This window comes from Emydura macquarii, unplaced genomic scaffold (genome assembly GCF_026122565.2).
Source record: "Emydura macquarii macquarii isolate MOO-44397 ecotype Brisbane River unplaced genomic scaffold, CSIRO-AGI_Emac_v2 contig_1263, whole genome shotgun sequence".
Taxonomy (NCBI): Eukaryota; Metazoa; Chordata; order Testudines; family Chelidae; genus Emydura; species Emydura macquarii.
In genome coordinates this window covers 6353864-6862960 of record NW_027131400.1, presented here as the reverse complement: position 1 = coordinate 6862960, position 509097 = coordinate 6353864, and the positions used below count along the sequence as shown (strand labels likewise).

Below are 509097 nucleotides of genomic sequence, written 5' to 3'. Positions count from 1 at the left end.
CCCAGGGGTGTTGCAAGGAAAAATGCATTAAAGAGTGTGAGGCAGTAAGGTACTACTTTCTCCAGTAAGTAGAGAAAATAGATTTAGAGGTATAGAGTTAATGAAATCTAATAATTAATATCCCATAGAAACCATGCCACCCTCAATAGCTTTGGGAGATACTTTGCTTCCTGATGGAAGTGTGAGGCAAAGCCTGATTCCTCCGCAATCTGATTCCACTGCAAAGCCTGATTCCACTGCAATCTATGGCAAAAGTGACTTTATTGGAACCAGGATTGGGATCTCTGTTATTAAAGGGATTTAAATATGGTTTGCATTAAATTATGAAATCTAGCCCTAAGGCTATTAATTAAGATCACTGTCCTGTTGTGTGTCTGGGATTTTTCCTTTCTGAAGTAGATTGGGTTAATTGCGTGCGGGCTGGTTGATGGCAAAGGGATAAAATGTTTAATCCCAATGCACAGAAAGCATCCTACTTTGCCCAAAAGGCTGGCACATATTTGAGAAAAGTGTGGGAACCGCACAAAGGGGATTCTTTTCATCTTTGGCAAGTGCAGCATGAGGTGTGATATTAAATTCCTGAAGGAGGTCTGCCAGCGATCGTTGTACAGGCCTGAGCTTGATCAGCTTCTATGTTTTTAACATCTCAATAGTCTTATAAAGCAAAAAGATTAAAAAAAAAAAAAGAAAAACCAGCACAGAAGTTTAACAGTTCGTGAGAAACCCTTGAGGTCTAGTATAAGTACAGAAAGTTAACGCCTTCTCCACTCTTTAGCACAACGTGCAACTCCATTTTTAAGACATGGTAGCAGAAGGCAGGATAATTAGTTATTTAAAAAAAAATGGGGCACTATCATCCTTTTACTTCCTGTTTACTTGTAGATGTTTATTCGCCAAAAGCTTCCCCCATTAAATTTAGCAGATCCTCAGGTAATAACCTCTTCACACCTTTTGCAATCCATGGTCTCCAGGCCTTTCTCAGCTAGGTGAGCTATTCTACCATCAAACTTGAGAGCCAAGAAAGCCTTTGCTATTTGTAGAAGCATTGGCTGGTCAGCTCAGCAATCATAAAGCTGATTCCTTTGTCTATCCCAATTTCTTAAAGGTGGAATGACTGGTGTGGAGCTAGTGGAATAATTTCCTTGAACAGAAAGTTCAAGGCCAGGAAGACAGGTTAAGGTGATCTGCAAAGATACTGTTACAAATACTCTGTACTAATTGATCATGTAGGGCCTCTAATTGCTTATCCTGGCATAACTCCACTAATGTCAGGAGGGGATGGGCCCATGAGACAGTCTCTCTATTAAGATGTGGCCTGCCTTAGGGAAAAAAGAGTCTGAGAAGCCCTGCTCTATGGAAGACCAATATGTAGAAAGTGTTTGTGATTCCTCCCCCCGAGGAAGAAATGGTGGCACTCCTCCCTGTGAGGCAGCACTAAATCTATGCCCCAGTTTTGTTCAGGCACTCATGGGTGCTAGACTGTTGCCAACTCTTCCTATGTTATCAGGGTTGTAGTCATAATTGGTATTTTTCGAAGAGCCCCAGCTCCTCTATCAAGTGATTCACTGAGTACTTCAGCTTTTATTAAAAGAAATAAGTTTCTAGCCCTTTTGATGACAAATAAAAAGCTGGAAAAATGGGACTCCTAAAGGCTCCAAACTGAAAAGGAAAAAAGACCCCTCAAACATTTCTTAATTTTAAAAAAACCCCAACTCATGGTTTTGGGGAGGGAACCTGACTCATGCTTTTTGAATATTTGGGAGCGGCACTACTGCAGACATAAAACCAGCCTAGTGAACACTTGTGGTCAAAGATTGCATGCCACTGTTTGTTGGGATAGAGGTATAACTCCTGATATCCTGGCAATCTTCCAGCTGGAGTAAGTATGTTCTGCTCCATTTAAATGCCTTCAGTTTGAAATGAGTTATAGTCTGCACGCTCCTCTCTAAAAAATATTGTTTTTTTAGAGCTTCTGCCCTGGTATTGAATATCTGCTACCTTTTCCCCTCAGAGATGGAGATATCCCTTTACATACCAGGCCAAATTGTGATTTCACTTGAAACTCCATTGGTCCCCATGAAGTTACTCTGGATTTTCACTGGTGAAAGAGTAGATTTTTAGCACACAGTCTGTAAAACACTTTGAGATACTTCAAGACAAAAGGTTCTATTAAATGGAAGGTATTATTATTATTCACCTATGAGCTACTGCAGAAAATCTATGAGAACTTGGAAGCAATCCTAAGAGAAAAGTTTTATTAAGCAAGATCAAACTAGCCAATTGAAAGAAGGTGTGGGTGTGTGGGGAGGACAGAAATATAATTCATGTGGCACAAAGCCAATACCAATCTTGTTCGTGCACGTAAATAAATCCCTGTTTTCTTCACCTTCCAGCTAAAAATTCAAGTTTTTATAAGGCACACATTTCCGCCTTCATGATTCATCACTTGCTTTGGGGCCTGATTCTATAAATTGGGCTCCTCCAAATTATGCTCAGCATCTCACAAGATTGGGCCACTGGGTTTAGATTTTAAATTTGTCCCTAGTCTGTTGCTTTGCATGGACTGGGTTATGTACATATTGTTCACACTTATCTGATTAAGTGAACTGAGACATAAAAAGTCAACAGGTTGCACCCTTGAGATTTATTTTATCTTGGGCTGGAAGAGTGGGTGGGGACAATATGCTAATATCAGAGATGTTTATCTCATACTACCCATTTGTGCATTTCACTCCTTCCTCTCGCAGGCTTGGAAACAGTAGGTACATGTCCACATACAGTACAGGCCCCTCTCTGAAGCTACTAACTTGTTTTTCAGAATCTCAGGTGGTTGGGTTTTTTTTTTTAAATCAACAGTAGTATCACTGCAGCCCTCAACCAAGATTGGGGCCTCATTGTGCTAGGCGCTTGTATATATATGTAAGTGACAGGCCCTAGAGATTTCACAGGCTAGATAAGACTAAGTGATTTAGCCAAGGTCACACACACACAGTGGCACAGCTCAATAGTCTCAATTTCTCCTTCCCCTTTTAAGATCTCCAAACAACTCATTTACAGGGAAAAGCCACAGTGAAAGCAAGGGGAGCTCATTTTCAGAGCCCACACTTCTCCCTGGAAATGGCTCTAAAGTTTGGCAGAATGAACAAGCGTGAATCTCAAGTGGGTGAGGTTTCCCTTGTCAGCAGCACAGAGGTCTGTCTCTCAGCATCAGAGAGCAGGAATGTCTCCCACAGTTATGCTAGCACGGGACACTTTAAATAGCAGCCCTTGCTGTGCTCCATAATTAATGTTCTTTCCCTCTCACTGCCTCTGTCTCCTTCAATAATATAAATGACAAATGTAGTGAGCTGTCATTTAAGCTGGAGTTTCTTTTTTTAGTCATATCTGCAGCATATGAAGCCTTTTGTTTGTTCAATGAAACATTCAGCCAAACTCTCTGTACCCTCCCCTTCCTGAGAAGCATAAACAACCACCAGTCAGTCAGCAGAACTGGGCTAATCCTCGGGACATGCATCTCGGAGCACGGTTAGGAAATCCTGGAATCATTTCTTTTACTCATCTCCTTGTACTCACATAACATTTAGAATAAGGCTCCAGTAAGGGAGCTAAGGCTCTCACCATGGAAGGTGGCTCTTTAATAAGGTTTTTGGTGAGTGACCCCTGTCCTGCAGCTGTAGCTACAAAATGTGTACTGGGAAAAAAAAATATTAAAAACATTCAGCCTTACCAGGGAGGCTTCTTGCTGCAGAATTCTTAACTTCAAATTTGGAACAATACCCCTGTTTTGTTTTAAAATTCCTATCAGAGATACAATGTTGGGAAAAAAATCCCCAAACAACCCTCCCTCCTCCTCTCCACCAACATAACCATCATAGGAACCTCTTTGTCTATCTTGATGAAGCTCTATCATGGTACAGGAGTCATTTGTTTCAAGTACAGAGGAAGGTTTTCCAAAGCTGAAAGTTTTGCTATCACTTCTTCAGGACACAAATCCTAGAATGACAAAGTAAGCCAAAGAGAAGTAACCAAAGAAACCATTACTGTGAAGGGGGGAAATTGGTCCTGAAACAATGAGAAGTCTCATTTAATTACTCTTTGAACTCCATAATATTTAGTTGTTTTTCCTATATTAAAAAGGATGTGCACCCCTGCTGCTTGAGATGAGACACTCCCAGTGGCAGCTTTGGGGGGACAATGTACGGGGAACTTTTCAGTTGAAAGAGATTCTAATGCTAATGTGACTTTTAGGCCCATCTACACTTACAGGGAGACAGTGTTTGAAAACTGCACTATGTATTCTGATTATGAAAAAGTTACACTTACTGTGGGGTGAATAGAAAAGCCAACCATAGGATATGGAAATGAAAGGGTTACACTTTCTGCAGAGTAGATAGAAGGCAGTTCATGCACTCTAGGATTCCTAGGTTTACATCTCTTGGGGAATGAATGTGGGTGTGTGACTGCACTCAGTTATTAAATGGTTTCAGCTGCAAAGAAGTGAACTGAGAAGTGGCAGTGGTTGTGCTCATTATGAAAGGGCCAGATTTGCTGCAGAGTGAATGCAAAGGGGCTACATGTGCTCTCACATGGACCAGGTTACATTTCCTGGGAAACACATAGAAAGGAGGCAAAGAAGGAACATGATTTCAGACCAACACTATTCCCCCTCATAGGCCATGGCTAGCTGAGGAGAGGCTCATCTCCAAACCCTGGCCTTCCAGTCTCCCTTTCCACCTCCTTACAACTCCTCTAATTTCTCTCTCTCTCCTCTCTGCTTCCAGTGGCATACCATGGGTCTCTGGACCTGGGGGCCAATGCTTGCATTTGTGGCCCCTTTGCCTCTGCCTCATGCACCCACCACCCAGGGCAGGACAGGTCCCCAGCTCCCACCAGACAGCACGGCCCCCCAGCTGCCCTGAGAATGGGGGGGATCTTTGCCTGCAGGGGGAACGCAGATTTCCTCCTCCTACACCCCAGCGACTTTCTGGTGATCATGGCAGCGAGAGCGCCAGGGCTTTGCCACCTCTCCCCCCCACTTACCAGCCACTCAGTGCCCACTCCTCTAGCTTCAGCCACGCAGTGCAATCAATCCGGCGCCAGTCTGCGGATTGGTGGACCTGAGTATGGGAAAGAAATTGAACGAGTCTGAACAATTATTGTTCTTAAAAGGAGTTTTAATTCCCATGAAATGTAAAGAACGGTTACTTACCTCGTAACTGTTGTTCTTTGAGATGTGTTGCTCATGTCCATTCTGAATACAGCTGTTTGTGCGCGCCACATGCACCGGTGCCAGAAGTTTTTCCCTTAGCGGTACCTATAGGGCCGAATCTAGCATCCTCTGCAGCAGTGCGCGTATGTGCTCGCATATGTGGCGCTGTCAGCCCCCTCCCTCTCAGTTCCTTCTTGCCGGAACTCTGACAGAGGGGCTGGAGGGTGGGTTGTGGAATGGACTTGAGTAATACATCTCGAAGAACAACAGTTACGAGGTAAGTAACCGTTCTTTTTTCTTCGAGTGCTTGCTCATGTCCATTCTGAATGTAGGTGACTCACCAACTGTACCTCCAGAGAGGGGTGGAGTTCATGGCCATGACGATTCCAGAACCTCTCTGTGAATCCCGCATCGTCCCGAGCTTGCTGCATGATGGCATAGTGCGACGTGAAAGTATGCACAGATGACCATGTAGCAGCCCGACAAATATCCTGAATAGGTATATGAGCCAGGTAGGCCACTGAAGATGCCTGAGCTCTAGTGGAATGACATGATAAGAATGCTCGAGGTGTGGCCCCGGCATGTTCATAACAGGCCTGAATACAGGCTGTGATCCTGGAGAAGATTTGCTGCATGGAAACCGGTTTGCGCTTCATCCTATTTGCAATTGCCACAAAGAGCTACGTGGAGCGGCGGAACGATCTGGTCCCATCGATGTAGAAGGCCAGAGTCCTCCTTACATCGAGCGAGTGCAGACGCCTATCTTCACTGGAGCTATGAGGTTTAGGGAAGAATAACGGCAAAAAGATGTCCTGGTTAACATGAAAGTAGGAGATGACCTAAGGGAGGAATGCCAGATGAGGGCGGAGTTGGACTTTATCCTTGAAAAACACCATATAAGGCGGCTCTGAAGTCAGGGCCTTAATCTCCGAAATCCTGCGTGCAGAAGTGATTGCTACCAAGAACGCCACCTTCCAGGACAGATGCATGAGCAAGCAGGAGGCCAACGGTTCAAAGGGCGGAGCAGTGAGCCAACACAGGACAAAGTTCAGGTCCCACAGGGGAACTGGCTCTCTAATCTGAGGGAAGAGTCCTTTCAGCCCCTTGAGAAATCTAAAAATCATTGTATGAGAGAAGACCGATCTGCCCAGAATCAGTGGGTGGAATGCCAATATTGCCGCTAGGTGGACTTTTACCGACGAAAAGGCTAGCCTCCCTGTTTCAAATGAAGCAGGTGGTCCAGGATCGTCTGTATAAAAGACTTTATCAGCAACACCTTGTGATTGGCTGCCCAGCAGGCGAAGCAATTCTATTTTGCTAGGTAGGACGCTCTTGTGGAAGGCTTTCTGCTTTCCAGCAACACTCTCTGGACATGGGCCAAACAGTGGCTCTCAGCCACGCAGTAGCCAAGCCATCAGATGTAAGGAGGCTAGGTCCAGGTGAAGTAGCCGGCCACTGTCCAGGGAGATGAGATCCGGGCGCAGAGGTAGAGACCATGGCCAAGCCACAGAGAGGTATCGCAACATCCCAAACCAGTGCTGGTGAGGCCACTCCGGGACTACCAGACTGACTCATGCTTTGTCTCTCTTGACTTTCATCAGGACTCTGTGCACCAATGGTATCGGGGGAAATGCATACATGAGACCCCCTGACCAAGAGAGTAGAAAAGCGTCCGACAGGGAGCTGGCCTCCAACCCCAACAGAGAGCAGAAGTGGGCACATTTCCTGTTCACTGTGGTGGCAAACAGGTCCACCCGGGCAACTCCCCACCTTTGGAAGATGTGGTCCGCTACCTCCTGGTTGAGTGACCACTCTTGGTGAGAGCAAAAGGACCTGGCTCAAACAATCTGGTAGGGTATTCTTCAGCCCCAGCAGATGGACCGCTTCCAGGATCATGTTGTGCTCCACACAAAAGTCCCAGAGACATATGGCTTCCTGGCACAGGGCTGGGGACCTGGCTCCTCCTTGCCTGTTGATATAATAAATTGCTGCTGTGTTGTCCATGAGTACTCTCACTACCCTGTTGGACAGATGAGCTTTGTCATTGCCTGGAATCTGGTGGCAGGCAGCGATGCCCTGGCTTTAACAGAGTCTAGGACTGCCCCCATGAACTCTATTCTCTGAACCGGAATGAGTAACGACTTCTGTTAGTTTATTAATAGGCCCAGTGACTGGCACGTGTCTCTCATGATCTGCACGTCCTGACGGACCTGCTCCCTCGAGCAACCTCTGATAAGCCAATCATCCAGGTAGGGGAAGACCTGAACCCCTTGTGCCTGAGGTGGGCTGCTACCACTGCCATACACTTGGTAAAAACACAGGGAGCAGTGGAAAGACCAAATGGTAGAACCACAAATTAGAAATGTTGCACGCCTACTGTAAACCACAGGAACCTCCTGTGGCCTGGGAAGATAGTGATATGGAAGTAAGCATCCTTTAAATTGAGGGCGACAAACTAGTCACCCGGATCCAACGAGGGAATGATGGTCACTAAGGAGACCCTATGAAACTTTAATCTTTTGAGGAACTTGTTCAGGGTCCGCAGGTCTAATATGGGCCTGAGGCCACCTTTCGCTTTGGGGATCAGGAAGTACCTTGAATAGAACCCTTTCCCCCTCAGGTTGTGAGGGACCTCCTCCACTGCCCCTAACTGTATGAGGGCTTGAACCTTCTGGACAAGGAGTTGCTCCTGAGAGGGGTCCCTGAAGAGGTACAGAGAAGGAGGGTGGGAGAGTAGGATCAAAGTGTGTAGCCAGCAGCCACTGTGTTCAAAACCCAGCAATCCGATGTCATTGCCCTCCAGGATGGGAGGAAGAAACAAGGTAGGAGGCAAATAGGCAGGAGACTGGATCTTGGGCACTAACTGGTCGGTTGTCCTTGGGCGCACTGTCAAAAACCTTTCTTTCCGTCTGAGGAATGGCAGCTTGAGCCTGGCTTTGAGGATGATGCCGAGGAATTGCTCCAGCGGTTCTTGTATCCTCTGTTTTGTCTCCTGTAGGGCTCGCCCCTGGACTATCCTCTGAAGTGCTGCTTCTGCGAAAGCCTGAAGTGCCTTCTTGATGAGGACAGGGTATATAGACCCAAAGATTGCAACGTGGCCCTAGAGTCTTTTAGGCCATGCAGCCTGGAGTCAGTTTGGTCTGCAAACAGAGCAGCGCCATTGAATGGGAGGTCCTGGATAGAGTACTGTACCTCCGTTGAGAGACCAGATGACTGGAGCCATGAGGCCCTCTTCATAGACACTGCGGAGGCCATTGCCCATGCTGCCGAGTCTGCCGCGTATGAAGCTGCCTGTAGTGAAGCCCTTGCCACAATCCTACCCTCCCCCAGGATGGCCTTGAACTCCTACTTTGAGGGCTGGGGGAAGGAATCGGTGAATTTCTTGAGCGACTGCCATATGTTAAGGTGGTATTGCCTCAGCAACGCTTGCTGGTTAGCTACCCTCAGCTGCAAGCTTGCCATTGAATAAATATTCCGTCGAAATAAGTCCATGTTTTTTGCCTCTTTATTCTTTGGCGTAGAGCTTATTTGCCCTTGCCTGCCTCAGTCGTTTGCCACCGTGACCACCAACAAGCCCGGAGCTGGGTGGGTATACAAATATTCAAACCCCTTAGCGGGCACGTAATATTTCTTCTCTGCCTGCTTGGATGTGGGGGGCAGAGACGCTGGGGTTTGCCACAAGGCCTTAGCCAGTTTGACCACTCTGTCGTGCACAGTGAGGGCCACTGTAGAAGGAGCTGTGGATACCAGGACTCCAAAGAGTTCATCCACCAGTTCTTTGAGCTCCTCTATCTTAAGGCCGAGGTTAGCTACTAACCTTCTCAACAGGTCCTGATGTGCCCTATAATTGTCCAGCAGGGTATATGAAAGGCCTGCTACTGCCTCGTCAGGGGAGGATGAGGAGGAGCCTGGCAGTTGAGGGGGTGCGGGTACCTCTTCCTGAGATGGGGTAGGTACCAATGGGCTGCCTGACAATGACTCCACATGGTTTGAGTCAACGTCTACAGTTGGTGCCGTAGTGATGTCCTTTAAGGAAAGCGGCACCGAAGCTCCCATAAAGAAGCGTGGATATAGCACCGCGGGGTGGGGGAACTACAGGGGTTCCAGTACTGCCTGGGCCCAGACCACGGTCCTTGCTATCATGCCCCCATCTGTGGGTATGGCATGGGGGTAGGCACAGACAGCTTCATAGCTTGTCTCCTCAGGGGAAGTACCACTTCATCTCCCAAGCTCGAGGAAGAATGCTCCAGTGATCACTGGGGCGCCGACCTCGTTTGCTTATCCAACTCCTGGCGTCGAAGATCCGGTGCTGGGGAGCGGTGACTGGAGCCAGATCATTGTTGATGCCACAATCTCATTTTGTCTTTGGGTTTTCTATAAGGACTCATGCAGTTCTGCGACTCCGGTGCCCTACTGTGTGCCAGCAATACACGACGCCTGGGGCTCAGAGAAGTTCGGGACCCTGAAGAGTGCCAACGCTCGGTGGATCGGTGCCGATGTCCCAGGGACCAATGCCTATTACTTAGCGACCGGTGGCTCAACCTTGATTTATCCCGGAGCAGCTCCGGTGACTGGTGCCGAGAGCCTGACGAGCACCTGGAGTTCAGCAAAGGGTGGCATAGGCGGCACCAGCGAGGCCAACAGGCTCCTCATAGCTTGGAATGCCTCAGGCATGGAAGAGACCAATAGGTGGCACGGGCCTCTGCCACTATCTGGAGTCGGTGGTGGTGCAGCTACTGGACTCAATGCCTGTCCGGGCGGAGACCCTTTCTGGGCTAACTCCAGCTCCTTTGAGGCTTTCTTAGCAGGCACTGGAGAATGTTCTCTCTCCAGGTGCGCCTTCTTCTGGTGCTTTTTTGGCACTGGGGATAATGAACAGTTCCAGGGAAGCTCCAACGCCTGTGGAGTGCTTTTCAACGAGGCTGCGGTAATCGGTCCCGAGTCTGATCTCGGCTCCGACGCCGGTCTGAGCGCCGCTTTCATCAGAAGGGCCTTGAGTTTTATATCTCGGTCCTTCTTGGTTCTCAAGCGAAAGCTTTTACAAATTTTGCACTTCACAGAGAGGTGGGCTTCCACCAAGCACCTCAGACAGCTCTGATACAGGTCGCTTAGTGGCATAGGCTTCTTACAAGAAGCGCAGGGCTTGAACCCCAGGGACTGGGGCATGCTCCGACCCTGGGAGCTTCCTTAGCTGTGAACCTAGCTAACTAATAACTAATAACTTTCTAGAACTTTGAAAGTATATATACTGGTACTAAATAGATAGAAAACCACTAGGAAGACAGAGACTTACGAGAGCAAGAGAGTTGTTCCAGCACCGTCACAGGCGGTAAGAAGAGGGAGGGGGCCGGCAGCGCCATATATGCGAGCGCATACATGCACCGCTGCAGAGGGAGCTAGAGCCGACCCTACACGTACCGCTAGGGGAAAAACTTCTGGCGCTGGTGCATGTGGCACGCGCACACACCTACATTCAAAATGGACATGAGCAAGACTTGAAGAAGAGCTATAGAGACAGCCCTGGAAATTGAAATCGGCTCTCCACAGAACAGGTATAAAATATCAATGTAAGTTTCGCCACTCGTCCCACATGTATACCTCTACTGTGTTCTGGAGGGGCTGACACGAAGGTGATTAGATTGTTTAGTCTCCAGTACTCACCCAATTATTAGCTTCTCCAGGTAGATGGTCAACAAAGTTGCTATCAGCAGGGATTGTTTTCCTGACGTAGCCATCTTTCCACTAGGAACTATGTTTGAACTTCTAAACTCATTTCACATAGGTCACTGCAGCCAGTAAGAGAGGGTAACAATTTTTGGGCACTACTAAGGTGAAATTCAGACTTTTGGCTACAAGGTGAAGGGTACCATATCCCATTATAAAGTCTCTGACCCATCTAATCCCAAGAAAAATAATATTTAAGGCTTTAAAAAAATCCCACAAGATGTTTGGGAAACAACTGGATCAGGTCTTTCCAACCCGCCCCCATAGCACTTCATTAGATACCTATGGCTTTCTTACCTAAATAATTGTAGACTAAGCATCTCAGATCCTTGTCAGTCTTTTGCATTATCTTTTATCAGCATCAAAATACATTCTTAGGCAAGTCATATTCAACAACACTTGCTTGTAAAATCCCTTTGGTCCAGTAATTTACAAACTTGCACAAATATTTTTTATATAATTTTAGGAAGATTGAGGAAATCTTTCATCATTAGGAATCACTAGGGAAACACCATAATTAGCGCTTTCTTTAAGGTCTGCAGCTTAATCCTATTGCATTGTCCTTAATGTTATTATATATAATTTAATAATTATATGTACACACACACAGCATAGGTAGTGATAAATACAGATTATCAGGGTTTTTTTTTAATTGTTTCACCTCCATTTTGCTCACTAAACACATCTCAGCTAGGATTACTTCTAACATTACAAACCTCAGAGTGGCTTCAAACAGCCACCATATAATAAATAATTTTAAAGACAATCTTTCAGAGATGTGTTTCTTTCTTTCCCCAAAATCTGGGATTTCTTCTCTCAAAATACTGTTCAGGGTGAAGGATATTTAATCCTGGACCAGTGTCAGGCATATGGTCCCGTATCATGCAAGCCATGAGATCCTTGATACTGGCCATTTGTCACTCTGTGCAAATGAGGTGAGAGACAAGAAAGTTGGCACCTGCATCAGCCTGGTAGCAAGGGGTGACTTAGACTGGCTCCTCCCTGCAAAAAAGGGGTGTTATGGTTTTTTACATCAATACAGTTGCCTCAGTGTAAAACCCCAGTGGAGATAAAGCACAGGTAGTTTTTTACATCAGTGTAGCTAATCAAAGTCAGCTTTATGTCCTTCAACTGGCATTTACCTTGATGTGACAGAATGTACCCCTACGTTTGCACCCTACACATGATTGTAATGATGTTTGTATAAAGGTATGCCTTGTAAATGATCATTTGAAAACTCTATTTGCTGGTCAGCATTGTCCTAATAAAATAGGTGTGACAATATTGTGAGGTTATAAGATTCCCCTGCATGGTGTTATTAACATGTGTTCCAAACCCCACTGTCCTGACCAAACAGAACCTGGCAAACAGATCTGTCCTAAACAAAGGAATGAGAGCTCTGTTTAATTTGCATCTAAGCAGTTAACAGTCATCAAGTAGGAAAGGAAGACAAAAGAAATTCAAACAGGTGGGGAAAAAAGCAGGGAACATCCTTCCACACAGACTCTTTCCTCTTGGTTTTCAGGTGAATACGTTTTTATAGTGTCAGTCCCTCTCTTGAAAAAGGAGAGACAAGCGACACCTCTCTCTGCCCCTGCTCATCTCATTCAGTGCACCTGAAGAGACAAAGGAAACAGGAACTGGATTTTGGGGGAGGGATCCTGACATGAACAATTTGGTCAGTAAGACTACTGACAGCCTGTGGTGAGAAAACTTTGCTTTGAATCAAATGTAGTTTGTTAAGTTCGGCATCAGTAACCATTTTATCTTTATTTTTCTTATAATCATTTCTGACTTCTATGCCTCCTTACTTGTATTCACTTAAAACAAATATATTAATGACAAAATGACTTTATCTAATCCAGCGTGTTCAAGTTGAAGTGTCTGGATAACTCCATATGGGGTAACAAGTTGTGTGCCAATCATTTCTTTAAAGGAATAATAATGGACTTAATATATGTGTAGTGTCCAGGAGAAGGCTGGGCAGCACAGAACATATGTTTCGGGGGGAAAATCCAGGACTGGGTTTGTGTTGGGGTCACCCTGCAGTATAACCAAGGCTGCTAAGAGCCAAGGTGTGATTTATTCTCTGTAGTTTCCATTTTACCAGAATATATAGGGTCAATAGAGAGATACTTAAAATGCTTGAGCCTTTGCTGGCGAGGGGATCTAACATTATAATCTCTAAAAGCAGGGAGGAGTGGGTGATGACCTCATGGTAGGGGAGATGGTAGGGCCATGGGAAACATAACTCTGTTCATTTTTTGTTATTTATTTTTGTGTCATTCTTAATTTCCTGATTTAGCAAGGAGTGAAGTGAAAAACTGAAATGTCACACAAATGTTATTTTCGCACTACATAACTCCATAAAACCCTCAAATACCATAAAGTTGATCTGATCCATAAATAAAATTATATATACCCATAACTATACATGGGTTTGTAAAGATTAGATAGGAGATATACTGTATATACACACGTTCACATATATAGAAAATGCATTTTAATACAATTGGTTATACTGATACCAGACATTTTACAGCAGTGATCAAAAGCATGTAGTGACATGCTGCTTTTGATTCTACTGCTGTTGTAGATGCCTTGGGGTATTTTTGTTTAGATAATATAAAAAGGGAGAGAGACACACTACAAAGACTAAAGTTAAAGATGGGCAATAAACCTAGGTCTGCTGACGATTTGGCATTTTCTTCTCAGCAGTCCACTAGACAGGATATAGAATTTTCAGCTTCTCACATACCCACACTCATGGATACTACTATTAAGAGGTTGTGTGAGATACTGACTAGAACAGTGTTTAAGAAGAGCTTGAAATCCGGTTTCCATGTGGCTCAGGGAGGGGGGAAAAACATATCAAAACAACCTCCCCCCACCTCTGAGGCTCTGTAAATAATGATTAATGAAGACAATTTTGCTCTGATAGAATCTAATGCTTACTATTCTTGCTACCATGAAAGAGGAGCTGTTGTTGCAGTATCTATGAGGACACAGTTTGTTAGGACACACTGGCACAGCAAAGAGAGTCTTGGAAATGGCCAAGTCAAGAAAAACGGGCAAATGTGTTTTTGTGAGGCTTGGAAATTTAGAAGGACATAAGGTAAATAGTGACTAGCTAGAGACAGGTGGAACAGGTTTGTTAAGAAATGCAAAATACTGTTCTGAGGCTCCAATAACTTTAAGATTTCTATCTGTTTGTACAAGATATGATCTTGACATACTCTCCCCTGCTAAGTAAGGTCCAAACATGGTTTGAGGGATTCAAGTTGCAAAACTGAATAGATTTTTAACCTTCCTTTGAAGGAACATTGCCATCTAGTTGTAGATTTCTTAGGTATGCTTGCTATTGCTAATCATTTTTAATTTAGAAGACATTACTTATAAACCTGCATCGATTAAAACAAAACATTTTACAGACAAAATTCCACCCTCCAATACAGGTGCAAAATGATAGTGAATGGGAGCTGTATTTATCCTCACAACATTCCTGCGAGTGTAAGTAAGGTAAGCACTATTATCCCCATTTTACAGATGGGGAACTGGAACACAGAGTTCCAGATACTCAAAAGGTATCTAGGCTCCTAACTCCCCTTGAAATCAAGGAGTATTAGGTGCCTAAATATCTTTGAGTATCTGGGGCTCAGTTATTTGGCCACAATCACATACAAAGTCCATAACTGAATGTGCATCTTCCAAAAGTCCCAGGTTAGCATCCTAACCCTTGGACCATCTTAATGAGCTTGTGACAGGATATATAGACCCCCACACTGATGAAGACATCAGAGAGGCCTGTGTGAGAGGCTAACCCACCCATCCAGCTCTATCATCTATGGTAGGGAGGTGGCCTTTAAAACAGAAGAAACTGCAGTCAGCTGGGAAAAGCGAGTACCCTGGGTAGGGAACAGCTGGAGTGATACTGAAACCACAGGAGGTGCTTCCATCCAGCCCTCTGTAAGCCGGACAGAGTGAGCCTAATTTGGTAGCCCAGCCAAAAGGACTCACAGAAAACCACTACGCAGAGAGCCCCAAAGTCAGAAAGCACTGCTGGCCCTTTTTCCCTCTTAGTTGGTTCCAGGAAGAAGTTATTCTTGGGTGCATTGGAACATTTATTTTCCTTTAGATTACCGCCCACCCCCATCAGAAGAGACATAAGAAGTCCCACAATAGGTGAGATCCCCTTACAAGTACTAAGAAATTGGAGCCTGAACATAAGCCATCTAGTATAATTAACTGGGCATGGCCAGGGACTCCCACTGTCTGGGAGAAAAAACTACAGGGACTCTGACAGAGCTCTTGAATTTTTTCAGATTCTTACTTTTATGCATCCTGAGGATGGATCCAAGTTAGAGTTCTAAGATTGGTTAAAGCACCACCACTGTGATCAACTTGGTGTCTTAGAGGTATTGCCTTACAAGAGAAAAAAAACTATTCACATTCCAGACAGTTTCTCACTTCCTGGGACGAAGAAACAAATGCTTAGCATTTCTCAAACTTGAACCTACACCTATTTAGAGAGCAAATAAGAGAAAACAAACCACCAGGAATGTCTAATTTTAACTCTGATTCCAACTTCATTAACCTATGCCTCAGTTTCCTAATCTGTAAAATGGGGATAATACTGATTGAAGGACTCTAGTGGCAGTTCTAATTTACATTACTTAATATAGGCAATGTTGGAATAACGCCACATAGAATCCATTAAATGGGATTTTGCTCTGAAGAGCGTCTATAAAAGTGGTAACTGTCTAACTCTATAGATTTGGTCCCTCTGTATAAACCAGAGACAAAGCTGCCTCCTTTACTGGTTTTCTACTGCTTTTTTTTTTTTTTTTTTTTACTCTTATCACCATTGAAGAGCCAGTATACCCATGAGCGAAAATTAGCTGGATTCTACTCTGCTTCACACTGTCTTCAGTAAAATTGTTAACCAAGTTACAGTTGCAGAATTTATATTTAATTTCTATTGCTTGTCTGAGGCAGCTAGAACTAAATTGATTTTCAAATCCCAGGCTCTTGTTGAAGGGAAAAATCATTCTTTTACTGGTCATCTGAACAAGCACAGAGAAACATGGAACTTTGATACAACTTCTTCAAATCACTTGTCTGAACAGAACTGCACTTTAACAAGCTGGGTGTGATGTTCTGGGGAGACTGAAGACCCAATGGTGGATTGTTAGCAGAGCTCAAGATCTTTCCAAAGGTCCTTCTGAAAAGATAAACTCCTTGGAGGATCAGAACTCAAAGTAGCAAAAGAGGTAGTGAACTTAAAAGCAAAGTTATACTGCTGTTGTAAAGAAAGATCAGCAAAATATCTCAATGAACAGAGTTACAGGCTCTGATTCTTTGCTGCCCTGCAGCTTGTGCTGTCATTTACAGCTATATAAAATGGGTGCAAAAATGCTACCACCAGTGAGAGTGGAAAATTCTGAGCTGATAACATTTTACAGATATTACATGCAGGTGACAATGACTATGGCAGATGCTAAACAGTGCAGAATCTGGCCCACAGAACATAAGGAAGAAAAAAGTTTTTTACTCCAGTTTTCAGAAGCTAGAGGACTGACTAGTTACTTAAACTGAAAAAGGAATACCTGATTACAAGCAAACAAATCAGCCATAATTTTCCATGATTTTTTAAAAATTAACTTTACTGTTACATAGCAAAAGCCCACAAAATGGCTTTCTTTCTGTCTATAGGACATTCAGTAGACTGTGGGTCTGAATTGTTCTGCCTGGTGTCAACTATAGCCTGTATCACTCCTTGTTCATGCTCTCTTTTCACTTCTCAGTTGCACGTAGCAGCAGCCTGGTAAGCAGCTTTTCTGAGTATGCGGTTACACACATTGTGGGAATGTAGGACAGAAACAATGAGTGTTGAAAAAGAGCTTAGAAGGATTTTTTGAACTTTATTTGTTCCATTGCTAATGAAACAATCGATTTCTCCTCAAGGCATATGTGGTCACAATTCAAATAAACATATAAAAACTGTTTCTAGGAAGCTAAAGGCATGAAAGCATCCAAAGACAAACAATGAAAGTGAGTAAAGAGGAAAATCAAAAACCTGTGTCTCAGAATCTATGATGTGGCTGAAGAAAGACAAACAAGCGACTAGCCTATGGGTTGCTAAAGAACATAGTGCAGAGCACAGCAAAGGCAGAAAAGGTGCAGAACTATGCTGAAACTGGAGTGTGCGCTCAAGCTGTATCCTGCTCCTAGATACCAAAAGTGAGTTAACAGAAATGAGCTATGTCCTATTCCTGGTAGCAAGTATCCAGATGATAATCTTCCCATTAGCCATATACTTTTCAGCTATTGAGATGGTCAAAGTAATGTCTACTTAGGTTTTAGACAGACACACTTTGGTAAAAAGAGGTTCATTGTGACATAGAAAATATATGATCTCATATCTTTCCTATATTTAGGAAAGTAGAAAGGGATACAGAGTTGGGCTCCCAGTGTTACGCAGTATTAAGTATTACAAACAAGATGTTGTTCTAAGCTACAAATATATTGTTCAGACAAGTGGCAAAGGCAAGTCCCATTACCAGTGATATTCTGGCATTTCTCTCTCCACACTTTCTGGTTCTTTATGGTGTCAGTGCAATGTTTTGGCTCCACTTCTTTTGGACTGCGGTGGTGGCTTGCTTTCCATTGAGTTCCCCTGAGTTCTCCACAGTTTTAAATCATTTGGTCTCAAGCAAAGTTCTATAGCTTCTAGCTTCCTTTCCCTGTCTAGAGACATTAAGTCAAGTTAAACATAAAAAAAAAATACACATCCTCCAGTGGTTTCCCAAATAAGTGCTTTTCACAGAAAGTACAATGATGGACATCTATAGAAACTTAGTAATTCTCCTTCCAGTAGTTATTTGAGCATATTAGGTTATTTTTAACTATATTTTTTGAGAAAGCTTGTTGCCTAGTTTTTCCCAGTCAACACCTCATATTTCTGAGATTTGAGAGTTCAGTGCAAATCAGGGTATCAGAATCTGGTCCTATGTTTGCAGCCTTTGGGAAAACAATAAGTCTCCATCTAGTTCCCAGGGGACAAGTGTCCACATCACACAATCCACCACCACGATGAGTACTAATTGGTCCTTTTGTTGGCAGTCTCAGCAGAGAGAACAAGGATTAAATATGCTATAGAAACTAAAACTGACCCTTCCAGATCAGGGTTGAGCCATGCTGTCAATGCAGCATGGGCAAAACTGTATTTTTCCTGCAGTACTATACCTGTTCGGTGGATAAATAAAGGACTTGAGATCTAAATCTAGCACCTTCCACAAACACGGATTGAATCAAAAAAGTTAAAAGTTTGGGAGAATGTTTATAGAGAATGGAATATACCTTGTCAGGTTTTCCATGGTTTACAGAGGGAAGATGTTTTTCCTGTGGTACAGAACAGTTAGAAATGTGGGCCTGATTCTGATCCAATTCAGTAGAACAGTAATGTAATTCTACTGAAGTCAGTAAGTTGCTCCTGATTTACAGTGATGTAAAATGAGATCAGATATAAGCCCAGTGGTGTCGTGAGAAGGGATCACTCCTATTTAAGAATCTAGATCTGATTTCTGATCTGCTTGTCCTGATGGTCTGAGATTTTTCCTTATTTTCACCTGTTTTGTGTTCTGGCAGGTCCTGCAGCCAGGTCATAATCTTGCATTTGTGATGATCAGTTGCCATGAAACAGATAGTAATGTTACAAATGTAGCATTAAAGAGTGTTGGATTTACATATAGTACTCAATACTGAAATCAATGGATACATGCATCTTGAGACAAGTTTTAGTCCCTGCTTTGCTAAACAATCTAACAATAGGAGCAGGTGGTCTGTGAGAAAGTAAACCCTTGTTTAAGTTTTGGGAATTGGCAGATTTTTCTGGGTTAAAAAAAAATGTAATTTGATTTTTGATATAACTCTTTTGTTCCTTTAAAGTTCATATGAAAGTATTTCTAAATGTCAATCACTTTCAATCCCTGTAAGTATTTCATATAACTGGTTCTACAACCGAGTCCAATTTTCTAGGGATACACTTTTTTAGACATTCCTCTTATGAGATGCTTGTCTATCTTGTTTAAAATATAGTGGCTGAACTAAGCATGTGCTATAGGGTCTATATTTTCCAAAAGACTGTGTTCAATTTAGCAAGTTAAATATCAGTCTTAACATTAGGATTTTTTGTTTGTTTGTTTGTTTAAAAGTCCAAAGTACTGCTGGAAGGCATTTTGCTTTTGCAATGTTCACATTAAAGGGAACACATGAGATTCAACAACTAATAGATAAAGGGTTTTATATAACAGGTTGTCCTTGTCCATGACATTTTTGATGTACGTGAACAACCAAATAACAGTACATACATAATGACAAACTGTCATGCAAGATAAGGAAATCAGCTGATGGGGCAAAAGCATTAATCCATAATAGAATCCTAGATAATGGGGCCAGGAAGAAACCACTTGGGTCATTCTATCTGACTACATTATACTCAATACATCATAACTTCTAACATCTTATCTAACCTGTTTAATATCTGTAGGGATGGCACCTTTGCCATCTTGTTTGATATCAGTTCTGCCACTCAATTTCTCTTATCACTAAGCAATTTTTTCCTGATATCTAGTTCAGAATATCTTGGCTGGATCACTGCAATGAATAAAAACCCCATAGCATTTGTAACTGGAGTACTAACCCTGGTGTCCCGGAGCAGTTCCATTTTGAGTAATTATTACATTCTGCGTACCTAACATTTCCCATCTAGTTTCAGTGGAATATGGTGTTTTTCACTTTCTGTCAAACTGTTTCACAGCATTGTCATGTGCTGTTAAACAAATGCTGCCTTCTACACCCGAAGTGACTGCAAAGTAATTCATATAATACGTAGGCTATGTAAAGTGTTCTGAGATGAATCTATTATCATAAATTGGTGTTATGACTACCCAAAGAGTCTAAGACTAAAGGGTACTAAATAGACTCATATGCCACAGTGTGGGCTGTGTGCTGTGCCATGAAATAATACAGACGTTTACAAAAACAATTAATGTTGACAAAGTCCTCACCCCTTTCTCCGGCATGGAAGGCCCTAAACTTAGTGAAACTTCTATGGTCCCACTCCTATGGGAATAGGTGCAGAGTAGAGAGAGGACTTCTCACTTCCTTCTGTCATGGAGCTCTGGTTCACTGTTCTTCTCTGCATAGCTCCTTGGGGAAGAGGAGCAAGGCACAAGGAACAGCGAGTATGACCAGTGTTTCTGCAGTTAGATGGCACCAATTCACTGGATTAGGGTCTTATGAGAGAGGCATAAGCGGACCCTAAGCAAGGCTCCTAGGCACTATGGCCCAGACCCTCAAAGGTATGTAGGTACGTAATTCCGAGGCACATAAATACTTCTGAGGATCTGGGCCTATGGTAACAAGGAGAGGATTCCTTACCCTCAACCCAATTTCTGTTATTTTGTGCACACAAAGTGGGTTCTGGGAAAAGGACTCTGTTTTAATTTTTTGGAAAGTTCATGTCAAAAATAATTCCTGATGCTCTTCCCTTTTGTCTTTTTTTGTAAAATGCCATTACCACTCGAGTCCCTGTGCTGGTAGTATTAGCCGGTATTTCCCAGGGGTCAGTTTCCATAGCCACATCAGAAACCACCACCACTCTTGATATTAACTACAGTAGAACCTCTGAGTTATGAACACCTCGGGAATGGAGGTCGCACGTAACTCTGAACAAAATGTTATGGATGTTCTTTCAAAAGTTTGCAACTGAACATTGGTTTAATATAGCTTTGAAACTTTACTATGCAGAAGAAAAATGCTGCTTTTAATCACCTTAATGAAGAAGCATAGAAACTGTTTCCTACCTAGTCAAATTTTTTTTTTTAAACTTTCACTTTAGTTTTTAGTAGTCTAGGTTTATCACAGCACTGTACTGTATTTGCTTTTTTTGGTCTCTGCTGCTGCCTTATTGTGTACTTCCAGTTCCAGATGAGGTGTATGGTTGATCGGTCCGTTCCTAACTCTGGTGTTCATAATGCTGAGGTTCTACAGTATCACTCAGCCAAGAAGTCAAAAATTGAATTGGTCTCTCCTCCCTCTCCATAAAGGGACTCCCAGGGTATGTCTATACTGATGGCGGGAAAGTCACTGTGAAGACCCGCTCAATCAATCCAGAAGTCGACGCTGGTAAACTACCCCCTCAAGTGGCGTAGCCCTGAGTCGACGGGAACACGGTTCCCGTCAGTGCAGTGCAGTGCAGATACCGCGCAGAAAGGAAGCACAACAGTCAACGGGAGTTACGCAAGCTACTCTGTGGAGCTTGCGTAACGCCCGTCGACTGCGGCCGAATCACCAGGTCAGTGTAGACCAGGACCCAGTCATTGGGGCACTGATGAATGCATTTTCTAGTTTATAGGTCTTGACAGTCCAAGTAATCCAGGCAGTAACGTGTTATAATATTTTTCAAATCAAGTAACCAAGAGTCTCCATCCAGATCTTCTTTTCCGCACAGGGAAATACATTAGACAGGAAGCTTTTCATGACAGCAGTTCTCATCGAAAACTGGCTCCTCTCAAAAGCTAAACTTTTCATGACAAATCATTGACATTTATCAAATTTTTCTGTAATGTTGTCTCTCTGGAATCTTTAGTTGAATGAAAACCATGTTTTCTTATTGAAGCAGGTCAATGAAAGTGTTGCTTAGAAAGTCAGCAAAAATGAAAAGTGGAGCCACTTTAAACCTTGTACAACAGAAATAATTTTCACAAAATTAATAACTCATTCTCCCCAACCAGCTTTTAAAAATATAATGGGGGAACATAAACATAAGATTTATGTATATTTTGGGCTTTTGTTATGTGTTTTTCCCCTCTCTACACTTTCTCCCTTTAATTTCACTCTCTCGATCCCCAACCCTTCCATTTGTTCTCTTCTTTATTTCCTGTCTTTCCTCCTTCTCTAGATTTCCTCTTCACTTTCTCAGTAACACCCATCTCCCAACCCTTGTCCAACTCACTTTCCCTCCCGCTTGGTCCCACAACTCTCTCTGCCGCCAGCACTTTTCATGCTTTCTTTCCTGAATCCTCTCATTTGTACCCTCTTCTCCCTCACACATAATTTGCCTTTCCCCCTTTTTCAGCCTCATTGTGCAGCTCTGTGAAAGCACATGCTTCTGGCCAATCTGCCCTCTTTCCTATTCCATTTCAATCTTCCCTTTACAAGGGACACTCCAGACAACAATAAAATTAGTATGGATTTGGTCTTAATTATTGTCTGGTGATTACACTTCACAGGGTGTAATGGAGTGTGGAAGAATCCAGTTCACAAACTGAATGAACTGTTTTCTGCAAGGTCAGGTTAACAGCCTAAGGCCACGTACACACTGCAGCTATAACTGTGTGCTTGTAAGCAGTTAAGGGCATAGTCATCTTAAGTTAAAAATTAAATGACATGGTTTGTCCACACAGCTATTTTTCTGCCATCACAACACTGTTTTTACCTCTACATCTAGCTCTCTGCTTATCCATGCCACAGGAGTGAATTCTGGGCAGAATCCCACAGACCCTTAGGATCAGTTGCCCCTGCCAGGAACTACAGTTAGTTTTACAGAGCCCACCCACCATTCTGCCTAGGATTATAGGATAATCTCCTGCCTCAGAGATCACTATGGCCATTTTCCATCATAGACCGTATTAACACTACAGAATGCTGGATCTGTTTAGCTTTTGCATTCTACTGCTTAGCAGCGTGGGTCAGAAATGGAAACAGCACCCAGGGCACTCAAGTGTTACCTGAAAGGGAGGCAGAAGCACGTGCAGTTTATGTCCGGCTACAACGTAGTTCAATTCAGCAGACTCATAGCCAGGACAAGTTCTACCCATTGATGAGACAGCGTATGGACTGACAGTGACTAGCTGAGACATCTGCACATAACCAATCCCATCTGATTAAGTTCAGAGCCGGCAGCTCCCTCACTATGGAAATCCACCTATTTGAAGAACTGCTGCCCCTGTTGACAAGAGAGTTGCCACAGCCCTTGACACCACTGACTGCAGCAACCTGTCAGAGCTCTTTGAGCAGAAGAGAGGTGAGGAGGGAAAGGGTGAGACCAGAGTAGGAGCCACTGGGTTATAGGTGCCTGGATTAAAACAAGCACCATCAATGTTACCAACATTTGTAAAATAAGAGAGGGTTTTGAACCTAACTATGCTGGGGGTAGCTCCCTTCCCAGTTTTTTGCTCCTCAGTCAAGCCATGGAGTTCTCCTATTCTATGGTCATGAGGCTATGGTGGGATAACATAGGTCACTTCACGGAAATAAACATTGGCTGGTCTGGTAAAAGTCATGATGCCTATACATTAAGAATTCCTGCTTCTACAAGAAGAGACACTACTCTCTTCACTCAGAAATATGTGTTTCTGTGATAACTGTGATCAAAGTTTACAATCAGGGACTGTTGCGATCATGTAGAACCAACCCAGTCATTCCTGTATCTAGTTAGACAACATCTTGTTGAACTAGGCCATATCTTTTAGAAAGACCCATCTCCACAGGAACAGAATGGACCAATGAAGGAAGATTTGATCTAACAAAAGTAACAAAAGGGATCTGTGAAGAGAAATTAAGTTTAAATCAAAATAGACATTTTCAGAGGTCCTTTTTGTGCCATTTATGAGCTAGGAAAGGAGAATACGGCCATGTGACAGCAGTACATAATCACAGAAAGAATTGTTTTTTTCTAATGCTGAAGGAGGAACTATATCAGAAAAAGGAAAGCAATATTTGTATTAGAAATGTGCTAATAAGGGAGTGATTTTCAATTCCTGGCTCCAGAACGTTTACCATATGCTATCCTTAATTGTCACTTATGAAGTCAACACTAATGGAGCCGGCTTCAAAGTGTTAATACCTATCACATGATTGAGGTCAATATCCACACTAATGATTCCTTCCTGCTACAGTATTATTCCTAAAACTACTCCGTTTCCTTCTCCTTCCTTGTAGAATTTCTGACTAGAGTTTTCTTCAGACCTCCTCAACAGACATAGAGAGGCTGTACACATCAAAGACAGATACTGGATACTAAATCAAAGTGATGTGCCAATAGAGTATTAAGGAAGGTTTGGGGCTTACTGACGATCAGACAACCTTCTGTAATGAGAGAGAGTCTGTGTCAATACAGTCTGATTAAAAAAAAGAAGGCCAGAGCTCCAGAATTTTGCTTATGATTATGTCAGAACTAACATTTTTTCCATTCTGTGGCCTTTCCTCAGGACCAGCTCTTTCTACAGGTCCTAAATAGCTATATTGACCAAATTCCCTCAAAAGGTGATCCCAACTTTGTACACTGAAAATTGAGTTAATAAAAGCCTGCATTTTTAATAAGAGCAAGCAATTTGTAACAACTCTATAAGGTCTAAAGCAATTTTATTTCTCTATATATTATGAAAACTCACTATGAGACATAGTGGTACTGCAGTGCCACCTACTGTCACAGTTTAAAAAGGGTAATTTCATATGCACAGCTCTACATTAGTCCATATTTAAAGATGGGCAAAAGTGCATTAATATATGCATTTGCCATGGTTGTGCACGCTGAAATACATAATTGTGCATTGTTATGACAGCTGAATGGGAAAATGGGTATCTGTCAGTTTGGAAATAAATGCACAGGTAAGTGAAAAGTTATCCCAACAACTCAGGAGTAAATAATGATGAAAACTTCTCTCTCATATGATACATAAGAAAAAAAAAATCAATCTCAGTTCTGACAAGGTCATTAGTCACTAGAAAGCATAGTATACCAGACCAAGTTTTTTAAAAAACCATCATAAATAATATCCTGTGCCTAACCTAAAACAAAATATTTAACAGGTTCTACTGGATACTAAACAGATCACAGGCCACAAATTGCTGGAGACACAGCTATTCACATGCCTCATGGATTGTCTACATGTGGATGATTCTGGATTAGTTATTCTCCTTTAAATTCACAAACTTCCACGTGTAAACAAGGCCCCACTATTACAGCCTTTGGTCCAGGAGAGTCAAACACCTGGAGTACTATCTGTACCTGTCCCTCAGAAGCACTAAATCATACCAATATCTCTTCTGTTAAATTATTCCTCTTTAGCCTTGATAAAGATCTCTCTTGCTTCATACAAGAGAGTTTTAATCATATGCTGGACAGAGCCACTCTCCCCCACCCCACCCCACCCTCAGAGTGGAAATCAGATTTAGCATCTACCATTATATTGGAAGGGCAAGTAAAAGTAAATCTGGACTTGTGCTTCCCCATCCTAGAACACGTGCAAAATATTTTCATACCAGAGAAGCCACTTTATGATAACATGTTAGGTCCTCATTACCCAATGGGGCTTCACTTGGTACCTCTTCCCCTTCTCACTCCTGTGCTTCCTCCTCAGTTTTCATTTTGCACAGATCAATAGTATTAAAATATTATAAAAAACAAATAAACCAAGTTTTAGCTGAATGCTATTAACCTGCTGCACTCCTACATAATGCCATGCCCTTTTTATTTTGCTGTTTTCTATTTTTTCCCCAAAATAATGACATACTAAAACTTAAAATGTTTTTCTTTTACATTTATCCATCCACTGTTTGCTTAGAATGAGTGACTCTAAAAAAAAACAAACAAACAAAAAACACACACCATGACAATTATAAATATTTATTAGAACTGACTGGAAAACAAGATTTCTCCCCCCACCCGGAAAATTTTAACTAAATGAAGTTACATAAATAGAGAAAGAAACCCCCCCCTCACAATTTTCAATGGAACACATGCCTTGGAGAGAGGAAGGGAGGATTTCAATTAAGCTTTGAAATTCTGTGGAAAGCAGACAATTTTTACAAAGGACCCTACACCTGGCAACTGTGGTTCATACTGACCCTGTGCCTTCTTCCTACAGTTTCTGGTCCCCCCCACCTCCTCTGGGTGTACCAGCTCAAACTCCTGCCTCACAGGCTGTAGCTGCAGACTACTAAACCCCATAACCTCAAACACACCTCCCTTCTCCCAGGGAGTGACTACAAACCCCTTCCCTGTAGCTGTGCTGTGTTCCTGGGTTTTATACAGGCCCTCCTGTTCCATCCAGCTGAGCCTAATTTAATCAATCCCTGCTCCCTAGCTCCTCTTCCAGGTGCAGCCTAGGGAGTTAATTGGCCTAGCTAGCCACTTTAACCCTTCCAGGGCTTGTGGGGGGTGGATGCCCATCACAAAGCTTTTGCCCCAGTACAGTCCAGCTTCTTCAGATAGTAATCAGATAGCTTCAGAAACTTTGGTCCAGCCTAAGAGCTACTAATTCTATTTTTCCTTCAAAGCCAGATAGCTTGGGATTAATTCCTCTGGCTACTCTTAATGAGCATCATCTAAAGGATTCTCTCTCCACAAGAAATTAGCAGTTGCAGCATTTTTGCCATGGATACCTTTTTTCCCTTCTAGATTCTAAACCTCTACTTTGTTTGCCTTGGGCTCCTTCATATATAATTCATCAGAATTTTCAGTGTTGCCAATTCTCACAATATTTGGTGTTTTTATTTAAAGCCCCAGCTCCTGGAGTCAAGTGACTACATGAGACAATCAACTTTTATTAAAAAAATAACAGTACCTTTCTAGCGCTTGGGGTTGCAGAGAAAAGCTTGAAACTATGAGTCAAGTGGACCCTAAAGGCTCAGCAATCAGAACACACATAAAATCATAATATTATTTTTAAAAAAACCTTGTGATTTTTAAGCCAATCTCATGATTTTTGAGGACAGACTCATGATTTTTGAGCTCTTGGAAATACTGGATTTTACAAACCAAAACTTAAGATTTGATATAAAAAAATTGTCTAAAGCAAGTCCCTGATGCGGCAAACTGCTCCGTGTGAGCACACTCATGTGCCTGTGAAGAGAGCAGCTGACATCAAAGGGGCTCTCCCTGCCCAGATCAGCTTGCAGAATCATGGCCCCTTCCATGAACTCAAGCAGCTTAGAGTTCATCTCAATCATGTGGCCCCCAACATATATCACAAGAAATGCACACTTTAGTTACGCTCCCACCCATAAATTCACTATTCTCTTGAAAGCTTCCCAGCAGGACGCTCTTCAGTCATAATTCCGTCCACCACCCGTTTATCTGGAGGCTCCTCAGCCAGCATGTCATGATCCACTCTCATTGCCTCTCAGATTCCTCCCACAGATTTTCTGTTGGCAGGATGTTCAATATCATCTTTCCCTCATCCCCTTTCACAGGAACAATAATCAGGAGAGGAAGATTCCAATCATTTTCCGTATCCCCCCGAACTGCTCTTTGAGAAAGTACCAGGGTTATCAAATTGACATTGGCAGAGAGAAAGAGATGCATGAAGTCCGTTTGCAGTTTATCTATTATTGTAGCAATATTTAGGCTGATGAAGGAAGTGCCATTGGGGTTCTCTAATCCACTCTTCAACCCAATGACTGAGTTCCTGAGACACTAATGTGATATGTATACTTGTGCAAGTGTCAAAACACTGCATGGGAAGTACTTTAATCCTTTTAAAAAACTTGTTTAAATGGAAAAATAAAAAATAATGGAAAAATTCTGTTCATATTTGTGTTTTAATTTTACTTTAATGAAATCAGCAGTTGTACATGTCCTCCAGATTTACACTCTGCAATGAACATGCATTGATTTCAGCGTTTGTTAATGGTTGCTGGGTTGCAGCACAAATTCAGACAACGGGTCAGAATTCTGAGATCTAGCCTGATTCAAAATAGTCCCAAATGGATTTTGCAAGAGGTCTTAATGAACTTGTTGCATGCTCTGGCTCTTTCTGAGCTCTGAGTTGTTCCTCCCTGGCTGTTTCCTGTTCCTCTGTCTTTTTCTCCTGATCTCTTTCCTGTTCTACAAAGACCTTTTCAGGAGCCTTCTCCCATTCCTCAAAGTCTTTTTTCTGAGCTCTTTCCAGATCTCCAGAAAACTTTTTATGAACTCTTTTGTGTTTTTCTGGAGCCTCTTTCTGACTTTTCTCCTGTTCTTCTGGAACCTTTTCCTGAGCTCTCTCATGTTCCTCCAGGGCTTTCTTCTGAGCTTTCTCTGGTTCACTCAGGGCCTCTTTCTGAACTCTCTCCAGATCCTCTAGGGACTTTTTCTGAGCTCTCTCCAGTTCCTCCACAGCTTGCTGAGCTTTTTCTTGTTCTTCCAGGGCTTTCTTCTGAGCTCTCTCCAGTTCCTCCACAGCTTGCTGAGCTTTTTCTTGTTCTTCCAGGGCTTTCTTCTGGGCTCTCTCCAGTTCCTCCAGAGTTTGCTGAGCTTTCTCTTGTTCCTCCAGGGCTTTCTTCTGGGCTCTCTCCAGTTCCTCCAGAGTTTGCTGAGCTTTCTCTTGTTCCTCCAGAGCTTTCTTCTGGGCTTTCTCTTGTTCCTCCAGAGCTTTCTTCTGGGCTTTCTCTTGTTCCTCCAGGGCTTTCTTCTGGGCTTTCTCTTGATCCTCCAGGGCTTTCTTCTGGGTTCTCTCCAGTTCCTCCAGGGCTTTCTTCTGGGCTCTCTCCAGTTCCTCCAGGGCTTTCTTCTGGGCTCTCTCCAGTTCCTCCAGGGCTTGCTGAGCTTTCTCTTGTTCCTCCAGGGCTTTCTTCTGAGCTTTCTCCAGTTCCGCCACACCTTTTTGAGCCCTCTTCTGTTCCTCTATAGTCTTAGTCTGAACTCTCTCTTGTTCATCTAGGACCTCTTTCTGAGCTCTTATTAGTTCTTTCATGGCTTTCTGGGCTCTCTCCTGTTCCTCTCTGGCCTTCTTCTGAGTTCTCTCTTTCTCCTCTAGGGTCTGCTGCTGAACTCTTGCCAGTTCTTCCACAGCTTTCTGGGCTTTTTCCTGTTCCTCTATGGCCTTCTTTTGTGTTTGCTTCTGCTCCTCCATGGCCTTTCTCTGTGCTCTTTCCAGTACCTCTAGGGCCTTCTGAGCTCTCCTCTGCTCCTCTAGGGCAGCCTTCTGCACTCTCTCTTGCTTCCTATGAGCTTTATCCAGCTCTTCCATGGCTTTCTGTTGTTCCACCAAGGCCTTCTGCTGTGCTCTTGCATGTTCCTCCAGGCCTTTTTTCTGAGCAATCTCCAGTTCTTCCAGGGCCATCTTCTGAGCTCTTGCCAGTTCCTCCAGGGCTTTCTCAGCCCTCTCCTTGTCCTCCTGGGATTTCTTCTGAGCTCTCTTCTGTTCTTCCCAGGCTGCCTTCTGAGCTCTCTCCTGTTCCTCTAAAACCTTCTTCTGAGCTCTTTCCAGTTCCTCTAGAGCCTTCATCTGAGTTCTTTCCTGTTCTTCCAGCATTTTCTTCTGGATCCTCTCCTGTTCCTCCAGCAACTTCTGAAGAGCTCTCTCCTCTTCCTCCAGCTCCATCTGCTGAGTTTTCAGCTGCTCCTCCAGTTCAGTCTGCAAAGCTATCAACTGTTCCTCCAGATCCATCTGCTGAACTGACTTTGGTTCTTGCAGCTCCTTCTGCTGAGCTCTCATTTTTTCCTCCATTGGCTCTCGTTGAATGTTGTCCTGTTCCTCCAGGACCCTCTGTTCAGCTCTCTCAGGTTCTTTCATGACCTTCTCCTGTTCCTCCAAGGATGCCTTCTCATCTCTCTCCAGTTCTTCCACGGCTTTCTGAGCTCTCTCTTGCTCCTCCAAGGTTTTCTTCATCCTCTCTATCATCTCCTTCAATTCATCTTCCTTGCATTTTTGCTCATACTTCCTCCATTGTTGGGTGATTTTCTGGGCCCTTGGCTGCACCTCATTCAGCATGGCATTGGTCTCCTCATCATAATCCAACTGACAGGCCAAGGCAAGGTCCTGGGAAGCCTCCTGCCAATAGCCCAGAAGCCGGAGCGCTTTCCCTCGCCACTTATAGGGCTGTGCGGAGTCAGGGTTGATTTTTATGGCTCTGTCACAGTCTCTAATGGCAGCATTTGGCTTCTGCAATTGCACATAGACACTGGCTCGGTTGGCATATAAGATTGTAAGCCGTGGGTTCAGTTTGATGGCATCAGTGAACAGGTCAACAGCTCTCTGAAGTTCACCTTTACCTACTGCATCAAAGGCCTCCCTCTTCTTTTCAATGGCCTGTTTCATCATTTCATCTGTTACCTTCAAATTCTCATCTCCCATCTCTTGGGACTCATCCTCATCAGGTTCAATCACCCCTTCGTTATCAATCTCCCACTCATTTTGCTCACTGTAGGGCTCCTCACTAGACTCGTCCTCACTCTCAGCTCTCTCCCGGCCCTTCAGCTGAAATTTCTCCTGTTCCCCATGGGCCACTGGCAGAGCTCCTTCTCGTTCTGTACAGTATTTAAGACTTGCACTCCCTTGTTCCCAGGAGGCCCAAAGCTGAACTCTTTCGTGTTTCTGTGGATCCTGAGGCTTGAATCCTTCCTCTTCTTGGGTGGCCTTATGCTCACATCTTTTCTGTTCCTCAGGGGTCTGAAGTTGAGCTCCCTCCTGCTCCTCCATGGCTTTCTTCATTCTCTCCAATGACTCCTTAAATCGCTTTTCCTCCTGCTTTTGTTCATACTTCCTCCAGTGTTGGGTGATTTTCTGGGCCCTTGGCTGCACCTCATTCAGCATGGCATTAGTCTCCTCATCATAACCCAATTGACAGGCCACGGCGAGGTCCTGGGCAGCCTCCTGCCAATGGCCCAGGAGCCGGAGAGCTTTCCCACGCCACTTATAGGGCTGTGAAGAGTCAGGGTTGATTTTTATGGCTCTGTCACAGTCTCTAATGGCAGCGTTTGGCTTCTGCAATTGCACATAAACACTGGCTCGGTTGGCATACAATACTGTAAGTCGTGGGTTCAGCTTGATGGCATCAGTGAACAAGTCAACAGCTCTCTGAAGTTCACCTTCACCTACTGCATCAAAGGCCTCCCTCTTCTTTTCAATGGCCTGCTTCATCATTTCATCTGTTACCTTCAAATTCTCATCTCCCATCTCTTGGGGATCTTCTTCATCAGGTTCAATCACCCCTTCATCATCAATCTCTAACTCACTCTCGGGCTCCTCACTGGACTCCTCCTCCCTCTGAGCTTTTTCCTGATCCCCCAAGGCTGTCATATTAGTGTTTTCTTCTTTTGCCAGAGCCTTTTTTATTCTCTCCAGGGTCTCCATGTGCTTACATTTTTGCTCATTCTTTGTTTTGTGTTCAGAGTTCTTCTGGGTTTTCAGCTGCACTTCCTTTAGCATATAATTGGCATCTTCATCATAACCCAGTTTGCAAGCCAAGGCAAAGTCACAGGCTGCTTCTTCCAAGAGCCCCAGGAGCTGGCGTGCTTGTCCTCTCAACTTGTAAGGCTGTACTGAGCTGGGGTTGAGCTCTATGGCTCTGTCACAATCACTGATGGCAGCATTTGGTTTCTGTAGCTGCACAAAGACATTGGCTCTGTTAGTATACGAGTTGGCAAGATGTGGATTCAGCTTGATGGCATCAGAGAACAAGTCAATTGCTTTCTGAAGTTCACCTTTAGACAGAACATCCAAGGCCTCCCTATTCTTTTCATTGGCCTGCTCTGACATCTCATCTGTTACCTGCAAGTTTTGGTCTATCTCTCGAGGATCATCCTGGTCTGGTTCAATCACCTCCTTTGCATCAGTTTCCAAATCACTCTCCTCATTCCCAGCCACTTCCAGGAATTTATCTGCCTCTCTGACCATCTCCCATGCAGCTGTATCGCTTGTAGTGGGAGACATGGAATTTTCCATGCGCTCTACTGATTCCCGAAGGAAGCGGCGATCTTCGGAATTTATAAAACCCTGATCCAATGTTGCCAAGTCTTGCATCTCACTGTGAACTTTCCTAGGATGCATGGTGCCTGCTCCCAGAGAGCGCATGGAAGTCTGCAGGATACAGTTTGGCCTCAATGGAAGAAGAAAGAAGGAAAAGAAAGAAAATGATTCACTCCAGACAAGGATTTAGTTAATAAGTTAACGTGAGGCCTCATGACAAACTTCTCTGTTCTTTCTTTTCCCATTGTCCTGTTGCTGAATCCTCTTTCAAGGCCAAGGGTAAGAGGAAGTCAAGGTCCTGTTGACTTCATAAACTACGGTAGTTTTTGTGATGTCATAAATCATGTCATCATCAGAATTCTGAGATGGGTTCTTAAAATCATGTGCTGCCAATGTTTCAACAAGGAGCTCCCACAAACATTTTCCTCCTCAGATTATAATACATTTTGTCTACCAGGGGTGGCTGTATTGCAGACAGAAGGGGGTACAGAGCTGTGGAATTTATTCATTTGTTTTCTCATTTAAACAAAAATATTTTTTTCACAGCCATAGGCAAAATCTTCTATTAAGCTGTGCTTTGCTGACATGTTAATATTTAGGATGACCATATGTCCCATTTTGCCCCATTACGTCCTCTTTTTCAGCCCTGTCCCGGACATCCTGCCTTTTTTGGCAAAAATGGGCAATTATCCTGTTTGCTCTTGCCAGCTGATCATCAGTCGGCATGCACAAAACGGAATAAATGCCCACTTGAGCCAAAAAGTGGGTTGCGCCTCCTTGGGGGAGCATGGCAGAACTTTTTTTGGGAGAGGGGGGGAGAGTGAGTGGCGACACGAAGCACTGGGTGGTAGGACTTGGGCAGTCAGCCCAAGCCCCAACCCCAGTCCTGTGTGGTGCAGGGCTAAGGCGGTCAGCACCACTCCCAGGCGGTGCAGGGCTCTGGTAAACAGTGATACCAGGTGGCTTGGGGCAGCCCCACATGGTGTCCCATTTTTACTTTGGTAAATATAGTCACCCTATTTATATTCCATTAGTGAAAAATATACTAACTATATTGACACTATAGCATAGTATGGGGCTATGTAGAGGTCGTCTGGGGGGGGTACATCAATTCATCTAGATTTGCCTAGTTTTACAACAGGCTACATAAAAAGCTCTAGCAAAGTCGGTATAAAATAAAATTTCATATACACAATGACTTGTTTATACTGCTCTATATACTGTATACTGAAACCTAAGTACACTATTTATATTCCAATTGATTTATTTTATAATTATATGGAAAAAATGAGAAAGTAAGCAATTTCTCAGTAATAGTGAGCTATGACACTTTTGTATTTTTATGTCTGATTTTGTAAGCAAGTATTTTTAAGTGAGGTGAAATTTGGGGGTACGCAAGACAAATCAGACTCCTGGGTACAGGAGGTCTGGAAAGGGTACAGCAGTCTGGAAAGGTTGAGAGCCACTGCTGTAGCACATTGTTCAACTTGAGTACTTTGAAACAGGGAGTGGGAATGCAACTCTCAGGGTAAATGCGAGGGGTAGCCTCTGGGACATTTTCCAAACACTTGGGAGAACTGGCCTATGCCAAAGGTTTAAAAATTGCTCTTCAGAAGCATTTTTATGAGCCCCCCATATTTCAAGAGAGAGGATTTAGCTGCATCCTGACAAGCCAAGAAACTCCACCAGAGGCACAGAAAACACCCCAATTTCCCTTCAAAGAGCTCCTAAGGTGACTTCTGCACATCACTGCCATGTAAGCATCTTTACGTAACTTTTTTCCATCAATTCTGGGTTGATGAGTCAGCCTCCATGGATATCTATCGCCTGTGATTCTGGCAAGCCAGGTGCCAGCTTATGCCAAAGTTCCCATGCCTCACTTGGATACTGACAAATACATTGCTGGAATTAGTCTGGCTCAGCTGTGTATTAGTATTGTTAAAATAGGTATTAGCATTATAAAAATGTGCTTAGTGTGTAGACTTTACTGAATGCTTTTAAGTTGCTGCATGCAACAATTTCACTTATAACACCTGTATTCCATACTGTAAGGTAATATTTGAGCATTTGCACTGTGATTCTCTGTAACTATGTAAATCACCAGACAGGAAAGAGACATGAATTACTGTGAAATGCTGGCTTTCAACAGAAGATGTTAGGTACTGCCCAACAGAGAAAGCCCATTGACACCAGATGAACTACTGAGGATTTGAGGATAAAATACTTGGTTGATAGTTGTTCCCTTCTCCCCACCTCTCCCCAGTGAAGAGGAGACATGCTAGTGAATTCTTCCCATCAGTTGAACTGGCAGCTGATACAAAGGGGGAATGAGATAAAACCGCCTAACAAGAAGAAATTGTCTCCTTGTGCTGCTTGGACTCTCAAGGGCAAGGTTTTCTAGGCATAAGCAAGCGTATTTAGCTTGGGTTAGCATTAAGGGACATATAGGGCTTGCTTATTATAGAAGCTTATTATAAACCTTTTGAAACTTAAGACGGTATGTGCATGTATGTTAACCTGCTTTAACCTTGAAAATAACTCTCATATTTCCTTTTCCTCGTTAATAAATCTTTAGGTAGTTTATTATCGGATTGGCTACATGTGTTGCAATTGGTGCCATGGACTTGGGGTAAGTGACTGGTCCTTTGGAACTGGGAGTAGCCTGAATATTGTTGTGATTTTTAGTGTAAGGGACCATCTGTCACAAAGGCAAGCTTGCCTGGGTGACAATATACATTGCAGTACTCAAGGGGACTGTCTGTGACTCCATGGTTAGGCTGTTATAGTGCCTGAAGTGTTTACACTTGTTAGGTGAAGTTTAAGTACAGCTCTCACAGACAATTTAGGGTTTATGCCCCTGCTTTTAACGATCTGCCCTGAGGTTGGTACTGACACTCTTAAGCCACAGCTTGACACCGCCTTCAGAAAGTTGGTCCTCCATAGTACAATTCTTTAGATATCAGACTTTCCTAGGTATTCACTTTGTGTCATTTCTTGAACTCAGTTCTGCTCTTGAAATTCCAACAATTTGGATGGGCATGGTGCCTTGCTAGAGCAAGGAAAGTTCTCAGCTGTAACATGGTTTCTCCAAGTCCCTCTATGCCCCATGGCCAGGACAAGATGAAATCCTGTCACTTCTTCCTCCACATTTAAAAAAAATCAGTCCTTTCCTGTCTATCTCAATGGTTTAATCTTTTGTCTGTGTTCTAAGCATCCTACTTCTCAACTACTACCTCCTTTTCTCCCCTCTAACTTTCTGGATATCCATCTTACCTCCTCACCCCAAAGACTTTCAATAATGAGGTTGCCAAAATCATCCTCACCCATTATTTACCTTTGAAACTTACTGGCTGTCCACTGCACTATCTGGGTGAGGTAATATCCTTTATTGGACCAGCTTCTGTTGGTGAGCAAGAGTAGCTTTTGAGCTACACTAAGTTCTTCTTTCCCAGACCTGAAGATAAGCTCTATGTAGCTTGAAAGCTTCTCTCTCTCATCAACTGAAGCTGGTCCAATAAAAGATGTTATCTCACCCGCCTTGCCTTTCTAATATCTCTCTAATATCTTGGGACTGACACTGCTACAAAAACACTGCACTCTGCATTATGTATCAAGTTCATACTTCTCGGTCTTGCATTTATAGCACTACATCCAATCCACATATCTCCACCGTGTACCTCAGACCTTGTCTTTTTTCCAGGTTTCCCCCAATCCTCCCTGCAGCCAATGATGCTCACTGTCTCTTATGCCTTCTTCCATGCTGGCCTCTGTGCATAGAGCATCCTCTCAAAATGGGCGTAGCAAGCCACCATCCTTTCTTCACTTTAAATTGTTTCTTAGAATTCACCTCTGCTGAATCACCTACACAAAGGGAGACAATACACTTCAGACAAAGCCAACCAAAAAAAGAAGTGCTCAGTATAGCCAGGAATCAAGAATTAGCACAGGAACAATAGAAAATTTACTTTTCTAAACTATCATAGCTGTAGACCCTTAATAAAATCAATTAACCTAAATATGCTATGCTAAACATGCTAATTCTGTACAGCTCTGGTACTAAGGAAAAAATGTTTAGTGATTCCAACCTTCACATCTTACTAATCCATCTATTTTTTTTAAATTCAAAAAGGGGAACGAATGAATACAAGAGAAGAAAAATTAAAACAAATTAAAATGAGACTATTACTATAGTAAGTCTAATGGTGCCACCTAGTGGAAAAAGGTGATTACTCTAAATTACCAAACATTTATATTATCTATGTGTACAACATAATATCTAAATATATTTTTCCTATAAACGGCTGCATGAAAAATGCTGAAGAAAACAACTCTGAAAAAAGAAAAATTAATTTTATGTTACAACTGAATATTTTTAAAGCAATAATAAATTAAATAGATCTTCAATGGGCACCCTGAAATATCTGAATAGTTTGGGAAGAGTTTATCATCTCTTTCGGGATTCCCCATGATACATAGAAAGAATATCTCTGAAAATGGAAGCATGTTGCTAAACAGTAGAACTTTTAAAATGTGTCCACTGTAACTAAATTATGATTTGCTACATTTCATAACCAGTCATCCAATGTCTTGTATAACGACAGGAACCTATCCGATCTTTGGTAAAAAACAAGGTTACTTACCAGTAACTGATGTTCTTCGAGATGTGTTGCTCATGTCCATTCCACTATAGGTGTGTGCATACCTCCGTGCACTGTTACCGGGAACTTTTTTCCCCTTAGCAGATCCCGTAGGGCTGGCTCCGGTGCCACCTGGACCCCCGCACACATGCCGCGGTATATGAGGCACTGCCAGCCCTAAGCCCCCTCAGTCCCTTCTTTCTGCCAACTACGGCAGCGGGGATGGGGGGTGGGTGGGTTGTGGAATGGACATGAGCAACACATCTCGAAGAACATCAGTTACTGGTAAGTAACCTTTTTTCTTCTTCAAGTGCTTGCTCATATCCATTCCACTATAGGTGACTAACAAGCAATAACTTTGGAGATGGGTCGGAGTTACTGGTGAGATGCCCTCAGCACTGCTCTGCCAAATCCTGCATCCTCTCTCGCCTGCTGTACGATGGCGTAGTGGGACATGAAGGTATGCACCAACAAGCAGGTGATGAGTAACAAGTGATGAGTATAATGTCCGCTCTGTCCCTCTTTATTTTCAGCAGGACCCTGAGCAGAAGCGGAATGGGCAGAAATGCTTACATGAAGTTCCCCGTCTAGTCCATGAGGAACGCGTTGGAAATTGACCCGGTCTCACGATCCCGGAGTGAGCAGAATTTCGGACACTTCTTGTTCCAGGCCGACAGGAATAGGTCCACTTGGGGAATGCCCCAATTCCAGAAGATCATAGCTGCCACCTCTGGGTGTAGCGACCAGTCGTGGCGGGGTAGAAACAACCTGCTGAGGCAATCCGCCTTGTCATTCCTCACTCCTGGAAGGTGAGAGGCCGTCAGGTGGAAATTATGCCTCACGGCAAGGTCCCACAGATGGATAGCTTCCTCGCAGAAGGAACACCTGGCTGCGGTGTTGTCTATCAGCACCTGCACCACCCTGCCTGTCAGGAATCGGAGGAACACCTTGCACGCTAGGCGAATGGCCCTCAGCTCCTTCACGTTGATGTGCAGGCACCTCTCCTCCCTTGACCAGAGCCCCTGAGTGCCTAGGTTGGCACTGATGTGGGCTCCCCAACCTATGTCCAAAGTGTCAGAAATGAGGGTGACCGATGGGACCAGTTCCTTGAATGGAACGCCCTTCATCACTGCCTGGGGAGTCCACCACCAGTTTAGGGAGGCTAATAGGGGCAGTGGAACTGTGACCATCCAGTCCAGTGGGTGTCTGTTCGGAGCATATACCGAGGCTAACCATGCCTGAAGCGATCTGAGCCTCAGGCGAACTAGTCTCACTACATACATGCAGGCCGCCATGTGGCCTAACAGCTGTAGGCGATGCCTGGCTGTTGACATCGGTGCAGCTGGGAGATGATAGAGACCATCGCCTCGAAACGTGGCTGAGGTAGGAAGGCTCTGGCCTGGGAAGCATCCAGGGTGGCCCCAATGAATTCTATGTGTTGCACTAGGGTTCATGTGGACTTCTGTTCGTTTATGAGTAGCCCCAGCCTGCAGCACAGGAAGCAAGTGAGGGTCACGCTGTCCTGCACTTGGGACCTGGACCTGCCTCTGATCAGCCAATCGTCTAGGTAAGGAAAAATTTGCACCCCTTTTCATCTCAGGTGGGCAGCCACTACCGCCACGCACTTCGTAAACACCCTGGGAGCCGAAGACAGGCCAAAGGGCAGGGCTGGAAACTGGTAGTGGGAGCCAGCCACCATGAAGCAAAGAAAGCGTCTGTGGCTGAGGAGGATAGACACATGAAAGTATGCGGTCTTGAGATCGAGGGAGGCATACCAGTCTCCTGGATCCAGGGAAGGGATTATGGAAGCTAGGGAGACCATGCAAAATCTGAGCCATTTAATGTATTTATTTAGACGATGCAGGTCTAATATGGGTCTCAGACCTCCCTTCGCCTTGGGGATGAGGAAGTACCTCAAATAGAACCCTTTCCCCCTTCTGCCTTGAGGGACCATTTCCACCACTTCCAGACTGAGGAGGGTGTCCACCTCCTGTAAGAGGAGCTGCCTGTGAGAGGGGTCCCTGAAGAGGGACAGAGGGGAAGGGTTGTTTGGGGGGAGAGGGGTAGATGTAAACTCCAGGGCATAGCCCCGAGACTATCCCAAGGACCCAACAGTCCAAAGTGATTTTTGCCCATTCGGGGTAGAAATGCCTTAGCCTGTTTAGGAAGGGGCGGGACGATCCAGGAGAGCAGTCGGGGCACCATCCTTGGGTGCACCATCAAAATTGTCTCCTTTGATCTGGATCTCCTCCACCATTCAGGGGACCAAAGTGGGTTTTCCCCGTGACACTGGCCCCTTCTCCCTTCATGGGGAAGGGGTGGGGGGGGGGGGGCGTAGGTGGTGTAGGCAAGGCCAACACGGCTCTTGCTGCTTGAAAAGCCTCTGTGTTGACGGCGTCGGCAGGGACACTCTCCCACTCCCAGGAGTTGGAGAAGACTCCCTGACTGGAGACACAGGCACCAGAGAAAGAGTCTCGACAGGCCGAGTTCAGTGCATCTCTGTACTTGACCCTGCCCGTACCGACGGTGTAGGGGAGTGTTCGCGCTCCGAGCGCTCCTGCTTCTTCGGTACCGATGATGTTGCACAGTGCCAAGACGAGGGCGACACCAACGGTGCGCTCTGTACCAAAGCCACACTTGGTAGCGAGGCGGAGCGGGTTGGCTCGGATGCCAGGCGGAGCACTGCCTCTATCAACAGGGCTTTTAACTGGATTTCTCAGTCCTTTTGAGTCCTCAGTTTGAAAGCCCTGCAGATTTTGCACTTGTCCTTTCTGTGGACTACCCCCAGGCACTTAAGGCAGCAATTGTGGGGGTCACTGAGCAGGAAGACCTTCCTGCAGGAGGCACATGGCTTGAAGCCTGGCTACCGGGGCTTGGCCCGGCCGCGCGAAGTCCCAGCAGGGACTGCTTTATTTCTGACTACACTTAATAACACTTAACAACTACTTAACTAACTAAAACTAACTCAGAATTCAAAACAAGTCCAAACAAGGGGAAGAGTACTTGCTGTTAGCAAGGCTAGTTCCAGCAACAGTCACGGGCGGAAAGAAGGAACTGAGGGGGCATAGGGCCGGCAGCGCCTCATATACCACGGCATGTATGCAGGGCTCAAGGGGGCGCCGGAGCCGGCCCTATGGGGAAAAAAGTTCCGGGTAACCGTGCATCGAGGTGTGCACACACCTATAGTGGAATGGACATGAGCAAGCACTCGAAGAAGAACAGATTTTTTGTTTTCCTTAATCAAAGATGGCAAAAATTGTCTAGGCAAATAGACTGAAAGTCTATCAGTCAAGCTATTATATGGTTCTTCACCCAGGTGCTGATTTTGATGTGGCCTTAAGAAAGCTGGGGAGATGAAGCATTTTATAAAACACACATTTTGCTCTTTGTGTATGAAAAACAAAACAGGTGAGATTCTCCCCTATACTATGGCCCCTTTGCACTGCTCTGGTCACGCAAGCTTTACTGATTGTCCTAAGAGACTATGTCAGCCCCTAAAATACGGGTGCGGCATAAAGGTCCTGTAGCAAGTAGGATATAATCTGTGTAGGGCATTAGCCTGGCAAACTTGAATAGAACAAGTGGTCAGAACTCTGTTTTGTATTTCATCCAAAAGTTAGTACTTCCATCTGTATTATTCCTTCTCTAATACTGTGCTGGGCAGTGGTTCAGTAAAGACCCAGATAAAAGAATACCATCTACTGAGTCACAAACACCAGTTCCTCCAATGCCCTTCCTAGAGGTCTTCTGTCCTTCTATTGACTCAGCCTGACCCTGTTTAGTTTATAAGAGCTGACAAGATCATAGCCTGACCATTTTTCCCAGCGTTTGCATGCAGATGCTGAAAAGGACCACAGAGAGAATTGAACAAAGTTACTATTATCTAGTGTCAGAAAGGAGAAGAGATTCAAAAGGAGGAACACTGGTTTTGTGGCTAACTGTTGTCCAGGATTATTTTTAATCTTTGTTGACCCTCCTAAGTAGCATATAAATCACTAAATATGTAAATAAAATTAAATTTAATATAGAAAATGTCAACTCCCAAACCATTAACTTATAGGTGACTGAAAATAAGAGTATATACTGTATTGGAGGCACAATATTAGCCTTCAGCAGTACTATCATCATGCTGAAATAAAACAATGCAAGTATTTTATCAGGGAAAACATTAACAAAATAATTTCTCTTTAATCAACTCTCCTACATAAATGTGTTCCTCTGTCTGACTGAGATACATTTGCTTCTCAGCTAACATCTTTATCTTCTATTTGCCCTTTTGAAATTTTATTCTGGATTCTTTGCACCCTTTGGGTTCAGTTGTCATTTTATTATACAACCCTTGTTTCTGTCAAAGTCATATTTTAATGCCCACGGAGAAGCAAATATTCAAAATGACTTTGTTCCTCAATTCTTCTGAATGAAATTGAATAAAATTTTGGATTAAAAGGTCAGCTTTAAAAATGCACACAATAAATTCACTGATAAAAATCTATTGTAATAGCATCTTGCACCTTCTACACCGCCACACATTATTCATGTCATCCTCACTGAATTTTAAGCAGTGCAAATAAAAAGATGGGGCTTGTTGACTGTTTGAAACTAGCAAAATTTCTTTTGTGTCCACAGTGCTGAAGGCTGATATAGTGGCACTTCTTAAATTAACGAAGCTGGTGCAGGGAAATAGAGCACAGACACTTAATCACTACCTTCAAAACAAAGACTCTTAGCTATCATTTTCCCTAACATTAACCCCTGGTATGCCCTTCCTTCATATGCACACTTCCACAGCCATTGTGGAGGGGGAAATCATCATTTTCCGCATCATAAATCATGTAGAAATGCTCAGCAAATAAACAAAGGCTTGCAGTCACATTCCTATCTCTTAGTGGAATGAAAAGCTAAAAATAATTTTTAAAACCTCAGAAGCAAACAGATATATCAAAGGTTTCTGATGACAAAATTAATCACAAATATTTATGATATTATAAAATTAAGAAATATAGGCCCTAGCTATCTTAGGATCTTCTATAGCAATCATCACCATCGGATCTAAGCACTAAGGTCCAATCCTCAATGGGAGTCAGGCACCTAGCTGTTCTGTGCAGGCAGGTTCCCCAGCTCCCTTACTCCCAGCTCCATGTTATATTCTCTATTCCCCTTGCTCTTCTTACTCTTCTCATTGTCCCCTTGTTGACATTCACCTGTTCTGTTTACTCCAAAGGCGTGATTCTTCACTGCCTAGCTCCTAGGTAGTCATCCAGACCTGTGTAAAGGACAATGCGGGTGCAAAATGCTACCAAATCACAGTTCTCTATTCCCTTAATATTTGAATACTATGTGCATAAAAAGATATATTAAAATGGGAAAATGTGCAGAGAATGGCAACAAAAATGATTAGGGGTATGGAACAGATTCCATATGAGGAGAGACTAAAAAGACTGGGATCATTCATCTTAGAAAAGAGATGATTAAGTGGGGAGGGAGGGGAGGCAAATGACAGAGATCATAAAATCATGAATGGTGTGAAGAAAGTGAATAGGGAAGTGTTATTTACCCCCTTCACATAACACAAGAACTAGGGGCCACCCAATGAAATTAATAGGCAGCAGGTTTAAAACAAACAAAAGGAAGTACTTTGTCACACAATGGACAGTCAACCTGTGAAACTTGTTGCCAGGTGATGTTGTGAAGGCCAAAGGATAACTGGATTCCAAAAAGAATTAGATTGGTCCTTCCATAGGTATTGGTCAAGATGGTCAGGGATATAACCCCATGTTCTGGATGTTCCTAAAACTCCAACTGCCAGAAGCTGGGATTGGATGACAGGAGATGGATCAGTGGAAATTGCCCTGTTCTGTTCATTCCCTCTGAAGCATCTGTCAGACACCAGAGACCACTGTCAGAGACAGGATACTGGGATAGATGGACCATTGGTCTGACCCAGTATGGCCATTCTTATGTTCTTACATTGATGGTAACAGGACTACACAAAGTGCCAGGCATGGAGAATCTACTGTCCATATTTTCCTGTCCTCCATATTGTCTTTCTGCTCCCATCAGTCACCATATTCTGTTCTTTCACATAGCTTCCTTTACTATTTTCTCTTTTGCTTTGTCTTTTGGTCACCCATCTTTCTCAGATCTGCCTCCAAGCAAGCCATCTTCTCCCATCACTGTCAGTTCCATTTAACTGATTCTTTCTCACACCCCCCATCCCCCCGTTCCCCCAGCCAATTGAGTATCTGCCTCAGTTAACTGACCATCTACCTTAAGTACCCCAACTGATTACCTGCCTCTCCTAAGCCTATCCGCACCCAGTCATGCAACTTACTCGTCCTCTGCCTCCCCATTCCTCCTTCAATCAGCTGACCCTGTCCCTTTCCTTCTCAGGCTGCCTAATCAACAGAACCTGTCGCTCTCTCTGTAAGATGAGTCTGGACCTTCCCACATACACATCAGTCAATTTAGACTGTGCCTTTGCCCCCCCCACAACAAATTCATACTTTGTCTTCTACAATTTAACTGATGGCTTTTTTCCAGGCTAGGTGATTCTCAGCAGCATCCTGTGGTCACTGTGAATACTTCCAATGGGGAGGAGAGCTACCCCGCAGCAGGGAGTTTCTCCTCCCTCCCAGCCCCTGGGATGCAGCAGGCAGCCTTGACCAGCTGCAGCTGGGGAGACAGAGGATGCTCAAATCTATCCTGACTTACACTAGAGTTGTCTGCTAAGTATCCATGGGACAGCAAGGAAAGTGGTGAGGAGGGGATGGGAAGATGCCCTCTAGTGCCTCCTTCTTGATATGGGCCCAGTGTCTCCTCAGTGACAGCCTGAACTAACTGAACACAAAATATCCACCTGTCCCTGTAGACAGGAGAGACCTTAGAGATTTAAAGGTGCAATCCATGAAAAACAAAAGCATTAACAGTTACACCACAAAATATCACATGGATCAACACTGATAATCTGATATCTGTCCGGTAGCCTGTTAAAGTGCGTTTCGTGGTATAGCCTAAATGACTAGCTTGCTTGCTTGCATATATATATATCTTTCCTTATAGATTTAAGTATCGTTGTTTTATTATACTAGAGTCATAGATTCATATTAACGTATTATAGCTATAATGCAAGGTACCTTACAGGCCACATCCTGTATGAAAGCTAAGGCAGGTAGCATACATATGTTTGGGACCTTTGGCCCAAATAAGTAATGATGAGTTAAAGGATAAGACATATATGGGTATAACCTTTACCCTAGGTAAGTCAGGAGGTATCAAGACAGGGGGCATCAAGACAGGGGAGCTGCCTCAGTTTATGCCCCAAGTAAACTTCACAGGTATGCCATAAAATCCACAGAAAGGGCCAGAAATAACAAAGGTGAGATGAGTGAACCATCTGGAAAGGATATGGATATGTCATTAATATGCACGAACCTGCCAGCCTATAGAATAAGTGTACCCTAATAATTTGGGGGTGAAGAAACTATGTTTGGACTTTGAAGGAGGACCCTTATTGTTCAGAGTATAAAAAGGGGCAAACCATGTTACTTGGGGGTGAGCACTAGCTACTCCTTCTTTAAGAGTCTTTTAGTTAGTGTTTGTTAGAATCTCTTGTTCTTAGTTTATACTTAGTATTATTTGTAGTCTTAGCCTTATGGCTCTTAGCTCTCGAGCACTGCCTAGCTCTCCACCACTCCACTCAAGAGTTGAGGAACCGGATCACTCTCTCAACCAGGTCATCAGGGAAGGGTGTGAGTATATTAATCCAAAGCATACCATATAAATCTATATATCATGTGTCTTTAGAATAAGACTGTAATCCTACCCGTCATCCATTTAATTATTCATTTTCTTTTAATCAGTCATTTGTCTATCATTTTATGTTATCTTAATAAAAGCTTATAAAATTATACAGATTCGGTTATCAGTGCAAGCATTCCTGTCGTGCACCCTGGGGGGTCCCTTTAAAAACTCTTCTGGAGCTTGATTCTGGGACTAGAACTTCATTAGCTTCTGATCAGATCAACTGGCGAGCCTATAACCCCATTCAAATTACTAAACACCCAGAAATCAGGAGACAGTAGTCTTTAGTCTAAATCTAGTGGATAAGTGCCCACATCTAAAAAACCATCTCAGCTGGCACTGTTATCCTTGCTAGAAGTCTCAGTATAGAGCACTGAGCCTGGATGTCAGTGAAAACTGACTACCCTTTGATCCCAATCAGGGATGAGGCAAATTAGTAGAGCAGCAATGGGAAGTTTGTGCTGCTGCTCACACTTTGTCGTACAATTTGACAGCTTCACTTGTCAGTTCTGACAATCTGCCTCTTTCAACTGTATTCACCTACTCCTGCTGTCTCAAAAAAAAAGCCTCAACCCTTTTTTAAAGGATACTGCTAAGTATTATAGTAGTTGTATTCATAGTTTTAGCACCCTACAGTTTATAATGGCTTTGAAAGACCTATTCTAGCCCCATCAAATCTCGGTATGCAGTCAAATATATCAATCAGGGTGTTGAGGTATTGATACAACTTACTTTTACATGCAGTCTCTTGGCTCTTTAAAAGCATTGCTTGGGTATATAAGATGGCAGACCCAGACTGTTCTATTTATTATTAATAATAAAGTTTATTGCTGTAGTACTTAGGAACTGACCAAGAATGGGGCCCTATTGTGCTAGGTACAGAATAGCAGACAATCCCTGCCACAAAGAGCTTACTATCTAAACAGACAAGACAGATAATGGATAAGGGAAAGGGGTATAACCTACAAGCCTAGAGAACAATGTCATGATGGCAAATGTTAGTTCCATGATTTATGGGATGGAGGTGGGGTTTAGTTAGGCGGGGATTAGCTAAACAGAAAGACACGTGCAGGGAGAGGGGATGCTGAGGGGGAGGGGCTGAAGGGAGGGAGGGTGAGCAGTGTAGGTTTCTTCTCTTCTTTTTTAACATAATACCCATCACCATATAGCTGGGTGCTGTACAAAAACCTAAAATACCATTAGTTAAAATAAGGCAGGGGTCCTAAGAATGTATGAAGAGACACAAAGTATAGGATAGAGCTGCCACTTATAAATGATGAATATCCAGAATCAAATCTACAACATGAGCATATAACATATAGGATAATATATGTTTCTCTCTGTTGACAGTTACTATTTTTTACTTATATTGTGCCATAAATTCAGCCTTGTAAATTCATGAAAATTTGTAAGTACAGGCACAAAACTTACTTGCCCACCACCATCATGATGACAAGGAGAATGAAGACAGGTTGTGATGGGTCAGTAATAAATTAGATGTACTAGATTGCCTGAGTCAGGACTCAGTTGATGTTTGAAGGCTCCTCAACAGCTCTTGCCCCATGTAAAGCATGGTCTAGAAATTCAGGCTAGAGGTTATAAAGACCTAGATAACTGAGGTGAGGTATTTAAGACGTTTGGTTTTTTCAGTCTATACAGGTAATTTGAACAAAGAAAAAGAAATACAGCTGGCTAATAATACATTTAATTTTATAATAAGTTTTAGCCATAGCATTCCAGGTTGTGAAACAACAGCAGAAGCAGAACTATAAAACAGTGAATCAGTGAGCTGAGCAGATAAAATCTCACAAGATAAGACCACATAAAACTAAATTATTGTGCCAGGCCAAAAATGTTTTCCAAATTAAAATGGGCTCTGTAATATGAAGCTGAGAACTCCCACGCTGTGGTACAGAGCACCTTCAACACTGAAGTCAATGGGAGTTGAATGCATTTCCAAGAGATGGCACTGAGCATGTTGCAGGATCCAGGTCTGAATTTATGGGACTTCTCAAGGGTATTTTACAAAACTGAGAATTCAGAAACAAAGATAATAAGTATTCAAAACCCTTAACAGCTTTATAGTGCTTTCCATCCATACATCATTATCATAGGTTTTATTATTTCCATTTTACAGAAAGTGCAGAAGATAAGTGACTTGCAGCAAATCACTATTCATCTATTTTGCCCTGATTTTAAAAGGTGACATGGTATAACCAGTAGTTGCACATAATGATTTCAAATGTACAAGGGTAAACTCAAAGACCTGAAAAACAGATTTATTCATGCCATGAACACTGACTGCAAACACGTCACTGCAGACACCATTTTGTTCCGCTGCTGCAAGTGTGCCGGCTGCTCCTACTCTGAAACCAAATGGCTCCTTGAGTAGTGTAGTCATATGTCCCTGAAAATCAAGAATGCCCCACTTCCCAGGGCCTGACCGATTTTACTAAATTTACAACCCTCTCTCCACCGCATAGCTTGCTTAATGCAACTGCCAGCACAATGACTGACAAATATGCACCTCAAGGACAATTCTTCTACCAGCGCTCCCTGTGATTTCCCTCATCCACATGAGACTTTGAGGCACTCTGTGACATTCCCCTGGTGCAAGCTAGACTAGTGAATTGCTGTGTAACCCCAATTCCCCCACTCCTGGAGCCCATTTTACTCTGCTCTGCTGAGAACTCCACTCCTGGGCTGTTCACGCACAACCTCCAGCGTGTGAGCGGATCCAAACTAAGTGCGGGAGTGCTTCTAGCCAGCCACTTTTTGTATTTTACAACAGCATGACACTAGGCACTACCAGATACAACCCTCGGAATCTCCGTCTTACAATGCTCCATTATGCTCACTGAACAATGTAAGCTCATATATGTTTGTCAATTTAACAAAGAAATTGATATTCACCAGTCTTGTTATTCCCAGTGAAGGCTCCAACACACTTCAAACCGAATGCTCTGCTTTAGGTAGAGCAAACCAACAAATTTATTAACTACAGAAAGATTTTTAAGTGATTGTAAGTCAAAGCATAACCAGTCAGATTTGGGCAAAAGAAATAAAAGCAAAATGCATTCTAAGCTAAGCTTAACACTTTCAGCAACCTTACAAATTTAGGCAATTCTCACCACAGGCTGGCTGATGGTTTCCCTTCAGCTAGGCTCTCCCCTTTGGTCAGCACTTCACTTGCTTGGTGGTGTTTGTAGATGGAAGTGGGAGAGAAAGCATGGCAAATGTTTCCCCTTTTTAAAATGTTCCCTGTTCCCTCTGAAGGGCCCCCGTCGTCCTCCTCTCCCCAGGGTCAGGTGACAAACAATGTCCTTATGTAGACTCATTCATGTCCTGAGTCAGTAAGCATTACCTTGTCAGGGTTCCAAACTGACCAAGGGAAGGGCGATAACGTACTCAAGAGTCCAACTGATCCTCCGTTGATGCCCAAGCCAATCCTTTGTTTCTGAAAGGCTGAGCTGGGTTTGTCCTATATATACCTTGATGAGGTATGAACTGCCCCTCTGCTCCTGGAGCCTTTCGCCTAGATATGTTCCAAGTCATGAAGACGTATCTTTGGAAATATTACGTAACTCATAACTATACACATGAAATTGTAACCAACATACTACTATAACACAGCTAACATGATTTGCTTAATACACAATTATACTGTAAGGGTAAACATGGGGGATGCGGGGCATCACACACTCTTCTCCACCTACAGGGCATCAAGACTAGACCCATTCTTATGAGGCTGGGCAGTGTTCTGAGGGGCAAGCGTACAGACAGCTCAGCTACATCATACCACATGCATCTAGCTATTGCCCCAGCCTCGGCTGGCCTCTGTACTTCTTCCATCTCGCCTGCATTAGCACAGCGGTGAATGCAAGACGGTGGGACGGCACATAGATTAGGAAGAGAGGGGGAGGGAGCATGTTTTTGCAGAATGAAGGGGAAGGAATGAAAAGAACGGAAAGTAGAAGCGTGTGTACAGTTCTCTGAAGCTCAAAAAATCAGAGGGCAAAAAGAAATATATATATTGTTTTTTTAAAAAGGTCTCATGAATTTTAAGCTAGTCATGATTTTAGTGGCCCGTTACTGAATTCTGAATGTTTGGGGTTGGCATTATTGCTGACAGGCTCCTAAATATATATTTACACAGCTGAATAAGACGACTGATTATTTTTTTTTTTAGCATTGCTGAGCACACACAAACATCCCACTAAAGCCAACAGAAGCTGGGGGGTTGCACAGCACCTTTGAAAATGCTGTCCACTTTTGTGGTGGTGCCTAATCTAAAATTTGAAGCCTAACTTCCGGCACCGAAGTTTGAACATTTGAACTCTGTTAGGGAACAGGCTTTTGCTCTTGGCTAACAAATAAAAAGCAAGGCTGCTCCAGGGTTTGTGTGTTATTTGAAAATAGCAGCAATCCCATGCACTTCAAACCAAGGACAATAACAGTTCCTGCCCTGCTGCCTGCCTCTCCTTTTCCCCAGACACAACGCTGTGCATCCTATCCTATCCCCCTCCAATATGGTGTCTACTTGAGATCCACCATGTGAACCTCTGGCCCAGAGGCTCCCCAGCCGTGATGTCTACAAGAGGTGCATTGGCTCCCCATGCAGAGAAGGAAGTGGCGCCCCTGCTATTCCTTCTTTGTTTGTACAGCACCTTGCACAATGGGGGGAGCCTCATACCTGACATGGGGCTCATAGTCACTGCTGCTGCTGCTGCTGCTGCACAATTACTACTAGACACTCTATTAGGGTGCTGTAACTGCCCCGTGAAAAACGTGCATAGGCCACAAACGCTGTTACCATCCCCCTCCCAGCTCTCTCCTACGACAGGATTTTGCGAAAGAATCGATCCCCTCCCCCAGCACGGCGCCCTCATCATTCGCCTTATTAACCGTAATAACCGTCCTTCTTCTCCCCCCCCGCCGTGCGCGTGCGCGCACATTGCCACGCCCCGCCCTCACCCCCGCCCGCGACTGCCTGTCGCATCCCCTCTCCACGCATACGTAAAAAGGCGGGGGCGGCGGGGGGCTAATGTCGGCCTAGGTGAGGGGGAGGCAGAAGGGTTCGGGCGGCGGAAGTTCCGGTTCAGTCTGTCGTTCTCCTTCCGGTTCAGCACCATCGTCATCATCATCATCATCGACCCTTTCAGTAGCTACGTGTCCGTCTCCTGAGCGCGAACGGAGGCTGGTCCGGCGGCGCAGGTGAGAGCGCGGCGGCTCCGCCGTGACGGGGCCGGTGGCGCGGTAGAGGGCGACGCCCGTGGCGACTCCCCCTCGGTAGCGCTGAGGGGGGTGGGCGGCGAGGTCCCACTTGCGCCGTCGCCTCCCCCGCGGTGGGGCTGTAACGGGCCCGGCCAGCCTCGCTGCGGGCTGGCTCCGGCGGGGTGAACGAGGGAGAAGCCAAGGCGAGTCTGGCGAAAGCCTCGGTTGGGCTGGAAGAGCCTGGCCATACACCAGCGTAGCCCCGAGCCCGGGGGGCAGCGCCTGTAGCTCCCTCCGCCCCCCCCGCGCCCCGTTCTCCTGGCAGCTCCAGTCCACCCTCACCCCGTTTTTGCGTGTGGCGAGCTCGAGGAGTCCTTCCTCTCCTTTCTGCCGTCTTTGGGGAGACCTGGTAGCGACTCGCAGCAGCGCCGTGCTCCCTGACTCCAGCGCCGAGGGGCGGCGGTCATACAGAGAGCTAAAAGCTAGTGTGACTAGCTCGAATGTGGGGCCACCCGGTTCCCCAAGGACAAGGACTCCAGCTTCGCGTGTCTGCGGGCTTAATAAAATTGCAGCTGAGAGCCGTTTGTCACCCGACTGCCCACCCACTAGTGGAGGGTTGTCTGCCTCACTAAGGAAACTTATGATTGAATGAAATAGAAATATGTGCAAAAAATACTGTAAAGCCTCTGTAGTGGGTTTGATTTATGTATTTCCCCAGTAACTCATCACATGCCTCCGCAAATTAACGTTTTGAAAACAAGTAAGTTTTAACTGATAACTCGAAGATATATGAAAGGTATCACGTGGCAGCTGGATCTTGCCATTTGTAGGTGCAGAAACTGCTTTTGCCATCTAGGTTTTGGATCATGACTAAGGGCATGTCTTACAGCTACAGCAGCACAGTTACATCTCTCAGGAAGATGCTCTATGTCAATGGAAGAGAGCTCTCCTGTTGGCATAATAAAACCATCTCCATGGGTGGCAGAGAGAGTTGGCAGGAGACGCTCTCCTGCCACCATAGCACTGACCACACTGGTACATACGTCCGTGTAACTTCAGATGCTCAAGCAGGTAGTTTATTCGCACCTCTAAGGGTATCTACACATTGGCAGCAGCAAATTCACCACCATCAGATCGATTTAGCCGGATTGATTGAGTGGAAATGAAGACCGGCTCAATCAATCTGGAAGTCTATTCAATTAAACCACCTCCTGAACAGGCATAGTGCTGCGTCAACAAGAAGGCATTTCCCGTTGGCACAGTGCAGTGGAGAGGGTGTGCTGAAGGGAAGTTACAAATTGACGGGAGTTATGCAAGCTACTGTATGTAGCTTGCGTAACTATCGTCAACTGCTGCCGAATTTCTGGGTAAGTGTAGACCAGGGTTTGACAAACCCTGGGCGCCAGGTCACCATGGCACCTAGAAATTTGTTTGGCACCTAGTATTTCTCCAGGGGGGGTGGCTGCTGTGCTCCGGCCAGGGTGTCATTGCGCCCATGTGGCAGGGCTGGGAGGGGGTAGCGCTGCGGCTGCTGTGCTCCAGCCAGGGTGCTCTGCTGGTGGGCCCAGGTTGTGGGAGGGGGTGGGGCCAGGAGGGGAGAGCGGCTGCTGCGCTCCAGCCAGGGTGACCCATGTTGTCTGGCTCCTTAATTTTTGGGCTGGCTTCTAGCTCAAAAACAAATTTGTTGAGCCCTGGTGTAAACTAGGCCTGAGTGACAAATTCTGCCAACATAAGCTGTAGTGTAGACAACCTAAGTCACTCTTCATACTACTGTTCTTACTGATAGCAATCACTTTAAAGTTTTTACTATTGCTTTGTCTTAACTACTGTCAGCCCAACCAACATATCTGTTGGAAGTGCATTCACGTAACTAAACTGATACATATAGAAGAAATAGTGTAGACACATAAAAAAGAAACTATGCAGGAGAATGGGAATATCAAATAGACTTGCAGAGGATGTAAAAATTGGAAGTCAAAGCTCATGGTTCTTTGAATGGATGAATTGACTGTTCTAATGGGTGTTGCTCCACCTCCTGGATGCAAAATACATCGTAACAAAATAGAGATTTAAAAAAACAAAACAAAACAGCTTAGTAGACTAAAAAAACTAGAATCCTGACGTGTGATTAAAGTGTTAACATTTTCACATTCAATATTTACTGTACATTAAAGATGACCAGAAAAGGGGAGAAGTGGCGGAATTTGTCTCTTTATGTAAGACGTAAAATGGTTTTTCAAAATGACACTTGAAACTATCTATTTATCAAAATGTGACACTTATTCTAGCAGGCAACCATGGATCAAGTAATGCAGTTCGTTGAGCCCAGCCGTCAATTTGTAAAAGATTCCATCAGGCTTGTTAAAAGATGCACTAAGCCAGACAGAAAAGGTAAAGTATCCAAGAAGGAAGATTAAAGTAAAATGAGCATTATGGCCCCCCTCCCCCCTTTTTTTTTTAAATTTTCTACCTTGTGATATTGGCTGAAAAACCAAGAACAGGAAGTTTAGGTGTTTATAGGCATACTGATGTCTATTCATTTTTCATGTTGATTGATTTTTCAATTTTGCACTTGTATAGCAAACAGTCTATTTTACACAGCTTTGTCTGAAAATCATTGAGAAACGCTTAATTTGATGTAAAACTTAAAACTAATTTGAAAGTCTCTTCTGGTATACATCTTGCTGAAGTCAAACTTGTGATAGTAGCAGTATGGTAGAGAGTTTCTGAAGCAGTATACACAGCAGAAGTGTTCTGAAATGTAAATTGCTTGCCATTTCAGAATCCTTTTTATAATGGCTTCTATGGACACTTCACATCTCGATGTTTAGTCTGCTCAAATTAATCTTGTCCAATGTCACTAATTTAATTTTTCTTGTTTTCTTTTGGAAATTGATTGCATTAGTACTTTGTTTACAGTACTGATTTCAAAGTTCAAGTTGCCTTACCTGGCTTTAAGTAATGTGTGATTCTATGTTAGGTAATGCTACAAGCCCTGGAAATCTAGTATTTCTAAAACATGGGTTATTTTTGGAAATGAACTGCATCTTTGTCTCTGGGCATTACCATCTAAAATTCATTTCTGAAGTGTCTTATCTTAACATTGGGAGAAACTTTCAAAGGCACAGATCTTTCCCATTGTCATTATAGCAACCTAATCTACTGCATTTTAAGTGGCAGGTTTAAATGTACAGGACTAAATCTTCTTAACTTTTTAAATTGCAGAATTCCAGAAGATTGCCATGGCAACAGCAATAGGTTTTGCAATAATGGGATTTATTGGTTTCTTTGTCAAATTGATCCATATCCCTATCAACAACATCATTGTGTAAGTAAATCTGGTAAAAGGATAATGGTAGTATCAATACATGAATAACAAAGTTTGTTCATATTTGAACTGATTAGGTACACTGAAATACTAAGTTTAGTAATCATAAGGCTGCTCTGATACTCATTTCAGAGTACTTACATGGCCCCCATCACTATAGTACATGAGCACTTCATTAACTTCATCTGTATCTTGTAAACATTCAGCTTTCAGTAAATCAGTTACTGCTTTCGGATATTACGATCTCATCTTTTGTTTACTAGATAATATACTGCAAAAATTTAGTACTAGTCATAGGACCTCTAGCTGAGAGAAGATGGCTGAAAGTGATTAGAAGCTAAATGTTAGGAACACTTAAATACTATTCCTTGCTGGATGTTTAGACAGTATAGTAGATGGTTTGAATTTTGCATTCTGTTAACTTTTCATTTAATTTGAAATTAGAAATTTCATAAAGTGACTTGAACACCTGTAGAGGATGATATTGCAGAGAATAGTAGTATAAATGAGGAATATCGTTTTGAGCAATTAATGTCTTGAGGTTGTGTTGGAAGAAGACACCCAGTAGAGCTAATAAATGATTGATAGTACTAAAAATACCTTTATTAAAAGTGTTTACAATTTTACATGATCCTGACTCTTGTACAATATACCACTTAATTTTTGTATTAAGCTTTTGCATCTGAACATTTAACCTTAAATTAGTTCAAGTAGCAGTACAAAAACAACTGATATTGAAAGTTTCATACACATTTAAGTTAACACTTCTTAATTGGTTAAAATAGCAATTGTTTTGGCAAAGTTGTTCTCAACCATTTCCCTACTAGGGACCCATATTATGGTAAGTTTCAGTATCCCTCTCCCATCTAGTCATAGAAAAGAGGGTGGCTGTAATCCTTTGAGATCCGTTTACTGCCTCTTTTGGAGCAAAGAGGGGCATGATCCTCAAATTAAGAAAACTGTCTCAAAATAAAGATGAGACGAATGAGTGGCATAATGTCTGCTATTTTTAAGGCATATTGGAGACTTACACTGTCCTCTTAACTGGAATTAAGTTAAGATAGTCATCTACTTGAAGCTCATCAAACTCTCTTGTTCTACAGTGGTGGCTGAACACTCATCAAGGAGATCTGTTACCTGAAGTTGGGAGTGATGGATGACAGCGGGGACTGAGTTTGGAGGTGGAGGGTGGGGTGGGGTGACTTTTCTGTATCTTGTTTTTTATTTACTGCTATAAACCACATTAAGATTTTAAAAAAGCGTATCTGAGTTTCTCGTTTTGTTTTACTCACTCTTGGAATTCTTTGGGCTCAATAAATACGTTATCAATGTGTGCTGCTAATTGTACAAGATAAGGTGATTATGAACTGCCTTTATTGATTTATTCCTTTCAGCAGTAGAATAATTCTTTTTACATATTACTACTTTTGGCCCACTGTTAGGTGGCACTGAAAAAAACAACTCTAAATCTATTCATATTAAAAAGTACAGATACTAATCTACTGTCATTTTCCTATATTGTGTCTTGCAACTGGGGATGGGGAGGAGAGAGACCCCTACAAAAAGGAATGTGCCTATATAAAGTGCTGTCAAAAGCACAAAGCAAGTTGAAAAGACTTCAGTCTGAGTTGAAGTAATCTTATGAAAAGTAGGTTAGTTTTTCAGATATTGTTCTAAACTCCATCTCTAAGAGGCAACAACTGATACATTTTTACAGACTTAAATACTTTTATATACTTACAGATCACAACAGCAGCTTGAGGGCACTTATCTTTCCTTACCACACCGTTTGGATTCCAGTACTGTCTTTACAGTGCCATAGAAGATATGCTAATGTTTATGTCAAGTTACACCAAATTTGCTATATACCAGTTTTTGAAAATCTGATATATAAACCAGCATGTTATACAACATATTTATTCAGTCTGTTGAATGACTTGTACATTCTGTACCACCTTACATTAACAAACTCTTTAAAAGAAAATATACCAGTTTGCTTTTCACAGTAGTCTCTTCAAATTTTCTTTGAGAAATTAAGATGCACCGTTATTCAGTTGTTTAAAGAACTTGCGGAAACTTATGCAAATAAAGCTCATACTGTTGTTCCTCTTTAGAATGAAGCTATGACAAATATATGCTTTTTAATCTATAAAAGCTTGCATATTAAGTTTAGTAGTACTTAGTTTAACGCTGCTTGCCTTCTGTTAATTGGAAGTTTGTAAAATAGTATTTGATGCTGGGAAGTGGAAGTAAAATGGCAGCACAGACCGCAGCATTAAAGGAAATACTCAGCCTGCTATTTCTATGCTTCACTGTAGCTGTATCTGGTATTCATTATTGCTGTTTTCCTTTAAAATTTGCAACTAGCTTTTAAGTTTATGGCACTTGAGTTATGTTCAGTAAATAGCAGGGCAGAAGATCAGCCTGTTATAGTGACCATTAAACAGCAAAAGATTTACTTATATAAAACAAGTATTGTAGTAAAGCAGTACTGTAAATCAAAAGCATGCATATAAACATCAATTAAAATTTGAGTTGGTGGGAAGAGATTCTTCAACCACTGATATTATTTCCTTGCTGATATAACTTTATTAAAACCTGAGCTGGACATACTGCTAAGAGTAGGTCAGTCTATGCCCATTAGTCCCTTTCAGCAACTGCTGATTTAGGAAGTGCCTATGTCCTATGCATGGAACTAGAATGAGGTATGCAGTCAGTTTTGTCACTACTAATCTTGACTTGAACTCTTCCTAAAAATCTTTTATTTGACTTGACCTATCTAACTCCCATTCTTTCCCTTCCCTCTGTCTTCCTTCCTCCTCTCCTCCCCCAAAATTTAAAATAAACACATTTATTCCTGCCACAATAATTACGTTGTGTGTGTTTGAGAGTGAAATTTTCCAACATGTTTATAAAGTCTTTGGTCAGCTGAAAAAAAGGTAGTTGTAATCTTAAGCATTTTGCTTATTTTTGATACCCATTGTCCACAGCAGAGGTTTATCTGTTTCTATGGTCACAACTCCAGATTCATCATAGGTATTTGAAGTACTCACAAGCTCTCCGAACTTCAGCACATTGTTAGCTGTAAGTAATTTAAAAAAAAAAAAAAAAGTTAAGGTAAACATCAGGAAAATCTCTTAACATTTAAAAAAACCAAACTGCCAAATAAGCAAATAAAGTGACATTTATTTCATTTCCAGTTAATGTTGACTGCAATGATTATATATTCTAAAAAAACATATATAGCCCTTCATCCCCCAATTTTTTATATTCAAACCATTCTTGAAGCAATATGTGCCACTTCATAGGTAATTCTGTATTAATTTAAATACTAAATCCATCATCTCTACTACAGAATCAAAGTAAAATACAACCAATCTTAAAGCATAAGCCAACAACTGACAGTAGCAGTTGTGCATTTGAAATTTATTTTTCTGCATAAAATTAATTCAAAATATGAATAGGTGAGAGAACTTGACCTACAGAGGAAAATGAAGGGTTAAGAGTTCAGCTTTCTCTAGCTCAAAACTTGTGATAGTCAATTCACATTTTTGAAAATACTGGTGATATTGAGAGGCTACAGTTCTTAGATAAAGGCCCAAAGAATGGTCTTTCTAACTATCCTTCGTAAGGAGTTAATGTTGGTCAACCACATCATGGCTGGCTAGTGGTTAGAGCACTGGACAGGCATGCAGGTTCTATGTCTGGCCCTGCCATGGGTCTACAGGATGAATTTGAGCAAATAATTCACATCTGTGCCTCAGTTTCTCCAGTTGTAAAATAGGGATGATGATACTGATCTTTGTAAAATACTTTGAGATCTATTGATGAAAAGCTCTGTGTAACAGCTAGGTATGTTCATTAGACGAGATAACGGGAGAACTACTCCATCATAAGAGAGCACAGCCTCTGCAGCTGTCTAGTCAGGGAGGCCAATAGAGAATGCTTTCCTCTGGAGAGGGCCTTAAAATAGTTTGCATGTTTTGTTTTGCAAGCTTTGCAGTTCACCTTAAATCTTTAAAACAAACTGCATTTTTGAACTTTCATGATGATCAAGTTAAACATTTATAACACACAATCAGCTTGTAGAAGCAGTTTATGATCTGAACATAAAATTTCTTTACATTGTCACAGGCATTTAAATTTGTTATTTTTGGGTATAGTACACAGATTGTACATTACAGCTTTAGGGAAAAACACAAATACCCCCAAGAAACCTCTCTGTTGTTCAGCCCTAGACATTTCCTCTATAAATCTGATGGTTTAATAATAGTGTTTATTGCAGCTTGCTCAAGATTATCAAAATGATTCCTATTGTTTCAACTCCAGATATGAAATAAAGGCTCAGTAACAAAGCAAGTATTAAGACTGTCAGCTTAATAAAACAAAAGCTGATGCAGTACATCTTCATGAATAAAATGTTATAAATGAAGTATGTTAAAAGAGGGACAAGTCTCTTTAATATCCCTGGGACCAACACTACAAACAAGTTAAAAAGAAAAAGATTTTCAGTAACCACTCCCTCTATCCAATAGGGGGAGCATTTTATCTTTCTCTACACAGGATTTTCTTTACACAGATGGAAACAGAGGTGAACATGCAAAAGGATATAAACAACCCTTTATCGATTCACACAGTTCAAATGGAAAAGTTCAAATGATTTGCTTTCAAACCAGCAAACATTTCAACTAGTGTAATTAAGAAAGCACATTTTTAAGCCCGCAAATGAGCAATAATATGTGGCAAAATGGAGCTGAGCTGGCAAAGGTACTAGAACTAATGCAGCTTCTATGTTTAACTGTTAGTTCTGCAGGAAAAACTTACATCCTAACGTTTGGGGCACATCATCATGATGCTAGATTATAATATTCTCAAAGTATCAGGAAGTAGAAATAATAAACCTCTAATTGTTACTACCTGATTCTTTCATTCCCCTGCCCACGCAAGATTATTCTCCATAGTACGTGTTCTTATGTTGTATCCAATCTAGCTTGAAAAGCAATGGTTCATCTACTCTTTCCTTTGAGAAACTATGCGATAGCCAAATACCTCTCACTGGCAGGAAACTTTTTCTGCTATTCATTCTAATTAAATTTTCCTTTTTTTAGTCTCATCCTATTACTCCTATTTATACCCCCTATAGACTGAGGCACAGAACGGAAGTTCTATTTTGTGGAAGATTTTGAAATTCATTTTCACAAAATTTATTCAGTTGACTTTATTTTATAATTATATACAGAATAAAAAAAATTAAAATGGAAGTCATTTCAAAAGAAAAAAATCAAAAGTTTAGTTCTAATAATTGTTGAAACATCTTATTTTGATCACAGAAGGGTTTTTTCCCCTCTGAAATTAAATTTTGGTGAAATTGAAATGATTATGTGAAGTGTTTCAATTCAGATGGAACTGCACTTTGACGGAAAATTATTCTGCTGATTTTTTTTCCAATAAGCTCTACCCAGTGTGCTATATTATTTTTCATATTCCTCCACCTGTAAAGGCGAGTATCATGGGTCTAATTGTCCATGCTTCCAAGGGAAAGAAAGTATAACACATTTTCAAACAGTAAAAATTACCTAAAAGGAGCTCTGCCATCTATAATGCTGAGCTTTTAAACTCTGACATATTAAGACCTTCCTGGGCTAAAAGCAAATGCTAATCTACCTTTGGAAAAGTGGGGATCTCTTTCTAAATTTATACCCTTTCCACTGGTATGAAACGCCCACTGATAGCTTTAATGACTCACAACCTGTCACTGGTGCACACAGGAATATTGCCTTGGGTAGATGTCATTTTGAGGGAAGGTCAATATTTGCAGGGAAGAAGGAAACATTTCTCTGGTGGTTTTTATTTGATATGGCAGCTGTTTGAAGCTATCCAGAGATTTGGAATGCTGGCAATTATGGAGAAAAAGATTGATTAGTGGGACTGATGGTAGATGAGACTTTCAAATGGTCATGATTAAGGTTAAGATTTTGTCTCGGTTATTTTTAGTAAAAGGGAGAGGTCACGGGCAATAAACAAAAATTAATGGAAGCTGTGACCTCTCTCTAACTTTTACTTAAAATAACCATCTATGACAAAATGGGGCTGACTAGGGGATGGAGGGGAATGGACTGAGTAGCGAGGCAGGGTCCTCCCTGCTGCCTGAAGAGGCTGGGGGCCAAAGCTGGGAGCTCTTGGTCTGCGGACCCCCCGCTGCCAGTAGTGGCAGTGGCTTGGAGCAGGGGGGGGTGGGGGAGGGAGAGAAAGGGGAGCTGCTGCTGGTGGCGGCAGCTTGGAGCCCCCAGCCCTCCTGCGGCACCTGGGAGCTCTGGGGCCCCCCTCCTTGGCCACCCGCGCGGTTCTGAACTCCAGATCTCCCCTCTTCCTTACCCATGGGGGCAGGGAGTCGCTGGACCCACTGCAGGCTGACAACTCATGCCCTGTACCCCCTCCAGCTGAAGCAGAATACGTCACGGAGGTCACAGGAATTCCATGACTTCTGTGACTGCCGTGACATAATCTTATCCTTAGTCATGATACGTATAATTTATTACATGGAGATCACTATTACATATGTACATGTTCTTTGGTGTATTTTCCCTCTAATGACCAATTATAAACAAGGCCTCATATAATCTGTTGTAAACTCAGTGTTGGCAACTCATGGTTTATTGCAGGTCTCGTAATATTTGATGTTCTTCTTAAAGCCCTGGTCCCTGGGGACGTGTGGTTAGGGGAGAATCTCAGCCTTTATTTAAAACAAAAACCAACCAACCAACCAAGTTGCTAGCCCTCACGGTTGCAGGGAAAGGCTTGAAAATGTGACCCAAGGCCCCCATAAAGTTTCAGAAACTGGAGGACAAATAAAAAGAACTGAACATTTATTTATTTTTAAAATCTTTATGATTTTTAATCTAATCTTACGGTGTATCGGGACTTGGCGCATGATTTATGAATGCTTGGAACTGGCAATGCTGTAAGCTAGACCTAAATTCTGCTGCCAGGCCACCTGCTTTCTATGGCTCCACAGTACTGCAGACTGGATATTCATCTGCAACCTCAGAACAATTAAACAATTCCATTGGAGTGTTTTATTATTCGATTATAGCCCTCAGCCAAATTGCAGCCTCAATACGTTAAGCACTGTAAAAACAAAGAGTAAATGGCAAGGACTGATCCAAAGAACTCCATCTCAAATATTGTATTAATTTTAATCATTCATATTTAAATATTAGTAAAAAAAAACCAACCTGTTTCGCAGAGCTGGGCACAGTTCAAAGTCTCTGCAAGAGCTAATCTTGCTTTGTTGCTGCTGCCGCTGCCACCCACCTGCCCACAATACCTTCTGTCTTCTATTTCCAGAACACTCCCAACTTACTGCAGCCACCTGCTGCTTTTTATAGGGAATCGGCTACTCTCCCAAGGTGTGCCTCCTTTACTACTCAGGGTTGGCTAGCCCCAGGCCCTCCAGCCATTACGGGGAGAGCCATTCTATTACATGGCAGAAGGTAATCATGAAATTAACCTTAAAGGGTCACGTGAACACAGTATTCTCCAAACTAGTTAACTGCAGAAATAAATAGCATTAGTTAAGGAATGATATTTTGGGGGGTGACAGTGAAGTTTCTGAAGATGATAAAAACAATTATTGTCATAAGTTATTTGTATTACCTTAGCACCTAGAATCCCCAATTATAGAGCAAGCCCCCACTGTGCTAGGTACTGTACAAACAAAGAACAGAGATTGCTATGATAAACCTCTCCAACCATTAGCAGTTATCAATGCAAATCATTATTGTCCAAATGGGGAAAAGGGCAGGTTTAGTGGGGAAATTGAACTTTGATGTGAGAGGACAAAAAGTTAAATTAATCCCCAACATACTCCCCATTCATTTAATGAATCTAGTCCACAACTTTTGGCCGTCAGCCTGTGGATGCCACTGAAGAATCAGGGCCTTACTTTGACCGAGAAGTGTTGGAGGACATAATACCCTCATGACCAGAAAAACTGTTATGGTGAAGTGTCTGCCTCCCTTTCTCCTCCTCTTCCCAGTTCTGTGTCTCAATTATGTCCTGCAATATGTAAAGTCACACCTTGCCAGTTTCCATTATTGAAAGTAGGCGCCAGGGTATAAGCACAATGTCTCTAATGGTATAGATATTTGGAATATCAGAAATAATTAATAATTAATTACAACCCTTATTAAAATGCATGCAATCCTCTCTCTTTTCATTAAAAGTGATAAAAAATTAAGATCAATAAGCTGAAACACACGTTAAAGTGAAATATTGAATTACAATTTGCTATCCTATTATAATTTATCTGGAAAGGATTTCCCTGAAGTCCTGTGTAAAGAGCAAAAATCTGCATTTAAATGGGGATATGTTAGTAATGCATGAACTTGTGCTTTGCAGGTCACCGTGTGCCTGCAAAATAGCAGCATTCACTTTACTATTTAAAAAAAAAATTATAAGGTTACAGCCTGATTCTCTTCTCACCTCCAATGTTTTTACACTTGTGTAATTCGACTGACTTCAGTGGCGTCACAATGGTTTAAACGAAGGAAACATCAGGCCCTTAGTCTCATTGTGTTGAAAACTGTTATGCTGGAAGTCCTAAATCATTTTCATTTAAGATAAAGCATAACTGAGATTTTCAACAGAGCTGTGTGGAGAACAGTAAATGTTTCATGGAGAATTTCAGAATTTTGTTTTATTGCAGTTTGGAATGAAAATTGCAAATTTTGAAATTCTCTGTGAAACACAGTAAAAAAAAAAACTTTAAAAAATCAAATGGTTCATTTCCATCATTTCAAAATGAAATTCCACCAGGCAGGCTGACCAACCAGTAAGCACCAGTTCTCAAGTTCTAAGGCTCCTTGGCTCCACTGGGGCTTCCAGGCTCTTGACTCGCTTCATCCTTCCATGCCCTCCGAAGCCCACTCTTCAGGTGACACTTTAATTTCTGTCATTTCAACACCGAGGTGTCCTCTTATTAGGATGAGCTACAAGGTGGAATTCAAGTCAAAAGGTGTCAAGTGTGTCTCCATTAGCAACTCACCTTTAGACTGCAGGTGTTATTTCCGTTGCCATCCTCCCCTGTTGGGTAGTTCCATTGGGGTGAAGCAGCTTTAGTTTCTGGTGAGGCCTGCTGTTTGGACTCTGCCTGAGGGCTGCCCTGAATCAGTGTATCCTCCAATAAACATTACCCAGCTTGCAATCTGTGGATTAGCGTAGAGGGGCATGGGGGAGACTTCCATTGCCACAACTCCCTCTACCAACTGGAATTTCTACCTCTGAGGTCCTATGCCTGCAGCCAACATCACCCACCCAAGGGTGAAACAAACCCAAAGTGGCAGCTTTAACTCTTCATTTCATTGCTTTCTCTGGTTTGAACCCACACATTTATAAGCATGGTTTTCTATTTTCATTTCTCCTCCTCTACACTATGCTTTCTGGATTCCTGATAATTTATGTCATACGCAGATTCATGCCATATTAAAAGGCTTTAATTTTTGGTTTTTATTTTGTTTAATATTTCCCAGGAAATTAACAGTGTTCATTACAAAAAATTTTAAAAAACGGGTGAAAATCAGTGCCAAAAATTAACTTCACAGAGTGGGGAGCCAGGTCCGGGAGTCCCCAGGGTCTGACCATGTTATCGTGCTGCCTCCCTCCCTCCAGAGTGGGAAGCCGGGTCCAGGAAGTTCCAGCATTTATTTTTAAGTACCTGCGCACTGACACACACATACGCACACTACAGACCAGTCAGCCTCACTTCAATCCCTGGAAAAATCATGGAGCAGGTCCTTAAGGAATCCATTTTAAGGCACTTGGAAGAGAGGAAGGTGATCAGGAACAGTCAACACGGATTCACCAAGGGTAAGTCATGCCTGACCAACCTGATTGCTTTCTATGATGAGGTGACTGGCTCTGTGGATGTAGGGAAGGCGGTGGATGTGATATACCTTGACTTTAGCAAACCTTTTGATACGGTCTCTCACAGTATTCTTATCAGCAAGTTAAGGAAGTATGGGTTGGATGAATGGACTATAAAATGGATCGAGAACTGGCTAGAGCATAGGGCTCAACAAATAGTGATCAATGGCTCCATGTCTAGCTGGCAGCTGGTCACAAGCGGAGTGCCCAGGGGTCGGTCCTGGGGCTGGTTTTGTTCAACATCTTCATTAATGATCTGGAAGATGGGGTAGATTGCACCCTCAGCAAGTCTGCGGATGACACTAAGCTGGGGGGAGTGGTAGATACCCTGCAAGGTAGGGATAGGATACAGAAGGACCTAAACAAACTGGAGGATTGGACCAAAAGAAATCTAATGAGGTTCAACAAAGAAAAGTGCAGAGTCCTCCACTTAGGAAGGAAGAATCCCATGCACAGCTATAGACTGGGGACCGACGAGCTAGGCAGCAGTTCTGCAGAAAAGGACCTGGGGGTAACAGTGGATAAAAAGCTGGATATGAGTCAGCAGTGTGCCCTGGTTGTCAAGAAGGCTAATAGCATATTGGGCTGCATTAGTAGGAGCATTGCCAGCAGGTCGCGGGAAGTGATTATTCCCCTCTATTCGGCATTGGTAAGGCCGCATTTAGAGTATTGTGTCCAGTTTTGTGCCCCCCACTACAAAAAGGATGTAGACAAGTTGGAGAGAGTCCAGAGGAGGGCAACCAAAATGATTAGGGGGCTGGAGCACAGGACTTATGAGGAGAGACTAAGGAAACTGGGCTTGTTTAGCCTGCAAAAGAGAAGAATGAGGGGGGATTGGATAGCAGCCTTTAACTACCTGAAAGGGGGTTCCAGGGAGGATGGAACTAGGCTGTTCTCGGTGGTGGCAGATGACAGAACAAGGAGCAACAGTCTCAAGTTGCAGTTGGGGAGGTCTAGGTTGGACATTAGGAAAAAGTTTTTCACTAGGAGGGTGGTGAAGCACTGGAATGGGTTACCTAGGGAGGTGGTGGAATCTCCATCTTTAGAGGTTTTTAAGCTGAGGCTTGACAAAGCCCTGGCTGGGATGATATAGCTGAGGTTAGTTCTGCTTTGAGCAGGGGGTTTAACTAGATGACCTCCTGAGGTCCCTTCCAACTCTAATATTCTATGATTCTATGTGCGTGTGTGTATTTTCCACTACATTGCCTTACTTTAACAGACAGCCTTGCATTTTCATTTAAATTAATTTATTATTAATATAAACATCTACCTAATATAATGTTTTGGATTTTCTTAATATAATTGGTATTTTCATGTACTTGAGAAGTCTAGAATTTGTGTGAAAAAAAAATCGGTAAAAACCAAACAGCTTTTCTAAACCCGAGAAGCTTTTGATAAAGATGATTTAAAACCACAAAAGCCTTACATGAGAACATTGACTCATGTGCTCAATTTTTCAGCCAAGATTTAAAATTGTTTCCTAGCAAGAGAAATCTCCCAGCTTTTGTAAGGTATGGCTTATTTCTTTCACTTGTGACATGTTTGTATGGAGAAAAAAATTCTTATAACAGGCCAGACAGGACCTGGGCACAAAGCTTAAATAAAGGGATATTGTGCTGCAAATACTCCATGGAACTTGGGGGAGAAAAAATTCTGCTCACATATGCAAGGTGCAGGAAACTAGTACAGCTGTTATTATAACTCACACGGTGGGGTTGGCCACTGGATCTGCATAGGCAGCACTACCCCTCAGCACAAATGGAGTTCCTATGTGTGGCCTCTCCACAGCCTGCCTCACCATGCACCAGAACCACGATGGCTCTGCTAAATATAGGGTCTCCTGTGCTTGTGGAAGGAGTAGAATGTGCCTGAAAGCGTCAACCTGAAGCCAGCTCCTGATCTGCCTTTCATCTCAATTTAAACAGGTAGGCTTCATCCAACATTAATTCAGCTCTGTATCCAATATCTTATATTGACACACACAGGTTGCTTTGTCACTCTGGGATAGAGTGCAAATATGATTAACGTATGCATTGACAGAGCTCAATTATGCTTCACAGCCTGTGGTGTTTTTCTGAGGTAGGAGCACAGCACCCAAGTGGCAGTGACTGGAGCCACTGATCATCGGTAGAGCACAGGTGGCTACATAGAACATCCAGCATTACAATAGTAAGGATTAAAGCAAACAAATCCAATCCTTAAACTGCAAATTGTAAGACAACCTCCAACTAATGTGGCTTAGGAAGAAGCTTTCCATGGGAGGAGGTTATCCCATAATTGCCTACTGCAGGGATTCTTCTTCAAACATCTGGTAGAGGCCACTGTTGAGGACAGAATGGTGGACTGGATAGACCATTGGTCTGACCCCATATGGCAATTCCTATGTTCTTAATACTGCCCTGCATACTAGGAAGAGCACAGTCAAAAGTGGCAGCTGTTCAAAGAGTTAGTGTGCACTGCCTTTTTTCAAGCACTAGCCTTCCCAGCACTTCCCAAGGTGCAAAGGAAATGGACACCAGCCACATTTCCAACACAACCAGACATGCCCCTAGTACGGGTATGCAATGCTGCTGGCAGTGCTAGTCATTCCACATTGCACTCAAGGACTGCATCCTGTTGCATTATGGTTAGTGGGCTGGGGGGAAGGGAGAATAAGGGGCTCCCTACATGTTAAATGCCAGAGCAGCCACAATTCGGCTATTAGTGCTCAGATTATACATAGCAGCCTTTGCTTAAACTAGACCTTACAATAAACAATTCCACTGTGCAGGTTTTAATAGCAAACTGTGCCATTTCCTACAAGACTTTTATAGTGTTTATGGAAATATGATATTGCATTTACATAGGAAAATGAAAAAGAACAAATGAGAGCATTCATCCTTATGCACACAAGGTCATCACCAATGAAGCAGCTGCGTTTTTGTCTAAACCATTTCTGCTGAAGGGGTAATGATTATTATTTTAAAAATATACATTGATCTGCTGCAGACAGCTCACAAGGTGTATGCTCATCTCCTTGCTCTCTCTGGCAGCTGATCTATTTTTGAGCTCAGGTGAATGACAAATAAGGCCTATTATACCATCTAATAGAAAAGTGACAATGTTTATCTTTTCTAGCAGCATTGGGATGGGATGATTTTAAGATTCCAATATGTAATTATTTTTACTCCTACAACCACTACATGTTATTACTTAAAATTTTAGATTGCTACACTTTCTTCATAAAAACAAATCAGACACAGATAATATCACCCCTAGGATGAGACCAAGCCAATTATTTCTGTTACAAAAGGTCCCCTTAGATTTGCATGTGAACATTCAAGCTTTTTTGTTTTTTAATTTTATCACTTGATCTTTACATTAAACAGATTCCTTTTATCATCAAGACACTGTGGGCATCTAAAGTCTACACTATTTCAATTATAAAGTCATTACTGTTGTTTTCTGTTTTTTTAAGGAGATCTGTTTATATAAAAAGTTGCAGATGCAAAATATGGTGAATGCACACAAATTGTTGGGATTCATAGAGCGTCAGCCATTGCCAACTTCTTCTGTAGAAAATCAGCAAAGTATTTATGGGCACCCAGAAAATACAGCAAAGAATATCACAATACCCCAAAGATCAAAAAACCAATCACCTGTTCCTGCAATTAACTGGTTATTCCCACTGAAGTCAATGCAATCATTTGTATAATTAAATGCTGCAGGACTGGCCAATTACTGGTCTGAGTAAGGGTTGCAGCGCTGAGCATCACTACATTTTAGCTAAATATATTGGCCTAAATCCTGAGTGGTAATGAGCACCAGTAACGCCCATTAACGTGAATGGAAGTGATAAGCTCCTATCACCTCTTGGGATGTGCCTCACTGTAATGTACATATAATGTTTTTCTTGGTAAAAGATTATTCATTGGGAAGCAGGGAAGGAATGTGAGGCTTTTAGAAGAGTCACAGAATTGTATGGTCCACTCTGTTTTAATTTTGATACAGCCAAACTTGATACCTTTAAGATCTGCTTCACAAAGTTAGGGCGTCCAAACTTACCAAGTTTTCACAGCACTAAACGAAGATGTCTGGGAATAGTTCCAGCATGAAGTCATCCTGTAACATCATATGTGGCAACACTGCGACAGAACATTTTATATGACAATATCATGATGTCATCATCTACCTTGCATGTGGTTACACAAGCGACAATTAAACTTTGTTTTAAAATACAACGGAAATCAGCTTGCTTCTTACATTTTTATTTTTTTACAATGCTACATAGGTAGGGATTCAAGGGCCCAATTTTGCAGGGTGCTGAGTGTCACCTTTAAAGCCTTAACTTCAATGGATGTGGAGGGTGCTCAATTGCAGGTCAGGGCCTCAAATCAGAAGTTGGACTCAGATGGGGAAGAGATGTGTCAAAGAAAAATCCATGTTGGCACATATACAAGGAGTTGAATCCACATAAATCTATGGTCGTCCACACCTTGAATACTGTGTTTAGTTCTGGTCACCCCATCCAAAAAAAGAGATAGTAGAACAGAAAAAGGTTTAGATAAGGGCAATAAATATGATTAAGGATATGGAACAGCTTCTATACGAGGTTAGACTAAAAAGATTAGGGCGGTTCACCTTAGAAAAGAGATGACTATGGGGGATATAACAGGTGTATAAAATCATGAATGATGGAAAAAGTCACTAGAAAAGTGTTATTTACCCTTTCCCACAATACAAAAACCACAGGTCACCCGATGAAATTGATAAGCAGCAGGTTTGAGACAAATAAGAGGAAGTACTTTTTCACACAATGCACATTAATCTGTGGAATTCATTGCTATGGGATGTTGTGAAGACCAAAAGTATAACTGGATTCAAAACAGAACTAGATAAGTTCATGGAGGATAAGTCCATCAATGGCTGTTAGCCAAGATGCTCAGGGATGCAACTGTATGCTCATGGTGACCCTAAGTCTCTGGCAGCCAGAAAAGGAAGTCAGGGGTGGATCTCTCCAAAATTGCCCTGTTCTGTTCATTCTGTCTGAAGCCCTGGTACTGGCCACTGTCAGAAGAGAGAATAGTGGGGTAGATGGACCATTGGTTTGACCACGTATGGTCGTTCTTATCTCTGTAATTGTCTAATATACATTTTTCAGTGTGTGCATAAGCTGTCCTGTGTGCCAAATGAAGAGAGCATTTTAGAGGCCTGCTCAGCAGTGGAGGGTCCCTTGGATCCCATAGGGTTCTTGACAAAACACGAGACATGATTCCACAGAGAACAATCCTGCATCAAAATGGGATCGGTTCTTCTCTCTTTCTAATGTCTCAGGACTCAGACTTTTATTTATCTAACTATACAATAGCTATCTCCAAGGAGCTGCATTTATGCCGCAGCTAGCACCAGGGTGCATGGATTCCTTTTTTTTCTCTCCAGCAAAATGTTTATGGCTTTTGATGGTTTGGGAATGTTTGCATTTGGATGTGGCAGTAAATAGTTGAATGAAACTGAAAACATTGAGAGCTGCCACGTAAGAACCTGGGCAGCGTGGGATACTAAAAGAGAACAGAAATGGTCATAAATTGGGCTGGTGGTTTATCACACAGTTGTGAGATTTACAGTTCATTTTTATTCTCTCTGATTTCATTGTCACTGATTCTGGAGGAGTAGAAGGTCATTACTACAGCAGGATGCCAATCTCAAGAATCACAAGTCAGATCCCAAAAACCATGAGAGTGGCTTAAATATCATATTTGTTTTTTAAATTTGGGATTCTTCTTTGCCTTCTGGTTTCTAAGCCTTTAGGTTACATCACACGTTCAAGCTTTTTCTCGTCAACCATGAGAGCTAGACATTTACAAAACTTTTCATGAATAATCTGAGATTCTCACCAGATCTATTGATTCCAGCAGTGGGATCTTTAAGAAAAACATGAATAACTCATGACTTGCAATAAAAATCACAAGAGCTGGCAACACGTGCTATTGTACAGCTGAACTGGCATTACCAGAAGAAAGAAATTTAAATAACTAAATTATTAGCTCAGTATTACCAAATTAGTTTTATTTAAAAATAAAGGGTATTATTATTATTATTATTTTATTATTACTTTATTGAAATAATGCAACCCACCATGTCTTAGGCAATCTTTCTGTTCTCTTTATTTTAAACCTATATAGTTAGAAGTTTTGCCTTTGTTTTCTATAAAACCATGAGACAGCTATAGATCTTTAGGTACTTCTGCTGGACTCACTATTGTGACAGCTGACTGCCTTACAAATTCTAGAAAGGACACAAATGAATTGTATTGGTATATGAATTTGTACTTCTGTTTGCTTATGGTTCAGATATACTGAGAGATTTTTCTTTGTTTGGATACATTCTTTGGCTTATTTGTCACTATATCAACGGCTTCTATTTGATGTAAATAAGACAGGGGATTCATCAGCTTTAAGACAAAGCCAAGTCCCAAGGATATTACTCTTACACTGAACTGTATGCAGAGGTCTTTATTCTAGCATGGAGCTGAATGTTGAGGTCTTTAACTCAGATTTGCACTTTGGCAAATTCTCGCTGATTTTTGTAGTGAGTAGAGCTCACAATGAATGCAATTTTCAATAGAAAAAGTTTTCAGTATCTGTAATCTAGTTGGAAGTCTCCTTTCCACCCTTTTTTTGGGGGGTAGGAGGGAGGCGACTCCCTTTGGCAAATTGGCCTGGCAATATCTCTGAATTCAGAAAAGTGTCACATACTTATGGCCCTGTTATTTTTAAAGATTCAGTGGTTTTGGATATGTTTCCCCCTACTCCTCCAGGGACTACCACATTACCAGAGATAGAACAAGTTTTCTGCCTAGGCTGAGGGGAATTAAAAGCCTCGGTATTAGTCATGCAGTTTTGTATTAGATACCGACCAAGCCATGTAATATAAGCTCTTGACCCTAAAAAGCAGAGGCTCAATGCACCACTAAATTAATGTACTGATATGCTTCCAGTCAAAGACATTAACGTTTTAATAGGGCAACTGATTACATGTAGTCCAATCTTCAAACATGTTATTCAAGATGAATTACAACAGTCACACTGCAGTATACTGATATATGTCAGTGGTCTCCACAATTTTAGGATATGGAGGACCTGGTGTTTGGCTTTCAACTTAACCACAAACCTGAAGTAAAAAAGAAACTTCAATCTCCACCTTAAGAACTTTGGAAGAAACCAGAAGGAATACAAGCTACAAAGGCAGTGCCACCAACTGAGTAATAAAGTGTAAAAGTAAGAGACTAAATCGACTACATTATAGCTTGTCTAAATTTCTGTCAACACCAACTAATTTCCAGCATTTGGGGTTAAAAGACGATAATAGCTGCAATTGAAGAGTAAGGAAATACACTCTCAAAACATATCTGCTCAGGACTGTTCTGAATTCTTGTCAAGTGAATCTGATTTTCTTCATCTTCCCTGAAATCTCTGTCCTTTTTCAGGCCAATATTACTCAACACTAAACACTTACATTTGAGAAAGTGAATGGAAAGACATATCAGTAAATACAGAAATCACCTTTCAGTGTTTTATTTTAAATTTAAAAAAAATTAAAGGTATTTAGTATTTTATTTCCACTTATTGGACATGGTGTCTCCTATTTTGGCCACTCAGAATAAATGCTCCACTTCACTCCACCTAATTTCAGTATCACTTAATAAAATATTTACTATTTATATAGCACTTTCTATTGCTTTACAGACATTAGTCAATCCATCCTCACAAAACCACCAAGTAGTAATTATTAATTCCATTTTACAAACAGGAAATGGAGTCTCAAAGAGATTAAGAATATGAGAAAGAGAAAGACTGTGTCATAGCTGGGATTATATGTCTCCTATATATGTTTTTACATTGTCTAGCACAATGGGCCCTCAACCCGATGGGGACTGCTAGGAGCTATCATAATATAAACAACTAGAACTGGTTGGAAAATGGCAAAATGTGAGAAATTTCAATTTTTTATTTTAGTTTAGTTTAGTTTTCAGCAGAGTTTTCCATGAAAATATTTTGGGGTTTTTTTTTTTTTCAATAAAAAACAAAACATGAACATTTTCAGTTTTTCAAACAGTTTTTGGTAAAACATTAAGGTTCTCAGTTTTCAATTTCCAGTTTTTCATAAAAAAACAAACAAACCCCCCCCCCAAGAACATATTGTTTAAAATAACAAATTGTGAAAATTTGCCTCAGATGAAAAGCCATTTTTTGTCAAAACTACTTTTCAACAACAAATTTCAATCAGTTCTATAAACAATAAAATCAACAACAATGGAGAGGTCCTGGCTTCCCATTCTGCACTCAGTTCATGCCTTCCTCAAAGCATCAGAGGGACAAAAATATTACACTGTAAATAAGCTTCTAAATCAAAAGATGCCATGAACAGCAGACTAAGGCAGTTCTCAAAGACAAGAATATAAGTGGCACAGAATGGGAAGGAGGCGAACATCCCGCAGTGCTGAAGGAACAGGTCCAAGACTATTTAGAAGGATTGGACATACACAAGTCCATGGGGCCGGATGCAATGCACCCGAGGGTGCTGAGGGAGTTGGCTGAGGTGATTTCAGAGCCATTGGCTATTATCTTTGAAAGCTCGTGGCAACAGGGGGAGGTCCCTGAGTACTGGAAAAAAGCAAATATAGTGCCCATCTTCAAAAAAGGGAGAAAAGAGGATCCAGGGAACTACAGACCGGTCAGCCTCACTTCAATCCCTGGAAAAATCATGGAGCAGGTCCTTAAGGAATCCATTTTAAGGCACTTGGAAGAGAGGAAGGTGATCAGGAACAGTCAACACGGATTCACCAAGGGAAAGTCATGCCTGACCAACCTGATTGCTTTCTATGATGAGGTGACTGGCTCTGTGGATGTAGGGAAGGCGGTGGACGTGATATACCTTGACTTTAGCAAACCTTTTGATACTGTCTCTCACAGTATTCTTATCAGCAAGTTAAAGAAGTATGGGTTGGATGAATGGACTATAAAATGGATAGAGAACTGGCTAGAGCATAGGGCTCAACGAGTAGTGATCAATGGCTCCATGTCTAGCTGGCAACCAATCACAAGCGGAGTGCCCCAGGGGTCGGTCCTGGGGCCAGTTTTGTTCAACATCTTCATTAATGATCTGGAAGATGAGGTAGATTGCACCCCCAGCAAGTTTGCGGATGACACTAAGCTGGGGGGAGTGGTAGATACCCTGGAAGGTAGGGATAGGATACAGAGTGACCTAAACAAACTGGAGGATTGGACCAAAAGAAATCTAATGAGGTTCAACAAAGAAAAGTGCAGAGTCCTCCACTTAGGAAGGAAGAATCCCATGCACAGCTATAGACTGGGGACCGACGAGCTAGGCAGCAGTTCTGCAGAAAAGGACCTGGGGGTAACAGTGGATTAAAAGCTGGATATGAGTCAGCAGTGTGCCCTGGTTGTCAAGATGGCTAATAGCATATTGGGCTGCATTAGGAGGGGCATTGCCAGCAGGTCGCGGGAAGTGATTATTCCCCTCTATTCGGCATTGGTGAGGCTGCATTTTGAGTATTGTGTCCAGTTTTGTGCCCCCCACTACAAAAAGGATGTAGACAAGTTGGAGAGAGTCCAGCAGAGGGCAACCAAAATGATTAGGGGGCTGGAGCATAGGACTTATGAGGAGAGACTAAGGAAACTGGGCTTGTTTAGCCTGCAAAAGAGAAGAATGAGGGGGGATTTGATAGCAGCCTTTAACTACCTGAAAGGGGGTTCCAGGGAGGATGGGGCTAGGCTGTTCTCGGTGGTGGCAGATGACAGAACAAGGAGCAATGGTCTCAAGTTGCAGTTGGGGAGGTCTGGGTTGGATATTAGGAAAAAGTTTTTCACTAGGAGGGTGGTGAAGCACTGGAATGAGTTACCTAGGGAGGTGGTGGAATCTCCATCTTTAGAGGTTTTTAAGCTGAGGCTTGACAAAGCCCTGGCTGGGATGATATAGCTGAGGTTAGTTCTGCTTTGAGCAGGGGATTGGACTAGATGACCTCCTGAGGTCCCTTCCAACTCTAATATTCTATGATTCTATGATTCTAAAAGAGATAATGACGCAGAGCTAGGCAAGTATTAATACCACTTGCCATCTGAAGTTTCCAGGTAATGGGGAAGATAGCTAGTGTGAGTGTTTAGTTCTAACTATTTTCTGTTTATTTCCCAACATCTTTTTACTGTACATGTTTGCTGAAAATTAAACCCATCCCAAAAGCACAATTGTGTATTTTCAGTCAAGTTAAACCAGTGGTTCTCAACGCATGGCCTGCTTGAGGCCTAATCAGCACACAAATACAGCCCATGTGACATCCTCAGGGCCATACAGGTAGTATATATATTGTGTGGATGCAGCCCACGTAACACACACAGAGTGAGAGCTGCATATGCAGCCCACAAAGGCAAATAGGGTGAGAACCACTGAATTAAACTAATGATAAGAACATTCCAGCATATTATCTCTTGAGGTTTAAAACACACCTAGCACTAGACTGGTGCCACATGATTTCATAACAGTAGGTTTTATGTTCTTTCTATGCATCATTTGATGTGTTTAGCAATAATTTTATAGATATAATGTCATCTACATTACATTCTATAACATGAAAATTCAATGAGAAGACAGCAAGAATTCAGGGACATCCTAACAGAATAATCTGGAAAATAGTATAGGGGTGTAATTCTACTCTCTGATACCCTGATTGCCACAGTTTTAGTAAAATAAGTTTTTGCACAAGCAAAACTGTTTTGCAAGGCATACAGTGATGTATGTATCTAAAGACTGAACCAGGCACAATGTACAGTGAGTGTTGGCCATTTTCAAGATAAGTCAAACCCAGCTATTTTAAAATGAGCCAGACCTGAACATGTATTCAGAATAGAGGTTTAAACTTTTTGGATGCTGTAGAGATACACATACTTTCTTCCTATGCATTTATTTAGCTAGTGGTCTGGAAAATACCAGCATTTTATGGGTCACCTGTCATACCCTAGAGATTTCTCATGCTCAAACTTAGGACAGAATGATGTATGTACAACGTTCTGTGTCTACTGAAAAAGAGAATCTGCTTTTGGATTAAAGGCAAGGTCTGTTCTCAACATCACATTGTTATTGAATATGCAGCACTGCTCCTCCACTGATAGTGAGCCTAGCTTCAAGATCCCACAATGTCAGTGATCAAGGATGTTTTTACATTTATATGTATGTCTCTATGTGTATGCCCATACCCATTTATAAGTAATACTATAATATGTGCAGACTATATGGGCAGTCAAGTAGTGTTCTTCCCCCTAATGTTTGTATCACCATATTTTGGTCCCAGGAAAGATGCATGTGTTTTCTAGTCAGATTAAGATTTTCCTGCTGCCTTTGGTGTATGACCCAAAACTAGCATTTTTTAAGCCTAAAGCTTTGGCTCTTGTTGTCATGTGTACTTTCAGGGATTCAGAGACAATCTTCAAGATATCACTAGAAAACTGCCCATCATTCTGGACTCTGTGGGCTCATTTCTTACACCAGCAAACCATCTTTCTCTGTATCTTTAACTAGATCATGTTTATGGATATTTCTTGAAGCTAGTCTGGTGTCAATGACCCCTGATGAGAAATTCTTTTTCATAGAGATGTTGATGTTCAATTTCCAGGGAATTATTATTTTATTATTATTTATTATTATTATTAAAGATCATGAACCTAGATTCAGACTTGGGTTCTGGCTGAAGAGAATTTCCTCAGGGTTAGTTATGTTGATTATACCGTGGCCAGATCCAGAAGACCTGAGATTCAAGGTGTCCTCAGCCAGCACCGTGCTATTTATTACTATGGTATTTGATCTCATTTTCTTGGTCTCCTGGACTGATGGAACTGGTGGAAAATCATACAGTATTATCTGAATTAGGCCTTTGATTCCCTTTGCTGGAGAGTTATACATGGAATATGTGAAATTCTGCACTGAAGCAAATACTTTGGCCTTGGGATTCTAGAGATGTGTGAAAACTTCTGAATGAAGACTCCATTCTCCTTGATCTACCTTCTCAGCTAGTTGGCTTGGTAGCTCTTTTTACCCTTTATGTTCATGGCTTTGACTGACTGTCCAACTCAGAATCCTGGTGGCTTCCTTAAACATATTGTTCCTCTTGTTGATTTATGTATTACACTGCTATAGATGAGCAAGATGTGCCTCTTCTTTAAGTGGTCTTTGACTTTCATTTCAGTATCACTGAGCCGGAGTTATTCTGAAAGCAAAGTGAACTCCTTTGTATTTCAGATGATCACACACTTGTCCTGTTCCATCAGATTCCACCCTTAAGAGAAAATTCTTTCCTATTTCTGCTAGTAGTCCCCTTCACTACTTGTGGTCCTATTTTTGTTTTCTCTAATCTTTTGCAGGGTGTCCTTGAGCAATAGTATAAAGTTTTGTAGCACTCTCGTATGCAGTCTTGTCAAGATGAAGATTTCTATACAAGAGATGACCATCTCAAGCAGCTCCTCAGAAATCATAGACTGGAGTAGTTGCTGAATGGGACAGTTGTCATGGTGGATTGTAACTATCTGTTGTTGTCTTTCCTGAGGTTATTTCTTCTGTGTTTATCCATAGCCTAAAAGATAGTAATCAGAAGAGCCCAGCACAAAAAGTCTATGAATCTGTTTTAGAGTCTGGATTTGTATCCTTATGTTTTTCTAGACTTTTGTCTTGAATTGTCTGGTTTTGTTTTGGGGGATGGGAGATCAGCAGAAAAATAAAAACTCCAAAACAAATTTTTGTCGTTTTCCAGAAAAAAAGTCTTTCTATGAACATCCCCACCAAATTTGAAAAAATAAGATGAGGACAAAAAAACCTTCATTTTTGTAGAAATTTTTCATTGGAAAAAAGTAATCTGTCCCCCCACCACATCTACTGCTAACTGTTCTTCCTTGCAGGCAAAGCTCAGTTCTCAGATTGGCATAGCTTATTTGCTTATGAAGACAGGATTCCTTTAGATCAAGAATGCTCCTGATGCAATAGCTACTAATATAGAAACACATTTGTGTTGTTGATTTAGGTCTAGCACTGCTCTGGTACCTCTATAACCTTTGGGGACCATAAAGAAGACTAAGCCTGCCAAAGAACTTCTTTTTCATTGATGCTTTGTAACACCTTTCCCCAAGTGATAGTAAATGTGTTTCTTCCTTTAATTGAATTTCCCTGGGAATGGTCAATGCTGTTGATTGCATGAATCCTGTGGAATTCAATGCAAATATGGAATTTCTGGATCTCTACCACTTGCTCTTTGGATTCAGAAATTTCCTATTTCTGAATCTTTTATGTTTTTGGATTTTTTCTTCTAAGGACGGTGATTTTCACTAGATTTCTTAGAAGTGCTAGAATTGCTGGGAAATGTTCTGTATTTTCTTTCAGTTTCAATACAAAATCCTGCACCGCCTTAATGCCCCTTTGTTCTGACAGAAGTATTAAGATCAGAGATATTTCAGAGTCCAATTTAGAAAGCTTTGATTAAATCTCTCTCTCATCTGATTTTCTTGATGGTTACTATGGCTTTTTCTCTTTTTGGATGGTGTTTTATTTCCACAAATTGGAGTGTTTAGTTTTGATTGACATGTTCAGGTGCTTGGACTTTTGCTTAGGTTTTTTCTAAATTTATGGCGTGAATCTTGCCTTTGTGTCCTCATAAAGTGAGTGTGATGCTCCTTTCCTAGATCTTGAGATAAGGGAGAGCCTTGACCAAGGAGACTCTGATTCCTCTTCTGAGGGAAAAGAACGATCCTTCAGAATCCTAAATTTCAAACTCACTGAGATAATTGCACGTTGAGATACCAAGGGGCTCTGAAGAGTATTTGGAACCACTTCCATAAAGGAGGCATCAGGCATTCTTGCCCTAACTGGGAAATTCTAAAAATGTATTTGGTTGGGGCTCCCATGTTATGAAGTAAGTTGAGGATGTCCCCTTGTAACAGGGCACTGCTCCCAAGACGTGTGTGACCCAGTGCACTATTTCAAGGCCGTGGCTGAAAGCCAGGGCCATGCAACAGCTGGTCAGAAAGGGAAATGGAGAGTCAAAGGAAGGACTTGGCAGGGGCTGTCCGCACCAACCACATGGAAGGTGTGGTAGGAGATACCTGTGGGGACATGGTAAAAGCCTTAATGGTGAGAGGCTTTAGAAAACATTATGCAGCAGATTCTGAGGTTCCAGAAAGAATTACAGAGTCTAAGACAAATTTTGTTTTGAGTTGAGACAGAGAGATGAGCCCATGTGTGAATAGTGATATCAATAAACTCCATGAGAATGTGACCTTATATGCAAGAATGAAATCAGGTTTATTCTAAGGAGTTCATTTTGGACAATGTAAGTGGAGAAGAGAGCAATAAAGTATAAAATTTGAAAGTGATGTGCAAAAACTTAGCTGTTTTAATGTCAGTGGCAGGTAGGTGGATAAATCTCTGCATGCTGCTTTGAATGTGTATCACAGAATCATAGAACTGGAAGGGACCTCGAAAGGTCATCTAGTCCAGTCCCCTGCACTTATCACAGGACTAAGTATTATCTAGACCAGAAGTTCTCATCCCATGGCCAGTTTGCTTTTTTTTGCAACAGTGTTACACTGTTGACTCATACTTATCTTGTGATCCACTATGATGCCCCCAGATCCTTTTCTGCAGTACCCTTTCCTAGGGAGTCATTTCCCAATTTGTATATGTGCAACTGATTGTTCCTTTCTAAGCAGAGTACTTTGCATTTGTCCTTATTCAGTTTTATCCTATTTACTTCAGACCATTTCTTCAGTTTGTCCTGATTATTTTAAATTTTAATCCTATCCTTCAAAGCACTTGCAACCCCTCCCAACTTGGTATCGTCCGCAAACTTTAAGTGTACTCTCTATGCCATTATCTAAATAATTGATGAAGATATTGAACAGAACTGGACCCAGAATTGATTCTTGCCAGACCCTTCCAGCTTGAATATGAAGCACCGATAACTACTCTCTGGGAACGGTTTTCCAACCAGTTATGCACCACCTTATAGTAGCTCCATCTAGATTGTATTTCCCTAGTTTATTTATGAGAAGGTCATGCGAGACAACAGTATCAAAAGCATTACTAATGTCAAGATATACCACATCGATTGCTTCCCTCATCCACAAGGCTTGTTACCCTGCCAAAGAATGGTATAAGTTGGTTTGACATGGTTTGTTCTTGATTAGTCTATGCTGACTATTACTTATCTTATTATCTTCTAGGTGTTTGCAAATTGATTGCTTAATTATTTACTCCATTATCTATCCAGAAGTTGAAAGATGACTGGTCTGTAATTCCCCAGGTTGTCCTTATTTCCCTTTTTATAGATTGGCACTATATTTGCCCCTTTCCAGTCATCTAATCCTTCCTGTCTTCCATGACTTTTTGAAGATAATCATTAACAGCTCAGATATTTCCTCTGTCAGCTCCTTGAGTATTCTAGGATGTATTCTATCAGGCATGGTGACCTGAAGGCATCTAACTTGCCTAAGTAATTTTTAACTTGATCTTTCCCTATTTTAGCCTCATATCCTATCTCATTTTCACTGGCATTCATTATGTTAGACACACAATTGCTACTAACCTTTTCAGTGAAAACAAACAAAAAAGTCATTTAGCACTTCTGCCATTTCCACTTTTTCTGTTATTATTTTTCCCCCTCGTTGAGTAATGGAGCTACTTTGTCCTTGGTCTTGCTCCTGTTTCTAATGTACTTAGAGAATGTTTTATTCTGATCCTTTATGTCTCTAGCTAGTTTTATCTCGTTTTGTGCCTTGGCCTTTCTAGTTTTGTCTGTACATACTTGTGTTATTTGTTTATATTCGTTCTTTGTAATTTGACCTAGTTTCCACTTTTTGTTGGACTCTTTTCTGAATTTCAGATCATTGAAGGTCTCCTGGTTAAGCCAGGGTGGTCTCTTGCCATACTTTCTATCTTTCCTACACAGAGGGATAGTTTGCTCATGCCCTTAATAATGTCTCTTTGAAAAACTGCCAGTTCTCGTGAACTGTTTTTCACCTTAGACTTGCTTCCATCCATAAACAGTCATATGATTATGGCAAAGGGCAAGGACCTTTAAAGAAGGCCAGAATTCTGCAGAAAGTTGTTACTCAGATAACAAGTCTAAAGTCAATCAGCTACAAAGACTGATTTACAGAAATTCAAAGTATGTTGGAAATGGACCTAGGAGTTTAATAGTAATGCTGTACATTAGGACAGTCCCCTGTTTAGACATGGAGTTGGAATACTAGCAGGGTATTGCTAAAACCCATCATTTTGGGGCAGGAGGCAAAATGCAGCAGCAGATTTGACAGTCAGAGGGAAAATGACACTTTCAAAGTCTGTTCCCTTAATGCAATTCACTAGCTGACCTCTTTTTCCCGAGATAACCACAGGTAAACTTCCATCAGGATTTTCATTCTCTCTCCTGAATCTCATATATCAAGTCAGTGGAGGCGGAACACAACATGAAGATGACCTGCTTAATTTGTAAAACAGAGAATGGACAATATCATTGACATAGTGTAATGAGCCATTTCCCTTCTCCCCACTGTGATTAATGGTGTGGAGAGGAGGCCTGCTTGGTGAGCTGACAGACAGGATTTTGGCCCAGGGGGGATGCCCTATATATCGCTCTGTGTGAGCACAGGCATGAGAGATTGGCAGCTCGGAGCTGCATCAGAGGCCTTTGCTATTGTCCAGCTTATTCTTTCCCAAACTCATCTGTCTAGCTTTCAGGGAGGCGTCTTTAGAACAGTCTTACTTGATGGAAGGAGCTGCTCTTCTTGATGCAGATAGTGCAAAGTAACGTGACAGTGACTGACAGCAAAAAGGGGGGAAACGAGTTAGAACAGTAAGAGGTGGTGGGGGAAGAAGAGAAAAGAAAAGATTCCTCATTACAACAGCATGTGTGCACTGGCAGAGATAAGAGTGAGTTGCTGTTTATTATAGACACTAAAATCAGTTAAGCTGACAAGTGTGGTATGATAAAAATAGTTTCGGGTGATTATTGTGGGGCTTTTTTAAACTTGCTTTTCCCCACATGGAAATTTTTAATATGTTTAAGAGTCTATCAATGCCCTCCACTCCCCTCAGTGTTAACAGGCATTGCAAAAAGAATAGAAACCTCAGGGCCTAATACTACCTTAATTTAGACTGATACGGTCCACTCCCAGGCACTTCAGGTCCTGACTCTCTCCTCTCACCCCGGAAATCCACTTATGAATTTTTATTAAATAAAACAATTAGACTGATAATTCCATAAAATACGCTTGACTGAGGTGCACTGTATGTTACTGTTGTTTTTGCGGTCATGTTATGGGTTTCAAGGTCCAAGAGCAGAAATTTCTCCACCCATTTTTATATAAAAAATTTAAAATACACCCTTTTTGCAAAACCTGCTACTCTGAAACATGGTGCAGTCAAAGCTTGGGGTTTTTCTGTTTGTTTTGGGAGTTGGAACATGATAGTGAAAACAGAAAACATCCCAGTAAAACTTCAGTAAGCTGCAGTGACCTGAACCGATAGTGCAGCAAAAATCGTGCAGTTGTGTTAAACAAAAACAAAAACAAAAACAAAAAAAAGGAAGGGGGGAGCAATGCTATTACAAAATATTACTAATGAAAAGACCAGAGATATTAAAAAGATGTTAAAGGGAAATGAGCTTATTTGAATGTGTACTAAAGCTGGATCTTATGTTCAGGGATTTTTTTTTTTTAAACACAAAATATCAACTTTTAAAATGGCAATAGACATGACTGAGCCCTCCGCCTCTGCTGCTATTTGGAATGATAAATTCCAACAGGCTTTCCACAGAAGCCTGCCAAGCCTACAGTCAGCTTCAAGGAACTGCCTCACTATTAAGGTATCTTTCTTTCCATTGTATGTATGTGTATCTGTGTCTATCTCAACCACACAAGCTAGTGTTGGGCCTGGCCGACACTTGAAACTTAATACCATCATAGCTATGTCAGTCAGGGGGGTGGAAAAACCACAACTGGCATAGCTATGCTGACAAACCCCTTACTATAGATGCAGTTATACCAGAAAAAGAGGGCTTCTGTCAACGTAGCTAATGTCGTTCAGGGAGGTGGAATTCCTACACTGACAGACAATCTCCTTCTGTTGGCATACGCTGCATCTACAGTAGGGGGCTATCCCAGCATACCTATGCTGGCATAGGCTTTATAGTGCTAATATAGTCTTAGAAAAGGTCCTCTATTGTAAATGTATCACTGCTAGTGCAGAAATAATTTTGTCCAGGAACAGGGACTGAATTTCAGACCCTCAGATTAAAATTCTGATGCACTACCAACTCAAGTATCCAGCTGCATACAAACAAAACAACAGACAATACACTAGGGTACACGGTTTCATATGACATGAATACACGCTCTCTTTTAGGAGTGCTCTTGGGAGTCATCATGAGGCAAATGTAGCCAGAGCACTGAACTGGGACTCAGGACACATGGGTTCTATTCTGAGCTCTGTCACTGGCCTGCTGAGTTATCTTGGACAAGTCAGGTCATATCTTTGTGCATCAGTTCCCCTACCTGTAAAATGGGGATAATTGATATTGACATTCTTGGTAAAGGCCTTTGAGATCTATGGTGGGAAAAAGCACTATATAAGAACTAGGTATTATTATTATTATAAATAAAATTTCCTCCCCTAACAGATTAATTTGAGATGCTCCCAAACCAAAACGCTGGAGCTAAACTGGCCCTTAAACTTTATAGAAGTTTGGATACAGGTGCAAACTTTGGAAGTGGCACCCATCTCAATATCAGGGTCGAAATTTCTATGGGTTTGAAAGTTCCTACCATTTCTATTAGTATTCCCATCACATGTATGAGAAATCTCTTTCAACAAGTAAAATCTTTCAAGCCAATAGAGTGTGACCACTGCAATGGGATGAAGCAAAACACTGAAGCTACAGGACTTCAGAATATCTGGAGCCACCAGTGCCTCTAAGCCTTAATTATTAAACAACTTATTTTGAGTTAATCTCTTTATTTATGATCTAAACAACGGTGAAACAAATCAATAATTGTGGGGTATGAAATCTATTCTCTTTTCCCCAACAGCCGTTTTTCTTATGGTGATTATGGTAATTTTTTCCGGTCTCTTGAATAAATGAAGGAGACTTGTTTCACTTAGATACGCCTTGTCTGAGACAAATTGGATTTACATGTTGACATGCACAGTTAAGCAGCGCACAGTGCTGAAACTGAAGGGCATTTGCTAAGAAAGGATTGGGGTTCAAAAAACAGTGAATCTAGAAAACAAGTTCTCTCTTCCATTTTGGCACAACTTTGTTCCTGAGCGCAAAAGCTGTTTTGTTTTCACATTAAAACAAAATGGAGTTAATTTGACGCTAGTTATGCTGTGCCAATTTGAAGGGCACTATGTAAGTCTTGCACTACTTTTTGGGGAAGGAAAAAAACCCAAAAAACCCAAACCACCGCCCTCTAAAACATGAACTAGAAATGTGAACTTGGAAATACATTCCATGAAGTGATCTAGACATTCCGACAGCTGCAATTTATCAATATAAATTGCTGGGTTTAGCTGCAAAGCTTGTCATACAAAGACATTGCACTTCCTAAATTGCCGAATGCCCTCTTCAATAATAATCTTAGTTCTTAAGATTTAGATATCCATTAATAAGAGACACCTCAGTGCATACAGAGACAGAAAAATTCAAGTCTCATGTAAATCACTGGACACATCCACACACTGCTCTATTAATCTTTAGATTAGGGTCATTTTTCTGCTTATATGTGGCAACAGATTACTTTTAGAGAAGATAATGTGGGAGGGACACAGGGTGCAGTAAACAAGCCTGCCTGCCTCCCCTTAATTTTAATCAAAGAAAGAACCTTCTGACAAATGTTGCTGTTAACCCCCTACTGATATCCACAAATAAAATTTGAAGAACACAAAGGCATGAAAACATCAAGAGCTATGACAGCTTCAGTAAATATGATTGTACTTTCACTAACAAAAGTACCATATATTATAGATCCAGGCAACTAATAGATTTTTTTTTTAAACACACTATCGCTGGATTTTGCTTTTTCTGATCTCAGTTCATTACAGTCAAGTTACCTGGCAGTTCTAGAGAGCTTTTAATTTAATGTATTTACTTATTTTACCGCCTTGTGTCTCCTGTATGACCCAAGCCACTCACACTCCTCCTTCACATTTTCTCCATCTCTTTTTCAGTTGTCCTCCTGATGCCCAACTCTACTTATGCAAAACTGGCATCGAAGTCTATTGGAATTTTATATGTGTGAGATGAGCAGGATTTGGCACTTGATTTTTTCATCTCTGGAGACTCATTCACCTATGTTACCACTACTGGTGGATGATCTCTCGTCCCTCACCATGCAATAATCCTACATAGTTAATGGTTCTTTGTTCTGCATTGTTTAATAGATCTTTTTCATCTTCATCTTCTATGCCACCACTTCTCAGTTGTACTTTTTGAAAGCCATGTCCGCCAGCAGCTCAGTTTCATGAAAAATGCCCAAATTTGCATTCAGGACACCTAGTGCTCTACTCACATCAGTGTAAGTCAGGATTATCTCCATTGAAGTCACACCAGTGTAAAAATGGTGCAAGTGAGAGGAGAATCAGGACCAGGAAAAAAAAGCTGCCCCTATTCAGTCATTATATTGTGTCCTCTCTTCTTTAAAAAATTCCTGCTTGTTGTTAAGCTTGACTCTTCAAAACATGCTTTCTACAACCCATATTTTGTTTTCATCTTCTTCATTGCCAGTTCCTCCTGATGGCATGTTGGGGTGCAGTCAGTGCATGATGCTCTCTGACAATCTCAGACCAGTGGAACAACCCATATAGAGCCATTCCTATAGCTGTAAGTTAGAGCATCCTTGAGGATGCTCTAATTTATGCCGGGGGCCAAACTGGCCCCCCGATGGTCCAAGAATTCATCTGGAAGAGGAGGATGGAAAGATGGTATAATGTCACCTTTGTTCCCCCAGCCTTCCGGTGTTGTGACCTCAGCTGAGGAATACCTGAAAACTTAGCTCTTTGAATGTATTATACAGTACCTATATATAAAGCACAGTCTTAGCATACCTCCTTACATATAGTATATGCACACTCTGTCCAGTGTGCACCTCTAATGGTCAAGAGCTCGGTTTATATTTTCATTATATATATTCTTTTTTTAAAGAGGTTTCAACTGCAGCTGTTTTATGCTCCTGGCTATAAAAAGTTGTCAGCGAGCATCCCATTTTTAATTTATATTTTAACTTTTGGTTTTGTATGTCCTTCTTCTGAAACAACTTCATTGCCGGTTAGAAAATTTCAAGCAGCAGGAGCATTATGTGGCTGCTGTCTTTTGGTATCCTGGCAGCCAAACCCAGAATGGAATTGTTTGAGACAGAAGGAAGATATTGAAATCAGAGGAACAGATTGTACTATTATCAGGTGGCCCCATGTATTAGCCATAGAACCAAGAGTCACACTTTTTTTTGCTAATTGTTCTCTTAAAGACTTATTATTTACTATGCAGCCTTCAAGCCCTAACTGCCATTTGTCCTGCACGCAGATGCTCATTGATATTAATGACATTTGTCCCACAGCGCAGGAAATCCTGAACAAGACAGGAGAAGTTTTAAGGCTTTGGATGTTAACTGTAGGATGTTTACATTATTTCTACTATATTGCATCTTAGCATAATGTGAAATGATACATCCTGCACTAGAGAAAGATCTCTCCAGTTTTAGAAGCATTTCTTGCAGTGTGCCGATTCTTGATGTTTCAGATGCTAAGGCTTATATTGCTGAATCCTATTCCCTTTTTAAGCATTCACCACCCATACCAGTCTAATGGTTGCATTGTGGAGGGAAGGAAGGTAATTTATGCTGCCACTGGGTAGGAAACTGATCAAATGAAGTACAAAGGGCTGGCTGGAAGTAGCATGCAAAAGCACATGTACAGATGTCATCCAGGGGATACACATTGGTTGCATTTGGGCACTAAACCATGGACAAAACAGCTGGCTCAGTCAGACTGCTGGCTGCCAACAATGGCTGGGCTCTGGCACTACGTAACAGTGTGAAACAGTTGTACACCAAATGAGAAAGCAAACTGTGAACCTTGTTATGTTAGCCAATTAATAGTTTTCGTTCCCATGTCAGTGGAATGGAAGCAAAACATTAACCAATGCACTTAGATACACATGGGAGAAATGGAGAAACTACAAACAGTATTTGCTTTACCAGTGAAAAGTATTTGCCACTTTGCAGACGCTCGGACATGAGCTGCTCTTAATTGAAAGGGACATCATCAATTCTGATATCAGTTTCACCAGTGTAAATCCAGAGTAACTACACTGATTTCAGTAGGGTTACTCAAAATTTACACTGGTAAAATTGACAGCGGAATCTGGTCCAGATTCTTATTTTAAGGCTTGTCTACATGTACAATTATTGCATGGACGTTAGGGTACGAATCCAGTCTGCACTAGCTTGTCGTGCACTAACTGTCTGTGTGGACCCTCCTGATGTGCTTTAACAGTTCATTAATGCACTTTGATCTACTCCCATTCCAAAGGGGACTAGATCAAAGAGCACTAACAAACTGTTAATGCACAGCAGCAGCAGGAGCCACAGGGACATTTAGTATGCAGCTGGCTAGTGCAGGGGAGATTCACAACCCCTCTTGCTGCAAACTGGGGGCACTTCTACACTAAAACTGCTGCATCGATGCAGCTGCGCTGCTGTTGCGCTTTAATGAAGATGCTCTATGCCGACGACAGATCTCTCTCCCATCGGTGTATCCCATCGTAGCTATGTCAGTGGAAGAAGCTCTCCCGCTAACATAGTGCTGTCTACATGGAGGGTTAGGTCAGTATAACTACATCGCGCAGGGGTATGGATTTTTCACACCCCTGAGCGAAGTAATAATACTGATATATATGTCTCTAGTGTAAACCTGACCTAAAAGTTTATGTATTCATGCCTTTAGGAAGACCATGTAAATCTAGGGTAATTTTACTGAAGTCAGTGGAGTTACTCCAGATTTCCATCAGAATAAGTGAGATCAGAACATGGTCTTCTGTGAATACCCTGTACCTGAAAAGGCTCCGAATGAAGTTAATGATCTGGAAACAAAACATTCTTGTACACAGTCTTTACAGAGGCACTTGCATTGACTCTATCAGCTGTAATGGCTCTAAAAAGCCAATATAGGTTAGTTAGATCATTTTCCTGTAAATTGAAGGTCTTGGACACTGGAGACCACAGGGCTTTCTGCCAGAAATCTGCATTTTAATAATTCTGTAATTGCATATTTTTTGCAATCTGGTGATTATTACTTATTTTAAGAACATCCAAGGAGTAAAACAGTCATCACTAGATGTTCTGGTACTGTACATTTCATAATAAAGTTTGCAACAACTCACTAATTACTGAGAATAATTCATAATAAGGGTTCTAATAATGTGACATGTTTCAGTGAATTCCTGTGATTTAGGTGATTAAAACAAAACCAAAATTAAATTCCAATGTAATTATTAGAAGAAAAATATTTTAAAAAATATATAATAAATCCAGTCTGAGTAGAGATGTTGGTATCCAGATCATATAGTTTCATTAGCAATGTTTTGCTTTAAGCATATAATCTGTAACATTAATAAAAAAAGACCCTGATAACACAAAAGCTAATGCATATGAATAGCTTCATGCACATAAGTAGTTTTGTTGTTCAATGGGACAACTCATGTTGAAGTATTTGTGAGATAAGGGCCACATTTTGCAGAACAAACTGCTGTAAAATAATCCATCCTAATTTAAAAAAGATATTTAAAACTGAAGCATTTCTACCTCTCTTTTAAAAAACTTCTAGGGTGGTTGAGAAAATAAACAAAACAAACAATAGGGTAGTGAAATACTTAGAGTGACAGTGTTAAAATAAAAGTCATCAGTCTGATTTGCTTCAGTATAATGCCAGTGTAATGCCATTGATTTCTTACCACACTCCACCATCATTTATACTGGTATAACTCCCATGACATCAAAGTAGTTACTGTGGGGAATTTGGCACATATTTCTTAACAGTGTTATGACCAATATATTAGATTATGAACATGGAATCAATTTCAGATATTCAGGGCTAAATCTTGCCCACCTTATTGAAGTAAATAGGAAGCTGGTGTAACTAAGGCAAAAATATTTTGACCCCCAGTAGACTTTTCATCATTTAGCAAGAGTCCCCAATCAAAGCCCGTGGAGCTACTATAATAAAGAAAATAGTTATGTTATCTATTTCAGGCACCAGCACAAACTGTTTCAAAAGTTCATATAAAAAAAACTTTAATTGACATTTAAATATTTAAAAAAAAATCTTTAGTAGTTTTTTTTTAATAGTTATATTTTGGGATTGAAATTGTTTGACCATTTGAACATTACCACACGACATCAGAGATCCAGGAGAAAAGATGTACATCAGTTATTTTTTTTTTTTAATTTTTTGTCTTTGGTTCAAGAAGTTAAAGTACAAAAGTATTTGTGTTCACATTTCACAAAGAAACACTAAGGACCCAATTCTATCATCCTTACTTACATTGAGTAGACTCACTGAAAACAAAAATCAAGCCTTTAACTTTCAATGCTTTCACCTGGGGGATCCTTTCATTACACAGCAGCCACTTATTTTCCTTTAAATAAAAGGAAACTGCTTATCACAAAAGGCTACATTGGAAGATTATACAAACTCCAATGAATGTGACTCCTTTCATTTTCCTTCTTGAAATCCAAAGATCAGAATTCTAAGTGGATAGGCGAATTTTCTAGCTTCTAATTCTGTGCTAGTATGCTGGTAGGGATGGAGACAAGGCTCCCTATGATTGGATCTACTGTGGTTTCACTATACGTGAAGTGGACACAGAGGTGATTTTGCATCTCTGAACCTGGGTTCTGTGCCAGGGATAGAACAGTGCCCGGGGAAAGACTGCAGAGCTGCCCTCACCTCAGAGGTGGATGGATTTTGCTACCAGCCATCCTGTAACTCCTTTACAAAGAAAGAGGTCATTTACTCAGATTGTGCATGAAGGTGGGGAAGATAATTTTCACCTGTAACGAATAATGCCCTAATTTCCATTATTCTTTACAGAATGGAAGGGAATATTTTTCACTTAATTATGAAGGTTATGTCAAAAATCCAAGGTAGATGAGTTTTTACCTGAAGTTTTAATAATGATATTTTTGACAGCTTGCTGTAATTTTTTTCTAATGCCCACTTAGCCTCTTAATCATTCATTCTCTTTAACACACACAATATGTACCATAGCTTTCCTGTTTGACAATTCATCACTCAGTGGTTTTGACCACACTGAGGTGCCTCTAATGTGCCTATTTTTACATACAGTAGATGGGACATTAAATATTTTAGCTTGATAGTTCAACATATGTTAAATACTGCACACTGGCTACATAAACACCACACAGCCCTGACTGTGATAAGTAGGCAGCAGAGACGATGGTGATGGGGGCTGCGATAGATAAGATAGATACATTAGATAAATAGGATGCCAGCTTCTCTCTGTATATATTCCCGAACCTTTCTGTTGACTGAAAGTTTAAGAGGCCGTACCTACACACAGAGCCTATCCTGACATAGCTATGTCAGCACAGCCCCGAGCATTGATGCAGCATATGCTGACAAAAAGGCAGCTGGAGCATCACCTCCCTTAATGATGTTAGCTATGCCAATGGAAGCGCTCTTCTGTCAGCATAGCTACAGCTACACTGGGGGTTCTATCGGCTCAGCTATGTTGCTAGAGGGTGTGGTTTCCCCTCTCCCCTCCATGTTCCTTATCGACATAGCTATGCCAGTATAAGTTTTATGCAAAGAGTAGGCCCGATGCTTTTCTACTTCTTTGTCAGATAGAGGAAGCAAAGCAAAGAGATTTACTCAGTAACATTAAATATAAAATGAGAGAAGGTTGAAAGTGAAAGACCAGTTCTTGATTGGTTGCCTATCATTCATTCTTGTGCTGCTCAGAGCTACGGAGGCAGCAACATATTCAGCCCCCTGATGCTAGTGGCTGCCCAAAGGTGCAGTGTTGTTATGGAAGAAAAGTAACGTTTAATTTTCCTTCTTTACTGGAGAAAAACAATTTAATAAATGGCCCCTGAAACAAGGCATTTCTTGGAGAATTGACCAGTTGAGGTTAATGGCCCTTGGCTGTGCTGTGGGCTATAAAATTTCCCAGCCAGCCATTAATTTCCAGGAAATGCTCCGTGCCTCAGTCATTACTGCTTAAATAAAAACACATATTGTATATGTGGCTGACTCAAATTATGGTTGGAATTTTGTTAAGCACAGATAAGGGTATAAATGTAACGTGCTTTTAAAAAAGAGTGGATTTTTTTTGGCAGACAACTATGGGTTTAGCAGTCGAAGGAGCATTTAGAAGTCAAACATGTGCCGCAGGGAAACACCCTTGTTTTGTCCTTACATGTGATTAGAAACTGGAATTAATGAATATACATATTCAATAAATGAAAGTGGTCAATTGCCTTTATTCTTCTTGCATGCTTATGAAGAAATATAGTTGTGGATTATTGGGCTAAACCTCATTTAAACTGAGACCATGTCTACATTTAAAATGCCACAATGGCACAGCTACAGCTCCTGCTGTAGCAGCTTCAGTGTAGACAATACCTATGCTGATGAGAGGGATTCACCTATTGGTATAGGTAATCCACCTCCCTGAGAGGCAGTAGCCAGGTTGTACTGTCTAAGACAGGGTTAGGTTGGCATAGTGATGTCTCCATAGCTATGTGGATTTTTCACATCCCTGAGGGACTATAAAATGGATAGAGAACTGGCTAGAGCATAGGGCTCAACGAGTAGTGATCAATGGCTCCATGTCTAGCTGGCAACCGGTCACAAGCGGAGTTCCCCAGGGGTCGGTCCTGGGGCCGGTTTTGTTCAACATCTTTATTAATGATCTGGAGGATGGGGTAGATTGCACCCTCAGCAAGTTTGCGGACGACACTAAGCTGGGGGGAGTGGTAGATACCCTGCAAGGTAGGGATAGGATACAGAGTGACCTAAACAAACTGGAGGATTGGGCCAAAAGAAATCTAATGAGGTTCAACAAAGAAAAGTGCAGAGTCCTCCACTTAGGAAGGAAGAATCCCATGCACAGCTATAGACTGGTGACCGACAAGCTGGGCAGCAGCTCTGCAGAAAAGGACCTGGGGGTAACAGTGGATAAAAAGCTGGATATGAGTCAGCAGTGTGCCCTGGTTGGCAAGAAGGCCAATGGCATATTGGGCTGCATTAGGAGGGGCATTGCTAGCAGGTCACGGGAAGTGATTATTCCCCTCTATTCGGCATTGGTGAGGCCGCATTTAGAATATTGTGTCCAGTTTTGGGCCCCCCAATACAAAAAGGATGTGGACAAGTTGGAGAGAGTCCAGCGGAGGGCAACAAAAATGATTAGGGGGCTGGAGCACAGGACTTATGAGGAGAGGCTGAGGGAACTGGGCTTGTTTAGTCTGCAAAAGAGAAGAGTGAGGGGGGATTTGATAGCGGCCTTTAACTACCTGAAATGGGGTTCTAGGGAGGATGGGGCTAGGCTGTTCTCGGTGGTGGCAGATGACAGAACAAGGAGCAACGGTCTCAAGTTGCAGGGAGGGAGGTCTAGGTTGGACATTAGGAAAAAGTTTTTTACTAGGAGGGTGGTGAAGCACTGGAATGGGTTACCTAGGGAGGTGGTGGAATCTCCATCCTTAGAGGTTTTTAAGCTGCGGCTTGACAAAGCCCTGGTTGGGATGATATAGCTGAGGTTAGTCCTGCTTTGAGCAGGGGGTTGGACTAGATGACCTCCTGAGGTCCCTTCCAACTCTAATATTCTATGATTCTATGATTCTATGAAGTAGCTATGCTGATGAGTAGACCAGTCCCTGCTACAGCAACTAGAGGGGTTCTGAGTGCCTCAAGTCTTCTGTCAACGTACCACCATCTACACCAGGGGACAGGTCAGCTTAACTGCATTTCTTGGCGTGTGGATTTTTCACACCTCTGAGACAGTGCTATGGCAATGTAACTTTTCCAGTGTAGACCAGTGTAACAACCACCTTTCATTCAGGTCAAAGATAAAGCCTGATCTACACTAGGAAATTAAGTTGATATAACTACACTGCTTAGAAGTGTAAAAAATCCATATCCCTGAGAGGCATAAGCCAACCTAGCCTCCAGTGTCAACCTAGCTACTGCTGCCTCCCAGGGAAGTGGAGTACCTACACCGACAGGAGAATCCCCTCCTGTTGGTGTAGGTAGTGTCTTTGCTGAAGTGCTGCAGCAGTGCAGCTGTGCTGCTGCAGTGTTTTCAGAGTAGACAAGCCCTAAGAACCTGTAGCAGTCTCCAAGACAAAGGCACACCCAAGGTCACTCAGGTTTTATAATGACTTGGGCAGAAGGGTTCTGGCTGTGTGTTGTTTTGGGTAAGGGTGTATCAGAGAGAGACGGGGGGTGGGGAAATAGAAAAGGAGACAGAACAGAGAGAGAGAAGAAAGTGAGACAGAGGCCTGGTCTACACTTAGAAGTTAGGTCCACATAGCTATGGTGCTCAGGGTGTGAAAAATTCACACCCATGAGTGCTGTACCTATGCTGACCTAAATCCCCAGTGAAGACGCAGCTAGGTCAATGGACACTACTTCCATCAACCTAGATACTATTGCTCAGGGAGGTGGAGTTCCAACAATGACAGGAAAAACCCCTTCCATTGCTGTAGGAAGCATCTATATTATGGTGCTACAGCAGCCTTAGCTACGGCACCGTAGCTATGCCACTGTACTGCCTGTAATGTAAAGATGGCCAGAGACAAACATAGCCTGGACAAGTATGGGAGAAGCCTTTCTGGGTCTGGACAAATTAGCTAAAGAGCTTCTTTGCTTGCAGCCCCAAGCCTATCCCCTATTGCTTGGTTCCTCCTTGTTCGGGGGAAAAGGACTTCACACAGGGTACTGAACTTTGACTAGCTGTACAAACAAGACTGGACCAAAGGTACCAGACTCTATCTTAAATTTCTCCTTCCAAATGGAACAATCCTCAGAGCCCTGAATGTTGATCAGCTACTAGAGTCAAAAAGGGTAACACCACATACACCCCCTTCTCCCTACCCAAAAAAACATAGTGAACCATATATATATATAACACTTCCTACACAGTTATATATAAAGAAGTGAGGTGTACGATCTAGTGGCATGACTTTGGGATGCCTGTATTATATACCTATGGCAAAGTCATGAGTGTATTGTGCAGACATCCCAAATGAGTGTCAATAAAACCTATATATCATAACTCATGTATTCTGTGTATGCCACATGCTACAGAAACAACATTTTACAAGTGAGAGTTTAACAAAATTTTATTGAGGCTGCATTTTGCACACCCAGACCTGTAGAACCAGACACTTTAGTTACCTCAGTCAGATGACACAGGGATTGGAGGAACAGACAGATTATAACTAGTAACATTTTAGGTGTTTCTATAAATGATCAAAAATAGATTTTCTATACAAGTTGGTCATGACTTTAAAGTCCAACAATTTAGGCTTGGACCTATGACAGATTTCAAGTCCAGTATCTTGTGATCATGTAAAACATTAATGGAAGAATGAGGGGATATATCAGCTTTCCAGTGGGACACAAAGCATTTGTGTCTAGCCATGGACGATCCTGGGATACCAGACTTTAAAGTGGTCCAACTTCTAGCTCATGTTTAGAGGTGTTTTACATGCATTTTAGTTATAATTTTTTTCTCCTACTGCCAGCTTTGAACAGCCGGAATCATGTGGTGGATTGTCTCTTTAGACACAGACTTATTTAAAAAAGTAGGACATAGCTGTATCATCCCAGGAGTAGTCCGGGAAAAGAATTGTGAATCCCAGTCCTTACCAGCAGCAGACTACTTTCCACTGTTATATTGGAGGGGTAGAGCTAAGACTCTGTCCACTCCTCTGACCTATCTATAAGGAGATGAAGTGCAGGGCATGCAAACCCCTACTCTGCCCCTTGCACCTGAAGTTGACATGCAAGGAGTCCATGAGAGAGAGAGAGGTTTTATCAGCACTCATTTGGGAGTATCTGCATTACTGACTCATGGCTTTGCCACTCATAAATAACTAGGACATCCTAAATTAATGCCAATAAAACCTATGTATCCCTAACAGTGCCATGTATATTACTTATGCCACACACACGAGTTTCTAACATCATCTTTGACTCCTCTGTCTCTTATTCATTCCATCTCTTTCACTCAGTCTCTATACAGAATAGTGGTGCCTCCCTATACTCACTCTAGTGCCCCTCTGCCTTCCAATCACTCTCGTCTTTCTTAACAAATATGTCCTCCTTTCTTTTTTTCCCCTGCTCCCCAGCCCTTTCATCCCCATCTCATATGAATTATCTGAACCAATTAATAAACCAATCCTTTCCCCAGCAAAACGTGAATTCTCCCCTAACAAAGTAATGATCTCACTTTCAGAGTTGCTGAACACTTGTAGTTCCCACTGAAGTAAATCAGAGTAGGGGTTACACAGAACCACTGAAAAATAATCCATAAATGAAGGACTTTCAGCTTTCTGAATGTATCATTTATAACACACAACCTTCCAAATTATTTCCCCTCAAACTTGGCTTGTTTTGCAGATATCAAGAAGACTTAATAAAGGTAGGTCTGAAAATACTGTAGTGCACCTAAGGTTGTGAAAGATGGTCCAGCTAGTCTTCTTAAACTGTAAAAGACTCAGGACATACATTGTGTCTTGCTATGTGTTTGGACAGGGCCTAACACATTATTGGCACAACCAAAATACAAGTAATACATCAATACATCAAAAATCATCCTCAGTTGACAAATAATTTCTATTAAAAGGGAGACGATATTTGAAGACAGGCCAAAGGGGGGAAGGTTGAGTTTTCAAATTTAATTCTGCATTTCCTGAATTGCACTTAGTCACTGACATCCGTGCAAACTGAATGTAAATGCAACCATTCTGATGGGGGAGCGTTTTACACCCACTTTGCACAGGTGATAGTGACTACAACAGATGCATAGCAGTGGAGAACTGGGCCCCCTGATTTCAAAACCTTGATTTTTCAACCTTAACATTGCATTTCCTGACAATTACCCAGTTTGCATGAGCAAACTCTAGTTTGCAAATATGCAAGTTTTGTGCACACGCAATATGGAAAAACTTTGTCCCAAAGTGCTAGCCATTAGTCTGTTTCAGGAGCCCACTAAGGGCTTGTACACACTACCACTTATATCAGTACAACTTAGGTACTCAGGGATGTGACTAAGCCACCCAACTGAGTGGCATAACTTACACCGACCTAAGCACCTGTGTGGGCAACGCTATGTCAGCGGGAGAGTTTATCTTGCCAACATAGCTTCCGTCTATTGTGGTAGTAGTTATATTATGCTGACAGGAGAGCTCTCTCCCGTCAGCATACAGCATCTTCACCAGATGCACTACAGCTGGATGCAGCTGCGCTGCTGTAGCACTTCTAGTGTAGACTAGCCCGAAGGCAATGCACCACGATTAGGAAAGTCATCAGATGATTCAACAGAGAATACTCTGGTTCTCTTTCTTCCATTCTACAGAAACTCAACTTATTTATGCATGTATGTGAAGTCATGAAAGAATCAGGATGCAAATATTAATTTTGTGACATAAAGCTGATAAGTAGTATTGCAAATATTTGATGTCTTTAACTGACACTTCAAAAGTCACTGAGAAATGTATGTCAACTTAAGAGAGCCATGAACAGCCCCCCAAATGAATTTTTGTAATTATTGTTATATTTCATGCACCAAGCAAATAGTGTATAACAAATTATCTTAGAATGTGAAGTTGAAGAGATGGTGAAGGGGTCTTTCTGCCCTGGCAGAATTAAGGGAATGAAATTCTGCCCTGATTAGAGGGATGGCACAGGAAATTGCTAGTAGTACTATTAATACATACCTAAGACTTCTGATTTTAGGCTTTACACAATAAACACCATAAAACCCCTAACCCTCCACCCCCAAAAAACCAATACAGAAAGAAAGAAAAAGTCATTATATATATCCAAGGAACACTGGAAAAAACATTGGAAAATGGTTTATTGTATCTAAGGACTTATCTACACAGAACACAATGTAGACTATGTGGGTGGGATTTCTAATGTGCACTAATGTGTTCTACATTAACTGGTGCTTGTAGCCCTTGATGGTGCACACTCACAGTTCCCTAGTGGGCTTAAATGTAATGCTGTTTCAAGCAGTATTCCATTAAAGTGCCCTAGGGAACAATTACAAAGAGATTACTCATTACATTATATACTACTGTATTTACAAAGAAATCCCCAGCCCCCCAATTTTTGGACAGTTTTAAAAACTCAAAAGTTGCTAAAAATAAAACCCCAAAAATGAAATTAATAAATCCTGACAAACAGAAGCCCTAGATACAACCTTTCCCGTGTGTGTGTGTGTGTATACAGACACATTAATATAGTCATATATTTAGATTTATAGATAATTGTATTTTGTCCTTTTCTAACGTTTGAATCTCACCTTCACCTTTCATGCACATTATTAAATGATATGCCTCTCAGAAATGCTATGGTTCCAGGAGAACAAGGGTACTTACTGTGACGATGGAGATCTGTGACAACTGATTTACATAAATCCACCTGTCTCCTCACATTACCATGTCCTCCCCACTTTTATTGTCCCTCTTTGTCTGTTTATTCATAAATTATATATCTAAAGCCTAGATTGAGAGCTCTCTTGGGCAGACAGGGTATTTGTAGTGTCTCATAAAATATTTGTTTATCCCTTCTTGTACTCATGCACTATTTCAACAGAAACAGTCAAATAATAAATAAATAGTACATTATAACTACTTAAATATGAGCCACACTTTTCCCATCATGCAAATATTTCAAAATTTGAAATTTTTTGGCAAAAAATGAGGGATTGACAGACCACCCTACCTCAGAACAGCCAGTAGCTCAGTGATTAGGGCACTCACCTGGAAAGTGGGAGTCCTAGGTTCAAGAACCTGCTCTGCCTGATTCAGACCAGGGACTTGCACCTGTATCTCCAATGTCCCAAGTGACTGCTCTAGCCAAGTGAGTGCTCTAGCCACCATATGTGCTTGGAGCACCTAGGACTATCAATCACCTTGTTACTTTCTTTCTCCAGTGACAAGGAGCCTTTCTTGTGGTGTCTGGGAATCAGCTCCCTCACACCACCAGCCTGTCAGCCACTCAAGCACTCTCCTTTAGACAATCCCAGCCCTAACTTTGCCTTGCAGGTTAACAATAGGTGTTCCCCAATCACCAAATCCCTTTGAATTGTCCCCCTTTGATATTCAGCCCCTGACACTAGCTACTCACAGCAATTCCAGATACTCTGCACCCAAAAGTGCAACGTAACCCAGTTTTACTTAAAAAACCCCACTACTCCTGTAAACTAAACAGCACTTATGAGCACTTATGATAAAACAAAGTAGGTTTATTTAAAAAAAGAATTAAGATTTAACTAGAAGTAAGACAAAGTGATGGAAACAACTGGTTACAACACAAAATCATAAAATGTGAACCTAGATCTACACTTATCAGTAGTTACCTTTCCTATCTAATAAAGTAGGTTCCCCTCCCAAATTCAGTCCACTGTAGAGCTGGCTGGTTTCACAACTTTCATAAACTGTCCATCCCCCACCACTCCTTAAGGTGTTTCCTCAGTGAATGGATACAGAGTGCCTTTTCCTATACTCTCTTATATTGAAACAGTCATTTTCAATCGTCTTTGATGGATTTCCAATGACTGTTATTGGTTGTGGTCAGGGCAGACAATAGAACCTTGCATTTTACAACATCGGCTGACTAGGGAGGTGTGACAACTCTCTCTTGCTTGAATGGGTCATCTCAGATTCATTATCCTTAGTGACTAATTTTTACTCCAAGTCCATAAAGCATATTTTCATTGTAAATACATTATTCCTTAAATATTACCCATACATATATCTCGCAAGATTATGAGTCTTGAGAATTCACGTGCTTTCTTACATGTTACTCCTTATGAATAAATAATGGTTTTGATGAATCTGCATTTTCTGACCAAAAAATATCATTTTGTCGAAAAATTCCTGACTAGCTGTAGTTGGGGGATGCTCAATTCCTCTGAAAACCAGGCTAGTTACTTTGGTGCTTAACTCTGGATTTAGACACCTAACTTTAGACACAAATTTGAACATTTCAGCCATGGTAATTGAAAAGTGAAAGCTTTGACTGTTTTCAAAATTTAGTTGGCCAGAGACAATAAAACACAAAGTTGTGGGAGGATGGTTAAAATGACCTAGTAGTTCTTTTCTATCATTAAGTTCTCTGAAATCATTCACATGCTGGAGATAATTAAATAAGTCATTAGTACTGTGCTCTCTGGCAAGTGGCATTTTTCACAAACAAGCTCAAATAAATACTTTTCCTTCTGATCAAAATAAATAAAAGCATATTTCTCCCCCCCATTCCCCTGGCCCCCCAACCATCTGAAAGCCTATGTTAAAAGAATGTTATTCAGGTTGCAAAGTCAAGCACTCAAAAGTTAAATGTCAGAATTATTTGGCATCCTTGTGCATATGCATTATGATCCATTTTTTAATTGCTTGATATCTCACTTTTTTCCAAAGCTCTCTGCCTCATTGACTTCAGTAGGTTTTGGATCAGGCCCTTAACTAATTAATTTTGCTAATTATTTTTCCAGTTGAATACTCTGGAGCAAACTGACCGCTGCGTTTATGCCCTTGGGACTTCAAGTCCACTGTAGAGGACAAGGCTCACATTATGATGGTGCTGAATGTGGCCCAGATGGCTGATGTGCACTGTAATAACACGAGGTGAGTAGCAGAGTATGCCTGCTTGATCTTGATATGATTGAACATACATTGCTCGTGAGGCCTTTTGTTTGTCAGAAGAATTTTGGGCCAAGAACCTACAGTGAAAAAGGGTCTCCTGAAAGATTAACATGTTCTTCAGCATACTAAAGCGAGATTGCTGCTAGCAGAAGTGTGATCCACTTAGCTGATGCATACAAAAGGAATTTTCCTGCTTCACATTTCTGAATTAGTCCATCACTCTTTCGGAATGATTGTAAGTAATGGCCCCTAACCAGTACCTGGCCAGGCACTGCCTTGTTTTTATTCTGATTTATGAACAACTACCACCTTCTTCCCAGTCTGATCAGGACACAAGTTTCCAGCTGATGGTATTTTTGGCTGTGATTTTTACATATACATATTACCTTGTGGAAATCAACCCTTTAAGGTGTGCTAATGGAGATGTGGGATTGGAAGCAAAGCGTAATGAAGACTCTTCAGGGTTCATGTATGGTTTACATATCTTGTAATTCCATAAAGTGTTCTCACACACTGCTGATGAGCATATTAAAAATAACTAATTAAAATTGGAAGAGAAAACATCTCTACAGGTGGAGACATCAACTTACATAACCATTTCAAATTAAGGGCTTGTCTATACTGGGAAGTTATGCCGGTGTATGGCAAGGTGTGAATTTAAACCTATGTAGTTTTACTGGTATAACCTTCAAATGAATACTCTTATTCCACTGCAAGAGTGTCCTTTTTCAGTTCAGTTTATGTTTGTTTTGGAAGGGGTTTAAACTAAACCAAAAAAACTCACTTTTATACTGGAATAAGTATATCCCCATGGAGAGTTATACTGTTGGTAATATTACAGCAGTATAACCGGTAAAACTTTCCTCCTGTAGACAAGCACTTATGCTTGCTTAATCTCTATTCACCCTCAATTCCTTCTCTCATGAGAGACTAGTGTAATTTCCACACATATCCATTTCCCATAGGCTAACACCAGAGACATGACAAATTCATGTATTAGACCTAGGTTGGATTCTTGGTTCCCAGTCTACCCAGGCCATGCAGAACTGGGTGAATTTTGAGGAAGGCAACACAGCTGGTCTTTGGGAACAGGAAGCATTTCACATCACTTAACAGTAGCACGCCTCTCTCCTCCCCCCATGCCAATTAAGGAAGGATACAGGAATTTCATCCCAAATCATCCTGAGGCAGCAGACTGGAGGCTGAAATGTGGAGCTTTAAAGCAGTGGGAAATAGACCAGATCCCTTATGGCTCCAACCAGGACCAACCGAAAAACGTATGTTGTCTTCAAAGTTGTGATAAGCTGTGCTACACTCCATTATCTCTGTCATGTTTTATGCTACATGCCGTCACTCTGGAAGCAAACATGATCTGATCCACTGCATCAGAATAACAAAACATAGTCTGGACAGAACAGAAGCTGCTCTGCCCATGCTGCGTCCAATTTACATTTCTGGAAGAGACAGGACCGCATCTGATTCACTGCCCAAGCGCTGTGGACAGAACCTGGACCACTAGCTTTTGGCATCGGAACGTTTACGAGGAATGGGAGTACAGGGATGCAAGATGCCTACAGCTCTCTCCTGAGGGAGCCTGGGTGGACTGAAGGGGCACTGATTCAGCACATCTCTTGGACAGTCTTCACTGGCAGGGCTTCTGGGGGAATTTAAAGCTGAACCCAGGGAGAGGGATGCGGAAATCCTCACTCTGACACAGCCATCCCCCGACGAGCCCAAGGGAGTGCAGTTTCCTGTGCAAACCTGGCTTTATGTTTCTAGTGAAACTAGGACATTCAATCTGCTTGGGGAAGCAACGGAAACTGACAATTTATTGTTCTAGCTGCCTCACGCATACCTACTGGGGACTCAAAAAAATCAAGATAGTCACAGCTAACAGAAGTTTAGATGAGGCTTAGCAAGTTTCAACACCATGACTGCAATAATTAGTGCTGCTAAAGCAAGTCCTTTGTTTAAAGCCTGGTCTACAAACAAAGTTGCCTTGGTATTAATAAAGGTGTGACTTTATATTACTTTAGTTAAACTAATGCAATGGGGGCGTGAATACTCTTTTTGTCTAAACCTGACATGTTGGTTTACCTTATGTCGGTAAATTTACTGGTGTATACTAAATAGGTATAATCAGTTTTAAACAGATATACTATCAAAACCATTTTAAGTTCAACTGGTACAACTTCTGTGTCTACACATCCTCTAAAGCAGTGGTTCTTAACCTTTCCAAACTACTGTACCCCTGAAGCCTGAGTCCCACCCCCATGGGGCTGAGGCATGTAACTTAGTTTCATGGCGCCCCTGTGGCTCCAGGCAATTGCCTTTCTTGCCACCCCCAATACCAGCTCTGCACTTGCGACCCCTCTAAACCCCCAGGTTGAGAAACACTGCTCTAAAGCAAAGCTTTATATTTTTTTTATTGAGGATCCCCTATGGTAGCTCACCAGGATGGCAGATGAGTCCACTATCTCCATCGTAAGATTTCCTTCCTATTCCCTCAAGGTTTCTTTGCCTTCTCTGTCCTGATCAAGTTTTTGAAGAACAAACCAGGACTTTTCCCAGTTAAGGCTCTGATTCAGCTCAGCACTTAAAGCAGCAGTTCCCAACCATTTTCCCTACATGATCCCATTTTCAGATGTGTTGTTTCCCACTACTCCAGACAGCATGGAAGTTGCAGTTTAAAAATGCTGTCCTCCCTGCACTGTGATCTCATACTGTACATGCAAGGTCACGCCGCAAGGAGGATGCCATGTTGTTTTACAAAATGGCGTCCTCTGGACTAAATGACCTCACACATATATGGTGTGTGTGAGGTCATGCTGCATGCTGCCCTTTTGTATAGCAAAATAGCTTCCCTGTGCGATGTGACCTCGTGCATACGGTGCATGTGAGGTCACACTGTGTGGAGGAGCCATTTTGTAAAATAATTGCCATGACCCCATCTGCTAATGAAGCGACCCCACTTGGGGTCACATCCCACAATTTGGGAACTGCTGACTTTAAGCATGAGCTTAACTTTCAAAATGTGCATAATCTCATCTTTTCAAGTACAAATAGTCCCAACTAAAATTACCCATGTGCTTTAAGTTAAGTAACTGCTTAAGTGCTTTACTGAGACAGAGCCTAAGTTAATGAGAAATGTGGGTGCTCAGAACTTCTTAAAGTTAGTTGCTTAGGTCTCTACATATGGATTTAGGAGGCTACGCCTTCAGGTAACTACATTTCAAAGTTTCAGCTTTTTTGCTTTTGTTTCCTAGTTGGTAAAATGGGTAGAACACCACCTACATAACAGAGGTGTTCTGAGGTCTTTCAAATTCACATCTGGCCATTTTGGATTCTCTTTGTTTCATCTGTATTTGTTTGTTTTTTCTTTTTTTCCCCCATATTGGCAGAGTGTTGACTTCTCTCTCGGCTATTGGTGTCCATCTAATTCTATTTTAACAATCATCTTAAGTTCTGTACCCAGACATATTGATGAGCACGGTATGAATAAAAATTAATTGATCCAAATCTGTACAACACTGACACACACTCTCAGAAAAGGCGCTATATACCTTGCTAAGATACCACTGCAACAGACACTATATATCAAAAGCTTAAAATAGATAAATGTCATTATCATTGTAAGCATGTGTACCACTACTTATGGAATCCAAGCTTTTGAGTTTCCCAAGGATCTGACTGAGGAAAAACAACAAAGAGGCTTAACATGATTGGGAGTGTAATGTAAGTCCTATGCAGAGGTACACAAGCCAATATGACACAGAAAAGCGTAACCGCTGAACAAAGTCAGGTTTTATGCTCCAGTCAATGGTAAATAATCTGCATGAGAACCTGAAGCAAAACCTGCACCCGATGAACAGGCAATATTTAGTTGTTGATTGGGCTCAGATCACTGTAACTTGGTGACTGGTTAAGAAATGGCTAGGGAGTAGACAAGGAAATATTTCTCCCAAGAAATCAATTCAGCTGCTCCAAGAAAATATGATTTATGTTTTCTTGGGAGGCTGCTGCGCTGGAGGGATAGCTATGTCTTTAGACATTATTAATATAGAGTACACTCTTGCTATAAAACTCTCTCAAGTAAGGATACCTTGAATTACTGACCTGTCAAACCTCAAAGACTTGCCCTGTAATACGAAGTTTCTGCCCGAATCTTGTGCCCGCACAACAAATAGTTTATTTCTCAGAGTTTCTGCAATCTGATGCCATGTTTCTGCAAGTGTATATGTAGGTTGTTTGATATGTTTCCTCCTCCTCCCCCCAAAGATTTCGGCCTTTATGATTAACCTTAAATAGGCTAGAATGGCTGCGAAAAATAGAGAGGGACAAGAGAGTGATCCAGGCAAAAAGCAAGCTAATGACAAAAAAAATTGTTATATTCAATATTTAAACTGTTGCGGGGGGAGAGAGAGACTTCAACCTTCCACTTTATCAAAGAGATAGAAAATACTCCTTTCTTATATAGTTTTTTATTATAGGAAATGGTTTCTTTATACTGTTGTCTAATTTGCTTTGGAAGTTATTGTAGGACCCACGTCCCTACCGAAAACCAGTCTGAACACAGCATTATAGCATACAGTAACACTTCCTTATCTACCAAGACACACTACTTGTGTATTATATATGTATATACACACTCACATGTATATACACAAATGTACATATGCAGTAGCTAGACAATCCAAGAGAAGCGCACTGCATTAGAGTTTTTTTTTTTTAAATAACTTTGTTTTAAATAACAATTTTCAAGAGAAAGGACATTGCAAGGGCTTACTGAAAGGTTTCTTATTACTGCAGAATAAGTCAATTTAGTCTCATGATACCAATATCATGATAAAGTACAAGTTACCATGAAGTAACAGGAAACGTTTCTGTACTTCACTATTTTATCTGGGATATTTTTATACATGTGCAAATGAACTCGTATATCATCCAGCTTGTCATTAGCTTATCCAGAACTCGCCACAGAGTATAATTGTTCATGATGTGCAAATAATATTGCAAGTACTAAGAGCTGTCAGAAGTATTTAGCAGGGCCAAAAGTCACCAAGATAGGGTAAATGTTTAACTTTACAATGTAAAATACCTCCTACTGCAACTCGGTAAAACCACTGAATTGTGCCACACCTGCTTTGGATGTGACCTCTTCCTTTGTTTATAGAAAAATCTGCTTATCAATGCCCAGACATGCCTACTTTAAACACCTTTAAGTCACAGACTTTAAGTCAGAATATCAGTGAGTATCCATAATTCTGCACACAGCACTGTCATATATATTTCACATTGATTATTGACCAGTGTGTGATAGTTTTCAAATTATGCCGTACAAGTCCTATGTTGTACAAAGAACATCACAGTATTATGTAAGTTGAGAACCCAGGGGGGGCCGAGAGTCACAGGGGTTGCTGATATTAATTGCTCACCCTGTGGCTACTCTGGAAATAGACAGATGTGTTCAGTCCCCAGGGCTGTCAATCTGGTGCATTTTGCCAACACTGAAGTTCATCTTAAAAATAATAAATAAATAAATAAAGTAGCCACCTGGACTAATTTCCTATGTGTCCCAAATTACTTCATTTACATAATGACCACTTAGGGAGTGTAGCTCCAGATCTCCATAGGCAGGTGGAGCGGGCCATCATGCAAATTGTGTTCATTACTCTCCTGCAATGTTGAAAATGATGAAGGAACAAACAGTCATGTGGCTAAGCCACAAGGATCTAGTCATCTTAAATTTTTTGTTTTCTATTCCCACATCCCTTTTATAGTCCTTGATGGGGGGGGGGGGGGGGGGGGCGAATGTAAGCAGACATACAGCTGACGGAGGAAAAAAATTAATGTGAGAACAGGAGGAAGAAAAAAGACAGAGAGAGGATAGGGACCAAAGAGAAGTTGTGAACAGAGGGAAAATCCCCATTTTGCATATAAATTATGTAATAATCCTTCAGTTTTACTCCCGATTTCAGACCGTATTATCCTTTTTAACCCAGAAATGGGGTTCTCAAAAGTTGGCAGCCTTAGTAACCATTCAACCAACACAACACTTATTTCTGAACAAAGGGGATTCCAAACAGGCCTGCTATTAACCATGGACAAATAATTGGCCTTCTCTTCTAACAAATCAATGTAGCAGAGAAAGTCCACATTATCTTGGCTTCTGCAGTAGTGACCTCTTAAATTTATAGTAAACATACAATTGAATGTGCTGATTTATAGCCAATAAAAAAATCTAGATGTAAATGCTTTATCTTTGGTAGCATGGAAATGCCACTAAAGCGTTCATTTTTCAGTCTCAAAGTTGCACTGATTCTTAATAATATATTTTAAAAAACCCAGATGATTAATTATAGTAAGAAAATGTTAGTCAACACAGCACTTATTGGCATTAGAGATTATGCTAAAATGACACACTTTCCTGTGTTACTGATCTCAAATGCTACATCAGATTTAATCCCTCCAAACTGCAGAGTTTAGACCATATGTCTTCAGTATGACAACATCAAAAGGTGCGATTAGGGGAGTGCTGATGTGAGATTGTTTTGAAAGACTACAGAAATGAAGATGATGTAAAGTGATAAAGTAATCCTTCTGACAGCAGAGGAGTCAACTGGCTACATTCCAGAGGCTCACAGGGAAACCGACATTTAAAAACTGACAAACTTCTGAGCCAGCAGTAAGACAAACAAGAATGCCTGCAGCAGAGTTCAACGTACATACCTCTAGCAACAAACACTAGCCACTGGTCTACAGAAGTTTAGCTCTCACTTGCATGATGACAAAGGGGAACCAATTTGTTCTGTTATGGTAAGAGGTGCTGGTGACTGCATCACAAATGCTTTGAGATTGGGTGTGAATGCACCTGTCAATGAACATAACTGTCAGGATAAATCCCCTCCCCCTTCTACCTCCCAAGACAACAGGGATTATGAACTTGCTCAAGCGTTCTGGACTGAGCGGGCAGAATATTATTTGGGGGAGGCAGGGCAGGAGGCAGAACACCCAGAATGATTCAGGGCCAGAGCAAAAAGACCCAGCAGGAGTCTGTAAGCACTGGTGTGGCCCTGGGAGAAGTCTAGAGAGATCACTGAAGTCAGCACTATACCCCCTTCGGGGGTTGACCTTGGCCATTTTAGAATGAGAACCTCAGCCAGTCTTCAGGCAAGTTCCTGAACAGGCAGCTTTCATCATCTCATCATCTCTTGTCCACTGCGTCACCCAGTTTTCTTCTTGCAAATTGCAAGTGCTTACATTTTATATGTACACCTATTATTAAAAATATATATGCAAAAATAAGTTTTATACCTCCAAAACATACACATCTAAATACGTACGTAGAATAGACAGAATAGATTGGGCTGTGGAGACAAGGCAACAGTAAGTGTTATAGATGGTTATAAGAACATCAGGAGATTCATAGATTCCAAGGCCAGAAGAGACCATCGTGATCATCTAGTTTGACCTCCTGTATAACAGAATCCAAAGAACTTCCCCAACATAATTCCTATAACATATCTTTTAGATGAAACATTCATCACGACCCTTGGTAAATTGTTACAAAGGTTACAAAGGTTAATTATTCTCACTGTTAAAAATTATGCCTTATTTCTAGTCTGAATCTGTCTAGCTTTAACTTTCATCCATTGGATTGTGTTATACCATTTTTTTGCTAGAAGGAAGAGCCCATTGTCAAACTGTAAGGTATGTGACCGTCCCTCCCTGTCCGTCTGGGAGGGAGGCAACGTCCCCTCGCTACGGTGTCTCTGTGAGCTCTGATGCCCGACGGGGAAATTAGGGTCTGTGGGGCAAACAGACAGTCTATAGCCCCAAGCCTTCAGGCAGGGCAGGGCAAGCAAAGGGGTTGAGCACCAGCCCAAGCTTCAGAGGGCAGGATGAGGTTGCCACCCTAGGGGTTGAGTGGGAAGCGGAGATGGGGACGTGGGCTCTCCTGACTCCACCGCATCCCCGTCCAGGGCCCTAACAGTGGTGGAGTGTTCCACCACTGGGACAGCAGGGCTCCAGCCAAAAGTAGCTGACACAGTTTCCGCCACAATGCAACTGGACAATTGTCTAGGCTTCTTCCTTCCTCCCCATTCCCTGGAGTACCTGGGTCTCAGGGTCGTCATCAGTCTCCCTGGGGTAAACCAACAGTGACAACCCCATAGGCCCTCAGTATTGCAGGAGGCAGGCAGCTCCTCCAGGTCCCAAGCAGCAGGCAGCTCCTCGGTGGTGCAGAGGTTCAGCTCGAGCCCCAGCCCCAGCACCGGGAAGGGACATCCTTCTCCCGTAGCAGCTCCAGTTGGGCTCTCCCTTTATACTTCCTGTCCCGCACCTCTGCTTCTGGCATGGAAGGCGTGACTGTTCTAGTTCCGCCCACCAGGGGCTGGTAGGGTGTCCTCCCTGTCCATCTCAGAGGGAGGCCACACCCCCTCGCTACACAAATATTTGCTCCCCATATAGGTACCTACAGATTGTAATCATATCACTCTTAACCTTCTCTTTGATAAACTAAATATAGTAATAGACTCAAGGAGCTCAATCTCAAACAAGTTTTCTAATTTTTTAATCATTCTCTTTTCTGAGCCCTCTCCAGTTTATCAACATCCTTCTTGAATTGTTGACACCAGAACTGGACATAGCATTCCAGCAGTGGTTGTACCTGTGCCAACTAGAGATAAAATAATCTCCCAACTCGAACTCAAGCTTCTCCTGTTTATGCATTCCAGAATCACATTAGCCCTTTTGGCCACAGCATCACAGTGGGAGCTCATGTTCAGCTGATTATCCATTAGAACTCCTAAATGTTTTTCAGCAACACTGTTTCCCAGGATAGAGTCCCTCATCCTGTAAGGATGGCATAAATTCTGTGTTCCTAGATGTATACATTTATATTAAGCCACATTAAAATACATTATTTGCTTGTGCCCAGTTTACCAAACAATCCAGATTGCTCTGTTATTGGTGACCTGTCATCTTCCTTATTTATCACTCTCGAGTTTGTGTCATCTGCAACCTTATCCCTGATGATTTTATGTTTTCTTCCAGGTCATTAATAAAAACATCAAACAGTGGAGGGCCAAGGACTTCACTAGAAACACCCTATTTGATGATTCCCCATTTACAGCTACATTTTGAAACTTAGACAAACAAGATGGGTGAGATAATATCTCTTATGGGACCAACTTCTGTTGGAGAGAGACAAGCTGTTGAGCGTACACAGAGCTCTTCTTTTGAAGAGCTCTGCATAAGCTCAATAGCTTGTTTCTCTCACCAACAGAAATTGGTCCCATAAGAGATATTGCCTCACAGTACCAACCTTGTCTCTCTACTATTCTGGGACTGATACACCTATAACAACATTGCATACAATAATGGAAGATTTTGAGAACTATTAATTAGCCAGCTTTTAATCAATTTAATGTGTACTATATTAACTTTATATCTTTCTAGTTTTTTAATCTAAAGTCAAATCCCTTGCAGAAATCTAAGTCTATTACATCTACACTATTACCTTTATCAACCAAACTTTTAATCTCGTAAAAACTATTAAGTTAGTTTGACAGGATTTATTTTCCATAAATTGATGTTGATTGGCATTAATTATACTACCCTCCTTTAATTCTTTATCCTTCACCTGAAGAGACAAAGAAATCAAGTGCATGGAGCTGTGCATTGGATCCTGGCTAAGGACTGGCCAGCCACTTTGGAAGAACAAATGTGGTGAGAAAACAACTCTGAACAAAAGGTGTTAGTCTGTTAAGTTAGGTTTCAGTCTTCGAAATGTAGTTTTTCCTTTTGTTTGCTTGTAACCATTTCTATCCCAGTTCCATCTAGTTCTTATCACTTAAATCTCTGTTCTTTGTTAATAAACTTACTCTTGTTTTATTTCACATCCACAGGAGGGCAGTGTTTCAAAATGAAGAATAAAATCCTCAACCAAACTAACAGGCTGGTGCTGTGCACTGACTCTTTAATGGAGCAGCAAACTTGAGAAGGTTTTGTGAGTGTGAGAGAAAGGGGCTGAGTCCTAGAGAGGAGACTTTTAGCGAGACTCGGCACTGGATGGGCTGTTGGTGACACCTTGCATGAAGTAATCAGGCTGATAGAAGTCAGGGTGAGGTCAGCGTGCTGTAAGCAGGCTGCTGGCATCAGGGCTCTGAGCCAAAGCTACATAGAACAAAGCACCCAGGGTTGCAAGGCAGGTGGTGATGCAACCCCTTACTGGTCTGGATGAACCCCGAAGTATCACAACCATTGATTTACCAATCACTAACAGATCTATTAACGCTTTATGAACTGTATATAAACGGAACCCTAATATAAAAGGTGACTTTGATTTCTACAGAATCCTATTGGTTTAATCCCTGTAAGCATTACAAGATTTCTCCATGTCTTGTAATGAAATGAAAGTGTCTTTTCCACTTGTTTCCAACTCCGCTAACACTCCCTTGCCAACACTTCATTGATCGTTTACAGCAATTCTTCCAGGAGTTGTGGGAATCAGTAACAGGACAGGAAGGTGTAAATGCATAAACAAGCGAATCTGGTATAGCATTGGGGGGCTCCTTGACGTGCAACCACCATAGGAATCGCAAAGGAGGTTAGCACCAAAGCAGAGTTATTACATTAAATATGAAGGTTGGGAAATCATGCACTAAACAAACAGAGAAGGAAGCAGAAGGCAATCCAAGCTGTTGGGCTCACTCTCATGTGCACATATCTTTAACTTTCAGCAAAACAGTTTTATCATAATTCTGCAGTAGTTGGCAGGAACACCTGGAAAAAAAAAATCTCCCCCCATGCGCACAAGTTCTTCCACAGCTGGCCAGCTGCCTTACTAGCAACACTTTGTATTGCCTTGTGGGAGCAATGTCCGTGCAAAATACATTAAAAAAATTCTGCAGCATGGACCTCTAAAGAACTGTGTTCTATTCACTACCTTCACTGAGGGCGGGGGGAGGGCAGGTTCAGCTTCTTTTGATAAAGCACTTCCAATCTACAGAGCAATATTTATAGAAGTGTAAATACTGACTGGAAGGGCAATTCTAAGAGCTAGAAATAACAAAAATACTAAAGGGAGAAATGGGAGAATGTAATGACCATTCGCTTGTTGTCATGCTGCAGGTTGGAGTTATCCCAGAGATACGGAGATATTTTTGAATTTGAATTCCCTTCCCTCAAAGAGCTGTAGCTTAACGTATTCACAGAAAGCTAGCGTTTAGCAAATATGAAATGATGCGCCAGTTCTGCTAAAATATAGGTCAAAGGGAATTGTCAGGGCCATTTATATTGCATGGACACCCCATGCCCCGTGCTGCCAAACTGGACTCTAGAATCTCTCAAAAAAAGAAATCTTTCTAGCTCTGCTCACAAGTGTAAGCCAAAGCAATGCTGCCTGTGCAGCCTGAAAAAGCCAACGGCTCTGAGATATATGAAATGCTGCATTCACCACAGCAACTTGTTAACTATCAAACCTAAAGGTGACAATTTAACTATGAGTGCAACTATTTCACTGCTGAACATTTTAGCAGAAATATTGTGCTTTTGCTACAATCTCAAGCTGCCTTCCAAGCAGCCTCAGGTGGGAAATTTAATATAAAAAACAATAACAAAGAAACCACTGTTCCAATTCTGGACTTTTAATTCTAGCATTTATTTAATGAAACACTTACACATTTTTTAAAGGACTTGTCTACCTGGGAAAGGCATCCTGGTATAACTCCCCATGCGGACACGTATTTCACTGTAAGAGGTGCCTTTTTCAGTTTGAACTATGTCACTTGTGAAGGGATTTAAACTAAATCAAAAAAGGTATGTATAACAGAACCGAGTGTCCACGTGGGGAGTTATACTGGTATAACAAGAGTAGTTAACTATACCAATATAACTGGGAGAAAACAGGGCCTTGGGATTTATCTATACTACAGCTGCTACAGTGGCAGATTGTTTTTCCATCGCTTTAGTTAATCCACCCTTCAGAGGCATTCTTCCGTCAACCAAACTGCATCTACTCTGGAGGGTTACATTGACCTACAATGTTTTGGGGTATAATTTTTTCACACCCCTGAGTGACACAACGTCAACCTAATTTTTCAGGCTAGACCAGGCCTTGAATATCATTACATTGCAAGCAATGCACCACAGAAAGTCAGTAATGGGTCCCATGGAAATCACGGAGATCTCTGAATATGTACGGGATTGAGCAATGAAGTGGTACTAGTGGTACCCATTCTCACATTACACGTGGTGCGTACCACTGGAAGAGCCGGATTAAGGTACAGGCATCCTAGGCACATGCCTAGGGCCCAATTCGTTGAGTGGCCCAACCTGAGCTCTGACTGGTCTGGTTCAAGTACTGATGCAGAAGCTGACCCAACAGCAGCAGCAGTGTGGAGGAGCAGTGCTTGTTGCCCCACTTAGGGCCCTCCATCATGATGGTCAAAACTGAGCGAGTGATGTTGAGACCCAGTGCACAGGGGTCACAGCACCACTCAGGCTTGGCTCCGCAATCCCTCTGTGACAGAGGGGCTATTAGGCCAAATATGAGTGGGCAGTGAGGTGGGCCAGAGCTGCTACTCCTTGCCACTGCCATGGGTCTGGCTCCAGCAGCAGGCTCCCTCCATCCTCACTCCACTTTCAGCACCGTGTGCGCGCAACTCGCTCAGCAACAGCTTCAAGACCTGTTACAGTTTGTGGAGCTGCAGTGAGCGCCTGCATGGAGAAGCCAGCTGGGAGAGGAGCGGCACGGAGTTCTCAGGGGTTGGGGCCAACACATGGGGTTTCTGCCTAGGGTAAGATAAGAAAGTGTAGAGGTAGACGCCATGCTAAGTTAAAGTGAGAGTGGTTCGTTGCACTGATGTGCACTGGGGAATACAGAGGGAGGGGTGCCACTTCTACAAATCTCAAATTATTCCCCCCACCCTCTCCTCCCAGGAGCTAATTTTAAAAGAAAGGTAATTTATGGAATACTTCTTTCACAAGATGCAGAGCTAGTTGCACCTGTGCCCCATCTCTGGTCTTTGAGTGCACCCCCTCAAGTGTTCATTGTTTTGCCCTTATCTGCCTCAGGGTGGAACCCCACAATTCTTCCACTCCTAAACTGGGACCCAGGTACATTATCTGGTGTGTACCAAGCACTCATCACTTTGCGGGCCTGACTGGGCTTTGAACGCCTGCATTTCCTCCCCTTTGAAAGCTGTGAGCCATCATACTCGCCAACACTCTTCTTAGAACAAAGTATTTTTATTTAGCAGTTGGAACACAGCATTACAAAAAAAAAGAAAAAAAAAAGAGACTCTAAAACAACAGACAGCCTACAGGCATATTTAATCTCACCTAACCTTATACTTTGTTACAAGCTGAAGTTGGATAAACTTTCCTCTCAAGTTACAGGAAGAGACACGAACCATTCTTCTAGCAAGTCCAGTTCTTCCTGTCTATGAAGGTCTCTCACTCTTGTTCATACTGGTTTGGGTTAGTGCCATCAAGCCCATTTGCTCTGGCATTGTCTCTTAATAACCCCTAAGCATAAGATGTTGGCAGTTACCAAGAAGGGCTTCCTTTCTCATTGGGTGGGTAGACTTTGCTGCCTTGACAAACCCTCCAGGTGAAATATCCATTCCCCTACCTGGTACAGAAATACCACAATAGTGCCAGATCCAGAAATACTGGGCATAGTTATTAAAGAGCGCTGCAATGTTTGTCATAGTAATTACTGGGTAATACTAGGGAGATTGGAAAAGGTAAGACAAAACAGAATGAAGAGAATAGAGAGGCACCAGTGTAAGTGCATGGAGAACAAGTAGGGGGGATGGAACAAGCGAAGATGAAAACAAATGAAGAGAGTGAATGGGGAGAATTGGAATGAGAGGACAGTCTCAGTCTGGAATTTGTTTCCCTGAAATGGAGTGGTTGGTATTAAAAAATGCTTACCTGAGGATGGTGGCGTGATTACAGCTAGATAAAGTTCTCCTTGACAGGTGAAATTCTATTTGTCAGGGGAACCATTTTAAAAATTGCTGTAATGTCACAGCTGGCTGCTTCAGAGAAAAGAGCCAAAAGAATGTGGCTGTGGTTAAAAGTACAAGTGAATTTCCAGTTAAAATAGCAGCAGTTGCTTTGAATCAATAATCAGGAGTAGCATGTACAATCTTTGTATCATTGGCAATCCTATAATTTTTAATTAGTTCATGAAGCTTGGTTGGCAAATTGATAAGGACTTATTCTGTTCTGTTAAATGAAGGAATTAAAAACGTCCCAAAAATTTAGATGAGAGAGTGTTTGTTCCTTCCTTATTTAATGATATAGGTTGACAACTGAGTGCATCTATCACTGGATATAGGTGTGTCTGTGATTAGCCTATTCTCTGACACACTTAAGGCCTTTCTCACACTTCTAAAAATTGGTATGATTGGCATGGCAAAGGACTCTCAAAGTTCCTATACATATATTAAATGTAGACACCACCTGTGATTCCCTCTATGAGACAAACTCCCCTTGGCTTTAGAAGTTTGACCTCTTTCAGTGTAGTCAATCTAAGTAAGATGTTTCTGTTCTCTTTGCACCTATACAGAATATAAGTAAATTTGCCTAGTTGAAAAGACAAAGCAAAAATAGAATTAATGTAGTGAAGGGGCACTGGTGTGTTTGTTTAACTAGAACACAAGTTTCATACAGTAATTATATTTTTCTTATGTTGTAACTCATGTAAATTGATTAAGTTAAAAAATTAGAAACAAATAGGCTTGTGTGGGGTGGGAGAAAAGCCAAAAGCAGCAAAAGATTTACTGTTTTATGGCAACTTTATATAACTGAATTATTACAAAGGAATATTTAAGACTCTTTTACATAAAAAAAATGAGTACTTACGGAGTATGCAATGTTGTCAGATCCCCAAGATCAGGACCTATACTTTTCTCACTAGCCTGAGTCCATCAATAGATAACAAAAGCAAAGCAGCAAACATTTACACCTCTCCTTCACTGAAAATACAAATGTCTTAAATAATTTCCTAGGCCAGTGAGATCCAGTACTGGATATGTTGATTATCCTAATTAAGTATTTGACATAAGGGAGACATTACTGTTTCCCTCCCATCAACACTTACACACAAATCTCTGTTTGTATCTATGTGGAGCAGCTGAGAGCAAGGAAACTCATCCAAAGCCAAGTTCTTAACCCTGAACTTTTCCTGTTCTTCTAAGTCTTTTGTGTTTGAGTTACTTTTTATGTTGTTTTTCCTAAGCATTTTTCTGACTTTCAAATTCCAAAAAAGTTCAGAGTTGTCTTTGAAAGATTGTGTTACAGCTGCTGTGTCTCACTGCATTCAAACAGGCTGGGTAGAAGCAGCTAGAAAGAATTCCTTTTTGTAATGCTCTGCTGCAACCCACTGATTGTGCCATCTGTCCAACACACAATGAAGAATCTCTAAACAGAGAATAGCTGTGGGGGACACAGTACACTATTTGTAGATCTATGTTTGATAAGAGATAAGAGCTTGTATTAAAATAGCAAGCTCGGCTGCTTTGAAGATATGCAGTATGTTTCAGGCACAAAGAGAAAAAAAAATATGATAGAGCTGTCCAGATGGAAGGGGAAGCAAAGCCACAGGCTGGACAGGAAAAAGGTGCCCCTGCCTTTGTGAAGACCATATCAGTGTATTCTGCCTAGCATGAATGCAAAGGAAGATCACAGAATGTGCAATGTTGGAGTTTTAACAGATGACTCGCTGCAATGCAGGAAGATCCGTGAGGGAGGAAAAAAATATACAGCTCTAAATTCCATGCAAAGGAAATGCACCAATAAAAATGGCAATACTAAGGACCTTTGATAGGTATTTAGTGTAATTATTATGGCAATTCCAATATATCTTTCCACACCAAATAATTGTGTAGGGATATCTCTTGTTGTCATAATAATTGCTATAAAAAGACTCCCAATTGGCTCTTCTGTCATTATTTTTTATTAGCATGGCTAGGAAACACTTATGCTTTTGACTGGCATACCGTATGATAGTGCAAGAGTTATGTACGGTGCAGCAGTTAGGATACTAGCCTACGCCTAGGGAGAGCAGGGCTCAGTTGAGCAGGCATTGAACCCTGCTCTACTTGTGTGACATTGGACAAGTCACTTAGCCTCTCTGTGCTTCAGTTCCCCATCTATGAAATAGGGATAACAGCACTGCCTTACCCCACAGGGTTGTTGTGAGGGTAATCGCATTGAAGGTCAGGGAGTGCTTTGAGATCTACTAATGAAAAGCACTACATAAGAGGAGGTTACTTACCTATAAAAAGAGGTTCTTTAAGATGAGTGGTCAATATTTGGATTCCAAACGTGGGTCAAGAGAGCTGATGGACGAGGAAGATGCCCTTGCCTGCTGCAGGAGTGGAGAGTCGGAACAGACGCCAACTGCCCCACAGATTGGCCAGACCCATTGGAACTGCCCGACCAAACAAACGCAGAGGAGCTGCTCAGACTGCTGCCTGCAGAGTACCCAAGGGACATGGAGGATGACCCATCACCACAAGTATGCTACAAAAGGGAAGTAGGAAGTAGTCCAGGGATGGCTGACTGCAGTCTGGCTTTGTTCCCCCTTGAATACAGGTCGGCATTTTTTGGCTGGAGCCCCAGTGACGGGACACTCTGCCACTGTCAGAGCCCTGGGCTGCGCCCCGGTGGGGTAGGGTAGGGTAGGGCTGGGTCCCTTCCCTGTTGTGGACGCCAACCCCTGGGGTGGCAACAATCCCCTATCTGAGTCCAAGACTGCAGAGGTGCTCAAACCCCTGCCAGGGGCTATAGGCTATTTGCCTGTCCCACCCTGTCTGAGGGCTGTGGGCTACAGACTACTTGCCTGCCACGCCCTGCCTGAGGGCCTGGGGCTATAGAGTGCTTGCCTATCCCGCCCTGCCCTGTCATAGGGCCTGGGCTACAGACTGCTTGCCTGTCCCGCCCTGCCTTAGGGCTTGGGCTATAGACTGCTTGCCTGTCCCACCCTGCCTGAGGGCCAGGATCTATAGACCATTTGCTGCTCTGCCCTACCCAAGAGCCTGGACTTGTAGACTCCTGGAGGGATTACCTGGTTGCAGACCAGCCCCTAGCTGTGTGCTGCCCCCCTCTGCCTGAAGGGTCAGGCACTTAGAATGATGTGAGCTCCCTGCCTTTGTCCCTGGGGGCTTTCCATACCATGGGCTGTGAGGACGCATAGCCTCCTTCTGAGGCCAACACCGAAGGACAGCCCCCATCTGTTGGTATGGAACAACTGAAAGCTTACCATCAAGACTAAAATGCTAGTGTATCAAGCTTGCATCCTCAGCACTCTTATTTATATTGGGGAAACATGGACAACTTACACTCACCAGGACAAAAAGGTTAAATAGTTTCCACTTACACTACTTACGCTGTATACTCAACATCAACTTGCCAAATGGCAAGATAAAGTAACCAACGCAGAGGTTCTTCAAAGGGCAAATGTATCAAGTGTGACAGTCCTGCTCAAGCAAAGATGACTGCGCTGACTGGGCCATCTGAGCAGGTTGGAAGATGGACTCATACCTAAGGACACACTATATGAGAAGCTATCAGAGGGAACAAGAACAACAGGACATCCCAAGCTTTGCTCTAAAGATACATGCAAGAGAGAGAGGAAATTGATCCTGACCGATGGGAAACCTTGGCAAATGATCGTAACGAGTGGAGCCATCGTCTCCATCAAGGCATCAAAGTCCATGACAGGAGCTGGCTCCTACAGCTTGAAAAGACCTTGTAGGAAGCAAGCAGCTCCCAACCAAGGCATATATATTTGCAATAACTACCAAAGATTATGCAAATGTCAGATTAGACTACTCATGAGACATTGCAAACCATCTACATCAAAGGCTGCAATTTCCAGCATCTCTCACAGACAAAAGGATGCCAATCAAGCAGCTCTTACAAAGCTTTTTCCATCTGTAGATTTACAGAGGAGGTCAGTATCATCCCCCTTTATAGATGGGGAAACTGAGGCACAGGGAGGGACGTGACTTGCCCAAGGTCACCCAGAGGCAGAGCTGGGTCTCAATCCAATGCCCTATCCAGTGGATCACATTGCCTGTAAAGTATAGTTGAAGATAAACAAGAATGTAATACATATTATATTTCTCTTATGGTATTAGACCTCAGTGAAAGCATTCAAACTACTAAGAACATAGCCAATTGATATTCATTGTAACATGCAACGATTAATAGTAGCACTCATGAGGTGCTTTTTATATTCAAAGCGCTTTACAAACAATAGGGCCTATGCTCTCTCCCATCTGTGCAAATCACTCCATTTGAGGCTACTGGGAGATTTCCATGTGTGAAGGGAACTCGAGTCTAGTGTTGCAAACAGTGCTTTTTACAAATGTCACAGTTCTGAAGTGTTCCCCCCGCCCCTCCTGCAATTACTTTTTTATGCTTGGCTTGACAAAAGTTAAATTTACAAACAACATGAAGAACTGTCATGTCACTTTCTGAGCATGAATGAGCCATCCTGGAACTTCTCAGCTCCCAGACATTCTTGGGCAGACCTGGAACTTGCTGATCAAGTCAATGACTCATTCCTCAATTGTCAAACAGTAAGTTGTCATTTTAATTAGCTTCCAAGGAAGAACATATTGACCCATAAATTCTTCCTTGATCCAAAATAAAAATATATACTGAAGTCAAAACACAGGTTTATCTAACTACAAAGAGATAATATGTATAATCAACAAAAAAAAAGACCAAGTCTCCATTCAGGGGTAATTTTGCTCCCCCCCCCCCTTTTTTTTTTTTAAATTTAAATCTTGTGACATAATGTGTGATGGGTAACTCTATCCAGTCTGATTAGGGAGCAGTTTATTTTTTTCCTGTGGAACAAAACATATTTATGAAAGAATCAGATACTGTGTAACTCTTGGGTGTAAGTAACGTGTAAAATACAAGACATTGTCCATTGTGATCTGGGACTCAGAGCCTGGGAAGCTACTCTTTCCCCAGCAGGGTCTGTGCTCAGGAGAGACCTTCACTGAAATTTCCTCTGTGCCCAGCCAAGGTTGGGTATTTCTCCAGGTGAAAGGAACTTCTTAGGGCATCCCTGGGCTATGCTGATGTCAACTCCTGAGCCAGAAAGTACCAGGAAGTAGATAGAGATGTTGGGGAAAGAGCTGGGCTAGGCAGAAAAGTGATTCACTCTGTACAAAGGTTCCTGGAGGCCTCAGATCTCACAGCCCCTGGGAACCTGCTCCCTTGTTGTTAATGTGCCTGTGGGAAAGATTGGAGCTGCCTTAGCTACAGTGAAGCCGCTACCCTCACTCTACCTCCAGGTCTGGTCAGGATCTGCCCCAGAGGCAAAACTGGGGGCATTCAGATGGGGAAAGAGCATTTGAGGTTTCCCCTGTGTGTGTCTGAGGTAGAGGTGTCAGGAATGTATTATGCAACTGGAAGTATAATACATGTAAATATTCAACGTGTGTTACTTTTCTGCCCTCTTCTTTAGTGTGTTTTCCTTCAGTCTATTTTTTCATTAGCATGTAATAATCTTACCATTTCCCTTCTTTCCTACCACCACCACTCCCTTTTCCTGTATTATATTCTCTTTCAATAGCTACCTCCTCCTCCTTTCTGTTCCTTCATTCCTTCTGTCAGCCTTTCTGTATTCTCTTGCTCTTCTCATCACCCCTCCCCCCAATCTCTGCTCCTTTTCTTTACCAACTCTGAGCTGGAGTGGCAGAGACACAGACAGAAGACATAACCCAGGACTGGTAAACTGGTGGTAATAAGACAAGATCACATGGAAAACAGAAACAACTGTTGGGGATAACTTATTTTTTGCTCCTGCCAACGCTTGTCTCCTATTTGGTCTTTCATCTACCTCCCCTTATATTTGCTTGCCTCAGGAAGTGGCCTAACAACTTACTGGAAGTGGACACTTCTGTCCATGCCTCTTGACCGAGACTGATTATGGTGGTGGTGATTTAGATTCCAGAAGCTCTTTACAGCTCTGGGCAGGGTTGGCCCTAGATCAAATGGCACCCCACACAAGGAGTGTCTATGGTGCCCCCCCCCTCCATTTGTTAAACTTTTGAATACCTTATTTTTTATTGTATTTATAGCCCATTTCATTACTTAGATGCACGATTTGCATGCATGACTTATCCCTGTCAGATAAGATGATAAATTTACACGCAAGGATCTGTAAATCTGTATTTATTCATGCACAGCAACCTGAGCCCGGTATCCCCCAAGAGGTCACCTGCCCCTTTATCCAGCCCTGCCTCTGTGTTTCAGGGTTTTCTTCTCTTTGAGTATGAGTGTGGAATTTCCCATTCAACACTAATCTTAATAAAAACAATATTTGGTGAAAAGTGAGTTAAAACAAAAGAAATGGTTTGCTTAAGATATCTAGGTTTACACTTTCCATAAGTTAAACTAGGTAAGTCATTATCTTGTTTTGGTTATGGAAAGAGAGAAAGAGAGAGATTACAGGTCTTAAAAGCACTTCCCTGTTCTGATATCATTTTGTCAAAGTCTCAGCCCCTGATGCTGTGTCCGAAGGTCCACTGATTATGTAACGACCTTTTAACAACAACTAACAGCTGTCTTTCAAATGCTTAATGACCTAACTTTGATACCATCTCTCCTGCTGCATACACCCATTTTCCATTTCTGCTGAACACAGATGTGTGACTTCTTAAAAAAACCACTTTCTTTCCTGAAACAATTTATTGCCCAACTCATCTTCCGTTATAAAATATAAATCATTGCCAGATCCCAAGGCCCTGCACCACAAAAGCTCCTAAAATCTTCTCACCAGCTGAGAAGCTGTCCTGAATACTATATTGCATAAAAAGTATTGTATATTAATAAAGTGATTGAGACTGTCCAGGGTACATGAGGATATGTAAACAATTTTACAAACACTTCTGGTTTCTCTATGAAGCTTGCCAAGGAAAATTTTATAAATGAGATTTAAAACACATTTTATTTAATTCACATTAAAAGTTGTTCTAGGTCAAATGTATTGGTTTCAAAACTCAGATCATCTTAAGGGAAATAATAAATACTGTTAAGAATCCAATTTATACAAGGAGAAAATCATGGGAAAATGAGGTAACCTTTATGTGAAAATAAAATTCTGACAGAATTGCTGAAATGGATTTCAGAGCTCAGGAGATACCATGTTTTACTCAAAATTATTTAATAAAACAGTAACAGCCATGTAATAAAATAGTACAGTAATGTAAGGGATAATCAAATATGCTTAAACCTCTTAATTTGGGTCAAATACTAAACGTTAACTATAACTGTATAAATATGCATACAGAGGTACAGTGTAAAAAGAAAAAAAGTACAGCAAAACTAAGACAAGTGCTTATAGAGTTGCTTTGCATCTCAATGTCCTTTATAAACATTAATTAATTAAACTTGCAAATGCTTCTTTCAGATTCAGCAGGTAAGCTTTATTATACCTATTAAACACACATAAACCAAAATTACAATGCTTGATTAGAGTTGTTTTTCTTTAAATTGATTTCTCTCTATAAAAGAAGATGCTGATTTTTTCTGACTTCTAGAACAGGATTTTATGGGTCAAATTTTTACCGCACATTTGTACATACAGTTACCCAATTAGCATGTAAAACCTGGGTAATAGCACACACAAAGGGATAGCAGAGCAAACACAATCCAAACCAGAGCTGGTGATGGAATGGAGAAGCTGACACATTGATCAGACTAGTGGTTCATCTATTTCTGTTACCAACAGTGGCCAGTTCCAGTCAATTCAGAGGCAAGCGCAAGAAACCGTGTATTAGTCAGTCATGGGATAACTTACCTCCAGGGAAAATTTCCTCCTAACGCTCGACAGGGTTGTTACATGCTATGAAACATGAGAGTTTACATCCCAAACTCCTTTTAAAGTATTTACTATTTTAACTCTGGATGGTCTCATTATCCATATGAATATACAGTTGTCTTGGATTCCTGCTAAGCTCTCAGCCTCAATAATATCTCTTAGCAATGAATTCTAAAGGCAAATCACACATTGTATAAAATTGTTTTCTCTTATCAGTTTTCAATTTTCTACCTTTCAATTTCACTGAATGTCCCCTGCTGACTATGTAGTCTGCATTTTGTTTAAGTTCCAGAAGAAATGGATATTTACAGCAGTTATGTAGCAGTAATCATTGATAAGTAGTGCCATTTTAACTAAGGTTTCAGAGGCACACACTGAATTACAAATTGATAAAATGCAACGCATCTGTTCTAAAATATTAGGTACACAGGGCAGGAAAATTTTACTTACTGTTTTGTTACAAAATCTAATCTTACTGTATCAGACTACTCAAGCCAGCTACCAATACAAGAATGTTTAAGGTAGTATGATTTCCTTCCGTTTGCATTCAGAAATGCAACTGGTCCATGAAAAAAACACTTTCTTTGGTGCCTGCAGTTCTGAAGTTCACATGTAATAATTATTGTGGTTGTTACTCCCAACCAGATTAGCAATTATTGTCTCTAGGCTATAGCAGGAGCTATATATATATTTGAATCATACTGTACCAGCACCAGCAAACCTTAATCTTACCATGCCTAAGAACTAAAATACTAAATAGTTTCATATGTTTTTTTCCCTTTCTCAGACAAGAAAAAATGGCACAATTTTTCTTTTGCTGAAGGGAATAAGCCTCTTAGAAATGTAGACCCTCATTGCTGATACCATACATTAACTCATTAACCTGTTAAAGTAGGGGTGTCAAACATCCAGCCTGCAGGCCGGATATGGCCCACCAACCTTTTTGGTCTGGTCCCTAGTGGCAGCGCGTGCTGCTGCGAGATCTTGCAGCGTTGTACTCTCTGCAAGTCTCAGGAATGAGAAGGTACGCAATGCCAAATTTTAAAAATACTGCAGTTTTATCCTGTGATTTATAAAGACAGTTTCTTTGATAATTTTTGACTGAATCTGTTTATCTGCGTGGAATGAAGAAATTTTTCCTCACTTTGATTTATACACACTAGTTTACTTCTGCTCTCAGATATACCCACACAGCTCCAATGACTTGCGCTGAATTGCAGGTAGTAGAGCAGAATGGAGTAGAATTTGTCCAACTACATACAGGTATAGACATGAAACAGCCCAAAATGATTCTGCTACCCTTATAAACGTGCATCGACTCTAGATACCAACACATGGCTGTACAGGTCCCAGACCAGAAGCCAAAACAAGATAAAGTACTGATTACTCAGATTTTTTCTTTATCATATAGTATAGTACATGGGGAACGTGTTCATAAAGTTGTATCTGTTACAAGGTATGTATTATTTATTCATATTGCTTGAACTATTCCCTGCATTGATTCAGTTATATTTCCAAACGGTCTCATTGAAGTCAATTAAGAGGGAAAGGGGAGACCCATTTATAGGGACCTACGGGGGCTTCATCCAGTTGATGTCATGTAGCACTGTGACCTTTAACTCATACATTATTTTTCATGTATCTCCATTTCCCTATAGGTAAATCAAATGACCTGATCTGAAATTAGAAGTGAAACGTTTTAGCTCCCAGCAGAACAATTCAAGGGAAAAAAAATAAAAAAGTTCTTGAACTTCTAATTATCCTACAATGCCCCAATTGAACACGAAAACAATACATCAAGTAAGGAAATACTACAGCAGTAGTCAGTAGGCACATTTCTCTCGGATTATTATACACTCTGTCAATGTCAAACTCTGTCATTAGCACGTGTGCATGCATTCCCCTTCCCCGCCTCTCCCCCATTACCCCAATGAAAACATTTGGTGGTCGCATAAAAGTCGCAGAGAGAAAATGGCTGCAGTCAGAATTCTGCCTCTCCAGGACACCACAGAGTTTATAGAGTCACTTATTCCGAACAGTGCCATCTAACGAACTAACAGTATACTACAGTTCTGCCGTTTCACTATAGATGGTGCTCTGAGCTACAAAGGGGCTTACAGCATTTTTCACATGCCTTTTTTCCAACCCTAAAGCTGGCTCATAAAAAGAAAATCCCTAAAAACAACATGCACTAGACCCCGGGCCTTGTTTGTTAATATGTCCTATTACTCTCACACTTCCCATACAACCACTCACAGGTCAGCAGAGTACATCAGAAGGGCTACAATGGGCTAAATTCAGAGATGAGTCTAAACTGACTTAATGTATCATAATACCTCTCTTATGGTCCATTATTTTAGACTTCCTTATGTTTGTTTATTCCCCCCTCCCCCATACACTAGTCCATAATTAGACCTCAGTCGGTGAAAGGGAATCAGGGATTATACTGGCCCAATTTAAAAATGGGTCAATTCAGACAGAATAATCAGGCAATTCTGCCTATTAGTTTATGGAATAATCTCCTACATACAGGTATGAAAGCCCCATTGTTCGGAACATTTAAAACTAGGCCAGGCCAAAACACTAAGGCACAGACCCTCGAGGTGGTGTAAACTGCCAGTGGATTATGACAATTTATACCAGTTTAGGATGTGCACCAGATAACACTTTGTGGAGTATAATCCTACGTTGGCAGGAGAAGAGTCTAAATACGTTAAGATTTTCTACGTGTCTTATGTCTATGTGATTTCAGACCCCACATGGAAAGACTGAAAATACGTTATTGTCTCCCTCAAAAGGTCGAAAATCATCAGCTTGAGAAAAAAACATTTAAACAAATTATACTGCATTTTTTTGGTCTGTCTTTTGATTTTTGAATGCCCCCTGCCCAATCCCAGTGTGTGTGACAATAAGTGCTGCCCACTCCCCTAAAATGTATTGGGTAAAATCAGCGCAGCTCGCCATCCCCCTCAGTTCACCCCTCCAGCCCACACGCAACTCTGCTCCTCCTATCATTTTTTACCCTCCTCTCCCAGCCCTGATGGGGCTGTTGCATAGTCTCTCTTCCCTTTCTTGGGCTGGAAGGGCAAGCTCTCACCCCACCCCCAGCCTGCCCCTTCCCAGGAAGGGTGCTGCCAGGGGGAGGAGCAGATACGTTGTCCTCTCCGTGCTTCTCATGGGTGGGGGGGGCACGAAAGGGTAGAAGTAGTAGAGCTGTGCTGAACTGCTGGGCTCTTTGTTCCCTCTTTGCGGAGGGAAGAATGCAAGACGCACTCCAGCACACTCTGAAATTGTTACTCACAAAAAATATATAAAAATAAAGATCATGAGTTGGTAGTACTGCAGGTATTCACTTTCAGAGGCAGATACCTCGTCTCCTGATTAACTTTACTAAAAATAGGGTACTGTTACGCTGGCAGTAAATATCAACAGGGTGTTGAAACTGGGACCAAATTTGAGACTTTGAATTAAATTCTACTCATGGCTACACCTATGTTACCTCTTTAAGTTCAACAGTTGGTGGATAAGTGTAACAGAGCAGAATTTGGCCATTTGTTATGAAAGTAAAGCAACAGTAGTTGTAAAAACTCATACATTTAAAAAATAATAAACTGGGTAAAAAAGTTAAATAATCAATTTCCCTTTTCTATTTTCTTGCTTTCCAAATAAATAAATAGATGATCATGTAGCTCAGACACAGGATTGGGAGTTAAACGACCCAGGCTGGATTTCCAGTTTGTCCACAAACTTCCTGTGTGACTTTTGGCAAGCCAAATCCCCGTGCCTCAGTTTCCTCATTTTGTAGAATGGGAATTGTGACATGGGTCCATTTGTGGTTCACTATTCTGTGTCAGCAGCTTGTCACGCCTGACATACTCACTACACTTAACACTTATCATCTGTATCTAAAAGGTGGCATGTAGGATGTCATTGGAAAACTAATAACTCACTGATCATTAATATTCTTCCATTGTGTATGCACAAGAGCGTGCAAAAAGTTATGAATATGTACAAGTACTATATTCTTAAAATGTCTTTGGCAAGCAATGAATAAACAGTCTACCTTAGATAAAGGGAAGGATATTTGATTCTCTCAGCAGCCTACTTGTCAGGCAGAGACAATGAAGGTCCATTTTTACATATGAGGTAAACAAAGCTATCAAGCCAACAAGTGTGGGAGATGACAGTCTGGTGTCTACTCCCAGCAGGAGAGAGAAGCTTAGTAAGGGTTTTACTTTTCAAAGAATACATTGAAAAGGTTTACTGCAAAGACAGGGGAGGAGGGTAAGGCTGATGTCAAGTGATAAGCAATTCAATCAACTGATTGTATATAATGTTACTATATTATAAAAATGCACTGATCTGGGTTTTTTATGAAAGCCTGTGCTACACCGGTGATTTATATCATTGTGAACTGTATGCATGAACACAATATAAGGAATGAGGAATACTCTTTAATATTATACTTTACAGTCTGTGACTGAAACAAAGGGAGGAACATCACAGCTAGCCACTTGTCTCCAAAGAAATTAAGCAAGGTCTGACCAAAAAAAATGAAAGCACCATTTACATAGAAATGATCCAGGAAGATGAGAAGCCCAAAGGATGGGAAAAACAGCATGAAGTCATTCTGTCTCTTGAAACAGGGTCACTGACCTTTGGAAGATATAAGCCAGGATACAAGCCATTTTTGGCATCCATCACTAGACAGACACAAAGTAATAGCACTCTTGCAAACTGAGAAAGACGGCTCTTTCAACCAAAAGAGGGTGAAGTCTCTAGAGCTGAATATAGATTGGGGTGGAGGGGAGGGGACATCTTGAACAAAGCCTGTACCTTGCTCCGTCACGTTTTATGCTTTTAGATGCATGTTTTCATTTTTAGTTTCTTGTAACATTTTCTAACTTCATTCCTTTTAATTGGCATCCCTTAACCTATGTCTTTGTTAACACATTTGTTTTATTTTTACCATAAACTAACTCGGTTCTGTGTTTAAGGGGAAGGGTGTATTTACCCCAGTTAAGTAAATAAGCTGTGATGTGCTTGTATGCATTAGAAGTACAAACAAAGAATAAGTTTTCTCTGAAATGTCGAGGATAGGGCTGGACATTGCAGAAGCACATGGTTTTGGGAAAATTCAGGACAGGAGGTCATCTTGCTGGTTGGAAACAAGGCTGGTGGAAGCCAGAGTGGGGCTGTAGCCAGGCTGCTGGGGTCAGAGTAGCTATGCCAGGACTGGCTGCATAGCATGTCATTCAGGGTGTGAGCTTCAAGCTTGTCAGGTGGCAGTAAGTGTCCCACACTGGAAGCTACAGCAGCAAAGCACTGTAATGGCACCTGGGGGCAGGGTTGCAGGGCAGGTGGTGACACTGATCTGGATTGTATCCTGAATGCTGTCACAAGAATATAGTATTTTTCCCTACCACACAGATGTTGCCAGGCACAGGCGGCCTGGTTCTTTGGCAGCTCTGGCAAATGCCATAAGGGCTGGTGCACTCAAGGGCGGGTAGGCCGGTTGGCCTGCCGCAGAAGCCTTTCATCAAACCCTCCAGCTGGACCTAACCAAGTGTGGCAGCTGCTCCCCCTCCCAGCCCCGCCCCTTCCTCCTGCCCCTCTCCCTGGCCAGTGTGCTTTAAATGCCAGGGCCGATTTTTAGTCCGTCAGTCAGTCACTTGCCAGGTTAACAAATATATTAAGATTCTTAAAGTGCTTATAGATCATTAGATGGTAGGTGCTATTTAAGTGCAATAAATCATCGCTTTATGTATTTCCACTTCCTCCTCTGCAGAGATGCAGTAAGGAGAAAAACTTGTCATTCTTCCTTTTATCAGTGAATGCAGCTGGGCGCTCAATACACTGGTGATGCCGACTAACTGATGTGCTAGTGTTTGTGCACATAAGAAGGTAGGCAAGGTACACTAAATCAGAGCATAAACAAATCTTAGGTTAAATGTGCAGTGAAACCCTAGCACATAATAAAAACTGAATGTTCTTGAAATTAGCAGTCAGTAGGTAAAGTTCCCAGTTTTATTTTCCTTGTTTAATTTTCAAATAACTCCATACTACAGCGTAACAGCAGATTGCACATGGAGAAAATACTGACCTGGTTATTTTCCCCAAATTTAGAAACCATCTGTTTCGAAGTTTTTTTGGGCTAAGCAAATTACAGGAGTCGCAGACCATGCAACTCTTAAATGCATAAAAAATACCTTTTCTCTAGTTTCTAAGAAGAATGTATTTAGATGAACTGTTTTGCATAACACGTCCAATTTATCCCTTTTCAATTCACTCTGGCATCTGTTTTGCTGGTGCCATGTGTAACAACTGCATCAAGGGTGCTCACAAAGGTTAATTCAGACAATAGACTGGCAGTACTCTGAAGTGTAAGCAAACAGAGCTACCATTTCACTTGCATCTTAAAGGTTAACAAAATATAACCTAATTCACTTCTCTTATACAGACAGAAGAACAGGCACATAAGATATGCACAGGCAAGTTTATTTTCAGTACTGCAGTGACAAAGTGAAGGTAAGTCAGGTGTAAGCACTGTAGATGAACTAATATCAAGAAATAGAGAGCGCACAGAGCAAACGCTGTAACGATTCTTTGGTTCTCTTTGGTAATATTCTGCTTATTAAAGTTTCCAGTGAATAGTTTATGTAGAAAGAAAAGTTCTCTCGTAATTTAATAACTGAGTTATTTATCATACAATACAAAGAGTCAATATTGAATCCAATCTGCTAACAAATATTGTTATAGTGACTGTTGGATAATTGGCAAGTGGCAAATCAAAAGAAATTATAGTCTAACCCTGATTACATGAACCCCCATCACTCAAACCTCCTTTTCTAAGGAGCTGCTTGTTCATCTTCTTATTCCATCAACTTCCAATTATCAAAACATACTTGGTAGTCCTCAAGTGGTTCATATAATGGGAACTCTATTGCATACTCTCATACAAACTTGAACGTTGCATTTTCAATTTCTTACAGGTCCCACCACTCTTATTGCCTGAAGTAAATAATATACTCCAAGAAAGAAACACAAAACACTGGGAAAAGGAGGAAAGAAATATAAAACAGGAGAGATCACGGACAAGTGATAAGAGATGGTTGGGTTCCCCTCTTTGTTCCCCCCTTGAATAATAGATGAGCAGGCTCCTCCAAAACACACAATTTGCTGAAGCTCAACTGGGCTTAAAGGCTCAACATGCAATGTTAAACTCTTAATTGTCTCCTTCTGCTGAACGTAATTCCCAGCTCCTCTTGTGTCCACCGGCTGAGAATCGTCTTGGTACCAAGCACTTTGACAGCAAAGGCAAAATTAATCCATCAATCATGCAACATCCTGATGCATACCCCAGAACTACATTCGAGGCCCCAGATGCTGTTTAAAAGTTGTGGTTTGAATTCAGATTTGGTACATCAGCTCGTTGCTTACAGGTTCCATCCTTGCGTTGGAAGAAACTATTTACAAGGTTATATAATGGTAAACATAAAGCCATCATCAATCACTCATCAGTTACAATTACCATTTGCATCCATTTATCTAATCACAGTCTGCAGTAACTGCCTTACTTAAGCAGTTCAAAACCACTTTATTTAAAGATGGAAATGTTGAGCATAACTGCCACATAATTATCTTAACATTCTGCAGTGCTCTGTTAACTCATATTTCTGTCCCTTTTCAGGTTTAATGTACATTAAACAAAATGGAGTTAATTTACAGATACACTCCCCCCTCTTTCACATATGGTGATATCCATGTAATAAACTGTACTTAGCATGAAACTTTTGACCGTCTTCTAGGCACTCAGCCCATTCATCCATTTCTGCTGGTACGACCAATATTCCAAAAACTCAGTGCTACATCTAACATACATCACTTAAAAAAACAAAAGAACCCGCCATAAAAATATTTCTCACTTTCCCTAAAACGTAGCATCCTTCCCATCCCCTTCCAACTACACTGGTCTAACGTGCAGGATGTGTAATACTGACTCCTGGACTAGTGACAGCTTAGATCTGCTGCCTTGCAACCCTGAAAGGCTAGAAACAGCAGTATTGGTCTCTGTCAGTGACTGAGACATGGGGACAGTCATGCCCTTAATAGAAGCAGGAGTCATGCCTAGTGGTTAGAGCAGGAGTCAGGAACTGGAGCCCAGTGTCAGAGCCAAAAATCAGAATTCAGGAATCAAAGCCAAAGGTCAGGACCAGGTTACCTGGAGCAAGGCAAGGTAGGAGCAAAGCTGGGAACAAGCAGGCACAGAAGCTATCATAGCTATGGGCAAATTCTTGAGCAGTTTCTGAACTGTGGCTGCTGCTGGGCTTAAGAGCTAGTCTGCTGACCTGTCCAACCAATCAGGCAACCTCTACAAGCCAGCTGCGCTTGTTAGATTGCCCAGAGTGACTACTGCAGGTCCTGATTCCTGACTTTCCCCCTGGAAAAGGTGGAGTCCTGCTTTTCCAAGGACTATGACTCCCTTTGCTAGCCTGCATTAAGATTTTTGCTCTACGAAGTGAACAGTGGAATCTTGAAGGTGAAGTGGTTGTTATTTATGTATTTTTTTCAGAAAAAGTGGACGATGGGAGTAATTCAGTCTTCTGCATCAGGATTTTTGTGAACAACTTCATGAAGATTTGTAGCAGTCAAAATCCAATTCCCCAATCAACAGACAGGCCCACAAGGCTCTATTGCAATTCCCACTCTGTGGCTGCTACACCAACCTAGATAAATGCCTGCTAAATCCTTTGTACCTCATCCAAGGTATTTGGATGACTAGCTCCATGTCTTACACTAGCAGGTGTTAACGACTGCTATCAACTGGGTTTTTGATCTTTAAACAACAACAGACCTCATTAAAGCCAAGGAGTCTGCTAAGGATTCAGGACTAAATGGGAGGAGCAATTAAGCCCCTTTTACAGAATCACAGGTGAAAACAACGGAAAGCACACGGCCAAGGCAATGGCAGGCTGAGCAAGGACCAACCCAAAGAGAATAAGGATATGTCTTCACAGCAAAGAAAAACCTGTGGCTGGCCCACACCAGCCAATTTGAGCTCCTGGTGCTTGGTTTGTGTGGGGCTATTTCATTGCTGTGTAGACATCTAGGCTTGGGCTGGTGCCCAAGTTCTGGGCCCTCCCACCTCAAAGGGTCCTAGAGCCCAGGCTCCATAAACGAACAGGACTGCCCCAAAGACTACCCCCACTTATATCACCAATTTCTCCAACTAATGGGGGCACCCAGGCAAGGCTCTGAATGTTAGCTAACTGTTCAGGCCAGAGGGGAACACACATAGGTAAAGATTTAGGGTTTGCCTACATTTAAAACACTACAGTGCCACAGCTGCATCTGCACCAATGTAGCGTTTCCATGCAGACAGTCATGACAGCGATGGGAGGAGTTCCCCATCGCTGTAATTAATCTACCTCCCCGAGACGTGGTAGCTAGGTTGATGGAAGCATTCCTCTGTTAACCTAGTACTGCTACACTGGGTGTTAGGTCAGCATAGCTACATCTCTTTGGGACATGGATTTTTCACACCTCTGAGACACACAGCTATGCCAATGTAAGTTCCCAGTGTGGACCAGCCCTCAATAACCCACCCTTGATCTGCCCTTAGCCCTGTAACAGCTTCCTGAGGGTAGCATCTTGTGAGGCTGCTTGTGCCTGCATTTTCTGTCCTGCAGAGGAGCAATGTGGCTTGTGTGTGACCTGGAGATCCTAGTATGGGTCTGCCTTAACAAAGGGAAAACTTTCACCCTGTAAGCAGTGACCACAGTGCCTTAACACAACAAGTGAACTTTCTTTCTGTTTCACTTCAATACAAAAGGAGTTTCCCCAATATATTTCTGTGCACTGACACACACACTTCATTCATATATTCTAACTAAGCATTTACTGCCATGGCTATGCTTATGCTCCGTTTTCTGACTGTGCACATTCATGACATGTTACGACCACAGCTGTCATCTGTACTGTGGCAAAAAAGCTCAGAGGATATAAAGTACTTTCAGACTGCATGGCCTATTCTGTAGATGGCACTGTATGTTAACCAATGATCTTTCCCCCCTGCCAACACCACAGTTACAGTGAAGCATTATGTAAACACAGTACGTAACACAACTCGAAAAGCATGCTTACTTATATGCAAGAGATCATCCCACACAATATTAACCTTCAATGCTGGAAGGTATTTCCAATTTGTAACTTAACTACCAGATTCCCCTTATTAGGTCACTTACTTAATGTGCCTTAGTGAACCTGCAGGAAGTGCTGTGTAGAACGATTCCTAATTCTTCGAATTTTGGATATTTTTAAAAAAAAAAACAATTATTTCCATTTATAGCAAATGTGAAATATGAACGGAACGGTGGCTCGCATCAGTCCTTTTGAGACTCAAACGGCTGCGCACCACGCAGTTAGCAACAAGAGACAGGAAACAGTTGTGTGAGAACAAGACCGATTAGAGCAGCCAGGAATTGGAATATGGGAATCGAAGATAGAGAGAGAGAGGAGCAAAGGAACAGATGTTTTGCTCAATGGGGGACACAGTTTTTCAAAGTGTATTTAGCTGGGGAGCTGAAGTACTACTGGAGACATTAAAAGGACTGGTAAACCACATCTTGCACTCCTTACTCAGACAGAACACTCACTGAAGTAAGTGTCGGTTTGCCTGAGTAAGAGGCAGGGCCAGATTTCCAATCAGACACAGCAGGAACATGCCTAGGAGCGCCGGCATTCTAGGGGCACCTAAGCAGTGGTGGACTATTGCACAGGCCAATGGGGCCCAGGCCCAGGCCAATTTGGGGCCCCCGCACAAGTGGTGGAACTCTGGCCCTGCCCCCCTGCTCCTCCTCCTTTCTCCCAGGACTCTGCCGCTTTGCTCTTCCTTTTCTCCCGAGGTGTCCTCCGGCCAGGCTGAAAGCCGGAGCCAAGGGGTGAGCATCCCTCCACCTGGAGCTGGCCAAGCCAGTCGTCCAAGCCCCTCCCTCCCCGCCCTTTCCTCCCCTCCTCCCCCACACACGAAAAACACAAAGATCCACTGTAGGCAAGGGGGAGCGCTGAAGATGCTGTGCCTAGAGGCACATAAGGTGTAAATCCAGCCCTGGTAAGAGGTATAGGACTAGGACTTAGACTCAGAGCTGAGAAGGAAAGCTCTTAGGACTATGGAGGAAAAGAAGTTTTCACTGTTGCACGAGCACTCCGTATAGCTCAATTGCTCTTCCATTGTCTTGCTATGCTAGGTGACCTCAAGCAAGTGATGGTCCATCTGTGCCTCAGTTTCCACATGGGTAAAATGGGGATAATGATCCTGATCTCCTTTGTAAAGTGCTTTGAGATCTACAGATGAAAAGTGCTACGTAAGACCTAGGTATTATTATTTTTACATAAAAAGTGTTAATAGATAAAGCACCAGTAGGTGGCACCAAAGAATATGTAGCATACTGCTTGAGTTTTGCAGAACCAAAAACTTCTTGCTGTGCACTGCAAATAGCTTTTTCCAGCAGCTTTTGAAATCAGTTCTTAAGAAAAAGGAGAAAGCAAGCTTCGTTTTAAAGAACTGCTGCAGATTTTTGGTATTTTATGTGGCTCTATTATGAAAAGTTGATATTTCATTTTAATTACCATTACAAAAATCACTGTACTTTAATTACTCTTGCACAATTAAGAGTCACAATATATTTCTGTTTTGGGTAGTTTGTCTGCAGGTTAATATTTCATAGACTCCAGCATAACATTTAAAAAAAAACGTATAGCTTTTTCCACCCCCTCCTCGAGGAGTGCTTTTTAGTACGTAGATATTTGTATTAGTAGCATAAAAAGTTTCAACCCAGGTGAACAATTGTATTACCAAATATGAAAATAATCAGTTTGGCCATGTTTAGGTCACATGAGTGTACAACATTTGGATGCTGGAAGAAGCAATTTCAGATTTATTGTGGGTAATATATTTTAACTCAGAAGTGCTATGTTCTCTTACTTACAAATTTGCAGGTTGATACTATAACCTATTACTTTTGGCTATTTGAAACAAAACATAATTGATTACAAACATCTCAGTGTGCATCCAAGTGCCTTTCTTTTCAACCAGACTGTCATAAGAGAGTTTACTTGATGCACCTGAATGGCAGCTCTACTGCTAAGTTCTTAAGTTGAGCTATAGGTCAACAAGCTAGAGAGTCTGAATACGAGCAAGCTCTGAACAAAGAGTGTTTGAAGAGCACTTGTTCACAGAATCTAGGCATGGTTTCATATTTCACCTTGACAATTCAAAGCAAAATTAGGAAGAACTCATGTAAATTATCACTGCCACTCCAGAACACATAAACTTGTCACGATTTTAAAGTCTGTTATCTTGCCAACTTGGAGAGCTAGCAATGGGAGCTTTATGGAATTAGAGAGAGGAGATAGTTGGTCGGAAGCTGCACTCATGGTTAGCCCTGGAAACTCCCGAGATTAACAGATTTAAATGGATTACATTTTTATGTATAGAAAAGCTCCTTTAAGTTATTTTGGAGGTTATAGCTCCTTCAGGGTATGTCTACATAGCGTCTGGGAGTGAACTTTCCAGCCCGGGTCCACAGACTCATACAAAGTTGGGCCCAAGCTAGTGTTCCAAAAATTAGTTGTGCAGATTGGTGGTTTTATGTTGCGGTTTGGGCTGGAGTTCAGGCTCTCAAGCTTGGAGAGAGGGGTGGGCTTGATAGCCCACGCTGCATCGTAAAACACCATCAACACTGTGAATATTTATGCACATGTTTAACTTTACTCACTGAGTAATCCCACTGAAATCCATCATATTACTCACGTGCCTCAAGTTAAGTAGGCATGTAAATCTTTTGGCTGGGGCTACATCATCTGGGATTTAGCAGAGGAGAGATACATCAGATAGTACCACCTAATTCCCCAAGTCTTCATGATTAAGGTGAGTGAAAAATTTGCCCATTAGTTCAATGAACATAGAGTCAAGCCCTAATACGTCTGTAAAATATTTAGCCTACAACATATATATGGCATATACAGAATACAAGACAACATGGTAGGACTGAAAAGGTTCTATTGGGATAGGCTTCTTACTCACATCGCTGTATATGCCGCATACCTTACAGAAAACCTTATTTACAACTATTTTAGAGAATTAAAAAAATAGTTATTGTATAAAGCTGCCTATGGCATAACAAAAGAATAAAGTAGGTAGAGATAAAGTATGGAGAGCAATCAGTACTTTTTGCTAAGTAATAAAACATATAGATTCAAATCTGCAGGGCCTTTCTAAGTTTTATATCTAGATACAAGAAAAAAAAAAACTACATTTGGAACTGATGTGAGAGTGACTATTTTTCAGCTGCCCATCATACTATCTAGAACAGCAAATAATTTATTATTGCTGTTAAACGGGCAGGGGTTTGGAAACACAACACCAAGATCTCTTTACAAAAAGATCCTATATTTTACGTAATTATCAGCCAATTTCAGAGCTGCTAAATGGCAGTAAAAAACCCTGAAGATACAGATTCATTCACACCCCCAACTCAGTTTTTGGTTTGACAGTACAATAGTGCTAATAAGTGCACAATACAGATTTTTGAGGGAAAAACAATGAGTGTGTTGACAACATCTTTCTATAATACATCTTTTTTTTAATAGAATGAACATGACTGATGTTTTTCTTTTTTTAAAAATAAAGCATACCACCAATCTTGATGTAGCACCTCCAACTGCTTTGCTTCAAAAATTAGGAGCCTTGTTTTTGATGAGTACTCATGTAGCTGATTAGAAAACTGTCTTACAGAGTAGTTAAAGAGTAAGCCAATCAGCAGAGCTGCAGTGGTGCTGGAGGCAAGGGTGTAAATTATAATAAAGTAATGCACCATATTGGGGGAACCTAGAAGTACAATTATGAGATGTCTTTCATTGATCGTTAGATTATAACTGCTACGCTCTGGCTTGTACCAGCAATTAATTATATACTGTGTGAATACACATACACACACAGAGTATGTGCAGAATATAGAGAGGAATACGCATTCACTATCCGTTTGCTGCGTGTCATTTACTGTCATCTATCTATAATCATTATACACAAAGATGTTTTGACTGGTTGAAGTGTTTACTAGTTTTATCAACATTTCTTTATAATAAGTAAGTGAAATCTATTTCAAAACAAAATATTTTAAGTTTGATCATTTTATACAGATACATACACACACCCCCACACATTTTGAGTGTGTGTGTATGCGTGATACAAACAGAAAATGGAAAAATCATATTAAAAGAGCATTAAGGTTGCAAATTCAAGAACTCCAAAGTTGGCTCTGCAACCTTAATATGGTTCCTTTATATGTGTATGCATAATGATATAGTCTTTAATTACACGACCCCATACTATTTTTTTCCACAGGACCCCTGACTAATTCAGTGCATAGGATGAATCTGCTCTGGGAATGAATCTAACTTATGCAGCAAATGAAGCTGTCACGTGTATGACCCTTGCCGAATTCCATCCTGTGGAGCCACACTGACCTCTACATGTGTCAGCAGCAGGGTTGGAACCTTCAGGTCCACAGCACAGAACTAAAGGAATAACTGACAGCAGCAGCAGATTGTCATTCTCTATTTGGACCGCCACCAAGAGGACTATGTTAATGTGAAATAGATACCTTTTAGAGTGTACCAGCAGAGTCTACCTGGGCCATTAGAGAGCAGCACATGAGACAAGCCCATTGTGCGGGAACAAATAGATTTGTCTGGTGCTCTATTTCTAGAATCTAGGCAGAAAAAACAGATAATTCCAGATCAGGCCCATTTTAGTCAAGATTGCTAAAGGCTACAATTAAGTAAAATGAAGTATCGTACTGAATCACCTATGGGCCGGGACCGTATCTTTTTCTGTGTGTTTACAAAGCCAAAAGCACGCATGGTGTTCAACAGAACATCACCATCACCACCACTGTACCGTCAAATGGTGGTGAGGGAAAATCCATTCTTTGTCCTCTAAAGAAATAATTAAGGACTGATGGTATAAACCAGAAGTGACCATAGAGTCGTAGGCACAAGAGCTGGATGAAATTTCACTGAAAAATATAATTTGGGGGCAATCAAAAATATTCCAAAATTTGGGTTGAATGTAGTGAATAGTTTTGGCCCAAATAAAAAATTAGATTTTTTTTTTTTTTTTTTTTTTTTTTTTTTTTAAATAATTTGAAAATGTCAGAATGGTTTATTTTGAATTATCATTTCATTTGACCTGAACATTTTTTTTTTTTGGTGTTTCATTTCAACAAGAAAAAAAAAAATTCAGTTTTGGTTTGAAATTCCTTTCTGCCCCAGTTTCAGCCATCAAACTGAAAAATCACTTATTTGCTCAGCTGTATTAGGCACAGTTTTGAGGTGAGCTGTTTAGTCACATCCTGAAGTACCAGAACCCTGGAGTCTCTTTTACTGTTTTACAAATACACATTGGTCCCACTATACAGCTAGCTGGAAACTCTGACAACTGACAGAATGTGGGGAACAGCTACACCAAGACACAAAATGGGAAGTGAAGGGTGGGGGTAAGGGGACAAAAGAAGAGTAAACCAACATAACCAGTACCAGTTGCACCTTTACTGGCAACTGAAGGGCACAGAGAAAATCATTTTTCTCAGCAGCATGATATTGGGATGAAGAGAATAACGAATGACATGGATCACTATATTTGCAATATACAGAATTAAAAACATACATTTGCAAATAATGCTAGCTGGAAAAAGACCAGATTTTAAGAGTACAATCTAATAACTAGCTATATACACAGGCAGCTTAAAAACCCACATATAATAGGATAAACTATATATTTCTTTAACTTAGCTCGTGAGCGAACATTTAAGTTACAGGAACTTGAACCAGACATGATTGATTTGTCCTTCTTTCAGTCCTTGCCCTTTTGTGATTCTGCAGAGAACACAAGGAACCAGCAATAACTCACCACATGCCTCAGAGATCTTTTTTGTTTCTGGAATTCTTTCAGCAACATGACAACTCACATTTGTTATGGTTGATTCTGGGCATTTAAATATGCAAACATTTGAAGTATATTTGTAAAGGATATGACAAATGAGAATTTGCACACTGGCCAATTTTTCATTGACTTGCATTCAAGAACACTATTATATTTCAGCTTTGCCTCCACAGTTGTCTAAATGAGTTGATTTCCTAATATTCATGTGGGCAGGTTGACTGATGACAATGACTTTAGCATAAACTCAAGAGACTCTCCCTTGGACAAATTCCACTCCCATTTTACTGGTGTAAATTCAGAGTAACTGTTGAAGTCAGTGGAGTCACTCTGGATTTGCAATGGTATAATGAAAGCAGACTCTCACTCTTTCTCTTCTGACATCCACATCCCCCTCCTGCCGCAAAATAAAAAAACCTGTTAAATTTTTACACTTCTTACCTGGCATATTTCTGTTGATTTTTAAGGGATTTTAATATGTTCAATGACTTAATGTATCTATATAAATGCGTAGACAGTGTCAGAGCTGGGACTGGAGCTAAACTGGTCTTTGGTCCATGTCTTAAGCTTATACTCCTATATCACATTTCTCTCTAGAAAAAGACAGAGATTGAAAGGACAGAGAGGAGATGGGGAAGAAAGATTTCCTTTCTCCTGAAATCCTCTCTCCTACACCAAATGTCTGAAGGAATGCACCATTGTACTTAACAAGGGAACACAGGGGATTGAAACATCTGCCAGACTACTGCAGTCTGATTTTACTTACAGTTATGTTCCCAAACCATATAAGAGGGGAAAAATTTACTGTTGGAGAAGAGCTGGAACCTTCCCCAGTTTTCAGTAGATGGCTGGATTTGGAGAAGAGGCTCAGACTTGAGGTTTGTGCCTAGACTCTACTTCTATCAGGATGGACCAAAAATCCAGATCCAAAGCCTCCATCACATACTTTGGATCCAAATTTTGCAGCTCAGTCACAATTGTAAACATTACTTCTAGGTTTTAAAACTTGCAGCTACCATACACTGAGCTGAATGCTGCGTCCGTGTGGAATACTTCATAGTTTTAAAATATTTTATGCATTAGGCAGTGCTCCTGTCTTTGCTTTGACATCAGCCTGCCCCCATCAGCCTCGCTGTAAGTATATTTCAGCAGGCCTTGCCTTACAATAACTGATCAGACTCTTTGCAGGCAGAGAGCAAAATGCGTACAGCTGAGCAGCTAATTTTCTGGCAACAGGCTGACACTGCCCAAAGTGACTGCAGCAATAACACTGATTCTGAAGCCCAGTGCTAAAGAAAATTTTAGAAATAAGGAAACTGGAAGGAAGCAAGGTACTGCCCACAGGGAGCTATGGAATGCTTCCCAACTAGGGAACTAGAAAGATTTTTTTTAATTAATAGAACACAAGTGGACTGGATGCTTCAAGCTACTGGTTGTTGGTTTAGCCTACCAGTACCTGGTTAAAATCCAGCCCAGGTTGGAAGTTGCTGCCCTCTGACGGCTGTGCGTCAACCTGTAGAGATGAGTTTCATTTAGTTGTCTCTATCCAATTCCTAGTGGACAAGTCTCAGTATCATCAAAACCACCATTACAACCAGGATCAATCAGTTAGCAGTCTGCGAAGAGCCACTGAGGATTAAAGGGGTGTGTTGATTATTTGCCCTCTCTATTTGGAAGAAGACACATTGGCAGGGCAGCGTGGGGGAAGCTTGCTGGCCGTACTGTATCCAATTTGAGGGATACACAGCTCTTCACAGTCTCCAGTTAATCACAGTCTGTTAATCCAGAACTTTTCCTGAACAATAAACCCGTAAAATAAATGGAACTCAATTGGTTTAAGATTCCAAATCAGTAGCTCAAATGTAATCTAAAATATACTTAAAACAACAAGCCTAAAAATCAATTTCTTCTCCTCTTTGGAGTTTCAAGTTCTGTTTCCTTTGCAGCACTTGATGATAAACCCTTAAAACAGTGCAGTGCCTTTAAAATAGATTTGCAGCCCTAACATTAATGGCAACATCCCTTTTTCTTTTTGTGGGTGGTGGCTGGGGTGGGGGTGGGGGGGAGGAGGAATTCTTCAATTCTATGAGCAAAACAATTAAACTGTTTAGAAACAAACAAGAAAAACAAAAATAATTAGTACAGCAAAAAGTTTGATTTTTACTATCAATGACAACATTTTAAAAACGTTTTGGTTGACATTAGCAAGACTCCTATTGACCAGAACAGAAAGCAGCAAGAGCTCTCTCTGATTATCATTATTGCCTTTTTGCAGTAAACAGGTAGGGTTCTCTGCTGCATAGAAGCAATTAACAGCAGTATCACTCCCACCCTACAAGAAACCAGTTTGCATGAAAATTACTTGGAAAATGCACACACAGTGCTCACACACTTGCAGAGGTTAATAACACAGGTAAAATAAGGTACAACATATGAAAGGAAATATGCACTGAGTCATAACGTACTATTTGCTAATGAGATCATTCCTTGTGAAAGAAGATTCTTAATATGCCATTATCCTCCAGCCCTTATCAATAGCAGTACTGCAGCCTTCTTTCTTCATTCTCAGTTAACCTCCATGAAGGGACTTAAAAAAATCTATACTGGATAACACTAGCACTCAGATTTTTTTCTTTTTAAAAAAGCTATGAAGCTGTTATCACCAAGGAGCCAGATGAGTCAAATCAGAGCAAGTATTATCTAAATACTCTGTTGTAAATCAGATTTTAATGGAGAAAAGACTTATATTCCTTTGGGACCAGGTAAGGAATATGTTATTAGGGTGATCCAGAATGTATATTTTACAATAGTACATAGAACTAGGAATTGTTCCCCTGAGTGATTTTCCAACTTCTCCAAATTTCTTTGCTCATAAGGTTGGAACTAAAACAAATGAATCTCCCATTTGTATCCAATACTAGTAAATCACAGTTTTTAAGGAAGCATTGTGTGTACACACACACACACACACACACACACACACACACACACACACACACTCTCTCTCTCTCTCTCTCTCTCTCTCTCTCTCTGTAGTGTTGCATGTGAAATCAAGACACAAGCTGAATTTTCTTGACCATTGGAAGGAGAGTATACGGATTTGTTTTATCAGAGATGTGAGAGGTTTGATAGCATCCCTTAGCACAGTCTTTGTCATAGGTATTTACCCCTGTCTTTTCCTATCTAGAGCCTACAAAGTCTCATGACAGTATCTGTGAATTGGATGTAGATCACATTTGACTAGCATGCGAGTGCTATATGCATTTTCATTAGCATGGGAATTTATTATATATGCCCAGAAAGGAAACTGTGTTAAACTCATAAGTAAGGTTGATAAGTGAACCAATACTTAAATATACTGTAGTGTAAGAAAGTTAGAGATAAAACAAAAGAAACTAAAAATGTTGGAAATTAGTATTTGTATTACAATAATGCTTACATGCCCCGGTAAAGATGCAAGGCCCCATTAATAGCTAAATCATCAGTTGATGTTGTCCAGCTATTACAGCACAGATTTCAAATTAATTTACAGTGGAGACATATAAAAGTATATGGAAGTCCAGTGTGATGTTATATGATTAAAGATGGCCATTTATATCATTGAGATTACCACTGTTATACAATTGCAACAAATCCTGCCAAAGTGTATCATGTAAGATGTCAATAGAAATACTACAATCTATGGAGTATGATTATCCTGATTAAATCTATGTATCGTCTTTGTATATAAAGTTATGAATATTGGCTATGTATTTGTATCTCCAACATTGTTTTGTTCCTGGGTGACACCTTCCAGATAGCTGTCTAGACCTGATGAAAATCTATGTGTTGATGGCCCATTAAGGACACTCCACTTCTACAATGGGCCATTGAAGAAACTCATTCCATCCTGTAGGTCTTCTTGTGGATGCCTCAGACAGCAAGGAGGCAATGGCCACCCCCTGTGATTCAGCAAACCATGTAAGGTCATGTGATATGTTCAGGTGACCCTCGACTCCATCTTGGGTTTGTAACTTTCCATACACAAGGGCTGTGGGCTTTGTTTGGGACAATAAATTTCCATACACACGGCAAGGGATATAAAAAGACACCGGAGACAACTCCATTTTGCCTCTTTCCTGCTCTAATTCCCTGGATTTAAAACTAAAAGGAGCATTTCGAACTATGGACTGAGGACCTTCCAATCTTTTGGAAGTTACCAGAGAGACTTTTGCAAGCCAGCAATCTATTCCATCACTGCTACAAACCTGATATAAAGACTTTTCAATCATTTGTATGTATATGATCTATTATCTATTAACTCTTTTATTTTATTAATAACTCTTTAGTTAGTTTACTAAGATTGGCTGACAGTGATATTGGGTTAAGATTGGAGATGTATATTGACTTGGGGTAAGTGTCTGATCCTTTGGGATTAGTAAGAACCTCACATATGGTGAATTGAGTTTTTAATAATCTCTCACTACATTAGACCTGTTTGTCTGGATGGGAGCCAAGGGCTGGAATGCCTAAAGGAGACTGTTTGGTTTCTGGTTAACCATTGTGATACCGCAGAAGCTCTTTTGTTACCGGCTTGATGAATCTAATCATAGAATAAGCTACCAATTTTGGGGATCTTTTGCTATTAGCTGATGACAAAATGAGGAAAAGACTTTTATTTTTTGTCACGTTTAGCATGAAAAATGTCATCGACTCCATGATTTACACACCCAGGGCTGAAATTCTAATATTTTTAAGCATTCTGTCCATTAAGGTTTTTTGGGAGGGGCAGAGTCTCATCCTTCCATGCACAAACAAACAGGAAAAGGCCTGCCGTATGCAGGCTATCAACAAAAATGACGACATGTAAGTCACACTTCCTAGCAATGTGTGCCTATCCCTTTGCTTCTCTTTATTATCCTTTGTGGGTGACTTGCCATTTTCAATTTAAGTGTAAAATTATGGGCAGCACAGAAGTCAGGAGGATCGTTAGTGATAGCTGGTACTATAAGTAATGGCGTTTTCCAAACAAAACAGGTAATTTGAATCTAGATCTTGTCATGGGAAAAAAAAAAGCCTGTTGCAATAAAAATTAACATGCATTCTGAATCTGGGGTACATGTTTTTACTTTGTTTCACTGCTTTATTTTGTTTTACTATCATCATCTGAATAATAATCTCACTGAGAATTTACTTGAGTTATTAATGGTTAGGTTCAGCCACTTACTTGGGGCTGGGATCGGTTTCAGGCTGTTGAATCTCAAGTTGCTTTTGGAATCACTAGAGAATCCCGGCATGTCTTGGGTTTTATACTTTAGTGATGAAGAGGTTGAGGAATAAATAGAACTATCCAGATTTTGTGAAAAAAACCTTAATAATGAGATTGACCAAGTAAGCTGGAGCAAATGATGTGTAATGTGAGCACTATTCAGACAAATAATGCAAAATGCAAGGTTTGGCTTCTCATTGAAAACAAAAAGGAGCAAGGATAGGAAGGAAGTAGAGATGTTGTAATGTTAATGTGACCCTACCAATAGGAATCTGTCCTTTCTATGCCTGCTTGTCTCCCAGAACAAAAGAGGTAACAGAACATTATGCAACAAACTCCTAGAGTTTTTTCCCCTATATAGTGCTCATCACAATAGTAGCTAGATGCTTTACCTCCCAGAATTCATCAGCTACTAACAGTACTGTTGGTATCATAAGCATTGAGGACAACTGGACTCCAAGTCCAATGCCATCTACAGGTTGTGTCTGATACTATTCCAACCCCCCCAATTCCACTCCCCTCAAAACCAATCATGGGGTGGTTAGTAACCCATTTCTCCATAAAAAATGAAGAACTCTGGCCAATAAAATAAGGTGTAAACTCAGACTTCTTCTTCAGAACATGTCTGAATGGACCAACCCAATTATGCATGTGACAGACTTTTAGTACACAATCCCAGCCTAACATATTCCCAACTGCCTGCTCACACTTTTCCCTTAAGTAAAATATCTATTTACGTTACTAGATTAAACAAAAGGTATATGAAAAGATGGAGGTGAGACTACCTACTAGAAGACAATTATGCACCAATGACACAGATGACCATTTAGCAAATTCTCTGGTCAGATTATACTATTTATACTTTGGAATATGATTCTGCATCCCCCATTCCCATCTCAAATGAAAAATACAAACAAAAGTGGCTAAGTATTTACATATACAAAAGAGTAGACAGCCCCTCCACCTCTACCTCCACTTTGAGAGTTCAGGCTAGGATTTTAAAAGGAGCCTACATGAGTTTGGTGCCCAAAATCCCAACTCTCATAGGCTCCTTTTAAAACCCCATCCTTAAGTTTCCAAGCAACCACATTTTGAGGATATATGATACACTATCTACCGTAGTAACAATGACTGCACTTAGTGCTTTCTTTAACAATAACAATCCACATTAGCCTTTTGTGGTACTTATGTCCAGAAAATTCTGGATCTCATTCACTATAGCACGTTGCTGTGGTCATTGTCTGCAATCATATGGGTCATGCATGGCCCTGTGCTATAGGATTCTCCCATACCTCCTGCACTTTCCTGCGATTCAAGAATGCCCAGCATGGAATATGTCTGACTGATACACACATAGTTACTCTAGCAAATATCTAGAATCTCTCTTGCCTATTGCCAAACAATATTTATTTCCATCAGGTCAAGGTATATTTGGTTCAAACAGGTCAAACCAATACATTTTGGACATCTCTTTGATCAAGGGAAATAAGCCTTCAATATGTCCTTTCCTTTCCTGTTTAAATGTCACTATGCAAAGAGCCACATTGAAAGACATGGCAGGCCCTTCCCATGAAAATGAACATTATCAGGTTGAATATTCCCACTGGAGTCAGACTATCTGATTCCATAGAAGGCTGGAGGTGGTAAGGCAAGTTGATTCTAAACTACCTGCTAGTAACAATCTTAGGGAAAAGACCTATCATGGCATTTTCCAGACTTCAATTACAATTAAGATCTACAAATCCTGAGGTGCTATGGAGCTTTTGCCAAATTACTATAATCGTGTTTTGCCATTTTTTTTTTTCATGAAAGAGACCACAAATAACAGAAAATTCTGAGAGACATATTTTATGGGGTAGCAGGCAGATTCTCCAAAATTTCCCTGACATCCTCTTTGTCTCCAGACAGGCACCTTGTTAACGTGACAAAGGTCACATCATTAAACACAGGAGAAATTCTTCTGCATTTGAAAAATAACTAGCATTTGAAACAAACAAAAAGTTTCCTCACAAAGTTCATCACATTTTGATACACTGCAGTGTGTAATTTAAGCTGACTATTTCACAAAGTGATGTGAACTCCTTAGACTCTGCTTCACTAACTTAATGGTGGTTTAAGCTCCCTTCTCCTATTCTCTGTAAGTCTGGAAAATGTACTGAGAAATTATATAATTCATTTTTTATACCATAGACACAAAATTCATTGTAAAGCCAAAAGTACATGAGTGAGAAGGATTTATGAGTTGTTCTCATCTTATCTTTATCACTGCAAATGCATATCTTCAATTGTCTTTCAAATTAAAAGACATCAGTGCTCCTTTTATACGGTACAGCCAATCTTTACAGACCTGCTGAAGACAGGAAGATCATAACTGTGCCAGCCAGACAGCTCTTCACCCCGATCTCCTGCATCTGGAAACTTCCTTCCATTCTTAATTTAATGCCAAATTCAGAACCCAACAACTAGTGAGCCATTGCTGACTAGGGACTTCAACTGCATGCACTCAAATCCGCAATAGAACTTGAGATTTTCCAGATCCTGAAGTGCAAAAGATCATGTAAAACTATGTTTTGCCAAAGATTAATCCCCTGGTAAAAGTTAAAAGAAGACAGCTAGATGTGAGGCAGGCAGCAGTGGCATAGTAGGCCTCAGCACACTGGCTAGACCTCAGATTATTCATTAAAATAGAGAAGGGTATTCCCGTGGGGGCCATTCATGTAGGTGGGCACAAAAGTCTGCCTATATAGATCAGACTGGAGGATGAGGACCCAGGTTAGTAGATGATGGCCTGTACAGAACATTTCAGTGCTTATGAACCACTGCTTTGGTTCTTTCCTTTTCAATTCTAATGCATCTCCACCAAAAAATGTTCACTTAATCTTCCTGGGTAAATACAGCCTGCATGACTCACAAAGGAAAAATTTCCCCTTTCTATTTTCTGTCAAAAGAATTCTTGTTATTTTTTTCTTTTCTAACAAATACTCCCATTCTAGGGCAAATGCACTTTACCCATTTTAAAAAATAGAAAAAAAAAAAAAAAAAGATATATTCATCCAGAGTTGACAAATAGACAGTATATGCCAAGCAGTTCATGAGAAGTGAGGTGGCTTTAATAATCTGTATCACATTACTATTTGTCTGTCATAACTTCATGGCTTATAGGCAGAAGTTTCGGCACTTGCAGCCTTACCTCCCTGAAGAATAATGTATCAAGATGGTAATGCATCATGACCTCAACAAATGTTCTATTTAAACAGTATTATGATTCCCAAAAGCAAAACATATTTCAGCCTATGATGTCTTAGGTTTTAATATAATTCATGCATTTCCTTTTCTGACTTTATTGATGGAAAGGCCTTCTCTGCTAAACTTTACTATTCCCTCTTCTCCTTTTTAAACACACAGGACAAGATTTTAAATATCAGTTACATGGGTGTAAATCTGAAATAACTCCAAAGAAGCAATCCCTAATTTGAAATGTTGTCAGCAGTGAGACATCTTACTTACTGAGGTTCCATTTTAGACCTGTCGTAGTAACGTTGTCACAAGAGGTCCCAACTGGAATGAGGCCACACCACTTGCTTTCATGTCCTGTGTCTACATGCAGTTTATGCTTCCCCTGCAATACAGAAAGACGTCTTCTTTGGTCAGTAATAGCCAAGGACCAGAAAGCCATTTATACAATACATTTTTTAAATAAAAAGGAACACATTTGAGTTAGAGACAGGACTGATTTGAATTCTCCCAAAGTTCAGAAGTATTTGGATCTGGGGTTTCAGTTCCCCCCATGGTACAGAGAATGAGTAGGCAAAGATCCAGATTTGAAAGTACGGAGTTTGGATCAGGGTGAGGGCGAATATTAGGGTGAGGGCGAGGTTTTGGGCGAGGGTGAGAGATGGGGGGTGGGTGTGAGGGTTAGGGTGAGTATTAAGGTTAGGTCGAGGGTGAGGGCAGGATTAGGGTGAGGGCGACGTGAGGATGAGGATTAGGGTGAGAAGGTGAGAGTGTGATCTTGAGCAAGGTGGAAGGTGAGGGCGTGGCTTAGGGTGAGGGCGAGGGCGAAGGTGAGGGCGTGGCTTAGGGTGAGGGCGAGGTTTCGGGTGTGGGCGAAGGTGAGGGCAATTTTTCGGGTGAGGGTGTACTTTTGGGTGAGGGCGATTTTTCGGGTGACGGCAAAGGTGAGGGCGATTTTTCGGGTGAGGGCAAAGATGAGGGCGTGGTTTTGGGTGAGAACGAAGGTGAGGGCGTGGTTTTGGGTGAGAACGAAGGTGAGGGCGATTTTTCCGGTGAGGGCGGGGTTTTCAGGTGAGGGCGATTTTTCCGGTGAGGGCGGGGTTTTCAGGTGAGGGCGATTTTTCCGGTGAGGGTGAAGGTGAGGGCGTGATTTCGGGCGAGGGCGTGATTTCGAGTGAGGGCGAAGGTGAGGGCGATTTTTAGGGTGAGGGTGAAGGTGAGGGCGTGGTTTTGGGTGTGGGCGAAGGTGAGGGAGATTTTTCCGGTGAGGGCGAAGGTGAGGGCGGGGTTCTTGGGTGAGGGCGAAGGTGAGGGTGGGGGTTAGGGCTAGGGTGAGGGAGAGGTTGAGGGCGAGGGTTAGGGCTAGCGTGAGGGAGAGGTTGAGGGCGAGGCCTCCAGCACTGTGAAGTGATAAGTTAGGAAGCTAAAATGAAGACAAAATATCTTACTGCCACGATGAATTATCTGAGGTATCTGACAAATTCTACTGCTTATGCCGAATACTTTATAAAAATCCTTGATATTGAGCCATGCTCTCAGTTATCAAATGAACCTTGGAAAAGTTGTCAATTAAGCAGTATCAGGCTTTATAGCTTAAACCTGTTTGATTGTTTGCATAGCAAGAAGGAGAATAGTTCAGAACTGTCTGTCTGTCTTCTCAAATTATGCAGCTTCACAAGGTGCTGAGCTACTGGTTCCTAGGGTGCTCTACAAATACAACTATTTCAATATTAATGCCTAATGCCCTTTCAGCTATGCAACATGCGTAGCTATTTAAGCCACTCATAATTTTTAGGGGTCTGATTCACGATTTTTGAATGCTAGGAATTACCGGTATATAAAGACCGATTGTTTTTCGTTTTTACTGTTTACCTGAATTTTGGAAGTCCTGGAACTCCCTGGACACACACCTCTCCTTCTGGAGTGGGACGTCTGGTCTAGGGGATCTCTTTGGCTCTGGAGGGATGCCCCAGAGTCCAGACCTAGCTCTGTGCTCCCGAAGGAGAGATGGCAACTTGGTAACCCGGCTCGTATTAAACCTAATATTTCCCCAGAAAACTGTGAAGTTAATTTTGTACTCATTTTCATCTGTTTTTTAATTTTTGTAGTAAACACTGATACATTCCCAGGAAACCATAAACAAAGTAAAGCCAGAAATGAAGGGCCTTAGCAATACACTGTACAAGGGAGAAATTGACTTATTTTAAAAATTCATACATTCTTAGGGAGTTCATTTTATTTTGGGAAACAACATCTTAAAAAGTTAACAAGTGAGTTCATTTCTTTGGCAGAAAGATTAAAAAACCACCACATTTGAACAGCAAGGGCTAGACTATCAAAGAACTGTGAGCCTTCCACAGGGAAAATTAGGTTGACAATGATAATCTTCAAGTTTCCATGTGGCTATCTTCCATAGAAGCTGTGACGCTGGCTGGATTGGGTGGGTGGGGGGGGCATTTATTATATTACTTAACTTCAATATGTCAAAGTCATAGTAATTCATGTCAGATATGCCAGGTCAGGTACTGTTAGAAAGGCTATAATATAATAAGTAAGATGATGATGTTTATGTTCATGTGTTGTATGTGTAATGGAAGTTATGGATGTGGTTGATATATCTGTATTTCAAATTGTGCTGGATCTGGGCAGCACCCCAGACGGGATCGCTGCAGAACAATAGGCTGCTTAATGGCTCATTAAGAAATTCACAGGTACAAAGGGCCAGGCAGTGAAGCTAGGGATATACTTGATGAGTTACCAGGACTTACTCATGTGACTCTGGACTCCATTTTGGATCCTGTAAAATTCCACAAGCATAATGGCGAACGCCAGAGGACATAAAAGGCAGATGCCCGAGATTCATTTTGTCTTTCAGTCATCACCTACCTCTGGATCAACTCATCTAAAGCTGTGAAACAAAGGACTGAGACCCATCTAGGTACTGGATGTACACCAGAGGGATTATACAAGCCTGCAAACTCCACAATTCTTCTAGAAACCTGATATATATGAACTTTCAAATCATTTATATGTATCTGATTGCTTTAATCCTTTAACATTTCTCTTGTAGTTTGTTTCTTTCTTTTTATAATAAACCTTTAGTTTTAGTTACTAAAGGATTGGCTGGCAGCGTGGTATTTTGGGTAAGATCTAAGCTTATATTGATCTGGTAGTGTGGCTGACCCTTTGGGGTCAGGAGAAACCTTTTTGGTAAAGAGCATAGAGTTTTAAATAACTGGTCTCTCTACTGGACCTAGAGGCTGATTGGGAGCCGGAGACTGAAATGCAGTAAAGGGGGCTGTGTATATTTGTATATTGGCTTCTTGATAACCGGTGTGGGGAATCAGAAGCAGTTTGTGGCTGGTTGGGAAGTCTGACTTCAGTGACACCCAGCAGTATTGGGAGAATCTGCCCTTCTTGTGCAGCCTGCCCTGACCTTGGCATTTTCAGGTGGCTACTCTAAGCACGGAAGGGTCACAGAAGCAACATGGCCTACCCACTTAACAGAGGGTATTAGAGTAATCATGATTGGTAATAATCAAAATTAGAGTAATCATTATTGGTAATTTGCACATACAAGCATTAATTTGTTCTTATTTTTAACGTTAAGATTAAATAAACAATAATACACTGGTGCTAAAAAAAAGAAACTAATACTGTGTTTCTAGCCTCTCTAGAAACCAAAGTTACAAAGTTTAAGAGGAAAAAGAAACCCAAAGGGATTAAATAAACTCCTTCCTTTTAAGTTTTTACCTCTGAAGTAGACAGCTGAACTGCTTTAACATTTTAACTTATAAATCAAATATTATCATGTTTTAATGTTACTGGTGATAATAATGGCAAATATTATAACTGTATTGATTTTTATCTTATTAAAGTAGTTTTGAAAAAACATTGATCAGTCTTGAGGATTGAGTCAATTTATTTTTCCCATTTTGTGTCTGGTGCTAGGAAATGAAATCAACTTCGAAGTTCAGCAATATGAAGAAAATGTCAGCTTTTTTTTTTTTTTTTTTTTAAATGTGTTTCATCCAGACAGGCTTAACATTTACCTTTGTTTCTCATGCGTTACTCATTGTAGGTGCCATTTTAATAAGAAAGCACTAACGGAATAGGGGACAAACAGAAAAATATTTGTTGTTGATAAAGAAAAACCTAAGAAACAATTTCCCCCCGTCATGTCTCCTAACTCAAATGGAGCTAATGAAATAATCAGCTGAACATTGGGAACACGTATACCTATGTAACATATCAAAGACAAGAGGAATGTATAACCTTTGGTCAAAAATATGCAAGTCAAATGTGGGTAATAAATCAAGAGTACAAGCAGTGGGGCTTCTAAATTATTTATAATGCCTAAGTGGCACTTTGCAAAGATACAAAGGCAAGGACCCTTCCCAAGGCAAACAAATCCAACGCAACTTGTAAAATATATAATATAAAGCAGTTCAAACACAAAAAGGTGTGCAGACATGATGGGTGCAGAGCTCAACACAGGCTGAAGAAATGAATTTGAGACAGATCTGAAGGAGGAAAGGGATAGGAGTTGGCACATGGCAGCTGAAAGACTGTTCCGAGTGTAACGTGGGGTATGGAAAAAGAGCACAAGGTCACAAGGAGGAGGAGACAAAAGACAAACAGTTAACAGAAAGGATGCTGGGAAGCATAAGGAATGAGGGTCAGATTAAATGAAAGCAGAGAAGTTGGAAGTGGATGTTATGGTAAGAATTGAACGACAAGGAGTGTGAACTTTAATAGGGAAGGAAAAGGAAATTAGTGAAGAGATCTGAGGACAGAAGTCGTGGTCTGAATAGTCAACAAGGAAGATAGCTTTAGCAGCAACATTTGGGGTGGATTGGAAAGAAAAAAAAGGAGGGAGATGTGGGTGGTCAGGAAGGGTATTGCAGTAATGGAGACAAAAATAATGAATGGACTAGTGCTTTAGTAGTGGAGATTCAGAGAGAAGGACAGATTTTAAGATACTGTGGAGGAAAATGCTGAGGACTTGGTGACAATCTGGATGTAGTGAAAAGAAGAGAGGAGCTAGACATGACAATGAAATTTTAAGCTTGAGGTGATTGTCAGCAGTAAAGTGAGGGAGAGGAGAGTGTTTATGAGGAAAGAAACTTGGTTTTGAACAATATGGAGCTTCAGGTGGTGAGGGAATATCCAGGAAGAGATATTAAGGACATATGGAAATGTGTGACAGGAGAGATGATGAGAGGACATAAATAGAGAGGTAGATGTGGGAGTCATCCGCATAGAAAGGGCTGTGATGGGCAGCTAGTCCTCTGCCTCAACAGGACTCTGCTGTAGAGCCCATAAGGCTAAATATTATCCAACATTCAACATACACAAGAAATTAAGCCTCAGGGGCAACTGCAAGAAGCCACAGACTTCAGTGCCTGCAGTACGCATTTGACACTCTGTTCTACACAACATCTTCACTTCAAACACATACAAAGCCATCATCCATCTTGCCCAGTGCCTGGGTGTGGTGGCTCTTTGATGAAGAGTAGATGGCTGAAACTAAATCTGATGGTGACAAGGGAATGAAATCATTCTAAGGAACTGTCTGAAACCATAAGATCACCCTCAAATGAAGCAAGCGGTCCTCCAATCAAAGCTTCGTACTGTCAGGGTCCTTCTAATCTTCCAGCATTCTTCTACACTCTTCATTGCTCCTGGACACCCATATTTTATTAGTAATCAGAAATGACTTTTAATCTACCTCTGGCTGGCCAAAATGTTGCACCCCTTTCCATTGCATGAGGCCCTTGCCATAGTGTTTCTCCCGCAGGCTTGAGTACTGCAGCACAGTGTACCTTATGTTAGAAGTGAATGCCCTGAAGAAGCTACAAATGATGCAGTCACATGGCAGTATGTCTTCTGCGTAAAAAAGGAGGATCATATCACCCTGGTGCTCTGCCCACTGACCTGTCCACTCTGTCCAATACAAATTTAATAAAGCTGTCTCAAGGACCACTTTTTTCTATGTCCATGACCTTCCATGGCAGCCCATTGTGACACTCAAGTGCAGGGAATCAGGAGTTCCTGGGACCTGGCCAACCTCTGTATAACACCCTGCCACTAGACCCTAACCCCTAACATTCTGAACAAAATTTAAGACCAAACTCATTATATTAGCGTTCCTTCAGTGATAGATGGCAGCGCGCACGCGCACGCGCACACACACACACACACACACACACACAAAAGCCTACTGAGCACAGTTGTCATTGTGTTACTGTAACGGCATGGCACCCACATCTCACGAGCGTCCCCTTCTGGTTGGGTGTGTCTGAAATCTTTAAACTGTCCTGGTCCTGCTATCTGGCCAGAACCTCAGGGCTTCCTCTGTGAAGGCAATGGTTTTGCCCTCTTTGGGCCTTTCTGGCCCCAGCTCTCCAGCTGGTCCACTAAATAGTTCAGATTCCCTTCTGGGGATTTATCACTGTCCAGTTATATGGCACTTCCACAGTTGCCTATGGGGGGGATCTGGGTCTGCCCACTACTCCACGTCCCAGCCCAGGGACCCAAAGAATAGCAGCCACCCACCACTAAGTCCCTTTAACAAAACTGCTTTTACTCCCTGGGCCACTTCCCCATGGCCTCAGCCTTCACCAAAGCTTCACCCATACCTCAGGGCTCCTCTGTGTTCAGGCTCAGCAGCCAGCCAGTAGCCCTTTCTTACTCCCCTGGTCCTTGCCAGCACTGAGCTGTCCATGGTGCTGCAGCTTCCTTTGGCCAGTCAGGAGCATCAGCTACACTACTCTGGCTCCAGTAAGGAACTGACTGTCTCCAGCTTTGCAGTTCCTTTTTATATGTCTGTCCTGGGCTCTGATTGGCTCCTCCCTGCAGCCTCTCTCATTGGCTAGCCCTTTGCAGTCTCCCCGATCGACTGCATCATGTGCAGTCTCTCTAGGCTGCTCGGAGGACTTAGCTCCATTGCTCTTTTCCTAGGACAGAAAGAGTGTGGCAGGACGCTAAGGTCTCCAGGAGAGGACCTCTGGGCCCAGTTCACCCCATCACAGTTACATAAGGAAAGGGCAGAGAATACAGTCTTACTCACTGTTTTATTTACATACGTTTGCACTTAAACACAATAATGCTGAGTGCAAAAGATTACCTAAATGACGGACAGATGGTATTTGAGTCCATGAGAACAGATTAGATCTCCAAAGTTACAGTGTACATGGAGAAGAGGAAAGGAACAAAGATTAAACTGAGTAAGAATATGTTTATTTGTTTAAACCCAAATGTTTTGACAGGAATATTTTAAAGAAATTCTGGAACCATTTCTATTGGTGTGAGATATTATAAAAGCTTGGGGTTTTTTTGTTTTTTGTTTTTTGTTTTTTTTTTACAAACCTTGAAATTTTAGGCCAAATTTGTTGCCAGAATCTGTCTGAATATAGTAAATCTTTCTTAAATGAATATCCTTTAAAAATGTAATATTGCAATATTAGTATAAAGAGGTATCATAATGCAAGTGGTTGTGATTTGTCAATAATATCTATGATGCAGAGTGCTAATTGTATCAATATTAATTACAGAATGGGATTAGAGCTGGTGAAAAGTGGGAATTTTTTTTGAAAAAAATCAAAAATTGGAAAATTCTGACCAGCTATAGGATCTTATTAAATTAACAAATTGAAGATCACTTACACCTGTTGTAGCATCTCTTTTAAATTGAATTGTTTGATAGTTCTGTGTTACCACCTTACAATGGGTTTAGCTCCTGTTGCTACAGTTTCCAAATCAATAGGGCCAAATTTTCCCTTTACAATTCTCTTAGTATGGGAGACTCTTAGGAACCCATGAAGAATGGGCCCAGTGACCACAAACATAGTTACAAGTAAACAGTCTTGTTTGCAATACAAGTTATTGTAGCCAATTAGTTCATTTTATCATTTAATTGTGTTGTTGTAGTTAACTCACGTTCTATGTAATCAATGTGTGATGAATAGATAAGTAGGATAGGATTATAGGAGTAGAAGATTGACAAGTATTTAGGACTGACAAGTTTGTATTAAAGATATATGTTAAGATAAGGCAATAATGCAAGGCCTACACTATACTGGGAAGGACCAACCTAATGTACTTGGTGGAAAGGGTCATCACTAATGTAACAGTGCTGTAGTCTCAGGAGAGTCAATTATTTGCTCTTTGCAGATAATTTATATTTTATATATACAGCGGTGACAACTTAAATGTATAACCTTGGGGGATAGTAAATCTCTCCATTTTACTAGCATTCACCACTAGAGGGATTTCATCTCATAGCTTTATCATAAATTGTTTGAAGCAGATGTGTTCATTAATTGGGTCTAATAATCATTATAATTCACTCTTTCTAGTATCTAGGATTTAATTCACTGTAGAATAGTTCCTTTATTAGGTGTGCCTCTTCAAGGGTAGCACTAGAAGTTTAAAGCCCTATACTACAGGTTATTCAAGCAACTGACACATGTAGTCCCATTACTTTCAATGGAACTACTTGCAGTCATTCTATTTACAGTTGATAGGAAGAATTTGCAGGACTGGGTCCAAAAGTTGGACAACATTTTGAAGTGCAATAAATTTACTATTTTTCAAGTACAGTGTAACCAATTAATTCATTTCATCAAGTAACTGTGTTATAATTGTAGTTAACTCACATGATATTTCATATATAATCAATGTGTGACTAATAGATAAGTAGGACAGGCTTACAGGAGTAGTAACTGATTCTCCTGAGATTACAACATCATGTAACATTAGTGATACTTTTCATCAAACACATTAGGTGAGTCCCTTCCCAACATAGGGAATAGTAGGTAAAGTACCTTTCTACCTTTGGAACAGTTATTTTGTCCTCTGCTGTCAAGCCAGTATGATGATTGGTAAGTGGTCAGCAATGTAAGAGGAAAAAAATGATGCAGTCTTCAGGGGGGAAATATGCTTCAATCAGTTAAACTGCCAGTAGTGAAGACATTAGAAATATACACACAAATAAAGTGAAATTATGACACAGTCTGAAGCGAGCAGCATGCTAGATGGGAGTATGAAGCAGCTACTATCAGTGGGAGCTTGGGAAGTTCAGTTCTTGCACACAAGGGCATACTCACAGGTGCCTCAAATTAACTCTTCCAGCACTCATTTTATTAACCCTTATCTGCCAATTACACGTGCATATCTACCACTCTTTTCAGATGACCAGAAAGATACAGACAGGAGATGTAATTGGAAAGTACAATAACCAAGAATACTGTAGCCCTTTTCAAATTTCCAACTAGCTTTTTAGTGATCCATTGTGACATTTTATTCTTGGGCCTGTGAGTCTGAGGTCCTATACTCAACAGGCCCATCATTATGAGTTTAATACAAGTATTAGCATTTTTAGTGATTTCATGCTGAAAAATCAAAACCATTCTAAAGACTCAAATAATGTGTATTCCCAAAGTGATGAGTATTACAACATAATTTTCCTCACAATCCATTATTTATGACATATTTAATATGGTTATTCATTCCTTTTTTGTGCAAGTCTATGTAGAAGAATTCAGACACATTCATCTAGATTCATTGTGCCCTTTCCCTATAATACTAGAGATCTGTGAGAGTTAATTCAAATGGCAAGGATATTGTTCATATAACTGTGGCACAAATAACTGGTGTGAGAGCTGAGAAGCTAAAATGTCTCTTCACTGCAGTATTAAACCACTACCTATTGCTCCCAGACACCTCTATACCAAGTGAAGATCAGCTGAGCTTTGAAGGTTTTAGTGCTTTCTTTGTAAGAGCTAATGCTCTATCACCACATATTAGAAGTATATTATAGTGGTTTCAAAATCAAGTTAGCAAATCTGTACTACTCTTCCAAGGAACTGTATCAGAGTTTGGCTATACATGGTAAACAGCATTCAACAGCTGATCTTAAGCATGATTCATGTAGATGAACTGGTTTGTTTAACCAACTCATTATTAAGCACAGAGAAGGGGGTCAAACCGGATTATTTTGCAGCACGGCCAGCTGCTGTAGATGCAACCAAACCATGTTAGGGTGAGTTAAAATTGGTTCAGTCTAGTTTTCTATAGTTGTTGGTTGAAAACTATTGGAGCTAGACTGTTGAGTTAAGAAGCAAATCAAGAAATAATGGATCACAAAATAATGTTAAAAATCAAGATTTAAGAAATTAATTTTTCACAAGTATCTTGTAAACATTAGGCAAATGATATGGCCATAATCTATTTTTGATAAACATATGAGAAAGTAGCTTGGTAGCTAATGGTTCCTAATATAATTAACATAGAGAAACACAACATTTTACTATGAGAATATACTTCCCCTGTCATATCTCTCTGAACTTTTAGTCAAGATTTTTAGTATAGCTTATCTATTTAACCCCTGAAATTTTGGACCCATCCATTGGGTTTGCAGTAATTCATTAAGTTCCTGTTTCATTGTGAAGTTCAAGATTCTTGTAACAATCACAAATGGGACATATGAAAATAGCACAATGACGTGCAAACTCAAATAATTCAATAGGATGCTGATGATACTAGCATCACAATTTCACATATCTGTATCCAGTCCATTTCTTGTATTTATATTATTATATTTTGCTTCAAGGTACAGTCTTATGCCTTCTCAAGATCAGCAACTCCTTCGGATGAGTTGTTTTAAGACAAGCAACATCTGAAAGTTAGATAGGTCAGTAATCTCAGCTACTTCTTCTCTCCTTTTATTTACCAACCCTCTCAAATACCACTATTACTTGAGTACCAGGCCTTACTCTTGCAAGTCCTTAAATGGGGTACAGCAATGTTGCTATCCTCTAGTTCAGATCTAAATTATGTATAAGCAAGTACGGTTGAGTGATACAATTCTTTGTACTGAGTGGACGTACATCTCAGCCCCTGATGTGTTTGACCGTTATTTTCAACAGCCAAGGTAAAATAGGAGTGGGATATAGGTGAAGATGGGCATTCTAGACATGATCTTACATGAGATCCTCATAATGCTACATGTACACCTTTTTGGTCTTATTCCTGGTTCTAGGAAGGAGTAATTTGATGCCATTGTAACAATGCTCTCATTCATACCTTTCTTCAACAAAATGGGGAATGGTAAAGATGTCCTCCCTCTCCCAGCTGTCTCTGATGCCTGTGCTGGGGAGAATCAGTCATCCTCAACTCTGCTAGCACTAAAGACACCACACACAGAGCTCTGGTTGCCCAAATCAGGATACGTTAAAGAGGGGGATGTCCTGCAAAAGCAGTTTCTTCTCTACCCCCACCCCTTTCTCATGCACCAGAGGGGTCAGTTGGACTTTACAGAGCACAAAACATTCCTTTTGGCGACAAAATGTATAGTGAATGTGGAATTTGTATTAAAATATTTGTAGAGCCATGTTCAGCATATAATGATACAACTCCCATTCATTTAAATAGGAACTGTACCCAGTAATATCAGGACTGAATTTAATACTTAGAATCCAGAGGAGAATCCCCATCACATTAAAATAATTTAAAACAGGCCAAATTTGGATCCTAATCTATTTGACAGTGCTGTAAGTGTTACAGTCAAACTGGCACCCTTTTTTCAAAGGACGTTGAAGGGCTGAAAGCAAGATTTGCATTTTCCTGGCATCCCATTTATCATCATAGCCATAATTCTGAGAGATTATCTCTACAGAATTAAATTGATACATTTAGAATACCACTAAAAGGTAAAAGAAACTGTACAGGTTTTCAGCGAGGACAACAAAAAGCTCTGATGATATTTAATTGCTTACTGGCCTGCTGGACAAGGTGCTGACCTCCTGCAACCTGGAAAAATTAGTATTTAAGAACCTGAATGCACTAACTGACAGCCCATCTAAGCTTTAATACTGACTTACCACCTCATTTATCTTTTATACAGCAAATAGCATTTGCACTCTCAAAATAGGTGAGTACTAAAGGCAACCAGAATTAAATAATGATGTAGAAATTGAAGCAATGTGAGGCAAAAAGAAGAACCATTACACAGAAAATATAAAACTAATGGTCAACATAATCACACTTCATGTTGTAACAAAAACCAAATAAGTACTGAGAGTTGTAACAAGTAATGTTGCTTATTCTATGTCTTTCATATCATACTGAAATATGGCAATATAGAAAAACATTTAGCCAGTTTCAAACAGCGGCAGGTTGAACATACAGGGTCCCAAAAAGAAACTGAACTCCAGGTCTCCGGTATGCTAAAGCAAAAAGGACTTTTGATAGAAGTCTGGGGCTCTAAACACACCACCCAAAGCAAAAGAACAGAGACAGATAAACAGAGACAGGTCAGCTTATTCACAGTTTGTGTTTCCACGGCAGGAAAGATAATTTTGACAAAAGCTGTTGAGGTCTAAAGATGAACAAAACAGTTTCTTCCCGAGAGAGAGAGAGCAATAAAGAGAAATTCTGAGTAAAACAGGATGGATGGTAAGAGCACATGTGGCTGAGTTGTTGAAAACCCCAAAAGCCAAGCAATAAACTCCACATAACCTGAAGTACAAGTAACTTCTGGGAAAAACTACAGGGATGTGTCCAGCATTAAATAGCACATAATTAAGTAACAAACAGGGTGCACCCCTGAATTCTGTATTCCTTTGTTCTGAATCTTGTCTAGCTAGAGAGGCGGCTATCCTGTTGGAAAACAGGAGTGCTCTTTAACTTACTCTTTCAGCCCATGAAGTGGGAGGCCCACTTATACTAGCAGAAGAGATTATAAGCATAACTTTTTTAACTGAAATAAAGTCTATTCCCTGAGACCCCAGCCAAATACAAATTGTCAGCAGAGTAGGATATTCATGTAGAGCTGAAGAATTTGCATCTATTGTTGGCTTACATTTTTTAAGTGATCGGCTGATTATTTTAAGCTAATCAAAAAGGCTCAGATTATCATCATCATTTTTTAAAAGAAGTAACTAATGACATTGGGGACCTCAGTTTTTTTGGAGCCCAACCTATTATACTTTAGAGAGGTCCGATTTTCCAAGAGCAGGTACTTAGCACTTTTTGAAAATGAGGTCCCTTTATGGTATCTCAATATTGAGTACCCAAAAATTGAGGCAACCAAAATCACCAGTCAATTTTGAAAATCTTAGCAAAAGAGTGTAAATGAGCTATAGAAAGCATATACATGGCTTAATCACTACATTCACTTAACTGTATATTTATTTATATTTGAACAACAACTATATTGGATGTCATGTTGGATGTGGTTACCTGTCAGCTCTGTGTTCCTGCGGAACCCTGGCGCAGTACCCCAGCCTGTTTGACTCACAAAGGACTTCCCCCCTCCACCTCTGCATGAACCAGAACTGATCAAAAGAAAGACTTACAAAAAACAATGAAAATGCAGTGGGAGACCCACCTAAAACCCTCCAGACAAAGATGACAGGATTAAGGCAACTTCCCTAGTCTCATTTGCATCAAAGATGGGACAGGGAGGCACCTCTATTAGCATTCAGAGCAGAGAACAGAGGTTTCAAGGCAGGGACTGCACTGAACTCTGGGACCAGAGAAGCACTGCATGATGGGGCCTTTTTGGGTAACCAAAATACTGAATCTGCCTGATTGCATTGTGAGCTCCCCTGGAGTAACATCACCCATAGCCAGGAATGATCAGTTCCTATTGTCCAGCCTAAACAAACAACTCTCGTATACTCTCTTGAGTCATTATTTACCCATAAACAAATCTAGTGTTCTCCCTTGAACCATTGTTGCTTCCCTACAAAAACTCCTACTCAAGTTCAAAATTCTGTTCTGGTGCTTGGATCCAAACACGGCACCAGTTCCACTGGGACTTAACCTTTTTTGGACTGAAATACCTTCACTAATCGTGTTGGGGGCTCTGCCTGTCTCAAGCACTCCAGACCCTAAGTTAAACAGCCTGTCTACCTGGAACCTTCGATCGGTTCAAGCTGTTCTGAGTGGTGAGACCCCAACTCACTCTCTCTCTCTCTCGCTCTTTGGTTAAGCCTGCTTTTCCCCCTCAGATCTAATTTGATTTCTCTCTCTTACTCCAGGTATAACTTTCTAAGCCTGACTTTTGTAATCAAATTTGGACTAGATTTCCCCAAATACACCAATTGAAACCATGTCGTATTGTAATTGTTTGGTTTGTTGTCTCTCCTTGTATGGCTATTACTATTAGTATCATACATTTTACATACCTGGCAAAAAAATAACTTTTATGGTCAAGCTGGTTGCCAGACTCTCTCCTAACTTCATTTACTGTATTGTGTTCTTGGCTTCCCTATTTGCTCTGCAGCAATGCTCCTCTTACCTAAGCCAAAGATCCCTGTAACGCCCACAAATCCTGTGGGGTCTGCTCATCAAAGGAGTTGCTATTAGGACAAGTGTGACATGAGACTGGGGGGAGGGTGCTGAGTCTGGGGCATATGAGGGTGTCAGCTTGAAGGTGCTGACTGACCTTGCTTGCTCAGATGCTCTGTTAACCTGTGTGCGTGTCAGACTGCATTTTATTGTTGCCCCGCTGAACAAAATTCTGTGCTGAGACTGGGGCATTTGCGGGTGTCATCTTGGAAGTGCTGATCAACTCTGCCTGCTCAGACTCTCTGTTCCTACGCTGAGTCTGTGGCATATGAGAGTGTCAGCTTGAAGGTGCTCACTGACCGTGCCTGCACAGATGCTTTATTAATCTGTGCGCGTGTGTCGGACTGCATTTTATTGTTGCCCTGCTGAAATAAGTTCTGTTGTGAGTCCGTGGCCTATGAGGGTGTCAGCTTGGAAGTGTTGACTGACCCTGCCTGCTCAGACATGCTGTGTGTGTGTGTGTGTGTGTGCGTGTGCGTGTGCGCGCGCGACTGATTCTGGGCCTGAGGAACCCAGCCCTGTTGAATTAAACCCTGCAGGGTTGCTCCATTGGGAGGCAGGGGCTTGCAGAAGGGAGAAATAGAGCTCCAAATAGAAACAGAAGTGAAACAAGCAGCACACAGATAAAATTACAGAGACCCCAAAACGTAACCCTAATAACTCAGTGCCACCCAAGTTGATGGGCAAATCTGGTAACAATGTGTAGGGACTAAGAATTATTATTGATTGTTCAGCATTCTGAGACCTTGAAATTTATTACATGAAATATGGGGGGGAAAGAAGCAGATTGTTATACCAGATGAACACGGCCCATTACTGTTTATACATGAAGCTATTTCCTACATGCAGAGTAAAAGAAAAGGAAGCATGTTTAAAGCAACTTATAGCTCAAACAGTTAAATACTTAAAATGACCTGCTAACATCTGAAAGAGTAAGAAACTCAAAAAAAAGAAATCAATAACTTGACTTAATTATTTAAGGATTAGACTTCTGAAGAATTTACCTTTGTTTTTATCTATGGTTAAACCAGGAGAAAAAAGTTAATTACTTTTAAGTCATACCTGATTAGTGAATTTCAGAAGAAAGGAGAAAAGAGTTTAAAAACCATTCTACGTGATTTTTGGGGTTTGTAATAGATCTCTAAAGATGCAAAAAAAATAATAATTATTTGTTTTTATTACTGCTGGAGAAATACTCTTGTTTTAAACTGACACTTTAAAAACAGTAATTGTTTAAATAATTTCATTTTCTAATTTTAAAATAGATTTGTATAGCTGTTACAGCAATAAATACTAATGGACATAACTCTGATTAGCCACAGGAGAGTCTGTATTAGGGTACAGTATGAACAAAATTGACTTTCTAGAATTAAGATAGATTAATACTGAATAATAATATTTGGATTTCTGTGTTACCCTGCCACAGTTACAATCAGTGGGAGCTTCTGAGCTGGAGTTGCACTCTGCAAGGAGATGGCTGGGGGTGTGTGGCTGTGTGTTCTCTCTGGGCTTGTATTCACTGTTAAAATGTTGTGGTTTTCACCTCAGGGATTATGGCGCTGACCCAATGAGTGTACCTTGTGGTAAAACTAAAGTGCCTTGTTTTCACTGTGTTTTTACCCCAGGTAAATCACACACATTAGTAGCTCAGAGGGAAATAACACAGCTCTTTTTTAGCTACTCAGCTTTGGAACTCAGTACCATCCTTGGTCTGTAATAACCCTAGTTTATTTAGTTTATTGATTTTTAAGGCATGCTTCTGAATTGACTTCTTAGCAACACGGATTTCAAACAAACTGATGAGAAAAGCATGGTTCATTAAAATTATGTAACCGTTGTCCTCCTTCCCACTTGTTTGAGAGGGTTTTGGAAGGTTGAGCATGCATTCCCAGAGATTACTGAAGGTAGACAGGAGTATTGTTGTATAAAGACCCTTATTATTAAACACTAGGAAACTTTTTTGGGAAGAGAGCCTGTACAGAAGGGATAGGTTCCACCTTAAGCAAATTGAAACCAAACTTCTGGCAAAATTAAACAGAAAAGGCTTTTGAGCATTATTGAAAGTAGGAACTGGGGGAAAGCTGACAGGTGCAGGGGATCTGACCTGAATGTTCCTCTGCACCTGTCAGCTTTCCCCCAGCTCCTACTTTCAGTAATGCTCAAAAGCCATTTTGGCTTAAGCTACCAGTCTCCTGATAAGGAAAAAGGCTATTGAGTGTCCAGCATTGAGGGAGATCCAACTAAATATAATACAAAGGTGTTAATAGGGGACTTCAGCTGCGTGCATATAAACTAGTCAAATGCCACAACAGGATAAGATTCAGGAAAGCAATTTCTTGAAACCTTAAAATGATTGCTGTGGCAGAGGTGAAGCAGTTCTATAATGATTTATGGATACTGAATGTTGACTTGGTTACTGGAATGTTTATGATATATTAGTTTGGTTTAATAGTGGGCTGTAAGGAAAACAGGCAGGAAGGAACCAGTGGCTCAAGATAGGTCAGTCATTAGTAAACACTTAAGGGTTAAGAGTCAATGCTCTATTAGCTGGGGTAAGGGTGGGAGCCAAAAACCTGGGAACTGATAAGAAAAAGGGACTCTGGCTGGGATAAAAGGACTCACTTTCTCTCTCTCCAAAGCAGGGGCTGTTGCTGGAGAGCTGTTTGGGAAACCAGACTGCAAGACAACACTCACTGGGGTAACTGAAGAAGCTAAGACTGCCATCACAGGATGGAAGAACTTTAGGTAAGAAACCTACATGTAAAGCATTGCTTTAAAATCCTTTTTCTCTCAATGCTTTTTTCTTATAGTTAAAGCAAACAATACTTGGTTTTGAGAAGCATGTCTGGCGTTTATATACACCATAGGTCACAGACTCCTGAAGGAAAGAACTGCACATGCCAAACCAGGCAGACCTGCTAGGTACCCACAGTCGATACACAGAGTACTGTAGCTCACGGCTTGCCCTAAGAGTGGTAGAATTGCATGATTCTACCCCAAGAAAGGTAAAGGCCTGAGAGGCCTGACAACATAGGGGATGAACTCACAGATGAGGAAAGGAAGAGAGGTTCAGCCAGCCTGAGAACTGTGACAATTGCTACTTGGAACTGGTAGCTTTAAAGCAGACAAGAAGCTATTCTTGACTTATTCCTAAAGAACCTAAAGGTGGTTCATGGAGTATCTGTAGTTGACCATAATATAGGTAAATTCGACATCTTCAGGAATGATCACAAAGAAACCAACACTGTGACCCCAGAACAGAAGAATTTAAACATACACTGTCATGTATGTTGATTTAAAGACAGGTTATTGACACAGCCATTTATGGCACCTTTGAATTTGTCCCACTTTTTAAAAAATTAATCATGTGTACTATGATAGTGCCTCAGGGCAACCAAGAATGGGGACCTATTGTGCTAGGCACTGCATCAGTGCTGCCCCCAAAAGCTTACTATGAAAATACACAAGACAGAGTGGGGAAAGAGGCAGAACACACAAGCAGAGTGAACAATGTGATGACAGCAAATGGCATGTTAGTGTCATTTATTTTGGGAAATTTAGTTAGGTGGGGATAAGCTAAGTGGAAAGAAAATGGAAGAGTAGAAGGGAGGAAATCAGGACAGGGGAGGAGAGGAGAGGGCAAGAGGGGCAGGTGAGAAGGATACGAAGGTGAAAAGACTGTGATAGCTGGGGAGGGTTGGAGCAAACAGTCAATAAGGACAGGACAGAGAAAGTCCATTTATGGGGGCATTTTCTATCTGTGATTGCTAAAGTTTGCAGCACATGCCCCCCATATATTATATAGCCTCGTGATACTCAGACTGAGGCCTGGTCTATACTTATCGGCAAATTTGGTGGCAGTTGACGGGAGTTATGCAAGCTATGTAGAGTAGCCTGCGTCACTTATGTCAACTTCCTAAATTCTCTTCTGTGCGCCATCTCCACTACGCTGCACGGATGGGAAATGCGTACCTGTCTATGCAGCGCTATGCTTTCTTTGGAAGTGGTTTTATTGAACTGACTTTCGAATCGATTGAGCAGATCTTCACTTCCGCTCAATAGATCCAGATAAATCAATCTATCAGTGAAAACATATCCTGAGGCTCACAAGCTGCAAATAGCTCTTTAATATGTCTCCTGCGGTTCTTTGCAGCATATGATATTAAAACAATCTAAGTTATAAACCAATCAGGATGCTTTTACTATGTTATTACCCAACTGTAGTTGATAAAATAATAGTACTTGATCAGTCATTTTGCTGTGAAAATATAAACTAATATAAGAATATATAGTAGTAGTAAGTGAAACAATGAATTCACACTACTGTGGCTGTTTTGGGTAATGTTGACTGTTAATTTGGCTTCTGAACCACTGAGATCTGAGTATCACTGATATAGCCTGTCCTGCAATTTCCTGAGATGTTGATTTGTCTTCAGTCCAGAAAGATACAGAAAATTCCCTATTACAATGTACACTTGGTAATATCCACTATAAGTATACTGGTAGTTCTGTTTTGAGAAAGGCTTCATTTTGTTTGCATGGTCCTTTTGGTTTTTTTAATGTCAAAATTAATAGTTGCTTCAGAACTGATATCTTTCTTACTCTCGCTGTCTTTGCAGCTTTCTTATCAACCACATAATGCTCAGTCTTTGTATTATAACTACTGTATAGCACTGTATATTCCTTAAGCAATTTTCATCAAAGCAACTGGCAATTCTGTCCAAAAATTTCAAACACTTAAAAAAGATTTTTCAACTTCTTGCTAAAAAAGTAGGGAAGAGACAAAGACTTAACACAATATAACACATCATAAATTATTATCCCAATCTAGAGTTAGTGAACGTATACATCAAAGGAAATTGACTGATTCCTTGAATGTCACAGTTAAAGTACTATCTGTGTCTTCTTTCAGAATGTTAAATGTTGGCAGCTTAAGATTCAAAGTTAAAAATGCCATTTTGTTTCTTAAGACTTGCATTCTCTTAACATCCTATGGGCTGGTTCTGTTTTTGTTTCCTCCAAACACTTTGGGCCAGATTTCTAAAGCCTGCTCTCTCTTTTAGTATCTGTAGTTTGTAGGCATAAATAATTGTGGAGACAATTTAGGTCATTTAGACATTTAAATACTTTATTGCTCTAAAAATCAAGCATTTAAACATATAAAGAGCCTAAAATGTTCACAAAATTGCACACAGAAACAGTGAGGCCTAGATAGAGCTGGGCTGAAAATCAGCCCTCTTTAGGGCCTGATCTAAAGCCAATTGAAAGCAATGGGAGTCTTTGCATTGACTTCAATGGATTTTGGATCAGGCCCTTGAGGAGCTGCTCACAAAATGTTTGGCCAACTAGCAGTCTTTCATCTGCTTGAAGGCCTTAGAGATATGCATGTCTTTTACATCTAGTTGCCCAAAAGAAGAGGATTTAACAAGTCCGTTTTTCTACATTCCACCATCAGGAGCAGGAATATCTAGTATAATTTGTTAGCACATAGTTTATTCAATACTCTGGCTGTGATTAACTTACTCTTTACCCTGATTAACTAGCGATCCATGGCCTGCCCTGGTAAGTGGTCAGCAGGGAACTATTTGGTCACATATGATTTTACATATACATAAGTGCTCTCACACTTACGAAATTAATTTGAGAGACTCTATGGGTGTGAGCAACGTTCTTCTACTTAAAATGGGTAATGGGAAGGGTAACAGCTCTACACCCAGGATGGACTTTTCAAATATAATTTCTGTCTAGTGTAAGAAGTTGGTATTTGGTAAGTTACCGCACAATGAAATTAGATACTGCAGTTTTCCTCACAGAAGCTGTGAGATAAATGGAGAAGTAACTGCTGGGAAATGTTGGCTTTTTAATGGCAAACACCGTATTAAAAAAAAAAAAAAAAAAAAGCAAAACTGAACACCAAGGAACCCTACAAAGGATATGAGATTATGCATTGAAGACCATAAACTGTTGACTGTATTACATAAATCCATGGGTAACTATATATATCCATACATATAATATAGTTCTTTAAAAACTGTGACCATTGTCACATGAATAATAGCCTTCATTTAAAAAAAGGCTGAGTATAAAGCAGGGCTAACAACGCAAATTAAATTACAGAGCAGTATGTAAAAATGAAAGATCTGCTAGACCCAGAACTGGCTGTTTCACACGTAATGACCTGTACCACACATGGCGCTTAAATACAGAGGTGATATATGCTAGATGTGTGGATATTTACCCACCTGTGCACAGCCAGATAGATCGTGGAGCACAAAAGATCACATATGGTATGCATCACACACTTCTTAAGGAATGCAGCCATTTTTGTCTGATCTACCTTTTGCTTCTAAAAGAGCAGAAGTCTACCCTTATTTCCTTCCTGTCACAGCATAAGTCTTTTGTCTTTCATATAAAGAATAGGTGAATAAAAGAGTGAGCAGGCTTAACAGGAGTCAAAGGCAGGCCTCACCACAGGGATTTTTGATTTTAACATAATAAATGTGTTAGTTATGAGACACAAGGTGGGTCTGGATCAATTTCTGTTGGATCACATCCAATAAAAGATGTTACCTCACCTACCCTGTCTTTCTAACATCCTGAGATCGACACAGCTTCAACTAGACTGAATACAAGAAATTCTGAGGCATTCTGCTTCCAATGAAAAGAGAAACTTTAAATCCTCAAGACAGCATTTTTTTTCATAACAACTAGTGTGGTGCATCACCACGTATTTCAAGACAGTTTCCTAAGACATGCAATAATTATATATCATCTACAAAGCAAGAGGGGAATAAGTCAATCTTCTGCTTTGATTTAGTGAGTGCAAGTTCACATTCTCCAGTCATCAGCACTGTATGAAGTATATGTCCATTAACCAGTTAGCTGTTAATATTTAACTTCAACAATCTCCCCTGTAAACCTCATTTATGACTTCTGCAGTTACTGGCACACAAGCAGTCACAATTTGAGTGAATCAGCATTGCTTGTAATTATGCAGTGCAACTAAAATCCAATAGGCTTCAGGATAAACCTTGGTTCCAGTGTAATCAATGGTGAAAAGTTCCGGAGGGGTAGCTGTGTTAATCTGTATACAGCAAAAACGAGAGTCCTATAGCACCTTAAAGACTAACGAATTTCTGCGGGCATAAGCTCTCGTTGTTTTTAGTGTAATCAATGGGACTTTTACCACCGTCTTCAATGGCATAAAGATTAGATTTTCTGGCTTTAACTAGCTCCTCCCAACATCAGCAGATTTTAGTTACTACAACACGCACCGCAGAGGCCTCAGCATGTTGAAGTGGGCTAAGATTAATGGGTAGGTGAGTGAATGCTTGACTTTCTCTCTCTTCCCCACTCCACAGCCCCGCCAGTTAGGGTTGCAACGGTTTTATCATCATCTCCAGACTCAGTTTATGGAAAATGCTGCCACTTTCTGTCCTCTCAGACACATAGATCTCAACTATATCATCCCCCACCCATAGCTCCTATGGGTCCCCATTCACTTAGGCATGATTAAGGATACGATTCTGTCACAGAGATCACAGACGTCACGGATTCAGTGGCTTTCCGGGATTTCTGTGACTTCTTCTGGGGCAGGAGTGCCCCAGCTGCTGCCAAACAGCTGACTAGCAACCGGCCCCCCCCGGCTGCCACAAAACAGCTGATCAGGGGCCAGTCCCCCAGGCCGCCAAAGTAGCAGGCCCAGTCCCCTGGGTCGGGAGCAGCCGTGGTCAGCCCCTGCCACAGGAGGAGCTGCAAGCCACGGCAGTGCTGTTTGTCCCTCCTACCCCAGGGTATTTTTAATAAATGTTGCGGAATTCTGTGAATTTTTATTTATTGCCTGTGACCTGTCCCTGACTTTCACTAAAATTACCCATGACAGAATTTTAACCTTAAGCATGATCGAAAGCCTGCTGAAATCAACAGAAAGGGTCTCAGTTAAAAATTGCCCTCCTGGTTCTAAAACACTTCATGGAATTACTCAGTTATCCTTCCTGTTCACTGCCCTAACCTAACACTGGACTGCTCTCTTTCCCTCCATACAACCTCAACAATGTTGATGGAATGCCCCTTCTCTCTGCAGCTTTGGTGTCTGAACAGAACAGCCTTCCTGTGTCTTTTAGCCTCAACAATTCTCCATCTCATTAAAAAAAAAAACAATAAAAATTAGCTGAAAACATACCTTTTCTTCCTTGCCTATAAAATATCTTATTTCCCCCCCTCTCTACTGAAAAGTGTTGGGGGATACAGTTTGAAAAACAATGTACAAAATAATGTTGCCTTGCACTGTGAAATATGCATGCATTACTATAAACTCCACAAGAGAGATGCAGCCAATTTGAAGAGGCAGGCTTTTTCTTGGCACAACACTGTGTCATCACTAGGCCAGCATGACCTCTGATGCAATTGTTTTAAACTTTTTTTTAAAACTAATACAAATTAAATCTTACAGAACTCATTCCAATACTTTGTTAAAATAATTAATTTGTAATTATATAGCTGGTAAGTCATTGGCTAACCCAGAGAACAGTCCAACTCCCCTTCCTTTGATTTAACAACCATAATATTTTCCTAAATAAAAGATCCTCATATAGAGATCCATGTACAAGTGCTGTAGGTAACAGCCATTCACTATTATCTGCTCTGCTGCTCCCTGCCTTTAGATTAGCTATTCATTTTCTAAAAAAAGCACCAAAGATTCTCTCCCTGTAGTTATCTAAACAACAGCTCCACAGTACATACCTTAGGGAGAGAAAAAGAAAACAAAATGTGAATGATTTCACTGATTTTCATATTCAATCTATAGAAAACTGCTTCTGAATGCAAAGGATATACTTTAACTGATGGATCTTATACTTCCCTGCAGATTGCGGGTCTACACAATTTCTGCCCTATGGTATATAACTTTATGGTTATAACTCCCGTTAATTCTTAACTTCTTAGAATCAGATCCTCTCGATGTTGCACTTCACTTCTTCATCCCAAATGTGCATAGTGGAAGGATGAGAGGTATAAGAAATAAATAAGTTAGTTTTGGCCACTGGCACCAGTTATAATTAAGCTTTAATTAAGAATTAGATTTAAATAGGCAAACGTTGGTAAACATCAATTTCACCATGCACAAATGAACTGCCAAAAAAAAAAATCACAGATAGGTAAAGTAAGAAAAACGCTGCTTGAGAACATATTTTGGTTTAATTTAAGGATACTTTTTTCATATTTTGACATGTGAGGTTGACAATTTATACTTTAATGGTTATACAGCTTTAACTTTTTGAATCTCACCATCTACTGTCATTAAATAATTATTGTCTGACCCTCTTACTGTCTGACTCCCCCCCCCCCAAATTTCCCGCAAGTGTGAACATTTAAGATAGATAAAAAGCCTTAAACATAAACATCAATATTATCTGTCAAAATCATAAAAAAATAAAAAATGAATTCTGCCAAGTCTAGTTATAATTATGCTTGTAACTGACAGCTGTGTGACTGCTGTGATATGGTAATGCCAGCGTACTATTTACATTAAAAAAAATATACCAACCTCTTAGCTTCTCTAAAATTGCACTTCAAAAACCTTTAACTATAATAAGGCTGCCAACAGATTATCCATCAACTCCTAGCTACTTCTACTCCCCCACAAAAAAGCATTTCACAGCCCTAACACTTATGGTTTGGGCCAGTTTTTCAAGGAAGCACTTTTGTGTATGACCTCCCTGCGTGCATGTAGGGCAAGTTTTGTGTATGCAAAATAGGATCGTTAAATACCTGGCCCTCCATGTTCAAGAGAGTATTTCTTTAGCCATATATAAGTGTTTAATTCTTCAAATTCAGTGCAAGCTAAGGGCAGGGGTTTAAAGATGACTACAAAGAAATAAACACATGTATATGATATGATATATAAAGAAGGCTTGAAAGGTTTTTTGGTTTTGTTTTTTACATTATAAATATCAGGATTTGATTCCCCTATTTTTGTTGGAGATCTTGTGTCACCTAGAGAACAATCTAAATAGGAGCTTTTACAGCTCTCAGTTGGAAGAGTGGAGTTGACTGAAAAAGAGATTTTCTCCCAAGTGTTTCTTAAGAATTGAGTTAAACAGGTGTTAAAATAAAAAAGCAAAGTTTTACACAGTGAATAAAAATACCTTCCTCTCTCAGTTGCTCTGGTTTCAATCTAATTTTTTGTGATGTAATAATCCCGCTCTTTTTACGACTTCTGAGAAGTCATCTATGGAGAGATCAGGAACTGGTATTTCTAAAGTAGAAAAAAAATTCACATATACAAACATTTCAGGTCCTCTTTGGAAATCAAAGTAGCAATAAGAGGACATAAGAAATAATTGTCTTACAACTTTAAAGAATTATGAATAATTATTAGTTATTTAAGGAGTAATCAAATAAAATATTTTCATTCAAATAAAAAGGGACATCTTTTTTTAAAAAACCCACTTTATTAATTCTTCTCACAGCACGTTTTAATTTTGCCTAATTTTTAGATACGAGAATGAAAGTCAAAAAGTAATGTCTTGTCAGTCAAAGTTGCTGAAGCACAGCCATCTCATTAATTATTATGGAATGTATACCACCATTAGGAATTAAGATTGAAATAAAAATTAACAAGGATAGGCAAATGAATGTATGGAGCGTTTCTCTCTCTGTAGCCTTTGCTCTGACAACCATTAGTTTCTAAGCAAGGTTAGTACTCTGGACTGTTAACTTGACATTTTAGAAAAACAGTCAGAAGCATAAAAAGCTCCCAAACCTATCTTGTCTAACCTTACTTTCGTACAACCATTAGCATTACAACTTGATAGATACGTTATCAGCATACACACAATCTTTTCCCTGAACAATGGTTTACCTGTTTTTCTTGTGTTTTCCTACACTTACAAGTTCTTTTTGATGGTCTATGATATCGTTTTATTAGTTCCACAATCTATTTGTGCTTTCAAGAAGTGTTTTCTCAGTACCTCAGATTAAGACACACTTCTTTTTTCCTACCACATGGGAAAGTGCTTAGTTAATCCATTTACCTTTGAACTCCCAAACAATACAAGCAACTGAATTTGTAAAAAGACCAAATGCCCTTGAAATCACATATGTGGGGGTCCCATTTGGTTTTATTGGGAGCTGCAAATGCATTGAAATGTATAACTTGGCCTATACTCTTTTAGGCACATATTTTCATCTCAAGATACAACACATATTGAACACACAGAAAAGAGTTTTGTTTCAGAGCCTGGACATGAAAAGTATTTCATTTTACTAACACTATACCACAGTTAATCACATGAGTTTTTTTTCTTATAAAAGTCTTCTTTCAAGGGCTTATTGCTAGACCATAAAAATCTGCTTCAGGCAAAGATATGCAGAACCAGATTAAAAACTAGGTTCTAGCAGAAAAATGAAAAATGAGGTACTTGACCATTCCTATGTCACTGATGTTAGTGAGTTCAGGTTGGTTTAGTAAAAATAGATTTATTTTAAAGTTAAACTTTACTGACCATTAGTATAGAGATGCTTTGGTGCCCTAGCAGGCCTTTTTAAGAAAAGCAGAAAATCAGAAATGATCACATCCGTTTAATTTATAGGAGGAATTTAATACAATAGAAATACGTGAAATTTAAAAAATCCGAAAAAACTAAAATTGCAGAGAGAATTTTTCCTTCCCATTGTTTCCTTTTCTTTGGTTATGTGTCCAATAACCTTTTACTCTGGGACTTGGCCAGTTACCACAGAACACTGAAGACTCTAGTAAAACCTGACTTGGAGCAACCTTAAACCCATCTATATTGTTTCTGGTGGACAGAGCTTGCATCAGTAAATTATGCAAGATGATAGTAATTTTGTAATGCCAAATATCCAAGTATAGAACAATAACTGATTAGCCCAATGAACGTGATCATTTTGGAACTACAAAACTTATTTAGTTTAATGCAGTGATCCTTCCCATCCAACATTAACATCTTAAAAACACTTAATGGTTCTAGGCTCAGCGTGGTAGAGCTAACAAGAATCAAGAACATCTTACTCTCTTGGTTTAAGGGTGCCATTCTTTAAGCACTGCTACCCTTTGATTTTAGAGAGCTATCTGTGGAACATCTTCTTTGAGCTCAGCATCTTTTTGCATATTAGTACCAAGAAACTTGTCTTGATTTGCTCCCTGTGGTGCGCACAGGCGAGTTACTGTTGATACTGCATGAGTACCACAGGTTAGTGAATTCTTTGGCTAAATGGAATAAGCTGTTTTAGAGAAGAAGCAATCTCTGGAAGACAAGAAGTGCCAGTAATCCTTTGCTTGTGTCACTAGGAGACTCTCCCTTTTTTATACACCAGGAGACTTTTCTACTCTTGAACCCTCCTCACCAGCCACAAAGTCTATTGACAAGAGAAATTCAGAATATGCAGTAACAGATGACGTGAAAGAGAAATTCTACAGCTGCATTACTGAAAGTCAATGTGGAATTTTCAAAAGGACTCCATGGTGGTCTAACTCTGTTCCAACTAAAGTTGATGGTAACATTCTCATGGACTTCAGTGGGGCTAGAGTTAGGCAAAAGCAGATCACTTTTGAAACTACTATCTCATTTTTTAATAACAATTTAAATGTTCAAGTATTATAATTTTTATATTGTAAAGATTTCTCACATTTTCTTGATGTTACTTAAAATATAGTAGCAAACTGTACTTTCTTGGGTTTTAGTTTGGTGTGATATGATCATTGTTTTTGATCAAATTTTATATCAATACTATAACACACGCACACCCATGTGCTCAGAGTAGTTGTGTGTGCATTGTGATATAGCGAAGGCAGAAGGCTGTAGGAAAGTGATTGAAGGCAGATATATAAGCCTCAGAATGCTCCGGGCTCTGTTCCCTGCAGTTTAGCTGAGGGTTGTTAGGGGGCAATCAGGAGCAGCTGGGGGCAATTAGGGACCAGCCAGGTGCTCCATAAAAGCCCTCCGCCCCAAACAGACAGGGCACAAGCTGGGAGGAGTAGAAGTGCTGTGCTGTGCGTTGGAGTTGCGAGGAAGAACAGATCCGTGTGCAGAGATTCTGTGGAGGAAGGTACCAGGCTCAAGAAGCCAGACAGAGGGGGAAAACTAGCCCAGGGGAAGAGGAGTGCAGTTGGGAGCACAGTGCCAGCAGCACATAGCTGGTCCTCATAGGGCCCCTGGGCTGGGACCCGGAGGAGCGGGTGGGCCCGGGTCCCTACCCCCTCCTCAGGGAAGACGGGGTGACTGAAGACACCCTGACCCACTACAAGCCACCAGAGCGTGAGACCCGCTAGGGGGGAGCCGGCTGCCTGCCACAGCATATATATAAAGTCTTCAAACTTTCTCCCCCCTTCTAATTCCACCCCAAAGTCAATTCAATCAAAAAACACAAAAAGGATCTCTAGCTAAAGACAAGCATGTGCTGTTTATTAGGGACTGGATAACAGTCTCAAAACCAAAATGTTTTGGTGCGGGTGCCTATATACAGGAAAATGCATAGATAAAGCAACAGACAACCTCAACACTATGGGTATTACTGCCAACTCCACGTAAAATACATACTGCTTATATTTTTCATTAGCTTTCTCCCCACTTTTTTTCTCCCTGTAGTTTCTCTATGGTGATTTTTCACTCTGGTCATTCTGCTCTACTATTCATTATATGTATCCACCGGATATTTTCCTCTTTGTCATTTATATCAAGTCTATTACATAAAACACAAACCAAACCATGTTTGAGCTTAATTATTTGCACCACAATGATCATATGGTTTAATAGTAGGCAAAACAAGTTCACTTATCCATAAGGAATAGTACAGATGGGCTTGAACTGGAACCTCAAATTTGATTTCAAGAATGTGAGTAAAGTTCAGATGTGAATTTATAACTGACTTTTGATTTTTATTTGTACTCATGGGCCTGAATAACAATCAAATTTTGGTACATCAGGATAAAAAGATTGTTACCCCTCCGAGGATTGTTACCTTGTTGTAGTGGAGGGGCTTATGTGTTCCGATGAACCCCAGGGCTTTGTTGTCTGGAGCTTAGCGCTCCTGGTAGAGTCACCCGAGGCGAACAGGTCTAGGAACTAAAAACAATCCATTCTAAGACCCTCAAGAAGGCCCAAAAATCACTATGTGAACCTCGCCCAGATTATGTATAAACAGGACCCACTTCTGAAGCTAGACCTGGGGATGCTGTTAGGCGAGTGTCTGGTGGCCAGACCACCCATGTAACCCAGCTGGGCTCAGCCCAAAAAGGCAACATAGATCTGCTTTGTGGGCCCACTACCGGCGAGGTGAAGAGTGAGGGCTGGGTGTGATGCCAGAATGGCAGCAGGAGGGGTGTACCACAATTAACTGGCCCTCCACTAAGGAAACTGGCTTTAAGGATGTGGAACATTATTTTGGGGAAAAAGCCAGAGTTGGTGGAATAGGTGGAAAGATACTGGCTAGATATAGTTTGCCTCAGCTCCACACATAGCAGGGGCTCTGGAAACAAACTTCTCGACTGAGGGTGGTCTCTTTCCTACCCTAGAGTGGCCCTACATAAGTGGCCCTGGGCAGGTTTGGGGATACTCACAAGTCCCCGGTTGGGTGCTACATAGTTGGAGTTTGTCCTGGTAGACGAGAGGGGCAACTCAGTGAGACTTTGGGTCTTAGAGAGGAAAATGTTGACTGCTATATGTGTTTATCTGCCTACCAGCAGTTCAGAATTCTTGGCATTTTTGAAGATGGTGGAATTGGCACTTGATGGAGTGTCACCTACTGACTCTGTCGTTCTACTGGGGGACTGCAACGCCTACATGGGGAACAAAGGAAATACCTGGAGGGGAGTAATTGGGAGGAACGGCCTCCCTGATCTGGACCCAAAAGATAAGCTGTTGTTGGATTTCTGTGCTAGTCATGGATTATCCATAATGAGCTCCATGTTCAAATCCAAAGTTGCTCATAACTGTACCTGTTACCATAGCGCCTTGGGCTGAATGACTGACTTTACTGTCATTTAATTGGAACTAAGACTATATGTTCTGGATACCCAGATGAAGAGAGGAGCAGAGTTGTCAACTGATCACTACTTGGTCGAGAGTTGGATCTGATTCATGGGATACCAGCCAGCTAGACACAGGAGGCCCAAATGATCAGTGCGGGTCACCTGGGAACGTTTGGTAGAAGACCCTGTCAGGAAAGACTTCAATTCCCACTTCCAGAAGGACTTCTCCTGCATTCCGGGCGAGGTTGTGGACACTGAGTCCGAGTGGACCATGTTCAGGGTCTCAATCGTTGAGGTAGCCATGAAAAGCTGTGGCCTAAAGGCAATTGGTGCCTGTCATGGTGATAACCCTAGAACCCCTGGTGCTCATTAGTGGTGAGGGAAGCTATCCAGGCAAAGGAGGCCTTCCAAGAAATGTTTGTGAACAGGACTCCCGATACAACTGAGAGATACTGGGGGGTTAGGAGGGCTGTGGCAGTCGTTGAAGCAAAAGATTAGGCCAAGAGGAGTTTGGAAAGACCATGGAAAATGACTACTGGGTGGCTTCAAAGGTGTTCTGGCAAACCATCCATCACCTTAGGAAGGATTGGCAGGAGGTTGCCCAGGCTATTCTCAGCAAGGGTGGCAAAACACTAATTGCAACTGAGAAGATTGTTGAGAGGTGAAAGGAGCATTTTGAGGAACTCCTCAACCCGGTGGACATGACCTTCTTTCAGGAGGTAGTGCCGGAAATCTTCAGAGGGATCAGATTTATTTCTGTTGATGAGGTCACTGTGGCGGTAAAGTGCCTTCGCAGTGGTAAGGCAGTAAGGGTGGACAAGATTTGCCCAGAGATGTTGAAATCACTGGACAAAGTTGGGATGTCATGGTTAACATGCATCTTCAATGTTGCATGGAAGGTTGGGTGTAGTACCTCCGGATCGGCAAACCGGGGTGGTGATCCCAATCTTCAAAGAAAGGAGAGAAGAGGGTGTGCTCCAACTACAAGGGATCACACTTCTTAGCCTCCCCAGAAAAGCCTATGCCAGGGTGTTGGAGAGGAGGCTACTCTCGTTAATTGAACCTCGGATCGAGGAAGAACAATGCGATTTCCATCCTGGAGATGGAACAACAGACCATCTCTCTGCTCTCACAGATACTCAAGGGATCATGGTAGTCTGGTAATCCGGTAAATCTTTGTTTTGTAGACCTGGAAAAGGCTTATGACCGCATTCCCCAAGATGTCCTGTGGGAAGTGCTGAGGGAGTATGAGATTGCTGCTGTGTGCTGTCTGGTCCCTCTAGTCCCCGAGCGAGAGTTGTGTCCACATTCTTTCAAGGTGGGCGTTGAACAGGCGTAGGTACAGGACACAACCTTGGCAGAGTCCATGATCTTCATGGACAGGATATCCAGATGAAACCAGTATTGGGACTTGGAGCATCTCTGCTGTTTGCAGATGATGATGTCCTTCTTGCTTCTTTAGACTGTGATCTTCAACGCACACTCAAATGTTTTGCTGCTGAGTGGAAAGTGGCTGGGATGAGAATCAGCACCTCCTGAGATCATGGTTCTTTCCTGGAAAAAAGTGGGGTATTCTCCCCAGCTGAAGAGAGCTACCCTTAGTGGAAGAGTTTAAGTATATAAGTGTCATGTTGATGAGTGATGATAAGCATGAGATTGACCGGCAGATTAGTGCAGTGGCAGAAGTGATGCAGGTGCTGTATTGATCCGTGGTGGCGAAGCGGGAGCTAAGTTTTCAGATGAAGCTCTCAGTTTACAGGTCAATCTGCGTCCCCATCCTAAACCTATGGTCATAAACTTTGGGTAATGACCGAAAGGATGAGATCACAGGTCTAAGCAATGGAAATGAGGTTTCTCTGCAGGGTAGCTGGGCTGAGTCTTTGAGATAGGGTGAGGGGCTTGGCTATTCAGGGGAGCCTCATAGTAGAGCTGCTACTCCTCCAGATTGAGAGGTGTCAGCTGATGTGGTTTGGGCACCTGATAAAGATGCTCTCTGGTATGCTTCTTTTGGAATTCTATCGAGCACATCCCACAGGCCCAAGGCAGACCCAGGACACACTGGAGGGATTATATCTCCTGGCTGGCCTGAGAATACCTGGGAATCCCCCAGGAGGAGCTGGAACCTGCTGTGGAAGAAAGGGAGGTCTGGTCCTCCCTTCTCTCCATGCTGCCGCCACGACCCTCATCAGGAAAAGCGGCATAAAGGAAAAGAGGAGGAAAAAGAGGGATAAAAAGAAAAAGGTAAATAATTTTGCAAAATATAGAATGAATAAAAAAATAAAAAAGTGTAAGTATTAAACACAAGTACAAGTGTCTGGTCAAGAAGTGGATTTTTTTTTCCTACTCTTGACATATAATGTCAGTAATGCCAATAAGAGTTGCTAAACTAAGCATGTCAAGGCACCATTTCTTAGCTTGACATAACATTTTGCCAAGTCTTTTAAACTCTCAAACTTTAATGAATATGGAACCAATAATAAGAATACATTGAATATAGGTTTTGATTGCTTGCTGTCAATTAGCATCTTTTTCTCGTATAAGCACTATCAGTAACCTCTCTGAGTATGCTGCAGGGCAATCTAACAGATTTATGAATAACGCGATAATCCTTAAAATTTATGTCAATGAAACTTTTACAGCACACAATTTTATTTTATGTATGTATATACGTACATAGACACACATACCATAAACATTCATACAATTTAGACAGACGGGCTAAATTCTGTCCTTGGCTACAGGGGGGAAATCAATTTCATAGATGTAATTTAGGCCAGGATTTGGCTCACTAAACAGAAATTTAGTTTTTAAATAAACATATATACACAAACATGCACTCTCTCAGAAATCCCATTATAAGAAGTTTAATTAAAGTGTCAGGAACCAAATTTCCCTGCTTGACACGAGGGTTCAAGATGCAATAATTTAAATTAACTTCTGCCACAATAATCACACATTTTCTGTAAGCACTTTATTCTGAGAGCAACACAATGAACTCAAGTGTTTTAGAGAATGTCAGACTGGCCATTTCCACACTGACAAAACTTTTGGAATAAAGTTAGAGAACATCCATGGCTGTTAAGTTAGTAAGGCATGCATTGCTTTGGTGGTGATTAAAATATCTCTAATAATTCAAACTGTATCTTAGACCTAGACCCTGCAAGTATTACATGCCTGCTCAACCTTAAACTGCTACGTATGGCTGGAAACTGAAGTCAAGCAAATTCAGATTAGATTCAAATTCAAATGAGAAATTAGCCATACATTTTTAACTGTGAGGGTGATTAACTGTTGGAACAAATTACCAAGGGAAGTGGTGAATTCTCCATCTCTTGATGTCTTCAAATCAAGACTGGATGCCTTTCTGGAAGATATGCTTTAGCCAAATACAAGTTATTGGTTTCACTGTGGGATAACAGGGTAAAATTTAAGGCCTGCAATATACAGGAAGTCAGACTAGATGATCTAATGATCCCTTCCTCCTTAAATTCTATTAATCTATGAAAACTGTGCAAAGGTAGTCAGTGGGGACTACTCAGAATCTTAATATAAGGTATAAGTATGTTTGAACCAGTAGAAGCTTTGATCAGTTTGGCAAAAACTATCATTCACAATAGGGTAGTATACAAATAATTTCCAGTTGATATCATGTTGCTTTTTCCCAGAATAGTAATAATTTAATGGCACAAAACACTGCTCCCACATAACTTATAACTGTACTCAAGTAATTCCTTTCTATCCATTCATCTTATTGCTTTATGCACAACAGTTATAATATTATGTTTAGTAACTCCCTCTTCAGAAATCATGTTCCTTTCTTGAAAACATATTATGGATGTATAAAAACGGTGAAGTGTTCTTTATTGGATAACACATTGTTTTTGGAATTATGTACTCACTATGTATGTAAGAATATATCTAAGGGAGGAAAGGTGAAGAATATTGTGATGGGGGAATGTATAGCTCTATTTGTCTACAGGCTTTTACTTTTTTGTACAAGGCGAGTTTTAACTTTGTGATATATGTTGTTGGCGATCACTCGAGTCGAGGATGATATCTCACAGAATTTATTTTATATGCATGCTTTGGTGACTGAAGAGTCTAAATCTTGAGTGGCAGACTTGTTGGCAGATGTTGCAGGTAATGCTGGGAGGCAGGGTTGGGCCACGATTGCTACATGACAGTTGTCTGTCCTTTTCTGGAGTTTTTCCATGACCAGGGCGAGGTGATTTTCCTCAAAAATGGCTGTTCCTTCTCTGACAAGTCTTTGCCAGTTAGCCCTGTCTTGGGCTACTGTCTCCCAATGTGTGATGTCAACGCCTCATCTCTTGATGTTTGTCTTGAGGATTTTTTTGAAGTGTTTCTTTTGGCCTCCCCACTTCCCTTGACCTTTCGTGAGTTGGGCATACAGCAATTGTTTTGGTAGGAGTGTATAAGGCATGAGCAAACAGTGCCCTCTCCACCTCAGGTGGTGCTATATAATCAGGGCCTCAATGTTGAAGATATTGGCCTCCGTGCAAACACGGATATTAATGTGGTGATCCTCCCAGTTAATGTTGTGGATCTTCCAAAGAAAGTGCTAGTGCTGGCGTTCCAGGTCTTTCAGGTGTTTTCTGTAGGTCACTCAGGTCTCGCAGCCGTAGAGGAGAGTTAGAATTACCACCTCTTTGTATACTAAATGTCTAGTGTGTGTTCTAATGTCGTGGTTATTGAGCACCTGGTGAGACAGTCTGCCAAAGGCAAGGCGGGCACAGCGGATTATGTGCTGAATCTTGACCTCTATGTTTACCCTTTTACTTCTCAAAATCTAGCACACTGAAGAAATCCCCACTGACTTACACAATGCTAACATCGTCACCATTTTCAAAAAGGGAGATAGGGCCAAATGTAGAAACCATTGAGGCATTGCCCTCCTCTCCACTGCAAGGAGGATTCTTGCTAGAATCTTACTGAATTGTCTGCTCTCTCTTGCAGAGGAAGTGCTCCCAGAGTCCCAGTGTGGCTTCAGATCATCACGAGGCACCACTGACATGATTTTCAGAGCTAGGCAGATCCAAGAAAAATGTCAAGAACGACATCGAGAGCCGTATATGGTCTTTATCGATCTGACCAAAAGCCTTTGACTCTTTCAATTGTGATGCTCTCTGGAAAATCATGTCAATGTTTGGCTGCCCTAAATTTACCACCATTGTAAGACTCCTCCACAACCAGATGACTGCCTCCATCCTGTGCAGTGGCTCTACCTCCATGTGAATTGGTGTAAAATAAGATTGTGTACTGGCATCCGTTCTCTTTTCCATTTTCCTAGCAGATATGGAAATGCTAATTCAACACCGTCTACCACAGGGCACTAGCATTCAATATTGGACTGAGGCAATCTCTTTAACCTCTCTCGGCTCTGTGCCAGAACTAAAGTAATATCGGCAACAATATAACCAATTCACAGATAATTGTGCTATAGTTGCGCACTACAAACAGCCTTCATTTGCTTCTCTGGAGCTTACAAAAGCCTAGGGATAACCCTGAACATTGGCAAAACAAAAATTCTCCATCAGCCTGTTCCCGGCCAATCATCAGATCCAGCAAGGAAGATTTACATTGACAAAGATGAACTGGAAAATGTAGAATCATAGAAATGAGGGATTGAAAAGGACTTCGAAGTCATCAAGTCCAGCCCCCAGAGCTGAGAAAGGACCAAAGAAGTCTAGATCATCCCTAACAGGTGTTTGTCCCACCTGTTCTTAAAGACCTTCAATGAAGGGGACCTTCCTTGGAAGCCTCCCTTGGAAGCCTATTCTACAGTTAACTACTCTTATCATTATAAGTTTTTTTTCTGATATCTAACCTAAATCTCCCTTGCTGCAGCTTAAGCCCATTACTTCTTGTCCTACCTTCAGGAGACATGGAAAACAATTGATCACAGTCCTCTTTATAAGAGCCCTTAATATATTTGAAGACTGTTATCAGTCTTCAATCTTCATAGGGGTACTATGTTTGACCTTCTCCAGTCTTCTGGGACCTCACCCATCCTCCAGGACTTCTCAAAGCTAATTGCTTAAGTAATTCCAAGATTGCTTAAGCTAATTCCCTAGGATGAATTTCATCAGGCCCTACCAAATTGAATACATCTAACTCATCTAAATATTCTTTAACCTGTCCTTTCCCTATTTTGGCTTATATTCCTTCCCCCTCATGTCACTCTTGTCTTTGCGTCTTTAACTAACTGGACTTCTGCTCTGCAGCTAGTTTAAATAATTTTTCCTTGTCTTCAAGGCTATTACATAACTGCGGCCTTGACTATATAGTTGATCTACATTCTTGCCTCTCTCTCCTTACCCCTTTTCTTCTGCCAACAATACTAGCTTTGACTTCCAATTCATGTGCTTCTCCCACAACCTAGTCAGTACCTTTCTCCATGCTTCCTCCAATACTTCAAAATATTTTGGTCTGCCAAACCACATCTTATCTCTTTTATGAACGTTTAGATCAGTATCTCTACCAAGCAGACAACATATGCATTTCTTGATTATAATTTATCAAACACCCAGAATCAGAGACAAGGTAAGTTTAGAGGGTGGAAATTTTCCTTGTCTTCTCATCCACAATATTTTTTCTGACTACATATTAGAGTAACACATTACTGTGCATCAATATTTTGTGTGGATACCAGCTCATTGCATTGAGACATAATATATGAATTTTCAATGAAAATTCTCAAAATGTGAGCAAAACTGAAGTCTAACTGCAAGCTCATTTTTATGCTGTTCTATGCTTCTCTTGTGCTTATCCATCTATGAAAGACTGTCATATGTATACTTATTTTTCTCCTTAAAAATAGTTTAGGGATGTGAATGTTAGGAATGCTGAATAAAAAATTGAATGAAATAAGGATGCATGTAACCATCCATTAACTTGCCATATGTGTGATTTGTGGTGACAATCATAATAGGTTTTGTAATATTCTGATGAGGGGAAAAATATACTTGGATGCTAATACATCACCTACTCATATATAAAGAGAAGAGGAGAAGGAGAACCTCGTGACATAGGTTTTCCAAGGAGCTAAATTGTTTACCAGAATTTGACTAGCTAGTCTTCCTCCTCTTTCTTTGGTGATATAGTTGATAAAAAAAAAAAATAACCCATGAAATTAAATTAACAGCTCTTGATTTAAGACTACATTTCTGTTTTTTAGTAGTGAGATTATTAATTTAATATATGCACCTTTTTTTTTCTCCTAAATGTAATGCTGCTGTAGCATTACAGAATATTTTTTTGAAGGCTAAAATGATATTGTCATTGTTCAGGGCAACTGCTCCAGCAAGGACCTACTCTTGAGCTTTTGGCTCCCCACCCATCTTTCTTCCGCCAGACTGAAATATTTCCAGGCTGCATAATTCCCTGCCTACACTGTGAATTTTCCGGAATGTCAGACTGCCTAAGAAGGCCTGCTTTGCTTTTTTCTGCCGAGGCTGCCAACAGCACAATTGCTCACAGTTAAGTTACTACACAACTTTTCCTAAGCAAGCACATTTATTCTTAAAATGAAAGCATTACAGAAAAAACATATTCAAACAATGAAAGAACCTACATACATGCTAAGAAGCTTACTAGAGATCATCCTTCAACTCCAACAAGGGCTCTGGCAGGTGAACAGTCTTGAAAGACTTTCCTCCAAGAGTATCTTCTCTAGCTACAAGTTCATAACAGTGGTTAAGCACATACTCGAATTGGTGAGTTTCTCCTTTGTAGAGTTTGGGTCTTTGAACCTTAGAGATCCTGAATAGGTAATCAGTCAGACAATGGGCTTCCTCTCAGAGCATAGCTTCAAAAGTTTAGGTCTATGGGTGGGGAATTTGCATTCCCTTCCCCCAGGTACTTCCTAGGAAACCTACTCAACTGTAAAAGTTTACATTATTTCAAATAGTTCTTTGAAGCTCATAACATTTCCCTGGAGACAGTCATCATGGCTCTCCCTTAGAGATGTTACATAGAATCCCACAATAACACACACAAATTTGCATTTTTAATACAAGGAACTCCTACGATACTTAAACTTAATTCAATGAAGTTTGTCCAGGATATTGCAAGACACTGACATATTTGTCACACAAGTGATTTTAAATTAAGATCTTTTTGTTGCTCTGATGAATTTCTGAGAATTCATAAACAAGAAAAATAAATATTTTAGTTTGGGACTAGGTGTAGCTCATCTATAAAGGTAGCTCACTGTCACGATAGGGAGGCAAAATGACCTAGTGGATAAGGTGCTTGATTAGGACTCAGAAAATCTAAGTTTTATTCCCAGACCTGCCACTGGCTCTACTGGAACTTTGAGCAAATCACGTCACCACTCTGTGCCTCCATTTCCCAACCTATACAATGGGGATAATGATACTGAATTCCTTTGTAAAGTGCTCTGAGATCTATGAATGAGAAAAGTGTTATATGGGTTTGAGTGTTGATTTCTAAAGTACATGATCAAGGCTTGTATAAAAGCTAGGTATCACTATTACCATTACACCTTGCATCCTCTCGACAAGGACATGACTACTCCAAAAACAACTATGCCCATCAAGGGCTCACTATGTCAGGCAACATCACAAGATCAACAGCTTCACAGACAACTGATGGATCTAATTCAGCATGGACACACAATTCTCATTCATTGCCAATAAATAAATAAATAAAATCTTGCCATCTCTTACCATTCCCAAACCTAAATCTACATCAAGCAGGACTGAGGAAGCCTGAACATTAGAAGTATTCTCATATTTTTTTTCCTACCATCTTCTTTGTAACATTCCCCCCAAAGAAGATTAAAAGCCAAGAGGTAATTAGCAAGTTGACAAGTGTCAAAAGATGGTTTGTGAAGAGGCCCACAAAAATATTATGTCATTGTAACCGGTGGGGGCCTGAAGCTCCCTACATCTCCAGAATCCCAGTAAGAAATACTAATACATTCAAGCAGAGAAGATACTTGCTTTTGTTCCTTCCAGAAGCAGATGCCGTCCAAGAAAATTAAAAGCTCCGTCTGCTTCTGAGCAACAGTAGCTATGAAATATAACAAGAAATCCTCCCCACATGAAATTTCCACTCTGTTCCCAGGAGGACACAGTGATGTTGTGTCAACTTCTCTGTGTCAGTCTCAAGTTTATAGACTTGTGCCATTTTTAAAATGAGGAACTTTCAAATCATAGCACAGAGTTTCCTGGTACTACACAAAATAAGTTATTTCCTTTTCTTTATTATCAGAAGTTAGTGGTAAAGTAAATATTGGTGACTTCTGTCTTTGCACCAAAGAGGTGAGTGGGGAGGTAATACGTCCCATCAGTTGTATTTGAGTAACACCATTCTGAACATGGTTAACTAGGTCAGCTACTTCAGCCTAGTACTGACAGTTATTTCTGACTGTTTTGCACCTTTTAATGGATTGCACTGAATAACTGAAACTATTCTCAGTCACACATGACTGGGGATAAAAGGTAAATGTTCAAGGTTTGGCATTTTTTTTTTTTTAAATAGTTTCTTGAAGAATGGATTTGATCTTTTAATGTGTCTGTGCATAGCAATCAGAGAAAAGGCTTTTGTTAAAAGACCTAATTCCTAAACTCATGTTGCTATAAGACTTCCTCAAGGTCAACTGAGATATATAGCAGAATATAAAGTACAGTAGTTTGGTACCAGTCTGTACAGAGTGATTTTCATGAGAAGGAATTACTATTAATAAATGAATAAAACAACAATGGTTATTTGTAATTCATGCTGTGTCATAAATAGCAGATGTGCTGGGAAGAAAGGAGTTTTATTGGAAAGTCAAACACACAAGTGACCTAGAGACAGCTAAGCCACAGACACTGTAGCACTTCAACTGAATTCACTGAACCATCACATAAAGAACCTAAACATGTCTGTAAGAGATGGTTAAGTGGAGTTTATTTGAGTGGACATATCTCTAAATAGATGTTCTGACGTGACTATGCACAAAGGATAATATTAGTATTTGTGTGCTCCCAAGAGCTTCCTTATTTATGCTTTCCTTGCATAGAGGGACAAACGTAGGCCCTTCAGCCACAGGGAGGTGTGGAGAACCCGTGAGAAGGAGGAAGGCTTCATAGGGCGCTTAGCAGCCCTGCATACAAGGAAACTAGTGTGCAGCAGTAATCAAGGAGTAGGAGTTGCGGGGCTTTGAATTCTGTCTCCTCTATCTTCCACCCTTAAAAGCAGGGAAGAGAAGTGAATGCCCCTCATGAAGACTACTCTGGCATCTGCCTTCCCCATGTGAATCTGCCCAGCTTTCATTCATTTAAGTACTTTAACGTTTCCATTATCCCTACGTCAAAAACTTACTTGTCTCCAATGACTTTCTAGTTCCCAAATTCCAATGGCACAGAGGATATGGGTAGCTTATCCTTGTATGCAAACTTAACAGTTTTTTAGCTAATGATAAGCTCTTACTTTGGCATGCTTGAGTTAAGCCTAGCTCGGTGACCTTCCACTGGCCTCTTCTCTCTGAGGTATTTCCTCAGCTGAAAAAAGCTGCCAGTACTTCCAAATTGGAGAAAAACACCTATTTATTTATTAGTAAGACGTTTTTAATTTTATTTCCCCCAAGAGAAATGTGATGTATGAACAGGAACTGAATATGGTGGCCTCTATTTGCCTCAGGAAAGGCATCCTACTACTGAACTACAGTTTTTAGCAGAATACATGTAAGAGGCATAAATGGCTCTGATTCAAGAAACAAGTTCTTGTTTTATTGCCAGCACTTTGGTTTCTAGAAGGGAACCCTGTGAATTAATTACTAGTCAAACAGATAATTTATTCCTTGAGTCAGACCAAAGGATTTCCCCCTCTGGGTGTACCTCCTTCATCTACCTCAGGTGTTTGACATTATTAAAATGAAGACGGTAATTCAATTAACAAAGAATTTCTATTGTATTCTTTATTTAGGAAAAGATGGTTAAACGGTTTTAGATGTAGAGCCCTACTTTCATAAGTAATAATATTGTTGCAGAAATAGATGTAGAAATCAATGAAGTTTAGATATTTCCCAATAAGAATTCAATGAGTATTATATACTGATGGGAAAATACAGCGAAAAGAGAGAGTAATTTAACATTATGGACTGGATGGAAAATGGGATACTATGTCTTTAAGCTTGCAAGCCTTAATGAGATTTAAGTATTTGCTTTGCTGAATCAAGTTTAACTGTTATGTGCTTAAATCTAATCTGTACCAGTAATACTCTTTTGGCTTTCACACTAGTATAATGCTCCCGGCTGTTAAGCTTTTTAAAAAAATTGTATTTGATTTATTACTTAAATATATAAACATTATACCTAGACTTTAGGAAATAGTGAATAAAAATATAATCATCAAAAGTAAAGGAGAAAATATGTCTGCAATAAAATACCTCAATAAGCTTGCAACAAATTTTAACCATTCAAAAATCACGTTCAAAAGCCAAAGAAGAACACAGGTGTTACTGGGTCTGGTACTATTCAATATTTTCATTAATGACCTAGATATTGGAGTGGAGGATATGCTTATAAAACTGGCTTGTGACCCCTCCCATCTTAGTGTCATTTGCATTTGGGAGGACAGGATTAGAATTCAAAATGACCTTGAGAAACTGGAGAACTGGTCTGTATTCAACAAGATGAAATTCTACAAAGACACGTGCCAAGTATTTCAGTTAGGAAGCAAAAGGTTAAAAAACTGGGCATTTTTAATCTTCAGAAAAGAAGACTAAGGGGTGTACCTGATAACAGTCTTCAAGTATGTTATGGACTGTTATAAAGAGAACTGTGATCAATTGTTCTCTATGTCCACTGAATGTAGGACAAATAGTAATGGGTTTAATCTGCAGCAAGGGAGATTTAGGTTAAATATTAGGGATAACTTTCTAACTATAATGGTAGTTCATCTCGGGAATAGGCTTCCAAGCGAGGTTGTGGAATCCCCATCACTGGAAGTTTTTCAGAACAAGTTAGACAACACCTGTCGGGGATAGTCTAGATTTACTTGGTCCTCCCTCAGGACAGAGGACTGGACTTGATGCCTTCTCAAGTTCCCTTCTAGCCCTACATTTCCATGATGCTAATCATCATTAAAATTGGTGACAAATTTGAATATAATGTGTTATTCAACTATAAAAATGGGAAGTGTTACAGAATATGGAACACAATGAGTAATCAAAGTTTCACTGTCTTTATTTTAAACTTTCATCTCCAAAATTATACTTTGTTTGATCGTAATAAAAATATATACTTCTGATGATTAATATTACAGGGCAGAACCTGTTCCATCTGAAGTCAATGCACCTCATCATTGGCAAGCCCTCTCGGTTCCAATTGACTCAAGGCTGATAGACACCCTGCAGAAGGCTATCAGCACCTTGAAGGACACCGTAGGGGGATGATCCCTGATAACTGCCTGGCTTCGGCATATCTGTACACGGGTTGGAATAATAAAACCATCCGATACAAATACATGTTGGTAATAACAGAAGAAAATTCAGATTTCAAAGTCACTTCCCGTGGTGAAGCTGAATGGCTCTCTCTAAGTCAGTGAAGACATATGCTTATTTATCAAGGTGGCATAGCATTCTCCCCTGGGCCTAAGGCATTACCAAATATAATCCTTCTTTCCAGGTAACAATAAGAGTAAATATAGTCAATCCATATTCCGCAGAAGCCACCACCAAGGCAGAAACAGAATTAACACTGATACTAGAAGTGTTTGAAAAACTTGAGCAATTTTACAATGGGATCAAATTTAAGAGATAACATTTTCTGATATAGTTATGGCACCAGAGCATGGATAGTCCCCTTCTGCATCTTGAAATAAACTCAGTCCTCTGAGATTTGAAAGTTCAAATCTCTATTTTCCATTTTTCCTGTAAAGGAAAATATCAGTCATTAAAGCCTTGATCAGACTGAGTATTTAGCGTTCTGAACTTTCTGGTTTTCATAGTAGATAGTAATTGAACGTCACTCTCTATCATCTCAGTTTTCTTGGCATTTAAATTCACTCTAGGAAGTACTCATTTTTCCCTTCTACATTTTTAACAACATGTAATAAAATACTTTTCAGATATTTATTTTCCTTCCAGAAGTGTCTGTTTGTATAGATTACAGACCCCAGGCCAATTTACAACACTCAATCACAATGACAAGGAGGACGGAGGTGAAGAATCTCATCTCTTACATACCCCACCTATCATGAAAGTTCTGCTAATACTAGAACTGGGAAGCAAACTACAATGTCATCATGTTCCCCCTACAGAACCTCTTAGGAGAAATTCACCTCTAATAAGACAGTAGGATAGGGAATCTAAGGAATCTAGGACAGGGAATCTAAGTAGGATAGGGAATCTAAGAGTTGACTGAAAAAAACTTTCTGGACCTTTTGTTATAAACAAAATCTTATAGATCAACAGAATCTGACCTGCTACACTGAAGTCAGCCTGAATCTGCAGAGAGCCTAAGGGCACGTATACGCTGCAACAAACAAACAAACAAACAAACAAACAAAAAAAGCATGTTCTTAACTCAGGTTAGCTAACCCGCATTATAGACCACTGAGGTTAAAATATCAGTGGACACACAGCAACTCTGCTTTTAACTGGGGATAGCAGTTCAAGTAAAAGCATAAAGAGGAACCTGAGTTTGAATTTGAATTGCTAATCCAAGTTAAAATCCAGGCTTCCATGTTTTCACTGCTATTTAACCTGAGTTAGGACACACCTTTTTTGCACAGATAGACCCCAAGACAGCAGATGAGAAATATGATCTGCTCCCATCAATCCCAATGGGGTGTTAACTCTGAAACTATGACAACTCGGAAACCAAGACAATAATGTAAAGTCACAATTATTTCACTGCTGATCCTTTTAGCAGGAACACCCAATTAATATAGATATCCTACTATCTTAGACCTCCTTCTCCATACCGCCTTGGCCAACAAACCCAGCTGCCCATTCTTCCTGCTGTGTCTTTCAACTGAAGTGCAGTCAGGAACAGTCAATACAAAAGTCTGTGGCATAGTGAATGAAACCTGAAAATGTGGGGCCAATGTAAAAAAAGTCAAAATAAATACCACAGAGGCTCCTGTACTGATTGTATTATTTTTTTTTTTTCAGATTGAACTCAGTGAAAATTAATTTTAAAATAAATTAAAGGAAGCTGCTGCACAGCTTCCACATCTGCCATCATATAGGAAAAATTGTTAGTATGGCAAAGGAAAATGTTAGTATTGCATCAGACACACAAACGAAGGATCTCAGAGAATTGCAGAAAGAAGTTGGTAAAAATCAAGATTACAAAAGAAAGTGAAGAGCTACAATGCCAAAATGAAAATCCCAGCCCTGAGAAAATTAGTCGTTTATCAGGAAGTTTCTCTCAGTATAGTGCACCTTCTTTCAATGAACTGGAAGGATCAGTTATTAAAATGTGAATAGAGTCCCATTACAATAGCTAGGGTCAGCAGCAGAGTAAGTAACCTCCCAGAAGGAGCTTTACTAGATTCAGGATGTTCCTATATTCTCACGTCTGAACTGTTGTGGGACCTAATTAGAAGTTCGGACAACGATTGAACATTTGATAGCAGAAGCATGGGAGAAGTGTGAAATCTGGGTATTAACTCAAACAATCACACAATCCAGAATTTAGAAATACAAAGTAATTTAATTAGCTCATCTCCAATTAAATCAGCATGCTTTTTGGAAGATAGCCTCTGGGATATGTTATAGGAACAACAATTGTGTGATTAATCTAATTGGCCACAGGATACTACCCTTGTTTCATAGAAAATATGGCTAAAGTAGGATTTGTTTAGTAACAAAAAACTTACCTCTAGTTTGATAGTGGCAGTTTGGAAATATCAAGCCCTTGATACAAGTTAAAGCTTAGCATCCAGCAAATACTCTCTTCAAGTTTACTTGCAATTTAGTGCCCTCTCCTGCAACCCTTACTCATGTGAACTGTCCTTACATAAGCACACTGGCCTCTGAATTCACAGCAGTCACTTGCATGAGTACGGACTACTTATGTAAGCAAGGCTTGTAGGATCAGGCACATAGAAACTTTAATATTTTACATGTATGTCTGCATTAAATAGCAACAGTTCGTAAGTGACTGCTGTCCTCCACTGCAAACAGTCCCTCTGCCTACCCTCCAAAATGCTCTAGCAACACATTTGAATGACCCCTTCTCACAAAATTCAAGATTATTCTAAAACACCTTCTGAAAATTGGCGTAATACTGCACTTCTCTAGTGATGCTAATTATGCAAAACAAAAACAGAATTTACAAGGTTCTTTTCAAAGGTATTGTTTCTATTTAATATTTGTATATTTATTTGACAGCATACATTTGTCAGGAATAAACTGAACCACACAATGTATCATTACGAGAAATTTGCCATTAGATTTTCCTGTGGCAACAGCGAAAAGTAGAATAGCTCATAAATTCCACCCAATTCCTAAAATCTGAATGGCAAAAAATTAATTACATCTGGATCAACTGAATTCAGTAGATGCAGGAAACAAATGGTGACAGTTACACAGCAATTCTGCGTTCTAACCGTAATTCCTATAAAAACAGTCGTTGACCAAAAGAAATAGGTCATTTTTATACAGTGTCATGAAAGCTGCAACACTACAATAGTGAAGCCAGTGACTATTAGCCCATTGATATTTTCCTACGGGGAGGGGCGATTATTTCTAAATAAAAGTGTTGGAGTCCTGACTCTCATATTTATTTTAAGGGTAGACGCTGAGCAAAGCCATCTTCTTGTGATATCAAATGAAGATTCCATTTCAGCAAGGAAATAGCACATTCCTCAGGGTGAGCTTTCTTAAGAAGTAAGGGAGTGAGAATATGGGACCTTTTAAGACTCACTGATATATAGTCATTTACGTTAACATCACCCTCACACGTCAGCCAGGAGAGGTGCTGTACAAATGGGTATAAAGAGATGGCCCCTGCAAGGAAGAACAGTCTAAGGAGCATGCTATGGATAGGCAAGTAAGTACCTCTCATTGATAGGCTTAGCTACATCCTAAAACTTTGGAGACAGCGAGAAATTTGCCCAGTACTGCGATTAGAGCTTCATGATTGGGTTTAAATCAATCTGTAGGTAAAGCTTACATAAAATGATCCAACTGTAGGTATAAAACAGAACGGCCAGGGTTTCTATCATATCTAGGAAGGGACGAGCTCCCTCTTATTCTGCTGGACCCCCACTCCTCTGGAACCATCTTTTTGTTAGCCAATAACTAGGGGAAAACTTTAAGTGATTCAGTAATGCTTCAAATCTACCTGCTAAGCAAGCGTTTCATAATCTTTCCTGGAAGGCTATTTGAATGCATTAATATCAGTCTTAGGAAGCCTTGGAAACAAAATATTTCACTACAATCCCAAAACCTTCGGTAAAGGTTCAGACTCCCAGGGGAAGACTTCAGTCCATTTTCACGGTTGCTAGTTTTAGACATAAGGCATTTCTTTCCAGCTGAATGGCTAATTCTCTTAAATAGGCAGCCACAGAAAGATCTGCTTTATCAGGAACAGACCATTTTATCTGTAAGAACTCCATAAAATGCAAGGTCCTGAATTAGGTTTTTATTATGCTAACTATACAAAATGAGGTCTTTGGAGGTAGAAGAACAAAGATTCGTTGCTTTTGACTATAATGGTGATGTCCTCATGATAGAAAGGAGTAACACTAAATGACATGCAACCTTAGAGGAGAAGGAGAAAAAGAAATATTTTGTTATCTCTAGAGCAGAATCTTAAAGAGTGATTGCACTGTGGGTACTATGGCTACTATGGCTTCATTGTAAATGAGACTACCTTCACAATATGGCAACAGTACATTAAAAAACAGATGTTGACTGATCCGAAATTGTGGAGAAGAAGAATGAGGAGAGAGACTCAAGACTTGGGATTTCCCCATCAGGAACTTCAGTAGGAGTGAAATCAGGATCTTAAAGAGAGCCTTGTATCAGAAGAAAGGTAGTAGGGAACTAATCTGACAACAGTGCTTACTCCTCAGAGACCACTTCTCTGAGTTGGAGCTGTGGGTGTGATTCCCACCTTGAGTAGACATACTTGCGCTGGCTCTCACTGAGCTAGCACACTAAAAATAGTAGCAAAGCCACAGTAATATGAGCAGTGGCAGTAGCAGCACCATGCTAGCTAGCCACCTCAAGTACAAACGTATCCAGTCCCCCTGTGTACATACTCAGGGCAATTAGCCACTGCTGCCACTCTCCGTGCTACTGCAGCTAGACCAGTTTTTGTGGATGACTACTCAAGCTAAGAATCACACTCCTAGCTCCAAATGTAGATGTAGCTTTAGACACACTTGTTCTGTGAAATTCAGGATACTGAATACACAAGAGAAACGCAGAGGCTGTCAGCATAGTATCTGGATTTCCGATTATCTTTTACCATACAAGCAGGGACATCGTGGCAAACAGAGCAGAAAGATGTTGCCACACCGAACTGCAACAATAACAGATGAGTGAGTAGTTCTGGTTGGTGTTGAAACAATTCACAGAACTTGACATGTGTATATGTGTGAGAATGAGAGAAAGACAGGCAGACATTTGGTTAGTTTGCTTATTAACTGAGAGAATGAACATGGACCCCAATCCTGCAAAACCCTGCACTGTGTGACGCCCAAATGACTTCATGGGCACATGAGTCTGCCCATGTGGAAACACTGGCAAAATCAAAGCCTAAGGCCAGGTCTACACTTACCTGGAAATTCGGCGGCAGTCGACGGGAGTTATGCAAGCTACGCAGAGTAGCTTGCATAACTCCCGTCGACTTCGTAACTCCTCTTCTACGCGGCGTCTTCACTGCGCTGCGCCAGAGAAATGCGTTACCGTTGACGCAGCGCTACACACTTCGGGGTGGTTTTAATGTGTCGACTTCCGGATCGATTGAGCGGGTTTTCACTGACTGCTCAATCAATCTGGATAGATCGATCTGACAGCAGCGAATTTGTTGCCAGCAGTGAAGACATAGCCTACATCTGTAGATATGAAGAAGGTGTAGATGTGGAAGCTAACTAAAAGGCTATTAGTTATTGTTACAACTACTACCAACAGCAATATCTTGCTCTTCTATAGAGCTTTTCATCTCAGGATCTTATGGTATTTTACAAAAATTGAAGTAAAGTCCAAAATACTCAGTCTGGTGAGTAAGTGTATTATACTTACTTTATAGATGGGAGCATTGTGGGACATGGAGGTTAAGTGGCTTGCCCTAGACTACACACTGAGTTGGCAGGAAAGCTGAGGGAAAAAACCAGAAGAATTCTGACCCCCTAGTCCTTAGATTTAATCACAAGGTTACATGCCTAATATTATCAGCATTCTGTTTCATTCCTCAGTTCCTATGAGCATTACGACATTCCTCATTATTTCTTATGGGAAGGAAAAACACAAGGAAGTGTAACAGCATGGCAGAAATAGGTTACCACAATATTCATACATTTCTGGAGAGTTAGAAAACTGACAAAAGTATGCTTGTGCAACATATTTTCAAGTACAAGTAGCAATACTTCTTCCCCACATCACAACGTTGGAATCCTGCATGGGGAACACGGAACTCCGCTCAGTATAATGAAAAGACATGCCTCATTAACTCTTGGACATCTTCTCATTTCTTGGTCATAAATCCTATTACCTTGTATTACAAACTGCCATAAAACTCACAGATAAAAGATAATTTATGCTCAGTGTACAGAAGCTAATGTTTCTGTACTCCTGAGAAGCACAGTACCAGAAAATGAGAAAATATGTATGTAAAACCTTAAGCCATTTGTATTGAGCATGGGTAGCATGATAAACATGACTCTGAGAGCCCAATGCTCTTCAGCCAGGGTATACCCTAATGGTAATTGACATTAGCAAAATTTCAAGCATAAAAAGTATGGACAGTTACATAAAATATCTTGCTCATAAGAAATGATTACTCCTTATTAAGGATTCTTTTTTCACCAAAGAAGAAATACGATCATTATTCAGTGCAGAGATATTATATATTCTATTTTTAATTTTTTGCTTAAATCATGACATTGGAAATTGCTTCAAAGGATATGTCACCTGTTGGAGCATCTACTCTGCCTCCCTATTTCTAGTCAGAGGAATGTGAAATAGTAAAAAAATATAATTTCCACTATTATGTAATCTTTCTTTTGAAAAAATCAAAGGGCTTCACAAACATTCGGCCAAAAAGCAAAACTCAAAGGTATTATTATACCCATTTTACAGACAGATAAATAAAGGCACAGAGAGCAGTTAAGTGACTACCAAGGGCATAATATGAGTCAGTGCCATTGCTGCTTCCCTGACAATCAATCATATTTTCCAATTCTACAGATTCTGCCCTACTCAGAATAGCCACATATCACTCAATTCATTCTGTTAAGATTCACAATGAATGAGGCAGGGCTGAAGAGGAGAGATCATTCTTATAAAATATTATAAAACCTGACATTAAATTGATTAGGTTACATAATTTCAACATATTTAAAAACACATTGTATGAACAGGGATTATAGATGCTTTACCAGAAACATCTACTGTCCTCTGACAAATATTAACTTATAATACAGGTTACTGCAATGAACTCTACCCAGCACTACATCTTAAAAGAATCCAGAAATTTAAACTGATGTAAGACTGAGGCAGCTTCCTTAACAAGTGGTATATCTCAGTGGGAGGACATGACACCAGTGCTCTGCGATCAGCATTGGCTTCCAAATCTGTTGGTCTTCATGGCAAAATGAAAGCACCACCCCTTTATCCAGGCTTTTGGGGAATTAGAAAAATGATAGATTGGTGTCTGTGGGTGAGGCTAAATAATTTTGGGGTATGACTATTTCTGTTAGTTATTTTTGAGGGTTGGGACTAGGGAAAGCTGTTGGCTTTATGTTTATTTCACTCTATTTCTATCTATGTCAATATATGTACAGCATGGGGTAAGTGTTCTCTCTTTTTGGGTTATAAATCTAAACAGAAAATATATAAGGAGTATAGAACACAGGAGTATAGTATTAGTTCTGTATTAATAGGCAAGAGTCTAAGTTTACTTGGAGCGAAAATGCTTTTTTGCTTATGCTTTACTGACCCAGAAACCTAACAACAAAAATGGATCCTTCCTCCCCAAGAGAGTATGCTTTCACATTTGCCTGCTACGTGAACAAGGATTTTCTAGCAAGATGTTGTCACAGTTCAGGGCAACTGTGCTTGTGTTCTCCCTCCATGGTCCAGCAAGCAGTACTGAGTTTACTATGGCACCAATTGCACCGTCATGCTGGGCCCACATTCGGAAGGGGCCCATAACGACACATACCTGTGGGCAGGGAGGGAGGCATTGGCTGTGGAGGGACCTGACAGTGGTCAGGCACAGTAACCCAATCCGCCACTAGAGGGCGGGAAGAGGAGAGGAGAGAAAAGGAAGTGGCTCCCACCCCAGCTCCAGAGGAGAGGTAGAGATCCTGACCCCACTGTGACCCATTGCTCCCGGCCAGCCCCTCACTCCAGGGACTGACCCCACACCCCTGCTCCATTTACCTTTGCCCCAGCCGGCTCCTGGCTCCAGACACCGAATGCCCTACCCTCCCTCATGCAGTGCCCAATTGTCCTTAGTGGGTCCCTTGTTCCAGGGACCAATGCCCCTGGCGCCAGGACCAATTGCTCCCCTGGGGGCTCACAAACAGATATAAACATATTTGGTGCCAGACCCACAAAAGGTTAATCCAGCCCTGACAGCAAGGGCACCCACTTTTAGGCTTCTGGCTCCCAGCAGTCACCTTGCTTGAGCAGAAAACCCTATCTTTTCCCCTCCCTAATGGGGTTTTTCCAGGCCACACAGTTCCCTGACTACCAAATTATCTAAATAGGCCAGCATCTGTGCTTTGCTTTTTCTTCAGCGGCTATCAACATCATAATTGGCCACAGTTATAAGTCACCACAGCTCTTTGTAAGCAAGCACATTTATTTGTAAAGTAAAAGCATTAGAGAGAAAACATATTAAAACAATAAAAGACCCTACTCATATACTAATATACCAGAAATCACCCCCATTCCCACAAGACCTTTGGTAGGTGGTCAGTCCTTAAAAACCAACATAGAGGTTTTTCTGTTATTACAAATTCATAACAACTTCAGCTTGAAGTAAGAACCCAGACTGTACACATCAACCTGTTTCTTTATACAGCTTGGGCCTTTGACCTCCAACCTCCAGGAATAGGTAAGCAGCAGACAGTGGAGGGAATGGCTTCAAAAGGTTGAGGTTTTGAACAACTGGTGGAGGGCATTTGCTTTCATCTCCCCCTAAGTATTTCCCAGGAATTCCACTTCACAGTTATTGCCACCCCAAAACATTCTTGTCTGCACATAGTTCAGCATAGTCTTCTGATCATCCAAGCCCACAATAATATGTAACCTTTGCATTTAATGCAATGGACTCCAAAGATACTTTAACTTAACTCAATAGGGTTTTTCCAAAGATACTGCAGGAAATCGTCACATTGGTCACAGATATCCTTTGTAAGTGTATAATTTGTATTAGTGCATCATGATATCACACTTCTTTTGTTTCACAGACTTGCATTCTTTCAAAAAAGCCTGTTCATCTCTGATTCTCTCTTTCCTTGATTTTAAATTACAAAGAAAAAGAGCTGTGATTTGCTGTAGCTATTTACAAGAGAAACTATCATAATGTAAGCCTAAACTTAATTGAATAGGAAGAAAGTACTTCCAGTTTAGGAATATTATTTGTTCCTATTTATAAACTACTTATTTGATCTTATCTGGAAAACAGAGGGTAAAATTATTTTCCAAAAGGACTATGGTAGTGGATTGAAGATAATGGAGATGACAACAATGGAATGGAATGTTGTGTTAGTTAGCTTTAAGATTGCTGTAAGATTCCTGCCCCCTGAATCTGCCTTTTATTTCTGAATAGAAAACGGTCTGGAGTTATAAAAGTCATCAGCTGGCAGTACTGTACATCAGCCAGAAACTGAGTGAAAGAAGTAATATCCTGTGCCAATGAAAAACTGCATTATCAAATTTTGTAAAAGTGTAATAAAGGAGTAAAATGTTATCAGTAAAACAAACCAAAAAAATCACTTAAAATACAACGTAAATAAGTAATATGATAAAAGGATATTTGTTCAAGTTGTTAGGGAGCTAATTATTCCTTCAAAAAAAAAAATCACACAATTATAACTCTGATATTTTAAAAGTCATTTATAAAAAAAACCCCAAAATTAAAATAGATATATGATCAAAGCAAACATTTTAAAATGCTAAATGGGACATTCCTAATCTTACTGAAACTCCTCAAAATGTTCCAACTAGCCTTTGCAAAAGTCTCCTAAAATTAATTTAGTGTTACTACAGTACAATATGAGCAAATCATTCACGTGTAAATTACTTCCCACTATCAGATATGATCACAATTATCCTTCAGCCCTGGTTTTCCCTCACTTTGTTCCATATCTAGCCTTTTAGCTCTGTAACTAATAATCGCAGTCATTCCTTGTCATACTGTCAAATGAGCTCCTGTGCCCAGCATCCTTTCTGCAGAGTGCCTCATGTTGATAATGTAGAATTTGCCTCTGTGGATTTAAATCTGCAATCTTCTCTAGAACCTCACTAATACCTCTCAGATTATAGTGAAGCATGCATGCATAGTGTAGGCTTTGTCATCAACCTTGCCAGTGAATCTCACTTTACAAGATAAATTGGATAAGTTTATAACTAGTTAAACTTCTAGAAATCGAACCATCAGAAAAGATATTTCCAAAGAGAAGCCAATAAGTAGCTGTTAGAAAAAAAGCTCTTTGATGCTTAAGTTTTCCTTCTGAATTAAATCTTAAAAGTGAAAGTTGTGCAAGAAATCACGTGTGTTTTTTTTTGAATCAATAACTGGATTAAAAACCTGAACATCACAAAATCAACACATTTTCAAATAGATTCCCTCTTTAATCACGTCTGTATTTCAATCATAATGAATTGCAGCACTTGGATTATATGAGAATTCTGACTGACATGTTTTTCAAGCCCTTGAATTTTCCCCTTCTGTTTCTCTCTCATATGTCAGTCATATATGTATTTCTGTTCAAAATGCAAAAAAAGCAGAGATGGGATCTAAATTGAATTATATTAGAATTTAATTTAAAAATTCAAAGACACTTTCATTCATAACCAAGCACAGAACTGAATAAAGTTTGGCTCTTACAAACTTTTCACTCTTTTAATCCCCCCCCACTCTATTTAAAATCCATTCCTGGTGAGTTAAACCTAATTGCTACAGACAGCAAGATGCAAAATATTCCTTTCCTGTAGAGGTGCAACCATGAGTCATCTCCTAATTGCTATCAATATATTTTAAATCAAGGGTCTGATCCTATAATCCTGAAGCAAGTAGAATTCCCACATGAGGGAAATGGCAGTTTTGACTGTTAGAATTGCAGGGTTTATTATGGTATTATGCTTATTACGGTCTCACACTTCATGTCACTTACAGGTTGAAGTAGGTAGATGAGGGAGCACCCCTGAATAACTATAACGGGAGAGGGAGTGATATCTGTTGCATGAAAGAGAGTCTCCACTGATGCCATGGCTTGGTCAAAGCGTCCTCCAAGTCCACCCAAGGTCACAATCATATCAATCTAAAAGGAAAAAAAACAAAAACAAAGTAAAAAGGGAGAACTTTAAGGACCGTTCTTTAAATACAAAAAACCCCCAAAGTTTATATGATGGGAATGAAGACAGTGCTTTCACTTTAGTGGCTTTCGCCCAAATGAAGTCTTTGGAGCAGGTGTGTTCTTCCAGGATTTGGCAATCTGTCTGCTGGTGATTGCTACAGCATCTATGGGCTGCTATTGGGATGATTGCAACTCCACTCAGCTTCAATTAATTTGGGCTTATGTGATTGTGAACTCACTGGCAGCTCAAAGTCCAAATCTTCAGAGGGGTCTTATCTCACATTAGCTGCCCATGTGCTCATTAATTAAACTCAAGAACCACAGGAGAGGGCACTTTTAAAGACACTATCTGTAGGGGCACTTGCTCTGTGTGCCCATACCAAAAACAGAGGCTGATATTAATGTCATTCCAGTACCACTGAATACCATTATGTGACTCATGGCTTAATAAAACTTTATGTATTTGCCAGGGCTGTAGACTAAAGCTTTATAAATTCATTCTCTGTGATGGTTAACCTAATAACTAGAGACCATCTATAACATCATGCATGCACATGGTATTTTTCATCCACAGATCTCAAAATACTTTAACAAATATAAATATTATTTTACAAATGGAGAAACCAAAGCAAATAAATGCTTAAGAGCCATATATTGTCACCCTCGTGTTGCATAACACCTTACTCCATGAGTAGACCCATTGACTGGTTTGGTCTACTCAATCAGTTTTTCATTAGTCAGTGTAAGGATGGCAGAATCTTGCCCTGAGTGATCTGTATTTTGCCCCATAGCAAGTCAGTGGCAGAGCCAGAAACAAAACTCAGGTCACCTGTTCAGTTCCCCAGCCTATAGAAAACACTGCCTGACCGCTTGGGATAGGTCACAGGGTCTGGAGACTGTGTTCTATTCTCAAATCTGTCACTAAACTTGTTGCATGACCAAACGCAAGGCACAACCTCTACATGTTGTTGCTTCCCTTAGCAGTAACAAAGGAACATTTACTAGTCTTTGTAAAGTGCTTTCAGACCTCAGGCAACAGGTGTCATCTATGTGTAAACTATGATTATTACTTGTACTATAATGTAGGTCAGTTATGCTCAGAAATTAATTTTTAAGAAGCTATTTCCACATTAGTCATGACTAGGGTTTTGGCGCAACACAGCCCTAAAACTTTTACAGTCTGCTTTGACAATGGCCATCTGGTGGAATTTCCAGTTTTATAGAGCTTTAGTCTACAGCCATGGTGAATACAGGACATTTTACTCAACCTGTGAGCCACATAATGGTACTTTGTGTATCTGGAATGATATATTAATAAACATCAACTTCTATTTTTATTACCACCACTAGGACTTTATGATTCTTTTGCATATTTGTTTGCATGCAAATTAAGCGCTTTTCCTTTAGTCAAGAATAATACTGCCTTTCCTAGTATCACAAGAACCTCTGCCCCATAACATTACGTTGAATTAATGTAATAATTTGCATTAACTGTGCACATTTAAATTAGAAACATCCAGAGCCCTTCAATGGAGAGAGCACAATTTTCCCCTGTTGATAAAGACCACACAAATCTAAAATAGAACCAGGGAAGTCTTGGGTTTTCCTCCACTTTCCCTGCTTGTCTTACTGGTCTTCTGTTTAATAAAGTTATACAGCAAAAGTCTCTGGCTAAATTAAGCTATAGTCTTCATTGTATTGATTCTACTGTAGAAACAAACCGCTTTAATTTGACTAGCAGCAACTCCTATTTAACAAAGCTGAATTTGATGTGGGTTTTTTTGTTTTTTTTTAAAAAGAAAAAATGAACTCCTTTAAATCACTAACAACAGAAAGCCCCCAAACCTGCAACTGACAGCATGTAAGTAGATTGTTAGACCCATCTGGAGCTCCACTAACATCAAGGAGGCTCTGCAAAGGCTCAGTGGACTACCCCTATACAACATATGGTCAGCTATAGGATTGGGGATTTAATTAGCCCCAATGATCCAATTTTCCAAGAGCTGAGCAACTGCTCTTTAGTTTTATGATGTGAGTTTTCTACCATATGTGAACTCAGAAGGATTGTTTTGTTTCTTTTGGCTTTGATATTTTCTGTCTTTTAATTAAACGGAAGGGAGCATACTTTATTCCGATTTGTTAGACTGTTATGATGCAATTTGAATATTACACTTAATATTTAAACACAAAACATTTAACTTGGGATGGATGAGAGGGGTGGAAATTTGGCTAGTTTTCCTCATGAATTCTATTTTCCCTCCCCAGCAAAACCGCCAATTTGGATGCTGAATTTTGCTCTCAGCTATGCACACAGATTATGCTCTTGCCATGAACTATAGGGCCTATTGGAAATAATATTGTAAAGTCCTGAATGAATTATTATTTTGCGATACTGGTATAAGTTTGCTAGTTAAGAAAAAAAATTATTAAAGTTTTTCTATTTAAAAAGTGTACTACAGTATATATAAAAATGGTCCAAAATATTATTCCATTTAAAATAATGGCACCACACTATTTTGGGAGATTAGTGTATAATACATTAATTTTTTAAAAAGAGTTTAGATCTACAGTGTTTTAAACATCAAAGGAATATCCCATTGAGCACAAAAGATATAAAATAGCAGAGTTGGGTGAAAAAGCTGATATTCATTTTCACGTGATCCTTGTATCTATGATTCAGGAACTATTTGGCCTTGGAAAAACATATAATGGAACTATGATGAGAAGACAAGTGAAGACGGCAGCAGCATCATAGAAGCATGAACAGAAAACTAAGATTTTTGTTGTAGGCATCCATGCCTTTCACAAAAGAGCTCTGGCATCAGTAGTGATAAACATTATACTGATTTATAAAGGACCTGTTTGAAGCACTAGGTGTTGATGCAAACTTTTTAACACATACACCGTCCCCCCCCCAAAATCTCAACAGTCACTGTGTCAGACTGTATCCCTATGTTCACCACTTTTACCAAAATATGATAATTTTGTACAAAGTATACCTCAAGAAGTATTATTTGAAAACTCACAATTTGCTCAACATTAATGTCCTGGTAAAGTGGGTGTACTAACACTGTATGTATAGTTATAAGATTCTACGGTATAAGACTGCTGAGACATGCTCCAAGTTTAGAAAAGCAGCCCAAACCAGTTCCTCAGAGACAAAAGGTTAGCCAGCAACTCAGCCTCCTGTCATCATAATCAAGTGGACTATTACCAGGTTAAGCAGCCATTCTTTGGCAGGAAGAAGAAGAAAGGAGGAAGACATTTACATCTTAGCAAACAGACTTGGTGTTGCCTGAACCCCAGCTGGAGATGACTCTCAAAGAAGAGACATGCTATAGAAGGGAGAACAGAGGATACATATCACCTGTCTCCCCTCATCTCTACTCACAGCATCAACAACGTTTGAAAGACAAAAGGAGCATCACTGAATTGTAGGAGGAGTCCTGGCTTAAAATCCAGCCAGACTGCTATGATCATGTGGGGAGAAAAACCTTTTTGCTTTCAATTCATTTAGCCTGATAAATTAGATATTAAAGGTAAACCACAAACTTACTTCTTTGTAACCAATTCTGACTTTTAGGCCTCATTATTTGTATTCACTTAAAATCTATCTTTCTGTAGTTAAAAAACATGTTTTTATTGGTTTATCAAAACCAGCGTGCGTTTGAGTTGAACTGTTTGGAACCTTCATTTGAGATAACAGGGTTTGTGCATATCATTTTCTATTAATGAAATGACAGACTTTTTATGAGTTTGCACTGCACAGAAGGTAAGAGCTGAGCAGTAGAAGATGCATGTTCTGGGGACAAGTTTGGGACTGGGAATTTGCTGGTATCATTTTGCAGTATGATTCAGGAGTGGCTTGCTAGAAGTACTCATATAACTCAGCTGAGAGTAATTTACATGCTAGAGGCTGTGTGAGAGCAGGCCAGGAGTGGTTGCTCTCATAGTGAAGCAGTGTAAAATGCACCTCAGATTGGAGAATTGAGGGGACACAGCTGTTCAGCAGTCCAGCTTGTACCCTGGGGAATACCTCAGCACATCCTCCAAAAACCACAATCCCTATTTCAAAGTAAAATCATGACCCAACAAAACAAGAAACTCCTTTCCTACCTTGGATGTGCCTCACAGCATGCCCTGAAAACAAACAAACAAATCAACTTGCCCAGGCCCCCAAGAAAACCTGCTTATTTCAGACAATGGGCAAAGGAGGAATGAATTCCAAAGCTCAGGACTTTTCACAGATTCATATATTTTAAAGCCACAAAGGGACTATTCAATCATCTAGTTTGACTTTCTGTACAACACAAGCCATAAAACTCCACCCTGTTACCCCTGTAGTGAGCCCCATAACTTGTGTTTAATTAAAGCATCTCTTCCAGCAAATCTGCACTTTGACCATCAGCCCCCTTATCTACAATTTGTTTTCATAAAGTATTCTCCATTCAAAGCAACGAAAATATAAAACATTTTTTAGGAATTTTTTAGGAATCCTTAGGAATCACTGCCATTTAATAACTGTGTCTTGACAGGGTTGTACTTCTCGTACTCTCTTTAAGACTTATACACATTGTGTTGGATTTTACAGGCTCTCTCACTTTAATTCTGAGATTTCAGGAATTACTAACATACAATAAAATAATACAGCAAGGGAGTAAAAAACATATTACTTTGTACTGGCAGCTCAAAGACGCTTTTAGATTTCTCTCTCACCCAATAAGACACATGGTAACCATGGTGAACAATGGCTGCCATCACATCATAACCAAGTTGCCTATTTTTTGCTAAACTCTCCTATTTAAATGGACAACTGGCTTTAAACAATATTACTCCATATACACTGGTCTCGCTGACTTCTTTCTTGTGTGGATAGGTTAATTAGCAATAAGTTAATTATGTAATTAAGGAATGTGTATTTAAGGAACAAGTAAAAGGGAAAGGAGCCAGGAAGCAGTGTGAAATGGATCTCCGATCTACACATTTCTATTATGATCATCACTGTGGTATCTCAACGCCAAATACAAAGTTAAGAACCACAGAATTGTCTGCAAAGGACACCCACTCTGCACTCTTTTGCAGCATTTTCACAGTCAGCCCCTGGTTGAATTACTTGCTGTATTCTAAGTTCTTATTTTGTGGCCATCTGCATAGCATTGGATAGCGTGAACATGCAGAACGCTGTAGGTTGGTCTTTTCAAGAGGAAACATGTGGCATTGGAACCTATAGCATCTTATTATCTCCCTTAGAGAAAAACTGAAGAAGATACGATTGAAGACTGATCCTTCCACGACTTCACTCGTGGGCTTTCATGAAAGAATGGCTGCTTGACCAAACTCTCAAATCTGTCTCAGAAAACTGGGCAAAACCAATGTAGTGCTGCATGGTCCAGTCTTCTTATAGTTTATATGCAAGTCAGCAGCACCTTATGATTAAATGTCAAAAGCTCCCAAGAGACTGATCATATAAGCATGGATGTTTTGTCCCTCCTCTGTAGCCATGGAGATCATCCATCTCTAGTGCTATCTCTGTGCCACACCCTGGTCAGAAACTTGATTGTGAAAGGAAAGAACGATGTTTCCTTTTACTCTCCCATTCCTTCATCAGTTCTCACTCATGAAGAAATTATCCCTTTGTCTTTAATTTTTCTCTCTTTCCCAATCGTCCATCCTTCCCAGATATTGGAGAGCACTGCCCTTCATTTAATTGCTACAACACGTAACAAAGGGGTTTAATTGGAAAGTCAGATATCTTAGCAATACCCACATGCCTGAAGTGTATTTACATGTAGAAAAATGACTGGATAAATGGCACTGAGTTATGTTTATTGTCTCTCGGTGAGACTGTATCAAGTTTGATCAGCTCAGAAGAAAAAAATATTTTTCTCAGTCAGCCCTGCAAACTCAGCCTGGAATCTCAATTTCCAACTGTACTTTATCTGCTTCATACATCAGCAGCAGCACTGAGGATTCTGCAGTTTGGAATGTAGTTGACAATTCTTTTGCTGATGCATGAGCCAGAATAGATTTTGGTTCACCTTCCCGTAGCTGTATCAGCGTTAGTGCTAACTGGAGTGTAAAGTCGTCAATGTATTGTCATTTTACTTTGTGGCTTGAGATATATAAATTTAGGGATCTATTCATATTTCACAATTTTTAGGCTAAGTAGCTGCTAAAATCAACTTTTTTGTTTAATAATATATGTTGGTCCTTCATTTCCGAGTAAATGTACCAACATATACCAACATCAAAAGTTTGCTCAGGTACAATCCTCTTACCGCTAGCAAGAACTTGCTCATTGCTCTAGCCATCTGACTCGCCAAGGGAAAAAGAGCTCTCAGATGATGCCTGTCACTGTACCTGAAATGATAGCTCTCAATCAATTTCATTGTCACCTCACTGATTCCATTAATCTTGACATTATTTCGTTCCAGGTCAGTTGCCAGCTCCTTCACAAAGTCGCTCTCTATTCTTATGTTCCTTCCCTCACATTTTTGCTACAGTACTTTACTATTCATAGCCCTTTTTTTAATTTTAAGAAGGGAGGATTTAATTCATTTTGATAGCAGTGATAATATGCGAGTGGACTGTGCTAGTCTGTCTAAACTGAGCAACGTATTTGACAGTGAGACACAAAAGGGAAAGATGATCTAATGGCTAGATCAAGGAACTGGGAGGTAAGGGGATTTCTATTCTCAGCTCTCTTATGTAACCTTTGGCAAGTCACTTAAATTTTGGCTCTGTAAGGAAGGAAGGACAGTCTATGTTAAAGGCACTGGGCTTGGAGTTCATTTCCTGACTCTGCCACAGACTTTATGTGACCTTGGACAAGTCACTTAATCTCTTTGCATCTCCATTCTCCGTCCGTAGATCAGAGTAATAATATTTCCTTTCTCCCTCTTTTTGCCTGTTACAGTGAAATTCTATGGCCTGTGTTATGCAGAAAGTCAGGACAGATTATCAAAATAGTCCTTTCTAGCTTTAAACTCTATGGATGATGGGTATAGTATTAATTACTGCTACTACCATGGCTTTCCTCAATGGAGAAGTGGACGCTAAAACCATTATTACAACACAACCTATTTATTGAGGCTGTGTGTGGGAGTCTGCATGGTTGCTGCCCATGTTGTACTTACTCTGTAGCAAAAAACAGGATTTCCGAACTGTTAAGTACTACAATCACTGTTTAAAAAAAAAAAAAAATCAAACAAAAAGGAAGCACCTAAATTTGCAGCAGCAGATATGCAACTCTAAACATACATATTCAAACATGGATACTAAAGAGCATTAGTCATCCATCTTGTATCCACAAGCCAGTCCCTTCCATAACCATTACAACTTCACTTTACAAAGCAGTACACATCCTTAGTACCCTGTCTTACAGCTTGTATTTCCAGTTAAATTAAGTAATTACCAAGAAGGGTGAGTTAACATTCTCTCAGTGATCTCTATGGGGATCATGTAAAATCTGTACCTACTGCCAGAGATGTGCTTAGCATTGTGCAGATAAATTAAAAGGCACAGTCCTTGCCCCATAGAGTTTACATTCCATCAATTAAGAGCCCATTGAAAAATTATCCTATTTTTTCACAATAATTTGTGAATGGTTTAAATCTCATGTTTCATTTAAATAAACTCTTGTAGACCCTTGTAGTCTGATTATTGGCTAAAGGAATAGATTACCTCTTGAATAGAGGCTCTCTTGAACCAATAAGAATCTTTTCCATATCTTCGATTTGGTTTGGTTCAGGCCCTACATGATTTTCTAAACGAAGCTCTAAATTTAAACCTAAACAGACTTTCTTCTGTAAAATACATTGAAGCTTAATCAAACTTTATGCCTGTTGAGCTTTTGCAGGTTTAAAAAAAAAAAAAAAAAAAAAAAAAAAAAAAAAGAACAGGAATGCAAGAGTTCCAGTGAAATCAACCACAGCAAATCCAGCAAAGCAAATCACTGCTCCCAGGAAAGAATTTAACTGAGATGATTAAACAGCTTCCCTTTTCCTTGAAAGACCAGTCCTTCACTGCACTGGGGCCTGAACTGAATAATGTGATTCTCTGGTCTGATAGTTTGATGCTCCAATCTGAAAATAGAGGACCCTGGGAAAGACTAGAGAGGAAAAAGCTGAATCAAGTATGACTGAAAACAAATTAACTGACAAAGGTAGTAACAGTGAAGTAAGTTTTAATAAGCCTGCAAAATATAACCTATATACATTTACCAGCCACTGGTAAAAGTACAATGATCAACAGGAGTTTATACCAGAAGCCTGAAGTTTTGCATTCAATCATTAATAGCAATAGCTGCAATGAAATACAAAGGATGTGGATGGACTCTCCTTGACAGCTTGTGGATACTGTAATGTCAGGGTTCCCAATACTATCCCATTTTAAAATCTAGACTTACGAAAAATTCATATTGTAAGGATTATTTGTTTTAAAAGGTTAACCATTTTTATTTGTATTTCAACATTTTCATATCACTATGTAGCATAACAACATTATTCTAGCAGAAATGCTTATTTTGGGGGTGGGGAAAGACAAGCCTATAAGGGTCTTTTTTTATCAAATTTTGAATAGCTAATTATCATTAAGTATATATACTTTTTATAAAGTATATAAACTTTTTAACATACTAAACACCAACTATGAGACTTCTAACATCTGTGCCTAAAGTTAAACTCACCAAATCTTTAGATAGGGCCTTAAATAAGTGGCCTTATTTTCAAAAGCGCTGAGCGTCCAACCGCTCACGTTCACTTCAGTGAGTTTGATAACAATCTGGGGATCCTACTTATGAAAATGTTGGGCAACACAAACTTAGTCATCAGCCTTACAAAGGAATCCACCCTTTTGCCTGCACTGAGTTTCCTGTTGCTGGATCTGCTTTAAGTCCTTGTCTACACAAACATCATACCACTGTAACTCTACTGGTATAGTTGATGTGTCACAGCCCCTCAACCACCAGTGGGACACAGTTATATTAGTATAGCTATATCCAGTGTGAAGGAGATTAAGGTATTCTGCTATAAGGCACCTTTATACTGATATCACTGCATCCACATTAGGAGTTATACTGATTTAACTATTTCAGTAGAAAAAAAAACCAATATTCCCACCTAAAACAGTTATACCAGTACAAAACCTGTGTTTAGACAAGGCCTAACATAGACACACCCTGATTTTTAGTAGTCTCACATCTTCCATTTCAAGAAAATTTGCCATTGAGCAAGAGAAGTTGCCTAAAAAGCTTGTGGCCTTCCAGTTGTTTGCATAGAGTCAATGGTTTTGCTGAGGATTGCTTTCTTGAGTTCCCTATCCACTAAACTGCCAAACAAACCCTATTCCCCACAAGAAGGCTTAGAATTTATTTTTTCAGAATAGCAGCAGAAAGTCAGAGCACACCAAGGGAGACTCTCACCATCCACTTCTGCTCTGATTTTGAATTATTGCCACAGTTCAAATACAGTCACCTAGGGAGTACAGAGGGATTAAATAAATACAATTTTTGTAGTACTTGAAAGTGTCTATGCACCTCAATTATTGCCTATGAAATTATTCTAGTGAAAGCTCTTAAGATATACCATCAGCCTTAATGTCCACAGCAGTATCATACAGGAATTTGGTGATAAATATGTCCCTTTCACATAAAGTCAGGACCTTGATCTTTCTTTGGAACCTGGAAGCACTGAGCCCCTTCATTATAGAAAGGCATATCACGTCATGGGAGCCTTCAAATTAGAAATTCCTATAAGTAAAAAAAGTTGACGTCGGGTCTTCCGTGTGAGGGAGTCTATTCTATTTCTCCTGTAGCAAAGATAGATTAAGTACTGCAGCCCCTGAAGAGGTAGTGGCCTCTTTTAGAACTACTGCAGTGTATTCAGAGTCATCTATGAGAACCAGGCCTATTGATTTGTCACCTCAAGTTAAATGTCTGCTCTTTTCTAAAGAGGAGAATCAAAAGCTGGGACATGTAATGATCCTCTGGGGACAAGTGAATCAAAATAACTAGTGTTCCAGCTTCAGAGATTCTACACAGACATTTATAATCTAGGTCTGATTCTCCTCTTGCATCAGTATCTCTAGTGAGGTCAATGGAGTCACAGTACTATAAAACCAATGTAAGAGGTGAATCAGGTTCACGCCCAACAGTAGTGAAATCGTTGTCAAGCTGAAGCACTAAGGCATACACAAGTCCATTCCTACACTAATCCTGGTGTAACTGTCACAGATCCTGCTGAGTGCCTCTTCTTGGTCACTCAACCAGAGGGAATCCAGCCACTGAATCCCCAGGTGTTTTAATCCTCTGGAGTCTGAACAGACACCAGGCACCGCTGTTCTCTTAGGACCTCTGGGATGTTGGAGGACTGGTGCAATCTGAGTTGCCTGACCACTGTTTTGAGGCCTAGCATAGCTTAAGTTGCTTGCTTGACTATTTTGGTCTCTGTAGCCTGACATCTTCCGGTTGGCAGAGACAAATAGGAATACTGAGTAACGTTGCAGATGTCTCAGTTTCTGCATACCACGGAACATAAGACGATGAAATACATAATACGTATGCTTGCAGCTGCACATAGATAACGGTGATCGGAATAGCAAGTTATCCTTGAACGTCTGGGGGTACATTTTTCCACTGCCAAGAGGCATATTTTCTCACTGCCACTCCTATCAGCAGATGTTGTTTTGACGACCCCAATTATCATGGTGAGAATAGAATGTAGTCAAGAGTGAGAACCCAATGTAGGTAATAAAATATGCAATAATTAATAGATAGGTAACGAGACGAAAGTTGTGTATAGAAAGGTATAAAAAGTCACCACTTAGACAAAGAGGTGCGCTCCCTCAACACCTGATTCTGCGGGAGGTGTTGCCAGTCGGACCACTGGACCAGAGGATCCACTGACTCCCTGGAGAGGCCCCTGAAAGAAGGCTGTGTACAGGAACGGCTTTCGAGTAACTGATTAGCTCTCCAGGTTTAGTGAGTATATTTTGTAATTAATTTTGGGCTTTGTATTTAACTAGTATATTTATAGAAAATCTTGCACATTAAACCTTATTGATCTGCAAATTGGGCATAGTGTGTCTCACTGGTATCCGCACTGATCACTAAGTGTCCAGTATCAACATGGGAGAGATCTCGGGGTGAAGATCTTCTATCTGGAACCCCACCTCCCCCAAGAACTGTGTCCATATGGCCCTCTTCCCAGCCCCTACTGCTGCCTCCTCAAACACTTCCTGTATCTTAAAACATACCCTCTTCTGATATGCCATCCAAAGGTATGAACTTTATGGATTACCTCTTCAAGGGGGCACATGGTAGTTATAACTTCTAAAATGCACAGACACATTGCACAGAAATTTAACACCATTTATCTTTCATCACATGAGAAATACACAGATCTACAGAAAAATAACAAACCCTACACGTATTTCCCTGCCTCAATTTCCTCATCATTCTAGATCATTCTTTGGGATGGAGTCAGGGTCCTTCTGCGGCAGTGCATGGCTTGTGTTTTGAAACTTGGCACTTTCTCTAGTTCAGTCAACTTTTCTGATCTTGGCTGATCCACACCCTTCACTCCTACCCCGTGCTTCTTGCGGAAGTCCCTGAGCCCGCAAGAAGGGGCCGCAGGGGTGGTCAACCCACGGCTCACGAGCCATATGGGGCTCTTTGCTCCTCTGAATGTGGCTCGCGATCGCAGGTGGCTCTTTGCTCTGAAATTGAGAAGCATCTGTGGAGGGGAAAGTGAAATTGACAAGCAGCCAGGAGGGGAAAGTGAAATTGACAAGCTGCCCCCCAAATTGACCAATTGCCATTGCCAATTGTCTTGGGAGTGTAAGAGTGGAGGGGAAAGCAAAATTTACAAGCTAAGTGGAAATTGACCTAATAGTGAGAATTGTTGGGGAGGGTAAGAGAGGAGGGGAGCTTTTCAATTGAGAAGTGAAATTGACAAGCTGCTGCAGAAAATGAGGGATCAGGCGAATTGTCAGGGAAGGGTAAGGAAAATGTGGCTCTTAGCATTATCAATAGCTATTTTTTGGCTCTTCAACTCTGACTGATTGGCCACCCCTGCCTTAGTGAGTCCTCTTAAACTCTTGCTTTGTCAGCTTTGTGTCTTTGTTTTGAGACTTTTTTACTCTCCCCACTTTCCCTGAACCTGCAGAATAATTGGGGGAAGTATCCAGCCCACCCATTGTCATTCAGATGTTACTATCTGCACAGGCAGTCCTTGTTCTTACGACCCACCATGGCCTCTCGTCTGATAGAGCAATGACACAGCCTTGCCAGTGCATGGTAAATTCCACTTAAAGACAATGATACAGAAATATATATAGTAATAATTTCATAATATCAACCAGAATTCATAAGATGTGCAGACAGAGCTCCCCAATCATCACAGAAAGTTATTTAGGCTCTTCCGGAAAGTGCCAAGTGGCACGTTGTGCTAACACCCTCAACTCTCCACAATTACAATGAGAAATGAGGGGGCTCAGCATTCCCCAGAATTAGGCATTACGTTGACAACACTTCAGATTCCATTGTCCAATCAGGAAAGATTTACTACAGGCTTGTCTACATAAAAAGTTAAAATGAATCAACTAAAGCTGCGAAGTTAAAGTGCAAAAGCTAAGGAGTGAAGTTAACGGACACACGTTTACTTTTGTGCTTTAAACTTCACACCTTTAGGGCGCATCTACATTGCACACTTCCTTCCGCGGTGTGTAGCGTAGATACATGCACACTCCACCTAGCACAGATATAAACTGCAGTGTAGACGGTGAGGCACTGCTTAGGAAACTAGAGTAAAGACACACCTGAAGGGCGGAGGTATGCAACTGAGTCGATACCCTACACGGCTCTCTACTTTACCCAAGCTATGCCTCCCCCCCTCTACACTTTATTTTTAGCAACACAGTGTCCCATTGACTCCCTGCTCCTGGAGCCTTTCCCCACTGCAGGAAAGATTTTGACAGTGGGGAAAGACTAACAATAGAGAGGCAGCAGGGAAAGGCTCTGCCAGCTTCCTGCTGCTGGAGTCCTTCCCCCACCACAGAAAGAGACTCTAGCAGCAGGGAAAACGCTTTGTCAGGGGCATAAGGCTTAGCTTTTCTCCTCAGCCTCCCCACAGCCACAGCCTTTCCCCATGGCAGTCAAAGGCTCCAGCTGCAGGGAGCGGCTGAAGCCTTTCGCCACCGCCTCCCCTCACCACAGCCTTTCACGGACATGTGTAGCTACACACTGGAGCGTGGACACAGACTGCTTTTCATTGCAGCGTGTAGCTATGTGTACACTACAAGTCACAGCCAGTGGTGTGTAGTGTAGACAATCTTAAACTTAACTTTCCCGAGTGTCCCTGTGTAGACAAGCTCCTAAAGGGGCTTCTTAATAACTAATGCAGATACTTCAAATATAAACAGTCCTCAAAAGCACAGGCTCAAGGAGTCAAATGAGCTTTCGTTTGTTCATCCATTATTCAGATTTACAGGCAATTCTTACAATCCAGTGATAGGTTGAAACTGTTATCTTCGTCTGGAAGGCACAGATTGTTCTTTAACTGTTTAATCTAAAATAACATCTACTTCTAAAACTGAGCTCTGAGACTTTTAATATAGCTTTATTATCCTTTCCACTAAAAATGCTGTAGCAGACCTTCATTTCCTTATATGCGCCAAAAATATAAAAACAAATTCTATTGAAATTTGTATTGCCTTTCAGAGGTTTAATGTTAGTGCTTTAAAATGAATAAAAACATCAATGTCAATGTGGAAAAGTTAAAGAAAAAGAAAAAAAAATGACATTTGTTAAGGTCACTGATAATATATTAGCATTTTCATTTAAAAATCACATTTTTCAAAGGTTCAGTTTCTCCACAGCTTCAGAACCTAGCTCTTTCAAATGGAGTAAGATACAGTACAAGTCTGAATTTGAACATTTTTTCCTTTGGTTTTGTCATTCTATAGAAAGTGTTTGCAGTAGTTCAGTTTCTTTCTTTTCTATTCAAGAGAAACTATATCATGCACACACATTTGTGAAGTCACGGGTTTATTTTGCAGTGTTTGAACTGATATTGATACTGCTGGGTGATGTGCCGTTTTGGGCAGTGACTCAGCTAGTCTCATATAAGATGTTAAGCAGGGTCAGGGTTGGTCATTTCACACATGGGAAATCCCAGAAGGAAAACCCAGGGTGCTATGTGAAGGGGTGCTAAGTGATTCAACAGGTGAGGACTCATGACTTCGAGTCAGTACCGAATCTATGGTCCATTGTGGTAATACATGTATGAAATGACAGGAGGTGCCAGATTGTCACTGAATATAGAACCCGAGCTAGACCAGTCAGGGTCAGTGAAGATGACATGACATTTTTGCCAGAGGAGATGTTTTAGCCCCAGTACTTGAGTCAATTCAAACCTGGATAATTCCACTTTATCAATTTAAAATTAAGCAGGTAGTTTCAACTGGAAAAGTTACTTCTCGCTTTCCCTCTTGAAAACTGATCTGTAAAAAAAGAGGGCACTCAAAATAGCAAGGGGTGAAGGGAAGAGAGTGGGTGGTGATTAAGTTAGACTAGCAGCAGGGTTAGTGGGGTAGGAAGGGAAACAAGCAGGCAAGTACCAAAGATAGGGAGAAAGAAAAGCTGGATGGCAGCAAAAGCTACCCGGAACTTGACTGCACAACTTTTTCTGATCCTGAAATTCCTGGCTGCATCTGAGAGCCCGAAGTGGAGAGATGGGGCACAGAATATAAATCTACTTTGGTTTTGTGGTGTGGGGCTTTAAACACTACATTTATTCTGACTCTTTGAATGATCTTATAAATCCATCACTAGAGGAGAAAAGAAAATGCAAGCAACATTTTCTCTAACTAAGACATATTCTAGAATGAAATGAAGTTGTATGAAGAAAGGTTATTAGCCTAATTCTCCCCTTATTTACATTGTTGGTAACTTTATAGACATCAGTGGCATTACCTATGCTCGTCACTAAAAAACAGTGTGGCCTAGTGGATACAGCACTAAACTGGGAATCAGGAGACCTGGGTTCTACCTCTGGCTCTGCTACTGGCTGGGTTACTTTGGGCAAAGCACTTCCCCTCTTTGTGTCTCACTTTCCCCATCTGTAAACTAGAGACAAGGATACTGACCTCCTTTGTAAATTACTTTGAGATACATAATACTTTACATCAGGAGAAAAGCTGGTGTTACTGTAAGTGTGTTTAACACAGAAGTTTAAAGGGTTCCTTGTAGTAACATGCATTAAATGAGAGGAAATGGGGGTGGGGGGAAGCACTGTTTATCTAGGAAAGCCAGGTTTCATTAAACAGTAGACACAATATATTACTCCAGAGAGGGATCATCCTAAATAAGTTTATTGCAGATATTAAAATGAAATGACATTGTCCAAATACTGATACAAAAGAGGATTTCATGATTAAAGTGGTAAAACAGGATGTGCCTACCTAAACATCAAAGTGACTTAAACAGTATAAAAAGGGCACATGCCCAGAAGGAGGGAGAGCTTTCCTGACATAGAACTGTGTCCCATGGACCCTGTGAGAGTCATGAGCTAGAAGAAAAATATAAAACAGAGAAAGATCTGACAACTTTGAAGTCTGGAGTCAAATTGTGTGTTGCTTTACACTTCACCCCTCTACCGTACCCGTTCAACCCCAATGAAAGTGAACAGGGTTGGACAAGGGATAAAAGAATCTGCCTTTTAGAATTTAAGTAGTATAATCTTGCTCATACCCCTTCTATAACGTACTACCAATGTCTAATCACACACAAAATTTAATGATTTAAAAATTATAGAATGATTGTTATTTTTTGCATATAATGGTGATTCCAAATTTAGGGCATGTAAAGCAAGAGCAAACACTCTAGAGGCAGTAGTAGATGCCATACTGAATCAGTACATGAGCCTTTTTTGAGTGTCTAAGGAACAGTAATCACATATGCTTAACCAATGATGCTATGAGAGAGTTACTTTTGTTAGCAAAACATTCCCCTGAGACACCTGCATGATTCATCTTGACTGACATTTAACTTTCCCAACAGGAACAGAACTTCCACTAATGTCACCATAGACATAAAAGAAACAATTTCCATGGTGAGTATAAGCTACTCTCATGCCAATCCAGGAAAAACTCTGCTTGAACATCCAGGCTTCTAATTGTTACATTTTGGTTACAGTTGATTGTGATCATGCAGTACAGATTGAGTGCAACTAATTTCCTAGCTTTTTATCATTGCTTACCTGAAGAGCAAATAAGGGACATAGGATAAGCTCAAAATATTTTTAACAAGTATGAATGACACTTTCTTCATTTTACAACTTCAACACTAGTACAAGGAGAAAGTAAAGTTGTTAGGACCCTCTGTATACTTCTACTTGACTAGCGTGACTGGAGTTGAGGCAGAAAGTAAAAATGAACCTGCACACATAGGTTAAGTTCTGGCACCAGGAAAACATCTTTCACTCAATAAACTGTCACGTAAAGGAAAGGACTTTCTGAAGCCAAAATCCAAAAAGTACAATGAAAAGTCTTCCTACATACCAAAATAGAGCACAATAAAACATCTTTCTGTTCTCCTCAAACCTTCAGACACCATGAGCTTCTTTCACCCTCTGTGGCTTTTACTTTTGGGGAACCAGGTGATAGGGTGGCTCAACAGAATTCCCTGCTGGAGATCAAGCTGATCATCAGGATTAGCCTTTGTCACAAAATCAGATGGTTGTTAACCTTATCTGATATCAGCATTGCTTGCATCTGGCTGCACTCAACAAGGTTTTAATCCTCTGGTTTGGGGGTCCATTTGACTCACACCTTGATACTTTTTAGGCCAACATTTTCCAATTTGGGTTCTGAAGGTTGAACAGTTAATCTATACTTAGGTATTTAAATTAAAGAGGCCAGATTTTCAGAGGTGCTGAACACCTGCATCTCCAATTGAAATCAACAAGACCTGCAAGCACTCAGCGCCTCTAAATCAGGATCAAAGTTTCTCAGGCTCGGCACCTAAAAACTGGGGCTTCCAAATTAGTGTCCACACTACTACTGGCAAATTACACTTAATATCTGTAAGCAGAAGGAAACATCAACAAAAACTAAAACTTTAGATTTGTGATGCAGTCTGGGATTTCTTGCATCATTTATGTATATTGAAGGAGTGATTGCTTCTAGCACCCACCTTATGGGTAGAAAGAAAAAGGTCAAAAATGGAAAATAAATGTGTTTTCTCCATCAAACTGCATGGCTCTGAACTGATGGCAGGTTAGGTATTTTATGCAATAGACACCACAAACAAGAAATAGCCAGCATTTACATACCCAAGCAGGACTCTTGCTTTGAACACCAGTTACCAGACACAATTGCTTTTCAACAGTTTAAGTAGCTGATTAATACAAATCAATACAAGCTGTCTTTTAAGAAAGCTGTTTGTTTGTCTGTCTTGGGTAATTTCACCTAGCAAAAGCATAAATATTTACTCCATATGCGGTAAATATGGTGAAGTCTCAGACTGTCAGGGCTACGGTAAATAACCATTTCATTTCAGTGCAAACTTAAAACAGCAGCCTAAGTTCCCTCGGGAGGAAGAGTTATCACTACCACAGATTGAAAGATTAGTTGGCTTTACCTGGAGACCTTTTTCTTCTATCTTTTTCTGGAGTATCTCAAGACACTTGGTGAAGTCAGTGAAGTCTTGATCCGGTGTCTCTATCAACTCACACCCCTAGCAATTCAAAAAGGAAACAAAACAACAAAAAAGGCAATTATTTCTTAGTTTCAAGAATAAGAAAAAATGGTTTCTCTTGTCATTTGCTGGTCTTATGATGTATATAATGACTATGTAGATTAGACTGTATATTGGTATATGTTCACTTTAATGAACTATGACCCACTTGCCCACAAGTCTGTGCATGGAGATGCAGAATCAGAATAAAACCATAAGGTTGTGAGATGCTGAGGACTTAAACCCCAAACTTAACTAGGCACATGAGTTACCTTACTAAACTCAGAGAGAATATTTGTGGGTCTGGATATGTGTGTCCTTAAGTGCTTTGTTGGATCGGTGCCTTTCTAAGCAATGAGAGTTGCAAGCACTCAGCAGCATGAAGGATCAGTCTTTTTTCCAGTGGCTGCCCCAGCCCTACACAGTGCTGCAATTGTTATATTTCTGCTGCATGCTGAAACACATGTATAAATGTGAGACCACAAAAACTGGAACTAGTAAAGTTGTGAGAGTTAATTTGCAATGATTTAAAAATCAAACCTCCTTACACTACGATAAGTTATATAAAGGGGAACATGTTAAAATGGAGCGGAGTAGGAGTTCAGATTTCTTAATTCAGAGTTAAAATAATTCCTAAGCGTCTGCCAAAGAGCTGAGTAAGGAAAAGTAAAGTATGTCTACCATATAAAGTCACCATTCAAAGAGGTTTCAAGGATACAAAACACGCATATGGCATCATAAATTATAATAAGAACCATACTTGCTAGATTTAAAGGTTCCCTTACCTACCACTTCAAGGTCTCCTTAAAAGCTTCCTGGCTCTATATCTGTCTGATTCATTTTATATTTCTGCCCAACACTGTACTGACCAACAAGAAAATTAGGTCCTCAAAACATAGTAGAGTCTAAAAAATATTGTATACAGCACTGGTAAGGCAAATAAAATAAATCTTGTCAAGTTTCTCCCCTACCTCCATGGTTAAAACATAGAGCCAGAAACTCAAAATGGGTAGAATTCACCAGCCAGCATGCAAGCAGCGCTTAGTTAATTGCCTACAGCACAATGACAAATCCCCAGTAGGAACACACAATAACTGCTTATTTTGCTCACTGTAAATGTGTTTTCTATTTACAGCTGGAATTTATACAAGAACAAACGAAATCGCAACAAACTGGGGAAGGGGAGAAAGAGAGAAGGGAATGGCACATATTTTGTTCCCAACACGTCTGCACCCCAAAAGCTTTTGAGGGGGGAAACCAGTTTACTTGTGAAGAACGAAGTGGTGGCTTTTCTGGCACCTCAGAGTACTCTGAAGTTTAGGGGCATATTATGGTTGTTCCAATACAAGTGCACGGGGAGTTCCTTCCCCACCCAGCAAGCCTGTGCAGAAGGCAGCAATAATGCTATTGCCACCATAAACAGATAGGGAAAACCTAGCAGTTATTGTAGGGCTCCTGGGAGGTGACAGGTAGTTTGGGGCATGGCAGTATTTCCATTCCTCAATCTAACAGCAAAGGCTAAGAGGCAAGCCCTGTGGGGAACAAGCACAAGCTACAGAGCTCCTACAGGCGGAGAAAGGGCTGTAATGAAGAAGTTACTCATGCTGTGTAGTAATGATCGTTCTTCGATATGTCCCCCCATGGGTGCTCCATTGTAGGTGTGTCTATATCTCCGTGCTGCTGATTGAAGAACTTCAATAGCAGTGTCCATTGGGCCTGCACATGTGCTGTCTCTTCTCGTGCTGCACCACAAGGCTAACCAGCGCACGTGGGCAAACCCTTCTCTACCGCAGAGTCATAAGCAAGAACTCCAAAGCAGAGAGGAGGAAGGTGGGTCCAGGAGCACCCGTAGTGGACCACATCTCGAAGAACCGTTGTTACGGCACAAGGGGAATAACTTCTTTGAGTAGAGTCCAAATGGGTGCTCCACTGTAGTGACCACCGAGCAGTACCCCCTTGGAGGGTTGGGACTTCAGAGTCATGTTAGTCACAGATGACACTACTGTGGAGCCGAAGATGGCATCAGAGGCAGAGTCCCCGATAATCATATAATGTTCTGCAAAGGTGTGGACTGACACCCACATTGCTGCTCTGCAGATCTCTGAGATGGGGACATCCTTAAACAAAGCGACAGATGATGAGATCGATCTCATGGAATGTGTATGGCTTGAGTCTGGAGGGGTCATGTTACGAATTTGGTAGCACTGCCTGATGCTATTGAAGACCCACTTAGAGAGCCTTTGGGCTGATATTGCTGAGCCCTTAGACCTTTCCACCATACAGAGGAACAATCTAGGAGACTTCCTAAAGCAGTGCCCCAAACTTTTTACCCCCACACCCCATCCATGCCCCCCCACTGGGGCTGAAAGCGGGGCCACGGTCATGGCTGGGGGCTGCGGCTGGGAGTGGAACCATGGTCGGGGGCTGTCATTGGGGGCTGAGGCTGAGAGCAGGGCTGCGGTGGTCAGGGGCCCTGGCAGCCAAGGTGGGGGCTGGGCGCCAAGGCTGTGGGCCAAGGCCACAGCCAGGTCCGGGGCAGAGAGGGGCTGGGTGGCACTCCCTCCCCACTCCCCTTAGGGGCTGGCCCAGGCCCAGATGTGCTGCCCCGAATGTTCATCCACACCTCCAGCAGGGGGCAGGCCCCACAGTTCGGGGTCCTCTGTCCTAAAGACTTTTGTCCTTTTGAGGTAGAATGCAAAGGCTCTCCTAATGTCTAAGGTGTGTAGTATGGCCTCCCTATTGGCTCAGTGAGGCTTGGGATAGAAGACGGGAAGGCAGATAGACTGATTCATGTGAAAGGAGGTGGTTACTTTAGGGATGAACCTTGGATGTGGACTGAGTGTAACTTTATCTGGGAAGAACACTTTACTTGGGGGTTGTGCCATCAAAGCTGCTATCTCCCCAATTCTTCTAGCTGAGGTAACTGCTATCAGAAAAACAGTTTTCATCTAAAGGTATATTAGCAAACTAGTGGCCACAGTTTTGAAGGGGAGCCTGGTCAACCCTTTTAATACTAGGTTTAGGTCCCACAATGGGGTAGGAAGCTGAGGTTGAGGGAAGAGGTTTGTTATTCCCTTAAGGAGCTGCTGATTGATTGAGTGCGATAGTACTGAGTACCGCCCTATGAGTTGGTGAAACATTTTGATAAGTGCTAGGTGGACCCTGAGAGAGCTCAGGGATAACCCCAATTTTTTAAGTATCAGAGCATATTCCAGAATATGTGGAAGAGTTGCTGATACCGGAGAGATTTGTTGGAACGTGCATTAAATCTGAAATCTGGATCATTTCTGCAGGTAACTGCATCATGTGGAGAACTTTCTAATGTGTAGTAAAACCTCTTGAACATCCTTTGAGCATGAGCTTTCTAGGTGCTGTAATCATGTAGGAGCCATGCTTTGACACGGAGGATCCCCAAGTTGGGGAGTATGGTACACCCTTTGTCCTGTGAAAGGAGGTGCAGAGTGGCCAGAAGGGAAATTAGCAGGCACATCATGAGCTACATTAGGTAAGGGTACCTGATCTGTCTTGGCGAAGTAGCAGCAATCAGGATTACATAAATTCTGTCCCTCTTTATTTTTAGCAGGACCTTTAGCTGAAGAGGAAATGGAGTGAAAGTATAAAGAAGGTCCTTGTTCCAGGGGAGGAGGACAACATCGCACAGAGTGCTGTCGATCCCTGCCCTGGAGCAGTATCATGGACACTTCTTATTCCGGTACGTGGTGAACAGCTCTGTGAACGGTGCTCCCCATTATGTGAACAAGTTGTGAAGTACTGACGGGTGCATCTCCCACTCATGGTCGTGCGGGAATTTGTAATTGAACTCTACATTTCCAGGAGGTAAACCACGTACAAGGTGATAACATGAGAGATGCACCATTCCATAGTCTCGTCGCTTCCAGGCATAGGGAGGGCGCTCTGGCCCCTCCCTGATGGACATGCAGACTATGTTGTCTGTTAAGATTTTCATTTGTGACTTTCATTTGTGATTTTGTGATTTTCATTTCATTTTCATTGTGCTTCAGCGGGAGGAAAAGGGCGGAAGCATTCATCATCGCTCTCAGTTCAAGGAGATTAATATGAATGGGTATCTCTGCATATTGTTGTGAGACCGTTTATATGTGCGCCCCATCCTTCGGGGGATACATCGGTGGTAAGGAGCAGTGAAGGTGATGCCTGTGAATAGGGGGTCCCTTTGCATGCATTGGCTGGGTTCTTCCACCAGTCCAGTCTGATTCTGAGAGGTAGTGACAGGGGTGTCATCTGTAAACTGAACTGAACCACAGTTGGAGGCACTGCATGTGGAGGCTGGCCTGCAGAATCGCCGCCATGCTGACTGCCCTATGCCCCAGGCGCTGGAGACAGATTCCGGCTGGGACTTGAGGGCTGCACTGAGCTGTGTCTGTGAGTGAGACCAGGGATAGAAACCTGTCTTGAGGTAGGAAGGCTTTGGCCTGAAGCCCATCTCAGTCAGCCTCTATGAATTCCAGGTGTTACTTTGGTGTGAGGGTCAATTTCTGGGAATTGAGCTGTAGGCCCAGTTCCACAAACAAGCGTATCATGGCCTCTGTGGCTCAACAAGCCTCCTGAAGGGACTGGGCTCTGAGAAGACAATCATCCAGGTAAGGGTAGATCATTATCCTTTGTGATTGTAGATGAGCAGTCACCACTGAGAGCACTTTGGAAAAAACTCTCAGGGCCGATGAAAGTCCAAAGGGGAGGACTCTGTATTGGTAGTGGTCATGTCCCAGAGTGAACCTGAGAAAATATCTGTGAGCCAGTAATACTGAAATATGAAAGTAGGTGTCCTGTAGGTCAAGGGCCGAAAACCAGTCTCCCTGTTCCCATGTTGGGATGATCATCAATAAGGTGACCATCTTGAACTTCTGAGCTTTGACAAACTTGTTGTTGAGCCCCTCCACACTGAAGTATCCCTTTCTGCAATCACTAGCAGAGAGTCTCATCTTCTCCCTTCAGACAAACTACGGTTCTTCAGTCAAACCTAGGAAGTCTGAATTACTCTACTAGTGAAGGTCTATGGCAACTTTTACCGTTTTATATTTTCTGTTATTAAAAAAAGCCATATAGTAAGATAGAAAAGAAAAATACTGAAAAGCAGTTACAAGGCAGTTCTCTGAAGAAGCAACTCCAAGATGATGGATGCAAGATACTGGAGTGAGATATCACAGTTCTTGGAGGAACCAGAGGTATGCTACACTTTAAGTGCCAGCACCAAAAATATTCTAAATTCACTCTCACTAGATCTTCAATCTCTCAACCACACTCTGTCTCTGACCTGAAATTTGCTATACTTCTACAAAAAAATTTCAAAAACAGACTTCAAAGAGAAACTGCTGAGTTAGAAATTATCTGCAAACTTGACACATTCAAACTGGGTTTAAACGGGGATTTGGAATGGCTATCTCAGTACAATAAGTAATTTGCTCTGATCACCCATTCTCACCTCCTACTCAATGGTTGTCATTAGGCCTCAAGTACCCGGCTTTCATCCAGCTACCCCATTGTTGTCTATGCCTTTTGATATGTATACATTTCCTCCTATAAATGTTGCCAATATTTGCTGTATTATTTCTACCAACTGCATCTGAGGAAGTGAGCTGAAGCCCACAAAAGCTTATGCTTGCTGAAATTAAATTTGTTAGTCTTTAAAGTGCTACAGAACTCTCGTTTTTGCTGTATACAGACTAACACAGCTACCCTTCTGAAAGTTTCAAGGAGCTCAATTTATTTAGCATAAACAGAGAAGGTGAAGGAGTGTTTCTTGATTACAGTCACTAAGTACTTAGACAGGGAACAAATATTTGATAATGGGCTCTTTAATTTAACAGAGTAACAATGTAATATGAACCAATGGATGGTATGAGAAAATAGATAAATTCAAACGGGAAATAAGGCACACTTTTAAACAGTGAAGGTAATTAAACATCGGAACAATTTACGAAGGGTTGTGGTTGATTCTCCATCACTGGTAACTGGTAACTTCTAAAATGAACATTGGATGTTTTTGTAAAAGATGGGGATGTCCTATGGCCTATGTTCTACAGGAGCTCAGACTAGATGATCACAATGGCCCCTTCCAGCCTTGGAATCTATAAATCCCCATCAAAACCACTCTTGCTACCAACTGCCTCTTTAAATTCAAGTCAGATTCCTCATTCTCCTTCACAGCCATAAACATATCATCTGTTCTGAGTGTGATGGCCTCTTTAGGACTATTCCTGCTGCTGTGATGCTACAGGGACCGGCTGATACCAAAGCTTGGCCAGGATGAGTTGGAGAAGGCATGTCAAATCTTTGTCTCCTTTATGACCTTGTCTGAGCAACTGAACTTTCCATGGACTTACATGTTCACTGACTGATAAATTTGTTGGTACCGACATGCCAAATCTAACATTTTCTATTATGATTTCTCACTTTTCTTGATCAGCACTTCAACTATAGTTCTTGTCAAACTTCATTGCTTTATTCATGAATAACAAAGGTCTTCAAGACACAGCTTTCTAAGGCATGCAGAATTTAATCAAAGACACTATAATAATTGCAACACTAAGCAATAATACTTGTAACATTATATATACTCTCTTAAACTTAATGGCATTAACCTTTGGGAAAGAAACTAAAAGCAAAGCAAATTTTACATTAAAACAATTCAATGCCACAGCAAGAAAGAAAATGACAGATTGTGTCTGGCAACCACATCACAACACAAAGTGGTAGGATGAGGCACCATGGATTCAGGGCCTTTGGTGTTTTGCCTTGTTATGGCATTTATAAATGGCTCATTACTAAAGAAGACTAAGACTAAGACAAACAACTAGGATTCTTGAACTCTAAAATTTAGACAGATTGCAATGACAGTCTGAAAGCCTCTATGCCTCTTTCCTCTTTAGAAATTATAGGCACAACAGCACATTGTGTGTTTGGAGAAGAAAGCAGGCAAAGGAATGCTAAATATTCATCCACATGTACTTAATCTCTTTATGGAAAGAAAGACAGAAAGTGGTAGTTTTGTCTCAATTGTCACGTCTACAACAACTTCTAGTAGCATAAAGTAACTTAATCTGGACTTGTTCCCCCAAAGCTCCACTAAAACAAGTCATTTAAATACATGTGTACCTTGAAACACATGAGGAGTTCCACTGAAGCATGACAGTTGTCCCAATTAGGTCAAGATCTTAAGGCGTTTTCCTGAATTGGGACCAAAGTGAGCATTTGGCTAACAAACTTTAGCGTGAGAGTTCCTTCAGTATAGTGTAACAGGAGGAATGCATATCCAGAAACAAAAAGGGAAGTAGGAAAGCAACTAATCTCCCTCAAAACAGTCCAGATAAATGGAAAGATTGAAGAGGCTATAGAAGCCAAACAGATATTCTTAAGAAAATAAAAACCCAGCAGATATGACAGGATGGAGGACTCTATCCTGGGAAGCAGTGATTTTGAGAAAGATTTGGGAGTAGGGTGGACAATCAGATGAATGTGAGCTCTAAGTGCAACACTATGGCCAAAAGGGCTAAAGCGATCCTTGGATGCATAAACAGGACTCTTAAGTAGAAATCCTTCCTAGACCACTCAAGTGAAGGGTATGCGCTCCTTTGAAAGCAACATCACATGGGATTACCCTACACTCCCCTGATTGCAGGGCCAAATCTTTGCCAGCGAAGAGGAGGAATGGCCCATCACTTTCCTTTGTACTCTTACCCTTTGAAGGTGAATTCCTTGTGCTCATTGGTGCAAAGGAATTACAACTGTGCTTGCCTTCTACACAATGGGTTACAAGAGTGAAAGCCTTCAAGTTCTTCTCCACCTGCGTGCACCTTCGTACACTCACATTTTTCCTCCAGCCACCTAACATTTTGAACCAAAAACTTTTCATACAAATATGTCTTTGTCACCATTTGTGTCCTGATGTGCACCCCAACTGCATGGCTATTGCGGAATAGGATCAGACACCATTTTTACAAACCTCAACATCTGAACCTCCATGACAGCCACTGGCCTCGACCATCATGTCAATATTAGAGGGGATGGCTCTGTGGCTTGAACGAAAACAGCTCTCTCTAGCAGATATGTAGCGAAGCTAATCCTGGCAATATTCCCTTTTATTGGTATAACTTGTCGCTCAGGGGTGTGAAAAACACACACGCCTGAGCGACATAAATTACACCAAGAGAAGTGCCAAGGTGGATTGCTGACATAGTTACCGCCTCTCGTGGAGGTGGTTGTATTATGCTAGCAGGAGGGCTCTCACCCATCAGCATAGAGCAGCTACACGAGCAATCTTACAGTGGTGCAGCTGTATCGGTACAGCTCTGCTGCTGTAAGCTCTCTAGTGTAGACATGGCCTTAGGTCAGTTGTGGAGTACTGCCTCATTTTATATTTTCCAAGAGATCCGTGAGCACCCCCAGAGCCTGAAACTGATTTTCAGATAGGGACAGACTGAAATGCATCATGAGGCTTTCCAACAGCTACAAAGAGAGTATTTCAAGAGATAAAGGCATATTTGGCTTAAGCAACCGTGAAGCATGGAGTGATTCATACATTTTCCAAACGCCAGCAGTCATTGCAGGCTAATTTAGGATGGACAGGGATCTAAAAGCATGTAACAGACTTGAGCTGAATAATTTGTTTTAATCTTCAGTCCCAGCAGGAAATTAGTGAATTAAATACTTTGACAAAATTTGAAAAGGGACAGAGAGGGGCTCACTGATTTCTTTTAGGAATCATAAATGTTACTGAATAGAAAGAAACTACTGAATGAGTTCCTTTTGGATTAGACTTATCCTAAAGCTAAAAAGCAATTATTTAATTATTTTAGAGAACAAAACAAATTACTGTAATTGGTGAAAGGGATTTTGGATTTTTCAAGGTACAGAATAATTAAGTGAAATGAATTTCTTTCCAGGTTTTGGACTCTGCCGTTAGCTTATTGTTCAGCAGTGTTGCAGAGTTAATATTGTGCAGACCACTTGTTTTCACTAGGGGCTGACTTGATTTGGACCTTTAACTATGCGGTGGGATGATCTGATTTGCTGAAACTTCACACTGCAAGTGACATTGCAACTCAGATTAACAAAGGCAATTTATTAATCAGGTTTCAGTGTACTGACTTCTTACTAAGCAAGCATAACAACTTGATTTATCAAATGAGTACACCTGGTAGCATGAAACAGAAAATAAGACAACATATGAACACCTCCACAAACCAAAAGCTACATGAACCTGTCAAATTTGACAAGTGCTGAAAAAAGCTCCACAACTGAAACTTTGACTTCAACATCTGCAGCCTCCACCCCCTGCTGGTTCCCGTCTTGAAATGTTATTTTCAAAGTAAATAAAACATGGGATTTGTTTGTTTCCTTTATTTTCATGAAGCAGCATTTAGTTTTTGGTGGAAGATTGGTTTTTCATACCATATATTTTATGTTGAGGCAGCAGCAATGAAAAAATTGTCCAGCACTAATTAGTATGCCACTTTTCGATAGATTAAAAACAACCAGAACGGTATATTGTTTTAAGAGAGTTCAGTGATTTCTTAAATGTACAAAGTATGAGAGAGAGTTTCCATCTATTTTATCCTCCTGCACCCCCTGGTGCTTAGGGCATCTGCCAGTTTCTGCCATTTATTCCTGTCTTGTGCTGGTCTGTTTAGACTTCTGAGTGTCATGTTGATTGTTTTGACTTCTTTCTCTGTTGTTCTGATTAAAGTTTCTCTAGGTGCCCCTCTCTCTGTTTCCAGGTGGTATCTATATTGTCATGGAAGTTGTGATGGTGGCATCCTTAAAGCATGTCCTAAACACATTCATCGTTGTCTTCTTATGATATTTGGTGTTTCAGATTGGTTTGCTCTACTTAGAAATTCTGATGTTGCAAGAAACTCTTTACAACGGATTCTGAAGATCTTCCTCGGGCATTTACTTTGGAATGAGCAGATCTTATCTGTTCATAAAGGAGTACAGACATGAAACCAATGTTAAAAATTCATATTTTTGTGTCAGTGCCAATCATATTACTTTTCCATATCTTTAAAATGTTGGAAACTTGTTTGCTGCTTTTGACATTTGTTGTTTGACATCTAACATGGTGTCAACTCTCACTGTACATCGTACTCCCTAGATAGGTAAAATAACACACTTCTTCTAGCGTTTCTTCGTTCACTCTAATGACTATTTTTGTAAAAATGTATCAAGTATGTACAATGTAAATGTACAAGTAAATGCACAAAGTATGAGATTGTTTTCTTACAGACCAGAAATAGAGAAAGTTGGCAAAGAAGGCAATTTGCTAACTATTAAAAATGCAAGAGCAGAAGTATAAATCTTTATAAAGGCCCTGGGCCTGGATTCTGTCATCACTTACAGCAGTGTCCATCAAGGACAATAGGGTTACATTGACAGAAAAAATGTATAACTGAGAACAGAATCAGGGCCCGTACATTTATTTGTAGGGTACAGTCTCAGAGTTTAATCACATCAAAGCAAGAGGCAAGTCACAGACATCCAGTTGCAAAGTAAAGACATGCTATAATAGTAACAGTCATCATAATAAGGCAATAACAGTACAGTAACAATAATTTCCATGACACCTTCCATCAGAACATTTCAAATATATACTGAGTCCTGGTCTACACTATAAACTTAGGTTGATGGAAGCCACAATGAGCATGGTGTGGAGACACCTGACCGACAATTACTGAGGCGGCTGGAAGTCAACTTAAATTAAATCAACTAACTTTGTAGTGTAGACATGCCCTAAATTAAGCTTTGTAACACCTGCAAGGGAGATGGAGGAACTAAGGCAAGGGAGGTTTAGTGACTCATCCAGTCACACAACACAGATTTATAACCCAGACTTCCCAATTCCCATTTCTATGGTTTATACCCTGGACCTTGCTTCTTCTGCCTTTCTACTTTTCTGTAGAATTCAGCCATGAGTTATGTCTACAATTTGATGCTTAGAAATGAACACAGCACAGCACTGACAGCTGTCTACTAGTTTTGGATCTCCTATGATGTTTCTCTCACATGCCCATCTTCTCCTGAAAAGCAAAGAGGTTCAGAAACAGCAGTTCAGACTCATGTCTATCAACAATATTGTATAAATAATTTGTCTACCAAGCTGATTGGGTCTTCAGATCGCAACCGTGGCGTGTTATGCCACCTTGTTTTCTTTTTAAAAAGTGTTGTTTAAACTGAAGTTATTTATAGTTACTGTAAACTATGTGTATATTTGAGTGTTTGTCCACATTTGCATGCGCACATATATGTATAAAGAATTGACGAGACAGAAGGGAGGGAACATCAATTCCTAACACAAGGAAACTGTATACCACTGATCATTAAGGGCCTGATCCAAAGCCCATTCAAATCTTTTCATTGACTTTAATTGACTTCTGGACCAGGACCTAGAGCTAGAAGGATTGATAAAACACATAGATTTGTACAATACATTAAAACCAGCACTTTATCCATGACGTTATGTCCACTACCACATATTAAAAAATTAATCATTAATACATAAGTAAACCAAGCAGCCTCCCCAAAATCCTGGTGTTACCTAGAAAATCCTAAACTGCAACTTTCAAAGGGGGTCTAAGAGAACTACAGGAATCAATCGAATGAATGAATACCAGAAGGGCAGCCGTGTCAGTCTGTTTTTAGCAAAACAGCGAAAGTCCTGTGTCACCTTAAAGAACAACAAATTTATCTGGGCATAAGCTTTCGAGGGCAGAAACCCAAAGCTTATGCCCAAATAAATTTGTTAGTCTTTAAGGTGCCACAGGACTCTTGCTGTTTTAGTCAAATGAACAGTTTTCCTCTTTTACCTTATTTGGGGCCTGACTGTGCCACCTTATTCACATTAAACAGCACCTTACTTCACAGAAATCAATGCCTAGGGGGAAAAGTTCTCAGCACGAGTCAAGGTGTCAGAATCTACACCTCGGTGGGGCTGTGATTGTTGTCCCATCACTTAGATCTAAGGAAATTTTTTATAAGAGCATTCATCTATATTCATTAGATTGCTTTAATTTATTGCTAGTGCAATTTCCTCTATTGTGAGACCTCCTAACTGTTGGGATTCTGTCCGAAACCTCTTACCATTTGACTTCCCAAGAACTCAGTTCAACTCCAGATTTGTCACTCAGGTATCTTTATTTGGCATACAGCAACACTACATTGACTTGATCAGCCTCAAACGTGGGGACAAAGAGCAGAGGGAATGCAGGCTACATCACAGTTCCAAAGTCACACATAAATCCTCTCCCTTTATACACATTACACATCTCATTGCATTTACTATACATACCATCACACATTTTTGAATTGGTTTGATTACTTTGCAGGAACCAATCCCTGTGCAGCATGCTCTGTTCACACACTGTCCTTGCTTCGACTTCCCCTTTACCTCATCTCTACATTCCTAAGTTATTTTGTCCCTTGTTATCTAGTTCACAGTAAATGGTTCCCTGGGCGTCCTCCCTCTTATCTTAGTTGGCTCAGAAGTCTCTATTCTTCGCTTACTGACCTATTTACTTATCTTATTTAGCACAAACAGTTCTGATTTCAACCGGATGATTATTTACCTCCCTAATTCTATCTTCCAAGAAGTGAGGCCTCCCTCCATGTGTTAATTACTCATGTCAGCTACACTTACAAATATGTTTTGGTGTGAAATGCAGAATTTACAATTTCTGAAGAAAGGTATTTGTCTTAACTCCTTCCATGTCTATTTCAGCCTTTTTACACATCCTGAGAGTCTCTTTCCTCCTCCTCCCCAAATTTATAGTGCTTCCTATTAGCTTAGTAGTTTTACCAGGGTGAGCCAAGAAGCTCTCTGACTGATCTAAAAATTTTTTTTTTTCATACAACGGAGAAATAAATAAATCCAAATCGTATTTAAATTAAACTACTCTTTTTTTTGTCTAATGCAAACCAGTAAGTATAACAACTTACACTCTGCAGATCATTTGCGGAGCATAAAGAAGCTCTTATTCTAAAAACTTTTGCTTCACTTTTTAATATAATGAATCATGATTCCACTAAAACAATGTCACACCCCAAAAAAGTGAGAGCGAAATCACATCTGTACCATTTTCTCAAAGTATACGTTGACCCAAATAGTGCTTTAAACATTCAACTTTCATTTAATATAGACCAATAAGTATATATCTTTGCAGACAAATATTTAGATCTTTTTGGCATGGGATAAAACTAGAAATTAGGAGATGCAAAATTTCTAGCAATAGATACATCCCAAAAATATATGTAAGTTAATATAATATAAACCAATGTGGTCAAACTTACTGATCTCCAGAGACCCTCCTCCCCAATGGGCAGAATCCAGAGGGCAGAAGTTCTGAGCACCCCACCCCAGTCTGGTAGGCGGAGAATGGGGGAGTGGAGGGGAGAGCGTAGGGAGCTCTGCTGTAAAACTTTTAACTGTAAAAGAGCCGCATGCAGCTTTTGCCAGAGTTTGGCCACTCCTGATATAGACTGTGCTATTACTGCAACAGAAGCATAGACAAGACCTATACACAACTCTGTTTAACATTAGATAGCACAAAAATATACGTAAGGAATATAATTCCTATGGTTCAGAGTGAAAGCTGGCTACTAGTTGATGAATGTTAGGAAGAAACTTTCCCTTTGGAAGATTATTTCATAATTATCTAGCATTTACAATCTTATCTCTGAAGCAACTGTCATTGGCCACTTTTGGACATAGACAGGTCATCAGACTATATGGACCATGGGTCTGATTCAGTATGCCAGTTCCTATGTTCATAATTTTAGAGTAGGCACTCAACTCTCCACTAAAGAGTACTTGGCCAGGGAAAACATCATCCTTCAGTTTTGCTGTCTTATCCTTGAGTGGCAATTCTCTCACCTCTTGGATGGATGAATTGCTGATTTGAAACCTCAACTTGTCTCCTTGTTCTCCCATGTGTTGGTCATCAGAAGTAGGGACTGCACAGCTGGACTTATTTAACTTTTTCAATATATTTTGTTGGTGATGAAAGGTGTCAGGTTCACAATGCTGAAGGCCAAAGTCTTGTTAGTTTATAGAACAGGGGCAGCACACACAGCAGGCATGCTAAGCCCAGCATGGACCTGTCAAAACACCTAAACCCTGCTTTAGAAGGAATATGTCTAGGGGTGGGATTCTTGAGGCTGGGATTCACAAAGAGAAGGGCAATTCAGAAGGGAGTTGTTACTTTCCTCTAAAAGATTTGATTCCTGGGATGAACTGCTATATCGACAAGCAAAACAAAGCAGAGATGAAAGATGAACTACTTTCTGATAAATAATGTCTGTGGAAAGCTCATGTCTCGTGCATAAATAGCTGCTTATTCTGTCCAAAATACCAGGGCTGTTGAAGTTAAAAGGAAAATTACTATTTATCATAGGCATGGTACTGACCTTGAACTTTGACAAAGAGAAGAACTGTAGAGGTTTAATGCACTTTACAGCTGCAGTGTTTTGTTACTCTCTTGGTAGGCTAATTCAAACAGGTTTTACCCATGCAAAAGAAGGTTAACTAAATTGTTCTGCGAATAAGCCAAATAATACTATGAAGCTAACTACTACAAAAGGCTCCTTTACCTGAAGCTTTAACTTCTTCCTCCGCCAAAGATCACCAAACCATCTGGTAGACAGTAACATAGTACATAGTAACACAATACATAGTAACTAGAACAGGGACATCTGGACAGACCCAAAGGAAACCTCAGGCAAAACTTTAACCATTGGCCTGCAGAAAGCTTTTGACACCATTACTGTTGAGGATGCACTAGCCACTACCAACATATTTCTAACTGAAATTCAAAGTGCTTGCTTTAAGTTAGAATGCCCACACTGGCTCCAGTTACCTCAGAGGTCACCTCTGTTCTTTACAACACTGTTGCATCTGATCAGCAGAGGTGCTCAGGTTCACCCTATTTAAACAGGGGACTGATGAGAGACTATTTGCAGCGAGGGGTCTTCAACTCTGGAAAAGCACGTTCTTAATTGGTCTCCAGGAGACTGGATTTGTTCATCTTCTGGGCATGCTTCAAAGCCTCCCTTTTATCACAAGTGGAACATGGAGGTTTATAGGCAGTGGGCAGCACTTGCAGTTGGGCAGCATTTTTTCCCCACCCTGGGTAGAAATCTGCTCGATGAAGAATTCTTTAGCTTGGCCGAAGAACTGATTTATTGTGCTGTGACACATTTACCATTTTGTGACTGTGTGTTTTTAATAGTATGAGGGGACTCAGGGTTGGGAAAGATGCCAAAATGCATCAAAATGAATAAAATAAACAATGTGTAGTTGGTTAGCAGCAGCAGCTCAGCAAACAGCATAGTGCATTACTACATCATGTGTTGGGACCCTTCCTTGTTGGCTTAGTGCCACCTACATCTCATTGCAGAGATATTCCAATTTCCTAGGTTCCCCAATTACTCTCCAGAAGTTATCAGTGGCATATCCAGTGCTCCTACCGACTGTTTCACACATGGGTGTGGGAAAGCTAATACTGTACAATTCATAAACTATTTTATATACATATCTATGTCCCCAGGGGGAACAGTTTTTCTCAAGCATGTTTTGTTGGGGTGGTGGTTCTAGCAGGGCCTTTTCAAGTCTCCCTCTGCTAACTGCTCCTGCTACAGTATTATATTGTATCTAATGTGTCCACTCTGAGATATTATGGGTAAGATCTGATCTCTACTACTCCAGCTTTGCACCAGAGTAATAGGTCAGAGCTTGACTATATGTACACCAGGTTAACTTAGATCTGATCCTGTCCCTATGTGCCCATTGATGAGGTGCAATGGATCAGTTAGTACATCTACATATTTCAAATTGCAAGCTAAAATCCTTTGTATAAACCCTTGTAGTTATGAGAAGTTTAACCTCCTGTTTTTGGAACAGAATATTGTAAAAGCTTTGTAAAAGCAAAGGCTATACTCATGTATACTATCTACATTAGAAACAAAAACACGTTTTTCTCTAAAATAGAAATGCATAAATTCTACTGAAGTCAATGGAAGTTGTGTGACACATCTGAGGGCAGAATTTGGCCCTAAATGAGATCGTGTACTGTTCCGAAAATGTAAACCTCTGCCTTGGGGAAGTGAGATGTCTCATCATCTGTGATAGTGTGGCTATATAAGCATCAAGTCTGGAGGTATACTATAGTGCTTTTAACTCCCCCAGCAGTTGCTTCTATTTACAGGTTAAGAGTACTGGTGTATGAACCTGACCTAACATGCCCTGACACTGAAGAGAGCCTGCTGCTGGAATGGAAATTCATGTTACTGTGGGAGTGAGGTGCTGTCTAGACTGACAGTAATACCTCTGTGTGAGTGCATTACAGTAAACATCATTTGCACCAGGGGAAGGGCACATAGGAGCTAAACAAGTCTGATGGTGAAGTCTCCATATCCATGGCTTTGGCACATAGGACCAAGGTTTAGGGATTTCTCTTTGTCCCTTTCATCCTTCCAACCATGCTTTAAAAGAACCAAAATCACACCTGTTGCTGTTTAAAAAAAGAGTATTAAGTAAAACTTCAAAGCCTGCTCCTCTCTGCACTTGTATTAATGATCCAAAAAAAAGCCTACAACTTCAGAAAGCAAGTTCTGAAGAGAAAATAGGACAGCAACACATTTGCTTGTGCACAATTTAAGGAGGCGATTCCTTTTGGATTAACACAATTCTCTCACCAACATGAAAATAATTTCTTGCAGAATATCTGTCAAAATCGTTTCTAAAATTGTTTTCTTCTGAGTCACAGACCGCAGCAGATCTGCACAGAGATTGCATAGAATATGTATTTTACACACTCCTTCAATATCTGCAACATTTGGGATTTTCTGCACTCCTTTAGCAAGTACCTACAGAATATTAAAAAAAAAATAAAAAATCAACAACCCACCCTTCTATAAGCACAATGGGGTTCTCAAGCAGAGAGAAACTTGAGAGAATGACCCTTTAACTACTTTGTTAAATTTTTGTCAGGCATTTATCAAACAAACAGTAAATATGCTTCCCTTCTAAATTTTCCAGAGTGGGGTGTCTTGTGTGACACTGATTAATAGAATCAGAGAATAGGACTCGACTAAATTGACCTATTCAGTCATCTCAGCTTAACATTTTGGAAGTGAGGATGCTGAGTTTGCTTTAGCAAATATTAACAAGATGATGCTCTCTTCCTCATCAACACTTTTCTTTAAGTCACATTTTGAAATCCCTAGCAAGGGGGTGAAAAATTTAAAAATGAATCATGCATAAAGAGGCACGTGCAATAGATAAAGTCTCTGCTGATGGAAGCCAACAAAGCTCCTCCTTTTAGTTGAACTCATGATGCATTGACTTAGACAGTGAGGTTGCAGTTCTGTGATAGAGTTCTCCCACAAAAATTAATTAGTGGAGTGGCATGCTTGTCTGAGAGGTTCTACTTTTAGAACAACAGGTAATACTCTGCAAACATCTGTATTACCCAGATGTAAAGGGTCCGAAATCCACTGATATGTTTGTAGAGAGCGAGACAACTCCATTTGTGCATAAGGATGAGTTGGATGCATACGACATCTGGAAACATTGACTGTATTTACTATTAACTGCAAAATGAGAAATGGCTAGTGAGGTCACTCACCTATCTTATTTGTGCACATAGCAGAAAATGATGTGATCAAAACACTAAGCTGGTGTCAGAGATGTTGGCCGAGGCTGGGGCAGGAGTGGACTGGCATGGAAACAAGCACAGCTAGAGCAGGAGCAGAAGCAATCTGTTGAAACTATTGGCAATGGGAGTTTTCCTGGCCTGAACTGAACATCAGCAGACTGCAGACACTGCTTCTCATAGCACCCTTACACCTATCTTGGGATCATGCTCCCCCCCCCCGGCACACACTCACCCTTTATTCAGGTCAGTTATTTGAGGCCCGTTCTGCCCTTCTATTCACAACTGATGAGGATGTGACAGCATATACCTATGTTCACACCCTACACTCTATTGTAATAATGTTTGTTCAAGGCATGCCTTGGGAAGTATCATTTAAAAATTCAATTTGCTGATCAATAATATAATGGTAAAAATGCATGTAGCAGCGTTACGTATGATGTTATAAACATAAACTGAAATCATGACTAGAAGTATGTTTTCCAGATAAATCTGGGGAGTGGCCACACCTGTTCCTCAGCGAGAAAGGGAAGCTGATGCCTCAGACAGTGTAAACAATTATCTGCTAAGTGGCCATTCTTTGGCAGGAAAGGAGGCAGGGGCAAAAATCTACATCTTAGCAAAGCAGCAGCATGTAGTTTCCTTCCACACAGACTGCCTGTCGCCTTGCTCCCAGCTCGAAATGTTTTCAAGAGGGGGACAAACTATTAAAAAAGAAGGGGAAGACACCTCTCTGCCCGTTGCATTCATTGCACTTGAAGAGATCAAGGAAGCAGCCACTGGTCTCTAGTGGAGGGCACCTGATCTAAAAAGTTTGGTCAGTAAGGCCACTGAAAGCAAGTAGTGAGGAAACTATGCTTTGAATCTAATAGAGGCCATGTCTACACTAGCACTTATGCTGGCACATCTTTTGTTGTTCGGGGATGTGAAAAAAAATCCACAAGCGACGTAAATTTTGCCAGCATAAGTGCTTGTGTTGACAGCACTATGTCAGTGGGAGACGCTCTTCCCCCAACATAGCGACCACTGCTCGTTTAGGTGGTTTTATTATGTCGGCAGGACAGCACTCTCCTGTTGACATAAGACAGCTACACAAGCATGCCTCTTTAAGTTTTAAGTGTAGACTAGCCATAATTTGTTAAGTTAGGCTCCAGTGTTTCATCTTTATTTTTCTTGTAACCATTCCTGACTTTTATGCCTCATTACTTGTACTCACTTAAAATCTCTCTCTCTCTCTGTAGTTAATAAACTTGTTTTTATTGTTTTATCTAATCCAGTGTGTTCAAGCTGAAGTGTCTGGCCAACTCACTATATTTGCACTGTCCAGAAGAGGGCTGGGCAGCACAGGACATAGGATTTAGTGGGTAATATGATTTGGAGAGCCACACTTGGGCTGAACAATCCTGCGCAGCAAGAAAAAACTGCAATAGCTTCCTGTGTGATCAGCATGCAGTGGGACTGGCAAATGCTGGAGGATTTGCAGTTATGTGCACCTTCCTTCCCACCTACCAGTTCACAGAATGGATGCATGAAGGTCTCAGAGCTGCAGCAATGGCCAAATAATAGCTCCACACTTAGAGGTGCAGCGAGGGATTCATTTGCACCCTTTCCCCAGCTTAGCTCTTCTACTCTAAGCCCAGTTATTCTATTTCTTTCTTCTACGTACAGCCCAGCTATGCTACTCAGGGGGAAGCTGGGCTAATGATTTGGCCACTGAGGTTGATGTAGGGTGAAATCTGCTTAATGGTAAAACTCCCAGGAGACAGAATTTCATCCCCAATCCTTCACTTCACAGAAATAAGTTGTGGCCACAGGCATAACTATAAACATAGCAGGGTGCAGTACATGAGTCTAATGCTTTAATGTATCTTAATTGTATATGCTCTGTAGATATGTGCCCAATACAGGATGCACTCTGTTTAGTGTTATGGGCTACTTAGTCGATTTGTGTGCCAAAGCAGGGGTGCAATCACTTGCAGTTATTGCCTGAAACAATACCGTCAATTTTGCGTGCAAAATACTTGCACACAATTTTTCAAGAAGTAGCTATGAATAGTCATCTGTGCTTTGGATAAATAATAAGCTCTTAACACAAAAAAAACTTCCAATCTTTATTTTTATTGGAGGATAGATTGGAAAGCATACAAATGCATCAATTAAAATCTATTCAACATCTCTGTTCTTAGCCCTGAGGTACGTTTTTTTGTAGAATGAACTGTCTCCTAAAGGCGTAGGCTACAAATTAAGGATTCCATCAAGTAAAAATAACAATACCACAGAAGAGGAAGGGAGCTGCTTGTTTTTATTTGTATAGTTCATTGGAAGCTCATAGTGGAAAGGATTTCATAGATTTAAAGAAAAGGTTGTGCTCACTAACAATTTCGATTACTATTAAGTGAAAGATATTGCTAGATAATACTTTTCCTTCACATGAACATTAAACATCATGCCCTTACGCCGCTGAACATTTTACATGACCAGTAGTTTTTTCATATATTTTTAATCTTTCCTAACTTTTTTTTGTGAACGTATGAAAATGGAATACAAACTGGAGTCTTCATCTGACAGTATTTTGAATGTGACAGCCAGCTACTGAAATTACTATCTAAACACTATTTAATGGAATAATATACTGTATTTTATTGGTTTTCTTGAAGTGAAGAACTCTGTTCACTTCTTTCAAATTAATACAAAGCATGTAAAAGATCTGATTAGATTATTAGACTAATAAAACTAATACAAATTTAACTAAGAATGAATACATTCTACAAGATACAAAAACAAGGTAAGAGGTATGTTTTTGGAACATCCCATATTAGCGTCTCTTAATTATAGTAGAAACTTCTTCCTTCCTTCATAGCAAAATCGTCCAAAATTATGCTAATATCATGCCTCAGAGAGCTACAACATAGGACATTTTCATTAACTACTTATCTGTTCCCATACAATTTGGCTCAAGGTGTTGAGAATGAACAACACTCATTTCAAAACAGCTACATTATTTATACAGAGGAAGAAATATAGTACTCCCTATGAGAGGAATTAGTAGGACACTGTAAATAACATCTGCACTCTCACTGTATGTTATTTTGGTGACAGATGGTACCACCATGGAGTCTGATCAACGTTACCAATGAAGCAAAGCCAATTATTTTGATATGTTTGTATGACAAATTGCTGTTATTAGTCAACATTAGGATGTTCGATGAAGTTCCATGAGGCAGACATTAACTCCAGACAGACTTCTTGTTTTGTACTGAAAGTATCTGTGTAAAAACAGAATGAGGGCAAGGGAGAGGGGATTTATTCTCTTCCAGTTATATCATATCATATTTTCCAAGCCACATTTTTTCTAATTTCTAGCTCTCCAACTCATCCTGGAATCTGAAAAACTTTGTCTTGTTCTTTCGGCCTCAGAGAAAGGTTCTGCAAGTTGAACTTAGCTGACTTTTGCTGATGTGTGATGCAAAACAGAATCCCGCTCCCTCTCCCATAGCTGTACAAGCTCTGCAGTAATAAGAGTCAAATCTGGTTTTATCTCCATAAACTAAGCTGTTAACGCCAAATGTCTTGCGCTACGGCTAGGGGAAAAGCACAGTTTCTGTAGGTACATCTGGTAGAAAGAGACTTGATATTTCCTGCTCTCCTACTGTCATTGCAGTTCTGTCATCTCCTCCTGCTGGACTATGGTAAGTAGGAAGTTTCTAGCCTGCTTGAAAGACACCCCTCCCCCTGCTTCGATTTGAGGGTACAGCAACTAAACCTTGAAAAGAGTTGATGAACCCTATATTACCTGAAACTGGTATGGGAGAGGAGAGCTATATGACATAGGGAGGACCTTGGGAGGCAGTGACAGGAAACTGTCCATTAGAAGACACCACAGAGAAGAGGGAAGAGGTATTTTAAACTCCATGGAGGCAGAGAAGGCACTGCTGAAGGAACTGCAGACAATAAAGGCAGCCCAAATACTTGGAGCAGAATATTTGAGTGATAGTTAAGCCACTATTGAAGCTATTCAAAAATTTTTAGTCAGTGTGCACATCTCTGCTCCATTTTATTTGTGAAGTTGTCGTCCATTTTTGGACGAGGAAGAATGATGGGTTATTGCCCTTACTTAGATATCTTCTCTCACTTCAGCTAAGTGGGATTGCTATAGAGCACAGCAATCCTTTTATTGCAAGCAAGCAAACCCTCAAAACAAGGATAAATGGTATTTTGTTCTCCTCTCATTTGAAATTTTCTTCTGCCATTGCAGGGGCCTCGGGCACTGGTACACCTCAGTCTCTTCTATTCTCTACCTGTGGCAAACAGTCTAGTCTCTTGTGGCTGAAATACGTTAGTTTAATTTTGGGTTTAGTGTGTGGCTGTTGGGTGGTGTTGGTGGCCTGTGATATAAAGGAAGTCTAAGTAGATGATCTGATGGTCCCTTCTGGCCTTAAAAACTCTATGACTTGAAATGCAAATGCAAGCCACCTGAGAGCTACCAGCTAATTACCCCTATCACCCTGGAAATTTCAGATGACCCAACCAGAAGTCTACACTGCTCAAATTGTACCTAGAATGTATACAGGGTGTAATGAGTGAGAGAGAACAAACCATAGTGGGACATGGTTTGTTCTTTCTTACTCATTACACCCTGTATACATTCTGGTTTTTAAATTATTTAGTTCTCGGACCTCAACTCCCTATTTGCTTCTGGAAGCTCCTAGCATGTTGGACAGAGTAGATATAATAATAAAAATAAAGTCACATGTAAAGATTTAAATTGAGAAAACATATCTCCAATTGTCACCTGCATCCTGTTTACTACTAGAAATATTTAGCAATCATCTTATATTAGCCCGATTGAGGACCTCTAGAGGCTATCTAGCATGAGGCACTGTGCACACACACAGAAACTCACACTGTAATTAACCATTAAGGGCCTGATTCAGCACTCTTTTCTCAATGTATAAAATTCCTATTGACTGCAATGGGAGTTGAATGTACCCAACTATTTCCAGGCAACACTCAATGCCTTGCATGATCAGGGTGCACAAACTGCATACACAGTTCTGTGCTATTAAACAGGAACACAGAAAAAGCAGCAGTTGTCATGTTCTGGGGTTCAATTCAGATGAGTGGGAGGTTGTGCTACCATTTGTATTATAACCCTGAGTGCCCTTAAATGCTTCTGCTACTTGAGGCTCCTTGCCTGGGACATTCACAGCCAGCATGCACTTTTTATTCTGTATGCTATACTGCTCTGATTCAACTACTTTGAATCCAACAGCCTGACAGCAGTTGTCACAAACCCTTGGTTAACGTTAGCAGGTGACCCAAACACTCCCCCATCTCGAACTTCCCCAGAACGGTATTTGCTGATACATCCAGCCCTCTCATCCAACATTCAGATGAATAAATTGCTCCATTAGGGAGACAAAACCCACCATCTTATTAACTTAACTTGGAATAAATACAGCCTTCCCTTTAAATCCAAAAATGAAACAAATTACTAACAAAAATATACATAAGATTGAGTGAATTCAGGTAGAAGGAACGAAGGCAGAAAAAGTGACAAGTGAAACAAAATGAAATACACTTCTAAAAGTCTCAGACTTAATCCTGCACAATACAGGCTTTGCTCAAGATGGTTTCTCTCATGAGTTATTCTTCTCCCCAGCCAGTGCTGACTCTCTCTGTCAGGACCTTCCTCGAAAGAACAAGGGGCTGGTTTCCCTTGTCTTCCTAGGTGAAAGAGCTTTTCCTAAGCAGGTATCTCACCTATATTCAGTTCCAGAGGCTTCAACCCCTTCTCTCCCTCTGATTCCTTGGTTAATGGGCCTATCTTTCTCAGCTCGCATGAGCTGTGTTCCCTTGTGCCTGTTTGTGATGGACGCCAAAGATGGCTTCTGTCTTTGTTTATATCTTCCAAAGTTCAATCTCTTTGCTTCAAAATGCAGGATGACTTCATGGTGTTCTTCCCTTCCTGTGTGTTTCCCATCCCCTTGCTGATTTCTATGTAAGTAGAGCTTCCATTGTTTCTGATCAGATCATCATTAATTTACATAAGAGACAGGTAAATAGTTGCCTTTTCTCCTGTCTGAGGAGGAACCTGTTTCTCTCTGTTTGGCCCTAGGCTTTAAAACATAATTTCATTAAATACCTATATTTCTTCATATAGTGTTAATACATACGTTTCACAGTGATTTTATTCACCTGTGTATCATTTGCTTTCAGAAACCACCTTACTCGATACACTTTTATAATACAGTAATATCTATACAATCAGTTGATTCAATTGCTTATCACTCGAGGTTCAGCCTCCCTGTCTTTATAGGCCAGTAAATCTTGGCAGTATATTCTTTGAAAAGTAAAACCCAGACCAAGCTTCTCTCTCTTGCTGCGTGTAGATGCCCCTGCTGTCTTCTCCTCCACTTATTATTGTGAGGTTCACCTCCACCCTTTGCTAGTTTGTGGGATCTCTTTTATGTCCTATGTAAATACATTCTCATTGGCCTTTCAAAGTCACTCCCATGTGAGGAAAACACTCCTTTGTCTGGGGCAGACCTGATTACTGACTCAACTTGGTTTACACACACTTCAGTCATCATTAAATCATATTCCATAACTCTGAATACCCACCACATACATACATCAAACGAGGTATACTTGCAAAAAAAAAACTGTTTTACAGTTAACAAATTAATCATAGCAGACATTTATTGCTTTAGATGCCACAGAGTGATAGGGACAACCACTGAAGAAGAGCTCTGAATAAGCTTGAAAGTTTGTCTCTTCCACGACCAGAAGTTTGTTCAATAAAAGGTATTACCTCCCCTACCTTCTCTAATATCCTGGGACCAATAAGGCTACACCACCACCGCAAACAATAATTATGCTATAATTACTTTTAAAAAAAACAAACCCAATGTTAATTGTGACGGACTTGGGGCTGTTTTGTAAAAACTTATGAATACTATATGTTTGATTGTCCCATGGGGGTTAATTCAAGAACAGGCTGACTGAACATAAGCAGGAAAGTGTCTAATGGCTTCAGACACCCACCCATCTACCAGCACTTAAGGGACAACACAAAGAGCTATTGGCTTCGAAGTTTCATCTCCGATACCCTGCTGACGTCTCTGGACTGGTTTTGGGCAGCAGGGCCAAAAGGCTTGGGAAACTATGGGTTTGTCTGGGCCATTGCAGCTGGGCCATTGGAGTGCTTAGTGAAGACACAACCTTCACGGATGGGAAAGCTGCTCCTGTTGGCGTAGGTTGCTACCACCTGTCAGGGAGGTGGAACATGTCAACGGGAGCAGCTCTCCCATCAACAAAGCACTGTCTCCACCGGGCTGAAATAACTGCACCGCTCAAGGGTGTAGATTTTATAGTTATATCTACATATGTTTGTAGTGTAGACCAAGTCTAAGACAAAGGACTTCTCGGTGGATAAAAGTGACTCTTTTTCTAGGGAGGGGGCAGTTGTCAGAGATAGTAAAGGGAAGTCTTTGCCAAGGGATGGCAAAATATCTTTCCTTTAGGTAAGATGACCTGTATACAGACTGTATTGTTTTTAAACCCTTTTTCCTCTTACGTTATACTTTGTTCCTATTGTTAAGATCAGAAAGTCTTTTTAAAACAAATATTTTTAATCACTCTATCATCACTTGCCAAAGACTCCAAAGGAGAGAAATCCAGGTGCTGAACCTAGCCAGATTTGTTGGGTAAGAATGGTTATTACCCAGGGTGTTGCAGCTCAGGGCCTGGTCTAAGACCAAGAAAATCATGTAATTCCATCCCAAGAGAGGTAAAGGCCCAAGGCCAGATTCTTGAGGAAGTGCACTCAAAGAGACTGGAGAGGGACAGAGGTGAAGCTAGTCCTGTAACGGTGACATTAAAGAAATGTTAAAGTTGCCCTGGTAAAAATTCAAAAACTGGGAAATGCAAAAACTTAAGATTTTAACAACATTAACACAGGCATATTGCACATGTGGGAATGTAATGGGGCAAGAGGACTACTCCTATGTTCCCTCCCCCCCTCCAAAACCTTTAAGATATATCTCCCTGTGCACAGGGGAGCTCCAGAAGGCATTATTTCACATGACTTTTGGTGCAATGCCTTTTGCAGTCACACACTGGCTGGAACACTGAACCTTCACACTCGTACGATGACAAAACTGTAAGGAGACTAGATCTAAGGTTTCTTTTTGGGCCTCTCTATTTAAAAAACCTACAGGGCTGGAGTTTAAACGTTAGACACACAAATATTTGCACACGCCTCGTTTAGGAGTACAAATACGAGATGTATATGTACAAATGGACAATCTGTAAGTATGGGGCCAATGTGTGTATAAGTAACCAATTTGTTTGTGAACATCTGGTATTTGTGCTCTTAACTTAGGCATGCATAGATATTTGCAAGAGCATAACTGAAAATATGGCCTGGAGACTAAAAAAGAAAGGTGATTGTGTTCATCCCACAAATTAGGAAAGCATTAAATTCAGATTTATTAGGATTGGTTTCAGTAAGTGGAACCAGGATTTTAAAAGGTGTCCTCAATCCATGAATGAAGAGGAGAGAGCAGTGGGGATGGATTCTCTGCAGGCTAAATGCATACATATACCTTAAATTACTAATCCAGATGAATCACTGCTACAGTAAAATTAAATTGGTTAAGTGAAAGTGGATTTCAGTCCTCTAAAATATGAAGATCCTGCTTTTTAAAACAGGAACACTTTGCTCCCCTAACGCAAAACAAACTTCAGAAATTTATACTGAAATATCTGTGGAGAGTTACTTTCAGATGCAAGTACTGAATTATATAGTTTGGTGCGTTATTAAAATTATATTACATGCCTTACTATTGTAAAATATATATATTTATTAAAACTGAGCGCTGTAGATTTTCTATGTGCAGTTTCCGTGTGCAGTTTATAGGGTTAATTAAAGTGTATAGGGTTAATGGTATATGTTTGCGCTCTACAAAATTCAAGAGTTTAGTGAAGTATCTTAGTGTTGCAAATCATGTCAAGAGCCTTATCAAAACTTAGGAGAAGTAAATTTGTGAAAAAGGATTGCAAGAAACTTGGTGCCAATAATCAATTTAATTTCCAAATACCAACACAGGAGTTAGTAGAGTTGTAGCCATGTTGGTCCGAGGATATTAGAGAAACAAGGTGGTTGAGGAAGCATTTTCTGTTGGTCCAATAAAAAATATTACCTCACCCACTTTGTCTCTCTGACACCAGAATTATTAAATTCACACCCTAAATTTGACAATTTAATTTATCAATCAATTTAACTAACCGTCACTAAAATAAAATATATGTTCTCTATATAGCATAAGTAAAACCAAAATCAAGTCATATTAAGCTAATTATCAAACTGTAGTAAACTGGCTACATGATTTTAAAAATTGCTTTCTGTAGAAGAAAGGCAAAATGTATTAATATATATTAATGTATACACAAAGGCAATGTTGGTTAGTGAGTAGAGTTTAGGACTGAAAATCATGACTCCTGGAGTCTGTTCTTCGCTCTGACAATGACTCAACAGGCGATCTTGGCAAAGTTACTTAGACATCTAAGTTGAGGACCCAAAAATTAGAGGTTATATTTCAAAAGCTGGATTTTGTGCCTCAGCAGACCCCTATGAACTATAACACACACACAAAGGTACTGCAAGTGTTTAACTAATTAATGGTTATGACATCCTTTCATGAGGACATTATATAAATATACTAGATATTACTACAGTGGAAACCCTAGAAGTAATCGATGCACAGATTTCAAGACCTGTGTAAACCAGGTACCCCAGTAACTGCAAGTACAAAAATACCTGCACATAATTTGCACTTGAAGTTACCATGACTGCATGTCTAATCACAGTAATTGCATATGCAGGAGACAAGAGGGACGGGCCATCTAAAAGGTATTTCTGCAAACAGTTACTATGATTTCACAATTAGTTGCAATCACTGCATGCACAAATAGAATTCATACAGTGTTGTATGGACAATTTGAAAACGTGGAATTCCAGTCACATTTTAACTGAACTCCTTTAGTCAAATCCTGAGGTCCTTACTTATTGATTACTCAGGCAGTACTCTCAGGGAATAAGGATTAGATCTCCTCACTGTACATTAGAAATAGAAATATTTTTAAAAGTTTATTTGGGATTGTGCTGAAGGAACAAATAAATGTCTTATAAAACGGTTATAGATTGTGCCTCTATTGTCCCTTAAATTTCCATGTGTGTGGCTTTAGCTAGTAGACTCATTTAAGTGTATTGAATTCCATGGGAGTCATATAGCTTAGACATTTTGAACAAGTGGTAGGGACAGACTGTACATCTTTTAGGGATATACATCTTTCTGTATCTACCAGACAAAATAACATTTAGCCCAACTTTCTAAGGCATCTTGCAATCTTCAGATGAAAGGCACTACATAAGTGTGAAATATTATCATAGCGTAAAGGAATCTTATATTGATCTACTGTCCTCCCTCCTCATTCCACTCATCTGGCACCAGCCACTTCCCTGTTCCATCAACCATCTCACTTCTGTCAGTGTAGGAGTTCACAGCTGTTCTGTAGCTTGCACTATCTGGTAATCACCTTCTTATATCCACCAATCTTAAAGAATACATCTCTCTACAGATCTCACACAAAAAATAAATATTTAGTCCTTTTCCCATAACACTTCATTTTTCTACCCGTCTACCTAATTGTATTTAAGTCTGCAAAGCATTGAAAGTTAGAGTTTATCTGAAAGATCCTACACAAACTTTGTGTTGTATTGTGTACTGCTTTACCAAATACCAGATTATTGAAATTTAATCAGAGCATAACAATCCACCATATTGTGAAATCCTTCCCCCATTCGATAAGCCTTCCTTAAAATATTGAATGTCTTGTTGTCATTTTAAGACATGGATATATGCCAAATGGTTAGCAAATTCACTAGCTACTTCATTCTAATAAATCAATGCTGAGCTACACTGCAGTTCTAGCTTCTGATCCATTTTGCAGATGGCTGTATAGCCTTTTGATTAATTGGGGTGTGAATTGCACAAGTCACCAGTGACAGATTCATAGTCAGGCAGATACATAAATTTATTATATAGATAATGAGATTGGTGAGTCACAGAGACATGAGGACTTTATTTAGTTCCATACAAACAAGCATAACTGCAATTACAGAAAAATAAATAGAAATATAGATATAGGAATAAATATAGAAAAGCAACCCTAACTGAATTTTGCACGCTCACTCGTCTACAGGAGACCATTAAAGTGAAGATAGAAAAACATTAAGGGTATGTCTATACTGATGGCAGCAACGTCGCCACAGTCAGATCAATCTTTCTGGATCGATTGAGCGGTCAGTGTAGACCCACTCAATCAATCAGGAAGTCGATATTAGTAAACCACCTCCTCAAGTGCATAGCGCTGCGATGACGGGAACAACAGAGTGCAGTGAAGACGGCACGCAGAAGGGAAGCACAACAGTCTACGGGAGTTACGCAAGTTACTCTGCGTACATTGCGTAACTCCCGTCGACTGCCGCCGAATCTCCAGGTAAGTGTAGACCAGCGCTAAGTGGAGGAAGCACCATAAATGGGCATGACTATCCAGTTTGCATCATCCTGTCATCCTAAGGTCCCCAACTAGGGGCTGGTTATCTTTTATAATCCTATTGTCTTTACACTCGCCCATAGCCAGGATCATATTAGATTTGCCTATATTTGTTATTCCAGGAGACCATAATTATGGTAATGTCAGTTATAAGTAAGCTATTTGCATCAACACTTTTACTAGTGGATTTGATACATTAATGCGGGTTTCCTCCATGGTTATACCAACAAGCCCATACAATCCCTTTATGTCAAGAACAAGCTGTTCTTTTGCGGCTTAGTTGTCAATTACAGAATACATATTAAGTCTTATATCCCTAGGTCAAGCACTCATACTAGCTACTTATGTAAACTACAAGGCCCTATAGGCCTTTGACATGTTGCAAAACCTATTCAAATATTAGTATATATTTTAGGTTTGCTTTGCAGCTTTAATGGCTCCCATTATTACCACCTCCTTAAGCGTCCTACCATATGAATAATAGTTTAGATATCAACCTTTGAAGACCAGGTTAGGGGTCAAAGATTAACAGTTATTTTAATCAAGATCAGAGTGAAAATCCTTTCTCCAGTTGGAGTGTTGCCATTGATTTCAGTGACTTCAATGGGGGCAAATACTTCATTGAAAGACAGCTGTGTTCTGTGGCACTGCCGCAGGGTGCTGTGCACTGTTCAGGTTTCATTCAGACGTATGGCACTACAGACTATAATTAAGGCATTATTCACAACGATTTTAGCAGTTTACTACGATAAGATGAGATATTCCTGGCTGAAATATATGCGGAAAAGCTCTCTACTGAAGAAAGCAGTTTGGAGCAGCACTCTGATTCTCAGCCTGTCAGTCAGATCCTGAAAAGGCTTCCAACCTGTTGACAGGAATTCACTGAAGACCACCGATAGTGCTACTGGGATGTTCCACTGGGGTAGAGGAAAGGACTAGAGACAAACTGGGCCTGGTGGAGGAGGGGGTGGTGGTCAGATGTTGCCATTATGAAAACGAACTCCCAGTTGGGCCACATGGGCATCAAGAACTCTGAGACAGGGTCGATATTACTGCGCTGGATAGGTGTGCTGCTAACAGAGCTCCAGCTCTTCTCACCCGGCGGCAGCAGACCTATGGCAGAATTCAGAGTCCAGATTTGCAGATTGCTGGTGGCTTAGCATAAAAAGGATAATACCAGAGGGTTATACACAATTTTCATAGCTCTTTGATCTGACCACCAAAGCAAGTAAAATTGTTCAAATTCATGACTGTGGGCTGTAGAACAACAGAAGTTGACTCTTTGGAGCATCTAGTTCTGTAATAAATTGTAAAAATGTCTCACCTGCCTCTGCTTGTGAAATGTAGAGCTTCTCCCTCAAATTACACCTGCCTCAAGCCTAATATGGGCAAGAGTCACTTCTGCACCAGTAACAGCTTCTCTAGTAAGAAGAATGTCACAAGGAGTCTGTAAATTTATTTTTTTAATTTTAACGTCTCCACAGAGACAAAAATAGGAGCTTATAACATCAGAGCTGGGAGCCCAGCTTCCCAGGAGTGCACACAACACATGCTTCTAGCCCTACAGGGCCCATGATATTGATCTTTAAAACTATAGGGTACTGAAAAGCTATTTTAGGTTGGTTAGGGGTTTTAATGGCTCCTCTGGAGCCCAGCACAGATAGAGTCATGGTAGCTGAGGCACCTATTTTTATAGGCAACAGAACAAACAAAAAAATATTCCCAGTAACATTTTTTTAAGACCTCTCTCCACACACACATTAGTTCAGGTGGCTGTTCATTCCATGGCTGTTAAAGTCCAGACCAGAACTTAAGGAGAGATTTCGTGGTTATATTAGGTAGCAAAGAATGGTTTTATTTCCTCAGGGAGCTTGAAAGAACTACAGGGATCAGAGTGCATTCAGTGACCCTGAAGAGAAATTTCTGTTATGTTCATTATTACAACTTAGTCCCGTCTCTTCTCTGCCACAAGGGACACTACAAATATCTAGCTTGCAGTTCCTGCTGTACTATTTCCCCCACATGTATCTTAGCAATGGCCAAAAGTTCTCTCCCACCCAATTCAGCCTGTACGTGATGGAACATTAGGTGAGTCTGTCCTATAACTGCAGAAGAGAACGCAGAGAAGAACTGGGCAGTTTTTGGAGCTGACATTTTTGTTCCATCTGCAGGTCTTCTACCAAGTCTTGGTCATAGCTGGGGACTATAGGGGCCTGGGTTCTGGGGGAAATGGAATTTCCAGGAACTGTTCCTGATATTTCCTGGTCTTTAGCAGGTTGCCTGGTATACCTTAGTGTCTTTCCTCTTACCGGGCTGACAAATCTCAGAGTTTAGTGTTCTGAGTCATCACTTCAAAGGGGCCTTGACACCTGGCCAACAATTTGGATTCTGAAGGGGGAACCAAAAGTAACACCCAATTCCCTTGTTGAAATTCCTGGGCATCAGTTCCCTTGTTGTACACCTGTGCTTTTGTGCCTTGACTAGATTCCTTCTTGCACACGTGCCAATGATCTTTAGCTTCTCTCCCAGCCATAGCACATACTGTACCAAGTTTATGGCTTTGGAACTTTGTTCCTCCCACGTTGCGTGAAAGAGGTCTAGAATTCCACTTGACTGTCTCCCATATAGGGATTTCATGGATGGTGAACAGGAGTGGCAGAAGTAATTGGTGCCAGTGGCAAGGTTTCAAGGCTACAGATATCCGCAACATACTTTTTAAGGTCCTATTACAATTCTCTATCAGCACATCAAACTGGAGGTGGCACACCAACTTTCTTAAGGCTTTTATCTTCAACAGGCTATGCAGTTCCTTCATAAGTTGGGACACAAAAGTTGGTGTTCTGATTTGTGATTACTACCTGAAGGATTCCCACTCAGGTGAACACTTCCATGAGCTCCAGGGCAAGGGCTGTTGCTTTGGTGGAGTGGGACAGAATAGCCTGGGGGTACTGTGTGGTATAGTATGCGCTGGAATCCAGCTGCACTCTTTGCCAAGGAGCCATTAAGTCCATGCCAGCCCTTTCAAATGGGTCAAATGTCTTGCCCACTGCCATTCCAGAGAGGAGATACAGTACTTTTGTATCTCCTGATGGACGCCTAGCCAATAAAAATGAAGTCATTCAGTCAAGTGTTGTCTCCTGACCAAGGTGTCCCCTACAGGGTATGGCATATACCAGGCATAGTATTTCCCTGTGGTACGTCTTTGGGGCACCTAGATGCATTTCAACCTCTCCCATGTGATGATCCTTCTCTGCTGTATACATTTTCTCTCCCAAAAGTGCTCTGCTCAAAGTGCAGCCATTTTTTCAGGAATCGCCATTGACTTGGGCAAGCTATGCATACACTCATCCCAAAGTTGGGTCATTTCTTCGTTTTTCCATTAAGTTCATACACTCTGACAATATGTCAGTCATTGTTGGCTCACTTAATTTCTCCTGTCATTTGTCCCCCTCGGAGAAAATCCATCCAACCCCAGTTGAGATGTCATCCATGGAGGCTGATGTGTAAAGGACCAGGGCATAGGTGGTCTAGCCTAGAAATCACAGCTGGGCTGAGGACAACTACTGCCCAGTGTCTCCAGGGATGGGAGTCATTGGGCAGTAGTTGAAGGAACTGCAAGGCTAGGTCCCATAAACAAGAGTCAAGCTGGGGTCGAACACTGGAGATCATAGGAGGTACCAGGTTAAAATCGGGAGGCAGGAATCAGGGTCAAAGCCAGGCTGGAGTCAGAGACCAGAGATCGAGAGACAAGGCAAAGTCTGGTATTGCAGCAGGCCAAAGTCTGTGTGGTTTCCCAGACAACTGTTTGGAGCAAACTTCTGGTTAAGTAGGGGTTTGTAAAGAATAGCTAATTCTACATTGATTGTCATTCACTCTGGTATAGAAAACAGAAAAGTGCAGTTCAGATTTATCAGAATCCTAAGAAGCTAACAATAGTCTTATTTTAGAGTGAAACAAAGTAATTACACATTTAAAAGACATCAAAAAAGACCCTTTGTTCCACTCAGGGAGCTTAAAAAAATAATTAATTTAAGCAAAACGTTAGCAGGCCACTGTTAGTTTGTTTGGGTTAGTCCATCCTTTGCTGTAGCTTGATTTGTCTCTGTTAATTAGTGTATTTACTTACCTCCTCTCCCCCTTTTACAAAACTGCCTACCCAGCACAGTAGCTCTTGAAAACTCATGTCATTTCTGGAAGGGTACAATGTGATTTCCATTAGGCTTGTGCAGAAGGTCAATATAACCTAAGTCACCTATACCACTCAGTAGAACACTAGATCCCAACAGGATCTGAAAAATATTGTTTCAGAATAGAAAAATATAACACTGGCATAAATACTGTGAATAATAGAATTATCCTGTCATATAAAATACTTTTTACTTGACAAACTAATACCTTCATTAATATAGTAAGTCCCCCTTAAATGAATACCTGTAAATGGAGGGTTTTACAATAAATGTTATTTAAGGCTTGGTTACACCAAGACCATGATTTTTGCTATAAGATGGATGTGCTGGATTGACTGGGCAGCCAAATGGCAGCTCTCTATGCTGAGGAAACTAATTACCTCTAAAGTTCAGATGTATCCAAAGCTTAGACACACTAACCTACTATCGCTCCCTAGCGCCAATCTCTGTTGTGGCAGAGATCTGCCGTATGATCTGGCAGCAGCGATCTGCCAATTGTGTTAGGAGTCTCTAAAGGGAAGGTCTCACATTTTCCTCACATCCCAGAAGGAATTTTCAGCAGCTTTCCCTTCAGATGGTATAGCAGAAAACATCATTTAAGGGGAGGCTCCACAGAGTGCAATCCCCCAAAAGAAACAGCGTGAAAGTGTTGCAGAATAGAAGTGTGCCATAGGGTCCAAGAAATCAGAAAGGACATGAGACTTGAGGTTCCCGGAAAGGCTGAGCTCTCTGGGACATCACTAGTAGGAAAACCACAAATCAGTAGTAGTGAATGGCTAGCAAAGCTAGAGATTGGAGGAGAAACCAGGGAGGCATTAACAACGTTCTTCCAAACCACGTTTCTGTTTGAGATCAGTTTATGAATGAATGAAAGTTTGCAGAGTGGTGTGATGACAGATTCTTACGATTGGTCTACACTAGAAAATTACATAGAAAGTCCACATCTCTGAGTGACATAGTTAAGCTGATCTAAGTCCCTGATCCCAAATGCTAGGTAGGCAGAAGAATTCTTCCATCGACCTAGCTATTGCATCTCAGGGAGAGAATTTACTACAGCGGCTTTTATAAGTACATGCATGGAAAAACAAAACTAACTGTACTATTAAAGGGTCAAACAATTCTCCCTCAAATACATATGTGCAACCCCTCTCAGAATTCACTGGGAGCTAGCTGTACACATGAGGGAAGAATTAGGTCCTATATGCAAACCATTTTTACTTTAAAAATTAATTAATTGAAAAGAATATTTTTATCACTCAAATTCCTCAGGATTCAGTTATATCCAGTACCCAGTCATATAATTTAAGATTCAGAAAAATAAATACATGAGAATAGACACTGAGATGCTTATAACCTTAATGTATGTGTTAAAATTGATAACATAACTGATGAAACTTAGTTAACATGAGGGATGACTGCTCACTTTTCCTGACTAGTAGCATTTTCAGCCTCTCACACACACACATGTAGTACTTAGTGAACAAAGCAGTAAACAAGACCACATTTATAGCTGAGCAAAACACTTCAGTGTAAAATGTAAACATACATCTGAACGTTGCCTTCGTGTTACAAATATGTTACTGAACTTAATAAATGCAGTGGCAGGGAAAGCCCTTTGTCAATACCTTATGCATTAAGCATTAACACAAATTCAGGAAATGTAACAGGAATACCAGATGTGGAGGCAACTGAAAAAAAATTAAAGGAAAAAGGCTATCACCACAAAATGATCTATAAAAATAAGCAGCTCTCAAGGGCTTTTTTAAAGAACAGAACAGGGAAAACAAGCCTCTAAATTATCTATTAAAAGAGATATTGGACTTATAAATGCATATATTTATCGTTTCTGATCACAGATCTGAACTAATGCCCATAAATATCAATGGGTAGTCTCTTCCATTGACTGGATTGGGCCTTCTGGATTGACGCATAAGTGTGGATCCTGTATTATTTTCGGAACACCCCATAACATTGTAACTTTCAAGAACTTTTTATTCTGGGCTTTGTTCGAGGCACGACAGCAGTACAAATGGTTGTTCCATCTTTAAAGTAATGCTTAAAATATCCTAATAGAAATATTAAGCTATATTAACAAGGAGACAAGACTAGTGACAGTAATATCATCACAAGTCTTCTCTGTGTATAGTATCTTTTCCCCTACACATTTCAAACTATGCATGCCAATCGAAAAGATAGCTTAGGCTCTTAATATGGGATCACACAATATGATGAAGTTAGTGCCAATACACATTTTAAAAATCAAAAAGGGTCAGGAAGAGTGAAGGATATATTAAATTCCTGTCCTGTCATCAACCTCTGACATTATATAGAGCAAATTCTAATTAAAAGAGGAAAATGAGATATAGTAGTCCAAAAAAAAAAAAGGTGGGGTGGGGTGGGGGAGTTATATGACAGTGGCAAGGTAATTCTGTCCAATTTTAAAGATATTGAATGCTTAAATAATTAGGGAGGGGGTCTGAAATCAATTTTACAATTTTTTTAATGTAAAGGTGTAGGCAGCCTTCTCCTCTCTTGGGCCTAGTATACATATCCTACTATCTTAGTATACATAAACCAATACTGCAGCTTAGAAAAATAAAGCTCAGCCTTAGCTCTTTATTAGGCAATAAATACGTTTGCTCTGTTCCTTCCCAAAACCAAAGTGCTCCTAACCCATCATCTGTGCTTCATATTTATAATCACCCAGATACAATTAATGTCCTATTAAACTGCACAATCCAGTGGCTTTGTTCTCACACCTCTTCCACTATTGCATGTCACATCTAGAGAAGATAAACCAAGAGAAATCTGTTTATCAACTTTTATTTAAATCAGGGTGGACTGATTTAAATCACTGATTTTAATAATGATTTACATCAGTAAGCAAGAATCATTGATTTTAGTCTTTAGAAAAATAACAAAAAGTGCAAACATCAAAGAAGGTTGATTTTTGTTTGTTGGTAAACATTAAAACATGTTCATTTGCAATTACATATAGTATTTATACCAAATTTGGTGCTTTTTGCTAACCAGGATGATATATTATATCACATAAAAGCAATTATACAGCTTAACATACATTTATTCAAATTCTTAATTTTTACATTTTTTATTATATTAGAAAATGGTGAATGACATTTCTTATTTACTAGATTAATTTTTTACTTGTTATTTGTATCAAACTTTATTTGAATAGAAATTGGAATTCAGTTAAAATGCAAAAAAATCAGCATTTTAAAATCATTTGTTATATAAAACTACCTGAAATGTGCCATACACATGAGAAGAAAAGTCTAAAAAACATGTTTGCATTCAAAAATAATTGATTTATTAAACAAAGGAAATATAATCAGTAATTAGTGAATTGAACTGATTATTTCTGGTCAGCATGTCCTTCAAGATTTTAGAACTAATAGATCTCATCTTCTCATACGTCATTTTTATTCATAGATTGGAAGAGGAAAACAAGTGTTTCTGTTTTTTCAACTCCCAGTCAGTTTCTCCACTTTGAATGCACTAATCATCGAACTGAACTGGTTGAACAAACTAAAATAAAATATTCTCTCTGCACCTGCAGAAGAGGCTATTTGCTGTTTTAAAACACTGGTTTAGCATCTCAACAAAATCTTGTTCTTGGTATATATAGCCAGTGACTTCCACCAGTTCAGTGGTTTGACTTTCTTTAAAAACTTCAATAAAAATGTGTACTGCTTAAATTTTTTTAAGTTTAATTTAAGAACATAAGAACGGCCATACTGGGTTAGACCTATGGGTCCATCTAGCCCAGTGTCCTGTCTTCTGACAATGACCAACGCCAGGTGCTTCAGAAGGAACGAACAGAAAAGGTAGTTGTCAAGTGATGTGTCGCCCATTCCCAGCTTCTGGCAAACAGAGGCTAGGGACACTTCATAGCATGGTTTTGCATCTCAGCCCATCCTGGCTAATAGCCATTGATGGACCTAACCTCCATGAACTTATCGAGTTCTTTTTTGAACGCTGTTATAGTGTTGGCCTTCACAAGAACTAGGGGCTCACTAAATGAAATTAATAGGCATTGTGTGAAGAAATACTTCTTTTTCTATGTTTTAAACCTGCTGCCTATTAATTTCATTTGGTGAGCCACTAGGAGTAAATAACAATAAGGAATAAGTTGTTTTAATAGATAATACTAAATTTAGGCCTTCATATAGGTTGTCATAACTTCTAATTTAATTTTAATGGGTTTATTTTTTAAAAGAAAAATATAATTTACATTAACAAAATCTGTTTTAATGAATAAATTGCAACTTGATTTAAAAAACATTAATTTTTTTCTATCCTATTTTAATGATTGCCCTGCAACGCTGGTCATAACATTGATGACCCTGCTAAGGGAGAAAGGGAGACGCTATAACATCCTCATGTAATGTTGCTTGCCTATGAGAATGACAGCAAATCAACATAAAGATTCTGAGGGAGCTTACCCGTTCCATTAAAAACTTTGGACTTTCTGAATACACACAGGGATGCAGTATTTCCTGTAACATTAATGCCATAATGAAGAAAATGGGCCTGATTCTCTTCTCATTTACACCTGTAAATGAGGAGTAAAGTCACGGAGGTCAGTGGAGTTAGCCCAATATGAAGGTAGGATGACAGAGAATCAGGCCCATCAGTGTCTCTTGCTCCTCTCTTTGCTCCTCAGCTGACACTCCAGATTGGAATACTTTATATAACAATAATTAACTTCATATGTGGGCTTTAATACTTCCTCTTACCCAGCAGGGTGATGCATCTTCTGACACAACTACTTGCAAATGAGTATATTTTATAACATGATTAATTTCACATTTAAGCTTTAACAGTGACAACTAACTCCTCTTACTCAGACACTTTAAAAGTAATGCATTCATCTCACTCAATCAATGCTGCTTTAAAAGGTAGGGTTTGGCACTGACATTTTATGCATAAATAAAAATTAGATGAACTATACAGTACATTTATAAAACCAAAGAGAAATACAGCTTTAGTTTAATAAATATGAACAAAATTACTTTTACTACTTGATGGTGTAAATTAACAAATTGACATGATTTGTTCCAGCCCTGTACCTCCAAATATTTGAACACAACTTGCCCTTTTTATCTACCAAGTAGATCAGGAGCATATGATATGTAATTAAATATCATAAAAATTTCCCACCACTTAGAGTCTGACGAGTGTATAGGGTGGAATTTTCAAAAGCACTTAGTGTTGGCCTAACCCTGCTCCACATGAACCCATATAGTTTTCCAAGGGCAGGTCTACACTTAAAACGCTGCAGCTGCGCTGGCATAGCGCTTCAATGAAAATGCTCCTACGTCAATGGGATAGCTTCTCCCATCAGCGTAGTTAGTTCACCTCTGCAAGAAGTGATAGCTATGTCAATGGCGAGAAGCTGTCTCACTGACACAGCACTGCCTATACCAGGGGTTTGGCTAGTATAACTCAGTGTTTCTCAATTTCTTTCCCCCCACGGAACCCTTGCGCGCCCATGCCATACCCTCGGAACCCTTGCCCGCCCATGCCATACCGTCCGCCGAAAAGTCAAGGAAATCTTCCTCTTTTCGGCAGCGCGGTGTTTGCTTGATTCGGCGGCGCACTCTCAGGGCCGTTTTCGGCGGCGCGCGAACAGCTGCTCGGCGGCGCGCGATTTTTTTAACATTCCGCTCAGCCCGCGGAACCGGTTCCGTGGAACACCATTTGAGAACCACTGGTATAACTGTGTCGCTCAGAGATGTGGATTTTTCACAATTTTATCAATCTATGCTGAGCAACAAAAGTGCCTCTGTTTTCCCATTTGCAATCATTCACTCTCTTTCCTTATAAATCGTTAAATGAAACATTCATATTATCCACATGCTTTGATCTCTTGTTTATCCCTGTCTTTTATTCCACACTGAAGCAGCCGAGCTCAAAGGAAGGGGAAAGTTAAAGATCAATTATTTTTGTAAATGTTTTTTCTTCCCTTTAAACTTCAGAAAACCCCAAACCAAACCAATATGGGGGGAGAGTGAAGTGCATATAGGGGAGCAGATCCTCATCTGTTATAATTCAGCCTCGCTTCACTGTAGTCAGCTCCACTGACTTCAAAATGAAACTATGCCAATTTACACCAGCTGATGACCTGTCCCCATGTATTTGGGTAGGCAGCATCGATTTTTCAGTGATTCGCAGGTGTTCTGTATTTTACAGATTGTAAACAAATGATGTGGCTATGGGAACTGAGTAAACTACTGCTGGTACTTTACTAGCCCATATGTTTCAGTAGGAGACAACTGTGTGGAGCACTAGCCAAAATCTACTTTTTCCCCCCTCTCCAGAGAAGAACTCCATACACTTACGTCCGTGTTTACCATCTGAATTTCAGACCAAGTTATTTCAGTTTAAAAATAAAAATAAAATTATTTCTTCCAGCCAAGCACACCGCCATGGGGATCTCAAGTCAACCTGTGTCTTTTCTGGCTCATGAATCATCACCAATAGTATGGATTCTTCAGGTCAGATTATGCACTCCATTACATTTGTACAATCACATTGAACTACTTACTATCTTCACATCACAAATACAAAATGATATGCTTACAGATACTCTTTTCAGAGTTGAATGGTACATAGTACTAAATTTAGAGTGGACATAAATCACAGAATCACAGAAACATAGGGCTGAAAGTGACCTTGAGAGATCAACAAGTCCAGCCGCCTGTGCTGACGCAGAACCTAGTACACTTAAACCATCCCTGACAGGTGTTTGTCCAACCTGTTCTTAAAAATCCCCAATAATGAGGAGTCCACAACCTCTCTTGAAAGCCTATTCCAGATCTTAATTATCTTTATAGTTAGAAAGTTTTTCCTAATATTTAACCTAAATCTCCCTTGCTGCAAATTAAGGCTGTTACTTCATGTACAGTGAACATGGAAAACAACTGATCAGTCCTTTTTATAATAGCCCTTAATACATTTGAAAACTTATCAGATGACCCTCTTCCCTAACCCTCTCCCCTCCATCTTCTTTCTTGTGACTAAACATGTCAAGCTTTTTAAATCTTTCTTTACAGGTCAGGTTTTCTAAGCCCTTTACCATTTTTGTTGCTCTCCTGTGGACTCTCACAAATTTAATCGAAATTTATCTCAAGTATAGCACCCAGAACTGGACACAATACTCCAGCTGAGGCCTCATCAGTACCGAGCAGAACAGGACAATGGACCTCCCATGTCTTACATATGACACTCCTTTTAATACACCACAGAATGATATTAGCCTTTTTTGCAACTGCAACACATTGTATATCTCATACTCAGTTTATAATCCACTAACCCCAAAATCGCTTTCAGCATTACTGCCACTAATCAGATATTCCCCATTTTGTAGTTGAACATTTGATTTTTCTTTACTAAGTAATTTGCACTTCTTATTGAACTTCATCTTGTTGATTTCAATTGATTTCAATTGATCCAATTCTCCAGTTTGTCAAGATCGTTTTGAATTCTAATCCTGTCTTCCAAAGTGCTTGCAACCCTCCCAGTTTGGTGTCATCCGCAAATTTTATTCTTCACTCCATTATCCAATTCTTAATGAAAATACTGAATAGTGCCAGACGCAGGACTGGCCCCTCTTGGACCGCACCAGATGCATCTTCCCAGTTTGACAGCGAACCACTGATAACTACTCTGAGTAGGGTGTTTCACTGATAACTACTCTGAGTAGTTGTGCACCCACCTTATAGAAATTTCATCAAGACCACATTTCCCTAGTTTGCTGTTGGAGTGTCAAAATCACTACTCAAATCAAAATTTATCACATCAACTGCTTCCTCCATTCACTAGGTCAGTAACCCTATCATAGAAGGAAATTAGGTTGGTTTAGCATGATTTGTTCTTGACAAATCTATGTTGGCTGTGCCTTATAACCCTAATATTCTTTAAGTGCTTACAAACTGATCATGTAATAATTCGCTCCTGTATCTTTCCAGGTATCAAAGACAAGCTAACTGGTCTATAATTTCACAGGTTCTCTTGGTTCCTATTTTAAAGATAAATACTATGTTTGCCCTTCTACAGTCCTCTGAGACCTCACCCGTCCTCCACAAGTTCCTGAAGATAATTGCTAACAGGTCTGAGATTGCTTCAGCTAGTTCCTTAACTACCCTGGCATGAATTTCATCAGGTGCTGCTGACTTGAATACATCTAACTTATTTAAATATTCTTTAACCTGTTCTTTTGCTGTTTTGCCTTCTATTTCTTTCCCCTCATTAATATTAATTGTGTTCGGTATCTAGTCACTATTATCCTTTCCAGGGAAGACTGAAGCAAAACAGGCATTAAACACCTCAACCTTCTTGATGTCATTATTAGCTTTCCTTCCCCACTAAGTAGAGGACCTACATTTGCCTTTGTCTTTCTCTTGCTCCTCTTCTTATTGTCTTATGTGACTTGCTAGGTGCAACTGAAAGTGGTGATGTAACTACACATGAACAAGTGGATACAATTTATATCAGGGGTGTCAAACATCTAGCCCGCAGGCCGGATACAGGCCATCAACCTTTTTGGTCTAGCCCCTGGTGGCAGCACGTGCTGCTGCGAGATCTCGCGGCGTTGTACTCTCTGGAGGCAGCACGCGCTGCCATGAGATCTCGCGGCATCACGCGCTGTCTCCAGAGAGTACAACGCCGCAAGATCTTGCGGCGTCACACGCTGCCACGAGATGTGTGCACAAGACACAGCGCTCCAAAAGGTGGAAGAGGGACAGTGTGGTCTTGGGGCATCATGCAGAGCGCTGTCTGTGCGAGACCGCGCTCCAAAAGGTGGAAGAGGAGAGAGTGTGGTCTCGGGGCATTGCGGGGGGGCGGGGCGGCAGAACTGCTTCTTCACAGCCCACTCACTTCAAAACACACGCTACTTTCAGCTGCAGAAAAACCTTCCTACTGCTGCTCATAGTTTACATTTACTCCCACTTCGGTTGCTATTGCCACCCTTACATCTTTCCAGAAGAACTGTCCCAAAAATACACTGGCAAATAGCTTAGGAAAGACAGAAGCCAATTGTTATATTAGATTTATTCAGACTGAAAGATCTATGCTCCTTCTCCGTCTGGTGCCTAGTAAAGGCACATCTCTTCCACTGCATAATTTTGGGGTTACTCAGTTCTCCTATAGAACAACAAGTCTTCAAATATCACTGTAGCCCTGCAAAGTAAAATACCATCAAGCTGTGATAGTTCCACACATTGAAGGAGGGTTTTACAGCTAAGTTATAGAGACAAACAATACCTTGTGGCATCGCAGAGTGCTGTGTATGCCAGACTGTTATGGTGATATCTTGCGTACACAGCCTTGCGTAAGCCGGGCCTTGTACATATATACACAGCCTTGTGTCTTTACACAGCCGTGGGTAGGGTCTTGTACATACATACACAGCCTTGTGTGGGACCTTGTAATTATGTTATCGAAGAAAAGAAAAATAGATTAAAAAATGTCGCGTGGTTCAAGAGAAGTGGAGAAATTTGTATTTCTTTGCTGAACTGAACGGAAAGCTGACATGTTTGATTTGTATGCAACATGTAGCTGTTGCCAAAGAGTATAATGTTTGGAGGCACTATGATACCAAGCATGCTCAGAAGTCTGATAAATATATTGGGAAGTCGCGTGAGGACAAAGTTTCTGAATTGGAGAAGTTCTTGAGAAAGCAGCAATCACTATTTACAAATGCCCATCAAGTAAGCGAAGCTGCAGTTAAGGTGAGCTACATGATTACGCATGAACTAGCACTGTCATCAAAACCTTTTTCAGATGGGGAAATTATAAAGATATATACGTTTGTGACTGCAGAATTAATATGTCCGGATAAACGGCAAGCCTTTGCAAATATAAGCCTCTCAAGAAACTCAGTCGCTGAGAGAATCAGTGATTTGTCAGACAGCCTTAACAATCAACTAGAGTCAAGTCCTTTATTGCATTTTCGATTGCAGTTGATGACAGTACGGATGTTACTGATGTGGCACAGCCTGCAATTTTCATTTGTGGTGTTGAGAAAAGCACTGTGCAGTAGTACACTGAAACTGGATAATGTTTTGGATGTGGTTATAAAAACGGTTAATTTTATACGAACAAGAGGCCTTAACCACAGGCAGTTCAACTGTCTTCTGCAAATAACTGAGAAACCCCATGGGTTGCCATATCACACTGATGTTCATTGGCTAAGTCGGGGGGCTGTACTGAAACGCTTTTATGAATTGCATGGCAAAATACAATTGTTTTTGAATCAGAAAGGAAAGGTTATGCCTGAACTGCAAGATAATGAATGGCTTCAAGATCTTGCTTTTATGGTGGACATCACGGAACATCTGAACTGTCTAAACATAAAGATGCAGGGGTGCAATAAATTGGTGATGGATGTTTTTGACAGTATTAGTGCTTTCGAGATTAAGCTTCAGCTTTGGGAAAAGCAACTTTCAGATAATAGTCCTGCACATTTTCCAACTTTAAAATCTCAATGCAACACAGCTGAGTTTCATTGTGAAGTTCTCACAAAAAAGTACAGCAGCAAAATTTCCAGCTTAAGAAATGAATTCCAAGCAAGGTTTTCTGACTTCAAATACATTGAGAAAGACTTTGCAATTTTCCTTAACCCATTTTCTGTCAATGTGCACGAGGTCTCAGAGGAGCTTCACATGGAAATAATCGAACTGCAGTGTGATTCTGTTCTGAGGGATAAGTTTTCCAGTGTTGATGTTGGAACATTTTATCAGTATGTAGGATCAAATTATCCCAGGCCGAAGTCTTTTGCTTCAAAAATCCTGTCCATGTTTGGGACAACGTATGTCTGTGAACAACTCTTTTCTGTAATGAACATCAACAAGTCAAGATTTCATTCTCAACTTACTGACGCACACCTGAACACAATACTCAAGCTTGCCACAGCCCAGTCCCTTGCTCCAAACTTTGATGCAGTGATCCAAAGTAAGAAGTATCAGGCATCAGGAAGCAGCAGTAGCAGTAAATAAAGTACTATAATTCTTAATCATTGATCGATTCTTTTAATCGTAAAATAGTAGTAGTTGTAGAAGTGAATTTATTGCAGTTTTTATATCGCTGATATCTAGCAAATAAAATATAATACTACATAAAAATGGTTGTGCCTAGTATTTCGATTTATGGTATGTATGGCCCACTTGAAGCACATTTAATTCAAATCTGGCCCGCCATAGCAAATGAGTTTGACACCCCTGATTTATATGATAAAAGGCATGTTGTAACAGAAAGGTATATAAAAGCACCCCCTGATTTAGAATACATCTTCTAATACCCTCTAATGAGTTCTCCCTCACCATCCCCGCCCTGTCTCCCATTACAGGATTCCCTTGCTTGAACCCTGTGGCTTGTAAGCTACACTTACTGACCAATGTGTAATTTACAGCACCATTTACATCCAACTATTAAGTCAAATGTACTCTGTGGTAGCACTCTTTAAGCCTGGTATCCCACTGCACTTTGAAATTAGCAGTTTACTTAGGCAGAATGAAATTATTAGCACAAACACCACCTTCTTTAAACTTCACTTTGCAAACATTAACCAATTAACCATGAGCTCCTAAGAATGGATTTAGTAGCTGAATCTGGATCAGTTTCACCAACTGCTAGAAGATGGAAACTCCAGGTCTCAGGTACACAGCACATGAAAACTCATGATCACATGGGAGCTCTTACACAGATCAGAGGACAATGCTAACAAAGCACCTTACAATTCATTGTGCCTTAAGCAAGAACTCAGTCTGTAGTGGTAGCAAATTACAAATTACAGTTGAACTACAGAAGGGAACTGGGCCATTAGTTACTTTGTATTTCAGTCTCAGGAGAAGTGTCCTTGTGTATATTCTCCAATACAGCTGAAACCCAAAGAAATATCAGATCTGTGAGATTCTCAGGCTGTCAGCCAGCTCATAAGGAACAAACTGTCATTTAGCATGTTTCAAACTACTGCCTGGGGTGCTTATAATCAAAGTCCTGCAAATTCATAGATGTTACTCCAAAAGGTCAATTTTCTTGGGCCTGATGGTAAGACTCGGAGCACAAAGTCCTACAAAAACAGATTGCTAAACAGATTCTGTGCAGTCCAATAAAAGTTTTTACCACATCCAACATGTCTCTCTAATGTACAGTAGTTTAAGAATAGTGATTCTAAATATGATGATGTGGCGATTCTAAATATAAAGGGAAGTTTAATCAATAGTCAAGGCAAAGATTTAAGAAAAGGGAAAGTGTTAAAATTAATTATATTGGTGGAAAATGTGCTGGTTGCATTAGGTACAAATTAACATATGCTGGGATCTATCCAGAAGTCCCATTAAAGAAGGCACTTCATTAGTCAAGGATAGAGATAATCAGAGCATGACTCACTGTTTCAATGTTTGATCAAGGACCCAGAGGCAAATGTCTTTATATATGGTTTGTTGCTTAAAGAATAAAATCATATCACATGAAAATCACATTTCTGAAAATATCTGAAGAGCTTATCTCCTGATATTAATCTGATATCTCAAATAGCAAAAAAAACCAACAGTCTTTCAAACTCAGAGTTTCAGAAACTTCACAATAGTTTCTTGCCAGGAAAATCTTTACACATTTCTACTCTACTTAGGTGATGCTGTAAATTCTCAACTAAAAGCCAAGTGCATCAAAGTTGCTTTTTTTTTCTCTACAATTACTTATTAAACTGTATTGTGCCACTCACATGCAGGAACAGGCCTGGTCCTGCAAGTCCCTGAGAAGCCAACGGTAAAAAAGGAATTGAGGATGCTCAATAACCCACAAGAGGTGCTAAGGGGACCCCTGGTGCTTTAACAAAAACCAAATCAAATACATTAAAGCGATTTAATTTACCTTGTCCTTGTAGTAGTCCTTGACTTCAGGTCTAATAGAATCAAAGTCGCCGCTGATGTAATCAGGCAAGAAGCTGAAAGAAAAGCAGTGATCAGTAAAATAAAAAATTAAGGCATCTTATTTTCTTAAATTAAAAAAAAAAAAAAAAAAAAAGGATTGGGGAGGAATATTCCTCTCTCAAAGGAAAAGAAACAAGATTATGAAGCAATCTCCATCCAAAGCTGATACTAAGTAAGCAAGCCCCATCTTAACATACTACGAAACTGTAATAATTTGGTGTCCTCTCTGTTCTGAAGGGCACATACTACACCTTTACATATACACATGCACCTCCCAGATAAGGTTCAGTAGGTGTTGTGCATGCATATTTTAAGAAAGTTTAGCTCTAAATATCTTTTATTACTTAAATACATTACCATTCGCAAAACAGTTTAAAAGTCAATTAATTATAGTGTACCATCTAGTTTCTTAGAATTTTGTTCCTCTGCTGATGGTAGGGTGACCAGATGTCCCAATTGTATACGGACAGTCCTGATATTTGGGGCTTTGTCTTATATAGGCTCCTATTACCCCCCACCCCATCCCGATTTTTCACACTTGCTATCTGGTCATGACAGCTATAATAGTTGACAGCCTAGCTGACAGCCATAGTAGTTTCAGGGTGTCAGACATCCAGCAAAATTTGTTCTTTTATCAATGCATTACAAGGTATTATAAGTAAGTGGAATCCAACATCCAAGTGGAAGCAGTCTGTAGGGTGATTCCAGATATCAAGTCCGCTCACATTGGCTTGAAAGTATAATGGATTACTTGATGGGAAAGGGGCCAACACAAAAGGCCTATGTGTGAGCTTCTATGGTAAGCACCACACAGAGAAAAAGTTTTAAATCTCCCCCAAGGGATCTGAATTAGCCCTCTGCACCTTCAGCTTTTGTGGACTGGCAGTCACTAAAGATAATTTGTTGTCCAATTTAGCACTCAGGGATCTGTTCCATACATTGCACCAACACACATTTAAAAAACTAGCCAATCAAACAAACAAACAAACAAAAGCCTATATGAAAATCCATTTCATTTGGTTTTCATTCTCCTAATGCTTTAGTACACTAGAAATACACTGGATAAAGAAAGTTTGGTTAATCATCCTTCTGTGCTGTGCTCAGACGCACTGCATGAGATGCAGGGTTGATTTTTTCTTTAAATATCGATGGAGAAGAGTACACGTTGTATTAATATTGGGCAACTGCTCTAATGGCTTAAGATGGTTTGTTTTTTAAAGCTATTATTGGTGTTCTATTTTATTATGTCTCACTCCCTCTTCGCCCCTCTTTTTTTTTTTAAACTTACGAGTGATAAGTACTCCTAAAAATTAATGATGCCTAAGGTTTTGGAAACATTCTTTCTTAAAAAAATGTTTAAGATCTGTAAGAATATCATTTAAATTCCTAAAAGCATCTCTCCTAAAGTCTCATTGTTTTGCTGTAATCAACATAGGAATTGAGATTTTAGTGTATTTATTTTACCTTACTTGGGTTGGTTACTCCCCCAATATAAGTGCATCAAACAGATTTGTAAACTCCACTATCGTTTTCAAATGTATAATGAAACTGTGCTATTCAAAGTATCATTAAAGTGTTTTGAAAAATTAGTTTTCCACATCTCTAAAATCTTGTAAATTTGAGCTTCGATAGGAAAGAGAAATGAAAAGGAATGATTGTATTACGGAAGTGCTAGTTACTGTTCCATAGAGAAGGCTGAGGTTAGTTTTGAAATTAAGTAGGGACTGGGCCATTTTGTAATTTATTCTGAGGTCAGCCTGATTTTTCAGAGGATTTACAAATAATTTTATGGTTTATGACTTTTTACATTAATTTTAAAAGATCCTCAAAGAAATTTAACACCACATCAGGATAATTTTCTCACACTTGATTTTAACAGAACACCACAAACTCTTTAAACATCCTGAATTATTAAAGTTCATTAAAATCTTCTGCACTGGCTATATTAGATTTTTTTTTCTATAAAGACTTAATAGTCATTCACCATCATTGCTCTTCATAACTGAAAGTTACTTTTGCAGCAGGAGTTGACCAGAAATACTCTTCTACAGAGCATTCCACATAGAACTACCCTCTTTCAAAACGGCCACCAAGTCCCAACCTGTTCTCAGGGAAAATGGCAGTCCCCTATGAGGTCTTGTTTTACTCAAGACTTCTGAACACTTTAATAGGACACTCCACATCTTAGGGACTGTGTCTGCTTCCACTGAAGTCAATAACAAAACTCATTACACCTAATCCTCTCATTTTCATCAGAGTAGCTCTACTGACTTCAACACCAGTGTAAATGAGAAGAGAATCAGGCTCATTCACTTAAGTAGAAATAGGATTGGACTCCTGGGTTTGTCTTATTCAGACAAACAGCAAATGTTCAATAAGGCTGCTAAGAAAGTTAGTTTACTATTGAATCTAGGTGTGCTAATTAGAAGATCTCAGAAGCCTGAGAAACTTCAAAGGTGAACTCCTACCCTTTGTTCTTTTCCGTGCTTTCCTATTTGCTAATGCAAGGGATGCTATTAAAACTAAGTTTACTCAGGATGTTAAAATGATGCCCCCACAAAACAATTCCTGCCCTTTACCCTACCTAACAAGGAAAAACAGTTATGGTGAGTGAGTGTCATATATGTCACATTTACTTCTATGAACTTCATAGACCATTAGCTGTTTTATAATTAATCTTGCTCAAATACTGCACATAGTCCAGAGATCTTAATGGGGGCAAGACTGACATCTATGATCACCTATTTTCTTATGCTTTAATCCCCTACACTAATTACTAGCTGCAGTGTTTTTCTAACCATTAAACATTTCCTCCCCTAAATAGATGTTTCAAGACACACATTAATGGGCTAGGGGCAGAATTACAAGAGAAATTGAAACAAAGCACGTCCTCTCCAGGTAACTATTTACCATGGAAATTCTGGCTTAACCCAAATTGAAACCAAGTTAGCAACAGTGGCTAGCTAAATTTCCATCCATGAAATTTTACAAGCAGTAAACTCAAGAAACAAGTACAAACCATAACAAGTAGTTTTGCTGTGTCCCTAGAGCACCCTGCTGTGGCTTCTGATCAATACAATCCCTACATAGGTCTCTCCCTCTCTAGGAGAAATATTTCCCATTTTAAAATGTTGGCTTCAAATGGGTTTAGCGTCACCTAACTCGCACCTAACTAAAGATAGGCATGACTTCCTGAGAGGCCTGTGAACCCTGGCTGAAAACTAACCCCCAAAATCCCAGGCCACTGCCTCCACCTAAAAACACCACAGGGGTCTGGAATAGAACAAGGCTTCAGAACCCCCCCCCCACACACACACACACAGGGGTCGCCAAGAGACCTGTACGCTCAACCACAAGGTTACTGCAATTTCTCCTTTCTTCTCTCTCTGCCCCCCAAACAAACAAAAACAAACAAGGAAAAACTTTGAAAGGGTAAAGCATTCTTGAAGGATACAGAAGACACACCATGGGGGTTAGATTCACAAAGAAACTTAACTAGGCATCACCACACCTAACTTTTAAGTGTCTACGTAATTACTGGGATTCACAAAGCCTGGGTTAGGTACCTAGGCTTCCTATACCATCAATGGGGAGAGATAGGCACCTTAGAATGGGATCCACAAAAAAGCCAGAACCCTAGGGTGGCTCCTTGCCTAAGGTAGCCAATGGGAGATGCTAAGCCCCACTCCCTCTCTCAGAAATAGACCTCTATATCTGGCTTGCAGGAGTGCAAATCCCTCTGCCTGGTTGTCTCAGCTGTAGACCCACTAATGGGGTCAGGCACCTATAATGTTTTAGCAAAGAGCAGGAGCTCCCTCCTAAGTTTTAGCCCAGTGGTTAGGGTACTCACCTGGGATGTGGGAGACTGCTAGCTCAAGTCCCCCTCTGTGGGAGAAGGTATTTGAACAGGGAGCTGCTACATCTCAGGTGTGTGCTTTAGCCACTGGGCTATAGGATAGCCAACTGTGGGGCACTCCCAGGCTTTCCTGTGGAAAGTGTTCAACTGTGATTAAATAACCAAAGAACCATTGGGCCTGAGAAAACAAGCATGAGAACCTCTCTCTAGCCTGGTGGTTAGAGCACTCCTTTAGGAGGAGGAGATCCAAAATCCAGGCCCCCTCTTCTACTTGCTCTTTAATTATTTATCCACACTGCAGCAGCTTCAACAAGAGAGACTGAGGAGGTCCCATCACTAAACATCCCATAGCCCAAGATAAACACTCTAACCACAGGGCTAAAAGTTAGGAGGGAGCTCCTCCCTCCTCCCATTTCCTGATCAGGCTCTGCAGACAAATTAGGCAGAGGAACACCTGTGTTCTCCCCATTTGGGCATTGCTATAGGGCACAGGCATCAAGATGCCCGGTGTGGGGCTTCAGTATGCATGCTCAGAAGCAGAAATGTAGGCACCTAGGATCATTTACTGCAAAAAAAAAAAATGCCGTGCTGAATGAGTTCAGGTGCTTACAGGGTTTGCAGGCAGTTGAGCAAGGGTGCTGTGAATCCCAACAGAGCACGATTCTGGGATTTAGGTGCCTAAAGTGGCACCACTTGTTCTCCACTTGTACTGCATACCTAATGGATGACATGAAATAATCCAGTTGAGTATTCAGAGGTTAGCTTGCGTGTAGTTTGTTGCTTAGGCAAACTAATAAAAAGAAGCCAATTTTGGGTCAAAATTCTGTTTTCCTCACTAAAGCGACCAGTCTCATTGCTGTAATGAAACTTATCACCTTAGTATAGTGAACAGGATTTAGCCCAAACTCTTTTTCCCCCTTTGGAAAAGATTGAACGAGACACAATGACACTACAGAGAAATCTTTCCTAGGTGTTTGTCTGGTGGTTTCTGCCTACATGTTCAGGGTACAACTGACTGCCATATTTCAGGTTGGGAAAGAATATTTCTCCAAGCCAGAGTGGAAGAGAGCCAGGGGGCTTTTTCACCTTCCTCTGCAGCACAGGCCAATTGCTGGTTTGAATCAGTGTAAATGGTAGATTCTCTTTAACTTGAAGGTTTTGAAATCAAGACTTGAGGACTTCAGTAACTCAGCAAGAAGTTATGAGCCTATTACTGTAGTAGATGCTGAGGTTCTGTGGCCTGAGATATGCAAGAGGTTAGATTAGATGATCGTGATTGTCCATCCTGGCCTTAAGGTCTATGAGTCTATGTGGAATTGCCCTGGGGTATTTCATTTTTGGAAAGAAAGTATTAACTGAAAGATAAAAAGGGGAGTCACGGAGGCACATCCAATAACAGAAAAAAACCAAGCAATATTAAGGTAATTTTGGAACACACTGTTAAACAGTGGATTGTGCTTGTCTGCTTTTAGTTTGATTATTTGTTTTCCAACAACAGAATAAAAAGGAAGAAGATACAGTGCACAGTGCTCCAGAGACAGAATATACAACTGTCTTTGATACACTATGATGACGTTATTTGATATACCACTAGATGAATGCAGTGATCATTGTCATGCCTACTACTATGTGTTGTGGCAGCTGTCAGCTCCCCTCTAGTGGGTCCCACGCTTCTATTGTCTCTAGTGGGCCAGGGCGTGTCCAGTCACCCCGGCTTCCCTAAGGAGGGGGGTAGGGACCCGGGCCCACCCGCTCCTCCGGGTCCCAGCCCAGGGGCCCTATGAGAAGCAGCTATGTGCTGCTGGCACCGTTTTCCCAGCTGCACTGTCTTCCCCTGGGCTGATTTTCCCCCTCCTTCTGGCTCCTTGAGCTGGATACCTTCAATTGTCCACAGGACTCTGTACTCTGTTCTGCTCCTCCACTTTAAATCAGCGCTCCGCTCCACAGCACAGCACAGCACAGCACAGCACAGCACAGCACAGCACAGCACAGCACAGCACAGCACAGCACAGCACAGCACAGCACTCCTACTCCTCCCGCTTGTGCCCTGACTGTTAGGGGCGGAGGGCTTTTATGAAGCTCCTGGCTGGTCCTTCATTGGCCCCAGCTGCCCCTAATTGCCCCTAATGGCACTTAGTTAATCCGCAGGGAAGAGAGCCCTGAGCATTCTTGGGCTCACATACCTCCCTTCCAGTACTCTCCTACTGTCCTCTGCCCTCACTATCTCACACATCCTCCCCCCCTGCTCAACACCACGGGGTTGGGCTACCTGGGACGCGAGGCAGTGCTGGCGTGACAGGGCGTCAGCATTGCCATGGAGGTTGCCGGCCCTATGCCGTATCTGAAAGTGGAAAGGCTGTAGGGAGAGGAACCATCTGGTCACTCTGGCATTCTTCTCTTTGTTAATGTGCATCCACCGGAGTGGGGCATGGTCTGTCACCAGAGTGAACTTCCTCCCGAGTAGATAGTAGCGGAGGGTTTCCATGGCCCATTTAACTGCCAGGCACTCTTTTTCAACCACCGCATACCTCTGCTCTCTGGGGAGGAGTTTCTGGCTGAGATATAGGACTGGGTGCTCCTCTTCAGCTATCATCTGGGAGAGGACAGCCCCTAGTCCTGTCTCTGACGCATCAGTTTGGAGGATGAACTCTCTCCCGAAATCTGGGGTTATGAGCACTGGGCGACTACAAAGAGCAGTCCTCAAATCAGCAAATGCTTCCTCAGCCTTCGTGGTCCACTTCACCATATCTGGGCCCCGTGCTCTTATCAGGTCAGTCAAAGGCCCTGCCCTAGTGGCAAAGTGGGGGATAAATCTCCTATAGTACCCAACTATTCCTAAGAACGCCCTGACCTGTTTCTTGCGGACTGGACGGGGCCAGGCCTGGATGGCCTCTATTTTGTCCCACTGGGGTTTGACCAGGCCTCTTCCTACCACATACCTCAGATATTTGGCCTCGGCCAGCCCTATTGCACACTTGAGAGGGTTTGCGGTGCGGCCAGCGCGACGGAGGGTGTCTAGCACCACCTCTACTCTCCCCAGGTGCGTCTCCCAGTCAGGGCTATGGATGACCACGTCATCAAGATAGGCCGCAGCATACTGGGCGTGGGGTCTCAGTAATTTGTCCATCAGCCTTTGGAACGTCGCGGGAGCGCCATGGAGACCAAAGGGGAGGACGACATACTGGAACAGGCCATCGGGCGTGGAGAAGGCAGTCTTTTCCTTGGCATCCTCAGCGAGGGGGATCTGCCAATAGCCCTTGGTCAAGTCCAGGGGTGGTCAGATATCGAGCCTTGCCCAACTGGTCCACTAGCTCATCGATGCGTGGAATTAGGTAGGCATCGAACTTCGAGATCTCGTTTAACTTCCTGAAGTCGTTGCAGAATCTCAGGGTTCCGTCGGGCTTTGGGACCAGGACAATCGGGCTGGACCACTGGCTGTGGGACTCCTCGATAACCCCAAGTTCCAGCATCCTCCTCACTTCAGTTCGAATTTCTTCCCTTTTGGCCTCGGGTATCCGGTATGGCTTTATCGTCACCCGCATGCCAGGGGTAGTGACGATGTGGTGTTTGACCACCGCCGTACGTCCAGGCCGTTTAGAGAACACATCCTGGTTCCGTTGGATCATGTCGATGACCTCTGTCCGTTGCTCTGGGGTTAGCTCGGGGGATATTCCCACCTCCCCTTGTGGAACGCCCGACTTGGGGGGTGCCTCTCGGGTAACCAGGTAGGCCTCCCGGTCTCGCCAGGGATTCAGCAAGTTTACGTGATACAGTTGTATCGGCCTTCGGCGGTCCGGTTGCCTCACCTTATAATTTACCTCCCCGACAGCTTCCACGACCTCGTATGGTCCCTGCCAACTGGCCAGGAGCTTGCTCTCCGCCATTGGCACCAGCACAATCACTCGCTCTCCAGGATGAAATCTCCGGGCCTTTGCCCGTCGGTTGTAGTAGGTCCGCTGGGCCTCCTGGGCTTTCTCCAGGTGTTCCCGCACTATGGGGGGTCACCCGGGCTATCCGTTCCCGCATCTGAGCTACATGCTCAATTACATTCTTCCCTGGGTTAAGCTGTTCCTCCCAATCCTCTTTGGCAATGTCTAATATACCCCGCGGATGGCGGCCGTATAATAGCTCGAATGGGGAGAATCCAGTGGACGCCTGGGGGACCTCCCGTATTGCAAACATCAAGTATGGTAGCAAGGTGTCCCAATCCTTCCCGTCTTGTGCCACCACCTTTCGTACCATGCTCTTGAGGGTGCGATTGAACCTCTCAACTAGACCATCCGTTTGTGGATGGTACACTGAGGTCCGCAGGGCCTGGATACGGAGCAGGGTGCATAGGTCCTTCATTAGCTTGGACATGAAGGGAGTCCCTTGGTCCATCAGGATTTCTTTAGGGATGCCCACTCTGGCGAAGACCTGGAGCAGTTCCTTCACGATTGCCTTGGACGTGGGGTTTCTTAGTGGAATGGCCTCAGGGTACCGCGTGGCGTAGTCCAGAATGACTAGAACACTTCGATGGCCCCGCGATGACCGCTCCAGTGGCCCCACCAGGTCCATAGCTATCCTCTCGAACGGAACCTCAATAACTGGCAAGGGCATTAAGGGGGCCCTCAAGTGGGGTCGAGGGCTGTGCAGCTGACACTCTGGGCAGGAGGCGCAGAAGCGTTGAACCTCCGCCCGTATCCCTGGCCAGTAAAATCTCCTTAGGATTCGGTCCAGGGTCTTATCTGCTCCCAGGTGTCCTCCGAATAAGTGGCTGTGGGCCAACTCTAGAACGGCCCCACATGCTTCCGGGGCACCAAGAGTTGCTCCACTTCCTCCCCGCGTATTGGGGCCACACGGTACAGCAGGTCACGCTTCAGGACGTAATAGGGTCCTGGGCCCTTGGTCTTCCCCTCCACGGGAACGCCATCAATCTCTGCTACCTCCTCCCTCACATTCAGGTATAACGGGTCCTGGGCCTGGTCCTGTCCAAATCTCCCCCGTAGGGGTCCCAACCGCCCTACCTCTAGGGGCTCAACCTCGCCTTCACCCCCAGGGATGCCTCCACTAGTACTGGGGACCGCCCCTGGGTCCTCACTAGCTTGAGTGGCCTCCTGGCTTCCCGAACGGCTTCGCGTATTAACCAGGGCCGCTTTCTGGCTCCCAGCCAGTATACGGGTTCCCAACCTTTTGTCCGCCCTCCTTTCCCTCTTGGACTTCCGGTATCCTCCTGGGCAAATTCGGCAAAAACAGGGGCAGCATTGGTTGCCTGTGTCTCAGTCTGGGGTTCGCCGACCGCCGTGGCCTCTACAGGGGGGAGTAGGTCCTCAAACCCAGGAAAATCCCGGCCAACCAAGACCGGGTAGGGAAGCCTAGGGACAACCCCTGCCGTTACCCGGGTGGCCTTTCCCTGGATTTCAATTAGTACTGGGATTGAGGGGTAGAAACTTATCGTCCCATGTACACAGGTTACCCCTGTGTGCTTCGCCCGCGTCAGCTGGTCTCGTCCCACCAATTTTCCGGAGACCAGTGTGACTGCGCTCCCTGAATCTATCAGGGCCATGGTTGTGATGCCATTCATTTTTACAGGCCTCACATATCCATTGGGGGCCATCGCAACCCCTACTGCGCCAATGAGGCCACAACACTCCCCACGACTCCCCAGATTGAACTGCATGGGCTCCTCCCGGTTGGGGCACTGGGCTGCTATGTGATCCAGTTCCCCGCATTCATAGCACCGGTATCTCGGGCCAGCGGCCCCCCTCTGCCGTGGGCTGTTTGGTTGGGCCCCACGACCTTCACCCCCCGAACTCCCAGGTCCCTTCCTGTCCTCGGGCCGTTCCTCAGGGTCTTGGTGTCTGGTCCCTGTTCCCCTGGGCCTCCTGATAGTCCTGGGGCCGGGGTTGAGGACTGGCCTTCGTGCCTGCCGGGCCTTCTCCCCGGGGGTCGGAGACAGTTCTCGGGCAGCCAGCTGCCTCTCCACCAGGGCGACCAACTCGTCGTAGGTAGCGGGGTCGTTCTGGCCAACCCAGGTTCGGAGGTTCGATGGTAACCCCCGCATATACTGGTCCATCACCAAGAGTTCTAACATCCTCTCGGCGCTGAGAGCCTCAGGGCGCAGCCACTTCCGGGTCAGGTGGATTAGGTCAAACAGCTGCGACCAGGGGGCCCTGTCTTCCCTGTATCTCCATTCATGAAACCGCTGGGCCCGTACTGCTACTGTCACTCCGGCCCTGGCCAGGATTTCAGCCTTTAGCTGAAGGTAGTCCGCAGCAGCTTCTGCTGCCATATCATAATAGGCCTTCTGGGCCTCTCCTCCCAGGAACGGGGCTAGGATACTGGCCCATTGATCCCGGGGCCAGGCCTCCCGCTGGGCTGTTCTTTCAAATGCCAGGAGGTAGGCTTCTACATCGTCCTCCCGGGTCATCTTTTGTAAATAGTGGCTGGCCCGTATAGTCCGTGCCCCCTCCTGGCCGCCACCTTGCCCCACCAGGACTTTCAACTGGCCTACCACCTCCTGAAGTAGGGCTCGGTCCTGGGCAGCCTGGTTCATCAGCAGGCGGTTGGTCTCTTGCTGTACCCATACAGCTTCCTGCTGGGCAGCTGCCTGGACCCGGGTAGCTTCTTGCTGGGCGGCTGTGTCCTGTACCAGGGCTTTGACCACATCCTCCATCTTGGGGGGTGGGGTGGGTCAGGACTGCCCTGATTTAAATCCACCGCGTGAGGATCCCACTCCTGACACCACGTGTGGCAGCCGTCAGCTCCCCTCTAGTGGGTCCCACGCTTCTATTGTCTCTAGTGGGCCAGGGCGTGTCCAGTCACCCCGGCTTCCCTAAGGAGGGGGGTAGGGACCCGGGCCCACCCGCTCCTCCGGGTCCCAGCCCAGGGGCCCTATGAGAAGCAGCTATGTGCTGCTGGCATCGTTTTCCCAGCTGCACTGTCTTCCCCTGGGCTGATTTTCCCCCTCCTTCTGGCTCCTTGAGCCGGATACCTTCAATTGTCCACAGGCCTCTGTACTCTGTTCTGCTCCTCCACTTTAAATCAGCATTCCGCTCCGCTCCGCTCCGCTCCGCTCCACAGCACAGCACAGCACAGCACAGCACTCCTACTCCTCCTGCTTGTGCCCTGACTGTTAGAGGCAGAGGGCTTTTACGAGGCTCCTGGCTGGTCCTTCATTGGCCCCAGCTGCCCCTAATTGCCCCTAATGGCACTTAGTTAATCCGCAGGGAAGAGAGCCCTGAGCATTCTTGGGCTCACATACCTCCCTTCCAGTACTCTCCTACTGTCCTCTGCCCTCACTATCTCACAGTGTGTACGACATGAGGGTATGTACAAAAAATATTTAACAAGGAGGGTATAAATGCTCAAGGTTCAGTAATTGTTAGCAAGTGTGGCTTAAAGTAATGTGTTGTTTCAGGAATATATTTAGGCTTGAAAGGCTACATTTTAATTGATAAATATTAAACGTCTATTTCATCTGACACACACAACCCAACGAAAAATGTTTCCATCAGTAAAAATCATAATTTACGGATAGGCAAAGTAAGAAAAATGCTGATTGAAAACTTACTAGAGTTTGATTTAAGGCTATTTACTTTGAATATTTTGATATATGTTGTCAATTTATGTTTTAGAACTTTATCTTTTTGAATCTCAATGACTACTGTCATAAAATAATTATTGTCTGAGCCCTCCACTGTCTGACCCTCCCCTATAATGTCCCACAATTGTGAAAATTTAAATTAATTAAAAAATTTTTTAAAGCTTTGTGCATGTAAATGTAAATCAATAAAAACAGAAAAAATACTTTAAAAATTGCTATTATTTGTCAAACTTACATATAAAAAAATTAAATTCTACCAAGCCTAAATATATTGCAATTTCTTGATCCACTACTTTTCTCTACAGTCTGAATAATTGTTTCTTTACACAGTAATATAATTATTTATGTGCAGCAATAAATTATTTTTTCAGTGGCATTTTTAAGACATACCCTTTATTAGGAAAGAGAATTAATTTGCCTGTAAAATCAAGAAATGTCTGTTATCCCCCTCCATCCCACTACAGAAATTTTCATTTTTGAGCACTCAAGAGGTTACAATCTGCTGCATTTAACAACTACTATTTTAACAGCCTTATTACCCCTTTGTTGTATTTAGTCATTAACTAATATCTACAGTAACAATTGGCCTGATTCTCCTCTCACTCACACTGGTGTTATCAGGAGGTGGGGTCTTTCCATTAAACTCAATGGCATTACACCAGCGTAAAACTGGTATAAGTGAGATCACAATCGGTCTAGTGTAAACAGGTGCAACATTATCCAGATATTCTAGCCAGGATGACAAAGATCGTCCATGAGGCTGGGCCTCCCGAACCTTGACCCATGTATAGATCCTCCTTTCTCTATATTTGAAACTGTTTTAGAACCATACAGGGCACAGTTACTATGCTGACTCTGGTGTTAATATCTAAACCCCACCAACTGAAAATCAGTCTTGCTTTGAGCTAGTGATTTAGAAAAAGCAAGAATACTTTCCTAGTTCTCTAGCTATGCTTGCTTTTTAATTTCCAATGTGACTTTTGCAAACAGAAAATCATATACCTGATTTTTTTACATTGAAAATTGTAATTAGTTGAACAAGGGAGTACAACACAACTTATCAGAAAGTTTCATGGGATATCCCAAAACTTCCACACAGGATGAAAGGGGTACTGGCTGGTCAACCCAGGGTCCCAGGCGAGAAAGCAGTGGAGAAACTGAATTTGAGTAAACTAGCCTGCATTTAAGATCTATGGGGATGTAATCAAAGTTTGGTTAACCAGGCTTTTACTGAAAAATATTGGCCACAAAACAAATATCTGTTGTTTTCAGTTAAAAGATCCTTTGCTAAATAAGTACAAACTGTGGCTGCAATCCTGCAAACACTTACTACTGGACATAGAGCTTACTGCCAGGAGCAATTTAGTTCCCTGTCTACACTGTGATATTCCCAGCAAGTCAGACTACCTAAGGAGGCAAGCATCCCCACTTTGCTTTCTCTCCAAAGGCTATGAACAGCTGTAATTGCCAGCGGTCGCAAGTTATGACACAGCTCTCTAAAAGCAAGCACATTTATTCTTAAGGTTAAAGCATTACAGGAAGAACATATTTAAACCATAAAAGAACTTTCATGAATGCTAAAAAGCTTACCAGAGGTCACCCCAACTCCAACCTCAGGTCTTGTAGGTGTCAGTCCTCCAAAACCCAGAACTGGGTTTTCTCTGTAGTTAAAAGTTTGTAACTATTTCAGATTCAGAACCAGAACACCCATGAATAATTCAGTCTTTCCTCTATAGAGCTCGGGCCTTTGATCTTGGCATCAGGTAACAGATGATCAAAAGACAAAGCCCATCTCTCAGGACACACACAGCTTCAAAAAGCTAGCGAGTGTCATGATGCTGGGTCTGAAGTGTTTGCAGAACTGGGACCGGGTCCTTTATTAACTCACTTTCAAACTTCACCATAAAGAGTCAAACATTCCTTTTTACATTTAAAAAAATCACTTTAGAAGTCATTTTATAATAAAATACAGTGATATTTCCTTAAATAAATTACTCTGGCATAACTGCTCTGTTGTATCATTAATTCAATTTCCTACTATTGATTTTTCTTGTGATGTAGTTCCTTTAGCATATAATGATGTGCAATGAACCTTTTTTAAACAAATGTTAACACTAGCGACATGAACATTTAAAGACAGAATACAGTACAGCTTGACTTCAATTACAACACAACAAACACCTCCAGGCAGCCAGCCTGTATTTCCACTTAAGCAACACAAAGGGCTTAAGGTGGGCTCTTTGTCTGCTCTGTTGTGAGTTTCACTATTAGGGATGAGGGTTGGCTTTTAGCAGGGGTGGGGGTCAGTGAATTTCGCACTTCTAGAAGGATGCAGTATGACAGCTGTGGGCCCTGACATCTCCTGTTCATCCTAAAAACAGGTACAGCAGGAGCGTATTTTTTTCTTTAATTGTCCCACTATTACACCTCCACCTTGTTCTGCCGATCTTCTTGTGGTTACAGAATACATGCAGTTTCTATACCCATTCAATCTATCAACTCTCTACTGAGATTATGCACAAGACTGCCACTTGTAAGAGTGATGTCTGACACATGGAAACTGGTCACTAGGGGCTGACACAACTAACTAATTTCAAACACATCACCCAAAAAACTATTAGATGATAGCAACTTGCAGTCACAGCACCTTCATCTGCATTTGAACTAGTCACCCAAGGTTAACAGACTCCAGATACAATTAATGATCTGTCAAGTCCTGCAGAGAATGATTTTTAGCAGAATTAAAGCATGAGTTCTCTAGAATCTTCCATAGTGTGAACCACATCTTAAAACAGAGATTGTGGACACTTCCCCTTCTATTCATGATCCCATAGTCCACCTTTCCCCTTTCATTTGCAATCACAAAACTTCCCTTATTACTATCTGTATTGCAGTAGCATGTGGGAGTCCTAGTCATGGACCAGGACCCAATTGTGCTAGGTGCTGTACAAACCAAACAAAAAGATTATCCCTTCCTCCAAGAGTTTACTAATACCTAATGACAGCTACAAACAACTCCTTACATAGAAAAAAAATATTTCAAAATTATTTAGTGTACTTTTAGCTTCTTGTAGTGAGGTTTAGCAGCTAGAAATGAGGACGAGAGCATCATGGCCCCAATTGAAGCAAAGCACTTCAGCACATTCATAATTGCTTTGCTGAATCAGGACCCACATGACCAGCCAGCCTACTGTGGACAATTAGAAAGTGCTGCATGGACCACCAATGGGAGCATATACCACAGCCTAAGAATATCTGTGTTAAGCTATTTCCTAATATTTGGCAGTATTGAGGATGAACTTATCAATTCCTTTAGAAAATCCTTAAAATTCAAGAACATTAAAGTATTATTTTATTTGGAAATGCTATGATTTAAGGAAAAATATAAAATTGTGTGAGGATATCACTTCAATAATGTATGCATTTATGCTTGCCTCTAATGGAGTGTGCCACCTTGCAAATAATAAAAATGTAATACTTGAAATAAATTGTAGAACAGATCATCATCATCTCTAACTACTACCCAAAGCATACATCGGGGGAAATTTTCTGCACAGGGACAGCCAAGCAACTTCCATTATCATTAATAAAAATCATGCAGTGAAATTCTCTGTTCTGAAAACCTACCCCTTAGTGATAAGAAGAAATGTTAATGATAAGTAGAACTACTGGGTTTATTTTAAACATTTTTGCTAATGTTTGAAATGGTTCTCCATTTACAGATGAGTTATGCAATATATAAAATAAAATGCTACTCCAAGATTTCAGAACCAATATCTTGACTTTCAAAGATGCAGAGCACCTGCAGATTCCATTGGCTTCGATGGAAACTGGGGGTGTCCTTCTGAAAAATCAGGTAATAAAATCGTCACAGAGTTGCTGTGCATCCTTAACTTCCCAGGCCATACTGTCGCAGCTGTGAACAGCAGGGGCACCTGAGCTATAAATGAGAGGGGCTAGCTGTTCTCTGGAAGGCTCCAGGACCCTAGAATCTCCTCCCTAACTTGACCTGAAATAGCCCAGATTGGTGACCCTTCTAGCCCTGCTGCAAAAGACAACTATTTGTGAGATGTTTTGGAGAGCGCTGAGAGTGGTTTTCCTACAACAACAAAGAGTCGAAGAGAAGTTTCTGTAGCTGAGTTCTGGTTGAAATGATTACTTTAATGCTGCTGGGATTTTGTGTTAAGGCATCTTAAACTTCGGATAGGCATCTTTTTAATTATTATTCTAAATATTAAAATTATTATTAATCTAAATAAACAAACCACTGTCCTTATTAAAGCTGAAACCACCTATTTAAGTACCAGTTTTGCTAGTATGGTATAGCAAGAGTTCCCTGATCAGTGTGGAAACTGATCACATCCCCCCACCCTTGGACCTTTATAAGGCCTGGTTTGACAAAGCCCTGGCTGGGATGATTTAGTTGGGGCTGGTCCTGCTTTGAGCAGGAAGTTGGACTAGATGACCTCCTGAAGTTCCGTCCAACCCTAATCTTTTATGAGTCTATGATTCTAAGACTATTGCTAGAAAATTTTTCTAAAAATTCTCTATATACTATCCAAAGCAGTGTAGACAGCCTGCACCCAATGCACTGAGAAACTCCTAGCAACAACTACATTTTAATAGGTAGAAAAGTGTTAAAACTGATATGCACTTGGTCTGAGTCTTTTTGTTGGTCTGTGTCTTTTTGGGCCTGAGCATCAATCACCATTAGTAAGGATTCTAAAGGTGGAAGTCACTTAACAATTCTGTTAATGAACAAACAAATCTCCCTTATTCTCACAGAGCTGTATGGGCTCTGCAGGGTTAACCGGAGTAAAGAGTACCAAAAAATTATTTTAGTCAGTAAAAGCTAGCAGATGTGAATTTGAACACACATGTGGAGCTGGGCTCCTGAGGAACACGGTAGTATTTTAAATAATCTTTTTTCTGAAAATAGCTGCACTTTGACTTCTCTGATCAAACTCTAGTTAAACTTCAGAAAAGAATGCAAGAGTTTCTCATCCCTACCTCTCCCATGGAAAACACAAAATAAAATACCAAACTGAGCAACGCTCCGTTCCACTGAAGTAAACAACTCTATCTTTAGGTTTCCTCCAGTCTGATTTATTAAATTTAGAATATTTTCATATACAAAGTATTTCTTCTTTTTTTCTAGTGCTGCTGGAGAAAGACAGGATGGACGACACTGTGGGCATCCAATGGAACAAAATCGGCCCTCTGTAGCAGTTTATTCCTGTAAGATGTTGAAGCCACTGAAGCAAACACTCAGGTTCATGCCTACGCGCTGCACCTTAATCAACAGAAAAAGCTGTTTAGTTGACAATGACTTGCTGTGGGTTTGTTTTTGTTTGATTTTTTTTTCCTTCCTCTTGATCCTGTTTCTTTGTGAACAAACTGAGATGTAACAAATAAACTCCAATAAACACAGCCAGTGGCAAGTCCATGCTGCTCACTAATGGGCTGCCTTCTTTCCCAGAGACTGTGACAACTGAATATAAGAAGAGAAGTCAGTCTTGCTAATGTATTGCTTTTGCTCTGTTTGCAGGCACAGATTCCGTCTTGCCTAGCAGTCAATACAGCTACTAAATATTCTCTGCAGAAAAGTAAAGTACTTCTAAAATTTCCACTGCCTAAATACCAAAGCATGTGAAAGGGACAAGGGGATGGGGGGATAAGGTAATATATTTTACTGAACCAACCTCTTCTCTCTCACCAACAGAAATTGGGCCAGTAAAAGATATTACCTCACCCACCTTGTCTCTCTAATATCCTAGGACCAACATAGCTACAACAGCATTGCACACAAAGCATGCAAAAGAAATATCTAAACATTATATTTGAGACTGAAGAGATACCTGAAAATGTACGTAGTAGTCAGTTAGTCACAGAGTCTAATGTTATAAGGGGAAAGGGAATTAGTTTAGATAAGTAGATAAGAATCACAGGACCAAATCCTAATGTCCCATGGACTGCACAGTGAATTTTGTTCAAGTATGGACTGAAGGGCTGATCCTCAGGCAGTGTAAATTGTGAAAGCTCTTTCAAAGTGAATGCAGCTGTGACAATGCATAACAGCTGAGTATCTGCCTGTGAGTAGGAACTTTGGAATTTGGTTTATAATAGGTAAATGTTAAGCCAGGCAATGTAGTTGAGGAGAGATAGGTTGTATCATGTTTTATGGAGTTCATTTGATTTTATAGTATTTGACAATCTTGAAGTAAAGTTTCTTTCTGCTTATTATATAATCTACCATAGAAATGGTAATCACAAATTGAAACTGCAGTGGATACCACAAAAACACTAGGGGTTTGCCAAAACATGGAATTTACCTTTACCATGTAGCACACATACTATTAACCATGCATAGAAAGGGAACTACCATAAATACCGCAGTAAACTGAACTATCCCAGATGGTAAAGGTTTTTAAATAGAACTTACAGAAATAGAACATATATTCTTCATCGGCTATCCCTTGATATGAGGATGATGTCTGCACAAAGGGTTCATTGGTTGATTTTTAGGTGGCTAAAGAGCCCAATTTGTGCCCTGCAGATTCTCCCACAGAGGTGAGAGGTGTAATCTTGGAGAAAACATAGTTGTTGGCTAGAGTGTTGTGTCCTTTCTTTCCTCCTTTGTCGTTTCTCTCTCTCATGAGCATGTCTGTTCTCCTCAAAAAAGGGCTGTAGCTGGGTGTATGGTATGCTGCCCCGTGTTCTCTTCTGCTCCAAGTCCCTCCAGTTTGTTGGATTGATACCACCCTTTTTAAAGTGTACTTTCAGTATGTCTTTGAAATGCTTCCACTGTCCTCCACAAGCCTCTCCTCCCCAACTTAACTGAGAGAAGAGGACTTGCTTCGGGAGATGAGTGTCAGGCATACGTACCAGCCCAACACAGTTGGTGTTTCATGGCCTGCACTTCTACACTGCTGATGTTGCCTGCAGAGAGAATGATGATGTTGTTGTGTCAGTCTTCCCAACTGATCCTGAGGATCCTCCTAAGACAGCCCTGCTGGAACCACTCCAGCAACTTGGCATGTTGTCTATAGGCCACCCAGGTCTCACACCCATAGCGGAGGGTGGGAATGACAACTGCCTTGTAGACCAAGATCTTGGTTCCTGTTTGCAGATCTCTGTCATTGAAAACTCGTTTTAGTAGTCTTCCAAAGGACGTGTTGGCACAGCGGATCCTGTATTCGATTTCTGTGTCAATGCTGGCTGTTTGGGAGAGGCAGCTACCAAGGTATAGGAAATGGTCCACATTTTCCAGGGGTTCTCTGCCGATGGAGATTTTTGGAGTACAAAGAGTAATTTGTGCAGGTAAGAGCTGGCAAAGTACCTTGGTTTTTCCAATGTTGCGAGAGATCCCCAGGCTGTGATAGGCATCTGCCAAAAGATTTAGGGTACTTTGCAGGTCAGTCTGTGTGTGTGTGAGGATGACGCAATCATCTGCATATTGAAGATCAGTGATGCCAATTCTCATGATCTTAGATTTTGTTGGGAGACATCGAAGAATTGAAGAGTTGGCTGTCCATATGATACTCAATCCCGATTCCGCCAGGAAGGCAGTCGCGGATGAGAATCAGGATCATGGCAAGGTAAATGGAAAAGAGTTTTGAAGCAGTGACATAGCCCTGCTTGACACCAGTACAAATGATGAATGGTTCGGTCTCTGAGCTGTTGCACAGAATGGTGGCAATCATCCATCACAGAATAGTCTAATGATGGAAATAAAATTCGATGGGCAGCCAAACCTACACAGCACATTCCATAGAGCATGTTCCTGGCATTGCTCTCTGTTCTTCTCCTGAATCTGTCACACCACGAAAATCATATAGGTTGTGTCTGGAGATGGCTTGAAGCCACACTGTGATTTGGGGAGAAATTCCTCAGCAAGGGGAAGGAGGTGGTTAAATAGGATACAGGCAAGGATTTTCCCTGCGATGGAGAGGAAGGCAACAGCTCTGTAGTTGTTGCACAAAGATTTGTCCCCTTTCTTGAATATTGTAACAATGTTGGCATTTTTAAGGTGAGGTGGAATTTCTTCAGAGGTCCAGATTTTGTCAAGGAGTTGGTGGAATTTGTGCTGGAGCATTGTTCCCTCAGCTTTAAAAACCTCAGCTGGGATATTGTCTGGGCCAGGTGCCTTGTGATTTTTTGCCTGGGTGATGGCATGTCAGACTTCTTCAGATGGGGAATCAGCAAGGTTTTCCATTGCTGAACATTATGGAATAAACTTGATGGTGTCTCCAGAGACCATTGTTTTGCAGTTTAGTAGGCTCTCAAAATGCTCCTTCCAGAGTTGTTTAATGGTTGCATTTTCCTTAAGGAGGGTGAAGCCATCCTGGGAATGTAAGGGAGTTGGGACCTTTGGAACTTGGTCCAAATATAGCTTTTGTTGCGTGAAAGAAGCTTCTCGTGTCATCCTGGTCTACAAAACCATGGATCTCAGAGGCCTTCTCTTGCCACCGCTTGTTTTTGATGTTGCATAACCTCCTTTGGACTTGCGCTTTGAGCAGGAGATAGCCATCATGTTTTCGTTGGTTAGAGGAGTCATTTTGCCAGTTACAGAATGCATTTCTTTTCTGTTGAATTAATGCAAGGTTCATCAAACCAGTCTTGGTGCTGGTGAGTGGAACATCATATGGTTTCAGCACATGTATTGTGAATGGCATTTTTAAATTGATCCCAGTGCTCTTGAATGTCAATGATGTTATCAGGCAAGTTAGAAAGTTTCTCACACAGGTATTGCTGGAGAGTCTTGCAACTGGCTTGGTCTTGAAATGCTTTGATGTTGTACCGCTTTCACTTAGTCTTTGGGTATTTGTGGTCTGGTGGAGCGAGCTGCATGTGCATGATTGATCTTACTAACATATATTAGCAACTAGTTGTCAGCACAAGGATTTAGTGAAAATACTCAAACAGGCACTGTAAAACTAAGATCCCATGTTGAAAAGTCATCTGGAAGTTCCCAATCCTGCAAACACACACACGTTTAACTTGAAACACATCAACAGTCCCACTGAGTTCAAGGGGGCTACTCCCATATATGAAATTACTTGTGTGCATAAGTGTAGGATCAGGACCTTACTGACTGGTAGACATCTGTTAAAATGATGGAAATTATTTCCCTCTGTTCTTATGTCTTAAACTACTCTTCATTTTCCAATATTTTTGCGACTTAAAGTACATGTAAGAATGAAAGAAACAAGATGCAAATCAAAGGTCTCCAAGTCAAAATTATACATTTTTGTACCTGCGAGTCAAAAAAGGATTACAGCTCAATACAATGTTACTGGTTTACAAAGAAAAGTGCTATTGAGCCCCATGTTATGTTAAATTTATGGTCAAAACTTTGGCTGCCACCTGTCTACTAAACTCCTTCACACTCTGTAGATCTAATTATTGTCAATGCTTCATCAAGAGCAATGAAATTCATTTCTGAGGTCAAACTTTCAAATAAGCCTCAACCAGTCGTTTTCTGTATCTGCACCTTTAGTCTTACATCAATTCCTGATGCAGAATTTTGAGTGCAAATGCCAGCATTTAGCTTTCTAACCAGCTGATGTGCAATATGATAGTTACATTTCTAAATTCTGTCACTGCATTCACAAGTTTGCATAGAAGATTGAGAGCATCAAATTATAGGCTGTTTTTAAAAATACTACTGTTAATGTTTATTTTTAATAGATACACTAGTGTATCATCTGTTAGGAAAGTATAAGGATAATACTGTTTTGATTTTTTCTTCCCACACTTTGTTTTGACTGGAATCTTACTCTGTGTAAGTATACTACTACCTAGCACAAAGGACACCAATCTTGAGGCCTCTGGGATCTAATTTAATACAAATTATATGTATATATATATATATATATATATATATATATATATATATTTTAAAAATTATATCAGAACAATAGTAAGGGCTAAGCAAACTTTTTATTTAAAAATATGCTGTTGATGATGTCAGCCACGGAGTATGAGAGTTTAAAAACATCCCTCTCGAGCTACCTTCATTATGTAGTAAAGTTGAAAAGGGGTTACAAAAATTAATATCTGTTGCCCTTTTACTTGTTATACTATTGTGTAAATACTATATATAGCAGCTAGCATTTTTATTTATTTTATTATATTTCAAACACTGATTAATGTTTCTTATGGAATCCAAAATTACATTTTACAATTTAAGGATATATATAGATATAGGGTTGCACATACATAAAATATAGGTGATTACAAACTCACAGAATAATAAGTTACTATATATAATAAATTGGCTTGCTCCTCCAGAGAAGATACTTATGGCATGATAAGACTGTCTTACTTCTTCTGCTGCCATTTACACTTGCAGGGCTCAAGCATAATTTTTTCAGGCTCCGTACAAACTTGTAACACAGGCCCCCTCCCACACACATACCACAATCCCTCATACCATACACACAATATCATGAGCCATGAAATTTTTTTCCCTTGTGGTAATGAGGGTTGCAGCCTGGGCCGGGCCCCCCGAGGCCTCTGGGGAGCCCCGGAAAAGTGTACCCTTTCCCCCCCCATATGGGGGCCCTGTACACTTGTAAAAATTGGGTGTAAAATGCCATCATTCCAATTTGATAGCGTTTTACACCCTTTTTCGCCCAAGTGTAAATGACTACACACAATCAGACACTTTGGAGAATCAGACACTTTGAATTAATTTGTACTGAGCTGCCCTGAGAAGGAGCCCATAGACAACTTCAGATGACAGTTGCATTCAATGTCATTAGAGATAGCATTTAGTAGTCAGTGGAATATTATGGATGACAGTGTGGTCCTTTCTTTCTGTGAAAAATTCATTGGTAGGTACATTTTTCACAGCATTTTAAGACCAATATTTACATCAGGCTATTTATTCATGAGTTTGTAAGCTTTTCAGGCATATGAAGAATCGTGAGAGATAAATCCAATCTGCTCGATAATGAGACAGGTGAAGGATGCATATATTAACTAGGCTGATAGAAAACATTTTTCTAGCTGAAGATGCTTCCTTAATTGTGCTGAAGAGAAGATGAAAGTACTGCTGAAGATATGGAACACTTGATTTCATCATGTTACCAAAATAAGAAGCCAAAGTACAAATATTGCAATTCTAGATTATTAAATATATATTGAAAAACAGGAGCAAAATAAGCAATAAGGTTGATGGTGTACAATCTTCTAACTTGTACACCCAATCAGGGACTGAGCTTATGCATTGTCATTCATATGCCGGCTAATGGGCACAATTTGGATGACTCACTTTTGAAAATTTGTCACTACAAATTCTAAGGGATCAGACCATCAAGAGGTACCTAGGCCCTTTTAAAAAATAATTTGTCTAGATGTGCCACTTTTACTCATGCTGGTGATTGTTTACTCATGTGAGGTTCCCCTAAACGATCCTATTCACTTTCACAAGTGCTTATCACTGTGAGCATAAAGTGCAAAATCTACAACCAGATGAAGGCAGAGTCAGACTAAGGCAATCTGCTGGCCTAGGCATAACCCACGTGTCCCCCAAATACCATCCTCATGTCATGTCCCATCCCTTCCTTGGGATAGCACCCACAGAATAGTTGTTTGGTGAGAGCCCACGATCACTCCTCTTTGGGCAGAATAGTTATGCAGGCTCCCCAAGACATCCCGCCCCCCACATGTCTCTAGTTCATCTGGAGAAAGGAGGACTCAGCCCACTCAATTGAGCAAACAAGTGTCAACGCTACCCTAGAACAGCCATGATCAGACTTAACTGCCTACTGAGATGAATGGGGATTTAACAACTCTCACAGCTATTGATTCAGGTTCTCTGCAAACTCAGGCAGACAAAATGTTGGTTACACTCTGGTAACATTTGAGGACTAGAAACATTTAAGGTGAAAGCCGAGATTCCAACTGTGACTCCAAAAGCCAGGCCCTTACATGTATGCCCATAGCGTCTCTCCCTTAAGCCCTGAGTTAAAATAGGATTTCTGCAATTTCCCATTTTGTTTTTCTATATAATATCACTATTGTTTATAAATGTGATTTATTTTGTTACATAAAAAAACTTTAAGGTTTTTACTTCTAAACACAGAGTAATTAGTAGTTAAAACAGCCAACTGGCGGTAGCTTATGTTTCTGTCTACATGTGGTATATCTTGATTTTAGTAAGGCTTTTGATACTATCTCGCATGACCTTCTCATAAACAAACTAGGGAAATACAACATAGGTGGAGCATAACTGGTTGGAAAACCTTTCCTAGAGAGTAATCATCAGTGGTTCAGAATCAAGCTGGAAGGGCATATCAAGTGGGGTCCTGCAGGGACCAGTTCTGGGTCCGATTCTGCTCAATATCTTCATCAATTATTTAAATAATGGCATAGTGAGTACACTTATAAAATTTGCAGATGATACCAAGCTGGGAGGATTGCAAGAGCTTGGAGGATAGGAATTAAATTCAAAATGATCTGAACAAACTGAAGAAATGGTCTGAAGTAAAGACGATGACATTCAATAAGGATGAATGCAAAGCACTCCACTTATGAAGGAACAATCAGTTGCGCACATAGAAAATGTGAAATGACTGCCTAGGAAGGAGCATTGCGGAAAGGGATCTTGGGGTCATAGTGGATCACAAGCTAAATATGAGTCAACAGTGTAACACTGTTGCAAAAAAAGCAAACATTATTCTGGGTATTAGCAGGATTGTTGTAAGCGAGACACAAGAAGTAATTCTTCCATTCTACACTGGGTGCCACATTTCAGGAAAGATGTGGACAAATTGGAAAAAGTCCAGAGAAGAGCAACAAAAAGTGATTAAAGGTTTAGAAAACATGACCTATGAGAGAAGATTGAAAAAAACTGTGTTTGTTTACTCTGGAGAACACTGAGAGGGGACATGAAAACAGTTTTCAAATACATAAAAGATTATAGCAAGGAGGAGGGAGAAAAATTGTTCTCCTTAATCTCTGAGGCTAGAACAAGAAGCAATGGGCTTAAATTGCAGCAAGGAGGGTTTAGGCTGGACATTAGGAAAAGCTTCCTAACTGTCAGGGTAGTTAAACACTGGAATAAATTGCCTATCATTGGAGATTTTTAAGAGCAGGTTAGACAAAGACATGTCAGAGATGGTCTAGATAATGCTTTAGTCCTGCCATAAGTGCAGAGAACTGGACTAGATGACCTATCGAGCTACAATTCTATGATAGTGTAGTATATACAGTACAGAAGATTCATAAATCTGATCTCTGAAATAATGAAGTGCAATATCTGGAAACAAGGCTGTGAACTGAAATCTGAACCCGTTCATTCATACCTGTGTTTTGGAAAAATCTTCATCTGGATTGACAACTTGTCTCCAACACTGCCATATTCTCCCGATGCACTTTAAAATGTTCAAATACAACCCAAAGCACAAGGACTATAAGGAAAATTCTATAGCTCTGGCCTTTCCAATGTGAACACAGCATAAAGCACATTACACTCTGATTAGAAATGAAGTTCTACATAGTAGTAAAGCCACTGCACTTTTGATGAAAGTTCTGTTAAGTATGTCAGGAATGTTATTAAAGTTCTTAGAACCACTCTTGAGATGTATTATGATTACATATATGCATGGCAGAGCTGACCACTTAATCCCCCTTCTGTCATATCCAAATTCAGGAATAAAAATTACACTGACACCCAGGGGTATTTTATAATAGAATATGTAATAAAATAATAAATTTGCAGATGATTTCAGCTTTGCCTTATAGTACTGCATCATACACCAAATACTTCATGGCTCCTCATTCATTACTATTTAATTACAACATAATACCTTTCTTTCAGATTTAATTAACCTTTCAAAAAGAGTTTCTGACCTTGGGGCCCCTTCTGCACATTTGAAATGTGCTGTTAGAATATTACCCTGCCAGGAAACATTTCCTCTTATGCTGAGATTTAATGAAATACAGAGGTATTCATGGGGAATATATGAGAGATGAGATCCCTGCACATGGCTGCTTAATAAACAAGATATGAATTAGCATCCAAAATAAACATTGGGACAGTAAAAGATGACAAGTTTTTTTGAAAAAGAGGACCATTTCTTTAAAAAACAGTTATTGCAGTTAACAAGACCATGGAAGCTGTCCCCACCACTTTCATAAATGCTGCTATTGTTTTTGCCCATGTAATTCTTAGTTGTTTAAGCCAGCAGAAGTTTAAGTAATCAAGCAAGTTCCACAACTAAGAAACAGGGATGGAAGAGAAAACAGAGGCATGGGTCCAGCTCCCGTCTCTGCATCTCAAAAACGGCTGTCCAATTTGAAACTCTTTGATTCTAAAAGGAAATCAAAGAGCAATAACCTTTTTACAAGATGAGAGATGGAACCACAGAGCATGCAGGCACTTACACTTCTTTATGGCAAAGCTTAGAATTATGGATCAATGTTGGCCCCTCGGTGCCAATCAGAACAGCTGCATTCAGAGCGTGTGCAGGTTCAGTAATTTGCTTGCTGGTACGGCTGTTAATTCCTCAAAAAAGATACTTATCATATGAATTCCCACAGAGAGCCAATATCTCCAGAAATCCATCATGCACTCTCAACAAATCCCCTCCACACACAAAATCATCCATCTTCTGCATAATGTTTATTTTATCTAAAATAGAGATCCTTTTTTGAAAAAAATCTGAGAGATGGTTTCCCTCTCATTTGTCCATTTGTTGATTAAAAAGGACAGTTGTCAAAAAAAACTCAAAGTTGATCTTTTAAGAGAAAATGTCACTAAATTATTTAGCCCTTCTCCTTTCCTGAATTATATTTTTGGAGTAGTCTCTCCTCCCAACACTTATTATCCACAAATCCAAACACACTTACCCCCAGCAGTGAACATTACCTGCTGAAAGTTACTGTGTAGGAAGAGCGCGTCAATCCTATTGCCGGTAGTGCCGGTGATGCTTGGACAGCCAAACACATAGTTTGCTTTACCTATAAAGAGCCTCTCTTGCTTTCTCAAGGCCCAACAGTGGAGCAGGGGAGATAGAGTATTCTTTGCTCCTGTGGCAACTGCATGTCCATGAGAAGTCATGAGCCCAGCACAGCCTAGAGACTTTGCACCACTTTGACTGTTGTTAAAAGTGTTTTCTTCTTTCTACCAGCAGGTCTTTTCCCTTTCCTGGGTGGAGCTTGAGCAAAACCAATTGATATCTAAACACTGGAGGATGCCCATGATGGCAGAAGCTGTACTGACAGAGAGACAGACGTACAGTTGGGTTACATGAATGGGTGCCATCTGACTTCATAGCATTTCATGAGCTCCCTGAGAAGTCTAATGTAAATGTTGAAGATTCAACAGTTCTTGAAATCTGGCCCAACATTTGCATGTCTAGCAATCTGAAGACTATAAATGAATTTCAGAACTCCTAAAATATTACAGATTTTAAATAAAAAACACTTCAATCTACTCCCAAATCAGATGCTTAAAAAAAAATCATACTAATCCCATAAACTGTATAGTGTCAGCCATACCTGAATACCAAAATCTTTCTGTTTAGCCATTTCTGCACGAATAAGATGAGGAAATTGTCAAAGATATCATCCTTTATCAACTTTGTCATTACTTCATAGCTCAGGCGGTCTAAAAATACTTATCTATAGCTCTGTTCCTTATCAATCTTCTTTCTGACATTCTATTAGCCCTCTCCACAATAATGGGATCATCCTGTGTCTTAAGACACGAAGTCCCTAGTACAATCGACAGTCAGATATCCATCTGTCTCTGTCCCCAATGTTAACGATGGATAATTGAGTGGGGCAGATAAATAATTTGCTACTTTCACATGCCAATCGCCTTTTTCACAGAGCCTAAAAGATAAAGTATTTTGTATTTTGGGACTTCCTCCCTCCTGCCCACTCCCTCACACACACACTCATCCAGATTCAGGAAGGCATTTAAGCATATGCTTCACTTTAAGTGCTGTCTTGAATAGAGGTGATTTCCTGAAGTAGGGTCCCTGTGACGGCTCTTCAATTTTGGAATTCACTTAGTCTGTAATCTGAAATAGTCTGAATTTGTTATCTACCAGGACATGCTGGCCCAACCATTTGTTCAGGCTTTTAGAAAGGGATCAGTTGCTTGGGTGGATGAGATTTAAATAGAATAGGGATTTGGAATATTTCTTCAAGTACTTGCCTATTTAAGGAATGATTATTATAGACTGAAATGATCTGCCACAGTTACTATTTCTGTGGTAGGTTGAGCACAGGATACAGTCTGGGAGCATGTGTAATCCCATGGGCAAATTAGCGATAGAAAGGTAAGGGATGTGACATTTGAGTCACAAAAATCTAGACCATCATTGTTAATAGTGTTATCCTCTGTGATGTGGCAGGAGGCACCTCACCGGTTTTCCGTTTGGTGGAAATATTGATAATACAATGTTATCAGAAATGGGTCAAGTTGGGTATCATTCAAGTCTTTCTCCCACAAACACAATAGCACCAAACATGACAAACCTAGAACAATTAGGTAGTTATAGATTCCAGAAAATATTGAAAAATCAACTTTTTAAAAAAATTATACTTTATCACAGGCATGTCAAACATGAAGCCCTGGCAAAGTTAATTGTGACGGACAGTACTGTGTTATCAACTAATGCTCAGAATATGATAATTGTTTAAATTTTTTAATATTACAGATTACTATAAACAGAGGGAGTGCTTCAAGTTGATTTGCCATCACTTCCCGAAAAGAAACAGTTCAGTGGTATTGATTATCACCTTTGTTTATTATGCCAGAAGAGTTGTAATGAGGCAGAGGTTCAGACCTCAGCATCCAGCCAGAAATTACTGGAATCCATCTGCAAACAATATGTGCATATTTGCGTAACATACATTATATCACATCACTAATTACACTCCCAAAGTAATTTATTACAAAATCCTTGTTTTTTCTTTGGTCTTGATCATTTTTCGGCATCAATGGGGAGACAAAGCATACTGAATTGTAACAATCTTTGGAGAATACCACCCGGGTGGATTTAGTCAAACAACATTCAATGATTCCTTTGGCACTCTGTGCTGCAAAACAGCACCCTGGAGCCCCATACTCACCACTGACATATAAATAGGATATGGTTTTTTTTTCTTTTTTTTTTTCTTTTTTTTTTTTTAAAGTATGCCTTGTGAGGTATCATTTTAAAAATCTTGATCTGCTAAACATTAATATCCTGTTGGATTGTATGTGCGATCATTGTATGTGAACTTATGGAATATTGCTGTATGTGTTACTGAGGTTGGGAACATCCACAATCAGCCTTTCACGGAGAACAATGGAGTAGCCAGACAGCATTAATGGCTCAACAACACCAAACAAGGAATGAATCCACTATCTCAGAAACTGTTTACAATGAGGACCTCACAGAGAAAGCATGTACACAATGGGACACTACTTGACCAACGGGTGTGGACCCCTACTGTCATAGCATAAATCTTTCCAGCAAAATGGAGAAGCTATAAAAGAGGGAACGTGACATCATCACTTAGCTTCACTCCCTCCCGCCCCATAACTCAAGATCTGAAAGAAACATCTGGAGACTTTTGAACTGAGGACAAGATCCCAGGTTAGAGGAGCGTTCCAGCCTGTGTATTAAGGAACAAAAACCCATTTGTATCATCTCCTCAGGTGAGACACTGTTTGATTTAAATCCTGTTTAGTTTGTAGAACTTAGCCTGCAAAATCAGTGTTATTTTTTAAGTAACCAACTCTGATCTTTTACGCTTACCACTTATATTCCCTTAAAATCTATCTTTCTGTAGTTAATAAATCTGTTTTATATTTTAACTAAAAACAGTGTGTTTTGGTGGAAGTGTTTGGAAAATCTTAGCTCGGTTAACACAGACTTGTGTATATCTTCTCCTCATTGAGGGAGGAACGGACTAGGTAATGAACTTACACAGGTCAGTCTTCTGACCAGTGCAAGATGGAACTCTTCTGGGGCACAGTGCTGGAGGGAAAGGCTAGTACCTCTCTACAGTTGATTTGTAAGTGGCTGGGGAAAGCACTCAGATAATCTAGTTGGGTGTGGAGTGCCAGCTGCTGTTGTGCTAGGTGATAACAGTGCTTGGAGGGGTATGCTGCTTGTCACTAGCAGGCATTGTTGAGAGTCAACCCAGGTTACAGAGTTAGGGGAACACAGCTGTCCCACAATTTTCAGGCTGCATCCTGGGGGATTCTGTCACAGCCTTTTACATGCTATAAGAAATGCAACCATAAACTGAATTTGGCAAGATTGGAGAGGAAGTACATAGAGCATTACAAAAAATTGAAGATGCCGGGACAAATGCCACACTAGACCCCATGACATGCATTATGAGAAGAACACCTGCTTCTTTTGCGATAAGTTGGAAGCTCAAAGGCATCCATTAAGCACAGTTTCAACATGTAAGACAGGTGAGAAACTCTATGAAGAAGTCACTCAGAGAGAATGTTGCATGGAAAATAAAGTGGGTGCATTGACCCAAAAGATACCCATGCATACTACATTGTATATCACATTGAGTGCTACACGAAGAATCTATGTAATATGTTACGTAAAAGAATGTGTGTTACGTGTAATGTCTTACATAAAAGCAACAGAAACAAATATTGCAAACCATGAGACTCAACTGGAGTTCACAAATTTCCTCTCAGAGATTCTACTGGATGAGAAAATAGTAGCAATGGCTGATGCAGAGGCTAAGTATAAAGAAATATGCTTTGAACAGCATTGAAAAGAAACAAATGCTTAGCAGAAAGGTTCTTAGAGCATTTATTGAAGATGAACTGTGGGATATGAACATAGGTTTTAGCAATCCTATCCAGAAAAATCAATTATAGTGCACAATCTTAAAAGATGCAAAAGAAGTGGCACTATCAAAAGTGGAAAAAAGCAGTGATATCAGCAATGATACAATGATTGCAGCTGCTTTTTTTTTTTTTTTTTTTTTATAAAAACAGAAAAGTATTTTGTTCTGAAGTACATAGAAGTCTCAGGGATCTATAGCAGATGCTAGACCTGAAAACAATACTGTGTGACCTGTACCACTTCTTTAATTGGTGTAGCGGTGGTTCAGTGACTTCAGCACCAGCAAGTGTGACAGTAAGCAAGTAGACCTCAAGGCTGCCATTGTATTGCAAAGTCTCATGTACGCGTGCTTGAGTGGAAGGCAGATTTCCAACACATACATGACAACCATGCAGCATATGAATAATCTGTCACTACTAGTGGCTGTTAGTTTAACAACTCGTTCCAAAACCAATAGCAAATTGTTGTAGTCTATGGAGGCCACACAAGGAAAGTATTCCACCTGAAGACTCCAAATGCAAACAAGGTTCTTCACTGCATGGAACTTAAAGAAAGGTTGCACATTCCCACAGACCTCGTTAAGGGTAGGTTAATATTTTCTGCTGCTGCTAACTTAGGCTTCCTTGAAAATACAGCAGATGGCAAAGGCACCCCTTATGCTACTATTATGGTCTGCTATCAGGAGCATATTAATAGGGATCAGTCTCAAATTCTGTCTGAACCAGCAAAGAACTGTTCCTTGAAGGAGCTTCCTGACTCACTCACTTTCCAATCAAGGTCCAAAAATTCTGAAGCCAAGAAGTCCCAGTTTCAATGAAGCAGCAGTTACACTGACTATAGTAGAACTTTTCTACTTCACCAACTTGACTTCACTTGGTTAATGTGCAAAAGTGGGATGCATTCCAGAGGCAAAAAACCCATTGCTGAAGAGATAGAAGATGTACCCTCAAATGCTCTGGATACCCAGAACATTTCATATCATACCACACTATTTTTAGAGAAGGGTACATTCCAGCATGGTCAGCCTTTAACTTACTGTTAAAGCCTTGAACTAAACAAGGTGCCAGAGTAAATGACCCGTGTATTCATCCTGCCAATCATAATTGCTAGCCCCACTGACCTCTCAGTTCAGTTAACATTCCTTCTGCAGTTGTAATGCATGAACAAATACATCTGTGGAACTGAATCAAAATGCGTTGTGACCCTAGACATAGGCCTATAGAGGCCTGTGTCTAGTAATGGTGGCCCTAGACACAGACGACACTGACGACAACTTTGATAAACAAATGTTTTCAATCCTATGTGTCAAGGCTAACTTCCTTAGGACTAGCCAAGACCAATGTGTTTTTTTATTTAAGCAATACATCCCCGCGTTAAAATATAATTTTAAAAAATGTTAATTTTTAAATATTTGCTCAAATACATATCTACATAATTGTTCTGAGTTTGTCATGTTGGGTACCATTGTGTTTGTGGGAGAAAGGACTTTTTAATGATACCCATTTGACCCATGTTCAATGTCATTGTATTATCAACATCTCCACCAGCTGAAGGACCTTGAGCTGGGAGCTGGTGACACCACTGAAACTGTGATTGTGTAGATTTTTTATAGAATCAAATGAAACCTTCCTTACCTTTCTCTCACTAACTTGCCCATGGAAGGAGATTTTACTACTTTATACTCCCAGACTAATAGATGCCTTTTAATTTTTGTATACAAATCATAAATAAATACACTTATCTAGATCCCATTTTATACTTGCAATAAAGATGTTTAATTCAGTCACTTAAAATACAATAAATGAAAACTATTTGTTAGGAATGAAAATGGTGGGCTGGAATCTGAAATCAGAATGACATATATCTGCAGTGAAACTGGATGGCTAAAAAAGTTTGTTCACAAACACTGTAGTTGAATATATGTGACTGACAGTTATGAGTGAATAGATACAATGACCAAAAGTCTTTCTCTCAAGTCATTTTGGTTCTCCTGAGTGTTCAAGTCAGCTTCCAACATTGCACTCCATTTTTTTACTCCTTCTACTTACTCTCTTTTCAATTGGAAATGGTTGAAAAATGAGGGGAAAAATGTCACCATATTTTTGTGAAATTTTTTTTTTTTTTTAGATGGTCTACATTTGGAAAATTTCAACTAGATAGATAAACGGTCAAAAACTCAGCGGTCAAAAACTCAGGGAATAAACCATGAAAGGAGTCCATATTAAATAGCCTTTTTTTCCACATGGAACTTGTATCTCTTTCCAATCCAATTCCAAGATGTTCTGTATACAGTGTGCTCAACCACACACTGGGTTAACTAGAACAGTGTTTCTCAACCTTTTAAGTAGCAAGTACCCCCTAACCTCTGAAAATTTTAATAAGTACCCCCAACACACAATTTTCCACTCTGAGAAATACAGTCATTTTTCCCATTACTGCTGGATGACTGTATTTCTCGTAAAGCAGGAGAGTTCTGAGTTCTGTAGTGCTGTGTGGCTGTGCAGATCACAAAACCCCCTGCTGTTTCTCCCCTCCTTCCTCCTCCCCTTCCTCCATATTAGGAGCAAAGGTCAGTGCCAGCCAGTCACTATGGCCTGATGGTGGGGTCACATGATGTTCTCCTCACACTGCAGGTACGTACTTGTGAGGTACGAGCTGGCAGTAACAGCCCACCAGAGTGGATAGCAGTGCTCCTCATATGAAGACATCCTTCATATCTGCAGACAACTCCACTAGGCCCTAATGCAGTTCTATTTAGTTCAAGAATCTCCAAATTCTTAGATTCAGCCTACCTCATGCATTTTATAGTCTACTCTTCCCAGCCCGTTCTGTCTACTTACTGAAAATCTTGTTGGTATGGTAAGAAACTTCCTCTTTACAGCTCCTGACTGCAACAGCCTTCATGCGTCCACATCCACATCATTGATGGTGTAATTTCAATTATTATCCAAAAACGTATCTTTTCACTCTTCCCCAAAACTCTTAAATTCTCTGTCAGCTATTAATTTTTATTATAAAATTTTACGTGCATCATTTAAAACATTTTGGAATATAGTGTCTGTGAAAGGCAACTACAGAAAACACTGTATTGCATTTTATCATACTACGTGCAGGATTTGGGAAGTACACACATTCATGTGGTCCTTCTTGATTTTTTATTTTACCAACAGTCTCTTAGAAAATGAATCTAGTAGTAGGTGTCAGAACCTAGCTTGTATATTTGTGATCATAGCACACAGCAATTTGCTTGAACAAAAGTCTGAATTTATGCATGTGGATGAAATTTGGATGTGCAAATTTGAGTTTTTGTGAATACAGTGAAACTAAAATCGAAGCTCAAGAAGAATTACTCTGTACATTAACACTGCTGGGTAAGTTGTTTTTGGTGCATAACAACTTGAAGTGGACTCTGTGATCACTTACAACTCTAGCTTCTGGCCAAGGACATAAATCCATAGTCTTCAGTGACAAAAAACTCAGAGTAGCATAGCAATCCACCATACAGATTGCTTAATGGAACGGCACTTGCCAGGAGTACTTTATTGGCTATTTTAGATAGCACTTGTTGCCTAATCAACCAATGGAGGTTGTTTCTTGAACCGTTTTTGCCAGAATTAGGCACCAGGCAAGACTGCTGCACAGTCATCTTTTAATAGTTCCAGCAATGACAAGGAGATATATCTAGAGTCAAAATTATGCAAAAAAAAAAAAAAAAAGAAAAGAAAGACTACCTTTCCTATCATGTAGCATGATTGCCTGGATTTTCCAGTACACAAGTACAAGTGTGCGAGTTCATGGCCAAACATATAAGAAGCTAGGGTAGCTTATTTCCCTAAATGGTTAATTTATGGGCTTCTAAGTATAAATTTTCATTTTATTCTGTTTATTCATTACAATAAATATTCTGTCATAGTTATAGGATGCAATTTCTTTGTTCTTAATAACATTTTCTGTGAAAACAATTGTGATACACAACATTTTAGAATGAATAAACTGAAGGAGGTGATTTATAAAATGGAAGGACTTGCCAGGAAAAAATTAGATTAAAAATATCTTAGAAGAGGAACTAGGAAAACCAGTTTAAAGATAAATAAATTTACATTTGAAAGTTATATTTCCCCATTACAGTCAAGAATGTACAAAATCCCCCTTTTGTGAGCTATTGAGTTCACTAACAACACTAAATTTAAACAGATTTGAAGTACACAGTAATCTGTTTTCAAAATGAAGGTGAACATTTGAATGCAAATTGTTTAAGTTAAAACTTCAGCCTTTCACATATTTATAAAAAGTGAGCAGGGCCTAGAGGAGAAAGAGAATGGGAAAATCTAAAATCTAAGATACACTCAGAATCTATTTACAACAATCCCTAATAAGTTTACTGAAAGAGCATTTCAGTGACAGCAGAAAGTAATCTGAATAATTTGTATTCAGGTACCATTCTTACTCTTATTACACAACTTCCTATAAAAGAGAAGGTTACTCCCCCTTTGCAGTAACTGAGGTTCTTCAAGATGTGTCACCCTATGGGTGCTCCACTGTAAGAGCGGCAGCACTCCCTGCGCCTGGGATCGGAGATCTTCATCAGCAGTGCTCCGTCAGACCGCACATGCACACCTCCCCCCTCTCACACTGTGCGCAGGACATATATATAGCGCTGTGCAATCCGACCGCCTCCAGTTCCTTCTCTGCCGCAGAGCTTATGTTTTCGGCACCGAAGCAGAGGGGAGGAGGGTGGGTAATGGGGCACCCACAGGAGGACACGGGGGCCGGATGCAATGCATCTGAGGGTGCTGAGGGAGTTGGCTGAGGTGATTTCAGAGCCATTGACTATTATCTTTGAAAGCTCGTGGCAACAGGGGGAGGTCCCTGAGGACTGGAAAAAAGGAAATATAGTGCCCATCTTCAAAAAAGGGAGGAAAGAGGATCCAGGGAACTACAGACCAGTCAGCCTCATTTCAATCCCTGGAAAAATCATGGAGCAGGTCCTTAAGGAATCCATTTTAAGGCACTTGGAAGAGAGGAAGGTGATCAGGAACAATCAACATGGATTCACCAAGGGAAAGTCATGCCTGACCAACCTGATTGCTTTCTATCATGAGGTGACTGGCTCTGTGGATGTAGGGAAGGTGGTAGATGTGATATACCTTGACTTTAGCAAAGCTTTTGATACGGTCTCTCACAGTATTCTTATCAGCAAGTTAAAGAAGTATGGGTTGGATGAATGGACTATAAAATGGATAGAGAACTGGCTAGAGCATAGGGCTCAACGAGTAGTGATCAATGGCTCCATGTCTAGCTGGCAACCGGTCACAAGCAGACTGCCCCAGGGGTCGGTCCTGGGGCCGGTTTTGTTCAACATTTTCATTAATGATCTGGAAGATGGGGTAGATTGCACCCTCAGCAAGTTTGCGGATGACACTAAGCTGGGGGGAGTGGTAGATACCCTGCAAGGTAGGGATAGGATACAGAAGGACCTAAACAAACTGGAGGATTGGGCCAAAAGCAATCTAATGAGGTTCAACAAAGAAAAGTGCAGAGTCCTCCACTTAGGAAGGAAGAATCCCATGCACAGCTATAGACTGGGGACCGACGAGCTGGGCAGCAGTTCTGCAGAAAAGGACTTGGGGGTAACAGTGGATAAAAAGCTGGATACGAGTCAGCAGTGTGCCCTGGTTGTCAAGAAGGCTAATAGCATATGGAGCTGCATTAGGAGGAGCATTGCCAGCAGATCGCGGGAAGTGATTATTCCCCTCTATTCGGCATTGGTGAGGCTGCATTTGGAGTATTGTGTCCAGTTTTGGGCGCCCCACTACAAAAAGGATGTGGAGAAGTTGGAGAGAGTCCAGCGGAGGGCAACAAAAATGATTAGGGGGCTGGAGCACAGGACTTATGAGGAGAGGCTGAGGGAACTGGGCTTGTTTAGTCTGCAAAAGAGAAGAGTGAGGGGAGATTTGATAGCGGCCTTTAACTACCTGAAAGGGGGTTCCAGGGAGGATGGGGCTAGGCTGTTCTCGGTGGTGGCAGATGACAGAACAAGGAGCAACGGTCTCAAGTTGCAGGGCGGGAGGTCTAGGTTGGACATTAGGAAAAAGTTTTTCACTAGGAGGGTGGTGAAGCACTGGAATGGGTTACCTAGGGAGGTGGTGGAATCTCCATCTTTAGAGGTTTTTAAGCTGAGGCTTGACAAAGCCCTGGCTGGGATGATATAGCTGAGGTTGGTCCTGCTTTGAGCAGGGGGTTGGACTAGATGACCTCCTGAGGTCCCTTCCAACTCTAATATTCTATGATTCTATGACACATCTCAAAGAACGTCAGTTACTGCAGGGTGAGTAACCTCCTCTTCTTCTTCTTCGCGTGATGTTCCTATGGGTGCTCCACTGTACATGACTATAAAGCAGTGCGCCCCTAGTTGGCAGGCTGGGTCTTCAGAGTGACATATATTGCCGAGGAGAAGACAGTATGCTCTAGGAGACCGTCCCTTGCGGTGTCATGCGTAGCGCCGGGTGAAAGTGTCTGTCGATGCCTATGTGGCAGCTTTACAAAGGCCATCAATGGGGATATTATTAAGAAATGCAACCAAGGTGGATAACGAGCATGTACTCATAGCCTAGTTTCTCTCTGAGCTACGAGTACATAAACTCTGAAAAAGCAACCAGGTACCGCAATACTGCTAACCCTTGCCTAGTTCTTGATGGTGTAGCACTGCAACATAGCTCGCTTTAAGGTTCATATGTTAAAGGTGTTGGCATCACGCACAGTTCTGCACCTATGGGTTAAATACTCTTCTATCTTCTGGGGTTTCTTCTCAGCCCTAATAAAGCTCCCTTCAGACTAGAGATACCTGTTGTTGAGTCAGAGTTAATATTACTTTTTGAACATTTAAAAACATGAACAAGAAGTCATGTGAGCTTCCTGTTTGCCTGTCTTTCTTCTTTCTTTCTTTCTTTCTTTCTCTTTCTTTTTAATAGGGGAAACTCTTTCCCATATGGTGTTAAAATCGATTTGTAATTCCTTTTTCTTCTAATTTAAAAAAACCCCAACTAATCTATACAAGAAACTCTCTCCCACCTGACCCTTTATTTCTATTGATAATCAGAGTCTTAATAACAAGCCCACTGGCATAATTTTCACCATAATGCTGCACAACTAACACACTCCCAGACACTGGGAGTTACTCCTAATGCACAATGAACTGGAACGCTAAACAAGAGTACTTTAGACTTGGATTTCCTTCTGAACTTCTTTTCCACTAGTGATTCAGTGCACAGTATTTCATTGCTAGGAAATCCTAACTTCTGTCACCAAAATGGCTATGAATGACTTACCATGCCATAAAGCTGGAAATCACCCAGCCTGCAGTGACATTGTTCTACTTACGGTATGCTGGAGGCACAAAAGCAGTCTATTGGCCTAAGGAGCTGACGCAATAAAAACTGTTAGATTGTGGGAACAAATTTTAGATTAATTTGTTCCTATTTTTCCCCAAACAGGTTCTCTGTCTGGCAGTTGTCACAACTTTCCCAGGCCTCCCCCTCCCCCTAAATCTTTTTGTCCATTGTGAAGTAATGGTATTTTCATGAATTGTTATCATGGTAAAACGTGATCCTCTATTTTCATGGCTAGTAGCTACCACTTCACTTACCTTCTCCTAGTCTCTTTTCTAATAGGGAAGCAGCATGATCTAGTGGATAGAGCACCATACAGGCGGTCAAGAGACCAGGATTTTACTCCCAGCTGAGACTGCCCTGCCCTGCTTTGTGACCTCAGCCAAGTCATTTCATCCTTCCATTTCCCATCCCATCCTTTCTCTGTCTTGTTAAATTACACTGAAATCACTTCAGGGAAGCAACTCTCTAGTACTGTGTGTATATATGGTATCTACCCAAATGTGGCATCATTTCATTTGAGGTCTCTAGCTGCCACCAGAAAACAAATAATAATTATACTTTCCACTTTTAAGATATCTTTCAATCTGAAGTCATCAATGTGCTTAAGTGCTTAGTTAACATTTAGGGGTAAATTTTGCCTTCATTTAGGACCTGCTCCCATTCCCAATGAAATCACTGGCAAAACTGCCATTGAGTTCAAGTTGGTTCAAGATCAGGTCCTGATACAGGGCTACCTTTCATCAATAAAGTAACATTAGAAACTTGGATGGGAGATGCCCATGTGAATAAGGGCAGGATTGGTCCTTATTAAACCACCCAACCAAGTGTTATCTTCATTTTAAAGATGGGCAGACTGTGGCACAGGATGGTAAGCAACTTTACCACAGACTCTCTGAGTGACCCATGAATAGAACCCTGGGATCCTGATTTTCAGTTCCCTGCGCTAACCACTTCACTATGCCCGATACATCTCCTTAATATATCCAGGGATTCAGTTAATTTATCTTAGAGCTGATGTGCATGAAGGCATTACCCTAACAGTCCTTATGGTTTGAATAGAGAAACCGTGGCCATCCGTCCATGGCTTATCTTATAGTTATTTTTCCTCCCATAACATAAAAATAAGCAATCTATACGGAGAAAGAAGAAACTGACATTTCATAAACTTTGCAATAGTCTGTATTGAAGATGCCATCTTTCTGGTTAAGTTCTGACTTTTGCAAGTTACTTCTCAGGGCTATAATTAACTTGTGACCTCTCATGTATTCTCCTATTGCAGAGCTATGATAATTAGTTGGAAATGAGCAACACTTTCTGATCATGTTAGTTATGTGATGTCCATCTTTCATTGCAAGAGCTATGACGTTAATAAAAGCAGTTCCAGCTCAGTCCTATAGTGTAACTTTTAACTCACATTTCCTTACCAGCTAACTTCCTGGTATTTTATTTCCAAAGGGCCTACCCAACTGAATAAAGCTTCTCAGGAACATACTTTATGGAATATAATACCTATAATCAACAGTGCCTCTGAGGAAACTATTTTAGCTATAAAATAAGCTTTTATATCTGCTTGCAATGGTATCTCCTTCAAAATATATTCCCACTGTGTGTGAGCTGAAAGACATACTACTTCTGGCCTCCAACAACCCTAAAATGAATCAGGACAATGCTAAGGCAACTTTTAGATCTCCAGTTTATAGCATCTGATAATCAACTATCTAGAAATATATCATACTGACTTAGTCAATAAATCAAGATAAATACATCCTGATGCTTTGGCTCTATCCTGCTCTTTTATACCAGGAATCCAGTAGTAAATCCCTCTCAAATGTACCAATCATTTGCACCTCTCATCATTTTTGTGAATGTCCAATTCAGAGACCCAATAAGACTGATATGCTTATATAACATAGCAATTTTATTTCCCAAGTATCTTTAGGAAATATCTACTGATGTGGGGAGCTAATTTTTGTTTAAGTGTGAGGTTATAACCACCAAGATTTTTAAAGGGCCCTTTGTATTTCTGAAACAAACGGTGAATTCCATTATCAGACTAAACTATTAGAAGAACAATATATTTGGAAATGTGCCAATGTGAATCAAAGTTTAATGAGTACAATTTTAGACAAAGGAAGAAAATATATGTGATCTTAATTGCTTCTAGTATTCAAGGCCTCATCTGCACTAGAAAAAAACAAAACAAAAACCCAACATTAGCTAATCCCATTGTTTTTTAATGGTCTTATCCGCCTATCAAGGATTTTAAAAAGATTCAGCCAAAAAAACTTGTTAAAACCATTTTTTTTACTCTAGCCATGGGAAGAGCCTTGAAATGAGTTTCCAAAAATAAGCTAGCTTTTAAAAATGCGGGCTGGATCAAGCATCTCATAAGAAATCAGGCTAGATGGTAGATATACCAAACATTGATCCTGCATGAATCAGAATGATCCTGAGATCCTGATATTGGACCTTAACAGCTGTAGTCTTTTTAGGGTCAGGCAGAGAATGTCTAATGTAAAAATTCCTTCCCTAAAACTCTTGCCAAATAAATTGATTTCTCTGTTTTAAACTTTTTAGCAGTTTCCAGAAGTTCTTGAGCCCTGGACCTTGAGTTCAAAGGACAGTTCCCAACTATCAGCTGACTGATGGTGCAGAGAATCAATTCAAATATATTTTTCTTTATATTCTGCCTCATATAATTTTCCTAAATAACAGAAATGTACTTTTGTAATAGAAAGATGTTGCTTGTTTTTTAAAGACAGCTTACATCCTCCTGAACACAAGTGCTTCATAGCTTTTTAAAGCCAGAAGGGACCATGATGATCACATGACCTCCTGTATATAACACACAGAAGAAGTTTGCCCAGTAATTTCTGTAACCCATAACTTCTGTCTGAGCTCTGTCTAGAATATCTTTTAGAAAGATACTCAGCCTTGATTGAAAGACTTCAGGTGATGCAGGACCCACCACATTCCTAGGTAAAAAGTTCTGATGGTTAATTACCCTCACTGTTAAAAATGTGCACCTTATTTATAGTCTAGAATTTACAATATTCTATTGTTTTTAAAACACATGAAAATTGTATTCTCTGCAGCCCTATTAAAGAACACTTCTATTGTACAGCTTTTTTTTGTCCTCTGAATTCTATTCGGCTTTATTTTACATGATGCTGCAAGCAGTGCCTTACTTGCTTCTTCGTTGACCCTAGGCTACTGATGGGGACTAGAGTCTCCTATGATTAGGCAAATTCTAAATTTAAAAAGCCTTATAAATATGAAATCAAAATAAGATAGGCTGGCTGCTGAAATGGTGCCACTAAACTGTGCTAACCTCTGGAGAACACAGGCAAGGTTGTCAAGACTTATTGTCTCGTGTGATTACCACATGTGATCTTTCCACATTTCATTCAAGGGAGCATGCTGCGCATCCTCAAGTAGATGACTGCTCAGTTCTCAATTTCAGTAGCGAGTGTGCTGCTTACCTTTCAAAATCCTGGGGTGAAATCCTGGCTCAAATGAAGTCCAGGAGAGTTTTACCATTGACTTCAATAGTGCCTGGCTTTCACCCCAATCTCTTTCTGCATACCTAATCCCCTAGTTACTTCAACTTCAACAGACTCAGGAACTGAGTGACTTGCACAAGATCACACAGGAAGTCTGTCACACAGCTGGAAACTGAACACAAGTCTTCTGCATCCAGTTGAACCACAGCACCATCCTTCTTCTCATACTATCCAGTTCTACTTTACTGTGGCCATAAGGTCTTAATTAACAATGGTCTTAATGCTTGTAAAACTGAAGTAAAGACTTTGGAGCATTTACCACCATTCTAGAAAGTAGTATTTCAGAGACACATGAAAATTAACTATTGCTTTTGCCAGTGTCAATATTGTAACAGTTTTTAATACAGCTTCATCTTTATGTGCCTCAGAATGCTAGTCACATGGAAGTTAATCAATGCCTTAAGTCTTAATCAGAAAGTGTTAAAAAGAGTTGTTCAGAGACTGACAGTTGAGAAGAAACCTAATTGTAGAGTGGATACCACCACTCCATAACAATTCAGTGAAATGAGCAGCTGCATAGGATAATCAGACACAATAAAGTAGGACTGAAAGGTTAATTTTCTATTTAAAAAACAAACAAACCCTTATTGCTCTCCATTAGAGATGATAAAAACCAGGAAATACATTTGAAAAAATGTTAACAAAATATTTGTCCTGTGTTTTCATAGATTCTAAGGCCAGAAGGGACCATTATGATCACCTAGTCTGATCTCCTATATAATGCAAGTCATAGAGCATTTTCAAAATAATTCCTAGAGCATATCTTTCAGGAAAAAACCCCATCCAATCTTGATTTAAAAATTATCAGTGATGGAGACTCCATCACAAATCTTGGTGAATTGTTCCAATGGTTAATTATTCTCACTGTTAAAAATGTATAACTTATTTACAGTCTGAATTCGTCTAGCTTCAGCTTCCACCCATTGGATTGTGTTATACCTTTCTCTGCTACACCGAAAAGGCCTTTATTAAATATTTGTTCCCCATGTAGGTACTTCCAAATTGTAATCAAGTCACCCCTCAACCATCTCTTTGTTAGGCTAAATAGATTGAGCTTCCTGCATCTATCCTTTAATCAGTCTTGTGACTCTGCTCTCTAAATTTATCATCCTTCTTGAATTGTGGGCACCAGAACTGGACACAGTATTCCAGCAGCGGTTGCACCAATCCAAAATACAGAGGTAAAATAACCTCTTTACTCCTACTTAAGATTTCCCTGCTTATGAATCCCAGGATTGCATTACCTTTTTTAGATACAGCATCATCCTGGGAGTTCATATTCAGCTAATCATCCACCACAACCGACAAATTTTTTTCAGAGTCACTGCTTCCCAGGACAGAGTCCCCCATCCTGTAAGCATGACCTACGTTCTTTGTTCCTAGATGTATATATTTACATTTAGCTGTATTAAAATGCATATTGTTTGCTTGCATCCAATTTAACAAGCAATCCAGATAGTTCTGTATCAGTGATCTGTCCTTTTCATTATTTACCACTCCCCCAACTTGTGGAATCTGCAAACTTTATCAGGTGATTTTATATATATTTTCTTCCATGTCACTGATAAAAATGTTAAATGGGGTTAGGGCCAAGAACCAGACCTGCTTGATGACGATTCCCTGTTTACGTTTATATTTAGAGAGCTATCAGTTTGCCCATTTTAATCCAGGGAATGTGTTCCATGTTAATTTTTATATCTTTTATATTGCTGGATTTTTGAAATTTACCATCTCTATAGCTAGTTGAAAAATGGGATGAATTTTTTATGAAAATTGTTGCAACAAATTCATCTAGATTTCACTCCCATCCCCATTCCAGAATTTAACCAAATCCTAATTTGGATAATGTCAGCCAGCTCTAATGTACAGTCACATGTCATAAAAATAAAATAACTTCTTAATAAAAATAATTTCATCTAGGGTTTTTACCATTTAAATAATTTAAGCTAATGATTTTGGGCCTAGCCTAAGTGGTGCAGCGTATAAGGCACCCGCCCCTCCCCCACTCCCATGTAGCCATAAGGTGTAGGGAGATAGAGTCCAGCATGTGGAGGAGGGAGGAGCCAGAAAAGAGGATGCTCTGTGGGGCAGCTACCCCTGTCTACCTCACCTGGTGGGCAGGAAGGGGGCACAAAGTGGACAAGGCCTAGATTCTGCTCCTCTTCCTCTCGACCACAGTGCACTTTCCAGCTTGAGGTGGGAATAGGAGGTACTGGGCTGTCAAGGGCTGCAATAACTTACTTCATCTCCACACTGTTACCAGCTGTACTTAACACAAGCGAGACGTAAAGGGTCTGAGTCTCATTTATACTAAACTGTTGTAATTTACTCCCATTTTAAACGATCCTTCATGCTACAGGACAAAAAGTGCCCTCTGAGTAAATGAGAATTAGACCCAAAGTCTCAGTCTAGTCCTTTTAGTGGTATCCTTTAATACTATAATTAATTTAAAATTAACATTCTGTGCTTTTAGTTTTTGATACAATACTATTAACTATCAAAGCTTTGAATTATTAAAATAGGAGATTATGCCTGCATTAAAAAAATAATTAACGTGTCAGTAGTCTCTGAACAGACAGCTCTTTAATAATGTTGGACAGGGAATTTAGAGGAAAAGTATTTCAGAAAAGTAAATGAATATTCTTTCCAGCAGATTTAGTTTCTTTAACGGAAAATACAAAGCCCTGCTGGATTTAATTTTTAAAGTTGATTTTGATGGTATAATGTACCTACCCAGAAAGAACACTCCAAGGGCCAAGTATTTAAAGAGTATATGGAATTATTCAGTCAAGGTACAATCAACTATTTTTCCTGAATTGCATTTATATTAAATGAATGAAACGTGTACAGGAGAGATGAATGGTTCATGCAATGAGGTAAGATGAGAGCTCTGTGCTGCCATTCTTTCAGAGCTCATTTCTCTTCTCTATCTGCAAAACATATGTTTTTATCAATCAAAACTACTTGCTTTGAGTCAAACAGGTCAGGGTCAGGTCGTGTCTGCCGTTACACAGAAGTAGAGGGGAAGGGGAATACAGAAAGATAAGGAGACTCCCTCATTCTTGCAACACTAGGCAGTGACCAACCTCCATCGCAGTTGTTGTGATCATTTATCTTAGGCATCATACTCCCCATAGATGCCAGGTACACGTGTGCTTTTGATAAAAAGACCAAAAAAACCCCAAAAGACACTATACATTGTGTGTTTATTTGGAATTTATCGGGAAAGGGGGGAAAATTCCATGAAGTAATAAATAATACTCAAAATTCATGCTATGGGATTCACTTTGCAAACTGGTAAGCTTGCAATTCTGTAAGGAAAATACAAGATGCAGTAATCAATCCCCCTGTCTACCAGCTAGTTAGGCCTATCTCCCTTTCATATCTGCCCTTAAATACAGCTTTAATGATTTATTTGCTTGTATTACCCTTAGCCATTTATAAAGTTTTGACCAAATCAATCCAAATGTACTAAAAACACACTCAGCTGATCCAGAGCAAGCTTCAAAGGAGTGCACATCTTTTAAACACTGACAAGACAATGCAGTCAGTTGTCCTCTCTTCCATGGTTTCACTTCCAAAATTTTACACCATTCTGATGCAATGTACTGACACAGCCTTCCATGCAAACAGATCTGGGGCAGAGATCTGCTGGAAGAAAAGGAAGGCCCCTCAGGGTTATGCTCCATCAGTCACATCTTTGCCATCAGTCACAGCCTTTTCTTCTTCTCTGGGCATTGTGACATTTGTATTTGGGTTTGGTCGGTATAAAGCTGCAGCATTGGCTCAAAACTGACTTAGAAGGAAGAGTGACACTTATTTTATTTCCAATATCATCTCCTACAAGCACCTACATTTTCCTTAAAGGCATCATCCAATCTTTCTTGGGATACTGTGGAAGCTCCTTCACTAGGAACCACCACTGGCTGGGATTTGCAAGATGCTAGGAGTTGTTCCAAATGAGGAGTGACAAGATCACAGCACAACATAAAGATGTCAAAGGAAAACAGGACTAGGTTTCCAATAAAAAAAATTTTTTAGGCTGTTTCGTGTTTCTAAATGTTGCAATATAAGGCAGACTTGGTAAAATCATTAAATACAATAGGAAAGGGAGTTTTGTTATACAGTACCTCTTCTATATAAATCATTACATAATTGTTATACTGATTCTTTTTTATGGAAATGAGATGATGTGGTGGTTAGACTAGTGGATCCCTTACTTATTTCCCTATACAGAATACAAGTATCACTTAAAAGGGCTGGCAAAGAATAACAAATCAATTGCTTATAGACAATCCCCTTTAACTCAGTCCTCTACCACACTCTTCTCTTGTGTCATAAGTTTGCTGGCTAACGCCTCATCATCTAAAGATTTGAGAAGGAAAAACAGAGTTGTTAAGGGATGTACCAATCACCTTCTCAGGCAGGGAAGAGTGCACAGAACTCATAAGTAACACAGGAAAATAAATTATACTGGCCTTTTTATCAATAATGCTGTAAATCTCTCTCTCTCTCTCTCTCTGTCTCTGTGTCATACACACCAGAAAAAAACAACCAATTATGTATTTTGTTTATAGGTGTTCCAGCTTTGTGCATTTCAACTGGGTTGCATTAGTCTGTTAAACTACCATTTTGGGGGGATGTGCTACTTCATTTACTGTATCTTTACACTCTACCTCAGTTAAAATGATAGTGAGTTTAATGAAAATATATTCATCTGAATAAAGGAGAGGGATTAGAGAAAGAACATGCAGATAGAAAGTGCAGGCCCATTGATGCACTCACTCAAGATTAAAGGTAAAGTATTAGAATATATTATTATGAATGTACCTCTCACGATTTCCTTCTGTAATATGAAACAAGCGATTAGCACCTCCATCAGCACAAGCTCTTAGAACAGCTGAAAATAAAGAAATAGGTTGTCAAAATACTGCCACTGTAAACAAATAATCTTATATTTATTTACTTCTAGACATGTCTGTGATGATCATCACATTAGTGACTGAGAACCGTACCAACATCAGTGGACTAAGCTTCACAACAATTTTGTATGGTAAAAATCTATTATTAGAAGCATTATCCCAGTTATGGTATGGGAAACTGAGGTACAGAGATTGATGTGAGACTTTGGGTAAATCAATTATGTCCATGGCAGAATAGGGAATAAACTCCAGATCTCTTTGGCTCTCAATCCTGCATCTCAACCACAAGACCATCCTTCACCTCTTCCCTTCTTAGGCTTTAAGACTTCTTATGTCTACACACAAGTTTGCACCAGTTTAATTAAACTAGTTTTGTTAAACCACTGCAACCCTCCATGTGAACACAATTCTGGCTACACAATGATAATGAAGTAGGCAACTAATTCTTGTACTGTTCCACACGTGGTTTGACTCAATTGGTATTACATGGGTGGATTAGCGTTAGATATGAAATCTTTAGCTAGCCTGGTACAGAAGAATCAAAATCACAATCAATTAGTTGTCATCATTAGGTCACTAATTGATTTAACTAACAAGCACAGATGTGAGGCTTTATTTTGATCCTGTAGTTGGTTATATTTTTACCTTATACTTTATAAGAGGGATATGTATCCCAACTGTATCATTATGAAATACTACAAATACCTATACATTATTCATAAGCAATCCTACTTATACCCACTAGGCATACAGCCTTCGCTCACACAGGGCTTTAAAAGATTACATGCTATTAAAAAAGTAAAGACTATCTTCTATTACTTACACTCAGATATGTACAAGCCTCTTAACAGCAATATTCAGGATAAAAGAAGCCCTTAGAACTACACAGGGTCAGATCATTCTCTCCGTTTCCATGAGTAGAGGACAACTCCGATCTCATGATCTGGGGTGAGATGTGTGAAGGCTGGGGATGGGGGAACATCCTTCTCCCTTCCTGTAGACTCCAAAGAAACTTTGCAAGTGGGGTACTTTGCAAGATTTTGGAGGAAGCGCACTGAATAATAGGAGATGAGCCACTTTCTGCTGTACTGGCTCCTGCTAACCCCATGGACTTCAATATGAAAATCCAATTATGAGTTAAATGCCACTCCTTCTTGCATCCCTTTTGCAGTTCTTACAATCAACCAATGCAGCCCACGCCAAAGAGGCAGCATGGGCCAGTGGATAAGGCACCAGACTAGGTTCTATTCCTGGCTTAGCCACAGACTTCATGTGTGATCTTGAGTAAGACGATTACCCTTTCTTTGTGTGTGTCTCCTCTCACCCTGTGTCTGTTTTATCTATTTAGATTGTAAACTCTTTGAGGTAGGGAGTGTCTAACAAGATGTCTTCATGATGCTTTGACAATTAAACTCCAATCTCAGCTGATGCCTCTAGGTGACAGTGGAATAGAAATAATAAATAATAAAAGCATGGACACTTCTGCCTCTGGGCATATACTTCCCTGCAGCTCACTAGTATCTGCAGAATTATGTGACACAGCACTAGACCCCTCCATGTCTCCCCAAATATTCCCACCTGAGGGGCAGTCTCTTGGAAACTTTTCAGTGTCAACCTGTGTAACATTAATGGGTTTTTTTTTTAACTCAGGAATTAAACACAAAACAAGCTCAGTGCTTGAAAAAGCTAGCTGAAGAACAGAAATTCCAGCATATGCATTCATACTGACACCCACATTGGCCATCAGTAGGGTTGGAACCTTTAAATCCACCCAACAGATCTTTGCCACTTGATCTAACAAAATACATGACCCATGATAGTAATAGTAGACTGGCATTCTCTATGTGAGCCAGCTGGAGAGTGGGAAGAGAATTAGACACATACATTTTCAGGGGTGCTGGAACAATTTGTATAATGGGGGTGCTGAGAGACATTGAACCAAACTGTAAACCTTGTATATGAAGGAAACCACTTCAAGCCAGAGGGTGCAGCACCTGAGTACATTTTGCTAGTGGGGTTAAGACAGGTATTGACAGAGGAATGGCAAGTATCAGGAATTTGGAGTTCCATTCCAGATTTTGAGCTCTAGTGGTCACAGACACTTTTGCCACTTTCCCCAAACCCCAGCCCCTTCTGCCCATAACTCCTCCAGTCTGTTCTAGTGCAAATCCTGCCCCCCACCACAGCAGCTCATCACAATCCCCGTATCACAGGCCACATCTACACTATAAACTTACATCAGTATAACTACATCACGCAGGGATGTGAAAAATCCACACCCCTGAGCGACACAGTTATACCAACCTAATCCGCACTGTAGGCAGCACAATGTCAACAGGAGGGCTTTTCCCATCAGCATAGCTACTGCCACTCCGGGAGGTGGATTAACTAAGCTGACGGGAGCAGCTCTCCTGTTGATGAAGTATTGTCTTCACTGAAGTGCTACAGAAACTCAGCTGCACTGGGACAGCTGCGCCGCTGCACCACTTTAAACGTAGACCTGCCCACAGTCTCACAGTCTCTTCACCTTCACCATGACCAGTCTCCACCCCCTGAGGTTCTTCTTCTGAGTCCCAGTCTTCCACCCCGGGACACTGTATTCCACCACTCTGGTTCTCAGTCACAGCCTCCCTCCCTGGGATCCCTGCATGGCCTGTTGCATTCCCCACGCCCACTACCTGAGTTCCTTGCCCCAATCTCCTGCAACCCGCAGGCTCCTTGTTCAATCTCAGTCTCTCTCTGACCAGCTCCTCCTCACACTGGTGCCCAGGCCCAACAGATTTGATCCCAACAAGACAGCAGGCATTCTTATTAGCAGGTCAAACAGTCAGAAGACCTGATAAAGGTCGTTGCTGTTCTCTGAAATTGAGAAGTCTGTCTGCAGTTTGTGATACAGGAATGTTATCAGGTTCCTAACTGCTACTGAATAATCAGATAGCAGGAATGGCACAGTATACATCTTGTCACCTGCATTTGGCCGGAAGGTTGTAACCTTTTCTCTCAAATTAAGGTATCACTACAGTTACCCCTTGCCCTTGTTACCTTGAGATTGGATTACTGTAATTTACTTTTACACAGGGATATTTGTAAAGATCGTGTCAGCTAGTCCACAATTGGGAAGCTTCAGCTAGTAAACAATTTGGCAGTCTATTCAACTAGCAGTGCTTCTTACAGGGAGAGCACATAGCCCCTGTGTTATATGATCTACACTAGCCATCAACTTGTTTGAGAGCCCATAACAATCCTGTCATCTCTAAGACTAGCAATGTTTGGAATCTGGCTCAGAGCCAGGTTATCTCTCCTCTTGGGATCCCACAGCACTAGGTCAGCTGTGACATTTGTCCTAGCTATAACCACAAGAGGCCTGCAGTGAAGGCACTCTCAGTGAATGACCCATGGATTTGCAACCTGCTTCTCTCCTCAGTCCAATAGAACCCCAAGTCTGTTATCTTTCTGGGCATGCTACAATGTCCATCTCTTTTCCCAGGGCTTAAAAAAGTGGATGGGTTAGAATTTATGGAGATGTTTATACAGGTAAGTGAGAGGGAAGAATCCATTACTAGTCTCTGGTTTATTTTGAAGTGGCTGATATCCTCAGCAGTTGTAAAGAGAAATAGCTGCATGACTTCATTGGAGATACAACTATTTACACCAGCTAGTCATCTGGCCCATTGTTTTTGAATATGGATGGACCCAAAAAACAAACCAAAATCAAGAGGAGCTAAAATAAATTAACTCTCATTTGGTCTGGTAATTACTGTCGTGATTCTAATGAAGACCTAAAGCTCAACATTCTTTCCCTCTCATATGCCACTCATACAGGGCGACTATTTGATATATCAGATTAAAATAGTTGCCTTATGTAGCTGGAGTTCAAAGAGCTTCCCCTCCCATATTATTCTTGACACTTCAGAAGTGCTGTAAAGTTATTTAGAAAGCTATTTACAAGGTGCTGATCCTTTACCTGCAAGTTAATGACTTACACTGGTATGGACCAAAGCCCCAGGTGCTTAGGTAACTAGCAGGTAATTAACTGTTGGGCAAAAAGTCAATAACTCAGTATGTTTACAGATATGGACCAAATCTTGCTTGATAAAAAGTAATTATATGTATTAGCTATAAGAACACGTGACACTATTATCCAGATGAGCTTAAGCAGACAGTTGGCAATCTTGACCTTACAGTTCAGATGGAAAAACTCTCTATGAAAAGATAATACAAGAAAATTAGAAGCTTATTTTATACAGTGCCTTTTATATTCAAGATGAAAGTGCTTTACAAATAGTAGCTGGTCACGGCTTAGTGCAGCAACTGGGTACGCAAATATAGCAAGTTCTAGGCATTCAGCAGCAGCTCACCCAAAATCATGAATTATTATTATTACTTATTTGCATTACAGCAATGCCTAAAGGCACATAGCAAGAGAAAGCCCTTGCCCCAAAGAGCCTGCAATCTAGATAGACAAGACAGACAAAAGATAAGGTGAAAGAGGCAGAGAAAGAACAAGTGCGCCCAAGGTCACTGCAGAGCTGGGAACAGAACCCATATCTGTTGTGGGCAAAGAAGCTGAGATTTTTTGAGATAAGGAGCACCAGCCAAAATATGGACGTTATCCCGTTCTGTTTAACATCTACCTACATAGCCCTTAGACACAGTTTAAATATTTAATCTGAAAGATATCTCTAGCAGTGAAGCACTGTGGTCTGGACAACATCCCAGTGAAGACAGAGTCAAAGAACACAGCAGACATTTTGATAGGCCTCTTACAAGAGATACAGGAAGAAGGAAAATATTGTCCTATGGTGAAGCTGCCAAAGAAAGGAGACCACAATCAGTGTAAAAACTGGAGGGGCATTCAACTGGTGTCCATCCCAGTGAAAATACTAAATACTGAAAATACTAAAGAAGGCAGTAGATTCAAGGCTAAGGCAAGAATAGGCAGAGTTCAGACTGAAGAAATCATACATAGATCAGATAGTAACCCTACACATAACAGAACTATCAATGGAATGACAGTCAGCACTATATATGAATTTCATAGATTTCCAAAAGCCTTTGGCACAGTGGCTAGAACTGTCTTATGGAAGTTGCTACACCATTATGGAATGCCCCAGAAGTTTATTAATATTATCCAGAGCTTCTATTAAAATATTAAATGCCAAGTAATACATTACAGTGAACTGACTAAGACATTCAAGGTAATCACCGATATCTGACAGGGATGTCTTTTGTCACCCATGAACTTTGTACTGGTCATGGATTGGGGAATAAGAAAGACCACAGAACCACCAAGGGATTTACAATGGATTTTCACACAGACACTAGAAGACCGTGACTTTGTTGACAACATCAACCTACAGTCTTTTGCCCAAAGAAATATGCAAGCTAAAATAAATAATTAATGATCTCCAGACCTGTGCATAGTTAGTAGGGCTAAACATCAACAATGAGGAAACAAAAACTATGAGAATTACAGAACAAAGAACACCTGCAACTCTTTCTGGGACTGACATAGAAGAGGTTCGACACTTTACATATCTTGTCAGCATTGTAAGCAAAACTGATGGAACAGACAAAGATATTAGGGACAGAATAGTAAAAGCCAGACATGCTTTTACAAACTGTGATAGGGTGTCCACCCCATGCAGTATTGACCAGGGTTAAGGTGGCCAGGCAGGCTAATTAACTGCCCAGGCTGCATCTGGAGAAGAAGCCAGGGAGCAGAGAACTAAATGATTGCAAGCAGGCCCACCTATGCAGGAACAGGAGGGGCCTATAAAGCCAGGTGGAGGACCACAGACTAGGACTGTGGAGCAAGGCAGGCAGCAGTCACTCCCTGGAAAGAGGGAGGAGTGTTCTTTGATCTGGTGCACCCCGAGAGAGCAGGGAAACCAGGTGTGGTGGGCAGCAGTCCAGGGAAGGAGCAGTGAAGGCACAGCGAGGAAGCCCAGACATGCTGAGCTGTGGGTCCCTGGACTCGAACCCAGAGTAGAGGGCAGGCCAGGATTTCCCTGCCGGACACAGAGAGAGTGATTGCAGGGCAGAGATTGGGAAGACTGCCTGGGACTGCTGATGAATTGAATCCCAGAAAGGGAAACACTGAATGACCTAGCTGGAGAGCTAAGTCACAAAGAGGATGCTGTGGGTCCTGGAGCAAGAGGAACTGCCAACCAAAGTTAGAGTGATGGTGTGCAAACTGTGGACAGAGGCATTGGCCTCAAGAACTAATCCCCAGAGTGACCAGGAGGAGATGCTAGCCCAGCAGTCAAGGAGGACCCCATGACACAACCCTAAAGTCGATCTGCAGGAACAGAAACCTCACATATTCTAAGGAGCCATTCAAGGTAGAGTGGCCCGTTAACACCTCTACAGTCATAGGACAAAAAGAGGGGGTTAGTGGGTTACAGGTTGTTGCAATAAATCATAAATCCAGTGTCTTTATAAAGACCCTGAATTTTAGCGTCTAGCAGAGTTATGAATTTAAGCTCCTAGGCTCGTCTTTTGAAAGTGTTGAGGATGAGGACTCATAGGTCAAGATATACAGTGATCGCTTTGTGAAAACACTTTTTTTTTTTTTGGTGCTGTATCATGGACTTGAACAGAGACACTGTTGCAGATGCTTATAATTCCTCAAGATTAGGACCTTAAAGTTTGAAACTCTCATTGTAGTAAGAATTCCTCAACTCTGCCAATGAATGGCCCTCAAGATTTAAGTCAAAACCTCAGTTCTCATGGTGCTCCAGAGACTCATTAGGTAACTTATTGGAAAGAATATGACAAGGTCTTTGAGGAATGATCTTTGTTAACGGTGTCTCTTCTCAGAAGAATTAGTAAACTGTACCACTTGATAATTGAAATCTGGAGGCCCATTGTACGATCATCAGTGAGTTTGCTACAGACACTTCTAGCTATTAAAAAGATCAAAATCGCAAAGCATTAAGAGGCATTACATCCTAAGGTGTACAAATACATAACATTCTGTGACCATGGCAGGCAACAGAACCACAGGTCAAATGAAACCACAAGGACAAAAAGTAATGCAGCTTATAGAAGAAAGGCAAAGAGCCTAGAGATCGTAACGCTGGGTGTTTAACAATATTGCACATTCATGTGGGAAAAGAAGATTTTGTACATGTACAGCATGTTCCGCTGCGATGTGCTGAACCAAAGGTAAGATAAAAGCACATAAGATAAACTGAACATCTTTTCTTAATACAACAAGCCCAGGAAGACAAACATAACTGCAATCATGTCTTGCAACTGCAATACTATGTATTCCATTCTCTTACAAGAAGGGCCTTTTGAAGATGAAATAAACAAATATAATTGTCTCACATACAAGTTGACCCTATCTCCTCATATTGCCCCACAACAAAAGCTGTATGTGTATGATATATTAGTGCCTGATCCAAAACCTACTGAAGTCAATGAGAGTCTTTCCACTGATTTCAATTGACTTTTTCCAAGCAGAGCTTTTCACATCTGTCTCATATATTGATTTGGTAACCTATTGGTTACACATAAGACAACACTACCTAATTAGTGACTTGAAACTGTGGCATTTATAGGTGAAACTATATGGTAGAAATGCACAGAATTGCTCAGATTGTTTGCTACTACATATAACTCACAAGTTCTTTGACTCATTAAAGTAATAATGCTAGTGATCAAGCGCAATGGAAGGCCGTAGAATTGTGCATTTATGTTTTCTGCACGTTTTTCCTTAGTTGTTCAGAAGTTATGAGACTACATTCACAGAAACCATGGATTTCTTTTGCTCCATCTCTGTATGCAAAGTCCACCTGTATGCTGTAAATCCATGTAATTTTCTGCTCTGCAGCCAGACGTTAATGTAGCTATAAGGCCTACTTTTGACCATTTAAAGTAAGTAGATTTTAAGCTAATTCATCTACAAGTAAAAATGTCTAGTCTTGTCATTGGTATTTAATTGTACAACATCTATCCTTATATTTTCAGTGTTGCACAGGGCTTGAAGTAACCATGATTAAGCATGCCATCTGTGCTCAGGTTACTCTGTGATACCAACAAAAGTAACGAGATATAAGGTTCCTTCCTAAGTAGAAGTTATAGACATGCATTCATATTGTTATAACTCAGTGGGAGCTGAGAGCAGCATCTCATAGGAGCGCTTAGCACTACACAGGATTGAGCTGATAGTTACGACTGTGTCTGCAATTTCATTTACAACTTTGAATATGCCACTTCAGCCTCTGAACAAGTTTTAACAAGTGTTTTAAACAAAATGATGGTTGCTGTTTTTCTTTATGCACTTGTAGAATTTAAAGAGAGTCTTATTAGTTGCAGATGTTTTCTACCAACATATTTCAAATGGGCATTTAAAATAAATTCATATCTGTCAAGTATATGTCATAAGAACTGTAGTTGAAGGTCCACCTCTATATGTGATACATTATGGTGCCTACAGTGAAAGACAACAATGTACTTCTGGTGAGGCAATTCTGGGTTCTCTTGCAAAACTACTGAATTCCTTCTGAAATTATTCCACTTGGAGTTCTGAACTCATTAGATCTCACAGGCAAACCAGAGGCAGGATTGGTCAAGTAAACGGGAGAGACATGAAGGAAAAGTCAAGATGCTGCATAGTTTTGTTAGTGATTTAGTAAATTGCATTCTTCTCTCTGAGTCAACACTGAAACAATGCTCTACTATGATGTTCAGGTAGGGCAGGCAAAACACCGCCTTACATCATTAAAAACTAGAGTTGGTCCAAAACAAACTCCCCCCATGGATATTTGAATGAAAAAAGGTTTTGTTGAAGTTTTCCATGGGAAGTTTTGAGTTTTCACCTGGAAAAAAACCAAAAAAGATATTGCCCAAAAGCTGAAAAAATATCAGCCAAAAACTTTCAACAAAGTGGTGTATACACATATACACACCCACAATTCAAACTCTAGGGGAGGTTTTAAGACCCTGTCAAAGGCAAAATCTTGACATCCTACTAGAATTTGTGAAGCGGAAGGGACTCTAAGGATGAAAGATGCTACAATATGTAAAATAAAATATATTCTTATTCAATTTTTTCCTAATTTTTATTTATATTTTTTTAAGATCACTCATTGTGCATAAGTAGTAAAAAATGTTTATGAACTGACCTGTCAAAATTTTTAAAAGTTTTTCATTTAAATTTTCACAAAAAACACTGTCCTCTACTTCCCCACCCCGCAATCCCTTCATTTTTTTTCACCTCTATTTATATGACAGTCATAAAATCCTCCTTACCCAATTATCCATTCAAAGTTAACAGACATCACATCTTAGGGTACCTCTTCACTGACGGCAGCGAATTTGCCACCATCAGATCGATCTATCTGGATCGATTGAGCAGTCAGTGAAGAGCCGCTCAATCGATCCAGAAGTCGACACGTTAAAACCACCCTCTCAAGTGGCGCAGCGCAGTGAAGATGCCGCGTAGAAGAGGCGTTACGAAGTTGACAGGAGTTACCCAAGCTACTCTGGGTTGCTCACGTAACTCCCGTCGACTGTTGCCGAATTTGAAGGTAAGTGTAGACCTGGCCTCAAGCCTGTGAAGCCTGTTCAGCAAAGCACTCAAGTACATACCTAACTTCAGGCATGAATTGTCCGACTGAAGTAAATGGAACTGGTTACATACTTAAAGCATAAGTAGATTGCTGGGTCCGACCCTAAGTTCCAAACAATCCGTGCTTTAATAGGACAGGCACAACATCTTGAATTGTAACCAGAAAGTAACAGGAAATCAATGGAGATCACGAGTATAATGTTCTCCCTGGGTATGTCTACAGTTGAAGCTAGCGGGTATGATTCCTCGCTTGGGTAGACAGACTCACACTAGCTCGATTCACTAGTGTAGTCATGCTAGCATGGGCAGCAGTGAGTGACATAGGCGAGCTGTGCATAGTACATACCCACAGGGTTCAGACAGGTTGACACTTGGCACGGCTAACCCACGCTGCTGCTTGCCGTTACTTGTGCTGCTGCTGCTGCTATGCTACAGCAGACGCTCATTAATAGCAACATGTCGGTACCCTTTTGCTATGTTGCTCCTAAGCAGCTGTTGCTGTTATGGGGAGTGTTGACAATTCACAGGAGGGAAAGTGTTCCCAGGGGAAATGTTGCTCATAAGAGGTGGTTGCTCTTACAAGGTGTTGCTGCAAACAAGCATCTACTGTACTATTTTTCGCCATTCTGTTCAATCGTCAGTCAGCCTGCTTGCAGAGAAAAAGGCGTCTCAGAGAAAAGGGGATTTTGGTGACATCTTGTAAATTGCCTTTCCGTGAAGGAAGCCCCCAATGGGCAAGTCTTACCTGGGTAGATATTTCTCTCTCCCCTCTCCCCACCCCTTTCTAATCAGAGTTCTCTGTTCTGAATTTGCATTTGAGACAAAAGGTCTGTCTACATGCACATTTACTTTAGAGAGAGCTGGGAAATCTGCACTGCACTAGCCTATCACGCAGTCAGTGTCCATGTGGACCCCGCTGACGCACTCACAGTTCTACAGTGCACGTTTATCTATCCCGCTTTGAAATGGAACCAAATCAAAGTGCACCAAGGAACTGGTAACGTACATCAGCAGGGTCCACATGGACAGTTAGGCGCAGCAGGCTCATATGGGATAATATTAATATCCCAGCTTGCCGCCACGGTGAACAAAATGTTTGTGTAAACAAGTCCATTAGGATATTTCATTGTGTCTGAGAAAGCGAGGTTTCTGTAAAGCGTAGCAACCAGCTAGTGGGAGCAGCTACCTGCAACACTAACATTTAGCAGAAGCCCTAATGCTAGAGTGATGGTTTGTGTATAAAGGCAATTTACATGATACGATTAAAATCTCTTTTTTACGTGCATGGGGTTTTACAAAGGGACTTCAACCTGAAGCAACCAGATGAAAGAACGCTTTAAAGATTCAAAGAAAACAAAAGAAAAGTTAAAATCAGGATCTCTGAAAATCAAAAGTCAAATGAACATTCATTCGGGGGAAACGTGCTTTTCTTTTTCCTGTATCTATGTAAAGTCTCTTAATCAGGGTTTTCACTGAGTCCTCTCTTAACAAATTGTCATTCATGGGCAAATGGAGGAGATAGTTGAACATAACATTATTGGGTCGTGTCATTTTTCTTAAAATTAATTCCCTTTCTAGGACAGACATCACCCATACTCCCATCTACACACACATAAAAGGATTGGATAAACAAGGACAAAAGATTTCTCTGAGGCTTCCTTCACAGGCAGGACACATGGTTACACGACCATGATTTTCGTGAAGATTATGGCAGCCAACACAAGGTTCAGGGGCAAAGCAGCATCCTGAAAATGCTCTTGACCCTAAGCGAAGCAGAGCAAATCCTATTTTTGCTATAGATATTTTTAGATGTCTTTACTGTGATTTAGGAACAGGAAACAAGGAGGAAAGCTAGCATCATCTGACCAGTCACGTGTCTGCAGAACAACAGCAAGTCCTCCATGTGTCATTGGTGAACCACAGGCCACAGAATGGGAATCACTCATTATTGATAAAGAACCTGGTTAGTTCTGAAGGCAGTGAAACTTCAATGGGTACTGCACCGGTTGATGCCAGGATTGAATTTAATCCTGCATTCACAGTGTTTTTCTCCATTAAGTAGCACTTCAAATACCACTCTCCTTTCATTGATTTCTTAAATACATCCTGCCTCTACACTGAGACTTTATATCCGCTTCACCACAACTTGTATACAGATGTCTTGAACTTGCAGGGAACACATACATCAAATTATAAATTAAAGCTAAAACTACTGAAAGTTTGAGTAGACGGATTTTCTTCTACGTCTATTATCTGATTTTTCAGGTGAAATGGAGATGTTTCTGTGCTGATGGCATTTGTGAAGTTTTAAAATTAGATTGTTTAATAATTCAGTGCAACATGCACTGATTTTAGGTTTTGACTGACTTTTTATTTCTTCATTTCATGTTGTTTTCCATAGCAGCATCATTGATTTCTGACACAATGAAGACAAACAGCTACAAGTATGACGGAATGCTCCCACTATCTGTGATTTTAATTGCCATTCAGGGTTTCCATCAAGCAAACTTTAAAAGCAAACTAACTTCATCCTTAATGGAAAAAAATAAACTCTCAACACTGACAGCATTTATGAAAACATATATGTGAAAGGCAAGATTGTCTATGCACCCACACAGGGGAAGTTCAACACCCTCTTACTCCCTACCTGATCTACTTGTGATGCTCGTTTCAGCATAGATGGGGGAAAGCAGCCACCTCAAATCCACAGCTCTCACTGTCATGGTGTGCAGGGGAGGAATCAGGCACACATGGTGAACGGGGCAGGCTTTGATTCCATATTTGAATATGTTGGTCAACAGAGCTGAGACAGCATGAAGGGGAAAATAATCTGCTACTAGTACAGACCAATAGCACAGTACTTCACTGCTGAAGCAAGCGTCACAATTTCTTCTCTAGTGTGCTCCTAGAGCAGTGTAGCTAGATGTTGTCACAAATCTGCCCACGAGGCTGCCATGAGGGAAATTCAAAACTCTGGTTCCCTAGGTGTTTTAAGTCTGCTGGGGCCTGAATAGAGTCCAGCCACTACCCTGGCTTTGGGGTCCCTAAGCACACTTGTGGGGTACAGACCCTTTGTCTACAACCCCAGCCTGAGAGCTGGGACTTCCTGTCCAGTTGCTTAGCCCCTTGGCTCAGTGCTGATATTTCAGACTCCTCCATGCTTAAACAAGCCCTCCCCTAGAAATCCAACCCCGTGTATGAGTCTACTGGTTTACAGTTTAACTCCCTTTGGAGACTTGTGTTAATTGTAAACCATTTATCACATACTTTGTCCAGAGTCTAACACAATCATAAAAAGCACAAGAGAGTGCAGATCATTTGGAAAACAAATATTCTAAGTGCAATGCCCCTCACTAGCTTATCCTGCCCTCAGGAGACCTTGTAGGGAATAGGAAGGGAAAATCTGGGCTCAGGAAAGCAGGAGAGCCCCATGCCTCATGATGGCCCCTACATGCTGGATTGCTTCTCTGTCCTCTTCAGCTGGGGACAAAATTGCCAAAGACCCCACATAGATCAACTCCTCCCTTTTTTTATAACTTTTAGCCCCAGGGGCCTCCCCAGGTAAGTACCTGGTGGCCTCCCCTAGGTGACTTTGTTGTCAAAGTGACCTCTCCCCTGCTAGATCAGTCTATTGTCTATAGCAGTTATATTTCAATGGTCAAGCCCTTAAATTCAACGAACCTCTTTGTTAGGCATTTGTTCCCTACCATTGTTGGAATTTTCTTCCAACATGAAGCTGAAAGGCAACTAGTCCCCAATTCAAAATGGAGTTTGCAGTCTCACAAAGATACATAAAGAGAGGCATTTGTGATACAGCAGTTTCCATAGTAACACTTCATAATCAGTGGCGCCCACAACCATTTGCACAGTGTGTACCACTGGCATGGGTGCCCAGGGTTCAGGCTGCTGGAAGTAGGGTGAGGACTGGGCAGACCACTCCATTGCCCACTCAGGTTTGGCCCACTTATCTTTTTCATGGAGGACAGGTCCATCAGTGACTATTAACCAAGATGGTTAGGGATGCAACACCATGTCCTGGCTGTCCCTAAGCCTCTGACTGCTAGATGCTGGGATAGGATGACAGGGGATGAATCACTGGATAATTGCCCTGATCTGTTCATTCCTTCTGAAGCATCTGGCACAGGCCACAGTCGGAAGACAGGATGCTGGGCTAAATGGACCATTGGTCTGACTCAGTATGGCCGTTCTTATGTTCTTAACACTGCAGCCCTCATGCACCAAGTCACACCACCAATCACTCAGTTTTGGCCCCACTGCCATGATGAAGGGTTACGGGGCTAAACTTAAGTGGGCGGTTGGGTGACCAGCACTGCTCCTCCATGCCGCTGCTGTGGAGCCGGCTCCTGCACCAGGGCTTTCTCCCAGGGGCTTGCCCGGTTTCTCCACACTTCCAACAACCTGTGTCTCCCCTACTATTCCTGCTGGTCTTGCTCAGTGATAGCCTCAAGACCTGCTACAAGGACGAGGGGCTGCAGTGAGTGCCTGCACAGGAGAGCTAGCCATGGGGAGCCCAGAGGGGTGGATATGAGGGGGTTCAGTTGTGTATACCATGTGAAAAATTGCTGGGGGAGGTTTCCCTGTTCAGAATATCAACCAGAATTCAGAGTTTGCACACATAGATCCTAAATTGTCAAAGATGCCATTCTTCACTCTGGGCTCAAAGTGAACGAACTTACATCCAAACCAAAAAAAAGAAAATGTAAGATGAGTACTCTGATTTCAGACATAGTTTTGTTTTTAAATATTTTTGCCCAATCAATCAATTTGATTTTGTTTTCATTTTCTTACACTGGATTAAACATGGTTTGCAGTTGGTAAACCTGGTCATCATTTTTGGTCACTCACTAACATTTAACAGCATGAAATATATTAACCATGTAACCCTCAGGACCACAGTAAAATGTATGGTTCTCCTTATAACTATAGAATATATTTCCCAACAAGTATCTTATTCTAGAATTCAACTGTAACCCTAAATGGCATCTTTGTTTCACTGATATTTCAAAACAAAAATCAGATATTCCAATTTTCTTAGAAGGAGACTGGAATATTACAGTGTATGAATTCCTGAACAAACCTAACTCAAGTGGCACCTTGTTGAAAAATAATCCAAGATGTCCTGCCTTTCAAGTGAAAGATTTCAGTCTGAAGCTGCCCAGAGACTTACACATGTAAAAGAAAGGGACTACCAAGTCCAACTAGAGATGAAAAAGACCTATTAGAGTAAATCCAATCCCCCAGCCAATGTATAAATTTGCCCCCACAGTATTATTTTGAAATGCTTTGATGAGGTACATTAAAATAATTTGTTAATTTCTTGTATAGATTCCTCCTTCCCGCAGTCTTTACTTAACAAATACATCTTGAATGGATGCCAAAAAAAGTAATTTCTCCTTTCAGATCATGGTTAGCATTCATATTCTCAGTTAGTTTCAGAGCATGAGACTGCACCGCAGGCACACAATGAGTATGTGAAGGCTTAGAGAAAAAAAGAGGGAAACACAGAGAACAAGTGAACAATAAAAGCAAGAGAAAAGGAGCACAGAAATAGGAGAACATAAAATGAGACAGAAATAAAAAAGAAAACTGTTAATTAAGGTGCAGCTTACTCAACATATGTAGCAATAAATAACCCAATTAAAAAGGCTGTTGGTTTCTTTGTTAAAGGATGAAGTTGGCTACTCTGTGGGGTAGAAAGTACACATTCTAAGTTAGCCACAGTTAACAAATACCTAAAGCCTTCCAGTCATGCTACTCAATTGGAGTTACTAGTGTCTGTAATACTGGTAGTAACCAGTATTATTTCCCTTTTCAATGGTTTTGTCCGATCATATTCAACTATGACGCACTTGTTTTTTTCATCTTGACTCTGCTACTTTGGCAATGGGACATTGTCCCAGTTGAATAAATTTCTGACACTAACACTGTACACTAAACAATACTGGGTAAAATTTTCAAAAGTGCCTAAATCACTTAGGAGCCTAAATCCTATTGACTTCCAGTGCAATTCTGGCTCTTCTGAAAACAGGATTTAGAAGTTTAAGAGCTTGTCAACACCTGCTAATCCTAAATAAGGTAGGGTGTGAATTTAAAGCAGATTAACTGTTCCTGATTAACTCCATATGTAAACACTCCTACTATGGAATCACAGTGCCTTACTCCAAATTAGTTTAATTAATTTAAAATAATACATTGTTAAAACATGGATAAAACATTGTTATTTAGGAATAAGAGCATTCATGCATGTAATTAATCAGGAATAACTCCCCTCAAGTCCTAAGTGATGTATACAGTTTTGAAATCTGTACCCATTGATTTGGGGTCAAATTCTGTCTTTAAATTCAGCAAGACTCCACAGAAGTCGATGGAGCTACTCTGGATTTACACCGATGTAACTCAGGGCAAAATATGGCACTTTAAAATTAAGAAAAGTTCAAGGACCAAGTTGAGATCTTGTCTACATTACAAAGCCTTGGTTGATATACCAGCAGAACCCCATAGTAGAGATGGAGCATAAGGCAGTAGAAGTTCTTCTGCTGACATATACCTCCTCCCCAAACATTAACTAACGTTAGCTATTCCAAAAGAAGCACTCTTCTGTCCCCATAATTGCATCTACACTGGACGTTTTGCCAGCATAGCTAAGTGGGCTAAGTGTGATTTTTTTCACTCTTCTAGATGCCATAGCTATTCTGGCAAAAATCTGTAGTGTAGATCCGGCTGAATTATTGACATAATAGGGCATAATACCACTGAAGAAAAATGAGTTACGCTCAGTTAGCCTGGGCTGAATTTGGTCCCCACAATCTAAAATCCTGCAATATAGCATAAGATAAAGTTGGAACTGAGACAATGTTATTGCTGCACATCCTAACTCTCCCACTGCTAGGTTTCCCAGATGTCAAGCTACAGGGCAAGATATTCAGATAGGGTGTATCAGTGTAGCTCCATAACAGATCTCAGGTTAATCATGTTCACAGAATATTGAATCATTTTGCCAAATATTTATCTCAAAAATAAATGCTAATAGAAAGAAAAAGCCAAAATGGAAGTGGAACTTGCTTCAGAGGAAATATCAGAGTCTTTATAATTTTATGAAGACAAGAGTTGACATTTTCATAAGAGAGAACCACCACTAGCAATTGATTTATGGGAAGCTCTGAAAGTTATCTTGAGAGGACAGTGCAGTAAGTTGTCACAAGAAGATAACAAAGCTTACATGGGCAAACAGAATTAGTTACTTAAACAAACTGAAGCTTTGAAAGAATCACAAACTGTAAGCTGGAGGCAAATGACACTTCTTTTCTGAACTCTCTGTTACGAAGAGCAAATACAAAACACTGTTCTCTCTGAACAAATCAATCCTTCACCATCTAGGTTCAAACAACAATACTGTGAATGAGAGCAGCATACCAGCAAGTTCCTAGAACACAGCATTAAAGAAGAAAAAGAAGGTACATCAATCTTAATAAATAACAATGATGAGACTATAAATGATACTCAAGACATATACTTTTAAACAGAGTACTATATAATGAACAAAAAAAATACATACTCTCATTAGTAATTCAAACACTCCCTTCAAAATTCTACTTGAAGGAAGGTCACAAGAAATATCAGAAGTCTTACTGATCAGTTTTCATTTCAGATATTATCAATTGCAAATACATAGCAAGAATGCTGAATTTATTAGTGAATCAGAGTTGTCACTATCAAGAAAGTAACATCTGAATTGAACCTAGTTCAGGAACTCCTGCAGAAGTATCTCTGTTAGCATGGAACAAGTTTCAACAGGGTAAATAGCTATCTAATTGCCACTGTGGGTTCACTGAATCAGTATGTCTGAAAAGGATATATTTGTACCTATGAAATATACACCTATATTACACACACGTGTATATGTACATTCCCTACCTGCATATATGCTTGCCATATCTATACATTTATTCAAAGTATGCCCTTATTATATTTTGAGTTAGTCCTGAAGTTGTAAAAGGGTTCAGAGAACTGTACAACTCACTCCTAACAAATGACATCTCACATCATCTCATCCTTCAGCTCTCCCCAACTGGACACAAACACTCATGAGCACATTTCAGCCACTCAAACCTTTTGACAGAATGATCCAAATCCATTCTAGTTACGGATGTAGGGAAGAGAAATACACATGCCAAGCAAAAGTGGTATGTGTATGATATATTAGTGCCTGATCCAAAGCCTTCTGAAGTCAATGAGAGTCTTCCATTGATTTCAATGGACTTTTTATCAAGCCCCTAATGAGCATCTGAGACCTCCATCTAAAAAATATAGACAATCACAAGGTTAAAACTCCTGTTAGGTTACAATTCTAGTTCAGGTAAATCTAACCTTTTAGAACATTGTCTATTAGGGATAAGCAAAAAGTATAATATTGGGATTGAGGGGTCCTGATATTTGGGTAATATTCAGAAACAGATCCCAACAGTACAATATTTAATCTCAATCCTGTCATAGACACCACCCAGCTTTCATGACTTAGCACGTAGAGCATCTTTAGACTGCTTCATAATTTTGATGTTCTTTTATGGGTGTGATGCAGAAACAAGGAGGTGAAGAGGAAGTGGACTGCCTAGTGACCTAGTTGATACCTTGCCTATATGGTAGGCAATATCAATTTATAGTTTATTTTTATATTGGGCAGCTGCTTCTCCTGTTCCTTGACTTTTCAGGAGGAATGGACCTATTGAGGGAACAAGTGCTGTAGTTCAAAGAAGAAGGGAATCATTGTGGAGGGGTTAGAAACTGGGCAGCCCAAATATTTGGTGACTAAAATGTTTTTGGGAAATATGCAAGCCCTTATACTAGAGAATATTCAGGCTATTCCAGAAATACTTTATTCCGGTTGCCCATCTCTATCTTCAACTGACATAATAATATAAAAATTGCCATACTAGGTCAGATCTGTGGTCCATCTAGCCCAGTATCCTGTCTTCCAATAATGGCCAAACGCCAGATGCTTCCAAAGGAAAGAACAGAACAGGGCAATCATCAAGTGATCCATTCCATGTCGTTCAGACCCAGCATCTGGCTGTCAGAGATGAGGGACACCCAGAGCATGGGGTTGCATTTCTGACCATCTTGGCTAACAGTCATTGATGGACCTATCTTCCATTAACTTATCTAATTCTTTTCTGAACCGAGTTATACTTTTGGCCTTCACAACATCCTCAGGCAACAAGTTTCACAGGTTGACTGTCCGTTGTCTGAAGAAAAATCTTCTTTTTGTTTGTTTTAAATCTGCTACCTGTTAATTTCATTGGGTGACACCTGGTTCTTGAAGAGGTAAATAACACTTCCTTATTCACTTTCTCCAAACCATTCATGATTTTATAGACCTCTATCATATCTGCCATTAGCCATCTCTTTTCTTATCTGATCAGTCCCAGTTTTTTTAATCTTTCCTATGGAAGCTGTTCCATACTTTTTATCATTTTGTTGCCTTTCTTTGTACCTTTTCCATTTCTTAGATGCCTGCACGCAGTATTTAAGATGTGGGCATACCATGGATTTATATAGTGGCATTATGATATTTTCTGTTTCATTATCCATCCCTTTCCTAATGTTTCATAACACTCTGTTCACTTTTTTGACTGCCACAGCACACTGAGGGTATGTCTACACTGCCTTGGTGACAGGCATCGATGCAGCGGCATCAATTGAGCAGGTTTGTGAAGACCCGATCAGTCGATGGGAGAGCGCTCTCCGGTTGACTCAATTATTCCACCTCCCTGAAAAGCGAAAGGCAGCGTGAACGGGAGGGCATCTACTATCAACCCAGTGCCGTGAAGACACCATGGTATGTCAACGTAAGTACATTGACAGGAAAAATGCTTGCATATCTCCTGTCGTCCACCATCGCCAGAGTTGACCAGCCCTCAGTGGATGTTTTCAGAGAACAATCTAGGATGACTCTCAGATCTCTTTCTTGAGAAGTAACAGCTAATTTAGGTCCCATCATTTTGTATATATAGTCAGGATTATGTTTTCCAACATGCATTACTTTGCATTTATCAACACTGAATTGCATCTGTTATTTAGTTGCCCAGTCACCCAGTTTTGTGAGATCCTTTTATGACTCTTCACAGTCAACTTTGGACTTAACTACCTTGAGTAATTTTGTATCATCTGCAAACTTTGACACCTCATTGTTTACCCCTTTTTCCAGATTATTCTCAATACATACTTTCACTGTATAAGTGCTTTCCATTCTAGATCTGTCCCCACTGCTACTGCCATCCTTCAGCTTTCCCTGATGTTTGTTGGAAGAGTCATCATATCCTGTTGAAACAAGTGGTTCAATGGCTGTAAGATGACAGAAGCTCCTGCTCTCCATTTTATGTAGAATAGAATTTGCTGTGATGCTGCTGTGATTGGCAGTCTATTGTACCTCTCAAATTTCCCCCATAATAATAAATCAATAAACTAACCATGGACTTCATATGGGACAAGAATAGCCATGGTCTTGCTCATCAGGTCCCAATTCAGCAGTTCATCTTTATTCAAGACATTCAGGCATGTGCTTTAAATTAGGCACATACTTATGTGCTTTGTTGAATAGGAATGGATTTAAGCATGTGTTAAAATGGTGCTTTGCTGATTTGGAGTCTTATGGAGGAATGGTCGCCTTTTATTACCTGATGTATAGCTGAATTATTTTGCCTTCAACATCAAGTGTTCTCAGACTCACAAATCAAAACTGTTGTTCAATATGGAAGAAAAATATTGCTTTCTCTTCTGGTGCCTTTTCTGCTTTTCTCTATATAGTGGGACCTCCTCATCCATCATTAAGTGAAAACCTATATTTAGTACACCCGGAGCTGTACTATAATATTGCTTCAAGAAACTCACTCCTATTGAAAAAAATTCCCTGTGCATTCTGTTGTCTGAATTGTAACGCAGTACATAATGTAATATAACGTTCTTTGTTCACTTATTAACACTATTCAATAAAAACCCTGTGTAACAACTGTGAATCCTATTATTGTGACTCTTCCCTTTAAACTTTGCTAGCTAATTAATCCTTTTTTAACTTCCATAGAAGTACAGTTTAGAGAGTAGGATGAAAGAATCATTCTAGGTATATAAAATATATCTTTATTTAAATCATCCAGATGCTGGCTAATAAAGAAGCAAATGATTTGCAAACCTTTGGCTATACTAAATACATCATTAAAAAGAGTAGGTAACATGTGAAGACAGGGGTTCTTAAAATATGACTTGAGTCACCATTACTTTGATCCTGTGTCAAACCCCAGTTAATATTTGACATTTTTCATTAAAAGTAGTATGTTCCACCCCTTCATCCCATCCTGGTTTAAATACACAGCACTCGGAAGATGCTTTGGCAAAGGTGTTAAATTATTGAATTATTTAATCTGGATTGTATCTTTCATAGACCCTGACAATTTATTGAACCTGATACTTTAAAAGTTAGTTATTTCCTTTCACCTGCCTCTTGGTTCCTTGTTCTACAGAAATAAGGTTTCATTCCTTTCCCCATGCCTATTTCGCCCCCTTCCACATCCATCCTCACTCTCTTCTGTCCACCTCAAACCACCAACACTTTTGGGCTTCACAGAGACTTTTTCATTTTAGGGATAGCAGTCTGATGTGTTGAACTATATATATCTATCTGTATAAATAAAACACTGGAAAAGCAAAAAGTCACACCTAGGATGAGGCAAGTTCTCCTTCTCATGCACCTGCATTTACCAATCATCTTCCCATTGCCTCCAGTTAGTAGAAGGACACCAAAAGCTACTACTGACTACTACGTAACTGTGAAACTTTGCAACCACAAACTCCTCTTTGGTATGAGTTTTCTTGCTGTAGACCCCTTCATTTTCCTAGGATTATCGAGAAAGGAGGCCAACATCTTATACATTTGATTTGGTCTCATAAGATCGTAAACCCATTGGAACAGCCACTTGTCTTTTTGTTGTATATATGTACAGTGCTTAGCAAAATGGGACTCCCATCACTGACTGGGTACTCTTGAGGTCACTACAAATGCAAACAAACTACAACTAGAGGCGTCTGATCAGTCAAAAATATTTCATAATCTGTCTCCATATACGATGTCATCACATAGAACTTTAAAACATCTTTTTTTTAACCTATTGGACACATGCCAAGCCCAAATCACAGGAAATGGATTTTCTAACTTGCCTTCCTGAGTTTGGATATAGCATGTTTTTGTACATTAGTTTCACTGTACATTCACTGTACATTAGTTTCATTAGTTTCACTGACAAACTGAAAAAGGACCTTCTGTTGCTATCTTTAAAAGCACAAGGCTTTGGCCCCTGGTTGAAATTTTAAGTGGAGCACTAATGGTGGGTTATAAGTTTCAAGCAAAAAGATCAAACTTCCATCTTCATAAAGTTAAAAAGACACCATCGTGATCTCATTTATTCATCTTGTGTGCAGATAAAACTGAACATTATTAACTCACAGTTCAACCTATCAATATTGCCCTGGCAGAGAAAAAGTTTCACAAATTTGGTTTAACAGCTAGTCTTCCAGTCTCAGAAATATTTGTTGCTGTTGCCCTTTTAGGAAAGCAAAATCAATAGACATGAAAAACAAAAGTAGGTTAAACTTCTCTTTATATTATTTATTCTTCCTTTAGCATGCTCCAGTCTGAAGCACATTAAAACCTAGAAACCAGGTAGGTGAGTGTGGTGATATACTTGCTCGGGGCCAAATTCTGAAACCCTTACTCATACTAAGTAAGTTACCCTTTGAGAAGTCGCATTGATTCCAATGAGACTATGTAATAGGAGACACACCTCTTGAGCACCTCCTGCTGCTACATGCAGTATTGCAGGCCTTTTCCTGCTCCTGGCACCTCCCGTAGGGTGTCAACCTCACTTGTCAAGTGTTCAGTGGCTCGGCCCTCTGGCTCCTTCACACAGACACAAATGTTAGATAATGTACCTCTTTGCTACCTTCTGGGATAGCAAAGCGTTCAACAAACTGTCTGTCTGCCCGCACTAGGGTCTTCAGCCTCAATTCTAGGCCCTTTAAATTCAGCTTTTCACTCTGGCTTCTAAACGAGTCGTCCCCCTCTCAGGGCTTAGGCCACTTCACCAGTGAGGGAACCTGGGCCTGCCCACTACTCCAGGTTTCAAACAGCAGCCACCCACTGCTCTCTTCAATGAGTTGCCTCAACTTCCCTGGCCCCTTCCCTTCTGGCCCCTTTATCTTCATCCCTTGCCTTAGGGTTAAAGTTTTCAGGTCCTCTCTCTCAGCTTAAGCAAATACAAACACTTGAGCTCCTGAGGCCAGAGCAGAACATGCTTCCTCGCTCCTCTGGTCCCCACCAGGAATTGACCTGCTAAGGCCATGCAGCTCCTTTTATCTGAACCTGCTAGGTTCTGATTGGCTGCTTCTGTGCAGCCTCTTTAGGCAGACCTGGAGAACCCACTTTCACTGCTCCTTTCCTGGGGCAGGGTGTAGGAGGACTGGCGGGCCAGGAAGGACCCAGTATACCCCATCACAGGCTACTTGAGGAATAAAGTATTATTCAACACGAGTAAAGGTATTGGAATCTGGCCCTTAATGAATAACTACCATACACTGTTCAAATATAGTGTGCCCATAAATCTGGTGACACATCTAAGTTCCACCCATAAAAGCTCCATACCTAATATACTATTTCCTCTTTTCCTCCTGCAGTTTCACCCTGTTATCTCCTCCCTTTGTTATTTCACCTATTCTTGATTCCACATTGACTATCACCAGGCCTTCAGTCTGTCAACACTATAAATGTAGTCAGTCTCTCACTTCCTTTGCACAGCTCACACAAAGCCATGCACTGGTCAGTTTCCCTTCTAACCACTGTAAGGAACTGTCTTCCCCACAGCATCTCCTATCATAGTAATATAAGAATGGCCATACTGGATCAAACCAATGGTCCATCTGGCCCAAAATCCTGTCTTCTGACAGTGGCCAATGCCAGATGCTTCAGTGGGAGTGAACAAAACAGGGTAATTATCAAGTGATTCATCCCCTGTCATCCAGTCCCAGCTTCTGACAGTCAGAGGTTTAGGGACACCCAGAACATGGGATTGCATCCCTGACCATGTTGGTAATAGCCATTGATGGACCTGTCCTCCTTGAATTTATATAATTCTTTTCTGAACCAGTTGTACTTTTGGCTTTCACAACATCCTCTGGCAACAAGTTCCATATGTTCACTGTGCATTGCGTGAAGAACAACTTGCTTTTGTTTAACCTGCTGCCTATTAATTTAATTATTCATATCTCATGAGAAGGGTTAAACAAAACACTTCCTTATTCATTTCTTCCACACCATACATGATTGTATAGACTTCTATCATATCCTCCTTCAATCCTCTCTTTTCTAAGATGAACAGTCCCAGTCTTTTTAATCTCTCTTCATAGGGACACTGTTCCATATCCCTTATCACTTTTGTTGCCCTTCTCTCTATACTTTTTCCAATTCTAATGTATCTTTCTTGAGGTGGGATGACCAGAACTGCATGCAGAATTCAAGATATCATGGATTTATATGGTTGCATTATGATACTTTGTCTTATCATCGATCCCTTTCCTAATGTTTCCTAACATTCTGTTAAAAAAAAAAAAAAAAAAAAAAGGTTAATTGCTGCTGCACACTGAGCAGATGTTTTCAGGGAACTGTCCATGATGATTCCAAGATCTCTTTCTTCAGTGGTAACAGCTAATTTAGGCTTCATAATTTTATATGTATAGCTGAGATTATGTTTTACAATGTGCATTACTTTGCATTTATCAACACTGAATTTTATCTGTCATTTTCTTGCATTTTCACCCAGTTTTGTGAGAGCCTCCTGTAATTTTTCACAGTCAGTTTTGGACTTAACTATCTTGAGTAATTTTGTACAGTCTGCAAACTTTTGCCACCTCACTGTTTACTCCTTTTTCCAGATCATTTAAGAACATGATGAACAGCACAGCCCCGTACAGATCCTTGGGTGACCCTGCTATTTACCCCCTCTCCACTGTGAAAACTGACCATTTATTCCTCCCTTTGCTTCCTATCTCTTAACCAATTATCAATTGATGAGAGGACCTATCCTCTTATCCCATGGCTGATTACTTTGCTTAAAAGATTTTGGTGAAGGACTTGTGAAAGGCTTTCTGAAAGTCCAAGTACACTAGATCCACTGGATCATCCTTGTCTGCATGTTTGCTGATACCCTCAAAAAATGCTAATAGATTGGTGAGGCATAATTTGCCTTTACAAAAGCCATGTTGACTTTTCCCTCAACAAATCGTGTTCATATATGTGCCTGATAATTCTGTTCTTTACCACAGTTTCAACCAATCTGCCTGATATTGAAGTTAGGTAGAGACCTGTAATTGCCAGGATTGCCTCTGGAGCCTTTTAAAAAAAAAAACATCACAGTAGCTATCTGCCAGTCATCCGATACAGAGGCTGATTTAAGCAGTAGGTTACATACCACAGTTAGCAGTTCCACAATTTCATATTTGAGTTCCTTCAGAACTCTTGGGTGAATAACATCTGGTCCTGGTGATTTACTGCTGCTTAATTTATCCATTTGTTCCAAAACTTCCTCTACTGACACCTCAATCTGGGACAGTTCCTCAGATATTCACCTTAAAAGAATGACTCATGGTTGAAAATCTCCCTCGCATCCTCCACAGTGAAGACCAATGCAAATAATTTATTTAGCTTTTTCGCATGATCTTGTCTTCCTTTAGCATCTCAATCATTCAGTGACCCACTGATTTTTTGGCAGGCTTCCTGCTTCTTTTATACATAATGTATTTGCTGTTAGTTTTGCTGTCTTGGGTCTGTTTTATCAAAGAGAATGATTTTACTTCTAATTTGCTGTGAAAACTTAAAAATGTGAGTGACAGTGATCAGAAAATGTACCCACAGGAAGATCCCCATCAATTCTCTGAGCATGGATATATTTTACACACAAATCCAGAAAAATGTGTTACAGGAACTGGTGTAGTAGGCAAGAAAAAACATCATAAAAGAAAACTGCCACACCATTTCTATGAAGTGCTGTTATGGTCATGCTGGTTCTAGGATAGTAAAGAGACTAGGTGGGTGAGGTAAAATCTTTTGTTGGACCAATTTCTGTTGGTGAGAGAGACAATCTTTCGAGCTTATACAGAGCTCTTCTTCATATCTAGAAATTGTACTCCAAACAGATTGTTTAGCATAAGTAGCTAACACATAATTCTAGGGATCATTTCTAGCAATTTTCAGTAACACTATTTAACGATCCATCATATATATAAGCAATAATAAGAGTAGAAGGTGAGTAATTTATGGGCAGGCAGCCTCCCCCGTCCACCTAAATGTGGAGAGGCCCCAGGGAAGGGATCATCTGAAAGGCTCCTTCTGACATCACATGTCTGATCTGTTCCTAGGGAGCTCCACAGGATTGCATTGCTATTACTACCTCTGCTGTAGGGTGGGACCATGGTCGCTGGAGAGGGGCCACACACAGAATGCTCAATCAGGGCAAACTGCAAAGAATGGATCAGACAATCCCCTAACCGGTGGTCCTTTCTATAATTAGATTTATCAAACCAATAACAAAACAGCTTCTGCAATATCTTACTGGTTACCAAGAAGCCCCAAAATACAGTTTCCCTTAATCAGTCCAGCTCTGGGCAACCACCCAGACAGCAAGTCAAATACGGTGCAGATTACTTAAAATCTTATTCACCAAATATAAAGTTCTACCAATCCCAAGAGATTGGACACATTACCCACCAGGTCAATGAATATTTCAGTTTTTACCCAAATACACGCTTACAGCCAATTCTTATCAACTAATCTAAGATTTATTAAAAAGAAAAAGTTGTTGTAGTTAAAGATCATTCTACATACAGATATGAGTAAAGTTCTTAGGTCAGTTTCATAGCAGAGATGGTAATCTGATGATTTGTAGAAAGTTCTCCCAGAATTAATTCCATAGGTTATAGTCCAATAGGCAGTCCACATGCACAGTTTGTTTAAATTCCTCGACGAGAAATAGCAGGGTAATCCAAAATGGAGTTGGAAACCTCAGTCTTGCAACTTAAACTTCCCCTGACAAAGTTCAAGGGGGTCTGATATGGCAGGATCAGGCCCTAGAGTTTTTTTTATAGATCTTTGGCAGACTACGATAGCCTTTTGACAGCAGATAACACAGCAGGCATTCCTTGGATGAAGAACAGGTAATATACATTGTTGCTTTGAAGTAAACGTCCAATTTCCTATGTACACCCAGGTAAATTGTTGCATTGTTTATCATAATGCAATTAACCATTCAAAAGCTCACAGGTAGTTTACTACAAACTTCAAAGAGAAATAAAACAATGATGGTGTTATATCACACATTTCATCTCATTGCTAATAGTCCCTTTTGATCTCTGAATCAACAGAATATAGCAACAAAGAGGAATAGAAGTTTATTATCTACCAGCTAATGAGATCACACTGTGAAGCTTCTAACAGATACATGTAAACACAGACAAATAAAATTAGTATTCACGTCTAATTTTCTAACAATAGAGTTTTATATTTCAGACTTTAATCTACTTTAATATGGCTTTGATAACTATCTATAAGAAATGGACCTGTTTACCATTTCAATACTTCTCTAATATGTCCTTAAAGTTGATTTTGTATCATTTACCCTGCTGGCCCTTTAACCCTTGCTGGCTTAGTTTCACCTAGGGCTAAAGGGTTTTCAGCTGATCTGAGAGGATGGGGAAACTCGCAGCCCCGCATTTCCCTTCTCTCTCTCTTATTCTGCCTTCCTCCCCTCAGTAGAAATGGAGCAGGGAAAGCTGGCTCACCATTCCATCACTTTCCTACTAGAAGAGGCGCCTCCAGGTCAATTAACTAGGAGTAGGACACAGACTGAAGAAAGCCTCTCCCAGCAGGAAAAAGAGAGGTTCACGTTGGAATGGGTGATTGTCCACCTTCCTTCCCCAGGATGGAGCAATTTCTGATTCTGCAAGGGAGATATGGACAGGTAGTAAAGTGAACTATGTCATTTCTTCTGCTCATTCCAGGAGAGGCCAACTGTTTCAAAAGACATTATTTAAACAACAGGCACTATTTAAAGAAACATTTACTGCCGACAACAGCTAAATTCACTCTAATATATTTGCAGTACTTCCTAGTCTCTGTATAAGAAAATACCACACATTCAGCAATTAGATGAATTGATGCCAATTCTTTAATAATGCTCACTGTATTGGAGATAAAAATATTAGAAAAAAATGATGGTTACATAACAAAAGATAGCTAAAAGTAATCATAAAAACATTAAAATAATTAAAGCTAGACCTTACAAAGAATGATTATTACAGTTTGGCTGGAGAACTGCTGCAAACTTTAGTAATAATGGTTGTAACCACATCAGTCCCTTTGCTCTTGCAGAAATTCATTTTTGATAATGCAGTAGTAACATCTCAGGAACAACATTAAGTTTCTATAGCTTTTTATATTAAAGTAGAATGGTATTAGCATGGTACTCTGTGTGTACCCCTCCTGGGATTATTTTCACACTGGAAAAAAACACTGATATTTTTCTATTACCGAAATAAGTTATCTATTTTAACAGTAGGAAATATATTTCACCCCACAAAAGCTTTCATCAAAGAGGATATCAATAAAGTTTATCTCATTATGTACTTAAAATTCTTAGCCAGCAGTAATGTAGCTAACTTTTTTTTTTGCATTAATCAACATGATTTACATAATATTTATGCACATGCATACTAAAATTAACGAATGATCCTTCAGTCCTAACATTCTTGCTCAGTTCTTGACCTCACTAGGAACTCTGCTGAGTAATGTCTGAGTGCTATTATTTATCATATATTTATATCAGAGTATGCTCAAAGGATTCCATTGTGCTAGGCACTGTACAATAATAGTGGAAGACACAGAGTCTACCTGCAATCAGGGGGTACGACCGCAGCTCCAGTAGACATACTTGAACTAGCTTTCTATTCAGCTAGCTCGGTTACAGGAGAAGTAAAACCACGGCAGCGCATACTTCCATGCGGGCAGGATGCCTAAATAATTCCTCCAGGTCCCAGTGCTGAAGTGCACACTGCCGAGAATTTGCTGGTCCAGAATCTGAGATAGCTCATTAAAGCTAGCTCAGGTATGTCTATGCAAGCTGCAATCACACCCTGTGATTTACAAGTTGACAACCTGAGAAGATGGGCAACAACTGTGAGCTCCTTGGGGCAGGAACTGTCTTTTCGTTCTGTGTCCGTGCAGCACAATGAGGGCCTGGTCCTGGGGTCTCCCAGGCATTCCTCCAATACAAATAATAATATAAAGGGTGGGGGAGAGGAACAAACTCAAATAAGCAAATGTATTATTTTTTACACAAATACACACACAAGCACATCAGATTTTGAAAAGCACAGAGTGCTGACCTAACTCTCCTCCCAGTTCAATCAATGGGACCACTGACTGCCATGGAAATGGAGTTAGGGCAAGTGCTTATGAATGTCCATCTAATAGACCCATCTCAACCCACAGGCCGCTTGAAGCCCAATCAGCACACAGCTGCGGCCATGGGATATCCTCAGGGCCATACAAGTAGTATGTGTATTGTGGGGATGTGGCCCACATGACAGAGAGAGCTGCATATTCAGCCCACAATGGTAAATGAGAACCACTGATCTAATGGACTGAAAGCCCAAAACATTTATGCTTTGTAATAACAAATAATTATCAACTCCTGCAAATGTCCCTGAGCTCTTAGAGACTGGCTGATTGCTTGTAGGTCCTATGGTAGAAAAGAGTTTTGCTAAGGGACTTGAAAAGGAGGTGGTCAGTGGCCTTACATTTCAGCTAGGAGGAGGGCCGGTGTAGAATAAAGTGCAAACCTATCTATGGCAGGAGCAGAGAAGTAGGTGACGCAAGCTGGCACCATTTAGAGGACAGAGGATGTCAGAAGACAAGGCTGTAAGTGACACGTTTCACATCACTTTCTGTTGCTGTTAGGCTGAACTCGAACTGACCCGTCTGAATTAGACCTTGATATTCAGAGTGAAATTAAATGCCTCCCCTTCCCCCAAGCTGTTGGAGGTGATGAAGCTGCCTCCTGTGTCAGCTGCTCACCACTTCAAGGTGTAAGTGGAATGAAGGGAGGTTTGAGCTCAGGGGGCAGGAGGTAAGCGCCACAGCCCTCCTGCAACTCTAACTTCTGCTGGGGCCAAGCAGTCAGCCATAGGACAGCTGCAGCCAGCTCCCTGCAGCCACCACTGTTCACTATGTCCGAGCGAGGAGTGGGACCTGGGACCACTAGATACTATGATTCCCAACCTTTCAATAAACTCTGTGCAGGGGTCTGCTTAGCCAATCTCAGTGCAGAATCAAAGACATGGTAAGTAACATAGATAGTTAAGCACAAGCTTAACTTGTAACACAAGCATTGAACTCAATGGTACTACTTACAGGTTTTAACCTAGGCACATGCTTAAGAAGCTTGCTGAATTGGGCTCTTATTCCATTCCATTCTTATTCTCATGCCCTCCACTTACTCACTTTTTGGGCTACATTCCCTCTTCCAGCCCCTTAATAGGCAAGTTACACTTATACATGTTCCCTTGCATCCATTTACCAATGTGTCATTTACATCGCCTTACACATGACCTCTGGAGCTAACATAATATTCATATTGGGCCTGATATGCTGAGGTCACTTTCCACCACTTTGGTAATGTACAAGAGCCTAAAAAAAGTGGGAGTAAGTTATATTTGCACCCACTTTAAGTCCTCTTTAAATTACTAGAACAGTGTAAAGTGGCCTTAGTGTAAATGAGAATCAGGCCCAATATAAACACTATATAGGTCAAAATGGCTGACATGAAGGCCATTCTTTGCCTAGTGATAAACTGGAAGACAGGAAACTTAAATAAGTTCAAGATAAACTGCTAGCAGGTGGTACAGGTACAGAAAATTACACACCAAAGATAAGAGGCAACATGTTTATTCCACTCCTGTCTCTGGCAGCAGGTGTCACTATAAGGCAGCTGTATGGGGACTCTGGTAGCACTCAGACATGGGGGTGTGCATAAAACCAAACAAGGATGAGGACAACTAAAACATGAGGAGGAGGGAAAAAGAAAAGTACTATGGATCGTCAGGCAACAGCATCAATAATGGTGACATGGAAATTCTCAACAGCTGGTAACCACACATTTCTCATGTGAAGTGATATTTTGTTTGCAAACATGATCAATGGAGAACAGCTTGCTAATATACATCTGATAAATAAATAAATACTTGAGTATGGAAAATCCCTCATTGTTTTGTTTACAAATTAGAAGCAGCTATAAATAGCATATATATTATATTTGAGGGGGTTTTCCTTTATATGCAGAGTGTTCACTCCTTTACTGATGTCTGTTGCCTAAGGTGTGTTTACACCATAACTACATTATTTAGTGAAAACAAAAAGCTATCTACTGCCCAAATAAAGTACCTTTAGGGTGGAATTGTTCATTGACTTCAATGGAAAGAGTTAGGACAATGTGCTTCTGCAAAACCATCTTAAAGCTTTTCTAGCAGTAGTTCTTCTGAACCTAACGCTGTACATTTTAAAGTTCAATTCAAAATTTATATAGATTGTTTTAGTAAGAAACATAGGAGAGGTGGTGGTGGGATCATAAGAAGTTAAATCTGTCTTTTCCAAGTTCTCTGTTGGTCTGTGGAATCCTGAACTCTGAAAAAATAAGTAAATAAAACCCCTACCTTGATAAAACTGACCATCTATTCAATATAATCTAAGAATTAAATGGGAAATTTATATTAACCTAGCACTGAGTCACTGAATTTAACTCACAAAGGCTCCTAAATTACAGTGCCTGTAAAGGACAAGTGATCATAGAGTTAGGGTTAGGTGGATTGTTTCCAAAAATCTGAACAGATTCCCACTCCCCCCAGCTAAAGGCTCCCTCATTGTTTCTGTAATTTAGGGGTGGATGTTTAGTCTTCTATCTTGAATCTTTGCCCTGCCCAGAATACTAAATTTTAGTACCAGTAGCCAAATTTGCTGGTTTGGTCTTTTTCTCATAGTGATACCTGTGATATGCCACTCTCTACTTCAGACCATACACCATCTTGGGACTAGTCTGTCAGGCATATCATTAAAATGTGAGTGCAGCAAAATTTATTGAGACTCTTGAAAGTGCAGTTTCAAGGCACTAAATAAAACTCCTGCAATGATCACTGAAATCACCAGAGCAAAAGAACCTTACCCTCAGACCCAGCATAAATAGGGTCTAAAAATGTTGTATGAAACTACAAGTAGAGCAATGGAAAAAAAGGGAGCCAAGTAGAGAGCAGGACAGAAGAATGAGGTCCTTTCAGTATTTGTAAAAGCTTTTTTTAATATATTCAAATAGAGCTCAACTTAAATCCAGACGTCAGGACAAAAACGGATCTTAACTACCACATTATCTAGTCTAGGAATATAGCAGACAGAATATCCCATACAGAACAAAGCAATGTAGTGTCATGAATTTATTTAGGCGACAACTCAGCATGGCACGTAACCAGATGCCTAAACTGAAGCATGAGTTCAATGGGACTACAAGTGCCTAACTTCAAGCCTGTACTTAAAGTAAGTACCTTTTTGAATCAGGGCCTTATTACCTAATCTGTTCCTATTTAAATCATTTCCCCCTTTTTTGTTCCTGTATTGGATATTAAGGGCAAGGTGAATACAGCTGAAAAACAAGTCGTTGGCCTGAGGAATGGCTTTCTAACCAACTGCAAATATGCATCTTTGAAAATGAATTTTGCCATTTAATACATAAAAGAGAACATTTGCGTATAATATAAAACAGGAGAGGAGAAAACATCTGGGTTAAAATTATTTTAACAGTTAAATAGTCAAAGCGCACAAGGGATAGTTTCCTAAAATTTTAAATTAACTGTTTCATAATTGACAAAAGAAGATACTTGGACCTGGGAGCCCATCAGTATCAGGGGTGCATCTAAAATAGGGCGGATAGGTAAACTAGCTAGTCATAAAACTTTTGAGATCCTAGCATCACCACATGCTCTTTAATTCAAGAAGTGAAGGCATTTTATCTGGCAGTAACACCATTACGTTCAAACAGGCTGATGCCAGTTCATTTCTGCTTGGCCTAGTATGGAATTTAAGTTTTTATAAAGCCCATGTTCACTTTGGTATCTAAGCACCAGGCACAGCTTAAATATACAGTAGGAGATGTGCACAAGACAGTCAGTTTAGTTCTCCACCCAGTTCTAAGTGTAGTCCAGACACCTGATTTTGAGTGTGTTCAGTTCTCCATTCTGCTGTTGGTTCAGGTCTGGGTTGTTATTAAGGGATACCCTTTTGGGTTGTCTGCTCTTCAAGTTTTCTGGAGAAACTTTGAAGGGTTTCTTATAGCATGGCCTGAAGATGGCAAGAATTGATTATTTTCCTGATCTAATTTGAGGGGGGGGGGGGGGAGAAGAAGGCGGCTCTGCCCCCTGCTGCTTCAAGCCTGAAACATTAGCTTTCCGTTAGAGCCACAAACAGTTACAAACAGACTGCAAAGGAAGTAGAAAAAGACTCATTTTAAAACAAGTGCTGCAAAAGCAATCCTAGGGCTTCCACAGGGAAGTGCGGATAATTACTAGGCTGGAAAAGTGCTGCATCACCAGTCCAGAGATTGCTAGAACATTGCAGCCATGATTTACCGAAGTTGATGGAAACAGGACTGTTCAAACTTAATATGTTAGAAGCGGCTTGCAATTGGTCTTGCTCTAATGGTTATAGGCTTGGAATAGGAGATCAGCATTGCTGCTCTGGCTGTTAAAGACAAATATTAGACATTCTCATTTAGTTCAAGAGGTAAAGCTAATGCTTACAAAGTTGGATCACATTCCAGTAGGGGCACATAGTGCCAAAGCTTAAAAAAGAGACTGATACTGGTCATAATCTTGAAAGTGCTGAACATCTGCAACTCCTACAGAAGCAAATGGAAGTTGCAGGTGGTCAGAATCTCTCAGTATTTGGCCATAATTCCTGCTATGTGACCCATTAAAGTAGCATAAAGAAGTGCTTTTAATTTTCCCCTTACAGCTTTAATTGAAGTGAACATTTATTTAGCAACAGACAGTCTTGTTTCAAGGGCACTGATTTTATGTTGTTTCCTATGAAGTATTCTTATAGCCCATATTTTCTTTGGGGGAAGACACAAGAACTTACACAGCACACAACTGTACAACTGAGGTATTCTGAGAGACACACAGACACTACAGAGCATACAAAATCGCTCATTGACATGGCTGTGATCCATGAGCCCCTCAATGCCAACTGGAAAGGGGGTTACAAGAATATCCTGCTTCTGGTATGTACATTCTGGTTCACAAAAGAATGTCACGCGAGGCCTCAAATGAAAGCCAAGGTCACACTGGTCATTAATATTGTGAAATGCACGTACAGATTCTGTGTGAGGAGTTCTGGATGTATACTGAGAATATGTTTTTTTTAAATTCTGGTTGAAGGCAGAGTTGACAAAAGATGTTTATTCATCCATCTCTCTGGTTAACACAATTGAAAGTCGTTTACATACCAAGGGCTCAGGGACCGGGGTGCACCTATGGTTAACTTGCAGGGGAAAGTAAGGGCTGGCATAGCCCAGAGGAGAGTGCTTGGATGGCCAACACAACAGTGGTGTCAAGGAGCTGACACCCAGTTAAGCACAAGGAAGGCCCTGGAGCAAGAGCCTCATGTCCACTCCATTGACAGCATAAGCATGTCTGATTGCTTACTGATACGACAGGTTCATGTGATCTGTGATCTGAGATTAAATTGTTATCTGGAGAGTTCTAGGTTAATATCCTGGCCCCTATGGAATTAATGGTAAAACTCCTATGGACTTCAGTATGGTCAGAATTTCATTCCTAAAATGGGCATGTGTGTAAATGCTTAGTAGTGAATTTGAGTATCCATAAACTCAACATTTTAAATATTTTAGATATTCACGGATTAAAACCAATCAAGCTTCCATACACTGGATGTCAGGCATTCAAAATAACCTTAATTATGGGACCATCAGGGACAGGAATGAACACAGGCTTGTCTAGGGAAAAATGGTCCTACTCAGTTGGGAGAAAATTAAATAGCCAAAAGGGTAAATATGCCAGGATACCATATCTATGCTTAAGGCAAAGTGGCCTAAAAACGCTGAACCCACAGAAAGGAAAAAGGGCTCAATGACACAATGAAGGCAGGATAGAGCAAATGGTAGAGTACAAGACAATCTGTCCAGAAATAAAGAGCCATCAAATGCTAGTTCTGATTTATTTATTTAGTGTTTCCCTTCCTTTTATCTTCCTTGTACATACATTTCCATTCTCTTCCTTATCCTTAGATAAAACTGACATGTGTCAATGCTAGTGAAATTATTATGTCTTATTGTATATCAAAATTACTGTTTATTCTGTTAATTTGTTTAATGTCGTTTCAATCTGAATTCTTTGTATGTTCTTTTCTACTGAAAAACTCATTAAAATAAATGGATTTAAAAATCAAATCCTGAAGTCTATATTCAGGTAAAACTAGGATTGTGTAAAGTTTCAACCTTAAACATTAATCACTGATTAGAAAACTTTGTTAAATGGGAAACAGTTTCATTTACATATTGGATTTTTACTCTATTTAGATTTTCAAAAACTGGACGGAAAATTGTATGATATGTTTAAGGTTGATTTACCATAGATTTAAACAACAGGATACCATATAGCTAAATTGGAAGACACTGGTTGGAATATCCCTTTGACAGAGAAGGCTCAGGGGAAATTTGTTTTGAAAACTAGTTCAGTGGTAAAACCAGGGACCACTTTCCAACAAACGTTTTACTTTATTTTAAAGTAATGATTTAAGGAGTAATGATTAAAAGGCTCTTTTTTTTTTTTTTTTTGGGGGGGGGGGGGGGAGGATGTAATTATGATGTAGCAAAAAGATAACAGGATGTAATGAAAAAAAATTGAATTACTACCCAAAACATTAATATACTCAGTACATTCAGAACACTTCTGTTCCATGGAGTATCAAAAGCATTTAACATTTTTCTTTATTTACTTTCTTCTAACATTAAACTGACTGTACTATTAGCTAGTTTTGCCATTTTTTTTATTCCACCCTCTTTCGTGGTTGCAAAGATGTTTTTTTTAAGCTGTTCGCACGTGCGCATACACACACCCATCCTGAAGGCAACACTGATGTTGAATGCCAAGTGTTGCTTTTAGGCCAAATGCAGATGTTTGAGTTCTAAAACATGGATTGTGACAATACTGTTGTTTCACTGCTTGTGATGCCACATCTTGACCTGAGCTTAAATCTACATCTGCACAATAAAATGAGCCATCAGGTTGTATTCTATTTTTATTCAAATCAGCTGTAATAAGTTGCCAATATGTCCCACAGTTAGCAGAAGTTGGAACTTTTCTGTCTGAATGTGAACCTATATATTCTGGGAACCTTTAGCAATCTCTTAAACAAAAAAATGCAACACAGACTCTTACAACAAACAGACTCCTCAATTACTGCCCAAACACAATTCAGAAATTCAGCACAAACATAACAAAATATTAAAAATCTCAATAAATCGATCCCCTCCAGAGTCCCTCTTGCATGACCCCCAGCCTTATCCATCTTCTCAAAGACCAGGGGGAAAAGATGGACCTTACGTCAAATTCTGGAAGTAAAATTCAAGCCACTATGGATGAGGGGGGAAACAAATTCTGATGGTGCAGAGTCCTAACAGAATAAACCCAGGCAGCAACATTCTCTCTCACACACGAGTTACAATCCAACTCAGGTGCCTCAGCTGACCACAGCTGTGGTAGTATCTCCGCGAAGGGGGTGGGTCTCTTAAGGTCTGAGCCATAGCTCACTAAAGTCAATGATAATCTTTCTATTGATGTTAACAGGCACTGGATTAGGCCTTTACATGGAAAGATCCCAGGCCATTTATCTGACATGGTTGGATAACCTATACATGAGTTTGAACTGCTGTTTTGATGTAGATATATATAAAAATCTTAAAAACGAGAACACTTAGTTAAATTACCGTTCCCCATCTGGCTAGCTATGGATCAGCACTCCAACAATACCCCGGAAGACTGATCTAGCAAACAGTGGCATTATTATATACAATAACAGTACAATTTACAACACCACATACACATCCTCGGAATACAAAGAAAGAGCTCTGATTAATGACTGAATGAACTGTCTTATTAAAATAAGATTCTGTACAGTATAGAATGGGAAAACCCAGACCTCAGAACATTCTTTTAGAAGCACATGCTTCTCACTATTCATTCACACATACATTTCCCCTTCAGATCTAGCCTCTCACACTTGAATTCTTCCCATGATGTTGCTCTATTTTTGCCTATGTTTCTCCACACCAACACCAGTGTTTAGGAAGAGAGGAAAGCAGAAAGGACAACAGAAAAAGGAATAAACAAACTAGCACAGCCAAAGATTTGTGAAAGTTTTTTTTAAAATGTGTACAAAAATGTGTTAATAATATTTATTTTGTTAAATGTTTCAAAGAATCTTTTCCTTTTCCTGATTTCTTGCCAGTCACTAGTTGCTGTTGGCTCTGGTCCTGTCAATAGGATGACTTGCTTGGAGTCCTCTGTTCTGTCTGCTTTCTTCTGAATATGATGCTGTTCTACCTATCTTCTGTAGCTATATGGACCCCATTTCCATAGGAAAAGAGTGCCTCACAAATGTTAAAGTGCTTATCCTCACAACACTCCTGTGAGATAGTGAAATACTATTATGCTGATTTTACAGATGGGAAACTGAGGCTTAGACTTGGCCATGGTCGCACAGGAAGTATCTGACAAAGCAGGGACTTGAATCCAGATCTCCCAAATCCCAGGCTAGTGCCGTAATCACTGGACCACCCTTCCTCTCTAATCAGAGAGACACTGATATAGCTCCTCTGTGTCTCAGCAAATCCCACAGGGTTACTGTTCTCATATAACTTGTGGGTTACAGTAGATTAGAAGCTGGATATGAGTCAACATTGTGACCTTATTGACAAGAAGGCTAACGGCATATTGGGCTGCATTAGTAGGAGCATTGCCAGCAGATCAAGGGAAGTGATTATTCCCCTCTATTCGGCACTGGTGAGTATTGTGTCCAGTTTGGGCCCCCTACTACTGGAAGGATGTAGACAAATTGGAGAGAATCCAGTGGAGGACAACAAAAATGATTAGGGGGTTGGGGCATTTGACTTCTGAGGAGAGGCTGAGGGAACTAGACTTGTTTAGCCTGCAAAAGAGAACGAGGGGGGATTTGATAGCGGCCTTCAACTACCTGAAGGGGGGTTCCAGGAAGGATGGAGCTAGGCTGTTCTCAGTGGTGGCAGATAACAGAACTAGGAGCCATGGTCTCAAGTGGCAGAGGTGGAGGTCTAGGTTAGATATTAGGAAAAGCTTTTTCACTAGGAGAGTGGTGAAGCTCTGGAAAGGGTTACCTAGGGAGGTGGTGGAATCTCCATCCTTAGAGGTTTCTAAGGCCCGACTTGACAAAGTCCTGGATGGGATGATTTAGTTGGGGTTGGTCCTGATTTGAGCAGGGGGTTGGACTAGGTGACCTCCTGAGGTCCCTTCCAATCCTAATCTTCTATGATTCTATGCTTCCTGAGATTTGTAAAAATAGGCTCATCTGCCCACACTCTTTGCCCACAAAGTACACATTTAGAGTGGGATTTTCAAAAGCACTCGGTGCTGGCCTAACACTGCTCCCACTAACTTCAAAGTGAATGTTTCCATTGACTTCGATGAGAGTGGAGTCAGGTCAGTGCTGAGGACTTTTGAAAAGTCCACCCTTAAATTGCCCTCCAGAGACAATCTTCAGAGTGGCATTCAATAGGCATGAACGGGAGGAGTTCTGCAGTGGTCCCAGGATAGCATCAGTTTGCACATAATACAACTTTGATAAGTTTTCTTCACAGTCGTAAAGATGTGAATTCCCCCTCTTAAGTAACAGATTTTACAGATGTTGATTATCATCATGTTGTGCTGCCCTCCTTCCCTAAATCCACCACTGAAAAGCACTGAAGACAAGTTTGATATAACATGCATATGTGAACGCGTGAGGCTAGATGCATCCGAAGCCTGAACACCATGCTAATAAAATTCAGAAGAACAAGACAGAGTACAGAACGTTACTGAACCATAATTTCTTTGTTTTCCTAGAGTTATCTTAAACCCAAAAAGCACATTTTTCATGCTGAGGCTGTCTGGGAGAGGATATCAACTGTATCAAAAATTCATTACGTTCATGAATATCTGGAGATCAAAGTTTCTCCCTTGTAAAATATCATAGGTGGTTTGAAAGTGAAAAGCATTTATTAAATTTACATTTTGAAGATGTCAGATAATTCACTAGAACCAACCAAAACAAGGTTACTTACCAGTAACTGTTGTTCTTCGAGATGTGTTGCTCATATCCATTCCAATGTAGGTGTGTGCGTGCCCCGTGCACAGATTCCCGGAACTTTTTTTCCTAGCAAGCCCCGCAGGGCCAGCTCAGGCGCCCCCTGGAGTGCCGCGCTCATGTTGTGGTATAAAGGGCACTGCTGGCCCCGCGGGCCCCCAGTCCCTTCTTTCTGCCAACTCCGACACTGGGGACGGGGGTGGGTTTGGAATGGATATGAGCAACACATCTCGAAGAACAACAGTTACTGGTAAGTAACCTTGTTTTCTATTTTCGAGTGATTGCTCATATGCATTCCAATATAGGTGATTAATTAGCCATACGTTGGAGGTGGGTAGGAGTTATCGGTGACCTGCTCTTGCCAGCACGGCTCTGCTGAAACCCGCGTCTTCTCTCGCCTGCTCCACGATGGCGTAGTGCGACGTGAAGGTGTGGACCAACGACCAGGTCGCTGCTCTGCAGATGTCCTGCAGGGGCACTCACTCCAGGAAGGCCGCGGATGAGGCCTGGGCTCTGGTTGAGTGCACCTTTACAGTACCTGGAAGGGGCACCCCCGCCTGCTCGGAGCGGGCTCTGATGCAGGTGGTAATCCAGTTGGAGATTCGCTGGGTGGAGACCGGGGAGCCTTTCATCCGGTCAGCCATTGCTGCAAACAGCTGCGATGACTTTCGGAAGGGCTTGGTCCGCTCGATGTAGTAGGCCAAGGCTCGTCTGACATCCAGCGAATGCCACCTCCGCTCCTCCTCCAAATCGTGTGGTTTAGGGAAAAACACGGGGAGGAAGATATCTTGATTACAATGGAACTGAGACACCACCTTAGGCAGGAAGGCCGGGTGGGGCCTCAGCCGGACCTTATCCTTATAGAAAACCGTGTAGGGGGGCTCCGAGGTCAACACTCTTATCTCGGAGACCTTCCTAGCCGATGTAATAGCCACCAGGAAGGCTACCTTCCAAGACAGGAGGAGTAGGGAGCATGGGGCCATGGGCTCGAAGGAGTGTCTCATCAACATGGTAAGGACCAGGTTGAGATCCCAGGGCGGCACTGGGTCCCAGACCTGAGGGAAGGTCCTTTCCACCCCCTTAAAGAACCTAACTGACATGGGATGGGAAAACAGGGACCGTCCTTCCATCGGCTGGTGGAAGGCCAAGATGGCCGCCAAGTGCACCTTCAGGGAAGCCAGAGCTAGGCCCTGAGGTTTAAGGTGCAGCAGGTATTCCAAGATCGCCTGTATAGGTGAAAAACTTAGTGGTATACCGTTGGACTCCACCCAACAGGAAAACCTTCTCCACTTGGCCCTGTATGTAACCTGTGTGGACAATTTCTGCTACCCAGCAAAACCTGTTGGACCTGTAAGAAGCAGGCTCTCTCTCCCTCCGTCAGCCAGTGTCTCCATCCGTCAGGTGGAGGGAGTCCAGGTCCGGGTGCAGCAGGCACCCCTGGTCCTGGGATAGCAAGTCGTAGCGCCTGGGTAGCAGAATCGGCGCGGTGATGGAGTGGTTGATCAGCATGCTGTACCAATGCTGCCTCGGCCACGCCGGGGCAATCAGGATGATGTCCGCTCTGTCCCTCTTGATTTTGAGAAGGACTTGGGGCAAGAGCGGTATGGGGGGAAATGCATACATCAGGCCCCCCGTCCAGTCTATAAGGAACGCGTCGGACAGGGAGCCTGGCTCGCAACCCCGGAGCGAGCAAAACCTCGGGCATTTCCTGTTCCAGGCCGATGCGAACAGGTCTAGTTGGGGAACATCCCACTCTTGGAAAACTGAATTCACTATCTCTTGGTGCAGTGACCAGTCGTGGCAGGGTGAGAACGACCTGCTGAGGCGGTCCGCCTCGTCGTTCCTGACCCCGGGGAGGTGAGAGGCCGATAAATGAAAATCGTGCCTCACTACAAAGTTCCAAAGACGGATAGCCTCCTGGCAAAGAGCTGAGGAGCACGCTCCCCCCTGCCTGTTCACATAAAACATGGCTGCCGTATTGTCCGTGAGGACGCGGACCACCCTGTCCCTCAGGAATCTGAGGAAGGCCTTGCAGGCCAACCGGACTGCTCTGAACTCGCGTATGTTGATGTGCAGAGCTCTCTCCTCGGGTGACCATATTCCTTGGGTGCCCAGGTCATGGTTGATGTGGGCTCCCCATCCCTCCCACATCGGATGCATCTGTAATGAGAGTAACTGATGGGGCTAAGTCTCTGAACGGGACTCCCTTCATCACTTCCCTTGGGTCCCTCCACCAATTGAGGGATAACAGCACCTGTGAGGGAACCATGACCACTCTAGTCAGTGAGTGTCTGTTTGGCACATACACTGAGGCCAACCACGCCTGGAGAGGCCTAAGCCTGAGGCGAGCCAGCCCCACCACATACGCAGAGGCTGCCATGTGTCCCAACAGTTGCAGACAGTGTCTGGCCGTAGTCGTGGGGGATCTGTGGAGACTGGCTATTATGGTCGCCATAGCCTCGAATCGAGGTTGTGGGAAGAAGGCTCTGGCCTGTATAGCGTCCAGTGTGGCCCCAATAAAATCTATATGCTGCACCGGGGTAAGTGTGGACTTCCGCTCGTTGATGAGCAGCCCCAGTCTGGTGCATATTGCGCAAGTAAGCTCTATGGTGTTCCTCACATGGGCCCTGGACTTGCCCCGGATCAGCCAGTCGTCCAGGTAGGAGAAAATTTGTATCCCTCTGCGGCGCAGGTGGGCCGCCACCACCGCCATGCATTTTGTAAAGACCCTGGGTGCTGAGGAAAGACCAAAGTGCAGGGCCCCAAACTAGTAGTGGCGCCCCGCTACCACGAACCTTAGGAACCTCCTATGGGCGGGTAAAATAGAGATATGGAAGTACGCATCTTTTAGATCGAGGGCAGCATACCAGTCCCCTGGATCTAGGACAGGAATGATGGAGGCGAGGGAGACCATGCGGAACCTGATGCATCTGATATACTTGTTCAGACGGCGTAGGTCTAAGATGGGTCTAAGTCCCCCCTTGGCTTTGGGAATCAGGAAATACCTGGAATAGAATCCCCTCCCCCTCTCAGTCACTGGGACATCTTCCACCGCCCCGAGCTCTAGGAGGGAATTAACCTCCTGTACGAGAAGTTGCTCGTGGGCAGGGTCTCCAAGGGCAAATAACCTGGGGGGGAGTCAGGGGGAAAGGTCGTGAGTTGAAGGGCATAGCCCTTGAAAACCACCTCCAGGACCCAATGATCTGTAGTAATGGCCTCCCATTCTGCATAGAATGGTCGGAGCCTTTCCATAAATGGTCAGGGAAGATCCAGGGGAAAAGGAAGAGTGCCACCCTCATGCACACTATCAAAACCGTTTATTGGAATTACCCCCTTTAGGAGGCGCTTGCTGGGCCCCAGCAGAGGACCCCTGCCGGCCTCCTCTGTTTGGCCCCCGGTAGCGATCCCGACCTCTCCTCGGCTGGGTGGGTCAGGGAGCTGGTCTCAGCGGGGGAGGGGAAGGGCGGGGAGGGCGGCGGCAGCGGTTGCTTCTGGGCTTGAGGCCGGGACTGATGTCTTGAGGCCTGGGGGGTATACAGCCCTAGGGACTTCAGGGTAACCCGAGAGTCTTTTAGGGCATGTAGTTTCTCATCTGTTTTTTCAGAGAACAGTCCGGTGCCGTCAAAGGGGAGGTCCTGTATGGCCTGCTGGACCTCTTGTGACAGGCCTGACGCTTGGAGGCAGGAACAATGGCGCATGACAATGGCTGAAGCCATGGTCCTGCTAGCTGTGTCCGTTGCGTCACTGGCGGACTGCAGGGCCGCATTCGCCACCGCTTCTCCCTCAAGGGTCACCGTGGCAAAATCCGCCACTTGGTCAGGTGGTAACGCCGATGCAAATCTCCGTAGCGACGACCAGAGGTTGAGATCATACTTCCCCAACAGAGACTGGTGATTTGCTACTCTGAACTGCAAGGCTGCAGTAGAGTAGATTTTCCTCCCAAAGAGGTGTAGTTTCCTCCCATCCTTATCTTTGGGGGTATTTCCTTAGTTCCCCTGGCGGTCTCTCTGATTGGCTGCATCAACCACTAGAGAGCCGGGCGTCGGGTGATTGTAGAGGAACTCAAAGGGCTCCTCAGGGACATAGTATTTTCTTTCTACCCCCTTGGACGTAGGAGGAACCGAGGACGGGGTTTGCCAGAGGTTTTTGGCAATTTTCATGACCCTGCCGCGTACGGGGAGGGCCGCCCTTGAAGGGCCCGCCGACCCTGATGCACTCCTCAGCGGCCCTTTTTAGAAGGTCCTGATGGGCCCGGAAGTCAAACAGGGGAGCCCTGTGATCTCTGGCCGCTACATCGTCCGGAGACGAGGAGGAGGATTGAGGAATGGGCCCTGTAGAGGGTCCCTCCTCAGGGTCTGAGTCTCCCTCCGTATCCGGCCCCTGGGTTGGCTCGGCTAACAGGGGTGCTGGCGGGGCCACCGAGGAGTGCAGCGACGTGGTGTCCTGAGCCACTTGTGCGCTCCATGGGCCCTAATAAGGCCATTGCCACGGCCCTTGGCCCCATCCCGGTACGGGTTGTGGCTGGTGTTCTGTAGCATGTCGGTCACCTGAGCCACCAGAGCGTCGCTTGCCACCCCGGTACAGAGAGCAGCTCTGCGACAAGGATGTCGACCGGCGCCAACGCCTTCGGTGCCGGCAGGCGGATGAAGCCAATGAAGACGAGGTCGAGGACCTGCCCGCGCCGAGATGTCTCGTGATGCCATTTGCCCCCTCGAGAGCAGAACTGGCATCGGTGATGGCTGCGCGGAGCAGATCTGGACCGCACAGCTGTTGGTGCTGGGGCTATCGGTGCCGGCACGGGTGGTGGAACCACGAAGGACGGCGGTGCCGGAAAGTCTGGGACCGGTGCGGAGGCCGGTACCCGGACCCTCGGTGCCGTTGGTGCCGGTGATGATGCCCGGACCGGAGAGAGTGGACTGCTGCCCCTGGATCGGCTGCGGCTGCAGGACAGGAATCTGGAACGGCACCGCAATGGACTCCGCACCAGAGTTTGCGAGCCTGAACTGTGGTCCCTGCTGGGATCGGAGCTGCATCTCTGACGACCCCGGTGCCAGCCTCGCGACCGCCCACGGTGCTGCGTTGCCGAGGCGCTCAATGACATAGAGTCGAAGCTCGGAGGGGACCGTCTGGGAGGAGACTTAGATTGTGGACGTCTCCACCCACCAGGGCCACCCAGTGCGGATTTGCCCCGAGACGCAGGTCCCTGAGCCCTCGGCCGAGGGGGGGGGACGGAGGCGTGGGCATGGCCATGAGGGCGCGTGCCGCAGTGAATGCCTCTGGTGTCGATGGCCCTTGCAGGGGCGCTCCCCCACCCCCAGGAGTTGGGGGAGGCTCCCTGCGTGGAGACGCCGGTGCTGGAGTGATCACCACGGCACGTGGCTGGGGCGTCTCCTTAATCTCTCCCTGCTGTCCCGGTAGCAGGGAGGAGTCCATAGGTGTGGCACTGGGCCATGTTTTCTTCTTAGGCACCTTCAGCCTCAGTGCCGGTGCCGGAGGAGTGCTCTGCACCGACGACACACTCGGTGCCGTCGGGGACCGCGATGGTTCAGACGCTGGTCAGAGCGCGGACTCCATCAAGGTGGTCTTCAGCCTGGCGCCTCTCTCTTTCTGCGTCCGGGGCTTGAAGGCCTTACAGATCCGGCACTTGTCTCTTCTGTGCTGCTCTCCAAGACATCGGAGGCAGCGGTCGTGAGGGTCACTCACGGGAAAGGCTTTAGCACAAAGATCACAGCTTTTAAAGCCAGTAAAGCTAGGCATGGCTCAGCAGAAACCCCTAAGGGTACTTACTCTAAACTACTTAACTATTAATAACTACTTAACACTAAAACTTCAAAGAAGAGTCGAACAACAAGTTAGGGTACGAATGCTACTTGTGGACAGCAAGAGGCAGTAGTTCCAGCAACGGTCACAGGCGGAAAGAAGGAACTGGGGGCCCGCGGGGCCAGCAGCGCCCTTTATACCGCGACATGAGCATGGCACTCCAGGGGGCACCTGAGCTGGCCCTGCGGGGCTTGCTAAGGAAAAAAGTTCCGGGAATCTGTGCACGGGGTGTGCACACACCTATATTGGAATGCATATGAGCAATCACTCGAAGATAGAACACACATTCACCAGCCTCTCTACCCACCACTAATCCATCCAGCACATGATCCCTCCCCTAAGCATCACCCAATATAAACCCAATCCAGAAACTCCCCTCAGTGAAATTTACAGGCACAACAAGATTCTATAGCAGGATTTTTGGGTCAAAAGTGGGAAATGTTTGAGACTCACTGCACTGTGATGCCACAAAACTGAAAGTGGAATTTTTATACTCTAAGCCACATTCTAATGCTACTTATCAGCTTCAGGAGACATGGGTATTCCTATGTACAATACTATTAAAATTGAAGATAATTTACCATTGAAGAGGATTGGAAAATTTGTACAAAACTGACATTTGGGCAAAAAAAATGTAAACAACTTTTGTGGATTTTAAATCAAATCGTAAAAAAATTCTCACTGCAAAATAAAAAAAAAAAAGACTCTACAGAGGGTGTTATCTTCACTTGGAAAATAATGAAAAACTTTTATCACTCCAGTTTTATATTTGAAACATCCATGCTATAAAGATACCTGAGAATGCATTGTAGGGTCTGATTTCACAGTGAAAGGTCTGGGGGGGGAGACTCATTTCTAGACTTGCTTTGCTCATTTAGGGCTTGATCCTGCAAGGTGCTCAATGCTCTCAGCTCCCACTGAAGTCGGCCTCAGTTAGGCCTTTACCTTTATCTTACAGGTTTAGTGGCTTGTTTACACAGCGTCTCACTTTCCGTAATACAGAATGGCAGGCGACCTGACCTGGCATTCTCCTGCCACAGCCTTTTCACAAACCCAACTAGCAAGCCATGATGTTAGCCCAATGTAGGCCCATTCTGATAACTTTCCAGGCATGCTGCAAAGCTCATCCTTTTCCCTTGGCCTTTTGAGATAGGACAGGCTGATATCTAGAGACATTTAGGTTTTTTTCTTTCATGGTATTTGCTGATGGAATCTTATCTGTGTCTCAAGAGGGGACTGAGTAAACATTTACTGCATTGCACAATTATACTATGTACTTTAAATATCAATCTAAGTAAATAAAAATGGGGAAGAAGCAACCTGAATTTGGCCCTACAAATGTGATAATATCCCAGATAAACTCAGGCACAATGTTTGGTGATTTGCCCAAAGTTTACACAGTGTGTGAGTACTCTAGAGATATGAAGACCACCTGCACTGTGAGCCCTCTATCAAACATTTGCTTGTCTAGGGTGGTGACACCCCCCACCCTCCAAATGATACAGATTCCAGAGACAGTATTGGAGACAGGGAGAGCAACAGCTGAAACTACCACACAGCACTTGATTTTCTGCTCCCTCCCACTGAGGCAGACCGGACCCCACTCTTAGATTCTGTATTCCATGCAAGAAGGATTTAGTTTACAGGGTTAGTACAACTTCTCAAAAAACAGCCTCTGTGCTATTTCCTAAATGTCACCGAAGGCCCGATTTGTGACTTGGTTGCACATATTGATGAATAGTTACATCAGTAATCCTATCAACTCCAGTGGAGCCATTCATGTGTGTAACTGCTCACCAGGGTGCATACGGAGGTCGTAATCCAGCGCTTGGAGCATTTCTCTGCATGGTGATAATCTTGCTTTTCTGGGAGTTTTGCCTTGGCTTCTGGACCCCAGGTTAGCTGATTTACAATCACTCTTGCCAAACTAATCTCAGCAATGAAAGGGAAAAGCCTACATATATTTTAATCCCAACCCTATTAATTAAATCTGAATGATAAGACATTATTTAATTATTCCTTTAAACCAAATGTAACATTAATATAAGCACAGACATTGAGGAAGTCTGAGTACACAATTTTACTTTTCATTTTTTTTAACTTGTTAAGGATGACCATTAAACTCCACTTTCTGCTGCCATTTGTGAGTTATGTGGTAATCCCAAACACATGAAAATAAATTGTTTACTCCACTTCCTCCTCCTCCTCTATGTTCTCTGTATTTATAGTGGTTGTAACTATGCTCCTCATAAACAGTTATAGCAAACGCAGCCAAGTCAGCATGAACTAATAAAAGATAATCTCATCAGGGAAGGACAAAGTTAAAAACCATTTCAAGTTAACATACAAATCCACTTCACAATAGCTTGGAGTAGACTCAAAACAAATTCCCTCACTGAGCGCTGAATTTAGAAAGAAGGGCGGGGGAAACCCAAAAAACCAAAAAGAGAGAAATATGTGAGCAAGTAGAGCCAATATGTATCAATTCTCATTATTAGCATAGTTAGTGGGTAATGCTATTTCGTCTGCTTTTAAATATACAGCTTTAATGTACTATTTTATATGGTTTTTAAATATACAACCTCAACCAGGGCTTCCAAGTCATTATATTTAATGCAAGCATCTGAGGGAAAGGAAAAAAAATATATATATAATGAGCAAGTTTAGAATGAAGACAGACCAAGCAGAATTCCAACTAAGACCTTTTTTCAGAAGCAATGGAATAATCCAAACAAATGTATCACTGATGAATTACTTTCAAAATGAAACAAAATTAAAATGACTCCTTCTGCTCATTCCTTCTACCAACATATTCTGTCTATCTGGGACTGTCTCCTTTCTTTCTGATATTACTTTCTCTGCCACAGTGTGTCTGTAAAACTTACTGGGATCTCTAGATATCTTCTAAAAGAAAGATAGATGCTACTACATTTTAAACATATCTATATGCTAGATATACTTTAATACCTTACAGCAAAAGACACAAGGAATTTTTAAACATTGCAGAAAAAACGTTGATTTTTCTCTTTTGGAAGCAGAGAAACAATATCTATTGTCACTATCACGACTCTTCAAATGTAAATGAAGTTTCAGAAATACTTTCATTCATATTTTAGATAAGCAGACCTGATAACTTTATAATATGATAATATGATAATTTATAATATGATATGCTAAGATATTTAAAAAATGTTATTAATATTCAGAAAAATACATATTTCTGGTACAGTTATATAATAAAAGAAAATATAGCCTCTTAAATGAATGTCCTGGACTTACGAACAACACTTTAGAGACACATTAAAGGTGTGGGTATATATGAGAGTACATATCCTACACGCTCTCTATTTGCCTCCTGACTACACAACTAGTTATAGCCATGTAACGTTCCACTGCATCCCAACTGCTGGAGCCTTTCCCCTCCTCAGAAAAAGACTTCCCCAGCAGAGAAAGGCTCTGATTTTCCATCAGAAGCACCTGGCATTGGCCACTGTCGGAAGACAAGATACTGGGCTAAATGGATTGTGGGTCTGACCCACTATGGTCGCTCTTATTTTCTTATGAAAGGTACTGGTGGGGAGAGACAAAAGGGAAAGGCTCAGCTTTTATCCACTACCAGACCCTTTCCATGACACAATGAAAGATTCCAGCAGCAGCAGGGAGTTGCTGAAGCCTTTTCCCACTGCCTCCCTTCTGCCAGAGCCTTTCACTGACATGTAGCCGCACACCATAGCGTAGACACAGCCAACTTTTCACTGTGGCAGGTACCTACACATACTATACATGCCACCGCCGGTGGTGTGCAGCGAAGATATAGTCTTAGTCTGATCCCACAAATAGCTCCAAGCTGTGAATCCCTGCATCCACGTCAAGCCCCACTGAAATCTCACAGGGACCATTTCAAGTGCACAGTCACTGCTCTGCCCCACAATCTAGGAAAGTCTCACGCAGCTGCGCAACGGTGGCTAGGGGATGGCTTGTCTGCCACATGAGTGCATAGGAAGCATCCCACTAAGTGGCAAACACAGTTGACCTTACAGCCTATGATGAAACATGTCAAACAATTGCTAATTAAACTAACAATTACCATTAAAAATGTAAAAATCACACTGCTCCCGCATGATCATCACCGTAGCCCCCTATAAGCAGGAGAATCTGTTAAAGATGACTTCAGTGAGCAATTAAGTAAACCACACCAGTTTGCTCCTCATTGCTTTGTAGAGTGAACAGGATGAAAGTGCTAAGCAGAGAGTGAACTTGCACAAGGAACTCCACTTCATGCCCACAGTGGCTGTGCAGTGAAGGATGAACAGAACTCAAAGAATTTCTAAATTTGTGAAGCGCAAGGCATTATTTCAAGAGCATTATTTCAAATGAAGGTCAATTTAAGAGGAATTTCCAAATTTTGCATATTCTAAAAATCTAACAGTCAAAGATATTAAAAACTTTGTCATCTGATAGGCCCATTCTTGTTGGGGGCAAAGTAAAGAAAGCAATAAAATTTTCTAACCACCATTCATCCCTTTCCAGTCTTATGTTACAACCGTAAGGTCAGAGTTTTGCTATTGGGTATACTGTAAAAGAGATTTTATATTTACATTGCCCCTCCCCTCCCATCAGTTCACTTTTATGCTGTGTTCATTTTATTTGCTTGTATTAGTGCACGCCAAGTGAACTGAGCCCATATTGCCAATTTAACTGAAGTCAATTTGGGGAGAAGTTCGGAAGGTTAATTAAGTGCTAATGATTTTGGCATTTGTTTAGGTTAGTCTCTTAATTTATTGATGTGACAGTATATCAATGTGACATAGTTTACAAAAGACACTTGAAAAGCAAAAGGGTTGGTCTTGGAACGTTCATTGATACATAGTAAGAAAATGAACAGGTGTAATAAAAATTATTTAAAAAGAGAAACCATTAGGTTAAAAATCAGTCTTACAAACCAATTTTTTCCACTTATGTTACCAGTAATACATCAGAGCAAATTGTTTATTAGATTCATTGACTTGAATGGAAACATTTTTTAAAAAAATCAAGCCATTTATTTAGATGCCTAAAAACAGATTTGAGAATCTAATATTAGGTTCTTATTTTTGAAAATCTTGGACAATACACCCCATTACAGCCTGCACTACATTTATAGTCATTCTTCTCTGTAGCTATGCTTAGCATTCTAGGCACACTCCATACTCACACAGATTTGAATTTGAAGTCAGGGTATTGCTGTGATATCTACAACTACACAATGGCATATATAGAATAGAGTATAAACTTCAAACTTTATTTCAAGCCAAATTCCATAAATAAAATTAAAGCCAACTAATGGAAACTGGGTGAGACAAACATGACAGGCATTATTCTAAACTATTTCTATATCACATGACAGTCTAGCAATCGAACTGTCTAGCATGGAATATTCAGACTATTCAGAATCTCAAGTACATTTCACAGCATGAGTCAATGAAGCCCTTCATCCTACTGAGGTAGAAAGACTGAGTACTGTGATTTGAATTAAACCTTGAAAGCCATCATCCTGTCCTCTTTGTGTGGACATGTATGATTTCATGGCAATTTTCAGAACAGCAGGGGTTTCCCTTTTTCCTACAGCCCCAGTTGTGCACTACAGCTGAGTGAAAAATTTCCATCAGAAAATGCAGTTTCATGTAAATCAAAATGTTTCACAGGAACATATCGATTTCATCTAAATTATAGATTGACTTTCTTCTATTTGATAATAGTCAATTATAATACATTATAAATTATGTTTCTACCTTATCAAAATGAAATGCTTTAATGGTTCTGAATTGAAATTTGAATGGGAAATTTTGAAGTTTCAGCCTTTCATTCTGATGCCGAACGAAAACACGTTTTGAAATGTGAGAATCTCTGACCACCACCAGTAACAGGTTATGCACCTTCTACCAAGAAGTGCTGAATTTCAGTTGAGACAGTCGTATTTAGGACAACATTTTCACTGGAAGCTCTGGGTGCTCAGCACCTCTAAAACTCAAGGCACTTACCTAACTACCTAAATATGTGGTTGAATACCTAATGTCAGGTGCCCACATTTGAAAATTCTGAAGACAATTTTAGAAGCCTTTGAGATAAAGTCATTATACAGTGAAATTCACACCTGTGCAGAGGACCTAAGACAAGACCTGTGCACCCTTAAGTCACACATAAACCCTATTTTGAGGCTTTAAGTGAGATTTACTATACAGGCTATGTGTTGGGTTCTCTGCGTGCACAAGAGTGCATTTCATCCTCAAAAAATAACCGTAAATTATATTATTGTGCTTTGAGCAGATACAGGAAAAAAAAGGTCTGATGAAAACCTAAATTCTACAATATCTAGACTACATATTAAAAAGACCTTGACAATGTTTCTTAGTAAACATCCTAATCCAGGAAGGCAGGACACATGGGGAAAGGGATGCAATAAAAACAAAGTGTTCACGGTAGCAATCCAGAATATTTGCATAAAAGATAATGAAGAGATGATGAACTTTGACAATGGATTATAGCTAAAGCAGAGGTAAAGGAAAAAAATTAGAGAAGTCATTCTGGAAAGCATTTTAAAAATAGCATTATAGATACACAACACAGAGCACACAGATGTATACAGTACATGAATTTAAAGATGGATGTGTATTAATAAGTGTGGCTGGTTGACCAACAAGCTTGCATCAAAAGATACAATCAATACAGATTAATGACATTTATTGTTAGAAGAACAGAGTACGAAGAAAAGAGGATTTGCCTCATGTAGAACAATAAAGTGACGAAAGAGCCATTCGATCAAATAATCTCCAGTGGACATAACTAATCATTTGCACACACTCAACCATAATCACTATAACAGCAAGAAAGAAAAATCTGCATCAAACCAAAAAGCAACTCTCAGCCTGACTGCTCTACCAGAACAGAATCTGAGTAACAAAAGAAGTCACATGTATCACAAGTGAGACAGGTTCCAATATAATCTCCAGTTTCTTTGTTTGCAAAGCTCCTATCACAATAGGGCACCACTCTAGTTAGTCTCCAGGGACTTCCACAGTATGTATGCTAATAATAATATTTTGAGATGAAGAATGGTCTTAAGGCAGTGGACTGGAACTTAGGAGATAAATTCAGTTCTCAGCTCTGTTACCCCCTCCCCACTTCCGTGAGACTTTAGGCAATTTACCTGGTTGCTCTGTGCCTCAGTTTCCCCATCTGTAAAACAGGCACAATAATATTTCCTTTCTCTCAACTTTTGACTGTCGTCTTTTTATTTTTTAACTTTATTGTTATTGTTTCATATACAAGATAAATACATAATAAAATAAAACATATATAAATACATGCACAAGATGAAAATACCATACAAATAACAAAATTCAGTGTTCCTTGTTTGTAAAATCTGGGGAGGGGGGAACAACCAAAAACAATCAGGCAAATAAAATTAAAACACCTGAACCCATAGAGGTCATGCATGGCATCAATTGTTGAAGCGACTAAATAAAGTAAATGAGTGATAACATATGAGTACTGGGGACTAATATATACTAAACTGCAAAAGTATGCAATAGCTTCACATGTAACAAGATATCCTCATATTTTTTCCAAGAATTTCTATTAGACAGTCATTTTTTCCATTAAGGCAATAGTAGTTCATTAAGCCAGTCTATGTATGAGAGAGGAATTACAGATTTCCATTTTCTCAAAATAATTCTTTTGGCCACTAAAATAGTTATTGCAATCCATTTTTTAATGTTAACTAGTCATACCAACTCATCCAGCACTCCTAAAATACACAAGCTGGGAGAAGGAAAAATAGCAACACAAAGTTTTTGAAAGAGCACTGAATATAGTGTTCCAGAACACGCACATTTTTGACCACATCTAAAAGAATACATAGAAAAACAAACTGACTTTTAAACTTGTTGAGGTGTGCTATTTATGATAAAACCATTCTACTATTTTGGTCAAAATGGTCTCAGTCTTAAAGGTGTCTGCCAAGCCTCAGAGGGGGTCTTGCAAAATCTTGTGGAGCCTGCTAAATCCATAGTGAAATTTGGAGGGTATTTGATGCTATATCTGACGCTGGTCCCCCCTCAGGATTTCCTTTATGCCATTGAATACAGTCCCCCTTTTATTAAGCTCAGCTGAGAGGTCAGAAAAAAGAGAAATTGTGTGGCCTTTGTACATAAGGGTTTTAGCTATTCCAGCAGCATTCATTATCAGTAAACTTCAGCAGCTTGAAGATGATGGGTCTGGGCATGCTCAACTCCTGCCTTTTAGTACCAGGCATTCAGTCAGCCATTTTGATATCTAATGGGGGCAGCTGGGGCGCCAATTTAAGTAGGAGGAGCAGCTTCTGAAGAAAGCTGACAATATCCTTCCCCTCTACACACTCAGCAATGCTCGAGAGTTGACAGTTGTTTCTTTAAGATCTGCTTTCTAAGTTATTCTGTTTTTCTTCCAGTTTGTCTAGTCTAAGGAGGCAGTTTCTTGTTTGATTTCTCTGGTTTCAATGGCAGTGTTTTGTAGCTCATTTTCCAGGTGAGCCATTTGGGAATTTATATCACATATGCATATGGAAAGGCGATGCATATCTTTCAAAATTGAATTCATTCTGTCCATGAGGAATTATTTCAGTGCTGCAATATCCTGGCCTAGATTCTGTTGTGGCCTTGCAGTTTCCCCCTTCAGCTGCTTAGGTGAGTCAAGCTGATGTCTTTTGTTGCCTCATTTTTCCACTGCAATCCATATTCAATTGTTTGAAGTTGATCCAGGGGATTAATTTAAATCTTTATGATAGAAACTTATTGCCAATTTGCTAGAAAAGTAATTATTAGAGATGAATTGATATATGGGGAGTGAGGAGGTCTGGGACTAGGCAGCCATCTTCCTCACGGGTACCATGTAACCCCCCCCCCCCATCTTGTCTTTTTAGATTGTAAGCTATCTGAGGTAGGGGCTCTCTCTCGCTGTATGTTTGTACAGTGCCTAACACAATGAAGTCCTGATTTTCTCTGAGGCCTCTAGGTGATACTGTAATACAAATACGAAACATAATAAATAACGATAATTTATGAGCAAAGGACCTTGTTTCCCTTCCACTTTTTGTCATGTTTGTCTTATTAAATCCACACAGCCACAAAAGGACACCAATGTGACTCACTCAAATAATCAGATCCCTGAGGGTGCTGCAGATGTTGGCACTTATTACAGAAGTGATGCTCCTTGTGAGTGCTATCAAAAGCTTTGTGCTGCTTGAGATGACATCTCAGAGATTAGATGTAAACCAAAGTCCAAATCATTTGTGGTCATTAAAGGTATTTTGATCTTTTCCCAGGGATGGGGTGTTATCTTTAGGGCCAAAATCTGCTCCCAGCTACATCTGCGTAACTCCAAAATGACTCCATTGGCTTCAACTAACTTAGTCTGGATTAACACTGGCGTAACAAAGAGCAGAACGTGAACCTTCATGTCCTGGCCCAACTGTAATTTAGTTAGTAACATCCTGCCAACTTGAATTTCCTGTACAGTATCAAAGGGATACAAAAGATTTCTTCACTAGTTACCATAAACCATTGTGAAGTACGGTTATGGCTCAAATAACCTCTACATACTCAAGGACCATAATTAGTACAATTCTACATTCTAATCCCATTGGCTAGGAGCCATCAAAAGTGCAATACTGCTCATATAGCTCACCAAAAACAAATGAACATTTAAAGGGTCTGCTGCACATATTTCAGTTGTTTTCATCCCTCCCTACCCCACCTCAGGCAGCTACCATCTTCTGTCCCACTTACGTATATACCTATGTAAGGAAAAGCTATAGCTGCCTCCTTTGCACTCTGGTTTTCTACATAGCTCTTCACTACCCGGCACATAAAGGTTCAATGGGAATTTTGCCTGAGTTAAGACTCTAGAACTATGCCCCGTGAAGTGTTGCCTTCCCCTTTCCTCTCAGCACTAATGTCTGGGCCTATTGCCCTAACTTTTCTTCTTCAGCTTTCCACCCAATCCAATTGTTTTCCTTCCTGGCCACCCAGCTATGCTGCTTACTTAGGATCTCATTAGCCTTGGGCCTTCTGTGGATTCTAAGTGGGTGAAGAAGAATGTAAGGCATCTTCTTCCAACCTTGTATGGCCCTGTGACAGACAGTGCCTAAAAGCCAGGGGGAGGTTGTTGTTGCAACTCCCATCTTGTGCAGGCCCCGAGGTGTTGTGTGTTGCCTCTGGCTGCCTCCTACACCCCTGTTCGAGGGCTCTTTGGCGTGATGGGGCCCAACAACCTGCCTAGGCTGGGGGGGGGAGGGGGGAGGAGGGGATAGGATTGAGAGACAGTCCTGGAGTCTCGCTGGGCATGGCATGGCTCCACTAAACCATAGTGCTGAGCAGTCAACTGTCTGGGAAGCCCCTGAAGACAGTGCAGTGATCAGCAAACACTCAGGCTTAGCAGTCAGCAATCTTGAAGCCCCTCTGGGCATGTCAGGGCTCAGCAAAGCAAGGCGGCTAAGCAGTCAGCCATCCTGAAGCCCCTCTGGGCATGGCAGGACTCAGCACAACATTCCTTCTGTCGGGCTCTGAGAGTGAGTCTCTCCCCTCTATTGTTCCATCCTGCTCTGGGGTCTCTGCTGGGCTTTTAACAACTGCCTCCTGCCAAGGAGTGTGTAGCGTCAATAACGGAGAAGGGCCTTCTGGACCCTGAGGGAGCTGAGGGCTCCCCCTCTGGCGAGAGATATATACACCCTATCACAGGCCCATATAATGGTGAGACAGAATGGCAAGGGCTACCTTCTACTTATTGTCCAATGCGCTCCCAAAAGGGTGTGGAGAAGGTATGGACATTTTTACAACACCTTCTTCCTCCTATGCAACGGCAAGCACCATGGCAGCTCCAGGAGGCATTCTTGTCTTCCTGAAACAGAACACCTCCCTGTTCTTCTGCATTACCATTACATATTGGCTGTGCCCCCTAGATGGCACAATTTAGTCCTTAGGTATCTCCTACCTGTATGCCCAGCATCCTGTGAACTAACAATCATAGAAATGCAGGGCAGAAACTGACCTCAAGAGGTCATCTAGTCCAGCACCTTGCGCTGAGGAAGGCACAAGTACATCTAGACCACCCCGACAGGTGTTTGTCTAACCTATTCTTAAACACTCCAATGACAGGGATTCTACAATCTCCTTTGGACCTCTATTCCTGTACTTAACTGTGCTGATCGTTAGACATTTTTTCTTAGTATCTAATGTAGCTCTCCATTGCTGCGGATTAAGACAATTATTTCTTCTCTACCTACAGTGAACATGGAGAAAAACTGATCACTGCAGTACCTCACTAGATATGTTCCATTCCCCAACTTGACAGCAAACCACTGATAACTACTCTGAATATAATCTTTCAACTAGTTTTGTACACACCTTACTGTAATTTCATCTAGACCCCATTTCCCTAGTTTACTTAAGTGAATGTCATGTGGGACTGTGTCAACAGCCTAACTAAAATCAAGATATATCACGTCTACAGATTCCCCTCTATCCACTAGGCCAGTAACCCTGTCAAAGAAAGAAATTAGGTTGGTTTGGCATAATTTGTTCTAGAAAAATCCATGCTGGCTATTACTTATAGCCTTATTATTCTCTAGGTGCTTACAAATTGATTGTTTAATAATTTGTTCCAGTATGTTTCCATGTATCGAAATTAGGCTGATGGGTCTATAATTCCCTGGGTCCTCTTTTTTCCCCTTTTTAAATACAGGTACTATGTTTTCCCTTCTCCATCCTCTGGAACCTCACACATCCTCCATGAGTTCTCAGAGGCAATCACTAACTGTTCTGAGATTGCTTCAGTGAGTTCCTTGAGTACCTTATGTTAAATTTAATCAGGTCCTGCTGACTTGAATACACTTATCTAAATATTCTCTAAACTGTTCTTTCCCTATTTTGTCCTCCGCTCCTTCCCCATTGTTAATATTGGTGGTGTTAATTATCTTGTCACAATTAGTCTTTTTAGTGAAGATTGAAGCAAAATCAGCATTAAATACCTCAACCTTCTTGATGTCATCAGTTATTAGCTCTCCTTCTCCACTAAGTAGACGACTTAACATTTAATCTTTTTCTTGCTCCTAGTGTATTTACAGAACCTTTACTTACTGCCTTTTATGTCACTTGCTAGGTAACTCATTTTGTGCCTTAGCCTTTCTGATTCTGTCCTCACATGCTTGTGCTATTTTTTTTGTACTCATCTTTAGCAAATTGTCCGTATTTCCACTTTTTGTAAAGTTTTCTTTTGTTTTTCAGCTCATTAAAGAGCTCCCGATGTAGTCATACTGTCCTCTTATTGTTCTTCCTATCTCTCCTTTGCATTGGGACGGTTTGCTGTTAAGCTTTTAATATTGCTTCTTTAAGAAACTGTCAGGTGTCCTGCACTCCTCTTCAGGAGGGTCCCCCTTAACTACCAGTTCTGTGAGTTTCTAAAAGTCTGCGTTTCTGAAGTCCATTGAAGTCCTTATTCAGCTGCTCTCACACCTTTCTTTCCTTTGAATCACGAAATCTATCATTCCATGACCAATTTCACCCAAATTGCCTTTGACCTTCAGATTTGCAACCAATTCTTCCCTATCAGTCAGAATCAAGTCTATAATGGCTGTCCCTCTGGTTACTTCCTCCACCTTCTGAAAGAAAAGTCCCAGTACATTCACAGAATGTATTCGACATTTTGTGTTTTGCTGTATTACTTTCCCAATAGATGTCTGGGTAGTTAAAACCCTTAATTACTAGTGGGTCTTGTGTTGGGGGTATTTTTGTTATTTGTTCTAGAAATGCCTTATCCACCTCATCCTCTTGATTTGGTGATCTTTTATATTCATTCAGAGATTTTCACCCCCTTCTGGACCTCAAAATCAATGTAGATATTCTTGATGTTTTACGCAGTACCTCCTCCCTTTTTTCTGTTTGTCCTCCTGAACAAGCTATGCCCCTCTATACGAAATTTCCACTCATCAGATTTATCCCACCAAGTCTCTGTGATGCCAATTAAGTCATAATTTAGCTTAGTTACTAATACTTCCAATTCTTTCTGTTTGTTCCCCATACTCCTTGGATTTGTGTATAGACATCTAAGATGTTGAGCAGATTCCCTCTCTGTTGTTACTCTCATAACCCTACCGTAATTTTCCATTTCCTCTACAAAATTTAGCCCTCTGTTAAGGTCATACCTAACCTGTGGGCTTTTGTCATCTGCTCCTTTTGGGCCTAGTTTTAAGCCCTCCTCACTAGGTTGAAAAGTCAGTGTGCAAAGATGCTCTTCTTCTTCTTGATCACATGGGGCACAAGTATTTTATAGAGAAAAAATTATTTGGAAACTGAATGTTTTCAAGTGTTTTACTACAGCTTTCAGACACTGCCAGATGTGCTTTATTGATTCATTAATGCATGACTGATTCATTGTGAGGTGACCTCGTGCATTCAGCCACTCCAGACTTGTATGAATGGACCAAAAAAACACACACACCGGAAACTCTTCATGTTATTCTGAAAATACTCCAATTCACAACCTCTTTTGTTTTGCTACTAAGTTACTTTGAATCCTCCAAGACATTTTCTCTCTACTTTTCTGTTCTCACTATCACTTTCTCCCTTTCTTCTCCTTCTACTTATTTGTTCAATCCTTTCCCTTTGATTCTTCCACAGCAGTAGCACCTTAGATCCACTGTTTGCACAGGAGCTCAGGCCTGACTGGCTGTACCATCTCCTTTATGCTGTGCCAGTAGCCAGGTTGCTTTCTAGCTTACTTCCCACTGACCCCCCCCCCCCCTTTTTTTTTTTAACCTAAGGAAATAAACTAGAGACTGTTTGATTTATCTTCTTAAGTAAAAGTTCAAAGCAGCCTAGTTGCTTGCAAATTGCTGAGGAGTTCAGTGGCTAGGCTAGGGGAGAAACATGGCATTTCCTTTTGAAGTTCAGCATTCTGAGAAGAGCTGGCAGTCAAACCTCAAAGGAAATTGCTATAGCTCTCCTCTTGCCAGCCAGGCCTCAGTATATTTTCACTTTCACTTAAAAATCCTAAATCTGCAACATTTAAGAAAAGGCTCACTTTAGCCTTAGGTGAAAGCAAACCTTCAAATATGCCCTGCTCGCTCCAGAGTGCTAGCTGAGCACTGAGAGGGTGGATGGAAGCTAGGGGGAAGAAACAGATGCTTAAGGCTGCCTTTGCAACTAATGCCTTCACAGTGCATTTTAAAGCAATGAAAAGGAAGATTCTCCCCTTCCCTCCCCCCATTTTATTTGTGTAATAGGTGCCTGGATAGCAATTATGCAAATAAGAGGGTCAAATCCTACTTATTCTGTGTTAACATGCCCTTGGGAACTCTGATCCTCCAGGACTCTACAGCTGCAAAAGAGAGATCCCCAACGTCAGTCGGGCACAGGAGTGGAGCCAGGACTGGCACCATCAGCAACAGTCAACTCATCAGTATCAACCAGGCTTTTGTGAGCTAGCGTAAATGGAAGTAAGGCGCATCCCCTCATAGGGGAGGGTCAAGGTTTGCCCCAGGAAGAGTTGGTGTTAAGGGCTGATGTCATACTCTGAGGAGATGCTATCAGCAGTACCCTGGTCACTGACACTGCTGCTGACATTCCAGCAGCAGAGCAGGTACAGTGGTTTAAAGGTGTTCACTAATGGGAAAAAAGTAATTTGAAAACTTCCAACATTCCAACATGCACGTTGTTCCATCCAAAAGCAGCAACAGCATTTGAAGTGTCTCCTTACCTACTGAGACAAGTCAGCAGTTTATAATGTGAACACGTTTTTCTTTCAATGAAACAAACTACATGACAACTAAAAAAGACTTGTGCTGGATCAAATGATGTAAGACAACTTAGAGAGAGCCAGATAAAACAAGGCAAAGTATTGACAGTTCAGCTGCTACTGTTCACTAATGATTATAATGACTAATACAACATTTTAAGGTATATATAACCATAAAATAATAATAAGCGAATATAACTAATACATTTTAATGTATAGGGCACCTCACGGCACAAGGTCTGTAAGTGCCTAACAAACACAGCTAATGTTGCTCCTGCTGCTGCTTCTCTTCAACACACTGTTGTAATGATCTTGAGGATTCATTAAAGAATAAACTATTGAATGAGTAAGGAATAGAACTTTAATAACACAGATGGACTTGACTCCTAGGCGTGCAGCTGGGAGCAGCCATGTTAGATCTGATGTAGGGCACATCGCCCAATTTACACAACAATGTCCCATGCTAGAGAGCATCTCTAAATCACAATCTTCTACAAGCATATCTCTACACCTTGCCTCCTAAGGAAAATAAGTTAATCTTTAGATAGATATAAAAAACTATCTAATGATGCATGCACTAACATCTGAATAACAACTATCTAATAATACATGCATTATACAATTCCATAAACTCAAAGAGTCAACTACCTAGAGAGGACAGCTTACTAGCACATCACTCTCAATTGACTGTTTACCAGCCACTTTCCTCACATATCCTAGCAAGTCTCTATGAGTCTTTACGGACGTTTGATCACCCGATCAGATCTTCTCAGTACCAGCCTCTCTTTCCCTGACAGTTTCTTCACCATGTGTTGTTATCGGATCAGTCAGAGTTGATATGCTGAAATATACCTTGTCCTTCATCGTGTTGTAATTCTCTGAGATAACTCATAGATCCCGCCAATTATGTCGAAATGTGTTCCCTTGGTCTGTCTGGACCATATAAGACCCTGGATGCAGCTGTTCTTTAATGGTACCCTTTTTGGCCCCAAGTATTAGAGGTGTGATTCCTTAGAAACATTCTGCTTCCACTTCTGATTTTCTTTCATCTTTCAGACAGTGGTATTGTTCTGAGATTGCAGCAAGTTATCAGTAATAGGTAAATTAGATCTGATTCTTCTTCCCATTAACAGCTGAGCTGGAGAAAAGCCATTCTCCAGGGATGTACTTCAGAAGACCAGCAATGCTTTATATATATCAACCCCACTGTCAAAAGTCTTTTTTATCAGGTTCTTTACCATCCATATTGACCTTTCCACCAGTCCATTTGATTGGAGGTAATTTGGAGTGGAGATTTTGTGATGAAAATCCCAATCTGAGGCAAATTGCCTAAATTCTGCACTGGAAAATTGTGGCCCATTATCGCTAAAGACCTCATCTGGAATTCCATGTCTGGCAAAAATTCCTTGCATGCCAGTGACCACTAACTTACTATTAGTACTGTGCAATGTGCAAATTTCTGGATACACTTAGTAATAATTGGTGATGATTAAGTAATCTTTTGAATGACAGGTAAATAAATTAGCGTCTATCTTCTCATAAGGCCTTTGTGGAACAGGATGGGGTCTCAGTGGCTCTGCTTGTTGGCATGGCTTGTATTTCAAGCATGAAAAGCAGTTTCTGACCACATTAGTGATGTCGTGATTGGTCCGTGGCCAATATAGCACCTCTTGCGCTCGTTCTTTGCACATCTCTATTCCTAATGACCCTCGTGGATCTTCTTCAGCATTTCTTTTCAGATGCTCAGTGGAATTACGACTTTCCCATCCTTGAAAATCACCCCATCTATTACGGTTTGTTCATGTCTGCAGTTCCAAGTCTCTTATACTTAGGCAGCAACTTCTTATTACTTCAGGCCACCCTTTAGTTATCATTTCTTTCAGGATTCCCAATGATTCACCTTTCTCTGTCTCCTCTTTTATTTGTTGCAGTCTCCTGTTAGCTATGGGAATCGGCCTCACAATCATATCCTCCTTAGGCTTGCACCTCTGTCCCTAATGTCTTCTCGGGTGCTGTGGGCGCCACTGCTCTGGCAAGTGCATCTGTTGCGAACATAAATTTATCAGGCGTGTATGTCACCAGCAAATTATACTTTTGCAACTTTATCATCGTTCTTTGAATATTTAAAGTACAGACATTTAGCAGTTTCCTAAATAATGCAATCAGGAGCTTGTGGTCCATTTCAACTTCCACTGTCTGTCCATAAATATACTGATTGAATCTCTCACAGACTAACAAGATTCCTAAAAACTCTTTCTCAATCTGTGCATATCTTGTTTCTGCGTCAATCAGTGATTTGGATGCATATACCACCAGTTGCCAGCAATCCTCATGTTTCTGTAAAATCACTGCATCCAGACCAGACTGTGATACATTCACTGAAATCTTAATAAGCCTTCCTGGTGCATAGAACTTCAATACTGCTTCTTGTAGCAGATGTTGTTTTAAACCTTCCCATGATTCCTCCTGTTCAGCACCCCAACACCATTCATTTTTGTCCTCTAACAGTTGTCTCAATGCCGCTGCTTTGGCAGAAAGATTGGGTATGAATTTTCCAAGATAATTAACCATTCCCAGGGACCGTTGGACATCTTTTTTTGACTAAGGACATGGCATCATTTTAAAGTCTGAAATCTTCCACTTATCAGGTTTTACACCTTTCATGGGAAATACTGTCCCTTACAAAAGTCAGGTCTCTAAATCTTAAGACACTTTTGTCCCTATTTGCTTTGAGGTTTGCAGCTCTACTTGCATCCAGGACTTGCCAAAGTTGATGATCATGCTCCTTTCGCTGAGCCCCAGATGATGATTTCATCCATGGAGATATCCACACCTCTAATATGTTCATAGATCATGTGTATGGTTTTGTGGTACTCCTATGGTGCCAAAGCTATACTGAAGTGTAAGCGTAAAAATCTGTATCCTCCGAATGGACTATTATATGTGCATAATTTTGAGCTTTCCTCCATTAATTTTAGCTGCCAAAACCCTGAGGATGCATCTAATTCACTGAAATATTGAGCATTTGAAAACTGAGCCATAATCTCTTCTCTAGTTGGTAGTTTGAAATGTTCTCATTGTACAGCCTTGTTGAGGTCTCTGGCATCTAAGTATATGCATAGCTGGCTGGTGCTTTTTTCACAATGACTAGGGAGCTCACCCATTCTGTTGGCTCCTCTGCTTTTTGTATTACGTGCATTGCTTCCATCCTTGCAAGCTCAGCTTTGAGTTTATCATGGAGTGCAAATGGCACTTTTCTACACGGATGAATAACTGGAGGTACCTGCTTGATAATCCAGATTGTACGTTCACCCTGCAAGCAACTCAATCCCTGGAACAGGTCCTGATATTCCTGAAAGAATGCCTCATAGTCAGGTGCAGTATAATCTTGTAGTGAGTGCACCAAATTTACCAGATTGAGTTTCTCACATGCAGTCAGGCCCCAAATTGGTGTCACCTCCTAATTGTTCCATTCACTGTCAGAGGCAGTATCCAGTCCCTCTCTTCAGGCTTGCTTGATTGCAGTACATCTACAAAACACTTCTCAGTCACACTGTCAATAACTAAATGAACTTGACTTTTCTGCCTTTGGGATCTGCAGCAGTTTGCAAAATGATTAAGTTTCCCATAGTTATGACAGAATTTCCCATAGGCAAGGCACTATTTGAGGCCATGCTTTATCCGCACTTGCCACATGACCATCTACACTCGGTCTTCCCTTTAGCAGGAGTTGGTTCCACATTGTGATTTGAGTCACTCTGGCTATATGCTGCTTTCCTTAATGAATGGATGACCCTTTCTGTTGATCTGGCTGTTTTACTTGTGTTTTTACTGTTTCGGTGGTCCTGCAAACTTGGAGAACTTTATTAGAAGATAACTCCCCCTTCTGGAGCAGTCTCTCTCAACACATTGTTTGTAATGCCACAAATGAGTCTGTCTGTGATCAGAGACTGTCAAGCCATCAAAGTTACAGGTTTTACTGAGTTTCTTTAATTCTGTGACATATTACTCTATGGTGTCATCCGATTTTTGCATGCATGTGAAAAATCTATGCCTCTCAAAAGTCGCATTCCTTTTTGGCATGCAATACTCCTCAAATTTAGTCAGTATTATATTTAACTTAATTCTGTCACCTTCCTCAAACTAGAAGTTATTATAAACATCCAGTGCCTTCTCCCCAAAAGCGTGTAAAAATAGAGTTGATCTTAGGTTTTCATCTTTGTCCTGTGCCCAATGGCAGACAAATACAACAGAAATCGCTGCTTAAACTTTATCCAGTTCTCTGCAACACTGCCTGACATTTGCAGACTGGAAGGAGGTTGTAAAACATCCATTCTTAGAGTTGTGCTTTCACTTACTTGCTGAAGGTTCTGTCCTGTGTTTGCCTGTGTTTTCAGGTACCCCTGTATTTGTCTGTGCTTTTAGTTGCAAACGCAGGAGTTTTCCTCCAAATCCTTGGAGTTTTCGAACTCATTCACCACTTCTGAAATCATGTAACGATATTGACGGTTCATTAAAGAATAAACTATTGAATGAGTATGGAACAGAACTTTAATAACACAGATGGACATGACTCCCAGGTATGCAGCTGGAAGCAGCCATGTTAGATCTGATGTAGGGCACATCGCTCAATTCACCCAACACTGTCCCATGCTAGGGAGCGTCTCTAAATCACAATCTTCTACAAGCATATTTCTACAACCATAACATGACATCATCTAAGAGCGGGAATGTAAGATCCAGGTTTCTTCCTTTCTGCAGCCAGCATGCTGCCTCTACCATTTAAAGTATGTTCTCCAACATGCAACTGTGCTGGGATCACCAGGGACATGAAGCCTTTAAAACCCAATATCTCCTTGTTCCAGCTGGTCTGCTACTCCCTGATCTCATCACGCAGGCTGGACCTGTGCTGGAGAGATTTTTTTTTGCTAAATCCAGGTTCTGGAGGATGTGAATTCTGTTTCTCTTAGTATTGCAAGAAATGTAGCTGAAACCCCAAAAACAGATTTATTTGTGCCTTGGGGCTTCTTTGCAGGCAGATGCCAGCTTGAGTATCAGTTTTCTGTAGTGCTGTCTACTGGTTTTTTCCTACTTCTTTTCTTGACAGTTTTATCCATCTGTTATGATAGCTTCTCAAAAACATCGGAAGAAGAAAGCAAGATCCCTAAAGCACTTTTTGGCTCCTTCAGTAACATAGTTTGTACGGGACAGAAAAATATCAGAAGTACTCCGCATCAGCTGCCATCCCATATAGCCAAGATTCTACAAGGAACCTTGCCTCATTCAGAGGTAGATTTTTCAAAGGGCTATGATTTGCAAATTGGCTGGCCTCTCTGTTAGACTGTGCTAATTGTGCAGGCAAAAAAGACTCAGAAATTCCATACCATAGTAGATAGACTCCTGTGTTGTTCCTGAGCTCTGCAAGAGTGGTTGATGTTCATAGTTGCTTTCCTGTACACTATCTGAGGCTCCTTTAGACTCTATGCTTTCTGAGCACCTTAGCATCCATAGAGTCCCATCACATATGCTGAACATTAGCCAGGCATCCATGTGCAACTCACTTTTCATTTAGAACACTGGTAAAACTGACTAACAATTTATAGCAAGTAGACTGCTTACATACAAAGTGCTCTTTATAAACAAAACCACTTTTTTCTAGAACACTCAAAGAACTTTTCCCTCACTGCCAAATTTAAACTTCATATCCTCAACCATTTTAGTGCCGGAGCTTTTTTAGTGGGGAGAGGGATGAAGGAATCTGAGCTATTTTATCATGAGAAAATGTTTTTTTCACCCATCTTGTATACAAATAGAGCTGAACTTTTTTGTTTTTTTTTTTTTATTTTAAATCACCATTATACAATAACCAAACCTAGAAAATTTCATCTCAAAAGATGAATGTTTTGGCATGTTACAAGCAATAGATGGGACTGCAATGGAAACTTTCATACAACCTTGACTAGAGATGTCTTCAGTGCTTCATCTATAAAAAAGAGAAAAGTGCTGTGCTAAGCCTGGGCATAAGCATTTGTCTTAGTTTTGCTGTACTTTTTTTCTTTTTACACTGTGCCGCTGTATGCATATTTATACAGTTATAATTAACATTTAGTATTTGGTCCAAATTAGGAGCTTTAAGCATATTTGATTATCCCTTACATTACCGTACTTATCACTATTTTATTACATGGTTGGGAATGATTTATTTCATCATATACCATTTGGCTGAGACTCACCAGGCCCAGTCATAGAACAGCAGTGCTTTCTTTTTAGTTAATTAATAGACACACATTACATAGTTTTATTGTGGAAGGTAACAAAGACAGTACATTTAGAGCTTCTCCCACTATACCTTCTAGGTGTGTGTGTGGGGGAAGGGAAGGGTGTCACAATTCTTTTGCTCACATTACCAAGGGGATCTGCATGATCCCCCTTAGTCATGCTGGAAGAATTTACACTTTTATTTTCCCCATTCGCTCTAAGTTATATTTGCTGCAGATCTGCAGAACTGTCTGAGTTAATACTACATCTGGGAGCTAGATATTTTATCCCACATCCATTAAACTTGCTTCCTACACAAATTAGCCTCACTGAGTCACAAGGTAGATTTCTATTAAGTTTACTGACTCACTTGTTCATCATTACCTCTTTATAACTAGTTTTGATTTGGCCTTTTTAAAAAAAAAAAAAAAAAAAACATTAAAATGTTTCTAGTAAGAGTATTATGCTCTCCAGAGGAGAGCAACAAAACTGAAAAAGGTTTAGAAAATCTGATCTATGAAGAAAGGTTAAAAAACCAGACATCTTTTAGTCCTAAGAAAAGAAGACTAGGGGGAACCTGATAACAGTCTTCAAATATGTTTATTAATGATCTGGAAGATGGGGTAGATTGCACCCTCAGCAAGTTTGCAGATGACACTAAGCTAAGGGGAGTGGTAGATACCCTGGAAGATAGGGATAGGATACAGAGTGACCTAGACAAACTGGAGGATTAGGCCAAAAGAAATCTGATGAGGTTCAACAAGGACAAGTGCAGAGTCCTGCACTTAGGACGGAAGAATTCCATGCACAGCTACAGACTGGGGACCAACAAGCTAGGCAGCAGTTCTGCAGAAAAGGACCTGGGGGTAACGGTGGATAAAAAGCTGGATATGAGTCAGCAGTGTGCCCTGGTTGCCAAGAAGGCTAATAGCATATTAGGCTGCATTAGTAGGAGCATTGCCAGCAGATCGAGGGAAGTGATTATTTCCCTCTATTCAGCATTGGTGAGGCCGCATTTGGAGTATTGTGTCCAGTTTTGGGCCCCCCACTACAACAAGGATGTGAACAAGTTGGAGAGAGTCTAGCGGAGGGCAACAAAAATGATTAGGGGGCTGGAGCACAGGACTTATGAGGAGAGGCTGAGGGAACTAGGTTTGTTTAGTCTACAAAAGAGAAGATTGAGGGGGGATTTGATAGCGGCCTTTAACTACCTGAAAGGGGGATCCAGGGAGGATGGAGCTAGGCTGTTCTCAGTGGTGGCAGATGACAGAACAAGAAGCAATGGTCTCAAGTTGCAGTTGGGGAGGTCTAGTTTGGACATTAGGAAAAAGATTTTTCACTAGGAGGGTGGTGAAGCACTGGAATGGGTTACCTAGGGAGGTGGTAGAATCTCCATCTTTAGAGGTTTTTAAAGCTGCGGCTTGACAAATCCCTGGCTGGGATAATTTAGCTGAGGTTAGTCCTGCTTTGAGCAGGGGGTTGGACTAGATGACCTCCTGAGGTACCTTCCAACTCTAATATTCTATGATTCTATGTTAAGGGCTATTGCAGGGGTCGGCAACCTGTGGCACTTGTGATGATTTGGGTGGCACTCGTCACTCCTCACTTCTGGCCCCACCCCTCTCCCACGTGAGGCCAGCAGAATCCTGGCCGGAGCCGCGCCACCTCTGGCCCAAAGCAGCACCACACAGCGGCCACTCTCCCCTTCTAGCTCCAGCCTTCTCCCATGTGGGCCCAGCGGCGGCCTGGCCAGAGCCATGGTGCTCCCAACCCAAAGCAGCGCTGCGCGGCAGGCCGCTCCTCTCTTCCAGCCCTGCCCCTCTCCCACGTGGACCCAGCGGTGCCATGGCCAGAGCTGCGCCATTCCTGGCCCCAAGCAGCATTGTGCAGAGACCGCTCCCCCCTCCTGGCCTCGTCTCTCTCCCACATGATGTCACCTGGGCCCAGCGCTGGGAGAAGGGCGGGGCTGGGAAGGGGGAATGGCCGCCGCACAGTGCTGATTGGGGCCGGGAGCAGCTCCTGGCCAGGGCACTAGGCCCACGATAAGTGGGAGAGGGGCGGGCGGGGGGGAGGGAAGGGAGAGAAGATGTGGCACGCCACATCCGAAAGGTTGCCGACCCCTGGGCTATTGTAAAGAGGACAGTGATCAATTGTTCACCATGCCGACTGAAGGTAAGTCAAGAAGTAATGGGCTTATCCTGTAACGAGAGAGAGAGTTAGGTTAGATATTAGGAAAAACTCTCTCTATAAGGATAGTTAAGTACTGGAATAGGCTACTAAGGGATATTGTGGTAAGTTTTTAAGAACAGGTTGGACAAATACCTATTATAGATATACCTAGTCCTGCCTGAGGGCACAGGGCTGGACTAGATGACCTCTTGAGGTCCCTTCCAGCCCTACGATTCTATGATAATCAGAAGATACAAGACATTACTACACCCTATAGTTTGATCAGTCAATTGATACCCAGATTAATCCCCAGCAGACTCCCATCAACTTTAATAGGTGTGAAAAATAAATCCTGAATGCACTGCTGATATAGTCAGCTTCTTTAAGTACATACCCCTGAAAACCAGCGAAAGCATACAGGATACAATATTATGGCAATGAGTGGAATTTATATTTCATCGTCAGTTTTATGGAGATGCCTCACAGAAAGTGTTGCTGGAGAGCTGTGGGAGGAAGTGATGTGTTTATGGCTTTTCAGTAGATAGGCAGTTGTCTACAGTCCAATCTCTGTACGTCCTGGCATGCAGGCTATGATTTATTAATTCCTGAATGGACATTCCAGTATTTTGCATACTAATCATTCAGTTCTGTGCCTTTTATTCCTTTTAGTTTATGATGTAAATTCCAGGGAGGCAACAGAGCCTTTATAATACAAAAGTATATTGGGGAACAACTAAAAAATGAGCGAGGAACGGCCTCATCCACCTTGATTGTATTAATCTCGTTAACACTCGCCTTCCTCGCTGTGATGTAACTCACCCATCCTTACATGTGTTTGTATATACCTACCAAACCTAACAAAGCCCAAACAAGCTTATGCCCAAATAAAATTTGTTAGGCTTTAAGGTGCCACAGAATTCTCGCTGTTTTGCTAAAAACAGATTAACACAGCCACCCCTCTGGAACTAAAAAAAAAAAATATTATATATTCATTTAAATCAATCAATCTAGTTGGGAATGTATCTGTTAGAGAAAAATTATACATCAAATATGATCAACAGCACAGAAGCCGTGTTATGCCAGATATACACAAGGGGTTGAACTTTCAAAACAGCAACAGAATGATCATTAGGGTGAGATCCTCAGCTGGTACAGCTCCATGGACTTCCCTTGAGTTTAGTAAATCACAGTGTGTAGGGTATTTATTTTCCTCTAAACTAAATGGCTTTCATGTGTTAAAAACAGTCAATACAGTGAGAATGACAAATATGTGTACTAACATTAATGTAATCTATAATGCACAGTAACAAGGCAATCCTAGGTGTTCGAAAACCATTTTTTCTTCATTATTGTGCAAATTTATATTATTTTGCACTAGCTTCCTTTATGATCCTGAGCCAGGAGTTTTAATTATTGTCAATAAGCACTAATGAGATCAGGGAACCAGAACAAAAATCAGTGTATATACATCAAAAAGACTGATTAAATATTATTCATAAAATGTACAAGTGTTCTTTTAGATTAGAGAGGTTTTACAAAGGTAGCTTCTCATAATAATGCTGAATTACAAGTCCTTTCTTTCTCTCTTTTTAAAAAACATAATTGTTCAGTGCTCTCTCCTGTTAGTAGTCCAGACAATTTGAAAGTTCTTTTAAAAGAAAGGTTTTATTTTCTACCTTTCCACCACTGGCCATGCCTTTTTAGTAGTGTGAAAATACGATTCCTTTCACCTACCATAAGTTTGTCCTTTTGCACTTAACACACATTGATTTTCTCCCATCTTTCAAAGGAGCTTCAGCCTTCATGGCTCTATTTTGTTTACTTCATCAATGAAATCAGTGAGAACGTGCACCACATTTGAGAACAGTGTTTGATAGTTAATTGCTGTAGCAGAGAAAGCAAGGAGAAAACAATACAGTGCTCTTTGGTTGGTGTTATTGAAAACAAGAGCTTTTTAAATACTTCATTGAAACATACATTTCTCTTGACCAGCAGAAATGAACCATGAAATGTGACAACAAACGTCTTGAAGCCAAGAGTAAATTCAATCAAGCATTTATCCAAAAGTCATACAAATTCCTTGGGCATATGTTAAAGTATTACATTCAGTGTAAATACACACAAATAAAATCAAACCAAACCAAACAATAACAACAGCAGATCTTTTCTAGAAATAAGACAGTGGACTATAGTTTTTCTTTATCGGAAGAAGTGTATTCTATAGCATTGGGCCACATTGGGGACATGATGATTTAGTAAGGCAACACTTAAAATATTACCGATTTCAATTGCTCAATGCCAGTTCGAACAAATGCTCAAATACTTAAAATAATGTCAAATGAATGCTTAAATTCCAATTCCAACAAACAATTTTTTTTAATTAAAAATAGCAAAGGATGCTGAAAGGTACAACCTGCTCAGGTAAATGTATTATAAGCCAAGTTACACAACACCTCTTCTACTCTCACTTGAAACACCACATTAAACATCACGTTAAGCATTGGTAGTCTCTGCACCTGCACTCACCTCCTTCCACCTCTTACACATAAAGAAAAGCACTGCATACAACCTAATAACTTAGTTTGCATGATAATGAAATGCCTTGATATAGTATAACCGCAGTAAAATAAAAATGTAGTCTGCATGGATATACGTACACTGGTTATATGTGTGATCTATCATGTAACTATGGGGAAAATATTAGGTAGTTGTTAAGGTTTTGCATTATAGTGTGGGAAAAAGAACCAAAACATTTATGCCTTGGTTGTACACTCAATTCATACTTTCTGAACCCCACCAGGTCTATTTTTGGAGAACTCTTACTTTTTTAAATATAATTTCAGTTTTTAAATGTGTTTTTGTGTATTTGGGGATGGATTTCTCTTGACCAGAAAAAGATATTTGATCAAGTGGATTATAACTATCTACTTAAAACACTTTATGCTTTTGGGTTTGGGCCCAGCTTTGTTTCCTGTGTAAAATTATGTCCAGCAACATATACCAAGTCTTTAAAGTGAAAGGTGGTTTGAATTCCCTCTTTTAATATTCAGAAAGATTGAGCAAGACTGATCTCTTTTGTGGAAGCTTTAGCCCCTCCCGCTTACAAAAACTGATAATTTGCTTTGATAGCACTTCCCTTTCCATTCCAGATTGTGAACCAGTTTGTTAGTCTATGATGAGAACTGCAATGCTCATTGCACATGAACACAATGTACAGGATTTACTAGACAGTTGGAGTTTTTGAGAAAGTCTCCTTTGCTCAGATTAACTGGAATGGGAGGGTAATAGAGGGCTTGAGCTGACCCATGCTTTTTGAACATTAGGAGCTGCCAATCCTGGAACTCTTAGTGGTGCATTGCTGACTTTCTATAAGCTTCTAAATGTTTTGAGATTTTTGAACAAGGTTATTGGAAAGTGCTTCTGCAAGACGCCATGGTAACTGCAAAAGCCTGATCTACTACCTAGCCTTTAAAAGTCTCAAAGCATTCAAAACGCTTATAGAAAGCCAGTAATGCTTGTTTTCTGTTAACTTTATAGATTTATTGGTACCACAAGTCATAAGAAAGCTGTACAGAACTGTAAAACTGTGACACACTCACAGGATCATTAATGTTCCTAGTGCTGTCTGGGAGGGAACAGTTGATGGTGGATAAGTCTATAAAACCACATATGCAGGCCTGCATGTAAACTTGTTACTCAAAACGAATCAAGTGCTCTTCACAGAGGATTCTTATTGCCATAAATGTGTTTGGCACCCACCTGATTCATGAGGTGTCTACATCCTTACCACTGTGTACAGAAGATGACTATTTTTCAGGTGTTTTTTAACGTGTCCTAGATTGCATCCCCTCTTTGACCTGATTAATTCATAGTTGTAGATTCAAAGTTCCATCTAGTCCAGAGGTCCCCAAACTGTGGGAAATGTTCGGGAGGGCACAGCAGTTCCTGGGCCAGTTCCCATGGGAAACAGGGGAGAGGATGGGGAGGGAGCGTCACCCAGCCCCACTCTGCTCCAGCTTCTGGCCTCAGCCCTGCCCCCAGCCTTGGGCCCCGACCACAGCTCAGTTGCAGCTTCACTCCTGGCCACAAACCCAACACCAGCTGCAGCCAAAGTCACTGCCCCGCTCCTGACCTGGGCTTCCAACCACAACAAGGGGTCATAGACAGGGATAAGGCAGAGCACGATGTGAAAAGTTCGGGGTCTGCTGATCTAGTCTGACTGCCTATATAACGCAAGCCATAGACCTTCCTAAAATAATTCCTAGAACATGTCTTTTAGACAAACATCCAACCTTCATTTAAAATCGTCAGTGATGGAAAACCTACCACAACACTTGGTAAATTGTTCCTGGTTAATTACTCTTACCGTTAAAAATATACGCCTTATTTCCAGTCTTGATTTGTCTAGCTTCAAATTCCAGCCATTGGATTGTATTTCTACACTGTACCCAAGTCTCCCCTTAATCTTCTCTTTGTTAAGCTATATAGATAGAGTATAGCACTATAAAGGCATGTTTTCTAATCCTTTAATCATTCTCGTGGCTCTTCTCTGAACCCTCTCCAATTTATCAATATCCTTCTTGAATTGCAGACAACAAACTGGACACAGTGTTTCAGCAGTAGTTGCAACAGTGCCTAATACAGAGGGAAAATAACCTCTTTCCTCCTACTCAAGATTTCCCTGTTCATGCATCCAAGGATTGCATTAGCCCTTTCGGCCTTAGTGTCACACTGGGAGCTTATGTTCCGCTGATTATGCACCACGTCCCCCAAGTCTTTTTCAGAGTCACTGCTTCCCAGAACAGAGTTCCCCACCCTGGAAAGATGGCCTATATTGTTTGTTCCTAGATTTACATTTCATTTACATTTCACCATATTAAAACAGATGTTATTTGCTTATGCCCAGCTTACCAAGCAATTCAGATGGCTCTGCACTAATGACCTGTCCTCTTCATTATTTACCACCCCCCCCAATTTTTTTATCAACTGCAAACGTTATCAGTAAATATTCTATATTTTCTTCCAGATCATTGGCAAAAATGTTACATAGCACAAGGCCAAGAACCAAGCCCTCCAGAACCCCACTAGAAATAATTCCATTTGATGATGATTCCACATTTACTATTACATTTTGACACCTATCAGTTAGCCTGCTGTTAATCCACTTACTGAGTGTCATGTTAATTTTATATCTATCTAGTTTAAAATGTCATATGGTATCAAGTCAAATGCCTTCCAGAAGTCTATTATATCAAACTAATACCTTTATCAACCAAACTTGTAATCTCATTAAAAAAAAAAAAAAAGGTATCAAGTTAATGTCACAGGATCTGTTTTCCATAAATCCACATCGATTGGCATAATAGGATTGCTGGCCCATGAAATGAAATTGGGCTCAGCTCTCCTGTTTCAGGAGAGGAGCTCCCAGTTGGGCCAACTAAGAGGGGAGGGGGCAGCACCTGGTGCTAGAAGAGACCCAGGATGTTAGAGCAGACTGAGTCAGCCAGGAATCAGAGACGAGAGGGGAAGGAGATGATAGTTGCCAAAGAGAGAAGGTGGTTCTTGGGAAAAGGCTGATGACAGTAGAGCAGCAAGGTTTCACTCCCCAGGTCCTCTGCCTGGGAGTTAGGGTGAGTCTCTCTCCTTCCGTTGCTGAGGCAAACTGGCTTCATGCCTTCCTAAACTGCTCCTTTTAGACTTGTCTTTCCCTGCCTGGGAACTAAGAAGAACCTCTCTGTAAACATCTCGGCCCCCAAATTCAAGCAGCCTTTTATATCTAGCTGTCCTGTTTTTGAATCACACAGCTTTGACCCGGGGACTTATTCCCTTCACCTGAGGAGGTGGGCTGAGCTTAACTCAGAATCCAGCTAAGATCCAACCTTCTCAAAGGGCCAGCTCACCCTGTGACAGTACCCAATTCCAACTGATTTTTAACGTCAAAAACAACTCCAGTGTCAGCTCTGCTCCAAGGCCTAGATCCTCAAAAGTATTCCAATGCTTAACTTCCACCAATCTCAATAGAAGTAAGGAGCCTGAATACCTTTGAAGATCTAGACCCAAAAGACTACATACTACTACTGATAAAAGGAGGAAACAAGCATGACCCTTTGGTAGGAAGAACCAGGATCCAAGTGCTTCAGAAATGTCTATTTAAATAAAAAGTTTACTTACGTGTAAGGAAGCCATTGATCTCAACATCTATGCTCCCTTCCACCTCTGTACCAAGGCCATGGTTCTCCAAGGGAGCAAGTGGTTCACTATTGGTTAAAATTCAAAAATTGGTAACACCAGTTTATTTTTAAAAAAACCAAACAAACACCCTTTTCGTCTTTCTCTCTCAGGGTCACCTGTCCTCTCATGACTAGTTCTGCATTGTTTTCTGTAAATTACACTAGAAGCCTGTCTATCCAAACACCTGCCTCCCTTTCTAACCAGCTGCCAGCCATTTTCCTCTGTTCTATTGATTCCCATTATCTGAACTCCCATTTATGAGAACATATTTAACCTCACCCAAGCAGTTTGGATTACCAAGATTCTCCTGTAATTTAAATTACTGACATTGTTACTACTCATTTATTATTTAAGCTTTCAGTGCCACTGAAATGCCAGCCAGCTTCTCTGCAGCTACTGTTTCTGGTTGTCTGTTCTCTCTTTTGTTTTACATATTAGCAATGCTTTTTGTTTGTTTGTTTGTTTGAAGGATACATTCAGGAACATTTACCCTTCCTGGCCCCTATCCCATATCCCTCTCCCCCCCCCAAATTAAGTCATTTTAGAGAGAGAAGAAAAGGGTGCTTTGGTGACTCAAGGAACTGGGCACACAATCTTTCCTCTCTCTTTCATTGATTTGAATCCAGCTCATGTAAGTAGCAAAAGTATGGATGGTTGTTGGATGTTTTGTTTTGAACTGATATGAAAAGAGTTTGGTGTTTTCAGTTTGTTTCCAAGTGAATAAATGTCTAAATTAAAAAAAAAAAAAAAAAACCCTACCACAACAACTGGTAATGGGGGACAATCTCAGCAGAGATTCCAATGTACTAATATTTATCCCACCATGACACAAAGTGTCAGTCTAGATTTCTGTTATCATTTGCACTGTGAGAGAATGCCCAATAGTTTATATTAAGTTTGTGCTTAGTTTTTTCCACGGAGTTTGTCAGCCCTTACAAAGATGGAATCAGGTGTCAAAACAGACAAAAAACATTAGTGCTACCTGCCCAAGTTCTGTGCCAAACTCAGCCTCATCCACTTGAGGTGAAATAAGGCATCTGAACGAGATGTCAATTACATAGATTGAGCAGATCCTCAGAATAGGTCTTGCCTCTTTCTTAAATATTTTGATCAGCAAGGAAATAGTTCATAATATTAAAATTTATATTGTCATTAAGCTTCAAAGTCAACATTTATCTGACATCAATAAGAGCTGTTTTTTCAGACTTTCTACAGATTAAGGCAGACATTACAGCATCAGTTTTCACTCTGCTCTCAATCTGAGTTATATCATCAATAATAAAGTCTAGAATTTTGCTTTTTTAAGTTTAGATTCTGGAATGCAGAATGGAAGCCTCCAAAAATCATACCGGCTTCTCGAGTTACCATGATCTGGCCCAGTTTGTCCTCTGACTGGAATATTATTGTTCAGGGTTATCGCTTCTTTTAAGGGAATTGCTACTGAAGGGCTCAGGAGAAGAAAGGGAAGTTTTGGAGGTCTGGTGTGTTTAAAATGTTTTACCATTGATCTTAACTCTCTTGAGGTAGCTGCCATGCATTTTTATAAAGAGATCTGTGTTGAACTTTGTATTAAGGGTACATGTATAAATTATTTATTAACCCTTTATAAACTATTAATAGATGTTATATGCATGTTACAGGCATGAGCAGTATGTGTTATAAATGTTAAGTACATCAGTAGAAGGTGTCATAAATGGTTATAAGCAACCTAGTGACCTGCTGGAGTCTAGAACTGAATAACCATTTATTAAAAAATCCTATGAATTATTTACTAACCCTTTATAAACTAATTATAAATATACCTTTAATATAGAGTGACCAAGATTTGAAGGAGTTCTCCAGATTTGCTCTCACCTATGGAAGAGTTTCTTTTGGAGGAAAACTCAGGCCTCATTACTACAGCAGCACAGACTAAACTGTGACTATAATTTTGCTAAAGATGAGAAGGCTGCCTACACTACTCAGAAATGACACGAAGAGAAGCAAGAGGAAATGCCACACCTGGGTTTGACTTAGAGTCAGCTCTGTTAAATGTGAAACCAAAAACCATCCCCACAGATTGTGGGAATTTATTAAGTGCTATTGAGCAAACAGAGTCACGCTGAAAAAAGTGTGAGCAGAAAATAGAGTAAAACTTCTACATCCTGAGTGAAATCATAGCTCTACTGAAATCAGTGGCAAAACTCCACATACTTCAACAATGTCAGTATTTCACCCACTGTTTTTCTAGTCCTGAGGGTCTAAGGGCATGTCTACACTGCAGTCTAAACCCATGCTTGAGCCCAGGCTCAAGGCTAACCCCCCTTGCAACTAGGCACAATGTTTTATCTTTATTTTTCTTGTAACCACTTCTGACCTTTATGCCTCATTACTTGTACTCACTTAAACTCTCTCTTTCTGTAGTTAATAAACTTGTTTTACTGTTTTGCCTAATCCAGTGTATTTAAATGGAAATGTCTGGGAAACTCCATTTGGGATGTCAAATTTTGTGCACATTATTTCAATTAAAGAAATCACAGATTTAATATAACTTGTATTGTCCAGGAAAGGGCTGGGCAGTAAAAGACATGCATTTCTGGGGGGAAAATCTAACACTGGGGGTGCGTTGGGGTCACCTTGCAGTATAACCCAGGCTGGTCAGAGCCTGCGTGTAACCCAAGGGTGGCTGGCAGGCTGAAGTTACACACAGACACTCAGGGCGCGGCTTGCATGCTGGAAGGCTGTTTGAGGACAGACCAAGTGAGCACTACTTCAGAGAGGCATTGTAAGGCACCTGACGTTGCAGGGCAGGGATGACACAGCTGCTCATTAGCCTGGATTGTACCCTGGTACGTCACAAGCACATTTCACAAGAACTACATTTAAATTTGAAATAAAATAGATAGCAATGACATTATCCTCAATTGGGATTTAGTACAGATAACAACAAAGAAATGGAAAATAACTGAAGGGGAGACTGAAACAAACTGTGAAAGTGACTGTTAATAATTTAAGGGAATTTTACATCATTTTCTCCCATTCATTCCAAGAATTAATTTATTATATTAGCTACTTGTTGTTTACTCTAGGCTTTTCTTTTTTATAGTTAAAACCTGTGAATCTGCCATTTTGGAAGTACATTTGATGTTCTCATGTGCAAACCTCTATCTAAATCCTGTTCCAGCTCACAGGCATTTCATGGTAGTCTGAGAAAAAGGGCCTGATCCAAGGCATACTGAAATTAGAGGAAAAAGACTCTTACTGATTTCTGCATGGTTTAGAGCAGAGCCAAAAAAGGCCTGGAAGTGCTAGTGTGTCTGTCAAGTTCTTTAGAGTGTTTTGCCAACAAGCTATTTCCACTATACACTAATAAATTAACTTCCAAACTAAAGTAACATGATTAAGGGTGTATGCCATTCAGTTATGTACAAGATTCACAGGTGCTGAAGGCATTTAGCCTCTTGCCTTATCACACCCAAAGTGTCCATATAAGTCTTGCAGCTGTAAACTATGTTGAATGTTATTCTTTATACAGTTCTCAACAGCCAGCATAAAATCAATGGGTTGCTCTTCAGAGATACCCATATCTTAGCGTAATGGTAGCTTTGTGCCATCTTTTGCCTGTTAATTAGAACTAAATGTCAAAGAGTCTCACTTATATCAAGATGTATATTTACACATTTGGCTGAGATTTTCAAATTGAAATGTATTGGGATTTGGGTGCCCCCTAGAATTCTTTGAAAATCCCATCCTGTATTCATTTATGTTCAGTCATGAAATTAATCCATCAACTTCTACAAAAGTGTCTGTATTGTTTCACTATAAGAACATTAAGTGGCAGCATTCTAACTATTCCTGCCATGGAGAGAGAATCAAGCTTGTAAACTACATAAATCTATATTAGGCCATCAGTCAAATGAAATAACATTCTGAAAAATATGGCTATTAGCTTAATCAAAATGTGTACAATGCTAATTGATGATAAATGCCCAGGACTAACTCATGATCCTCATGTTTTATAGCAAAAAAATCGAGTGAACAAGGGGATATCAAAAAAATGATTTAACATGAATTGCTTTGTTACACTGGTCACTCACTCAGAACACTGTTACGTCAGCTTCTTTCTCTCTACGATTGTATCCTGTGTCTGAAGCCTTGTTAGCATTCTGAAGCATCAAAAGAGAGACCTGCCTCAGAGGCATAGTGGGTGAAATTAAAGTACATTCTTAGATATATTACTGATTCCAGAGATGTCCCCTATACTTAAAATGGGGAATGCTGCTGGAACTGATGATGTCTCTAAAATGAGAAGGAACTTTTGAAGTGCACTCACTTTACACATCCAAGAACTATGGAATTAGCCACTGGCCCATGTCAGGGGCCTTGTAGAAATGGACTAAGCTAGGGAAAATTTAGGAAAGAATTGACCATCTTGAAGCAGAATTCATCCCTGAGCTTCCCAGCACACAAAAGATATTATGCTACTTTTAGGATGGTGCAGTCTAACCCCTTGTCATATCCAGCCACACAACAGGACAATGTGAAAGGGAACCATGGTGCTACCTTCTCCCTGCTCTTATGGGGTTACTGGCACCCTCATAGTGCTAGGAAAAAGTTCTTCAGTCTCCTGGGTTCAGAGCCTGCAATCCAGGCCCCTTCATGGGGGGGAACTATGGAGGAAAAGGCTTTTTTCAGCTTCCTCCACTCCCCACACCAAAGGCAGGAATATTCTCACATATAGCATAGCACAAGTTTTGTTTCCAATCAAGGCACTATTTTTCAATGCTCTGTGCAACTTTTAGGCCTTCTGTGGGGCTTAGAGCCACTAACAACTGGTATCTGCTCTTGCACAGCTCACTGTGCTGCCTCCCACAGACGTACTAGCACTAGATCCTACTAACCTGATGAGGAAGAACAGACACAAATAAAAGTTAGTTCCAGGTAATCTCTGAATGATATCCTTTCGTTCAATACTTTAATGATTATATAAGTCAGAGTGAACATTTTCCAGCAAACATACAGTAGTGTATCTTCTGAGCTGATGCTATTTCAAGTTGTCAGAATAGCCAATGGAAAATATCTGAGTTCTTCCATTATAATACAATGTTAGATGCTGTAAAGCAAATAAAATATGAATGATGTTGGGATTAGGATTAAAACAAAACGCCTGCTTACTCTTTCCTTAAAAATGCACTCTAATCGATGGAAAGCACTAACTATATGGTTCTAACAGACCTTCTGGAGCTTGATAGGGACTGCCAAATTGGATGTCTCTTTATTAAATCTAAACAGACCCATAAAATCCATGCCAAGTCTGTTGCCCAAAACAGGGATTCAACACTCATTTTTCCATTTTATGGTTTGTGAGATGAGTCATCAACTAAAGGATGCCGCATTGTCATGATAAATAAATGCCCAGACAATGCAATGCCAGCACAAAAGCTGGAATCAAGGTTTAATATGTAGTTACTCATGTTACTTAAAGCAGTCCCAGAAGAACTCACTAAGATGGCAAGCTTGTAAAATAAATTGCCAAGACTTGCTGCAAACCGACAAATTTTCTGCACATCTGTAAATTTAATATCTATTAGTCTGAAGAGCAGCATGCACCAAGGTTTTGCAGTGCATATGAAAAGCCTGATTTAGCAAAGATTTATTGCACTAATAACTGTGGAGCCTACCTATTGTCCTGCATGTTTCAAAAAGGACACCGTACTCTAAGAGTCTATTTAAATTATCAGAGATGGAAGCCGGGTTGCAAACAAAATGTAAAATGTTCAACTGCATCAGCCAAATTGATAGGGCATTTATTATTTCTATCCTTTCTCCCACTTTCTGTATAGCAAGCTCCGTTGCCAAAGCATTTTCAGAAGGTGAGTACAAAGAGTATCTTAGCATTGTAAGCACTGAATGAAATATGACTGATGCATTAATGCTCATTCAAGTCTCTAGATGTAAAGAAAAAGCAATAAAGTTAAATGCATGATTTAGAAGCGAGCTTAAATACTAACCTGCCACTGAACTCATTGCAGAAAGCAAGCTCCAAAAGTAGCTGGCAAAAGCATTAGCTCTCCCTCTCTCAGCCAAAAGGTAAACCTTAGATGCATCGTTAATATCTGGCTTTCAGAAAGATGTAAGGAGGGTTTCACAAAGATGACAAAAATGCATAAGCTTCCAAAGGAATGGTCAAGAAAAAAAGACCATTATTATTGTGATTTATATTGTGGTTGTACACAGGACCCTAGTCACAGACCAGAACCCCATTGTGCTAGGCATTGTACAAACAGAACTAGCCCAGACAATGTGTAAATTCAGATTTAGACTATGGGTTTTCAACCTTCCACCTTTCCCATATTACTAAATAGGAGTGGGGGGCAGGGTCTCAAGACAGGAAGGGGATGTCCTGGTATCTATGGAAAAGGTTAGAACCACTGAAGTAGATTAAATGTAAATGGCAACTGTCACATAATACACTTGGTTTTTGCTCTTCCTAGCAAACTGACCAAAGAAGCAGGCTAGAAAAACATCCTTGCTGCTAAAGTGCATCTCTCTTTCTTTAATGAACAGTAAGCAAGGGATTAAATTTGGCCTGTGTGACTTTCACTGGCCATTTAGGTCTCCCCCACTTTCTCCTCCTCTTCAGCAAGTTGAGGGAAGTCTGCTCCCGCACATTCCTATCAAGGCAGCATGGGCAGTGAAACTATGATTAATAGTTATTTATTTTATCATAGCAGCTCGGTACCCCAGGAAGGATCAGGCCCCACTGGACTAGGCACTGTACTGACATGTAGTAAAAGATAGTCCAAGACTGGAGATTTTATAATCTAGGTAATCCTAGTTGTTCGTAATCCTGCCTTGTCTCAGTCCACGGGTTTTGTTTTATTTTATTTGTGATTTGTATTGTGGTTGTACACAGGACCCCAGTCACAGACCAGAACCCCATTGTGCTAATTATTGTACAAACAGAACAAAAAGATGATCCTTGCTATACAGAATATACAGGTTACAATAGGGACACCAGTCTCCTTTACATTATTGCCCTTGTCAAACTTGTGGGGAAGATGCAAGAGTTACCAAGACAATCTGCAACTGTTATGCAATCTGAATATGCTTTTTGGATCTTTAAAAAAAGAAAAAGGGGGGAGGCCTAAATACCATCCTAGTACAAATTTACCCAAATGATGGGATAGCTCAGGTGACTGGCAATGAGATATAGAGTTTCACATTATCATCTGATAACGGTTTACTGGGAATTTCACTGAGATCAGCAGACAAGTGACCATATCACAAACAACCCCAATTTTGGCACTTTTTGACATCCTTTATAGTAGTCAAGATACCAAAACTTGAATGAACATGATAAATGCTTCTTTCACCCAGGCAGATGCATCCAGGTGAAGACTGAGGCACACTAACATAGATGTTTGCATTGCCTTTGTTTGTATTGTACCTATAATGGAGAACAGTAACTTCCACAGCATTAAGTTTGTCAGTCAGTTTCATTATCACTCCAAAAAACTGCTTTCCTGACATTTGGTCAGTAGATCTTGAAGCTCAGTCAGGTGGGCCCGAGTTAGTGGCAACTGACTATGAAAACTAGAAAAAGATCATTTCAGTGCTGCACCTCTGATTTGAGGTCTGCATCTTAATTTAAATATGGAAAATGATTAAGAGTGTTGTGCAAACTGAGGGAGAGAGTAGAACTGGGATGGTTTAGATCATGTTATGTAATTCCACCCCCAGTCTAGTTTACTTTTGGATTCGCTATCAGAAAGTAACTGGACTGGTCAGACGTTAAATATGTAAATAAAATGGTGAAGCAGTGCTAAAGGATGATGAAACATAGGCCAAGATTTAAAAAAGCAACTAGTAATTTTGAAAGCCTCAGTTTCTTGGTGCTTATCAGGAGACACCTTCTTGGGCCTGTTTTTCAAAGGGTGGGCGCTTAACACTTTATAAAAGTTGGACTCTTAAGTGTCAATTTGAGAACTCAAAATCACTTGCCCTTTTTGAAAATCTAGGGCAAAGTTCCCACTTTCTTATAGTGAGCTCCCATGTAGTTGAGGCTAAGCACTTGCATTGCTATGAGCACATAAAACAATTGACTTCAGAATGCACTTATATCATCTATCTATCTATATATAAATATATGTATATACCTTATACTTATACTGGTGTTGAGCTTGTTTTGTTTAACTTTACTTTAAAACATGTTTTAATTGATTAAAATAACTTGATCCTTAGTAAAGACCCAAGCTAATTATGTAAGCACAGATTTGGTACAGACACAGGATAATTTTAAATCACTCTGAAAACAACTTCTAGACTTACAAATGTGTTTTCTGTCTGAAGCTGCTCATTCAGACAAAATTGTCAAATCTGGGTGAATTCTGAGCTTATCAGGTTCCTTAACTTCAAAAATATTTGGGCTTCCTTCCAAGATCTGTAGGAAATGCACTCAGTTTCTCTGGACACACCAAGATGTAATCTTCCAGGTTCCTCTATCCTGTCTAGAGTGGAAACACTTTATTCATATCTTATCATTCCACACAAACACAAATGCAATGTTCAGCTAACATTGAGGGCTAATGGGAATTAAGGACTAACAGAGTGCTTAGTGGATCTGACACTAAAGTAGTAAGAAGATAAATACAGGTTCAAAGATAAAGCCAAAACTTTGATCATTTATGCAATGACTCCTCTTGCTATGAATGGAAAGTGTAAAGGGCCAAATGTCAGCCTTTTTTCATAAAATTTCTCCACTAAGCTTCTCTGTCAAGTTTAATAAAGTTGCAATTTTTAAAAAGTTCCAGTTGTTTGAGTTGTACCAGTGATAATATAGTCCCAAAATGATCATTTCTTTTTACTCTTTGGTAAAAATCACACATTATCATCTCTCATTTACTACTGAGCTGTCAACATTCACCTCACATCAGTCCATGCTGCCAGCCTCCTATTGCCCACTTGTTAAATTTTCAAACAAATACATTCATGCTTTCTCCCATGCTGCCCCACACCTTTGCCCCATACTCCCAGTAAACATCTGCAAAGCTACCTTATTATCCAGCTTCAAATCCCACCTCAAAACTCTCCTTTGCCCTAATGGATACAAAAATTTTGACATCAGTCAGCCTGGTGATGTCCTGAGATCACTGCCTATCAAGCTGGCCATTCTTCACTTGTAGTCCCCAATTTGTCCCCCAGATCCATCTGCTGTCTCTTGTCGTAGACCAGCGGTTTTCAACCTGGTGTCCACACACTATGTTTAAGGGGTCTGTGAAAGGTTGTTGTTACCGTAGAGGAGTGGTTTTCAACCTTTGGTCCGCAGACTAGGTTTAGGATTTCCAAAGGAGTCTGCACATCCAGTTGAAATTTTGTAGGGGTCTGCAAATGAAAAAAGGTTGAAAACCACTGTCTTAGCTTGCAAGCATCTTGGGGCAGGGGCTGCATTTTTGTTCTGTGTTTATACAACACCCAGGACAATGGAGTCCATGACTAGGGTTCCCAGGTGCTACAGTAATACAAATTATAAATCATCATGTCCTGAAGTTGCTGGCCTTGATCTTGCTCCCATCCCAAAACTTGACTTGAACAGGAGCACGAGCAGGCCCTTTCTATGCCAAGCTTCTCACTAAGGGCCTGATCCAAAGTCTATTAGCTTGAATGAAACTATTATTGTTGACTTCAGTGGGCTTTGGGCTCATGCTCTGAATCATCCACTCATCCCTATGGACTGATCCTGCTCCCCCGATCATCAATGGAATTTTTTGCTATTGTCTTGGATGGAAGCAGGGTCATAATCATAACTACTGCAGAGTAAGTATGGTATGAAAACACACGTCTCCATCCTCAGTAAGAGTCACTTTCCCTTTCCCTTGCTCTCCATTTCTGCAGTCAGGCTGCTGTATAGGGTCTTCCATCTACGATCTAGTAAGTCTATAATGCTATAACCAGCACATGCTCATAATGGAGGGAACAACTTAGGGTGCCATAATGTTAAAAGACTACGATGTCCTTCTCCTTTTTTTCCCCGTGCTCAGGTTTTAGTAACATTCTTGATATATATTCTTTCATGTAATGCTCAACTCTGCAAGATGCTGAGCACTTAGCCCAAATCCAGTGGGGATAGCTGAAGTCCCCATTATTATTGAGTTTTCTGTTTTTGCAGCCTCTCCTTGAGCATTTCACAGTCACATTCACCATCTTGGTAAGTGATTAACTGTATATTCCTACTGCTATACTCTTATTCAAGCATGGAATTTCTATCCATAAAGACTCTATGGCACTGTTCGATTCATTAAGATTTTTATTATATTTGACTATGCTTTTTGTGACAGAGTGCCACTCCCCCCACCAATACAACCTACTCTGTCAATTTCTATATATTTTGTACCCTAGTATTACTGCGTCCCATTGATTATCATTGTTCTTTCACATTTCTGTGATGTCTATTATATCAATATCCTCATTTAATACTAGGCACTTAACTTCACCCATCTTAGTATTTAGACTTCTTGTTTTAAGTGCTTGTATACAAATGCATGTCAATATTTAGTTGTCTGCTTTCATGTGATGTAACTGAATGGGACTCTCTTTCGTTTTACTGTTTCTCCTCAGTTCCTACCTGTATTTTCTCAACTTCTACCCTCTCTTCTTTACGAGGATATAGAGTATCCCCTTTAATAAATCCTCCCCTAATGGACATGTCTATTCAAACTGTGTGCTCCTCCGCACCTGTCAGCTTCTCCCAGCTCTAAGTTTAAAAAATCCTCTGACTTTATAAATCTTTTTAAACCAGTAATCTGGTTCCATTTTGGTTTAGGTGAAGCCCATTCTTCTTTGATAGGCTCCTCCTAAAGATTACCCTGTGCCTAATAAACCTAAATCCCTCCCCCCACAACATCACTGAAACTTGCAGTTCTGCCTGTCTAATTGGTCCTGCACATGGAACGGAAAGCATTTCAGACACTGTTACCACGAATGTCCTGAACTTTAATCTCCTACCTATCAGCCTAAATATGGCATCGAGGATCTCTCTCCTACCTTTCCCTATATCACTGATACCTATATGTACCACGACCACCAGCTCCTCCTCAGTACTGCACATAAATCTGTCTAGATGTCTTGAGATGTCCACTTCCTTCTCACCCAGCAGGCACTTCACCAGGCGGTTCTCCCGATCATCACAAACCCAACTATCTATATTTCTAATATTTCTAATAACCAAATCCCTCATTACCATTACCTATCTCTTCCTAATAACCGGGGTCCCTTCCACTGGAAAGATATCCTCAGTGCAAGAGGACACCATGATATCATGAGGAAGGAGGGTCCAAACTATGGGATCGTTTCTCTTTGCTCCAACCTGATGTTCTCCTTCCCTGAGACTTTCATCCTCCTCAACAGGATAGATGCTATTAGAAGGGGGTTGGAACTGCTTTACTGTATCCAGGAAGTGGCATTTATATACTATTCTGTCTCCCTTAGCTACTCCAGTTCAGCCATTCTGGTCTCAACAGCCCATACTCCGTGTCTGAGGGTCATGAGCTGCTTGCACTAAACGCTCACGTACACCACCTGCCCACAAAGCAGGTAATCATACAAGCTGCATTGAGTGCAATAAAGTGGATCACCTCTAGACTTCTGCCTGCATTATTTTTACTCTTGCTGGGGTTTGGTTTTGCTTGTTTGTTGTTTTTCATGTGTGTGTGTTTGGTTTTGAACAGTGTTCAAAAGAGTACAGTATAATACATCACAAATAATTCTGGAGAACTTAAAGGATAGGATTTTTAAATTAAAGAACAAAGGATCACAGACAGATCTACCAAAACAAAGCAAGTCATCAGTAGAGATTTAATGCTTAGTTTTAAACACTAGGCAAAGTGACAAACTATTCAGCAGATAATACAACATATTATGGAAAAATAATCATGCATTTCCAACTGTTTAGATGCAAATACTGTTTTTTAATACTACACATATGTAGTGAGATCACGTAATGAAACATCCTATTGTAATGCATCTGCACAACAGAGTTGCAAGAATGGTGAGAATTTTGACCCTGAATTTTCTGACTAGTATGATTTAAAGTTCAACCTTAACGTTGTATTGCAAATAATTTCCTGAATATCTACATTTTGCATGAGACTCACTTGCCAGCTTTATTTACAAAGACTGCTTACGTGTAGCAGAGTTTGCTCAACAGACCTTAACCAAACATGTACATTGCTCATCAGAATAAAAAAAAAACCCCAAATTTCATTTAAAATGTAGCTGAAGAGCGAAAATTCCCTCAGACAGTGAAGAACACACAATCCATCACCTAAGTAGCCCAATAAATACCATGATAGCCCCAATCATTACAGAATTGTTAAACTGTTCAGTGGCTGAGTTTTTCATTATTAGAATCATGGTCAAAAAGCAATCAAAACTCTTAAAAATCTAATGATGGCAACATAACAAAACATAAGTAATTTTAAAAGGGGGAGATCCACTTTTAAAAAGCAATCAGTGATTGAAATAAAACCAAGACTAGTGGAGAGGTGTTTGCATCAGTAGAGGCCTTTTTTTTTTTTTTTTTTTTTTTTTTTTAATTAATTGTTGTTCTATCTGCCTGCCCCAGGACAGGCACAAAGTAACAAGGAGAGAAAGACTACAAGATGACGGTCTGATTAAAGCCCCAGTGAAGTCACTGAAAGGAATTCCATTTACCTCAGTGGGCTTTGGATCAGACACTAGATTAATTACTACTACTATAAGATCTCAAACTTTGGGACTATTTGCTAATGTAGCAGATCCATACTAAAATCTGACTATGGAAACAATATTCTTGATAGGTATTTACTCTCATGAAGAGCAACCCCCCAAACTGTCAAGATGGAGTGAAGCAGCCAGTGCATGCCTAGTAAAATCCCAAATATCTGATGTGTCACTAAATGGGAAGCATGTCCAGAACCTGACACAACTCTTTCAATGCGCATAAAGTGACCTCTCCTTATATGAACACTCTTGCTCTCCTCAATTAGCTCCTCCCTTCTCCCTCCTGCTTTCTTCCTGTCTCCTGATCTTTATTTTTATCACCTCACTTTTCCACCATATTTCCTCTCCCTCCACCCGCTGACTTCCCCCTACCTAGGATGACCACCTACATTTCAAGGAAGTAAAGGACAACTGCATGGAAACTGCGTAACAAAGCTATTCTTTTAAGGATAGCACCTCACGTTTTGTCAATAAAACATCAAGAACATAAGAACGGACATACTGGGTCAGACCAATGGTCCATGCAGCCCCTTACCCTGTCTGCCAACGGTAGTTGCTGCCAGATGCTTCAGAAGGCAATGAAAGGAACAGGGCAATTATTGAGTGATCCACCCTCTGTCGTTTAATCCCAACTTCTGGCAGTTAGAGGTTTAGGGACACCCAGAGCATGGAGTTGCCTCATGATTCATACATTGTATCAGTCAAAAATTTATAATTCACAAGTTCAACAAAAACTTGATGAAATTTTGAATTTCAGTGAAAAACAGCACACAATTTTTATGAAGATTTTCATAAATTATGCCCCTTTTTTCAACCTGCTCTAATTACAGCATCTGAGTCTTTGCATCATTATTGCTTGAAATCGTGGGTTTCATCTGATCAATTTTTTCTTTGTACTGATCGAATTCATGGACATTAGTCATTGAGTGAGGAGCATCCCTTAAAATAGGCCATCCCACTGCCATCAGCCTACAGACTGTCTCCCTCTGCTTCATTGTCCAAAGCCTCAAAACTCCTTACCCTAACTCCACTCTTCAGTCTGGCAGCTGAGTTCTCCCTGCCAGGCTTATACCAATTCACACTTTCCCCTCACCCCACTTGTCCTCTCCCTCCCTTTACTCTGAGGTTGTTTTGTCTTGATGAACATAATTCCCTTCTAGATGGCTATGGTTACAGCAAGCAGGTCAGTGCTAAGTGTAATGCCAGTGAAAATCCAATGCATGTTTTAAGTGAAGAACTTTCTGCTTTCTTTCAGCTCACGCATCTGTGCCAATTCTCTATACTACGAACCTTTGGCTTCCCATGCCATAGCTCTGCAGCAAACCACTTGCTAAATGAGCTATTAATTATATTATTTTTTCAGCTGACCATCCCCTCCATTGTTGCACTGGGTGCTCTGAAGTTTCCTTTCGGTAATATTTTCTGAAGCTGCATCTTTCAAACATCCTCTGCAAAATGTGATAGCAACAGGATATATATTAGGATGCTCTCAAAGGCTCCCATACAGCAAAACCTTTGACAACAGAAGTTCCCTAATGGTATTTGAATACCAGCTCAGTAGTAAAAAGCATTGTAATAGCCTCCCTCCCCCCCTTTTTTTCCTCTTCTGCCTTAATAATCTGTTAGGCTTTTCCCTAGCACTTCAAAGCAATTCTCTATTGTTCTGTTACTCTGAACGAAAGCTCAGCAGGGTTTAGCTTTTTAAAGCACCACAAAGGGAATTCTAACATTCATAATTTTTCCATTTAAAAAACAAACAAAAAACCAATTCTGCAACTCTTTAAACAAACAAAATCTCCTTTTAGATCTCAGCATGAAATTATGCAGTTGCTGAAATTATGCAGAACTAAAAACAACACAAAACTTACAGTCTAATGTATGGCCATCTACCACAACTACTAGTTTAGGATTTTATTCTATCCCACAAATTAAAGGAAACAAGATTGAACACTGTTTACAGCATGAGACCGGAAGTCAAGGGACCTGAGTTCTGTGCTTACTTCTACCAATGACTTACCGAGTAACCTTGGGTAAATCATATTAAACCTACATTTTCAAGTGTCCGCTAGTTTTGGATAGCTCAGTTTTTGAATGTCCAACCTGAGTCACCTGAGCTATGATTTTCAAATGTGCTGAGTATCTGCACTTCTGAGCAGGAGGGATTTGCCGTAACTCTAACCTTTGAAATCTCATGTTTATGAAAAGAAGTGTAAACCTCTGAGTTCTCCACTGGGAAAGGGGTACAGTTCATTTTCTTGATTTGGCTAAGGTTACACATTGAGTCATTGGCAGATTTGGGAATGCAAACGCTTCAGACAGATTCTCAGCTGATGTAAAATGTTGAATTCCAAATGATCTGACCATTGTTATTGTTTTGTTTTCAAGTTTAATGTACAGTAATAGCCCATGCTAACCTTGACCACCTTTTCTTGCTTATAGTAGTACATCCTTGAGCCCATACACTCAAGAAAGTTGATAATAACTCTGCTCTGACTCCTGTAGTTAAAGAAAATTAACTCACTGCATGAAGTCCAACATCAAGCCTTCTACATTTGGAAAATATTAAAGTTTTAAATCTACAGCAAGTGTACAGAAGGGTGAACTTAAACTACTAAACATGAAAAAGAAATTACATTCTTGATTTGATTTAAATTTTTGAGAGGGAAAAATATACTCCATTGTTGACTTATCAGGTGCCTAGCACTGCTTCAGAAAGGATGAAGTTTTGCTGAGGCCAGCACTAAGAGTTACTGCAAGTTCGGATGCCTGCATGAAATTGCAATAAAGCACAAAAGTCCATGTGACATTCCAATCACCATTTTTATGAACATTTTCCTATTTATTAATAGCAGCTGCTCTAAATTCTCTTAAGTTTTATGCCAGCTGCCAATTCTGGGTCTGGTACAAATTTGAAATGTATTAGAAGTACGTTCAACTGGAAATAATGAAAATAAAAGGTGAGAAGGGAGTACAGTATATGCCAACACAGCAAGTTCATTGCAGACAAGTAAAGAGCAACTGAATGTATGTATGTATTTAATAATTTCAAAGGCTTAGGTGAAATTGCTCCAACTCTTTCCCTCATGATAAATTGAGGCAATGAAGAAAAAGATAGCAGTCACAGTGGAGAATAACCTAGACTTTCAGCCTCAACCTCAGAGATTTAAAAAAATAAATCACTGAGTATATTGCAGACAAAAGCATATGGAACATGAAATGTAAGATAGTATATGGTATTTGCAGACAAGCCACACTATGATACTTAATATATGCTTCTAACTTTTTCTTGCAAGAGTTTTTGTAAAAAGTAAACAACAACAATAGTTTCAGTAACAGAAATTACTCCAAAAAAGGAAGTAGTGTGCCCTAGCATACATAGTTCAATACTGAATAAGACTGACCAGGACAAATAAACTGGCCCATATTTAGCTCTAAATCTGAACGCGATTTTGATTGTGGAAAGATTTCTCCTGTCTTGGCTGTAGAGCAGAGTCTAGTTTCTAACCCCCTGGTCTGGTCCTCAAGCTGTTCATCTCTTTTTCTGGCTTTTCCTTCTTGTCTGTGATCAGAACTCTCATAATATATCTATGGATCATTTTGGAGGGTCAAGAAAGAAATTGCTGGCAGGCAGCATAACAAAACCCAGCTAGATCCCAAATTTCTGCAAAGGGAGAAATAAAGAGAGGAGGAAGAGGGAACCTTCCTTCTGCTATCCATATTTAGGGAGTGCTCCCAGAAGGCAGGGAATTTTGCTGGCCAGTTTTAGGAAGAAGTTGAGATTAACCCCACATTCATAGATTCTAAACCAGAAGGGACTATTATGGCCATCTAGTCTGAACTCCTCCATAACACAGACAACAGAATTACACCCAGTGATTCCCAATCCATGAAGTCCTGATCCATACAGCTACTTACTCAGCACACGTCCAGTACTAGCTCTCCTTAATCACTACTGAATATGCAGTTCATAAGTCAAGGTTTGGCCAGCGCTGGAGCTTTGAGCATGTGCTGGTAATATATTTCAGTGCAGGACCTGAAGAATTATTTTGCAGCAAGAGTGACTAATTTTTAAAAGACAATAAGTATCTGAGCTGGTCTGCTTGATTTATAATTTTCTGTGATGGCCTTTATTTTCTGATGAAATCAAAACCTGCTTCAGGAACGGACAGTAGCTAACAATATGCAGTATCAATGGATACCCAAACAATGCCTTTCTTACACAAGACACACACATAACGTCTTCTGTCCACAGCCTACAAACAGGACACAATTAATGAATACTCAAATCCTGCAACCAGATTTTATTAGTAAGCCTTGGATACAAGCCCACCTAATTCGGAGCAGAAGGGAATCTAAGGAAGAACACTTTTGTAATATATCTTTCTCCACTAGTACACTTAAAGAGACTATTTAACAGCACAGCCTAACATTTCTAGAAATACACTCTTGTATGGGAATTTTATCAAATCCTTGTAGAACACAAATACATTATTCTGAATCTTTAAGTAATAACCCTATTTTTTTTAGTGCATAACTGCTGCTCTTTATAGCTTTCATCATTAGTCTTTCAACCATGGAGAGTATTCTGAATGCACAATTATTTAGTATTCTGCCACCAAGTAAGGGCACATGGACAATGCCAGAGCATTAGAATACTACATAAAGGGCAACATTTTCAAAAGTGAGAAGCAACTTTGGGTGCCTCAAATTCAGGTGCCCAACATGAAGTACTTTTCAGAAGGCAGATGTTCAGCACTTTCTAAAAAATCAGATCCCTTTCAAGTTGTCTCAGTAGTTGGGCATGCAAAAATGGAGACATTTAAAATAGCTAGTCACTTTTGAAAAATCCAGTGTAAGTGACTGACATTACTGAGAAAAAACAAACTTTTAGGAAAAAACGGTTGCCTACCTTCCGTAACTGTTATTCTTTGAGATGTGTTGATCATGTCCATTCCACATAGGTGTGCGCACACCACGTGCACAGTCATCAGAAGGTTTTTTCCCTAGCCGTACCCGTCGGGTCAGTGCAGGCGCCTCCTGGAGTGGTGCCTCCATGGCACAGTATATAGCGCCCTGCCAACCTGCCGCCTCTTCAGTTCCTTCTTGCCGGAAGGCTCCAACAAAGGGGAAAGGTGGGTGTGTCTTGGAATGCACATGAGCAACACATCTCAAAGAACTACACTTACAAAAGGTAGGTAACTGTTTTTTCTTCTGCGAGTGCTTGCCCATATCGATTCCAAGTAGGTGACTCACAAGCTGACCATTGGAGGAGGGGTCAGAGCTCACGGAATAGCTGATTGAAGCATTGCTCTGCCGAATACTGCGTCGTCCCTGGCCTGATGAGTAACGGCATAATGCAAGGTGAACAAGTGGACTGATGACCAAGTGGCAGCCCTGCAGATTTCCTGTGGAGGTTCCCCGTTATTGACATGCGGCTTCGGGAAGAACACTAGGAGGAAGATGTCCTGTTCGTGTGAAACTGGGATACCACCTTAAGAAGGAAAGCCGGGTAGAGTCACAACTGAACCTTGTCTTTGTAAAACACCATGTACGGAGGGTCAGATGTCAAAGCCTTGAATTCAGACACCCTTCTGGATGAGGTAATCATGATCAAGAATGCCACCTTCCACAGGAAGTAGAGAAGTGAACATGTCGCTAATGGCTCAAAGGGAGACCCCATATTAATCTGGTGAGTACTAGATTAAGGTTCCAAGCTGGTATCAGACAGCAAACCTGAGGGTAGAGTCTGTCCAAGCTCTTGAGAAAACAGATCACCAGTGGATTAGCAAAGACTGATCATCCATCCGCTTCTGAGTGGCATGCAGAGATCACTGCTAGGTGTACCTTTATGGATGATACTGCCAGCCCTAGTTGTTTCAAGTGCTGCAGATAGTCCAAAATGAAGGACAGTGATGCTTGCATTGGAGAAGTGCCCTTCTGCATCGCTCAAATGGAAAACCTCTTCCACTTGGCCAAGTATGTAACCCTGGTGGATGGCTTCTTACTGCCAAAGAGAACCTCCCTGGCCACCCCTGAGCATTTAGACTCCATGGGGTATAACCATGAAGCTTCCATGCTGTGAGGTTGAGAGACTCGAAGTTGGGATGTTGCAAGTGCTGTAGTCCTGCATGATTAGGTCCGACACTAATGGCAGGGCAATCGGGATGACCATGGACAGCTCCAGCAGCATCATATACTAATGCTGCCAGGGCCAGGCTAGGGCTATCGATATGATGGACACCCTTTCCCTTCTGATCTTGAGTAGGATCCCGTGATCGAGTGGAAAAGGCAGGAACGCATAAAGTAGGTGCCTCCATGGAAGGAGAAATGCATCCGCGATTAAGCCCGGGCTGTGGCTGGGGAAGAAACAAAACTGTTGAAACTTCCTGTTGACTTGAATCGCAAACAGAATTACTTGGGGAACTCCCCTCTGCTGATAGATGTTGTTCAGGATATCCGGGTGAATGGACCACTCGTGGCTGTGGAAGGATCTGCTGAGATGGTCTGCCAAATCATTCTGGGATCCCGGAACATAAGAGGTCTCCAGGTGTCTGGAGTGAGCAGTGCAGAAGTACCACAGTTTGAGAGCTTCTTGGCACAAGGCAGAGGAGTGTGTTCCACCGTCTGTTCATATAAAATATCGCTGTTGTATTGTCCATCATGACTGACATGTATCTGCCTTCTAAATGAGGTTGGAAGGTTTGGAACACTAGGCGAAACACTCTCAGCTCCCTGACGTTGATGTGGAGTAACAGCTCTGCCGGAGACCAAAGACTTTGAGTCCTGAGAGTCTCTAGATGCGTTCCCCATCCCAACTTGGATGCATCCGTGATCAGAGACAACAATGGCTGGGGTCAGGAAAAGGGGACTCCTGCGCATACCAATTGAGTGTTGAGTCACCACTGAAGGGATTCGATGACCCAAGCAGGAGGTGTAACCACCTTTTCCAATTTGTCTCTGTTCGGTCAATAAGCTGATGCCAACCAAGCCTGGAGAAGTCTGAGCCGCAACTTTACATGCTGAAACACATATGTGCAGGAGGCCATGTGACCTAAGAGTTTCAAACAATGTCATGCTGTTGTGGTGGAAAATGACTGAACTCCTTTATGACGGAGCACATAGTCTGGAAGCAAGACTCCGGCAGAAGCAACCTGGCCCGAACTGAGTCTAGGACTATTCCTATAAACTCTATTGTCTGGGTAGGGGATAAGGTTGACTTGGGCACGTTTAGCAGAAACCCTAGTTCATTGAAGGTCGACCGTATCAGGCTGATGTGTGCCTCTACTTGCTCCTTGGAGAGGCCCTTCATAAGCTAATCATCTAGATATGGGAACACCTGTACTTGTCATCTCCTTAGAAAAGTGGCGACAACCTCCATACACTTAGTAAAAACAAAAGGGGCCGGCGACAATCCAAAAGGAAGGACTGTAAACTGATAATGACTGTGGTTTACCACGAACTTGAGGAACCTCCTGTGAGATGGGTCTATCAAAATATGAGAATAAGCATCCTTCAAATCATGGGCGGCATACCAGTCCCCTGGATCAAGGGAGGGGATGATGGAGGCCAAGGAAACCATGTGGAACTTCAGTTTCTTCATGAACTTGTTGAGGTTTCGCTGGTCAAGAATGGGTCTGAGACCCCCCCCCCCATCCCTTGTCTTTTGGGACCAGGAAATATCGGGAACAGAAACCTTTTCCCCTCAGATCTTGAGGTACACATCCTCTACTGCTCCTGCTCGCAGGAGTTCTTGCACTTCTTGTGTAAGGAGTTGCACGTGAGAGGGGTCCCTGAAGAGGGATGAGGAAGGGGGATGGGAGAGTTGGAAGGAAGAAAATTGGAGAGAATATCCCAATTCTACCACAGTACCCAAGCATCTGAGGTGATCTGAGCCCATGTCCAATAGAAATGGGATAGAAGATTCAGGAAACAGTGGGAAGGATCCAGGATTTGGTCTGGTGGGTCTCTCAAAATGATTGCTTGGAGGTACAAGACTGCCTTGCCAAGCCTCAACCCTGGTTAGACAGGGATTGGGGCATTCCGAGCTTGTTATTCCTGCCCCTCTTTCTACAGTAACCCTGCCTCTGCTGCGCAGGATACAAATGCAGGGTAAAATGGGGCTTGATATGTTTTCTCTGGGTGCTCGGTGTATGTAGCCCTAGGGATTTCAGTGTAGCCCTGGAATCCTTCAGGCTGTGAAGTTTGGAGTCCATTTGCTCTGAAAACATCCCCGAGCCCTCAAATGGAAGGCCTTGGATAGTTTGTTCGACCTCTGGGGGGAGGCCCAACTCCTGTAGCTATGAGCTCCTTTTCATGCAATCATCAATGACATCGGCTGCGTGACTGAGTCCGCCGTGTCCAGAGTAGCCTGCAGCGAGGTCCTTGCCATGGCCTTGCACTCCTCAATGATTGCAGCAAATTCCTGTCTGAAGTCAGCTGGAAGCAACTCCTTGAATTTCATCAGAGTCTCCCAGGAGTTGAAATTATAGCAGCTCAATATCGCTTCCTGGTTAGCGATGCAAAACTGGACCCCCTGGTGGAGTACACCTTCCCCTCAAAGCAGTCCAGTTTCTTTGAGACCTTGGATTTGGGTGTTGGTCCTTGTTGCATTTGTCTCTCCTTTTCATTTGCCGCTGCTACCACCAGCAACCCTGGCTGTGGATGAGTAAAGAGATACACGTGCCTTGTACAGGAGGCAAAGTAATTTCTTTCTATCCCCTTACCTGTAGGGGGGAGAGAGGTTGGTGTTTGCCACAGTGTCTTGGTGGTGGCTTGAATTGTATTTATGAGAGGCAAATGCTACCCTAGAGGTGCCCTCTAGTGCCAGGATATCCACCATGGGGTCCTTTGACTCTCGCACTTCCTCCGCTTGGAGTCCTAGCTTCTTAGCCACTCTCCATAGCAGCTCTTGGTGAGTCCTGTTATCCACTGATGGTGGCACAGTTGAAGTCCCCGCAACCAACTCATCGGGGAGGACAATGACAACACCTTGGGTAGAACCGGGCCTTCCTGCTGACTGGGTCACAGGTTTCCCCTGGCACTGGGTTGTCAAATTTTGTGCAAGGGTCTGCCCCCTCTGTACTTTGCGCTCGCCTTGGCACCAATGTCATCGTCCGTTTTAGTGCCACGAGGTGATAAATGGACCTCAGGTGGCAGGGGAGCCCATGCTCGTGAGATGATCAAATCGGAGCGCCTAGAGGAGGACCCCTGAGCCTGGTCATATGCCCTCCGAGTCCAAAAGGGCCATTGCGCAGGCATCTACCACTGCGCTGGCCAAAGTCCCATGAAGGGGGCTTGCCTCTTCTCCTGCCTGTAGCGCCGTCCCTGCAACCAGTGCCGGCTGCACCTGGAGGTGTAGGATTCTACCTCTGAACCAGAAGATTATGACTCTGGATGAGGAGACCACCGCTACGCCGAGCGGGACAGTGCTGGGGGGATGGCGACTGGTGCCGCATTATGGCAGGCTTGCCTCTAGACAGTACCGCGCTCATCCTTGGCTCCTACTCCTCCATCATGGTGGGGGACTGTTGTGCCCTCCTGGCTATCGGGTCCCTAGCCACCTGAAATGTGTGCAGGGTGGAAGGCGAGTGTGGCTATCCCTTATAGATGAGTCCATTGGCACCGGATTCAATGGCACCCTCTGCCGGTTCAAAGTCAATGGTGCCAGCTCCGGCAGGGAAGCTGCCAGGTGCCCCATTAAAGGACACACACGGTTGTCATCTCTCCCTACAGCCTTTACTGTAGGCAAGCGCCTTTTATCAGTTTTCTTATGAGGCACCAGAGAGTGGGATCAGTGCCGGGTCTTTGGTGCCTGGGGTCCTTCGGTGCCGAGTCCTTCTTTGACTCCATAGTCTCTCTAAGGGAGGCTGGCTGTAACAGAGCAGAGGATAGTAAACCCCTCACCTGCCTCTGTTGGCCAGGGCCTAAGGTGCTCTGGCAGAGCAGGTAACAGCTGTGGCCTTGATTAGGCTGAGTCAGAGCCCTGGCCTAACGAGGTAAAAGGGAACAGCTGGTGACCTGTCCCAGGGAGATAAATAGGCCAGTGCCAGAAGCCAGGGAGGAGTGGCCAAACAGGACAGGGGAAGCCTGTGAGACAGGCTGCCTGCAGGCCAGGAGGGAAGCAGAACCCTGAGCCTCTGAGAACCTACGGTGTCTGAGGCAAAAAGTGGGATTAAGTTGTATGCACTGTAAATAAAGGAACAGGGGTGATTACAACCAAAGAAGGTGGGGTGGGCCAGCGGGAGTGGACCCTGTGGAGGAAAACAGGGGACCCAACCACCCGGCCGGCTACACCGGCGCACTCCGCACTGAGGTACTGGGTGCTGAGTCTGAGGGGCCCAGTCTGGGGAGGAGAGCTGCCTCCATGAGGAGGTGTTTCAATCTGACTCTCCTGTCCTTTTTGATCTTTGGATGGAATCCTCTGCAGACTTTGCACCGGGGTAAGTCTGATGGGATTCCCCTAGGCTCTTCATACAGGATTCATGGGGATCCCGTTTTGGCATAGGTTTATGGCAGGTCCCGCACGATTTGAATCCTTGGGACCGAGGCATGCCCCAGCTCCCAGGACATAATGGGAGGGGGGGGGGGAAGCCCTCATAAGAAACTTATCTAACTACTAATACAAACTAAGTACTAACTAACGAACTCTAATCTACTATTTAGAGGTTCGATTACTCTCTACCACTAGAGGAATACTTGCAGACACAAGAGAAGGCAAGAAGCTCCAAAAACTATCACGGGGGGTAAGAAGGAACTAAAGAGGCAGCAGGTCAGCAAAGTCCTATGTACAGCGCCCTGGAGGCACCACTCCAGGGAGTGCCTGCACTGACCCAAAGGGTACCACTAGGGGAAAAGCCTTCCAATGACTGTACATGCAGCGCGCACACACCTACTTGGAATAGACATGAGCAAGCACTCAAAAAAGAGCTTTTATTTATTATACCTTCCAGATGGCCTTTATGTTTTTAGTGTCCAAAGTCTGGGCTTCTTTGGGCTCTGAATTAATGTGGAGACTGCTTCAGTCTTTAAATCCAAAATCCATCCTTTTGGAAACATATTATATTTCAAGTGTTACCATTTTTTCAGACCATCTGCAGACCGGCACTACTAAAGTACAGACTGATATGGTCCAGTTTTTTTCCTACAAGTATTTTTGGAGTTAGAAAGAGATATTGATATTGGAAGCTGAACCGGAAGTTTGAGTAGAGGTTGGTGAAGTTTATCATGAAGGCAAAGATCCATGTACAGAATGACTGAAGATCTAACAACAGAAGACAGAAGGAAGTGGTACGGATCTCTGGTCTAGTTTCCTACCCACTAGAACTGGAAGTCCTAGGTGGGTGGAGTGGTGAATGTTGCTATATTTATTCCTAGAAAAGGGCTAATTAAGTGGAGAAATCACATTACAAAGCACAGATTGGAAACAACTTTATTCAAACCTATGCAGTTTGAAGTAGTTTTTTCCAAAGTATGTCAGTAAAAATATTTGCCATAAAAGTCAGAAATAAAACAGAGGCTAATTAGCTGTAACGACTGATTCTTGAGGTCAAATGAAGTTACACCAGGGACGGATTTAGGCCAGAATGTCCACACTTATCCACGTGACTCTATAAACTTGGGACATAGCCGACTGTGTAGATCACCTCACACCTTTCTTCTCACCTACTGCTGATGTGACAGGCCTAATGAAACAAGTTATCTTGTTAAAAGGACACCATCTACTCGAAAATAACATTTCTGTCTGAATACTCTATACCTACTGTAACACCAAAGATTGCTATAACTGAAAGAAGATAATCAAAAAATATTTTTTCTCTGCTTTCCCCAAGGTATCTCCTTTATTTTTTACTTTGTGCAATTGACAGCAGGCTGTGTACAGTCAGTTTTCTGTTTCTCCCATAGTCACAAAGGGCAGGATTTTGAATATATCCTATGTGAGGGATAAGCGCAAGTCCTATTGGCTTTCAATGGACTTGTGCTGATGACTCAGACACTTTTGAAAATTCTATCCTTCCTAGTTGGAGTAATTGTTATTTTCATTGCAGTAGGCCTCAGAGGACTGGGTTCCATTGTGCTAGGCTCTGTGCATACACACACTGTTGTATTAAATTATATTCAATTTCTTAGTGTAGCACTACAGAAAAAGCAGTCCCTACCCCTAAAGCTTACAATCTAATGCCTCCATCTTGCAGTGGTTCCGTGCAGGTCTAAGATTCACTGTGCTCAGATCTGACTGCAGGTACAAGCAGGGCTTAAATGTCGAGGAACAGACCAAAGGAAAGATAGAGCAGAATACAGCACACAAGCCATATGGTCAAGGTATTGCAATACCATTAGTGTGTGATTGTTGGTATGTCTGGTATATAGTTTATGGGAGAAGCAGACAAGTGCATGATCAAAAACAAAACAAGAAGACATAGAAGTGGATAAGAAGGAAGAGGCATTGCCAAGAAAAGCCTTTAAGATGCCAACCAGAAGCTTGTGCTTTGTTTTAGAAAAAGAGGCGCCACTGGAAGGATTAAGAAAAGTGATGCGGTCACTAGAAAAGATGATCTAAGCAGTGGCATTCTGCGTAGACTGGAATGGGGCTGTGCAGGCTACAGGTAGGCAGAGGGGAAGAGGATGCAGTAATTTGGACAGTAAATGACCTGAGCCAGGACAAGAGCTTTACCTACTTAGATGATTAGTTATTCTTATTAATTTTTTAAATTAAGGTAGAGCCCAGAGGCCCCGATTACAATAAAGGCCCCATTGTGCATAGTGCTTGTACAACAGTAAAGTCAAAAATATTCTATGCCCTGGAAATTTTATAATCTAAGTTTCTTCCCAGACTATCATTATCCTTCCCCCAGAGCACCACCCTCCCTCAGAACACCTGTCCATTGTAGCCATCTTACCTGGGAGGTGAGAGACTGCCTGGGGTCAAAACTGGTGCAGTGGTACAAAGCTTCTGCAGGGATGGCCGTGGCCTTCTGTGAAACCTCTGGGAGCCATCGCTTTTGGGGACAAACCCCAACAAGGTTCTTTGAGGTAATTTCTGCAAGGGGATATTCCCACCTAAAAAGCCTCCTTCAGGACATTTCACCAGAGAAGACCGTCTGACTCGCAGTTTACAGTCTAAAATTAATCCACTTCCTGAGGTTTGGCTTTACTGGTAACTCTCAAAATAGCAACACAGAAACCTCTCACTCAGCATGGCTATTCCTAAGGTTTCTCTGCACAGAATTTTGTCTCCTACCCTAGTTTCCTACAGCCAGGGAGCCACTCTCACCCTCCCTCAACTGGAAGGTAAAATTAACAATTCACACCTGTCACAATGAGTCAAACAGGACTCTCTCTTCAGGATACTGAACTTGCTAACAGGTTACAAGCTGTCCCAGTGCTTTATCAGAAGCTAGATTCTTTTTTAAAATTGGTCAATTAAAAATATTCACACTGACAGCATCACTTTAAGTCAAGCTCTGTTCATAGCAAGTAAGAGTAACTCAATAAATGAACACTGAAAATTAGGTTTCTGTCTCTGTGCCGCAGCATTTTAACAATATTTTAGGCAAGAGTTCCTAGCAAGCTTCTGAAGGATTGAGCTTCTCCACTGAAAGAATTAATAGCTTAAAGCATCTGTAACTCTCTACAAAATATTAGTAGATTTACAGCTATCATGCCAGAGATGATTAGCTCTGAGCTTACTAAACAAAGCAAACATGCCCAATGCTTTGCACATTTCAAACAGAAAAAAATCCCCACTTTTTTATAAATCTGTGTGCCTGGTTTGTTTGATTTTGGTTAATACTATCACATTTTCCTGATGACTTTTCAGGAATGTTCGCTTCCTAAGTCATAAATGCAGCACTGATCTACTGCACGGTCAGCAAAACCTCAATCATTCCTGAGGATGCCTATGAAAAGCTACAAAGTCTTATTTTACATGAGCGCATATACATGCACCCTTTCCCAGTCCATGAAGTTTCCACTGACATACAAAATGCATAAAGAGATACAGAATTTGACTAATCAACTCATTTGCTGCATTCAAGAACAAGGAATGTATTCTGCTGTTTCACATTCTCACCCACAGGTTGCTCCAGTTAGTGGAAATTGCCACACTGAGATTCAATGGAAACAGGATAGATTAGCTGGGCAGCAGCTAAGTAAATAAGTAAATGAAGATATATGTAAGTTATTATTACCTTTGCTCCACAGAGGATGAAAGTGACCTTTGTCCAAAGGCTGATTAAGAATCAAAAGGCAAAACGTCAGGTTTCCTATAAAAAAGAGATGTTGGTTCTCATTAACAAGTAAATTGATTTCTCCCTTCATTTTCTTCGTTTTGTTTGCACCTACTCTCCCTCCCTGTTTAATGTTAGGCTGGGAACTCTGGACCAGACTTCACTAATTGCCTTTCTTCTTAGGTTTAATTATTTCATGTACATTAAGGCCACCAGAGATTCATTAGATATATTTTATTTGTTGGGGTTTTTTTTAAGCAAATCCTTTTCATTTATCAAAGTTGTTCCCTGCTAATTAGCCCCGTTAATAGGACCCCATGTCCATGCAACAATCTTGTTCAATTTAATGGCATTTAATACATTAGTTTTGTCTTGGGTGCATGTGTTCCATTAACAACAAAGGCTGTTGATGTTTCAAGGTAAAGTTCTCCTCTCAGACCTACTCAGAAAATCTAGGCTCTTATAGTCTCCTCTCCCTGCAGGTGCAGTATTCCCATTCACATCAATATAATCTGCACCTGTGTGGAGAATGGATAACAGCAATCAAGATTTGCTGTGCAGAGCTGAAAGAACTTTACCATTCAACTGTTCACTGAAAGACTTAGAAAGAACGGCAGGGGGAAGGGGAGGGGCATTATCTAAGCTAATAGTTCTGAGAGAGAAAAAAAAAACAATTGCAGCTACATTATTCAACATTACTATTTATTTATTTATTGGTAGTACAGTCAGGAACCAGGACCCCATTGTGCTAGACACTGCATAAACACAGAATAGAGATGATCCCTGTCCCGTAAAGAGCTTACAATCTAAGTAAACAACATAGGGACCAAACTTGACAATATGTAATTATTTTACCGTGTTCTTTTTAGTGTATTTCTGTTATCACAGTGATTCCGTAGCCTAAATCTCACTCAGAGAAACAGGCTATCACCAACATGCACCCCATAGGCCTGCAACTAGCAAGTCTGCATTCCCACAGCCTGAACCAGCTTCGAAGCCTCACCATCCTTAGGTATGTCCAACGCAAGGGACAAAAATTAACACACAAAATGTAAACGTTTTAAAATAAATGGATACCTGCTATTCCATACTGTGGCTCAAGGGAGCAAATGTAACCCCCATGCCTTATTAGGCTTTCATGTTATGGGATTTGCATTTATTTCATTTTCTAATTATCTATCTTGGAATAGAAGTTTCCGCTGGAGCTTGATTTCCTTAAGCTATCAGGTTAATGAAGTCTATTTGATCATGTGAAGCCAATGTAATTGCAAGGAGAAATCATCTATCCCTAAAAGGTCTTTAAGGCCTCTGAGCACATTTAGGAGAGCAGAAGGTGGACTCAGGAAAGAGTCATGTGAAAGTATGAAGGAACAGAAAGGTGAAGAAAATCTCTGCAATGTGCATGAAAATCTTGGAAAAGCATGAAGGAGTTGCATGAACTGAGCCACACAGGAATGTGCACAGCAACCTGCAATCTACTAAAAACTACATCAGCCTTATTGTAGGGCAAGTCAGACCATGAATGTGCGAACATAAAACACCTCTCTTTTATGCACATGAGTATCATTACACATTGTGATGTGGCATGATATGAAGGAAGAATCACGTGCTCATCATCAACAGGGAAGCCATTATTGAGATAAGAGCACCACAGCTCTGCTATAAATGAGAAACTCTTGTCTGGCTCTTGCTAGACTCAACAAAGAAGACAACCAGAAGACAGATCAGCTAAGTACAAGATTCAATACTCACTCATCCTTTACTGCAAGTAAATTCAACTGACCTGGATGGTCACAGATATATATTTACTTACATACACCATGGGTATCCTCACAGTCTGGGCCTTTACCTCATCACAGCTGTTGTCTTATCTGGGGTATTTTGTAGAACACTTTGTTCTACACTATTTTGTAGAACACTGCCTATATAGGGACTGCTCCCCATTTCAGCATTTTCTTGATATTGCTCTACTCTTGTGCCCATTCTCTCTACAATATCAGCAGTGGGGTAGAAGCTAACAGCAAATATATATGGCCAGAGAAGAGAAAGATTGGGGAGACCACTGCAAATAAATGAGAGGTGGGTGTGGAACGCTCTTCCATCCCGAGTTTGAATGTGGTCTTCGCCTTGTACTTGAACTGACAGAGACAGATAGGAACAATACCTTCAAGATCAACACAATTTACAGCTGCAGCTGAAAGTGGGACCTGGGAAGCAGAGCTAATGATTAAATCTTTTTTTCTGATGACCCCATCACAAAACAGCAAGTGTTAACAGTTTCCTTTATGGACATAATACAAATAGGTAAACACACATACTGTACACTCTCTGAAGTATGAAAATCATAAAACGTAAGTCTGTGCCAGTGTTACACCATTAGCTGTATCTGCACATTGGGCGGGGGAGAGGGTCAAGGGAGAGGAGGAAGCGATTATGATGAATTTTAGCCCTTTGCTGCACGTTTTGAAGACATCTGCTATAAGTTAATAGACACTTCTGAAAATGCTGGCTCTGGTTTTGGACACCCAGACTGAGACATCAAAAGGCTAATTTTCAGAGGTGCTGAACACCCAAAACCCTTCAATGAAGGTCATGGGAGCAGCTGGTGCTCACTCAGCAACTCATGCAAAAGTGGGGCACCCAAAACATTAAGGCACACAAAATTAGTGGATGCTTTGGAAAAATCCGGCCTTAGTTTGTACAAGCAGAGCGATGTAATTATGACATTCCTGATTCTTAGAATGGGGAACACGGCAGTCACTTTAAACCACAGCACAAGAAAAATGACTCAGTGTTCGTATTTGTGCCATCAAAACAAGCACAAACAAACATTTTAATTGTGCTCACTGTATTGATAGACAACTGACCATAAAGGGCGAGATCCTCAGCAGGCATACATTGGCAGGGAAGTGTAAACTGGAGCTACAACAATTTATACTCACTGAGGATCTTGCCTAAAAAGTGGCTATTAATAAAATGGAGATTTCTGATCAATGTGAAGACCACACACAACCTTCAGTTAGTACACCCACAGCAGCCCTCTTGCTAAACAAGAAAGATTGTTAAGAGTACACCGCAGCAGTGTTTCTCAACCTTTTAAGTAGCAAGTACCCCCTAACTTCTGAAAATTTTAATAAGTACCCCAACGCTCAATTTTCCATGGGATTTTATATTTACAGACTAATGTGAGCCATATGTTGGAAGCAGGGCTAAGTATATAAGACTGTGATATGACAGCTGTCAGATCTAGTGTAGGTAGGGTTACCATCTTTACACCAGGGGTGTGCAACTCAAGTATGTACCTGGGTTAGAGGTGATGTTGGCCAAAGTTAGGAGAATAGCTTTGCTGGGGAATATAAAATGCCGTGCCAAATTTTTTGCCATAGATTTGAGAAGAGGAAGGGGTGAGAGAGAGACAGGGAAGGAGGGCGAGAGACAGGAAAAGAGGATAACTGGTAAAATCTGGGGCTGTCATAGTTGTCAATTTCACTGCTCAGCTAGAGCAGTGAAATTGAAAAGTTTTCTGGGCACTGGGCTTTGAGCCAGGGAGGGAGGCTGACAGCTGGGCACGTTGCAGGCTGCTGCCATCTAGCTGCCAGTCCGGGAGGTGAGTGACTGCCACCCAGTCCGAGCTGGGGCAGAGGAGGCTTCTGTGCCAGCTAGGAACCAGGCATGTTGGCAGGCGGCTGCTGCCCATCTTCAAGCCGGGGCGCGGGAGACTGTCCTTCGGCTCAGAGCCGGGACGCAGGTGGCTGCCACCCAGCTGCGAGCCCAGCTTGCGAGATGCAGGAGGCTGCCACTGGGCTCCCACCTGGGAGCTGGGACCCAGCGGGACGCGGGGGGCTGCTGCCTGCTTCCCCAGCTCCCCTTCACTCTGTTTTTCCTTGGGTACTCCCTACCTGTGTCTCGCGTACCACAGGTTGAGAAACTATGCACTACAGCATTGCTCCATGCGCTCTACTGGCTCCTCATTTGAAAACAATCCACTTCCAGGTCTTCATCTTTAAAATCTCTTAACAAATGAAGAAGCAGCGAACATGAACAGCCTGTCCATCCATTACTCAGGAAGGCAATTAGCACCATAAGCTGAAGGTTAACCAAACTGGGCTGTGCTGGTCTAATGGGGAAGAGAATTCCATAATCAAGGGTTCAGCAGGGAAAATAACTCGCAAGCAATCCCCTGATATGGAGGTCTCCTGAGAGGACGTGTGCTGACCTCAATTGCTGCTGAGGTGCACAGAGAGAGAGTTGGTCCCTCATGTATCTTCTTACAGTTTTAGTGCAATTCCCTCTTTCTTTTATTATGTACTTTTCTTGTGGCTATTGTAGATTGCACATATCAAGCCATCTGCAGTGTGAGGAGTAAAAAAATAAATACTTGCATACAACATAAAGCTTAAAATATAAGATGGTCAGTTTATTTTGGTCCTTGTGCATACACCAAAATCCAACAATGCCAATCCCCTCACAATCTCAGGAAATTGATCCTGTGGAATTTCACACGATTCCTGATTTTTTTTTTGCCTTCTGATTTTAAAAAAACCTTCATGTATTTAACCAACTACATGTTTGTTTGTTCATTTCCACGTTTTCCTATTTGCTGCTTATAGATCCTTACCCACCTTTTTGTGGTAGTACGTACATAAGATTTTCAAACACTGTCCTCCATATTTATGAGCATAGTTTCTGGGTACAAATAATTATAGGTGCACAAACGTGTAAAACTACAGGTGTAAACATGGAGACCCAGTTCAGACAGGACTGATCATTTGGCTCATACTGTTTTGTCAGGTCCTTCTAAAGGAACTTACAATCCTTAGTCTTGAATAACCTGATAATTTTTTTGTCAACAACAAAGTGTGACTTCTGTTCACCCTCTTTTATAAATTGCAAATAAATACATTAAACAAGGATTCTCGTATTTATTTATCCCTGCCATAGTCCCACTTAACTATTAACCCCTTTCAGTTATGAAAATTGATCACATATCTATCCTCTCTGCTTTCTAACACTTATCCAGTTTTACTTTTCCTCTGAGTTTTCTTAGTAGCTGCTTGTAAAGGACTTCATAGAATCATAGAGTTGGAAGGGACCTCAGGTGGTCATCTAGTCCAACCCCCTGCTCAAAGCAGGACTAACCAGGACTAACTTTAGCTAAATAATCCCAGCCAGGGCTTTGTCAAACCGCAGCTTAAAAACCTCCAAAGATGGAGATTCCACTACCTCCCTAGGTAACCCATTCCAGTGCTTCACCACCCTCCTAGTGAAAAACTTTTTCCTGATGTCCAACCTAGACCTCCTCCACTGCAACTTGAGACCATTGCTCCTTGTTTTGTCATCTGCCACCACTGAGAACAGCCTAGCTCCGTCCTTCCTGGAACCCCCTTTCAGGTAGTTAAAGGCTGCTATCCAATCCCCCCTCATTCTTCTCTTCTGCAGACTAAACAAGTCTAGTTCCCTCAGCCTCTCCTCATAAGTCTTGTGCTCCAGCCCCCTAACCATTTTTGTTGCCCTCCGCTGGACTCTCTCCAACTTGTCTACATTCTTTTTGTAGTGGGGGCCCAAAACTGGACACAATACTCCAAATGCAGCCTCACCAATGCCGAATGGAGGGGAATAATCACTTCCCACGATCTGCAATGCTCCTACTAATGCAGCCCAATATGCTATTAGCCATCTTGACAACCAGGGCACACTGCTGACTCATATCCAGCTTCTTATCCACTGTTACCCCCAGGTCCTTTTCCGCAGAACTGCTGCCTAGCTCATCGGTCCCCAGTCTGTAACTGTGCATGGGATTCTTCCTTCCTAAGTGCAGGACTCTGCACTTGTCCTTGTTGAACCTCATCAGATTTCTTTTGGCCCAATCCTCCAGTTTGTTTAGGTCCTTCTGTATCCTACCCCTACCTTCCAGGGTATCTACCACTTCCCCTAGCTTAGTGTCATCTGCAAACTTGCTGAGGGTGCAATCTACTCCATTTTCCAGATCATTAATAAAGATGTTGAACAAAACCGGCTCCAGGACCGACCCCTGGGGCACTCCGCTTGTGACCGGCTGCCAGCTAGACATGGAGCCATTGATCACTACTCGTTGAGCCCTATGCTCTAGCCAGTTCTCTATCCATTTTATAGTCCATTCATCCAATCCATACTTCTTTAACTTGCTAAGAAGAATACTGTGAGAGACCGTATCAAAAGCTTTGCTAAAGTCTATCAAAAGCTTTGCTAAAGCTTAATCGACTTTTGAACCGCTATATAAATTATATCTAATATTTTGCCTTTATGCACTATTTTAACTCTTTCAAAAGAATTCTAATGTATTTGAGAGATACAAATTTACTATTATAAAAGTCTTTCTGGCCTGTCTCTATTATCTTATACTCATCTAGGTGCTCTACAAATATTTATAATATTATTATCCTTTTTTTTAATAGATTGTCCCTTGACACACACCAGTCCGCAGGCTATGTGGCTCTCAAGAAGCATATTAAAGCAGCATATATATTTGTAAATATAAGTTTTGTCTGAGACCCAACAATAACAACAAATACCCACCCCCCTTTCCTTTTTTTCCTTTTAGTGTCAGAAAAACATCTTAAGAAGTTACCATGCATAGTATGAGTTTCTTGGCTATGTGTTTTCAGGCTAGAAAAAGTTTTTATTACATCAAATAAAAAGGCCTTTGGGGAAGACAAATACTACGTTTGTTCTTAGTGGAATTATGTAAGCAATAAGACACAATAGGGCATGTGTTGTGCTAAGATATTGCCATGCCTCTGGGTGCTACTGAAGTATGAATCTAAGGGCTGAGCAACTTCAACTATACAAAGGGTCTCTTGTCAACCAATAATATTTATGTTTTATTGCTTGCCTGAAGAGCAACCATTTCTTTACCATTCCCAGTGATCTGACAAGTGGTAACCTGAAGGTGGGAGGAGAGGAGGAGAGGAAATAGGAGAACAGATGCTCATTTCCATGGAGAGAGGAAATTTTACCGTCTAGCAAAATACTGCATGAATCTAAACAGAAAATTGCAAAGTAAAAGGAAATAAGATATAAACAAAATATGTCCTGCTACCCTGTAAAGGATATTGAAGGGATTTGGACCATGTAACTACCAAAGTGGATAGATGGAAGTCCAAATCTAGGCTGAACTCTGTGTATTCAAATGTATTGATACAGGAGATATGATAACTCAGAATGACCTTGCTAAAAACCAAACTTTACTTTGGTGGGACAATATAGCTCGCACTGATTCTACTATATAACGTGCCGTGAGGATAAATAGAGGTCTCAGGTACTGTCATTCCGGCACTTTCCACTGAGAACAAATTCACTTAAAAAAACCCAAACATACCATTTTTAGATACTTAATAACTGTGTTAAATGGGAATTTTTTTGAGCTTCTGAAATAATACCACTATAACAAAGATAGTGGATGGACTTTCTAGGATGTATTTTTCCTGCGATGAGTGAGGTGTCCCCTGCTGTATCAGAATTTTCACTACAGCCCATGATTGTAAAAAAGTGCAAAAAATTCATTTGCAGCGGGAATCTATCACAATAACAACACTGGAATGGGCTAATAACATAGTGCTTTATTGTCCGAAAAGACAATGACAAAAGAATGCTTATTCAAACTTGTATCCTGGAAGTGGAAAGGGTATTACAAGAGCTGGTCCAAAATTTTCACTTTGAAATTTTATTTATAAAAAGTCAAAATGGAATGAAATATTTCAAAATGTTACTAAAACAGCATGTTCCAATTGACTTGAAACAATTTTTTTCCTCAAAAATTCCATTTTGCAGAAAGTTTGAATTATTTTCACACAACAGATATCCCCTGGTTCCTACACAGCTCTAGGTATTACTACGTTAAAAAAGCGTTAGAATAGGGAATATTTTTTCTATTCAGGAAAGAGTATTCCACCAACATAGAATGGCTGAAAAACATCTACTCAATATGAATAAGTTACTGAAAGCATAGGATAAAACATCAAATAACGCTTGGTTTTCAAAGGTGTTAGAACAATTTGTATAGTGGGGGTGCTGAGAACCACTGAATCAAACTGTAAACCCTGTCTGAATATGATGGAAACCACTTCAAGCCAAGGGGTGCTGTAGCACCCCCAGAACCCATAGTTCCAGTACCTATGTTGGTTTTTCAATTCCAGGAATTCTAGCAAGCTGTTTTTAATGAAGGCTTGGAAAAAAGGTTTATCTGTCATTATTCCTGAGATTAAAAATATGATTGGTGGCAGAATAATATTCTACCATTTTAACAGAGCCCAGATTCTTGGGTAATTGTCTCTGTTCTGTTCTTATTCACACTAGGGCAAAGCCAGAATTACTTCATAGATTTCATCTCAGTTATTCACGCTTTACACATCAGTGCAAATTAAAAAAAAAATCTAACCCAAGACCTTTTGTCATCCCCAGCATCAGGATAGGAATGCCTTTACCTTGCAGAAAGAAAGATCATTCAGACCACTAATTATGATCTCATACTTCCTCACTAAGCCAATTTCTTATTGCACTTTGTTAGACACCTTTAGCTAATTCAGGCTTTTTCTTGACATCCCTCAGGCTTTTGATTTCAGTCACAGCTGGCCTTCTTTTATATAGCCCTAGACTTTATTCTAAACAATGCATTTCATATTAATCTAATGAAGATCCATGGTCTGTTAATTTTGCCTGGTTCCAATGAAGGAAAGAGAAGAGACACTCCACATTTTGAATATGTGACGAGCACGTAGGAGATATTATCTCACAGCATAGGAGTCTGGATCCTAAGGTGGTGTAAATCAACAGTTCCATCGGAGCTATGCCAATTTACATCAATTGAGCATCTGGACCAACATTTTTAAAAGTCAGAAATATAAATTTCTTTTTCTGTGGTGCTCTGGAAAGAAAGAGAAAATGGTTACTTACCTTTCATAACCATTGTTCTTCGAGATGTGTTGCTAATGTCCATTCCAAGTAGGTGTGTGCGCACCGCATGCATAGTCAGAAAGTTTTTCCCCTACCGGTACCTGTTGGTTCAGCGTGGGTGCCCCCTTAAGTCGTGCCTCTCTGTTATAAGGCCCCACCGACCCGCCGCCTTTTAGGTTCCTTCTTGTCAGTTGGTTCCGGCAGAGGGAAAGGCGGGTGGGTCTTGGAATGGACATGAGCAGGTAAGTTACTGTTTTTTCTTTTTTGAATATTTACTCATGTCAATTCCAAATAGGTGACTCCCATAAGATGATCATAATAGGAGGGGTCGGAGCTCATGGAATTGCTGATCAAAGCACAGCTCTGCTGAATGCTGCATCGTCCCTGGCCTGTTGGGTGATGGCATAATGTGAGGTGAATGTGTGGATTAATGACCACGCTGCAGCCCTGCAGATCTCCTGTGTAGGGAAATATGTGAGGAATGCTGCCGAGGAGGCCTGTACCCTCATGGAGTGTGCTGTCAGTGCTGGGGCTGGCACCTTTGCCAGGTCATAGCAGGTCCTAATGCAGGACATGATCTACGTTGAAATCCTCTGGGACGACACTGAGAGATCCTTCATCCCATCCGCTACTATGACAAAGAGTGGGTTTGATTTACGAAATGGTCTTGTCCTCTCAATGTAGAACGCCAGTGCCCGCCTGATATCTAAGGAATGGAGGTTTCGTTCCCTGCTATTGGCGTGTGATTTAGGGAAGAACACAGGGAGGAAAATGTCCTGGCTTATATGGAACTGGGATACCACTTTGGGGAGGAAGGCTGGATGAGGTCAGAACTGGACCTTGTCCTTATGGAACACCGTGTATGCGGGTTTGGATGTCAGGGCCTTAAGCTCAGACACCCTTCTAGCTGAGGTTATTGTGACCAGGAACGCCACCTTCCACAAGAGGTAGAGGAGCGAGCACATTGCTAAGGGCTCAAAAATGGGCCTCCATCAGCCTGGAGAGCACCTGGATTAAGGTCCCAGGTCACTACTGGATGACAGACTTTGGGGTATAGCCTGTCCAAGCCCTTGAGAAAACGGGTCATCATCGGATTAGCAAAGACTGATCAACCATCCATCCCAAGATGGAATGCAGAGGTAGCCACTAGGTGAACTTTTAGGGACAACACCACCAAGCCTAGTTGCTTCAAGTGCAGCAGATAGTCCAAGATGACTCGTACCGATGCTTGCATCAGAGAGGTGCCCTTCTGCATTGTCCAAATTGAAATCTCTTGCATTTGGCCAAGTATGTAGTCCTGGTGGATAGTTTCCTGTTGCCGAGTAGGACCTCTCTAACAGCATGTCAACTCTATGGGGTTTAGCTATGAAGCTTCCATGCCGTGAGGTGGAGGAACTCTAGGTTGGGATGCTGGAGGCGGCCATGGTCCTGGGTGATTAGGTCTGGTACCAATGGTAGGGCAATTGGAGTGGCCACCAACAGTTCCTGTAGCATTGTGTACCAGTGTTGGGGCCAGGCTGGGGCTATCAGAATGACAAATGCTCTTTCCCTTTTCACCTTGAGCAGGACTTTGTGAACAAGTGGGAAGGGTGGGAATGCATAGAGCAGGTAGTCTACCCATGGCAGGAGGAATGTGTCCATGATCAAGCCCGGGCTGTGGTTCAGGAATGCTGACAATTCCTGTTGAGTTTTGTCACGAACAGATCTACCTGGGGAACTCCCCACTGTCGGAAGATGCTGTTCATGATATTCGGGCAAATAGACCACTTGTGGTTGCGGAAGGACCTGCTAAGATGGTCCGCCAGCTCATTCTGTGATCCCGGCAGGTAATGCCTCTAGGTGTATGGAGTGGGCTATTCAGGAATCCCACAACTTGAGGGCTTCGTGGCATAGGGGAGAGGAGCATGCTCCACCCTGTCTGTTTATATAAAACATTGCTGTTATGGTGTCCATCATGACTGATACGCATCTGCCTTCCAGATGGGACTGGAAGGCTGGCAGGCCAAGCAAACCACTTTCAGCTCCCGGACACTGATGTGAAATGAGAGCTCTGCCTGTGACCAGAGGCCTTGAGTCCTGAGGGTTCCTAACTGTGCTCCCCACCCCAACGCCGATGCATCCATGGCCAGAGACATTGAGGGCTAGAGCCTGGAGAGGGGTACTCCCGTGCGTATCAACTGAGGGTTGAGCCACCACAGGAGGGAGTTTAGAAACTGAGGGGGAAGCAAAACTATCTTGTCCAGATTGTTTCTTTGGTTGGGATGTCAATGACAGCCAAGCCTGGAAAGGTCTGAGCTGTAGCCTCACATGCTGAACCACGTACGTGCATGTGGCTATGTGACTGAGCAGCTTCAAGCAGCTCCGCGCCATCATCGTAGGGAAGTGCCTGAAGTCTTCTATGATGGAGAAAATAGTCTAGAAGCAAGACTCTGGTAGCCTGAGCGGAGTCTAAAGTAGCTTCTATAAACTCTGTCCTCTGGGTGGGGAATAGGGTTCACTTGAGGGTGTTCAGCACTAGGCCCAATCTGTCAAATGTTGACCGTATAGGGTTACATGAGTCTCTACCTATGCCCTGGAGCGGCCCTTGACAAGCCAGTCATCTAGATACGGGAACACATGCACCTCATGCCTCCTCGGGAAGGCAGTGATGACTGCCATGCACTTGCCATTGACAGTTCAAAGGGGAGGATTGTAAACTGATAATGGATGTGGTTTACCATGAATCTGAGGGACCTTGTGTGGAACAGGAATATTGATATATGAAAGTACACGTCCTTGAAGTTGAGGGCTTTGTACCAGTCCCCTGGATCCAGGAAAGGAATGATGGCAGCCAAAGATACCATGCAAAATTTCTGTTTCTTCATTAATTTGTTGAAGTTTTGCAGGTCAAGAATGGGTCTAAGACTTCCCTTGGCCTATGGGATTAGGAAATATCTGAAATAGAACCTCTTTCCTCCTGAGGAACCTCCTCTACTGCTCCCGCCCTTAGGAGCGCTTGCAACTCCTGTAGAAGAAGTTGCTTGTGAGAGAGGTCCCTAAAGAGGGACAGAAATGGGGGATGGGAGGGAGGGGAGGAACATAACTGGAGAGAATATCCCAGTTCTACCATGCATAGCACCCATTGGTCTGAGGTTATCTGGGCTTACGCCTAATAGAAATGGGATATATGGTTAAAAAAATCAGGAGTAAGGATCCAGGATCTGGCCTGGTGTCGCCTTCAGGTGCACCCTCAAAATGGTTGCTTGGGGCTGGAGGACTGCCTTGCTGAATCCCACCCTTGGTTGCCCTAAAATCTTTCAGGTTGTGCAGCCCATTTGCTCTGAAAATGACCCCAAGCCTTCAAATGCAAGTCCTGTATTGTTCGTTGGAGGAGGCCCGACACCTGCAGCCATGAACCCCTCCTAATAGCAACTGCAGATGACCTTGTTCAAGTGGCTGACTCTGCCGCATCCAAGGCAGCCTGCAGTGAGGTCCTAGCCACTGCCTTGCCCTCCTCAATGATCGCTGCGAACTCCAGTCTGGAATTGGCCAGGAATAGCTCCTTGAACTTTGACACAGTGTCCCATGAATTGAAATTATAGCAGCTCAAGATCACTCAAGATGGTTTGCGATCCAGAGCTGGAGCCCTGTGGTGGAATAGACCTTTCTGCTGAAGAGGTCCAGCTTCTTGGACTTAGGTGATGGGTCCTGCTGGCCTTGCCTCTTTTTCTCATTTGCAGCTGCTATCACCAGCAATCTTGGCTGCAGATGAATGAAGAGATACTCTTAACCCTTTGAAGGTGCAAAGTATTTTCTTTCTATCCCCTTAGCTGTAGGGGAGATAGACACTGGCATCTGCCACAGAGTTTTGGTAGTGGCCGGGATGGTCTTTATGAGAGGTAATGCCACTTTTGAGGGACCTTTTGATGCGAAAATGTCCACGATTGGGTCCACTGACTCCATCACCTCTTCTGCTTGGAGCCCTAGGTTCTTGACCACTCTCCACAACAACTCCTGGTGGGCCCTGTTGTCTACAGGGGGCGGAGCAGTTGAAGTTCCTGCCACTGCCTTGTCAGGGGATGATGATAATGATGCTCTGAGCTCTGAGGATCGCAGAGTTCTCCCTGCATGGAGATTTCCTATTCAGTGCCGAGGTCCATCCCCGATGCTGATCCCTTCATCCCCCTCGGTGCCTGCATCGGTGTCGTCCTTGGTGCCCACTTCAGTGCCGCACAGTAATAAGCGGACCGTCGGCGGTGGGGTAGCCCATCCTTCTGAGGCGAAGGACTGGGGGCCTCTAAGATAGGAACCCTGGGCCTGGTGGTATGCCCACGGGGTCCAAAGGGGCCACTGCGCAGGCATCTTCCACTGAGCTGGCCAAGGGCCCATGGGAGGAGCTTGTCCCGCCTCCTGTCTGTACCAGCACCATTTCAACAGGTGCTGACTATGCCAGGAGATATACAACTATGCCTCTGAGTCTGATGACCAAAACTCCAAACGCAGAGACCACGGTGATGCTGTGGAGAAGGGAACTGGCACTGCAACATGGCAAGTTTGCTTCTAGATGGCACTGTGCTTCACTGCAGTGCTGGATGTTTTACATCTGGTGCTCTCTCTGGACTGGCAGAGGACTGCTTTGCCATCATGGCTATCAGGTCCCTGGCCACCATCTACCTGGCTCTCCCCTACCAGGCAGTCCACTGGCACCAGACTTGACAGACCCCTCTGTGGGCCTGGAGTCAACAGTGCCTCCTGCAAAAAGGTGGGTGCCCGGCATCCCAGCCCAGGACACGCCCCGTTACTGTCTCTCCCTGCTGTTCTCACCTTGGGTGAGCATCCTCTGTCAGTTTTCTTCTGTCTCTTGTGCGGCACCAATGAGTGGGAGCGGTGTTGGTCTGACTTCTGCGCTGGTAAAAGGCAGTGCCAACTGTCTCCGGGTGCCAAAGCCTTCCTCGGTACCGCAGGCTCCCGAATTAAGGCTGGCATACTCCGCACTGAGATGCCAGGGTCCAACTGGCCTGGTAGTTGGGGAGAAAAAGCTGCCTCCATGAGGAGGTGTTTCAGCCTGACCTTCCTCTCTGTCTTGGTCCTTGGACAGAATCCCCTGAAAATCCTACAACAATCTGTCTGGTGCGATTCGCCCAGGCCCTTCAAACAGGATTTGTGGGGACTGCCCTTTGCCATAAGCTTGTGGCAGGTCCCACACAGTTTAAAACCTTGGGATCGAGGCATGCCCCGATTCCCTGGGGGGGGACGACTAAATGTGCACACACCCACTTGGAATCGACATGAGAATCGAAGAATTGCTAATATCTAAAAGTGCTATTGCCAGCTCTTTGAAACTGTTCATTTATTTCAGAGATGTTTTTAATAGCAGTACCGCTGAGTTTCCAAACACAATCAAATGGAACCCACCTCCATGTCAAAAGCTGAGGGAGCAGAGGCTTCATTAGAGGAAAATTAGGTAGCACAGTTATCTGAGAAGGAGTTCTGCTGTCTTGTGACCCGCAGGTATTTGCTGCAAATGTTTTGTTTTTTTAATGATGCAACTTCAGAGTCGGTAGTTTCTTACTTGAATTGCAGATACAGTCCCTGAAGGGTAATCTACTCTCTGGTGTGAAAATGATTTTGCAAGTTAAATTTCGACTTAGAGGGCCTGATTCTGATTTTATTACCAGTGTTGTAAATCCAGGTTAACTCATTGACATCAGAGCGAACAGATTACAAGACCTGGCCCAGAGTATCAATAAGTTTATTTTCTATGACTCTGCACTCCATTCTAACAGTTCCTTTTCCCCTCTCCACTAAAAAATTCTGCTCATCACCATGTCAGCTGAATTGTCAGTCCAGGACCAAATTCTACTATGCTCAGAAGACTACAGAGGGATAGATGTGGACAAAACTTCTTATTTCAGAGCAGTTACTACTGGTGAATTTGAACCTAAGAATCCAGCTTGACTCTCAGATCTACTCAGTTGAGTTTGCAGGGCTGGAAGCTAGAGACAAAAAATGTTTTACCTGAAAAATGAGCACGGTAAATTATTGAGATATAGTAGACATGTAACCTCACAATGCCATTTTGAGAGTCACTTTTCAAGGTAAAAACGTACTTTACATGAAAGTCAACAGCCAGACAGTTTTAGTATATAAACAACATAACTGATGCTCAGGCTCCTGCTCTATAATGTGAATCTATTTACCTGTAGTAGTCTGTACTTTATCTGCTTTTAGAACTAGCACTCTGGAGTGTTATAAGGAGTCATACAAAGGATATGGGACACAAATACAAAATTAGCCAATATTCTACTATTTAATAGTTCAATGAATTCAGCAGTAAAATGATTTCCCACAAACTCCCACGTAAGTGGTATTTCAAAATCTGAAAACCTTTCTTAAGAGTCAGTTTCAGTAAAGTCTGTGCCCTGCACCTGTGCACATGCTAACATGGTAGTTGTCAGCCTAATTCAGAGATTCAGTTAAGTTTGAACTACCCTGTTAATTATACCTACTATTTATAAATCATTTCTGTTGTTGCATTCTACTACCTGCATCCCAAGTCACCAAACAAGATGTTTACTCTTTCTCTTGAGAGTGACAACACTGCTAATAAACCAGCGAAAATTATGCCAACGGAATACAACCCTTGCAAATGTATTCTCGAACTTTTCTAAATGAATAAATCAAATGTGCACAGCCAGTTGCTTTTCCTGTGAATGCGGTGTTATGCCTTACAATGTATTTTGGCTGTTAATTTTTTAAATGTAAATTCTATTGATTTTTAAAGTATTTTACAGCCATTAATTCTCAAGATAAATTCCAAGAGGGAGAGGAAGAAACTGGGGATTTGGGCAAACAAACAAACAGCAATCTTAATGAAAAGCAGGAAAGTGGCAGTCTCTCAAGAGCTTAGCTGTAGAATATACGTGAAAAAATTCAAAACAAATCAAAAATTAATTCCTCATAAGAACCCCTAACAGGTCCATGCTCATTTACATTTTGAGCTCATTGCTGCTCCCACTGGAGTCAATGGCAAAACGCAGAGAGAGAAATCCTGTCAGCTATTTTTGGGTGCCCAATCTGAGACACTTAGGGGGCTGGATTTTTCCAAAGTATTTAGATTTTATAGCCCTTTATACGTCCAGAGCAGAGCTTCTATTGACTACAGTTCTGAGTGCTCAGCACTAGTGCATATCACGTCTGAGGCCTGGTCTACACTCGTGGCGAAATTCAACAGGTCAACGGGAGATACACAAGCTACACAGAGTAGCTTACGTATCTCCCATCAACATCCTAACTTCTAATTAGTGTGGCATCCCCATTATGCTGCACTGACGGGAAATGCCCTCTCATCGACGCAGCGTTAATCTTTTTTATGGGGTTGGACTAACGCCCTGGACTTCCGGATCGATTGAGCAGGTCTCCACTGCTGCTCAATCGATCCCGAAGAATCAATCCAGTGACGCCAACAGTGCCGCCATGAGTGAAGACATACCCTCAGTTTAGGTATCGAAAAAATAAAGAACACACAGTGGCCAACTGTGAAAAGTTTTGAGTTCAGTGACTTGCCCAGCATCACACAGGAACTTTGGGATACAGGCAAGGATAGAATCCAGCTCTCCAGGGAGCATTCAACTCATTTTAATCACAAGACCGTCTTTTCTTTTCATCTGTCTACATATTTTGTTTATTTATATGGCCCCCATTACCATAGTATCTGAGCATCTCACCATCTTTAGTGTACACAACACTCCTGTGAGGTAGAGGAGTATTATCTCCATTTTACAGATGAGGAACTGAGGCACAGAGAAATTAAGTGATTAAAATGACTTGTCCAAGGTCACACTGGAAGCCTATGGTGGGACAGGGACTTGAAAGTAGGTCTCCCAAGTCGTAGGCTAACACCTTAACTACTGAACCATTCTTCCACACTTTCTCATTTACTATGTGATTTCGAACTTTTTCAAAAAATGACACAGGCATCTTATAGATCACAGTCTCCTTCACAATCCTGATTCATCCCCAGAGCAGGTCTAGCCAATGCACTGAATGAGGCAGGCATCCTATGGAAAAATAGGATATGATCATGTACTTAAAAACTGTATCATATTGCATATGCCCAGACTCCTACACAACCCCTCCTTACCCTTAGCTCCTGCTCCAATTCCCTAGCCCAAGGCTTCCCTACCCACTTCATGCATCTATTCCTCCCTGACCCAACTCCAATTTCTCACCCCTCTGATTTTCAGTCAGGGGGCTTCATAGTGTGGAGACTGAATTGCATAGTGGCGTCTGCAGCACCACATGCACTGCCCCCCCCCCCCCCCCCCGTGGATAAAGAGGCAGCCTAGGGAGGGTTGACTCAGCAGCACGAGCCGCATGTACCTGTCTCCTTATAAGGAAATGAAGTGACCCCACCTGCTGGTGCATGGTCAGCAACTGCCCAGGATATTGTAATCACCTGGTTGGCTGGTTCATACCTGCCCGGGAAATCAGGAGCACCTGGTTGGCTAAACTCCAAGCCATGACCTTAGAAGGTCATGCAGCAAATAGCAACCAATGGGGCTTAGCCTCTGCTGACCATGGGAAACCATAAAAGTTCAAACCTAGGTGGCAGAAGGCAGAGAGGAATTGAATCTACCCGGCACCCCGTGTATCTCTTGGTCGTGTCGGCTCGGCGGGCTGACGCATCTTCCCTAGCCCGCTTCACTGTGAACTGATCACTCACAGTGGCTCTCTCCCGTCTGCAGTATCTAAAGCAAACGGCAACTGAATTTGGCCAGCACGGTATACCTGTATATAATGTTTGTGAGTATGGATTAACTGTTTTCTGTTGTGTTTGTCTTGTAACTTCTTTGGGGAACTCCAAAACCGGGCACCCTAGTGTCACATGCTGGCAGCCACGCGTTGATCCAGGAGAGATCACAAAACGCTAAAGTCTTGGGTGGCACATTTTGTCCTTTCGTGCATGGAGTTCTCCTGCCCTTTGCTATCACTGTTTGCTGTGCAATTGCTTGCTGTGAAACTGTTTATTATAGAAATAGAACTGTTTTATTATAAGGACAGGATTGTTTATTGTAAAATAAAGGGTTTATTGATTAAGCAAACCCCCAGAATCATCACTGTCTCGCTTAACCCCTCGTATCCCAAACTGAACCTATCAGAGAGTTTTTCTCTCCGTTTCCACACATAGTTCACACTGCCTGGGCGAGGAGCAGTTAGAGCAATGGAAAGACAGCTTTCCTACTCTCAGTTCCAGTGCCTGGCATCAGAGTTGATCACAGCAGCAGGGAGGAGCAATGGCTCTCTGCTCAGCCCGTCGTCCTGGTATGGAGCATGGTCAGTGGCTCTCTGGGGATGGTGCATGCACATCAGAGCACAGAAGCTGAGAGAAGCTGGACAATGCTCAATGCAGACAGAATCTTCTGAGAATTCAGTTGACAAATGATAACATATCTCTACTGAACACATGTGAAGTGAGATTTTCCAGAGGCTTATAATTTGACCACATTTCAGTGAATTGTCACAGAGATGATAAAAGACACATCCCTGATACCAGGATGACTTCCTTGCAAAACTTAAAGTCACTGCTTCAAAGCATGGGGGCACTAGAGCTTTTCAAACGCTTGTAAGTTTTTTTTGTTTGTTTTTTTAAAACAACATGGGCAAAACAACATATTTTTCCCTAACACTGCCCTCGGAAAGAGCTGAACTGGTTTAGCTAAAACTTTTCATAAGAGTTCAACCTGAGACAGTCACCCAATGTGGAAAATTTCAGCCCAACTGGCTAAAGTTTGCCATAGTTATAAAAGCAACTGAAAACAGGAATATATCATGGGAAGTATCAAGCAATCTTAACTCTGGGCATCTACCTATACCACCTATAATCCTAGTTAAGCACAATATTTTCCATAACCTCACAAATGTGGAAAATGTTTTTATGCAGAGATTCATCCTCTAAACTATTTATATGTTTATTTAGCTGTACTATGCTGATCAATGCAGTATAAGAACAGAATATACAAAAATAAAAAGGAGCAAGTCAGTTTCATTGTGGTAAATTACTACGTCAAGCCCAAAGAAGAAACAAATATCTCCCATGGTCTCATTATTTTGAGGGTTTTCTGTCTTCCTGTCTTGTTGATATGTTAACTAGTCAAATCTGTATTCCTTTTCCAGTCAGGAAACTGTTTAGGAAGAATGGCTAGGAGAAAACTGTGCAAATCAATTCCCATAGTAAGTGGCCATCAACCCCCTACGAGAACAATTCCTTGAAGGAGGATTTCCTAGATCAAAATGTATAAGACTGCTTTTCCTGAAGAAACCATGAATTCTCTCTGATGGAGTACACAAACCCCAAACTGAGCCCAAAGGTGTTAAAAGGCAATACTTGGCCCAGGTAGCCCCACCCCTCTGGGCCTGCCAAGCATGCTCCGGGTGGAGGAGCAGGGTTAGAAGGAGTTCAGATGCCTGGCAAAGGGGGGATGGGCAGGCTACTGGAGAGATGAATCCTTCTCTGGGAAGACAGACAGAAGATTAAACTTGAGAGGGTACCACAGAGCCAGAGGCAGTGCCTTCTTTAAGAACCAGCAGGTCCCGCAGGGCCCAGCTCATTTGGCTCTCTGTTAAACTACTGAGCGCTTGGACTACAGGAGCCACACCTCAAATAGAAGGAGCACACAGGCTGGAAGTAAGCTAGGGGAGCAGACTTAGACTCTTTCTTTGTAGGAAAGCCACTGTCAGTGTTATTTGATACAGTGCCCTGAGCTGGGACTTAGTGGAGAGGGAGGGCCCAGGTGCTCCTACTACACCCCAATAAAGGGCAAAAGCCCATGCGTGGGTGGAGGCTGAGACACTCTTGGTCTAGGGTCAGGAACCAGGCATTTCTACTGCCGCCCAACAGAGAAACAAGGGGCTGGAGTCAGGTGTGCTAATGACGAAGGCATTGGCCTTCTGAGCACCCTACCACACGTGGTGGAGAATGCAGGCACCATAGTATCCCAGGCCTGAAAGTTAGCCAGAGAAAGAAAAGGAGAAGAGGGAGAAAAACAAAAAGCAGAGATGGATTTTGAGAAGCTGCTCAAGTGGGTCCTGAAGAACCAACAACCACAACAGCAGAACCAACTGCTCCACCCAGCAGCAGCATCAGGCAGTCCAACAGCGGCAGCAACAACAGCTGATTAAAAACTGGGAATGCAGCAGCAGGAGCAGTAGCAATGGTTCATCTGGCAGATGGCAATACTCCTACAAGTCACGCAGGGCATTAGCATGTCTCACGACGGGAGGGGAAAATACCACCCCAATGCCATCCATCCCAATTAAACTGCCAAAAAACGGTCCTGCAGATGACCCAGAGGCATTTCTTGACATGGTAGCCACTTAGGATTACACCCAAGTCTAGGCAGCCATCCTAGACACCCTGAGCATCTGACCTGAAACTACCAGCAGGGGTTCTGCTGCAAGAAATTCCCATCTGGGGCTCAGCCCCAGGCCATAGCCCAGAATCTGAAAGAACATTGCTGGTGGTGCCTCCATCTAGAGGAATGCACAGGGGATCAGATGGTAGAAAAGGTCATCATAAAAGAGTTCAAGTAGATCCTCCCCATGGTTGGCGGGAGGGAGATGGGTGAATGGAAGGTATGAGACCATCCAAAACGTTTGCAGAGGCCGTTGCCCTATCTGATGTTCCTCATGTCTGAGGCAGAAACGCCACAGGTCAGACCACCATGCCACAGGGGTCCACACACTACTGATTCCCGAACCCAGCTGAAGGTGTTCTGAGGCATGTGGATACCCAACCCCAGTGAAGGGGGGCAGGGTACAAAGGCCTTGAGAGGAGCCCAGAAGTCCACCTCAGCCAGCTAGGAGAGATCCAGGCATGGCAGAATGACCATCTCCCTCAGGAGAATTAATGATTGAACTGCTTCTTACTATGGGGGCTTGTTTTGAATGGGGGCAACAAGGCCAAATCCATCAGAACTGCCCATTCATGGATTATCATTATAGGCAGGCCTGGACAGCAGACAATCAGGCTCAGAAAAGGGACTCAAGGAAAATGCTAGTCCCCATACAAGTGTCTGGAGTAAAAGTCCAAGGACTGATAGACTCTGGCTGCAGCCAGACCCTGGTCAGGGAATGGCTGGTGGGGCACGGAGCAAGGCGTAGAGGCATGATCTACCTCCAGCGTATCTACAGAGACATACAGTTCCACCCAACAAGAGAGGTGAGATTAACTGTGCAAAACCATACTAAGATGGTGAAGGCCGGAGTAGTCAAAGTCCTGGCCTACTCAGACATCCTGGGGCAGGTCCAGAAGTTTTTTGAAGAGATTATCCAGGAAGGGAGTGGTGCATCCATAGCAGAGGCAGAGCTGAGGCCTAAAGATTCTAGAAGACTGGAGACGGCCGAGGGGGCTGATAAAGGGTGCCACAAGGAGAGATGAAGGAAGATGAAGACCTGGGGAAGGACTGTCCTCACGGGTGAGACTGGGTGGAGACCATCTTGAGGGAGAAAAGACACTCAGAGAGACCATGAGATTCTACTGGTCAGGTGCCCATTCACATGCACATCATGTCCCAAGTGCCAGTGAACAGGTCAGAAAGAGATTCCAAAGGCAACTCTGGCACCACTGTCCATTGAAGGAGTGCCCTTTGAAAGAACAGACGTGGAACTGGTGGGCCCGTTAGAATAGTCCACAGCCAGGTAAAAACACATACTGTTGATACTGGACAATATCACCAGATCCTGAGTCTGTCCTTCTCTGATCAGCTACCACAGCCATCATTGCCAGTGAGCTCCTGAAAGCGTTTGCCCTGGTGAAGATTGCCAAACAGATGCGAACAGGTCAGGGGACAAATTTCACCTCACAATTAAGAAAGGAGCTGTGTGACCTTCTAAGAGTCAAATCCTTGAAAACACTGAAATATCACCCCCCAAGCCTTGCTGGAACAGTTTAATAAGACTTTGAAGACAACGTTGTAGGAAAGTAAAGAGTTAAAAGCTGGACAAGTGGTCAGGCCAAAATTACAGGGAACAGGGTCAAGGCAAGGGCAAAGCTTGTTTCTGTTAATTGGTGTGAATATTAGTTAGAGTCTGTTATCTCTCTTCTTCTCCTTCCTTCCTGGCCATCTCTGCAGGGGATGAGTCTATCGCCATTCCTGTGCAAGGCCTTTTGGTGGGAAGAAAGCATTATCTTCCTTCTCCCCCTGGCATGCCTTTACTTCAAAGAATGTTAGTGTAAAATTAATAGGTTTTAAGGTGGTACCATTCCTACCCGCTGTATGGTAATCCTGTAAACAACAAACAGGGGCAGGTATAATTATATTCATTATGTAGTAGTTAATATTCATTTTATAGGTGTCAATGTAACCAAATAAGGGTCTATGGGAAGTTGCTGAAAATGTATACATTTACATACTGTTATGGATAAAAGAATTGTAGAGTAACCCCCTTGTTCCACACTCACAGCATCGAGGTGGAACGAGCAGGTAATAAAGGGTTCTGTCTCCCCAATCCACCCCCGGGACAACCTGTTTGATTATTTCTAACACATGCTGACGTTCATAGCCACTGATCCCTGACACTAGGACCAGCTGCTCCCACCTCTTCTGTTTGCCATCCCTGGCATCCACAGGCTTCTCCCCATTATTGTACGGGAGGCAGGCAAGGAGTGGGAAAGGGCACAGTGGAGTCAAGAATGGCAGGTACAGTGGCTGGAGAACAATATACAGATGATTTTTGGTCTCTAATCTACACCCTTGACTATCCAGCTGCTTGTCAACAAATCTCAATCTCTCTCTCTCTCTCTCTGAGTCACCCATATGGCTTGATAATGACACACACTGCATTTGACAAGAAAGAGGAACGCAGACTTTGGTATCTTCAGTATACTGCAGACACTTAATCGCACTGTAAATTTGCTTTCATAGCACAATGCTAAATACTCAGTATGTTTATCTTTGGAAAATAAGTAACAGTGATCTCTCCGCACTCCTCACGAAGTTAATCATTTAACATATTATTGGCAAAGGGATCAAGAAAAGTATAAGTAAATCTAGACTTATACAGCTAGCAAAGATTAAATGAGGGCTGGTAACAGTGAACAAAGAGCAACTGAACATATTAGCCTTACAGTGATAGCATACAACTGTAATATCAGGTAAGCTAGACCATTTAGAAGTTCTATTCTTGTAGCATACTGTATTATTTTTAACTTTGTAAATGCAGAGCAAGGGATAAGTGCTTAATCCAAATAAAAATATACAGACACAGACAGGGAGAAAATTTAATTTTTCTGTTCTATTTTGAAGCTTCAAAAATAAACTCTCTTTGCTGTAAAGCCTCAACTTTTTGTTATTACTTCTTTCTTTGGAACAAGATTGTAGCATGCCACTTGGCCAGGCTCTCCTGGGCCTCGGAGTTCCCCCTTGTACAAAGGACTTTCTGTGTTGCAGTAACCTGCGCTTATGTATTTACAATGCACACAATCAGTTCCCCAGTCCCTGCCCCAGGCACTCTAGGGGCTTGGAGGCTCAGCGTTGCTTGCCACTCCTGGCCAGCAGGCAGATCGACTCCCTGTCCTCCCCACCCTGCTTGGCCACACCCCTCCCTTTTCCTGGTTTCCTGAGCTGGCCTATATAACCTCCCTGGCAAGATAGCCGGCTGTTCCCCCTTTGCCTCATGAGTCAGGGCTCTGGCATAGCCTAATAAATAATAATAATAATAGTACGGTCAGCTGTTAGTTCTTGGCTCCGCTGACCTGCACTGCCTCAGCCCATCCCACTGGGATAGGGCCGACGGAGGCAGCTGAGGGGTTTACCACAAAGATATTGAAATATCTTCACTTCAGTAAAGTCAGTAACAGAAGCCACATTACTAGATATATCACTCTAGATATCCCTTCAATTTCAAAATTAAAAAGAAAAGTTGCAAACTTGCTAAGTGGTCATTAATTGTCCCTCAAGGCCATGCTGCAGCTGGGTCACCAGATAGCAAGCATGAAAAATCAGGACAGAGGGCCCAGGGTAATAGGCACGTATATAAGACAAAGCCCCAAATATCAGGACTGTCCCTATGAAATCGTGACATCTGGTCACCCTATGCTGTGGGGTGTTAGGCCTGATGTCCTAGCCAAATTCCTGTCTACCTAGCTCCCTCTTCAGTTTCAGTTAGATAAACCAGTCTTTTGCTGCCCTAAACCTCAATATAATATTGGTGTGTGCTGTTCAATAGCTTCTGCGTGCAATCAAAGGGCAGACTATTTATTAGTTGGTGGATCAACTTGTTTGTGAAGTGTACTGAGATCTTTAGAGAGTAAAGTAGATATGTAAATGGAAGGTGATCTCTGCACCTGCAGGGGATTTTTTTCCCTAAGGAATTATGAGTGAAATCTTGGCTCCAATGAAGTCAACAGTAAAACTCCCTTGACTTCAGGACGGTCAGGATTTCACTTTATTCTTCATAGCAAGCACTGATTTGCCTAGGCCTATGTTATGAGGTACTCTAAGAAATTATTTCAATGGGCTTTGGATCATGCTTAATCTAAGGTACACGTTAGGACCACAGAGAATATTGCTACTGGAGCAGTAAGTGTCGAGTTATTCACAGCCTTGGAGAGAGGGCTCCTTTTCCCTGAGCCTCACGGTGGTCCCTTGTCTGTATTCAGGCTGGAAGCCGGATTTGGGCAATGTTGCATAAATAACCAATAGTTCTCAATGCTGTCACATGTAATTTATCCCCATATGTACCCCCAAGGGAAAGCTGTGATTAATTTTAAAAATGAACAGATTTAATGAAAGTTCTCTAACTTTTTGAAGTTTAAAAAAAGTTATAAATACCGTAAAAGGGAGGAAACAGGCTCCAAGCCCTCAAAGTGAGATTCTGTTAAAATTACACATCTGGGAAATATTTACATTTTTATCCTACAGTTCTTATCCTAACTGATGAGGAATGACTGTCTTTTGGAAACAACATTTAAAAACATTTGACTTCTAAAACAATGTTTTTTGTCTTCATTTGCTTCTCTTAGAAGTTAACACTTCAAGGCTGAATTTATTACTGAATTTATATACTGAAGGTATATGCAGATCTGCTGCTGGTATAAGATATTCTACAACTCTAAATCCATTACAGGCTCCTTTTGACAAATGGCTTTTAAGAACAACTTATGTTTACTGCATCATTAGATGAATTTGCATCTACAGAAAATAAACTAAAATTTTTTTAAATGCCAGAAAAATCACATACAATATCAGAACTGCATAAGGAATTTTTATGTAATCTGGAGAAGGGCTTGACTTCTCATTTTATTCTGCAATATGTCATTCATATTGCCTCATGGTAGAAAAATACCATCTAAAACGAAGGTTGTAAGCATGATATTCCATTGAATGGTTCTACTACAGTCAGAAACTGGCCTAAATTTATATCCAATAATTTTATTCCAAAATGTTAAAGAAATGGCTTTCGGTTACTGTTGCAGCATTGACATTCCTTCCAGAAGTTTCCAAAACAACACGATGTAGAATATTAGTACACATCATTCCTCCTTGCTTATAGCCTTTCACCCAAGAACTTCAAAGCACTTTGCAAAAGAGCGTAAATATTATTAGCCCCATTTTATAGCCACAATAAGGACCGTAATGCATATGGTCCCAGTCCTGCAAGCTTTGTCAGATGAATAATTACTGCTTTTATCGTAAGCCACTTGTGCTTGTTTATGGTTATGTGCTTTGACATGTTGCAGATCATGGCAATAATTAAAGATAACTATTATTTTCTTTCCTCCTCCAAAATACAGTAAAGCCTGTAAATAAAGACAAACTTTGGGGCCAGTAAGAAAGGTCCTTGTTCGCAGCCTGTCTTTTCAACCAGATCCTTCAACTTAAATACAAAAATTGGCAGACTTAATTAAGACTTATGGGGCATAACCATTTCAAAGCCATAAATTCAGATTGCAGGAAAGTAACATAACTGTCTTAGTGAGCATCTCTTTTAAAAAAAGCAATGTCTCTCTCTGAGACCTAATTTATGTTCTTGATATGGAACTTTATACCGTAAATAGCTTTGTTTCTCCTCCCATGACTATACCTGCTGTCAGGAAAGAATTTCATTCTGATGTTTTCTGGTGTATGTGACTATTTAAAATGGAGTTCAATGCATATTCCAATGCTTAAGCTGCTATTCTATCCAAACCTACTGTAGCTTTCTGACATTATTCAAAATTCTGCAGAGCATTACACTTGTCTCCTATTCCCTTTAATCTTTGCTTTTTAAGGTCAGACTTGCAGGCTTTAAAGTACACACAGCTGTCCACATGCGCTCAGAGCCTTAAGCAGAATTACTGTTAAAAGAGGGGATAACAACAAAAGAGATCCTAAATTAATCTTTATTCTCAAAAAAACATTTCTAACATCCAGTTCTGAGGGCTCAATCCCGCAAGGTGCTAAGAACTCTAGCCTGGTCCAGCAAAAAGACTTTTATACATCTTTAGCTTTAAGCATGTGAACAGTCCCATTCATTTCAGTGGGAAAACCCATGTGCTTAACTTTAAACACATGCTTCAGTCTTTCAGTGGATCAGACCAAAATGCACAGCACTTCTCAGGATCATGGCTCTACTGGACAAGGAACCAAATCACAAAAACTACTGCAATTAGCACCATTGCTGGCATTTTCAACAGAGAGATCAAAAGCTTGATAGGCATGTAGACTGAACTACTTACAATATATATCCAAGTCTGGAGTCTCTCACTATTTGGTGTTTCTCTTGGTCTATAAAATTTTGTAGTTTTTGGTAGATTATTTTTTGTTTTAAAGCCCCAATTCATGGAATCATATGATTATATGAGGAAAAAAACATTTCTAGACTTTGCGGCTGCAGAGATAAGCATGGAAAGGTGAACCTTACGGGCTCAAAAAACAAATGAAAGGAACCTCAAATTTGTTATTTTAAAATCTCATGATTTTTAAGCCAGGCTCATGATCTTTTTGATGTGGCAGTGTGAGGTAACCCTGTCGTGTTTTAGTCCATGCTCAATCTGCTCTGTGGATAAAGAGAAGTCTTCTGTCTACAGGCCTACCAGCCCACCACACTCAATTTACTGAAACATAATAATCAAATAAAAAACCCTCCTCTTTTGAAATAAACATTTCTCTCTCTAATTTTAAGGGGGTTCTGGAGGTCCCTTTTTATGCAGTGGCCACCATTTTGTCCTGAGGATTGAGACAAAGCCCTCCAGAGCTAACACCATAAGCTGCTACAGCTTGAGTTTACAAGCTCTCCAACAAAAAACTCACATAGACCCATGCTGTGTGTGGATGAGGTCCAGAGGGAGGCATATTACAGACACTGACCCGAGGGCTGCAGGTGTCTGGGAGATTATTTTAAGAAAAAACAGCCATCACTAAACCTTTGTGTGCTTTACTACATCATCTGAAAAATGTGTTTAATAATGCTGCTTTGCACTTACATAGCATTTCCATCTGTAGATATAAAACCACTTTACAAAGGTGCATGAGCATTATCTTCCTCATTTCACAGTTGGCCTCACTAAGTACACAGGTCTGAAGTAATTTGAATGAGAGGCACTGTGTTTTAATGAATAAACTATGAGACTGAAATTATCAGCCAGTAGTTCTGTTCCCGCTCTACTACCCACTTTGGTTCCAATCTGGCACTGAGATCCACTGGGATGGACCCAGATAAAATCCAGCTGAAGTCAATGGGATTCAGCATAGGAACAGGAAGTGTATTAGTGAATCCTGATGCTGATTCAAGGCCTATCTATGTAATGTTGAGCAAGTCCATTAAACTTCATCACTTTTCCCATCTGGAAAAATGGGCCTGTGCACACTCCCCAAGGTCACTGTCTCTGATGGGCAGAAAGAATGACAAGGCACAAGAGATGAGGCCTTTTGGCTGCAACACTGTTAACGCCTCAGTAGTTCTCCTGCAATAACTCATATAGTACACGTCATGATTCCTTAATAGTTTCTCCTGGTGGAGGGCTGTTGCTACCTCCCAGCCCTCCACAAGTGGTCCCAGCCCGTTGCTGCGACCTCACCACCCTTAGAGGGCTGGGGAAAAGGGGGGTTTTCTCCTCATTGTACCAGACACAAAGAGCCCCAACTGCATCTCCCACCTTCTTTAGGGAGATCCTTTCCCCTAAATCCATTCCCAACTTCTGCAATAGGAGGAAACCAGACACCCCTGTGGAACAAGAATCTGCACTGGATACCTGTCACCAGGTGTCAGAATCCCAACCAGGGCACTTAGGGCCAAGGTTCAGAGCAAAAGCAAACCTGAGGCTGGGAGTAGCCAAGGACTTCACAGTCAAGTCCAAGGCTAGGGTCGATACCGAGGGTCAGAGTCAGGTTTCAAGGTCCAAGTCAGGAGGCGAAATCCAAGCCGTGGTCAAGCCAGGAATTCAAGAGCAAGGAGCAGGAACAGTCGTGGCAGCTACAGAAGATCCATACGGTTTCCTGGACATTCCCTGGACCACCCTTTGTGTTTATCTAGGGCAGGGAACTGATCTGGAGCCATGGTATGCTCTCTGTCAAACTCTTCAGGCAGAACATCCCCATGTCTGTGTCCACAGCAGGTCATGGGAAGTGGAGTGCGAATTGGTTACCTGTGCTGCTGCGTGGAACCAGGAGATGTCAGCTGCCCAGTAGCTCTATAGGCCTAGGTTCTAGACCCAGGGGGCCTCTCATCAGTAAATAGCTTGTCTGTCTCCCCACACCCCCGGATGGGTTCTCAGATAGGGGGCGGGGAATTGTTAACTAACAATCGGCCAAAAATATACCTGTTGCCTGGCCAGAGAAGTGAACCCCATCATTTCCTGACTAACTCAGATACCAAATACATTATTGTTGGTAGGTAATCACCAATCTTTCCCACTTCCGATAATTTGGGTATCTTCTGGCCTTATCACACCTTCTGCTGCAGCATTTCAAATCTGTTTGCAGTCAGCCCGTGAAAAGGTCCTGGATCTCCCCTAAATCTCCCAGTCCTCTTACGAATAAGTCAACATACTTAAAAATCTCAAGCAGTTTTCACCAAGATGTACAATAATGATTTCAGGTGGCTGCTTCCTGGCTGCTCCTCTTGCCATGTCAACTCACGTTTGCCTTGGCCCAGCGCTGAACCTGCAAGGGAAGCAACTGTTCACCTATGCGCCCAACGCCAATAAATGAAAACACTGGCTTTCATGACACATTCCCATGCTCCTCAGAGCGTCACCCTTCATCCATTCCAACTCAGAGGTGATTCAACACCGAGGCCTAGCAGTGAGCTTCCAGAAGGAACTTGCCACCTGCCTGTGGGTCAAATGCACAATATTATGCCCACATCTCCAGTCACCAACTTGTGACCCATTCATGTGATCCTAAAGGAAGGGATAAACACCTTTCACCTTCGAAAGGTAGGACTGGACTGCCTGAAGTCTGATAAAAATAGTATTCACCATTGCTATTTTTCCTCCCTCCCCTTTGTCACCAGAGAATCTCTTCTCTATTTTTTTTTATATAATCTCGGTTTTTTAAACAATTTACTTCCTACCCTTGCAAGTTCCCTCTTGCACGAAGCAAAGTCTCTACCTACTGTATATTTCAAATTTTGTGCTGTAAAGTGATTTTATTCTACAGATCAAAGGACACAAAAAAATAAGACACCACAGTTTTTTTTTAAAGAGACATTTTAAAGTTCTATCATCTCAAATAGTATTTATTCAAGTAGATCAACATTCAGAAAATGTTCTAACTGTGCATCAGATTTAACACTAAAAATACGAAAGCATTTGGATTCCTCTCTTTTTTTTGGAGTTCTGAGGGGATAAAAATCAACCCTATAATGGTTACACAACACAGGCAGTAGATATAGAGTGTTTCAACCTCATCTATGGAGAAATTATCACCCTCCATTAAAAAGGCTCATAGCTGCGAAGACACGCTTAGAACCCTAGTTCTCTTGCCTCTACTAGTTGAGCTAAAGGAAGCCCTCTGTTAGATGACTTCTATAGAATTACTCCCCCTTTGTAAGCTGAACTGGTGAACAGAAGGAAACATTCATATTCATGTAAACCCAGATCCTGACAACACTTCTACACATGCTTAATTACAAGCATTTAAGCAGCCCCACTGGGACTGTTCCTGTCATTAAAGTTAAGGACCCTCCTTAAGTGTTTGCAGAATTGGAGCTTTATAGTGCCCGCCTGCAACTCCCACTGAAATCAGTGGATGCCAGACTGGACAGAAAACTAACCACAACAAAACTCAGTAACTTATTACAACATACGCTTCAAATATATGGTAGCCAATGCATGAGCTGTGGGAAGATTGAACAGACAGCCAGTTTTGTACCAGGAGACAAAGAAACATTAGCCAAAAGTCAACAATCCAAATCAGGCTAATTTTTAATTACCTTTAACTCAATAATAGATTGACAAATTTTCTTCAAAGCAAAAATGCACTGGTTTTCCTACATAGTATGTGAAGTTCTTTTTAGACTAAATCAATTTTCCAAGCCAAAGTTAGGGAAATGAGGGAATGCTAAGCGCAGGGCTTTATTATGAAATCTTAAATATGAAAAGGCTAATATCTCTGTATAGTGTAGTTGGCAGATTTTAAAGGGGCCCATTAGATCATCTAGTCTGAACTGCTGCATAAAACAGGCCAAAGAATTTTACCCAGTTAGACCTGTACTGAGCCCAATAACTCATGTTTGATAGAAGCACATCTTCCTGAAAGGCATTCCAGTCTTGATTTAAAGACATCAATATACAGAGAACACACCACTTCCATTGGTAGTTTGTGCAAATGGTTAATCATCTGCACTGTTAGTATAGAGCAGTGGAATCAAGAACTACGTTTGTGGGCCAAATCTTTCCAATTGAGATAGTTAAATTACATGTGCATCTTCTGCAGAATGTTAGCTGGCAGCTTTTACACTAGGCACTCACTATTTCTAGCACTCATTGGTGCAAACAGAGAAAGTCAAAATTCACTGTATTTCCAGTTTTGATCAAAAGAATGAGCTGAATTTTTACAGCCATTTTTGATAAAAAATTGTTGCATTTTTGACCCACTTTTGAGTCAGCAGTAAAATTTCAAAATTTGAAATTTCAATGAAAAAGTATGAATTTTTTGCAAAAAATTTCATGACAAATGTACCCTTTTTTCTACAAGCTCCAGTTTCAAGTAACGTATATAAACCAATGTTGTGCTGAATCTGCTGCAGAGAGCTCGATACAATGGCTCACTGGGTTTTTAATGCTAAAATGTAATGATGGCAGCTTAAATGTCAATGTTAGCATTTCACTGCTATTATTTTAGTAGATCGGATGGCAAAAGGTGTAGGAATAAAACCCATATGGTAGAAATTGGGAGTTGCTGCAGAAAGGGAAATGAAGAAAGACAGAGAGAAGGAGAAAAACCAAGGGAGAAGGGGAAAGAAGAGGAACTAAGGATGTAAATAGCAATCGTCATAAAGACAAACATTTTCCCACTGATTATTGCTGGATGTGCAAAAAGGTCCCTAATGATAATAACTAAAAGTTTCATTGCTAAATAAAGGACATATTCTTGCCTTAATCTTTGTGTAAACTCCCACTGAGGTTAGCAGATGTTATGCTGTAGGCTAGGGACAGTATGTAGTCCTGAACTGAGCCCATGGACCGTAATTAAAAATGCACATGGTCTTTATTTCTTTACAAATAGACTAATCATTGTTTTTCTTTGTCTAGCATTAAACATTTTTATTTTACACACACACATGAATGATCAGTTATACATCCTTGGGTGGTGTTTTTTCTAATAACTGTCTCTCTGACTTTTTTATTCTTAATTATTATTCCTCCAATCCTCCTCCTGAAGATGCCATAGAGGAGCCTTCTCCTCTATCTGACACACTCTTTCCTCTACCCTTTTTCTCTTTATATCCATCTTCATTCCCACAACAAAGAGAAACATCAATGATTTTGACTCAAGAGAGTCACTGAGGGTAAAATTTTCAAATGTGCCAAGTCCCACTGAAAATCAAAGGAGACTGGGAACTTGTGAAAATTTTACCTTTAAGGTTTCTCTGATTGACTTGCTTGAATTTTCTACCTATCTATGTTACTCTGTACAAAATTCATTAAAAAGAATTGAGACTTAATTTTTCTTTAAAAAAAAAAGAATTTGGTCCTCTCCATGGAATGAGTTTAGTACCATGGTGTAGCTCAAAGAGGGGAAAAAATACAGAATGCAGTTCTTTATAATGAAATCATTATTTTCCAATAGAAAAACGCTGCTATGGATTCCGTTCAATTCCTAGACAGCATAGGCCTGATCCAAAGTCCAATGAAGTCAGAAGGAATCTTTCCATTTAATTATTTAAATTATGATGGATTATTTGCACCCAAGCAACACAATTATACCAAAGTAAATATGTAGTGTAGACCAAGATTGTGTATTTTAGTGCCCAGAAACAATCAAGGACTTTCATTATATTGCACTGTAACTAGATGTTAACTATATTCAAGTTCACTGTAAGAGATCTCTTCTGGAAACATACTGTTAGATTTTAGTTTAACAGTTTTTAGGCTTTTTATACTACCTATACACTGCTGCCGTGCTACCCCTAACTCTCCCTCCCACAAAAAAACCCAAAAAACAACCCATTAGCAAGGCCGGAGCTGATAAATTGCAGGTTTGATCTAATCTGCAAGCCTCATATGCTCAGCAGATAGATTCTCCAACTGATTTTTAATAGGAGGCTGATATTGTATCTGAATGAAGCTAAAATAAATAAAACATATGAAATACAAGATACTTATTCATATAGTGTGTTCAAAAGGAATGTGGAGTAATGTGAATAACATCATTAATGATGGAGAGAAGGAAAAAAAACAGTTGTCCCTGTAGGATGATGTCATTTTCCAATTTTATACTTGGAATACAAAATACCATTTTAACCAAAGTTCATAATTTCTTTAACAGTTTAGGACAAACTTATTTTGACTCTCACTGGTTTCTATTTCAAAGTCAATGGGGAGAAAAAACTACCAGCTAAACATACCTTGCCTTATAAGATTATAATGCTGTATTTAGTTGGCAAATTCAATAAGGTTTTTGTTTTGTTTTTTAAATCAAAAAAGCTGAATCAAATTTTCTAATATGAATAAGCCAAGGATTTAAGAAAGAAAAGCCTATTTAATGAAAAACAAATGGCATTTAAAACTTAATAGCCTTGAGGCCTAATAGCAAATGTCAAGTTATTTATTTAAAAATTTTTTTTTAATAATCACAGTCACCGTTATGTGTAAAGGGAGCCATTTTTAATGAAATGGGTGCTACTTATACCAGCCTGACTCTCTGAAGACTACTGGCTCTAATGGAAAACGAAAATACATATGCCTGGAAGCAATATAATAAACACAATAAAAATCAATGAAGGAAAGAGAAACTCTAGAACTTAATACTGTCAGTATCTTTGCAGTTCTTCATGCTTCATTGCAAAAAGTTCCATTGGTTATAAATCCCACAGCTTGCACGTAAGCCCATGGACATCAACTACTTTTGCCTGCTGTCCCAACAACCTTCATGTTATATTTCTCAACAGAACCAGTACGGGCAGCAGTTAATGTTTCACTAGAGTACACAATACGTGCATACTAATGACAACTTTAATTGATATGGTTACATCAAAATGGAGGTAGTATTGACCTTAGTGGCCAATAACGGTTTCTTTTAAGATCAGTTTTATCTTTGTTAGAATTACAGCACTCTCTTTATTACCTAAAAGGATAAATATATTTGGTGACCCTCACTGAATAGATATGGGAGGCTGCATATGAATGATTATATAATATGAGGAAATTTTCAAAATTAAGCACATGCAGTTATGGACGTGTCACTCACTTGCACAAATGCAGTCTTCCACCAGTTACTTGCTGAGACTCTGAAAGAGCTAGCAATGTGTGAGTTGTGCACCAAATCAAATACTGGTATCTGTGACTAATTAGCCAACTAACTGGCCAAGTACAAGTACAAATACTTGATTTACACACATCTTGTACATGCAAAGATCTTAGGCAGGCATAATTATGGCCCTGATCCAGCAAAGCACTTATGCACTTTTTCATATGCTCAAAGCTAAGCGGATGCAAAAGTGCTTTGCTGGATCAGAGTCCAGGGGTAAGATCCTGTCTGGAGCCACTGACTTTAGTGGGGCCAGGATTTCACCCTATATACCCAACTGTGAAAATCTGGTCATGTAAATATCATATATCTTCATATTGCTCTACCTGACATGGTTAAAAGAACTGGCTGGGTCTTTTAAAACAGGTTGTGTCATGGTTAGGAGAGAAATTACTATCACCGAGATTCGATCTAGTATATTTCATTCACGATATGTATACAAGTCCTGTTCACCTTGAACAAGGAGGGCAAACAGCAAGAGCAGGCTCAACAGAGACAATTCAACCTTCAATGAAGCCCCTGTGTTTCCAACCCTTCATCAGCTTCTCCTCTTTCTAACTCTTAGCCCTCCTTCTAGCATTTCGCGTTGGCTGTGCATACCTCTTGAATTTGTGGAGGCTGACTCCACTTCAAGGCATGGCCCCCCGCTCTGTCTCCCCCACCCCCGAGGCCCTGTCCACACTCCACAGTCACTCCACCCCAGGCCACGCCCCAGTCAGCCCCCTCCCATGAGGTCCCCCCATCCATGCTGCTTGCTCCTATCGGCCACCCCCGCTCTATTTTTTCCTGCCCCGCCTCCTCCCCAAGACCTCCCTGCCTGCAACTTGCTCCTACAGGGAGTGGGGGCACGGGAAGAAGGAGGATTGGGGGTGGCAAGAGGCGGTGCAAGGGCAGGGCCTCAGGGGCAGCTTCTGGTGGTGGCAGCTGTTTGGGATGGCTTAGCATCCCCAAGTCTTTTATACCCGCCGCCACTGACCTTTCAGCTTGGCCAGACAACCACATTAGCCCAAAACCTCCATTCCTGCTAATACACAGCCTATTTTTTCTCTTTACTGAGTATCTTTGGCCCTTTTGAAATCCTCTACTCTGGGATAATCCATACAAGAGTACATGCTCAGCCCAGGTTCCTTTAACAGCTGATTAGACATGCCTACATGAGCTACTCCTGGGGGAATTCTGTGCCAAAATATTAAATTATGTGCCCAATATTTTAAAATTCTGCATATTTTATTTGTCAAAATAACGCAATATAATCATGCCAGTTTCCATTATTTTGGTAATTTATTTCAACTACAATCCAATGGATGGGATGGGAATGCGAGTGGGGAGCACTGGAGGAAATTCCCAAGCCCCCCTTTTGTCTAGTAGTGATGTAGCTCAGTTTGACCCTTTATTTCTAGTTATTAGTCAACAAATATATGCAGCCATACGCTCAGTATTACATCACAGGCAACTGCAGAGGAAGTGAGGGATGAGGGAAATCAAACTCATAACTTGTATTGGCTACTGACATCTCCATAAAGGTCAATAGTAAATAAGTTCATGGAGCACATTTTGAAAGGAACATTTTTCAGTCCAAAAACTCAGACCAGTTCTAATCACTGAAGCACTATAAGCATTTATAAGGCCATACTGCCATTTGCAATAAGGTTCCTTTACACCACTCTGCTAATGTAAAGAAGCCTTAAAACGTTTACAACCGTTTTATTCCTGGGGGAATTCACTAAGAACAATGGGAACAATTCATTAAGCAGGAAAACTGCTATATTCTGCTCTGCCTGAGGAGACAGAGCCTGCCCCACACCTACCTCTTCAGAAACACCCTGAAGCCCTGCCTCTCCTCGCCCATTGTGCCGTAAAAGCAAGTGAGAAGGACAGAGCCTTGCTCGCATGCCCAGCCTGCCTCCCCCTGGTGGTGACTGACGTCTCCCCATGCACGCACACCCAGGTCCCCGCCCCCAGCCACTGCTGGTGATTTATGTCTCCACCGGCTGTTCTAGACACCCAAACTGATGCAGCCATGCTGCCGGGGAGGGGCTCATGACCACTTTTGCAGCTTTCCCATCAGAAGTCATTTTTCTGTGGAGAAGCAAAGAAATCTATGGGAGACAAGAATTCTGCCTGCACTCAGTGGCACAGAATTCCCCCAGGAGTAAAGAGTCAGCTATTATTGAATACTGTCAAGTAACTTCTGCTAGGTCTCCCTAAGTGAAATTATTTTTATGAAAAGTCAAGTTCTTTATCTCAATAATTCAAAATCATTCATTTCTTTAGTACCTTTGCCAAAACCACACTATGGCAAATTAACATGATTATTTTATTTTACTAAAGAAAAACACTATTTGGATGGGTTTGCCCAATCAATTGTGGTAAGCAACTAAATTAAAGAAGTTTAAAATATGCGGCGTAAATCAATGGAGTTTCAATGGCATCAAACTGGAGTAAGATAATGGACACTCAGTCTTATTATTTCTAATCCTCAGAAAGCTGATTTCACCACCAACAAAATAGAACTACATATGGTACTCACCTCTGCAAAACTTTTCTTGCTGAGTCACTTTTTTAAAATAAGTGTAAACCTGTACTTCTCAAGTATTCTGAAATTACAATGACAACCCACTAAACTGCTCCATACACTTTTACAGACAACCAGATGAATCTTTTCTTCTAATTACCTCAGTTCTGTGATGTGGAATGCTAAAAAGCAGGCAATTTCAGCATTAAATAAGTGATTAAAATGCCCCATTTGACACCAAATGCTACCATCATAAAAACAAACAAAGGAATCTAAAGTGCATTTCCACTTTCTGAATATCCAAATCATCTCTAAAAGCCATGAATCTCAGATCCATGTGAAAACAGGAGTTTGGTCACTTTTTTGCACTATTATATTATTCAGCATCAAAATTGTTCAATAGCTGAAGACACCAAAATGCTAGTTGGCCCCATTAAGGGCCAGATTTTCAAAAGGGCTAATACACTTTTCATATACCTGACTGTTGTATTTGCAAACACTGATATATATGCACACACACCAGTTTTACATGAGCCCTTTGGAAAATCTGGCCCAAACTAGCCCTCTGGCAGAAGGATTCTTTGTAAACTCAGTAGTAAACTAAATGGCAGGCTTGTTCTTGAAACATCCATGTAGAGCACTAGACTGATGTGAATGTAAAAGGAGATAGTGACATTCTATCTCAATTATTTTGGTGATTGTGACATTCTCCCTGCAAAACGGTTCAGTTCACTAAGTGATTTGCTTCCATATAAAAAGCAATTAAAAACATTAAATTAACTTAACTAAATGCAACACTAAAATATTGGGTGGCAACACTGCAATGGGACTACTTGCATAGTCTAGTCTTAAGAGGAAAGGCTGAGAGAACTCAGCCCTCTTTTCCTAATAGCTCAATTTCACTCCCATTAAAAACCAATGGGAGATTCATAGACTTTAAGGTCAGAAGGGACCATTATGATCATCTAGTCTGACCTCCTGCACAACACAGGCCACAGAATCTCACCCATCCACTGCTTTAATAGACCCCTAACCTATGATTGAGTTATTGAAGTCCTCAAATCATGGTTTAAAGACATCAAGGAACAGAGAATCCACCATTGGCTAATAATGTAGATAATTATACATTTTATCCTAATATAAAAACCAAACTGTCCATTTAAAGTCAACCTACCAATCATCTCAAGATGTCAGTTTGTAAATATCATTTATTTGTATTAATGATTTTCAGCATTGTCTGCAGTTAAGAAATCTTTGTAAAGTGTTTATAATAAGTCATAGTAATCAAACTTATTTATAAGAAGATTTTTCAGGGTTAGGATTGGTTAGATGATGGGAGACTCATTTTGGAGGGATCAGTGTTTCTAGAATTGGACATTAGTTCAATTTGTAAATTGTAAAGTGTTTCTTACACATTCTGTATTTTTTGCCCAGAATTATGGATGTCGGGGGTGTTTTTTTTATACTAAATCAAAATAAATAAATAGTAAGAAAATTGGCAGCAAATCTCATGTTCTTTAATTAGAGGGCTGTCTCTTTGATCCAGGGACTACTGTTCATAGAGACCTGGCCAATCTAATTTCAGAAAGAGCAGAACATGATATTTTTGGTGACCAAAAAAGGGGGCGGGGGCGGAATGAAGAACATTCCATCTCTTAGTCTAGTTCACTGAGTGGATGAAGACATATGCTCTTCTTAAAGCTAGAAATGTGCAGTGCTGTTTTAATTGTAATATGAGGGATTAAATACTGTCCTTTGCTGTTAGTGGGCATGGAAGTTGATTCTGTTTAGAGATGCAGCAAAGAGCACCCACAGTACATCACTCCAGACTGCCCTGTCAGATCCTATCCTGCCAGGATTCCTGGATCAGAAGATATGCTAGGCCATGCATCTGTTCTGCCTCTTTGCAATAGCCAGGCCAAGATTTGCCCCTCCAACCCATTTATAACTATATTACAAATGAGTGTATGTAGAACCCTTTGAGTAGTTTGGTCCAGAAGGGATGCACAGCTTCTTGTTGAGAAGACTGGGCAGTAATTCTGTTTTCAGATAGCTCAGTTCATCTCTTGGGCCATATGCAATCTCCAGCCATGGAAAGAAGAAAAGAGACACCTGCCAAATCAAGAAAATGAGAGAACAGAGTACTGTGTTTGCAATCCACACATTGTTTATGTATCACAGGCATTAACACTGTCTGACAACCTATTATGGGCATACTGCATGTGGCTCAAAACGTACAAGCAATTCCCATCCATCGGAGATAGTATGCTAAGATCAACTTATTAACCTCTCTTTACAAACACCAGACTTTTTTGGGGGGAGTGCGGGGAAGGGGGGGAGCAAACAAAAACTAATAGGTGTCCTCTTGCCTCTTGACACTGCACAGGATCTATGATGCTAAACAAGACTGATTGTAAAACATGCTTAATATCAGAAGTTTGGCAAAGACTGAAAGCATATTATGAGCTTGCATTTGCACCCTGAAGTGACTCCATGTCCACATCTGGATCCATTAGCAGTAGATGAATCCCTGACCTCAAACTTGTGTAGATGTACCTCCGTTGGAAGAGGTTTGCTCTGCCATGAAGAAACTGTGAAGGGGGCATGTTGCCAGATCCGACGGCATAATGCCTGGACTTCTCAGGTATGCCATAGAGCCACTAAGAGTAGCATTATGCAAATTTTTTGCCCTGGCTGGACTACAGGGAAGGTACTAGCAGAGTGGAAGGAATGGATCATAATCCTGCTCTATAAGGTGATACACACAGTGTGCAGTAGCTATAGGACAATAACTCTGCTTTCTGTCCTGGAGCAGTCTTCAGACATGTTCTACTCATCCAGCTCCAGTCTCTCCTTGTGAAATACAGTGACCCGGAGCTATTGGGCTGCACTGCTAGGCAATCTACGATGGATATTACACTTGCTCTCCGTCTTTTATCTAAGATCCACTGTGAATTTAACCGGCCTTTGACAGCAACATACATAGTCCCAAAGGCACCCTTCAATTCTGTCAATACAGCTGCCTTGTGGAATGCCTTATGATGCATCAGTGTTCCCAACAGCCTCCTGAGGCTAATTCAAGATCTACATAATGACAATGGGGCATAGGTGCGTTGGGGAACCCAGAGGTCCAACAGGTTTCACAATAAATCAAGGCTGAAACAGCGATGTGTCCTGGCCCAAGTCCTGTTCTGCTGCAAAATGGATTGGCTCCTTGAAAATATCTCCACAAACACCAATCTGGATTACACAGACTGGGTTGTCCTCTCTGGCCAGACACAAATTATCTCAAAGATGCACTGGACAGCTTCCAGCATGAAGCAGCTGCTCTTGGGTTAAGGGTTTCTTGGGCAAAAACAAATATCCAGAGTGTTGGCCCAAAAGTTGTGATACAAGACATCTGTGCTTCTGGTCAAATGGTGGAAGTAGTGGATGACTTCAATTATCTAGGCAGATAGTCAACAAATGAGCACAGTCAGCCAGACATCCTAAAGATAACTGGTTTAGCAGCCTGAGCCATGGAGGACCAACATAGGGGTCTGGAGCCAAAAGAAACTATATACAAAAGTACAGATTTATCAAACCTGAATACTTCTGATCCTCTTATATGGATCTGAAACATGAATGTTGCTTAAACAAGGCATCAGGAGGATGAAGGCAATTCATATGCATTACTAGCGGCAATCACTGGGTAGAAGATGGTTTGACTTTATCAGTAAGAGGGACGATCTTGAGAGGACTGAAGTTATCATCAGTGGCCACCGCCAACTGGCCCTTGTTTGGTCATGTTGCCTGGCTCAGAGACAGAAGTCCCCACATATTGAGTTCTGAAGACTGGACTGGAGGTCAAGAGGGGGCACTACCCAGTCACAGACTGGCAGCGGTCATGCGGTCACCCATGATTAACCTGGCCAGACCAGATCAGTAATAACCCTAGGGAGCTCTTAGACACCTGGAATATAGTTGTACAGTGTGGTCATGGACTCTCAGCACTAGAGACCTCTGCCATCCAAGCATATTATTGTTGTTGTTGTCGTCTTGCCTTCAACATGATGCTAACAAATATATGTATGTACTTTAAATAAGTATGGAGCAAGAGCTGTGAGATGTGAAGATGAGCATTAATTGTACAGAGATTTTCAGAGAATACCACAGATACTGGTATCTACAAAACCAGCTCTCCTTGCCCAGGTATTTCATGTATCTAGTATTCCAGTGGAAATGTAATTTGATGTCTTTTGAAAACAGCTCTTCACTATGACTTTAAATTATTCCCCATGGGGGACCATTTTCCTCCAACACACATTGTTTACTATTTCTGCTGCTTCCAGCAAGCTGCTTGATAGATGCTTATGAAGATGATAAGCTCTACAATGCACATTTTTCTATGGCTGAAGACAAAATTCTCTGCTTCTTGGCATAGTTTCCCAACTGATCATGATTCCTAAAGAATTCATTACTATGTAGTGCAGTGATCTATATTTCTGTCAAATCATGTTATTTACAACTTATGGAGAATAAAGAGAGATATTTCAATGTACAAATCACATACTACACTACAGGAATGTTTTCTGCTCTCCTTTTTCCCTCTAATGACCTTGGTGTCCTTACACCTAAATGACAACGGTGGTCATTAACTATCACCAGACTTGAAACAGGATTGGCAAGAGTATAATAAAACACTCATAGCACAAGTGAATGCATTCAGAGATCATGGTGATAGCCTTTTAAAAACATAGACAGACAGAGTTAGAGCACTTTGGGCTTGGAGCTCTACTAATGAGAAGTATTATGTAAGACTAAGTATTATTATACTGTTATAATTTTTCCTTTTATTGGACTTTTTGCTGTATTATTATTATTTGTATTAAACTAGCAGCTAGAGTCCCAGTCCAGTGATTCATGAATGAATCCTCTGGCCCATGCTACCTCTGCACACTAAAAAAAACAAAAAAAGAAATAACTTGCATTTTAAAAATTCTCTAAACTCTCCAAGACAAATTCCCCATCACAGCTCTGAAGTACCTAAGCAGGAACAAAAGGAATACATTCTTAAAAATTGAAATATAAAGACTTAGTAATGACTTGAAGGGTACATCTACATTAAGGTGGCACAGCTATGGTGCTGCAGATGTGCTGCCATAGTGTAGACACTTCCTCCATCAACAGAAGAGGCTTTTCTGTAAATGTAAGTAATTGAAGAGGTGGTAACTAGATTGACAGACAAATCCTTATAGCAACCTAGCTACATCCACACCTAAGGTTAGACTGACCTAACTATGGTGCTCAGAGCATGAAATTTTTCACAGCTCTTAGTGACGTAGCTGGATCAACCTAAGTTTTAGGTGTAGACCAGGCCTAATACTTCAGCACTGTATGTTGACCCTGCTGTTTCCAAAGGCAACAAAATTTCATGTCTCAGCATTGCTGCATAGCTATATTCATAATTAATGATCATATCCAACACTCTCAGTTGGATTCTTCCTGATTTCCAAACAGTATCTTCCGTTTGTGCTTTCCCTATCTTAAAAAGTATAGTTTGCTTTGCTACAGAACTAAAAAAACCTTTTGGTTATACAGTATGTGTGTGTGTATGTAAGATTCCCTACTTTTATAGGCATGAATAAACTATATGTTTTTATAAATTTGGTTATGACTGATTCACTCAAAATATATTCATGCTGACAGAATAAAGCAATTTCCTACCATTTATTTAACTAGTGAGAGTTCTAATTAAAAACAAAACAAATAATTTTTTTCAACATGATTTTCACAAACTCCATTTCTGCAGTCTCAAAGAAAAATTGAGACTATTCCTCCCTAACACAGACCTCCTAATTGCCATCCACAACTTTTCTCATCTCCTGAGTAAATTGCTACGATGATTAGGGCTACTCCTTAAGTATGTAGCTGTCTGCTGCTTCGCTGGTGTGAATCTTCCTGAGCACATAATTACAAAGTTCAAGACTAATTACTTCCTGTTCAGCTTTAGGTGCCATTCAAGCTTCTGAGGATAATCTTTTAGGCCCCAATTCAGAAAGGTATTTAAGCACGTAGTCCCTGGCAGTCAATTAAACTACTCACATGCATAAAGTGAGGCATGTACAGTGTTTCAGTATCTTGCTGAACTGGGGCCTAAAGCCCAAGTAACAGATCTATCCATTTGTGATTGTAATTGATGCGGTGTGTATTTAAAACTGTGATTATGTTTCGCTGATGGAGAGCTTTCAGACGTGTATTTAATAACTATGACATGTTTTGTCATAACAAAATTCATGTTTTTTCTCCTAATTTCTCCTGGTGTACACATAAACCATCATTATAGGCACAGAATTTCTCTCTCAACTGCATTTTCTCCATCTGATCTACCTTAAAAATACAACTGATATGACAAATCAAAATTGATTGCATCTGCCACTAAAGACAGTCTTACTCTGCGATCTATAATTTACTAGATACCCCAAATCCCCTCCGGTCCTTATTTTTAAGATTAGGATTATGTTTGTTTCCCTACAGTCCTCAGATACCTCTCTTCCATATCCTGGGAACAATTACAAATCTGTCATTGGCTCAGTAATCTCTTTACAGCCTAAGCTCTTTCATGATCCAAGGCTGGCCCCAAAACTCTATCCTGAGCAATTGTTGTAAAATGAGATAGAATTGTTGGGTTGAAAAACATATACTATTTAACAGCTTGTATCAGAATCTCTGCACCTGTGAATGTATGTTTTGCAAGAAAGGCTTTTCTTAGTTAACATTTACTTTAAGTAATACATGTTTCAGGTGTAAGTTAACCATTCCATTCAGTGATTGTAGAAACAATTGTAGAAACAATTGTACAGCTAACATGACCCTAAATGCTGAGTAACCTACACAACATCCTGCCCATTTTAAGGAAGGCAGAGATCATTTCAGCATTTCCCTCTTTTACCCTCTTCTTCCTCAAATGCCCCATTTTGCAGCAATTCTCCCTAGAGCACAGGAAAGTTGGACATAACTAACTCTACAGCCCATGACAATATTCAGTGAGTTCTCTTATAATTCTGTCAGAACACATGGGACCAGGAGAGCTTTGTAAAGGAAGAGAAGAAAAATAATTAATGTTTTAGTTTTGGAGGGGAAAAAATTAGGGACTCTCCCTCATTAATAAGTGTGTTTGTGAGATCATGTCATCCTCAAATAGCTGCAGCATTCAGAAGATAAAAGGTGGATTATTTTAAATGGACTTGTGCTTTGAAGATGGTTAGATGCTTTTGAAAATCCCATCCGTAATACTGAAGGGTCAAAATTTTGTTTGACCCCTTAAGTGGATGCACTGAGAGGGGTAGAGGACATAAGGTGTCACCCCCTCTGTGCAGAGCCCACATAAGCAGCAGGCAGATTTGCAGTCCCTGAACTCAGGGGAGCACAGCAACTGGAGAGCAGCTTTCTACCCCTGCTTTGGCTGGCTCAAATTAGCCATGGCTCCATCTCCTCACATAGCAACTAACAGAACGGATACCTAGCAGGGGCTACTGCCATCGGCAAAGGGTCACTGCCACAGTTGTGAAACCTATTTATGCCTGAGGGCTCCCCACCCAATGTCTGAAGTAAAATGTCTCCCAGTGATACTCCACACCTTCCCCAACACAGGGCTGTGCCTACAAAGTACAACTTTGAGCCCTAAGAAAGGAAAGGGACAAGGAGGGGAGGTGGGAAGAAGATAAATAAAGTGGATCTGAGGGTACTGTGCTCAGGGTTCTCACAGGACAGACAACCAACACAGTTTTTACGCAGTGCGCCTGAATCTGATCACCTGATGATGTAAATTGGGAGCAGCTTCAAGGTAAACTGATTTACAGCAGTGCTGAATGAGAAGAAAATCAGGCCCCTGATGCAGAGGAAGGACAGATGCTTTGACTCCAAAGCAGTGTCATTATTTTATTCTACAAATGGCCAATTAATGCTGACATTCACAGAAGAACTGTTCAAAAGGAAGAATCTGAGGGAAGAGAATGGATACATGGGCAAGGGAAGCAATTCCAGGTTAAAGAGGTAGCACGAAAGCAGACAGACTTGGAGGAGCAGAGGGAGCATGGGCTGAGATGGAGGCAATGATAGCAGAGTTGTGCAAAGCCCTTAAGGCATGGACAAGAAGACTGAGCTTGATAACAAGATGGAAAAAAGAAGTCTCTGAAGAGTCCCAGAGAGACGAAAGGGGGGGGGGGGGGGGGAAGAAGACACAAAGTAAACTTAACTACTACTAACCAACTAACTTTAATAACTATTTGCAGCTTTTATTTTTTAAGAGCTACTATGCTAGAGGAAAGCTTGCCAATATTAGAGGCAAGAGGCTCTAATGACCATCTCAGGCAGTAAGAAGGAACTGAGGGGGTGGCGAGTCAGCAACGCCCTATATACAGCACAACTTGAATACAACAAAATACAGGCCCTGAACAGTGCTTTGGTCTACAGTGATTATATTTACCAGATGTATTTATTGAATTTTCATTGAAAAAAATGGATAAAGAATATAATGCCAATGTTTTCTACTGATATTAAAACTTACTATTGCCATGTGTAAAAAGAAATCAACGTACAAATTTGAACGGTTTCTCTGGAACCGCTAAAAATAGTTCTTGTTCTGTGGCAAAGCTGCTTCACATTCACAACAGCAGGTTTTTGGGCCAGATCTGTAGCTGGTGAAAATTAGCATAGCTGCATTAAAGTCAGTAGAGCTATGCTGATTTACACTTGCTGAGGGTCTGGCCTGATTTTATTTTATTTTATTTTGCTCAATCTCTATGCAGTATGTAGCGGGAGAAGAGCTAAAGAGTTGTTTTAAAAAACAGTAAGAACAGAGCCAGGAGGAAATCTTACAATAATACATTCAAACAGCATTCCCTACAGACCACCACCAAGATAGTTTTTATCTCAAAGTTTGTGTTCATTTTCAATAGCATAAAATCTCTTAGCATGGTGCCGTATGCTACAGCTTGGTAATATTTTGAAATCATCCAACTTTATTGAATTTGCCCTGTTAAGAAGAGAATTGCAAAGAAACTATGGCTGCAAAATGGGTATAAATTCAAAAATGAATGAAAGGATATTGCAAGGAAAAACTAAAGCGATTCTTTTGGCTTATTTCAAAAGGTTAGCAAACTTTCTTTCGTTTTTAGTTTTAAGCAAACATTAGCAGGCTGAACAGGTCAAAGAAGGGTGGATAGAGTAATTGAGTACAGTTTAAGAACATGAGCAGTTTGTTCTTGCTGATAAATTAGACAGCTGCTCTGAATTACATTTCATGCTGTTTTCACACAACAGCTAATTTCCTGCTGCTAGTTCTAAATCTACTTGGAACTGTACGCAATTAACTCCATCACCTTTCCTTTATCCTTCAAGAAAGCATCAATTTTATTTGCTTACAGTTAGTTATCAACATATTTTCATTTTTCCCCTTCCTAAAATATCATAGAAAAAATACACCTTTGTAATAGAGGAAATCTGTTAGCTTCCCAATGCACATTCTAAAATATGTAGGCTATAATATGAAATTAAAAAAAAAAAAGGCAAAAATATCACTACTCTTATATTATAGTATATCCATTTCATTGCAAGCTTTATTAAACTAATGGATTTTTTTTTCACTTTCTACATATTTTACAGTTCATAAAATGTTTTTTCTGTTTGCAGAAAAATTACAGTCTTTAGTGTCAGCCTTTTTGATTGCTGAATCCAATTTACATTTTTACTTCAAACCACTTCCAATCAACATTATGTAAATTATACCATAACTGAATGCAACATAAAACTGCAATCCTTTCTAATGAAGATTTAGGGAAAAAAAAGGAAGAAAAAACACTCAGTTATAAAGAGCTTTTATCAAGAATAAGATTACTTTGCTATAATTTAATATAAAGTTACATACAAAACACATTTTTGAGAGAGACACCTCCTTCAATGGTTTATTTGACATTAACCTCAGGATATCTATGGTGCAGGAAGAATGGTTATTCTTTGATTTAAGGATTCTAAAGTCCAGATTTGAAGGACAGCACTTAATTAAATGCTTAATTTTAATCAGAGGCTTAAATCTCACTGGCTTGAGTGGAATTTAAACATGTGCTTAACTGTCTCCTGAACAGGGATGGATTTAAACATTCATATAAGTGCTTATCTAAGTAGGGGCTTAAGGATTTGATCCAATGTCCATTGAAGTCAATGGAAGCCTTTTCTCTGACTTCAGTGGGCTTTGGAACAGATTCCAACAGACTCTACAGTATCATATAAATTCCTATAAATAAATACATTGATTCAAAATAAATTATAATACTTCTCTCACACAGGAATTGAAACCAACTTTAGCTCCAAGCTTTATTTCACACACATACTATGACGTTCGTTAGTCTGTTTTTGTCATCATTAATAAAAACTTCAACATAACATGCATGACTTTTTTATGAGACTTTTTAAAGCAAAAAAATTCTGATGGTAAATGAAAAACAAGGTTTTTTGTAGTAGATAAATTATTTTAATATGATATCATAACTCAAGTTATCTTGCAATTTAAATTTTATTCTGATGTTCCTTAGCTATATATGCAGCAAAATTTTAATTCAATTCCTAACATCATATTACACACTGGAGATGCAAAATAAAAATATTCCTATAACAATGGTATAAATTGCTCTCCTCCCTCCCCCGTCTCTCTCTATACTGTTCTATTTAAGTCAGTTTTTCCATTTGCCACCATAAATTGTTTGATACTAAAATAAAAGAACTTCATTCCAAATGCTGCCAAGTATTAAAAAACAGGAGCATGTGCAAGTTGAAATTATTTGTACTAATTCATAAACCAAACATAAAACACATTACACCTAACTTTTCTGGGAACAAGCAATGTCTGCTCACAATGTTATAATTCAAAATTATTGATCCACATTTATTATAGTTTCCACTGTTGTTTTCTTGTTACTTGTTCAAATAGCTGAGAATGTACACCCAAGGTATGTTTCCAACTGCGAACAAGTTCAGCCATTAACAGAGGCAAACACTATTCCCAGTGAAGTCAATGGGAACTGTGCCATCAGGGCTAGATCTGGGCCAGAATTTAACCATATTCTCCTGATAAAAGTTATTTATAAGTAATCAATTAAGGCCTAGATCAATTAAGTACCCAAATTTTGTACAGATTTAACTATTTTGGTTAGAGGTATAATATTATACAGAAATCATTAAATCGGAATACGCCCCTACTAACCATATAGCTGGGCCCACACTATTAGTTTCAAACTGAGATAAAGTGGCATAAGCATATAGCAAACTCTTGATCTTTTCCTTAAAGCTCCAGCTCCTGGAGTCATGTGATTATGAGAGTATCTCAGCTTTTATTTACCTAAAGGAAAACAGAACAAAAGCTATACACCGTCCTCTCCAAAAATAAAAAACCTAAGTTTCTAGCCCTCATGGTTACAGAGGAAAACTTGTAAAGCTAACAGCTCAAAAAACAGAAGGCACAATTAAACAAGAATTCAAATGCATTATTCTTCTTTAAAAATCTCATGATAATTTGGGCCCTAACTCATAATGTTTTAGATGTTGGGACTGGCTGTACCGTGAGCTTCAAGTGTGCCCTGTGCCCACACACAAGACTCCATTGAAATCACAGTGGGCCATCCACATGGAGCTCATTGCAACATCCAGGCTGAATTTAGCATATTCCGGAAGCGCAGAAAAAGTCTCTAAAAACTGTCCCTCAGTCTATCTGCTGTCAAAGAAAGCAATAAATAGGTTGTGGTGCTTTGGGTAGAAGATGTTGCTTATTTTTGACTGGCTGCTGCATCTCATGGGAGGAGGAACTCACCACGTATCACAGTTGCCATCTATCAGTCCCTCAGTAAACAGAAGGAATCCACCTCATTGAGTCCCAAGTTTGGGCCTGTAATCTGACCCTTTGTCTATGCAGAGCCTCTACACAGCTTCGGTGGGATTCTCTACGGGCAAAAAAGTCTGCCCATGTGGAAGAGATTGCATGATCTGGGCCTGTGCTTTGCTTTTAAATGGATGAGGGGGTGAAAGCGTGTTCAGTGTCAAAACAGCTTTTTAAGCATTCTGAGATCATAAAAGATCCAGTTGTAGTTGCTGTTTCCCAGCAATCACTTGAGAAGCATAGGAAGCTTTGTTTTTCTTTTAAAAGTATTACTGCATAGCAGTGATAACGTAAACAGAATATGAGCATTTGCCAAGGGATGATCTTAACAGCAAACACAAAGAAAAGCGAAAGTGCTACAGAGGAGTAACATTCAACATTAAAAGAATCCCCATCATCACAAATTAACAAGACAGGAAAGGTTTTTTTTCTGGGGTTTCAACCCAAGATGCAGAATAATATTTGGGCTGAGGTCACCTTTAGAAATATAAACAAGAAACAAATAAGACGTAACCCACTTTTACTCATTCTACGGCTGCAAACTATGGGGTTTATTGATCACAGAACCCAATAAAAGAGGATGAGCTTTAATCAAAAGTACAGGTAAGAGAGTGCAAGCCTTTCACTTGCAGATCCTGCATGAAAACTCTATTTCAGATATTTCCACGAGGGCTTTCCTCAAGACATTAGAGTGGGTTGGAGAGTTGCAGAAAAGCCTCTGAGGCAGTATCTTCAACAGGAGAAAAAGTGTGCTCCTAACTTGAGTTAACTAACTAAAAGTAAAGTCCAGTGAAAATGAAGCAGTTTATCATTTTCATCTGAATTAGCAGGTCGAGTAACAGACTACAAGCCTAGTTCGCTAACTAGACATGGGCTTCAGCGTGTACCCAGCATGCAAATGCGGCTCTTCTCTATGTCCTCCCCTCTTTTCCTTCACTCACGCTATTAGGTAGGAATAATCTGATAATTATGCAGCTGCTCTCTAACTAATACTCAGTCTGGCTCCCTTTCCCTTCCTGTCCTGATGATCATTTTTTACCTTGTGGTCTCTTTTGCCACACCTGAATTATATATCATCAAGCCCTTTAACAAGCTAGAATTATTCAAATGTCAAATCTATATAAAAATAAGAATTTTAAAAGATATAGAAAATGTTCATACACACCCAAAACAGTCCCACACTAGGATTAGCAGAATTCACTTGATAAAACAGCTCCTGCTGTTTGATTGATTGTACTAGCAGTAGAGGGTACCCTTGTACGGCCTAAGTGTTAAATGGATACACCATTATAACATGGCAAAAGAAGGGTTTAAAATAGATGTAAATATAATTTGCATCCACTTTAAGGTCCCCTTATACTGAGGGTAAATAAGAATCAGGCTCAATGAGTCAAATTCATCTCCAGTGCAACCCACGGGATTATAACAAAGGATGAATTGTGAAGCTCATTTTTTTCCTTTCCTTTTTTTTTTTTTGTGATCCAGTCTTGTTTGTGTGTACTAACAAACAGCCAGCTACACTTTATTTATTCTTTTTCCTTACATAGCATGAAGAATCTCGTGATTATCCCAAAAGAAAAAAAGCCTATTAAAAGTCACCTTTTTTTTCAAACTGCATTTATTTATAATGAACATATGTTATATTTTTATTCCACTATAACACCACTTTTTGTTGCTGCTAGTTTTCATTATTATTTATATAGCAGCCTAGCTGTACATAGTACTTGGCAAGTAAAACATATTAAACAAAACCAACAGCATAATTCCAGTAGCATGCAGTAGCTGGTAGGCTTTGTGGAGGAGATGGCATTTCAGCAATCAGATGACAGAGGAGGGAGCTTAGTGTATGGGGGTCTAGAAGCTGTTCCGAAGCTGCAAGGAAGAGGGTGTGCAACTAGACTACGTTTGGGTAGAATAAAGGGAGCAAATGGGGGAATAGGAAGAAATAAGGGTACAGATGTAAGGTTCCATACAATCACTAACATGGCACAAATTAAATGGATTAAAAACTGGCTAATTGATAGGTCTCAAAATGTGACTGTAAACAGAGAATCATCATCAAGTAGGTGTGTTTCTAATGGAGTCCTTCACGGATCGGGTCTTGGCCCTAAACTATTTAACATTTTTATCAGTGATGTGCAGGAAAACGTAAAATCATCACTGATAAAGTTTGCAGATGACACAAAAATTGAAGGAGTGGGTAAATACAGAAAAGACAGGACACTGATTCAGAGTGATACAGGTTGTTTGATAAACTGGGTGCAACCAGTGTGTGTTTTCACATGGAAAAATGTAAATGTGTACATCTGTGAACAAAGAATGGAGGAACTGTATCCTGGGAATTGTATCCCTGGGAAGCAGTGAAAAAGATTTGGGAGTGGAGGTGGATAATCAGCTGAACATAAGCGCCCAGTGTGACACTGTGAACTAAAGGATTAAAGCAATCCATGAATGCATAAACAGGGGATCTTGAGTAGGAATAGAGAGGTTATTTTATCTCTGAATTTGACGCTGGTGCAACCGCTGCCACAATATTGTGACCAGTTCTGGTGTCCTCAGTTCAAGAAGGATGTGAATAAATTGGAGAGGGTTCAGAGAAGAACCGCCAGTATGATTAAAGAATTAGAAAACATGCCTTTATAGTGAAACATTACATAGATTGAGTCTAACAAGGAAGTTAAATGATTCAGACGTACAGTCTATAAGTACGATCCAACAGCTGGAAACTGAAACTAGACAAATTCAGATGGGAAATAAGGCATAATTTTTTAATAGTGAGAGTAATTAGCCATTGGAACAATTTACCAAGGATCATGGTGGATTTTCCATCATTGACAATTTTAAAATCAAGATTACAATTTTTTTTTTTCTAAACGATACTCTCTAGGAACTATTTGGGGGAAGTTCTATGTCCTGTGTTATACAGGAGGTCAGACTAGATGATCAAAATGGTGCTTTCTTGCCTTGGAATCTATGTATCTAAGTGATTCATAGCTAAACACACTTCAGAAATCAATTTAGGGAAGGTACAAGATGGCTCTCCCAAAAATGCTCAGATAATTTGCTTTTATAATTTTCTACTATCAGGACAACATCTCCCTTGAGCTACATGCAACTCTGGGGATGGACATGGAGAAAAAAAAGCACACCTGCCAACATCCCAGGGTTAAGTACCCATTAACCAGCCTTTTACAGGACAGCACATGGACCAAATGGTTTTTGTTGGCACTATATAAGACTGCGCCTACATTATAAATATAGTCATGCAAGGAAACATTGTTTTACAAAACACTGTTGATATTTAGGGCAACAAATACAAAGTGGGGTCATGTTCATAACTTGGTTAGAGGACGCCTGTATCATAACCAGGTTTCCTGACAAAGCAAGATGCATAGTATTGGCAGAACCAATAATGGGAAAGTGAAAAGGCAGTTATGGCTTGCGATGTGTGTTTGTGGATCTGTATTACAGCCCACAGTCCCACTGCATTTTCATTTGATTGTAAGTGGAAATGTAATCTGACTTTCCAAGTAGGTGACTTAGTGGGAAATATTTTGAAATGTTGAAAAGCTGTTATAAGGTACATTTAGGAAAGGAACCTTTGTCTACTTGTTAGTACATAGGGTTGGGAGTCTGGAGACACGAGTTCTATTCCACCTCTACAACTGACTCACAAATGTTACACTGGCAAGTTACTTGGCCTCTCTATGATTCAGTTTTCCCTTCTTTAGAACATAGATAACACCTACTTGACCCCAGCGAATTGAAGCTTAATATATTTATATCTGTAAATCATTTTGGTATCCTTGTATGAACAGCTCTATAAAAGTGCAAAGCATTATTGTTAGAGAATTGCAGCCTTTGGTATTTAAGTTAGTCCATAGCTGACTAGAAAATTACTGTGTGTGGAAAACTGAATGCTGCACTCAAAAATCTGCTCTCATTTTCACCAGTTTTACACAGCTTAACTCCAAGAATTTCATTTGAGTCAATGCCAATTTGAACCACTGTGAGAGGAGAATCAAGCCTTCTATCTGTGTGGTGTTAACCACTGTCATATACTGTGAAGGGCTATCGACCTAATTCTACTGCATAACTGACAGTGTGTCATCAGTAAGAAGAAGAAATTTTTTTTTAAACCATCAATTATGTCTGCAATCATTCTGTGGGAACATGACATTCTGAAATATGGAGAAACACTTTTAAGCTTTCTTTTTCCCTTAAAGTGAGTTGATAAGCTAAGTAGTAAGAGGCAAAAATGGGTAATTCAATAAATAATTATGAAAAAGAAATGTGTCAATACATTCACGGGACTGTTTTTTCTCCCTCCCCAGTATAAACATTTTCACAGCTGCCGACGCAACAAAGGGGACAAAAAGGGTAGTTTTGCCCCCGAGGCACCCACCAAACTGAATACTATTGCAACTTGGCACACAGGGCTGCCGTACCACTCCAGTTTACCAGAAAGTGGCCGCCAGACCAAATTTAAGTGGTACAACCTGGCACACGGGGTCACAGCACCACCCAGTCTTCACTCTGCAAAACCTGAGTAGCGCTGAGTGACCCATGTGTCAGGTCACAACACCCAGAGCAGACAGCCAGGTCCAGCCCTGCGGTATAGGAGCCACTACCTGATGAGTGCAGAGTGGGCTTACGGTCTAATCTCTCCGCCACCACCCAGAGCCTCCCCTCTTTGTTTTAGCACCCTTGGTTTTTTTGAAAGGGGGTAGCTCAGTTTCAGATTTTGCCTCAGACCCCCAAAAAACCTCTGTGTAGCCCTTGAGATTTCAGTGTTTTCTTTGTAAAATAAAAGACTAAATTTCCTATATTTAGTTACAAGATTACATAATCTGGTACAGAGAAATTAAAAAAAAAAAAAAAAAAAAGAAGTCAAGTTTTTAACCCATTAAAAACAATTGAGAGAGAAAAATCACTATTTGTCAACCATCAGGAAGCAACCAGAATCTAACGTGAACAATAAATGTTGTGACAATACTACATTCTAACTCATGAGATTTCGTTCAATATGATACTATACTTTAATAACTCACCTCCTCCTCAGTACACAGATTCAAAAGGCTTTTAAAGAGAGAAAATAACTGTGTGATAATGCATTCCTAAACAAGTCTCCATGGCTTAGCATCTGCTCGCTACAGTGTAAATTTAAGAGAAATTATGCTGGACAGCAGTGTAGCGCTAGGTGGAAATCATTTTTTTAGATTGCCTAAGGTCTAATATTGCAGTCCACATTTCAAGTGAACTCTTCATTAGATGTCACTTCAATAAACTTCGAACAGTAATTAAACCAAAGAGGACCCGTTGCTCCACGCGCCATGTTCAATCCTCCGGAGACATACACTGAACAGAACTTTTTCTGTAGTCAGCCCATCGTGTTGACACACTGCTATGAATATATTTACATCTTAATTTCAATGTGATGGTGGTTAGCAAACAAATTTCATCAGTTTGCTCTGATGGGAAATTCCTGATATAAATTGTAATGCTATCTGGCTCACAACAAGCTCATAACATCTTCATTGGCTATGTTTAATTACAGTTCTCTTTTTTAAAAATAAAATATCTAAAATACTGTATAATGGATGCAAGTATTTTGCTAGCCTTTTGATATAGGCTTGGTTTGTTCTGTTTTGTTTTTTCCAACCTCAGATAATAAAGTACGTGGCAGGTGGAAGGAAAATATGAAAATTAAACATTTCTTTTAACTTCCCATTTCCAGTCGGATTTACTTTGCTTCCATACTGTTTCACTTCTTTTGAATGATTAAAAAGTACAAAGCTGCTCAAGCATGAATGGGGGTTTGTTTTGTAGCTTTATTGGAGTGGGGAGAGAGGTCTAATAATTTTCCTGCATCATTTTCGTAGCTGCTTTGCCATAACAATAATAATTTTCCATTTCTATAGTCTTTCATGCAAGGAACTCAAAGCACTTTACAAATCATTAAAACAGGAAGAGCGAGATTTTGTCCTCTTTACTTGTGTCAAATGGTGTTTTACTCCATGAATAGTCACATTAATTTCAATGAGGGCTATAGAGCAAGCTATTATTCAAAGTGAATTAAATCCTTAGAACTAAAAACATATTTTTCCACTGGAAAATGCCAATTTATGAAAGCTGAAACTGTTCATGGGGAAAGGATCAATTGTGACAAAATTCCTGTTTTGAAAACATTTTGGAAAAAAAGTTTCAAAATTGTCAAAATGTTCCGTTCTGACATGCTCTAAACAAAAAATTCCAGATTTTCAGTTCAATACGACATCATTTAGAAATTTAAACTAGCTATACTAAAAATCAAATACAAATAAAAGAGGTTGAACTCCAATCAAAACCTTATGAAATTATCAAAATGAAATACTTCTATTGACATGAAATTTGTGTGTGTGTGTCTCTCTGTCTCTCTCTCTCTCTGTTGGCAAAAGTTTTTGAGATTTGGGATACGAAATTTTGTCAAAATCAAAATTTTGTCAAAATCTCAAAAATGTTCCTGGAATGGGAAAAGCACCCCTCTCTCCCTCAAGCTCTAGTGGCAAGGGCATAAAGTTTCTGTGGCTACAAAGTCTGCTCTCTTGTGTTACTCTCTCTGTTGTATATCAGAGCGGAGGAAACTCTTCTCCTTTTGAATGGAAAGAAGTCCGTGGTGCCAGGACAGCCATCCTCAGTGGTAAGATGCTGTCACAGATCTGGCCGAATGCTTTTGGCCACCCAACAGACTGCTGTGAGGGGAATACAACCCTCTGAGTCACTGAATTCCTTGCATTTTAAGCTTTCCTGAGTCTCAGCAGCCTGAAGCTCTGGGCCTCTCTGGCACATTTCCTGAGCACTGACTCTCAGTTTGCTACCCCTTCACAGAAATGGAGTCCCTCAGCCCACTTGCCTTAGGCCTCTGGGACCAGCACTGACAACCTAAGATACCCCAATTACTTATCCACACCCTCTCCCAGAACTCCACGCCAGAGGTGTGAAGCTTCTAGATTAGAGTTTAACACTCTCTTGGAAACATACAGTAGTTGTAAAATATTTAACACTGAGAGAGACACTTTCCATGGAGTCTAACACCTTAATGCTCTTTTAGGCCTTGTCTACACTAGAAAAATAAGATGACCTAACATAGGTCAACGTACTGCAGTGGCTGACGTCCACACTACCAGGAGCACTTCCACTGGCCTAAGAGGGGAAGTGTGGGGAGCTGAGAGAGCCTAGCTTCCCGGCTCCTGGTGTGCTGCCCTCCCCACTCCTCGTTCCCCAAAGGGAGCCAGCCCAGGACTTCCCTCCATCCGGTTCCCAGGGGGAAGCTTCTCAGGGCTTCTCGCCCCTGAGAAATGGGGTCCAGCTGCCCTGGCTTCGTGCCCCCTGGGCAGCAGGGAGCACGTGGAGAAGCATCCCGGCTTCCTGCCCCACTCCCAGTCAGGAGCGGTGTCTAAGTCACCTGGGCTTCTCACCTCAAGAGCTGGGGGCCAGGGCAGATCTGCAGCCACAGACAGAATGGGGCTGGATGGTGCTCCCTCCTTGTCTTCCATAGAGGCTGGGCCCAGGCCCTGTTGCACCCCACCTACGGGGGCAGGCCCCACAGTTTGGGGACCAATTACTTAATCCATGACTGTAATGTAGTCACTTTCTGGAGTGGAAAATGGTAGGTGATTACTAGTGCACAGCAACACTCTGAATATCGTCAACCCCAATCTTTCAAAAATCATGAGCAAGATCCCAGAATGTAATATCCATAGCTGAAATTTGGCCAGGACACCAGAATAAACATCCCTACTTTTCCAAAAAAGTGTCATGTGATCCTTAATACCCCAAAATGACTTTGGCTGTACACCATTTCAAAAAGATTACTGGAACATAAAAACTGAAAAGCGTGTCAAGATCTAAGTCAAAACTGAGACACGTTCTACCTGAGTGGAAATCTAACATTCCCAGCTAAACATATGAAAGAAAGATAGGATAGGATGATAGTGGTGGAGCACCATTATTTAACCACAATTATGTACCATGCAGTATTAAGTAGGGAAAACAATATGTTTGTTACAGCAAAAGAATATTCTAAGTGATAAACCCTATTTGTTTTCAGTATCTGTTTGCTGTCTACCAAGAATAATTCTTTCTGACGAATTCAACCAACAAAAAAAGGTAATAAAATGCTTACTATGGGCAACTTAATGCTTTTATATACACACACACACACACACACCTCATTTTCCCGTAAAACCACTAAACACATCAGGCATTAAAGTATCAAAAATCATAAAAGATTTTAATTTAGTGCTATAAAATAACAGTCTATATATTAGTGCTTCAAATATTTCTTTCCTTACTTTTAAAATCCGTTTCCCCTTAATTCGGAATTGCTCTATCAATAGGAATCCCCAGGTTTCTAGTGATGTTTAGAAAAGATCATCAACTGATAATACTTATTTTGTTAACTCTCTTCAGAAGCTTAATTCTTAAAGAAAAAATCCAATACAACTATAAAAATGCTCATAAGGAAAGTTTTGGGGAAAATGCTGCAGACTTAATACCACTATATGCACAGGAAATTAATTCTGTAGATGATGTGGAAAAGATGGCTTATAAAGTTAACGAGCTATTACTTAAGGCAAGAGAAACAATTAGGCTATTAACAGTGAAGATAAACCAAACATTGTGCCATCAAATATAATGAAACTAATTAAAAGTGAAATGAAAATAAAGACATGAATATGAACACAAAATCAAATGAGATTAAAGGCAAGAGTTAACAGATTACAAAAGGCAAACTGATGTGCTGTAACGGGTAGCATCTAAGAGAGCCTAAGTAGTAGTAGTAGTAGTAGCAGCTGGATTTTGGTTTTGTACTGGTTTATTGTTTTTGTTGGTTTCTTTCTTTGCAGCTGCCTAAATAGAAAGATTTGTTTTCCTTGGGTGTTTTTTGAAGGATAAAAGAGGTTTTTATGGACATCAAAAATAAATGATCTTCTCAAAGACAGGACATAATTATAATAATGAATTCTGAAAAAGCAATAAGCTGTGTCATACACTTAGCTAATCATGAACAATATGCAAGGTATAAGGATAGATCTCAGATATATAACTAGTATGCTTAGGTGACTTTACAAAATACCATCTTGTCACTGTAAAAGTGCAACAGATGCCAAAACACATTAGGCCCGATTCCGATTTCACTTACTTCAGTTTTACCAGCTTAAAAAGTAGGGTGACTTCATTCACTTGAGTAAGTGAGATGACTATCAGAACCTTTGGTCCAGGCAATGCAGCCACCAGCTTGGATTCTATGTGGCCCCTTTAGCAACCTAACAAGCATACTTTCAAAGGGAGGTTTGTGCAGAGAAACCAAACTTTTAAAAGCTTTAAGTAACCATGAGAATTACATCCCCTTGACTGCCTCCACCACATTCAACCATGCTCTTTTTCAAATTTTATCCTCCCTCAGCTTCCATAACTATCCTCCCTGGGTCCTCCTTGTCCCTTTCCAATCATTCCTTCAGCATTTCACTCCTGCTTATCTCCCCTGCAAATGTTTGTAGGGGTTCTTCAGGCTCCATCTTTGTCCACCCCCTCTTCTCCCTCTACATCCTGTGTCTGGGTAATCTCATTCATTATCAGACTTCAGTTACCATCCCTATGCTGATGACTCAGTTGTATCTCTCCACTCCTTTCAAACTTCTCCTCCAGGAAGTCCAGCTATCAATTTAAAGCTTGGCATGATTCAGAGTTCTTAGTTCCCCATTCCCAACCTCTCCTTTCTTTCCCAGTCACCAAGGACAACACTCCCCACTATCATTCAGGCCTGTAACCTGGTCATCGTAGTCATCTTCAAATCAGCTTACTGATTGGCTGTTTCTAGCAAATAATGCCTTCTCTTTGCATCCCTCCACTGGCTAGCCATTTTCATCCACATCACACACAAACTACCCGTGTTCACATTCAAAACCCTTCATGGCCTCTTCCTCCCCTCCCTATCATGTAAAAAATTATAAAACACAAACTCCTGCCTCTGCTCCAACAATGCTGGTCTTGATTGCCCATTTGCCAAATTTTTTGACAAGCATACTCACGCTTTCTCATGTTGATTCACATGCATGAAAAGAGCTCCCCATAAAAAACCCACAAAGCATCTACACTGTTCTCCTTTACATCTCTTCTAAAAACCCATCCTTGCCATAATGCCTACAAACACAGATTGATGTTTAGACAGCTGATGTGCTGTAAACACTGCGTATCATACTGATCACAATCATCCCACTCGTATCTTGTACTCTCCTCTGCCAATCTTACTCACCTCTTGTCCTTCGTCTTGAAACTTAGACTGTAAGCTCTTTTGAGCAAGGATTATCTTTTTATTATGGTTGTACAGCACCTAGCACAAAGGGTTCCTGGCCTTTCGTCACGACTGTAATATACATGTAAATAATAATTATATTTCTAATGATCACAAAGCCACTCAAATGGGGTAACTGCCTCAGACACTCAGAAAAAGGCAGGTCCTGATAACAAAGACTGTCAGGGTATTTTCCAGTAATAAGGAAAAAAAGCATTCTCTGACTAACTGCAGGATATGCAAGGATGTAATGATCTCTTCTTCTGCATAGAATTATCCCTTACTAATTTAGGCTGTAAGCAACATGGGGCAATGTCTTGTAATTTACTTGTGTGTAATCTATTTAGTTTACTGAAGAGAGGTGTCTTGATCATCATGTATAGTTACTTATGCGTGGAAAAAATATGATAATAGGGAACTTTTCAATGTAACAGACAAAGATAATTGCTAAACACTGAAGTTAGGCCTGGTCTATGCTTAAAACTTATACCATAGTAACTATCTGTGTTGGTATGTGGCAATAAAACCACACACCCCCTCCCTGACATAGCTATGCCAGCAAAACCCCTAGTGTAGACTCAACTATGCCAACAACAGAAGTCTTCTCTTGGTATAGCTAACATCATTCAAGGTATGTCTACATTTAAAATGCTACAGAAACACAGTTATAACTGCACTGTTGTAATACTTCAGTGTAGACACTGACTACAGTGACAGCATAGCTATAGCTGTGCTGGTGTAGCACTGTAAGTGTAGACATACACTTTTAAAAATCCACCTCCCCAGGAGGTAGTAGCTAGGTTGATGGAAGAGTTCTTCCACTGACCTAGTGTTGTCTACCCCAGGTGTCAAGTTGCCATAGCTACATCTCTCAGAGGCGTAGATTTTTCACAGACGTAGCTATGCCAATATAAGTCGTCAGTGTAGACCAGCTCTCAGAGAGGTGGTGCTCCTGAACCAACAGAAAAACTCCTTGTGTCAGCACTAGGAGCTAGCATAGGCTCTGTAGTGTAGACATAGCTTTAGACATATTCAGTCTTGGAATAAGATGGAATTTCCTAGCAGTAAGGGCAATTAAACATTGGAACAGCTTATCAGAGGATGTGGTGGACTCACCATTACTTGGGAGTCTTCAAATTGAGATTCAAGATCTTTCTAAAAGATATGATTTAATTTAGCTTCTGGGAAAAATTCCACAGCCTGTAGGTGTGGGGGTGGGATAAGTGATTAGGCTGAATGGTTGTGGTCAGTCCCTTCTAACATTGAAGTCTACAAATCCCCCCTGTTCATTCCTTCCCTTCATGAGCCATGGAAAAAAGCCAAAAGCTCTGCATTGCCCTCATCTTACTCATAATTCTTGCAGCTCTGTATTAAGACAAAAACTGTAATTAAATCTAGGAGGGGTTCAGGATTCGTCTGGTCACTTGCAGGCATCCAGAAGGATTTTGCTCCCCTGACGCACAGTTGGCTAGATGTAGTCTGGGTTTTTAGTTTTTGCTTCCCTCTTCCTCTGAAGCATCAGCGATTGGCCACAGCTGGAGAAGGGGTGGGCATGAGGGGTGGACCCATGCTCCAAGGTGGTGTAAAGAAGCTTGTTTCTTAGACACCTGGCTGGTGCATCTTGCTCACATGCTTATGGTCCAATTCAGTGCCAAATTTTGGGTTGTGGAGGAATTTTCTCCCAAGTCAGATTGGCTGGGACCTTGGCAGTTTTTAACCTCTCTCTGCAAGACCGAGCACAGATAACCTTCTGTGCACCTAATCAGTTCCCTGTCACTGAAGAGGCCTTGAGTTTTGGTGACACCTTCGGTCTCTCCTATGTTCCGCCTGTGGCATACAACAAGTTAATCTTCTGAGGACTAAAAAAAGTTCTTGAGTCTAACCCGTTATTGGGATCAACACAGGGGTAAAAGGGTGAAATTCTAATGTGAACATGACTTAAAATAATGATTTAATAATAATACCTAGCTCTTGCATAGTGGTTTTCATTTGTAGATCTCAAAGCACCAAGGATGTCAGTATCTTTTCCCCCATTTTACAGATGGTGAAACTGAAGCACAGAGGTAAAGGGACTTGTCCAAGGTCACCCAGCAAGCCAGCGGCAGAGCTGCAAATAGAACCCAGGTCTCCTGCATCCGCCAGGCCACAACGAGGCTTGGGATTGCTCTGTGATCTCCATATCAAATATGCCAAGTTTACAAAGGGAAAGTTTGTTTACACCTGCAAGGATTTGTCTACATGAGAAAGTTTAACTGATTTAAGTGAAGCTGTCATTTTTAAACCAAAGTAGTTAAACAAGAGACTCTCATTTCAGTTTAAACCAGGCTCATTGCAGTTTAGCTTAAATCCACCAGGAATCAATTTAAGCTAAAACAAAATAAGCCACTCTCAAACAGAAATCAAAGAAATCACAAAAAGTTTACAAGAGTTTAACTACGTTAGTTCAAAATCATATCTTTAGTTAAGACAGTGCAATGTTCTCATATAGATGAGGCCAAACTGGGCAAACTACCCTATGGGATTTGAAAGTCAAACTGGTTTCTTTCCTCCCCAAGCACCAGCAAAGGTGTTATTGGCCAAATGATGCTATCCCTATATAACCCCATGTCTTCAAATTATGCCCTAAATGACTCCTGAGCAGCACTGTGAAAATCTTTTTTTTATTTTTTGTAATTCCCAGTTTATCTTTCAAAAATTTCATTTTATCCCCCCCTCCCCCACCCCCTTCCACTCCATGTGATAAAATAAACAAAATGAAATGAGATTCCTGAAAAATTCCTGGTGAGGAGGAGAGAATGGGGGCGGAGAAAGAGAAGGGGAGGTCTGCAGAGTGAGCATGGCCCAGTGAGAAGGGGAGGTCCTAGGGGTGGAGAGGGCTGGCGAGTGAGCCCATATAAAACCCACAGCGGCGGCTCCTGCTCCACAGACCTGGCCTCGGCTCCCTTCTCCAGGCATTAAGATCCTGCATCCAGCATCAAACCTTGCATTAGGTGGTAAAGTCATTACGAGGGAAGAGTGGGCCAAACCTGAGCAGTGCTGCAACTCAGCACACTGGATCACAACGCTGCCATTCACTGAAGTTTGGCCACTCACTCCCCTTCCCACATATGGTATTTTGTTTAATCCTCTGCTTTTCATTTTATTTTGTATTATTTCGCCTTTATGAAAAACAAAGGGCTCTACGCATTGGGTTCTATTGGTGTACACAGAAATAAAATATTTGGAATTTGGTAAAAAGTTCTACTGAGGACTCCGAGAGGGAACAGAATTTTGTTACCCAAATAACAAATGTCACAGGATCTTTTCAGGGGATAAGGCAACAAGCTACGTTTATTGTGAACACAGAAACTTGGTAAATAATATTAAAGAAAATAAAAGTATCAACACTGTAATAACATTAATATTGTGCTTTACTTAGTGAAATAGCATTAATAATAATGTAAACACTAGGAAAACAGTACTAACATTATATCAATACTACAATTACAGAGACACGTTTCAACTGATGCTTTCATTCACACACACGCACACTGACAGGCATACACAGACAGGGGGACAGACAAACATACATAGGGATCTTCCAGATATTATAGTTACCAGCCTCTTGGTGCTCATGATAGTCACTGGCCAGGTGACTAGAGCATGAGGATGAGGAGCAAGGTTCTGCCGATGCGCATCGGTACTCCTGGCTGATGTGATGATGTTGTAGACCCGAACCTCCAGCCTTCATCTTCTTGTCCCATTTTATAGGGAAAGGACCCCATGTAAGTCTATAGATTTTGCATTGTCATGCTGCAACTGCATTCTTGGTGTGATTCTCAATCACCCACATTCTTGCAAGCCTGATCAGATTTTGTCCTTTGAAATGTGCTGGCTCCAAAGTTATCAGGGTGGGTTCATCTTCGGCCATTTGATCATCTTTGCTCCTTTCTTCTTCTTTCAAGCGTTTTAGGTGAGGCTGGTGTTTTCTTCATGTCTGTTTTGATATCCCTTACTGAGACCAATTGTTCAATCACTCTTCCGGTCTACACCCAACTCAATTGCTCAGCCATTCACACTTCAATCACTCAGAGCCAACTCCTAGCTGACCAACTTACATATTATTTTTAAAGCAAACCTTATTTCATTTTTCACAGTGTCTTTCACAATTGAAAGTAGATATATTACATTTCACAGTGTGGCTTTTTATACTTACAAATATATTGAAAGTGAGTAAAATTAACAGATAAGATGGTTTTAAAACAAATAGATTTATAGAAAGTAAGTGAACATTTAAAAGGGTAAAACAATAAGAGTTAGTTGAGGTTTTAGCTTTTGATTAAAGTTACAGTGTGTCAGGCTGAAGTGCCTTTTGGTAGGAAGTGGGGGTCGGTGTTTGTGGCTCTGTTCTTTCATGTATTTCTCAAAAACAAGATTTGGCCAACAATTTAAGCCAAGAGAGTTTTCTATGCTGGCCCTAAAAGGCTAGCAGTAGGTTATTTTTGTTTCTCAAGAAAGCAAGTATGACCCTGAATACTGACAAAGGGAGCAGATTTATTCAGTAAGAAGGTGGTTCTATTGTCAAATAACCACTTTTCAGAATAGAAGTGCTCTTCATAATCCCTATGGGGATTGTCTGATGAAGAAGTCACAGTTTTGGAACCAGAAATTAGATGAAGCAAGGTTGCAGAAGCCATCAAGTTTCTGGCAAACAAGAAAGCCACGGGACCTACTGTGTTCCTACTGAAATGTTATAAAATACTAGCTAACAAAATTATCCCCACTTTACACGTTTGAAATAGCCCAGTCACATCTGCTCTTCAACACATCAATAATAAATTCATAGGAGCGGGAACTCCAATTTTCCAGCTCTTTGGCCTTTGTTTTAAGGCAATTAAATACTAGATTTAACAGATGACACAATAGAAGGACGTGGGATAAGAGTGGAAAGATAAGTGGGTGGCACGCTAGTGAAACTCCATCCACAATCTGAACTCCACTCTCAGTCTTAAAAGTAGTTGGATGTTTCTGCCAAAAAACTATCAGCATTTATAACAAGGACATGTACATTTTTGTTCATGAACCAGAATCAACACCCATTTTACATAGAAGTTTTTACTCTTGTTACGTCTGCTGTGTTAGGTTAAATTATCACTGCATTGGCTCACATTCAACTAGGCATATAAAACTTAAAGTTATTAAAAGTCCTGATTATTCCCACATTTGGTGGCTGGGAGGAACCCTCAGAGGTAGTATGCACCCACATCTCCTTTTGACTTCCATATGAGCTGCTGGTGCTCGGCTTCTCTCTCAGGCCTTAAGTATGTGACTATCATTATATGTTTAAAACTCATGCTCTTCAATACCATATACCCTAATTTCAATGTCTCCAATTCAGTTTTGAAAAGGTCTCTTTTCTTGTCCATGATTGGTGTAGAATTTTTACTCAGTCACTTGGAATTAGCAATATTCTAATACTACAGGGATGTTTTAAATGCCACAAAATAACACTCATGTTCATAATGATATTATGAATATATTATTATTATTATTGTTATTAATAAAAACAATACCACCTACTTTTTCATCCAAAAATCTCAAACACTTTTACAAAGGTGGGTAAAATACACTTGTGGGGCAACTGAGGCACAGAAAACATGTGCTTGTAGTACAGATGCACAGATCCAGGCCAGCTTTAATCCAGCTAGTGCAGGTAACAATAGCAGAAGACGGAGCAGCACAGACCTCAGCACAGGCCCGCAACTGAAGTACGTACCCAGGGTCCCCAGTGGGCAGGTAGTTCATGCTGAGTATGTACCACAATACCTTCACTATTATTCTTACCTGTTCTATAATTACACCTTCATTTTCAGTGTATATGCAACCTGAAGGAGTTGATTACGGTCACACAGCAACACAACGGTAGAGTATGGAAAGTAACCTGACACCCAGTATCATACTCCAACCATCAGACCATGCTGCACCAGTATATAAACAAATAAAAATGAAATTCTAATTCAATGTGGTTTTCCAAAAAATTATCTTTCTATGTGCGTATACTGACAACAATTTTCTACCACTTTTAATAAAACTGGACCAATCCAGTTGTGGTCAGCTGCATTCTATTCCGTGTTGTGCACCATCAACAAAGCTGTCAGTTAAATTCTGACAGGTCACAGCTAAGAAGTTGACCCTTTCACCATAACACTATGTAATTCCCTAAACTATTCTTCTAAAAATGAATGTTCTTGTGATTTTTGTCAAACAACTCTGCTGCATCGTGACCACAGAGGAGCAGCAAAAACAAAATGCACAACAGATTGGCTTAAAATAAAAAAGAACTTTGGTGAAATTGCTGTTTTTCCACACCACATCAGTTAATATAAGATATTAAATAATATTAATATTAATATAAAAATATTAATTTGCTTTGCTCCTCATGGTGGCATTCAAACTTGTAAAAGCAGATGTTGCGATCTACTATAGAGTTATGTTGTCATTGTCAGACAGGCTAAGGGACTGCATCAAGAGCTGATGAGCCAAACAGAAAGTCTGTGGGAAATCTAAAATTCACCTGAATATTTAAAAATACATAAATGGAAAAACCCATGTTCACACGGAGCCCTGCTGAAGTCAATGAGTTCTTCGCAGATCTGGAGGTCTTTGTGCAGCTTATTTCAGCACTGGGGCCTAAACAGTGCAAACAAATGCATTTAGGCTTAATGCAAATCAGTCTTATATATATATATATATATATATATATATATATATATATATATATATATATATATATATATATATATATATAGTGGCTAAATGTCAAACGTTAACTGATAGGTTACAAAACATTCCAGATTCATGCTATTAATCTTCCTTCTCAATCTTGCTGCTTTAACTACTTATGTGTAGAGCTCTGCAAATCTGTAGATATCCGCTTTATATCCACAGACCGTGATTTGTGGATCGGATGCAGATACAAATTTTGTATCTGTGCAGGGTTTTACTTATCTATCATGGTATTTGACAGTATTTGGTGATAATATTACTTGTCAGAGGCCCCTGTCCACCACTCTGCTGATTTTTTGCAAGTTAATTTTCCTCATCTACCAATGGCTAAAGATATAATCCTTTCCTGCACCCTCATGACCATTGTCATCCATTTTTTCTCCAAAAGTCCACATTTAAAAGTTTGCATGTATCAAATTCAGTGGAACTACTCTGTCTGCACCCTAGCTTACACTGTATATTTGCTCTTGTTCCCAGCTGTCTTACTTTGGAAGCATGACAGCATTATTTTAGGATCTGTTGCCTATGCTAGCAGATTTCAGACCTTAAATGCATTCAGTTCATGCTTTGCTCTCACTGGAGACTGGGTATTTACTTCTATCCTCTGAGGAAGCTCATAGCACGCATGACAAAATGTCAAAAATAATTAGGAAAGCTAGTTCTATATACCCCCCAAAGAACAAAATGTCTTTTTTGTCCTTTTAGCTGTTTTTTTAAAGAAAAAAATCTTTGGCCTTTGACATCCATCAGATTAATGCTATTCCTCATATCACTTAAATGTTGCCTGTATTCATTCCTACAACCTTTTATTTTTGTTTAAATTCTGTTCTCTAACATGATCTCATCCTCTACATTCATGCACGTCCCTCTGTAATGGAGCCAGGAGATAGGCTATTGGAATCCAACTTTTGCTTTCCTTCCCCAGTGAAATCACCTACAACTCAGGCTACTCCAAAAACGTGTGATAGCTTCATGATGTATACCAGCTCTGAAAGCTCTCTCTCTCTCTCTCTCTCTCTCTCTCTCTCTCTCTCTCTCTCTCTCTCTCTCTCAACATGTGTTTTATTTCTATGGAATAAGTGCTGTGCACTGCCAACCATTCACATTTGCCACACCTACTTAGGAGTTACACTACCAGACAGAAGGCAACATACCATTGATCGTGTAAGCACAAATGCTTCTTGATGCCCAAAATTAGGGAAACCACTATAGTAGCATAACCCATTTCTATTAATTACAATTACCTACTAAGCGTGACAGAAAGGTTAAGTGTGTCTGGGTTTTTTTGGGGAGGTGAGGGGCGGGGAGGGGTTTAAAGAAAAGGAAAGCAAAATCAACAAAAACCCCAAATATGAATATTCTGAGATAATGTTGACTCATCAGTTCCAAAACCACACCAAGTTCACAAAAATTTTCCATGAGGCAGATGTCCATCATGTACCTCCCTTCAAGTACTGGTATGTGCTGCCACCAATTATAACCTTAACCTAAGCAGAGGCCATTCATTCTCTCAGTCACCAGTTTAGCTTATGGATAGCATGATTCACAAAGGCATATCTTACAGATACCTATTGTGTCCCAGTTCACTGGGAGCCCCTTAAATCAAGGCACCGAGAATTATTAAGAGTGGTACATTACTATATATGCAGTACTGACTATGTCATTCACACTGTAAACTCTCAGGGTGACATCTTGGCTCCATCAAAGTCAATGGCAGTTTTCACCCTCAGAGTTCCTTCCTAGCATGCACTAGGCTCAGTGTAAACTTTGCAAAGGATTTTGCTAAGGAAGTTTTTTCTCTGTTTGCTCAAAATCCTATTTCAGAATCTGGAGGGGATGTCCCAGAGAAGTGCAGTCAGACTCTTTACAAGCAGCTTTGTTGGCCCTCTAGTTATAAATACTAGGAATCATTTATAACAATATATGCATAATAGAACCCATGAACCAGCAGTCCATTATCTAGAGCTCTCCCCTCAAAGCATTCGTTTCTCTAGATACTCTATCTGATGTATGCAAATCTGTTACGTAAATGCTGAATTTCAGCAGCACTGGTGCCGAAGTGAATTTACCTCAGGAGATTTTGCAGTCTGGTGCCCCTCATTGAGCCTCCCCATTCTCTCTCACTTTTCACTCTTTACTTTGATCACATGGAGCCTCAGACACAGTCTCAGTATTTCCTGTATTTGCATACTTTAAGTTTTATCTCTGAGATTAACTCTGTTGGAAATCACGTTTGCACAAAGCAAGTCAAAATGTATTGATAATGTAAATGTAAATGCAGACAGCAGAATGATCTAATGTAAGACCTGATCCTGCAAACATTTTCATGCACAAGAGTTCCTCCCACTTCCTTGCCTTCTGCAGGTTCCCCACTGGACAAAGAATTGGACTCATCGATTCCTTCTAACCAATGTTTTGAGCACAACATACATATTCTCCTGCAAAGATTAACCATGAAAGGGGAAGTGAAAGAAAGTGACAGAGTATTATCAGTAGCACCATGATCACTGAATTTACTGCAGCACAGAAAGGGCTACAGGAGCAACTGAATACTTTTTATTGGGGGATTATGAGCACCTGGGTTGGTAATCACTGGGCTAATGATATAATTGGCAGTAATTGGGCAGATATAAGTAGAAGGACAGGAAGCAGGGGAAGCTCAGAAGATGTGCCCTGCTGAAGAGGGAGGCTGTGTGGAAAGCTCCTGTTACAAGATAATTGTGGCACATTCTGTGCGTAAAAGTGCAGAGGAATAAAAGATACATGTGGTGAAAGGAAAAGAGCATGGGCATGTTTATGACAGAAACAGGCTAGACAGTGCGGCACAATAGGTAGCTGAGGGAGTGCCCTGTGACAGGGTGAAAAACCAATGCAAAGATACACAAGGGCAACAACAACATTCAGACTACACATTTTAAAATGTCTGTACGTTCACACAAAAGATTCCAGCTCTTCATTTTGCCACCTAAATTTACATTTCTTCTCTCCAGTTCTCATTTACATCAGGAAGGCTGTGTGAGTGCACCACTTTAGATTTCAGTTGGTTTGTTAGCACTCTGAAGCCTTTACATTTATTCAGTTCCAGCTTTGTTCTCAAAGGAGACTGGCTATTTATTTCAGTAAATTTATTCAGTAAATGTAAATTTGGGTGAGAAACAGAATAGTTCAGCATAATGGTTATACACGTTCAGCATAACCATTTCCCTTGCTATCTAAATTAGACTTTTTCTTCCCCCCTCATGGAATTCACAATTAGGTATAGATAAATAAGGATACAAACTATGGAAATAATTTTATAAGTTTTCTGATCTCTCACAATAACTGGCAGTGCATTGAGCACTACATGCACAATGTCTATTGCTGCAATCAGTTCTTCTGACTACTCACAGGAATCTTAACTGATCACCACTGCTTTAATGTTAAGTCCCTAGACTGGGAATCAGGAGATCTAGGTTCAACCCTCAGCTCTATCAAAGACTTCCTATGGGACCTTGGGCAAGTCACTTGATCTCTCCTTGTATGAATTCCCCATTTGTAAAAATGGGGATACTATTTCTTTTTCTCACTCTGTCTATCTTGTGTATTTAGACAGCAAGCTCTTCAGGGTACGGATTTCTCTTACTATGTGTTTGCACAGCACCTAAGTACATCTGGCCTTGATCTAAACATTACTGCATTATAAATAATAATATTCAGTACCCACAGAGTACATACAATTGCCCAGGTTCTCACATACTGACCCTGGAAGCCTTTGACTTAGTGTATCGAGTAAATTTGTGGGATCTGATGAGTCAACTCAGCTGCCCATAGCCTTGGGCTGAACACCATACAGCTTTGAGATCTCAAATACACTGATGACAGTGTCTTGCTGGTTCAGTCTGGAGAATCACTGCAGCTGAAGGCTAGTCTGGTCAGGCAAGAAGCAGTGCACATTGGCATGGTTATTAACCCAGATGAAACTAAGTCTCTGGCCATTACCATCAAGCAGCTTCCAATCCCAGATTACAACCAGCTCAGTACTACTTTGTCCAGATGGGACATCGAGCAGATGGGAACTGTAAAATACTTCAACAGTGCCATAGACACTGGAGGATGCAGGAAAGATATGGGCACTCATGTAGCAGCACTTGCTGCCGTGTTTTAGTCCTTAGGCAGCCTCTGGGGGGACATAGTGATATCAGGCTTGCTATAAAAATGCAGATCTATAGAACCACAGATATATTAACTCTATTTTTATATATTTTTATGTATATATATGGAAGCAAAACTGGGAGCTCAATCTTCATCATAGCTGAACTCACCTACTGCCTCCATCAGTACTGGTCTGGTTATGGCAGCTTTCTTCATATGGGTATGTTATTAGGGTTGAAAACCAAAAAATTATGAAGCTCATTTACCAAGGAATGCCATTACAAGGCTGACAATCATGTGGATGCCAAAAGATCTGGTGGCACGATAAGACCAGCCAGACCACCTTAAGGACCTAGCCAGGGATTGATTCAGGTGGCACTTGATCTGTAAGGAGGCTACGTCCCTTTGGGATTTGCCATGATGATGATGATTCGGTGTACATATTGTGGTAATAAATCTCAGTTCTTGGCAGGAACGGTGCAGATGTGCATTGCTCAAATTGGAGCTCCTGGAAATGCCTCCTTCATGTTTTTGGCAGCACCCATGCTGACATCTGTTGTGTCAGTACATTCCCTCCCACCATGCAAGGCCATCTCCGCTGGCTAGTGTTATGGGACCATAACTCAGCCCTCATCACTCCCTGCCCATTCTGGTGAAGGTAGAGACACTGACTGCTATCCTCACACAGACCTTCAACTCCATGGGCATAAGGAAAGCCCATTGAGTAACGCCGGTAGATGGGCACAACCACCTTATATCGGGACATAAAGAGAATAGAAGGGAACCATTAGGGAGCTAGGAAGAACAAATTCTAGGGGAAACCCTAAAAACAAGTAAGTTCAAGCAAGAAGCTTAGGCTAAAACGTGTGTTGTGCAATTGTTTTTGAGTTAACAGCACAAAACTGCATGAACGAGATGAGTTAGCCATTAAGGATCTGATCCTGGGCCTACTGAAATCAGTGACAGAGCTCCCATTGACTTCAGGTTCAGGCCCTAACTCAAGGTCTATGCGCTTTGTTGAAGAGGAGGTCAGACTGTTTACAACCCTGCTCTTGAGCTCATGGGAGTAGAAAGGGAAAGGACACACTCTGGCTCTGAGAATTTAAAGGAACAGTGTCAGTTTAGAAATACCTTACCAATAACAATCACTAAAAATTACTAAACCTGAAGACATTTTTAAAATTCCAGTTCATTCTTCCCTATTTATCCTTTTCATTTACACTATATTTCTCTCTGCTTGGACAATGAAAAAAAATGAATAAAGTCAGTTTTACTTTTGCTTATGGTCTGTTTCATTTTCAGGTTCTCATTGCTAGTAAATTTCAGTTTCAAATACTTCAAGCAGAAACTTATATGATTATCAACAACTTTTCCCTTACAATTTAAAAGGGAAAACATTCATAGAATTATTTCTATTCATTTTGTAAAAGCTTCTTTTTTCAGAATCCACATTTTGGATCAAAGATGAGTTGACAGAGTTGGGTCTCATTCTTCCAGTTTCAAAGCAGTTACACCAGCTTAAAACTAGACTAATGAGGTGGTAAAAGTCAGGCCCACTAATTTTAAGAGCAAAAAAATGTCAGGAAATTCAATCACCGAGGTTCCCTCAACAAAAATAACACAGCCATATTAAATATACTGTTGCCTCTTTAGTGAATGGTAGCAGATTTTGGGGGCTTGGCTGGTTTCCCATCAGAGGGGAAAACAGAGACAATGTTTTTTACCTCGTGTAATTTGTTCATTTACAAAGTGTTCTCAAATCCTATTGAAAAGGAACAGAGATGGTCACAAACAAACTGCACAAAGGCAGAAACCTCAGCTAAAGTACCACATGTCAAGTCACTGCCAAGAAGCAGCTACCATGGGCCCGGTCTCCCAGGCTCGCCTACTTAACACACTGTACTTTTCCTGGGGCTATGTCTACACTGTGTATACCAGCAAAGTTCCCCGAGTGTGGATGCAGTGTATACCAGTTTAGCCAGTATAATAGTATCTATACTAAGGGCTTTTTTTGCTGGTACAGCTACATCAGTCAGAGATGACACCTCTTTACACCCCCTCATTGACACAGCTATGTCAGCAGAAGTTCGTAGAGTAGTCTCGGGGCTTTTCACCAGAGAACCCCTAGGCAAAACTGCTTGCCAAGAAGCACTAAGGCCTCGTTTACACTACAAGGGTTTAGCAACAATAGCTACATTGGTCATTAAAAAATTGCTGTAATTGCAGCACTTGACCCCATCCATATAGCACTCATTGTGTCACCAAAGCGCATCCACACTTGGTGCTCTAGCATCGACATTGAGAGCAGTGCACTGTGGGCTGCTATCCCACTGTGCAACTCGCCACCTTGCACTGCTAGGAGTTGTGGGAAGGCAGAGAGGATTGCAGTGCATCACGGATGCGGGCTGAACATCCCAGGACACATTGATTGCCATCCCGACATTCCTTGCGTTCCTGGATAACTTTCGCTACATTTTTCAATGGCCCCCCATTTATTGCGCGCCCGCCATCTCTATCTGAAGGGATGGATCCTGCACTGCTCTCCACTGTGGCTGATCACATCTGCAGAAGCTCAAGAAACAATGAACAGAAGCATTACTGTCGCTGCCCTAACACTGTAGATGCATTACTGTTAAACACACCTCTTTTTCACTGTCCCCTGAAAAGAGCACAGCTCCATGTTCAGGATGGGCATGGTGAGTTTTGCCATGGAGATCCAGGGCATTCCATCACACTGGGGAAGAGGTTCTGGGTGGGTGGTTGCTAGGGACATAAATGCAGGTACATAAGGACAAAATTTAAAATTGCGCCATCCTTTTCCACAGGCGGGGGCCATAGAAGCCTATATCTCGCTCCTGAGAGTAAACAGGGATGCTAGGATGTATGTCCTCCCTGTGAGCAGCTTCAAACTGGGTCCCTACACTGCTCACTTGTGCGTCACTTTGGTCTCTGCACATGTGACTGCTGATTGACACGGGAAAGTGTCCTGCAATGGAGGAAGAAGTAAAGCCGCTCCATTGAAGAATCTGAGGCAGCAGAGGATTGGTGAGTACCTCCAGGAAAGTTTCCTAGAGATCTCACCAGAGGATACCTGAGAAATCATGGTGTGCATTAACATGCTTCTCAGCCATGCTGCCTAGCTGTGGAAGGGAATGGAAAGCGCATGGAAACACAGCTATGCTTGTGCATTTCTATCCCCTGAACTACCTCTATCATTTACCAAAAGCATAGGACCACAGAGCCTCCTGTTAAACAGCATCAGCCTCGAAAAACACTTAGCAGAGCTCTCCTCTCCTGCATCCTGCACACCAGAGCTGCAGGACTGGGACTGGCTGGTACCTTCTGAGATTGCAATGAGATCCTGACTTCTCACATCATGAAATGACCTGGTCCCCGGCTCCAGTTTCTCATCCAACTCCACCTCCTCCTCAACAACTTCTTCGTTGAGGTCGAGTCCAGTGTCCGCTACCCCTGGCATGTGGCGGTATCCACGGGAATCTTGGGGATGGAGGTGGGGTCACCGCTGAGGATGGCTTCCGGGGCTCCTTATAGAAGCGGCAGCAGAGCAATGGTTTGCCTCCCTGGCATTCTGGTAGCCATGCCACAGGTCCTTGATTTTCTCTTGGCACTGCAGCATGTCCCATTCATAGCCTCTCTCTGCCATGACACAAGAAATCTGGTCATAGGCCAGAGCAGAGCTGGGACTGCACTGCCAACTCTCCCCAAATGTGGATGAGATCCAGAAGCTCTGGTGTGCTCCAAGCAGGAGAGTGTTTGGTGCACGGAGCCGCCATGGCCAGCTGGAAAGAAGAAATGCAAGCGCTCCACGCTGACCAAGTAGGAAGTGGAATTTCAAAACTTCCCAGGACTTTAAATGGGGAGTGATGGATGGTTGCAGAGCAGTGGAGTTCAAACTGATGGCCAGAGTGGTCAGGCTGGGCATTGTGGGACACTTCCAGAGGCCATTTATCACAACATAACCAACCGCAGTATCTAGACTAATGCTTTGTCGATTTAAGCTGGGCAAAAAGAGCTCTACACCTCTTGTCGAGGTGATTTTATTTTATCCAAAAAACAGGGCAGTTTTGTTGGCAGAGGGAGGGGAGGATTGATTGCAGTGTGTACACCAGCCTGTTTTGTCAACAACAAAAAAGCTGACACTGGTTGACAAAGCAGTCTAGTGTAAACCAGGCCTAACTATCAAAAGATGAGCCTGAAGGATAACTCTCCTTTTGTGCAGCCAGTCTGCAACACAAAGGTGCCTCAGGAAAGGCTGGAGTGCCCATCCAGAGGAGAGTGCTTGAATCCACACAATCTGTGTACTGACTATCGGGGTAACTCTGGTTACAGGGTGAGGTGCCTTGAACTCTTTCTATAGAAGTTTCATATTGTGCTTATACCTTGGTGACTCATAAGATTAACATCTTTTGCTAAAATAATATTTATTTAAAATATTCTTCTTTTAAAACAGAAATGTGTACCACTCTTTTCTCAGAAGCAACTAAGCATTTCTGACACAAATTACAATCATACATTTTTTATACTATTCCACTACTATTGTGACTGCCAAAAAGAATGTTCATCATCTAATTGCTGGGGGAGAAAACAAGAAAAATAAGAGTAAAAAAAAAAAAAACCCAGGAAAATCCTAAAACAAAACCAAAACCAAAAAGGAGTCAGCGGATAAAAGCTAAATAAAACATAGGGACCAAAATCCTGCTCCCATTGAAGTTACTGGCTATATTCCCATGGATTTCAATCAGAGCAGGATGTGGCCTGACAGATATGCTTTGCATCATCCTGAAGCCTTTCCGACACGGTTCTGGCAGACAATCCATGAAGACAAGCTACAAAGGCAGGACACTCTACTGAGGAAAATACTACTGGTGTTTAAAAAAAAATCAAATCCAGGAAATGACAGGAGGAGCCTCTCAGTAGCAAATGGGTATAGGGCAAGAAACAAATGTAACAGCTTTCCAAAGATGCTGTATGTAGCTATCTATATATAGCATAGCTGTGTGAACGTTGCTGAAGAAAATTTAACTTTTCAATTTGCTAACTTTTTAATGATGCAAACTTAATGATGCATTAACATAGCTGTTTGCATTCATCAAATGTGTGTCACTTGTCTGGATAGAATCCTCTATTCATACACACATGCTGGTATGTACATACACCTAAAAGATGTTTTTTAAAACATCATTCTCAATTTACAGAAAAACAGAGGCCAAAATAGTCAGAGTTAGATGGCAAAAGATGGGTGATCACTGCGGGCCATGGAGAAGATGAGAGAGCCATTTTAGGTTATATAGAGGGGAGGTGTTGGAAGGGCAATCTCTTTGACTAACATCTGTTTGATCCTTGGTCCAAACAGTACAGCTGACCTTTTGAGCATACTGCAAACTCCATCTATTTGGACATAGGGATAGGAATTGTGGGAGAGGACTCATCTATGGAGGAAGGGATAGGTGATTGTACGCAGAGTGAAGATGTTTGTTTTCTTGCTGTATTTTGTGTGGGTGAGATCTGCCACCACTTTTCTTTTATTTATTTATTTTTTGTTTTGTTTTAACTGGACTTCGTCCTTAATAATTGCCAAGGAAGTTCAGACTCTGGAATAGACTTCTTTTAATGTGTTAAATAGAGACAAATTTTCACTAGCAATTGAAAAAAAAATTTCTGGACTAAGCTGTCAATCAACAATACTGTTAGCAATAGGCCTGCTATTACATCCATTCCTAATAAGCTTATTAAATTTGTAAGCCTGTAGCTGGAGGATTACCAACCGTACTTGGCAGCCTGATACTGTTTTTTTTTTCAATGAAGGGGGTGAGGAATTAATTTGTATCAGGTTTTGGTCTAAAAATTGGGAGTCAATAAAAATAAATGTGACCAAGTGCAACATTTTACCCATCCAAAAACTTGCACTAAACCTGGGCTAATGGTCTTCACATATACAAGCTGAAAACAGATCACAAATAGAAATACAGGGTTTTGTCACTTTGGGAACCCAAGAATTCCAATAACAGGAGCAGTCACCTATTATAGTTCATCCTGTGTAACCATTTACTGCATTTTTCTACTTCATATTCAGCTTGCAGACTTAGTTTGTATTTGCAAATATACACAATTTCTTATATTGTTTTCCATACTCAGATATCAAGCCTAAATGTGGACTTGCATCTGAAACCTGCATGCAGTTTGTATCTGATTTCATACTCAGGCTTCTGTGAAACCACCAAATATACATCTTTCATTGATTCCTAGTCTTTTCAGCAGGGCCATTACACTGTTATGAGCTGGGTTAAACATTTTTATGGGTTAAGTTAAAACCTTGTTAAAAAGTATATGTGAACATGCTCTTCATTTAAGATAGTTGTAAGAGATGGTTAAGGGGCCAAAACTAAAACAGGGCACAATGGAGTCTGCCCAGAAACTAACAACCTGTGGGAGAAAGGCTCCCCTGGGCATATTTTGACCAGGAGGACGAAGGTAGAGAAAGTGTAACTGGGACACACAAGAAACTGAAGCCTGGTTTACACTGCAAAGGTAGGTTGACGGAATGCGGCTTCCGTTGACCACAATGTATGCGTCTTCACTGGCTGGTCACCTCCGTCAACTTAAATCGCATGAATACTCGATGTAATAAAACCAACTCCGTAAGTGGCATAGCATTGAAATCGAATTGTTTGGGTTGAATGAGTGGCAGTGTAGGTGGAGCACAGTGTAATTCGATGTAATTGGCCTTCGTAAGTTATCCCACAATGCTCTGCTGTGACCGCTTTGCACATTCGCACTTTGCTGCACTGCGGCCACGTACATAGGAAACAGCCGCTCCCCTCAAGCCCCAGGAAATTTTGAATTCCCATTTCCAGTTTTGTCAGCGTGGAGAGAGCTTGCCAGCAGAATTGATCATGGCGACTGCATGCCCCAAACACACTCCAGCCTGGAGTCGACCTGAGGTCTTGGATCTCATCGATCTGTGGAGCGAGGAGTCTGCTCTGGCTCATCTCCGAACCAGCAAAAGTAACTTAGATATTTACAAAAAGATTCAGGCGGCATGTTGGAAAAGGGGCACAGGAGGGACGCGCAGCAGTGCTGTGTTAAAATCAAAGAGCTGAGACAGGCGTATCAGAAAACTCGGGAGGCAAACAATCATTCTGGCTCATCACCAATGACATACCACTTTTATGATGAGCTGAATGCGATTCTCGGCAGTGACCCCACCACTGTACCGCCATGCAGTATAGATACCTCAGGGGAATCCAGGATGAACGAGGAGGACTCTGTGGATGAGCAGGAGGAGGAGGAGGAGAACAGGTGCCAGACGACTGAGGAATCCATTCTCCCTGAAACCCAGAAGCTGTTTGTAACCCCAGAACAGCCCAGCCAGACGCAGGACACCATGAGCAACCGAGATGCCAGGGAATGCACATCTGGTGAGTAAGTGCTGCAAATCTCATTTCTGTGGTTATCTCCCCAGTCCAGCTTCTTGTCATAGCGGAAAAAAAACTGAGTGTGGTGGTGAGGATGGGCTTCCTCGTTGTTAGCTCACCTAAGCAAGGGGTTCCTCCCGGAAAAGAATGTTTATGTGCACAGGGATGCCCCGAGAATCCTCCATGGATATCTCCAGGAAACTTTCATTTAGGTATTCTGTGATCCTTCGCAGAAGGTTTCTGGGGAGAGCAGCATTATTTCTTCCACTGTGATAGGACACTCCCCTGGCCATTCTTATTAATTGTGCAGGCATCATCGCAGAACACAGCATAGCAGCATAAGGGCCAGGCCTGTACCCAGATGCTTGCAGTAAATCCTCCCTTTCCACCTCTGTTACCCTCAGGAGATTGATATCATTTATGGTCACCCAGAGAAGATGGTGCAAATTTGCAGTACCCACTCCATACAATCTTTTTTTTTCCCCCTCTGCCATGGGAGGTTTTTTGGGGTACATAAATCTCAAGTTACAAGACAGCAGGTGACTGCGATGGGTCTTAGGGGTCGCGAGACAGGTGCCCACATATAGTTTCGCCCGGGGGGAATTTCACCACCATCTCCCCACACCCTCTGTACTGCCTGTGAGGGTCAGGGGGGTGCAACAATCCTGATTGTTGGGGAACTATGGACTTACGCAGCATGCACTACAGGGATTTCTCTGAAATGGATGCACGAGCCCCTTATTTACTATAGCTGGAAGAGCACTACGACCCTCTACGATAGGTAAAGATTGGTATGTGGGTCTGCCGCTCTCTTGGGAATACAAAGGGGAGTTATTTTTACATTATAACATTGCTTTTCATCCATGGGGCCAGCTAATTTTGCTTTGCTTGCCTTTCAGTGGACAGCGCGGCCTTCAGCTCAGTATCTACTACTCCCATTGACCACCTGTCACAGATTAGAGGGCGGAAAAAAACAACCTCAGGATGACATGTTCACTGAGATAATGAACGCCTCCAAAGCTGCTGACACAAAGCTAAGAGCCTGGACGATTTCATTATCGGAGAAAATTAACATACACATGGAGAACAGGAAGACGGCTGAAAAACTTGAGCATGAAACGCAGGATGAGAAGCTGCACATAATGAGGGATCAGTCGGACATGTTGAGTCTTTCGGTTGAGCTTCAAGAAGAGCAGCAGCAAGACAGACTCTCAACTCATGCACTCTTTCCTAGCCCTTACCCCCAAGCAATCTAGGAAGAGGTTGAGCAGGGTGCAGTACACGTGCTCCATTCCACACCAGGTGAGGGGAGCAGAAAGAGGTGCCGGCCTCTTTAAAAAATAGGAATGTGTTGTTTGCTGTTTGCACAGTGAAACTTTGCTCTGTGTCCCCTCACAGCCCCATTACAGTGCATGCAAAGTGTTGAAATAACTTCCTTTCCCTCCACTGTCAACGACCAAGAATAAAAATTTACTGCTTTAAAGATCATTACTCTTTCTTTACGGAGACTGCGGGGATTAGAGCTGGGGGGAAGAGGGGAGTAGCACAGTGCTGTAGTACTGGGGAATGGGAAGCAAAGATTTGTTTCCCGGGACCAGAAGCGGCTCCACCCACTGCAGATGGTGCGTGACAGCCAGCAGCAAACGGAAATTGTTTCGTTCCATGGCGTAGCAGGGCATCTGGAGTACCATCACAATTTTCAGTGCTGAGGCCCATCTCACCCTTGAAAATACTGCAGGATAAGACGTGAAGTGTTTGTGATGCTCACAATGGTAGTGCAGAGCTAAGTGGGCTACATGCCTCTCCAGCAATGGCGTGAGCGTGTCAGAGACTGAAGGGTTTAGAAAAATGGCGCGAAAAAGTGTTAGTCTGTTTGCTTGGGACAAGAAGGGAGGGAGAGGGAGGATGTTGCATCATGGGAGGATGACAACCTTCCCAAAAGCTTCTGTGGCTAGTTGCACTATGAGACAGCTACCCACGGTGCACTGCTTTGATTGTCGACCTAAGCGCAGCTAGTGGGGATGCAATCCCCCAACGCAATGAGTGTGGTGTGATCATGCGCCTGCGACTTTTAAAATCTGGCGGGTGAAAGTCAATTTAAAATAAATCGACTTCACTCCACAGTGTAGAAATACCCTTAGAAAAACTCAGAGGCAGGAAGAAAGTTGGCCCAAGGAGTAGCCAGTAAGAATGGGGAGACCCTGGAGAAGCCTAAAAGAAAGTGTTGGATCTAGCACTGGCTAAAGTGACTTAGGGCTGTAAGCAAAGAAGCTGTCCCCTGTTTTTTTTATTCCTCCTGCATTTGGAGAAGCAGGAGTTTGTATATTCTTTGTAAATAAATAAGATTAAATCAAAGACAATGCCAGACTACATCATCAATTTCTACTCCCCAGGACCACCAAACTTTGACTAGCCACTTGGATCAAAAGGGGGCAACAGTACTTTAGAACTTTGTGTTTTTCAGAAGCACTACTCATTTTTAGTGGCCACAAGCAGCCCTAGCATTTCTGATTTCTGTAAGCATGACACTCATTATCCCATCGTGTACACACAAAGCAAGGCCACATTTCCATCTCAGAGTTCTAGTGACATTGCTCTATAAATGCACAATATCACCTGAACCCTTCCGCCCCCATCGCATTATAACTTAATGTTATATAGGGTAAACTATTTTCTGACAGAAAGAAGAGTGGTTATACACGGAGGTGATAGAACATGTGAATAACAACACTTTTAATTGACAGCTCAATTATATGAGAATTCTACCATTCAAACAAGTGAATAGAAAGTATCTCGGCTGTTAATCTATTTTAAAAGTTGTGTTTAGATGGGACAAGAACATTTTTATTCATCGTCCTATAACTCAAAAGACTAAAGGTAATTTGCTCCCACTTTCTCAAAGGTTTCACCTTCAGGCAAATTCTAAGCATGCAAAAAGATCATCCCAAAAGGGAAACATTTCAGAAAGTTATGAGCATGTAAAAACAGGGTAATAACAGAAAATGGCAACTTTAATGGTAGTGAGGACTACCAATTGCCTATTGTAATGTTTTATTGCTAATAAAAAATGTAAGTATAACAAACCCATACTTGTATATACAGTACACACAGACTATTATGGTTAATTGTACTAGACACTTGCCCACCACAATTCTATTGTACAGCACAAAGGTCCAAGGCACAAAGGTCATAGCTACCTGAGAAGTGTAGTTTTTTGGAATAACTGCACTAAATTAACTGTTATTATTTATATAAAATTAAGTTGCAGTATCAGACCAGCAACTTTCAAAATAAAACAAATTGTTTTAAATATGTTTCAACTGAAGAGATAAAGCAGTACAGCGGCATTCACTAATTTAGTCCAAGACTCGCTAAAGCTCTTACATTCGTATGGCTATGCAAATGAATGCTGCTCATTTGGAGAACCACTTTGAGAGCTGAAGGGCATGGCCAGCCATAGGCGGCAAATAGGTCACTGCTTTGCATCTAACTTTCAAACCCTGGTGTTACTGAGAGGAAAAGGAGCTTTAAGAAAACAAGTAGGGTATGTTTTTGCAGCAATTAGAAACCCCATGGCAAGCCCATGCCAGCTGACTTGGGCTTGTAGGGCTCAGGCTAAGGGGCTGTTTAATTGCAGTGTAAACATCAGGCTCTAGGACCCTGCGATGTGGGAGGGTCCCTGTGCTCACCCTGCAGCCTGAGCCCAGAAGTCTATACTGCAATGGATATATGCAAAAACAACGAGAGTCCTGTAGCACCTTAAAGACTAACAAATTTCTGCAAGCATAAGCTTTTGTAGGCTGCAACCCACTTTGTCAGATGCATGAAGATGCACGAAGTGGGTTGCAGCCCACGAAAGCTTATGCTCACAGAAATTTGTTAGTTTTTAAGGTGCTACAGGACTCTCATTGTTTTTGCTTATACAGACTAACACGGCTACCCCTCTGGAATGATAGAAGCCTTTCAGAGACAACTCGGTGACGGTCATTAACATTTCCAAGGGAAGACGTATACTATAGCAGCAAACAATCAGGCCATGTGTACACAACAAACTTTTGATAACATAAGTTACGCCGGCATAAAGCCACGGCAGTAAGTATATTGCTTGAGTGCGTGCATACTTGGCTCCTGGCCTAGGCGGTGTGTGTGGCCACCAACAGTGTGATGCACAGTGCAGCGTCTCACAGGTAGGTATCCCAGTGTGCTACCGCCACCGTCCAACGCATTGTCTTTTGGGAAGTTTTGGCAATGCATGGTTTCACAGCAGAAACAAGTCACACAGGGGTGACTGGGAGCAAAGGGTCAACTTTCCAGCATGCAACTGTCTTCATCCCATAATGCCATATGTATCTCACACTTTTTGCGCCTTTTTTAAAAATCCCACAAACCCACACAGCCCTCCTTGTTGTCTGACAGAAGCATTGAGCCTCCTCAGCTCTGCCCAACTGTCATAAAAATTACAAGCAAAGGCCGTGTGATCCTCCGATATTTGCAGAGCCACAAGAAGAACCGACTCAGTGGGGAACATGATGATTTCTTGGAGGACAGATCACTGTGGATCATAGCAAGAACTAATTCAAGGTTGTTGCTGGAGTGCCACTTCCGGGCTCAAGAAATGAGCACTAACCGGTGGGATCACATTGTAATGCAGGCTTGGGATGAGAAGCAGGTAGCTGTGGAATGCACAAAGCCACGTTCCTGGACCTGTGGGCCAAGCTCATCCCAGCCCTCCAGGTGCGGGACACCAGAATGAGAGTTGCACTGACAGTGTTCTTGCAAGTGGCGATTTTTCTGTGAAAACACGCTATGTTGAACTGCTACCGGTCAGTGTGAAATCATTCTGGAGCTGGAAAATCCACTTTGTCATGCAAGTATGCAGGGCCATTAATCGTCTCCTACTACGTAGGACTGTGACTCTTGGCAATGTGCAGGACCTGATGGATCTGCAGCAATGGGGCTCCCGAACTACAGCATGCATATCCGTATTTTGGCACCAGACCTCGTTGCCACAGAGTACGTCAACAGAAAGGGCTACTCTTCTATGGTTATGGAAGTGTTGGTGAATCACGGGGATGCTTCACCAACATCAATTTTGGCTGGTCAGGGAAGGTGTATGACACATCTCTAAGAGCACAGGACTGTTCAGAAAGCTATAAGCAGTGACTTTCTGTCCTGACTGGCAGATTACCACTGATGACGTTGAGATGCTAGTAGCGATCCTCAGGGACTCAACCTTATCTCTTGCTCCCCTGGGCTTATGAAACTGTACACCAGCCACCTCAACAGCTACTGGCTCAGCAGGTGGAAAATGACTGTTGACTGCACTTTTGGTAGATTGAAGGGTTGCAGGCGATGTTTACTCAAGACGGGATCTCAGAGACAAAACATCCCAAGGGTTATAGCTGCCTGCTATGTCATGCATAATATCTGTGAGCAAAGAGGGAAAAGTTGCCACGGGGGTGGAGGTGGAATTGGAACGGCTGCCTGCTGAGTTTGAACTGCCAGACACAACATCAGAAGAGCTCAACATGGAGCTATATGGCTCAGAGAGGCTTTGAAAGAGCATTTTAATAGAGAGCCACATTAATGTGTTCTGGTGTACTGTGCTCTACCTGTTTTGGGGCCTGTTAGGAATTGAGTAGTACTTGTTGTACATCAATGAATAGAACACTGTCAGTGCACTTATTAATTTTGTGGTGCTTGCTGTACATTTATGAGCATTATACTGTTTGTCACGGCTCCTACAAGTTGTGTCACACTGTATAACAACAAGTAAGTGGGTGCTTTCAGAACCAGTAGGCACTCTGCAGCATATTACTGTCAACTAATAAAGAATTATTTTCCAAATAATAGACGTTTACTGAGTATCAAAACCAGTGCAAAGAAAAATCTATGCAATTTAAAAGCAAATACATTAAAAACTTCATAAATTAATGGAATAGAACCTATGAAGGGGAAAAAATCTTCATGTCTATTTTAGCTACACATACAATGGCTTTTACAGGTCAGTGTATGTGAGGCTATGGTTGTCCTTAATGTCCCCGTGTGGAGTGGTAAGACTAGGGATGCGGCTCCTGATGCCACATGGAATATTGGGGTGGGGGTCGGGAGGTGCTATAATGGAGTTCTCCATGGACTGCAAAGGGAGGCAAGCCCATGATTGTTAAACCTGTAGGTCCACAAGAGTCTGCTGCATCTGTGTTTGCAGCCAGAGAAACCCCATTCTGTCCGGGTGCATCTTCCTCCTGAGCCTTTCTCCATACAGTCATCAATATTCATCCTCTAGGCCCTCTGTTCATGGTCTGATGCAGCCCTGGCTTGCAGAATCTCACTGAATATGTCATCCTGAGTCCTCTTCTTTCTCCTTCTTGTTTGGCTCAGGCATTCTGTGGGTGTGGAGGGGGAACCCTTCAAGCCACAAGAGCAGCAGCTACAGACAGGTAACACACACAGAGGTACCGTTGTCCTCATAGTCACAATGGAAAGTGAAAGTTAAGGTTCAGAACTCCTTTGCTCCCCTAAAGTTTTAAATAAGACTTGCTTATTGACATTTCTGCTTCAGAGTGCTTGTGCACAGTGTCATTCACAGCACCGACAATGGTGAGTATGGCCCACCAGAAGGAAGAGAAATGAGGAGGGAATTGCTCAGTTGTGTGAAACTACGAGTATAGGGCAATAGCACTGAACCCTGGCACCATTTTCCACAGGCGGTTGTGATTTTAGCAGATATCTCACTCATGAAGGTAACAGAGGCACAGAGCACACCGCTGCTGCTGGTGTCTCAAAGCTGCCAGGGCCCATATGCTGCTAGTCTGTCTACTGCAGTAGTGCCTGCTGAAGTGATCGTTGACTGGCATGGGAAAGTGTCCTACCATAGAGGAAAAAAATAAGGCTGCCCTCCCTACAAACCTTGGGGAGACGATTGCAGAGTACTCCATGGAAGTTTCATTGAGATTTCTCAGGAGGATTCAAGGGACATCCCTATGTACGTAAACAATCTGCTCCGCATGGCCTCCCCTCCCTAACTCTACAGAGGAATGAAAAGCAGATAACCCTCCCTCTCTTTGTTGTACTGCTACCTCTTCTACTATGAGTAAATTAATGAAAAATCAATAGCTGTGTCATGCTAAGTTGGGGGTACCATCCATACATCATTGTAATGGGAAATACAATTACACGCTTACCCAAGATTCCTTCCCCTGCATTGGGTTTGCTATTGCAGGTCTGACTAGACAGTGGTGAAGTCTCAAACAGGTCCTGGCTCGCGGCATAGCTGGATCCCTTAGTGGCATATCCCCCATCCTCCTTCTTTTCCTCCATCTCCTCCTTGCTTTTAGGCCAGGGACCTGTGATTTGGGCTTCTTGGAGTTACCCACTGTGGTCTGTAGGGTGGTGATGGGGTCTCTGCAAAGAACGGTGTGCTGTAAAAGCAGCAGGTCTGCGGCTTGGCACCAGATTGACTGCTGGCCTCCTTGGCCTTCTGATATGCCTGCCACAGTTCTTCACTTTCACGCAGCACTGCTGCTGATCGCTGTTGTAGCCCTTCTTCTGCATCCTCCGTGCAAGCTGCTCACAGTATTGATGTTTCTACAGCTGATCCATAGCTGGGCTTGCACAACCTCTTCTCCCCACAGGCCCAGGAGAACCAACATCTCCTGTCTACTCCAAGCTGGAAAGTATCTGGAGCACATAGCCAGCATGGTCAATTATGCAGCTGCACACAAGAATGGAAAGCAGCTAAACATGCTCGGGGCTTTAAAAGGGTGGGGGGTGATTTCCAGTCTCTGCAACAGTAGAGTTCACAAGTGGAGTTCCTAAGAACGGTCAGTGGTGGGCATTGCAGGACAGCTGCTCTGGTGTTCACCCTCGCGTTGCTAGCATGCACACTCACACTACGTTAACCTCAGTATTTTGACCACGGCTCATCGCTGCTCGGGTAGCTGGTATTACTATGTCAGCATAACGGGCTGTTTGCATCAATGAGAGACAAACAAAGTTTAGACACATGCAAAACTAGGTTGATGCAAGGCAGCTTATGTCAACCTAACTTTGTAATTTAAACCAGGCCTACGTATTGTGGATTGATGGCAGAGCAGTCAAGGTGCATTGTTGCTTCCTCCTGTTCGCTTTCCCTTAAACGTAACGCAGAGCTTTATAGTATCTATACACAGGAACAACTATGTATTGCCATATAATTGCAAAACACTCTTTGTTCTCTCTTGTGGCTCGCTGGTGACATACAGGTGACCTTGCTTCAACAGAACAAAGATAGCTCTAGATTCAAATGGAGGGGCAGGCAAGGATGCAAAGGGTTACCACCAATAAAGGGACATTTCAGCTTTACAGACAGTTACTGAGCGACATCCTTTTAAAACTGAAACAGCTTCGGCTCATTTAACTAGAGACAATGTGATTCCAGATGCCAGTGAAATAACTATAATATCAATATAGCTCATATGAACTTAAATTTTAAGATGTACTTAGAATAATCATCTTGATAAAACCTCAAAGCCTGTTCAAGCTGATGCAAAGGGTACAGCAACTATCAAAGAACACACACTCTTCTGAAGGAGCCAAATCTAAGCCCCACCTAACACCACTGGAATTGGTGTGGTTCTGACACACAACGGGCATGGAGGGCAGGATATAAGGGAGACAGCCCCCACAAATGGCTCAGACTCTCCGCATGATATGAAGAATAATTTCATGGAGCTGTGTGTGTGTGTGCACCAGAATACAGAGAGCAAGGCGAGAAGGTTTTGTTACACAGAGCCTTCACCTCAGCAGGGGGTCCTATAAGGAAGTGGCAACCAAGAAGCTCTTCTGCTGGTAGACTTGGGCAATGGAGGATGTGTCTCCCCCTTCTATCCGCCTCGCCCAGCAGAAGTTATGAAACGGCAGAACTTGTATTGGGGTCCCTTGAACACTAAATAAGGTCCACATTTAAGCTGCCCATGAAAAGGCTTTTGTAAGTCAAAAAGGAAAGTTTGAATTACAGATGGAAACAAATCAGAATCCAGCGTAGATTACGGCAGACAGTGCTCCATGCGAGCAACATTGCTGAGGAATGCTCTCACCAAAGATTTCAAGTATTAGTCAGGTGTAGGCTCATGTAAAGCACACAGCAGCACGCCAATGTTAAGGAAGCAAAGGCATGGTAAGGAGCTCTCAAAGTCCACTGTAACTAAAGCCTGATAATATCAGTCTCACTACAGAACCCACCACAGGCAATCTGGGCACAACAGAAAGGCCACCAACCTGCAGAGAAAGGTTATAAACAAACAATAGGAGGGAAACCAAAGGTGGTATATTGCAGAGGGCCCTAGATCTTTTTTAAAAAAAGAAAAAAACCAGCACTTTTTATTATCTCACAAATGTGACAATATATGTTATGAGCCCTGTGCATTTCCTGTATCACGCTTGCACGGCTACATATACAATCTACCCCATGCCACAGAGCTGTGCTGCAGAATCTAAGTTTTCATTTTTTTTTTAAAAGTATCTAGCCCCCCTTTCCCCCCAGTTGCAAAAATACACTTCCATATGTGAAACAAATGTAAATCAACAGAATACTGTCTGCAAAGACAGCCAGGCTCAGAAAAAAGCTGGGAGCCATTAAGTGCTTTCCCTGTCCCATTCATTGAAAGAAGCACCATTGCTACATCTTCATTGCCAAAAAAAATGTGTTTTCTACCACAGTATGACTAGTGCACCTTAGCTATCCTGCTGTAAAATCCTAGTGGAGACAAGGCACTGTAGTTTTACCATGAGATGAACTAGGTGAGATTCACCGTGTGAGGGGGAGCAGGGATGGGGGGAGGAGAAGATGGTATGGTCAGTACTTTGTGATAGAAACTACAGAGAGCTTCTCTCTACTAGAATTTTACCGTGAGATAATCAGCAGATGTTAGTTATCTCACAATGGCTGCGTGTTCCCTGCCAAAAAGGTGGGTTTTTTACAATGTTAGTTATCTCACTGTAAAAAAAACCCATCTTTTTGGCAGTGAAGATACAGCCATTAACAACAATTTCAGCGTTACAACAAACATCCAGTTAATGAGCTTATCTATTGCTGTAGGATGCAGCAGTGATTATTTAGACGACATGAAAGGAGGACTCTGCTGCATGAGGAAGCGAGGTTGGGCTCAAGCCTTACCATGAAAATTTAAAGTCAACTTTACTTCTGCCCACCAGAAGTGCAGCAGACGACATGCATCCTTTCCATGGCCAAAAAGTTCAATGATCCTCTTGGGTGCCAAAAATCAAATGCCTCCATCACTTTTCCAGTGGTCAAAAGCATCAGCTACCTCATAGCCGCATGTCAAACCCTCCAGCTCTTCCACTCCCTTCCTTTAATGTTATTACAATACAAACAACTACACTGCAATGAAAAATTAAAATTTGGAGGAGGCACAAAAAACTGAATTTAATATGGAAATAACTAATGCAAGGAACACTGCTGACTGTGTTATTCACTTCCACAAGGAAACGAATAAGAACACCCATTTTTAATTAACCTATAACTGTCCTAGAATTTAGCACTAGGGTGCCACCTAAAGCAGGGAAGTCTGTCACAGAATACAGGCCCAAAGAGAACATGGGGATTTGGCATGGACTTGTCACTCACTGAAATTCATAAGCCACAAGTCGTATACAGCCGTGTTTCTCAATTGGGGTTCTGCGGGAACACTGTTAGGGTTCCGCGATCAGCTGTTCCCCGCGCCGCTGAGAGCAGCTGTTCCCCGCGCCGCTGAAAAAGGGAAGATGTCCTGGATTTTTTGGCGGAGGGTATCGAGTGTAAGTGTAATTTAATTGAGAAAGGCTGACCTAGTTGTTCGTATATAATTTGCTTATTTCAACATTTTTTTGGCCCCATATGTAAAACTACTGTTAAGAGTTTGGGGGGTTCCGCAATTATTTATCGAGTTCAAAAGGGTTCCGTGGCCAAATTTAATTGAGAAACACTAGTATACAATATTGAATCCCACTTCAATATTGCACCCTCAGCAAGTTTGCGGACGACACTAAGCTGGGGGGAGTGGTAGATACCCTGGAGGGTAGGGATAGGATACAGAGTGACCTAAACAAACTGGAGGATTGGGCCAAAAGAAATCTAATGAGGTTCAACAAGGACAAGTGCAGAGTCCTCCACTTAGGAAGGAAGAATCCCATGCACAGCTATAGACTGGGGACCGACGAGCTGGGCAGCAGCTCTGCAGAAAAGGACCTGGGGGTAACGGTGGATAAAAAGCTGGATATGAGTCAGTAGTGTGCCCTGGTTGTCAAGAAGGCTAATGGCATATTGGGCTGCATTAGGAGGGGCATTGCCAGCAGGTCACGGGAAGTGATTATTCCCCTCTATTCGGCATTGGTGAGGCCGCATTTAGAATATTGTGTCCAGTTTTGGGCCCCCCACTACAAAAAGGATGTGGACAAGTTGGAGAGAGTGCAGCGGAGGGCAACCAAAATGATTAGGGGGCTGGAGCACAGGACTTATGAGGAGAGGCTGAGGGAACTGGGCTTGTTTAGTCTGCAAAAGAGAAGAGTGAGGGGGGATTTGATAGCGGCCTTTAACTACCTGAAAGGGGGTTCCAGGGAGGATGGGGCTAGGCTGTTCTCGGTGGTGGCAGATGACCGAACAAGGAGCAACGGTCTCAAGTTGCAGGGCGGGAGGTCTAAGTTGGACATTAGGAAAAAGTTTTTTACTAGGAGGGTGGTGAAGCATTGGAATGGGTTACCTAGGGAGGTGGTGGAATCTCCATCCTTAGAGGTTTTTAAGGTGAGGCTTGACAAAGCCCTGGTTGGGATGATATAGCTGAGGTTAGTCCTGCTTTGAGCAAGGGGTTGGACTAGATGACCTCCTGAGGTCCCTTCCAACTCTAATATTCTATGATTCAGTATCATTTTACTGAGAGAAAAATATTTAGTCTGGTCTATGTAATCTTCTAGATTTAGGGCTCAATAATGCTCTTAAACTCTACCTGATTACCAACTTTAAACCACGTTAAGAAAATTAACACTATTTTGAAACACACAGCGCAGTCTTCTGTCCACACCACTGCAATTTTAAATTGTGCTCCAGCTTTTTTTTTTTTTTTTTTACTGAATTATCTTCAAAACCAATGAGGTTTGACTCGAATGGTTTAGGAAAGCAGTTCTCAAACTTTTGGTACTTCGGCCACAATCAGGAGCTATGTGGATTGATTTAAAATCTACTATCAAAATAAGAACCCACTATAACTACACTGATTAAAATTACAAAGGTGATACATCAAGTACTTTTGGGCCAATGAGTTCAAAACTGGGTACCTAAAATCAGGCTTAGTCCTGAGCCCACACTTATTGCATTATATTCAATATAGGATCTTATATAGCCCTCATCATTGTAGTATCTCAGCACTTTCTAGAAATGCATTAAGCCACATAACTAAGATCTGCTAGATGCAGTTCCTTCTCTCTCTCATCCTCGGGATGTGTTATTGTGAGTGCAGTGTATTGTTTTGTTTTGGTGGTATTATTATGATGAAGACAAGGTCAAAGTAGTAAGTTTTGCACTTAGCCCAGAAGATGGTGAAGTTTACAATGATTCAAAGTTCCTACCGTTCGTTACACATTCTTGACCAGATCTCAAGAAAGTGCCATCTCTTGCACAGACAAGCTTTACCCTATTTAGGCACCCAGGTAAACACCCTGATTTTCAGAGGTGCTGAACACTCACATATCCCAACAGGAAATCTGTGGGAAATCTGGACACTTAATCAGGTAACTAAATATTAATTTAGGAACCTAATCTTAGATCCAAGATTTTCAAAATTGTGTTTTTGAGTTCCAAAAGTGGTACACTAGGATCTTGAAGTTTCAGAACCATTGGGTTAGCGCACATTGAGGATTGTGTCAGGAATGGTAACGTGGACATGCTACATTGGTATAGAACCATATCAGTGAAAGTATTCAAAAGCAAAACAATTTTTGCTAGCGAGGACAAGACTTTATATGTGGTATCTTACCACACACTACCATGTAAAATTGACTATTGCATTCAGATGCCTACGAACAGCAACTATTTTACAAAATAAATGGTGATAAATACCTGCTCTTCTAAGGTATGGATAGAGCTTTATTGGAGTTAAACCCCATAGGGTTTTTTTGACACACCAAATTACGTTTTGACTGTGCAGCTATGTCCGGAAATTAGATTATACTGCAACAAGCAAAAAAAGCTAATCAATTAACTCTATGAACATTACTCACCTTTCTAACCAAAACCAACAATGCCTCAAATAAATGCAGCTTATGATGTCCTGTATGTGTGTTTATTAGGAATCATGTAAATCTTTCCTTTCTAGTAACTGTAAACACTCCTTGAATTGTTCCAGAGGGGTAGCCGTGTTAGTCTTTAAAGACTAACAAATTTAATATTTGTAGGCATAAGCTTTCGAGAGACTTCAGCTCTCTTCTTCAGATGCAGTAATCCAAAAAATAGGTAACACAGAGGCAACTTATAGATATCCAGGTGCACTGAGAACAATGGGGGAAGGTGGAATCCGGTATTTAAGACCTAATGACGACCACTGAGTAGGAGGTGAGAATGGGTGAGCAAAATAATTTACCTTCGGTAGTGAGTTAGCCACTCCAAGTCTCTGTTTAAACCCAGTTTGAATGTGTCAAGTTTGCAGATCATTTCTAATTAGAGAAAGCTTATGCCTACAAATATTAAATTTGTTAGTCTTTAAAGTGCCACAGAACTCTCGTTGTTTTTACTACTTGAATTGGATCAAGAAGGAAACGCGTAAAGTTCTAAGCCAAACATAATACAAAAAACAGTTGGGGAAAAGTTTAAATATACTGACAGTTAAAATGCTTGTTTTGAGATTTTAAAACAGATTAATAGCTTTATGAAACAAAAAAAATGACAATTTTTTAGAAGTCCTATTTTCCTATATGTCTGCATGCTAGTAATATGATTATAGACACACACCACACACCCCATGGTGGTTTAAATGAATCTGCCTTGTCATAGCACTCATAGAAAATCCAGAGCATCAGAATGAAGAACTCAGTCCCTTTTGCCAAAACAACTCCTTTTAGCAATATATTATTTAATATTTATATTACAGTTGCAGTCCTAAGGAACTAGTTATGATCAGAGATTGTGTTAGGTACTGCACACAATGGGATCCTGGTTCATGACTAAGGCTCCTATGTGATACAATACCACCAATAATAAATAAATAATAATACTGTACAAACACATATGAAGATACTGTCCCTGCCCCAAAGGGCATACAAGTCACTTTTGTACTTGCACTTTTTAGATATACGTTCTACACACACACACACAAAGAGTGTATGGAGATATTTAATAATGTATTTTCAAAACCTGTCACAACAACAAAAGAGTGGAAAATCAAACCAAAACAGCGATTCACCTTAATTGGTGAGGACACATTTGTGGCTTCAGAGCGGTTACCAGGCATGATCTTCACCAAGCATATCCCAAAGATCCACTAAGATATTAGAATACGTATCCAAAGATCCCAAGCCAGAGGCCAGCCTTCTCCTTCGCTTTAGGCCTTGTCTTCATGAGAAAATTGCACCACCTAAACTAAAGGTGGTATTTTAAACCCATTTAATTAAACCAGTGCAAATCCCTGTGTAAACACTCTTGTTACAGTTGAAATCGTTTATCTTATTTCCATTTAGTTTAAATGGATTAAGAATCAGTTTAAAATATACTGAAATAAGAGTGTCCGCACAGGAGTTTGTAGTGGCTTAACTAAATAGGCTTAAAAGCAGATTTAAATTAAACCAATACGACTTTCTAATACAAACACAGCCTTGGGTAAACTCTACCAGTTTAACAAAAGATGTGATTTGAAATGGATATCATTAAACCATTGTAAACCCATGTGTGTGCACACACTTATTTCAGTTTATTTTAAAACAATTGGGAACATGTTTAAGTTAAACTGAAATAAGCCAATCTTAAATCAAAATAAGAGTGCATATACACAAGTACTTGCACCAATTTCTCTCTCCATCTTTAAAATATTTTAAAATTAAATTGGTATCACTTTGTACCCCAGTTCCACCACGTGCCCCCTCTCTTTATCTACTCAAGGGTTGAACCTCATTACACTAACATCTGACTGGCTCTACCAGCAACAAATGAAGGGGAGTTTTAGGCCTTATATTATTAACCTTTTTAATTTGTAATGTTGTGCATACAAAATACACTTATTTGCAGGGTAAATACTCTTAAGAGATTGAAATAGAAAGAAGAGGTACAATACCAGTGGGAAGCAGACATTCCAGCGGAGTAAACACACGTTCCATAGCAACTTAACTTTCTGCTTTTAAAAAAACACAAAACGGCGTGTTAAAAAGATTTCTTGCAAACCTCAACTGTCAATTAAATCTTTCTTATTTTACTGGTCTATTCTTGGGAAAAGCACACTTCAAAAGTTTACTCTGAGCCGAGGAAATGTACACCAACTTGCATGTTTGTTTTCCAAAGAACTAACCAAACAAAGATGGAAAAGCTCTTTAAGCTGAGTTGTGAGCCATGTGCGGCACGGCACGCTAGGCGAGCTCGTTTAGGGGAAGGAAAGGGGAGGCCAATTAATCCATCCAAATACCTCTGGCTCTTGGCAAAGCCTGCTATTGCGCCGTGCAGGGCAAGAGATTAATGCAGAGATGGCAGGAGCTGGGCACCACAAGCATTCTCTATTTGCTAGGCTGAAACAGCTGCTCCTAGCTGCAAACAAACCCGGGCCAGTCAACTGGGAGGGGCCTCCACATGCAATACAGAAGTGACAAGAGGAGGCAGAAGTGGCGGGAGCTCTTTCTCCCCTTGGAGCTTGTACCCCACTAAGGGGAGGAGTAGGCAGCTCTCTCCTCCCTCCAGGGAAAAGGCGCCTTGAGGCAGCAGCAATAGCGGGGACTGCTCAAGACGTGTTTTGCAGCGCCCGCGCAGCTCCCCCGCCTACCTCCAAGCACGAGGAGGGCGGGCTCGGCTCGGAGCGGGGCGCTCGCGCCGGGGTACCTGCCGCTTGGCTGGGCTCCCGACTGCTGCCGCGGGGCCTGGCGCTGGCTGGGGGCGGGCGCGCGCAGGTGCCGGCTCGGGGGAAGAGAGGCAAGGGGGAGAACGCGATGGAACGGATTCCAGCTCCGATCCGTTGCTCTGCGATCGATTTAGGACGGCCGCCGCAGGAAGAGCTAAGGGGAGGGTGATCAGGGCTCGAGCGGGCCCAGCACACAGAGAGAGGGAGGGGTTGTGACTGACTGGGTGCACGGGCAGAGAGAGTGCAACTGCAGATGTCCTCACAGGCTGAGCCCCTTTCTCTCCTGTTGACTCCAGTGGGAGCTGCAAGGGCTCAGCTCAGCACCTGAGTTGTGCATTTGCCCCACACCTGCAAGACAATCCCTGAGCTGTGGATTTTAGAGGCCTGACTTCAGGCACTCACCCACCATTAAGGCTTTTTTTGGCTTATCCAGCTAAGCTGTAAGAAGACAGCTGGCAGTTCTTTTTATTTATGCTCTGTCCTCTTGCATGAATGCTTTCCTAACCCCAAAAGCGCACATGTAATTATGGGCTTAGCACAGTGTTTTTGTTACATTTCTCTATGATTGGGCATTTTAGCTGGATTCTGGGACTCGCTAAACTGTGTGAGTGAGTGAGTGATTTGTTGGCCATTTTGGGGCACTGGTAATTTGCACTGGCTCAAAAATGTTTTGGTTTTGTGTGTGTGTGTGTGTGTGTATGTGTGTGTGTTGGGGAGGAGGATGGGAGACACAGAAAAGATATTAAAGTGTTACAATCAAATCAATCAATCAATCAAGGAAGATACAAATAATTAATAACAAATAAGATTTTGTTTTCATCATCTATAAATAGTGTAGGACAAAACCACTGAGAACCGTATGCTGAAGAGTGTGACAATGATCCAGTTCTGCAACCTCTAAAATCAAGTGAGATCAGCTTTCCACCACAACCCCTACCAACCAAATCAAAAGTCATAGGAGAAGGTACAGTCATAGGAGTCAGAGGTACAGACAAAAGAGTTGCAAGTAATACTAAAAGAGCTTTGGCTGATGTTTGAATATTTCATCTTTTTATTTAGCGTTATTTCTGGATGTGTGTAACAAAAAGCAGCTTGGTAAGAAAAAATTTTGGGGCGAGCATATTATTTTTATTTCTCTTGAATTAGTTTTGGGTGGAGTGATATTTTGACTGGAACAAAAACCTATTTTAAAAAAGAGCTGGGGGACCGCCAACAACAGTTTTAAAAGCATTGTAATAAGATGTGAGGAAGGGCAGTCTTGGTGTAACAGACTGCAAGATCTCTGGGACAAAAATTGTCTGAGTTTGATTCTGCAAACACAGTGAGGCATGGTCCATTGACTTCACTCTAAGTACTTATATTGCTCTCATCACTGTAGTGTTTGAATATTCCAATCATTAATGGACTTTTTTCTTCAGAGCATCCATGTGAGACAGGAAAATACTACCTCCATTGTAGAGGTGGGGATCATAGGCACTAGGAAAACTAAGTGACCTGACCAAGGTCACACAGGATGGCTGTGGTGGAGATGAGAATTGATCTCACATCTCAAGTCCCTGTTCAGTGCTTTATCCCACTAGTGCAGCTTTCCTACCCAACTAGGACTGTTTATGTACGGTTCTTGGGCCTGATCCACAGTGCATCAAAGTCAATGGAAGGGCTGTCATTGATTTCAGTGGACTTTGGCTTAGGGCCTTTAGCTGGTAGCATGTATGTATTTAATAAAGAGCCTGACTCTGCACATGGCTGCAGTTCATCAGTACTTAAATTAATAACAATGTTGTATGTCTGAGTTACTCAAAGATGTGACGCCGAATATGTTAAGATAACTTCCGATATGTACTTGTGTATAACAAGTAATTATATAATGACTAATGCTAATAAAAAGCAATGTAAAATCTAACAGGATTTTTTTTTAAAAAAAAAATCTTCCTTTGTATTAATGTTTCCAAACAAATGGAGGCATTGCATCAGGCAAATGAGAGAAACCATCATGCTCATTCACACAAAAACACAGGTCATTGCACCTCTTAGAAACATTCTGAATCAGGATTCTTTACAAGATTGTGCAGTCAAAATAAAAATCATAACTGCATCATCTTCATCATCCTAAATTATTAAAATTGAAAGAATCTGGCGTCTAAGGTTCTATAACTGGACTTCATCTGTGTGGAAGTCCATTCTCTTGCGGGATTCAATGCATGCATAAAAGTACACACATGCAGCTCAGATTGCAGGGTCAGAGCCTGGATTACTTTATCCTTTTTTAGGTTTACTTTTTTTCACTGCTTTTGGCTTGGATTGTGAAATTAGACTACACAGGAAAGGTTTTTGTTACTAGTCAGTGTCACTTTCTAGTTTTCCTGAACTAGCCCCATGCTGTTTTCTTTGCATTCACAACACAGAAGAGTGATGTTTAAATCTAAATAAATGTATTTTTATTTATATTTAAGCAAGTCAGGGAAATTATTTCTATTTAAGATTACGTTTTGTAAATATATGGAAACTATATAACAGAAAAAAAAAACAAATAGTACGAGACCTAAACAAAGCATCTGATATCGCTTTTAATTTTTATAAGGTTCTGGTTCTGTAGTTACCCTTTGAGGCCCTGAAAATGTGGCTATAATGAGTTGCCATCTTTTAGGTTGGTGTCTGATTTTGCTGATATTTCATATTGATGGGGGTTGTCCCATAACAAATGCCCTTTCTTATTGCTCTGTGCTGCTTCTCAAAATCACCTACCCTTTCTTTCTTTTCTGAGTTCTCAGTGTGTTTTCCTGGGTTTCAAGTCCTGCTTTAAGTGACAGCCTCTCAGAGGAAATATAAGATTGCTCTTTTGACAATTTAAAATAATTATACTGAGCCCTGCAGTAGAGGGCAGCAAAGGAACATGGCTCAAGGATTCAGCTGGCAGTTGCTATTTTCAGGTTTGATAGTTGCTTTTATTTCCTGGAAGAGCAGAAACAGTTGAAGCAAGCAGGGGCTCCTGCAAAGCCATTCGATTGGAACACCTTTCTCCAAGTTTTAACATGCCACCTTCTTTTCCATTCAAACTCTATATCATGTTGGTTCAGAGAAGAGGAGGGGAAATAGGTAATGTGACCAGAACTGGTATATGCACTGGGGAGAGAAAGCAAGTTAAGTGAACAGAGGCTTCCAGTTAAACTGGAGGATAATGGAGCTAATGCGTCCACTATAAAGGAAACAACATCCCAGTTCTCTAGAGATATCAAGCTCTGAATTATCATGACACAGCCAGTGTTACATATCATATGGACCTGCAGCATGATCAGAAACGCACAGGCCCAGATGGTGGACTCCATTAACAGCCTCCCGTGGCTTTAGTTTTGGCAGCATTAGGTATATCTACACAGCAAAGAGAAACCTGCAGCTAGCCTGTGCCAGCTGATTCGAGCTCGCAGAACTGTTTCAGTGCTGTGTAGACTTCTGGGCTCAGGCTGAAGCCAAGCTCAAGGACCTTCCCACCCTGCAGGGGCCTAGAGCATGCGCTCCAGCCTAAGCCTGGAAGTCTACCCAGCAACTGAAACAGCCCTGCAAGCCCAAGTCAACGGGCACGGGCCAGCCACAGGCTTTTCTTTGCTGTGTAGACATACCCATTGTCGCTGCACTCATCCAGTGAAAGAGAACATAGCCTTTAGGCATTTTCAGTCTTCCAGGTGCGCTCTCCAGCAATTTGCAGAGATGTTAGGGGTCAAGATTAAAATCTTCACACAATTTTACTCCTCAAAGTTAGCAAGAAACTCAGGGCAGGGGTGGGTAGAGTGTTCTTACTTTGAAGAAGTGGGGGAAAAACAGATGCAGTCTGAAAGCAATGATATCAATGAAAGATATTAAAGATATTAAAAAGACATTAAACAATGATGACAAACTTACTGTATGCTACACATACCAGCAAAGTCGTCCCCAGGACAGCCCTTAGGATCAAATCACCTCCCTACTTCAAAATTGTCTTCCCACGCTTGAGTCTATATTTCAGTCAAAGGGATCTAGACAGGACTTTGGAGCATATCAACACCATTCTCTAAACAAGGTAAAAAGCAAAGTGTAAGTAACACAAGCACCCTCATCCGCCTCCTAGCAGACGCTGAGCGCGCGGCTTCCACCACGTGCCTGGCTCAGGGAGCAATAGAATGAATGATAATTCATACACTGCTATCACTAAGCATCTGTGGTGCCTCCACTCATCTCCTTATTTAACATTCTCACTGGCTTTTTTCTTTCAATTTTGCTGATAGTTTTCCCAACTATGGGTCAAGTGATTCATTCTCTCCTGATGCTTGTTCCGCTTCACCAACATCTGAATCAGCCTTTCTGAAAACAGTTTTTTGCCTGTCCTCAGCAGCTAATCTGTCCAGCCGATATGAGATGCTGGTTTCAAACAGCATGCCCTTGGTCTCTCAGTTATACATCCTATGCCTCAGTTTTGATTCCTCTCTTTGTCTTTTGCCCCCCTTTCACCAGTTTTCTGCTGCTGTTTCTCTCCTGTCTTTGTCCCCCTCCCATGGTTTTGATCCTCTCCATTTGTGTTGTTACTTCTTCTACTTTTACTCCTTCTCCACTTTCCCTCCCTCACTGAATTATTTTTCTGTTCTTGTGGGTGTGTCTACACTGTGTCTAGGAGCGAGCCTCCCCTTTCTCCCCCACCTGGCTCCACAGACTTGTGGTGGCAGAACTCACACTAGTGCACTTAAAAAGTAGCTACAACATATACACAGCTATTTTTAGTGCACTAGCACGAGCAGCTCTGCCACACCATATCTGCAGATCCAGGCTAGAAGGCTCAATCCCAGGTGCAATGTAAACATACCCTGTAAGGCGTAGGTGTGCTGGTCAAATGCTTGCCAGCCATTGTTGCAACAAAGTAACTTTGTATCTCTCTCTAACTGCTGTGTATTGTAATGCAAGATTTATCACAACAGATTGGTTACAGAGAGAAATCAGTCATGAGTGAGTCGGCTGACAAAGGGACCTTTAAATCCCTTCAGCATGTGCAAGAATTTGTAAGCTTGCTCTGCTGCAAGGAGGGGGAGTATTCATGCTATCTGATCTTCCTTCTCACTGAGTGATGGGCTTTTTATTCTAAATGTTCATCTTACTTGTGTGTACCCCTTTTATCCAGCAGAATCTCAAAGCTCTTCAAGAGTTAACTGTACAAGAATCACTTCACTCAACAGTGATGAAATGCCAGCACTTCTAGGGTGGAACCTGACAGCTATTTAACAGAGAACAGCCACAGTACCACACAGTTCAGGACAGAAAGAAAGTGAAATAGCGTCCAGCTGAACACAGCAAACGAAATTTTATGGAGGCAAAATGGGTAATTCCATCAGGGGCTTGTGGAAAGTATCAGGGGTCCGTTATTGACAACAAGCAGTCAGGCCACTGATTCTGCAGTAGCACCGAAAAACGAAGCATCATCATGCGCCTTATCACTATGCTGGGACATCTCTAATATTCCAAAGTAAGAGCAACACCTAATGACCACCAGTATCATTTCCCACCGCACGGAGGAGGTCCTCCATTAAGTACTGACCCAGTACATCCCCGGTTAGCATAGAAGATTTGGCAAGATTTCCTTCCCCTTTCCAACCTGGCTATCAAAACTAAAAGGTGGCTTTTTTCAACTGTGTTTGTCCTTGCCCCCATCACTTTGGAAGGGCAGCGAGAGATGGCCTCCAGAGAGGTTTCTGCTGTGAGGCTGCTCAAAAATGCAGTTGGCGATAGGTGCCTAAAAAGTCAGGATCTAGACCTTTTGGGTTTTCTTTCCTTTGGTTAGTTGAAAGGAAAGAATCTTGGGAAGATGGAAAGCTCTACCCTAAGTAAGAAAATAAACAGTCAATAGAATTAACATCTGATAGAGGAAGTTCATCCTCAGTGATTGGCAGAAAATGTGGGAGAATTCTTGGACCCTTTAAAATTTCTCTGATAACCAGTCAATTCAGGCCACAGACTCAAAACATTTTCCCTTCTCTTAATTTTGCACGGGTTTAATGAGTTGGCATTTATAAGGAGACATTGGGTTGGTTGGTTGGTTGGTTGGTTTGTTTTGTTTTTTAAGAACTATGTTTCATTTTGGATACATCAGTCTTTGGATGGAGTAATTTTGTTTATGGAAATTATGAGTTGGGCAATAGCCACAGAATGCAGTTGTTGCATCACTAACACTGCACTTCAGCATTACTAAAACCAATCAAACAGAAAGACTCAGCTGCAGGATGATTAGTAAGAAGGTTCTATTTACATAGAAATTTATATCGGCCCCAGAGGTCCTTCCCAATCAGGTTTGAGGCATGCTGGTTGGGTAGCAGGAGGAAATTTGCACTGATGAGGCCTGTGCTGTTCCTATTTTCTCTAAACAGAGAAATCTAGTCTTCGAGACTGTCACTTTGACACCCCCACCCCTCTGAAAATAAAAGTGAAGAATATTTTCTCCTTCTCTTCCTCTTAATATTATGTTACAATAACCCCACAGTTAAAATGGAGCCGCCTGGAAACAGTTCATTCCAGTACTTTATGCAGAATGATCTGGTTAGGAATATTTAGTCAACTCAGCAGTCTGATTTTCTGAACGTCCCTAAATGCTTTATAATTCAAAAAATGCAGACATCAGTAGATAAATAGGATGCTTTATTATAGACATATCTGTGCAACTCTCTTGTGTCAACAATTTAAGTCCCCACAACTCCCTGAAACACCATTTTGAGAAGTACAATAATTCAGGGAAGAAAGACCCACAGATGGGCAGTCAAACACAGCCAGACAAAAACTGGGTAACAAAGACAGCTTTCAAGTCCAACTCCTGCAACAGCACTGGAGCCAACTTCAAAGTCATTCTGAGTCTCCTTAGGAGACAGAACCTTTCATGCAGATTAAAAAATGTTAAGTGCAATCAGTTGCAGTTGTGAATTGCTCACCAGAGATAAATTCTGTGGATTATTTTAGGTCAAGCAAGTGAGTAGAAATAAGCAGTGGAACATAATTCTGTGACCAAAGGGTAGGACACTGAGCCAGAAAATCTGGTTTCTGTTCCATGCTCTGCCACAGACTCATGCTATGACTTTAGCGAGTCACTTACCCATTCTGTAAAATCAACGAGCGTCCTGTAGCACTTTAAAGACTAACACATTTAATTTCTGCAGGCATGAGCTTTCGTGGGCTGTAACCCACTTCGTCAGATGTCTCTATGAACATCTGACGAAGCGGGTTACAGCCCATGAAAGCTTAGTCTTTAAAGTGCTACAGGACTCTCGTTGTTTTTGCTTTGTACAGACTAACACGGCTACCCCTCTGGAATTCATTCTGTAAAATGGAGTTAATAAAGCTTACCCTGCTCTTTAAAAGCAGACAAAGGCACTATAT

The 509097-nt window shown here is 41.2% G+C and overlaps 4 protein-coding genes and 1 long non-coding RNA gene across 13 annotated transcripts; 2 read left to right on the top strand and 3 right to left on the bottom strand.

Annotated features, from left to right (window-relative positions):
* Positions 1-27561: 27561 nt before the first annotated feature.
* On the bottom strand, positions 27562-30879 carry LOC137154648 (golgin subfamily A member 6-like protein 22). Its single transcript, XM_067550407.1, has one exon. The coding sequence runs from the start codon at positions 30877-30879 to the stop codon at positions 27682-27684; it is 3198 nt and encodes a 1065-aa protein (XP_067406508.1). The 3' UTR covers positions 27562-27681.
* A 90-nt stretch (positions 30880-30969) lies between these two features.
* Positions 30970-31752, bottom strand: LOC137154597 (putative protein FAM10A4; the record flags this gene model as incomplete). The annotated part of the gene is made up of 1 exon (XM_067550321.1): positions 30970-31752. A coding segment is annotated over exon 1 (783 nt), but the record flags the coding sequence as incomplete, so codon positions are not given.
* A 4866-nt stretch (positions 31753-36618) lies between these two features.
* LOC137154627 (uncharacterized) lies at positions 36619-44163 on the top strand. The gene is made up of 4 exons (XR_010920254.1): positions 36619-37117; positions 37756-37875; positions 39625-39716; positions 42849-44163. It is a non-coding gene; the product is annotated as an uncharacterized lncRNA (long non-coding RNA).
* Positions 44164-49168: 5005 nt separating this feature from the next.
* Positions 49169-55197, top strand: SEC61G (SEC61 translocon subunit gamma). 2 transcript variants are annotated; one of them, XM_067550359.1, is made up of 4 exons: positions 49169-49322; positions 51611-51713; positions 52548-52650; positions 53754-55197. In XM_067550359.1, exons 2-4 carry the CDS (start codon positions 51620-51622, stop codon positions 53761-53763), a joined length of 207 nt encoding a protein of 68 aa, XP_067406460.1. In that variant the 5' UTR covers positions 49169-49322; positions 51611-51619; the 3' UTR covers positions 53764-55197. The 2 variants fall into 2 exon arrangements, with proteins under 2 accessions (XP_067406460.1, XP_067406461.1); XM_067550360.1 differs by having other exon boundaries at positions 49181-49322; positions 51614-51713.
* TPK1 (thiamin pyrophosphokinase 1) lies at positions 53232-501723 on the bottom strand. 8 transcript variants are annotated; one of them, XM_067550351.1, is made up of 10 exons: positions 501640-501712; positions 500944-501003; positions 437635-437747; positions 408655-408729; positions 307222-307291; positions 261111-261183; positions 214628-214723; positions 196807-196953; positions 144177-144288; positions 53232-55732 (listed from the first exon to the last, which is right to left on the bottom strand). In XM_067550351.1, exons 3-10 carry the CDS (start codon positions 437711-437713, stop codon positions 55602-55604), a joined length of 783 nt encoding a protein of 260 aa, XP_067406452.1. In that variant the 5' UTR covers positions 437714-437747; positions 500944-501003; positions 501640-501712; the 3' UTR covers positions 53232-55601. The 8 variants fall into 8 exon arrangements, with proteins under 8 accessions (XP_067406452.1, XP_067406453.1, XP_067406456.1 ...); XM_067550352.1 differs by having other exon boundaries at positions 500944-501000; positions 501640-501659; XM_067550355.1 differs by lacking the exon at positions 437635-437747 and having other exon boundaries at positions 501640-501723.
* Between the last annotated feature and the right edge of the window lie 7374 nt (positions 501724-509097).

Bases quoted from the DNA above. Each gene is read 5' to 3' on its own strand.
- TPK1 (XM_067550351.1), bottom strand. From the start codon at position 437,713: ATGGCAAGAGGAGCAGCCAGGAAGCAGCCACCTGAAATCATTATTGTA. The intron at 307,292-408,654 runs GTAATAATAACT...CTTTATTTTCAG, and splicing joins TCATCCTCTGTGGAGCAAAG to CTGTTCTAAGAGCTTGTGCT. The intron at 214,724-261,110 runs GTAAATTAAATC...TTGAATTGCTAG, and splicing joins AGGACTACTACAAGGACAAG to GGGTGTGAGTTGATAGAGAC.
- LOC137154648 (XM_067550407.1), bottom strand. From the start codon at position 30,879: ATGGGAGATGAGAATTTGAAGGTAACAGATGAAATGATGAAGCAGGCC.
- SEC61G (XM_067550359.1), top strand. From the start codon at position 51,620: ATGGATCAAGTAATGCAGTTCGTTGAGCCCAGCCGTCAATTTGTAAAA. The intron at 51,714-52,547 runs GTAAAGTATCCA...TTTAAATTGCAG, and splicing joins CACTAAGCCAGACAGAAAAG to AATTCCAGAAGATTGCCATG.